Source organism: Rhamphochromis longiceps, linkage group LG1 (genome assembly GCF_057381845.1).
Source record: "Rhamphochromis longiceps isolate RC_006_pf linkage group LG1, R_longiceps_female_GT1.1, whole genome shotgun sequence".
Lineage (NCBI taxonomy): Eukaryota > Metazoa > Chordata > Actinopteri > Cichliformes > Cichlidae > Rhamphochromis > Rhamphochromis longiceps.
The window spans coordinates 15,058,865-15,631,174 of record NC_140557.1 but is presented as its reverse complement, the minus strand read 5'-3'; the positions used below and the strand labels follow the sequence as shown (position 1 = coordinate 15,631,174).

At 40.2% G+C, this 572,310-nt stretch overlaps 24 protein-coding genes and 1 long non-coding RNA gene across 35 annotated transcripts; 12 read left to right on the top strand and 13 right to left on the bottom strand.

Moving 5' to 3' along the window:
* Window positions 1–5,983: 5,983 nt before the first annotated feature.
* smyd2a (SET and MYND domain containing 2a) lies at window positions 5,984–17,681 on the top strand. Its single transcript, XM_085398555.1, has 12 exons — window positions 5,984–6,267; window positions 7,819–7,882; window positions 8,618–8,728; window positions 9,371–9,431; window positions 10,686–10,813; window positions 11,670–11,737; window positions 12,246–12,348; window positions 12,438–12,548; window positions 13,294–13,414; window positions 13,529–13,703; window positions 14,096–14,204; window positions 15,212–17,681. Exons 1-12 carry the CDS (start codon window positions 6,095–6,097, stop codon window positions 15,293–15,295), a joined length of 1,308 nt encoding a protein of 435 aa, XP_085254681.1. The 5' UTR covers window positions 5,984–6,094; the 3' UTR covers window positions 15,296–17,681.
* Window positions 17,682–19,027: 1,346 nt separating this feature from the next.
* Window positions 19,028–38,263, top strand: cenpf (centromere protein F). Of its 2 annotated transcripts, none has more exons than XM_085398451.1 (38): window positions 19,028–19,120; window positions 20,015–20,184; window positions 20,326–20,451; window positions 20,814–20,884; window positions 20,985–21,121; window positions 21,445–21,536; window positions 21,617–21,890; window positions 21,996–22,198; window positions 22,286–22,411; window positions 22,516–22,644; window positions 23,012–23,134; window positions 23,249–23,384; window positions 23,482–23,611; window positions 23,703–23,982; window positions 24,203–24,409; window positions 24,842–25,050; window positions 25,594–25,723; window positions 26,210–26,488; window positions 26,613–27,200; window positions 27,342–27,515; window positions 27,632–28,536; window positions 28,647–28,840; window positions 28,926–29,061; window positions 29,150–29,288; window positions 29,473–29,584; window positions 29,782–30,035; window positions 30,113–30,221; window positions 30,341–30,546; window positions 30,801–31,019; window positions 31,336–31,479; window positions 31,581–31,770; window positions 31,873–31,970; window positions 32,058–32,099; window positions 32,222–33,349; window positions 34,788–34,917; window positions 35,426–36,130; window positions 36,354–36,463; window positions 37,814–38,263. In XM_085398451.1, the coding sequence occupies exons 2-38, from the start codon at window positions 20,023–20,025 to the stop codon at window positions 37,958–37,960; spliced, it is 8,544 nt and encodes a 2,847-aa protein (XP_085254577.1). In that variant the 5' UTR covers window positions 19,028–19,120; window positions 20,015–20,022; the 3' UTR covers window positions 37,961–38,263. The 2 variants fall into 2 exon arrangements, with proteins under 2 accessions (XP_085254577.1, XP_085254506.1); XM_085398380.1 differs by having other exon boundaries at window positions 19,072–19,120; window positions 20,011–20,184.
* A 10,607-nt stretch (window positions 38,264–48,870) lies between these two features.
* Window positions 48,871–64,488, bottom strand: LOC146678480 (potassium channel subfamily K member 2-like). Its single transcript, XM_085398257.1, has 9 exons — window positions 64,169–64,488; window positions 60,803–60,909; window positions 60,564–60,676; window positions 59,389–59,479; window positions 58,405–58,522; window positions 57,680–57,840; window positions 55,297–55,483; window positions 55,052–55,191; window positions 48,871–53,210 (listed from the first exon to the last, which is right to left on the bottom strand). Coding segments are annotated over exons 1-9 (1,254 nt in total). The 5' UTR covers window positions 64,170–64,488; the 3' UTR covers window positions 48,871–52,874.
* Window positions 64,489–81,381: 16,893 nt separating this feature from the next.
* cgref1 (cell growth regulator with EF-hand domain 1) lies at window positions 81,382–87,681 on the top strand. Of its 2 annotated transcripts, XM_085398077.1 has the most exons (8): window positions 81,382–81,587; window positions 82,395–82,500; window positions 82,777–82,851; window positions 83,799–84,365; window positions 85,894–85,970; window positions 86,120–86,244; window positions 86,348–86,449; window positions 86,568–87,681. In XM_085398077.1, the coding sequence occupies exons 4-8, from the start codon at window positions 84,121–84,123 to the stop codon at window positions 86,844–86,846; spliced, it is 828 nt and encodes a 275-aa protein (XP_085254203.1). In that variant the 5' UTR covers window positions 81,382–81,587; window positions 82,395–82,500; window positions 82,777–82,851; window positions 83,799–84,120; the 3' UTR covers window positions 86,847–87,681. The 2 variants fall into 2 exon arrangements, with proteins under 2 accessions (XP_085254203.1, XP_085254274.1); XM_085398148.1 differs by lacking the exon at window positions 83,799–84,365 and having other exon boundaries at window positions 81,385–81,636.
* A 348-nt stretch (window positions 87,682–88,029) lies between these two features.
* On the top strand, window positions 88,030–94,277 carry drc8 (dynein regulatory complex subunit 8). Its single transcript, XM_085397976.1, has 7 exons — window positions 88,030–88,075; window positions 88,275–88,365; window positions 90,343–90,415; window positions 90,626–90,702; window positions 91,195–91,237; window positions 91,360–91,426; window positions 92,801–94,277. The coding sequence occupies exons 1-7, from the start codon at window positions 88,051–88,053 to the stop codon at window positions 92,917–92,919; spliced, it is 495 nt and encodes a 164-aa protein (XP_085254102.1). The 5' UTR covers window positions 88,030–88,050; the 3' UTR covers window positions 92,920–94,277.
* Window positions 94,278–96,289: 2,012 nt separating this feature from the next.
* On the bottom strand, window positions 96,290–109,985 carry adpgk2 (ADP-dependent glucokinase 2). Its single transcript, XM_085397861.1, has 7 exons — window positions 109,520–109,985; window positions 103,488–103,647; window positions 100,905–101,095; window positions 100,708–100,804; window positions 100,472–100,608; window positions 97,833–97,969; window positions 96,290–97,374 (listed from the first exon to the last, which is right to left on the bottom strand). Exons 1-7 carry the CDS (start codon window positions 109,713–109,715, stop codon window positions 96,811–96,813), a joined length of 1,482 nt encoding a protein of 493 aa, XP_085253987.1. The 5' UTR covers window positions 109,716–109,985; the 3' UTR covers window positions 96,290–96,810.
* Window positions 109,986–111,337: 1,352 nt separating this feature from the next.
* ctsba (cathepsin Ba) lies at window positions 111,338–120,580 on the bottom strand. Its single transcript, XM_085397737.1, has 11 exons — window positions 120,417–120,580; window positions 117,080–117,207; window positions 116,911–116,996; window positions 114,693–114,807; window positions 114,367–114,482; window positions 114,011–114,096; window positions 113,780–113,926; window positions 113,326–113,442; window positions 112,824–112,952; window positions 112,182–112,263; window positions 111,338–111,909 (listed from the first exon to the last, which is right to left on the bottom strand). The coding sequence occupies exons 2-10, from the start codon at window positions 117,200–117,202 to the stop codon at window positions 112,190–112,192; spliced, it is 993 nt and encodes a 330-aa protein (XP_085253863.1). The 5' UTR covers window positions 117,203–117,207; window positions 120,417–120,580; the 3' UTR covers window positions 111,338–111,909; window positions 112,182–112,189.
* A 2,402-nt stretch (window positions 120,581–122,982) lies between these two features.
* On the bottom strand, window positions 122,983–135,455 carry xkr5b (XK related 5b). The gene is made up of 13 exons (XM_085397616.1): window positions 135,231–135,455; window positions 132,696–132,785; window positions 132,507–132,612; window positions 132,201–132,367; window positions 130,689–130,822; window positions 130,454–130,532; window positions 130,109–130,278; window positions 129,541–129,652; window positions 129,268–129,435; window positions 128,967–129,157; window positions 128,663–128,773; window positions 128,202–128,385; window positions 122,983–126,964 (listed from the first exon to the last, which is right to left on the bottom strand). The coding sequence occupies exons 1-13, from the start codon at window positions 135,337–135,339 to the stop codon at window positions 126,306–126,308; spliced, it is 2,280 nt and encodes a 759-aa protein (XP_085253742.1). The 5' UTR covers window positions 135,340–135,455; the 3' UTR covers window positions 122,983–126,305.
* A 1,826-nt stretch (window positions 135,456–137,281) lies between these two features.
* On the bottom strand, window positions 137,282–148,897 carry eva1ab (eva-1 homolog A, regulator of programmed cell death b). Its single transcript, XM_085410992.1, has 5 exons — window positions 148,408–148,897; window positions 142,040–142,101; window positions 140,954–141,143; window positions 139,734–140,090; window positions 137,282–138,805 (listed from the first exon to the last, which is right to left on the bottom strand). The coding sequence occupies exons 3-5, from the start codon at window positions 141,054–141,056 to the stop codon at window positions 138,693–138,695; spliced, it is 573 nt and encodes a 190-aa protein (XP_085267118.1). The 5' UTR covers window positions 141,057–141,143; window positions 142,040–142,101; window positions 148,408–148,897; the 3' UTR covers window positions 137,282–138,692.
* A 9,885-nt stretch (window positions 148,898–158,782) lies between these two features.
* On the bottom strand, window positions 158,783–198,115 carry itsn2b (intersectin 2b). Of its 2 annotated transcripts, none has more exons than XM_085397505.1 (40): window positions 197,848–198,115; window positions 188,255–188,313; window positions 186,718–186,810; window positions 186,009–186,072; window positions 185,728–185,903; window positions 185,188–185,418; window positions 184,025–184,127; window positions 183,446–183,582; window positions 182,703–182,766; window positions 181,986–182,123; window positions 181,754–181,830; window positions 180,823–181,085; window positions 180,592–180,741; window positions 180,336–180,476; window positions 179,989–180,076; window positions 179,600–179,739; window positions 178,322–178,506; window positions 173,667–174,442; window positions 173,447–173,568; window positions 173,063–173,320; window positions 172,773–172,969; window positions 171,533–171,585; window positions 170,915–171,081; window positions 170,710–170,740; window positions 170,502–170,623; window positions 169,441–169,537; window positions 169,107–169,301; window positions 165,650–165,771; window positions 165,377–165,483; window positions 165,060–165,243; window positions 164,818–164,916; window positions 164,254–164,337; window positions 164,053–164,136; window positions 163,907–163,969; window positions 163,492–163,641; window positions 163,282–163,400; window positions 163,112–163,194; window positions 162,937–163,020; window positions 162,529–162,702; window positions 158,783–161,237 (listed from the first exon to the last, which is right to left on the bottom strand). In XM_085397505.1, exons 2-40 carry the CDS (start codon window positions 188,259–188,261, stop codon window positions 161,089–161,091), a joined length of 5,577 nt encoding a protein of 1,858 aa, XP_085253631.1. In that variant the 5' UTR covers window positions 188,262–188,313; window positions 197,848–198,115; the 3' UTR covers window positions 158,783–161,088. The 2 variants fall into 2 exon arrangements, with proteins under 2 accessions (XP_085253631.1, XP_085253551.1); XM_085397425.1 differs by having other exon boundaries at window positions 158,784–161,237; window positions 197,882–198,115.
* A 1,592-nt stretch (window positions 198,116–199,707) lies between these two features.
* Window positions 199,708–206,697, top strand: gcfc2 (GC-rich sequence DNA-binding factor 2). Its single transcript, XM_085397152.1, has 18 exons — window positions 199,708–200,084; window positions 200,649–200,750; window positions 201,219–201,428; window positions 201,555–201,803; window positions 202,026–202,126; window positions 202,307–202,458; window positions 202,707–202,890; window positions 203,093–203,216; window positions 203,323–203,374; window positions 203,544–203,641; window positions 203,913–204,112; window positions 204,340–204,484; window positions 205,000–205,121; window positions 205,254–205,330; window positions 205,567–205,633; window positions 205,722–205,868; window positions 205,956–206,092; window positions 206,332–206,697. The coding sequence occupies exons 1-18, from the start codon at window positions 199,757–199,759 to the stop codon at window positions 206,468–206,470; spliced, it is 2,634 nt and encodes an 877-aa protein (XP_085253278.1). The 5' UTR covers window positions 199,708–199,756; the 3' UTR covers window positions 206,471–206,697.
* Window positions 206,698–207,562: 865 nt separating this feature from the next.
* Window positions 207,563–216,607, bottom strand: LOC146678471 (saccharopine dehydrogenase-like oxidoreductase). The gene is made up of 12 exons (XM_085397295.1): window positions 216,141–216,607; window positions 214,049–214,161; window positions 213,172–213,252; window positions 211,925–212,054; window positions 211,737–211,786; window positions 211,464–211,594; window positions 210,580–210,697; window positions 210,225–210,344; window positions 210,041–210,097; window positions 209,820–209,931; window positions 209,535–209,616; window positions 207,563–208,860 (listed from the first exon to the last, which is right to left on the bottom strand). Exons 1-12 carry the CDS (start codon window positions 216,337–216,339, stop codon window positions 208,770–208,772), a joined length of 1,284 nt encoding a protein of 427 aa, XP_085253421.1. The 5' UTR covers window positions 216,340–216,607; the 3' UTR covers window positions 207,563–208,769.
* A 130-nt stretch (window positions 216,608–216,737) lies between these two features.
* On the top strand, window positions 216,738–222,496 carry tfb2m (transcription factor B2, mitochondrial). The gene is made up of 10 exons (XM_085397204.1): window positions 216,738–216,893; window positions 217,946–218,255; window positions 218,703–218,892; window positions 219,062–219,153; window positions 219,303–219,456; window positions 219,721–219,869; window positions 220,166–220,255; window positions 220,359–220,418; window positions 220,647–220,795; window positions 221,438–222,496. Exons 2-10 carry the CDS (start codon window positions 217,968–217,970, stop codon window positions 221,625–221,627), a joined length of 1,362 nt encoding a protein of 453 aa, XP_085253330.1. The 5' UTR covers window positions 216,738–216,893; window positions 217,946–217,967; the 3' UTR covers window positions 221,628–222,496.
* A 370-nt stretch (window positions 222,497–222,866) lies between these two features.
* On the top strand, window positions 222,867–243,976 carry cnsta (consortin, connexin sorting protein a). Of its 2 annotated transcripts, none has more exons than XM_085397107.1 (13): window positions 222,867–222,960; window positions 227,250–227,345; window positions 227,481–227,882; window positions 229,945–230,663; window positions 233,274–233,304; window positions 235,142–235,228; window positions 236,006–236,087; window positions 236,973–236,994; window positions 237,232–237,289; window positions 238,086–238,642; window positions 239,155–239,340; window positions 240,556–240,709; window positions 240,943–243,976. In XM_085397107.1, the coding sequence occupies exons 2-13, from the start codon at window positions 227,327–227,329 to the stop codon at window positions 241,149–241,151; spliced, it is 2,526 nt and encodes an 841-aa protein (XP_085253233.1). In that variant the 5' UTR covers window positions 222,867–222,960; window positions 227,250–227,326; the 3' UTR covers window positions 241,152–243,976. The 2 variants fall into 2 exon arrangements, with proteins under 2 accessions (XP_085253233.1, XP_085253149.1); XM_085397023.1 differs by having other exon boundaries at window positions 237,232–237,298.
* A 3,892-nt stretch (window positions 243,977–247,868) lies between these two features.
* LOC146678468 (uncharacterized) lies at window positions 247,869–273,763 on the bottom strand. 3 transcript variants are annotated; one of them, XM_085396837.1, is made up of 5 exons: window positions 273,139–273,763; window positions 271,963–272,070; window positions 252,272–252,409; window positions 251,027–251,144; window positions 247,869–248,008 (listed from the first exon to the last, which is right to left on the bottom strand). In XM_085396837.1, the coding sequence occupies exons 2-5, from the start codon at window positions 271,963–271,965 to the stop codon at window positions 247,869–247,871; spliced, it is 399 nt and encodes a 132-aa protein (XP_085252963.1). In that variant the 5' UTR covers window positions 271,966–272,070; window positions 273,139–273,763. The 3 variants fall into 3 exon arrangements, 1 of the variants encoding a protein (XP_085252963.1); XR_014909415.1 differs by lacking the exons at window positions 247,869–248,008; window positions 251,027–251,144; window positions 252,272–252,409 and adding exons at window positions 267,527–268,633; window positions 269,531–269,781; XR_014909412.1 differs by lacking the exons at window positions 247,869–248,008; window positions 251,027–251,144; window positions 252,272–252,409 and adding an exon at window positions 267,527–269,781.
* Window positions 252,806–367,140, top strand: smyd3 (SET and MYND domain containing 3). Its single transcript, XM_085396506.1, has 12 exons — window positions 252,806–253,024; window positions 282,786–282,849; window positions 283,023–283,130; window positions 283,403–283,460; window positions 285,765–285,919; window positions 334,733–334,800; window positions 344,620–344,722; window positions 345,259–345,369; window positions 347,516–347,603; window positions 348,153–348,327; window positions 366,381–366,489; window positions 366,925–367,140. The coding sequence occupies exons 1-12, from the start codon at window positions 252,861–252,863 to the stop codon at window positions 367,039–367,041; spliced, it is 1,320 nt and encodes a 439-aa protein (XP_085252632.1). The 5' UTR covers window positions 252,806–252,860; the 3' UTR covers window positions 367,042–367,140.
* Window positions 357,263–358,792, bottom strand: LOC146678467 (uncharacterized). The gene has a single exon (XM_085396623.1). The coding sequence runs from the start codon at window positions 358,790–358,792 to the stop codon at window positions 357,587–357,589; it is 1,206 nt and encodes a 401-aa protein (XP_085252749.1). The 3' UTR covers window positions 357,263–357,586.
* Window positions 367,141–372,272: 5,132 nt separating the features above from the next.
* Window positions 372,273–474,865, bottom strand: kif26ba (kinesin family member 26Ba). Of its 3 annotated transcripts, XM_085395951.1 has the most exons (28): window positions 474,156–474,865; window positions 472,529–472,921; window positions 442,812–443,483; window positions 426,016–426,197; window positions 417,434–417,638; window positions 404,375–404,590; window positions 403,073–403,166; window positions 399,847–399,992; window positions 399,453–399,569; window positions 398,067–398,253; window positions 396,032–396,221; window positions 389,737–389,908; window positions 388,797–389,123; window positions 388,535–388,711; window positions 387,864–387,999; window positions 387,532–387,766; window positions 387,309–387,413; window positions 387,006–387,127; window positions 386,013–386,189; window positions 385,357–385,443; window positions 385,139–385,215; window positions 383,412–385,010; window positions 382,748–382,971; window positions 382,343–382,492; window positions 382,015–382,229; window positions 377,600–377,865; window positions 375,320–375,470; window positions 372,273–373,711 (listed from the first exon to the last, which is right to left on the bottom strand). In XM_085395951.1, the coding sequence occupies exons 1-28, from the start codon at window positions 474,213–474,215 to the stop codon at window positions 373,563–373,565; spliced, it is 6,831 nt and encodes a 2,276-aa protein (XP_085252077.1). In that variant the 5' UTR covers window positions 474,216–474,865; the 3' UTR covers window positions 372,273–373,562. The 3 variants fall into 3 exon arrangements, with proteins under 3 accessions (XP_085252077.1, XP_085251998.1, XP_085251921.1); XM_085395872.1 differs by having other exon boundaries at window positions 382,343–382,481; window positions 382,740–382,971; window positions 385,139–385,443; XM_085395795.1 differs by having other exon boundaries at window positions 385,139–385,443.
* On the top strand, window positions 422,351–472,746 carry LOC146678465 (uncharacterized). Its single transcript, XR_014909424.1, has 3 exons — window positions 422,351–422,486; window positions 423,179–423,249; window positions 472,633–472,746. It is a non-coding gene; the product is annotated as an uncharacterized LOC146678465 (long non-coding RNA).
* Window positions 474,866–476,795: 1,930 nt separating the features above from the next.
* Window positions 476,796–484,115, top strand: LOC146678463 (PWWP domain-containing DNA repair factor 3A). The gene is made up of 14 exons (XM_085396280.1): window positions 476,796–477,011; window positions 477,674–477,853; window positions 478,004–478,317; window positions 478,446–478,674; window positions 478,845–478,988; window positions 479,072–479,142; window positions 479,398–479,474; window positions 480,385–480,445; window positions 480,539–480,614; window positions 480,737–480,787; window positions 480,915–481,150; window positions 483,195–483,416; window positions 483,521–483,609; window positions 483,691–484,115. Exons 2-14 carry the CDS (start codon window positions 477,847–477,849, stop codon window positions 483,767–483,769), a joined length of 1,656 nt encoding a protein of 551 aa, XP_085252406.1. The 5' UTR covers window positions 476,796–477,011; window positions 477,674–477,846; the 3' UTR covers window positions 483,770–484,115.
* Window positions 484,116–485,199: 1,084 nt separating this feature from the next.
* Window positions 485,200–507,009, top strand: ahctf1 (AT hook containing transcription factor 1). 3 transcript variants are annotated; one of them, XM_085395587.1, is made up of 40 exons: window positions 485,200–485,346; window positions 487,773–487,899; window positions 488,751–488,901; window positions 489,037–489,139; window positions 489,249–489,429; window positions 489,603–489,810; window positions 489,980–490,096; window positions 490,239–490,323; window positions 490,480–490,630; window positions 490,750–490,882; window positions 490,997–491,178; window positions 491,337–491,398; window positions 491,550–491,678; window positions 491,835–491,925; window positions 492,110–492,199; window positions 492,579–492,719; window positions 493,405–493,509; window positions 493,878–493,974; window positions 494,125–494,248; window positions 494,360–494,416; window positions 495,214–495,360; window positions 495,562–495,752; window positions 495,856–496,000; window positions 496,151–496,282; window positions 496,408–496,555; window positions 496,702–496,852; window positions 496,969–497,076; window positions 497,331–497,475; window positions 497,633–497,848; window positions 498,068–498,752; window positions 498,905–499,081; window positions 499,395–499,500; window positions 501,133–501,254; window positions 501,356–501,645; window positions 501,904–503,643; window positions 503,927–504,200; window positions 504,396–504,566; window positions 504,644–504,708; window positions 504,998–505,083; window positions 505,825–507,009. In XM_085395587.1, exons 2-40 carry the CDS (start codon window positions 487,779–487,781, stop codon window positions 506,021–506,023), a joined length of 7,626 nt encoding a protein of 2,541 aa, XP_085251713.1. In that variant the 5' UTR covers window positions 485,200–485,346; window positions 487,773–487,778; the 3' UTR covers window positions 506,024–507,009. The 3 variants fall into 3 exon arrangements, with proteins under 3 accessions (XP_085251713.1, XP_085251798.1, XP_085251626.1); XM_085395672.1 differs by having other exon boundaries at window positions 485,263–485,378; XM_085395500.1 differs by having other exon boundaries at window positions 485,267–485,487.
* Window positions 507,010–508,968: 1,959 nt separating this feature from the next.
* kif28 (kinesin family member 28) lies at window positions 508,969–521,545 on the top strand. Its single transcript, XM_085396056.1, has 27 exons — window positions 508,969–509,064; window positions 509,416–509,607; window positions 509,750–509,800; window positions 509,881–510,033; window positions 510,124–510,159; window positions 510,255–510,374; window positions 510,721–510,828; window positions 510,936–511,090; window positions 511,167–511,278; window positions 511,357–511,424; window positions 511,578–511,720; window positions 511,798–511,919; window positions 512,053–512,143; window positions 512,323–512,383; window positions 512,692–512,815; window positions 517,835–517,970; window positions 518,065–518,183; window positions 518,299–518,406; window positions 518,496–518,588; window positions 518,784–518,924; window positions 519,024–519,094; window positions 519,170–519,304; window positions 519,537–519,703; window positions 519,942–520,036; window positions 520,124–520,256; window positions 520,392–520,525; window positions 520,954–521,545. The coding sequence occupies exons 1-27, from the start codon at window positions 508,990–508,992 to the stop codon at window positions 521,134–521,136; spliced, it is 3,126 nt and encodes a 1,041-aa protein (XP_085252182.1). The 5' UTR covers window positions 508,969–508,989; the 3' UTR covers window positions 521,137–521,545.
* A 190-nt stretch (window positions 521,546–521,735) lies between these two features.
* On the bottom strand, window positions 521,736–555,264 carry LOC146678460 (frizzled-3-like). Its single transcript, XM_085396167.1, has 11 exons — window positions 555,151–555,264; window positions 553,392–554,238; window positions 533,253–533,449; window positions 532,630–532,932; window positions 532,375–532,537; window positions 531,700–531,999; window positions 531,199–531,450; window positions 525,997–526,145; window positions 525,501–525,615; window positions 524,803–524,966; window positions 521,736–524,709 (listed from the first exon to the last, which is right to left on the bottom strand). Exons 2-11 carry the CDS (start codon window positions 553,815–553,817, stop codon window positions 524,487–524,489), a joined length of 2,292 nt encoding a protein of 763 aa, XP_085252293.1. The 5' UTR covers window positions 553,818–554,238; window positions 555,151–555,264; the 3' UTR covers window positions 521,736–524,486.
* A 587-nt stretch (window positions 555,265–555,851) lies between these two features.
* Window positions 555,852–560,096, bottom strand: krtcap3 (keratinocyte associated protein 3). Its single transcript, XM_085396738.1, has 6 exons — window positions 559,941–560,096; window positions 558,401–558,585; window positions 557,700–557,759; window positions 557,399–557,596; window positions 557,140–557,274; window positions 555,852–556,889 (listed from the first exon to the last, which is right to left on the bottom strand). The coding sequence occupies exons 1-6, from the start codon at window positions 559,951–559,953 to the stop codon at window positions 556,818–556,820; spliced, it is 663 nt and encodes a 220-aa protein (XP_085252864.1). The 5' UTR covers window positions 559,954–560,096; the 3' UTR covers window positions 555,852–556,817.
* A 1,173-nt stretch (window positions 560,097–561,269) lies between these two features.
* Window positions 561,270–571,759, bottom strand: LOC146678458 (nuclear receptor-binding protein-like). The gene is made up of 18 exons (XM_085396391.1): window positions 571,609–571,759; window positions 570,656–571,025; window positions 570,358–570,480; window positions 570,015–570,116; window positions 569,784–569,873; window positions 569,512–569,552; window positions 569,311–569,405; window positions 568,565–568,648; window positions 567,921–567,976; window positions 567,737–567,835; window positions 566,648–566,780; window positions 566,217–566,307; window positions 565,753–565,803; window positions 565,245–565,380; window positions 565,084–565,137; window positions 564,898–564,961; window positions 562,760–562,815; window positions 561,270–562,454 (listed from the first exon to the last, which is right to left on the bottom strand). Exons 2-18 carry the CDS (start codon window positions 570,971–570,973, stop codon window positions 562,395–562,397), a joined length of 1,653 nt encoding a protein of 550 aa, XP_085252517.1. The 5' UTR covers window positions 570,974–571,025; window positions 571,609–571,759; the 3' UTR covers window positions 561,270–562,394.
* Between the last annotated feature and the right edge of the window lie 551 nt (window positions 571,760–572,310).

The window sequence follows — 572,310 nt, the reverse complement described above, 5'->3', positions numbered from 1 at the left end:
ACTTTGAGCCCCTTAGTATTAACTTTGACTATTGATTATGGGTCAAAGGATTTATTGACCACAGTTTACCATCTTCTGATGCCTGCTGCCATCAGGATTGAGTGCATCATGATTAGCAACGTGGCCATGCAGCTGACAAATATAGAAACAGGTTTCTTCAAGATGACAATCCAATACAACTCAATCCAATAGAGCACCTTTCAGATGTGCTGGAATCATGGGTGTGTAGACAACAAATCTGCAGTTACTGTGTGATGCTATTATGTCACTATGGACCAAAATCTCAGAGGAATATTTCCAGCACCTTGCTAAATGCAACCCGATACTAGCAAGACTGACAAAATAAAGTGTCTCGTGAGTGTATATTATGTACATTATAAAGCATCCCTTGAATTTTAACAAAATGAAGACTTATATTTCTTCCATTAGTCTGCCCCAAATCAGATGTACAGCCTAAAAATATGACTGTATATTACACTACTCAAAAAAATTAAGGGAACATTTTGAAAAGACATCAGATCTCAATGGGAAATAAGATGCTGGATACCTATACTGATATGGACTGAGTAATGTGTCAGGAATAAAGGAGTGCCACATTGTTTAATGGGAATTAAAATTATCAACTTACAAAGGACTGAATTCAAAGTCACCCCAAAAATCAAAGTGGAAAAAAATGTTCCAGAAGGTTAATACATTTTATTGCAGCAACTCAAAATAGTTCCCATTTGTTTGTATGGCCCCCATGTGCTTGTATGTATGCATGCTCTTAATGAGACGATAGATTGTCTGAAGGAAGGTCCAAGGAGCTGTTGCCAGGCCTGTCGAGGCCTGTGCGTCGCTCCATGGATGCGTTTCCCCAGACCAACGCTGACCCACCACCACTGATGATTAAAGATATTACAGGCAGCAACATTCCCCATGGCTTTTCCAGGCGCTTTCACGTCTCTCAAATGTGTTCAGAGTGAACCTGCTCTCATCTGTGAAAAGCACAGGGTGCCAGTAGTGGACCTGCCAATTATGGTATTCTATGGTAAATGCCAATCTGGCTCCATGATGTCAGGCAGGTCCCACTAGAGGATGCTGGGACTTCAGACCACCCTCATGAAGTCTGTTTCTGATTGTTTGGTCAGAGACATTCACACCAGTGGTCTGTTGGAGGTCATTTTGTAGCTCTGACAGTGCTCATCTTTAACTCTAGATACCCATCCTTCTTATGGGTTGAGGACCACCTTTGGCCTTGTCCAGCTCTCCTGGAATCTTCTCCATACTTCTGACAGTGCTGGGAGACACAGCAAACCTTCTGGCCATGGCACGTATTAATGCATCATCTTGGAGGAGTTGGATTATCTTTGCAACCTCTGTAGGGTCCAGGTATCGCCTCATGCTACCAAAAATGACACTGAACCTAGCTAAATCCAAAACTAGTAGGGAAAAAAAAAGTCAGAAAAGATGAGGAAAAAAAAAAATGTCAGTGATTTTGCCTGTAAAATCAGCATGTTTATTTTTGTCTCACTGTTGCCCCTCAAAGTGCACCTGTTGTTAATTTCATTAACACTAAAGCAGCTGAAACTGATTAACAACCCCCTCTGCTACTTAACTGACCAGATAAATATCCCAGAAGATGTTATACTCTGATTAAAAAGTGTTTCTTTAATTCTTTTGAGAGGTGTATATGGACTTACTGATAGAATAGAATAGAATACTTTTATTTGTCAATTTCTTCAAATGTACTTGCCATACAAAGGAATTGAAATTACGTTTCACACTGTCCCATGCGTAGGCATTGACAACAATAAGGTGCAGATGCACAACAAAAACAAAAACAGCCCTAACAATAAGATAATAAATAGTAATATAATAATATAAATAGTGCTAAAAGAATACTAAAAAAAAATATATAGCAGCAGGTGTGTGCAATTGCAATGCAAGTCAGGAATGTTTTCAGTTCTTGGTTCAGAGAGTGTTTCCTTGTTGGAGAGTGTGGGGGGGTAGAGTCCAATCTGTCTACTATACTTCTGCCAATCTGGTGATTCTGCTGGCTGGGAGCCGGGAGGGAAGAGAGTTCAGCAGTCTCACAGCCTGGTGGATGAAGCTGTTGGTGAGCCTGGTAGTGCGGGAGCGGAGACTTCTGTATCTCTTTCCAGAGGGCAGGAGGCTGAACAGACAGTGCGCGGGGTGGGTTGCATCGTTGACAATTGTGATGGCTTTGCGGGTGAGGCGAGTGGTGTAAATGTCTTGCAGGGAGGGGAGTGGTACACCAACTATCCTCTCAGCTGTTCTCACAATGCGTTGTAGAGCTTTTCTGTTATAGTCAGTGCAGCTACCGCCCCACACAGTGATGCAGCTGGAGAGGATACTTTCAATAGTTCCTCTGTAGAATGTAGTCAGGATGGGTGGTGGAGCACTTGCCCGCTTGAGTTTGCGCAGGAAGTAGAGGCGCTGTTGTGCTTTCTTGGCCAGTGATGCTGTGTTGGTGGTCCAAGAGAGGTCCTCACTGATGTGCACCCCCAGGAACTTGGTGCTGCTCACCCTCTCCACCGCAGCGCCGTCGATGGTCAATGGGGGGTGACAGGTGTGGCCTCTCTGGAAGTTGACAATAATCTCCTTGGTCTTACTGACATTTAGCAGGAGGTTGTTGTCTCTGCACCACGTGGTCAGGAGCTCAACCTCTTTCCTGTAGTGGGTCTCATCGCCCTTGGTGATGAGCCCCACCAGCGTTGTGTCGTCCGCAAACTTCACAAGGTGGTTGGAGCTGTAGGTTGGTGTGCAGTCATGTGTCAACAGGGTGAAGAGCAGAGGACTGAGCACACAGCCTTGTGGAGCCCCCGTGCTCAGGGTGATGCTGTTTCTTATATAGATACTTACTGATCTATATAAGATGATGACAAATATAAATATATCCAGACTGTGTTCATCCTAAACCTTTGAGATAAATATATTTTAGGCCCTATGTATGTTTAGCACCACAAGAAGTCATTGACTTTGTGGTTTTCTTGGTGCTTCTCTTTTCTTTCTTCTCACCCTCCAACAACTCGATGCAGATGGCTGCCTCTCCCTGAGCCTGGTTCTTCCTGTTAAACAGCAATCCTTCCTCCCAGCTTTTCCCAAGAGGTTCCTTACAGGGGATCATCTGATTGCTCGGTTTTTCTCAGTAATGTGTGTTTTCATTTACATCTCTTGCTTCGTGTCCATGTCATGTTATACATTATTACCTTATATATATTTTGGATGTGTAACCAGGTCTTCCTGAACCTTTGGAACTCCTGGAGCTGTGCTACATTGGACAGATTAGCAAACTGTACATACGCACAGCTGACAAAATGCTGTTTTTCTTGAATCAGAGCAGCATAAGACCACCAAAGCTTGCATGCTTGCATCTATTTAGCCTTCTTAAACTTAATGGACGCTGACACCCCCAACTCTTGGAAAGTCTTCTGGCAGGATTTTGGAGCTGACCTTCCCAGATTTACTCTCATTCAAGCTTATTTAGTCTCTCACTCGACCACTGAGTTCCAGGTGTTGATGGGTTGCAGCCTTGCGTTTGTTTGCAATCAAATTTAGAATATTATTTATTTAAAGACAGTCCTTATTATACCAGTGTGCTGTTACCTTGCTGAAGACTGCTTATCTAGTTGTAACTCACACTATTATAGTAACCTGATGCAGGCCCTCTGCATCTGTTCACATCTATGACTGCTTCCCTCCTGGAAAAAAAAAGTTTACAATTTTAGTAGTTATTAAGATCAAACAGGGTAAGAGTGCGCAAAAACTATTAAATAAGACCATAAAACAAACTTTTCCATTTAAAATCCCAGAAAGTTGATCGTGTTCATCTGGATGCAGTCTTTTCAGTGGGAGAAATGTTTCATCAGTAATCCATGTGACTTCTTTAGTCTGGAGACACCGAATAAGTCATCATCCAGGATTTTCTTACCTGGATTATTGAGGTAGGATCAAGACATCATGACATCAAGCTGCACACCAAGAGTGAGCGAAACATCAATTCCCTGATCCCTCTTGCCAGGTACTGAGAAGCCAGCTGAATGGAGGAATAAGAGCCAAGTCATTAATACATAAGGTCATCAGATAGCCACCTGAAATAATAAGACGTCCACAGGAAGAGATAGATGCTACTGATGTCAAGACACAAAAACTCGTCACAATGCACAGAGGTCTCCACCTGAAGTCCAGTCCAGTATCCTGAGGCTCTAAGAGCAACAGAAAGAGGGAGGGCAAGGATTAGTGCATGTCACTACAATCCAGGATGAAAGATGACACATTTGCAAATAGATCAGGAAGATCTCCAAGAATGCTTCAAGCAGCTGAAGATGGATACTGATGAGGAACAGGAAGAGGAACAATCATGGACAATCACTCCCTTGCGTGGGATGTATTATCGACAGAGAGAGGAAGTGGCTGACATCAAGAAATCCTACCAGTGGCTTAAGAGGTCAACTTTAAAGACAGTACAGAAGTTCTGATCACGAGCTAAGGACCAGATCTACCACAGCTGACAGGACCCAAGATATGCAAACTGTGCAATGGTCCCCCTGGAGATTACACATAGCATCAAGATCCAAGCTGGGACAGCATACACTGAGAGGCACAATTTAGTGGCTGGGATAGTCAGAGCGCCTCACCTCTGTCAGTGCGCCCCAGGCAGCTGTGGCTATGTAGCTTGCCATCACCAGTGTGTGAATGGGTGAATCACTGAATGTAGTGCAAAGCGCTTTGGGGTCCTTAGGGACTAAGTAAAGCACTATACAAATACAGGCCATTTACCATAGTGTACAGGAACATCTGTGCCACATTTGGAATGAAAGTCCCCAAGTCCCAGTGGGAGACCTCACTAAAGGTGGTTGAGAACAGCAGGACTAAGATCCTGTGGGACTTCCAGTTCCAGACAGACAAGCAGCTGCTGGCCAACCAACCAGACATGTTGGTGGTTGACAAGGAGCAGAAGACCACAGATTGATGTGGCAGTCCCAGTGGACAGCAGCATCAGAAAGAAGGAGGACAGTAAAATAGAGAAGTACCAGGGGGTGAGGGAATAACTGGAGCAGATAGAAACATCAAAACAGGAAGCATCACAGGAAAAAAGAAAGTAAAGAAAATGGCATTTCAAAGACACAGATGTGAGTGAGGTGTATGAGACAATTTACAATAAGTTAGTGGGTAATATTCACTTGCTAAACTCCAATACATGCAATTGGAGTTGCATCAAATTATACTTTGTTTTTTTCTTTAGATAAGGACTCATAATAAACTGCTCCACTCCTCTCTGGCATCTCATTTTTACAATTAAGCCTTCCCAACATTTCAGCATCCACATTTTCATTGTCAGAATTTGAGATTCTTTCCAAAGCTTAGGGATTAGTGAGGTACAAGTAACTAGATCCACTATCAATACTCTTATTACGCACTTGTTTAACTGTGCTAAAGGACCTCCATCTTCAAGGGGAGACATCTGTGGTGACGTTGGCAAATCAGACTTAAATTATTGGCCCATACAATCCAAATCATCGCTCTAAAAATGAAAAACTTTGGCGCGATTCCATAATGCATGCACATAAGTCCATCTTTCTGTCCTACATTTCCAGCATGACACATCTTTAATTAAACCAATTTCATGTAATCTGAAAGGAGCGTAGTAATACAGATTAATGATTTTATCCTGAATAAATTTGCCCGTGGTATCCCTGACTAATTTTTTAAATATTGTTTTCCCATGACTCATTTTCAGATGCAGAGACAACATCTTTTTCCCAGGTCTTCTTTAGTTTGTTGCTTTATGTTACATTGTTGAAAGTTTTAAATAAGACCGTATGGTGTAAGTGCTTTTATGCAGTTAGATTTTTCTTCTTATACAATCTTTAATTCACCAGATATATTTTTAAATATTCAAGCGTTTCACGACAAAAGTGCAGCCGCACTGTCCTTACCGTCGCCTCTCCAGCAGGGGGCGATGGCAGTCGCTCCGGACACATGGAGGGGCAGGGAGGAAGAAGGAGCTCAGACAGAGGCTGATTAAAGCGGTCAGCAGTCACAGGTGGTGGTCTGTGTAAGGGACCGGAGAATCGTTACAAAATATACCATGAAGAACGAAGGCATAGAAGGGACGGAGAGGTTTCTGAGCCCGGATAAAGGCAGGGGCCTGCGGGCGTTGAGACACTTCGCGGTGGGGGAGCTGGTGTTCGCGTGTCCTGCCTACTCCTACGTGCTGACCGTGAATGAGAGGGGAGCGCACTGTGAACACTGCTTCACCAGGTAAAACTGCACCTCACCTCACTCAAACAGCTGACAGACCCCTCTTGTAACAGGTAGTTACGAGCAGGCGCCTTCCTCTGTGAAAAGGAGAACTGAGTGGAGCGGGTAACGTCCAGTTCACCGCCAGCTAACCTCATTACAGCTACGTTAGCAGTTAAACCCCTGTGCACCTACTCAGCTGATTAAAGTGGGTCAGTGAGACGAGCCAGCTCACCTGACAGATGCTGCAGCTTTTGTTTGTAGCACTGCGGAGTCAAGAGAGTAAAACACGAGTGGATTTTAAAACGATACAGTGCTTTTTAAGTACTGTGTATATACCCTATATAGTCTTAAATAGGTTATCAGTATTTACAGGTCGCATACTTGGTTAAAGGACCACTTGGTAAATTTGCAGCCCTATTGATGCCATAGTATAACGTGTCTGCTTGTCTTATACAACACGTGCTCTGGGCACAGACCTGTTAAAGATCCTCACTTGTCCCCCCAGAACGAACTACATAATGTTGTTTTTGTGTCTCCAGCTGTGCATGTAGCGGATGTCTGTATAATGTTGTGTGGCTTTATGGTAATTTGTAGTCATTTCCTCTCTCTACATGGGTGTATTGTGTCTCATAGTTATTATTTGTGTTTCTTAGACTTTTCTATTTAATTTAGATTTTCTGCACTATGTCTTGTCTTATTTTTTGTCTTCGTTTATATTTGTTGTTTTGCAACTTTTTGGGGATTAATTCTGGAGGGTGGGAGGGACTGTGTCCATGCACACACTTGACAAAGCGCTGCCTTTGTAATATCAGACTGCCAAAGCTAGCACGCTTGCACCAGTAACCGTGTAGGCTGTTGAGTGGCCTACAGCATTCAGAGAGCATCATGTGTAGGAGGAGTGTGTAGGCACACTTTATCAAAAACATGACAGGAAATTAGATTCAGTTTAATTTTAAAATCCCTTCACAACACTTTATAGCATTATATGAACTCACTCTCTGTGACACTCTTACTGACACTTTCTTACACACACATGCGTCCTACCAAAGAAGCCATTAAAAGGTTTGTAGAGCATTGAAAGGTTAGGGTGCTAAATATAGGCGTCCGTGTGTCCCAAAAGAGGAGGAGCCATGAGATGAGAAGTCAAGTCCAGGACAGGCGTGCACTGGAAGGCATGTACGCAAGTGTGTATATTTGCCCCGTGTTGTACCTTGTGCCTTATCTGACATAATTAGTGAACTGAAAATGTTTGTAGACGCTCCTGAGAATATAATCTGAAATTCAGATCCAATGCATGTGACCCAGATGTGATTAAAATTAAACTCTAAACATCTTTATGTTCCCTATTATGTCCCAGACGATAACAAACTGTCACGGCCTTCTCGTTCAATATCAGGTTGAATTTTTATTATTGTCATTTTTTTTAAGAAGTTGAAGGCTGTCACTATAAAGTTTATTCCCGTATCCACCATCCAGGTGTGTCATGTTGTTTCTTCATGTAGTTTAAAAGAAAGTGTCCCTTTTACGTACAGCAGTATCTGAATGTATTGCATCTTCGTGTCATTACAGGAGAGAAGACCTTTTTAAGTGTGGTAAATGTAAGCAGGCCTACTACTGCAATGTTGACTGTCAGGTAAGATGGTCATTTTGGTCTTTTTAATGGAGATTTTGAAGTCTTTTTGTAAGTTTCAAAAGTCAGCTCAAGGAACTGACTAGGACTAGGTGTCAGTTGGTACTTTATGTTCAAAAAAGTGCTCCTTTTGCTAGCTTAACATTAGCATGCTCTCTTGTGCAGATGCCTGCAAAGAGCCAATAATGCATTAGCAGCATGATGCAGCTGTGTCTGTCCTGTAAGCAGTTTGCACTTTAACAGTGCTCTCTTATTCTTTAGTGCAATAAAATTAATAACTGTATCTCCACTCCAACATTTTCCTTCCCTGCACATCAACTAACATCAGTGCAGGACCAACAGAGGCTCCAGTTAGATGTTTTCTATTTGTCCTCAATGAAGAACCTTTGTAAGACAAGTAGCAACATAACTGCAGCTGTAATGTGATTGCTGAATTTAGTGTAGTAACACATTACATTACTGAGTTATTGACAAATGTTCAGTTATTGACGATCTGTTTAGTTCTAGTGTGATGGTACAAATCAAACTCTGTACACTGCAGTAAAGTACAGACAGAGACAGAATGACGTTTGCCTCGGTCATTAATTTATCAGTGATTTACTCTTTGATGACAGAAATGTCCGTTTAATTCTCCTTTTCTTTGCTGTCTTAATTTTGCGTATCCTGTTGTTTTTCCTTTTATAACACTTATTCAGAAAAGGATAATTTACCACTTACTGTGTTTGTGTGTTTGCACAGAGAGGTGATTGGCCCATGCACAAGCTGGAGTGTGTAGCGATGTGTTCCTACGGGGAAAACTGGTGTCCATCAGAAACGGTCAGACTGGTGGCAAGAATCATCATGAAACAGGTGAAGTGACACAAAGAAGCAGGAGAAGTAATGTTTCAGTATCCAGAGAATACTCAGAGATGAACACTAAAATGAAAAAGGAAAAAAAAACTATGAGCGATATAGATGTTCTCTACATATTACGACATAACAAAAATAAAGAGTTATGGTTAAGACGCCGTAATTACCATTTGGATGAATAACACCGCAAGAAGAGGAAGGAGCAACAAGCAAACCTTAAAATAAATATCTGAGTGAAATATGATCTGGGTCTTCACAATAATCTGACTCGACTCATCACTTTAATTTACATAGTTTTCCATGCGCAGTGTAATCACACATGTAGTTTAGATTAAAATGAACAGTCGTTGTGCAGTGTTAACATGGCCTTCTTGTGTCGTAATTTGACCACAGCGTTTAAATGTAGGTCTTATCTTGGTTGATGACAATGCTCATGAACACTGCTGTCCCTGAGCTGTGCTTGGAAGCTGCTGTATTACCATAAAGATCTTTAATGTCTAAACTCAGCTGAACGTTTATACTAGAACTGTCTGCAGGTAATTTAATTCAGCGTAAAGGGAAAATTAAGTTTAGTTTATATCGTTACATCATTATGCGATCGCTATGATTCAGGTTTTTTCATTAAACACTGTCATTTTGCAGAGAGCCACAACAGAGCGAACTCCCTCAGAAAGGCTGCTACTGCTTAAAGAGTTTGAAGCTCGTAAGTTAACGTTTGTGTGTGAGTGTGAATACATAAGCATACACTTTAGTTAGACATTCATGCACTTTTAGTGTGTGTGTGTGTGTGTGCGCGTGTGCGTGTGCGCGCGCTATCTATGTCTCTGCAGTTGTGGCAGTGTGTCTATTAATATCCTCAGCTGTAGCCTCCAGTCCTGGTTCTGTCGCTTTCATTCACTCCAAGTGTGCAAAGCACTGGGGATCTAAATCCCAAGCTTCTGGCTTCTGTAATTTCATGTTCTCTCCCTTCCTTTAACAACTACTGCCACTGTGCCCTTGAGCAATAAACTCATCTATCGTCACTGGGAAACTGTGATTATACTGAGATGCACTTATCTGTTAATATAACTCAGTTTTAGCTCATAATTAAGAAACTAAACTCTGCTGAGCCTGTTTTCGAGCAGCAAGATTTACAGGGCATTTTTGTTTCTGTTTTCTGCAGTTGTTCTAACTGCTTTACTAATGTGCAACTTTCAGGTTTTAATGAAGTTAAACACAGTGAAACAGGTCCCATTGGTCGTAATCTCACACATGCACGAGCTCTGGTTTCCCCGAAGTGCCAACAAACGGTTTCCTGTGCTCCATTTGGGATTATTATTTAGTCTGAACTGTTGTTTCCGGCTCAGATGTGTCACCACGGGATTGTTAGAGAATTAACCTTCATACTTGTCCCTCATGCGAACCAAACAAATGGTTGGCCAGCTGCTGCCTGCTGCTACTCGTCTGTGTCTGAGTGGGTTTGTGTGATTGGCAAAGACAGACGGCTCATAGTGGTGCTGTGTTTAACACTTATTAACACTGAGGTGTTCTCATCTGCTTACCGTTTGGAACCAGATTATTATTATTATTATTATTATTTGAATCATCAGTTTAATGCATATATTTCTTTATGCTTGGAAAAAAAGATCAAATGTTTTGCAAGAGGTCCAGTGTAACTGAATGGTCAAATGTTATATTGATATTTACGTTTTGCTGACTTAAATATCAAACTTTAAGTCAGCTGCTTGTTCACTTTTTCCTGCCAATGAGAGACAACTCAGTAGTACATGTTTATTATTTACATGTTTGGTTCTCTTTTAAATAAATGTGAATAAATTTAATTAAATAAATCTCAGTAATGTTAAGCCCAATGTCTGGTCTGTTATATTGTCAGTTGCTTTTCATGTAATTATTAATTTTCTCACTTCTTTGTCAGCCCTTTGTCCCTTATTCTTTTTAATCTTTTTCTCTTTGACAGATTTAGATAAGATGGACAGCGAAAAGGAGGAGATGAACCAGACAGACATAGCAGCGCTGCATCACTTCTACTCCAGACACATCAGTAACCTTCCTGATGAACAGGCTCTCACGGAGCTATTTGCACAGGTATCAATGAAGAAACACCAGATGGCTGTTCGAGTTGTCAGTGAACCAATGGATCCAAAAACTAAAATCTCATGGCGGCGCCAATGCAGTGTTTACCTTTATCACTGAGACTGCTACATCAGCCATTCCCTGCCCACAGTCTGCATTATTTTCCATTATTTTTATGGTACTAAACATATTTCTGCATGACATCACTACACTGCACTGGTTTGCCTTTTTGACAGTCAACAGTGCAGAGAGACTGGAAACATGCAGCACAGCTGGTCTCAAATGGTGGAGATTCAGGTTACAGTTAGTGGTGTGCACTTTAACCTGGACACCCTGACGCAGATGCAGCTGCCCTGTTTCTGAATTTGTACCTTGTTCGTATGGCAGCGCTTTTCCCAAACACCTGATAATCCGTACTTGAACACTAGCTTAACATCAGTTGATTTCAAGCCTTCTCCCACTAAGAATCTTTATTTCATACTGTTTGGGGGTTAGGGGAACTTGGAACCATCTCTTCATCTTTCAGCCCTCCATCCATTCTCAGTTGTCCTGCACTTGTAGGCAGAAAGACATAAAGGAGTGCATGTTTGTTTTAACTAGGCTCTGTATCACACGCCCACTGATTCTTTGCCGTTTAACTCTGCAGCTTTGAGCGCTTTAATTTTATCTGTCTGGCAGTGGGCTGTGTCCCACCTCTTCAAGCTACATCAATGGAAACCTCTTTGGCCTGTTATCACACAGCTGCATTTAATCTCCACTACCAGAATTTCCTCCTCCTCACTGAAGTGGGTGGCACGGCACAGCCGAGGCTGATGCAAGTTGTGATTTCGTGTTGCTGAACCCTGCTTTTTTTTTTTTTTTCCTTCAGGTTAATTGTAATGGTTTTACCATAGAGGACGAGGAACTCTCACATCTGGGATCAGCTGTTTTTCCTGAGTAAGCAGCTAACATGTCGTCATCATTCAGCGCTCTGTGTGGACATTTTAGGAGATTAAATTCAAAATAAATTCCTCTTTTCATTCCCCTGAATATGTCATCCCACTTTCTCAGTGACAGTTCGCCTGTTTTATAGGAGGTTTTTATATTTATAGATCACTTTATTTATTTTGTCTGTTTATTTCATGCTATGTGAAGCATGTACAAGCAACTGTTTATGGTCATTTTACATATTACTACTTCATAGCTGACAACAATTCTACCAAGAGGTATCTGATCAGCCACTAAAATACCTTAAAAACTTGGAAAAGCGAATAGTGCTCACACTTGGCTGCCCTCTTGAATACAGTTTACAAAAAATAAAAGTATTCATGGCAGAACTGCATGTGATACCCCACAGAGCTGTAGTACCAGTGTCACAAAGCTGCTAAATGTAGTGTTTTATCAGTGTCTTTTTAATTTTACAGCTTTTCTCTCACTTGTCTCTCTCACTCCTTCTTCCTTCCAGTGTAGCACTGATGAATCATAGCTGTAGTCCCAATGTCATAGTGACCTACAAAGGCACAGTAGCTGAGGTCAGAGCTGTTAAAGAGATAAACCCTGGAGAAGAGGCAAGTAAATACATCATTTTGAAACCTTCAATTACAGAAGTGTAAAAGTCTCTTATTGTAGGTTGTTTTTGTCATGTCTCTCTCTGTAGATATTTAACAGCTACATAGACCTGCTCTACCCCACAGAGGACAGGAAGGAGAGGTTGCTGGATTCCTATTTTTTCACATGCCAGTGCACAGAGTGCACCTCCAGGTCTAAGGTACTGTGAGTTTATCTCTTAGGAGCGCATATATTTTTGATATCTTGAATGGGAGTCTGGTACCAACAAACAATTTAGTTTGAGGACTAAAACAGCAAGTACATTATCTGGGTCAGTTATTAGCTGTGTGTTGGGGAAATGCAGCAGGATCATTGTCCTCATTGTGCCAACCTGTGCTTCCTCCCACCTTTGTTTCAAACGACACCTTACACTGTCAGAGATGTGGTGGCTGTGTCCCAGTTCCACATTATAAACTAGTGTACTGTATGGGTACTAATGCAGTCTTTTGTTTATATGCGTCAGTCTTCATAGCATGTTCTGTTTAGAATAGAAATGGTACTTAGCATGTGACAAGATGTTTTTGCATCATTTTGACTTCTGCACATTTTTACATTTGGAATGAAATCTGAAAGTTTCAGAAAAACTAAAATCCCTCCTTAGGTCTTTTTTGGTTTTACTGGAATTGCCTTTTAATGATATCTGACTGTAATTAGCTTACTTTATGCACTGCATTATGAAGCAGTGATTTAATGTTGTGCTCTAAAATCCAAGCAGAACTACTGGTTAATGCATACTGAGATATTTGTATGTCTAATTTTGTTTCTTTCCCAGTGTGCTGTTGTCAGACAGTACAGCTGTTTATATTTGGTACTCTTATGTTTTAACATAGCTTCCCCCAAAGACTGTCTTGTATAAGATGCAATGTTATAAAACTCGGTATTATTTTTTTTCACTCTGTCTTTAGGACAAGGCAAAAATGGAGATCAGGAAGCTGAACCCTCCGCCAGAAACTGAGGAAATCCGATCCATGGTCCGTTATGCCAAAAATGTCATTGAAGAATTCAGGCGTGCCAAACACTACAAAAATATCCTTCTCTTATTATAATGTATTCTCGTCTTTCTCCTGATCTCTGACAGCTTTGCTGCCTCCTCTTCTTGCGCTGCCTTTTCTGTGTCATTATTTCTTGACTCTCTTGCACCCCCCAGTGAGCTGCTAGAAATGTGTGAGCTCAGCCTGGAGAAGATGGGAGCTATATTTGCAGACACAAATGTCTACATGCTGCACATGATGTATCAGGCCATGGGGGTGTGCCTGTACATGCAGGACTGGGATGGCGCTATGAGCTACGGAGAGAAGATCGTTCAACCGTACAGGTAAATCGATCTGTTGGAAATTCAAGTCATAAAGACTAGATTAATTCAATCACTGTCTACAATGGTACATTATAATTTGTAACTGTATCAAAGTTGTTTTCGTATTGCATAAAAAGAAGAAAAACTTGTTTTTATCTTGTAAGCCCTGCACTAAGAGTCTTGGAGATAAAGCAGACACTTTGTTCCTCTCTTTCTCTGATTGTATTTTACCAGTTGCTATGGGTCTTTCTTGATTTGTCACCTTAACTAAGTTATCCACTCCCATAACCACCTTTTATTCTTATTCCTTTAAGCTGGGTACATGTACAGTAAACTACCAAAAATGTGGTTTTAACTTTTTTTTTTTACGATGATGTTTTCAGCTCATTTTGATGATTATGTTCTTTCTGCAGTGTTCACTATCCAGCGTATTCCCTGAATGTGGCGTCTATGTATCTGAAGCTAGGGCGTCTGTATTTGGGGCTCGAGAAGAAGACCCAAGGAGTCAAAGCTCTGAAGAAGGTGAATGCATGTATAAATATTTGGTGTATTAAAAGATCAATTGCGTAAGCAGTTGGCTGCAAAAGCATTTGAAATGCAACAAGCGACCACGGAGAGACCGATGAGTGGACAGTTGTTCATTCTTTGTCCTGTTTTTGTGTCTTATGAGCATCTCTGCATGTACTAGAACTAAGTCAGGGTGGAAATGGAGTAGACGTAGTCCCATGAGCAACTAAGTAAACCCCATGATTCATGATTCAGTGGTCTGTTGGGCAATGTTTAACAGTGGTAACCTGAAGTAAGGAATTTGAACCCACTCTGTTACAGTGTTGCTTGAGGTTTGTGGACATTTGTTTATGCACAGCTCTCTTAAGGTCCCTGCACAACATTCCAGTTTGAGATTTGCTGCTGTGCTTGGAATCATTGTCCTGTTTCATGACAGTCTTGATAGTAAGGCTTTGACTATTGGGCAGATGGTCTCACATATGACTCTAGAATATGTTGGTATACATAGAATATGTTGGTCACAGTCAACCGGAGACCGCAAGGTGCCCTGGTCCTCTAGCTTGTGGCTGTAAATAATCACCCTTTCTCCAACCATACTTGTTCGTTTTATTTCTGAGTGTACTTTAGCATTTAACATGCTACCTGGGGTCTGTAGCATCTGAGCCATATAGCTCTTAGGTTTTTTGCAGTTTTGGTGAGCAGTGAATGATCTGACTTCTAGTGAATTTGAAAGGACCTCCACTCCTGGAAAGATCACTCCAGACCAGTAAACTGCCAAAACTATTTGTTTTATAGAAGCAGCCACACTTGTTCATCATCAGTTAATCAAGTACAGTTGAGCAGCAGGACCTGGCTGCTACTTACCCTCTTAAATCTAGCGGAAGCAGTAAATGTTTTGATACATTGATTTTAACTTTGGTGTCTGAAGCTACATCACTGTATTGACATTCAAATGCTATTACATTCAACATTTGATCAGCTGTCAAGGCAAACGTGCATCTAATCTGTTTTTCTGTCTTCAGGCTCTCGCTGTCATGGAGGTGGCTCATGGAAAAGATCACCATTATGTAGCTGAAGTCAAACGTGAAATTGAGGAGCAGAAGTAAAAAAGAGGAGCTGAAGGAGCAAAAAGAGTAACGAGAGTCCGCAATGAGGGACCTCTCCAAAAGCAGCAACAACAAAATACACATCACAAATGCATGGCATGCATTGTTTACCTCTTCAGTTTTTAAATATTTTTGTTCACTCCGTTTCTTCTGCTTCTCTGTGAGCAGTCTTCACTCCTTAACTCATGGATGAGGACCACGTTTTGTATCTACAGCCGCCTACTTCCTGTCAGACCTGGATAAAAAATGGAGACACATTGGGGTTGCATTGTTTGAATGAGAGGAATACAGCATCTGATTTGTTTCTCATCCAAACTTGAACTACATTTAAAATGTTGGTTTTGGTTTCTTTTCATACATTGCATAAAAACAAAATCCCACCATTAGAAAGATGAAAACATTTTTTTATGCAGCCTTTCTTAAGATACAAAGCTTTTATGTGAACGGTCTATTTTCTGAAGCCCAATTTAATTTTTTTTTGTCCTTTTCCTGGTGAGTCTGATTCATTCACTGTTTTGTGGACCTGTCAATTAACAGTTTCCTATCCTTTTTCTTTGGCAGCAGTTATGGCTACGCAGCGTCGCCCCGGGCAGTTGTTCATGATTTAAAATTTTGTACAAAAAAGTGAACAGTTGTTACTCACAGCTGATGCATTTTTAAATCCTCAGATATTCTGGCTTCTTTCGTTCATGTCTAAACTGTGAAAATGTGACCATGCATCGTGTACTCTGTAGCACCAGAGAGGAGAATGCAAAGAACTATTCCTTAATGAATAACAAGTATCTTTTGCTCGTTTAAAAGAAGCAGGAAGTGTTGCATGTTTGACTGTTCATGTTTTCTTTGTGTGTGGCTTTTTCTTTTCTTTTCTGTGTCTTCTACTGGGGCTTGTTGACCAAATAGGCCACAGGTTAAACTGGCAAGGAACCAGCTATTCAGTCTGTTCAGTGTATCATTAAATCGGGGTGCTGATATGTGACCAGTTTGCCTCTTAAGTCACAGTGAAGACATTGGTACTATGATCCTGGATCAGAGTCCCTTTGCTCTCAGGAATAAAAGGGGGCAGCACAGTAGCTTTTATTGCCTTTTTGTCAAGAGATGCATTATTAAACTTTGTTGGTATTTTCTTCTTCCAGACGCAGCATCGATGCAGAAATGACCTATACAGTTGTAGACAGGATGGTAAAATACACTAAGATAGCAAGGTGTATAGCTTTTACAGTAATAAAGTAGAGGGTGGCATCCTTAACTTCTACATTTTATTGTCAAGAATTGGTGTAATATTTCATACAAAGAGAAGTGCGTCTTTTAATCTAATTTGTGCACACTTGTAAGCTAATTCAAACCGTAGTTTAAAACCGATGGTAACAGTTCCACATTTTAGGAAGTGCTACCTTTAGCAAGAATGCGTGTTGTAAAAGCATCTGTGGGTCATTAAAACAGTAGTTGGAGTTTAAACCCCCAAATGGGAGCTGTTATAGATCACCAAACTGTACTTCTGCTTTAGGGTTGACTAAAATGTATAGAAATACTAGGTGGCTGTGTTTAAGGTGTGTTGTTGGGAGGAAGACTTAAAAGTAATTAATGCAAAGATTATCACCAGGGCCTTTGTTGCACTCAGATTTTGTATTGTTTTTATGACACAATGATGTCAAATGGCAAAAATGTAAGCACATTTTATTTCATTTAAGCAGTTTCTGCAAGTGGACGCTTGGCCTTGCTGCCGTCTTCATTTTGCACTGCCAGAAACGATTCAGTTCTGTCGTTCTTTAAATGCATGTAGCTTCACTCTTATCTCGTTTACTATGGAAACAGTTTAATGCTTAACATAAAGGTGGCAAACTGATAGTTGGAAATAAACCATTTGAAAGTCATTTTTGTAGCAAGCTGTGCAAATGTGACTCTGTCACCTGCAAAAATGCATCTAAAAGGTGCCTGCCTTACAGTTTTGCCTTGGTAACCCAAAAACACAGTTTGAGCAATTTCACCTTCTTTATTTTTGTCTTACTGCTAAAAGAAAAACACAATGTAAAGATAGGTTGTAGGCTTGTTTGCACAGGTCAGTAACCTATGTATCTAAACTTTCTATTGGCCAGAATTGAGCATTGTGTTTAATTTTGGTCAAAGACTTCGAAAATACAGTTATATATTTTGTGTTTTTACTCTGTCAGTAAAGATAAAACCTGTGGCACCAATATTGAAACGGCATGTAAGCCAGGCAAAGGGTAATTGGAAGGCCACCTGCACACTGTTTTCTCTTCTTTCTGTAATGAACTGTTATCTTTATCAGGCATGAATATTATTCTATTGGAATGCATAATCGAAAAAAATCAAGCCTCTGGCTCTTTCTGTACCGTGTCAGTGGAAATCAATAAATGACAGTATCGCACTTTGTTCTGTATTCTAACATTTTCTTCTGAATCTTTTTTTAAGCAGCACATCTAAAGCTACATGTCCTGATTGCATAAAGAAAGCAGATATGTTAACAGAAGGGACTAATCTGATTCATAGAACAGACGCTGGCCTGATTAAGTCTGTCTGTGGAAGCAGTAGTGATGCAAGTTAGACTAAAAACTTTTTTCCAGTAGAAATCTTTGTTGAATTTGTCTTTTATTTGAGGACTAGGCTAAAAACTTCACCTGGTATGAAGCTGTGGCATCTAGGTTAGGTTAGAAATACTGCTAGACATATTTCTTTTAGAATTTGCCTTTTTAAGCGACATGTTTAAAAAGATTTTTGTTTGGAAACAACTGAACTGATATTTTTCAAGTCACAATATATATGACGAGTACCAGTCAGGTTTCAGAATCAACCATAGCACAGAAACGGCTCTTATGACCAGAAGATCAACAGTGATTGATCTGCAGGTCATCTTTGTTCCCTGCTGCCTTCAACACTGCTCACCATGACATTTTAACTCAAAGGCTTTATTATTAAGCTGATTTTTATCACATCTATAGGATAATAGATTCTGTGTCTATGTTAGTAATTTTAGATATACCGAAATTATTCAAACAGGTGTTCCTCAAGGGTCAGTACTTGGTCCATTACTCTTTAACCTTTACTTGTTCCTACATAGTACTGTCATAAATAATCATAATATATTCTACCATTCTTATGGAGGTGATATGTAGTTGTACTAAAATTTTCCTTTGATGATCTAACCCCTGTTCAAGCTAATAACCTGCACTGATAACATAAACTACTGTCTCAAAACCTTTTCAAACTGAGTGAGATGAAAATGTTTGCTCTTATTTGTGAAAAATGTGTTCATATTTATCCCGTTCTCTAAAACACAGTGAGCAAGTCAGGAGTCTTGGAATTATTTTGGACAGTGATCTCAATTTTGATAATCAAATTAACAAGACCAGAACTGCTTTCTACCACTTATAAAATATATCTAAGGTTGGAAAAGGATTATTTCAAACTGAATCTGAGGAACAGGTCCATGCATTCATCTCAAGCAGGTTACACTACTGTAACACTTTATTTACAGCATAATCAGAATCATTTGTAGGACGACTTCATTTTGCAGCAAATTTCTACACAGAAGTAAAAACAAAAACAAAGTGTTTCATGCTAAGAGGTGTATTTTACACACGAGTGGGACGTGCGCTTAGTGAGTATTTATAAACTCCTACTACTTGGTGTCGCTGTGGACACAAAGAGTAGCGAACCAATCCGCGTTCGTGGCGCAGCTGACGACGTAACAGACAGCCAATCGACATGGAGCTTCGCGGCTTGCCGTTTCCTCTGTTGAATTTTGAATTTTTCAACGAGAGCGACCCAAACAGTAGGAGAATTTGATAAAGGAGCATCGCGCCCAAAGTAAGTGCAGCCAGCCTGAGTCGTTACTGCTATGTGATTTATTTCAATTTCGAGTTAACTGTCTAATATACTAATATAGAATCTGCACTAATCTTTAGCCCCTGTCTGGATAATTTACGATTTAAATAAAAAATATATATCGATGTCATATTTGCTGAGAGCATGCTCTTCAGAAAGCTAACGTTAAACAGAAACTAAGCTATGTTTTGATCATATCCAGCTTTTAAATAAATTGACTTCTAATACGTGTTTTGTGGTTGTATTCAGTAATTTAATCGGGCATCATTTACTACGTAAACTCTGTAAAGTAGCTTCTAGCTAGCTAATCTTTAATATTAAACTAAAACCTGCTCAGGTCAGATGATGGGCTGTAATTTTCTTTTCACCGGTATAACTATTAATACTCATTTCTTGTTATAAAATCTGAGGTTAACTTTACGTAGTTATAGTTACACTTAGTTGCTTTGACTGTCAGCGTTGATAGAAGACACAGCTTTGAAGGGACTTTAGCCTCATGTGAACTGTCTGTTCACACTGAAGACGAAAACGTTTCATTATGTCTGCATAACAAAGCATAGTGTGAATTTCTGTGGCACTACCAATGTTTAAAATGGACATTTAGCCTTTTTCGTGTCTAAACTGATGCTTTTTCTTCTTTGTATATTGCTATTATTGTTATATGTACCGAAGGAAGATAAATATTGATTAGCAAACATTTGTTGATCTGATCATTGGTCACTGCCAGTAAATATTATTATTTACTTATAGGGCAGTCAGCTAGGCCAGTATCAGTCCTTGATTCCCTAAAAATGTTTTTAAATTTTAAACTAGGTATATTTATCAGCTCGTCATCAATTCATTACTTTTATATAAATGGATATATGTTTTAGTAAGGTTAAACCATGAGCTGGGCGGTGGAGGAGTGGAAGGATGGACTTCCAGGGAAAGCCCTGCAGAAGATCCAGGAGATGGAAGTCCAGCTGGATAAACTGAAGAAGGAGAAGACACAAAAGCAGTTTCAGTTGGACTCCTTAGAAGCTGCACTCCAAAAACAAAAGCAAAAGGTCAACATTTATCAGAAGTGCTTGAACAAATGTGTTTTGTGAGAAACAAACTGACACATCTATTTGAAAAGATACCCAATCAAAACATTTAAAATAAGCTTGAGAAATACTTCTCCTACTCATATGAGTCTATTTCTCCAGGTGGACAGTGAACGTACAGAGACGTCTGCTTTGAAGAGAGAAAACCAGTCTTTATTAGAGTCATGTGACTCTCTAGAGAAAGCTCGGCAAAAGGTTGTACATGATCTTGGAGTCAAAGAACAGCAGGTCAGTTTCTGATGAGAGGAAGAAGCATTTGATCATTGCAGGATAAACCTAGTTTCAGATCTAGATTAACATGTATTCAACAGTAAAGCTGAAAGGTGTTAGTTAATAGCCACTGTTCATCACATGTATAATTACAGACGCTCATATTGAAGTGTGTTTTCCTGTTAGTGTGTCCCGCCCTTTTTATTTGTGAGCAAGTTATATCTGAAGATAAAACTTTAAAAACAACTTATGTTACGGAGGAATTATTTATTTTTCAGCTTGGGAGTACAGATTTGCATAAATGGTACTCAAGTGACAAGCTCACAAGCCTGATATCCAACTAATGTTTTTGTCTAACTGAATTGTCTTCCTAAACGTAGGTGAGCTACCTGGAAGGTCAGCTTAACTCCTGCAGAAAAACCATTGAACGACTCGAACAGGAGCTCAAGAAGTGAGTTCAGTTATGCGTCTCTCTCTGTGCTGTTGTATGACTCAGAGTGATAAATTCAGTGATTTATCAAGACCTTGATGAGCACCTTATATCTGCTCAGGCACAAAAATGAACTGGATCGTTCCCAGCCTGCTGGCTCTTCCTCACTGTCATCATCCTCCTGTGAGCTGCAGACCTACGCCACTCCACAGAAGAGTTTTCAGACACCAGCATCGATCCCAGCCTACAGACAGCATGGTATTAAAATGTGTTTTTATCTTCAGGGAGTCTGCAATTCATTCTGTGTTCTTATTTATTTATTTATTTATTTATTTATTTATTTATAAGCAAGTAAACATTTGATTTACAGACTTTTCTCACTTTTCTTTTAATATACATTTCTGTGTTCATGTGTAGGCTTATCGCAGTTATTTCTAGAGTGTCTCTGTCTCTAAAAATGTATATAGAATCATTTTTGCATTCAGACGTCTTTTTTTTTTAAGCTCCATCTGTTAAGGAGTCACTGTTTTCTAAATGACTGAATAAGTTTACTTTGGATTTGAATTGTGTGTCTTCCATAGATAATAGACTAGAGGAGCTGCAGGAGAAATACAACCAAGAGGTAGAAGAAAGAAAAAGACTGGAAAGTGAACTCAAAGTCTTGCAGGTCAAAGTAAGTGCTATAAATAAATCTATTTTTATAATTATGAGCATTTATTTCTTAGTAGTTTTAATATTTCTCATCTTCTCTAGCTGTTGAATCAGTCTTCAGTCAGTGTAAGTCACAAGGACATTGCTGCCCGACAAGCCGGGTCTTCCATTTTCCCATGGCAACAGCAGGATTCTGCCCATCGCCGCCAGTCTCAGGACATAATGGAAACACCTCTAAAGAGGCGAGGGACATCCCTTTGGGACGCCCATGAGGAGACGCCGATCAAACCCAGCCAGCGGATGAGCTCTTCCAGAGCAGCACCGAGTCCCAGTGGATCCTCTCAACAGATGGAGCAGCTAAAGACTTTGAACCAAGGTATTTTGTTATAAAGTATTTTATAATTAGTATGTTGGGTATTGTTCGGTGTTTAGTAACTTTTGCTTTACACTTCTTTTTTTGTGGTTGTTGTTCTTTTAACAGAGCTGCGTGGCCATGTGTCAGAACTAGAGAGGAACTTAGCCAATCAGGAGAAGGAAATTCGTAACCAAGCGTCCAAACTGCAGGACCTTCAAACGCAGCTGAACCAGGCCCGCAAAGACCTCAGCGAGCGGGACAGAGACCTGACCAAGGCCAAACACGAGCTGAGTCAGGCCACAGACCGACACCAGCAGGTCGAGTCCAAGGTAGGCGACATTATTTTATTCTGCTTAGCAGTAAAGAGCACAAGTTAATCACTAGCAAAGTTGTCTAATGAGTTGAGTTGTTTTTAGTGTTCATCGGTTGAGCAGAAACTAAAACAAGTCACTGAGGAGATGAGTTGCCAGAGGCACAATGCTGAAAGCTGCAGACGGGCACTGGAGCAGAAACTCAAGGACCAAGAGAGAGACAGTCAGAAGGTACAACAGTGGGAAATATTTTAGTCTTTTAAGATTTTTATTAATAATGAAGTTTTTAGAATTTGGTTTATGAATTGTGTTCGTACCTGTTATATTTTGTGTAGGAACTTGCCCAGCTGCAGAGTTCCCATCATGCTTTGGATCAGCAGCTAAACCAGACCAGAACCAAGCTGACCCAAGAGATCCAACAGGCCAAAAAAGACCACAACATACTGCAGGCAGACATGGAGAAGGTAGATTTGTAACATCGCACCAGCACATTTATTAAAAGATTAAAGCATTTCTACTTGGTGATTTTGTTGGACGAGGCCTAATTAAAATCTTTTTATAAGTGTGAGTCGTGTAAAATTAGTGCTCACTGACTTTGTGAATGTTGTGCATTTGATGAACTGCTGAAGATGCAACTTTAATTTTGTTTTTAGTTGTATTTTTAGTAGTCAGTTTTTAAGTTAACAAAAAGATGTGTAATGAAAAAAACCCACCACATCCTGAGTGTGTTTAGGCTTTCAGAGAGGAGCGAAAGCCACAACCCTAGAGGAAAAGTATTTAATGTATCTTAATTGCCTTGACCTTAATTTGTATCACACTGCTCCTTTTTAGATGTGCTTCCAGAAGAAGCAGATGGAGAAGGAGATGGAGGAGCAGAAACAGAAGCTGCTGAGGTCAGAACAAAGCCTTCAGGCCTGTCAGACCAAAGAGCAGGACCTCCGCAAGAAAATGGAGGTGGGCTGAAAATCCGTTTCCTGTAATTGTGCATTTGCAGTTCTGCTTTTAGTGCACTTCTCATCATTGTAGGGCATGGATTCATGTTATCCACTCATTTCTTCATCCCTCCAGGAGCTGCAGAAAGAGAAGAACAGTATGACTGTCCAGTTGGACCAGAACAACAGGCGCCTCTCTCAGCTGGAAGAAGAGAAGAAGAGTTCAAACCAGAGCCTCAAACGTACCCAGGGACTGCTAGATGATCTCAAAGGTAAATTTGTTTTAGGGATGTCAGAAGTAGCGGTTAGTCTTGAGAATTAATCTGAGGTTATTTTAATCTTAAACTGATTTGTCTTTTGGATCTTTAGCTAAATCTGAAGGGCAGGCAGAGGAGCTGAAGAAACTTCAGTGTAAACTGGAGCAGCAGGCTCAGACTTCAGCACGTGAACAGGAAAACTTAAAGAAAACACTTTCTGATGCAGAGACCAGAAATGACAGGTAATCATCATTTCATTTTCATAATCAGCATTGTGGAGTAGGAATAATACATTTTGTTATTAATCCTTGTAAATATTTAATTTCACTGTAGATCTCAGAATGAACTCCAGAAACAGAAACAAGAGTCAGAGAGGCTGAGCAACAGGGTGACGGTGCTAGAGAAGGAGAGCCAAGAGTTGAAATCCAACCTCTCTGCGAGTCAGAATGAATGTAAGGAACTGAAACGAGAACATCAAGCTCTGCTGGACTGGAAGAATGAGAAGGAGAGCTTAATTAATGAAACTGAAGCTGTGCAAAAGGAGTTCGCAGACAAAATTACCAGCTTGGAGAGTAGTCTGGGCTCCCTAAACGAGGCTAATGATGAACTTCAGGTAAGGAGCAGTGGTTTCTAGACTCTTGTTTAAACTGAAAAGTAGAAAATTCGATTGCCTGGTGTCAGAATTAAGTTTTTTGCTGATATTCTGATAAATAGCTTTAATTAAACTAATTTTTACTTAGTGTCAAGAATAACCACAGTACAAAATCTACTGTAGCAGCAGCCTTGAAGTAGATTATCCCTCACCCTGAATACGTTTTCTTTCATTACTGCAGAAGAAGCTCACGTGTGTAGAGGGAGAAAAGGCCAGTCTGTCTGCTCACATTGATTCCCTGAAGGGAGAACTCCTCAACAAGTGCACAGATCTGGAGGAGAAGGCGCATCAGTACAAGGAGCTTCAGTCTCAGTTCTCTGAGGCTGGACAGAAACATGCTAAAGACTTGGAGAACATAGGAGTGCAGGTGGCTCAGCTTGAAGCACAGGTGACTTATAGTTATTTATTTTTTATAGTCTTTAAAATATTTATTTGAATTTCATTAGCAACCATTATTGGAATAAATCATGGACAAACATCCGACCCCTAATGAAAGCTGCTTCTTAGGCTCCATTTTTACGAGAAATGTTCTATAGGAAAGTGAAATTTTGAAAGTGGTAATACAAAAATATAGCGTATCTCTCTCTTTTGTAATCCACTGATGTGCTATGCACCATGCTTCATATTTTCGTTCTGGTAACAACACAGCAAACCCATAAAGTTTTTTTATTAGTTTTTCTAATAAATGTTTTTTCTAATTATTAGTAATTCTAATAACTGTACTCGATATAAAGGAGTACATAAACTAGTAAAATCCATTGTCAGCACTTGCTGAATCTCTCTTTCTTAATACGATTTCATTTTTTAATAACTTAACTAGGTCAAAGATCTGGAGTTGCGTTTGCAGAAGGAAATCACTCGAGCCGAACTCGCTGAGAGGATGAACACCGACCTGCAGGATGAGCACAAGGCAACCTGTGATCTGGTCCGCTCCAAAGAGCAGCTGGTAGAGCTGGGGAGGGCTGAGATCAGCCAGCTGAGGGAAAGCCTTGCTCAGACAATTGCACAGCAGGAGGAGCAAAATGCCAGGTGGGAGTTTTTCGTGCAATATTGGTAAAAACTATGATAATTGAAATAAGGTAGAGCTGTGGAATGACACATTATGTCCTGTCTTAGCTTTGGTATAAGATCGAAGAAAACATTGTGAGAAAGACAGCAATGTACGTCGTGGCATATTAACTTTCCAACACTGTTTTTAGAAGCAAGTTGCATGAAGACATGAAAACACTGTTTGACTCATACCTTCCATCTGCTCAGTTGTGATATGTACCATGCTACAGGTGGTCAGAGTGCAAAACACTGAGTCAGAGCTGCTTTTCTGGACAAGCTGTGTTGACACCATCTACCTGCATTTTTTCAGCATTATGTCCTGAATCAACAACAAATAAATGTTCTTTATATATATATATATATATATATATATATATATATATATATATATATATATATATATATATATATATATATTCATTAACGCCCATTCCATATGGAATGTCCAGTAACTGCTGACAATATCAGCTGAGCTTTGGTTTTAATGTCTATTCTCTGTCTTTGATTTGTAATTTCACTTAGGTTAGCAGAGGAGAAGGCAGACCTCCTAAAGCAGTGTGAAGAACGTGTTTCAGCAAAGGCTGAAGAGACTGAGCACATCAAGCTGCAGTTAGAGGAGGCCCAGCAGGAGCTGCTGCTCACCAAAAACCAGGTCTGCTTTAGTTAAACTGCAGTGGAAGCTTTTTTTTAAGAGACTTCTATTTATTCTCAAACTTTTACTTCAATAAGTGAATAAAGTTGGGAAACTGAAAAGTGCAGGAGAATTAAACAGGAAAATAAGACTTCTCTAGAGTAAAATCTGACCTGTGCTAGTCTGCCTTTGGTTGCTTTTTGGGTTATTTTTATCTTGTCACTTTGGAAAGGACACTTTGCCATATCAACAGGCCTGAACTCAAACCACCGTCCAACTGGTGTCTGTATCCACTGTATGGACAGGAAGTAGTTGCGTGAAATCCAGTTATGAGGCTTTAGGTGATGCTCTGATATATTTCTGCATATGTTGAGATATTAAGTAGTTTTTGCTGTCCTACATTTAGTAGTACATTTAATCACTATAAAAACTTTGCTGAGCATTTGGTGTAATTGTGTTGTTACTGCTTTTTTAAATTAATTGTCCTCCTCTTCTTCTTCCTCTTAGATCAGTTCCTTAGAGCAGTTCCTGAAGGTCCAGGAGCAACTGGGAGCAGAGCTGCAGAAACAAATTAAGACAATGACAGAGCAGGAAGAGGAACAAATTCGGATGTACAACAAAAAATCAGAAGAACTCAAACAATTAGAAATGGATCTCAGTGATCAGCGGAAACAAACAGAGAAGAAGGAGAAGCAGCTCAGAGAAGCTGAAGTTCAGATATCGTCTGTGGAGAAACAAAAAGCCGAGCTGGAAAATGAAATTCAAGATTTGAAGAAAGAATCAAAGGTAAAATCTAAAAATCTTTGCTTTGTTGTCTGGTTATGTACGGATATTTTAATTATGTTCATAATTAATTTATTTACTTGCCTATTTTTTCTTACCAAATATAAATGAAACCTTTTTAATTAAGATCATTCAGCACAGTCAGACCGAGAAGATCAGCAGCCTCCTGGAGCAGATTTCATCCTTAGAAGAAAAGGTCGATGTGAACAAAGATGCAGCGGAGAAGCTTCCCGTCTTGAAGAATGAACTGGATGTAGCCACTCAGTCCAACACTGACCTTAAGAAGTCACTACAAGCTCTTGAGGAGAATCACTCCTCCACTATAGAAATTAAGTCTAACCTGGAGAGCACTCTGGCCGAGAAGATGAATCTTATCTCTGCTTTGGAGAATGAAGTAAAAGATCTCACAGAGAAGATGGGTAAAGAGTTAGAGCGTCACGCTTTGGAGATTGAAAACTTCCTCAAAAAAGAAAAGAGCCTTGACGAACAGCTCGAAGCCACAAAGAAATCAGTCAGTGCTGCCAAAGCAGAGTCGAGTTCACGTCGGGAGGAGATCCGGACCATGAAGGCGACTCTGTCTGCAGCGTCACGCGGCCTGGAAGAGAGAGACAGCACCATAAAAGATCTGAAGGAAAAGCTGAATAAAGCTGAGGCAGAACAGACCAAAACCTCAGAACTCCTGAAGGAGAAGGTGGTCGCCATGAATAAAATCAAGGTTGGTTCCAAATGTGTTCCTGTTTATGTTCTTGTTTATTATAATATTCTTAGACACAAAGGAAGTGTACTGTTGGATAGTGTAGCAAATCTTTTAGTTGCATGTTCTGAGTTATTAATTATCCCCCTCCAAACAATTAAGGTTCAGCTAGAGATGCTCCAGATGGACTTGGAGGACAACGAGACAGCCATGACCTCCTTTGACAGTCAGGTGGAGCAGCTTAAAGGAACTATAGAGTCACTGGAGGCCATGCTTGCTCAGAGCCAGACCCAGATGTCTGAAATGGAGGCCATGCTGGATGAGGGCAGAGCCCAGGTTGGATAATTGTTCTTCTCAAAAGTGCTTCACTCACACACAGTGTTTGCTGATTCACTGTTGTCTTCTGTCTTTGTCATCAGCATGCTTTCACTAATCAGCGGCTCTATTTTCAGGTCTCTGTCTTGGAAGCCCGCTTAGATGAGGTCCAGTCGCAGAACTCTCTCTTGGAGTCAAAGTATGTCACAGCTAAGGAGGAGTTATTTGAGAGAACCTGTGAAATAACTCGTATGGAAGAGGAAGCTATCCGACGTCACGAACTGGAAGAGAGTGTTGCTACATTAGAGGCTAAACTCAGTCAGATGACACAAGACAACGAAAAGCTGGAGACAACTCTCGGGGAAACCATTCAGGACAAAGAGAGCAGTCTAAATCAGCTTCTCCAGGAGAAAAACAACCTCGAGACTTCTCTGAAACAGCTAATGAACGACAAAGAGCAAGTCGAAGGTGAAATGGTGCACGTAAATGCAGAAAAGAAACTGCTCGAAGTCACTGTAGACGCACTGTCTGAGGAGAACAAACAACTGCAGTCTAATATTGAACAGGTAACTGAGGAAAAGCAGCAAACAGAAGCCAAGATTAATGAAATAACTGCTCGGAAACATGAGGCTGAATCTGCCCTTAGTCAGCTCACTGAAGCAAAAGCCCAGTTAGATGATATCCTGAAAAAGACGAATGAAGAAAACGTTCAACTTGCAGATGAACTGCATGCATTAACTTCTGAGAAAAATGACCTGGTTACTAAATTGAATCAAGTAGTAGAGGAAAAGGTTCAGCTGGAATTGAGCTATAATCAACTCTCTGAAGAAAACATCAAACTACAGTCTAATGTGAATCAAATAACTGAGGAGAAGCTGCAGTTACAGGAACTCATAAAGGGCCATGGAGATGAGGTTGCTTCTCTCAGAGAGGAGAGCGAGTGCATCCAGCACTCCCTGCTGACCTCAGAACAGGAGCGCCAGAGACTGAAGGAGCAGCTTGAGCTGATGGAGGAGAGGACTGAGGCGACGAATAAAGAGCAGTATGTCTACATGGCTGTGTCTGCTTTGAAGTTTGTATTAGCTTTTTAGCTGTTTGCTCTGCTATCTATATAATGGCTGAAATCACAGTGTGTTTTATTTTGTATCACAGGAGCGAGCGGTTTACAGCAGAGCAGGCTGAACTGCACCAGAAGCTGGCGGGCTTGCAGAAGGAGCTGACTGTGTTTAAGCAACAGTATGAATCACTGCTGGAACAAGTGGGCCAGCAGCACAGCCTCATTCAGCAGCTGTCAAAATTCAAGAGCCCAGCAGACAGAAACAACATGGAGGAGGCAGAAACTGATGGTGAGTGAGGAAATGTTTTTTTTTCCTTCATAAAAAACAGATTTCCACTTTCCTTGAGTACATATATTTATATTTATCTGTTTAGTTTACCCAGCTGAAGCAGCAGCCGAGAGTCAGGTAGAACCAGCAGTTAATTCAAGCCTCTGCACCAGTTCGGAGTCCCTTCCAGTAGAGGAGGAACTTATGGTGTCTGAACCGACTGAATTTGCTGATGCTTTCAGGTGCAGTGAGTTTTATGCCGCCTTCTGTTTTGTGTTGACTGTTTGTATGCAATGAAAAACAAAGCTAACCTCCCCTCTGTCATGTTAGCGAGGTCAAGCTGGTCTTTAAGGTGGACGCCACCAAGCAGGAGGTGACGCAGGAACAGTCAGAGGAGGATGGGGAGGCGTTTGTAGCAGATGTAGAGGAAACGAAGACGAATGAGGAGGAGCAGCTACTTCCTGAACAGGTTAAAACCGCTGTAATAGTCACTTTTCCTTCAGTCGTGCATGGTACATCATTAATCTTTGTTAATATGTTGTATTCGTTGTCTGTTGTATATTCAGATTGTTAGGAAAATTGTTAATTTCTTTGGGAATACATGAGGTTCATAATGGAGCAATGTTTTCATTATTTTTATTTATTTTGTACAGGTTTCTGAAGAAAGCTCCAACTCCAGAGATGTTCTTGTAGATGAGTCTGTAATCCATGACGTGTCTCCACAACCTTCCTCCTTCAGTGAGAAAAGAGACACGAAATCGTTTGGTGAGTAAATCAAATATCTAAAAACTGTTTTGTTTATTTATTATTTATTGTTTTGCATTGAGTTCATACTTCATTTAGGTTTGTCCTTATTTGAATGCATTTTTCTTTTGTTTATGGAATAAAATAACAAATGCTTATTCAGCTTAGGCTGAATATAAATATTCAAATGGCATTCAGACACATCTGTCCATCAACAGAGTCATCCCTGGTAAATGATGAACTCGAACGTTACAAGGAAATGATCAGAAAACAAGAAAAGGAACTTGAGACTCTGCACTCAGAGTTCGACCTGCTGAGCTCTGACCTGGAACTGAGAAAGGAGCTGACCTCTGAACTGGAAGTCCAGGTTCAAAACCTGGAGCAGAAAGTTCATGCTGCCGAGGAAGAAGCCCACAGTGCATCCTGTCAGCTGAAAATTGCTTTGGATTCAAAGAAAAATCTTTCTCATGAGGTAGGATGAAGATTTGTCAAATAATGGAACCAGTTTTTTGTGTTTCTTTTACGTTAATACCATGTGCTCATATTTAGCTGACCCAGCTGTCCGAGGAGAAGGAAACTTTAACTCTACAGCTACAAACCACTAAGTGCCAGCTGACTGATGTTATGGAGATGCTGGAAGGACTTGAGATGGCCAAAGGTTTCTTTTTACTTTATATTAGAAAAATCACCACAACTCTCAGAAGTAAAGATACCCCTGAGAGTTTCCATTTAAGGTCATGCTATTAGATTAAAGGTTGTTTTTGCTTGGTTCTGTAGGTGGATGGGATGAGAAGTTTCTTCAGCAAGAGAGCGAGCTTAAGAGGGTTCGCTCGGAGAAAGCTAACCTGGAACAGCACATCCTGGGAATGGAGTCTGAACTGGAGACTATGCAGGCTGAGGGGGCCAGACTGAAGGGTGAGATGGAGACTCAGAGGAGGACTTTTTCAGGCATGGAGCAAAAGATAGAAACACTCATTACTGAGGTGAGCAAAGCCTGCAAGCTAAAACAACACAATACTGTGTATTTAAAGGCCAAATTTATGTGAACCTTTTGGGGACCAATAAAATAAAATAAACTAAAACAGAATTTGCTCTCAAATCCCCTTCAGTTTCCCCTTGTACAGAAATATAGACCAAAGCTTTGGTCTATGTTCTGTTGTAAGCTTGTTGTCTTCTGTTGTTGTAAGCTTTCATCTTGCAGAATACCCAAAGGTACTTATAAATCTTATATCTGCAGACAACTCAGCTGAGATCTGAACTGGTGTCTTGCACTGAAGAGCGAGATGAGCTGAGCCAATCCTTGAGCCACTGGAGGGAGAAAGTTCACAGTCTGGAGAAAAATAATTGTGACACAAGAAACCTCATTTCCATCCTGGAGGATGACATCAGAGCAGGAAGGAAGGAGTATGAAGCCCTGCAAAGCAACACAGATAAACTGAGGACAGAGAGGCAACAGGTACACATGGAAATTTCCACAGAAGGGGAGACTGGTTAGACATGGTTACGCCCCAGTTACGACTTTTGACTTATATGGATGCATCTAACAGTGACAAGACTTGCTTTAGCCAGCTGAATCAGATCAAAGCAATGATCACCTAATCCTCCTGTAGTTTTGAATAGATTCTCAGGTCTGATTTATGCTAGATCCTTATGAAACTTACGATATGTTAAATTACTTTTCTTTTAAACAGATTTTTTTTGGGGGGGGGGCTTGTTTGTTGTGTTTTTTGTTGTTTCCTACTAAAACTTCATCTATTTTCCTTCACATGAAGCTGGTGGAGCAAGTTAAAGAGCTAGAGCGGACAATCTCCCAGCACTGTGGAGAAAGAGAGGAGCTGATTGGCCATCTTAACCAGATAAAGGAGGACCACAGTTCCTCCAGTCAAAACACAGAGTCCATGGCTGGAAAGATAAAGGTGAGGAGGAAGTGTATTATGAAGTATGTCCCTGTATGTGGGAAGTGGAGTCAAAAGCATTTGGTCATAACTCCACTTGTTTTTCCTGATTCCCACCTCAGGCTTTAGAGGGAGAAGTGTTTCGCCTTTCCCAGTCTTTAGAGTCGTCTTTATTAGAGAAAGGAGAGATTGCCTCTCGCCTGAATTCCACCCAAGATGAGGTCCAGCAGATGAGAACTGGTATCGAAAAACTCCAAGTCCGCATTGAGTCGGATGAGAGGAAGAAAAAGAAGATGGGAGAGCTCCTTAAAGGTGACTCTTAACACTTTTGTTCCTGAAGGAAAGAAAAGTGTAAATTATATAACCTCCACAGTTTTGTTATGTTTTGGTCTAAATGTGACTATATCCTTGCAGCCGCCCAGAGAAAGTCTGACTCACTGCAAGATCGCATTGATTCCCTGGAGCGAGAGAAGGAAGATGTAGAGCAAAGTTTAGAAGAAGCAGTGCTGCAGGTATTTAGTCTCACAAACAGTCAAAAAATTATGATTATATCTTACTGATGCTGACTCAGAATCCGATTCTGCTGCGCTCTCCCGCAGGCGGAAATGGCTAAAGCTGAGCTGGAGGAGGAAAGGAGAATGGTAACCTTGTATTAAGACTTTTTCCCTCTATCTGTGATGATTTTTGTCTTCTAATTATAAAATGTGACTGCAATCCAAACACTGTTAATCTGCTTCTCCTGCCTTTGTCTTTCTTGCTTCAGGTGGAGGAAGAGAAAAAAGAGCTTAGTGCGAAAATCTCAGAGCTCTCTACCACTCTGGAAAGTTTGAGATCTGAGAAAGAACACATGGAGAGACAGCTGGAAATAAAAAACAGAGAAATCAAGGAACTGAAGGCAGCTAAGGAGGAGCTGGAGAGAGGACTGGAGAAGGCAGAGGCAGAAAGAAAGGAGGAAGAGGAAAGACAGAAATGCAGATTAGAAGAACTGGAGAAAGAGATGAAAGGGGAAGCAGAGAGACAGATTAGAGTGTTGGATGACCTTCAAGCACAGCTGGAAGCCTCTCGGCAAAGAGAAATTTCACTTGAACAAAAGGGCACAGAAGGGGAAGCAGAGAAAGAGAGGATGCAGGCTCTCCTGGTGCAGTTAGAGGAGGAGAAAAAACATCTGCTGAGTTCACTACAGGAGTCACAGACAGAAGGAGAGAAGCTCCGCTCTCATGGAGAGGAGTGGGAGACAGAAAGAAACAGCCTGAGGACCCAAACTGAAGCTCTGGAAGAAGAAATACAAGAGCTTAAAACACTCATAAAAACTACTGAGGACAAGATGGAGGTTTTAGAAAAGGAGGAGGAGGAGGACAGAGATCAGAAGCAGGCCTTGGAAAGATCCGTCTCCTCTGTTATGGCAGAGAAAGAACAGATCGAGGGAGAAAATGGACGACTTGTACAGGAAAAAGAAGAACTGCGCACAGCTCTTTTATCATTAGAACAAGAGAGAGATAAGCTGCGCTCCTCTCTGTTATCTGTAGAAGATGAAAAGGAGAGATTAGATCAGGGGAGAAGTGCGTTAGCCAGTGAGAGAGAAGAGCTTCAGTCGAGTCTCTCCTTGTTAGATAAAGAGAAGCACGACTTGCAGCAAAAGCTCTCTTTCTTAAATCAAGAGAAGGAGAGAGAGGAGGAGGAAAAGCAAAAGATAGAAGCTGAAAAACAGGAACTGAAGTCTTCTGTGTCTTTGATGGAAGAAGAGAAAAAGAACCTGTCTTCAGCTCTGCTTTCACTGGAACAAGAGAAGGAGAAACTCGCAGAAGAGCACGAGCATCTTAAGACAGCAGTGACCTCCATGGAGAAGGAGCTGGAAACACACAAAGTGTCCATCTCACAACTCAGTGAACAGGTATATGGAGAGAAATACCCAGATTTATTTAGGTCACAATAAAATGGAAGAAAAAAGGACTGGTAGTACTCACTCTATGCTCCTTTTTTAGAGGTTGAAACACTCTAAAAAGCTCTTTTAATTTATGGGGGGGGGGAAGCATTTAAACTGCATTTCACTGCAAAACTGAGAAAAAAAAAACATCCCTGGCCAAAATTTAGCAGACTTAAAAATAAAGTGTTATTTTAAGTACATTTTCAAAATGGTATTGTCTTTAAATAATAATATTAATTTCAACATAAAGTGCAGTTTCTCTTCTTAACAAAACAGCACAGAAACATAAAAGCTTATTTGAACAGCTTTACCTTTTAAACTCTGAGTAATCTTAGAAAAAATTATTTTGTACATTGGGCTAAAACAGTGTGATCATCCTCCAACATTTTAGTGCAAAAAATTACAAACTTATTGGACTCACAATATGCTTATTAAATGTCCATCTCTTTCAGCCAGTTACTTAGACAAACTAGCCTGTTCACATTTTCAGAGCCCAAGGCAGCTCTCTTTTTTGTTACTATGTGACCTGCAAGTAAGAACAGTCTGTCACATGGGACAGAAGTGGCAGGACTAATCAAATACGTGCAGGCCAGGACAGACAACTGTGGGTGGGTCCCTGCTCGACTGGACCACCACTGCAGCGGGGAGTCTGTCTCGCTGATGGTGGATTCTGCTCTGTACAAACTCAGGGCTTCCTTATCTGAATCTGTAGCACATTTTCTATCTCCCTATCTTCTACCACTGATAGTGGTCTACAGTCCAAAGCAATCCATTTTGCAAGAGAGTTTGTAAGTTTGTCTGATGTTGACTTACTAATTTTGGCCCTAAAGCCAGTCATTTCATCAAGTTTGGGCTGGCAACACCTTTTGTTGGTACTCGAACTGGTAGCGCTAACAGCTCCCACAGTTTTTGTGCCCGCTGTAACATGTTGTGCATTAAGATGGTACCATAACCGAAGAACTTCTTTTTGTACAGTTGGCACAAAACCATGCTTTTATCAAGGCTTCCATTGAGTAGTCTTGAAATTTTCTTCCAATCAATCCTAGCAACACACTAGCTAGCTGTGTGTATCAGTGTAATTGGTATACCAGGAAATTGTGCATTGACAAAAGTTCCCCTTTGCTTGGAACGCAAGTGTGATTAAATGCATCAATTTTTGTTAACGCTTTATTTTTTTTTAAAAATTAATTAATTGCAATTAACACGTTAAATTCCCACCCTTATCTAAAATACAACTCTCTGTCCAGACAGGTTTGCAATCACTCAGCAGATGTCAGTTTTTAAATCTAAAATATCCAGTATTGTATGAAAAAGATGAGCCAAAAATGTTTGGAACTGACATTTGTATGATAACACTGCATATGAAAATAATTTTTCTTTGCCTCAATCTCTCCGTCCCCTCCAGGTCTCAGAGCTAACATCGCGTGCAGCTCGTCTGACTAAAGACAAAAACTCTGCCCTGAGCAAGATGAGTCTTTGGATGAAGACCTGCAAACAGCTGGAGCAGGAGAAGGAAATGATGTTAAACGGCTCAGGTGTGCATCCATTTAACAGATTTACCTTTGTGTTTTCTGTTATGTGTTCAGCCTTTTATTGTCAGATTAAGTTGTCCTTACATTGATCAAACCCTTAAAGTTAAATGCAGTTTTTGATTTTATTATAGCAGTCCTTTTTATTCCTGTTTAATGGCTTGAATTGAACTCTTAACACTTTTTGCCTCATCTGTTTTGTGTGTATATGCAGATTAGTCGATGTCTCGAGGTGATGGATTGTTTCTTAAGTGTATGACCTATGAAACTCTGGCTGTTTGAATCTGTTTTTAAGTCTGTTGTTGGTAGGCTGTAGTTCAAAGGTGTAATTATCTGTGCTACTGACAGCCTTTTTTTGCTTATATTAACTTAAATGCCAACAAGTTTTAAAGCTTGTTTTAATATTTGTTAAGGTTATCACAGTGAAGATTTCACTTTCATGTTACTTTCTTTTCTGACAATTTTCATGAAGTGTTTTGTTTTGTTTTGAATATGGGGTACATTTATGTTTCAGGGGCAGGGAAGAGCAGTGAGGAAGGGCCGACTGAGCTGACCCAGCTGAGGAAGGATGCAGAGAAACTAAAGGAAGAAGTGGAAAACCTAAAGTCAGCCTTGGAGCAGAAGATGACGGAGGCTGAAGAAAGATTGATGGCGTCTCAAGAAAAAGACCAAGAGGTGAACAAACTTAGCGCTGCACTTGATGGAAAGAGAAAGGAATTAGAGGAGAAGGTTAAAGAGCTGGAGGAGATGAAGACTGAGTTGGAAGAAGTGAACAAACTTCTGGAAGAGAAAAGCAAAGAGGCAGATGAGAGCATGGAGAAATACTGCAGCCTGATGCTTGAGGTTCACAAACTGGAAAAGACCAACGAGGCTTTGAAAATCCGACTGGAGCTGATTGGTGCTAGCCAAAATGCTAATGACAGCCACTCCAGCAGCACCGAAGGCCGCCAGCGTTCAGGGAGGAAGTCTTCCACCAGACATCAGGAAATAAAAATCGACGACAATACCGAAAACATTGCTCCTTCGACTACTCAGAGATCTCCCCCGGGCTCAGGGAAACGAGGTCACTGTGAAATCAGCACTCGAGACAGCGCCCAGGAGGCCCTACACAATGTGACAAAGAGGATCAAAGCCAACGCCACGACCACACCCAAATCAAGACCTGAACAGGAAGATGAAGAGTTCAGACCAGAGGGACTTCCTGAGTTGGTACAGAGAGGTTAGTGGCTGAAAGTGTGCTCTGCTTTGTTACAGAGATCCTACAGCTTTATCCTTGTATTTAAATACACCACCATCAGTTTGTGAGTGTGTGTGTGTCTGCGTGTGTCTCTTTCAATTAGCTGAGTAAGCACAGGTGCAGTTACACAACAGAAACAAAAATCAATATTCATGTATACATTTATTCTCTGTGCAGTGAAATAAAATCATTATTTGTTCCTTAGGTTTTGCTGATATTCCTCTGGGGGAGGCCAGTCCTTTCATCATCAGGAGAACCACAGTGAGGCGCTGCAGCCCTCGGCTGGCTGCCAAACAAACTGCATCTGATGGCAAGGTGAGTAATGCAGGAATCTCTTTATTTTTTTACAGACACAGCACGTTTTTTGCTACTTGTTTCCTTTAGTTAGTTTCACAAGCCATACTCTCAATGGGCACTTTATTGTGTCTCTACTCTGGTATTGACGCCACATGGTATATTAATGCACTGTAAACAGGCAAAGTTGAATAATGTGATGAATAATGTGAAAGGTGTTCGGCACTGCAGCTTATTATCTGTGAGGAGCTGTAAGAACCTCTAATTGTCGGACATCAGCTGAACTTTTAGATACAGTGTGTATGTCACAGTTAATAAAGAACAAAATGTAATGATGGATTTTTTTAAAAAAAAAGCAAATTTAAACTTTGTGTGTCATTTCTACTGACATCATTGGCATCCAAGAAAGTGGACAGGGAGGCCAGAGTGGGAGAAACAAGAATCTTCCACCAAGGGTCATTATGTGTATAATTTAGGTTGCAGTGGCCCCTAATATGGCCACAGAATGTCCGGCCCCCCTCGTCTCCTTCAAGTTGTTGTCACATCACGTCAGGTCAGTGAAGCAGCAGGAGATTAAAAGACTGTAAAGATTTCAGGTCAAATTGTTAAAAGCGAAAGGATTTCCCCTGCTTTACTGAACCTCTGCTGTACACCACAGTATCAGAGTAACTGAAGTGTGACTCGAGGGTCATACCATATGAAATCAACTGAATCTGAATTAAGTTCCCACCCTTTATATATTTGGTATGTTTAATGAGGCCATGTCAAATTTTACCTTCATATTATGGAAATTTACTGAGTTATAGCCCCTTGAAGGAGTGGGATGACATTTGGTGCTTTTTTTATTCAGATCATTTTTTTCCAGTACTTTCAGCTCATAACTGAAAAACACATTCAAGCTCTTTAAAAAAAAAAAAAATGGAACCAAATCAATTTTACACACATTCAAAGAGTAACCATTTGAAAACACATTTTCATTATAGCACAATTTCTTCTGTAACCACTATTATATCTGTTAGTATTGTGGGAAATAACATAGTTTTAAACGAATCTGCACCCATTTTATGTTAGCAACACAGTAATAGAAGCATGCATTGTAATAAGTCACAATTTCTAAAAAATGATGCCACCATTGGGATAGGTGGCTGCTCAAAATACGTTATGACATATAAAAGTCGTCTTTACGTTTTGATCAGTGTGTCTTCTAACTTTGATTCCTTCTCTGTCAATAATTTTCAGTCTAATCACTTTTAACACACAAATGGGAGCCACTCGCTTGTTTTTCATGGAATCGTCCTGCAGCATAAATCCTACTTTCTGATTCACTTATTCACTCTTTCATCTGTCATCTACTTTTTTTTTCCCTCTCAGGGTTTGGGGCCCATACCTCTGCAGAGTCCCTCTGCTGCTATGGCAACAGACACCGCCAACAGGAAGTGTTCCCCGAGTTCTCGGAAGACACCAGAAAAACAACTAAGAGAGCAAACACAGCAAGGAGACAACTGTCACGTTCAGTAGATCAGCCTGGACTTGCACGTACACAGCCTTCCACTTAGAAACACACACATGTACGTCACAAAATGTTAACGATCCATGTTTGTAAAGTTACACGGATCTTTAAAGACATGTTTATTTTAAAGGTGTACTCCTTCCTAAAATGCACTTTTCCTTTTGGGTTTGCGGGGCTGTGAGTCACATTTGCTGGTAAATGTTTTTCTGCCAGAACTTTATAACATTAAATTACTTCCTAGGTGTTGTTCTCTTCAGGTTGCTCAAGAAAACAAAGCACTAACTCCAGTAAGGTGTCGAGGCAGTTTAATATGTACACATGCACTGATTGTCTTTGTAGAAATGTTCATTCCTGTCATATCGTCTTCCCTTTTTATCTTCCTAACAGTTTTCTCATGGAACTTACTTATTTTCTTTTGTACTGTTCTTTATGTTTGTAGATAAATATTGTTTTATGTCTTTTATTATTCCGAATGCTATATCTATAGTAAATGCACCTGTTTCATTGATCTGTCTTGTAAAAAGCTGAATGTCAATGGCAGCTAAGATTTTCTAGATTTTCTATTCCAAAATTAGAACAAATATGAAAACAGGTTTTTGACTCCTTTCCTTGCTTAATAATCTTTGTTTCTCTTTTTTAGACTTAGGTCTTATTGACCAGTGTAAATAGTTAGTAATGCATAAAGGCTTTTTTACTAAATCATTTTTACTGCTTGACTTGTGTGATCTCATGTGTCCTGTCTTAACTGATCGAAAACTGCTGTAAAGGGTAACATGACCAGAGTCCACACAATACACTGTGCTACCACAGGGTGGGGAACCTGAACCAGTCACAATGTAGGTCTGCAGGATTGTGAAGAATACCAGTCAGTGCAGGATGCCCCTCACTTTTTCTTTCTTTTTTTTTTCATTAGAATTTATCAAAGACAAAAATATACATAAAAAAAGGAACATAAAATAAAACAACCTGTATGAACAAGAATAAACAAAAGTAAACAAACGGGTGTACCAACTAGTTAACATATACAGGATTACAGAGGTTTAAACAAATTCAGGTCGCCTTGAAAAAATATGTTTCCATTTATCCCAAATCCAATCAAATGTGTCGTATTGAAAGCTGTTAGAGAATGAAATTTTTTCTATTTAAACAACCCATACAGTCATTTGGTGATGGAATTTTAACACTTAGCCATTTCTTAGTGATAGTCTTTCAGGCAGACTCAAAATACAATATAACAGCTTGGTCACTTTATCCACATTTACTGAGTATAAATATCCAAACAATAGTTCATCCCAATTAAAGGGAAGTTGCATACTGAGAATAGTCTAACTCAGAATGGATCGAAACTCGGAAGGTGTTTATCAATGGACAAGATCAAAACAAGTGGAAGCGCTTTACTCCTTGGGCCCCACAGTTTCTCCAGCAGCTGGAGGAGTTAGAATAATGTTTATTTTGTGCAGGTGTAATAAAAAATCTACAAAGACTCTTCCAGCCTAAACATCTCCATATATTAGAGCTAGAGATTCTCCACTGAAAAGCACATTGCTGATACCAAGTGTCATTTGAGATGACCATATTTGTGTCTTTCCCATTTTTGTTTAATGTAGATTGTATTCAAATTCTTAAGCTTTTGTAGACCCTTGTACAGTCTAGAAATCACTTTGAGATCCACATGGTATGCCATAACCAGTGTTGGGTAAGTTACTTTAAAATAGTAACTTAGTTACATTACTAGTTACTTCTCTCAAAAGTAACTCAGTTACTTCAAGTTACTCGTTACTTTCAAAGTAACTAGTTACTAGGGAAAGTAACTTTGGTTTTACTCAGAATTCTCTTGTTAATGTGTTTCTTCCATAACTTTGCCAGTCTTCTAGCTTGCTTACTTGCCACAAGTGCACTGTGCCACCTACCAATAGAAAGGAAAAGATAATGTGCATATTTCCACGAGAGAAATCCCACGCCTGGACCGTCATTGACTGCTGCCATGATTCTAGCCTACGTCACAGCGTCATGTGCACCTTTTACATCCAACACAAAAACTGCAGTCGTGGTGCTTTCGATTGTACTCGGAAATTCTGCCTTCTGAATAGGAAGATGTAGGTAACACCAGACTGCAGGTGAGCTGCATACAGAGCTGGACTGGGACAGAAAATTACCATTATAGGAAAAATCATAAAGCCTTTGAATGAAAATAAACACTGTTGTGACAGTGATGTACACTGTTTTGATGGTATATATGCATCAATCTATCAATCGTTTGTTGTAAGATTCAGATAATTATTTTTTTAAAAGCTAGACATTTTAAATGAGAATAAGAAAGAAAAGTATTTCTTTGTGCCCCCCTCTCCCTGTTAATGCCCTACCTGGCCCCCTGGCAACACTTTGCTAGACCCGCCCCTGCACAGTTACCAGCTGTCAGTAGAAAAGGATCCTGGGGTTATTTGTCTCTCAGAAACAGTTCATAACTTCCCTTCAACTCATTCATGTCACCTAAAAGGTAAACCTGTTTCTCCATCACCTGTTCAGCTCTGATGATTCAGTAAGGACATCTCCTGGTTTCATCTTCATGTTTCCCTCTCACCACATATCCAAACCGACATCATGACCAGCAGCTTTACAGCTGTGGCTCCAGCAAACATCAGCTGATACTAGAAATTAATATTAAATAAATTCTAACAACAGCTGATCAAGCTTAAAAGTGCTGCTGTTGTTTAGCGCGACATCCGCTGGTTTCCTCTTTCGGCGCAAAGTGAGCGATAAACAAACAAGAGAGCCGATCAGCTGATCATTGATCAGTTTTCATGACTGAAGTAGAAACGGGAGAGGGAGGGGGAGAATGAGAGAAGAAGAGGCAGCTGTGCAGCATAAACACAGAATAACTCCAGCTTTGTGCCTTTTTCATTGTAGCTGAATTACGGGACAAACTGTTCCTTTTCACCTCAATAAGAAACGCGTAATATTTTCTCTGAATACCAGACAGGACGGTTGGCAACTCTAATAACTTATAAACAAAATAAAGTTCAACATCAGTAACATCATAGCACCACCCAGCTGTATAGAAACTCCGTCATGCTAGCTAGCACGCAGTACGGAAAACGTCAGAATAACAAAAATAAACTCCACCTAAACTTGGTTCATATTTGACCCAGAGAGACTGCAGGTCATAACTTCTTACCTGAAGTTCAGTTCACACTTGGACCGCGCCTCGGGTCTCTTTTCCTTCTGCGCCACCTTTCCTTCATCCACCTGCTGGCCTCCACCACTTGCTAATGTTACTGAATCTGTGGAAGCTCCGCGATAGCCACCACACGAAGTAACGAGTAACGAGCCTATCTAAATCCCAGTAACGACTAACGCGTTCCTGATTTTGGCATAATAACTAGTTACCGTGCTCGTTACCACAATAATAACGTAGTTACTGTAACGCGTTACTTAATAACACGTTAGTCCCAACACTGGCCATAACAAATATAATCAGAACAGGAAGAAATAAAAGATCTGTTCTCTTAAATATCACCAGTCAGTTTTTCAGGCAAGGACCGAAGCCACAAAACTGTAAATTATTTTAAAAGTGAGACACATTATTTAGCTCATTTGTATAGGCCCTTTAAATAATGTATAGCTTAACTCAGATGCAAATTTCAAAGCCTAATTAGAATGAGTAATTTTACAGGGGACAACTGGGACACAAACTAATTTCCTAATGACAAAGTTTGGAAATTATCATGATATTGTGGTTTCTACGGCATCTGCAGTGTTCAGGTGACTTCTGATTTCAGCAACAAATATACCAAATACTACTTACCAGGGTGAAATTGGATCATGGCCAGTCAAACTGCCTCAAATTTAGACCACAGACAGTACAGAAGATGGACGTAGCTTCCAGTTCGGAAAAATTAACCAAATGGGGGAGTGCTTTAAACTTGCTTTCCTTTTTTAGTGGCCATCAGTGGGTGATAGTTATGATTGGAAAAAGTCTTCTGGGGAACAAATTTTCTGACAGTCAGCTGTGTGAATTTTGGTCATTCTGTGTTTCACAAAGGATTATGCATGTAGTTTCAAAGCCTGAACCTCTCCTTTATTATCACATTGATTTCATAACACCAAGACAACATTGGCAAAAATGGTCAGGACTTTATAAACCAACCAATTGCCATGAGTAATCATTGCCTTTGTTACCTGGTGAAGTTCAGGCTCTGGCTGCAGGACTGGGGTTGGCATACACTCAACTTCAACATTAGTCTGAGTCTTTCGCTAGCTTTGTGGTACCGTGCTCTGTGTGAGCGTGTTTTAATTCAAACAGCACCAAATCACAACAACAGTCGCTTCAAGGTGCTTTATAATAATACAAGGAGAATTTCAACAACCCCCTATGTGCAAGCACTTTGGCAAAAGTGGGAAGGAGAAGCTCCCTTAATCTTATCAGACTGAAGGAGGGCCATCTGCTGCGATCTTTTGGGGTAAAGGGAGGAAGACAGCCAAAGATTAATAATAACTAATGATTAACACCCTAATGGGGTGATATGGTACTATAGGGTTATTAAGATAAGATGAGGCCTGATTATTTAAGACCTTGTATGTGAGGAGCAGGAGAACGTATCAGGAGCATAACGCAGTTGCTGTTTTTTTCCTTGGATCCAATTTTACATTTTAATATCGCGCTCTTGTCCTTTTGTGCAATAAAAGTATTGTTCATATCTTCAATCCTCAGAAGGTGTTGAGCACATCTTTTACCAGTGATTAATTCAATGGTAGCGCTGGGCAGGATGGCTGCTGTGTTTGCTTCGGATTACTCCTCACCCCTGAAAGCCCTGGGAACACCCCTGATCTTAATATTATTAATGGGTAGGGTGCACTGTTGAGAGGGTCACTCGAGGATATTCTTGGATCAATTCCTTAACCAGGCTTTGACTTGTGTGGACATGTGGTTGGGATCATTGTCTTGCTAAGGTACAGTGATTAATTCAATTTGTGCACTGGTGTCACATTCTTCTTCAAAATGGCTTCATTAGGTCTCCATGTTCACAGGGGTAGTTGTGATGTGTTCTTTCCATATTTTCTTACTCCTGCCATACCGAACAGATTTTAGTCATTTCGGTTCATTAAACAGAGTCAGAACTGTCCTTGAGGATTCATGGTAAAAACATGTTGAAGTATCTGTGTTGATATTTTGTTTCCTGACTTCTTCAGGCGCTCCTGTTGGTGAAACAGCTGACAAGCAGTACAGTAATTCTTTGGGATTTGAAGCTTTAGGACATATTAGAAAAGAAATGCTTTGAATCAATATTATTGATCTTCTCTTTAGAATTTAGTTTTTGAGGTATTGATGTGTGGCGACCTTTTGACCTATTGGTCCTCTAAGATCCTGTAAAGACACATTAAGAAAGGACACATGAGGTATTCGTCAGTTCTCCTTGGAATACAGTGGAAGGAAGCAGAAGACGCCATTCATTGAGCATGCCCATACATTTGTCTCATGATAGCAGCAGTTACAAGGACACTAGCAAAAGCAAAACTAGAGAAAAATCAGTCAGGAAGAATACTGACAGAGCAATGGTCTGTGGCCACCTCCAACAAAACCATTCCCTTTTGGGGGCGCGCGGGGTTATACTGTATTCAAATCTGTGCATCAGATATGCCGTCATTTCTTTTGATTCTCTTGCTCTTGAAAGGCACATTTGGCAATTCTTATGAATCTGCACCTAGCATAACATCTGCAGTTTTGTGTTACCACTTTTGAGTTGCCAAAACTCTAGTATACTGAGGTTATGCATGGTTATATATAACCATGTGATATAAACTTGTCAGCCTTTTTGGATATGTGACAATATAGGATGAAGTGAATAAGGGTCCAATCACACAGGCTTAGGCACAAGTCAGTGACCCCAATTTTTCCATAGCAACCCACTTGTCGCTGGGAAAAAATTGTGTATTCCAAAACTGGTTGGCTAACCCTTGTGACTGCTTTGGTTGGTTGTTGGTCACTGATGATGCTGTGATCTTAGTTTGGACCTGTCTACAAGCACTGTACAACTACTCTCGAAGCTGTAGTGAAACGGGGGACTGCAAAGTAAAAGTTGTATGTTTTGAAAAATAATAGCTGCATCACCCTTTCTCAAGTTTTTTTGTGGAGAACCATACAAACTCACCAGTTTTAGTGAGAGGTAGCAGCCTCCAGGAACCACTTCCAACGAGTTGGGGAATATACATTACGTGTATTACGTCTAATATGTCAGACAAATCTCAAGCACAACACTATGGCTTCTCTCCCTTATCAGACACTTTCACAAATCTTCTTCCTGCCAATACTTCAAATCAAACTCTGAAAGGATGTTTGGTTTCCAAATGCAATACTGGCATGCTTTGAAACATGCCACATTCAGCCATTCGCATGAGCACTTTCTGCTGTGCTTTTTTAAGTGCTCTCTTGCTAACGTTCACACACATTCATCAGAGAGCAACTTGGGGTTAGAATCTTGAACATGAATATATGGCATCGAACCACCAACCTTCTAATCAGTAGATGACCGGCTCTACCTGCTGAGTTACAGCCACCATTAGTTATACTCCCAATCATTCAGCACACTGGGTTTCCTTGTATGAAAGTTTTTAAGGAGAAAGACTGTACAAAGTACTGATTTTGAAAATTACTTTGTTCATAGTTCTCTGTACAGTTGCATATTACAGTAATAACACGTGTGTATGGAAAATTCCAGAGCACACCTGGACTTGCCTTGTGGCGTTTGGGAACTCCTTCATTCACCTGGTTAGTTCATTCATCTGTCTGCCTGGCAGCGGGTGAGGGAACAGTAGGGCATGCTGGGTTATGGGAACTGAGAGCAGATGACACAGTCACACATCTCAGAGCGGATACAGTCCTGCTCTGATGTCTCTGGCTGGAGCTGTTAGCGGAAGCTGCAGTGCCAGAACCAACTCTGGCCCAGGACACGGGAAGTGAGTAGATGGGTCCGCTGAGCTATGTTATCACTGGCACTCGGACTGGAGAGTGTGTGTTTGTTTATGCATGTGTGTGTGTGTCTGTCTGTAAAACTGACAGACTGACTGACTGTCGATCCCTCCGCTGTATGCATGATTTGTCCCATTCTTTACCCGGCAACACTGTGTAAGCAGCAGCTCTCAGAGGCAGAGGAGAATCACTGGCAGGAAGTGTCGCCTGGTGTGTATGAACAGGACAGAGAAGAAGAGTTTAACAGTCAGTGGTTTAAAACTAAATTTTGTGTCTGAAGTGCTGAAATACAACCCAGTGAAGCAAAAAGCAAAGCAATTATTAATTAGCCCTCGTAGCTAATTATAGAAAATCGCTAACTGATTACTTGCAAATGAATGGTTCATTTGAAGAGTTCTAGTCAGGATTTAGAGTGCATCATAGCTGTTACCCTATCAGTGCACCAATCAGCATAGCATTCTCCACGTCTTCTTCACACTTTGACCCTACAATCCAACTGACGTAGGCAGAATCGGGACGCATTGCTGATGGCCAACACCTGGAGAACCAGAAACTCAAAAAAAGATTCGGTTGCAGAACAAGCTGTTTAGCATTAGCAGAGATTTAGCAATTTTGACATGGACATAAATCTTCCTTACAAATGTGGGGCCATTTAAGAGGAAAAAGATTTATTGCCAAGAAGCGCTGTTACAACAAAGAATTTGTCAACCAAACACAAATGTCTTAGCTTTTTGCGCTAAATTTATTATACTACAGAAATAAGAAGATATTCTTGGCATTAAACAAACTGCACTGCAGTGGTTTGAATCATATCTGATAAATTTAACTTTGTGCATGCTAATGTGGGGTCTTCTTCACAAACAAAAGTTAGTTCCACAGGGTTCTGTACTGGGACCAATACTTTTTACTTTATAGATTCTTCCCTTTGGCAACATTAGAACAGACTCTATACATTTTCATTGCTATGCAGATGATACCCAGTTTTATTTATCCATGAAACCAGATGATAAAAAAATCAACTAGTTAATGTAGCCACGTTTTATATACATAAAGATCTGGATGACTTCTAATATTCTTATAGTTATGGCTGGATCAGGTGATCCTGATCTATCCCTTTGTTATACTGCAGTAGGATTAGAGTGCTGGGGATTTCCTATAATGCATAAAGTGTTTCTTGTTTAGATAGACAGACTTTTATTGTGCAGGAAACAGCGAACATAAGAGTGAAAATACTAATTTTTTTTCACTCCCTGTGTGTTTGCAAACCACTTCGTGTTGCAATGGTTCAATGAAAGTCCAGACTTTGGCGGGACTCTGAAGAGTGCTGTGGTTAAACAAATGTCCTCTGTAAAGATGATTTTTTAAAAAAAATTATACCCTGATATGTAAAACCTGAAAGTGCGTGTATGACAACATTTTCATGCAGCCAGCCATCCATGCATTTTATTATGCCATTTAGCCAGGACTCAGACACTTATAATCTATTCCAGTACAATGCTCACTTTCTCTCCAAGCCGGTAAACACCCACCACCTTTAAACTCCACAACCCCAGTTAAACAAACTTTATGTTCAAGGTTGAAGTTTCAAATGAATTTTAAAAAAGCACCTGAGAGTTTCTCACAGGGTTATTAATACCCTATGTTTATGGCTGAAAGGTATAGATCATTTTTCTTTTACTACTGGCATTGGTAGTGAGCTAAATGAAGCATATGTCCTGGTTAAGTGGTGGGAAAAGAAGCCACTGGAGCCAACCTAAGTCTTCTAAAGACAGTAATACAGGAAATGAAAATAGATATAAAAGAGGAAAGCAAAGAAATAAAAATGAAGTCAAACTAATAAATGGCTTGATCATAAATGTCTTACATGTTTCCACTTAGGTTTTTCTTAGAGAGAAAATTTGCACGTGTTGGCTTTCACTGAGGTGTCTCTGTGCTCCTCTTGGACGAGGATAATACGTTCACCTAGACACAGAGTGTGTGAGCTATTTTTAACAGCCACCATCACTGGGTCCCTTTTTTTACAGCACCTTTCTAAGCAAATAATTGCCTGTGCACGAGGAGAGCTAAAAATGGAAACCATTAGAACAGAATTAACATAAAAGCCAGTGGATGCTCCGGTTCATCGGACTTCTGTAGATTTAATGTTTTGAAGCACCTTCAACGAAAGAATTAGAACAACATTTACACTGGACCTACGTGCTCTGTAGATATGTGTTGTATTTAACAATGACCCAAGGTTTTGTTGATTTCTTGAGAATTTAACTTTTACTCTCAAATGTAACACATGCAGAGGAACTACTTTTAAACAGATGGGGACAAATTAATTTTAGAATATGCATTTTCTTTTTTGATATGGCAAATTACAGCAATGGCTAATTAGTGGTTTCTTTGTTGCTACATAGTGCAGGATGGGTAGTTCGGTTTCTTTGATTTCTGAAGAATTTGGTCTGGTTTTATTTGGGGAGGGTGTTAGCTGCAGAGACATATTGTATAGGAAACTGACGAGCACAGTGTCTTTCTAAATGCAATGTGCTGATTAATGCAGATTATTCCTTCAACTTACAGTAGCATAAACAGTTTTGTTTTGTGTGTTTTCATGTGTAAGTTGACCTATAAAGCTACACCCTTTTTGAGCAGGATGTGACCTTTCCCAGTGTTCAACTGCCCAAAAGTCCACAGCGTAGTAGAGAAAGGGTTACTCACTGAGCATCAAATTCAGGTTGTATGTATGAAAAAACAAACAAACTTGAATGCATAGGCTTAATGTACTTTGCACCCTGCAGCTGTTTTCAGTTCTAAATTACTTTTACCTGATGATGTGCACACAACTACTGCGGGGGTGTCAAACTCAATTTCACTAAGGACCACACTGGGAAATGAACCTAGACATGTTTAGATTAATGACATGCTGTAATTTAATCTAAAAATAAAAACATCCTGAATAATACAGTTACATATAATCCCCATAAGGGGCTCGATAGGAATTCAGCCCCTTAGTCAAAGAAAAAAAAAACCTTAATATTGTCCTTGTGCACGTTTCTTAAAGTTTCACTCAGTCAGTTTCATAAGACTGAATACAAAAAATGAATGGTTGTGTTGGGAGAACAATGAAGATATTTCGCCATTTACTTTACGTCTTGTATACAGTTATTTGGTGCACATAAAAATGTGCACATTTGCAGAAAGATAAACAGACATAAAAACCAGATGCCAAACTTAAACTGAATGATTCACCTGACATTTCCTCTTTACAGTTGCTTCATTTTGAGATTCAGCTTGTGCTTTTTCATGCAGCTGCATGGCACTTACTGACTCTGTTGCCCCAGTGGTGCATAATTGTATGAGACTGACTTATCAGATACATGGGCTTTTCTTTACACTTAAAATTGCCTGTGCAACCGGTCTGTTCTATGTTTTGTCTGAATGAATGAAGGGTAATGCTGTAGGTGATGTCAGATGCCAGAGAACTGGTGGAAAGAAAGCGAATGGTAGCTTAGAATTTAACAAATGTTTTTTCAAGCTTCAATTATATCAAATTGACAAATAACTAACCACATCTGCTTAATTCTCAGACAATCCACAAAGCGGTGCGGCTTCGTAGCTTACCAAAGTCGTACTAAAACATTTTTTGACAGATTTTTGCGCGCCGTGTACCGCATAAAAACGGTTCGAGGTCAGTAAGCACAACCTGAAGTTATACATAAGGCGCACCGGAATATAAGGCACACCGTCAATGTTTGAGAAAATTAAGTGCGCCTTATAGTGCAGAAAATAAATATATATATATATATATATGTACACATATATATTCACAGAATTGGCTACAAAAGCTGAGCACCTTGAATTACACACTGGACAGAGTAATTGTTGAAAGTCGGTATATTTTCACTTCGTATGTCATACAAAAATCTTTGTCACATTCGAGATTAATTCTACAGACATTTTCTTGTTATAACATTGTGTTCTTCCAGACTCATTAGTGTCGAGTAATTTCACCAGAGTGTAGAAAAATACATTCATCATCATAAAAAGATGAACATATCTAGAATTGAATAAAAACAATGTAAAGGTTAGTTTATTTAAAAACACAAAAAAAAAGACAAAGCAAACAGATGAGGCAACATCAGATTACTACTTCCGTTCACTGTTAGTACCTAACTACACAGATTTTAGGTTAGTACAGAAACAAAAACACATCTATAGAAAATTCAAAACATTTTCTTAATCTGTTCCACTAGCATGTCCAGTGGGTGTATAACCAAAGTCCTTACATAATCTCTAAAGACAATCCATATTATTTATTAATACAAGCTTCTTAGGACTCCAAAAAAAATCTAATAATTGGTACTTTGCTAGATTATTGTAGCAGATATAATCTAATATATTCTGGTATTACACTTTTATCTAACAGTCACAGTTTATCTTTGGTAATACAGAAATTGCAGGCTGGGTTACAGAATCATAATCTTTTTCTTGTCACAATTATTAGCTCAATTCAAACTCACTTAATTGTTCGATCTTATTTGTCTGATTATTATTTCAACCCAGTTTATCTGTATGTTTTGTTTTTCATGCTCTTCTTGTATGTTACAACAATCTGAGAATTAAGTCCTCTTCCTTGGATTATTTGTGAGTGAGAAGTTTGTGTGTTAAACCATGCAGTTGTCACTAATGCCACTTCACAATAACAGTCACCACCTTCTGACCGGATGGATAGGTTTGCTCTCAAGCCTGCAGCACAGTGTTACGTTCAAAGGCAGCAGCATAAAAGTGCATTTTCAATGGCAGGTGTACACACATGGAAAAAGCACTGTGCACATTCACTCCAAAACCTTCATCTTGTCCTCAACAAGGCAAATTCACTTCCATTACATCGCTACAGTGTAAACACAAATGGTTTGATATTTCATGCCTCAAAAACAATTTCCACTTTTCCTATTTAAGAGCTCACACATATCCACGTTAAATTATATCTTTAAAATTGCAAACACAATATATGTCTTGCACACAAATAAAGATGATTAACACTTTTTGCAGTCTAACAGTTGTCTGCAAGAAAGGTTTTGACACATGCAGTATAAAAAAAAGGCATTCACTGTGAATTATGTTAGCTTTGGATTGTCACCCCAATACGTCATCAGAAAAAAATGTATGTTGTTTGACAATAAAATAAAATACACAATTACCTGATTGAAAACAAAAGAATCACCAGTATTTGGGGGAACTGTCGCATACGGTTAGCTCCATATGTATTTCTTGGTACACCACCACAGCGGATTTTAAATCAAATAACCAGCATCTGACTGACTTTCAGCTTTAATTCAAGGGGTTTAACAAATACATTAACTGTTTAGGAGTTTCAAAATTTTTTAGAAGATTTTCAGAGGTTCAAAAATAATGGGATAACCCAGTTATTTAATGGCCAGGTGAGGAAATTTTCTTAATTATTTCTTTACATCTCCAGAAAATAAAAGATTTGGATTTGACTCCAAGTGTTGCCATCGTTAGGTAAAAATTTACCTCTCGGAGAGATCGCAAAAACTTTACTACTGGCCAAATCAACAATCTGGTACAGAAGGCATGCACTGGCCATCTCAGCAACACCAAAAGATAACTAACATGTATGATGACAGAATTATTTCTTTGATTAAGAAAAACAACTTTCAAGTAGATATTACTTTCAGAGTGTAAACTCAAGAGATGCTTTTAAGGTGCAAATCACTGATTGCAAGGATAGGAAAGCCACATTGGACTCCCTAACCCCACAAAATGGACTTAGATTAATAGATTAACTAAACAAAAGAGAAGAGGTAGGAAGATAAAAGTAAGGAGAAAGAGAGAAATGGCTCATGGTCTGAAGCGTAGCACGTCATCTGCCAGACACGGGGGAGGTGATGTTATGGCATTGGCATGAGTGTCTGCTAGTGGAACCTGATCACTAGTGTTTATTGACAATGCAACTGCTCTGATCTCAACCCAGCAGCAGGTGCTTTTAGCTTTTAATAAGTAAATGCAAAACGAAATGCACAAAAGACCCACAAACAATCAGCAACTGAAGGTAGTTGCAGTAAAGGCACAGCAGAACATCTCCAGGAAAAAAAACACAGTGTTTGAAGATGTTCATGAGTTCTACACTTTAGGCACTCATTGACTGCAAAGACTTTCATCCAACTATTAAAAAAGACTGTAGAAAAATGGCTGTAGTTCCTAAAGAGTAAAAGTTTTGTAAACCTCTTAAATTAAAGTCTGCACTTCAATCACATCTTTAGTGTTGAATTTAAAATCCAGAGGTGATGTACAGAGGCAGAATAACAAAGCTGTCTCCAAATACTTTTGGACCTTACTCTATGCGTATATATATTTACGGTTACAACTATGTGGGCATTGCATCATTGAAAAGTAACTGGTACAGTACACCATAACATATGAATATTTTCCACATCCAAACACAGATACAAATTCTACTGATACAGAAGACAGACTGAATGAATGTGATGGCGAATGACCGAGCTCTGTACTCCATATGTAGCAATGTTCCTTAAATGGAGTTTACCAGTTTGGAATGGCTTACTGCTGCAGATAAAGCGTCCAGTCTTTAACATATCACCATGCAACTCACTGAACTGGTGCAAAATCGATAGTCCTCTTCACTTCACTTTGTGTTGTGTTTGGTCTTGTGGGCAAAGTGAAGAGTTTGAGGCACTGCAGTGGTCTGATAAATCTTCATAGAGCCACTTGTTTTGAAAAAAATACATCTGCTGTAAAATCACTGCATTATTTTTATGCCCTTTCCTTAAAAATGAGAGGAGCTTCGTAAGTACAAAGCATGCCCTCTATTAAAACACATCATTAACATGAAAGCATCATATAAAGATTAGCAGTAAAAGTCAAGACCGAACCACAAATAACTGGCTATCGCGATTTTTTTTTTAAAACTGCAATTAAAAATCGTGGAAAAAGTAATGGCTTGTGGGTAATTATTAAACTGAACGAACTGAACTAAACATGCAAAATACATTTATACATTTAACAACATCATGTGGAATCAATAACACTGATCAAGTAACAGTACTGCTTTTTGGTATTACAGTGACTCCACTGTAATAGTTGAATGATCATAGTCACAGTCATGCCTGCCTGAGCTGCTCTTTAAAACATACATAGTCAGCTAAAGCTTCGGATTAAAAAATACGCTGTACATGCTTTTAAGTACCTTTTTGTGCAGAATTAAAACTGCAAATATTTCACTCTTGACAACAATAGTAGAAAATTACACAAACATGCTCCCATAGGGATTTACTTCTAAATACAGAAGGCCCCTACTACAATCTACAGACATCCTCCTCATCAGATTGACTGACTTTTACAATTCTAATGCCAGTATGTTTTTCTAAATATACGCCTCTTAAATGGTGTTCATGGTCTTTGTTAACAGCAGGCTGTGATTGTCATTATCATAACAGCAGCACAGTGACTAACTACGTCCTGGGTTTATTACGAGCCAGGGACCTTTGTTGGATATTATACTCCTCTGTCTCTCATTAACGCCTGCTTGCCTCTAGACTGACTGAGCAATAGTGAAAAAAACAAAGCAAAAACAAATATGTTTAGTTGTTTCAGTTATGAAGACAGACAGATGCAGATTTCCAGATTTCCTAGCTTTTCAGTATGTCCTTAAATGTAACTTCTGTAAGATTTAGTTGACAAACACCAAAAAATACAGTTCTGTATGTTGTTCACGCTCTTTCATTGTTGGGGTTGAGGATGGTAAAGTGGAATATGTGTGCAAGTGTTATCAAGCAAGGCTTTGACTCCTCTTTCACGTTGAAGATGTCTTCTGCTGGGGCCACTTTCAATATTTTGATTTCTGAATTCTCAAGCAATGCCTTGTACCACCAGTTATGACAAACAGAGAGACCTTGGAAGGATCTTGAGAGGTGCCGACAGTCCTTCTGCTACTTGAGGTGCTCAATAATTGAGATCTCGCCTCTCTCCAGATCCGGTCCGTTCAAGACCAAAGCGCCATTTATGGCCGAAGGTGTCGATCCGTGCAGTCCGGCCTCCTTCTCGTTTTTGTCCCGTTCATTGTTGAAATTGACAGACACAACCCGCTTGGGCAGGGTGACCTCGGGAGCCGGGCTAAATCCCAGCTCTGAGGACAGCTTGCGTTTGATTGATGCAGCACGCTGGAACTTGTCATGGATCTCAATGCTAACACGACGACGGGTTTCTTTGAACTCTGCAGAGACATTTGCCGTCCACTCTGCAGCATGCGCCCGGATCTCTCCAACCTGCAATGACACAAAGATATAAAGAGGTCAGTAGAAATGCATTAGGATGACAGGAGACACATGAAAGCCAGCAACAAAAAGACTTTCACAGGTTTACTTTTGTGGTTTTTATCTGATAACAATGAAGGTAATATTTGCACACCTATTTAAAATATACTTCACCATCACCGTCTCATCCTCAGGTGTATCTAATATATCAGGGGTCTCCAACTCCAGGCCTCGAGGGCCGGTGTCCTGCAGGTTTTAGATATAACCGTGGGTCAACACACCTGAGTCACATGATTAGTTTGTTACCAGGCCTCTGGAGAACTTCAGGACATGTTGAGGAGGTAATTTAGCCATTTGAATGGGCTGTGTTGGACCAAGGACACATCTAAAACCTGCAGGACACCAGCCCTCGAGGCCTGGAGTTGGAGACCCCTGTAATATATAATCAAGCATGTATTTTGTGTTGCTGATATAAACAGGACTCATCTTCATGTATATTTACTACAGAGTTGCTGTTGTGATTCTTTGATAGCTCTTTTCGACTGCAAAGTATAGCTCACTTTCTTTCTGTGTGTTTATTCTATATTCATTACAAGTGTGAGTGCATGTTTTTTGTTTTCTGATCATTCTGATGTTTAAAGCTCAGATGTTCGTCTTTGTTGTATTTCCAGATTCTTGTTTACTATTCTAGTACTGTGAATCTTAGTTCTGCTAACACTGAGTTTTAATTTAGTGTTACAATATTATGGTCGGGTTTCTGTCTTGACTTTGTTATTGATGCCTCCAAAGAGTTTCTCTGTATCATGTTATTCTTAGTTTTTTGTCTCTTACTGGTTATCTTTTTGGTTATTTCCTGTTTTACTTTGATAGTTAGTCGTCTCTGGAGCCTTGCTTTTACTTCTCCCCACGACTGTCTTGATTTGTCAGCACAAATTCCTCATTTATACCAGCTGTGTATAAATAGTCCTGCCTTCAGTCTTTGTGTCAGTGTGTGTGTGTGTGTGTGTGTGTGTGTGTGTGTGTGTGTGTGTGTGTGTGTGTGTGTGTGTGTGTGTGTGCGCGCGCGCGCGTGTGTGTGTGTGTGCACTGCAGCCATACAATTTATGGATAATAAGATCCACAGAGCCATTCTGCTACCCCATCTGGCCAAAAATGAAATCTCTTGAAGATAGTGATAATGTCTGTGCGTCTAACTGCATCTGCGGTGACTTATGATAATAACACGCCTGCATCTACAGACCAGTGAGATGGCATATCACAGCAGGACTGCAAGATGTGATTATGTAATTGTGCTCTTGACAAAAATGTGACTTTCACACTCCAGAGGATGTTTTTGATAATAACTGGTAAAAATGTATGAAAAATTCTTTATTCATGCTCACCAGCAAAATTCAGGTAGCACAAAGAACACAGCTGTATCACTCAGAAGGAGACCCTGACAGTTTTTTAACAAAAGGCTGGAAATGTCCAGAAGTTCCTTTTTGGAAACAAGGTTGGATTTATTTTGATAATCTCTGTTATATTTAGTATTAAAGTCATTTGATATTAAGCTTCATCATCACACATTGTCTAAATGATCTCTATTTCCCTCTGGGGATGATCACAATAAGATCCAGTGCTTGTGTTTTGATGGCAGTGAGTCGATTGGATTAGAAAACAGTCGTATCACTGAAATAACGTTAAACAGAGGGCAAAAGTTGAAGTGGCGATATGGCATAATGTAGCTCGAATAATGAGTGTCATTGTACAGAAAAAGGCACATGGTGACAGGTACACATAAAGCTGATAAAAGGAACAAAAACAAGCTGCAAAAAGTTAGATGAAGCAGAAAATAGAAACCGAGGGTATCGTACCTCTTCTTTTGTTCTCTTGGAGATGACTTTCAGCCAGTCTCCAATCATACTGAGGATAGCAGCAAAGTAGGCCAGCCCAACCAGAATCCAGAACCACACGACTGGTTTGTAGTAGTCCATGTACTCAATATCTGACCCACCTACACACACACACACACACACAGATTAACGAGACGGATCAACATGACTCAGAGAACCAGGTCCAAACTGTGTCTTAGCATTAAATCACTGGTTGTGCTTTTTACCTGCCACAAAGTCCCCAAAACCAATAGTAGTCAAGGTGATGACGACAAAGTACAGGGACTCCAGCGCAGACCAGCCCTCGATGTGTTTAAAGATGGCTGCCGGGAGGGCCACAAACAGCAGGCAGCCAAACAGCACGAACAGCAGCGTGGATATGACCCAGATCTTTGTCTGACTGATCTCCCCATGCTACACGGGAAAGAAAAGGACATCATTCAAATACTCAACATAAACTTTGTGTGTCTGCAGGCAGGGAGAATCCAGACATTAAGTATTCAGATCTCAAAGGTATAATACTGGATTCGATTCCTGCACTTGACATCACACTCAAATAAAAGTACAAAAGTGTCACCAAAGGAAAAGATGAAAAATGAAAGAACTCAGTAGATGTTGATGTGGAGGTTGTGTTAATCTATGTACACAAGGCTGGCTCCAGTTACTTCTAATTACTCCAGTCTACCTGTGAAACTGCATTTAGTCAGAATTAAGCTGTAGTATTACTCAGTCGAAAATGTTAATTCTGTGGAAACCTGTGTAATGACAATATTTCATATAAAATAAAAGACAACGTGTTTCTCTCTCAGGTTAAACAGCTAAAGTCATTAAGGATTATTATAAGGATTATTATCTGGTAAGCATTATTGTTTGCAGAGTTGAGATGTTTAAGGTGGGACCAAAGTGGAGGACTGACTGATAATAATAATAAAACAGACTGTTAAACAGAATACTCTGAAGTGAAATGCCAAATTAGCCTGACGCTGTTAGCAGTAATGGCATTATTCCATAAATTGGTCCCGTGGGTGCAGCTGAAGAGAAAAGACATTCACTGAGGATAATGCTGCAGTCTCACACAGTCTGCACTGAGCAATCAGGCTTTCATAGTCACACAGGCACTTACACAATGAACTTTTGTCTTCTTTCCTTAATCACAATATTCATTACTCAGTCCCTCGGGTGCCCTGAGAGCAGCGGGAGGAGGAAATCATTCCAAAGTATGTTTCTGTTTTCAGATTTCTGCTCCTTCAAGACTACAAAACATATTATTCACACCAGCTACTTGAACTTTGAAGACGTGACTGCGAGCTGAGTCACCTTTGTCTCTCTTAATAGATCTGCAGGCTTTTTTTGCAACATGTGAGAAGAATGTGACAACACGATAAATGAACGAATCAGCTTGAAAATGAGTGCCCTGCAACGACAAATACAAAGAGATCTTTTTCTAATTTGGATGAGCATCAGGTGTTTTAATGAGCACCGACTCCAAAATAAAGGAAATGATTTGTTTGTGTTCATGTGTGTGCCTTCTTCTGCATTCCCCTGTCCCTAACTTCTTAGTAAGTGTTTTAACACTTAAAAACACAAGTTAGTTAAACTTGAGGGATGGCACAAACCATTGTGAATTTATCTCCTTCGGTGCAAATGAAGCAACAAAGATGCTCCTAAGAGACAACAAGAACAAAACCCCCCAAAAGGGAGTGATTTTGCAGGTGCTTGCTCTATCTTTATTCCTGATTCAGTTTTCTCTAGTGTTATTCTTGTGTTGTTAGTGTCTTTTTTAATGCTGGTAGGATGAGACTGAACCTGCTGACCATTCATCTTATACAGAGAGTCCAGCCATTGCGAGAAGGTTTGCTGTGTCCCTCAGCACAGAGTAGACAAAAATACCAGGAAAATACCAGAAGACGGGCCGTTAATGAAATAACACATGGAGACATGGCATCAACCCAGCAGCAGGACCGTTATCTACTCCACTGCGTGAGCAGGAACAGGAAAAGCACTGCTAGAAATGAGAAATGACTCTTCAGAAATGACAGCAGGTTCACACTGAGCATATGTGACAGGCATAAAAAAAGGCCTGGAGATGCCGTGGCAAACGTTATGATGCTTGCAACATCAGCTCTGAAGAGGATTGAAGTCTTTCTAATTCCTTGCACTAAATGGACAAGCTCCAGACTGCATATCTCAACTTCTTCCTAAACAAACTGCTGTTCACTGTCTTCGTTCACAAGCTTAAAATCTATTAGCTGTCCCCTCATACAAAAGTGAGGACTGTGGTGGATAGAGCCTTTCAGTCTGTGGCACCAAGGCTCTGGAACAGTTTACCAATCCAGCTCTGTTTGTCTGACTCTGTGAAGTCTTTGAAAGAAACAGTTCAAAACTTTTCTGTTTTTTCAGGTCATTTTTAAGCAATAAATTGCAAAAAAGAAGAGCCAGATGTTGCGAATATGATACAAAATCAAACTCATATATGCAAATTAATACTGAATTATTGTTTTGTGAGAAGGTTCAGTAAAAGCTCTTCAAAATATTTACATTTTCTGGGAATTATTTTCTGGTTCAGGCTTTGAAAGTTTAATGTGATTGTGTTTGATGCTCCACACTCACCACGAACATCTTCTCCACTTTGTCAATGCCCTTGCCAAATATGGTGCCGAGCTGGTCTCCTACACCGGCCAAAAGGAAGCCAAACAGCGGTATCCCTAACAAAGCATAGACAATGCAGAATATTCTCCCGCCTTCGGTGTGGGGAGAGATGTTCCCAAAACCTGCGAAGAGGACACATCACCAGTGATTTGATGATTTGAATCCCGGTATTCGCTGCATGAAGACTGCATTTGTGAATTTGTTTGGAAGATATCCAACCACTACACTCGAAACACTGCTGGATAGATAGTGAAATATATTAGCTGCGTTTTTAAATTACACTTCTATAACACTGCATGTTTCAATTTTTTCCATTTTTGAATATATTCTATCTAATTACAAAAAAGAGTTAATATAACTCAACTAAGGTGGAATTACAGTGTCATGCAAGTAGAAATGGCCACTGTGTGGGAAATTGAGGAGAGTTTAAGAAATCTATACACATGCATGCACAAAGTAAATGTATGGGGAAGGTAAGTGTGCTAGTTTGATTATATCCACAAAGCAGATGTATAATCAATAACTAAAGAAAGGTCACTGTTATCTAGCTAACTGTAAGAGCTATATTTAGAGGACTGTCAACTCAAAAGTAAACATAAATTAATTAAAAACGGAAAATATACAATGTGGTTCTTTCGGTCTGAACATATATGCTCTTTGTGTGAGTGTATGTGTGTGTTTCCTACCAATGGTTGTGATGACAGTCCCAGCAAAGAAGAAGGCAGAGCTCAGGTCCCACAGGCTGCTGTTGTTGGTCATTGTTCCTGCAGGGTTTACTCCTGAACGGATGGCGGACACAACTTGCTAAAAGGTAGAGAGAAAGAAAAAGACAGCCAGAGTCACAGACAGCAACAAAATAAAGTACGACTATTAAAATACAAGATACGGGAAAATAAGATTATGAATATAAACATAAATATGATTGTTTACAGTTTACATCAGCAGATGGAGTAAGCGATAACAGGGTGAATTAATTAGAGGTGATATTGCAGATCTCCTGTCTGGTAAGCTGGGATGGCATTCGAGTATTATACATGATAAAGTGTTGTTGTGTGTGGGCACAGCTTTAAAATGTATTTAAACATCATCCCTGCAGAATGAGGAGTCATTCAGTCTAAAAGCCACAGGCAGAAAAGATCTCCTGTAGCGCTCAAACCTGCACGTCAAAGCAGCCTCTTACTGTGAGTGCTGCAATGACCAATCAGGGTCCCATGCATTGTTGGATTGTCCCTAATGCTGAAGAGTTTCATCAGCATCCTCCTCTCAGACATCCGTAAATTAAAAACCTACTATAAGACACTTTTCTTTACAGATGTGCAGGAATGTGTTTTTGTGCTTACCTGTGTAACAAATTAAAGAAGGAAAATATATGAAATATCATTGTAAACGACGCAAATATCTACAAGTGATAAAGAAAATACATTATCTTGAGTGAATTTAAGAATTTCTGATTTTGTTGGGCCATAGCTGGAAGACCAAGCAAACAGCAAGAGTCTGAAACAGAGCAGAAACTCTCGGTATCTCAGACGCTCTTCCTTTTAAAGCTAAAGGAGCTGTCCATGGTGCTGAAACCAGTGCTGCTGTGCTGAATCATAGTAGGGTACAGTACATACGCTGCTCTACTTAATGCATGAGTTTTAACATTAATATTAATGTCAGGTTAGTCTTACCTTAACCAGCTCCTCCAGCTGGCTCTGGTTGACACAGGAGTGTCTGGAAAGGAACTGCAGCTTCTGGGACAGGATGGCCAAACGCTGTTCACTATTAGAAAGAGGAAAAGTACTATTATGTCAACTGAACAAAGTTTGATTTGGTTTATAAACATCAAAGACTAATGGAATTATATATATGACAGCCTAAATATTTTAGAGTAGGACTAATATGCTCAGTATTTCTGTATTGCTCATGGGAATCATTTGGGGGCTTTCCTACTTTGGTGAAATAAATAATCTCAGTCGTGTCTTTGTTAACTGTGGGAAACGAAGAGTTCACAGCCAAATATACAGCACAGGATACTGGGAAAAATCAAATCTTTATTACCAGGCTGAGGCCATACATGGAAGGTCAGTCACTCTGGCAAACAAATCTGGCAGATAGAAGATCAGAAGCAAGATCCAACAAAATAGGCAAAAGATCACTCACATCCGGTCAGAAGTAGTAAGAACACAAAGGCACAAAGAGTACAACAAAACACGAGGAGCAGCAGGGCGTGTCTACAAGGGTTGTTTTTATGAAGACAGCACAGTCTGGAAAATGGGAAGTAAAGAAGTTGGGCTACGGATACCAAGGTAAGTGACTGAACAGAGATAAAGAGCTGGAAAGTGAGCAAAAGCTGGAAGCAGGAAGTGTATGACAAACAGATATTTCAAAATATAACAGGAAGTGAAAACACAGAAATCCAAACACGTGATATGAAACTAACACAGAAGCCCAAAAATTAAGTGTAGTAGAATTGTACATGTTTTAATGACTCAGTCAGTTTCATGCTCCCAATCAAGAGCAGAAAGTACTAGCACAGACTTGTATATATTCTTTAGTCATCTGTGTTGAAGACTGCATTAAACTAGGGCTGTTTCAGGAAGTGCACTACAGGGTACCCAGTGGTGAGCTGAAAATACATAAAGCTAAAAGTTTACATCTAAACATTTATGACTTTAATAAACATAACATTTAATATATTTTTACTTTAAATAAATATTCATAGAAGATCAAGCACACCGTACTTATTTGTAGGGTCTTAACCTTTGCGTTCATTGCCACAGATTGGAGAGGAGCAGTTATGCGAGTCGTGGGACAGCTAAATAGATGGATGGATGACTGGCCTACCTCTCTTTAACCTGCTTACCTCTCATGGGGCTGCTCCAGGGATCTGAAGACTGCTGCTCCCATCACCAGGTACAGAACCACCAAAAGAAAGATGGCTGTCACCGTCTTCCACTTCATCACTGTGGCAACCACCTGCAACACTTCAGCTTGTTAATCAAACCATATACATACCTGCATGCAAGAGGTGTCCCAAAATAAACTACAATGACACCACAGGGTGTAACAAAAATCCTGTGAAAACATCTCATTTGTCCTCACCTCGCTCTCCTCCGGAGGCGTCAGTGTCATTGGCTTTGTGGAGAAGGAGAGGCGGGGCTTAGTGTTGTGAGTGGCGGATTTAGGGTCCAATAAGTCTGGAGCTGCCACTACCAGGGGAAATGAGAAAATGGCATTCAATTATTTTCCCTCCCATGCACTTTTCTCCCTGCCTGTCTCTGCTCATACATGCTCCAGTCAACAGATTTAGCTTGTTAATTTTATAAAGCCTTATGAATAAATCACCAGCAAAACTTTGAAGTGGTTGCTACATGCTAACACTGGAAAAGGGCTGAGTCGGGCCCTTAAGTTGAGTTTAGCTACACCCGCGTGTGTAACACGTATCTGTGCTTTTATAAAATCTAACATATGATGAGTGATGTGCATCTTAAATATAGACAAATATGGTGAGAGTATGAAGGCTATGACTTTCTAAAAGAGCAATAGAAAAGCAAGGGCGAATGTTGCTAAAGATACCGCAAGAGGAAAAAAAGGTGCTGAGGCCTTTGTAGAAGAAGTGTTTTAAATTATGAAATGTACGTAAAATCAATTCACTCTGCAAATCCTGAAAGAATTAGCATAAAACCATTGTTGTATCAGCTGTTTTATTCTGCTGTAGTTTGTATGCACTTTGCATGTTTCTTTAATTTCCTATAAAGGGGACCTATTCTAATGGTTTCCCACCCTACAGTATTTTTATACCTGGACTCTCCTAAAGTAAATGGTAAATGGCCTGTATTTGTATAGCGCTTTTACTAGTCCCCTCTAGGGACCCCAAAGCGCTTTACACACCCAGTCATCCACCCATTCACACACTGGTGGAGGCAAACTACAGTTGTAGCCACAGCTGCCAGACTGACAGAAGACTGACAGAAGCAAGGCTGCCATGTCGCGCCATCGGCCCTTCTGGCCAACACCAGTAGGCGGTAGGTGAAGTGTCTTGCCCAAGGACACAACGACCGAGACTGTCCAAGCCGGGGCTCAAACCGGCAACCTTCCGATTACAAGGCGAACTCCCAACTCTTGAGCCACGATCAAAGTAGAGTTTCATGATTCACAGCTGTTGTACTCATGGCCAGAGCAGTGTGCTGGGGAGGACCATATTAGGGATATCCTCTCTCTGTGGCGTTATTTAGACCCAAACCCAAAAAACACTGTCTTGAACTGGATGCCAAGTTTAAAATCTGAGCTGTTGAGCTGGTCTGACTGATTCAGCTGCTGATATACTGGGATTTTCCCAATCTCTTGGGTTTATAGAGAATAGTTTAAAAAAGAAAAAAGTGATTGTCAGTTCTCAGGACAAAAATACCTATATGATGCCAGAGGTCAGAGGAGAATGTAACAGCAACCAAGGTATGCAGAAGAACATGTACAACATGTCAAACCTTGAAGCCAAAGGGCTATAGCAGCAGAAGACTGCACCAGGTATCACTCCTGTCAGCTAAGAACAGAAAATCGAGGCTACAGTTCTAATATGATTGGGAAAATGATTTCTGCTGCAACCTTTGGATGAAAACATGGATCCATCATGCAGTGTATCATGAATTCAAGCTGGTGGTGGGGGGATGGTGTGTGGAGAAATTTCCCTGGCACACTTTGGGCCCCTTAGTACCAACTGTTTAAACAAGTTGGTACAAACATTATGTGTAAACCCTAGAGATTAAATGGCACTGCATACCCGAGTATTGTTCTTAACTATGTCCTAAAAATATTCCTTCATGATCACAGCCATCTTTTAATGGCTGCTTCGAGCAAGATAGCGTACCAGAGTTCAAATCATGTCAAACTGGTTTCTTGAACATGACACTGTACTCAAAAGCCCTCCACAGTCACCAGATCTCAATCCACTAGAGCACCTTCGAGACGCTATCATGTCAATATGGACCAACACGAGGAGTGTTTCCAGCAGCTTGTTGAATCAATGCCATAAAGAATTAAGACAACTCTGATGTGACCTCTCCAGAGTGTACTCTGCCTCTTGCCTTGTGACAGCTGGGTCAAGCAACCATGAAAACAGTTAAGAAAATGGATAAATGGATGGCTAAAATAAGGGGTAATAAGTCCTGATTGATTATGCTGTAATTGCAAAGATAATACATTCTTTTTCTTTCCAAACTTTGCTTTCTTGTCTCCCGGGAGGAGACACAAATCCCACTGGGTTTGAGTCAGGAAGGGCATCTGGGGTAAAAGCTCTGCCAAATCAAACACTGTAGTGACCCACTGTGAATAAAGGAGCAGCCGAAAGCAGCTTCCTTTCCTTTTTCTTTTGTGACCAGGACAATGGCATTTGTAAATGTAATTATTTCCCACACAGAATGGAATACGCCTCACATTTAACATTCATCTTAAATGATATGTAGTTACAAAACAAATCTTATAAAATAAGACAACAAGCAGATGAATAATATATATTTTCTCTATTCCTATCTAACATAACAGTTAATACACAGGACCTAAAACTACATTACAAAATGTGATATCCACTTAAAATGTTCATTGTCTTGGTTCTTTACTACACTTAACAGTCCTAATAATTGGCAAGGAAAGTATGTTCTGGGTTAAAGAGCACGGAGCTGAAGAGAAGAGAAGGCAAGACTGGTTTAGGCACATTTTCTACTGGAAATATTAAAAATGTTAAGAAAAGTTCATTAATAGTTCCTCAAATAATTGCAGTTCACACAAATACAACAAAAATAGATGAAATCAGACAAAACTGCAACATTTTCAAATTCTTTTAAATGTTTTTCTTTATATATAGATTTATAAACAAAAACTGTATCAGGAGAAAAATAAAATATATTAAAAATAAAAAGGTCAGAAGCGTCCATCCTGATCACGTGCACTGCTGACCTACCGTTTATCTTAGAAGCACTCCTCTTCCTTCCGATAGTGTCTTAGGCAAAAGTTAAACCATCCCCCTCTCTGTGATCATCAGTGTAGGGTTTGTTAATATAATGTTAGCAGTGAACACATGAATCATGGATTCTCTTTGACGGGATTAGTTTTCGAAATAAAAAAGGAATTCAAAAAGCCTTTTTTCTGGCAAGCTGAGACAGTTTAGCTGAATAAATATTTAGTGAAACAAAGCAAACACGTGCATGCAGCTGTGCAGGAAGGAGTCAAGACTTAGTCACACATAGGAACTCATAAACACACACTTCAGCCTCTCCTCTCACTGTAGGTGGATAATTAAGAACAGTCTGCCGAGTTTTGCGTAAGTTTTGGGACTCCGAGTTAGTTTTTGTGAAATTTGGGGTGAATCTGAGGTGTGGGTGATGCTGGTGTAACATTTTTTTTTCACAAACTTCATGAGGTTATGAAGAAGTTTCAGGATAAGTTTTCTCCCATACAAACTGTGAATTCACTTACTCCTTGTTGCCTATCCGATGCCCTCCGCTCTCCTCTTCTCCTCGTCCGAGGCTCTCACTGCGTTCGGGGGAATCTTTCCTCTTCTGCGTGTCTCCTCCCTGCGGTGCTGAAGAGGGGGGACGAACTGGCGCTCCGTTTTCCCTCTGCTGTTCTACTTTTACCGCTGATGGGACGATAGTGTTGAGTCTGCACCTTTCTCTTACTGTCTCCGCGCGCAATTCCAAAGGGTTTCCTCCGGTGTGTCTTTGTCGTTTGTTATTCTCGCTGCTGTTTCTGCTCTGGAGCATCCACTGCGCTCTGTCTGCGCTCTGGCTTTTTGAGCGCACCGCTGGACCGGCGGAATAACACCGAGAGAAAGGAGGGGTTGGAGTGGGGTGGAGTAAGGACAGGGGTGGATGTGCAGGACACAGGGAGGTGCTTACTGCCCAGGGAGGTTTCTAGAGGATTTGAGGAGTTCCAATAAATGTGCAGCGAATCTGCTGCACGTTTTTTTTTTTTTTGTCATGATTCTGACTGCTGATCGATACCGGAGCAACATGCCTGAAGCTTATGCACAAAAGGCAGACGCTGCCTGGTGATGGCCATGTGGTGATTCCCTGGGGCTGAAAAACTAAAGTAAGAAAAAGAAAAGAAAAGCAGAATTACTTCTTTGCTCCCTACAACCTGGTACAAGATAAGATACATTTCTTTATAGACAGTTTTTTCCCCTTCATAATGGTAGGTGAGGCCTCACTTCTGCTAATTTGAGTAACTAAATTCAGTTAACTGTTTTTGACTCCAACTCCAGGCCTCAAGGGCCGGTGTTTAGCAGGCTTTAGATATCACCCTGGGTCAACACACCTGAATCAAATGATTAGTTCATTGCCAGGCCTCTGGAGAACTTAAAGACACGCTGAGTAGGAAATTTAACCATGTAAATCAGCTGTACTGGATAGAGGATCAAGGAGACATCTAAAAACCTGCAGGACACCTGCCCTTGAGGCCTGGAGTTCCCTACCCCTGCATTAGGTAATAGTACCTGGTAACAGGTACCTTTTTAGTAACCACTCAGCAAGTGTTCCAAGCAATCTGAGCAATCATAAATGTGATGTCAACAGACTGCATGCCACAATTGGCTGATCAGTGGCATTGCTCATGAGAGCGTTTCCTTCATGAAAATCAAAACCACATTTACCTGGCAAAGTAGGTAATAGCTACACAAAAAACCAACACCGTGGTCCCTGTGTCTGACAAATAGCAAAGCACCGAGCAGCAGGTATACCATCGCCTCATCTTACTTTCTTGTGGTGTTCATAATGCATCCAAATTACATCACAAGACATTTGCCCGCGTTTCTATAATGACCCCAGCACATTAGGTGGGACTCAATTGTAATGGAATTCCAGTAGAGCTGAGCTGAGTCACACTGACCCAATCCAAGTAGTCACTAATGGGAAAGGGCTAATAGAGACAGGCAACCATAACACTTATGGTCAGTTTAGAATCACCAATCAACCTAACCCCATGCAAATCCATCTTTTATATAAAGTCTATAGTATTCACACAGAAATAAAATCATGTTGGACAAACCTCCAAAAAGTGTTTATTATTAACAAATGCTTTGCACAAGGTAGTCCGAATGATCTTTAGTGACCAGACCTGATTTCTCAGTAGGGAAGTTTCACTATAGTTTAGCTGCCAGAGTGAAGTAATATGCTTCATCAAACAGGTGGATAAAAGAGGTGATGAAGTATGCACTGTTGGCAAACGATGGATGCAGGCATAAGGAATCTGAGTGGTGAAGTCAGAGCGGAGGCACCATAAACCTGGAGTATTTCTAATGTCCAGCAGGGGGCGACTCCTTTCATTTCAAAAAGAGGTCTGATTGTACAGAAGCCTTAGGGAAAACAGCTTCTTGCTTTATGAACTCAGTAAAAACCCATAGTCTCATTCATTATGATTTCAGTCTTATTGAATACATTACTTTGTGCATTATAGCTGCCACAAGATTGCAAAAGATTGCCTGCCTACCTGGTTACTGATAATTTATATAAGAGTGCAGAGTGTCCCGAACACACTCAGCTGAGGGTTTCAAAACCATCATCACAATGACAACTTCCATCTTTTATTTAAAGGCTGTGAGAAGATTAAAAAAACAAAGTTGAAATGCTGTGTTTTCATTGTATATTTTTCTTATTAGTTGTGTAAAAGCTAAAGGGATTGGAGATAATCTATCTGAATTTGAGGAGCAGGGCAGTGCCTCAAACACTCCCCCAACCAGCCACACATTTAAAATAAATATCTACTTGCACCACACACCCATTTGATCTTGTCATCCTCTCTCAAAGGCCACCACTGCCTCTTGCCTAGCTTGTTGGTCCGTTATTAATAAATGTTTGTCATTCACATTTGAGGTTGGGATATTTGCTGGTCAATTGGATGCTATAAGCTGACATAAAAAATAGTTTATACATAAAACATGTGAATGGTTTCAGTATTTTAGGTTATTTTCTATAGGTTTCAGTATAATTAATAATAATAATAATAATAATAATAATAATTAATTAATCTGTAATATTCACTGAACCTGAAATATGTAATTTGTGGCATGTAATGCATGAACTGACCTGCTATAAAACACATTAGCAGGAACATTATTATCAGTCTCATTCCCCGCAATCAGACACATGAGATTGTCTTTAGAATACTTACTCGTGTTGCTATGGTCACAATTATTCTGACTTCTTTGGTTTATGTCGTCTACAAAGAAAAATACAAAGAGAATCTAGAGAATATCCAGAGGAGACACACAAATATTGTGGAGATTGAACCAAATTTAAGTTATTGAGGCTGCTCAGGTGATCAAATAGGCAGAAAATGGCTAATATTGCACATGGAGGAAGCTGCTTTCTTCTCTGTAGGGAGTTAAGTTTACAGAAACTAAATTTGGCAGCTTCTTGAGGTGAAGGTTCCTGTGTTGATGTGGGTCAAGCTGCTGTTCACACACTAATTAAGGCCCTGGAGGTGCAAAGTTCAGCATTTTTGACTGTGCTCAGGAGCTTTTTTTAATTTAAAGTGTAATAAAAACTACCTTCTCTTTTCCCGATCTCTCATGTTCCTCTGGTCTCTCTGTTCGCTCTCTGTCTCCCAGACACTGATGAGAAATTAATAGTAGTTTAAATGTTCATTTCTCCACCCCATGACTCTAACAGTTACACTTTAATTACACAGCTAGATAAACTTGGATACCCTGTGGTGTGTGCGTGTGCGTTCCATAACTTAAGATGAGGTAACATGCATATGTAGCTTGTGGTTTATGTGTGTATGAACGTGCATATAGTGTGTGTGAGTGTGCACAACCAAACCTCACACACGCTTTTCACCTGTCTAAATTCATTAAGTCAAAAAAAGTCACGCTGCGCTGTGTTACACAGATGTAACGTGCCTCGCTATCATCCTGTAATAAACCAAAAACGCGTTTTCACCCAGGTGTCATCCACATATCTGAACCAGTGACTTGGTGGTGTTCCAGGGTAGGATAGCAAAGCCCTCTTTTCCACTTCTTCCATGTACAAATTGGCCACGATGGGTGAAACTGGGGAGCCCATGGCACACCCATGTTTCTGCCTGTAGAACTGACCCTTGTATGTGAAGTAGGTGGAATGAAGACACAGTTCCAAAAGCAAACACACTTGGTCGATGCTGAGATTGGTCCTGCTGCTGAGGTTGGGGTCATCCTGTAATCTCTTACGGACTACCTCCAACGCTTCTGTGACTGGGATGCAAGTGAAGAGAGGTGTAACGTCGTACGAGACCATGGTTTCATCTGCCTCCATAATGACATCTCTCACCTTCTCAACAAATCCAGGGTGTTCTGGATGTGGTGTTCAGAGCTGCCCACCAGCGGGTTGAGGATCGAAGCCAGAAACTTGGAGATGTTATAGGTGACAGAGTTGATCATGAAGACAATTGGTCTTAAAGGTGCACCCTGTTTATGTATTTTTGGTAAACCATACAGCTTTGGTGTAGATTCCCCTGGGTACAGCCTGTGGTATGAGGTCCGGTCAATAGCCTTGTCTTGTTCTAACTGCTTCAGACAGTCTATCACCCTCTTCCTGTAGCAACTTTCTGGGTCTCGTTTCAGGGGCTCATAAGTATTTTCATCACTGAGTAGCAACAAAATTTTCTCATGATAGTCTTTCTGGTTTAGCAATACTCTGCACCTACCCTTGTCTGCCGGAAGGATGATAATGTTGTTGTCATCGCTAAATGATGTGAGTGCCTTGCTCTCCTCCATGGTGATGTTGGATGCTGGGGGCTTTGCATTGCTGAGACAGGCCGAAACTTTCGTCCGTAGTTGCTCTGCTTCCACTTCTGCAATACTGTTGTTACGAATTGCTGTTTCTGTGGCTGTGATCAGCTCCACTGAGCAGCAGTTCTCTTGGTTGAAATGCCTTCTTGATGTTGGAGGTCAGAGGAGAATGGCCAGACTGCTTTACGTTTAGAGGAAGGCAAACAACCCACAACAGTAGTGGTCTGATGTCTCCTAGGCCTCTTAGTACTGACTGACGAGCCTACCTGAGAATTGTTTCAGTCCATTAATGACCACAGTGCACACACCTTCTAATGGCCAACACACCATGTCACAAAGCTCAAATAATTTCAAACTGACTTCCTGAACATCAGTTTGAAATATATTCATTGTACACAAATGGCCTCCACAGGCACCAGACCTCAACCCAATTATTATTAAAAATCTTATTATAAGCTCAACTAAGTCACAGAAATCATCAGAGTGTTTTCCACTTCTCCAGCCTCACTGTCATTACACTGATGAAAAGCTTGTTTCAGAACCAAAGACCCAACTGTTCATTTCTAAAAGTGCTGCAATGACATTTGTTTGGGTTTTCCCTACCTTGTGTCATGGCGCAAAGGGGGTTAACAAGTGTTTCTAACTACCTGCCATGTACGTTATTGTCACCATCTGAAATGATTTTTCCAATACTCCAATAAATACTCAAAATCAAGAGTAAACAAACACATAAAACACTTTAATTAGGATCCTGTCACGCATCCTTTTTCTGCCACTGGAAGTCACCTCAGTCACTTGAACTGCTCATGTCTTCTTCATTCTTTTATTGACCTAATATTTATAAATAGTAACAACAAGTTGTTACCATTTATACAGTTCTGGTCCTCTTTTTTATTTATGTCCTCATTTATTGCTAAAAATAGTTCTGAAATACTTTTCGGCAGCTCAAACTAATTCATCATGCACATGCTTCCATATTTTCTTTTTGTCAGTTAATTTATAAGTCTGCTGCAGGGTGGTACTGATGATCACGGCTTGATAGAAATATTATTTCAGTTGCGTCTTACGTGCCTGTGTGTCTGATTATCTGTGAGTTGTGTCTCGTGCTGCAGCCGAATATTTAGAAATTGATGATAAAATAATGATAGGAGTCAGTCTGATGTCTGATAATCAGGGATGCCGATGCTTAGTCACAGCCAATTTGCATAGCTGTGACCAAATATAGGCGTCTCACTTTAGCTCATTTTACCATTTTGTTTGTTGTTACTGATATGCAGTCTGTCTGAAGGGTAAAAATAATACAAATGCAAATATTCTCCTGCTATGGAATTAAGTCTTGTCTCAATGAACTTGCTAATAACTCGCTCTCTGCTGATGTGGAAACAAGATCCTGTTGAAATAGCATTTTTCAATTAATTGTTGTTAGTTTTACAATTTTGCAGATCGTGAAACACGAGGAATCATGAAGACCTTTAATTATGGAATTAACAAGGAAAAAACAACAACTTCACGCAACACTTGTAATTTTTTAATTGTGTTCAGATGATATCTTTCTCCATCAGTCTAAAATTAAACACGCTTAATTGGAAATGGTGACCTCTAACTTCCAGTCGTTAAACACAATCAGATTTTAGCTCCATAATATTTTGTGGGTTTTGCTAACCAGCTAAAAATGTGAAGTAGAACTTGAGTATCAATATGATTTGTGTAGAGAAAACTGAAACGAGCTTATTTATATTATGACCTGAATAGTTTATTTATTTAAATAAGATTCCGCTTGGTTCCTTTTTGTAGCATTTAGTCTTTTGGTAATGTTAAAAAGTACTGCTGTAATAATACTGTACAAAAAAGAGTCATTGCTGTTTTTGTACTAATGCACAGCCTGCTCATGGAGAGTGTAGGCCAGGTTACTTTTTTTATGTATAATTTCTATAAAACGCATAAAAGAAATTCAATGATCTGAAAAGAGGACAGCTGAAAGGATACACATGTGTGTGATCATGTCTGTTTAAAATGTGGCGATGCAGAACAGATTATGACAGGAACACATTGATGACAAAAATGAAATCTGACAAACTTGTGAAAAAAGTTTTCAACAGACTGTGAAAAGTTAAAAACACTCCATTATTCAGTAGCTTGTAAATCCACCTTTAGCAATAATAACTTTTAGTAATCAATAACTTGAATTTGAAGTAACGCATGCAACTTTTACACTTTCACACCCTGTTTGAGGGTTAAGACCTGGTCAAAGTTAGAATTCTAGGTTAAGTGAAAGTGAATGAATTCATTGACAAATTCAGCACTTGGGTCTGCACCAATACACCCGAGACAGAACTAATGACGCAAAGAACATAAATATAGACAGAGATTTCTTAAATTAGCCTGATTCAGCTAAAAAAACAAGGGAGAAAGTAGAAGAAAAGGTAGAGAACATTGGACAAGAAAGGGAGATATTAAAAAGGTATTAAGCTACACGCTCCATTACTACTTCATCCTTTTTGTCTTGCACGTGTTCTTAAGTTGTGTTAGTAAGTGAAGGTCACATGTGTACGTGTGTGTGCCACTGTGCATGACACAGCCTGTGTAGGTACTGTGCAGAACAGTAAGTGGGCTGACATAAACATACTGTATGTTTGTGAGGAAGTATTTAAGGTGATTGGTCGTGACAGTGTGGTGCCCTCTCAGTTGCCTGTGGAGAAATGACCCTGGGTCCTCAGGACATCATGTGGTGATTGGACCAAAGTTTGCAATTAAATGTCCCTAAAGCGGAACAGCCCCTTGTGTGTGTGTGTGTGTGTGTGTGTGTGTGTGTGTGTGTGTGTGTGTGTGTGTGTGTGTGTGTGTGTGTGTGTGTGTGTGTGTGTGTGTGTGTGTGTGTGTGAAGTGCTTCCTCTGGTTGATGTGAAACCCAGAGGAATTAGCTTGTGGAATGTGACAGCAACTATTTCAAACAAACTCATAGTATGGAGCTGTCCTGTGTATGTTAGTGTTTGTATGAGTGTGCAGTGCAAGTCACACAAAACCTTTAACTTGCAGGATGCAAACATTTTGTCCAGATCTGCCAGTCATCATCATCATCAACTTTATTTATAAAGCACTTTAAAACAACCACAGCTGACACAAAGTGCTGTACATTGGAACTGTAAAATAAAATTACATGAGATATAAATAAAAACCAAATAAAAGAAGAGTGAAATCATTAATTAAATAACTACTTCAATTAAAAGAAGTAGTATGTTACATCAATTTTGTTCTAAATGTTTTCTCTGTGTCACATTAGTCTTGAATGACTGCTATTGGCATTCTTAAGTAAATTGAAGTTGGTTTGAATGCTACACTCCTGTGGTAGGAGTGTGGAAGTCTATTAATTAGTTATTCCTAAAATTAGACCACTCCCAAAACAAAGTAACATCTACCTCACTTAAAATTGATAAATAATGTCGGTGCAACTCTTCACATTATAAACAGCATTTTGGGCTACACAGTTTTTCCTGAATTGCAAAAACACCAGCTTCCATTACCTGAACCAAACTATCGAACCTGTTTTGGAAGGTGGTTGTGGGAAAAGGATCGATCAGGATACAGAGGCAGGAAAAATGAGCTCACAATTGAGGAAAGAAAATCCAAAGAGGTAAAAGTCACCAGCAAATCCACCAGTAGAGCACAAGGGAAACATACAAATAAGCAGACAAAGGGAAACTCAAGATTATGTTTGTGTTGAAATCAGTCAGTTTTCCATTGGAAGGTTCCTAATTAACGGAAAGGACGTGGTAGTATCTGTGTGACGACCATGAGAGATTCTGTAAATAGTAAGGAAAGGTGCTTCAGTGCTTCCTTTATTACCTCCTTTAGTAGAGAATACAGTAGATCATCCTTTATAAAAGGAAATGAGATCATTCCATCCCATAAATCATAACACTCACCATCTGTCCATTCATGAACACAGACCACAAACATGACATTTCCATAACCTGCTGATATGCTTTGAACTTTCAGCTCAGAAGTGTTGTGTGAAAAGAAGTACTGTGATAAAATCTGCTTCCTATCGAGTTGTTGCCTTGCATGAAGAACATAGATTTATAGAAACTCTCCATATCAAGCTTAAGATATATATTATTTGATTAAAGTGTGTTTAGGGTAGGCTATAGTTCAGTTTGCATTAATAAGGTTTATTGTTGTATTGCTAGCCTTTAGGAATATCATGAATTAATTTTCCTCTTTGTGCCACCAGGGATAAGTAATGTTCCTAAGGAATTTTACATTGGTCATAAAAATCCTAAACAAAGAGAAGGAAATGAGCTCACAGCTCATTCTCACCTGGCAGGGAAAAATAAAAAAATTGGGATATTCAATTTTAAAGGATAATTTACTTCCAGCTTTAGTTCCAGCTTTTCACATTTATTTTTCTACTGCTGTCCTTCAAATGACTTGCAGAAACAGCACAGTAAGAACGCACTGTGATGATTTTAACTCATCTTGTGGACAGTGTAATGTCAATGCTGCAGACATCTGCCATCACATTAAAGCTTCAAAGCTTCCCGTGACCTCTTAATAAGGGCCAAGTTAAGAGAAAGTGATTAGGAAAAGGGTGTAGCGGGTACGTTTTTGGACCATTTGACTGCACCCAACTGCACACACTGTGGGCTGATTGTAAAAGGATACACAGGTGGAGCCCATCAAACATGGGTGAACTGAATGATGGTCGGGCAGCCAATCAGTAACAAGGGAAGTTTTTATTGTTGTTGTATTGAATTTTTGTATGTGTGTCTGTATGAATGTAGGGTAATGTGAAGTGATTTGATTGATTTGTTTATGGCTTGGGGAACCAAATACAATGCTCCACGATATGGATAATACAGTTATTCTATTCTATTCTATTCTATTCTATGCTAAATTAATGGAAGAGTAGTTAATTAACAGTGAAACATGAAAACTAACAATACAGGATGCAGAATTCAGACTGTAGAATTCAACAGGTATAGAATGTGAAAACACTAGAAAAGAAACAAAACATTTTATTTAATCATTTAACTTCTTTCATTTCAGTTAGACATGACCAGAGTGAGCCAAAGGCTGAAACAGTACCAACAATTGTGTACAAGAGGTGATGGATGAGAGTTAGAGGTGTACCTCTGATGTACTCATTTCTAATCTTATTTATTTTGGGCTCTCCTAAAGAAACTCTTACTACCTCCAGCTGTGCCTCTTGTCTTTCTGTTCATACAATTGTCTTTAAACCACACATTATAAACAGGTCTCACTACCATCCCTTTCACACTATCCATCTGTCACTAATCACCTCTTACACTCACCGCCATCTACTCCACCCTGCCTGCACTCTCTTTTTCATCTGTCTTCCTCTCATTCACACACGTATATCCTCTCACCTCTACTGACTTTCATTCCTCTTCTCTCCGGCACATACCATCACCTGTCCAGCCTTCTCTCACAATTCTGTCTGCGAACATCATCGTCCACTAAACTGCTGCCTGACCTCGTCTGTCAACCTGTCCATCACTACTACAGACAAGAATGCGCTCAGTGCTGTACTTCTGCATCAACACTCTCAAAGCAAACATAGTTCTCTGTAGTCCTCTTTCTTGGCATGAAGCACATTTCTGCTCACCGATTGTCACTTGTAAACTCTTTTTACTGCACGATATTGATTAAACAACATCCCTCAGCAAAAGGTTTCAGCTCCAAGAAGTAAAAAGAGTCTTGCAGATCGGCCTAAAGCATTTCTAGATGGTGCCTCAGAGAGGTTCTGAGCTGTTATCCATGAAGTGACAATGGTTGATGTTGTTGTGGGAAGCCCGTGCAGCGAATATTGTTAGGAGGACATGTCTACATAAGCAGCAGTGACTGTTAATGTAGTTGTTATTGTGGTAAGCATCTGTTGATATTACACTGGGGTCCAGGGTTAAAAATAGTTCACTCAGTTTGGATGGTTGGGGGCCCCAAAATAGTGGAACCTAATCCTTGTTACATAACTGAATGGAGGAAAGGCTTCTGAAGGGGACATGCGTGTCTGCCAGTGCACGTGCTCGTGTGAGTATGCATTTGATTACACTTGGGTTATGCTAAAGACAAACAGACTCATGCTGTTGCGTGACTTGCTGCTGGGAAGTGAGAACAGCCGTCAGAAAACAACAGGTAATTTTGTCAAATTTGAAAGGGAAACTGTATATTCTGCAGTTACATCACGCAGACCGCACATCACCAAGTCCACAGGAGCATTACCACAGAACTTCTCTTCTCCCTCGGAAGTTACCATCCAAGATCAATGTTCAGTACAACTTTAGCTGAAAAATTAAAACCATTATTAACTCATCTCTAATGTCTGCACTTCATTAAAGTTCATTGTTCAGATCTTCTAGTTTCAGAATATTCACATGTTTAGCAAAATCTGACCCCACTCCCAACTGTAGATGGGTTGTCAGTGATGCTAAAGCCGTGACTTTTATATTGATTTGTTCACAAAACTATATATCTCTTGAATTTAATGAACTTGAGAGAACTGAAGCCAGATTATTTCTTTAAGTAGATAAAAATAAATAATATTTTTTAAGATTTCCTGCTGGATGTTGGTTGTGTTCAACTCCAATTCCCTCAAAATTTGGGTTCTGTTTAAATTGTAACTAAAACCATCATGCATTGATTTGCAACTGTTTTAGCTTCCAGATCAGCTCCCACACTCCTGTAATAGATGCAGTGTGTGGTTTAAAATCATATTCCTGAAGTATGCAAGGAAGGCCTTTCCTGAAATAAATATTGTCCAGATGGGAACACATGTTGCTCTAAAAAATAGCTTTGGTCCATATGGCCACGTCTTTGCTATGTAATATTGCAACGTGCTTTACGCAGAGTCTGAGTCCATGCAGTGATTTCCATAGAAAATATGACATTTTTGATGATTTTGTGCTGCAGATGATGAGATATTCCAGCTCTTCTCATTTTTACACTGAAGAACATTATTGTGAAATTATCTGACAGCTTGTAGATTTGTTTTTTGCAGACTTCTGAAACTCAGCCTACCTTTACTTCTGAGGAACTGTGCCTCTCTGAGATGTTCTTTTTTTATACCCAATGATGTTACCGACTTGTTGCCAATTAAACTATTTAGTCTTTCCTCCAGCTGTTTCTTTTTAAGTCTGCTTACTTTTCCAGCCTTTTGTTGCCTCCTGTCGCAACTTTTCTGAGACATGCTGCTACAATCAAAATCAGATTTTCCATGAAGTTGTTAAATGTCTCAGTGTAAATATTAGATATGTTCTCTGTGCTCTATTATAAATAAAATATGGGTTTATAAGATTTGGAAAGCATTGCTTTCACGTGAATTTCTTGGGAATTGAGGTTTTAGTTACCTGATTGTTCTTGTAAAGAGATTACTTTAATAACATTATTTGGACACTGGGCTCCATCACTGACATAACTACAACACTATATAGAGTTTCCAGTTCTAAAGTGCCGCTTGTGTCTTTACTCTTTATACAGTTTTCCTTCTCCTGTCATCACTTTTTCTTTATTCTCCTTACATCTCATTATTAATTTAGATTCACTTTGTGCAAATAACTGAATAAGCAAATACTTTTTGTTTCCTCCCCTCTTCATTCTCAGATGTTATTCAATAAAAAATAAATAAAAATTAGTCAATAAATAAATCTAGCTTTAAATGAAACAAGAGTTGGTTAACTGAGTGTTACAGCTGAAAACTAGAGAATGCAGAAAGAGAAGCTATGAGAGGATATGGGGGCAGGACGGGTGAGGAGAGCGAGAGAAAATGCAGCATTGCCATCTGCTTTTACAGGGATGGCGATCAAAGTACACACAAGAGAAACATTTTGTGTTAAAAATAGAACCGTGTGGTTAAAAGAGCCGCAGTACTCACCTTCATGTGATAACACACGAGGTCATACACAGCCACAGATTTGTTTGGAGGAAAGAGAACAGAGAACGTGTACACTTATATTTACATTTGGACCCACACAGGTGTTTTATTTACTCACCTGTGTGGGAGCACTTCGCTGGGCTGACTTTCCTGTGAGACTCGCTGCAGATAATTCTTCTTAAAGCATAACGACTGGTGGCATTACGTAACAGACTCACAGCACAGTAAAAACAGCACAGGTGTTAAGTGAAGTGACATTGAAGTGGTACAGTGAGTCAGGATCAACAATACCACAACTGTGAAAAGAAAATAAGGTAATTTGATCATCAGTAATTGCGCCAGTTGCACCTGAGCTTTTATTACTGCGACATGTCAGTTTTTTCTCTGAGGGAAAAAAGCAGCATCTCAAATTATGTGAGTGTACACAACCAAATTCAGATTCTTTCATTATGGAGCGTCTTAAAAATAATCTGTGGCCTCTTAAGTTTACCTTGTGTTTTCAGTCAAAATAAGAGGGGGGGGGGAATGAAGAGGGGGGTTCAGTTACTGGGGTGGTTTCAGTCTTAAACGCTGCTTTAGGGGCAAATTGTCACAAAAGACGTTTATTCATCTTAATGTCATCTAATGGGTTTAAAAGTCAACTCAGAATGAAAACTAGAAGAAGAAACAAAGTACAGTGAGCATATGACTGAAGCGAAATAAGGACACTCTCAGTCACAGAAACTCATTTTAAGAGAGACTGAATTCAGTATTAACCTTCATCAGGGAATTGTTGATCAGGTGCTGGTTTAGCTCACAGGTTTAGCAGGCAAGGCAAGTTTATTTGTATAAACTTGTATAAACAACAGGGTGATTCAAAGTGCTTTACAGAGACATTAGAAACAAAAATGAATAAAAAGCATGATTTAAAATTGATTAAAACAAGCAAACTAACTAACTAACTAACAAACAAACAAACAAACAAAACAGTATATAAAATCAAAAATCAAAACAGATAAAATCAGAACAGTAGATCAAATCAGTAGTTAAAATGTAAGTTTTGAAATTTAAGCTTAAGTGCGGATTTGGTGCTTTGTTTAAATGCAGCTGAGAATAAGTGAGTCTTCAACCTGGATTTAAATAAACTGAGTGTTTCAGCTGATCTGAGGCTTTCTGGGAGTTTGTTCCAGATATAAGGAGCATAAAAGCTGAATGCAGCTTCTCCGTGTCTGGTTCTGACTCTGGGAACTGATAAAAGACCGGATCCAGATGACCTGAGGGATCTGGAAGGTTCATACTGGGTCAGGAGGTCATTGATGTATTTTGGTCCTAAACCATTCAGAGCTTTATAGGCCAGCATCAGAACTTTAAAGTCTATCCTCTGACGGACAGGCAGCCAGTGTAAGGACCTCAGAGCTGGACTGATGTGGTCCACTTTTTTGGTCTTAGTGAGGACTCGAGCAGCAGAGTTCTGAATGAGCTGTAGTTGTCTGACTGATTTTTTAGGTAGACCTGTAAAGATGCTGTTACAGTAATCAAGCCTACTAAAGATGAATGCATGGACTAGTTTTTCCAGGTCCTGTTGAGACATCAGATCTTTTATCCTTGAAATATTCTTGAGGTGATAGTAAGCTAACTTTGTTATTGTCTTAATGTGTTTTTCTAAGTTTAGGTCTGCATCCATCACTACACCCAAATTTCTCACCTGGTTTGTGGTTTTTAGGTGTATAGATTGAAGTTCTCTGGTGACCTGTAATCGTTTTTCTTTGGCACCAAAGACTCTGTATCCTGTATACTCAAAGTTATTACCTCCAATAAATTACACCAAAACCTCTCTGTGAAGTGTGAAATATGTAAATATATATATGAAGGGGAAAAATGGCAGCTGATATTGCAAAAAAAAACTTGAAACACAATTTAAAAAGATGAGCAGAGATAGAAATAGATCACACAGATATAGAAATATTGCTTTGTTAGTAAGTAAGTGCCACTGCTGTGAACAGCAAACAGCTTCCCTAAGTCACGACACAGATACACAGCAGCACTGGGCAGTAGGGCTTGTTACTCTTTTACTCATGCATTTTCTATTCAGCCAAAGAATGCACAGAGTGAGAATGGGAGACTCGTGTTAACAATAAGATCACCAACACCATCTCTGTGGTGTAAGAGCAACAACACAGCCTGTCTGCCACATATATAAAACGTGCTTTCTCACTGAATTGCATTACAATTACACGCATGCACACAGATACTGTTCAGCAGCTCATGGTAACAATTATACACTAATCTCTCTTCCTGTAAGTGAGTGTCAGAGGGATGTTTGTGTACCAACCAGCTGTGAAATAACGAGCTACTACGGTGCTAAGCCACTCAGTGGGTCACGAGATGTTGGAGCTTATTTATGTGCTTACATGACTATGACTGCTTTAAGTCTGGTTATGTAATGTTATGGCTGGTCTTTTCCACTCACCCTTTCACTGGAATACCAAATACTTACCCTTTTGACCTTTGTTAATATGTGTGTAACTGCATATGATTGAGTGTGTTTTGTTTCTGTTTGAAGATTTGTTTTTTCTCTCCGAGTCTGGAAGCTTGCGAGTTTCTCGTGTCTAAAATCCACTTGAACAAACTTTAGCTGCTTTTATATTTAGGACTCTGTGTGTGTGTGTGTGTGTGTGTGTGTGTGTGTGTGTGTGTGTGTGTGTGTGTGTGTGTGTGTGTGTGTGTGTGTGTCAATCATCCTTTAAAAAAAGGATGATTGACACACAAAATATTAGGGCGATAAATGAATATAATATATGAATCTAATTTTAGCATCTTAACCCACTGGGATTAATTACAGGTTAAAAGTGGGTGATGTAGTTGTGCAGCTCATCAAACCTTCAAAGTGTTTCCACTGTATTTTCAACAAATTATATCAATTATATCCTGCCTGAAATAGAACAGATTTCCACTAATATTGTTTTTTCCAAAGAACACCTATTTCCCCATTTCCAGTTCCATACATTATTCTTGGATGGTACTAGAGTTGCTTTTAATAATCGTACACTGGGCCTTGATGCAGCCCCTCAGATGACGTACTGTCTAGAAAAAAAACTATTTTAGATGTCGCTCTTTGCCAGGATGTCCTAATTTTATGCCAAGTTTCTCCTGATTGAGTATTAACTTCAGAAATAGATGCTTTGAACAGGAGGTGCGTGGGTTCATTGTGCACCTGAGATCACACTAAACAGTGTGATCTTAACTGGTTAGTAATCCATATTGCTCTATTTTGTAATAAAGTAGTTGTTTTAAAGGTCAATAAACACAATAACAAATTTCATTTAAATTTATGTACATAGCACCAAATCACAACAACAGTCATTTTTACATAGTAAAGTAAAGAACCTACAATGATTGAAAATCCCAACAATCGGGCAACCCCTTATGAGCAAGCACTTGGTGACAATAGGAAGGAAAAACTCAGGAAAACTCAGAAGGAAGACAGGGCAATACACACACTGTGAGAGAGAGCCAGAGATGAACAATAACTGATGGTTAAATGCAAAATACATCATTCAAAACATCTGGAAATTCCATTTTAACATTGAAGGCATATGTTTTGGGGAGCACGGTGGTTAGCACTGTTGCTGCACAGCAAGAAGGTCCTGAGTTCAATTCCATCATCAGGCCGGGGTCTTTCTGTGTGGAGTTTGCATGTTCTCCCCGTGTTTGCGTGGGTTCCCTCCGGGTACTCCGGCTTCCTCCCACTGTCCAAAGACATGCAACTTGTGGGGATAGGTTAATTGGATAATCCAAATTGCCACTAGGTTTGAATGTGCGAGTGAATGTGAGTACGAATGGTTGTCTGTCCCTGTGTGTTGGCCCTGCGACAGACTGGCGACCTGTCCAGGGTGTACCCCGCCTCTCGCCCCATGACAGCTGGGATAGGCTCCAGCGCCCCCCACGACCCTGAAAAGGATAAGCGGAAGCGAATGGATGGATGGATGGATGGCATATGTATTCAATAACACCCCACAGCTAATACAGATTGCTTAACTTACCTTGACCTGTGTGTGTGTGTGCGCGCGCGCGCTTTGGGGTGGGGGTGGGGTTCTGAACAGCTGCTCCTCTTAAGGATGAAGAGATGATCTGTTTCCATCTTCACAGCACCAACCACCTGACCACCTGCACGTTGTCACCACATCCATAAACCTCCACTTTCCTGTTTTCATCTTCAGCATCCTCCCATAATATCAACTCTGAACATGTCTGAATAAAAGCAGGGGTTAAAAAATATATAATGTTTTTATTTTTTACACTACGTTAATACATCTTTTTTTTTTATTAATACCTTAATACCTCTCCTTCATCATGATGTTTAATAGCCTATTAATATTATATATCATAAGCATCACATCAGGATCATAAGAATCAATTAAAATAAAATGTTGCAGTGACATCTTGTGGTCAAATACCAGGAGTGCAGTGAATAGTGTGGCTTATACTGTGTCTTGCTTGATGTGTGTAAGGTTTTAAACAGAAATATGCAATAAAGCTGGTTTCCTAATTTTACACAGTATTTGGAGGTGTGTGTTTTGTTGTTGGATAAAGCTGCACTAAGCCTGGAAATAAAACAATTGCCAATACCCAAACACTAAGACATTTAACCACATGTTGACTGGATCAAGTTTATCTATGGATGCTGAAACAACAATTGGCAGTTATTGCAAAAGACGGTATATAAGCCTGTCGCATAGGAGTATAAAATATATTACTTCCTTTTTATGTTTGTTGGGAAAACAAATGCAGCAATGTAAAATAAAGTATTTGCCCTTCATACGATGAAAGCCACACTATCAGACTTCAGACCGTCTTTCAGCTTTAACTTAACGCCCCACACAAACATACTCTTTACTGGGGTCTGGCCAGCCCTTTATGAGGTAATGCGGCTCATTGACACGAAACATGAAATAACCCTGACTATAAACGCCGTGAGTGATTGCTCCACCCCGACGACTGGGATCGCTGAGGACGTGGACAAGGCGTGGCGGAAAAACCGGACGGAGAAGCACAAAGAGATCGACAAAGCTTGCGCAAACTCACTGACACGACAGCGGCTGAGTTCTTCCACGTGGACCCTGTCATTGACCAAAACACACTACTGTACTCCGTGGCAGCCTGGGGGCGCGCACGCAGTCGCCTTTGCGCAGTGCAGACCACACGGAGGCGCGAGCAGGGCGGTGCGGGATAGAGGTGATCTCCAGATATGAACCCGTAAGGTGTCGGAATTAATGCCTTTTGCTGCTCATACATCAACTATGCAGACAGGTAGGCTCGTTGTCACTGTGAGGAGAGATTTGAGCTGTTTTCATCAGCTGCAGCGGTTACGATGCGCTTCTTAGTTAACGATACTATTCTTTCACAGCTTTCTTTATAAATGTGTTTTATTTAATATAAGACTGTGATGTCAACGTGCCTTTAAAGGAGGCTGTGTGATCAGGCAGTAACAATGAGTTGATGGTGTAGTCTTGCGTGCTGTGCCAGACTAGCATCGCTGCTGCTCCACAGGAGGAGGAAGCTGCCGGTTATTAGTCTGCGCATCTCTGGGATCTCTTAAACAGGCCATTCAGCTCACAGCAACGAATTTTAGTTCAAAAATCTAATGTTTGCTGGTCTAAAAGGTCTGGCGAGTCACAGAGAAATGATTCATGGAGACAGCATGAAAGGGCTGCAATGAGCTATAAATAGATAGAAAGATTTCAAATGATTTTTCCATAATGGACCAGGAAGTTTCTCATCTATGTGACGAGTGAAAGCTGTATGACTGCAGCTCTGCAATATTACTGAAGGGACTGGTTTTTGTGAGGTTTGTTTGTGTGTGTTTTTTCTGTAAGGCAGCAATTGCTGCATTGTGTGACCACTGCAATGCCCATAAAAGTTTCCTCTAGTTTCATTAACACAATCAGAATTAGTAATTCTGTGCACTGTAAAAACTCAACCATTCTTATTTATATGAATTAAAATCAGTGATGAAATGGTTTGGGAAGAGCTTGCACAAAGGTAGTAACATAGCTGTTTAATTTTAGGTGTGCTCTTGGAGTGTCACCTGGACCAGCTGGTTCCGCGTGTTCTGTCTCTGACCCTGCTGGTACACCTGTGCCTGGCTGCACCAGGTCTTCCAGGAACACAGAGGTAACGCCCCTTCTCTCATCAAGTTTCACTTTCTCTTCTTTTTAATTCATATAAAGGCATAAATATTCTCAGGCTTTCATAAATATGCTGCTTGATTTGATTTTATTCTATAATTGATTATTCCTTATTCCCATTGGATATAAATGTTATATATGAGGCTAGCAGATACACTCTGTTGCTGTTTAGCAGAACAAAATAAAGAAATTAAACCAAAAACAAAAGCAGTGATGCAGGAAGAAGCTCTTTGAATGATTTGTTTGCTTATTTATTCCACAGGGAGGAATCAGTAGCTGCCCATCCCCCTTCTGCAGCACTACCCAATCCCTTTGGCTCTGGAGAGGAGGAACGCAGGTGAGTGGCACATGTACAGTCTGCTGTTATTGAACATCTGAAATCATTTCACTCAACAGCAGCTTTCTGACTTGGCTGTGGACTTTGGCTCCTCCGTCGCGCTAATGATGTGGCCTGTACTATAAAATGATAAGATTACATGTACCTAAGAGCTCATTTATGCTGCATTGATTTCCTTTATGGGGCTCTCCTCACCATACTGCAAATATTATCTCACCACACATAGCTGCTACTGTACTGGAATAGTTTGAACTTGCCTGTAATAAATTGTTCAGAGAACAAAAGAAGAAATATAACCACACGACAGATGCAGCTTCTTTCCATTTGTTGGTAAGATTAAGATAATGTGTACACGCTATCATACTTTCATCTTAAGGGTATTGCATGAAAGACCAGATAAATGCTTGTTAGCTGTATGGAATAGCAGTTGGAATTTACACCACCCTTAATAAATCAAATCACAAATCAAATCAAATCACTTTTTATTGTCACATTACATGTGCAGGCACACTGGCACAGCACATGCGAGTGAAATTCTTGTGTGCGAGCCCCACAAGCAACAGAGATGTGCAAACACAACAACACAAACGAGCAAAATACAAGAATGGCCAACCTGAAACTAATAAATATATGTACAATATATAATAGTGTATGCATTTCTGGATGTGTATACTAAATATTTTCCTACGTGTGTGTGTGTGTGTGTGTGTGTGTGTGTGTGTGTGTGTGTGTGTGTGTGTGTGTGTGTGTGTGTGTGTGTGTGTATACACATTTTTACAAATTAAATAGTAAAAAAATAAAATAAAATAATAATAATAATAATAATAATAAAATATATAAAATATACAGAGTTGAATATGTGCAAAACAAGTGGCATTTATATACAGTGTGGAGTGCATAATGTTGAAGTTCCAGTAGTGAAGCTGAGGTGTCTATGACGTGTTCAGCAGTCTGATGGCCTGATGGAAAAAGCTGTCTCTCAGTCTGCTGGTACGGGACCGGATGCTGCAGAACCTCCTTCCTGATGGAAGCAGTCTGAACAGTTTATGGCTGGGGTGACTGGAGTCCTTGATGATCCTCCCCGCTTTCCTCAGGCACCGCTTCCTGTAGATGTCTTGGAGGGAGGGAAGCTCACCTCCAATTATCCGTTCAGAGCACCGCACTACTCGCTGGAGAGCTTTGCAGTTGTAGGCGGTGCTGTTGCCATACCAGGTGGTGATGCATCCAGTGAGGATGCTCTCAATGGCACAGCGATAGAAGGTCCTGAGGATGCGGGGGCTCATGCCGAATCTTTTCAGTCTCCTGAGAAAGAAGAGGCGCTGCTGCGCCTTCTTCACTGTTTTGTTTGTGTGTACTGACCACGTAAGATCCTCAGCCAGGTGTACACCAAGGAACCGGAAGCTGCTCACTCTCTCCACAGCAGCGCCGTTGATGGTGATGGGGGTGTGTACTTCTCTGCACCTCCGGAAGTCCACTATCAACTCCTTTGTCTTTGCGACGTTGAGGGTGAGATGGTGAGATGTAATACATGTTGTAATAATACATGTTGGCTCAAAGCAGGCCTTTGTGCTGAATCAACATTTGTAAAAGGATTATTCAAGCATTTAGAACCTCTCACTGTTGCAACATTGCTTCATTTATGGTATGTGATGGAGTGCATGAAGTTTAAGATGTTAAAACAAATGATGCCCCGAGAGTAGTCTCAGTTCTTACCACCAGATCTTGCCTTAATACCCTTTTAAGTCTCATGTAAAGCTCATGACTCATAGCTGATGATGATCTGTGACAGATTTTGATTGAAGCAGCTGTGTTGAAGGCACCTCAGTTGTGCTCTAAAGAAAACACCTTTGGCCTGAATTTTGTCATTGTTACCATCTAGTTCATGTAAGATTATGAAAGGTAGAACCACTGCTACGACGTGTTATGTGTTAAGAATGTAAAGAAGTTTCTATTATTATATTAAGCGTGTGTAACCAGTTTAATACACGTTCACTATTTGTCAAGAGTCTATTTACAAATATAGGAAAACATTTACAAGTACACATCTGCCATCTGCTTTACTTAAGATTACATATACAAGTACACAGCACATGTACCTAAAATATGAGTTTAAGGCATGTGCCAATGAACGTTTCTCACTTCACAACCATTTTAAAAGTAATAGAAGCTTAAACCAGTGTAATATAAAGACTCAAAGCCTTGATTTAACAAAACAGTGCTACTGGACTTCTATGGATGAATTTTTCATATTCTTTCCAGCAAGGTGAATATATTTAAAAAATATATATATGTGTCAATAATAACATTGCCGAGCAACACGGTAGCGCAGTGGCTACATCTGTTGTTTCACAGCAAGAAAATCATATGTTTGGCCCCAAATTCCTTCCACAGTCCAGCAACATGAATTTTTCATCAGTCATTAACAATAAAAAAGAACCGGAGCTGAATTGAAGTTTAATAAAAGTGTGTACAGTGATGTCAGGAAACTCATTGTTTAATTTCCTTAATTTCCTTTTTCTTATTCTTTTTTTTGGTGCTCCCCACCTTTTAATGACTTCATGCTCTGTCAGTCCTTTAACTGTGCAAGTTTATGGTTATCTGTCTGTTTATATCCAGGGTGTACCCTGCATCTCACCTTGTGTCACCTGCGATCAGCTGCCATCTAAAGCAGTTAATAGAAGTATTGATTTCTCTTCTAACCTCTTCTCACAACATGAGACACAAGATGTTTTGTACATCACTGAACATGATTGAAGGGGATCTTTAACTTCTTTTAAACATCTTATAAATGATTTAAAGAGCTAAAACAGGCTCTGTGAGCAGAAGTCTGTGTGCATCTGAACTGAAATAGTGAAGTCCAAGTTTTTGGAGACGGGAGCGTGGGGTTTAGGAGCTTGAAGAGTCTGGCACAGGGTGCTTGAGTGTTATACCCTCTACCAGATGGCACAAGGGTGGAAAGAGTCTGTAGCACATGGCAGTTGCACTACCAATCTGCTTTGTAACATTTTTTATAAACTGTGCTTTGTGTTGTGTGTACTACAGTTTGAGACAGAGTTACATTCAATCAAGCCTGAAGAATAGAGGACAAGGAGGACCAGAAATCACCACCTGGGAGCAAGGTAAACAGTGCCTCTTACCAGTAGATATTACACTGATGGGTTCTGACTAGGATCACCATTGCCAAATAATGTAGCCTTTATTAGTCAGAATCTAATAAAGTCTTTTTATTTGATCGTATAATTGTGAATTGTGCTGTGCTATGTTCCAGAGGTATTCTTCCTGTTTGGCCTTTATGATTATGATCGCAGTGGGTTCTTAGATGGCTTGGAGATGATGAAGCTCCTCTCAGATTTTAACTCCCATCATATACCTGGAGCAGAGGCCAGTGAGCAGGTTGGCAGGAGCGACTCTATGTATGTGTGTATTTGAACTGACAAGGTGTTGGCCTTTTTCATTCAGTCGGCGATATTTGTGTATGTTTGCATGTTGCTTTCAGGTGGTTTCTATGGTAGATTTCTTACTACAGACTCAGGATCTAAACCAGGATGGTCTGCTGGCTCTATCTGAACTGCTCTCCCCTTCAATCACCCACACACAGGTACTGCAAATGTATTGGAAATACTGTTAATACTGTTAAAGCTTTATGTCGTTTTATTCACACTTTCATTATATTTGGCTGCAAAAACAACACCTCATCATAACTTTCTACCTTAAAGGACCCAAGCAACAACAATGCACCTCAGCAGGAGCAGGAAGCAGTAGTGGAGGAACAGCTATCAAACGCTATTGCTAACGTGGACAGTGCCGGAGCAGTGGAGCAGAGAAAGGAACAGATTCATGAAGAGATTCAGCTTCAAGAGGACGTACAAGGAAAGGAAGTTGAACCCATAAAGCAAATGGATGAATATGAGAGACATCAAATCCCAGAAGTCACAATAGAAGATCTGGGGCAGGACCACAATATTCCTGTACATCAGGGCCAACCAGAGATATAAAACACACACACATAAACACACTGGAGAAAACACCACTGTCATCTAGGCCTCAGTCTCTTATGTACTGTATGGGAGAGCTTCTTAATCAGCATCCCCAAAAATGGTCCCCTTCTGGATCTGAGTTCTGAGTTTCTGCTAATGCACAATTCACTGGACTGTTAAACATGTAGATGGGTGGTCAAAAGGTCTTTCTGGTCAAAATATTCCTGCCACTGTATTGGGATGCTCAATGATTCCCAGAGCTTTTAAGGGGTTAAAGGCAGAATGTAATATTAGTTGCAACAATAAAACTGAAGCCATGATTAAAAGAGACCTTTTAATGCATTTTTTCTAAGTTGGAAAATGTGTTATTACTTTAATTGAATTTATTTACCATTTATTTACCATTTTCTGCCATGATTATTTTATGCATTTGTTTGCTTTATACCACCAGTTTATGGATGTTTCCTCCTCCCCAGATGTCAGTAGGCACTGTGGATTCACGTACATGTGGATGGTGGACTTGCTGCACTTTTAGCTTGGTTTTTTTTAATGTTTCAGATTCACAGTTAGTTCAGCTGAAATGAAAATTCGCTCTCCTTAATATTATATCAGCAAGAAAAATGAGTACATATTGAATTCACTAGACAAGGAGTATGAAAGAAAATAATCTTTATGGTGGCCCCATTGAAATAAAATGAAAAGTAATGTAAAATGCTATCATTATCTACATACTTGAAATGTTTTTAGTGTGAAAAAGTGTACTATTTGTTAATTAAAAAAAAAAAGTGTTTTTTTTTGTTAATTTTTTAAAAACCATTTTATGCATTTATACGGCGGAAGAAAATAAATAAGAAACAAGTATTTCTCTGCTCTCTTTGTTTGTTTTCAGTCTGTCTTGTGTTTAAATGTGATACTTATAGATTAATTCGTAGAATAGTAACAAAATCCTTGGGAAAAAACCGTTATAGTATGAAAATACATTTACGTGGCTTCATTATATCAGGAACTTCTGACGGGGTCACGTTGTTGGAAGGCTTTTTTTTAACGACTTCTTCAGCATGACGGAAAAAAATAAATTAACTAATTAATATTGTGTTATTAGTAGCTCTGTGTAATTCGACAATGAAGGGTTTCTGGCGACAAAAAGATGGCAAACGTCAGAGGCGTTGAATAGGTGCCCTGCCATACGGTTGCTGGGCAACAGAAAGGCGACCGGACAAACATGGCGGAGAACAGCAAAAGTGCAGGTTGGTAATAGTAACTTTCATTTTCAGTTTGTTTACAAATTGAAAATATTGAGACCACAGTGAAAGTTTCAGTCTAGCTGAAACTCTGTGGTGACCCGTCATAGTGGCTGATCTTTGATGAAAGTATTGTCATTATTTTCTCCAGAACTAAGCCAGCTAAGCTAATGCTTCTCTATGTTTTCTTAATTTTGTCTGCCAGAGGCCACCGTGCTTAATACCAAGGTCCTCAAGAAGCTCAAAGGCGCTTTTCAAGCGTTTGACACAAAGTCTGACAACACAGTGGATATCAAGTGGGTAAAACAAGACAAGCCATTTACTTTATTACTGTAAAGATACTTAATAGGTACTATGAAGCTGATTACTATGAAAATCCAAAGGACCTTAAACGTTTTAACAAGTGCACAAGATGCAGTTTTGTGAGAAAATCTTGAGCCACCCCTCAATTCTTTGCATTTTGTTGTTGTTTGTTAATTTTTAGCAATAGCTCTTTCATTTTTATTCCAGTGTTGCACTTTTTTTTGCCACCCCACGTAACACTTGCCTTTAGCATAAACAAGACAACTCCCTCAAGGGACAAGACCAGTGTTGTGTCAACACCAAAGAACTCAGCAAACTCAAAACAATTCAGCAAAGAACCTGTTTTAAAATTTACTGGTCACCTTTTATTAGCAGACTGTTGCAAAAACACATAATGTTTTTCCCATTTCTTTAGTTGAATCAGCAAAAAAAACAGGGATCTTAGTTTTATTTTGAAAACAGAAGTGCCATAGATATTTTTGATGTTTTTGAAAGAACTGGGCCAAACATCGGTGGCAATCATAAGCAAGTACAGCTGTATTTCAGTCAGTGGCAAAATTCCTGAAATTATGAATAAAGAAAAGTACTGACAGATTTTGATTCAACATGGAATAACATCTGATTGGTAAGAGGTCCCATTTTTCATCAACGAGTCTAACCCCAAACACAGCCGATGCAGTAACAGCATACCTGGATAGAAAAACACAAAATGAAACACTGTCTGCCTGGAGAACTATTCCTGAAGACTACAGAATTACAAAATTACAAGAATGCTTGCCACAGAGAACTCAGGCTGAAGAATGAAAATGGTCATACTAAACACTGACTTTCAAGAGAGAATTACACAGTGTCTTTATTTCCACTTATGAATGTACATGTTTCAATAAATTGCTGTAAGAAATATCCTTAAAATCTCACCAGAGCCTTGTGCAACCTGAGGAGCTCTAATCAGCCACACAGATGAAAACATCTGGCAAACAAATGTGCATGTCCTTTCTTTTCAGCGACAGTGCAGCGTGTTTTCTAAGCCAAGTGTGTGATTTCTATGTAAAATTAAACTAAATGGTAGAGTAGAATATTTTTAATTAGCATTATTAGAGGTCACAGCAACTTTAATTCCTAGGTATTTTTTTTTACTAACTTACGCAGATGCAGAAAGGTCGAAACACAGCTGTTTATTTAAATCTGCTCTCAGTAGGTTTCCTGTCTGTAAGTTTTTGAATTTCTCACTGGAGGTTTTAAATAGAGTGGAAACTGCACACAATGTGTCCTCCCTGCTAAAGTAACCAGATCCAAGTCGATGTCTGTATATAAACAGTCTGTATATCTTTTATACAGTCTGACAAACTAAACGTGGACTTGGACAGTTTAGGACATTTTGCTAATCTAAAATTGTTGGTCTGTCCAGGGAAAAACGAATTATTTAGGTTAGAGATTTGGCATTTAGTTTGACAAAAACAAGTATTTGCGTTTCTAACTTCATTTCTACATAAATAACATGAACTTGAAAGTCAAGTGGCCCAATCTCTGAGAGCTGACTACTCCTGGAGCCAGGATTCCAGTCTTTATTGTAGCCACACTTCCTTTTCTTTGTTTTATGTCCATCACATTTGCTGAGATCTACATAACTTGTGAGTTTCCCTGTTAGATATAGCATAGGTGTCCATCCTGCAGTGTGGACTTCTGAATATTAGAGGCAATGAAAATGTGGGACTCAGTCTCAAGACATACAAAATGCTGTGCAGTTGAGATTACGCAGCTGTTTCCACTGGTAAATTGTTTGGTTGAAGTGGGTTATTTGGACACTGGCTGTGAGAAATAAAGTTTGTGGTTTGTCTCAAGGCTTTCCACTGGCTGAGTGGGCCGTAGGACATTGCGGTGAGATGGTTCATAGCACACAGGAATTAGTGAAACTAACTGAAACTGTCCTTTTAAATACTTTTAATGCACTTCTTGTCATTGTTTTCTAGGGAGATTGGCACCATCTTCTATTCACTAGGTTTCTTTCCCACTCAGGCAGACCTACAGAAGTTCACATCTGAGGTCAGCACAGCATCCTCCCGTAGTCTGGTTCTATTTTGGAAGATCAGTAATGGGGTGTGCAAACAGGGTTCTGACATTGTGCATTTCAGTAATGTTACAGAATCTCCTGTGCCATTATGTGACTGTTATAAAATCCTGGGTAACATTAGAAGCATTGTTTTTGTTAGAAAATTCAAAGCAAACCCCAACAGCCTATTCCTGTGCAACCAGGTGGAAGATGAGCGCTCAGGATATATCCACTGGGACAGATTCCTCCCAGCCATGACTAAAGTACTACTGGAGGACAAGTAAGACAGTTCAGTTATATCATTGTATAAAGAAATTTCTGATTTCTGTGTATGAGAAGAAGGCTGAGATGCAAATAGGAGTTAAGTTAAATCAAATTATCTATTATACAATGTATTTTTCTCTTATACTGAAGGCACACATGAATGCATTTCATTACTACGAGTTTTGTGATCAGTCTGGTAAACATTGTGTAAACCTCAGTACTCTATTTTTGATCAGTGGTGTTTCAGGTCGGGTTTGTTCACCACTCAGGAAATACTACATGTCAGCCTTGTTTAAATAATTTATATCTCTTGCTTTTACACGTGAGCTTTTCTGTGCCTGAAGCTGCTGAAGTTTAGATTCAGACCAGTGTTAGCCTTAAACTCTTAAACAAAGAAGCAAAGAACAGCCAGTGCTACATCACTGATGTAATGATTTGGACATTAAACTCACTGTTTGCAGTATTTGGCTTGTCATCATTTCATTACTGCTGTGTTATTGTCTGTTAGGTTCCCTCCCATCTCTGATGAGCTTCTGCTTCAGGCCTTTGAGGTGAAATTTCCTGCTGTTTCCTTGTTCCTCATATTGTCCACTTTTTGCATAGGGACGCTAGTCTGGCAGTATAGGCATGTGATATTTGCTAAAACACAAAGGCACTTACACTCTGTTTGCAGGTTCTAGACAAAGAAAAGAGGGGATACCTTGAGCCTGAGGAGCTGACAAATTACATGACAAAGGAAGGTAAAACTGAGGGTTTTGTTTTTGTGTGCAATTAGAAGTAGATTACAATGACACAGTGACAACAGCAATAGAGATTTCTTACTGAGAAATGATGTGATCTGCAAGCGAAAAATCAGCTTTACAAATGTGATAATTATTGAAGTGATAATGTTAATAGTAGAATGAGAGGCAGAGCCTTCAGACTTCAGGAACATCTTCTGTGGAACCAGCTCCCAGTTTGGATTTGGAAGACAGACACCCTCTCTACTTTTAAGATTAGGCTTAAAACTTTCCTTTTTGCTAAAGCTTATAGTTAGGGCTGGACCAGGTGCCCCTTAATTACGCTGCAATGCTTCACTCACTATGTGCATACAACCACTCTCTATTGACTCATTAGTTATTATTAAACTCTGTCTCTCTTCCGGATGATCTGATATCGTCGTGTTGGTGTTGTTCCTGGAACAGCATAGTAAATGTTGTTCCAGGATCAACATTGCAAGTGACCAATCACATTCTTGTGACGTTATTCTTTGGCGCACCAAGCCATTTGTGCATTTATGAAATTCCAATGTTGCAAGGACAATATCAATGCTGCTTAGTGTTTATTAAAGGGTCAGGGTCAGGGTCCGTTGATCGGCGGACAGAGGCGGTTTCACGCAGCTTAAGTACAGTTTTTTGTTTTATGGCGGTTTTTCTGGAAGTCACAAAAGTATGACGTCACAACATTCTGATTGGTCACTTGCAATGTTGATCCTGGAACAACATTTACTATGTTGATCTGGGAACAACACCAACACGAGGATATCAGATCGTGCCTCTCTTCCACCCCTCTCTTTAATCCTGTCTTTCTCTTTTAACCTCCCACTGGTCGTCCCCTCCTTGAGTCAGGTTCTGCCAGAGCTTTCTTCCTGTTAAAAGGGAGTTTTTCCTTCCCACCGTCAACAAGTCCTTGCTTAAAGGGGGTTATTTGATAATTGGGGTTTTCTGCATATCATTCTGGGGCCTCTGCATTACAATATATAGCACCTTTAGGTGACTGCTGTTGTAATTTGGTGCTATATGAATAAAACTGAATCAATGTAGGCAACAATTTGTGTGTACTTCACAGTAAATACAATAGATTGGTCCATGGCTTCCTATGTTTGCTTAAAAATAATTGGCATTCCATTTAGTTTTACTTACACAATGTTAATTGCGTGTGTACAGATCACTTGATATGCACGGATTGTTTGAATTTGTTAAGTTGTATTATTTATACCAGTTTTGATGTACACAATTGTAAAATAATTTTGTGTTCAGATTGCTTGGTGTTTGTGTGTAGATTGGAACAAACATCTGTTTTTTCTCAGGTAGATCAGCACGTTTGTGACTTGATTTTTCTCCATATCATATCAGGTGAGCCGTTCACTCAGGAGGAGATGGATGAGATGCTGACAGCGTTCACTGACGAAGAGAAGAAACATATCTATTATAAAGATGTTATCCCACATCTGACTCTAGAGCGTAAAATGTAGGCAGCGAAACAAAGGTTGCTTAATCAGCCTGTTGGTGCAGCCAAGTATGAAAGCATAATGTACAAATGCCAAATGAAATGTATGTAGGCAGTCTGTATGTCACCAAAACTGTTATACAATATAATCTTTATGTCTGTTGTGATAAAGAAATTAAATGTGCATACTTCAACTGGATTCAGATAAGAATACCATAAGAGTTTGAATGCTCAAGCCCTCGTTCCTTATTTAAGAAATGTTAAAAGGTTTCTCCAGTTTGACATTAAAGGAAAGTCCAGTACAGTATGAAATTACTGGTGTGATGCACTCCAGTCTCTGTGAATGTTAAAAAAACAATCACTAAAATGGCTTATGTTGGGTTTCTGTGCAGACATAAAAGAAATCATGGTACCACTGGTGCTGTTCAAATGTTTTTCTGAGGTAATCTGGAGTTACAGAAATGAGCTACAGCTGAAGAAGCTGTATTTAAGAAAGCTGAAGGCTTGCTGCTTTCAGAACGTGCGCCCAAAATAGAGGGTGAGGGAACATGCTGGGTTATAAAAATAGCACAGGCTCCTCACCATCTCTGCAGTGGACTGCAAGTATGCAACACTTCTTTTGCATGGACAACATTCATTTTTAATCATTTGTTCATAGACAGAAACCTTGTAGTTATTGGGTTGGACTTTGTTTTGCTTTCAGAACTGCCTTAATTGTTTGTGGCATAGATTCATTAAATCACTAGAAACATTCCTCAGAGATTTGGGCATATTGATATGATAGCATAACACAGTTGCTGCAGATTTGTTGGCAGCACGTCCATGATGTGACTCTTCTGTTTCACCACATGCCAAAGGTTCTCTGTCGGACTGAGATCTGGTGACTGGGGAAGCTATTTGAGTACAGTGAACTTGTGGTCATGTTCAAGAAATTAGAGAACTGAAATGATTTGAGCTTTGTGACATACGTTATCCTGCTGAAACAGCCATCAGAAGACAGGTACGCTGTAGTCATAAAGGTTGTCTGTGGAGTTTAAATGGTGCTCAGGACCAAGAGGCCCAGAGAGTGCCAAGAAAATATCCTCCACGTCATTGCACCACCAGCAAACATTTGGTACCAGGCGGGATCCATGCTAAACTTGCCTGTTGTTTAAATGTGGGCCTGTTGGTGCAGCCAGTGGACAAAATATGAAAGCATAATGTTTAAATACCAAATGAAATGAAATGTGTTAAATGTGAGGAGAGGAAAAAACCTTCATCGCAGTGAATTATGTTGTGACAAAGAAGCTGTGATGTTACATCCAACAGTATTTGTTAACTAGTGTCTAAAATAACTTCTGAATTCAGCAGACTCTGTTCTTAGAATTGATTTTTTTTTTTTTTTTTAAAAGAAAGAAGTAGATTATCTTCTTGTCTAAAATGTAGTTTGCAGCCAAAATGATTGTGAACATTTTCAATAAATGACCCCTAAAAATAAAAACAACAAACCAATGATTGCTTAATCAGCATTTTATCAGGCGATTCTGCATCAAATAGTCAAACATGCATGAAATAGTTAAACACAACATTGAAACATGGATGACATGACTTATCTAGAGGTTAGATAAGCAATGCGGTGGTGAAAACAACCACTTCACTATGTGAGCATGAACACATGCTATGGTTTCCATTCACAGTAAAAACACAACCCGTTACTCTTTAAGACATAAGGAAAGATCAGCCTATAGTGATAGAAAAAGTCTGTATTAAAGGTTCCCTTTTCACTAAACCCCAAATGTAAAAACAGAATAAGGCTCATTATCTTTCGGTCAATCAATCAATAACAAAACACCATGAAATCATTACAGCCGTGATACAGAGAAAAGATTTAAAGGGATATCCTGTTCTCTACATTTCCCTTTTTCACACTCTGTAACAAAATAAATGTGTTCCTCTTAAAAAAAAAAAAAAGCATGTTTGGTAAAATTGATAAACGAACAAATAGATTAATCAAGAATGACAAAAAGTCCACTTGCATGTTGAAGTTTACCTGTGAAAGTGAAGGTGGATCTGTGGAAGGAATATGTGTGTGTGTGAGTGAGAGAGAGAAAAATAGCTGGCTATGATCCCAGTTAACTCCAGCTGCATCAGTAAATACAGGTTTGAGTCCAATCCCAGAAGGTAATTAGATGATTGTGGAGAGGCTGGGTCCCCCTTTCACCAAAAGATCATCTCAGTGGGGGTTTAAAGTAACAGGGATTAATATCTTGACCCTAAATCCAATACGTGACGCAAAGACTACATGAAGAAAATATGATTTGAGTGGTCCAGTATTCCAGACATTGGGGGTATTCATGATGCGCAACAGCATGGATTCAAGTAGATTGTTAATGCCCCTTTAAATAACAAGTGTTCCACTATATTCAGTCATATCACGTGACACACATGTCAGGAACTTCACTGTTGCAACAACATTGGCTAGGATAGTCCACACTGGTTATTTGGTCTTTAAAGAGCCATAAAAAACAGAAGAACAAAAAATAATTAGAAAGAGGATGTAAAACAGGTATGACGAACTAACAGAAGAGCGACAGGAGATGGAAAAAGGAAAGGAAAATCAGAGCATGGAGGTAGAGAGGAAGATGTTTGACATCATGTGCAGCTACCAAAAGTGGTCTCTTAACATTGATTTTGCATTATTGCACTGCAACGGAACCACAGAGGAATGACAATCCACACACAAACACACCCAAACCACTAAGCACACTTTTCACATACACAGGGAGGAACAGGGCCTTTCTTTGCCTTTTTAATGCAATAGTAGGGGGAAGAGGAAGGATAGCCTGTCATTAAAAGAACATTTTGGTGTCTTTAAACCTGCACCTGGGATTACTTTGCAGCTATTTAGCGGTCAATATATATATTTTATCCCTACTACACCAAAGGACCGCAGATTTGGTCCTAGTTTCAAAAAACTTCGTAATTTTTCATTAAAATGCTTCAGATATTTTCAGTCATAGGTAGGTTCAAGTTCATCTGAAAATGTGTGTTGCACAAAGGCAGGTGAAGTCTAAAGCTTGTTCACTGGTCTGAGTTGTAGAGTTCAAGTGGTTGACAAGATCCACCTACTTCTGATTCTTCTGAATCCGTTTTCTGCATAGTGAAGCCCTGCATTTACATGACTTAAGGAGGATTTTATCCTTCAGCAGAAGTTGTGCAAAACAATTAAAAAGGCTACTAAAAATGCTGTACTATTTAAAAAGAAACTTAAAACCCTCCACAACCTACAGTTTGGCATCTGACTTTATCCATACCTCGTTCCTCTTTATCTCATATTGACTGAACATCTTCTTGTAAGGCATTGGATAAATAGAGGGCAGCTGATTTAAAATCAACGGAGTCAGATGATGGATGAGTTGACATGGAAATCCAAGTAAGAAACAGCAGGACTGATTTTGTTTAAAAAAAAAGAAAAAGAAAAAAAGAAAAAAGAAATCCAATTGAGGTGATGTGCATGGGTTTCACACGCAGAAAAAGACAAGGAGAGATTAAATCAGTGATGGTTTAACCTAACTGATAAACTACAATAAGTCTAGTTAGCAGATATTTCACTTAATTACTTAAGTATAATTTTTGATTGCCTTTTCTTTGTATCGTTTTCAAAAATCAAACATTTGAAGGCCTAACCTGATAGATAACCACTGTTCTCCATCATCTGACTCCAACTATGAAGGATAACAATTTTCCTTAATGTGCACCTCAGGCTGTGAGACACAAAGGACGACTCATCAGCCTGATACCTGCGTCAGTTTCTGAAGGCTAGTGTGCATCACACCTAGATCAAGTTTCCAGAATCACGCGGTTCACTAACATCTGATCAGCACGACACACACACACAAACATACACACAGACAGACCACTTGGTGTCTGTCCTTCTCTAGATTTGCAGAACCAGGCCAGCAGCTGAGACGTTGTCCCCTCCACCTGCAGTCTGATAAACCTCAGTGCACACCAGCACTGGTGCTACACAGATGTCATAGTCCTCTTCACTCCAACAGCTGACAGGCCTGGTCTCCTGTAAAGGGATACGCTGGCTTCCCTCCTGTCGGCTAACGGAGAAAGAGTCGTCCATTATGAGCCTCGCCTTGCTGGGATCAATGTCATTAGAGCCACAGACGTGGCGGTTAGCTGTGAGCGAAGCCTTGGCAGTGGCTGACATGGTGTTCTTCCACTTGGAGCCACGAGTCACAATCATGGCTTGAAAAGCCAGCGTGTGGACATGGAGTCGGGTCAGTGGTTTGACTGTAGCTCGGGCACCATTTGCCCGACTTTCTGCACTGGCTTCCTTGTGGCGCTGGTTCAAAATGCGATAGACCTCCCTCATCTGGTCAAGAACAGTAGCTACACGAGGGTTTGGGTCTGACAATACGGTGATGTTGGAGCCTTTGAGCGAGCTAAGCAGGTTTGGAAGTTCCTGCTCATTCATCCCCAAAGAGTCCGCCTGGAAAAGCAGAATTAAGGTAACTCGTTAAAACCGATTTTACTATTTACTACTTTTACATTTTCATCAGGTCTGCACATGTGTGTTGGCTGCTTTGTTATGCTGAGTGGAATAAACTACAGCCTTTGTGTTGAGTGCACAAAGAAAACCATGGCTTTGAGGTCTAGCCACAACAATATTCATTATGTGTTTACAGTATTGAAGAGGCTTGATTATGGGGCAAAATTTGCACCTTTGAAAGCAGCAGAACATCGCATTTCTTCAAAATATGATTATGCAAAAGTGGAAAGCAAATACAGCTCCCACTGAGTCAGCCTGCTTTGCTTTGAGTTTAACTAAGCAAATCTTCCTGGCATCCATCTATTTTCACAAAGCTGACTCATTCTGTTTCTGTAAATAAACATTTTACTTCTTCAGTGTTGGTGATATCATTTTGCTCATTGATCAGTCAAACATACATGGGGAATGACGTAGTGGAGCAGGTCTTCCATGATGCTCTCTTCCACAAAACTTGCCATTTCAAAATGAATTCCAATTTGAGGGGATGAGGAGGAAAGCAGGTGTCCCAGACGGGAGAGGAGGGCTTCTCTCTCACCTGAAATGATCCAAAATAGGTGGAAGATTAAAGAAGAGTTGTAGACGCTGTCAGGCAGATCGCAGGGTGTCAAAAACAAAACAGAACAAAACAAACAAACAAACAAAAAAAACAAAAACAAAGAGAAGCGAAAGGGTACAGTGATGTTAAAGGAAGGAGCAACTCAACAGGAAAGACAAAAGGGTAATGAAAGAGTGGAAAAACAGCAGAGACATGGAGGAAAACAGCAGACCAGAAGACAAAGGTACTGTCAGATCAAATAACACACAGCTGATCTGCTGTGCAAACAGCCTGGCTCAGAGGGGGAAGCTGGTTATCAGCCTATGATACTACCTCTGTGTTTTGTTCTTCTTTTGACATCAGTTCTTACATACAGTGGGGCAAAAAAGTATTTAGTCAGCCACCGATTGTGCAAGTTCCCCCACTTAAAATGATGACAGAGGTCAGTAATTTGCACCAGAGGTACACGTCAACTGTGAGAGACAGAATGTGAGAAAAAAATCCATGAATCCACATGGTAGGATTTGTAAAGAATTTATTCGGAAATTAGGGTGGAAAATAAGTATTTGGTCACCTCAAACAAGGAAAATCTCTGGCCCTCACAGACCTGTAACGTCTTCTGTAAGAAGCTTTTCTGTCCCCCACTCGTTACCTGTATGAATGGCACCTGTTTGAACTCATCATCTGTATAAAAGACACCTGTCCACAGCCTCAAACAGTCAGACTCCAAACAGCCATGGCCAAGACCAAAGAGCTTTCAAAGGACACCAGGAAAAGTATTGTAGACCTGCACCAGACTGGGAAGAGTGAATCTACAATAGGCAAGCAGCTTGGTGTGAAAAAAATCAACTGTGGGAGCAATCATCAGAAAATGGAAGACATACAAGACCACTGATAATCTCCCTCGATCTGGGGCTCCACGCAAGATCTCATCCCGTGGGGTCAAAATGATCATGAGAACGGTGAGCAAAGATCCCAGAACCACACGGGGGAACCTGGTGAATGACCTGCAGAGAGCTGGGACCAAAGTAACAAAGGTCACCATCAGTAACACGCTACAACGGCAGGGAATCAAATCCCGCAGTGCCAGACGTGTTCCGCTGCTGAAGCCAGTGCATGTCCAGGCCCGTCTGAAGTTTGCCAGAGAGCACATGGATGATACAGCAGAGGATTGGGAGAATGTCATGTGGTCAGATGAAACCAAAGTAGAACTTTTTGGTATAAACTCAACTCGTCGTGTTTGGAGGAAGAAGAATACTGAGTTGCATCCCAAGAACACCATACCTACTGTGAAGCATGGGGGTGGAAACATCATGCTATGGGGCTGTTTTTCTGCCAAGGGGACAGGACGACTGATCCGTGTTAAGGACAGAATGAATGGGGCCATGTGTCGTGAGATTTTGAGCCAAAACCTCCTTCCATCAGTGAGAACTTTGAAGATGAAACGAGGCTGGGTCTTCCAACATGACAATGATCCAAAACACACCGCCCGGGCAACAAAGGAGTGGCTCCGTAAGAAGCATTTGAAAGTCCTGGAGTGGCCTAGCCAGTCTCCAGACCTCAACCCCATAGAAAATCTGTGGCGGGAGTTGAAAGTCCGTGTTGCTCGGCGACAGCCCCAAAACATCACTGCTCTCGAGAAGATCTGCATGGAGGAATGGGCCAAAATACCAGCTACTGTGTGTGCAAACCTGGTAAAGACCTATAGTAAACGTTTGACCTCTGTTATTGCCAACAAAGGTTATGTTACAAAGTATTGAGTTGTATTTTTGTTATTGACCAAATACTTATTTTCCACCCTGATTTACGAATAAATTCTTTACAAAGCCTACCATGTGGATTCATGGATTTTTTTTTTTTTTTTCACATTCTGTCTCTCACAGTTGAAGTGTACCTCTGGTGCAAATTACTGACCTCTGTCATCATTTTAGGTGGGGGAACTTGCACAATCGGTGGCTGACTAAATACTTTTTTGCCCCACTGTACAGCTATCACCAAATGTGGCCAAAATCCAGCCAACTTCAAGTGTCACTGGTCAGTATGCTTAACTATGCTTAAAGCCCTGAGCTTTCATAGACACTACCTGATAAAGGTGCATGGGATCATATATCCACGATCTCCTGATTACAAACCCTCAACAATTTGCGTCACTGTGAGAACAGCTCCAGGTAACAGTGATACACAGCTGGGACATTTCGTGTCCTGCCTCTAGCACGCTCTACTCAGACACCACCCTCGTGTAAACAAATTTGAGCATTTCCAGTAGTGAGAGTTGACAATCTCAACTCCAGACAATGACCCAAATTATCTACCAACTTTGTCCAGAGTTCATATTTAAGGTGAAACCTCTTTCCTTTTGATAACTACAATTAGTAGAATTTTAATCTCCAGGTGATATGAGAGAGTAACGCTAACCTCAAACTGCTTTGGTTAACCCAGGATAATACGTTCAACGTCAGCGAGCCCAACTGTGCATCAGAAAGAAGGGAACACCTTTCTTACCTGACCGGAAAGGGAAGTTGTCCATCATTTGGAGCCCTCCCACCACCAGTAGGTCAGGTTTGAAGTCTATAAGTTTCTGAGCAAACTCCTCCATAGAGGACAGGTAGGGGTTATTGGCATCGCTGTGAATGATGTATCTACAGAACACAAACACACAAACGAAGTGAACAACTATCACCTCAGAGCACCGTGTACACACGCACTCCACGCTTCTGATGCATCTGTATGACACCTACCTATTGGCTCTACGTGAGGTATAGCGCCCCCAGCGGGCACCAGTTGGATACTCCAGAATCAGATGAATGTCTGGCTCATCTATCACTTTACCTGCCACTGAGGAGATAAAAGGAATATCACAAAGTACATAAAAATTACAAAACGGAAATTTCATTCAAAGTAAAATGGATGCATCACTTTGTCTTATTTCGAGTACCTGTAATGTGCTGCGACAGGACATCAGTAAAATCGGTGCTGAAAGTTCCCCCTAGCAACACATCACATCCCTCGGTTGCCATGCGACTAGCCATTACTGGAGCATTGCCGCCTACTGACCATCTGTTTCCAGGTAAGTCACGGGCCCCCTCGACCAGCTCGCTAAAGAGGGTTTCATTTAGCATAAAACGCCTGTGGGAGAAGAAAAAAAACTTTGGTTTAAACTGTGAAAGTGAAAACTGACATTACTGTGATTTATGGTGCTTAAATTACATTATTAATTAACTTTCCACAGAATGAAAAAAAACAAAACAACAGCATCTGCCACTAATATGATCGCTTAACTTCTTTCCTGCATATTGATATGTCCTGCACCACCCTGGGTTAAGAGACTGAACCCCAAGTTGCTCTACGATCTAGTGCTCTAGTGTGTGAATGGGTGTGTGAATGGGTGGATGACTGGATGTGTAAAGCGCTTTGGGGTCCTTAGGGACTAGTAAAGTGCTATACAAATACAGGCCATTTACCATTTACGATGATTTCATCGGAGTATGAATGTGTTTATGAGTGTGCTTTGATTGTTCCAGCGCTAGCAAAGCTCTATATAAGAACCAGCCTATTTACCATTTATCCTCACATAAGTCTCTTGGCATCCCAAAAGTCATAGAGAAACCCATTCTGACCTTCTCTATACTTTTCCATCAACACTCTCAAACATCACATCTTCAGTGCTCTCTGTCAATATGAGACGATACTGCTGCTGTCTGATCATCACCATCTTAACCCACTTTCAAGAACTCTTTCTCATAGCTTCATCGTATGGCTCACCAGCTTTATCCCTCTGTAGTTGCTACAGCTTTACACATCGCCCAAGTTCTTGAAAGTTGGTATCGTTCCACTGCCATCTCTACTCAACATCTCCATACCTCCACAAGTGTTTTATCTGGACCAACTGCCTTTCCTCTCTTCATCCTCTTCAAAGGTTCCCTCACTTCCTCCTTACTAATCCTTTGCAATTCCCCACACACTCTTGCTGTCTTCTCTCTCTGCTCCTTAAAGTACCTCTTTCAGTCTTCAACACACTCTCTTCAGTCATTAGTACATTTCTATCTGTATCCTCCACAATCCTGAAACAGTGCACATCCTTTCCACCTGGATCTTTTCCTTTCCACCTCCTATGCCACCTCTCTCTTCCTAAACACCTAGACTCCCAGTACTCCCACTGCTGCAATGCAGTGGGAGACGAAGGCTGAAATATATTACTTCTATATCCATCCTTTTGAGCATTAAAAGTGGGGTGATCATAAAGAAAAGTGCAGTAGGACTCTCACTAAACATACAATATGATCACCCTCAGGATGCCAGAATGCTGGATATCAGAATGAAACAGCATGAGGACTCGGCTTGGTTGCCAGATAATTGCATCTCATTCTTGCTTATCAGTTAACGCAGCGGTCCCCAACCTTTTTTGCGCCACGGACCGGTTTGTGCCCGACAATATTTTCACGGACCGGCCTTTAAGGTGTCGCGGATAAATACAACAAAATAAAACTAGTACCGATACTGAAAAAAAAAGATTGATTCATAACACACGTGAAAAGACCCAGGAAAACAGAGTTAACGAAAAAAACGATAACAAAATAACGCTAAAAACCGATAAAAACCCTGAAAACCATACATTTCACACCCGAGTCTCAACTCTCGCGGCCCGGTACCAGTCCGTGGCCCGGGGGTTGGGGACTGCTGAGTTAACGCTCACACAGCAGCTTTCTTATAGCCTGAAGTCACAAATATAAATACTTGTTAAAACATTTTTTTTTTAAATGCACATCTCCAATGATAGGTAGAACAAACAGCCGTAATAACAAAGCACCCTTTCAAAATAAGCATCTTTATCCAGATAAAAAACAATTTTCTCTTGTTCTTTGAACATATTATTAGACATTTATTCATTTAGATTAGATGCTTCAGAATGACTCTGCATGGTATTTACACAAAGTCTAAATACATTCAGTCATTTGGCTGCCATTAAGAACGTACAATCCCCAAAACGGGCAGTATAAGGACCAGAGAAATAAGTTTAAATGTTAAAAAAGACACAGTTTCTGTCTCTAACAGAAAAGTCTTAATTCATGTTAGCGCGCATTCTTTTTCTATGTGGGTTCCTGCTGATTCTGTAGTCTTGTTGCCCTTAGGGTGTTTTATTCCAGACAATGAACAAGAGCTCACAGGCGCCAGAACACGAGCAGTCAGCAATGACTGAGCAGATCAGGGAGATTAATTCAACTGTATTCTCAAGACTTAAAAAGCCTTTTCAAACATAAACAGCAGCAAAAATGAAAAAAAAAAAACAAAACAAAAAAAACTGTATACTTTCAGTACAAACACCTCAAATTCCAGTTTAAGATTAAAAGGAAAATTCAGAAGAAAAAACTCAGAGCACCGATAGGACTGCAAATATTTGAATAGCCACAATTTTATTTATTCAAAGTACATGTGTATCTATGTGTATATACTCAAAATTTGCTTCCAGATCTGGACCTCTACTTTTAAATGGGCTCATCTTCACACAGACATCACTTACTCTGCAGCTGCTCCTGGTGCAAAGAAATATGCAAAGCTCTGAGCCAGCTGCTCCACATTTTCTAGGTAGTCATGATGCAGGGGCTGGTCTGTGGGCTGGATGCCTGTTTTATTAAGCAGTGACACACTGTCTACTATCAGGTCAACACAACCTCCAAAACCTGTGAATGAAAAAGAGAGAAAGAAACTCAAAGAGGCAATATTCATTTGGAAATCAGGACAGGGAGAACACTGGTATGACTAGTCACACTGCTTTTACCTTTGTGCTCCAAAGCCACTAAAATAACCTCACAAATCATGTAAGGTGTGCCCCAACTTCATCAGCATTTAAAAGCAAACTAGACAACATTCCTGCTTAGCCCTTGAGTTTAGTTGCAGGTTGAATTCATTTTTAAATTTTAGGCCTTTTCTATTGTTACTGGACTACACTTGACAGTGTCATTTCTCTTCCTTTTACAGGTTATAACCAGTGTTTTTTGTTTTTTCTATCACTGTTTATAATAACAATAATAATTTTCCTTTTTACTATATCATTGCTGTTTTTTTGTATTGATGAAGTTTTACGTTATAAACATGGTGCCATGCTACGATTTCTGTGATAGCATATGCCGTATGAAGTACGTGTGTTTTTCCCGCCTGAAACAAAATGTGCTAAATATATACAATTTTGTTTGAAAATAAAACATACTAAATAGTGAGAAATCCACACAACCTGCAGCTGCTGTGCCCAGTACGGCTGCATTTATCTCCAATCACAGCTGAAATAGTGACACACTGTCAGAGTTTCAGCTGCTGGATCAATCATATGTCCCATCAGCAGATATAGAAGCTCTGAGCTTCACAGATGCCGGTCATGTCTGAACAGGGGCCAACGCTTCAGGCAGGCAGGCAACTTTGTCTGAATTTGCAACCCTATCTTTTTTTCCTGCTGTAGCTTCATATAAAAAATATAAAATAACCTTTTGGGATACAGTTAGATTTGCTTTCATAAGGTTAATATGAATATGGTGCATTTTATAGTCCTTCAGGACCCTGTCACAGAAAGCAGGTTTAGTGGAAACTCAGAGTTTGTTAACCCTGAGAGGAGATGAGTGAGTTTACTGTTCCTGAAACAGAGCCAACTTAACCTAACCTGTTCCCCTATATATTTTATTGAACAGAGCTTCTCTCTGAATGTTCCCTCATGCTGCACCTGCACCATCTCTATGACACCATTTCATTTCCCCCATTATTACAGTCAATGTCAAAGCTGTTTACATCTTTACAAACAGTTAAATGCTGGTTAATCTTCTTATTAAATCAATCATGAATGTAAGGATAACAGTGGACATCAATGGGCACTGTGGATTAGCTCAGAATAAAATAAAGAAGTTGCCCAATTGTTAGTTAACTTGCACTGCACATTTTGTAATCCCTGTTACAATAAAACTAACTTTTATTGCACTTTAGGCAAAAAAAAAAGAAAGAAAAAAAGCCAAAAAAGATCAAAGATCAATAATTTCTCATGCTGGAATAAATGATGCTACTGTTGTTGTCTGCGCCACTTAAGATTCTTAAATGGGACTAAATGCAGTTTAAAGTGAGATTTTAAAAACAGGCTAAAGACTGGATGTTGAGCAACATTTTGAAAAGCTGCAATATCCGAAAAGGATTTGCACCACTAAATCAACAAAAATCTGTCTTCCTTGTGCTGTGGAAATCCAAAAGTCAGTTTACAGCTGAATAATTATATTTAAGAAATGTAAAATGTCATATTTGGTCACATTTTTAACCATTTATCTGTCTATGAAAAATCAAGAGTGGGTAACTGATGACTGAGTGGACTGGTTGAAGTTTCATCTATTTCTGGAGCTGAAAACTCAAAGAGTTAATTAAGACAGAATTTAGAGTTAGCATTTGTCAAACCTGTTTCTGGGTCAGGGCTCAGGTTAAGTGTCAGTAAGCCATTATTTATGTTGTACTGTTCAATCCTGCAACTAATAGCAATAAACGTTAATCCATCCCTCATGGCCAACTCTGCTCTGATACGAGTGCTCAAAATAACAGACTCCAGCACTTTATTTAGCGTTAGCACAATTGAGCAGCAGCATCAATAACAGCCTGGTAGCACACCCGGACAGTGTCTTTATTGCGGCTGGGGATTTTAACCACGCGGACCTGAAATCTGTACTTCACAATTTCCACCGTAATGTGAAGTGTGCTACCAGAGGAGATAGAACGTTGGACCAGGTGTACACCAACATGGCGAATGCGTACAGAGCCCAGGCTTATCCCCACCTGGGTCTGTCAGACCATCTCTCCCTTCTGCTACACCCAATATACACACAAAAGATCAAGAGCACTGGGATTACAACCAAAACCGTGAGAACATGGCCGCAGGATGCTATTCCGATGCTTCAGGACTGTTTCCACTGCACAGACTGGGATGTATTCAAGGTGCAGGACACTGACAATCGTGTCGCATTGGACAGTTACACCTCCACTGTCTTGGACTACATCTGTTTCTGTGTGGACAATGTAACAACTTGGAAACGATTCCGTGTGTTCCCTAATAATCCACCCTGGATGACACACGGAGTTCAACAACTTATTCGAACAAGGAACAACGCTTTCAAATCCGGGGACCAGGAGGCATACAGTGCTGCCAGGGCCAACCTGAGAAGAGGCATCAAGACTGCCAAGCAGCAGCACAGGAGGCGTATCGAGGCCAGGTTTGAGAACAACACAAACCCAAGGCAGGTCTGGGAGGGCATCAGGGCTATCACGGACTACAAAAGAAGAACACCATCACCCTCAGCCGACAGTTCTACTCTGGCTGAGGATCTAAATCTCTTTTATGCCCGTTTTGACAGGGAGAACACCGACCCTGTCCTGTCCCCTCTCCCCTCAACCGACCCTGCTCCGGTCCTGAGCACTCATGAGCTGAGGCGTGTGTTCCGGAGCATTAACACCAGGAAGGCGGCCGGGCCGGATGGAGTGCTGGGCCGGGTGCTAAAAGACTGTGCTGCGGACCTGGCGGACGTCTTCACCTCTATATATAACACCTCGTTGTCCTGTTCACTGGTACCATCCTGTTTCAAAGCAGCAACCATCGTTCCCATCCCAAAACAGTCAAATGTCACATGTCTGAACGATTTCAGACTTGTGGCACTCACCCCCATTCCCGCCAAATGCCTGGAGAGACTGGTCATTAAACACATCAGAGCTGCTTTTCCACCATCCCTGGACTCGCACCAGTTTGCATACAGGGAGAACCGGTCAACCGAGGATGCGATCGCCACAGTGCTGCACACATTACTGAAGCACTTGGAACACAGGAACACCTATGCACGGCTCCTCTTTGTAGACTACAGCTCGGCTTTTAATACCATCCGGCCATACAAACTCCGTCCCAAACTCCACCAACTGGGACTTAACTCCTCTCTGTGCAACTGGATTGTGGACTTCCTCACTAACCGTAGACAGAGTGTCAGAGTGGGTAAGAACACCTCTTCCACCCTTGTGGTCAACACCGGTGCCCCTCAGGGGTGTGTTCTGAGCCCTCTGCTATACACTCTCTTCACCCATGACTGTATTTCCTCCTGCGCGTCCAATCTCATTGTTAAGTTTGCAGATGACACTACAGTGCTCGGACTTATATCCAACAATGATGAGACAAACTATAGGACAGAGGTGCAACAACTAGAGTCATGGTGCCACGACAATAACTTGGTCTTAAACACCAAAAAGACCAAGGAGATCATTGTAGATTTCCGGAAGAGGGGTCATAACAACCATCTGCCTCTCTTCATTGGCAGTGAGGCGGTGGAGAGGGTGAGCAGTTTTAAATTCTTGGGGGTAACTGTGACCGAGGACCTGTCCTGGGGCAACCATATCACCTCAGTTGTACGGAAGGCCCAACAGCGCCTCTACTACCTGAGGAGACTGCGGAGCGCACACATTCCCAGATCTCTGATGTTGAACTTCTACAACTGTGCCATCAGCAGCGTTCTGACGTATGGATTTCTAGTGTGGTTCCCCAGCTGCACCAAGGCCGATCAGCAAGCACTCCAGCGGGTGGTGAAAGAAGCTGGCAGAATTATTGGAACAAGTCTGCCAGAGATCAGTAATATCTTCCCCACTCGCTGTCTGAGGAGGGTGCACAGTATCCTGCGGGACCAACATCACCCTACGCGCCACCTTTTCCATCTGCTGCCCTCAGGGAGAAGGTACAGGTCTATACAGGCCAGAACATCCAGACTGGCCAACAGCCTGTATCCACAGGCTGTGAGGCTCCTGAACTCTCTGCCCCCCTCTCACGGACAATAACCATATCCAACTTCTTAATAGCAATGAACTGGTCTGCATTGGTGCATCATATCTTTATTCTCTTCCCCCTCCTGCCCTCCCCCTCTTTCTTAAATAGATAACTATCATATCTGATATCATATCTCACAGTACAATAATATTGAATGGGTTGCATTGTTGTATTTTGTCATGTTTCTCAGGTCTTTGTCTGAATTTCTACGAACATTATTGCTAAGGATTGTCTTATTGCATTGGAGTCACACTGGGTTAAATATGTACACTTGGGTTTTAAGGGGTATTTATTATTTTCTTCTTTTTTTTGGGGTTGTATGGAAGCCCCAAACGCAATTTCATTGTTCTTGACAATGACAATAAATAAATAAATACTAAAATACTAAATACTAAATACAGCACATGTTGCCAGTATGTTGTTGTTTATTTTTCTGGTTATTTATGAACCCTTTTGGCACCATGAAAACAAGCTTTTACTTATAGTTTGTTCTAATTTGATGTGACACACAAACACATGCAACTAGTCAACAACAGCAACAAAAACAACAACAAGGCTGATTCTGATCTTTTGGCAGAAATTTCTTATAATCGCATTTACATCAGGTTGTACTGTTGCTGAGCTTATTGGTAACCTATTGGGTAAAGGCTGGACAGACAAGTTGATTCTTATTGAGTGTCTGTGCGATGGTCCAAAGCACAAGGTTTTAGGACTTGCTCACGAGACAAAACACTGGATTACTATAAGAATACCAGAGCTTACATCACATGAGCCTGCACAGTTGTTTTTAAGAAGTTCAAAGTACAACCAAGGGTTTTGCTGCTTATAAACTTCTGGCAGGTAAACTCACAAGACTGTTCAAAACATCTTAACTATTTATTTCTAAGTGGGGTTTGTTTACTCAAGCATAAATAAATAAATACTCTAATATATCTTTATTATAAAAAGGCCAAAAATAAGAGGAAAGTGGACAGACATCTGTTATTTAAGATAACACAAACACTCTTCCTTAATGTCATGCAGAGAAGTTGTCATTATATTCATAATCTCCCCAAACCATCTGTTTTCATCCAGAAAAAAACCCCCAAGCTCCAAAAAATATTAAGCTTCCTTTGCTAGTTAAGTAGTGTATATATTACTGATAACTGCAGATACTGCCCCACCTTACACATTACTGAAGTGAATGTCATAATTGGCTCAAGTCATTGTTGAAATCATTGGATGCATCCTTACTGGAAGATAATTACCAAACAGGAAAACAGCTAAAACACACACAAAAAAACTGATCTTCTGTTTAAAAGAAAGTGGAAAAGTTGTATTTTAATTAAATATATTTTCCTTTATATGCCAAACGCCAAACCTGTAACCCGGAGCACACTCATTGAGACTTTATTTCTAAGCTGGAACTAATCATCTTATCTGGTGACCACCTTTCATGGTTATTGCCCCTCCGCACCATCTATTCAGGCTTCAACACACAACCTTATTTATTTCCATAAGAAACCCCTAAATGTACTTTTCTCAGTTTACTAAAGTTTGACATTAAATATGAGGCAAATATTATCCACTGCGTTAACAACTTATTTTCTGTTAGTGAATGCGGGCAGTGACTAATGTTACTGTTATTCTGGCGCCGTTTACCTGATCGATCATTAATCCACAAACCCCTGAAATTAGGTTGCACTCATACAGTCTATGGTTAGGCTAGCCACCGTTAGCTAGCTCGTAACGCTTACCAATCGCTACTCTGGGTCTGGCGACGTTATTCATCCCCACTTTCTGCTCAGCCCGGAGCAGGGAGGAAAGGACTGTGTCCAGTCGGTCGTCCAGCACTGCATTCTGGGGTGACCGGAACCAGAGGGCCAACACAACCACAAATAAGGACACGACAGACCCATATTTCACCCACGGTACCCTGCCTCCCGCCTCCATCGCTCGCTCTCTTGCTCTGTGTACAAGCGCTCTCTCCCCCTGCGCTGCAGCTGAAAAGCTGTGCTCTAGGTTATCTGTTTTGGTCGCCCGAGTGTCCCGGATGTACCTTAATGGGGCGGATACCGAACAGTGGATTTTCTGCGATACTAAGAAAAATCACTTCAACTGCATTCTTGTCTCTTTTACAAATACCCCCCCCCCCCCCAAAAAAAAAAAAATCAAACAAACAAACAAACAAAATCGTCGCTTCAAATTCTGTTTTAAGAGGTGCTGTTTAGTTGGGGAACGGGAAACGCTTACGTGGAAAACTAATGAGGGGAGGGACGTGGACGGGTTTGTTTTTGCTGACAAGGCGGAAGTGGCTCGTTTGTCTTTTTTTCAGTTTAACAGTTTAGCCTTTGATTAAAAGTTCACTACACAATTATTGCGGCGAAAACGATCCTAAATATGTTTTTTCCAAATCTATTAAAAAGCTTCATGAATTGGATAATGGATCCGTTATTTTATAATTTTCTGTTATGGAGACAAGAAAATTAATAAGTAATCAAAATTATACTTTTCTAACTATTTTATAAAAAGTTATATGGTGCCATTGTTAAAATTTGAATAGCAGAGTTGCATATGATATCAGAGTAGAATAGATAAATATATCATTTGTGTTTGTAGATTATTACAAATAAATATTCAGGTCCACAAATGTTAATACTGTTTACTTATATATGCAATATTTGTTTCATATGGATGTCCACAGGATTGCAAATTGGTACTAGTGTTGTTGTTTTTTCCTCAGAAAATGATCCAAGTTGGGGAAAGTAATGGACTGAAAATGAAGGCTAAATGTAGTTTTATGTATACACATAAGGAAACATTGAAATGAATCCATATTCTTTTGGTAAAGTTGGTTAGTGACACTGTGCTGTTAGCGACACTGAATCCAGTCAGTCAGACACACACACACACACACACACACACACACACACACACACACAAAAAAAACCCCACACTTTTGCCATGCCACCCTTTTTGAAAATAAGTTTTGGTAAGAGCATTTCATGTATGCTGAGACAAATTGCAGTGCAGTGATCTTATATGTAAATGTTAAAAGAAGTTAATTAACAATTAAAAGAGATGTGTAAACAGAGCAAATATGAAAGAAGCACCTTTATTACCAACTTTAATTGATATGCTTGTAAGGCAGTTTTGTATTTTAAATGGTTTGGAATAACTTTAACAACTAGGTTTACATTTTGTCCCAGAAGTGTGTATTTTACACAAATAATTTTGCATTTTGCTTCAAATTCATTGGTGGGACAGAAAATGTGATTGTCAAATTTTGTATTTTTAATCAATTGGATGTTGCTTTTTCTGGTATATAAATTACAACCAAAACCGAGATGCAGGGAGTCATAATTGCATTAAAAATAATAAATCATTTAAGAGTTACTGGCGGAAAGTTATGAATCATATTGTCATGTGTAATCACTTGAGAATTAACAACATCAAAACTTTACATTTGTGATAGCTCAAGTTTCTCTATTATCTGCTTAATCCAGGAAAAAGATTTTGTAATAGCACACACACACACACACACACACACACACACACACACACACACACCAAGATTTTTTTTAATTTTTTTTTTTTATTTCAAAACATAACAGTTATGCGCCAATATTATAGTTATAACAGGCAGCCAACACTGCATTTAATTTCCAACCAAGTTTAAAAACACTAACTGGCACCTGTGACAGTCCATCCTGACATTATGGAGTAGCACTGAGAAATTATAAATTCAATATAAAAGCTGTGATCATTACAAATTAGACACATTCGTCAAAATGACATTGCGCTGTTCTAAAACAATCCATGCTGTCAAAATAAATTTAATCACTTCTACAACAGTAATAGCCTGTTTTGAAGCAACCAAATGCTAATGCCTGTCTAAAATAAAATTTCTCCTGTCTGTCTAAGAGGTGAAAACATCAACTCCAGCACTTTCTCCTCAGGTTCATCACATTTCTGTCACATCCCATCTGCAAATTCACCTCGCTTTAGTTTTTAAAGCCGGTGTGCAAAGTGATCAGCGCGCTTTAGGTAAAAAGGACTAAAAGCAGTTAATTTTGTCAGCTGTGTCTTCTGGTCAGTGGAGTGCATCGCCCTCTAGTGATAGTGTAATGATGCTACAGCTGAAAACCTGCAGGTACAAAAGGAGAAAAATGGGAAATTAAAGCAAGGATGACTCTTAAAGTTGGCACACCAGCCTGCTGGACTTGCATCGAGTTAATGTGGGTCTACATGTAACTGACAGCAGAAGAAAATCTGAATCCATTTCTGAATTATGCATGTAAGAAAAGTCAGAAGTACATTATGAATAATCTTTTAAATCCATACTTAAAAATAATAATAATAAAAAAAAAAAAAAAAAAAAAAATCTCACACATAAAATCCATCTGTTTACCATCTTACCTTAGTTTTTATTTGGGAATCCCTGCCACAATCTCAGATTCAATACCACAGTGATCTGAACCACGCAGGAATTTAAAGTATCCTAAAAAACAAAAAACAAAAACAGAATTTACTTCAATTTCCTAAACTGAAGAAAACACGTGAACATCTATAAACAGCACCATTTGCCCATTTTGAGTGAGGGAGTATTACTATAATTTACTGTAAGAGAAGAATTTCTCATTTACTGGTAGAGTTGTGTAAACGAGCTAGAACAATGTCAAGAAAACATTTGTAAAAGTTAAAGACGTAAAGACCCCCTTTCAGAGCATTTAATGATTATTGTTTAAAAAAATAAATAAATGAATAAAAAAAATAGAGCGAACAGGGTTTCAGCTTTGGTGTCATGAAGTCAGTCTGTTTTACATGTAAAATAAAGTCAAATATAGAAGTGTGTGCTCCTGATATAAATAATGTATAATTAAAAATAATACATCTGTCTTAATGAAGATCAAGTCCTTGTGATTCTGAACAAAATACTGATTCAGCTATAAGACTCCCCATTCCATTTTACAGGATTATACTGTAGTATTTTCAGTAGTGACTCCCCTTGCATAGCATGATGACTACGTGTGTTAACAGTATTAAACTGCCTCTGCTCACCATTATCACCCCAATCAGTGTTCCAGGAGTTGGCACAGAGCCAGTAGGGAGTGCCATTTTCCTCTCCCCAGCCCAGGATCTTGATGGCGTGACCACCGACAGCAGAACCAGACACATGTTGATAAACACCTGGATAAGACAGAACAAATCCATTAGAGCTCACCTAAAGTTGTTTTTTTTTTTTTTAGTACAATATAGTGAAGAGACTGGGTGTGTATTCTAATAGTGTCTATTTCATACTAAGTCACATTCAAGGCACCTTAAATACTAGAATATCAAACTGCATCTAGCTGCAGTTGGAGATTTCCAGCATGAAAGCCTGTTAACTTTTCACACACAAACCTCTGCAAAAGCTAAACAAAGAGGAGCTTCAGTTCAAATCAATGTTAAGAGGACACAATCCCACACTATATGCTTATGCTTCAGCCACAAAGTAAAAGTGAATTTGTGAAATGGCAGGCAGGGTGACCATTACATGTGTGATGAGTTCATGTGTTCTTACCAGTCTTGTACAGAACAAAGTCGTCATAGACTGTAAACGCTCCCTCTACAGGGCCGTTCTTGTAGATCTCATACTGAATCTGCTGTTCGTCTGATGGCACGCTGTAAGATGTTTTACCTGCAACACACAGAGTCAAGATATGTGTGCATACAGCCTTGTTCACCAACATAAAAAAAATAATAATAAAATATTGCATGTAGAAGTTTATAATATGTGTAATTAAAAAAAACAAAAAAAAAAAACAACAACAACCGGAAAATCAAAGTTCATCTGCACAATAGCTATTTGAATATCAGGATAAGGAGTTCCCTCAGATTTCATATAATATCCATTTGTTATAATTCAATAACAATTTGTTTTGTTACGTTGCAATTATTACTCATAATTATGCAGACTGAGACAATATTACAAACCTTATTTATGATAAATATACATTTCTTTCTGCTGCTCTTACCATAGTGCTTGTCCTGTGTATAGCTTGGTGTGTATCCAGACTCACACTGGCGGACACACTCTGGTGTGTCACCACCCTCCCCAGTGCAGGGAGGTCTGCTGCCATTCACATGGTGCTCACAGGGGGCGATGGTGTAGGGCCTGCAGCCTGCAGACACAAGGATATAGTGTCTCTACTGTAATCACACCCAACATGCGCATAACTGCATCAATCTATCAGAAACACACTCACCAATGTGGGAATCATAGAGACCCCCAGAGACCAGCCCTTCATTTGCCCAGAAGTCCCAGGCAGCTGAAGGGTAGCCACCATTACATCTAAAAAACACACACACAGAAAAACAAAACATTACTTACTAAAAATGAACTTATTTAAGGAAAGCGCCAAACTTTCTTTCCCTCTCTTAGTACCAATTGTATCATCTATATCTGCTGCTCTTTTCCCCAGATTAAGGTTTTTATGTCATAGTTTGGTTCATTATATTTAATTATCAAAGTTCAGTGATCCTGGTAAATAATTATAATCTTAATAGCTTGATCTTTAATATTTTAGTGATTTCAGTTATCTGATGGGTAAGAACTGCTCACCCCATGCCACAGCTGTCACAGCAGGTCAGCAGATCCTCTGAGGAGATCTCCACATTGACCTTCCCATTGCTGTGAATGCATACACGATCAGAGATGGCCTCTGCAGCACCAAACGCCTGGACCCACAACAACAAAGACATGAAGCAGGGAAACAGATCATCGCAAAATTTGAAAAGCAAAGGTTTCATTCTTGTCCTAAGAGCTGAGCTCCATTCTCTTCCTTAATGAGGGTTTGTTTTTGTTTTTTTTAAGTTTCTTAGGCAATTTCAGATTACAGAGCTCTTGAAGAGTCTAGCTACATGTGGTGACATTGAGCAGCTTCTCACCCAGCAGGATCCACAGGAGCCCTGGTCTCTGATCTCTTTCAGAGTGGGACAGTTAGGCCACTGCTGTCTAGCATCAAATTCTTTTGGCAGCTTCAAATCTCCAGCATATTGAACCCTGCAGAGGAAACCAGAAGTTTTACTTACTATTGTTTTAGTAAAGTAGGGCTGCACAATTAATGATTGTGCAAAACTGAATATGCATGCTCCATCAATCCAACCAAAAGCAAATTAAACATACCCTAAACCACCGCTTAAATACGTGCCTACATGAGCCAATCACAGCCGTTCCCTGCACTGCAGAGGTTAAAGTTGACTGTACTACTCTGGACGAGCAACACCACAATAAAATATAAATGCAAGAAAAGTCAGATGCCTTCCAGAACTCAGCCCTGAAAGAAGATCATACACTCTTTGGAAACATTTTGGATTTGGCACGGGTGATCCTAACTAGGGATGGGTATCGAAAACCGGTTCTTGTTGAGAACCGGTTCCCACCGGTTCAATTCCTTGGAATTGTTTGCCATTTTTGCCAGTCGCCCTGAATGACATCACCACGTTGCGGAGCGTCATTTACCTGGCAGGAAACATGGCGGCTCAAACACTCAAAAGCTTGATTATACTTTACGAGAACGGATGACGACAGAGCAACTTGCAATACTTGCAAAGTAGATCTTTCATTTAAGGGAGGAAACACTACGAATATGCAAAAGCATTTGCTCACAAAACACGATGACCTTAAATGAATGTCATGTTTTTAATTCCGCTCTGGACTAGTGAATCTCAACCCAGCAGCAGCGGTAACGTTTGCACATCCTCTCCCGTTAATGCGGCAGATAAATATTCAACTAACAGTGCATATTATGTTAGCGCGATCTGCCTTATTACAAAACCTGCCATTACTGTGCATTTAGGTGACCATGATGAGAGAGACAGACAGAGTCTGGCTGGCTCAGATGCTGGCAGTTCTCGCTGCAGTCTACCGGTAGCGTCTCCTTTCAGGCCAGGATAGACGAATGTCACCGAGCAGTGACTAAGTTTGTGGTCAAAGGCTTGCACCCATTTGCCACAGCAGATGCCCCGATTTACGGTAAGTGAATGTGTTTAATTGTAGGCAGGGACATTACTGGATATTCTTGTGTAATTGCTACAGAATAATTTATGTTATACTTTGTTATTACTACAGAAGAATATTGATTTTATTATTTTACATTTACAATTTTTTTTTTCCGGGGACCCTGTGACACCCCATTGAAGAGCTGTAGGCTGGATCTCTTAAGGATCTCTTAAGATCTCACTGTTGGGTTTGTAAGGCCATGTTACTCCTAAATTTCTATCTTGTTCAAAGAGAAGATATAAAACAAAGTTCTAAGCTAATCGACCTTAGTGTTCTCCTTTTTTAAAAAGAATTGATAAGAGAATCGAATCGTTAAACAGAATCGAAAATGGAATCGGAATCGTGAAAATCTTATCAATACCCATCCCTAATCCTAACTAGAAGAACTCCTATGCAGCGAGTGCCATAGAGTTGTATCTGCATCACAACTCAACTTATTCAACTCCCTGAAAACCCATCAGAAAATGCAGCATAATGACTGCAGGAAGACTTGTATGTGATGCAAGAGCTGCTAATGTGAATCGACCTGCATCCTACAGACATCCATAACAACAAGCCTATTCCTCCGGCTCACAAAGGCATACTGAAATCACCACAGACTTGTCCAATAAACAGAGAGTACTGAAGGCTTCAAGAAAACAGTTACCTTCCTAAACAAAAGATTACTGCCTTAAGCAGTGGAAATACCCACGCTGTATGAAAAACACTCCAGGGGAAAGGGACCCACAGCTGTCGAGTACTATGATTTATATTCACTTTAATTATGCAGCTACGATGAATGAAGTGAAAGACTTTAAATTCAGCTTCCAAGAGATGCTCTCAGGTGAATAAGTACATTATTTAATTTTATTAAAGAAGTTTTATTTAACAAGAATGTGGCACAATGTAAAAATTAAAACAAATAATTTTGATTTCATTACTCAAAATAAGTGATTAGCATTTTAGCCATAATCATGTAGCCCTATTGGTAAGTTTCCAGTGACACTGAGAATAATGTGAAAGTACAGTCAACTATCCTGTGGTCAGCGTAGGTTGAAATATTCTGATGTCAGGGATCGTTAGAGGACTTGTTTCGCAACCACAGAACATATGACTAAGACTCACATGACTGGCAGTTTGGGTCCCTTCAGCATTGTACCACACAGCTTGCGCACATAACTATAATCGGCGTTATGGAAGTTGTGGCCAGCCTGCAAGACAGGGAGGAGATTTAGTCAAACACTTTTACTCTCAGAGGTCTGTCATAAATTAAATTAAAAAACAATTCACTCACCTTCCAGGTAGTATTCAGTTTATTGATGTGATTGACCATCTCACTAGACAGTGGATGGAGGTGGGGTCTGGCCAGGCTCACTGACAAGCTGGCAGCCAACAGGAGGAAGGCTGCATGCCACATCTTGCCTGAAAGACAAGTTAATAAGTTTGGTTTAGCTGTGGTAATTTATTCTGTTACTGCATCATGTCATAAACAAAGACTTCATTTCAGTAACCGGCTAAATGAGCCTTTTGATTTTCTTGAACATTCACAAGTCTAGCTAGAGTTCAAAAACAGGAAGTAGAGGTTTATTTGTATTTTAAAATCCTCAGCTGTTCTCCAGCTCTGCTGGATTTTCACATTTGTAGTCAATACACTGCTGCAGCTACACACAGTATGATATTCACCCTTTAAGATAGACTCCTGAAACTACATCACCACTTAAAAGGTCACAGCTGATTGAACACCATCACACTGCTTGAAGCTACGAGTGGAAAAAAAAAAAATGATGCAGAGAGAGCGGAGAAAGACCTCTTAGAGTCAGTCATGCGTCAAAGTCCCCTTCAGTGGTTAAAGATGCTGCCTCAGCAAATGCTCCAATGATTTCAACGATTTTAGTCGATTTTGATAAGCAGCCACGCGGTAAAGGAAGAAAAAAAAAAAAAAAAAAAATTCCTTTGCACTCCCCCCACTGTTAAAGATTCTGGGTTTCAGTTCATATGGCACAGACGACAGGACCAACGATACAGGAAACTGGCTCCAGTGTGTGAATAATACAGGCCACATTATAGAAAGTAAAATGCAATGGGGTGAGCCGAAATTAGTTCCATTACAGACAGATAACGTAGCCTACTAAAAAGAGGAGTGGAGAGTGCTCGGTAATAGCAGGAAGTCCAGAGAAATCAATACCAGTGCAGACACTCTGCTTCTTCTGGGATCAGATGATCTAACTACAAACTATTTAATCTGATGAGACTGTGCCCCAAAATTATTTTACAAGCAAAAGTAAAGAACAAAGGCTTGTACATGAATGCATCCAGCCAAAAATGTTTACTCTGGCTTACTGTGCCAGTAAGCCAGAGTAAACATTCCATTGAAAACAGAAGTCAGTTATGTTGTTGAATACGTGAAATCCCCACACCTGCTCAGACAGGTCCTGTTTTAAAAACAAAACCACAAGCCTGCTTGAGAAACAGAACATGTGAATTTCTGTGAAGCTGGTTTCTATCACATGATGGATTATGAAAAAAAAAAAAAAAAAAAAAAAAAAAAAAAGCATATCAAAAAGGAAGTAAGAACAGGCAGTTTCCCGTAGCAGAATGACACATTCGCTCTGAGATCACACCAAAGCACTGCCTTGCTGCTCAATAAAAGACAGCATGTTTACAGGTCATGTGCAGAGAGATTTCTGAGTGTCCTCCAGTTTTTGGATTATTTTGAATTCTTGTGCATGTGCTATAAAAACAATAACTGCTATGCTAAAGAAACCATTCCATGTGTGCAAACTAAGTACAGTGTAATATTACACACACACACACACACACACACACACACACACACACACACACACACACACACACACACACACACACACACACACACACACACACACACACACACACACACACACACACAAAAAAATCTTATTAAGGACAAGACAAATTTGAATGGTAGAACATGTTTGAAAGACACCAAATGGTTTTTTGGTTAATTCTCTAGAGAAGTGGTTTCTTTCTATCAAAAGATTTTTTTTTTTTTTGAGGAAGTGGATGAGAAACCCGCTGAGCTGTCTTTTCCAAGTACTAAGTCAGTACCTTTGAATGCACTCATGCCACAGTTGAGTTAAGCTGCTGAGTCATACTGAGACCTTTGTTTAGGCACAGTTCTGTTCATGTAAAGAAAACCCTCCACATTAAGTTTGATGACAGTTTAGCGTTGATATTAACACATTGTTAAAGGCCAAGAGGCCATAAATGTTCCCCTGTGTGGTTTAAGCGAAAGACAAAAAAAACTGATGAGTCAAAGCCAAAGCCATCGAAAGACATACAGGAGAAAGGAAAACTTTAGTTTCTAAATCTTTTCTTCAGTTTCTTATCTTCCTTTTAGATAAGAACCAACCTCTGAAGGCAATTCAATCATTTGAAACTATTTATGCTCCCTCTTGTCTACTTAAACTTAAAAAAAACAAACAAAAAAAAAAAACTTATGGCCTTCTTAAGGTCCTTTTACCAAGCTGCTGGAATAGTTAGTGTACCTCGACACCCTTTCAAAAGATAGTATTTCATTTCCTACTGTTTAAAGTGTGCAGGTCCAAAACTTGCCACGGCTGTTGACATAGCGAGATTTTACTGGAGGTCAAAGCATACGACTCATGTTTTTCATATTCAAACAATCTGACAGGGGCATTGCTTTCCTGGAAGGAAATTATAGGATAACATTTCATCATAGTATAAAGGTGTTCAGTTACAACTAGTTTGTGTAGTTTTTCCCCTGTCGATAACTGAGCCACCAGATCTACACACTAGTGGGGGAGCAAACGTTGTGGGTTTTTCCTTTAAATTGTCACACAGTTTTATGCCCACAAGGTGTGGTAACAAACATATCGGACTACATGCTTTACTCTTGATCACTTCCTTATTCCTTCCTATAACGCTGAGGTGTTTGAGGTGCGTGACAGTAGAAGTAAACCTTTCTTTGTTCTGAACAATACACCGCTATAGTCCTTAGAATAATTTCACTTCTCTCTGGTTAACCCCTCCACCTGGGAGCCTCTGTATGCAGCTCACATGTTCACAACTAACTAAACAAAGCTTCAGTATATAATTTGTTTCCAGTTTTTTTCCTCTTCTTTTTGAAAGAAAAAGGATGGCTCAGAGGACGCTCTTATGAAACACAGTTTCACTTTCCATTTCCCCGACTGAATTCAGGATTATATTACACAATATTCTAACCCCCCCAAAATCCCTTTTTATGTTATCGAAATACTGCCTGCCTATACCAAAACGCACAGAATAATCAATAACGAATGATAAGAATAAGTCATGTGTGTTTCTTTGGGGGGGGAAATGGCTTCACCCGTTTCAAAACATCTGACCGTGAAGCTAAAACGGGTCACCCAGTCATAAACAACATTCAATCCATGCAATCAAATAAGCTAACTGGCACCCAGAAGCTCAAAATCGGTTTTAGCATGTTATTGGTGACGACTAGTGATGAAAATATGAGCTATACTTGGCCTTTTTTTAACCTGGTTTCTATGAGTTTATGTGACCGATTTAGCTAGCGGTCAGCTCTCCGTGTAAACGATGTAGCGGCTAAAATCGGAAGAAAACAATAAATAACAACAAATATTTACCGGCAGTATGTTTTTCAACCGATGAGTTTGATCAGCTCTACAGCTCCAGATCCCCAACCTCAGCCGGCTAACGTAAGTACAAAAGAGTATTCGGGCGTTAAAAACGGCCCCTTTCAGCTTTTATTTACTCCTGATAGCACGTGAACTGATCACATGAACTCAAAGCATGTGATCTAACCGTCATCCACGCGGTCATCGAGCTCTTCCGTTAGTTTAAACCAGTCCTGACTTCTTACAGATAAAGTCAACCATCTGAATTAGAATCCATGAAAAACGATATATAAATATAAATATTTTTATTTTAATGTTAATATATGCATTTATTTATTTATTTTATTTTATTAATGAAAATGTGGAAGAACCGCTGGGTTGTGCTGTGTTAGTTTTTTTTTTTTTTTTGGAACTTAATCAGAATGAAAACCCTGCAGTTTAAAAATTTATTTGGACGCATTTTTTTTTTTTACTTAGATGATATTCTATTTATTGTAACTGAAACTGACTTCGATATTAGATTTTGATTTTGATATACCTTTATTATATCATGGTATTACAATGTGACATAAAAGTGATTTGTGAGTTTTGAGGTATTTGTCTTTGTCTTTGCGTTGTGTAGTATAGTAAAACACCCAAATTATCATCCTTATATATAAAGGTAGTACTGCCAAGGTGCTACAGGAATAAAAAGTAGAACAGCTGCAATCTAAATGAAAATGAAATGTAATATAACTGTAATGCATTTGTAAGCAAGCTGCGCAAAACTTTTAATGGAGATGTGCATGGTGGTCAAATAAAAACTGAACTGAAAGCTGTGATATAATTTCCAGAGAAAGAGTACTGGGCCCAGGAAACCTTGGTGCTGTGCTGGTATCAGGAAAAGATGATTACATTTGGTCAAAACACAGTTAACTGGGACCAGTGAGATTTTTTCAAGCTCAAATAACCATTTGTTATTTATCTGTTTAAGAAAGTCTGCAATAAATACACAGACTGTGTAAATTATCTTTTTTCCCCTATATTATCTCTGTACTGCATGTGGATGTGTTTTTGAGCCAACATTGGTTTTCATGTGATTTTTACATCTAGTTTTATTCATCTGAGTAGTGTCCTGTGATTTGACCCTGATTGTGCTTTTGATCACTGATCACAGAGAAAGAGATGATTGTCCAGCTGCTTTCTCTTCCTTTTATGACTGTCATCTGACTTTGAAAGTGATGAGTTGGGAAAAAAAACGCAAGCACACCACATCAAATGTAATTATTTTTTTTACCAAGTGGCGTAAGAGCACATCCTAATTCTAACAAAAAAGTGCTTTCACCAGAGCAGGTGACTCAGTTTCACATAGGAATATTAGACTGTATTAAGGAACAGTCTAGGGTCACGTTACAGTTTGTCAAAGGACTATCTAGTTTTGAAAATAATTATGTTTTTGTGCATTAATAATTCAGAGCAATCATATTTTTATGATATTATGATGAAACCGTCTATTATGGAACTGCTTGTTGACATAGATCTCACTTCTCAGCTCCTTTGGCTAAATTCTTGAATGACAGCCAAAGTTTTTAGAACTTTATGTAAAATATTTTACAACAATTTGAAGTTTAAAAAGAAAAGTTTAGAAAATGACTAAGTAAAATTGGCCACAATTTGAACAAATAATATTTACAAATGTCTTTGAGTGCAAAATAGAGACCACTCCAAAATGTGCCAGCATTGCTTTATTTTATAAGTCTGCACATGAAGAACAATTCATGTAGTTAAAAAAAAACCTGCTCATTGAAGGGGTGTATGTCAGGATTATGAGTATTGTAAAGCATAGTTATCCTTCTTGTGTTACAACAGGGTTACAACAATTTGGGTGCATTGAGGAGCGACTCAAACATCCATTTTATTGAGCAATAGCGTGCATGCTAGGCTACAAGGGACAAAACTGTGTGAGGACTTGGTCAGTGTCCAGAGAGATAACAGAAACAGGCTGTCCAGTAATCTGTTTTATAACTGGACTACACACCGTAGGCCCTTCCATTATGAAAAAATGTAAGCGCTCTATTTCTTTAAAAAGTAGAGAGTAAAACCTTTTACTTTTCAAAAGTATTCACTGTAAAGCTCAACAGCAGTGGGTTAGCCTGAGATAAATAACAGTCTGATACAGTAGGTATGCACTCTCAGAGAAAATACGCACTCAAGGGTTGCACTTCTTGAGTCTGCTGTCATTCTGATGAATTATTTAAACATCTTGAGCATCTTTGTTTACACAGTGTCAAAGAAATGTTTCATTTTGCAGCAGTGATTTATATTTTGGCACCAAAACTTGATTTTGACACATGAAATTAAAGGTTTGAACAAGCTATAGCCTTTTGCACGTTATTTATAATGCTTTGATGAGTGTATGAGATGTTTTGATCTTTATATTTGATGACCTTTGAGAAAGTTTCCAGAGATGTGCTAGGATAAAGCTCGTGCTGCTGCACTTCCACTGATATGTGTCTATTTCTCAGAATCATAGTGATGATAAATTAATCACTGGTAAGCAATAAAACCCAGCACACTGGACTTTGATCATGGCAAATGGCTTTATTTTTGTCACATCAACAGCACACTTAATGACACGACTACCATCCACAGCTCTTTTGTGGAAATCCTCTCAGAGATGAGGTGATTTGTACTAATGAAAGGAGGTCGTCCAGTGACAAGGTGACGAGGTTATAATGAATCAGCAAACTAACTCAAGTCTGTCAGTGATAACTATCTGCTCTCTAAACATCCTCAAACTTTAACACAAAACCTTGTCCAGATCATTTCATGAACAGTAAATGTGATCAAATATAAAAGAACCTTTTAAAAGTACAAAATTAATCAAATTACAAACACAAGTAGATATTATCGTATACATCGCGTACACAAAGCAAAGCATGTTATTTCTATTTCAAAGCGATATGCATACATGAGGCAAGCGTGGCAGCTAAAGCTGTCTTCGTACAAGGCAAAGCGATGACGCATTTAAAGCATGAGTGTGGATATTTTTTCATAAGTGCACTAAATACGTTAGCTAGCTTATTGCTGTTGCGTACACATACATTCTAGCATGTGTTAAAAAAACGGTAATGTGCAGTTACATTAAGTAACGTGTAGGTAATGTGAGTGCTTCTTTCTCTATGGGAGTAGATATAACTCTCAGTCTGCCTGTATGAATGAGCATCATGCAGTGACTTAACTATCAGAAAGCTGCAGTAAATGGACACCAGTTTGAAAAAGCAGTTTCTACCAAAATCAAGTTTCTAGTTTTAAAATCACTACTTTGCTCAATGAACTCAGTTTCTCAGTATCCTAAAGTGCTGCTTGTGTTTCCTCTCCTTCCTGCACATTAAAGAAAAACATTAACAGACCTCATAGTTACTACTGCACAGTTACATGGAAGACTGACATAGTCACAAACATTATTCTGCGATTACAGTTTAACTTCGCACACAGGTTTCATGACGTTAATACAGGTACTGACCACTTCAGACTAATAGCAGCGCATAATTTCGAATTACTTTTGACTGTGCCACAGCTAATTTTTCTTCTTCTGTTAGCTACATTCATCATCATCATCATCAACTTTATTTATAAAGCACTTTAAAACAACCACAGCTGACACAAAGTGCTGTACATTGGAACTGTAAAATAAAATTACTTGAGATATAAATAAAAAACAAATAAAAGAAGAGTGAAATCATTAATTAAATAACTACTGCATTAAAAAAGAAACTAAGTCTCACTGAGGTTAAAAGCCAAGGAATAAAAGTGGGTTTTAAGACGTGATTTAAAAGTGGACAGTGAAGGGGCCTCTCTAACATGCATGGGCAAATTATTCCATAATTTTGGAGCCACAATAGAGAAGGCCCTGTCCCCTCTGAGCTTCCTCCTGGATCTCGGTACCTCCAGGAGCAGCTGGTCAGCTGACCTGAGAGACCGACAGGGTATGTGGGGATGAAGAAGCTCAGAGAGGTAAGGCGGGGCAAGACTGTGTAGACATTTAAAAACAAACATAAGAATTTTAAAATTAACTCTAAAAGACACAGGCAGCCAGTGCAGAGAGGCCAGCACGGGGGTTATATGCTCTCTTTTTCAAGTTCCTGTTAGGAGTCGTGCAGCCGCATTTTGAACCAGCTGCAGACGTGAGAGCAATGACTGACTGACCCCCACATAAAGTGAGTTACAGTAGTCCAGGCGGGAAGAAATAAAAGCATGGATCACTGTTTCAAGGTGCTGCCTCGAAAGAAAAGATTTTAGTCTTGCCAGTCGCCTTAAATGATAAAAACTGGACTTCACCACTGCTCTGATTTGGTTGTCCATTATTTAATGTTTTAAGATAAAATTGCAACACGGAAGTTCAACTGTATTGAGGTAGGTGGTTTAACTGATGGACAGACTGAGGAGTGACACAGATTACTAGATATAGTTAATCCTTTGTAGCACAAGTAGAGGTGCAGCTATTCAGGTAGGACAGGTATGAAAAATTAGTTTCAGTGCTGTGTATAATTTCATAACAAAGCGGGTCTTTGCTAACAAGGACTGTGTACCCTTTTATGAAGCGCATAATCTGTCTTTGAATACACTCCACAGGACAGCACACAGTACATTTTGATATTACACCAGTTAATAAGTAGGCAGTGAAGCGAGATTTAAGATTTGAAATTAAAATGTAAAACTTGAAAGTACTTGTATTAATCTGAAGTGTTAGCTCGAACTGTGCAAGTTTAACTCCCACACAGAAAATATATCTTCTTCATCATTGATCTTAACAGTGCACAGAAATGGTAAAGTTTCCTCTAGTTCCTTATCCTGCGTCACACATATTTTATCGCACTTCCCTTCTTTCGTCTGCAAAGGTTCAGAGCTCAAAAAGTGTTGTTATAATCAGTGCACAAAGATATTTGATTAGTAAAACCCAAAAGCAAGTTATATAAAAAATTAAATGCATCTAATAAATGAAACATAATCCCTTCATAATCACTATTTTACTCATTCAATATTCTATCTAATTACTCTCCCTTCCTGAATTGGCCTGTTTCAGTGTGTATGTGATGTAGGTAAATACTAATATGTACTTCACTGCAAGTATAAGTAGTTTCTTAAAAAGTGGATGAGACATCCAACATCAATCGCCTTGTGATTAAGAAAAGGAAAGACAGAAAAGAAACGTCAAGAAACGTAAATGTTTGCCTGAAGCTGAGTTGATTTACATTAAGATTTTTGCATTGGTGTGTCATGTTATAAGAAATTCTGCACAGCAGCCTGGCAGACAGCATGTTGAGTTATTGTAAACTGGTGATTTTGTATTTTCTTTTGGTATAAAGGATCCAACAGCTCAATAACTGCTCATGCTTTAAATTTTAATTACAAGCCATAGCTACTTTATAGTCATTTTGATTTCTCTTACATCCTATCCAAGGTTACCTCAGTTGACACTTAGGTGTAGGTTTTTTATTTTTATAGAGTAATAGTTAAAAATGTAGTTTGAAGGATTATTATTTTATTTTGACAAGTAGTCCAGATTTTAACTTCTGTAATCTACAAAATTTCAACTCACCCTCTCACATATCAGATGTTTCCTCAAATTGCTCTCATGGCTTGCATAGGAATATACTTTAATACAAATCCTTCAAAGTCCTGCTATTAAAACTGAAGATTTGTCTCTTTTGATTGATATTTTGGTCAATGTGACACACTTTCAGCAATTATTTCCTGTCTAGCTGCACACAAGGGGAAAACATGAGCAATATTATACCAATCTCTTTCTATGACAGTTATAAGTTAACTTAAAAGATTCTAATGCTGAGAACAGCAAAACTGGAAAATACACCATCCTCCACCCAGGCTTTTCTTTTCCTTGTACCCCCATCCTACTTACACTGCCCTCTCTCTGCTGTCCACAAACTGGACCATCTGTTTGCGAGCATGGGAGATAACTGGAGTGAGAGGAACAATGGGTGTACCAGGTGTAATTGCACCAGGAGTTGAAGCGGCAGGAGTCGAAGCCGCAGGAGTTGAACCTACAGGAGTTGATGCTGCAGTAGTTGAACTTACAGGAGTTGAAGCACTAGGGGTCCCATCTGGGGTAGCACCCGGTGTTGTACCAGGAGTGGCAGGGATGACGATGACAGGGGTGGGGCCCAGGCTTTCTTGTTCTACACGGGGCTCCAATCTGGGTGTGGATGTGACAAATCGGGCCTCCCTGATCCGGTAGGGACTTCGGTAGGTGGAAATGGGTGACAGCTCTGAGCCCCAGCCAAGATAGCTCCCACTGGAGGGAGACTGCACATCTGCACTAAAATACAATGTAGTGCTTGACTCTCCAGGGACCCCTGATTTTTTATCTGGGGAACTAATCAGGAGGGGGGAACGCCGCTCAGGTGACCAGCCGGGAGTCTTGATGTCTAAAGAACCCACCGAAGAGGCCTCAGTCAGAGACGCCTCTTTGCTGTCGATGTGGCGGAGGCTTCCTGGTTGTTGAGGAGACGAGAGCGACGGTGAGCCATAAGCAGCGCTTTGGAACTCCTCATCACCTTAAAAAAATAAAACATTGGAAAGAAAAGTCAGTTTAAAACAATACACACGTATACTGCAGGGGAGTCAGTGCTAGAGGTAAGAAACATAGTGCAGTCTATATATTTGCTGTCTCTGTGATAAATAATAAATGCACTGTACTAAAGGTCATAGCTTATAATGCCTGTAATATCCTAATTTTTCTTTTAGCTAAGAATGAACAACGTAACTCTGGTATGTTCAGGGTATAGACATAGTGTAGAGAAATCTGACTCTACAAAGACACAGAGTGCTGCACTGCTCTCCTGCTTTACACACTACTGCACACTTTCTGCTCAGCTCCAAACAGCAGACAGACACTGTTACTAACTTTCTGGCAAGATTCTTATAGTTACGTAAAACTAAACTAAAAACTAAACAAATATGTGCATTTGGGATCTTAGAAAACTAAAATAAAAAGAAAACATTGAGGTGTTCTTAATTTTAGTCGTTGTCAGGTCAGTTTGGTGAAATTTTCAAAGAATAAAAACTAAACAGAAATGAGAAAACCCACTGTGGAAACTAACACAAACTAAACTGAAATAAAAACAAAAATAAAAAAAACTATAATAGATCCGCTTGCCAGTGAACACAGCAGAGCATTGAGCTGCTAAAGAGATCGATATTTGTCATTAGAGTTGATCTAACCCTCCGACAAAAGAAAACAGAAGCACTCTAGAGCAAAATTCCCCAACGCGCAGAGACTACACTAAAACATCGATGTTTTATTATGTTTTTGTTACAACATGCTGACGTCAGTCTGTCTGTATTGCAACATGCTGACGTTAGCCTGCTTTTAGATTAACAAGCTGATGTCTGACCTTTGACCTTGATGCATTACATACTAAAATGGTGCATTTTATCATCTTTACCCACGTGATTGGAGCAGAATTGGCTGAAATCTTTAACTTCTATAAGCTGTTACTTAAAATTTTAAAATACAGTCATTTATGGCATAATTATCACTTTTGTGTCGTAGGGCAAAAGAAAAAGGAAAGTTTGTTGTACAGCTCTGTCCATGCTTTTTCATATGAAATATTACTTGATATGGCTTTTTGTACTTTTTTTCAAGGTCAACTTCGACCTTGGGCACTAACAATGAAGGTCAAGTCAAATGCTTAGCCAACCTAGGTTCCCATGTCCCCGAAGAAAGTGTTTATTGTTTTGATTTTTGAAGACAAACCATAGAAAACTGTGTATAATATAAAGTAATTTAACCTTTTCCCTCTGATAGTGCCACGCTAGAGTCTTCTTCTGCAGTTTCTTCAAAGATGACCTCCTGGACTGGGATGATCTCTGGAAACCTTCTCATATCCTGAATAGTTGTGGGAGGAGCTTTTCTCACTGGTCGGGCCACTATAGTGCAGTGAGCTGGCTTTGGTGGCTGGACCACCTCTCTCACCTGGATACATTACAGACACGTGAGCCTCAGACTACAACAAGCAAACATAATGTATCCTTTACAGAAAAACAAGCCTTTTAGTAGTTATCCTGATGTCTACTGATACTCCTGATATTTATTCTCATGACCACACTAAATGCCTACTGTCCTACTGAACTAACCCACCAGGTTTCAGCTCATAAGTGGCTTAAATAAGCAATGTACTGTATTCTTAGTTTAGAATAGACACAGTCCCCCTTTGTGGTGGTCTAGATAAGATGTTAAACAAAACTCTTGCCTCTGAAACCTGTGAAGGAGCTGGTGGAGGAGGAGGTTGAGCAGCAGCAGCAGCAGCAGGTTGAGAAGCTGGTTGTGCGTGGTAAGAAAGCTGTGGCTGAATTGGTGGAATCTGACAAATCACATCAAAAGTATGAAAATAAACTCCTTTTTATATAATCACATTTTCTTAGCATTGGGGCCAGGTTTGGAAAAACAAAATTTTATCATACTGATCAAAGTCACACCTTAAAACAAAGCAAAACAAAACAGTAAGTTTTAGGAAGTCCAGCTACTAAGATGTAAAACTCAAAAAGACAACTAACCTGATGGACACGTAGGTCATCAGGGGAGTGAACTTCTTCAGACAGACCCATCAGTCCAGCCAGTCCCCCCTCACCATATGCAGACCAGATCCTTGAAACATCCCCTGTCTTCAGAGCTAAGCGAATCAGCAGCCAGTGGTGATGCTTCCAGCCCTCCCATTGGATAGGAAGGTCCATGAGAGTCCCACCTCCTTAACAGAAGATGCACAGTCATTCTTCAGATAGATAGATAGATAGATAGATAGATAGATAGATAGATAGATAGATAGATAGATAGATAGATAGATAGATAGCAACAGACCAGACAGTGTTGCATGTCGATGAAAAGTGGGCGTGACTTTCTCCTCTAATGAGAGTGTAGAGCCACGCTCCATGCAGGCCCCGGCTATTCCCCTGTGACGAATACTCTGGAAGATTTCAAAAGACTTTGGATGGAGGAAACGATAGTACAGCACCAATGCTATCACTCCTAAAGACAAAAAAACCAAGTGTCAGGAAGAGGAACATTGAGGCCTTGAAAAAGTTGTTGTGTTCCCTTTTTATAACTTGAATTTGCACATGTTCTGCGTCTCACCAATGAGGAAGCTGCAGAACACTGCAGCTGGGATTCCCACAGTATCCCAGGAAACCATGGCAAACATCCAGGAGGATGCCAGAAGAAGAAAAGCGTTCTCTAAGAACATAACCTGAGGAAGAATAAACAGACATCCAATCCCAAATCAAGATTACACTGATTTGACATTTGAATCGTTTATAGCTAATGCATGGCATCTGCTGGATGTTTTTCCCCTCAAATAATATGAAAAACACTCTATGATCCCAATAATGCGAGTAACTATCTTTGTTAGCACGGTAAAAAGCCGTCTGTGAAAAAAGTACTAATGTGAAATTTTCAGCATTTTATGTATTCCACCTAAACGCTAAAGTAAAAAGCAAAGCTCTGCACAGCTGAAATGCAATCATTTTCAAAGTCATTTTCAAATATTATGTATGCTTTCAGGTTTCTGATGATGTACTAAACTTACAGCTTTTCTTTTTCAAATGTAATTTGTTACAGTGTCTCTGTTTTGTCAGAGCCCCCGGCATATTAAACCCACAATATCATGAGCAGACAAGCTTGAAGTGAACACAAACACACATACCAGATAAAACCCAGCCATGCGGTATCTAGATTGACCGTACTTCACGTTGAGGAAGAGGAAGATGTGAATAGCTCCCAGAACAAGATTGAAGAGCCTCCATCGGCTTGTTGACCTTATGATATCTGTCTGCTGGGACACCATCCAAAAAGTTGCTCCCAGCCAGTGGACACCTGAAACAGACACAGTCCTCTTATGCTTTTTCTTTTTTTTTTGTACACTGTTACAGTGATGGATGCTCATATTAAACAGGGTCAAAGTTTCAAACAGTTTTTCTACTGTTCATTCTGTGTGATGTCAAAGACAGAGGCTATCCCTAGCTGCCCACAACTGGCTGTGAAGACTCACCGATGACCCCGAGGATCCACTGTTTGAAGATACGTGTGAAGAGCATGAGAATGGCAAACCTGGATCCCAACATACTGACCTGCAGAAAGAGAAACCATACGTGTACCAAAAACACAAGCAAAACAACAAAACACATGCTTATGACATGCCAAACACAGATGCAGTAGCATTACTGATACTGTTAGATACTATGTTGTAAACACTGCTTGTTGCGAAAGCTGTTAAACATGCCCACCCTCCACAGCAGTCGACAGAGCATGGCAGCTGGTGTCATTTGCAAGTGTCCTGGTCTGATGAGTGAACAGGCTCTGGCATAGAGCACTAAGGCCCAGCCAAGAGAAACCAAACACACTGCAAAACACACTGAGGCTGGCGAGAGAGAGAAACAGTGTGTGTCAGAGTGAGACAGAGAGAGAGAGAGAGAGAGAAAGAGAACAAGGACAAGAAATATGAGTACACTGAAATACTGAATCACACAAGACTTCAAGATACAAAACTGTCACAGGCATAATGCTGGAATCAGATTTACAGCAGCAATACCAGTTAAAAGGGTATATTCTGAATTAGTTCTCTGTTAACATTTACTTTAACATTATTATTTTAAATAAATCACAAAACAAGTATGTTATGAACTACCTGGTCAGCTGAGGGTACTGTCAAAAACTAAATGACACTGTTTATTTAAAGATTTATTTCAGCTCTTCCCTTATACACAAGCCATAGTAGATCATAGTAGATGACTTTTAGAGCACATGCTCTTTGTGATCTAACCCCTAACGAATCTGTCTCCTCCAGTTCAGGAACTGGGGATATTTTCTGATGTGATAGGCCAAAGTGTAAATGACTACACCATGAAGCAACACTTAAACTGTACATTTTCTAAATTTAACCTTAGATCACTTAACTTGAGAATAAAAGTGGTCCTAAAAAGAGCCCTGTTGCACACCTTTCTTTATTCTCAAAGCTAACAATTTGAATATTTTTTATTAAAAAAAAACTACATTAATCTCAAAACTCTCTGAATAAGAGAGACCTTACAGCCAGCTAAGGTCTCTCTTATTCATCTTAATTTAAGTCCCTACCATCTTCTCAAAACTATCTGAGAGTAAATTTGTTTATCCGCTGCTTAGCAGTGAGTAGTTAGCACACACTGGATTTATTTCACTAATAGCTCAATGTTCCATCTGGAAATAATACAAAAAAATGAACAGGCAGACTAAGCTAGAAAAGACTACAACAATTATCCAACACTGAGATTTTTTTATAGCTGAAGGTTGTTAGTCCTGTTGCAGCACTTTCACATTAAACTTTTATTTCATCTTGATTGCATAGCCAAAGGCCATAAGAGAGGCATTATGAACCTATCCACTGCTGTAAGATAGGCATAGGTACACTCCGACAGTAAGTGGTGATGTTACTGGTAGCCAGTAACATCACCACCAACAAATACTATCCAAATTTACAACAACTGATTACCTCCTTTTATTTTTTCATTATATATTTTTATCTATCCATATTTTGTGTATTTTATTCTGCACATATTACACATTCTATTCTGTAAATATGTTATTTATTGTGATTATTACTTGCTTTTCTTTTACCGCCAATCTGAGACAGTACTCCTACTCCATGTACTATTGTAGAAAGTATGACTGTGCAATGACAATAAAGAGTTAAAGTTTAATTAAATGTCCTTTTTCTGATCTTATTATCAAACTTGAACACACGCTTTCTGGTTTCTGACTACCTGGAGATTTGACTCCTATATCAGTACAAATTAGCACATAAGCGTGGAGTAGCGTCTCAGGGAGGGTGACGACCAAGGCTTCGAACAGACGTATGGCAGATGCATCAGCCTGCTGCATGATCTCACTGTACGTATCCTCATCTGGCAGGCGCATGCACTCCCACAGCCTGTGAAAACCAAAGATGAAAATAAATTAAGAGTTATACAAAGAGAGAGAGAGAGAGACCTTTCTCATTTATGATCATACAAATCTGGAACTTAAACCTGATTATTGGACACTGACTGATTAAATTAATTAATTATTACCTTTTGAAAAGTCCCAGATGCAGTATGTGTGTCCAGGTGAGAGACTTCCTGCGAATTCGTCCATCTGACAGGTACCAAAGGTAACTCAGCCACTGGGGACCCCAACCTGATCATAAAGAATTATAAAAATGAATAACAATTTGTTTTTCTAGAGTTATTTATTGATCTGTTTGTTGTAGATGTTGTCACCTGGCAGCAGGAACAGGGCAGTGAAGCCAGCAAGATAGCCATAGTTGTAGTTGTGACCGATCCACAGATAGTACACGAAGCAGTAGATCACTGAGGAGAAAGGGAAAGATGTTACCTATAGCATGTCACGCTTACAGGCTGCAAACACTCAGACAAAAAAAACTTGCCATACAGCCTGAAATACACATGCAGGCACTACATGCATTTATTTAAGTAGTGAGTGAAGTATATTTAAGAGTGTTACTTAAATAAACTGTTTTGTAAAATAGGCTACATCTCACAGTGGCCTTACATAACATGACATAAAGTGCTCTTAGGTTTAACAATGAACTGTGAAACTGTGAAACTCAGGGATGTTAGATGTTAAAAATAATAATTTATCCCACAAACCTAACAGTAAAATAAAAATACCAATATTTTTCCCTTTTTGCTTATTTTGTTTTCACAGCATTCATCTCTTCTTCTCCTTTCTTTGAATATTTGGCCAGAGCAAAATTAATGTGAAAGAACAGATAAATACTGGTAAAAGAATTCCAGTTGGCCATTATATCAACATCAGCCAATCAATCATCACTGGTCAGTATACTGATCCATTTCTACCTAAATTCTTTTCTGACATGAACATGCACTCAGCTGATTATGACTTTGCACACAACACGCTTGACATTTTTTTTTTATAAAATATAACAACTAACTCACAAATCAAACAGTACAGAAAGTTGTTAAAATAAGATCAACTTTGCCAAATTCAAATGGTCATTGAAACAAAACACAGTGCACAGTAACATGGTTCTGCTCTCCGGCGTAATAAGTACATGTAAGAAACATTTAATTAAGTAGAATTCCCCATGTCCTTGTCCTTTCAAATCTCATATCTTTACTTTCACATGAGTGAGTGATACTGCCTAAACCAGATGTTATTTGGATGAGCCTCACCAGCACATGCAATTATATGATTAGCATGATTGTTGCATTCACTGACTGTCTGATCTCAGACACCTGAACACCATCTGCTCAGCAGTGGAGATGCATCTAAATCCTGAGATCAAGTGTTCCTCCTCATTGTGCCGCTGAGCTTTCTGTTTGTTCTGCTTTACTACAGTTATGTGTCCTGCAGGTAACCTGTTGCAGCTCTGTGAAGCTCAGTTTTTCAAACTGTTTCCAGTTTTTGCAAGTGTTATTATTATTATTTTTTAATAAAGCTAAGGAAGCTCTGTAATGATTCTCTCCCATTTATTTTAATTACTTTCTTAAATGTTTTGTGGAGATAACTGAACTTCTAATACTAAGAAAATTCCTATTTTTATTTTTTACATGGCATTTGCTTTCTTCTTGCATCTGTAACATTGCTGGATCCTCTTTGTTGGTACTTGGTTAATAAATTTTAATCTTTGCCACACAGAATAATGGTTCAGTGTTGTTGTTTTTTTCTTGTGTTCTTTGCTGGGATTCATATTTTGGGGGCAGCTTTGTTGCTTGCTGTACCACCCTAGTCTTGAATAGAAGGGCAGAGTGATTATACCAACCTCATAAACTACAACATTACTGCAGCGCATACACCCACATACACCCATTCTAAGAACAGCTGATCTCTTGGCATTACACTGACTCTGATTTTAGATATATTGTGTGCATGTGTTAATGCAAACGTTGCACTCTCTTCTATAGGATTGTTTATGTCAGGACTAACCTAAAGCATGTGATCAGTGGATCATTGCCAAAACATGCACATTTCAGTCTGCAGTGTGTCTCCACACTTTCTCATTGACCTCTGTTGTGCACTTCATCCCATCCAAGTTTCATTGACAACAGGCCGGCTGATGCCTCTCCTCTCCACATCACACTCTCTGAGGCTCTGCAGCTCTGCCTCCCTCCATCCCTGCATACATGTAATCTGAATCGTTTCAGCTCCGAAACAGGCGGGCTGTCCGGACAGACTAGGCCCCGTCCTGGGGTACGCCCATCCCCTCCGTCCATTCATGTACCTCCAAAAAAGAGCGCTGAAATATGACAACATGGCTCCCCTTTGTTTTTATGCAGAAAACATCACCCAGACCAAGAAAAGGCACAGTTCAAATTATAGGAAAAGTCTGACATGAGTCAGCAGTCTTGCCGCATACAGGATTTCATAACGAGCGGTGTACAAAAATAGGAAAGAGACGCTGTGACTGCGGACTTCTGCTGAGGCTCTATTATTCATGACAGCACAACGGAGACGCTGAAGTAAAAACAAATGCACAACTTTGTATTTTAACGTAGAACAAGATGTCACCCTAACCCCCCCTGTCTCATCCAGGCATCCCTCTGCATCCACTGTAGTCCTCACACTGCACATCCACACGCCGTGGCCAGAAAAGCACGCACAAACGCGCACGCACACACAATAAAGTAAAAAAAAAGGGGCAGCGTTTTGCACAGGTAGGTGATCACAATCGGCCAAAACAGCGACTGAGGCATAATGCTCAGTTATGTGTGTGTGTGTGCATATGTTTTGCATGTATGGATGTAGGTGTATGTGTCCCAGGTAGGACTCACGCGCCGTCCTCTCTGCAACCAGGAGAAATGCGGTAAAGAAGAAGACGCAAACTTGGCAGCACGGCATGCAGGCCCCTCCATTACTGGGGGTGGCCGAATAGTCTCGCATCGTGGAATTAAACCCTGAAAAGGGAGGTTTTCGGGAATAACAGCGTGCTAGTCTTCAGGCCGGTCCGTGCTGTTCTGGTCTCGGTCGGGAGTGTAGCTGCAGCAACCCGCTCTCCCAGCCCCGTGTCCCCGTCCCGGCGTCAGCGCTCGTCCCGTTAAAGCGATAGCACCGATGTTTCAGGACTTAGTAAGATGCATTGGTATTGCCTAGATTTTTATACAGTCAAATCAGATAAATATGAAGTTGTTCTCTAAGCTAAGATTTTGGACTGAAATTGTAAAAGCGAAATGATTTTTCCCTGCAATCTTCTGCTCAGTCATTTTTGTTTTGACATTTTGTCATTCAAGACATAAAACTTCATAGGTCAAGAATTGTGTCTTGTGTCTGTATCGTTCTGTCTGGTGTTGCACTGTCTTTGCACTTTGTGTAGTCCTGTGTTGATCGTCTGTTATATATTATAGGTTTCACCATGGTCTTGAAGGAACGTTGTCTTGCTTCACTGTGTACTCTACCACTGTACATGGTTGAAATGACAATAAAGCCACTTGACCTGAATTAATGCATTAGGTAGGGTGATCTTATGATGGTGAAATGATAGCTTTGCGCATTTATGTTAGACATATATTTTTCAGCTTACTGTACAGTTATCCTGTTTTGGGTTAATTTAATTTTGCCTTTCACTTTATTTATTTATTTATTTATTTATTTATTTATTTATTTATTTATTTAGTTATTACATTTGTACAGCTGTACATAAATAATGGGGTGAATGGTTATGGCTGAGTTTTCCAAGATGAGCTGCAGAGGCATATTTTGGACACCAGATGGCAGTAGAGACAGCGTCACAGTAAATAATAGAGTACACTGCTTGCACTGGTTTTTGTCCATTAAATGATCACGTTTTTGTGCAACTAAGTGTGTGGGTACCTGCAGTGGCGATATCAAGGTCAAAACCTTTCTATAGGTGATTCTGTCATGCTTTATGCCCTACATTCAGAGCTTTTCTTCTTTGTCAAACCACTTCCCTGTCCACCACAACCCTTGGCTTACACTCAAAGCCGAGGGTTGTGGTGTTTGGGCTTTGGTGTTCATTCAAATAATTACTTGAATGAACATAAAAAAAATCATGGAAAGGATTTCCACATGATTAAATTGCTTTATTTTACCATCATGCAATGCTGTTATTCCAACTTAATGTACTTGAGTTGGACCAACTTAATCGATTAATGTTGAATAAACTTATTTGCTGCAGTCAAGTCCAGAATAGAAAGCCATTTATTAAAGTGTAACTCTGTTCCATGATTATTTTAGGTTCATTTAAAGAGTTATTTTTTGGAGTGTTCAACAAAATATAGTCTGGTCAACATAAAACTTGTCATGGACATCTTTTGCCCTCCAATTTAATGGATTTATAAAATTCATATGGTTTTATAACTAGTAGTATAATAGTAGGTGGGCTGGAGCCTATCCCAGCTGTCAGAGGGCGAGAGCCAGGATACACCCTGGACAAGTCTATCACAAGTAACACCGTATGGCCTCTTGCACTCACATATGGGTAATTTAGAATCACCAACCACCCTTGCTAGATCGTATCATCTCAACAATAATAAATTTAACTAAAATTAATTTCATGCACTGTAGGAACATAAAAAATTTTTGTTCAAATTATTTTGTTCAAATTACAATTAGACTCTTTCCAGTCGTTAAAGGTGACTGTACACACCATTTCCCCGGACCACATGCCCTCGTTATGTTATTCTTATTGGCACGATTAAACAGTGTACATTCAAACTGTAACCCTCACCATCATGGATTCTGCCAACAAACTTAGTAGAGGTGTGTACCACGGACCCAAAACAGACCAAAAAAACCACTGAAATTAAAGTTTATTCACTTTTTCAACTCTTCAACACAGATTTAAATGGAGCATGAGCTGCTAATACATTGTGTGATATGCAGAAAGACCTGCAGCTGATTAGCTGCCATCCTAAGCCATTTCTGTCATAATTATTAGTACACAGTCATTAGGAGATTCAGAATTCTAGCAATATAAGCACCAGTATATCTCCATCTGTGCATCGAGTTATTATGCTGCTCTGTAGAGTGGAAGTTTTACATCTATCTCACCAAATTTACACTTTTTCCCTTCTGTTGCCTTTAATTTTACAGTTTCCAGAACTCACAGTGGGATTATAGCAGGTTCACAAACAAATAAGAGTAGATGAGAAAAGTGCAAAAACTCTAAAATGTGGACCATATCTTGATACCAGTGTTTAAGACAGTAGTTCTCAGACTGTGGGTAGATGCCACTTGTGGGGCATTGAGTTACTGCATTAAAACGAAAAAAGGTATCATGGGGACCCTATAAAAAGGCTCTAAAGCAATACAATGAAAATCATGTGACTATAGTTACATGGATGACAATCACCCAATGTTAGTGGAGGAGGATTAAGTGGGGCGTGCCAGAAAAGGTTTGAGAACCACTGATTGAAAATTAATCCAAATGTTATGCAAATGTTTTTGCTTTTATTTGGCCTTAAAACAAAGTACTAAAGAGAATAGTATTGACAATAATTAAACAATAAGTTATTGTTTAAAATCTTTCATTAGATTCTGTTTAAATTCAGTCATCATTAAATTAAGTTGACAGAATAAATAAAAAACATTCCCATTAGTAAATTGGTAATCTAATGCACCGATAGAAAAGTGGCTGTTAAAAAGCTGATACTTTCCAGTACAGATGGTTGGATTGTGATCAGTTTAACAAGCCAAGATCCTTGCTTTGGTGACCCCGTGTGAATAAGAAAGCAGCTAAAAGCTTGCTTAATCTCATCATTTCATTTCAGACTGTACACTCACACACAGCTGTAGCCTCTGTTATGCCCCCTGTTTGCTATACTTCTCAAAGCACTTGTTAATAATAGAAAAGTTAGAAAATCCCAGCGACTTTATGGCAGCAGCTACATATCGCAGATTCTCTGAAATATCTGCTACGGCTGGCAGCAGTGGTGGTCATCTGTGCTCTTTGTGTCTCTACCAGTTGATGTTTCGGGGCATTCTTCTTCCAAAAATGTCATTGCTGTCTCTTGTTGGATGACTGAACTATCGCAGCTCATATGTTTTCATTAATTTACACAGTAGAGGGACTTCTCCAGGCATTTCTGTCAGTGACAGTTTCACAAGAGTCACATTGGCACAATACATCAGTCCAGTAAGCTGATGGCTATTCATGTCATATAGTATTTATTCACCTATATAGCTATTAGATCCGTTTCCATCCATCAGCTGTATGTTTGTTTCCTTCTTTTTTCAGTCTGTATCTCAGTCTGCGCATCTCTCTGTTTACTGTTGTTTCAATAATATCTGTTAAGACTTTGAGTGACTGTACTGATGTCTGGTTGTCCGTTCATCCAGATCTCTCGGAGGATCCTCTCCCGCTCTTCTAGCCTCTGGGCCCGGTCCAGCTCTGATGACACACATACACAGAATAAGTTTTATGGACACTGTCCATTCATGTTACTGTCAGATTTATTATTTATTTATTATTCTATTTGAAGATAGGAGCATGTGTGTGTGATTATGTCTGGCTGCCGTGCTCATAGAGACATAACCAGAGCGTCACACCAACACAGTGTGAGATTTCAGCAGTCTTATTCTAATTAATTCATTGCTGTGGACACTGTGCAACATGGGTGAACAAACAGTATATAAAAGATGGCTTCCAGGTCTGAAAGGGGAAACCAGACGTGCTTTAAACTTGCATTCTAATCCAGCAGGGGTGACCTTTGGTTGCAAAAGAAGGCTGTTGGTATTGAAGTCTATGAGAAAATGAGTCTTTTGTAGACTTTGGTAAACACTTTCCAGATGAGTGTTATGTCTGGGTTTCTGTTAGCTAGTTTGTGGACTATGTTATTGGGCTTCTAATCCACCAATAAGTTATAAACACCGAGTCTGCCTTTATGTGTCTACGCCCTATAGAAGCTTGTTTTCACCAATAAAATGAATAAATAAATCAAATTGCCATGCAGCTAGCTGAGAAAAATTTAGGAGTGCATGCCTGTCTGATGTTTGTGTTGCAGTAAAATGATGCATAATGAATCATAAATACAGAGGAACATGTGTTAAAAGAAGCACAACACAATAACTTTATGTTAAGTCTGCTATTTGAGTAAATGTACTTTCAAAACTGCTTTTTATTAAAACATTTCACTGGACTACGATTCATATCTAAAGGATCGGATCATCTGAATCACAGCAATACTATGATGTCATATGATGTGTGGGGTATCAAATTAGGAGACCTTATTTTAAAGGAAACAGCTTGCTGGATGTGTGAATGATGTCTTAGTGTGTGGATGGTGACATTGGTGTGCGTCAGTGTCTGCCACAGATACCCTCAGCCGATGTGAACATGGTGGCGTGCATTAGGGATCTCTCAAAGCGTCTGCGTCTCCGGGCTGATGGATCAGTTGTGTCATCCCAGTCCTCAGACTCACTTTCCCCAGTGGGCCCAGTCTCTCCAGAGGGGACGACGGCAGTATTGTCTGGGTTACTGTCTGCGGGCTGATGGTGGTGACAGCTGTGATGCCGACGATGTTGGAGTCTGTTCCTTGGGCGATGGGGAAGATTGTTAGTGTTGCCATAGTGGCAGTCTGCTCGACAGTGTATTTGGAAGACGATGGCGCACAGTGTGACAAGAAGGCCAACGCACATGCCGCCAAGAAACACAAGCGCTGTCCTCTCGGGCTGGTCTGTAAGAGAGGCAGGATAAATCAACAAATAAATTAACTGCTGTTTCATCCTTCTCTCAGTCCCTCCCTGCACAGTCTTTAGTCTTTATGTACTACGTTTTCAGACATCCCTCACCTGTCTGTTGTCTTTACACTGTTTCCACCTTCTGACCTCCACACATCTGTCTTTGAGCCAGTGGGCCAACGTCGCCGATCCCTTTTCAGCTTTCAATGCCAGAAAAATGTTTGACATGTTTGTATCTGCTTTGTGTTTTCTAGATCAAATTAATTTTAGTGCATGGGCCCTAAAGCCCCTAGTTTGGTCTCTAGAAGATCAGACCAGTGAAACCTTTTCCTTCTTTTATATAGTGTAAAAATGCATGTATGTTCCCATGTAAAAAGAAAAAAGAAATCAATAATAGGTCTTGCTTTTTTCAAAATGAGTCAGTCTACTGTTATTACAAAGAAATATTACTGCCGTAAATCAAAGAACCATCTTGGTTCAGTGTAATGTAACAGAGCAGCAGTAATATTTTTGTCAGTTAGAAAGCTGTGAAACATGTGGCTCAGATTAAACTAACAATGCAGACAAACACTCTCATGAACTAATCCTTTCTTCATGATTTGATACACAATCCATCCTATGTGGGAAAATACAGTCAAAGTGTGATAAATGATTCCTTTTTTTCTGCAGTTTTCACATGTTCTGAAGGCAGATGTCAAACTTTTAACAGACCTGTTCTTGCTCTTTGTTTCATACCCCTAGTAGGTTTATGTGCTAATATTATGTGCTAAGTTAAAGAAATTAGCACATAATATTTGCTCATCACATCAATCCCACATAAAAGCTTCTTTTTTCTTTCTTTCAATTGGACCTACTGTACCTGCAATGAAGGTGTAAGCAGCCAGTATGTTGCTAAGCAATGCCATCTCCTGGGACACCACCTTCACTTCCATATTTGGGCTTCCTGTTGTTGGAGCGCTCATGTTGTGGTTACTATTTTTCCTGCAGAAGTCAGTTCAGCACCTCATGATAAGGAGGATTTTCCCTGAATTCTTAAACCTGTAAATACCCTAAAACATAAGAATGAGAAACAAATTAGAAAATGAATAGCGTAAGTAACTTCAATAAGTCATGTACTAAAGCTAAACTACATTCATGTGAAAAAGTTTGTTTTCTCAGGACTGCATGCAATCCTCAGAAGAAGAAAAAACAAGTATACCCTCACTACAGGAATTAAGAGGGAAAGTAGCAAATAGGTGTTGCTAATCAAATGCACATGATTGATCGTCAGAAAATGTGAGCACCGCTATAGTTTTGCCAGTTTGCTGGTTGAGAGCATTTAAATGAGTGCTAACACAATGCAACGATCTTCCCAAGTGTGGAGGTCCCAGCAAATTCACCGAAGGCCATGCAATGCTCAGTGAAACTGCAAAAAAAGAGTTACAGCTCATACTTTGCTGGCCTCAGTTAACATGATATTACATTTTGTGACAATACAGTTAGAAAATGACTAAGCAAGGCAGCAGGGCTTAGGTTTGCCCCACCTGAACAAACCTCAAAACAAACAATGTTGTTTGGACAGAAGAGACCAAAGTTGGAGATGATGTACAATAGCATGCTTGGTGAAAACCAAACATGCATGTCAGGGCAAACAACGCATGTGTCAAGCACGGTGGTGGAGGAGTGATAATTAGCCCTAAATCCTGGCCACAAATGGATCATGAAATAGAACAATGGTACCAAGCAGAGCAGCAAATCTACCACGTTTCACACGTTCACGTGAGCCAGTTGTCCACATTAAAGTGAGTACAGGGGAAGGGTGGAAAATAAAGGTACCCCTGGTAACCCCTTTTCAGTTTATCAACAATCAAAACTGTGGCTTTATGGAGACAAGTCAAAGTGGTTAAACTGTCATTTAACAAATTAAAGTTAATCACAGAGGACTTTGAAAACACTGATGCCTTACCCATCAATCTGTACCTCCCTCCCAGTTTTCACCATCATTATCAACATGCCTGAGCTGTTTTCCTGCAGCGTTTAAAAGGGAAAAAAAAAAAACAATAATTAGGCATCCATACCTCAGATAATATTTTGTTTTTGGCACAAAAAACACGCATGTATTCACACATTCTTTTGTGCACTTAAGTCAGTTTTGCAATATCTGTGCAGCACACAGACATGAACACACACGATTTAGTGCAGAGCTCATTCACTTGAGAGAGGGTGTTTGGAAGTAAAGGAAAGCCAGCGTGGAGATTTTCAAAACCAAGTATTTTTACACAAAACAGTTCATAGACGTGGACATTGTTTTAAACGTGAAGATTGAACATCAAGGATTTGATTCAGAATAATTTCTTACTTTGTCGACCACTAGGTGGCAACAAACAGCTGCGAGTGTTGCTGAAAGCTCAGGAGTTCAAGGCTTCCCATTAAGACTTTGCGAACCTGGCAACAGACTCAAGCACACATGCTGCCGTGCACCAGCTTATAACTGACAAAGCAACTTTAGTGCTGAAAAGCGCTCATTTCAAATGTGCTAAAGTTGCAATGCAGATGTGTGGAAAGAAAATAAAAGCATAAGAAGGTTGCAGTAATGTCTCAGGACTTAAACAGCTTGGCTGTAGCTCTGCATAGATGGATGTTTGGCTTTGAGCACACTGAATTGTAACTTAAATCACGTTAACTTTCAGCTTTAATGCTGTGCCTTTTAAAGCCTAAAAGAAGCACAGCCTAGAATCAAGCTCATGTTTTTGGCTTGCAGACAGTGCTATTCGTGCTTTTAGATTGTTTTAGTGTATCAGCCTGAACTACATCCTCCAGCTAAAATCTTTGCTGCTACCTAATATTGCAGCTCAGCCGAAGGGGACATTGTTAATGTTTAGTTCCTGTCATGCTGTCATGAGCATGAGTCTCTTCGCACAGACAGATGCGCTTCTTTTTACAGAGAAAATGATTTCTACATGAAAGGGCTTACAACAACGTTTGTTTTTGAGTAACCGATTTCTGGGAAGTTTATTTTCCCCCACATGTATTTTTTGTTTGCTTTGAAGAACAGTTCAGCCGGATGCATAGGAATTACAAGCCAGAGCAAAAATAAATGTAGTGGTGGTGAATTGTTCCTTTAAATTGTCTACATTTACTCTACGGTTTATTAGCGTCTCTTGTCAGTGAGCTGAAAACATGAAAGTGGTTTTTAACATGCGCACATTTGGCGCTGACCTGGAAATGTGCTTGTTTCAGAGAGACAGTCCATCAAGTCCGGGCTTCAGAGAATGTCATAAATTACCCACACTAACAAGAAGTGTAAGGGGGAGGTTTATTTTTATTTTTATCTAGGCCACAGAATAGAGTGTATTATATACGGCCTTTGGTCTGGACATAAAGATCCAAACTTAGACTATCCGGGGCATTTCTTTAAGCTCAAGCATAAAGAGTATGACATGATGGTTGGTGTCATATACAGTAAGTGATGATTATTAAACACTGAAATGAGTAGCTAAATCTCAGGGGGAGAAATTATTAAGTTACAATAAAGCAATATTAATAGTAATTAATAGTAAGAAGAAATACAACAATAACTCTTTAGAATAACCAGCTTAAATTACAAATCATTGTGTTTGAACTAGTTTAGTTCTGTATTTAAATTTCATAGCCCCTGTGTTATCAGTGTTACTGAACTCAAAGCTCGAGTGGCTTTTGGTGTCATTTGGACAAAATAAAAAATTTGAATAAGCTTTCAGAATATTGTAATTCAAGTCTGAAATGGTCTGGACGTTTCTAAAATACTTTGCACAGTCTCGCCTGTTACAAAAGACTCACAGGTCTTTTCATATCAGAACAGATTATTTATGTTTCAGTGTTGGAAATAAGATGCAGTGGGTTAAACAGAAGACCTCAGAGCACAGTTTATATCTTGCGTGAAGCCAAAAATCAGCTCTGACATGTTCCTAGCACATATGGAGGACACATATGGAGGACGTGCATTGCTTAAAGCGTAGAAGTATGACTGCACGAGTGGGCTGTCTATTCCAGCAGTGTTTTTCTTTTCTTTTTTTTTCTGTATTTCTGCAGACTGCAGTTTTAATGGTTCACATGATTCTTATAATGTGTATGATGGAGTTTGAATGACTTTACTTGTACAGCACCAAGAATAAACCTGTCCCCATCAGCTAGGCCATCTAATAAAAGCTCCCTCTTCCTAAAGATAATCCTAGAGTGTTAGAAAACTGAATTTATACATTAACACCCGCAGCCCTGCAGACATTTACAGTCTTGTTAGAGATAAATGAAAACTTGTGTCCTAAGATACTCTTATTCTCTGTAGCTGCAAAAAATGATGACGATAATGATTAAGCAAAATTTCCAGAAATGACATATTAAATCTGAACAATGCTTAATGCTTACACAGAAAATGTGCAAAGCACCTCAGAAAGACTTTTCTTTTCTAGCATCTTCTTCAAATAAAATCTCGCTGTAAATAAACTTTATTTAATTTCATAAATGTGATTTCCCCACAGATTTAATACACGTTGTGTGTTCTCCATCAGATTACTTCACGAAGACTCTTTTCTTAATGCCAAACAACAGTAAAGATATCAGCCTATGAAAAGGCAGCGTTTATAAAAATGAACAATGACACTTTTAAACATGTAAATCTGAACTGTGTAGAAATACAAAGATGCCAAATACAGAATGTTGTGCTCTTGAGCTGCACAGCTGTAAAGACACGGCATTGAAATTTAAACTTGAACAGATGAAAAATGGATGAAGCTCTGAGAGAAGATCAAACTGGCCTAATTTCTCTGGATGTTTTCAGCTGTAAAAACGCTGAAGCGCAGTGCTCTTGACCTGTCGGGAGAAACTAAGAGGACACTAGAGAACAAATCTGCATTTTATCTGTCACGTTTCTGGAAATATGGGCCAAGCGAGAGTCATTTTTGTCCCCTCCTTACTTACTGTTAGGCATAAAAAACACACACCTCGCGCTTTTAATTATGTTAGAAAACAAACTGAAGAGTCGAAAAGCAACTTGTCATCACGGGACATACAGAAGCAAAGAATAAAAAAACAAAAAAGGCAAATCGCATTTCATTAAAGTGCAACATAACACGAGCAAACATAACACAACCTCCAAGCCCTTCTAAAGTCACTGACTGTCAGGGTCATTTTGTGATGTTGTGTGTAAATGCTGCAGGACATGACTGCCCTTCTCTCGCCCACTCCCCTGCTTACTCTTTCTTTCTGTCTTTAAATATGACAGTATAGCTTCCTGTATGTTACAAAAAAAAAAATAGCATTATACCATCATTAATAATTTATAGTTATGGGTATTAATCACACCTTTTAAAAAAATGTAACACCTATCTACCTTCACAAACAAGCCGCGGGACAAAAAGCAGATGTTCATCAGTATTAGAGTTGAGTGGTGAATGAAAAGTCATGCAATAAATTCCTATCAGCCAGCTGATCGCCACAGTTATGTAATGACATTAGTATGAGACGGTTGGCCTGCTGCCAGCTCATTACAGTCAGTCACACTCTGTTCAGCAGTCTAGAAATAATAAGCTGTTTACTCTGATGACTCAACTACATGCGAAAGGCTTTTTCTCACTCTGTACTTCACAGTCGGTCGATCGCACTGCAAAACTAAGATTTGCGATGCTCTTCTTTGCTTTCTTCCTTAAAAGCACTTTTTTTCTGATTGTTTGTCCAATAAATATGAAGCCCGTAGGGAACCCGAAGTCCTGCAGAACCATTGGATCAGTGCTCTTGTGTGCATGTGAATGTGACGTCGTACAAAGGCGTGGCAGTCCTTTGGGCACTGTTCACAGATTTAGGCAGTGGCCGGTCTTTCAGTCAGGCTTTTTGCACTTGTGCGTGCCATCTTTCGTCTTTTCATCCCACTGAAGCAGATGTTTTTCTTTGAAGCTCTCCTGACCCAACTACATTTCAAGCATTTCAAGTGACCATGTCAATATTGGCGGCTTTATGAGCATGTTTGTAGCTAATATGTCTTTGTGGTGATGGTGTGGCCGCCCTGGTGAGTGTTTCTTCAAGGTTCACAGAGGAGGTATTTGGGGATTCAGCCATCTTCTGTATGGTGCACATGATCAGAGAAAGCCTAGTTTCTGGAGGAGTGTTGCTTAGGGCAAAACATCTCTGGTGGGAACTTTTTCTTTCCAAGAAATGCAGAATACTCAATGAACGCAGTGCACGTACAAGGCATGAAATTCCTTCTGCTGATGTGGAAGTGTTCATGTGAGGTTCATGTGCTCACCACACTTTTTGTTTACCTTGCAAGGTCTTTTTTCATACTTATTGAATTGTATGCTGATATGTTAGAGACATTCAACATTTCAGCCCTGGGTATTTATCTTTTTGATGCTGATCGTTAGAATAAAGTGCCTACATGACCCCCACAGCATGCAGTGCAAGAGATAGGACACCAGTCCATCAGTTATTGGAGGCAGTTTTTGGCAATCGTGGGACACAGCTGGGACACAGCTCCCTCCTCCCAGACAGAGGAGTTAGTGGAGTTAGCCAAGGACTGGGCATCTGGCACACAAGAGCAATGGTTGGCCATCACTGCTTTTTAAACAGTACATGCCTGAGTTCTTGATCTCCTTTTAGATTACTGGATGTCCATGATGCTTTCACTGCTTTGACTGGGTTTCAGCTTTATCCCCTCAAATAGGTCGACTTTAACCTATTTGATGCCCACATCTGCTCCCACTGTATTCGGGAGCAGAGCTCAGGCATTACCTACAAGGGCGGCTCTAATCGCTGTGTTTTGCCAACAAGAAATTTAAAACACATATTTAAACTTTAACTGAACTCATGAATTTGCTTGGAGGGGTTTTCACGAATGCTAAAAGTTTATATCTCATATGTTAGATTGGCTGGATTTGTTTTAAATTGGGTCTGCATAATCTAGGATTATGGCTCAGAGAACGTGAAATTTTGCAATGATATGATTAAAGTTTGTGTGGTTTGTTATACTGTATGTATAAATGTACATTTTTAGCAAGAACCCCGGTTCGATCCCCGGTGGACACAGAACTCCCTCTGAGGTTGCGTCGGGAAAGGCATCTGGTGTAAGACTATCTAAACACGCAGAACTACTCGCTGAGGTGACCCCGTATGAATAAGGGAGCAGCTGAAAGTGGCTTTAATGCTAATTTTAAAATACAGAAAATTAAGAAATCAAAAGTCCATCGCTCTCTTTTCAAAACATGCAAAATCAATTACACATAAGTCTTTATTGAAATGCTTTGAAATTCCCATAGCTACAGTTTAGATCATCTCACATATTAAGTCACTTCTATTATTTTACTAATATTTTATTACTAGTCGTACTTTATGTGAACCATTTTTTATTTTCCTAAACATTTGAACATTTTTGCCCAAAGTATTGGATAACAGAGGTGAAGCCGGCAGAATAAAGTGTGCTTTTCTTCAGGTATTTTGTTGGGCAGTTATTCCCAGCTTTGTTCGGTGATGATGCTTCAGTTTGTAAGAATAGGTGTGGCAATCAATGGCTACCTATGGCTCAGTCATTTACTCTATGGGGATGCAAAGTTTCAGTGATCACATCTCTGTGTGTCACTGCAGTCCATACATGTGATACCTTTCCCAGATATTATCCAGAGTCCACAGGGTTATATTTTAAATCTTTTTAGTCCCATCACTGCAATGAAAGCAATAAAGGCATATATCAAGCTCCTTATATATTAATTTTTTTCGAGTGAAGTCTCCTAGACTCCAGCCCGAGGTGTAAAACATGTTGCGCCTTTGTTTTCATACACACTGATGCTCTTCTCTCTTTTCTTTTTTTGCATGTCTGGCCAAATTCTTATGTGGCACAATAGCTCTTTGTTTTCCTCCATGTGGTTGAGAAAACTATATAGTTCCTCCGACCCGTGGTGTAGTCCACCACGACACTAACAGAACATACAAAAGCTCTTCCTGCACAGGCTCAATCCTCCACATCATGCTCATCACACTTTAAGCATATTTCTTCCCCCGTGTGTGTGACTGCTGATACTAATCTAACGTGACACTGGCCTTTCCCTCTGCTGCTGCACCGGAGCGAGAGTGTGCACGCAGATTTAGAAAAAAAAACAAAAACGGAAACAAGACAGAAAATTAAAGAAAGGAAAAAAATTACTTGGCGGCACAAAGAGTAATTATATGGAGGGAAAAGTAATCGAGCAGTGAGAAAGACAGATTTGAGACTTCCTACAAAATCATAATAATTACAAGCAGATATAAAAACCAGCAGTGGTGTCACCATGAGCAGTTATCAGCACATGTAAATAAAATGTTTTTACTTACATGTTAATAATCTGAAGAGCCCATCTGCTCTCCTGTCCTCTCATTCCTCCTTTCCTCTTTACTCTGGTCTTCTCTTTTCTCCTCCTCTCGGTACTCCAATACTCTGTGCTCGACTCTCTCCTCCCCTTTTTTCTCCTCTCCTATTATCTCCACTCTTCTCTTTGCCTTTCTCTCAAAGAATACCAAAAGAAGACTAACAGTACAATTATAAGTATAAATCTCCTCTGCCCTCCCACAGTTGTCAGACAGGCCCAAAAGCCTCCGTCTCCTCTTCTCTTTCTTATGTAGATACAAATTAAAAATGTCAGTCATTCTCCTTTCATGCCCTCAGTTCTTCTTTCTTTAATGCCGTAGCAGCAGGAGGAGAAGGTACACTGCTCCGACTGTTTTCCAGAGTGCAGCTTTCCTTTATTCCGTTTTAGTTTTCTTTTTAGAGCGAGACATAGGTCAGCTCCTCGGGGCAGAAATGTGACATGAGAGACCCCGACAGGTCTGCCGAATCTCTCTCCTCTCTCTCCCTTTCCCAAACGTCTGCATGCCCTCCTCTCTGACTCTGCTGCTTTTTCCTCTTTCGCTCAACAACGCACACACAGCAGGACACATGTGCAGTTGTAAATGAAGACTCGCTGCCTCTCCTCATTTGCGCTTGGTCTGTTTTTCATGTGGAGCGCTCAGCAGGAGGGAGGAGAGAGAAACACTGAGGAGAGGAGAAGAAGAGGGACAGTGGGGCAGGAAACCAAGCAGAATACAATATTTCATGTGCAGTGTTGAAAAAAAAGTGCTATAATTTAGACGCATCACATGAAATTTCAGAAAATCACATCACGCCTGCACCCTGTAAAGCTAAGCTTTTTTTAAATGTGTAAATATATATATATATATATATATATATATATATATATATATATATATATATATATATATATATATATATATATATATATATATATATATATATATATATATATATATATATATATATATAGGGGCAGTACCCTCCATGGAGAAGGAGGCTAGAGGGCAAGATCAAAGTAGCACGGAGGGAGGTTAGCCAACTAACAGAGTTGCAGAAAGGTGCGACAAATAAGGTGCCTAAGAAATACAGCAAGCTGTCCATACCTGAGGCCTTGGAAACTGCCAAGCAAAGACTCACAGCCTTGGCCAGCCGCTTGAGGAGGTACACCAGAGAGATAGAAGGCAGGAGAATAAACCAGCTGTTCTCCACAGAACCAGCAAAGGTGTACTCTCAGTGGCAAGGGAACAATAAGAGAACAGCACCACCAAGGCTGGAGACGGAGCAATACTGGAAGAGCATATGGGAGAAGGATGCAACCCATAACGGCAATGCTCAGTGGCTAGTGGATCTGAGGGCAGACCACAGCGACCTCCCTGAACAGGGTCCAGTAACCATCACAGTGGCAGATATCCAAGAAAGGGTCTCCAGTATGAAGAGTTGGACAGCACCAGGGCCCGACATGGTTCACGCCTACTGGCTGAAGAAGCTGACTGCACTCCACGAGCGTCTGGCAGCACAAATGAACCAGCTGCTAGTTAACGAGAGACACCCGGAATGGCTAACCGAAGGTCGGACGGTCCTGATCCCCAAGGACCCCAAGAAGGGACCGGTCCCCTCCAACTACCGACCAATAACCTGCCTCAGTACTACATGGAAGCTCCTGTCAGGCATCATATCGGCTAAGATGAACAGGCACATGGGTCAATACATGAGCGGGACACAGAAAGGAATTGGCAAGAATACCAGAGGTGCAAAACACCAGCTACTGGTAGACAGAACAATCAGCCGAGACTGCAAGACCAGACTGACCAACCTGTGCACTGCCTGGATTGATTACAAGAAGGCCTATGACTCAATGCCCCACAGCTGGATACTGGAATGCCTAGAATTGTACAAGATCAATGGGACCCTAAGAGCCTTCATCAGGAACTCAATGGGGATGTGGCGTACAACACTAGAGGCCAACTCCAAGCCCATAGCACAAGTTACCATCAAGTGCGGGATCTACCAAGGAGATGCTCTGTCCCCACTGCTGTTCTGCATAGGCCTGAACCCCCTCAGTGAGCTCATTAACAAGACTGGCTACGGATACCGACTATGGAACGGAGCAGTTGTCAGCCACCTCCTGTACATGGATGACATCAAGCTGTATGCCAAGAGTGAACGAGACATCGATTCACTGATCCACACTACCAGGCTATACAGCAATGACATTGGAATGTCGTTCGGACTGGAGAAGTGTAGTCGGATGGTAACAAAGAGAGGGAAGGTAGTCAGAACTGAGGGGATTGAACTACCAGAAGGCAACATTGCAGACATAGAGGACAGTTACAAGTACCTGGGGATCCCGCAGGCAAATGGGAACCATGAAGAGGCCGCTAGAAAGGCTGCAACCACCAAGTACCTGCAGAGGGTCAGGCAAGTCCTGAGGAGTCAGCTGAATGGTAAGAACAAGATCCGGGCCATCAACACATACGCCCTGCCCGTGATCAGGTACCCTGCTGGGGTAATAGGCTGGCCAAAGGAGGAGATAGAAGCCACTGACATAAAGACAAGAAAGCTCCTGACCATGCATGGAGGGTTTCACCCCAAGTCCAGCACCCTGAGGCTGTACGCTAAGCGGAAGGAAGGGGGCCGGGGACTGGTGAGTGTCAGCACCACAGTCCAGGATGAGACAAGGAACATCCAAGAATACATTGGGAAGATGGCCCCAACTGACCGAGTGCTCAGTGAATACCTCAGGCAGCAGAAACCCAAGAAAGAGGAGGGAGACGAGGAACCATCATGGAAGGACAGGCCCCTGCACGGTATGTACCACCGGCAGATAGAGGAGGTGGCTGATATCCAGAAATCCTACCAGTGGCTGGACAAAGCTGGACTGAAAGACAGCACAGAGGCACTAATCATGGCAGCACAAGAACAAGCTCTGAGTACAAGATCCATAGAGGCTGGGGTCTATCACACCAGGCAAGACCCCAGGTGCAGGCTGTGTAAAGATGCCCCAGAGACAATCCAGCACATAACAGCAGGGTGCAAGATGCTAGCAGGCAAGGCATACATGGAACGCCATAACCAAGTGGCCGGCATAGTGTACAGGAACATCTGTGCCGAGTATAACCTGGAAGTCCCGAGGTCAAAATGGGAGATGCCCCCAAGGGTGGTGGAGAATGACCGAGCTAAGATCCTGTGGGACTTCCAGATACAGACGGACAAAATGGTGGTGGCTAACCAACCGGACATAGTGGTGGTAGACAAACAGAAGAAGACGGGCGTAGTGATCGATGTAGCGGTTCCGAATGACAGCAATATCAGGAAGAAGGAACACGAGAAGCTGGAGAAATACCAAGGGCTCAGAGAAGAGCTCGAGAGGATGTGGAGGGTGAAGGTAACGGTGGTCCCCGTGGTAATCGGAGCACTAGGTGCGGTGACTCCCAAGCTAGGCGAGTGGCTCCAGCAGATCCCGGGAATAACATCGGAGATCTCTGTCCAGAAGAGCGCAGTCCTGGGAACAGCTAAGATACTGCGCAGGACCCTCAAGCTCCCAGGCCTCTGGTAGAGGACCCGAGCTTGAAGGATAAACCGCCCGCAGGGGCGTGCTGGGTGTTTTTTATATATATATATTTGTATATATAGTCACTAATCAGTAAAAGAGGCATGAGATAAAATTCAAAACTGAGCAGCACAGTGTTTCACATGCGCAGAGATGACAGTGAGTGGCTGTGACAGATGAGGATTTCAGTCACCTGTGAAGTCACCTTCTCACTGCATGGGCACACTTTGGATATTATTATTATTATTATTATTATTATTATTATTATTATTATTATTATTATTATTATTATTATTATTATTATTATTAATTTATTTATTTATACTGCAGTCGGACCATGTGCCCTTACAGTAATACTTATAGCTGATATTTTAGCACCAAATCAACACTTTTCTAAAAGATCAAAAACAACTTTATATCAGATTAACACTGATGAAAATTTCATTAGCTACCCCATCAGCTTGGGAGTTTATTTTTGTGCTGATGTTACGCAAGGGGAAAAGTTTGAAAAACCCTCGAGGGCTGTGGTTGGGGAGGGTGACTGAGTTAAACAAGGTACTAAGCACTCAACAGGTATGTAGGGAAATAAAAACATGCAGTGGTATCGTTGGTAAACCTTTGCTCTTAGTTAAAGTTACTGTTACTGCTATTAGTCATGTTAACTCTGGACAAAGATGCTGGCTTTTCACTTCTTCAGAAAGGTGCCAGACTTCCTAACGTGCAGCAAAACAATTCTGAGTGTAAACAATAAAACTCAAACTTGTTCAGGCAGCCAGCTGTAGTGCGCTGCTGCACACTCATATGACACTCATCTCACTGCAACACTAGTCTTACACACCCATTAAATCACTGAGGTATATTTAAGCTGTCAGTATTTTGCTCATTCTTTTGCTGCGTGTCTGTGCAGACATGGTTTAAGCCTTTCACCCAGACAGGCTCTCCAAGATGTGTACTTTAACCTGAACCATGACCTCCTCATCCTAAACCTCATGCTACATAGTTTTATTGCCTAAAATCGACCAGAGAAACCTGAAAAGGTCCAGAAGTCAAACTTCTACCACTGCCTGCAAAAGGTCAGAAGGTCATGACTATATCATTGATAAATAACAGGCAGTTGATGCTTACAGATAATGACATCATCACTAAAAGCCAATCCAGTGGTCTTGTGAACCCCCACCTAATGCTGACCATATACCGTATATAAAAGATATGTGAGTGGAGCTACACCTTGGTTCTTTTTAAAAGCCAGCAGGGGGCGAATTGAAAGTCTACTCTTTGTAAATTATGGTCTCAGCTGGAGACCAAAAGCAGGATGTGACAGGTCAGATATGCAGACATGAAAAAGAGCCCAGAAGTTTTAGAGTATTTCTCACAACTAGTTTAATTAATACACATGTGTCTGTGGGAAAACAGGTGCTTCCACAGGGAAGTCTTAAAGTACTGTCATGTTGTTGTTTGGATCCTTGTTTTCTGTTTTATTTCTGTTCTTCTTTTAATATTATTTAGAAGTATTCTCCCCAGTGTTTCTGTCATCCATCCCCTCGCACTATTAAATACATGTTTTCTTTTGTTTATGAGGTGTTGATAACAACCAATTAACAGTTTGCTTTTCATTCAAATTATCTGCATGTGCTGCATTTAGGAATTCTGTGTTTTTCGGTTTTCGTTAGGTGAACCACACCCTTGTGACATTTGGTTTCAAAAAACTAAAGCGGATACCACAAAAAAGTTTAAGTCTTCACAAACAGGACTTTGCAAAACACTGGGTGATCCTTTTTATACTTTTATATGCAGTCTGTGATGCTGTTAATAAGCTAATATTTCATGGTGGAAATATCAGAATTGCTCCTGTTGTATTTTGATCCCTGGGCCTGAATATTGGTCAAAATAAGATAAAAACGGAAGAAATGTTAATGCATCAGCAAAACCTGTTACAAATCTGAAGATCAACCCAGTGCTGCAATATACAATCCAACAGTCCAAAATGCTGTTGATCCCCTGGAATCCACAAAAGTTTGACATGAAAAAGTTTCATGGCATTTCGGTCTGAAGCGAAGATATGGAACGCCTGGTAGCACCTACATGGCTACAAGTAACTGACAACTAAAATTCATTTTATTTGGTCTGTTTGTCTCTTCATGTTTGTTTTACATCATCAGGAGCTGCATGAATAAATGATGTGCATGCACAGAATGCATGCCTACAGCTTTTCTCCATACATAAGCTGGTTTTCATAAAGAAAGAGTGTGCACTGAGGGTGAGTGTGTCTACCTCAGGCCTACTACTGACCATGCATAACCTTTTTTTTTAGATACAACACAAAATCCTGTTTCATAGAGCTTGAGCTTATATTTGTAGTCTATTGCATGTATGTTTTGCATTCATGCGCACACTCACCTGTATTATTAGGTGTGATTTACCATTTACGAACTTATTTCTCAGTGATACAAACAGATGTTACAGTGGATTATGCTTTTTTTGTCTTTTAGTCCAAGTGCTGACTGTTACAGGCCTTAGCTCTGCACTTACACATGTGATAGGCTCAGTTTCACTTCTGTGGTTTCACATCTAAAACAAAAAAAAAATCTAATTTCTATTTCTCCACTTCTGTCAGGAATATCTGTTTCAGATTTGACACAACCGTGTTGTCGAAAATTTGCTGGATCTTTCCGTTGCTCTTTGTAAAACTGCGATCACGTTTTCCGTTCTACGCCCACACGTGCACAAGTTATTAAATCAGCATCTTCACATTTCTGTAATTCTTTAATGGCTTGTTTAACACTTAATATCACACAAAAGCCTTGTGTTACTGGTTGTGTTCAGGTCTGCACAATCTGAAATCTCAGCACATTTACATGCAAACTCCCCTCTCTTGCACAATTACTGGAGAGAAATAAATAAAATGAATCCACGCATCTTTTTTTCCTTGCCACATGTGAAGGTTATTTATAGCGCTGATATAGCAGAATTAAGGTTAATAGATATTAAATAAACCAAGCATCGCCTTATGTTTGCGATTTTAATGTCTAAACATTGTTCTTTTTGCAGAATACACAACACACAGACCACTTTAAATCCATAATGCATGTATTTCTGCACTTCCTGCTCAGGGTGCTGAAATATTAACTCTCTTAAAGCCGTGGAGTGTTTTCTGTCAGGAATTATTGTCAACCCTCTTTGAAATAGCTGTGAGTTTCAGGTGCTGAGGGGGGACGTTGGTTCTGCGCCACGCTGGGGTTTTTGCTCCACTGGTGCTTCACTTCATTATTTAAGAAGCTTCAGGGGTGAAATTTCAGGTCAGTGTAGGCAATCTCATCTCAGCACATCAGCAAAATGAAACACCATCAACTTCATCATAGATGGGAGTAATTCATATTTACTGATCAATATAAACACAAGTCGGCCAAGCTAAAGATGTCCCAAGATTCGCGTGTGCTGGCTTTGGTTAACCTGGACATATTCAGCGGTCTTTTGGCTCTTAACCTTAAACCCCAAATGGGCCACAAATCTGTACTTTCAGCTTTACAAATGACTAAACAATTTCATAAAACAGCTGGGTACCTTAGCTTTAGTGGGAACTATTTTCAGATGTGCACTAACACACATTTGAGCAGTTTGTAAGTTATTGGAACAGATTAACATCTCACCGAGTGCTGCACTGATGTGTTTAAAGGCATTTGTGGAAACAGTTTCATCGTTTCCCACTACAGAAAAAATAACCTGCCGTGAAGTAAAGTTTGCTTATCGTTTTTTATGCGTTTCTGTGGGTGTGCCACTGATTTTGGGCCCACTGTGATGGAAAAATGACAACTTTTGCGAGGCTTGTTGTTCAAATTTGGTAATGATTGAAAAAAAAAAAAATAACAATCACGACCTTAATTCAGTTCAACATCAGTTCATCGACAGCGTTTAGGTGAGTCCTCAATTTATTTATTTATTTTATTTTTAGCTAGGCGTCATGTTCTGATGAACATGATCAGAAATCAACACAATAGCAAAAAGCTGATTTGTGCTCGTTTTGGTGGAGAGTTTCAGTGTTTTAATGTCTAGGAAAAGACCTGTATGACGTGGACGTGGTCTTTCTCTTTCACTCTCTTGTCTGTCTGCTGCTTCAGGGCACCTTTACTCAGTGTAGGTTTTTGGTCAGGACACAAATCCCTCATTATTTCTGTGTTTTCTTTGTGAGGGTATTTGTGTGTATGTGTGTGTTACATAAGACAACTGTTCATGTGGTGATAATCAAATCATTCCCATGACTAACTCAAGTGGAACTGAGGGCCTCTCAGACTCATCCTGTATGCAGATGTCACTCTCTCCCTCCACGCTCTCTTTCTGTCTCCATGTGTGTTTATTCTCCTCTGTCTCTGTTTTTCTCCTCCCACCTCTAAACTGTTCTTTTCTTCTGCTTTGCTGCACTTTTCCTTTTCACTTTGTCTCATGCACACTCTCTCCCTCTGGCTCTTCATTTGCCATTTCTATTTCTGTCTGCCTCTGAACCTTTACTATACCTTTTTCTATAAGGAAAAAATCCTTTAAGAGTATCTTGAAGTCAAACCAGCCTCATGACTGACCTTTTTCTCATAGCTGACATACACTCACTACTCACTTGTGCCCCATTTTTCCTTTTAAATTGCCTTCCTTCTTCATGCAGTAGTTTCAGCAAGGTTCTGAAAACATTCCTCTGAGATTTTGGTCCATATTGACATGGCTGCATCTCACAGTTGTTGCACATTTGTCAGCTGCACACCCATAATGACAAACTCCTGTTCCACCATGTCCCTGTGGTCATAGAGATGGAAATGGGAAGCATAAAAAGCAGCCTGAACGTTTAATACAAGGCAGGAGCCATGCTTGTGTGTTTTTTCGCCAAATTCTGACCTGACCATGCAAATGTCACAGCAGAAATTGAGACTCCTCAGATCAGGAAGCGGCCTCCTAATTTTCCATTGTTCAGTTTTGGTGATCCTGCATGAACTTACAGGTGTGGTTGTCTGCTGCTGTAGCCGATCTGCTTCAAGGTTTAAAGTGTTGTGTGTTCAGAGGTGAGTTACTGTTGCCTTTCTATCAGCTTCATGCAGGCTGTGACCTCTGGCACCAAAACAAAATGCTGCTCACTGGATATTTTCTTGTTTCTAGAGATGGTTTTGTGGAAAAATTCCAGTAGATCATCTGAAGTACTCAGAACAGCCTGTTTGGCACCAACAAACATCCAATATTCAAATTCACTTAACTTGCTGCCATGTGATTTATATGTTAACAAGCAGCTGATGAGGTGTAACTAATGAGGTGACCTGTGAGTGCATATATTTAGAAATTTAAGTAAACATTAAAAAAAAAAAATTGTTTATTGTAAACGTCTTCTTTTGGCCAACCTGCAGTACCTACACAGGCTGTGGCAGGACTTTTTTCTCTGGCATGTTTCTTGTCTTCAAATCCATACAAAGTTGTTTTGAATGATTGTATACATTATTATGGGGAGCACCGAATGGTTTGATTAGTGTGACTCATCGATGACCTTCAGAAGAATGCCAGCGGGAGATTTTGGACTGATCGACAGCATTCATTCCCATCACAATGAAAACACAGAATAAGACTTGTGGAATCAATACCAAGGCCCACTGCAACTGTTCTGGCACCATGTTGTAGCCCAAAGCCTCCTTTAAGAGACTTAAGGGAAGAGAAAAAAAACAACATAACATGTTTTTTCAGTGAATCTGTTTGGACAGAAACTATTTTATCCACTATTGTTTTCACTCTTAGTCTGTGCCATCATGGCAAGAATGAGGACCTGGAGATACCCACGACAGCAAGAACCACCACAAACGTCAGTGTATGCATTTTGGCAAGCTATTACAGCTTCTTTTATTTTACTGAATATGTGAATTTTAAATTGGGTCACCTTCACTAAACACATTCCGTCTATTGTCTTCTGCTTATCTGAGGTTGGACCGTGCTGGAAGCATGCTAAGGCAAGGAATTCCAGACATCCTTAACCCCAGCCACACTCTCCAGTTGGGAGAAGTACACAGGGCAGTCAATGTACGTGTCCATTGAGTTCTGGGTCTCCTCTGGGATTTCCACCTTTAGGTGTTCCAAGGTTTTTAAGATGTGGAACGCCACTGTCACAAAATGCAAACATTTGACTGATTTTTCAAGTGAATCGTATTTGTATTTAAAAATAAATAAATAAAAATCTTCAGGCAATGCTATGACACTCAAATAAGTATAAATTACATTTAATCCCTTTAGTTATATCATCACATATCCCGCTGCATTAAATGCATTAGTAGGCAGAGTTCAGCTGACTTTCTCGACCCAGTCACGCAGCCGTGTGTGTTGCTGTCATCTCTTCACAGACCCACTCAGCGTGGTTACATAATGGCTGCTGCTCCTGTGGCCCCAGAGCCAGTGGAGGGTGAAGAAGGACTTAATGAGAGCTATTGGTGCGCACTGACAACTCTGCACTGAACTCTACGGACTCTGTGGCCGGACACCACGAGAAACCAGGCAAACCAAGAGTTAACTACCCCCCAAAAATATATATTTCACTTGTTCAAACATGAGAATTTATCTTCAAATCACGTCCAGCTTTATGAAAACTGTAAAATCTGTTGTAGTTTAGTAAAAAATGCTGCACATAACACTGTAGTTGGAAAAAGCACAACAGCAGGATGGTGTGCTCAACTGCATAGTCTGCAGGAGGATGTTCGCTCAGTTTAGTTATTTTAATTGGTCCTTTTTGTTTGACCGGACAATTAAATTGACAGTTTGATCACTTTTAATATCTTTAATTTGCTTTAAGAAACCCTGATACAGCGAGTGCCATATAAAGGCCAAGGTGAGTACAAACAGCAGGTTACAGAATCCGGTCAGCTGTGAACAGGCAAGTCAGGGTTAGAGAGGTCATAAACTCAGCAGTCAGTGCAGGAGGCTGAAAATGAAAGAGGAAAACAAGCTTTCACAGCCCTACGCAGACGAGGAAGTCTCACACCTTCCACAAATTAAAAAAGAAAAAGAAAAAAAAGAACAGGAGTTAACAACAAGACTTAAAAACAACCTCGTTGATTAAAAAAAAAGAAAAGGGCAACTCAGTGGAGTACAAGAGCACAAAATATCAGACCTAAGAAAACAATGAACAACTTCGTCTCCTTACAGTAAAACTCAATCAAGGGGGAAAAAATGTATATGAATCCATTTCCACACATGCACTTCAGCGCTGGACGTCTAGACATCACCCAGCAGAGGTGAATGAACAACACAAATATCTGATGCAGTCGGATCAGACGTTAGCTCGTCTTTACTTTTCTTGTGTGCTCCCAAGTAAAAAGTCTATGTGACGCTGGACTGAAGTTTGCACCTCTGACCCAAAAGGAACATTTCCACATTTCCAGTAGTGCGAATGAATCTGAAGCAGACCATTTCCTGCTGTGTGCTACATGTGAGAAAGGAAGTCTGTGGAAAATATTCTGACTGGACTCAGAAGTTCATGTGTGGAAAGTCTTAAGATACTGAGCCGGCTTTCTCACAAAACAAACTCAGCGATTACCGACCGATTCTCCACGATGAAACAGAAAGGCGCTCTAAACTTTGGATAGTCACACGCATAAATTAAGAAATAAATACAACACATTTCGTTTAAATGCAGAGTTAGAAAATAATCTGAGCACACTGAGTAAGAGTAAAAACAACAACAACACAAATACGCAGCTTTTACACCCTTTATCTTTGTAGCGTCTTCATGGCTGACGTTCGTACGCGCCAACTTTAACTTTTTGAGGTCACAATATTACTGTAAGCAGGCAGGGACGAGAGGGGTGAGCCTTAAAATGTGTCGGCAGTTTGAAAAAGCATAAAAAAATACAAGTGGGAAAATACTGTTTGTTATTGCTCTCGATCTGAGTTACTTCAAAAAGTTAACGCCATCAAAACTGTTTGCATAAAAACACAAAACTCTCACCTTAATCATCTTAAACTCACTTGAAATTACTCGGCCGTAGCTGATTTCACACGTTAAAGAAAAAGCAAAAATAGTCTACAGTCAAGCCCAGCATCATCCCAATGAAGAGTAAATTATTTTAATCATATATTTAAAAAAAAAAAAAAAAAAAAAGGTCAAAAATGACTTTTAAGGCAAGAAGTTGTATCCTCCCAAAGTTGCAGGATCTGTTCGCTTCTCTATCGTTATACTTCTATTCTCCAAAGATATGTACTCACGCATCCCAACATACACACAAAACAACAAAACGAGTGTTCAGTGTTGCTACAGTGACACAGACTCAACCCAGAACAACGTATCCTGAGATCTACAGTAGTAAACTGACTTCAGTCCAGCTCTACAGACTTATTCTCCAAGCTGTCACTGTCCATCATTTGCCATCTACTGTCTCTGATGTCACTGTGAGAAGTGAGCCCAGACAGTTTATGATTGGCGACAGCCGCAAAGCAGGCCAGCAAAGTCTCTAAAAAGCAGTCAGTCATGATCTCCTCAGAAAAAAAGAAGAAGAAAATAATATAAAGAGTCAACTTGTATCTCTTGACAGTTAAGATAAAACACTAGTTAGTTCAGTGTCTCGTTTAATGGCCTCGGCTGAGCAGACTTGGCAAAGTGAATACTTAATAAAAACCGACTGAGATACAGAGCTCTGAGAGTCTAAAGGAGAGCACATGTAGTTTTATTGCTTTGAATTATCTGCTTCTCAGCAGCTTTTGTCTGGTCCTAACTCCATCTGAAGGTTGTAAATTTTACCTAGGACTCGCATTCAACTGTGGGACACACCAAGTCTCCATACTGAGCAGGTGAACAAGTTTCCCTTTCCATCTAAAGTCATCCCGAGGAACAAAAGATGAGCTCCAATTCCTATTTCGTGGCTTGAATTGTTGAAAGGCCATCTCTACTGCAGGACTTGGATGACATCAGAAGAGGTATTATTACTGCTGGTTAATATTAAATTAATTAAGGCTTGATGAATGAGACCGTCTCTCCTTACAGCTTAGAGGAGAAACCATCTTAGTTTGTTAATGTGAAAGCAAGCAGCCTTTTAAAATTTGGTTAACTGTTCTTATTTGAAAGTCTCTACAGAGGATGTAGTTTCTTGTTTCAGTTCTTCCTTTGCGGCTACTTGTGTCCATAGAGCTGTAGGTCGAGCTGGACCCACACTTCCCCTGTTGGGACCTCGTGCAGCAGAAGCCGACGCGTCGCTGGTCCCTTGTTCTCGAACTCTTTCTTTATGGTCGCCACTGGAACCTCGGTCCGGCCCAGGAACTCTGACACGAGAAAACAGAACAGCACATGAGTTCGGAGGAAGTTATATTTATTTATTTTTCTGTTTTTAAAGAAGAAAACCATGTTTAACTTTTTATACTTTTTGTAATTATCCTGTGTACAGTTTAACTAAAATATTCACCAACAACAGCCAACGTTTAACCAGTGGGGGTGTTGAGACAGTTTCAGTGATACATGGGATGCTCTTTTAATATTTCTTTTAAACCCCACAGCAGTGTGTTCAACTAATTTCACACAGTCCCCCCGATTGATCCATGTGCTGGTGTGGACCTCTGACCTCGTGTTTGACACTCCCACCCTACACCCATGTCTTAAGAGGATTTGTCATTCTGCCACTGAATAAAATAACCATTTATCTATTTTCTACAGCTTATTCGTGTCATGGGGGCAGGAGGCACACCTAGCCCCCCCTGTCTCTAGCTACCTCCTCAAGCTTATGTGAGGCATTCCCAAGCCAGAGCAGAGAAATAATCTGTCAGCTGTGTCCTTGGTTTGTCCTGGGGCTACGTCCTGGTAGTTCACTGTGGCGGGGTGTGGTTTGTGGCTTAGCTGCAGGGAGGGGTGGAGCAGTGGGCTCAGAGAGTGTCAGGGGAGGCTGGGAACAGCCAGTAATCGTCATCTAATCATGCCTCCTCTATTTCAGGAGGATGCCGTGACCCGGAGAAGAGGGCAGTCCAGACAGGAAGCTAATGCTAACAAGCGTGCCGACCCAGCTCAGAGGGGAGAGTTACTGGAAAGTGACTCAGTTGTAGATGAATTTATAGAGAAAATTGCCGTAAATAAATACTTAGCTTGCTCCATGACATGTGTTGGGTTCTCAATTTCATAGTTTGTGTTCGGGAGGCAACTTAATCAGACGACTTAACCAGCTCCAGCTATCCACAACCTTAAACTTTCAGTCGTGACTCAGAGATAGTGACCGTAGGTGAAGGTGGGAATGTAGACTGAAGTGTAAAACAGCAGCATTACTTTCACGGCCAGTTCTCTCTTCACCACAACAGACCGGTACAGCATCCACACTAATCTCCCACTCCACCCTCTCCTCACTCAAAGACAAGACCCCCAAGATACTTTTCTGCACTTGGAGCAGCAGCTCATTCCCAACCTGGAGTGGGAACTCCACTGTTTTCTTACAAACAAGTGTTAATAATAATTTAATTTGTATACATTTACACCATAATCTAACTATTTTATGGGCTTTTAAGGAAAGAGTTCTGAACAAACTTTAGCAATATTAATAAAATGAAATAATGTAATTAGCCGGTAGCTAACCGTCTGGTGAAAACTGGTCTTTTTCGTTGATGGCAATGCAGAGGACGTCCTGGTAGATGTCTTTGATGTGAAACTGACAGTTGAAGTTCCATTTGGGGTTCAGGGTGTCGTTGATTACTCTGGATGTGAAGATCTGAGCTCCCATGGTCACTTCACAGTAAGGGTTACTTTTACCTGCAGGAGGGAAAGACAGCAGACAGGCATGAGGAGGATGTAAGAGCAGGTAAAGAGAAAGCAAGTTGAGGATTGATTCAGATAATCAAAAAAAAAAAAAAAAAAAAAAAGGAAAAAGGAGAGTCAAGGAAAAAAAAGGAAGAAGTAAAAATAAAAGTGTAAAAGTATAAAACAAAGAAACAAAAAGAAAAGAAAAAAAAGCTGATGATTTGTTTTTAGTGCATTCATGCTCACCGTTGGGTTTTGCTGCCTTGAGTTCAGTGGCTTCTAGGATGGTGACGAGCAGTCTGCCGATTCCACTGCCTTTCATAGAGCGTGCTGTAAACACGTGCACAGAAAGCTTAAATGATTATTTGAGATTATCGCGTTTAGGTGACACGAATGTGGCTCTTGGAGTGTAGACACAAACCTTGATAAACCTTGTCCCTTTTTTTCTTTTCAGTCTCAATAAATTCCTCAGACGCCACCTTAATCTTCTGAACCCACGCCGTCCTGAAAAAACACAAACACGCAGGAATTCGTACAAGCCACTGATTCACTGGCACATTTCTCTGTGCGTACGCCGACGTGTGCACATACCGTTCATTAATGTTGTCTGTTCTGAGCATGTAGACTTTGTCAATGTGTGAGATGTGGAAGATGGGCTCATCGCTGGAAGGATCTGGAAGCTTGACCAGAGCTTCGTTCAGGAGGACGGGCTACAGGAAACACAAGATGAAACACGGTCGGGCACAAACACAAAGTCTAACGTTGCCTCAAAGGAGATTTCCACTCGTGTGCATCTCTTACTGGTTTGTAGATCTTTAGCTGTACGTTATTCTTGTTGCTGAACAGTTTATCAGGTCCAGATGAGGTGAACTGTTTAGCCGCGTACGTTAAAAGCAGGAAGTCGTTGAAGAGGAAAGCCCAGAGTTCCTTGCTGCTCTTTGCCTTGTACAACTGTGACGATAGAGTGATACACCCGCACATGTATGATTAAACACTTAAAAAACTAACAACATTAACTGATTTACTTTCGCAAATCTTCAGCAAAACACGACTTTAAATTATTTAAAGCTTACTGGTGTCTGAAGATTTTACTTTGTGGTATGAGGCTTGTAACCAGTAACACTACTTCCTGGGATTTGAACCATTAAGTTTCAAATTTCATCATCCGTTATGCCCCATCCTGCCAGCCAATATGAGAACCTGCAGTGAAACTCACCTTGCCGCTGTGGAGCAGTTTTCTGGGGCCCAAACAGTTGGTAAGGGAATTAAAGACCAAATGCTGTAAAAAGCGAGAAAGTTTAAAACAACGTTTCAATGTTTTCACACAAAGATCCATGAAGGAAAAACCGTAAATCTCAATACCTCGACAGGACCGTCACAATTAACGTGGCTCTGAATCCACTCCAGTCTGTCGGAGTTCTCCTTCTCTCTTACACCCTCGTTCACCTGCACAAGGTAATCGCCCAGAAACACCACATCAGATTCTTTCAACCACAACACAGAGACTTTCTAATTAAGCGACTCACTGGGTTCATTAATAAAGGAAATGATGATCATAAAAACCTGTTTACAGAGCTCCTCCGCCCTCTCCAGCGCCTCTTTCAAAGGACCTCGGTCAGCATGACCCTCTGCAGTGCACTCCAGGATCTGCACAAGTAAATACACTAATAAGCTAATCGTGCTCACATTTGACGTTAATTTTATTAACAACTATTTTCCGTCACTGAAGAGTGTCTTTCATTGGATACTCTGTCGATGAACATGCACTGCAAAGATATTGGAGCGTAATTTTGACTACTTCTGGCAGTGGAAGCTGATACCTGGTGCAGAATGAGAGCTTACCGTGATAACTTCTGATCACGTCCCTGAATGTAAAGCTCTGGCTGAAAATACTCTCCAGGGAGAACATTCATACTTAAAGTAAAAGTATCGTAGAACTGGAAAAAAGCGCTTGCATAGTCCGTCACTCTCCACACCCTTATAAATTCTGTTTTTGTATATTAATGTGAGTCTAAATATTTAAAACAGCTAACAATAAAATAATAGATACAATTATGACAGAATTTATAAAACAACCAGAAAGTCAAATGCAGCCAGTTAAGGCCACACTTGAAAACGATGGCCTACGTTTTTGATGTGCAGTGGGTAGCGAGTGATCCTCTGCATTGGTTTCAGCAGGAAGCTGGACAGCGGCATTCCTTTACACCTGTAGTCTGTGGCGATTTTCTAAGAGAAAAAAGACAACATTAAAAGATTAACAGATACATTCTTGTCTTTCAACAAAACCGGAACCCCTAAAATTCCCAAACTCTAAATGGAAAACATGAAGCTCTCATTGGAAGCGGACAGGATGTGGGAATCCCTCCTACCCTCATGAAGTCCTTAAAGTCTGAATCATTGTCAGTGCGAGTCTGCAGCAGTGTGGCGCCGTTGAACTGGGATGAGCAGAAACGGATGTAGGGCTGCATGTGGGACAGCTCGGCAGCCAGGATATCTCCAATCATCCCCACTGGATTGTTCTCTCCACCCGTCTTCTTACGAACGCGGAGCGCCCTGCACACATACACAAGACAAACCCCCAACATGCTTTTTTACACTGAAAAAAAATCTGCACAAACACTCTTCACAGCATTTCCTCACGCTATCAGAAACACTGTCGCCTCTTCTCTGCCCACAAGGTATTTACTTGACAAATTTTGAGTTGCAGGCCAGCAGTTCCTTCCAGTTGACAAAAATCATGCTCATCTCTGACTCATTCAGCCGGCCCGACGCAGACATGGGCTTGCAGAAAACCTACACAAGCAGAGGAAAAAGCCACAAATATTACAAAACACACCAAGTCCCAACTCACACACACAACACCGTAAGAACTGCAGCGTGTAACTTTTCTTGGTGTGATTTTTGAGAACGCTACTTTTTGCTTTTACATGTATTATTCAGCAGATTTGTGTGAAATTACCTCCAGCACTATCTGCAAATCTTCCACATATTTTTCCTCAGTTTCTATCAGCTCATGGATGTAACCTTGCCTCTTCTTCTCTTGAGGGCTCAGTGAATCCAGGCTGTTCAAGTCCGCACACCCTGCAAAACAGGAGCAACACCCAGAGGAGAGGTTTGCATGAAAAAGAAAACCAACCAACCAGTCCATCCACTTCAACAAAACCCACAAATGACTGCTTGTACCGATAGCCCAGGTTTGCGTTTACTGCCTCCTGCTGGAAGTGTCTGCACATGAAAACAAAAATGATTCCTCCTCTGTACCCTCTCATACATTACTTTCAGAAAGGTTTAAAAAAAAAAAAAGCAGGTGGCAGACGACAACCGTCTAACACACACTTACCTGATACAGGGCGCCCATTCATCCACTGTGAGGATCCCATGCAAACTGACTGCTCATCCCCTATAAACTCCTTTCTTTCCTCTCCCTCTCTTGTTTCACTCTCATCTGCTGTGTCATCCCAAAGGTTTAGAAAGTGAAATCTGTTCTGTGAATCCATTGCTACGACTGATTGTAGCTGTCTGGCTGTTCGCTCAGTGTGATTGTACTCTGTCTCTCCTGTCAAGTTTGGCTCTTTCTGTGCCGTTATCTTCTTGCTGGGATAAATCCGTTTGTACCAAAACAGGAAAGGGAGTCCTTTTTTTTTTTCTTTCCCAACCTTGAATTGGGGGGGGGGGGGGGGGGGGGAGAAGAAGGTGGATAAACCTGACCTTCTCCTATTTTTCTGCACCTTCATCCATTAATAAGTCTATAAAACTGTGGATATTCACATGTTTTTAGATAAGGTAGCCCAGTACAGGTTGGCCAAAGTCACATAGATAACATTAAACAAAAGCAGAGAAACAAATCCCAACTATTCAAGAAGCAATTCTTTGGGACTAAATTACAAATCAGATCCATGCATGTAAACAGAGAAAAAAAAAAAAAAAAAAAAAAAATCACAAAAACAAGGTGAGATGGTTTTCATCTATTCGGTCATCTTAATCGTGTGGATTTTATTGAACATGTAAACACTGAGCACAACTCACACAATCTTTATTTTATTTATTTTATTTCAGATTCAGAAAATATACCACACAGATCTTCCATCACCTTTGTAGCACAAATGTTTGGTATATCTTTAAAGTCAGTTGTGCAAACACTGTTAGTGTTGTTCTCTATGGCAGCCTTTCACCTGAAATCCCAACAAATAAACTGTGATAAAACAAATACAGGCTCTCCCCACTCCCAAAAACGTAAAAAACCCTTTAACAATGATTAGCTCTTCTTGCATTACAGGTCATCAAACTCTTTTGTACCATTTCTAATTTCTCCCTGGAGTCAGTGCACCAAGAGAGCATCCACAGGATATAAAGTCTTTCACCCATTGATCTGAATTTATCCCCAATCCCAACATTAACCAGTACCTCTTTATTTATTTTAATATGTAACCTGTGGTTAACACTATCAGCAGACATGCATTCACTCCCTTCCACAATAAAATCACCCTGAGCAGCAGCAGAAAAGCAGCATTCATTAATATAAAGTGCAGCACTCATCTTTAAATATCACCTCTAAAAACAAGGCTTACTGTAACACCCTTTTTACACATGCACCGCAGTCCTGAACCTTTCTAGACCTTAACTATGTGAAAATGCAAAATCCAAATGCAGCTGGATTGAACATAAACTGGTCTTTAACCAGATGGTTGTACCATCAACTGAAACAAAACACCTGTAACACCTTAAATGCAAATGAATCATCAGGTTGTTATGACACTGAAACTTTGAATCAATAAAGTGGAAAAAGTATTGACAAAAAACATCTAAAGATGAAGTTGTGGCCATTGAAAGGATTAAACTGACACTAGTTAACTCTGAGAAAACAAAAGAAAACATGAAATTATTGCTTTTAGATATATGGACTTATTAGTTTCACACTTTGGTTAAGTTTAGGATAAACAAACCGGTTTAGCATTGTAAAACCAAAAACAAACAAACAAATGAAACCCATAAAAAACAAACAAACAAACAAAAAAACTTTTTCCCCAGTTACAAGACCGAGACATCACAAAAATGTGATTGGACACTTGATGTTTGTAGGAATAACACCAGCAGAGAGATAACAGACAGTGCAAACACATCTGAAGGAAACATTTTCTGTTGTGTGCTACAAGAAAGAAAGAAAACTTCAAGGGACAACATTTCAATCTGGAGTTCATGCGTGACAACAGGCCATGTCTTTAATGGTTTACTCACTCTAAAGCTGTTTTCCCACATGAACTTTGGGAAATTTAGCAAGAATGAAGTCAGAATATTTTCCTTTCTCACATATGGCACACTCCAGGAAATATTTTTCTTCAGATGAGTCCATATTTGGTGTGATTTAAGTGAGTGAACTGCCTGTAAAAAGCATGCAGGAGGTAGAAACATGACACCCACCATCCGCTTTGCAGTTTGCACCATCTAATGCACCTCGGTGAGGCAAGTCCTAGAAACATTTGCTGCTGTAGTCTAAGTTTGATGCAGATATGCTCATACTGGATTCTTTGTTCCCTTTTTGAATCACTTTCATTAAGACAGCAGGTCAGACTTTATAACATTTCACTGGAAGGACAGCAGTCGGACCTTTTCAATCCTCCTCAAAATTATTCACATTTTTGAGGTTTATCACGATCTCAATCTTTAGTATGAAACAAGAGTTAAGGCAGCTGCAGTAACACTTTACCATCATGTCTGATTAAAGACACATCTCTGAGGAACAGTTAGGTTTGTGTGAGCAGAACTCCAGAAACTGGAGAGCCAATAACGGAAAAGAGAAACATATGACAGAGACAGGTTTGGGCTGAATGAGGGAGGAAATGTGTCTACCGAAGGAAGAAGAAGCCACAGAGAAACCCACTATCACTCAGCGTCAACTTTTACAATAAAAAAAAAACAAAAAACAAAAACCGAAGGAATCAAAAAGTCACAGAATCACCACAAAGAGTCATGAAAAACTAGCTTCACTCCCAAGTTAATTTACTCAAGCCCCCCTCATTTTTAATTTTTCACCTGCTGCTTGAGGTTGTCTTAAATATAGTGAACAAAATGAAATTTGCTTAATGGGAGAAGTTAGAAGATAAGTGTCCAATCACTTCAGCCCGTCAGAGCAGAGTGTGATAGTGGGTCTCTCTGAAGTCGGGAGGTGAAGAGGGAGAAGAGGTGGAGGAGGAAGAGTCTTTCTACCACCCTAAAAAGAGAAACAAACGAAGAACAAGAGAGAGGGAGAAATACAGATTGGGAGGGGGGGAAGACGGTCAGTGTGAAGAAAAGTGTGACAGACGAGCTGATAATAAACTATCAAGGGTCGCAGATAGGCAGGTACGGGTAAATGAACAAACACTTAAGAATAGTTAGTCATACAGGTTTGAAGCAACATGGAAGAGAGATTTACATACACTGCTGACTGGGGTCAACGTCCGCCGTGGTCATCTGAACATAATTGGTGGGGAACAATCCAGTAACCCCGTTGGATTCTCCTTTCCACCAGTCAGGGTTACTCTTGTCTAAAACGTTGATCAGTTGCCCTTTAGAGAAGCTCATCTCTTCCCCATTGGCGGCTGTGTAATCATATATGGCGATCACCTGGCAGACTGAATATGAAGAGGACAGTGAGGTTATTATTTTTGCCTAGTCCACGCTGGTATTTTATTAATGCTGTAAAATGCATGCTGCTTTGACTTTTGCCCTCCCCCAGTGACTTAAAGTGGTGTCTGTGTGTGTCTGCGTTACCTGGTTGAGGTGCTGGTGTGGACTTGCCACTGCTGGATTCCAGTACTTTAACATGAGTAGCAGGGAACCAGCCCTTCTGACGCTTTTTACCACGAGCCTGGAGTCAGAAAATACAAACAGTCACTGGCTTTCAGTGAGGTTTTAATCAGACTCACAATTTTTTTTCCAAAGTTCATGATTGCTTGAGTGTTATGCCAAAACAAAAGGAATGTTTATGTCCGAGCAAATAATCATTTCATTTTTCTCCCAAAGAAAAAAAACACCTCTGCTAGTCAGAGTCAATAAAACAGACCTCTCAGTCTGCTTTTCACTGCTGGTACCTTTTAGAAGCTTTTGGTTAAATTATCTGACAAATAATGTGATTTGCTGCACAGTTCATTTTACTAACACAACATCCAGCGACTAGTTGTGTACAATACTGCAAAACTTGGTACTGATTTGAACCAAGTAAATAGGCCCAGTATCACAGATACCAAGTATCTTTGAACAAGGCAGATGGGCATGCTGGGAATTCTAATGTGCAGGAATGTGGAAAATGTGCAGGAACCTGTTGAAGTCAACAGTGCAACAGCTTGTGTGATCATTGTGTGTTTGTTGTCCAGCAGTATAATAAATTATGTTTAGCAAAGAAAAAGATAAAAGTGGTTCTCTAAGGAGGAAGGAGAAACGTAGGCAGAATGAGTACAGCCACAACTTTGGAGATGAGTGCTGTCAATGACTTTGTTGAGTGCAAGGCCTGAAAGAGGAAGATGAGTGACTGAAACACTTCTTATATGTTGGAAATATGTACTCATAGTGGAATATGTGTGTGTGAAATATCTATAAGCTAAATAATGAGGAATTTTATAAATGAGTGTGCTTGTTATACGGTGACCAATCCACTCAGTCTGTGAGGACCTGTGGTTAATGGGCTTCTCACCGTTGTTCGTGCTTATAGACATTCGAGTTGTCTTTGTGCCTTTGTGTCAGCAAGGATGAATCTGTTTTGGGCTTGTGGTAGCCTAGTTAAAAAAAAAAAAAAAAAAAAAAGACTATAACTTTAAAAACCCCTAAACGCTGACCTGCAGTTCACCAAGCCACCAGCCTGAGACATCCTTGCTGAGGATGAGGATGAGCTGGCCATTTTCCAGATTCAGCTGCTCAGGACCAGTAGAAGCGTGAGGTCTAGTAACCTGAGCGACCTCTGTGGACATAAAACACAAACAACTTATTTCAGAAAAATGTACAATCAGGACTTCAACAAAACATGTTTGAAATTTAGAACGTTACCTTGCTTTTTCTTTCCAGATGTGCTCGATGTCTGAAAATAAAAGATGGGTTTATATTTTAGTATGTGTTCTTTTATAACCCTTTATGTTATAATGCAATCTATTATGAAATTGTCACAAACTGAAGTCTTAAATAAGACCTTCCCAAATTATTTATTGCAGCAGACCAGTTCATGCCCCGTGTGTGTTATGTTGAGTGTTCTTACATCTGTCTCTTTAGGTTTGACGTAGTTGCTGGGGAAGACGCCCGTGCGGTTTCCTATCGAGCCGTTCCACCACTCTCCATCTCTCTTGCTCACCAGGATCACATCTCCCTCTTTGAATGTCAGATCACCGGACTGTGGAGACTCGTAGGTGTACAAGGCCACAAATTCTGGAAAAGAAAAAGAATCAAAAAGACTAAAACACAACAATACAGCTATAGGCCCACGTGTTGTTTACATCGATAAACTAACCTCCATCATAGTCCAATTAAAAGAGTCAACAAATCCTGAATGATAGCAGATGAACAGTAATGTTGAATTTTGAATGAAGCATATATTATCTAAATAAATGTGAAAAGCTAAACAAATCGACATCAAGGAGGGAAAAATTGTGTAGTTTAGGCTGTTCAATCATTTAATCTTTATAAAATGTTAAAATATGATCCCAAAAAGTTGATTCTGTTCATCTGGACGTTGAGTTTTCAGTGGGAGAAACGTTTCTTTGCTTATCCAAGTGACTTCCTCAAACAGACTGTCAAACAGACTGCATACAGTTTGGACTCTTAGTTGTATTCAATATCAGGAAGCGCAGTTTACATTTCACAAGACTTTTTACTTTACCTTCAAGCTGCAGGCTATCCCCATCAGGAGCATCAGCAGAGGAGCTCTTCACACTGTAAAGACAGAGAGACAATATTACAGTACATACATGCATAGTAGTCTGGCAATCCACCCATGCATCTCCCAAAACTTATGACGCCACACGCAAAGTTTAACTAAAGAAATGCAAACCTTTCTAGTCATTGGGGAATCTGCTCAGGCCTTCGTAAACCTGCTGTCTCATTGTTTTGGTCACCAGCCAAATGTCACAAACACAGATGAACCTGCACTTGACTGACTAGTAAATCAAGAGCTTAAACTTCAGGCTCAGTTTCCTACAATACCAGCTGGAATCAAAGTGCATATCCTGCTGCACCTGTGAATGTAGGTGACTGGTCATGTTATCATGCGGCTTGACTTGACTGATTTAGTTTGAGATAATGGCACCAAAGTTTACATATGGAAGGCACACAGGATTACAGAGTTTATGCAAATTAATGGAGATTAATTAATTAAACAAAAGACAATGAAGTATGTTTTTCTGTTTTACTGATTTTACATAAGTACACAAAGCCAACGTTCCCACCATACAACAGACTGTCTAAATCAGGCTGGCCAACCCTTGAAAACATATCTCCTTATGTTTACATTTGATTGAACGTGAAAGGTGAAAAACTGTATTTTTCACATGATCACTAAGACTTGAATTCAGCCGTGTGTCAGTAGTGAATAATGTTCATCCACACAGGAATTTTCTGCTTATTAGTGGTCTAAAAGAGGTCTAAATTATACAAAGTGTACAACCTCAGATTGTCATGAAGGCTGAAGTTCAGATTAAATCTGCTTCAAAACTAAAAGTTAAAATGCTAAAATGATTAATGTTAAACAAGAAGAGATGTGTTTTCCCCTTTTATACATATATATAGTGATGGTAATAAGAGTGATATAGTAATAAGAGTCATTTTTAAAGAGTAAACCATAATAAACCAAATATTAACATTTTTGCAGCCTGAATTACTCTTTAAGCTGCGTATTTCATTACAGTAAAGTTTCAGGAAGAAAGTGTCTCCTAAAAGGAAAGGGGAAAAAAAAAAATCATTCTCAATGAGGCTTGTTAGTATTATCAGAAACTAAAATAACAGTAAGCGTTTCCATTTCCAAGGCTATAAAAGACTGTTGAGATTTTGAATCCAAATCCAAGAAGGAAAAAGCTGCTGATGTCTTAGAAAAAGTAAAGATCCACACATAAGCAAGTACTTACTTTGAACCCTCATCTTCTCCAATAGGTTTCACATATGTTTTGGGGAACCAGCCCTGTTCGTCGTTCAGTTTTCCCAGCCACCAGTTCTCCTGCTGCTCCAATACCTGAATCACATCGTCCTTATTAAAGTTCAGATGACTATCTGTCTTTGCTGTCCAGGAACAGAGCGCCTGGGCTAACAGGGTACCCACCACCCGCTGATGAAAAGATAACAGCACAGAGAGGTTGAACCTATCCACATAATAATTATACAGTTGTAAGGAGCAGTAAGTGCTGTGTGAAGCCCTCACCTGTTCCTGACTCTCAGAAGTTGCAGGGTTTGGAGAATGTGTTGGTGTGAAGGCGGATTTTGTCCCGGACACTTTGGCAGCCTTAAGAGCATTACTAAGCTGTGACTGCAGCGGTAGTTTAGCAGGAGGAGCAGGAGCAGTGCTATCAGCTGTATTCGATGGGCCCACTCTCTCGACGTAGCTCTCTGGGAACCAGCCCATCGTCCCCTGCTTGCTGCCATACAGCCAGCCTTCCTCTCGCTCTGTCGTCTCATCAACCTGAGCAGAGGAGAGAAGGTTTGAGACAGGAAAGTTAAAAGCTGAGGGTCAAAAAAACAACAACAAGAAGAAAAAAAAAAAGAAAGAAAAAAAAAGAAAAGAGTGAACCCCTGATTTTATTCCTACCTCGATGATGTCATCTGTTTCCAGGCTGAGCTCTTCGTTGTTTCGTGCAGTAAATGGGTAGACTGCTTTGAAGGATGTGAGCGATGCTGACTTCCTGTGCTGCTTGGCCCTCGGCTGCCCGCCTGTAGCACCAAATCAGACATCATAAAGTGAAGTGATCTATAAAACAAAGACAACAGAAGCTGATAAAGGTTTCAAAACATGCAACTGTCCCTCACACCTTTCCGCTCCTCCAGCCCTCTCAGCAGAGCTTGAATATCAATCTTCCCTCCTGTTTTAGGTGGTTGCTGCTGCTGCTTCTGCTGACGAGACGCCTCCTCCTTCCGCTTTCTCTCCTCTTCAGCTTTCCTCCTCTTTTCTTCCTCCTCCTTTCTCTTCCTCTCCTCTTCTGCCCTTTTTCTCTCCTCCTCACGCCTCTTCCTCTCCTCCTCTTGCTGCTGATGAAGCCTTCTCCTCTCTTCTTCCCGCTTCCTCTTCTCCTCCTCCTCCTGCTTTCGCCTTTCCTCTGCGTCTCGGAAAGCTGCTTCAGCAGCCCTCTGTCTTCTCCTCTCCTCCTCCTCTCTCTCCCTTCGGCGCTCCTCTTCCCTTCGCACCTCTTCTAACCTTTTCCGCTCCTCCTCTAACCTCTTCCTCTCCTCCTCCTCCCTTCTGCGTCGTTCCTCCTCTTCTCTCCTTCTCTTCTCCTCTTGCCTCCTCTCCTCCTCCAGTTTTCTCCTCTCTTCTTCTAGCTTCCTCTTCTCCTCCTCCAGCTTTCGCCTCTCCTCCTCCTGCCTCCGCCTCTCTGCTTGGCGCTGGCGCTCTTCTTCTTCTCTTTTCCTTCTCTCCTCTTCCTCTCGTTTTCTCCGCTCTGCCTCCTCCCTTGCTCTGAGCTCTCGTTCTGCCTGCTCCTTGGCAGCCTGGATGAGAGCCTGTCTCTGTCTCTCCTCCTCTTCCCTCTGTTTGGCCTCCCTCTCTTCCTGAAGCTTTCTCTGACGCTCCCTTTCCATCCTAATACGCCTGTAAGTGAGAAAAAAAAAAACAAGCTTTAAAAGTCTGAACATTAAAATGAAAAAGTTATTTGTGATGATGTGAGAAAATATTCAAAACAACCAAGCTATTTCTCACAACCACCAATATATCAGGGTGCACCACACCTTCCACCCCAGCCCAGAAGAATTTGATCAGAGGACTGGAAAGTTGAGTTTATAAGGCATACACACCTCAAATTAACGCACTATTAACTGGTCATTATTTGTTTATTTGTTTATTTATAAGGAACCCCATTAGCTTCCACAACAGTGGTTGCTAGTCTTCCTGGGGCCCAAGCCATCAAATATCTCCAAATAAAATGTTACAACAATTAGATCTACAGTAAAGTTTTACAATACTGAAATGTAAACATGTGAATATTAAAAATTATATAAAAGCAGAAAACCAAAACAAAACACTCAAACAAAATACACAATTTCCATTACAAGTGATATTACCCTCTACAATTTTTACAAATACATTAAAAACTGCCTAAATAGGCTTTTAGGTGATTTTTAAAATTATGAATTGAAGCCAATTCTCTTATTGCCTCAGGCAACTTATTCCACTGAAACGATGCTCTGAATATAACAGAGTTTTTCAAAAAGTTACTTTTAACACGAGGAATTACTAAATTGTGGTTGGTTGAGAATCGTGTGGCATGATTATGAATTTCATCTGGATACTGCAACTGAGCACAAAAAAAGTGTGGTGTGTTTAACAGTATTGTTTTCTTTAAAAATACAAGTAAGCCATAGTATAATTTAGCTTGTACAGAAAGCCAAGAAAGTTTATCATGCATTTTGTCAATACTTGTATAGTATGAACACCTTAACACTAATCTGGCCGCCCTATTTTGGACTAACTGAAGTCTATTCAGATCTGTCTTATTAGCTGCAGACCAGATGATTGAGCAGTACTCTAGATGAGATAATACTAATGCGTTAATGACATCTTTCATAACTGAAGAAGTAATATAAAAGGAGCATTTCCTAGCTATAGCTATGCCCTGTCCCATTTTCTTAATAACAGAATTGATGTGCTGAGACCATGAAAGGTGGTGGTTTATGGTAACACCAAGTAATTTAATCTGGGTGACCTGTTCTAATGCCGATCCAGCTATGGAAAGATTTAGTTGTGGACTGTTGATTAAACGTGCTCTACTTCCTATTAACATGGATTTGGATTTAGTCACATTTATAATCATGTTGTTTTTACTTATCCAATCAAACACATTCAGCAAATCTAGTTGTAATACGCTTGTCAATTCAGAGTGGCTACTGGCTGAATAAAACATGGTGGAATCATCAGCGTACATTACAAGATGAGATTTATCCAGGACATACGGCAAATCATTTGTAAAAACTGAGTAGAGAAGTGGACCGAGGCAGCTGCCTTGGGGTAGACCACAGTTCATTTCGCGGCCCTCCGAGAAATAACCATTATAATAAACCTTTTGCCTTCTTCCAGACAGATAACTTTCCATCCAGCACAAAGCAGCTGGTGAAAATCCATAACATTTTAGTTTATCTATCAGTAGATCATGATTTATTAAATCAAATGCAGCACTAAAATCCAGAAATACCACCCCGGCCAAATTCCCTTTATCTAGGTATTTGTACCAGTTATCTGTCATGTGAATGAGAGCTGAACTGGTGGAATAACCAGGTTTGTAGGCATGTTGAAACTGAGTGAGTAACTGATTTTCTATTAGATAATGTTGAATTTGTTCGTAGACAATCCTTTCCATAATTTTACTTAAAATGGGTAGCAGACTGATAGGTCTGCTGTTGACACCATTAAAAATGTCATTCTTGTTTTTAGGAATCGGAATTATTTTCGATTCTTTCCACTGCGATGGAAATAAGCTGCATGCCAGAGATTTATTAAATATGTGACATATAGGAAGGGACACAAACTTGGCTGCAACTTTGAGCAGTTTACTGTCTATGTTATCAGAACCGGAGGATGTATCATCAGGAAGTGATGTCAATAAGCGCTCTACCATCTGCACGTTCACTGCCTCAAACTTAAATTGGCATGGTTTATTATTCATGATAACATCCTGTATAAGACGACAGGATAAGGTGGGATCGCCTTTGCTCATATTAGATTTTAAATTTGTTATTTTATTGCTGTAATAATTCACAAAATAATTGGCAATATCCTTGGCTTTACTTATAAACGTACCACCCGTGTGGATGTGAGGCATCACCGGAGCAAGATCTCTACCCATTATATTATTTAAAACTTTCCACACCTTTTTGCTGTCCTTATTGGCCTCTTTGAGCTTAAGTTGATAATATTCTTTCTTTTTACGCCTATTCAATTTAGTTACTTGATTTCTTAACTCGCGATATCTTGCCCACTCTTGTGGACTGATAGACTTATGTGCTTTTGCTTTTGCCATATCCCTCTCTGACATTGCAACCTTAAGTTCGTTATCTAACCAAGGTGCATAGTTCTTTTTAACAGTAAATCTTTTTAAGGGGGCATGTTTATCAGCCAGGTAGCAAAAGTTTTCAATAAACATAGATAATGCCCTATCAGGGTCATTCTCGAGGCAGATGTCAGTCCAGTGAATTTCTTTTACGTCATTAATATACTTATCTGCATTGAAATTTTTGTAAGATCTATGAAAAATAATCTTTTGTGCAGTTTTCAGTGGTTTCATTTTCTTAGTCAAACCTACAAGATTATGGTCACTATAGCCAACTGGAATAGAAACAATATTAGAGCAATGCTCAGGAACATTTGTATATATATGATCAATACATGATGATGACCTATGACCTCCTGCGTTGACCGTGACCCGGGTGGGAATAGTGATCATCTGAGACAGGCAACAAGCCGACGCTGATGAACTTATCTTTTTCTTTAAAAGACAAGAAGGAGCCGACCAATTAATATTAAAGTCTCCTAATAAAAACATGTCTTTGTTTTCCTCAGTTACTCTTTCTAGCATTTCACAGATTCGTTTTACATACAACATATGTATTTAACTATTACTAAGTTAAACTGATATAAAGATAACTGAAGAAAAGGCAGAAAGATTTAAATGTTTTGAGAAGAGGCCATGTAGGAAAAATATCTCAAAAGTTAATCCCAACCTATTATAAATAGGTTGAATAACATAATTGCAAAAAACGTCTGAGGACAAACAGAAGACGCTGGCCATGGCACGGGAACCTTTTCTAGGCTAAAAGTTTTGGATCTACTAAAGCAGCGGTCCCCAACTCCCGGGCCTCGGACCGGTACCGGGCCGCGAGAGTTGGGGCTCGGGTGTGAAATGTATGGTTTTCAGGGTTTTTATCGGTTTTCAGCATTATTTTGTTATCGTTTTTATCATTAACTCGGTTTTCCTGGGTCTTTTCATGTGTGTTATGAATAAATCTTCTTTTTTTGGTACCGGTACTAGTTTTATTTTGTTGTATTTATCCGCGACACCTTAAAGGCCGGTCCGTGAAAATATTGTCAGGCATAAAATATTGTCCGTGGCGCAAAAAAGGTTGGGGACCGCTGTACTAAAGTGTCAATCTCAGCGTAAATTGTTCGATATGGATCCTGCCTATTTTGGGGTTTTGTTTTTTGAACTGATGACATTATTTTCATCTCGGAATTGTGTGAATTATCAGTATATGGAGTTGTTACATTTTTTTCTATTGGTCTCTTTATCTTTTTGATCATGACAAAAAAGGTTATTTTTTTAAGTAAACAACATCATCAAACTTGACTGAATAACAAATTATATCCAGTATTCAATAACATCTTAATACGTTTTGTGTTGGTTGGAAAAAGAGCATATGGCATCTGCTGTATAACTGATGACTAATATTTATAACACACAAATGTAAATTCAAAGTGTACCTCTGAGCTTCTTCCTCTTCCTCCCTGCGCCTCCTTTCCTCCTCTTGTCGTTTCCTCTCTTCTTCCTTCCTCCTCATCTCCTCTTCTTGCTCCTTCTTTCGCATGAGTTCACGCTGTTTGTCTTCTTTTATGCTGCGCAGTTTCTCCAGTGCAGCCTGCTGATTTCTTTGGCTCTCTCTCAGTTCCTGGTGTAAACAAAGATAGTTCACATAATTACTAGCAGTCTGAAAGATAAATGGCTGAATTAAAGGATGCAAGACGGACATGGGCACAGTCTAAGGCCTATAAACAAACAGCATCCAACACCTGACTAAATATTATGAAAAAGTAGAAAAGAAAGAGATAAATTAGGGGACCAAAACACAAGATACAACAAGGCAAGAACAATAATGAGACCTAAAGCAAAAACCTTTAGTAGGTAGAAGAGGTTACGGAGGCAGGCCAGCAGAGAGAGGAGAGCCTGGAGTATTGACTCCTCAGCACCCACACACTGAAAAGGGGAATGAAATGGGCGAATGGGAAGAGAGGAAAGGATCCAGTGTAGGGAAGAGCAGAAATGTCCAGAAGACGAGGAAAAAGAGGAATCAAAGTTTAAGATGTCGTATCAGATGCCAAAGTAGGAAGTATGGCAGGGAAGGAGAAAGACAAAAAAGGCCTCAAGGGCCAGGAAGCAATATTAGTGATCAGCTGTAAAGGACACAGTCTAATATTCAATTTGATAAATCACTGCTTTTAAATTTATATTAGGAAAACAGTCTCCTTAAAAATTAAAATAAATATGTTTCAAGGAAGTCGATCCAAACTAGCAGCCCCTTTTTATCAAAGCTTTACAGTTCTACGATTTTGCACTGCTGAGAATAAGTGCAAAAAAATAATATAATCCACAGAGCTTGAGATTCTGGCCCTTAACTGATCAAGGATGGAAACCATCCTACACATTCCAGAAGAACTGCAAGAAGACATTAACTATTGTTCCCTGACACGGCTGCCATGAACCTCAACGACTGCAAAAACAAGCATTCAACATTTTCTCATGAGAGTATTCTAAGGCTGTTTTCACACCTGCAGTGTTTAGTCCGTTTAAATCCAACATAACTCGGTACCACACACATGCAAAGAACACAAACTGTACCTACTAGCTGTAAAATAAACTAAGGGCTTGCTTAGTTTATTAGCCACAAGACGAGAACACAGCACCTTCTACCTGTATTTACTGTGTTGCTGCTGCTCCACACGCATCTGGCCAAAAAGCAGACTGAAGTAGTGACAGATTCCTACCTGCATGTCTTTGTTATACTGGTCCATTTCTGCTAGTTTGGCAGCCGTCTCTTTCTCCAGAACTTCAAGCTGTTCTCGCAGTTTCATACACGTCCCTTTTTTCTCCGTCATGCTCACTTTTAGGGTGGACACTGTCGATGCTACAAGCAGATAAAATACAGTCACTGCGGTAACTGGTGGTACATCTATCAGACAACAATCCATAAATTGTTTGCATTTACTTCTTCTGGTTGCATGTATTAAGTAATTATAATTACAACAGGTATAATGAAAACCGTGATAATTAAAATGAGTCAATTTGCCATATAAGAGGTATTCTTTTCATTTTATTTTCCATTTTTTTATGATTGATGGTCCAAAGCTTGGCATGTTAATTTTTCACTACTAACCAGGCAGGTTATTCAGAGACATATTTTTCAGCTTTTCAGTCAGTCTTTTCTGCTCCGGAGTCAAGTGGGACAACTTTCTCTGGAACTCCTAATGGATAAAAAAAAAAGAAAAGAAAAGAAAAAAAAATGCATCACTGGAGGGGGGCGGAGTTTCAAAAAAAGATTAACAGACACACACCCTCTCAATAAAGCAATACTCATATACATAGGTAAACTACTAAACAACTATCCTTGCTACTTTCAGCACTAAATGTCATAATATTAGGATATTATAGAAATACACAAGGAACTGAATGAAACTCAGAAATGATCTCAGAAAAAAAATGGGGAAGAAAAAAAGCACTGACCTCAATTTGTTTCTGCAGATTGTTAATATCCTGCTGACGTGCCTCCTTCCTTTGATTGTTAAGATCAAGCTCAGTCTTCTGAAGTTTTTTCTTGTTCTGAAAGTCACGCAGGCGGTCCGAGATCTGACGGTGCTTGTCACCCTAAAAGAGGTAGAGACAGAAGAACAGAGATGAGATAGCTTAAAAAACCTCCACAACATGTAGACAGAAAGTATTTTTGCTCTATGTTGGACTGAAATGTCTCTTCAGCACTCACCACTGCCTCCAACTCCAACTCCAGGCTCCTCTTCTTAGCTTTCAGTTTGGTGATTTCATCCTGCTCTTGTTCCTTCTTTAACTGGAGCTCTCCTTTCCTCCTCCTCTCCCACTCCTCTTTTCTCTGACGCTCGAGCTCCCGCTGTGCAGCCTAGAATAAACGGACACACAGAAGTAAGTACACCACGCATCACTGCGAACAAACCAACTCATTCAGAGACGTTCACCTCACCTCTTTTCTCTCTATCTCCCTCTGCCGTTCTTCCTCTTTCTGTCTCTCCAGCTCTCTTTGGAGCTCGAGCCTCCTCTCCTCCTCTTTCCTCCTTCTCTCCTCAGCCTCCCAAGCCTCTTTCTCTCTCTTCTCTCGCTCTTCTTTCTCTTTCTGAGCACGCCGCTCCTGCTCCCTCCTCTCAGCGTCCAGTAGGGCCTGTCGTCTTTTCTCCAACTCTGCATTCCCTCGTTCCAAGTTTGCTTTGAATTTATCTTCAAATGATACTAAAAATAAAGTAGGAAGACATGACAGATCACTGTACTTTTCATGTAACATTAAGAAAAGAATTGTGAACATGTATGTGACTAAATACTGATTATTTATTTGAGATCATGTCTTAAAAAAAAAAATTGTGAATGATTTTTATAAGATTTGGAGGATTAGCATTTAACAACATCCAAACATTCCAGCTGCTACTTGTAGCCTAAGTCACCAATACGTGCACCACATTCCAGATTCTGTTCTTTAAAGACTCAGACTTATTACTAGAGTTTGACCGACTGTTTCCATTTTACTATGCGCAGCTTCTCTCATATTTATGATAAAATCATTTTAATCTGTGCATCATTTTCTTTTGTATTTTTGGTAGTCAAATCTATGCACTACATGGGAAACACACAGATGAGCTGCAAGTTTTGTAACTCATCTTATTTGAAGTCCATAGTAGTGAACCAAGGAAACAGAGAGAGAAAAAAAGAGGGTTAAAGCTGAGATGTGAAATGCAGTTACAAGAAGAGGGGAAACTCAAACTACACCCATTATATTAGTATTTCTCAGTGTTCAAAAAAATAAAATAAATATTTATGATCCATAGCTGCTGGCTGCACATGAACCCTCAGTTTAAAAAGGCTGCTGCCTGTGTGAGTTGGTTGTGTTTATTGGTAGTACTGACTGTTCATTTTTGGTTTCTGTGGCGGTTCAATTTCCAAGTTATCAATCAGGGAAGAGCTGAGGCCATTCGTGGCACTCCTGCAATACAGATTTCAATCAGTTTCTTTGAAAATACAGCATGCAACATCACTCACATAATAACAAGGTTTTGTGCAAAAAACGTTACGTCACGCATTTATATATAGAGAATGTTGGAGAGGTTTTGGTCAAGCAGAACATGTGTGTCCACATACCTCTGTGAGGGTGGTACCAGCTCAGTTGGCAGTGTTAATGGCAGTGGTTGACCACTCTTTGCCAAATCCACGAGGTGCATTGCCAGAATAAACTCCTCCGCTTGTAGCTTGCCATCTTTATCCACATCTGCTAAATTCCTGCAGGAAATTTGCAAGTTGGACTTTTATAGAACATAATGTACACTTATCATACTTAAATTCAGCAGAATAATATTCATGGGAAATAAATATTGTTACTCAGGAATATTTGGACCTCATATTTACAATTACAACATCAATATTACAGCTATTGGACTTGCTGCTCTGACATAACCAGACTAGGTGTTGAAGCACAAGATGCATGATCATATAAAACTAACTCAACCAAATTCAATAAAAACAATTAACAGTTATAGCATTAAGTAGCTAACTGTAGAAAACATGTCCATTTGATTTGATAAATCCTGCTGTATTCAGTTGCGTAAAAAATATTGTAGAACAAAAGAAAAACAAAGAAAAAAACCAGCAAATCTATTGTCAGATTTTTTAACCCATTTTAACAAGTAATAGATACTGGGAACAGCATTCTTAAAACAAAAAACAATTACTTCCTTAATAATGAAAGCGGTATTGTGATAATGCTACAACTGCATGACCTTTCATACTTCTGGCTGCCAAACCTGACTGTAGTAATCAAAAGACATGTTCAGACACACCAAAATACACACATAATCCTACCAGATGGAGGCCAGTTGTATTTTTGTCAGCATCGTACTTTCCATCACACCCTTCACCTGCAGACCTGGTAAGAAGAGGAACAAATGTCAGAGCTGTGGAGCACAGAGGTGTGGGGGTGTGGAAGAAGAAAGGAGTGGTGTGTGTGAAATAGTACAGTGGCTGATGATATATGAATTAATCTACATATAACGTGTGGTGAAGACAGGAAGCAGTTGCAACACCATAACCAATTTTTCCTAGAGTGACATTGTACAAAGTTTCAAAATTCTAAAAAGCAGATGATGGTAAACAGTCTGTGACAGCATGAAAACACTCAGCTTTTTACAAAGGTCTACAAGGACACAAAATTTGAAGGAATAAAAGAAGCCCTTTGTGTAATTTTGTTACCATACAGACTGCGTAATAACAGTCAAGTTGCATTACTAAGAAAATTGGGGGAAAAAAATCTGACCTTCATTGTCATTTCAATAAATCTTTGTTTTTTCATAAGAACAGGTTTTACAAGGTTTGCAGAACAAAAGGACAAACAAATACTTGACTGTGTGCATGTGTGTTGAGAAACACTGTGACTGAACACACCCGCTACTATAGCCTCCACTACTTAAAGCTAACTAAAGGTTGATACAGGGGAAAAAAAGAGGGAGGAAAATGAAGTCATCAGTGACTGTCTCCACACCTAAATTCCATAAATAGTTTGGTTTTATATAACCTATACAGTGAGCATACACATAAATGCATTATACCAGTGAGGTATCCAATCATCTGTTTATCCAAGCTGTTGAACTGCTGTCTGTATTTAAGTCTGGAAGCATGTGGCACAGCCCAGTCACTGGGAACAGCATTCATGGGGGACATCACAGATGGGGTTGAAGAACCGGAGCTGAAAAACAATACACCAAATGTTTATGTTTGTACAGATAATAGCCCTTTCCCATTAATACCTACTCAGCTTGACTCAACTCAATTTCTGAAATTTTATTTTTCTGACATATAGCAATGCAGCCAGAAGTCCTGTAATGTCATTTGTATGCATCACGGAGTGGATTTTTGTGAGTAGTCGCTTTTGACACCATTGAATCGGCAGTCAGTGGCAGGCAGTCTGTTGCTGTTGTTGTCACATTTTTCGTGTCGACTCAGATCACTTGGGACCCTGGTTGAGTAGTTACTAAAAAAGTACCTAGAACCGAGTTCTAACACTTAATGGAAACCCTACAGACCCAGTCGAGATGAGCAGGTACTAGTTGAAAAGGGCTAAAAGAAACTGACAAGGTAAACAAGTCAGAGGTTGCCCAGACATGCTTACGTATATGTGCAGGTCTTACCTGCCAGATCCCAGGTCTAGCAGTGTTGGGGCCATGTTTATACCAGCAGGAGAAGAGGCGCGTCCAAGCGGAGAGGCGTAAGAGGTCGCAGATAGAGGTAGGCCTGAAGCAGAGACACACACGCGCGTTAATCATATTTCAACAATAGGGCACAAAATGTTATTCACACACTTAACCACAATTACAAAATGTGATGTTCTTTTTTTCACTTGGTGGAAAAGTTGAGGGTTCTGTCTTTACAGTTTTCTTAAATGGCAGATGCCTGTACTGTGATCACTGTTGTAACCTTGTCAAGGACAGGGAGGCCATTTGTATGGAGATGAGACAGAAACCTGACTCTGCAAAACAGGACAGGAGCCATTCCATTTTCCTGGTTTTCCCTTAAAATACCCAGAACTGCTTCATTGTCAGCAAATATACAGTATTTAATATGAGAGAACAGCCAGCATTTCTCCTCAGCAGTTTTCATACTACAACAAACAGCAGATAAGCATCAAGAAAGCAATAACCAAAAAGACAAACAAGAGCTGTCTAACAGATCACACACAAAGATGAACATTCCCTCCATAACATGCATTATTCGAGTCCCCCAACCAATATCTAGTTTCTGATTAGTTTGAGGTATTTTCTTAAGAGCATCGACGTGATGCAAAATTTGTGGATCTAGATCTAGTTTTAAGTGGACTCCAAAACTTAAGCACTACCAAGCTGCTTGGGCCAAACTCCAATCCAGGTCAAGTTTGCATACAAATCCTGCTCACTATTAGCTAATGCAAGTTTATCATGTTCAAAAGCTGACAGAATATTTAATACACTTTTTTCCAAATGTACTAATCTTTAAAAAAAAATAAACAAAACCAAAGTTGTTCAAGTTGTTGGACAAAACCTTCTCTTAAAACAGAAAAACTTTGAAAATCTTCAGAACAAAGTTCTGCTGCTTCATGGACTTGCTTCTTTAGTTAGTTTTCAGCCGTGACAACCTGATCAACTAGCATGATAAACATTGATCAGATAACACAAAGCGCTATGATAACCTGGAATATTTAAAGTGTAGCATATTTAATAATATCCTAATAGATTTCCTGTTAGAAGTCTCTCAGATACAAGATGAAAAAGACAAAAATGACAGCTAACTGATTAATGGATAAGAGAATTACACATACCAGTATTCAAACCTCCAGAAGAAATTGGCTGGAGGAGACCCATGGTGCCATTTGGTACTGTGGTATTTCCCATAATTGGAACCAGGGGCGTGGGGGCAGTGGACATCATTAGTGGGTTCATTCCTGATGATGAAGGAACCATTGGGCTGAGGCCCGTCATTGGTGTCATAGGTGACACGGCCATAGGAGTCAACATGGCAAGGTTTGTTCCATGCACCATAGAGCCAATTCCTATGACACAATTAGATACACCATTTTTGATCACAGTGACTAAATGCATGCATGGAAACAATCAGTCAGACACAGTTTAGATTAGTCTAAGTGCTCCGAAATCTTTGAATGGAGGATCTTCATTTAAACATTTTTTTTTTTAAAAAAAATCATATTTTCGCTTCTACCTAGGAGCCATAGCAGCTTGTTCTTTCCCGTTTTTGTGGGCCATGTCCATTAAAGGAAAACTCCACATATTTGCCAATAGTAAAATGTTAATTTTCTAACAAATTCACTGCTATAGTGTACGATATAATAATAATATCGTACCATAGGCAGGGTTGGTGGGGTTGTTCATGGTGGGAGCACGCACTGGAGGCTGCTTCATGATGATTGGAAGCGATGAGGGAAGTGGTGTACCCGTAAGTTTTAGCTTTATAAGCTTCATAGCAACAGAAAACTCCAGCCGGTCCATCTTTCCATCTTTATTCATATCGGCCAGGCTCCTGGGAGACAGAACACAAAACATAAGCAAGGAAACGGTGATCGGTTCACAGGAAGATCTTCTCAAGCACAGCATCTTATCCACTGTGAGTCTGTGTTTCTCTCACCATATATCAGCCAACACTGATGCAGGCAGCCCTGACTGAAGGAAAAACCTCTTTGCCTGGTCTCCTATAAAAAGACAGAGAGGGAAGAAAACAAAAAAGTGTCAGTTTACAAGTATGAGGTTGTACATCACTATCTGGACTTTAATACATATGTTATATTGGTTATATTTACATGTGCCTCGTCGCGTCTGTATTTGTACGTGTCTGTTTATTACTGTAAATCACAGGTGGGTAACATTTTCTCCAGCAGGCCACCCTCGTTTAGACACTCACTAAAATTCCATCCAAATATTTCATCAAAATTTATATGCATCTTGCCAGTTATTTAATGTTTAGCACTGCATAGATAAACCTGTTTTTTTCCTTTTAGGATGTTGCAGGGCAAACTGAGATGGCTCACAGGCCGGTTCTGGTCCTCGGGCCACATGTTTTCATTAATAAAGCACTTTTCAACTTTATTGGTGCTACAAAGCGCTTTACAATGTTTTCTACTTCCATACACAGGCACTGGCATGCCATCTGAAGGAACCTAGTATTCAATGTCTTGCACCAGGACACTTCAGCATGGGGAGGGGCTGGGGATTAGGGATACCAACTGAGTCACAGCCATTTGCAATTTCCAGTTTCATCATGATAAAATAGCACTCTGAAAACCAGCATCCAGTCACTGTGTGAATCATGGACAAACAGCATGTTTAAATGTCTGTACCTGTGACGTAGCCCATCGTTGGGGAGAGGGAGTCAAACATCTGATCATGTTTGTCCCTCTCCTCTGGGGAGATTGCCCACACACTTGGACCACCTGAGGGGGGAAAGGAAATGTAAAGTTTCAGTCATAGCCAGTGAGATTAAATAATACCAGGCAAATAGACCCCAAGAAGTAGCAGGCTTAATTTTTCTAATTAATGTCAGCTAATTTATCAGATATTCAGTTCACTTCACAAGATTACACAGGCGTAAAAAAAAAGGAAACAGGAAGACAGGTGCACACACACAGACCAACTGACACAGATAAAGAGTACCCTGACGTCAGCCTCAGCAGCAGTCAGACACTGGGAATCCACCAGTATTGACAAAGTGATAATGAAGCTCAAATTTCACTTTGTTAAGTGCAAAACAAGACACTTTTACTGCTCTTCACCAAGGCTGTTTACTCCACGATATATCAACAACACCAACATATTAGGGCTGTTCGATATAACGATATATATCGGATGACGATATAAAAACGTCTATCGTTTCATTTGACGCTATCGTTTGTTTCGTGATGTTGCAAAATAAACTGTTTACCGCAATATTTTTTCATCGTTTTGATGGTCACTGTAGTGGCTATATTAATTTCTTAAAGTTCTCTCTTTCTCTTATATTTAATATAACCACACTACAGACGGACAAGCGCCTGTTTTTATGCCTTGTGGTTAGCAACAAGGACGGTAACACCATCGCGTGTCCGCTTGTTTATGTTCCACATAAACCTTTCACAATAAAGCTCAAGATCCTGTTGAGACTTTTCAAAATAAACTGAATCACGTGAAAGAGCAGATTATTTACGGAAGAGAAGTAAAAAAGAGCCGCCAGGTGTTAAAAAATAAACCTTAGACTCAAACGTTAGAACAGGCTTTTCCCCGCAGCACGCTGTGTAATAAATACTCACAAAGAAAACAGCGGCCGTTACAACTTATGTCTAAAAATGTATAGTTTCATGCATCTATTAAAACACTCGACTCCAGCTACATGACGCGCAGCTGGAAACACTTCCCGCAAGTCGAGCTGCACGAGATTCACATAATTTACAGAAAATGTTACATTTTTGTGATTTATATCGTTATCGGGACGATAGAATTCTTATATCGGGATATGAGATTTTGGTCATATCGCACAGCCCTACAACATATATAACCTGCACCAACACCAAAAATATACTAATCTGGGTACTTTAATCCTGTCACTGAAGCTATCAGTAAACCTGGTGGGTTTAAAAAAAAAAAAAAAAAAAAGAAAGAAAGAAAGAAAAGAAAATATATGGACCAGACTTCAAAATTAGTACAACTGTGTCAAACTATAAAGAAGCTGGTCAAGAATATGTACACAAACGTAGGCCAAACACAACCCAGCAATTATCACTAAAACTAGCCTTATGTTGGCCTCAGCAGCTCTGCAGAGCCACATTCACACACCCCTCTTTCTTTCATTCTCCACACAGATTTAACACTGTCCTTTATACACACAAAACGCAGTGATCTTACCATTCATTTTCGCAGGTGGAGAACTCCCAGTGACGTCCTCAGCTACTGTTCACAGTCATCTGCAAAACACACATAAGCACGGTCCAGTAATCAGTCAATACTGTAGCTAAGAGAGGACAGTACTGTCATAGAGAGCAGGAAGATAAAAAGGCAGAGAGAGGTACAGAGACAGACCAGGCAGAGAGAGAGAGAGAGAGAGAGCGATTCTGGTCGGTCAGCAGAGTCAAACAGGGCTTCTCCTGTTCACTTTGGCCGCATCCCAAATCTTTTCAACCACATGGACTTTTTTCAGTACTATCAACACTGACGTCGTAGCGGCCAGAGTGCAATCCATGCTACTACTAAAGCTAAACCGACACGCACTTATTAACATTTACTGTGTCCAGGAATACAAACCCTTGTTCAGTTCTGTTTGATCAGCTAATGTAGACTGAACAAAGGATCTACAGCCCTTTGGTGTTAAACAGACACCACTTCTTCAAAAAACTGCCCACGTTTGATGTACCGATGTTATACTTTGTTCATGTTTATTCCCCAGTGTGATGCAAACACCATCAAGTTATTATTATAGACACAAAGTTTCTGTTCAACTGCAGTCCATGATAGGACTACTTAATTATAGCAAATGTTAAACTTACAACCATTTACATTTTTTTCCTAAGAGCAATAGAAGAAAGGTTTTTGTAGACTCTTGAAAAATCTATAAGTTTCACAATACAAGAATCAATCCTGTTAGGATATTTCCAGCTCTCTATTTTCTAAAGCTTATGTGGGTCCAGGTCATGAAGGCAACAGTCTAATCAAAGAATAGCATTAGTTGAAATACGACAGTGAAAGACACCTTAGCACAGGGGTGGGTAATTAATTTTTAAAGTTAATATCCACCAGGAATGAGTTTATCCTCTACAATGGTGCAAGCTTCTTGTGTGACCCCTGGGGAAAATGACCCAGTCCTGCCTTCGAGTTTTACCTAGACAACCACAAAACGAACTCCACTGGTTACCAATATTCAGCAACAAACCAACGCTCAACAAGCACACTGTTTCCTGTGTGAACGCCCTTTAAGACTAAGCCCAGATGTTGTTTTGCTGCTTATACACTTTCAGTCTTTGTCCACAATTTGTAGCTATAGATACGATTACAATATGTCCATCTAGAGTAAAGTTGTAGCTCAACATTCAACTGTTGAAAATGAGTAAAGACAAGCTACTACACTAAAGCGACAAACCAATACTCTCAATGACTTTAAACCTGCCTTCCTGTTAGCAGTGACTATGACTCTTTCTCTATCTCATCAGGCTTTGAAACCGCTCTTGTTGAGTCATGCACTTGCAAACAAAGTGTGGGAATTGGCCTATTGTTGCATAAACCTGTTTTATGTAGTAGGAGGCTCAGCTTCTTCTTGAAGGTTGGGGTTTATAAGTTTCAAGTAATTGCATGTGATTGTGTGATCAGGCAGGTCTGTCCCAGTACTTTGGTCCAGACTAAAATATTATTATATAGGGACAGTCCACAGGGGTTGATTGTAATGTAAATAACAGGGTAAATGTAGCAGACTCTGTCTCATGTATCACATATGAACTCCTTGTTGACAGAAGGCGGTAAGTAGCTTTATGCTGGGTTGGAGAAATAGTTATAGGTCTTATCTGTGGCTGCTGTAGCACTCTTCCTGTTAAATGATCATTACAACATGCACAACGGAACAGAATTGTTTAGATCTGAGACAGTTATGAATGTCGTGTGAACTTATTTATAGAACCATTAATAACAGTAGTAATGCAACACTGAATACAGATGTAATCTTTAACTGTCCGACTGGTACGTCAACTATTTTCTTCACATTTTCTCTTTTCATTTCATATTCGCATCTTTAGAATGACAACTTTCCCTGTTATCATCACACTGCCATCGGCTGCTCAGATTCACATGATGAAGGTGGAGGAGGAAAAGCAGGAGAGAAATTCTAATCATTCCGCTCAGCACTTCCTGCCTAACCTACGAACAGAAGCATTTCCTTAATCAACATCAGTTGACAGGAAGTGATCACAGATCTTGGCGAGAGAGAGGCAGCTTTTAATGTCCTAAAAAATAAGCGTGAGAGCTGTGGTTGAAACTGACACAGTATTCCAGATTAAAGAGTCATTTATAGGTGATTACTGACATATCTGGTGACAAGAAGCCTGTGCATGAGAATATGAATGAGGGAGAGAAAAAAAACAGAAAGAAAGTGCCTGGCTGACGCTCTTACAAGGGCAGAGAATAACAAGAGAGGGCTAATCTACTGCCTGCCATCTGTCACTCTCCCTCTCTCCTTCCTTTCCCGAGTCAGACCATACTCTTATTCGATATCTCTGATCATCCATTCTTTCCTCTGCTTCTCCCATCTATTTTCCTAGCTGTTTAGATGGAGAGCATCAAATACAATCGTACTAGTTTTAAATGAATTTAGAGCATATCATTGTACTCTATATTGCCATCAGCAGTGACAATGGATGGTTTGGTTGTTCCTTTCAAGAAATGTACTTACTTATGGAGGTATTTGAAAGCCACTGACACTGAAGTCATGGAATCTAATGTCTGGTAACCCAACACTACAGGAATCTGAATGAATAAGTGAAAGAAAGCAGCAGACTGTTGGCTTTAAGGTTTACTGTTTCCACAGTAAGCAAGCAGTCTAACTTTCCTCACAGGGCGGCTGCCTGACCAACTGACCGACTGAACGTCGGACTTGGCTAGCACAAAGGAGTGACCTCAGTGGCAGAGTCAGCTTTGCAAACTTCATGCAAATACCTTCTGGAGTCGCCCTCCACATAAATACACACTGCCTCAGTAGAAGCCTTGTGCTGCTAAATGAATACCTCTGCTCCACCATTTGCATAGACTCCCCGAAGGTAAAATCAGAGTGAAGATCAACAACCAGAGCTCCACCTAACTTAAAAACTAACCTCATCTATACTTAACCAGTGATACAGAACCTTTTAAAAACATCTAAAAACAAGTAGGAAAAGGAAAAGCAAAAACAGATTCTAAGCTAGATGCACTGTTTTGACACAACTGAATCGCTCTATCAAGGAGACAGCTGCCTTGTAGATGGAATGTGCCATTACTGCAAGCAGGCGAAATAACTCACCTAGAAGCCATGTGCTGATAGTTATCAAATACGAAAGCAGAAAAATGCACCTCTAACTACATTTAGGAGACAGGCAGGCAGATACAATTTGTGAAAGGTGGTGAGCTTAGTACCAGACAAACAAGAGAAACTCGCAAAGCTGAAAAAAAGTCTTGTGAAACCAAAAGAAAAAAAGATCCAATGGAAACCGTGACAAGTTAAGTGAGCTATATATTATTCTACTTATGTTTGTTGAATTTAACTCAGAGCATAAAGAGGATGGACATAGCTTCCTTGTTACAAAAATAAGAAGCCCCTAAAAAAATGTGGATTTTACCTAGTGGCCACCAGATGGCGATAGCTGTAGTTGCAAAAAACTTCTAATCCTATAAAAGTCTATTACATAGGTGTCAAACTCTGGCCCGCAGCCTAATTACATTTGGCCCGCGAAGCCATACCAAATTACTATTAGAGCTGGCCTACTGGTATTATACAGCTAATATATACATTGTTTAGTATTAAGCTTTGCTTGTTCCACATTCAGTTTTTCAGCAAAACTTGTTTGAGTCCATAAGAAGAGATTCATTCTTAAATCTGGAGGAAGATATTTTTCAATAAATATTAATGTTAGCCCGCGACCTTGTTCTAGTTTTGAATTTTGGCCCACTGTGTATTTGAGTTTGACACCCCTGGTCTATTAGGAAAACAGCTACCTTTATTGACGTTCATCTCAAGGCTTCAAAACAAAACTTCAAAAGGTGACATCCTGGTAGGTCTTTTATACTGTCTATGGTTTGAAATATGAACTTTTAAATAAAGCCACAGTTCCCAACAGCATTTGCAGGAGACACCAGGCAGTAGGGCTGAACGATATATCGCATTTGCGATAATATCGCGACATGATCAAGTGCAATTTTCTAACCGCAAAGGCTGCGATTATACTCTGGACATGTCCAAATTCATGAGCTGCATCCTCCTGAGGCCGCATTTGTAGACCGATTACGTCACAGCGACGCGCCGAAGGCTGTCCAAATTACTACCAAATCCCAGAATTCATAGCGCGGCCCAGCCAAACTCCAGTTTCCAGCAATGGCGGCCGCTACTAAGTTTTAAAATTACTCATACTAATCTTTCTGGGTCACAAAATAAACTTTTAACATATTTTCAGGCGAGAAAGTAGCTGTGTAAACATCAAATATCTGCTCGGTTTATCAAGATATCCCATATTTGCAAAAGTGCTTCGACGTTTTCAGAGGCGTCTGCTACCCACCAGCTCGACAGCTAGCCGGGAGCTCGAGGGTTACTGATGCGGCCGAGAACGGCACAACTCCCGGCACATCATTTTCAGATCACCGCGGAGTTTCGCTGCTCGGGTTAAACGTAATATATAAGTCACTTAGACAACCTAAAAATGTTATTGTTGGGCTTTTTTCAGTGTTTTGTTTGTTCGTGAGTAAATCGGTTTGGCTGAGATTAAAGTTATTAGATTAGATAAAATAAAACTTTATTAATCCCCCGGGTGGGTTCCTCCTTGGTTTTCACACAGCTGACTAAACGTCAAACAGAAAACTTATTAAACAGAAGTATGAGACAGTCGAGAATTTACACCAGTGTCTGGTTATATTTTAGATAGCAAGAAGCAGACGGCCGAGTTTATTAAACTCCACCGAGACAGCGGTGACGCTAATCAGAAGGCTAGACCGTCCAATTTCACGCCTTTAAATTTTAAAGGCGTGTTTGTGTGTGTGTTTATACAATTGCTATTATGTTTGCACTTTATGTGTAATGTTACTGACTGCAGAGATCAGTAAGATGTGTGTATTTTTTATTTATTAGTTTTATTTATTTAATATTATTTTTTAATTGAATGACTGTCTAGTAGTTCACAGATGTCGAAAAACTGAGTGTGGTAAAGCCACTGATTTTGTTTATGTATATTTCTGCAATCTGCACATTGTACTGACTTTCATTTTAATGTTTACACCAGGGTTCCTTGTCAGCACTTTATGCTCAGATGTTTGTAAGCTAAAAATAAACTATTGTGTATGTTCAAATATACTGTTGTGATTGAAGAAGTTAAATAAAAATGTCAGTCATCAATTCATGCATCACCTCATGTCATCATAACAGAGGTCTGTCTTCCAGGAAAGAACAGTTTAAAATTAATGTAATATAGTATTGGCCATACTATATGATGTATTGCTTGTCTTTGTTTAATAATACAGAAGACAAAGACCTTAAAAAATAATCACATATCGCATCGCAATCGCAATATTGGGGCAAAAAATCGCAATTAGATTATTTTCCATAATCGTTCAGCCCTACCAGGCAGAGACTGGGCGCTCAGGATCTGTGGTTTTCAACAAGACAACAACCTTAAGGATCCTGCCAAGAAAACACAGGGTGGCTCCCCACTGACAATCTTGAACTGACCCTGCCACAATCTGGGCACAAACCCAACAAAGCTCTCAGACTGTGAATTTACTGTGGACCAACACTCCTTATGAGTTGTGTTGAGTTTGAAAAACGATAGAAAACGTAGAAACGTCCAAAAGAAAGGTGTGTCAAACATATGTGATAATTCCCACAAAGGACTGAGGCTGTTACTGCTGCTATAATCAACATATAAATGAAAAAGAAAATTTGATATTTTCATTGATTTACCAAAGTTTACAATAAGTGTGGCGTAATGTACATAGTTCTGTAAAAAAACTGAAATAAAAACTTGAATGTCTAAAAACCTCTGAATGCACTACAGTAGTAGTGAACAGAAGCTCTCTGTAATGACAATAGAGCAGCAACCGCAATGCATGTCTTCAAATCTGAATAACAGCAAGAATCCAAGCTACTGATGTTCCTATGCCCAACACTTTGACTTCCTCCTAATTCTAGCTCTATTTGTGTGTGATGCTGTTTTTGAGTTACAGTGTGTGCATGAACAATATTTTTTAAAAACCTTGTGTAGTTCTGGATTTAAAAATAAAACAACCCAAAAAAGAACAGCTGTTATACAGCTTGTCTGTATAACTAGAATTCTGAGAAGTGGAAAATATGATAAACCCCTGGGTAGCAAAACACATAAGTCTGCCTAATGTGTCCACTCATCTTGGTGTGAACACACATGCAATAGCCATTGCTTTTGTCATAGTTCGGTACATAAATAGACATGTGACTCAGTGTCCCAACCTGCAGTTCATGAAACAGCTCTTTCACAATGGTGGAGAGGTGGTGAAACACTGTAGTATACTTGCTAACAGCCAGCAAAACAGTAACACTGATGTCCATAACACCACATAACCACTGTATACTGAAAGAAATAATCAAAATGAACAGTGGGACATTAGATCTTATTTTTCTTCGACCATAACAGTCTAAATTCCATTGCGGAAAGAGCTTTTCTTTACAAACTACAATCAAGAGTTTTTGTGTTTATATGCATATCAATTTGCTCTTTGGAGTTCTGCTGTGGACCTGCTTGTCTATCAGTTAGCATACACAACAGTGAAACCTGTTGGATAAATGGCATGACTGTTTCTGACCTTAGCTTCTTCAGTAGACACTTTGAACCATATGTGCCTTTCTTTCTGTCTGTTTATACCTTTTGCTTTGTGCTACTGTGTACCTCACTGCCATTCCACCCTTGCTTAGAGTGAATCAAGAAATAACAAACATGACGTAACACTGTCAGGGATAGGGATGAGACTGAGAACAGAAACATATTCTCCTTGCTCAAGTTCCTCATTCGTGACCATCTTTTGAGCAACCCCCCCCCCCCCAACTTTCTCACCAACTCTCATAACTTTGCATGTAAAACTGCACCCTGCCAGTCCTGTCATCATCACTGCTCTTTTCAGAGACAAACACTGCGTGAATGCCGTTCTAAGGAATGATTGATTTTCTGCCGCCTCGCTCACTGACCTCACACCAATGACATCAACTCCATCCACAGTTCTGTTTCTGCCCGATGACACCCTTTCTTCCCCTCTGTGACCTCCTTTGTGTACAGTAAAATTACCCAAGCTTTCTCTTCAGCTGTTTTTAATGTGTATTTTCAATTCCTTCCCACAATACAGAGACAACTAACGGGTAGTTTTATTAAAGTGATACTTCAGCATCCACCCGCTCTGCAGTAAACACCCATCTACCACGCTCAGGGCTGCAAAGCAAACCAGCAGCGTTTCAGATTGGGTTTGATTAACTATGTTTGCAATGCCAGATTTTGTTTTCTTAAGAGGCATGGCACACCTCTCCCTCTTTTAGCCTGGGTTTGACTCACCTTGATTTGTCCATCTATCTGAATATGACAGGGCTGGAGAACGTACACTTCTAAATTTGTTGTTTGGCTTGTGCATGTGGCTCAGTGGGAACATGGCAATGCTTCACCACTGCCAACTTAAAAAAGACTGCGAGTCTGGTTTGACTGACAAGTTAATGTCGGACCAATATTTATATAATAAATGGAAGTTGGATGAGGAAAACGGTAGGCTGCTGCTTAGTGTCCAGTATTAAAATGACAAGCATCAAGTTAGGATTGGACACAAAGAGCTGCAGCTTGGTAAGACTCCTCCCTGTACTAACTCAGCATGTTAACCACTTTAATATTTTGCTGATTTCAGGGTTTTAATAGCCTACAACAGAACTCTGGTAGGTGATGATGTACGCAAACATGATGTGCCCACATATATTAAAGGCCATAAGTCTTTGTTACCTTATTAGAGAGACATTTGTGCATTTTCCTGTCAATTTAGGGGAACAAAATGACTACCCAGTGCTGGTAGGATAAACGCTACACTGGTGGAATATTGCTTTTCTCAAAAGAAAAGAACAGCAGATACACTCAGCATGCACTTCATTCCAGACCTTTCAAGCATTTTCTCTAAATCTCTGTCACTTATTTTTTTTCCAAGCAACTCTCTAATAAGGTTGGCCTTCGGGTAAAAGACTCTTTTTAAAAAAAAAAAAAAAAAAGCTAAAAGAACTATCTCTCAACTTATCAGTGTTATGCAATAACAAAATATTTGCACTGAAATAGACAGCAACGGAGCAAATGATGATAATTTTTTGTGCTGATGTGGTTTTTAAACAACATCCTGCCAAGGTAGAAAGATAAATGCTGCAATATGTTATCCTGCATTTTCCCCCCAAGTTTTTTAATTAAACTTATTTGCAATCATCACTCACAGTAGTTCATATTATTTGTAGATTGTATCATGTTTCCAGATTAATTTTTATTTCAGTTCAGTTAGTTTCCACATTGTGTTCCCTTATTTCAGTTAAGTTTTTATTACCTTCACTTTAGTTATAGTTGATCATATGCACGAATACCTCCTGGTTTAAGTTTTGTTGACCCAGTTTGACCAGACTTATAAAAACTAAAAGAATTTTCCCTCATTATATTTTAATTTTTAATAATTTTTATTATTAGTGAGCGGCATAGTAGTGCAGTGATTAGCACTTCCCAGCAAGAAGGAATGGGATTACCCTCCAGGCTTGGGACCCTTCTGCGTGAGTTTTCTCTCACAGCCCAAGGACTTGTATGTTAGGTTAATTGTTGATTGTAAACTGGCTGTAGGTGTTAATGTTAGCCCTGTGGTAGACTGGCGACCTGTCCAGGGTGCACCCCACCTCTGATCTTATTACAGCCGGGACATGCTCCAGAACCCCCACGATCCTGAATTGGATAAGCAATTCAGAAAATGCATAGATGTGTGGATAATAGTTTTCTACAATCCCAATACTATTTCAGTTAGCTCCCCCCAAGCTCACTGTTCATGGTCTTAATTAATTGTAAAAACAGAGATTTCGCAGGGAAGAACGATTGGGTGCAGCAGCACCAATCTACAGTAGCCTATAATAAATATGGTGAAGTAACCCTGTCAGCTATTGAGTTGGAATTAACACAAGAAATATATTTTGAATTCTTTCATTAAATATATTTGTGTGGGCCTCGGCTTTCACCAATTAGGTCACTTTGCACAATCGAGACCGAGCAGGCCAATAATTCATACAAACATTTCCACTTGGGGACGGTAACGTCATTTACAACCTTCATCTCTGTTTATGTGTCTCTAGATAAACCGAAAGAGTCGCATTCCCTGATCACTTGTCACCAGTCATTGAGACCTGCCTGCAACCTGCTCAACTAGTTTGAACCAAAAGGAATTTAGGAGACTTTCCTGCAAATCTGCTCTCACAAACCTCCCAGATACACTTTCGCCATAAAATAAGCGCCAACAAACACTCCTCATCTGATTGTCCACAAAAAACATTTAATGAAAACACACAACTTAGCAAGCTAACCCAACTCTGACGGTCCCAGGTTGTTTGGCACCCACGGTGAAGCATCACCTCTGAACACTTTTTCCTTTCATATTTTCAAATTAAACAAGGTACACAAGGAAACACGAACACGGAAAAGTCATTAAAAATATCGAAAAGTCAACAGGGAGTCTATAAAGGATTATTATGAGAACATCAAACTTACGGTCATGCTTAGATAAGCAGTTTCGCTTGCCTACCTCTCTCACCGCTACGGTTCAAAAACATCAACTTCTGAGCTTTCGAGAGGCCGCAAATGACGAGCCACCACTTCTGGACGGTTTCCCACACACGCTCTCAAAGTTTAGTATCCGCGGAGAGCTGCCGTTTTCAGGAGATATGTTAAGTTTGTTAACGTTTCTGCTCAAGAGAACCTGTTGCTGACAGCTCGGTGTGTCACACCAACAACATGGCTGACGACGAGTGATTGGAGCCTGTGAGGCGCTGCTAACGTCCGGCAAGTGGGAGGAGAGAGAAAGGGAGGAATAAAAGTGGAACAGATGGAGAAGGAGAACAATCGATGGGATGGGAGGCAGATAAGAGACAAGTGAGGGTAATGTTATACAATATGGAGCCAGACTAGGAGAATAATGGAGAAGAGATTAAAATCCTTGTATGACTTGGAGATTATTCATGACAAATTATGAGATAAGGATATTCTGACAGTATACAGTCATATATTTTGAAATTATATAGGTACACGTTCTGTGATTATACAGTCATGTGTTCTGAGATTATACAGCCATACACTCTGAGATTATATAGTCATATATTCTGAGATTACACAATTGCACATTTGCAAGAAACAATTCAGAAATCCTCTGCGATTAAAGTCACAAAGAGTAGCTCACTTTGGAAATTTGGATCAGCCTATATAGCCAACTAATAATGTACTGTATTAGATCGGTAAATCAAATCATTGCCTGTTTTTAACCGGGTTTAGCTGTGTAAATTTCCAAAGCTCAGAATTGGGATAACACCCAAATAATCCAGACTTTGAAGGGACACTGTTGCCTTAAATTAGACATCTTGTTTAATGTGGGTGGCAGTTGGGTGTCCAGCAATCAGTCATTTCCAAAACTGGTTGGAAATTTCTTAGTAACTTACCTGGACTGTAATTTGGCCAGATTTGGCTGCTTCAGTGGGACGAGATCACAAGCTCTGAGGGAATGCATGATGGCTGCAAAGAGATTTTTTTTAAATTATAGAAAATTCAGTGGATGATAATTTTAATGTTAACAGATCTCCTGCCTCCATGAACACTCATTACGTACCATACATGCCCACTACTGATATAGCAGTTGCATTTAAAAACACGATTTAATCCCAGTAACTAAGTAACTAAGACAATGAATTATAGTCTGGTCTTTTGTATATCGTTTGCAAAATATGGGGAATAATAGGCAGTGGACCACTGTGAAGGACATAAGGAGTCTATCTTCTAAAACCTACAAACATATATTTTTCCACCTACAGTTAAACCAATAGTTTTTACTTCATGTGATGTTCTTTAACATTAATTCATGTAATGTTATTTAAAACTGCTTCAGTGGATATACGCAAGAACATGACTGGTTACTGTGGTCATGGAAAACTCAGCTAAGAAGTACAACGAATTTTTATTTAACTGATATCTAAAAAAAACTTAATAAATAATACAAAACTATAATAGCGATGCTGTGTATATCATTCACTGCTACACATTGTCAATAGTTTGTGTTTTTCTGTTTGTGTCCGTGTGGTTCCTCTAACCTAGTAAAGTTTTAAAAAAGTGCTATTTTCATCCCAGGTTCTGTTTTGACTCCAGTTTATTCCCACAGAGCGCTGCTTTATGTAGTAATTTTAATGAGATGACTAACTATTGTTAATTATTATTATTTATTTCTGTGGAATATCATCGTTTGTGTTTAGTTTACTATAATGTGCAAGCGTTTTTCTTCTGAAAAACTAAACATGTACTCTATTACCCATATTCCCTTGAGGCGTACTTGCGGCAGCTTTGCGACATTTCCAAACGATTTTCGCGGTTTACGGCTAGTTTACAACTTTGCTACCTCCATGGTGAGTGGAGCAAAATGTTCAACAAGAAACCCCGGAGAAACTTTCGGCAAAGAAAAGACTGCTCCAGCGACGATGAGGACCAGCCAAAGAAGAGCGAAGAAGGAGAGGAAAACCCGGAGAAAACCGCTCCAGCTGTGGTAAATAAGCCCCTTAAAGCCGCGCAGAGCCGCGGCATCACTTGCAGCTCCAAGCGGGAAGCGACGCCTCCGAAGCCGGATTCCAGTGACGGAGAAGACGGGGAGAGCGTGGAAATGACAGAAGAAAGAGAAGAGAGAAAGAAAGACCAGGAGGGGACCAAAAAGAAAGAAACCTCTGTTTTGAGTTTCTCCGATGATAAGGAAGGTAAGTAAATGTAAACGAGGCGCTTTAAGGTAAATATCTTTGACTCCTCAGCTCACTGACAACTTTAGAGCAACGTTAGGAATTTGGAAATATTAATCTCCTGTTATCTGTTGGTAAAAGAGGTGAAGAACCTAAACCTCAAAGATACAGTGACAGTTCATAGAGTTCCTAAATGATTTTATCCACTGTCAGTGCTTTCCCTGTCATCTGTCCACATCATCTGCCCAGATGCCTCTTGAACCCCATGTGTTTTACTTTATTGGACCCGAAGGTGACAATAGACACCATTTCCCACATATTGAGACAATGTCACACATTTTGTGTGGCTCTACTTTGCAAAAGTAAAAACATACGATTCCCCCCTAAAAACGTGTGACTTATGAAGAAAAGCTGATCTATGGGGGAATCCATATTGAAACCCAGTGAGGATTATCTAACAGAGCTGCAGCTGGAATACCCAACATTTAGTTTGTAGTGGTCTGATCATCCTAACAGAGGATGGCGGTTGGCGGTGATTGCCCAATGTAACGGCATATAATTCTGGTTTGTTTCACCTTCTCATAGCTGAGGAGTCTACGTTTAAATTGAAGAAGTCATCTGAGAAAACAGTTCTGTTCCAAATTAGGAAGAAGGAGGCTCCGCCTGCCAAGACCATCGTCAGCACAGGTAGGTCCATGATGGGAACAAGAACTCTTAGAAACAGATCTTGAATACAGTATATGTGCATTAAATACACTCACTGGACAGGTGTGATATGTGTATCCAAAAGAATGCATCCATTCCATAGGAGGTGATGAGTAGGGAAGTGACAGCAACAGATCCATGTGTTCACAGGTTTTTTCCTGGTTTAGTCTCTGCAGTTTAGAGATGATTTTGGTAGAGGCAATGAGGCTGTGATAACTTATTTGACAGAAATTGATGTGTTTTCAAATCCCTTTTGGTCATAAATAAACCAAAATGACTATTTTTCTAATCCTTTCTAATCTTAAGATTATACTGTTAAGGGTTTACATATATAGATTCTTTGCAATATCTAATGTATACCAGAACACATTTTTGGTGAGTAGACAGAATAAACATTTTTATGCCTTTTAGCTAAAATCAATGGCTTCCTGTTCTCTCTTCCACCTTCAGGGGCTGGTGGTGCTGTCTCATCATCTGCTTCACCCAGGCAAGATTATAGCAGTCAGGCGTCACCACATTCTGTGGATGATGACGACGAAGATGATGATGATGATGACAAGGATAATGGGAGCAATGATGACAGTGATAGCGATGAACGTGGAGTGGGATCTCCTTCAGCCAGCTCAGCCTCAGACTCTAGCAGTTCTTCTTATACGCCCGGTATGTTTTGTCAAAGAGAAGGACTCTCAGATTGTTAGGACTACATGATATGATTAAAATCATCAGTTGTTAATCTGGATTCATGGCTGTGTTTTTAAATTTCTTCTGCTTTGTTTGTGCCTGCAGTAAATATCCCCAATGCTAGAGAGATCGAGGCAGCCAAGAGACGGCGTCGTGCCAATCGAACCCAGAAAGAATTCATTCCCCTCAGTAGAGATGGCCAGAGTTCAGCTGGCAGCACACCAGATCACTACAGCAGGGAGGATGAAGATGACAGAGTCGATGATGATGATAATGAGCTGGATGATCATGAGAGGAGAATCGAGTTTGCCCCACGGATGAGGAGCATCAGGGAAAGAATTGCTGAGAAACTTGGTATGAGAGGGCGGGATACAGAAAAAATAGTATGAGGAGGTGAGAAAGAGAGAGAGAAATGGCAGGTGTAGAGAGAAGAAGAACGGTGGGGAAGCATGAAAATGTGAAAGCTGTTTAAGTTAAAAAAGAAAGGTGAAATTTGTCATAATAGGCCTGTCTGAATAGTTCGTATGGATTTTAACCAAACCGTGAATTTTAATTGTCCTATTCTGTGTGTTTTAGGAGAAAGTGATGGCAGTCGGTCAGGGACTGATGGGGAGGAGCAGGAACTCTGGGAAGAGACACAAATTGGGAAGGGAGTCAAAAGACGACCAGGGGAGCAGGTATGAGGGCCAATTAACATCTTGTTTTTGATTCTCATTATTCTGTTAGCACATATCTATAAATGCTGTTACTGTAAGTTATGCACCTGTTTTATACCTTTATGCGTGTCTTTTTGCATTGTTCTGCTGTCATTGCTTTTTGTCTTTTTTTCCTCCTTTTATCCTGATATTTTTCATTAGAGCCCATCTGGCAGTGAGTCCAGCAGCTACAGCAGCAGTAGCATAAGCAGGCGAGATAGAGGAAGACAGAAGAAGAAATCTGCAGGAGTCAAAGTTCCAAAGATGCTTCCCCCTGTCACTGTCTCAACGGTCAAGAGAAGGATCGCTGGAAAGTTAGTTTGCTCTTTATTCCACACACTATAACGATTTAAAATATTAATGACAGAACAGATTAGGATTAAATGTTTAAATGATACACTGTACAGCAGTAGTAATTCCTATTAGCATGATTTCAGAGGCCAATAAACATTACATTTATACACTGTGCTTTTATTACTGCATGCTGCCAAAACATGCAACACACATTTCCCCCCATTGTACACTTAACTCCTCCACTTTGTAATATTTTTTTTCTTCCTAGACTTGATTCGTTGAAGGAGGTGTACAGAGCACGCCAGGCAGAGCTCAGAAGGATGGAGGGCGATGTTGAGGGTGCTAAAACCTCGTTGGAGAATCTGGAGGAAAGCTCCTCAGAGAAGCAGCTTAAGTTTTACAGGACCATGACGACTTATGCCCACAACATGGTGGAGTGTTTGCAGGAGAAGGTCAGAAAAGAAAAGTTAACATTTAAAGCAACAACTGAAAAAAAGAGTAGTTTATCTTTAAGCTTTAAATTGTTCTACTGTGTATTCATATGATATAAACCAGTACAGCATTATCTGTTTTTTTTTTCTCAATACTTGACTAAATTATCCCAGATAAATAATCCCACAATAATTTAGGTGACTCTCCTTTTATTTGCTGAAGGTTGTTGAGATAAACTCTCTGGAGCTGGAGTTGCACACTCTGCTGTCTGACCAGATGGAGGCGCTGTTGGCTCAGAGACGAGAGAAGATTAAGGAGCAGGCAGACCACCTGCAGCAGCTTAGCTGTGAGTGAAGTGTGTGTGTGTGTGTGTGTCTCTCCACGTATATTAAAACCTACTGTGCAGTGTGTCTCAGGATGTAATATTTAAATTAACTGTATGTAATTTGTAGATAACATAGCAGAGCAGAGTGCAAGTTCAGCCAATGGATCAGAAACTCAGTGGTGAGTGTAATGAAATACCTTTCAAGATTACATTTCCTGGTTTGCTTTGTTACTTTTCTAATTTATTCTGTTCATGTATTAGAAAAAGGAAGTATATGCATGCATTTGAGCAGGTACTCCATTCTAGTCTTGCACAGATATGGGTTTAATATTTGTCTCTGTGTTCCAGTGAGGTAAACGTCGGTGTTAAAACTGAGGAAGACTTTGATATGGCTGAAGACACACAACCTTCAGCAGAAGAGCAGGAGCAGCTGCAGAAGAACATAGGTGAGGCGTGGTTGTTCAGCTCTCTGTATGAGCATCAATTTGTAGGCGAAGGCTTTGCTAAAACGGTGTACCTTAAACACAGTGAAGTATAATACAATTAAATTCTGCAAGACTGCAATATAAATATTTTCTATTTATTACGGCAACTCTCTTCTCTCTTTGTGGCTTTCTCTTTTAGTTTCTAGGCTATAAACTTGAGAAAATCCTGATTTGCTTGATGCCTGTGTATTTATCTGTCTCTCTTTTCTTCCCCTTTCTGTGTCTGCTCCAGCTGACATACTGTTGAGGTCTAAGGCAGTATTTTCTGATGTCCAAGAAGACTTCTGCAGTGTTAAAAAGATTCTGTCTCGCTTTGAAGAATGGAGGGAATGCTACTCGGAGTCCTACCACAATGCTTATATCTCTCTGTGTCTGCCCAAGTTGCTGAACCCCATCATCAGGCATCAGCTGCTGGCGTGGAACCCTTTAAAAGTACTTGAACTTGTGTACGCATACAGAGGGTTTGAGGTTTTAGACATGGATTAACGCTACTCCCAGACTAAGACCTGCATTTAAAAAAAAAAAAAAAAAAAAAAAAAAGTTTGTGGTCCAGGACTAGGCTTAATCCATGTCTGGGGAATTGAACTGTAAACACAGCTGCCATTAGTTATGATGTTATAATATGCAGCAATAACCATAGATTTATTGTTGTGTCTCAGGATACCAGTGGAGACTTTGAAAACCTCCCATGGTTCACAGCAGTGGAGACCTTTTGTCATGGACATGGCCACGAAGAGCTGGAGCACACAGACAGACAGACGCTGTCCAGCGTCATAGAGAGGACCGTTGTACCCAAAATGACTGGTACTGTGGACTCAATGATCTGTGCTCCCCATAATTTAAGAAGCAAAAACATCCAAGTACAGGACTGCATAGGGGTCATTGCTTTTTCATTTTTAAACTAAAATCCATTTCATGATTTAATCTGAGGCAGTATTATCTGAGCATTTTTTTCTTTTACTTTGCTTTTTGGTTCAGCTTTTCAGGTGCTGTGGATAATCAAATCTAAATCATTTTTTAGGTCCAGAATGTATGAATCGTCTTAGGGATTTAGAATAGCTTTATGCAGCAAAATTAACAGTCCATACCAAATGAATTACCAAGTCACTCTGCCTATAACTAATATTTTACAGTGGTCTCCCTTTCCTGGTATAGTTATATTGGAACGAAGGTTTGCCTTGAATTCCTCTTAGCCTTTTATATTGATTGCTCTCTGCTGGTCTTTGAAAAATCCATATGCACATTATAATGACCTCAACTACAGACACGAGATGTGTCAAATACTGACCCTGCCTGTCTTTGTGTGTCTTTGTTTCCAGCTTATGTGGAGCTGGTGTGGGATCCCATGTCCCACCAACAGTCTGTCTGTCTGACTGATGTGTGCCACAGTCTGAAGGAGGACTATTCTGTCTTTGAAGGAGAGCATAGCAAGCCAGTCAAGGTAAAGCCAACACTTACACATTTTTCAAAACAAAACTCACCTTTGCTGTTGTCTTTTACCATTTAAAACGTGCCTATTATTTACTGGGTCGTACTTTCAGATACATATTTTGTGTATTTGTCTCCCACTCAGGCATTCACAGAGGCTCTGGTTCGCAGGCTGAGAAGCTGTGTAGATGAAGATGTCTTTATTCCCCTGTACCCCAAAAAGTGAGTTTCTGTTTGATGTGTTTAAAAATGAATATCAGGTGTTGAGTACAACACCTGCATTTTGTATCCTTTTGTTCCTTATTTGATACAAAGTATAGTACTTCCTTGTATTAAATAAGGAAATGTATCTAAAACTCTCTTCAGTCATTAGATAAAATTGTCAGATAATAGTCAGATATGGTAATTTAAACCTGTTGTATTTGCACTTTATTTATACTGTCTGATCTTCTATTCAGGTTTCTTGAAGAGGCGTCTTCACCTCAGCGTCACTTCAGAGATCAGCGGTTCTGGACAGCTGTAAAAGTACTGCTCAGACATTTGTGTTGTGTCAGATTTTGACTGTATTTTGAAACTTCTCAAGCTAATATCAATTGCATTGCTTTTCATTTAGCTCTTAGGCAATATGGGGAAGTGGGATTTACTGCTCCCCGAGTCTGTATTGAAGGAACTGATGCTGGACAAGCTGTTGAACCGATACCTCATGACCACACTGTGCAGTCACACGTTGTCCAACAATGCTGTTTATGCATGCAAAAAGGTATTTGAATGCATCACAGTTGTTGGTGTTCTACATATTAGTTTGACGTTGATAATGATGCTTTATCACTCCTCGCTCCCTCCTCAGATAGCAGATGGTTTACCCCCGTCTTGGTTTAAAGGGGAGAGCACCTGTTTGCCTCAGCTCCACAATTTCAGAAACCACATAGTTCAGAAAGTTCATGCCATCTGTAAACAGCAGCCTCCCACAGATCCCAACACCAGGTAATAAAGCATGTTTTTGTAGAAAACAGTAAGATAAGTCAACATCAAATAGATGCCCTTTTTAAATTAATTTTATATTGCTAGATTTTTTTGTTTCACTTGATACACAAGCTATTGGAGACTTTCCTGCAGTATGACAGCAATATTTCTATAAAGTCATTATCTTCATACGTTTGTGCAGATGTTCCCCACCCCCACCCAACAAATGTTGTAATCAGAATCATGTGTTTCTGCTATAGGGCTGCTGTGGTTGACCTACTAAAGGTTTTGAGTACAATCAGATGCCACGACTCCATCATGGCCATAGCAGAAAAATACCACTATGAAGATGCCATCTACTCTCATCAGCTGCTGAACCCAGAGACTGCATGGGTCTGAAAAAGATCAAGGGAAGACGGCTCAAACTGAAATACCAACCGCCTAATGTGAGGTGGCGTGTACAAAACTGTATGCTCCACCTTGACTGAAGCAATAGTTGAGATGAACACATGTTTGTAAAATAATTCACATTCCTACAATTTGGAATTGTGAATATGTCGCTGTTTAAACAGGATAATTGGATTTTTTTTTAATGAATAAATGCCTTTTGTGATTGTTTGTTTAAACCTTTTGCCGTTTAAGGTGTTTGAAATCGCACAAACTTCTTTTCTCTTTAATCCCACTCCACATTAGATTTTTATCACTGACATCACTACACAAGCTACAGTCCTGTTGAGGTTTTCTTATTAAATTGTCCGGTTTCTTATGAACAGATGCTGACAAGACAGACATCTGAAGCAAGGACAGAAAGAAAGGAGATGAGCTTTGTCATCTCCTTTCCCCTGTCAGGGGTGTTTTTCTTTAGTTAATACCAATATCATCTGTCAGATCACATTAAATACAGTACGCAGCACTGAGCTCAGGTCTTGCTTAAATTTAAAAAAAAAAAAAAAAAAAAAAAGTTAACCACATGAGGTTTACTGCATGAAAACTTTGCTTTTCTAACAATCATAATACATATTTTAGACATTACTGTACCAATAGTAAAAATAATTGAATATACCTAAAGCCCATCAGAATCACCTGCATTATTTCAGGTTTTTGAGGGATGTTTGTGTACTAGAAGACCGCTGTAATAAAACTGATCACTTTGTATGTAACTAAACCTCCAGATACACAAGAGAGACAGTGAACTTGTGTGGCAAAGATAGTCTATGAGAGAACTCTCCAAAGTGTGGTGGTATCAGTTCAGTTTTTTTAAAATCAGGATTCACTTGTGATTCCAGTCTCTGAAGTTAAATGTAATTTAGAAAATACTTAACTGCCCAAATAGGCATCTCAAGACATTTCACGATAGTTGCCAAGTGGCAGGACTTGCTCGTAGAAGAGCTCTTAAACTTTCTTGTACTACTAGTGCATACTCTACAATGTAAACTGACTTCACAGGAAATGCAGATGATGTTTCTGTGACGCATGAAAAAGATACAAGACTTGTAATTATTTGCGGAGTTGGCTTTATTTCTGAGCAAAGCACACCAAAACAACCCCAAAACAGCTTGCCACGTGCACATAACGCCCAAACATGAAAAACAAGTCTACGCTGACAAAAATCATCACTGCAGGTGAAACTAATCCAGTCAAAGGAGCAAGGAAAAGATGTTTACAAGCCCTGTTTGGTTTCATGGAGTAACTCATGCTGTTTGATGCACAGGCAGCTGGATTCATTATTCTGACAATGCTCAAAGGTAACCGTTTTGAAGGTGAACCCCTGGAAATTCAGGCTAAAAGGAACTAGCCTTTTAAAAAAATAAAACAAGCAATTAGTCCAACAAGCAATCTACAGTGACAGGCCAGGAAAGGCAGGCGTGTACATAAACACACAGCAGGTCTCTGTCCTCTACTATTGGCTTTACTTCACACAACCAGAGCAAAATATGTACAGCTATCATGTTAATGCTACTTAGTATTACTGCTGTACATATAAAGCTACTGTATGCTACAACGCTTAGAGTGCAGAAGTTGACTTTCCAAGAAAGAGGTGTTTCATGAAGTTCACAACAGCTGCAGTCCTTGAAAATCATTACAAATCTACTGCAAATAGTAATACTTTGTTTTAAACTGAAGGGAGCATGCAGTTTTTCCCCTTTCCTCGTGTCCAATTAGTCCCATTCTGTTTAAAGTGAATCCCAGTTGTGTGGCAACTTAAACAAGACTCTTTTTATTCCATTTGTTGCACATAGAAAATGTGTCTAACCAATTTCTCTTAGTCTGATTATAATTTAACATGCTTTCTTTACCATTTGTGTTTAAAGATGTGAAGTAAATCCGGTTCTTCCCAGAATTCCTTTTTCAAGTCGCCAGAAATTGTGTTAGTGGAGGACCATGCGAAACCCATTTGTTTTACTGCCCTTGGCTAGAAAACACTGCCACAGTTGTGCTTTTTTGTTTTGCAAGCAGAACTTTAATACATTCAAGCTGAAAAGAGACAGGCAAGTTTCTGACTAAGTGAAAAGAATAAATGTCAAAAATAACACTAGAAAAAAAAAACCCAAAAAACAATACCAGGACTTCATCTGAAACTCATCTGTCTTGTGATTAAACAGCTCTCTTCCAATGTTGGAAACTTTTTACTTCCTGTTATGCATATTAGTAAGTGCTCACAAAAACCTGGAGAACGGCAGCAGGGAGAGAACAAACTTTAGATGACAGAGAACTGGATGCCGTGCTTGTTGAGGCGGTCGACTAGTGTGGTCTTCGCAAACGCAGCTCCTGGAGTATATACTCCTCCCCTGGAGAATGTACAAAATTAACTGTATTAGACCAAGTCCCAGAAATGTCACCAAGTGAGATTCACTTATACATAAAACCACTACGCTTGTGCATTGACTAATATTGAATCATGACAGTGACTCAAATGGTGAAGCAATATATGACATTTTTCACATTCTCACGCACACATTTTGAACTTTGAAGCCGTTTTACACTAATACACACTCACATTTCACAGCAGCATTTAACAGCATGCAGACTTCCATCTGGTTTATGAGTAAATTCAGTCATCCATTTTATTTGGGAGTGAGTTTAAATTATTATTTACATAGACTGGTAAGATATACTTGATGTTTTGTCATGTGATAAAGGCAGAGTACATCCTGGAGAGATCGCCAGTCTATTGCAGGGCTATCACAGAGAGTGAGCAGCACAGTGATGCTGCACTGCTTCCTGTGCGAAGTTTGCATGTTCCCCATGTGCTCTAAATTGACCTTACATGTGAATATGACTATTAATGGTTGTCTGTCTCTCTTAGTTATCCTATGCCAGGTGGTATAGGCTTAAGCCCCTCCCTGTGACCCTGAATTTTATAAGCTGGAGAGGGAGGTTGGGTGGATGAATGTTGTGCTTTGTAATTGAGTGTGAAGTCACATCCAGGTCAGGCGGTAGATGTGGGGGAGTGTTGACTCACTTTTTAGGCAAGGCTGCAGCTTCGTTGAGAAGGGTTAGAGCAGCCTGAACCATGGCGATGGGCGTGGCCACGTATCCAGCCTCTGAATAACAGAAAGAAAAATTACTTGGATTAGACTTGGATTGCAAAGAAAGGCCAGGCTGGCTACCTGGGCTAATTTGTATTCCTTTCACTCCAGAGAAACGGTGCCATGTTTCCTGTTTTCAAGGACTTTTAAGAGTCTGCTGCATGGTGATTGCATCAAAGACAAAATCTTGTCTTTGATGACCCTTAATTTCAGATTACCTGGTCCTTGAACCCGTGTGCGGATTTTGGCGCTAGGTTTTTCTTGGGAGGTGTCCTGTTCCTCAGTGTAGCCCTCTCCATAGAAGGTGAACTGGAAGGATGAAGCCTCCATCTAAAACATGCCAGAAAACAGAACACCTTCTTTAGCAGACATAACCTTTTTTGTTCTGTTTTTATTTTCACATGGATTTAAGATTAACTGTAGACTGTTTGTGCTTTACCTGCTTCCTAGTTGGTCCAGCCTTCGAAAACATTCCAAAGGAGAAGAACTCCGGGTACTAAAGGCAAAGATTAAAAACAGATGAGTGTCACAGCATTTCCAAACACCCATGATGTATTTTATACTGTACAGTTACAGTCGACTGATATTATAAATGCAGTAAACCACATTTTGTGTTAGCTTACTTTGATGAGCAGATTCCGTCCAAAACTGAACTTGACCAAGAACAAGAACATCATGCCAGCAAACAACATTTTGATGATGTTTCCGATACCTCCTATTCCTGCATACGCGCCATACTGGACCTGCAGTTTATGATGAGAGGCAGTGAAATACAAGCGGCACAAATGTGAAAAAACAAAGTTGTTGTGTCCTGGACACCACGTCGTCACATGAGATTTTACAAGTGAATCAGCAGACATTTAACACAAGTACAATGTGTGTAAAGCGGTCCCCGGATGTTAAATTTAATAAAAAAAAAAAATTTAAAAAAAAAAGATATTAAAGAGAAACTAGCTAGTAAATAAATAAAAGACTGACCGGAGTGGCTTGACATTCCTCTGTCAGGAAGCGCTGAGTTCTCTTCACAACAGAGGGATCTGAGCCCATGAAGGGCACAGAGTACTGCTGGAGCTCATTACAGTAGAACAGCGCTCCCCTACAAATACAAGCATTTCAGGGATTACACAAAATTATGTGTGGGGCAAGGTGTAATACATGCATTTGTGCACTATGGGACTGTAGAATCTAACAGAAATGATCTTTCTGTTATATCAAACACACGCTCATATATGCATCTACACATCAGTTTACATCCTATCAGTGGGATCATCACATCTGTGTTATTAGCTGCTTGCATGCACACAGTGGCTCATAACTGCTGCCAGCTATGCTCTTGAAATGGGACAGGTAACAAATTAATACTGGTATATACTAATCAGTACCAAAGTATTGCTAATCCCTTATCCAAATGGTGTTGCTAAAGATTTATATGTAATGTTAATTCATTTAACATGGTTATGATATGGTTGAGCGATAACATTTAAAGATGCTGTGCGGCAGACAGAAGTATTTAGTATCCTCTGTGAAAAAATGTAGTTGCACACAATAAATGTAGAAACGCCCCAAGTACTGCATTTTTTTAATATCTGAACATGGATGCTGTACCGGCATCTTCCATGCAGCCTCATACCTCCACATGAAGCCATCTCAGCCTCAAGTCAAGGTAACACATACTGCTGAATAGTATCAGCTTCGGAGTACTGATAAGTACTGGTATTGACATAAGAATGAATAAAATTCTAACAACCATCCTTCATACTGTCTCCAGACTGTTTTTTTTTATGTTCATCCACTGCAATATTTACTCTGAGGCAGGCAATTTGATGCAAATCAAAAAAATACTTTAAATTAGCTTTGTGTACCTGCGTTTAAGCTTTGTGCCAACCGTGGGGAGAGGTTTGTGATTAAACTTTCTCCTAAGATTCTGAAGCTTCTGGCTGTCAGCAAATCCATAGATGGCTGACTGCCATGTGCCATCATGGATACACCCACCCTGTCAGAAGAAAACAGAAACACGCGCACACACACACGTGAAATAAGAAAATATGGAGACCATACGTAAGAATTACTGAGCACAAGTACAGAAGAACGTGTGTAATGAAGCTTAAACAACAAGCTGGTTCACAGATTCATACCTCAGCTCCTGCACTGACAGTCAGGAAGCTCTCCACGGCAGTCAGTGTGCCTGTGGATAAACAAATACACAAGTTTATATCATTAAATCATTAACTCCATAGCCCTGTCAAAGAGAGCTTAAATTTGAATAATATTGTGTATATGAACATGTATACTGAATGTGTAGACTGTGTCACTATTTGCATACCCTTGAACTGGTCTCTGGTGTAGAGGACCCCCATGTCTGCAGGAATGGAGTCAAATCCACAGCTCCCAATGATGTACACACCTTTTTCAGCTGCCTGGCTGCTGTAGTTCAATTGCATGCCCTCCAGAAACTAGATAACAGCAGAAAGAAACTCAAGTTAAGGCGCACGCAGACACGCGCACGCATGCACATGCACGCACGCACAAAAAGTCTTACATTTCTACGATTTTTTTTAAAAACCTTTTTGCATTTTCTTAATTAAAGCATGAACAAGACAATTTGCCAAAAACACCTAAATATACTGTCACTGGAGGAAAGATTTTTTTATTTTTACAAATGCAAAAAACACCATGTTCTCAATTCTTAAGGAGGGTTATATTTCATGTAGCTTTCATGCAACCTTTTGGAAATGATAAATAGTCAGGGAATACACATAAACCTAATAAAAACTAAATTCGGATCACCAAAGCGTCTGCATCTGTGTTGCAGTAGGACTTATTGCGTCACACATGAGCACCTGACAGTAAGGCAGCTGTTGCTGTCATGGGACCCAGTGAGAAATAATTTTGTCTAACTAGCTGCAGCATCAAACTCAGCACATCTCCCATTTATTTCTAAACAAGAGCTGAATGTTAGCTTTGTGCACAGTAGAGGTGGGAATCACCATACATCCCACGATACGATATTATCACAATACTTAACGCACGATACAATATTATTGCAATTTTATTTTTTTATTATTATTATTATTATTATTATTTAATATATTATATTATTATTATTTATTTATGAAAACTATGCAGCCCATTCAGCAACTGAAGAATTTGAAAGTAAATTAAAACAAAATATAATTTTACATTAAATAAAAAAGTTTTAAACTTAATTAAAATAAAACATGTCTTAATTTAAAATAAGTAAACTGTCATGTTTATTGCTGCCAAAAAAAAAGTTAAACACATTTGGACAGTGAAGGAATGTCAGGATTCTTGCTCAGAAAAAGGATCAACATGCTCTGAAGTCAGAGCACAAAAACCTTTTTTGTAACAAAATATCGATTTCTGCTGTCCCTGTATCGATACATTATTAGCAAACAAAATATCACGATACTACACAGTATCGATTTTTTCCCCCACCCCTAGTGCACAGTTCTAAATCATGTTTACCAGTGTGTGTGTGTGTGTGTGTGTCTGTGTTTTCCTCAAGCCAACATCAAACCCGAGGAAACCTTCATACATTACAGTACAAACCTGAGGCTCCCCACTGATGTCAATATGGTGTGCTCCATTTTCCACGCAGGCTTTGACCACTGGCTCCCCATAGAATCTGTACTATAAACACAGACAGAAACTAATTGAATTACTTAATTTTCACAATTTTAAAAATTGGCCATTTTCCCCACTGCGAAATCCTTGTGCTACACAGGTGAAAATCCATCTTCTCCAACACACATCACGTAGCATTTGCTCTCAGGTACCAGTGTCTTTGCTCCCCTTAATTGTTCAACATGAAACGATCCCTCCCTGGCTTTCCACACAAAAACAATTTGCAGCAAATCCTGTTGAACGTGTTCACTTCGTTGCCAGGTGTTAACACACTGGTTTATTTTAGATACGCAAGCAAAACCTAATATAAAAACTGTGTCTGAGTTTGAAGAAAGCTGGCAGGGTGCTGCTGTGCATTACAATTGTGGTTACTGTAGTCGAAGAATTTGATTAAATAATACAAACAAACCTGAATGATGCACAGGATGCAATTCAGTGGTGCTGGAAACCCACTCTTCATTCCAACTTTAACATAATGCTAGCTATTGTGTGCTACACGTCAGTAGCCTTCATTGTGTGAATGTAAGCTGAAGTGAACGCTGCTCTGAGTGAGTGAGTGAGTGAGTGAGTGAGTGAGTGAGTGAGTGAGTGTGAGAGAGAGAGAGAGAGAGAGAGAGAGAGAAAGACAGAGATTCAAAGAAGGAGAAAGAGAAAGAGATGGGGGTGATAACTTATTCTTATGCCAAAGCAGGATGCCATCACACTAATCTTGGCAGTTTGTGTGAGAGAAAACTAGTTTATGTCATGACATGGAGCAAGTAATAATACACAAACACAAGCTTCTGTGGAACTGTCAACTTACAGGCCCGACGCAGTTGAGAACAATCACAGCCTGTTTGCACATGGCTGTAAGGGAGTCTGGTTCCCCGACATCTGCGACGATGATGTCCACCTCCGCCCTCAGCTCAGGCTTACCTACACACACACAAAGTCACATAAGTAACAGCATTTTCATTCGTTTCATATAAACCAATGAAAGTCCAGTTCACTGGACTTTCATTGGTTTATATGGAAGTCCAATGAATATGTCTGGCAGCATATTCACAGGCAGTGCTATTACACCCCAGCTATCACACTACTATCCGAGCAAATATGCAAAGTCGGTCACTTATTTTTGTCTGTGTAAACATTTTCTGTCATACTGTTAAAATTACAAGGAGCTATGATGATTGTTTCAAACTGGATGAAATGAGGGACTGCATAAAGGTCCAGAACATGAACTGTGTTAACTGGGAATCAGGAAAAAGCTACTAAAGTCTATGAATAAAAACATGAACTTGTAAATGATTATAACAGGTAAAAAAAATGAAGCCAGCCTCCTAAAGGAATATTAAAAGTTTTGCCCTGATGAGATTAGCCTAGTTTAGTCAAATGAATATAAAAAGCCCCAAGTCATTTTACAGTCTGACAGAAGAGCAAGTGGTCACAGACACACATCTGTGGAGAATGAAGATGAAAAATATTACTTATGTGTAAAATATACTGTTTTGTTATTCCTGAGTTTGAGTTTTAACCAATAGACGTGCAAATGTGTGAGAACTCTGTACAGCATTCGAGTGAAAACGAGGACAACATAGTGTAAAAGAATGCAGATGCTGCACAGGCTGGAAGAAATATCTTGAATAACTAAGACATTAAACAGCATGAGTAATTTTAAAATGTGCCACTGTAACTATAGAAAGCCTCTAGAAGACAAACAAACACATAAGCCATCTTCAGTGCTCACTGAGAGGCTGGACTAGAGTGCTGTCATGGACGGGGATAGTACAGCGAACTGGTATGTTCCATCAGCTGTTGCACACTCCCTGAAGAGAAAGCCGAAGAGGATTGGACAATAGAATAACAATCTAATCCTTTGGAAACTTGAATCACTATAACAACAACAGAATAGCTCCCTGATCTTCAGCTAGTGATGGACTCAATTATCCATGTTTAGCGTGTTGCATAGATACAAATCATCAACCTGGAAACTTACTGCCATTCTAAATATGTTTAGTATATATCTGTTATTCCACACCACATTTTTGAATATATTCCTGTGAATAGTATTTCTATTTCTGCTCTGTGACTGCAGCAGCAATGGCAGAATTCCACGTGCTATTGATTATTTGACATATAAACTGATGATATTTTACTTGGATTTTCTGTTTGGGAAAATAAGACATTCTGTTAGATAAGAAAATAATCATGCGATGCATTCCTAGTTTCTTCCTCTGAAGGAATTAAACTGCACTATTTTGTTTGAAATGTTAATTAAAATAATGTTTATTTAGTTGATCAAGCAATAAGAGGCTGAGATAAGAACAATTTACAGCTTACTGTTTCAACAACTGGCAAAACTACTTCATAAACACTTTCATTTGATTATTTGCAAGTTGATTTAAGCATGTAACAAAATATAGTCATAGATTTTGAATTTTAACAGAGTAACGTATCTTATCTATAGTAGAAGAAGAATTATTAAGGATTAACCTTTGGTTGCAACATCAGCTTTACTGTACTTTGAGTTGAGGGTCAAAGTCACAGCAAATTCAATGTAACCCTGGCAATGTAACCATGTTTTAAGAAAACAATAACTGTAGCCCTGCATTTTTTATTATTATTTTTAAATTGCAAACAACACAAACAACCCTTTGTGAAGACATCCCAGCGTCAATAAGCATATGCGCTCATTTCTCCTCCTCAGGCTTCTTGCGGTAACAAATTGAAGTAGTGCATGCATTTCATCTATATCTTTATTTTATTATGTAAACAGTCTGTAAGTACGGATTTGTGTTTTTCCAGTTTTAATTTTCATTTCATTTAATTAAAATGTTTAAGTCAACAAGAATACCCTTATTTTAGTGACTATTTGCTTGTATATGCACAGCTTATGGGATCAATCGGATACATACTGAGTGCTCCGGCGGCCTGCTCCAGAACTTTTTCCAGCTTCTGTTTGCTCCTACCGGCCACGGCCCACTTCAAGCTCCCCTTTGGACCCTCGGACGCCGTCCGGGCTACCTCTTCCACCACAAACTGGCCCGTGAACCCGGAGGCTCCGAAGATAACCAGATGGTACGGCCTGCTTGAAGATGTTTCTACACGCGCCATAGTGACAGCAGACAAGCTCGCACAGACACCTGCAGCCCTTGCACCAGGATCCTGGATCCAGTCTGACAGCCTGGCAGACTGCGTGCGTTTTTACGGCGCTCCTTGGTCTACTTCCGTAGCAGGATAATATGCTAATATGCTAGTAGATATTGACAGCAGTGGGAGTTTTTAGCTGTTTAAACAATTTCTTCCAAAGGAACTGGAGTTATTATATTATATTTAGGACAAAATTCTATGTATTGTTTAGTTTTCTGCGAAATATGTGTAACTTATATTGATTTATTCCTGTTTTTGAAAGTGTTTCTACGCTAGCCATATTAGGCCGACTACTTCCGCGAGTGTTCTGATTGGCCTACGCAGTAGTCGCCTGTCAGTGACGAAAGCAGCTGCGTCTTTAACACCACGAGTGTTGCAAAAACAAGGCACGCAGGGTTAGGTCAGGATGCGGTGGGTTCAATGTCACAGAGTTTTTCCAGCGAGCAGATAGACGAGAGTAAACGTTAAAGTCTGGATGTCTTCAGATTTGAAGCAACTGCTGGATAATCTGCAGTGAGGTATGCTCGCGTTTTTCACTATTACATAACCGTTTGATATGATAGCTTTAAGAGAGGTAGCTAGCGCACTGCTAGCCTCTCGGCTAACAACTTTAGGTTTTAAAAATGTCTCTCGGGTTCAGGTTGTTTTGCGCCCTTTTGACAATTAAACAATATGTGTGAGCTCCACTGTAAACTCTACTGTGATGTTGATAAGGTTAAGTAATAGTCAGCACGTGTGCTTGCTTATGAAAACCCACCCACGTGCTATCAGATGGGATTGTTCTGACTAGGGTGCACCGGTGTTTGCCAGTGCAATCGTGAAATTGTCTATGCTAGCGGTCGATTATTTTATTATACACTCTTGAAATTGGGTATTTGACCACCAAGCTGAGCAAGAGTAGGTAAAAGAAGAATGTGTGAGAAATGACATTTAGTCTTACAACGTATTCGTGTTTGTACGTATGTTTTTTGTTTTTTTCTCCCCTTATTGTCTCATCTTCCCTAAACTTAATATCAATTTCCATAGTTATGTTTCTGACAAAGCTCTAACGGTCTACCAAACCTCCCACCGGTCTCTCACCCACGCCCCAGTGTATTTGCCTTCAGGAAATCTAATCCTTGTTCTCCAGCGTCTTTGAGAGGTTCCCCTCATAGGCACCAAATCCGACTTTTTTCCAAATGTTACACTTTTTCCCTCCCCTTTGAAAACTTCTCAGTTCCTTCATCCCTGTGGGGTTAAGAGCCTGAGTGTTCACACCTTGGAAACGTCTGGCATCGATTACTGCAACTCATTACTTTGGTTTTCCTCTGAAGTCCATCCATGCCATTCCCTTTCCTGTCTGAAAATGCACCTGTTTAAACGAGCATATTTACTCTTAATGTCTTCCACCTTTTTATATGTTAACTTGTTTTATTGATTTGATATTTTCTTTTTTTTTATACTTATGTGTTTAACTCTTCTGCATAAGGTGACCTTGAGTGTGCCCTAAAATCAAATGTGTTATTGCCTTTAATAATATTTCATGTCATTATAGTTATTGTGATTCTTCTTTTCTCCTTCTGTGCTGTAGCCTCTCATAAAGGTCATCCACCATGTCCACCCAGATTTGCAGAGTGGTGGAGCTACTGCTCCGCTCTGCTTGCTGCCATACTGTCAGAGGTCAATCTTGTTTGAGCAAGGCAGTGTGGACCCCTGTGGGTCCCTCTAGCCTCTGTGCCTCTGGTGTGTCTGTGCTTCAAAGGAGGGCCTACAGTCTGGACTCCCTGTCTTTGGGTCCTGGTCGGCCCTCACTTGGTCCAAACTCTCAACAGCCCCGTTCAGAAAGGACGTCCCCTTCTTCTGCACTCGCACACAGGAACCTGTCTGCTGTAGCTGTACAGGTAGATAATTTATTTCGGCTCTGATTGAAGACGATAGCCGTATACTGCATTTATATTGGTTGTAATTGTATGTTTCACTTTCATACTTGTATCTATTATACTTATATGTAGCATTGTAGTCTATGATCAACTTTATTTTTTTACTGCTATTATCTGACAGTATCTGCATTCCTGTAGGTACAATACAATCTGCACAAAATCAGCATATTTTGCTGGATTTGAGGTTGTTGTAGCTTTTTAAGGCTACTTGATCCACTCAATGTGTACAAAAAAGTATGCGTTCCTGGAAAATGCATGCATACATCAGTTGCTTTTTGTTTTGTTTTTTTTCATAAAATAATGAAAAACAACTCAGCCCTGAAAACAACTCAAGTTTTTTAGTATAACTTGAGCTCTTTATACTGACAGTGCTGTTCACCCACTGTGTGCATTTGTGTGTTCTTACAGGGCCAGTGTCGTCCTCTGTGCCAGTATGATTTCCTGGACCTTGGGGAGGTAGAGGAGAATGTACGACGGGCTCAGGGCTGCAAAAAAATCAGACACTTCATAGTGGACCCGGACCTGGCTAATCTGGTAGCACAGCATCTAGGACCTGATCTACAAGATGCTAAAACTGTTATCTTTGAATGTAATCCAGGTATGGGTTTATCTCTACAGTGTTGTGCAGCATTCTTCCATCTCTGCACAGATGATGACGACAAACTTAGTGTTTTTTGTTTGTTTGTTTTTGTAATTTTTTAAACACATTGATATATTCAAATGTTATACTTTCTTATTATTGATGCATTTGTGCTTGTCTTTTTCAGGTCCTGGGGTATTGACTAGGACTCTGTTAAATGCTGGAGCTCAGAGAGTTGTTGCTCTTGAAGGTGATAGGTCTTTTCTACATGACCTGCAGGTAACTTTAACATCTCCATCTCATAATACTGGTTTTTGTATCTTTACAAAGTCCCTTGTATTAACCTAAAAATTGTAAAGTGTCATATGTCAACAGTTAATATTTCTCGTTGATGTATAATCCACACAAATAAATGTTCCCCTTTCTAGGAGCTAGAAGGCCGGCTTGATGGTCAGCTGGAAGTAGTTCACTGTGACTACTTTAAACTAGACCCCATTGGTCTTGGCAATGTGAAACCCCCAGCTATGTTCACCGATAAACTCTTCACTGACCTGGGAATCTCAGAATCTGCTTGGACTGATGGTGAGGAAAAACATAAAGGATTTTTATCCCTCCCCCTCTCACTGCAAACTACTTACTTTTGTGCTCAATAGTGCCTTGAATCCTAATTGGAGCAGACAAAATTTAAAAATTTCATAACAGGAACTTTTTCAGTCTTGAAATATATATTTTTAAAAAAGGAATAAGCTCATACTTTGTTTACAGCTTTTAACACATTTTACAGCATTGCATGAGTTTTGTACCAGCCCATTAAAGTGTGTCTTTTGGTAAAATGCCTTTGTCTAGACATCCCAGTGAAGGTGGTGGGTATCCTGCCGCAGCGTAATGAGCGTGGCATGCTGCTGAAGATGGTTTATGCTTTGTTTGAGCGGCTGTCTGTCTACAGATATGGAAGAATAGAGCTCAACCTCTTCGTAAGCGAGAAGGAATACCTGGTAATTGAACAACAGTATTTTAAGCTGTGTAGAAATGACTGTTAGAGTACAAATTAGCCTGTATTTTTGTGTTAATTGGATGGATGATGTAGATTAAACATATTCTTGTACTTCCTGATGTTTTTCAGGGGCAGCTTTAAGCTAAGTTGCATCTGTACTAGTCTTCCCTGCATTATCATATTTATGCTGATAACACAACCTGTAGTTGCGACGAGTGTCTGCTCACTCATTAATCATTAATCTGACTTTCTTTAATCCTTGTGTAAAATATCCAACAACTGTTATCTCTCCATCAGAAACTGGTGGCGCGCCCTGGTGAAATGATGTACTACAGAGCCTTTGGCGTCCTCTGGCAGATGGCCTGTGAGATTGAGCTACTGCATAAGGTACAGTATGAGGCAGAGCACTTTCTGTTAATGCAGTTGGGCAAAAACCAGTGATTTAAACAGATGTTTTATAGAAATGTTTGTTATTTTTGTCTCTGTGTAGGTGCCGTGGGAGTCATTTGTGGTGTCATCAAAGCAAGGCGTACCTAGCTCTAAAGGCAAGGTAAGGAAGGGAATAGGCTCAATAACTGTAATTGGGTAACCTTGATTGTATTTTATATTTATGGTAAATGGCCTGTATTTGTATAGCCCTTTAATTAGTTCCTATGGACCCCAAAGCGCTTTACACTACATTCAGTCATCCATCCATTCACACACTGGTGATGGCAAGCTACATTGTAGCCACAGCTGCCCTGGGGCGCACTGACATTTCCCCTCGTCCTCTCCTCAGCTTCCAAATGATCACCTGTGCCTGGTGCGCCTGCGCCCACGGGCAGATCTGTTCTCTGCAGGACTGACTCCCTCCAACGCATCAACTCTACTGATGATGATCAAACAGTGTCTGGCAAAGAGGAAGGTCAAGCTCATTGACAGGCTCAAGTAAGCAGTGCACACACTGAATTGTCTAGATTAAATAGCCAAAATATTGCACATGTATTAGAGATGTGCTCTTACTGTAACAACTGTACACACACCAGTTTAACACCGGTCTAGTTACTTTGAAAAAAAACCCCTACATTTCCACATATTTGAGAGCTTTTGTTTTTTTGTTTGTTTTTTTTGTTGTTGCCAACGTTCTTTCCAATTCAACAAAACAAGCCTTTGTGCTATTAATAACATAAACCAAAGTGTACTGATTATTTGATTATTCCAGGGTGGATGCTCTTACCTTAGAAAAGTACCATAATTTAATCCAGAGATATCCGTTTCTGCAGAATCTTTGTCAAAGTCTTAAATGTCTTTGAAAGTTTCAAATATTTGGGCAGTTCCAGGATTTATAAGCTACACAGGATGGTTTTTGTCTTGAGAGGGGAAACATTTAGGACAGTTTGAGCAAGTATTATCTGTGCAGTCTCTTCAACTGTAATACACCATGCCTTTAGTGCTTCTTACAGAAGTTAGGACCATTTCCATTTAAAGAAAACAACAGTGGACAGAATCTGTTAGTTGCCAATCATTGGTGAGTGGTTTTAAGCTTCTTTTGCTATTCCTTACTGTGTCTCTTATTTTTTTGTTTTCTAGTCTCTGGTCACCAGACAGTGGCAGTAAACTGTTATCAGAGATGGGCATGTCGGAGGACATACTGACAGGCCACGTTTTTCCAGAGGAGTATCTTAGACTGTTCCAGCTGATGGACAAGAGCCAGGAATTCACACAGAGCTGGCTTTACGAAGAAATCTTGGAGAACACACAGAGGGAGGGTTGGGGCTAAAACCTAGACAAACAGACCATATATGTATGATTTACAGTGTGCATACAAACACGTGTGCTATACTGATTATGTAATATAGATGATGATAATAATATAATATGTGGCAGAACTTGGAGATGCAGTTGTGATGTTATCACAGTTGTATTTGTTACTGAAATGATTTAAACGTGACTGACAAACTCCACAAACTTCAGGGCCGCAGAGGAAGGACGCCAAATGTTTCGATAAAGTGAGATTCTCAAGAGGGGCGATTTCAGAGAAACGCACTTAAATATGACACTTGGTCTTTAGCAATGAGAGAAGGGGGAAAATGCTACTGTAATTAAAGTAAAAAAAAACTGTCTTAACAGTTACGTTTCTGCGTTATCACCAGAATCTCTGTTAACACCCAAATGGGTTTGTTCAAAAGAGGATACAAAATTTCTTAATTTTGCATGTGCTGTAATCGACGACTAGTACCGCTGCAGTTTTACTGAACAAAACCCCCAAGGTTTTGATACATAATCAAGGAGTGCTGAGTGGCGTCTGTCTTGTATATTTTTGTGTAATCAGTTGCAAGTCCATAAGCTAAAATGTGTGTAATGCCATGTTTTCAGGACTGTGTGAGCTGTGAATGTGATGATTTCTAAACTGATCATTAAATCAGAATTTTCACATGTGGAGGAAAAAAAAATAGCTTAAGTGTTGTTTTATTTTTGGACCAGTGTAGATGCTTTGGACTGACTAAATTAATTACTTTGCTATCCTGATCATTGAAAACCTGTTGATTTTAGTTTTGTTTATACAATAATGTGCTAATACCTCATACAAGTGTCTGGTTTTATGTAATACATCTGTAGCAAAAAAATGAAATAAATAATTTTACAGTATTTTTTTTTTCCCAACTGATGAGCATGAATTGAAGCTAAAATTGTTTTGTTTTTTGTTTTTTATGGCAAAAAGCGTCAGTCTTTGTGCACATACTTTTTCATCTATCACAATAACATAAAAATGTTAGGTGCTATTTCAGATGACATTTTCAGCTTTTTGAGACAGAAAAGGGAGGGGGGGATTTTTCTCATTGTGTAGGACGAGGTACAAGAGATTTTATTTTATTACCGAGTCTACAGTTCGATGCAGTCAGGTAGCTGTGGATGAAAACAAGAGCAGAAGATAGTGGACAGAACTGTGCTAACAGTGAAAAGACACGAGATGGCGACAATGCAGCACAGGCCCGACGATGACAGCGTTAGCAACGACCCCTGGCTGCTGCTGCCTGTGGGTGACAGTCTTCACAACATCTCCGGCAAGGTGTCAGATGTTAGTTTTTATCGTTCGGCCACCCTTTTCAGCCGTAAGTGTCATGTCTCTCTTCTGTGCCGTCGCTGTTTCTAATGTCAGCTGATTTACAAGCTAGCTCCTTTATGTAACGTCAACGTATGTGTGCGTTTCAAAGGTGATCTAATGTACTCTGCTTGCGCTAGCTGACGTTAGCTTAATAGCAACATGTACGAAAACCAATCTGTCACATCAGCATCAAGTATCGATAGCAAACGGGTCTAACTAGTTACTGCATATTAACAGTCTGTGGGTCTAACACAAACAGTTGGTTATAAGCTGTTCTCATTTTCGAGCAGTTTGGCGAAGCGGCACTAGTCCGCAATGAAGCGTAACGTTAACATCAAATCAAGTGTAACCATTGCCACCGAGCTAATTTACATTTAACGTGTGCTAGCCTGTCATCTAACCCATCTAATATTCGGTTAAATAACCAACTTACAATTGCTAATCAGCTAATTTTTACGAAGTCCGTGTCAAAACGGGAAGTGACTGTTCCTGTCTGCTGGCAGTTCATGTGCTCCACGTTATTTTATGTCTTGCCTGGATAACATTAGCTTAAATATCTGGGGGTATAATATTAACCAACTTGTCGAGCTAGGTTTAATTAGGTTAGCTGCTAACAACACATTGGTTAAAGCAGGCTCGTCCAACTCATTTTCACCTATAGGGCCACATATATACATATACACATCGCTAAGGCGACCCAGACCTGCTTTCCCCCCCATGTAATCCGATGAAAAACATATATTAAAAAACAAACAAACGAATAATTGATCAATAGGATGCGATACCTTTAAAAAGTAAATGCATTGCAGACCAAAGTTTATCTAAAAAATAAAAAAGGAACAAAACACTCACATGTAAAGTTTTGTATTTAGAACTATTTTATTGTGCTGTTTATATTTCAAACAATTCATAAAAAAAAAACTCTGGAAATACTTTTAACTTTCTATTTAGAAATAATACTAAGTAATAATTGCATCTTGATAAGCATATTGTCTTTATTTAGCACCTTCAAAAATAAAAAGGTTTACAGGACAAGCTAGGAAACAAACGACAAATAAAACACTTAAGAAAAGATAAAAGGGAAACGTGCAGCACAAACCTAAAGGGGAAATAGATGCAATTACAAATGAATAATAGGTAAAAAGCAAGTAGGTTTAAAAGCAAATAAATAAATTAATTAAAAATGATAACTCATAGTGGGAAAAGCTTGTTTATAAAAAGATGTCATTCAGAGGAATTTAAAAGATGACAGTGAGCTCGACAAACAGTGAGGTTCTTCTAAAGAATAGTTGTTCAAACAGAAAAATCTCTATTACCCTTGTTGATCTCAGCCGAAATTGTGGGATGGCCAGAATGGAGGTTATGATGAGGGGTGTGTAGTGTCAGAAGATCTGAAATATACTTCTGTACAAGCTCGGAGCGGGCCTTCTTAAAAAAACCTTAAAGTCCATTCTAAAATTATTAACCAACAGGTAACCAATGAACGAAACGAAATTATTACAATTCCATTGCAAATCTATCCAGTGGCCTGGGCTGGTCCCTAAAGTGTTTCAGTCGCAGGTCAAAGAGACTGCTCTGAACTGGAAAAGTGGCCAGCACTAATCCCCAACTTTTGGTGACTAGATGCATTTAGCTACATTGTATACAAAACCTATAGGTCAACATAATTGGCCATCTGCCTCCCCTGTCTCTATCACTGCTGCAGGTCTCATGTCTTTGCAGTGGTCCTTTCACAGGACAGGGTCTGTGTCTTCTTACACCTTTGTGTTTGTCCTTTTGGCTGAATTCCCTTTTCCGTTTGTCTTTCATAATTCATGGTCCCCCTGTGGAGTAAGGCCCAAACAAAGGAGGAGAGGATGGATGGTTTTATGGCTAAATGACTCAGTGGGAGAGGTGCATTAACAGATAGTGATTAAAAAAAAGGCAACTCTTGTTTTTTTAAACATCATCAGCTATCCATGTTTCTCTCTAGGCTGGTGATTGTTTTATCTTTTAATGCCTCAGATGTTTGTTTGAAGCATGAAAACATTAAGACCGTACATGGGCATTAACGCTGTATACCAAAGGGACATTCAGAGCTTTCAACAATTATGTAACAGCGCTGTTTGTGTCTCAGTGTGATTTTAAGGAGTTTTATTATTTTTAGAGATATTAAAGCACACTTTGTTTCCCATACAGAAGGTTTCTTTTCTTGATTAAATATACAGAGCGGATGCAACATAAAGACAGGGTGGTGCAGCATCCCATAGGATTTCACCTCTATCTGTAGAAAGCACATCGCGGTGCTGATTGGTTCACTCATGCTTCTTCTTTGTTACCATATTTTACAAACACGTCCATGAGGAATTTCATGGAAGAAGGGAATCAGAGTTATGTTTGGTGTGTCTATCCACGCATTCCCTTTTAACTCTCTAAATGTTTGGTCTTTGCCAGAGTAATGCAGAATTACAGGAAGAATAATTAGTGCTGCAGGAAACCAGGACAGCCTTATTCCACTGAGATAGGCTTTTATTAGCCATTTTGTTGAGGTTTGAGATTTTATCTTTCTGCTGAGTCAAAAAATGGTGAAAAATGTTGGTTGGTGACCAGAGGCAAAGTTGCTGCCCATCCAGTAATGCCTTAAGGGGCGCCATTTTTTTTTCAATTTATATGAAAATAATAAGAAATATGTGCTGAAAATTTCTTTTTGCTAGTCAGACTTTTTCTCTCGTAGTCAGTTTTTGCTCCTTATTCACACTTCCTGACTCTAGATCATCTAATAATGTCAATTTATCAGTACTTTTGCTCTGTGTGAGCTGTTTTCTCACAGTATTTGAATGCTGACCTCTTATGTTGACATTAGAGAGTATAGGTAATATCCAGAGATTGGTTGCATTGAGCTTGTAGTTGAAACGCGTGCCAAACAGGAAGGGTACGAAACAAGTATTAGTGGCTGTTTTGTTTGCAGACAATACTGTTATTTGTGGTCAAAACATGGCAAAGTAACAACAAATATACGAGTCACACATGCCTGTTTGTCTTGTTCCCGTCTAAACATGCATAAGCTAGTAAAACTAAGTCGCCTGCCACTGTACATCGATTCAGAAGTGCATACAACAATAAACCAGAAATCTGTAAAACGCTGTCAGAAAGGGGTCATTCTTTTGGGCCATTTGTAGTGTTACTATTCTTTGGATTTCTCTGCAGCTTGATTTGCCTCATATAGACCTTATATATGTTATGGGATTGGGATATTTATCCTTTATTCCATTTGTTCCGGCTCTTGTGTAAATGTTATTGTGTCTTTTCTATTCTCTTTTTCTAGTCTGCACTTGGTGTCTCAGTTGTTGTCCAATTTTAATTGGTATTTGAAGAACTGTCAGATTGTGAGATTTTTACACCTTAATCCTAATAATTTAGCATTTAAATCCCTAGTTGGGCATTTTTTTCTTTCTAGAGTTTTCTCATAGCTGAAACCCAGATGTCATGTTGTGGATCAAAACTGGTCACAGCACAAGGGCAATAAATGAACCATAGACAAACAAATTTGTAGTTTCCACATAGAGACCTAGAGGCTGTGTCTTACGAAGTGTGCGGTGTAGATCAGATTATTGTAATGAAGGAATTAAATGCAGCTGTATTTGTTTGGATGTCTTAATAACCAAATTATGTCATATTGTGAATGGACAGCAATGCGTCTTCTCTACGAACACACATTAGTGTTACCAGCTTTTTCATTAATTCATTTGAAAAATATATATATAAACAACAACTTTAAGCTGCATTTATCCAGGTCTTCGTTCATCTGTTGCATGGCAAAAATAATTTGTCAGGCTGTTAACAGGCACCCTAAGTCTGCTCCTCATGTCAGCATTATAAACCCAGTGATACATGAAGTCTGTTACCTCAGCAGGACGAGAAGCAGGCCCTGGAAGAGATCTTGAGTTCAAGCCACCCAGTGGCAGGACACATTTTTGTTTCTCTATTTAAGTTTTCAGCTTTTTCTGTCAGGTTTTTGTCTCTTAAAGGGAAAAGGGAGCAGTCTTCCAACTCATATCGTGTAATCGCTATGTAAATGAATGTATTTGTTTGTACGCATCTAATCTACCACCGTACACGTAGGTGTACACAGGAGTGTTGCATCTGACGCATTCCTGTTTAAGCCGTATGGCTTGTTTGAATCTTTGGGAATGATGACAAACTTGTTTGTGTCCATCCCTTTGCCGTTCCTCGCTTTCACTGTCAGTGGAGTTTAACATGGTCTCTGCTTCTTTAACTTTATGCCTATTCTCTGTCTTATCTCCTTTATCTCTGCAGGCTTGAAGAAGGGCTTGTTCCAAAAGGTGGCACTGGCCCTCAAACTCAAAGGTCAAGCATTGTTTGGGTGGAGCTCAATGGATCATGGTGATGAAGGTTAAAATTCTTTTCTTGTCCAACAAGTTCAACAAATTGGATGTGATGAACCAGTGTAGAGGTTCATACTGTGCAGAATTCAGTTGTTTTGTGTAAGAATTTCAGCTGATTTTTGATTTATCTTTATCCTCTTAGATCAGTTTGAGAGGGAGGGTGGAGCAATGTCACAGATTCAGGGGGGCGGGGTGGACCTCTGTGATAACCTACCCAACTCTGAAGCCCTCACTGCTCAAACCCGAAACCTCAATGAGACAAACACACTCACGCCAACTCAAAGTGTCTCTCTTTCACAAAATGGGGATGAGGGAAGATGTGGTTCCATCCAAAAAATCGGTCTTAACAACAATGAGAAGGAAGAGGAAATGGGACTGGGAAAGGAGGGATGCATAGGAAGAAACCAAGAGAAGGAAGAGGAAGATGATATTGATGAAGCGATGAAGGAAGACGATGACGAGGAGGAATCGGCGGAGTCGAGCTGTTTAAATCGCTGCCAGTCTCCAGACACTCCCATGACAGACTCTTCATATTCAGAAACTGGTAGGAGACTCAATGAGCTGCACACATAATCACAGAATCTTATTTCTGTTCCTGAGAACAGTGTCCTCAGCCTTCACCAGGAAGGCACTTCAGGTCTAAACAGGATTCATCACCGTGGAGGCATCACTCAAGTAAAATTGGTAACGCAGCTGCTGGAAGCAAGACTGTAGGCAGAGGGAGTGACTAAATGAAAAATCATAACAAAGAGGATACATTTTATTTATATTTTTATTTATGATTTTGCTGACATTAGTCTATTTTTACAGAATTTTTGTCTATCTACTGTTAAAAATTATTATTAAACTTTAAAATCTGGCCACACTAATGTAAGTCAATGTCTACTCCCAAAAGGTCAAATCACAGCCACTAGTATATCCTTCAGTTTGTTTAAAGAAGCTACTTAACAAATAATGAAAAAAATACAGAAATTCCAACATGTTAACAATCCAGGAATGCCTTTTTTTAAAAAAGTTATGCACGTAATTGATTTAAAAAATTCCAGTTTACAGTGTGACACACAAATTAAGTATTATAAAAAGTAGTTATTTAATTAGAAGTGTAATCTAGTTTGTTAAATGTTTTCCTGCCTACAATCTCAGCATGTAAATGCTAGGTGTGCAACACTTCTTCACAAATGCTAACTAAACACTCAGTAATATTAGTGTGTAGAGGCTGTGTTTGAAGTATTACTGCGTAACAATTCAAGAAGAATCCAGCGTTCTGCTCAGGATCAGGCTTACTGTTTAAATGCCTTTGGTGTAATGCATTAAGTGGTCAGCATATTGGATTGAGGTCAGTCTGTCTGGGGGTGATGATGTCATCGATCATGTAACTAGAAAAAGTGACTCAAGAAAGAGAACCTGAACAAATCTAATTGAGGGCGGCTGCATGTAGAGCGAGGAGGGTATCTGAGTAGAGGAATAAGTTAAGAGAAAGACAAAAGAAGTAGAAGACAAAATATTGAATCCCAAAATTGCTTAAATACAATAGAATAGATCAAATAAATAATGTTAAAAAATAGTATAATATATAAAATAAAACATGGCAATAAGGGTAACGCTACACAACAAGAGTTCAATTAAATAGAAAAATTAAAGGCAAGTAAAAGTAAAATATTAAATAAAATACAAAACTTGTGTGAAAAGTGTAGTCGAATACAGTAAAGTGAAATAAATCAAATGGCTCACATTAAACAAAAGGAAATAAGAACTCTGACATGTAAAAAACAAGCAAACAAAAAAACAAGCATATCAAATGGAAGATGACCTTAAAGTGGCTCAGAAAAACAAACTATGAAGTGTAGTAGACAGTGCCTTGGCCTTAACATTAGAGAATAGATGATCCTCTTCCAAATAGAGAGTAAGGCATAAGCACACTTAAAGTTTCTGCCACTGTCTGTGTCAAAACAGAGTAACACCACTTGATAGCTCACAAGTTCACTCCTGTTCACTCCTGCATTGGCGTACACACACATGCTGCAAACACACAAACAGCTGTGTCGGCAAGCCACTGCAAAACTGTGAGCTTAGCACAGCTCCCATATTTACATTTGTGTGTTTATTGGTTGTAAGCCTTAAGGCCTGCTAGCAGCCAGCATTGACTTATCTACAACTGTGTGTGTGTGCGTGCGTGCGTGTGTGTGTGTGTTCATGCACTGATGGAATAATAACAGGGATAATATATTGCCATAATGTATTTGTATTATGTAAATTGTGGGGAAACAGTCTGTTTATATAGTTGCTTTGTAAGGATATAACAGTTCCTATAATGTCAATCATTAAATTTTAAGATGAAGACTCAGTAAATAAGATAATATGGTTGTCTTTAGAGTTAGAATTAAGATTAGGGAAGAAGTCATTAGGGTAAGTCTCAAGGAACTTAATGTCTTCTGAAGTGATTAAAATATGACTGTGGTTATATACTCATAATCAGTTTGCTTCTCTGGAGGAACGTGTTGATTTTAAATTTTTTTACACACTGGCATATTTGCAGTTCCTCAGTAATTGTCTGTTTTCCTCTTATCTTTCTTCCTGTTTGCTAATTTCTTTATTTACATCCACAGGGAGCCTGTTGGAGAATCCTTATCCTTTTAGTCCTGGAACCAGTCCAGAGCCTACATCCCCAGTCATTCCAGCGGGCAGTCCAGAAACCGTATATCCCATCGGTTCAGTGGAATCGATCCAGAATGATGCTGAAATGGACACTCGTATGTCAAAAACTGGATCAGGTGCCTACTCCACGGCGTCTATCACCTGCACACATGGATCTGCTTTCAGTACGGGGCCGATGGATTGTACATCGCAAATATTAACCTCAGGCACTGAGCCTACATGTGTCACAGCAACTACTAAAATAATAGCAAAAAATACAAACTTCACTACAGAACAACTTACCTCATCCACGGAGCCTGCCTTAAACTGTGGGCCAAAAGGTGCTAGAGGGTCTACCGGTTCACATGCAGGATATAACACCTCAGCTACAGAGACATTTACGTTAACTGAGTTAGCAAAGTTTAACACTTCCACTGCCTCATCCGCTGTGAGTGCATCCCAAGAGCCCCTCAACTTCACCATGGGGATTACAACTACTGGAACAGACTCCACCTCCATCACAGGACCTTCATTATCAAATCAGGAATACATTACCTCCACTCCAGTGGCCACTTGTTTCTCAGTTCCCGCTTGTGCCTCAGGATCTATTCCAGGCTGTGCTCTGTTGGAGTCCCTTGAGCAGTTGGCACAAAGAGGAGATGACAGCCACCTTCCACAGTCCCTTCACCAGGTACTGCAAACACTACTGCCACTTACATCACTGATTGCGTCTCATTTGAACTCACTGCTCTTAAATACTTTGTTGCTTTCTCTCATTCGAGTCTCTCTAAACTTTTGCTCTCACAGTTGTTAATAAATCACTCAACCTCATAATTGCAGTGGCACTTTGTACCCTAAAGCAGGGGTGTGTTCAGTGACACACAAACTAAAATTCAGGTATGCATTTAAGTACACTAAAAAGCTTCATGCACACTAGATAAACACACAAATCCTGAGTGTTTCTATCTTCATAGATGCTCCCTCACAGACCTGCATGATTGAACATGCGGCTCCTGAGGGTGTGTGAATGTTTGAATATTTCTGTCAGTTTGATTATTAAATATCTCTAAAAGGCACACCCAGCCTATTTTTACTTCCAGGCAAACAGGTGTCTACATCTGCGTTCACACATTCACTGGAGCCTCAAACTTTTTTAGACATCACTTCTTGGCAGTTGCAGTGAAGAAGCAGGTGGATCAAACATTAAGTGGCCTTTACCCTGCTAGTTACATAGTCCAAAGTTTGAGACTGATCACGCCCGTGTACGAATGGATCAGGTAAAGGTCAAAACCATTCACAGTGAGTAAGTGGGGACCATTTGTTTTGCTTCCTATGAACAAAACAAACAAAAGCAGGTGCAGCAGATTTATATAGCAAAACAAATATCAGCTACTTACATCACCCGTATGTTTCTTACTTCTCCAGATATCGGGGCATCTGGTGAAGTGATAAACTCGGTTTTTGTCATTTTCATCACTACTGCTTTGATCTGTTGCTCGTGCTGAGGCTGCTGGCTTGTGGCTGTTTCTGAGCTTTGGATAGCTTTCCTTTGATAGCCTCTTTAGTCTGATTAGGTTTGTTGGTACGAACGTTATTGTGGTGGTTGCCCTACACCTTAGTTTCGTGAACTTTGTGTCTTCGCTTACAGTGAAGAGCTTCCACAACATGTTAGTAGATGACTGTGAGTGTGTACACGACAATCACACATAAATGAAAGGGACTAGCATGCCATTGGACACGTGAGGCTGACTGGCCGATCAGCAGTCAGGTCTGAGAATGCTCAGAATCTGCAAATTCAGGTCATTTGTTGGTCAATCAGGGCATCGCTACCCCTTTGGACTTGCTATGGAAAAGTTCTTAGGCTTTTCATGGGCGAGCTCACACTTAATGTCACTTCATTCATGAGCACACACCTTTTGTCTACATTACAAAAATAACACCCACTGGGAAAATGATTATAGAAGTTACTATTTTAAACATCTTAAATTTGTCTTTGTTCAATTTATAAACTATAAAGCCGCTCAAAGTTTTAGCTGCTGATTAAGATAAAACTGGATTGGCAAACTGAAAGGGCGCTTGAAGAGTGCAGTACTCCATTAAGTCATTTACCCTATCCCATAATTCTAAAGAGCAATATCTAGTGTTGCCACAATGGTCATGCGCCACTTTATTGGTTTTTGTGTTGCCCTGCTGACAGATCAACAGAATTACTAAAGGGGAACATACTCTGGCTTTGTTGGGGAGGGACAAATGGAGGAATGGCATAGCAAACATGCCTCTGTAGTGGGAGATTTACATCATTGGTGGTGTAAAAATGAGGGAGGGAGAGAAAGGCTGGGGTCATGAATGACTGCCAGCTTTGAAACCAGTGTCATTAGCATAAATATGAATTGTAGGACAACAAACAGAAAAGGAAAGCAGCGAGCAATGAGGAGAAACAAATGAGGCTCAAAGTCTAAAGATGACTGTGTGTGTGTTAACCACAGAGAAACATCCTTGGAGTAATTTCTAGACAGTCCAGTATATGTATAATCTTTAAACGCTCTTTGTTTGCTCACAAAGTAGAACAATGAAAACTTAAGGAGAAGTATATTTTAATTATTTATGTCAGTGAATATGTTATATATTAGTCATAATTGATGCGGGGACAAATAAATCCATTTTAAATTGATCCGTATTTTTGGTGCAACGGATGGTTATTTGCAGAAGAGACTGGAAACAGCTTTAAGCTCCTCTTGTATCTAAACCATCCCGGCACAGTTACCTAGAAAAGGTCACTGAGTCGTCACCACCCCGCACTTCATTAGAAATGCGAGAGCTTTTTGTGCCCTCCTTTCCTCCTCCTCCTCTCGCGCTCTCTCTTTCTCTTACACACTTCTCCTGTTCTGTTATCAGCTGAACAAGAGACACTGAAAAGAGGTAGAGTGTCGACCATGGTCTCTCGTTTTTTCTCCCTTGCTGTTTTTCTTTTCTCTCTCATTTTCACTCACTTGTGTGACTGACCTAACAGCTTACTTTGTTGTGTGTCACAAAGAGCAGATTATATGTTTTTCTTCAATGGCATGGTTAATGATTATAGAATTTATTGCTGCAGTAGAAGGACAGCTCTGTACTGTATTGTGTTTCTAAATTGCATATTTGTATAATTTTTTTCTAGTTTTCTATATGGAAATTTTTGACACTTGTGTCATGTTGAGGAATCCCTCTACGTGAGGATTAGTTTCAGTCTGGTTTTAAACCTTAATTTAACCTGTTTCCTCAACATGCACTTTATTAAAAGCTGTAATCTCTCTCTCTACAGATTGCTGAGGCCTTTGTCCTTCATGGAGATTGTATCCTTGTGGTCCTGTTGGTGTGTTGATGGGGTGGCCAGGTTTTATTTTGACTTGTGCAAAATGTTTCTCACACTTTTCTCCTGTGTGCTTCTTGCCTGCTTGTCCGGGCAGATGTGACTCAACAGTAAGAAGGAAGGAAGAGACAGATTAAATGAGGCAAAAATGAAAAGAGGAAGTGTGGAGGAATCAGAGTGAAATCGTGCTTAAATCTGAGCTGGCTTTCAAAGAAAGCCTCAAGGTTTACGAGGTAGATAAACACAAAGAAAGATTAGCTCTAAATTTTAAACTTCAGTCGCCTTTCATGACATGACAAGAAAAATGTAATGCTGGAAGAATATTCTTTTCAGAGAAGGACAGATGAGTTTTTACTAGTTTCCATTTTTGCATTGTTTTTTATTTATGAATAAATGGGAAGTCTTTCACCATCTTTCAGTCTTTCATTTAGTAATTATTTTTTATTGACCTCAGTCTGCTGCACATGCAGCTCACACATTTGAAGTGGGAAATCCCAAATTCTGAGTCATAATTTTCAATGGGAACACCCACTCGGGTCAAATTTCCCACTCATGAAGTTATAGCATCTCTACCAGCCTCCCAACTTCACAATTTAAGAACAGCATGGACAGTAGTAAAACTTGTCATCTGGGCTACCATTGCTGTGTATTTGTGCCTCTTCAAAGAAACCGTATACAGAGCACTGACCAGGCTCTACCTGTCAATGTGCTGCATCCAAGTTTCTAAGCACAAACATACGATAGAGTTAGAAAAACTATAGCATTGTAAGTTTTCTAATTGGCTGATCATTTTTACGCTAGTGCATGACGCCATAAGATTTTTGAGGGATAAGAAGAGCACTTTTAGTTTAAAAAAAAGAAGAAGAAGAAGAAGAAGAAAGAAGCAAGTTTCGCCACGTGTCAGCCATTTTTATGCTTTTTTCTAGTTATTGAAGCATTTGTGAAATGACTTTAATTTCAATGGTCGCTGTGATATAAAACAGCATATTCAGAATTCAGAATCATTCAAACCTGATTAAAAACCACTTAAAAATTTTTTTGCTAATTTTGCAGCAGTGGAACTTCTACTATTACTACAGTTTAATTTCAGGATTGTTTGAGTGTCAAGTCTGTATTTTATAATTATGTTTTCTTCATTTTCTTGTCTTTTTTTTTTTTTTGCTTACTCATTGAAAATACTCGTTATGGTTGCTTATTATTGTAGTGGTTCATTGTGCAGACAGTTGGCCTGTTTTTCAAGACGTGGACTGAATAAGTTCCATATAGCACATATACACAGGGAATACTTCACCGACAGAAAACTCAAAAATGCACTTGGAGTCAATGACGATTGAGTGTCAAACAGTAAGAGGAAGATGAAAGGCAGAAGAGCATGACTGAGAAAGAACTGGAGGTTTAATCTGATGAAAGATACACAGTGGGAGGGAAAACCAGAAAGTGTCAAAGAGTAGGGAAGCCAGCTTAGCTATGTCATGCATGTATAGAGGGTTAGTTAGAAAGAGAGAGAGAGAAAGCATTGAGCCACGTCAAAGAAGGATTGTGTTTTCGCTGCTCATATCCATAAACATGAGACAGAATCGTGCACTGCGTTCCCCCTCTGTCTCTCGTGGCCTTCCTCTCCGTCCTCGTCTCTCTGTCTCTCTGTCGTCCTTTTTTTCCCCCAGAAATACCCTTTTGTCAACTCTAATGGTTTTCAAACAGATAGCCACAAGAGTTTAAAAGTTACTGCAATTTTCAGCGTTCCCAGTGTGGTGTGATGATGTGCATGTGCGGAATTTTGATTTACTTATTTTTTACATTTCTTAACCTGTGGTGTTCAGACCAGCGGGCGTTATGGTGCATCCAGCTAGAGAGAGACTATCACCAGAGAGTATTGGATAACCTGAATGCACTTCAGCAGCAGTGGGGTAACACACAACGCACACACCTGTTGACCTGTAGGGTCATGCTAGTAATAAACACTTTCTTCAATCCTAAGCATCAGGGAAGAAGCTGTAATAAAGTAGTGCTCATAATGTTTAAAAATGAACATGGAGACATGCAAGGTTGCTGTATTACTGAATATTGTGTTTGTCACTGCATGCATCAACACGCATGCTTAAAACAGCCTCACAGTATGATTTAAAGTCCTCATAAGAACAGGTCTTGCCACTCAGGAGCCATGTTGGTAATGCCTCTGAGCAGTGCTTTAGGCAGACTCATCTAAAAAAAAATGGGAAGAGAGCTGTAATTTAAATTGCCGTCTTTTTAAATTTAAATCTGTCTCATTTCACTAAAGTATTTAACCTTTTCGAAAGACTTAGCTTCTCTAACGTGTAAGTACACTTATCTGCATATCTAATACAATATGGTGGATTGTACAGAAGTGAAGAAGGTTCTTGAAAGGGAAGCAAAACATCTTCATGAACATTTAAAAAAAAAAAGTCCAGTTGCCCTCAACCTAAGCACTGAAGAGTAGGCACACATGTGTCCTGGTTGAGCTGAGCAGGAGCATTGTCTGTACTGTCATGAAATCCAGGAAACTTCAGTCATATACAGTAATACATATTTAATATAGATTCAGTCACCATAATATCAAGTCACATGTAGAGTTATAAGCCGGTTTTTATTTGTTTTCTTACATAGCATATATTGCTAGTAACACGCTGGTACTAACTCTATCTCTGTGTGTTCTTCCATCTTAGAGAGTCAGTTTAAAACGACGCCCTCTGACCTGGCAGCTCAACATCTGGACAGTCTTAAACACATTTGCCAGACACACAATCGGTCAGTATGCACTTCTTTTCATGATATTTGTATTTTTAGCTTCGTCTTTGATGTCATCTAAACTAGGTGTTCTGTTTAGAACTACATCAGCCCTGATTGATCTAGTCAGCTAAGTCTAGACGATGCAATGATGTCACAAAAACTCAATAACAACACAGCCAGTACACGCAGTACAATTCACAATACAATTATCAGTTGATTCCAAATCAAATTCCAAATCAGAGGCGCAGACATTATTATCGTCTGCGCCTCTGTGATAATGAGTGTGTGTTTTGTTTGAGTTCTTTTTTTATTAGCGGAGGACTGTGTAAAATATGTCCTGCAGTGCTATTGGCTCATGTAAGTGTCCCTCACCAGAGAAATGAAACCCCTTCTTGCTGTTTAGTTTTTTACTCAGAGTAGAATGCTTGCAGGACACACAGCCTTTTACATTATATGACTGTGTATATACGTGTCTGCTTGAATCACTATGAGCATGAATATGTTAGTGTGTGATGTGCACTGCAGTGATAGATAAAACATATGGCCCCTGTCCGCTGCTGCTGCACTTTCAGACATTTGAGCCATCACACTGCTAGGGTTTCACTCTGCTTAACACACACACACACACACACACACACACACACACACACACACACACACACACACACACACACACACACACACACACACACACACACACACACACACACACAGAAGAACATGCAGTATTACACACAGAAGAACATGCAGTATTACTAACACACGTTGTAATAGCAAGGGAAATGTGTCCAGGCTAATATTAGACTGAGAGTAGAGAAGGGTCATCCGTATTTTGCGTTTTCATTTACTAAAAACAAGAACTAATCGTCAGTGCTCCTTTGTTTCTCTCCTTTTTTTTAATAGACCAAGGAGTAGAGATGCTGAGGTAAGACGTGTAATTTTTGGTATGTGTGTCAGTGACAGGTAGTGAATGTGCAAGTTATGTATATTTTGCACAGACTGAGCGATATCAGTGAAATATCCATTTTATGTATTTAGGGCGCACATTGTCGTGTTCTGTGTTTAATTTGTAAAATTGATAAAGAATACAATGTTAAATAAAGTTACAAATTACACGTGTATTATTTTTTTAATAAGAATTTGTGTATGCGGTTTCAAATAGTGTGCTTCTCTGAACTTCGTGAGAGCTGAATTTGAGGAAGTTGGTGCTCTGCATTCATGTACGTCAGGTCAGTGACTATTAGCTGCATGGTTATAATTTAACTTGAATGCTGTTTGGTATTAAGCTATGATATGAATAACCACTGTTATGTTGCTAGTGGCTCTCTTTAAATTCTCTTTAAAGTATTATTCTCAACTTACTGTTGTGTTACTAATAAGACATTAGGGTAAAGTTTGGCCTAGTTTTAATTTTTTACTGTGTGAATTTCAAAAAGTGTGTGTGTGTGTGTGTGTGTGTGTGTGTGTGTGTGTGTGTGTGTGTGTGTGTGTGTGTGTGTGTGTGAGACACATACAAGTGTTTCTATCATACAAGTGTTCCCATTGTTAGGATTTCCTTTCTTCCTCAAACATTATGAAAGCAGATTAAATTGTAGAAGCAGAAATCTCTATTCTGCTTCTACTGTGTTTCAAAAGGTCCTAGGAATTAATTTAAATTTAAAAACCGTCATTTCCAAAGTATTGACATCATCCTATTGAAAAGAGAGAAACTGGACATAGTTGCGATTGTGACACACTCAAACAGGAGATACAATGCAAGGATGAAAATGTTGTTATCAGATCAAGAAAACCTGTTTAGTGTAGCTGTTGTTGAATTCTTATTGAAGAAACAATTACTCTAAGGTAAAAAGTCAGATACAAGGAGCTTCCACTTCAGTATACACTTAAAGTCTATTCTTATTTATGAGTATTTATATTAGTTTATTAGAGGCTTTGGGTTGGTCTTAAGTTGGTTTTAAGTGTGTTACTGATGCCTGGTTTTATTCACTTCTGTTAAAACTGTGTTCTCTGATGCAGACCATCAGGTTGAAGGAGGGATGGAGCAAAGAGCTGAAGACACCTCTTGTTCAGTCATGCCCTCCGTTAATTTGACTGATGGTCTCAGTTCCCCTGAGATCTCCGGCAAGGACAGGGAACACCCACCAATGGAGTCAGAGGGGAGAAATGGTTTCCATGGATCTCAGCTCACTGATGAGCAAGGCAATGACAGAGAGGGAAGAGAGGCAGAAGGAGGGGCAGGATGCACCATTTCAGGAAACGGGCTGCACCCCTCTACAGCTGAAGAGTTGGATCAGTCCAAACCTGCAGAGCAGCAGGGACAAGATTTAGGTCCAGCACAGGAAACAGAGGCAGAAGAGCAAGAAGAGGGGGGTGACGTGGAAGAGGCAACGGAGGCTTTGGAAATGGAAGATGAGGGAGAGGAGGAAGAAGGGGAAGAGAAGAAAAGGGAAGGGGTGTCCTCCGTGAGTCAGAAAACTCTCCCAGTAGAGACTGTGTGCAGCGGGGCAGAGGTGGAGATACAACAGCTGTATCAGGATGCCCGAGCTCAGGAGAGGCTACATGTGGAGACGCAGGTATATATGATTTTGGCTACTTAAGACTCACTTCATTTAGCTTTAACATATTTTTATTACATATATTTAAAGAAACAGTTAAAGGAACTACACAGTTCAGTCAGTATCTGTTATTAATATTATCTAGGAGTTCCTTCTTTGGTTGCTAAAATGTATCACTGTTAAAAGGCCCAGTCAGTACCTGTTTTCTTCCGTTGATGAAGTTTGCATTGCTTTTGGTACTTTGTGTTGGCCAATTCAGTTTCAATAAGATCAAACATAAAAAAAAACATAAACAAACAAAAAAAACCCATAAAAACCTGTTTTAAAGCAAATGCAGCCTCCTTTGTCTTTGTTTATGGGGACAATAGTATTCAAAAACGAAAGCAAATGGAACAGTTTTCACTGCTTTCATAGGACTCAGTCAGTGTTACAGCAGAGTGTGTTACACCAGAGAGCAGAGCAACAAAATGGATTACAGCTTCATAACTGTATATTGACATTTAAGTTATATCTGTATCCTATTACTGCAGGAGAGCACTAAAGCCTCCCTGCACCACGAGGTAACCCTTCCTCACGAGGCTCACATGAAGCAGCCGGAACCACATGCAGAGATGAAGGAAGTGGAAGAGGAGGAGGACTATGATCTAGACCAAGCTGACATCATTAGAGAAGCTCCCTCTTTGGATGCAATGGCAAAACTCATCACTGTAGAGGAGGTGAGTACATGTTGTTAGTAGATTCACTATTTCCTTATGTCTTCGGTGACTGTGCATGGACTGTATATTAAAGATGGACATGGCGAACATCAAATCACCCCCTGCTTTTTGAAATCTTGATTTGATGAAACCAGCGCTGAGCAAATTTGGATAACAGTGTGGTGTATTATAAGCATCAGTTAATGCTAGCAAGTTTAGTTTGATAGAATGTACAGATGCATTGCACACATACAGATGCCTTTGTACATTAGGTTATGTAGTATACAAATGTAATGTTGGCATTTAACTTAAATTGGATAATTCTTGGACACTCTGTTAGTCCAATAGGATGAAAAGAAAGGCATGTTATTGTCATGTAATTCCTATCATTCAAATCAGCAACTTAACTTCTCCCTAAAGGCTGAATTTAAAAAATGCATCTGTGTTCAGTCTTATTAAAGGTTAAATTAGGTGGAAACACCAGGCTGTAAACAGATTTTGTCTGCTGGACATTTTACATTCTCGTCTGTGTGGATTGACTCAGTTTGTGTTTGCCCTTCTAGGCCCTCCATTGTCAGAGGCATGTTGCTATGTTGAAACAAAGCTAATGCCATTGCCTAACCATTACTGATACCCGTGATGGATTTATTTTGTTGATGTGAAACCCAGTTTGACATTTAACTACTCTCCACCAAGAAAAAAACAGAGGCAGTAGTGAGGGCAACACCTTGTTATGTTTTTTTAGTTTGATTTAATACAATGTCTTTTTGTTCCAGCGCCAAAAATAATGCATATAAAAATAAAAACTGCTTATCTGTGGGGGTGATATGAAATGAGACATTTATCATTCATGGCAGAATTGTAACATTTGACCTACATGAACCACACCCTTTTGGATGATATAATTATTACCTCGTCGATAAGCACAACTGCTGGATGAAAATTAATTTGCCACTGTAATCTGTATTTGAACAGCTTTTGCACTGTACTTGGCAACATCTAAGCTCTAATGTGCTTAACTTCTGTCACAAGGAAGCACTGACAAAAAGGTTCAAAACTCAGCACTGCTGATTGTGTGGTGTGCTGCCACCTGGTGGACATGGCTGGTGTGGTGCACGCTCTGTAAGACTCAGTCTGAGAGTATGAAAAGATTTAATGATGTAAATATAAGTTGTGCTTATACTGATTGATGTGTCTACCCAGGCTAACATTTCTGGTTGTTCTTATGTTTCTCAGGTATCACCCGCCTCTGGCCTTGTCTCCATATTAAAGAAGCGAAAGGTCTGCGTAGACGACGTGAGTGCTTCTTCTAGCTCAGACCCTCGACCTGAGAAGCCCACTGCCAAACGACGTGTCCGCTTTAAAGTTCCTGATGACCACTATGAGCCTGGTATGTTTTTTGTCTTTTATTGTTGACGGTTAAAGTTTCGTATCGCTCTATAAACACAGAAATAGTGTAAGAGAGCAGTGGCTGCATTTCTAATACTGGACAGGTTAAATTACACCAGCTGTGGCAGTCCATTGTGAGAGTGTTTAAAATAGTTGACGAATTCCAGCAAATTTCCAGCACACATTAATCCTGTGTATTTATCTCTATAACTCTCTGTATCTCTTTCTCTGTAGATGTCGGCAGTGGCGACTCCTGCCTGCTCCTCTTCCTGCTTTGCCTGGTTACTGTTTTTATCAGTGTGGGGGGCACCGCCCTTTACTGTGCTTTGGGCGATGCCCAGTCTTCGGTCTGTCAGGACTTCTCCAGAAATGCAGACTTCTACATTAATCAGATACAGCGTGGGATAGCTCAGATCCAACACTGGTTTGCTCCTGGGTCATAGCAGAAAATGTGGAGCCACTGACCTTAGTGTTTATCACTGTAGGTTCAATGTAGTCTCTGCTACTTCCTAAAACAATGTTTTTGTGGTCATGGTGCCAGGCAGTCACTATTTATCTGTTATTTATCTGTTATTTATCTGCGGAAAGTGACTGTTATTGTCTGAACATCTATATCAGATACAGCTGGCGTTTCTAAGCCTGCTCCACTGCATTTTTAATGCTCTGTGACTACAGATCCAGAGTTCACTCAGTCATAGGTCGAATGTCTCTTTAAAACACTAGATTGAAAAGGTGATCAGACAGAGTGAGACTGCAAAATAAAGTTGTCAGTTTTATTTCTGAACAGAAAAATAACTGAACTGCAGCCCTTCACAATCTTTTCCAAATTAAATATGTACTAATTTATCAAGCTAAAAATAAAATTGCAGAGAGCTAGAATACTTCCATTTAAAAATTACTGACAGATAATCAACCATGACTGGATACAAACTTGCTCACACTGCTCTCCCAAAATCAGTTCCCTGAGACACGTAACACATGTAAATGTAAATATTGCATAGACACACATGCAGTTTGTTAACTAGGGAGCACATAGATGCCCTCGACACACTGCACAAATGGGAAGAGGCCCAGTGGGTATTTTTAATAACATTGCAACCACTGCTGTTGCTTTTATTCTTTTATTCTTTCTTTCTTTCTTTCTTTTTTAAAATTTTATCAAGAACAAATTTTTCTGTGGTCTCCTACTTGGAATGAAATCTTTACGTCTTAATTATGTCTTAAAGTTTTGAATGAATGTATAGATATTTGAATATTGTCAGAAAATATGCTGAGAGGAAGGGGTATTTTGGTATTTGTCATAACTGAGCTGCTAATGGGAAACAGTCACATCAACTATGTTCTATTAGGAAAATGGCATAAATCAGTCAAAAAAATGACCCTCCGACCCCCCTCACATGTCCTTTTTATTGCATTGACTTTAGTGTATTTAAATGAAGGGTAAGCAAAATGTTTGCCTTCATGCTATGAATGAAAAATGTAGATATATATTTTCATGGGTTGAGTCCTGCATCTTTGTTAGCTGTGCAGCTTTCTATTTCTCCCTGTACATATTTGATGTGGTTGTCCTGTTGCCACCCTCTTCTGTGTAAAATACCAACAGCGGGTTAACAGTGAGCAGACATCAGTTTGCGGACTTAATTGAGGCAGATCTGTCACTGTGTAGCACATGTACAGAAACACAGTGCGCCTCTGTACATATTGTTGAATGGATGTCTAACTTGTTGCACATAAGATCGGTACAATTTTTTTTTTAAGATATTGCAATATTTCTACAGGCATTATTCTCTCAGTTCTAAATGCAGACTTGATTTAATAAAACAAAATATCCACTAAATATTTGCACAGACCACTTGAACAGAAAACACTCGACTGCTAAGTGGGTGTGGAAATATTTAAGTAAACAAGGAGACCTTTTTATAATTATGTGGAAAACAATAATTGCTCAGTGTATGTAATTTGTTCAGGCCTTGGTTTTGATGGGATCATATGAAGCACTGTCTGCCTGTGTGTTTTTAGGGATTCTGGGCATCACGCTCTGTTATTTTTTCAGGGGTTTTTTCCCCTTATCTTCCAAAATAACTTAACTACTCTCAGTCTTCCGTAATAGTCCACTAGATAACATTTTTGCCATTTCATTTGATGACTTTGAGTCCTGGTTTGACATGGAGAGAAATTTGTGAATGAAACCAACCCTTTATTCTCACACCAGTGCTTTAACTCTTATGTTCTGCTCATTGTAAAGCACATTTTAGTCTTACTGAAATCAGTTTTACAGCTTAATTTCAATTTTGCCTTGTTATTTCAATGTGTACATGCAATGTTTGGTGTTTTGTTTATTGGCTGTTTTTCTTTTTGGTTATTGTAGTAGTGGATGCCATAAAAGTCCTGGAAAAACCACATATCCTAAAATCTTTTCAGGAAGTGAAGAAAGCAAATCTCTGTTTAAGGCGGACAATTCGATTCCTACCTTACCTATGCATCCCTAATAGACAAAACAATACTCTCTGTCCTTTATGTCACTCACAAAACCCTGATGATTGATTTTTAAGGATATGGGGATATTTTTCCAGGACACAGGGGGTAGCAGACTCACTCTTGTTTTTATTTGCACATGTCATCTGGCTGGTTCAGATGATGATCACTCAGAAACCATCTTATTTAATCTTTCAGATGAGTTTAATTATTTATAATTAAAATAAAATTAGGGATTTCATGTGTAAGTGGCTAAGAGAAACAAATGCATCTTTTTCCCCTCCATGTTGTCAGCTTGCATCAGATTACCTGATTCCACAGAAAAATGTATTCCCAAATGCTTCTGAACACCATCATCTAGGCCGAAGATTGTTTCTGTTTTTATTATTTTGCCCCGCAGTTTGTCCTACTGCTGTCAGTATCACCTTTTTGATGCAACGATTGGTACAGATGTTTCATCTGTAAGCATGATATGAATAATCATGTCTTTTTTCCCCTGTTGGTTTTGCAGAAAAATCTTATAAAACAGATGAATGAAATTCCACAGTTCTGTGCATGAATTTTGTCCCACTAAAAACATTTTTATGGATCATTTGAGTCTCTTATTTTATTCTCACAGATTTTTGTTTTTGTTTAAAAACAAAGAACATCTCTTCCTTGTTAGCCCACATGTTATATTCATTTAAAAGAGTTTTTATGAGAGCTTCCATTTTTGGCTTCTTTTTTAAGGAGAACAACAAAATGCTAGTGTGCCAGATGTGGTGAAAGTTTCTCCATTTCAATAAAATAACTAAACAAATAATAACAATAAGTGTTTATCTCTGTGTTGTAACAATAGTTAATTTTTTTATTTTATTTTAAAGCATTATTATAAATTCATTAAAGTTTTTATGGTCCCAAATTGCACATAGAAGCAATATGTATAGAGACACCAGTCAAACCAAAAGGTGTTTTTCTTTTTAAAAATATGCACACACACACACCGGTTGCTTATTTTCATGCAACTTACTGCTTATTTAAAACTACATTAACATAAAGCTAAAGGCATCACGCTCTTTGGCCGTTAAAGGACAAATTAGATCAACCGTTTTCATAGTTTGCTAATCCTTCTTTTAGGTTAAAGGTTCTTTATTTGTCACATGCATAGTTATACAGGTATAACACAGTGAAATGTAGCCTGACACACTCCTCGACATGTGCAAAAATTGGGGGGGCTGTAGAGGAGGAACATTATATATATATATAACACCCAGCACGCCCCTGCGGGCGGTTTATCCTTCAAGCTCGGGTCCTCTACCAGAGGCCTGGGAGCTTGAGGGTCCTGCGCAGTATCTTAGCTGTTCCCAGGACTGCGCTCTTCTGGACAGAGATCTCCGATGTTGTTCCCGGGATCTGCTGGAGCCACTCGCCTAGCTTGGGAGTCACCGCACCTAGTGCTCCGATTACCACGGGGACCACCGTTACCTTCACCCTCCACATCCTCTCGAGCTCTTCTCTGAGCCCTTGGTATTTCTCCAGCTTCTCGTGTTCCTTCTTCCTGATGTTGCTGTCATTCGGAACCGCTACATCGATCACTACGGCCGTCTTCTTCTGTTTGTCTACCACCACTATGTCCGGTTGGTTAGCCACCACCATTTTGTCCGTCTGTATCTGGAAGTCCCACAGGATCTTAGCTCTGTCATTCTCCACCACCCTTGGGGGCATCTCCCATTTTGACCTCGGGACTTCCAGGCCATATTCGGCACAGATGTTTCTGTATACTATGCCGGCCACTTGGTTATGGCGTTCCATGTATGCCTTGCCTGCTAGCATCTTGCACCCTGCTGTTATGTGCTGGATTGTCTCTGGAGCATCTTTACACAGCCTGCACCTGGGGTCTTGCCTGGTGTGATAGACCCCAGCCTCTATGGATCTTGTACTCAAAGCTTGTTCTTGTGCTGCCATGATTAGTGCCTCTGTGCTGTCTTTCAGTCCAGCTTTGTCCAGCCACTGGTAGGATTTCTGGATATCAGCCACCTCCTCTATCTGCCGGTGGTACATACCGTGCAGGGGCCTGTCCTTCCATATATATATATATATATATATATATATATATATATATATATATATATATATATATATATATATATACACACACACACACACACACATTGGGTGAATGTGCAGTAGTAGCAGCAAGCAGGTGAATTCTGTACATTAATATGAATAGACATCTGACTATTTTACTGGATAGACAATATAAACATGTTTAAAATTAAAGGAATTTGAAATGTACATTGTTCCTTGGTTTAGTGTCTGGAAGAGAGTCCTGTCTCAGTCAATTATAGATGATGTGAGAGGGCGGGTGTGTGTGTTTAGGGCACGGATGGCTTGGGGATAGAAGCTCCTCTTGAGTCTCTCTGTCCTTGCCCGGAAGATGCGGAACCTTCTACCAGAATGCAGAAGTTGGAACAGTTTGTTGCCAGGATGGGACGGGTCCTTCAGTATCTGCGCTGCTCTAGTCCGGCATCTCCTGGTGTAGGTGTCCTGAAGCGGGGGGAGAGCAATCCTGCAGCAGCGTTCTGCTGTACGGATCACTCTCTGGAGAGCTTTTTGGTCCTTCACACAGCTGTTCCCAAACCACGATGTCATGTTCTGTGTGAGGATGCTCTCCACAGCGCCTGTATAGAAAATCCTGAGGATCTTTGGAGAGACCCTGAACTTCCTCAGTTGTCGTAGGTGATACAGGCGCTGCCTAGCCTTTTTGGTCTGGACCTGAATGTGGGCAGCCCATGTCAGGTCTGAGGAGATGTGGACACCAAGATACTTGAAGGACTGCACCCTCTCCACTGGAGCTCCATTGATGATAATGGGCTTGTAGTCTCTGTGCTGACCCCTTCTGAAGTCCACCACCAGCTCCTTGGTCTTGCCGACGTTCAGCTGGAGGTGGTTGTCCTGGAGGGGGTTGTTTTAGCTAGTTGAGCTCAACAAAAATGGAGGAAACTCGGGAAGAGGTTAACGTCAGAAACTTTTGCAGAAACTGGAGGAACTGCTGCAACTATGTTTTCCAGAACAAATTTATGTTTGCGAGTTTGGCGGCTGTTGTCCTCGGTGAGTTACACTTGATTTGAGACTGTTAACATGCTCTAGCTAACTTTCTTTAAAACAATATGGTAGTTAATTAGGACTTGTGGAACACAGTTAACAAAACAACCACAAAGTCATTTTTAATATTTGTGCTTTAACAACATTAATTTATTAAACCGATTTTCTAATACAAAATGAAGATTGTTTATACAGGTAACCTCAACAACTAAACAGGCCTTTTTGCTGCCTACACCTTTGGTTGCTGGGCTAATCAAGCCTCCCTGTGTTAGCTGGGCCTCCTAGCACTGCTATTTCTGATATATTATTATTATTATTATTATTATTATTATTATTATTATTATTATTATTATTATTTGCACCCCCAGAGTTTAAAGGGTGCCTTGAGATTTTTTTCCAGTTTTGTAACATGCTTATAACAAACTACGGTAACTGCTAGCAGTGCTGAGAGTTAGCCATAAAATAACTGTGGGTGTAACAGCACCATCCACTGGACCTGATCTATGTGACCCCAGATCTTATCAACAGGCATGGACACTGAACAGATCCTCCACACACATGAGATGTTTTTTTTTTGGTTTTTTTTTGTCATCAACAATTTTTATTTATTTCATTTTAAACTTCAATAACAGAACTTAAGAATAACTACATAAATAAATAGTTTAAAAAAAACATGGGATGTTTTTAATCTCTTTATTTATGAAGTATACACGGAAGTACAACAACAATATAACAATCCAAAACAGATCTACACTACAGACATATCTAAAGTTTACTAGGCATAATCATCTTTACCTTAAATAAAATATTGGAGGTTGAAGAAATGGGTTAAAAAAAAATACAAATGAGAAAATAAGAGTAAAATTTGGTAAATAAAGCTTGAACACTAACAAGATGTAGAAAACAAAGGCTGGTTCATTCTTTTAAAAAAGTTTTATAGTAGTGGAATGGACAGTGTCATATAATCTGCTCCTCCTGTTGAGCACAGTGTATCAGCAGCAGGTTAATTCAGTGGAGAATATTCATCTTCAACTAGTATGTAGGAAACAGATAAATGACAACACACATCCCCTACAAGGTGTCTTTTTAACCAACAATTGTGAATTGTATTATGTAAGTCATGTATAAGTATGTATAAGTCATTAGTACATTTTTCAGTAAAGAAGTAAATGTTTGTAATCAAAAAACCCCCAACAAATGTTGGCAATGTGTTTGATTTATATTCCATATTCTATGGTATTGTTATGTTTTTGGCTCTTGTTTTGGCTTCACTATTCAACTTTCTCCAGTTTTTCTCAGATTTTTCCTCTTTCTCTGATTTCTGCCTCCTCTCTCATGGTCCTCCTGCCCCCATCTGTCCACTTATCCATCTGTTTTCTGTTGCTCATTGAGGTCTGGGTTCCTCTCCAAAGCCAGCTCCTCCAGCTCTTTTGGATGGACACCAATCCATTTCCTATCCAGCTGGGAGACTTAATCCCTCCAGTGGGGGGGCATCTGACTTCAACCACTGCTCAATCCACAAAGCAACAAAACCCTATGGCTCCTCCTGTAGGTGGTGGGCCCCCACGAGAACGTATGTGGCTAATTCAGGCTGAACCTGACTAGGTCCCATTGGTTCCCCGGCACCATGTCCTCCAATGGAGAGCCTGATTACCGCCACAGAAGAGGCAACAATCTGGCAGAAAAGACTGGAAAACCTGCCAATGGGTGGGCAAACCAAAAGGCTGCCCCACTTCTCTACCTGAGAGACAACAGAGAGCGAGAAAGAGAAGAAAAGGGGAAAACAAGCCCAAGCACGAATTATATTTAGAAGAAATGGTACAATAGCTTATTAAACACTAATCCAAAAGCAAAATAATATTTGTTAATGATTAATCTTTAACTTGGCATCTGTACATGTTTGAGAAATTAGGTTGTTTATTTTGTTATTGAGAATAAATAAAATTGTCATATTTTGTTTTAACTGGTCAGTGTTTTGTTGTGTTTAAATTCACATTTTCTTTTTAAATCAAAGTAAAAAAGAAGAATTTCAAATAAGAAATTTTTAAAAAGATGTCCTTGATCATTTTTCACTATACGATTTTTTTATAAGATGAAATTATACTCTTTTTTTCTCTTTCATAAAAAAATATTAAAGTTGTGTTTTTGCATGGCTTTTGTATTATTCCTGCACTCATTCATTTTCAAAACATTCATGAGCTGTTTATGTATTACTTTTATGCAGGACTTGCTGTTGGCTTGGTCATCAGGAGTGTCAACACTCTTGCAGAGGTAGAAAAAACTACCTCGGCTTTCCAGGAGAAATACTCATGCAGATGCTTCAATTCATTACTGTTCCTCTTATTGTGATCTCTGTGATAATAAGTAAGATAGTGGATCATTTCTCACCAAATTAACTGATATATTCTGGATATCTAAAGTGCTGTGCAGACGTCTTGAGCCACATCTCATTTTTCAGATATAGTTTCCAAGGAGCCAGACTTGCTTGTAATTTTAAAGTGGTCTTGAGCAGTAGTTCTCTCTGCTTTCGGAGGATTTCTTTGGACATTGGTGGCTTTTTCACGCCATGTTGTGGCGTTAACACACACACACACACACACACACACACACACACACACACACACACACACACACACACACACACACACACACACACACACACACACACACACACACACACATATACGAGAAACAGTCCTGGCCCTTCAGCTGAGCTATCTAGTTTCTAAAGTCTCAGTGGAAAGGTGGATGTCAAGAAGCTGCCTTTCTTAAGCAAGAGAAATGAATGAATTCAAATTTGATATTTTGTGCAGCATGGTGGAGGCTCTGTCACAGTTTTCAGCTGCTTTTTAGCCAGTGATGTCAAAATTGATGGAAGATTTAATGATGTGATCTCAAGCACACTGCCAGTACAGTAAAACCATACCTGGATAGGACAACGCATAATGGAAAACTGTCTGTCATGGCTTGGCCTCCCCAGAGTCTAGAGCTCAACATTATTGAGGCAGTGTGAGATCATCTGAACAGAGAACAGAATAAACGGGCGCCGACATCCACAGAAGGCCTGTGTGATGTCCAGCAAGAAGCCTGGAGAACTACTCCTGAAAACTACTTTGAGTTAAAGAAATTACAAGAAAGCTTCCTATGAGAGTTCAGGTTGTGCTGAAGAATAAAAAAATAAATCTTGACTTTCAAGCTCATTAAAATTTCCCCCTTATTTACTTTCAACACATTTGCATAGTACTGTACTGTCCTATACACAAAGTCCTAATAAAACATAAAATTATAATTACAAAGGCAGTTTCTTGAAAATAGTCGCAGTGGTGACTGCTGATTATTTAGAGTATCTTGAATACTGTGTCTGCATAAGCCTCACTAGCACATAACTCAATATCGCTAAATGCACTGATATATATCTAAAAATAAATGTTAAAAATTATTTTTTTTTGCAATTTAAAAGAACTGACACTTTCAATGGATGTAATATATACAAAAGTAGTGATTACAAAATAGTTGCGAAGCATTTATAACTCACATTTATTTGTCTAAAGCTATATTTACAAAAGACGTCACTTCATCAATATCACTTTCAATAAACAGCATTATCTGTTTTAGTCAAATTACAAACTTAATTTAGTCACATTTGAATTACATACAAATAAAAAAAATAAAAAGGTATTTGGACAGCATTATAAATATTACTCATGTACGTTGTAAAACCTGTTTTATGCCATTTTAACATTCAAACTAAATTACCATCAGGTATTGAATATCTGGATTTTAATTATGGCTGCTTAAATGTAGTATCTCTAATCTGGGTATGGTTTGTTTGAAAGTCTGCTGTGTCTATCTGCTGGTTACTGTATTGTCTTGTGTTTTATACTTTTACAGGAGTTGCTGGTTTGACTGCTTCTGCCTCCAGAAAAATAAGTATACGTGCAGCAGTATACTATAGCTTGACATCAATTGTGGCTGTGATTACGGGTAAAAGACAAAACTATAAAACAAGAAGCCAGTTACTTTCAGATTTTTTGTGGACATAATTGAAAATAGGAATGTCTGTATATCTGTGACTGTTGTAGTAAGTAGATATAATCTAATCTGAAGCTTGAAGCATCTTTCCAGCACCTTACTGAATTTATGCCACCAAGAATTAATGCAATTCTGGAAGCAAAAGAAAGTCAGATTTAAATATATGTAGTTTTATTACTGTGTAAATTAATGTTAATTCACAAAATGCTTCAAAATGACCAATAAGGACGTGCCCAGAAGTTGGGTGTGTTTAGCAAGACTTACTTTCGCGTCTTATTTGTGGTTCTGTATCTCTGTGTATGTCTTGCAGGATTAGCTCTGGTGCTGATAATCAAGCAAGGAGCTACTTACAACACTCAAGATATCAAAGAAGGAGATGAAGAAAATTTCTCCACTATTGATGCTTTGTTGGATTTAATAAGGTGACAGTATACAAGCAACAACAAATTGCAGTAAAGACTGCCATGATTTTTGTAGATGGTCAGCATGAGGAAATGAAAATATTTATGAAGGTTAATTCGTTTCTTAACAGAAACATGGTGCCACAGAATTTGTTTCGGGCCCGTGTCCAGCAGGTATTTTACCTTTCCTCATGCTATGCACACACCACTCCCTTGTTTGTTTTCAATAAAGGGTGAAATGTAATATTTATGCGATCTATGCGATTTTGTGAGCTTACTTTTTCAAATAATAATACATCAAATAACTGTCAGGCCACTTCTCTTACTGTGCTCCCCCTCTTGCTTCAGAATACCGCTGAAATTCATTTGGTGGCTCACTACGTTGATGATGTCAACACGCTTGGCCTGATTTTCTGCTCCTTTTTTCTTGGACTGACACTCAAGCTGATGGGGGAAAGAGGGGAGATCGCAGTTGAAGTTGTTACCATACTCCATGGGACCATAAAATATGTTATTAACTTAATGTTAAGGTACAGTGGAACCGTATAATCTGTGGTGAAATAGAAGTAAAAATATATGCTGCCTGGAGGTTTTCTCTCACTGTCACTGTCTAATGATCCATTTTTTGTTTCTTCCAAGTTTGAGAAAATTCAGGAGTCAAATGAGCTTATTTCACCAGAGTTGAATGAAGTTTTGTGTTCTGTAACTAAGACTGGAGTTTCTGGATGTAACTCTGAAAAAACTGGAGTTTCTGTTTTCACTTCTCAGCCAAGTTATGTTGATCCCGAGCCACCTGTTTTTGGATCAGTTAATAGTACAGGGAAGGCTTCGGTAGTACTAATTAATAGTGAGCTTTCAGATGTAGATTACATGTGTGAATCTGTTATGAAATTTTCTGACTTGGACAATCATAATCTCACTCAAGACATTAAAAATGCTGTTCAAAAGACTATTTGCTGCTCTGCTCAAAAGACAATTTCTCCTACTGCTGAACTAAACAGGGACAGTTCAATTTCCCAGCCAGATACTGTTCAGGCTACACCTCATGAGACTGTTGTTGGTGTTGCTTCACCCATGTGTTACGCGGCTCACCAGCCAGTTCATTCTGAGGCTGCCTGTGATAAACCTCATGTTTCCATTATCTCCTGAGTTAAATTTTACAAGCCCAGAGTATGCTCATTCAAAGACTGTTTGCGTTGCTCATTGTGAACTCTTCAAGACTGTGCGTTCTGTGATTGTCCAGGTTAAGAGCAACAAGGTGTCATCTGCTGTTAACAAGCTGGCAAAAATACTTGGTTTGAACACTGCAGAGTTGGTTGCTCAAGTTAAAGTTTTAGTTCCACGATCATGTCTGTATAAATCTGTGCTCCATGCTTTTCAGCCAGTAGTCCTGGGAACTGTGTGTGCAACTTCCCAGGCTGCATTTTGTAAGACTGTGTTTAATGTTGCTTCACACCCAGTTTATTCAGACACCGCTTGTATGAATTCTCCAGCACCTGTGACTGCACCTGAACTCACCTTTCCTAAGACTGCTAATGTCAGCCTGGACAACTTAAGAGTAGCAGTTTTACCAAGGTCAGCCAGCCGGCTCGGTCACTCAGGCACAGCTGGCTGCCGGCGGAGCTCACGGGCGCGTCACTGAAACCCCCCCCTGGCTTCTGCTCCGCGGCTGCTGAGTGACCCTTCATCTGGGACTCTCCAAAGTTTTGCTAAAAGTGCACAAATATTACACAATAGAGAATTCAGAAATCACATTTGATAGTGCATACTTCATTAGTTCATATTAATAAATCTAATAACAACCATACACAGCATTACCTAAAACCAAACTAAAATTAAAAGGGAAGGCATTGGTTTATTATATTAGTGATATTAACATATTATTATTAATAATGTTTATTGACATTTCTATGCCATTTACAAATACCGTCTGTGTTATATCTAAAGAAAAGCAAAAACACTAAATAAAAACCAAGTGTTCAAAATAATAAACTGTGAGTTTGGAAAGAAATAATAATAAAAAAAGAAATACAAAAAATACGAAACAATCGTTTTGCATTTATATGTAGTAAAAGCGTGTGTACGTTCATGTGACGTCATGACGCAGCGTTTATCGCGGATGTAAACACGGAAGTTTGTTTCACGTGGAGGGAAAAATCAATGATGGCACCGATTCTCGAGCGTTTCGTCAGCCCCGGGAAAGGTAACGGTCTCCGGGCAACGGGCAGGATACGCAAAGGAGAGCTGGTGATCTCTGCCGAGCCGCTGGCCTGCTGCGTGTCCAACAGACTGGCCAAAGAGGTCTGCCACCACTGCTTCACTCGGTAAGAAGACCGGGTGTGCTCGCTCTGTCAGTGTGCGAACAGCCTTTTGTGGAAAGGAAACGCTGCTGGGTGGTTAGTAGTGTGTTTAGTTAAAGTGGAGGCAGTGTGATGGTTGAGGACTCGCTCTGTGCTTGTGGGAAGATTAAATAGGTAAATGATTCCCATCTATGTTAGTTTGAGTTTACCGAAGGTGGTCTATACGGTCTACTGTATATCATAGACTGTATAGTCTTTATATATAAGTGGGTGCATGGGTACTATGGATATTTCTTGTTCATAATAGCTGCTAAATGATAACATTAGTAGATGTAGTTCTTCAACCGGCCACGAGATGGTAGCAAGGCTCCTTCATGGAGGAGGCAGACTTCAGTTATGATAATCTGACAGTGAAATTTATAACAGGAAAAAATCTTTATAAGTGCTGTAAAAACAATAATATCAACAATATCAACAACCATGAACCCCTTCTTTGTTAATGGGGGAACGAATATCAAACCAAGCACTTCATGGTTTAGACGGACTTTCTGATCCAAAGTTCAGCTTCACTTTCAATATATGTAAATTTTTCTAGTGAAATGTTTAACATCATTTGTCCCATCCACGACACAACATTTGGTCTATAAGATCTTTATGATAGATCAATATTGATTTGTTTTGACTGTGACTTTCTTCTTACGAATACAGTCCAAGTAAATGGAGTTCTGGAATTACTTTTGAGATAATTTTCTCATGTCACTTTGACCTCAGCCCATAGTGTTATTAATCTTTTAGTGTCTGCATATTTGGAGCATATTTCTGATTTAACTTGGCATAATGTATAAAGGGTTGCACTAAAAAAAAAATTACAGTGAATTTGTCTAAGGCGTGCAATAACTGACTTAGTATAGAGTTACAAGTTTTCACAGGACTATATGCAATCCTGGGGAAAATTAAGTGCACCCCTACTGCTACGATAGGAATTAAATATAGGTGCACAGGTGTGCTTATCAAAAAAATGTATATGATTGAGGTCAGCCTCTGTTTTAAGCACTTTTATAAAAGCAGACATTTAGACAGTTTCCTAGTCTGGAGCATTCAAGTCTGTGTTGACACAATGCCGCAGTTTCCCAAGAGTGGACTTCCCAGCAAATTCACAGTAAGTGCACAGAGTAAGTGCAAAAAAACCAAAGAGCCATGCCTCAGACTCTACAGGCCTCACTTAGCATGTTAAATGTTGAAGTTCAGTTAGAGAAAGGCTGAATATGTGTGACTTTTTTGGAAGGGGTTATGGTAGAAAGTCTCCTCTCTATATATAAAAGTACACGGCAGTATGGCTTAGGATTGCAATGCTGCATCTGAATAAATGACAAGACTTCTGGAATAATGACCTTTGGAGAGAGGATGAACCATATTGTGTTAGAAAACTTGGAAATGTTATTATCTTTGCGTTCATGACCAAGGACTCAAAGCCAGTAATATCTGTTGTGGCTTTTGTTGGTTGTATGATCTAAACATGTACTCTTGTTTAGATATAGAATATGCATTAAGAGTTAGTATGCACTATCAGTTGATATGGGGCCTCATGTTGGGTCCTTTATTACTGCCTGATTCTGAAGCTCTGTCCTTTATGCTGCTAAATTAATTTGTCATTGGGATACCAAGCAGCAAACTTACTGCGGTGTGATGTTTGTCCACATGTATACAGCACTAAATTAGCCTCAGATTGTTTTTTGTACTGACCAAGTTATTCTCTTGAAATTATAAATAGTTTCTCATATCAAATTCATAATTTTTTTTCCATTTTTCCTGATTATATGTGGGAAGGTACACATTATCCTTTATTTGCATCAATCTGATGACTTGTCCTTGGTTTCATCTCATTTGCTGCTGTTATTTTTTTTTTTTTTCAGTTTGATGCTTAATGATAGCACTGTGGTTTTCTCTACTGTAGCCAAACCTACTTAATCAGGCTAAATGGACGTATGTGAATTTAATGAGGCTGCTAAGGAGAGAAACAAGTGTGCTAATTTCTGGTGCAAAGTGATAGGTTAATTACTGTGGGCTATAAACAGTACATATATGAGCCTAGGAAACAAATGAATAGAGACAGTCTAGCAACGGGATCACATCAGCCGTGATGCCAGTGACTCTCATCAGTGGACAGCACTCGCGTTCAGCCTGGGCCTCTGTTTTTGTGTTGTATAGTGTTGACAGACTTGTCCAAAACTAGCCTTTCTGTCATGGCTGGTTGCAATGATCAACACAAGAAGTTATTGCAGACATCTTCTGAGAGAATATTAAAATACACATGTTTAAACAAGAAAGTAATGCTTTTTAGAGAGTGTACTCACTCTTTAATACTGCAGTCAAAATTACTATCTCTTCTCACACTGTAATATGTATCTGATGAAATAATAAATAGTATTCAGTTTCATGGTCAATGAAAATGAAATCTCCTGATCTGTACCCCACCATCAACACATACACGTAGATGTGTGGGTAAAAGTCTCTGCAGTGCTGTGAAAAACGGTCTGGGCTCACCCTTTCTGATTTTGTATTAATTTTGCATATTTGTCACATAGTTTCATATTTGTTATTACAGCTCAAATAAATTTAAATATGAGACAAAGATAACCCAAGTAAACACCAAATGCAGGTTTTAAATTTTGATTTCATTTGTTAAGGAAAAAATCGTTTGTGATAACTGGCAGTGAGTCTTTCACATCGCTATGGAGAATTTTGGCCTGGTCTTGTGTGCAGAATTGTTTTATTTCAGCTGCATTTAATGATTTTTGAGGATGAACCACATGTTTCATGCCAAAGCATTTCAATCTGATTTAAGTCTGCATTTCGATTCATTTTGTTTTCAGCAGCAAGGCAGCCCTAGACCATAATACTACCACCACCATGTTTGACTGTTGCTGTGATGTTCTGTTTATGAGATGCTGTGTTCATTTTACAGCAGATGTAACAGGAGTTAATCTTTCTAAAACGTTCAACTTTTGTCTCGTCAGTCCACAGAATATATAGAATATGTGTATATTAGGGGTGCAACGATACTCGTATCGATATTGAACCGTTCGATACAGTGCTTTCGGTTCGGTACGCATATGTATCGAACAATACAAAATTTGTAATTTATTTTATCAACTTTCCTTCTGACGATGCTGTCTGTGTTGAGCGCTCAGTGAATCAGCGTTCGACTACTCCGCCTAGGTTGCACTGTCGAGCGCAGATCCACTGAGCGTTCAACACAGACAGCATCGTCAGAAGGAAGAGCGCAGGGCAAGCTAGCAGACAGAAGTTAAGCTCTCCTTGCAACATGGCAAATTGAACCTCCCCCACCCTCATTCAGATCTGGCGTTTGGAATTATTTTGGTTTTCATGTGATGTATGACCCTGAAGGTAAGCGCGTCATAGACTAAAGTAAAACAGTATGTTGGATGTGCCACGCAATGCTCAATTACATGGGTGGGAAGTAGTGTGTTAGTGCAGTTAGCTCATTAACGTGTTAGCCGTCCAGCCCCACGCACGGGGCGATCAGGGGTAGCTCGTTAACGGAGATTTGCCATGTTGTGGCGTTAACGTCATTTCAACGAGATTAACGCTGACAGCACTAGTGGGAACACAACGAATATGACTGCACATTTACACCGACATCATCCTAGTGCAAAGACAAGTGGAAGCAGACAAAAACAACAAGCATGCATGCTACAAACTTTACCCGAGTCATTTAGACAGCCGTTAGCACATGATTCTCCTTATGGGGACCTGATATGTTTAATATTGTGGCGAGCTCAGACAAGGAGGAGACGGAGGTGTCGTTTGGTCTTGCTTCCCGTGAGCTAGCCAGAGAGCACAGCCGTTTATTGACATCTGCAGAAGAACACTGCCGCTAGCTAACTGCTCAGCGCAGCAACCGCACAGCAACAACAACAACAACACACAGGGCGCCCTCTGACCCCGGAAGGACACGCCGTCGCAGCGAGAGGGCGTCACCCGTCACTATGGCAACATAAACAAAACATAACTGTACAAACAGAACCCTGAACAGCCCTGACCCGCTACATAGCCCCCACCTAAGGGGTCAGTCGTCCCCGACGACGCCATTACCCCACACAAAGTCCTGCAAATGTCCAGGTGCCTTCTTTTGGCGCACCGGCCGGTCACGACCGGCGGGGGAAAAGTCACTCGGGTCAGAACATGGGGTGCCACCATCATCCCACTTCTGACACCAATGTGGCGAGCTCAGACAAGGAGGAGACGGAGGTGTGGTTTGGTCTTGCTTTCCGTGAGCTAGCCAGGGAGCACAGCCGTTTATTGACATCTGCAGAAGAACACTGCCGCTAGCTAACTGCTCAGCGCGGCAACCGCATAGCAACAACAACAACAACACACAGGACGCCCTCTGACCCCGGAAGGACACACCGTCGCAGCGAGAGGGCGTCACCCGTCACTATGGCAACATAAACAAAACATAACCCCGAACAGCCCTGACCCGCTACAATATGCTGCTGAGAATATAGCCCAGAAGAAGCGTATAGTATTGCTTTTATTTTGGAAAGAGCCATTTCTCTGTAATAAACTCTCTTTTCCAAAGATGAGTGATTCCTCAATCAGATTTATTTTTTTAATTACTTTTGTTTCAGCAACATTAAATTTAAAAACTGTACTTTTGAGTTAAAATATATATTTATAATTTTAATAAATGACAAATTAAAAACGCATGAAAATTTTTTTTGTATCGAAAAAATATCGAACCGTGACACCAAAGTATCGAACCGAACCGAACCGTGAATTTTGTGTATCGTTGCACCCCTAGTGTATATATAAATATAAATATAAATATACATATATATATGTATGGAATACCTGTTTTTTGGGGGAAAATGGCCAAAAACACACTGAGGACCAAGTTGTATGTGCCAAATGTGGAGCAATCCATTTGAACTTAAGTAGGACAGTTATCTTTCTTGGATTTCTGTCTCATCGCTGCCTTGTTAAGGAAAGAGTGGGTCATCACTGTGCAGGCTCCAGTTGTGACACAGCAGTGACAGTCAATGATCAGTAAATTTGGCACCGCAGCACATCCACTTTATCCACGGTTAATGACGTTAATGTGGGGGATGGAACAATTCTATTCACTTAACTGTCCAAGTGCCCCAGAGATACACGCTGCACCTCACACTGCTTTGTTAGAGCAGCAGAAGACTGTCGCCGTGTGCCAATAGCTGCAGTGTATGCCTCCTCCGTTAGTTACTCAAATAAAAGCTCAGATAATAGAATAATAGTAAAGAGATAATAAACACTCTGCTGGAATGTAAATATGCTACATGAACTAACTTCAGGACAGGGCTGTTTATTTTCTCTATTGTTTCTTTTTTCCGAGCTGCTTCCTATGCATAGTGACAAGATGAAGATGAATCAGCCAGCAGATAAGAGGGAATGCAAAGGTTATATAAAATAAAAACTAGTGTTTATATGTAAACATAACATATAACAAGTAAAAGTACAATAAAGGGAAAATAGAGAACCATAGAAATGAGGCAAGAGGAAAGTAAGAGAAAGATAAACAGCCAGAGAGCAAGAAGTGGGAGGGGTGACTCATAATACAGTACAGATTTAAGTTCCTCCACAGCCCAACGTATCATTGTGTCTTCCTTAGATCCCTGCATTCAAATTGTGGACAGATAAAACAAGTGACATCATAGAAAGTAGGCAGCCATCGCTGCTGAGTAAGCAACTGATGCTGTTTCTACCTTGTGGCGGCCAACTTTGCAGCACTCGTCAAACCAGCTAAGAACACGTTTCTGCACCTTATGCAGTTGCAATTGGTGCAAATCGTTTAAAACCATAACCGATGGGACAGAAATATTTAATTTTGTTGACAGATTGTCAGCAAATTGACTTTAATTTAATTGATTTAACCATCCTCCAAAAAAAATGGACTAGTGTGCCCTCTATATAAGTTATAAAGCTGTTATGGAGTCATATACATCCTAATTCCATCCTACTATGTTGATGGTCAGGAATCCCAGAGGACTGTTTAATCATGTCCCAACACCATGTAATCAAAAGCATGGCTGAGGTCGAAAATATCTGTCATCCACAGTGGAACGACTGGCAGTGGGAGGTACGTTTCTTTCAAAATCTAACTTGGAGACTGCTCCTTTGAGTCTCACACAAAACCTTGAGTAATGGGTGTTTGTTAAGAGGAATCTACCATGGGACATCATAAGTCTTCATGGCAGTATCCAGCAGCAAACTTTATAATATAAAATTGGACATTTTAGCACAGAAATCTATGGCTGTTGTCTTGGTTATGGAACAAGCTCCAAGTGGTCACTGGAGGAACTGCAGTTTTTTTCACTTGACTTAATTCTTCCATTTTTGTTCAATTTAACAACTCGTACATTTAAATTGTATTGAGACAAAAGATGATGTATCGTTAGGAGGGCATGACCTCTTTGAGTGAAGGGTTCACTTTATACACTACCAGTCAAAAGTCTGGACACACTTTCTCATTTCATGTTTTTTCTTTATTTTCTTGACTATTTTCATTGTAGATTCTCACTGGAGGCATCAAAACTAAGAATGAACACACATACATGTTTATGTAGTAAACAAAAAAATGTGAAATAATTAAAAACAGGAATTTATATTGTAGATTCTTCAAAATAGCATATTGTTCTCTCAACGCACTGCAAAAAAATGTCAATATTTGCCAATTTTCTATAATAATTCTTGAACTTTGCAAGTCTCTTATGACAGTTTTTCAAATGCTGCAGCTCTAGCCATCTCACAAGCCCAGTCTTGCTATTAAAATGCTGGATTGAACCCAGCTTCTAATTTGTTTATCACCGCCGATCCAGACTGACCCGTCCCCTAAAACAAACAATCTTGAGCTAAGCTTTACTGGAATCTCTGAAATCTCGCGTATAATTCCACGAACCCTTTCCTAAAATTCCTCCAGCTTATCACATGACCATAGAACGAGTAAAAACACCTTCTTTGGACTTCAGTATGTGAAAGTTTGTACTTTGTAGCCCTCGGTCCAAGTCTAAAGAGTCTGAAGAACAGGCATAGTTTTTAACTCAAGGCTACAAAACAAGTGGTGCTGTTTCAGTAGGAACATGTGTTTTTGATGTGCAATCTGTCTTTTTCACACAGCCGGTAGCAGTTGCTTATTAATCAAAAGTGTCTATTGGTTGTGATAAAAAGTTGGACAAAAAAAATATGGGATTGTTTATTTTCTGGCATGACGGTCTCTTTGTTTTACACGCTGTTTCAGGACTTCTGGCTACAAGCTTTAACATTGTAACTTGACATGTATTCAGTTCAGTTGTGTCAAAAGACACAAGAACACAGAGTTATAACAAGATAAAATCAATAAAGAATTAGAGTTCATGTCTCTGCAGAGTTCAGCTATTTTTCTCTGTGCTGTGGGCAAACACAGGTTTGTGTGGGCGCGTGTGGGATGATTTAGAATAGGACACAGGCCATAGGTCATGTTGATCATGTTTTTGAGGTATCGAATAAGTGCTTTTTGCTACATCAGCTTGTCGTGAGGTGGACATTCATCAACCCGAGTGTGTGAATCTTATTATTGATTTTTAGCATTAGTGAGAGATCTGCAAATTGTGTTATCACCAAAAAACATTAGGGACGCCTCGTGCGCACGCACAGGCAGAGTTTGGCCTCAGAGATGTGAGGTGTGTTTTCCCTGTTTTCACTAAAAACACAATTAGTCTTCACAGCATGACTGAGTGTTGAAGAATGTGTGCAAGTGTGCAATTATTTGTGCAACTGTATGCAAGAACAGAGAGACGTACTTTATGTTTGTGCGTGCGTGCGTGCGTGCAGGAAATGAGCAGGTGGTGGGGTAGGGGGCTTCAAAGCTGAAGTTAATTACAGGCCTTGAAGGCTGTATGTAAGTAATGACTGATAAATGCCGAGGGAGTACATACGCACACACAAACACACACAAAGAAGCACACACATCTCAGTAGGATCAAATCGCCAGAGGTCAACAAACAAACAACTAGAGGTTCTCAGACTGACAGAGAGTGAGGAGGGGGTGAGGAGGGATGGTGGGGAGAACAAAGGCAGGAAATAAAGAGAAGTGTTTTTTTATAGTTAGAAGAATTTCTTACTATTCACACGGCACAAATGCAAATTCAAACCACATTTGAAATGCAGCCACATTGCTCGCCAATTAACTAGAAAACAAGGTGTAACAATCTCTTTGTCTCCAGGTTTTTCCTTTTTGGAAAGCTGAAGAGACTTTGAAATTCATCAGAGGTGGAAAGTTTTTATTGGAAATCTCAATAGTTTAACTCTTTATAATAATGTTATACATTATATTTGGACCCCTTTGTCTTCTGAAGTGTCAGGGTTTTTTGTGGCAGAGATTGAACAGTGTGCTGGAAACACTCCTCAGAGATTGTGGTTCATATTTACACGATAGCGTCACACAGTTGCTGCGGATTTGTTGACCACTGATGTGAATTTCATTTTAAACCACATCCCAAAGGCGCCCTATTGGATCGAGATCTGGTGACTGTAGAGGGCATTTGATAACGGTGAACTGTCATGTTCAAGAAACTAGCTTTAGATGATTTGAGCTTTGTCACTCGGTGCGTTATCCAGCTGGAAGCAGCCATCTGTGATCATGAAGGGATGGACATGATCAGCAAGAATACTCAGGAAGGTTGTGGAGTGTAAGCTTTACTCAACTGGTGCTAAGGGACCCAACTTAGAAAAAATCCACCAGACTGTTATACCACTACTAGATTGAACCGTTGATAGGAGGCAGGGTGGATCCCTGCTTTCATTGTGTTTACATTATATTCTGACCCTGTCATCCGAATTTCATAGCAGAAAATGAGACTCAGCAGCCTATGTATACAGATACAGATGCAACAGGGATTCCTATATATTAATATCTAATAATTCTGTCGTTGCTCATCTGGCTAATGATTTTACACGTCACTTGTGTTTTATGTCATGAAGGTTTATATAAATAATATAAAAAAAACAAAACAAAAAAAAACACAGGACACATAAAATATGTGTGACTATTTCATGCATTAAAAATATTTATCAGACTTTATCACCTGTTCTTAATGCAGCCATTCACACTGACTGTGGAATTTCACTGGACATTTGTGAGGCATTTATTTTTTGGGATCAAGCTTGATTTGTCTTCACATATCTGACCAATCAGACCTGCATTTGGCAGCCATGGGTTGGTTGAAAATGTGCACCAGTACTGAATATACAGTTATATGGTATTTTACTTCAGACACACATCTAGATTCTGCTCTGGATCAGCTCTCGGAAAATATTTCTTTACCTCCTTGGATGTGGTTCCAACTGTGCTAAAAAGAGTTTAAACATTCCCACTGAAATCCTGAAATCATGTCATGATACAGCTTCAACTCCTGGATCAAGCCTTGAAATTCTCCCTGCTGCTGCCTTGTGAGAATTTGATGAACCCAGAATCTCAGTTTCTTTGTTTTTTTTGTTTAAAAACATCCGGACCAGATCATCATTGCTTGCTGGTGACTTTTTGCGGTGCGTTCAGTGTGTGCAGATACATTACACGACAAATTTGCATCAGAAAATTCATAATTTTTCTTGGTTTCTTCGCAATGTGCTCTGTGCTTAATGGCTTTTAGTCTGTAGTTTAAAAGATAAATCAGAAATGTCTTTGGTCATTTTGGCCATTTTGCTCTGTCCTATCACACTGGGAGTGTTTCAGAGCGTGAAGTGTTTATTCTGCAAAGAGTCTTTTTATCGTGAAAATCAACCACATTCTCTGTGTCAATCCTGTGTCGCCTTTCTGTCCTCGTTATCTGTTTAAAGCAGGAAAAAATAGACCTGGTGTGAATTTTAGTGCTGCAGAAAGGAGAGCTGTTTATTAAACATGCTGCGGCATGCCTGGTGGGATCACAACAATTGTCTTGAGTGGGTTCGATCTACTCCGGTAACCCAATGCTGAGCTAAATGTGTGGGATAGAGTGATATAGTTTAGGCGTACCTCTGTAATTTATAGTTCCCAAGCATGGTGTTTTTTACAGTTCCAGTTGAGTTGCCATTTACAGTCACTGATCTGATCTGAACGGTAAATGATCACACTCGTGCAGGCTGTTTGTTTTGATGGGTGAAAAAATAAAAGAGGAAGTTCCAGAAAAAGATGGAAATATGAAAGACACGACTCGATCTCTCATGGACAGATAACACATCAAACATACACCCACTTTAAAGGATTTTTCTCTTTGCTTGACAGACCAAAGAAGAGCTCAAATATGTTCTTTCTGCAGTGAGGCTGGCACGTGTGTGTGTGTGTGTGTGTGTGTGTGTGTGTGTGTGTGTGTGTGTGTGTGTGTGTGTGTGTGTGTGTGTTAGGTGAGGGGGGCAGGGCAGCATTATCTCTGTCAGATGAAGTCTTTATATGTGACACCAATCTCTCACTCATTGTCTCTTTGGACCACACATGCACACTGTAGAAGAGTGAAAACAACAATAACAAAACTGCTAAAGCTTTTGTCTTATTTATAGAGGGAAACTTTTGATTGAAAGATAGATGAACCAGTTTTCTTGGGGTCTTACGCATTTCAAGGCACATAAGGAATATTGACAGTTGACGTTAGAGTTTTGTTCTGCTTTCAGCGTTACAGGGAAGCCAGTACAAAGAAAACAAAAACCTTTTTCACACATGCACCGCAGAACATTTTTAGATGTTACCCAACAGAGGTGCATGTGTGTGCAAATGGATGTAGCTTGATTAGACGTTTAGTGTTCTTCATTTTGCCAGCTTTCTATTATGAAATCCGTATTTTGTACTAAATAGTCTTGTTATGGTCCTTTTTTTTTTTTTGTGTCCCGTTTGGATCTTTAGCCATCAGAATTGTTGTCTTAAGGCCAAGAAAGATGCCAAGCAGATTTATTTTACCAAGTGGATCATCATGGCCTTGCCATATTGGTCCATTTGATTGACCTTTATTATAATTATGTATTTATTTTATTTTCGATTGCTACAAACGGGACAGACATGACTGGGGGATAGGACAGGGAGAAAGAATGAAAGAAAGAGAGGGAGAGAAAGAAAACCAGAGGGGAGAAGAGACGGTGAGAAAGGGGGGAAGAAAGAAAGAAAAACAAACAAAACACCTGGATCACCTGTATGGAGAAAAAAAAACAGAAGAGAAAGCTTGTTATGGTCTTAAAAACATTTCTTAAATGCTCTTGAGATGAATCCTCATTAAATACATCAGATAATGAGGTAAGCTTATGTGCAGGTAATCTCTGTTTGGGGAAAAAGGTCAGGCTTCAGACTGATCTAAATGCTCTGTTTCAGTTTTCTGCTTTTGGCCCCACCTTGTGTTTGCGAGGGACAGCCAATAAGAAGAAAGGTGGCTTAACCTTCCATCTAATAGCCACATGGTTCCAAACCTCAGCCTTAACTTGCTTCACTAATCTGGACCGCCCCACTGTGTTTGTGCTGTTCAGGACCGTGGAAGCTTTTTACATTGTAGAAGAAGAAGAAGAAGCTACATTTGGCTGCTCACTTATTCACAAGGGGTCTGCACAGCAGGTAGCTCTGCGTGATTTGGTGGATTATTATGCTTTATGCTTCTCCTAAGGGATCTGACAAATGGTGTGGCCTGGTATGTGGTACAGACCATCCAAGAGGTTTGTGCTTCAGTTTTGTTAAATGAAACTTTATTATGCTTTGCCTGTGTCCCACTCCTTTATTTTGTAGGTGCAGCTTGCTAACCAAGCTTGCTAGTGCCAGCCTGTTGAAGACGTGTATAGTTGTGTTGGTCTTTACTGGCACTTCAGTGTTATATAAGCACAGAGATTCTTACATCATAGAGAGGAAGATGCTGCAACAGAAAAGATGAAATGATTGCTTCTATTTCTATACCACCACCAAATGACGACGCCTGTTGTTTAGCAGAGGACTGCAGCGATTCCAACACATCCCAACCGCCAGTATAAATTGTTAGGCTTAGTTTATGGTCGCCACATTGGTTGTTGCACACGCCAGCTGTGAAATTACCACGCCCCGTAATGGTTTAGAGCTGATTTCGACTTCTGTGCTGAATCTTTGTAGAACCTCTGATGTAAGTGACTGACTCAGTTACTAGCATTCATGCTGTTGGTGGGTTAATTACCTTGTTGTTGTGTCCTGGTGTTTCACAAGCAGTACCAGCCACAATAGAAACAAATAAAATGCTGGGACATTTTTCTCCTCTTTGTCCCTGCTCTGTGTTTGTTTGTTTTTTTAAAATATATTCAAATATGATATTGTTGTACTTTTAGTAATCTCACTCCAGGAATTTGGGGCCGTTTTTTCATTTAGGGTTTGGACTTGCTTGTACTATTATAAACATCTGCATTATAAGTACAAAAACAGTGGTTGGCCTTCATCTTCTGCCTGTTTCAGACACAGGATGAGGTAAAGAGCTGTACTTAGGTCCAGTGCAAAATGAATAAGGTTTATTTTGAACAGCATATTAAGCTGCTCCAAGGAAAAATATGGAGTTGGAAATGAGCATAAGTTCTCTTTAAATACATTTTAAGAGCAGTTTATACACACACACACACACACACACACACACACACACACACACACACACACGGATAAGAGTATGTGAATGCAGTGGTATATGAAGCATACAGATTACCTCTTTAGATGCATTTTGACAGGGCTACAGAGAGAGGAGCACATGAGAGGAGGGAAATGGTTCAAAAGGCAAGTCACCGCTCTTCTTCCTCCTCCTCCTCCTCTCTTAACCTGCTCCCTCATTTTTATTCATTCTTCCATATGCTCATTCCGACATATGTCTCCCTACCTCTCTTCCCTCCTTCCACATTTTTTTTCTTCCCATCTGCTCCCCCCTTTCTTCTCTCTCAGTTTTTCCTCACCCGTATCCTCCATCTTCTCATTCCTTATCGTTCAGAAGCATTTATTTTGTCCCACCTGCCTCTGCTCCCTGCTTCACTCCCGGGGTAGATTATTTTGCTTGCATCTGCTTCTCACTCCTCTCCTCCTCCTCCCCTCTGTTCTTCATCTCCTGCAGTTGGATACCCAGGTGTCTCAAAACATGCACACGCACACACACAGCTGTATCATTTGCAAACCAAGTGATTTGCTGTAAGCTGGGAACACACCTTCCCATGTGTGTAATGCTTGGTATTATTCATCTAGCAAGCACATCTGTTTATCATTTTTTGCTGTACTTGTGGGGACCACATGCACACACAGAAATTTTATTCGATCCTCTGGGGGATGATTACTTCGTTTTTTCTGGCATAGTTTGTATTTTGCAAGACAATTAATGAAACCCTGTGTTTTTCCAGCATGTGCGTAGTTCACAGTGTTTGTGTGAGTGTGTTTGTATTCTGAAGAAATCTGGATAAATCCACAAAGCTCCCTGTTGATTCACATTATTGTGATCATAGATGGTGCATCTGTTACTTGTGGATTCTGATGTCTCTCTTTGGCATAAAGGGACAAAAACTAGAAAAAGACCAATGTGGGTAAAATTAGTTTTCTGAGAACCATCTGAGATAAAATTGCAAGCATTCATGTACTTAACTCATTCATTTACTCAACCAGAAAATATTTGAGTTGCTGTCTCTGACCAGTTTGGATGAGTTTTTTCTTTCCGATAATTACTGGTTGTGAAATCCAGTCCTGCAGTTTTTCTGACGTTGAATTGGGTTTTTATGGAGCCATGTGAGCATCTGTAGTGCAGACGTACTACACGGCTACGTTTCACAGTCGAAAATTAATTTTAGTCGATATCAGCACACTTCTTTTGTCAAATGTAAATTCAGGTTGTTCAAGATTTGGCCGTCAGACATTACTGTGAGATCAAACCACAACTATGCATGTTTCTAATGGCTTTATTCCCTTTACAACCATTGGTTTTATGATTTATATTTGCTTTTAAAATTCTTATCACCTTCAAATTTACTACACCTATTTAGCTCCAATGCTTATGTATGATCGTATATGTTTTATCATTGTGGAAATGCAAATATACTCCTACACTTTGAAATTATTGTTAATATAATGCCACCTGTAATCTTTCCAGATGGGGTTTTTATCCTAACCGATTCTATCCTTGTTTTCTTTTCTTGTTTTGTTTTTTTTAAATTAATAGATCTCTACATTTTCAACTTTTGCTTTTGTCTTGACATTATTTAATTATTGTGATTATTTTATCCATTCTTAATTTAAACATGATTCTGAGTAACTCTGAAGGAAGTAATAATGACCAAACCTGGACTAGGAGCACAAAGGCCGTATTTTAGGTTTGTATCTGTGTTTTTCCTTTGTACAGAACATCTGTTAACTATGGTAATGAGGCAACAAGAAGGTGATGCCTCATCATCCTGTGTGAGACCCCTCAGGTGTCAGTGAATCATCTTCTAAACAACCATTAAGAATTCAGCAAGGGTACTCAGACATCTCAAGATGCAGCTGTTCCCTCCAACTCTCTCTGTGAAACACACACACACAAAACACACACTTAAATCCGTGTAGCTGCAGATGCCTGCAGGGTAATGATTGGATGAACTGTGCAGACTGTGCTGTTATTGCATAGGTGAACACAGTAGATGGCAGTCAGATACCTTCAGAAAGTGTTTAACACTCATGGATGCTTTGTCTAACATTACATTAGTGTACAAAAGTCTTGAGCCACCTCTCATTTCTTTAAAGTGGTCTTGATCAGTAGTTCTCCAGACTTTCTGGAGGTTTCTCAAAGCTTTTCTTTTTAATCCAGTCCTTGTACCTGACCAGTTACAGAGGAATGTTTTTATTTAAGCCAATTAACACTGACCTATGACTCATTCAAGCATGAAATGTCCTTCAAGGGATGAACCATTGTTGTGGAAACACATGACAGACTTAGCAAAGAGCCAATTTAAATTGTGTCTTTAGGCACTTTATTATTATCAGCCTGACACAAAAACACATCATTTGTTCCTATTTCTTTAGTTGAATCAATGAAAAATGATTACAAAAAATAAAGGTATTTTTGCACTATTAGATCTTTGACAAATCATGACATGATATGGAAACTCGACAGGTAGAGGACATAAAAAGAGGCAGGCCTAAAACACTATCTATAGCAGATAACCAGAATCCGAAAGTCATATCCGTGAGAAATTGGGAAAAATTAAGCAAAGACCTGACACATTACGTGGGAGTTGTGTCTGGACCTTCAATTGATTCATGTACTATTTGCCAACCTTGGGGAGAAAAGGCTGAGGTTTGCGTAATTATACAAGAACTCGACTGAAAGCGATGCGCAGTAGGTCTGTTGAGTGATGAGTCCAAATATGAAGTTTTTGCTTCCAGTCATTGTCAATATGGTCAGGAGAGAGGTGCAACAATGTCCACAGCCATCTTTAAAATACAGTGGAGACTCTGCCATTGTTCGGGGTGCCTTTCAGCCTTGGTGTTGGAGATTTCTTCAAAATTGGTGGAACTCACAACACAGGAAACTACTGAGAGGTTTTAGTCCATCATGCAGTACCATTGGCAACAGTTTCGTTTTTCAGTATGACAATGATCCCAAACACACTGGCAATGCTGTAAAAGCATACCTGGATAGAAGGCACACAATGGATCACTATCAGTTGAAAACTGGCCTCCCCAGAGCCCAGACCTCAAGATTATTGAAGCAGTGTGAGATCATCTTGACAGAGAACGGAAAGAAAGGCAGCCATCTAGGGCTGCTCAATTAATCGAATTTTAATCACGATTACGATCTGGGCTTTCAACGATCATTAAAAATGACTGAGCCGATTATTAGCCCCTCCCTCGTGCTTTACTCTTGCGCTGCTCCGTGTGGCAAATCGAGCGCACCTCTCTGCATTTCGAACACGCGTCACAACAATTAAGAGGACCCGAGGGAAGCTCAGAAAGCTAAGCAGAAGTTATTTGGAGAGGAGAGTGACTGCCGTTGGTTGAAAAGAGAGGTAAAAAAAACTTCAGTGGTGTGGAAACATTATGGGTTCGTGGAGTCAGACGTGGATCAAGTAGAAATATTGTGTAAACTTTGCTACAGTGTCGTAGCTGCACCACAGAGCAACACTGCAAAGTTCACTAAACATAGATGTTTGCATTTTTCATTTATTTTTTATATTGCAAACATTTGCACTGTTATCAGTATTTGCACACTATTTTATATTATTTTTTGACAATCTTTAAAGTCATTATTCAATACATTGTTATTGTTAAATAAATATCGTCAAATAATCGAGATCTCAATTTCAGTGAAAATAATCGTGATTATCATTTTTGCCATAATCGAGCAGCCCTACCAACATCCAAAGAAAAGCTCTAAATGTCTTTCAACAAGCCTGGAGAATTATTCTAGACTACTTAAAGAAATTACAAAAAAGCTTGCCAAAGAGAGTTCAGGCTGTGTTCACCTTCAACCTTAATAGAATCCTACACTTTGGAAACACTTTTTTTTTTAAAATAAATTTTTTTTTTACCTTTTATACTGTATTCCCATGCATGTTTGCACCTTTTTATAGGTTGCACCTGCTTCCCTCTTTTCTAGTAAAATATAAAGAAATGAGAAAAAGCTCAAGACTTGCACAGTCTTTGCATTCTAATACACAGCAGTAACAGTGCTGGCAGTGAGTTTCTGCTGGAATTGGCTCTGTTGCCTTTGCTGGAAGAGCTCATTTGTCAAGCACTTTCGAGAGGGATGTGTTTCACGTTGTCTTCACACTTCCAAGCACTGCAGACAAGAAAAAAGTTTCTTAAGAAGATCATGAAAATGTTTGCTTTATTACTCCAACGTGTGGAGCAGTAGAGACCTTTCACAGGAGCTGTCTTTCCTGGATAGTAATGGTGAACAGGGTATAATAATTCCAGATGACAACATATTGACATATATTTAAATTTTTTTAAGTAAATTAAGAAAAAAGAAATATTTAAGCCAAAAAAGCAGCAGCCAAAAACTTACAAATAATTATTCAATGAATCAAAATCTAAACATTAAACATTAAGGAGCTTAAAATGAATGGTTTCCTTTTCTGTCCATTTGGGAGCAGAGCCAGAACAAATGTTACACAAACTGTTCAGCTGCGTGTTTTGTAAATGGTGCAGAGGATGGTCAGCATGCAAAAATGATACACTCACTGATCACTTTATTAGATACAGCTGGTTAGTACCAGGTTGGACCCCCTTTATGCCTTCAGAACTGCCTTAATTCTTTGCAGGATAGATTCAGCAACATGCTGGAAACATTCTTCAGATTTTAGTTCATTTGAAATTAACCTGATGTGATATCTCCCTTTCCATCAAATCCCTAAGATGCTTTTGGGATAGGGATCTGGGAATGGTGGAGGCCGTTTGAGTAGAATGAACTCAAGAAACCAGTTTGAGGTAATGTGAGCTTGGTGTTGAGACATGGGGGTTTTATCCTGCTGGAAGCAGCCAGCAGAAGATGGGTACACCGTGGCCATAAAGGGATGGACATGGTCAGCAACTACACTCAGGTTGGCTGTTGTGTTTAAATGATACTCAGTTGATACTAAAGGGAGAAAATATTCCCCATATCATTACATCACCACTAGCCTGAACCGTTGACACAAGGCATCAGGGATCCGTGCTTTCATGTTGTTTATGCTCTTCTGACTCTGTTCTGACTCTGTCATCCAAATGTTGCAGCAGAAATTAAGACTCATTAGAGCGGGCAACGTTTTTCCAATCTTCTATAGTCCAATTTCATCACCCTGTCTAAATTTTGGCCACAGTTTCCAGTTTTAGCTGGCAAGAGCAGCATGTGGTATGGTCTTCTATTGCTATAGCCAGTCTGCTTCAAGATTCAACATTGTGAACCTTCAGGGAGGCTCTTCTGCATACCTTAGCCATAACAAGTGGTCAACAAGGAATTCAATTCTCCCTCAGAAAACTGCCACTTACTGGATGTCTCATTTTTGGACTATTCACTTAGAATGCAGGAAAATCCCAAAAGAGCAGCAGTTTACTAAAACCAGCCTGTTTTGCTGCAACAATCCAGTTTAAAGTCAGTGCGCCCCAGGGTGGCTGTGGCTACAATGTAGCTTGCCATCACCAGTGTGTGAATGTGTGTATGAATGGGTGGATGACTGGATGTGTAAAGCGCTTTGGGGTCCTTAGGGACTAGTAAAGTGCTATACAAATACAGGCCATTTACCATTTACCCATTCTGATGCCTGCCTTGAACTTGCAGGTTATCTTGATCATGCCTACATCCCTAAATTAATCGAGTAGCTACCATTTGATTGGCTGATTATATGTTTGTGTTAACAAGTAATTCGACAGGTGTACCTAATGAAGTGGATAGTGATTGTACAGAACCATTTCAGATTAACTCTGGATTCCTCCATCAGGAGACACAAACAGTGTGTTAAATCAGCAACAATGACAAATTACCTCAGCAAATAATCTGTTTGCATTGATATCATTTCAATTTTAAGGCTACAGAAACATCTCCTAGCAACAACATGTCCGGGGATTACGTTTCAGTTGATTCTGACAAAGTTGTACTTTTGTATTTTCTTACTCAGTTGTATATAGTATTTTATTTTATTTCATTCCAGTGTTTTCTAATTTCTGCTACATAACTTTGCACTTTTGCTGTAACGAACGAAATTTCCCACCTGTGGGACTAATAAAGGTGATCTTATCTTATCTTATACTTGTGGAGTCGCTCCACATTTCTTTTTGCTGTTTAGATTAATGTCTCGGTCTGTCCAACAAGTCCCGAAGCCAGATAGAGTCACAGTGTGGTCCTGGAAGTGAGTGTGACATATGTCGCTGCAACACTGCAGTGCTCAATGAAACACATCAAACTTCCCCCACTGTCTTCCCTCTAAACCTAAATCAGCTCACGAAGCTCATCCATATTATCATACAAACAGCTCATATTCACCATGGTGATCGCATGAACAGCTCCAGCTCTGAAACTCCATCGTCTCCTTCACAGCTCCTTCAGGAATCGCAGGCTTTGCTCCAGGCAATAGAAATGGCAGTAAATATACTGCCCAGAGCATAATGTGAAGACAAAAACACAAGCAGACTTATAAAACCAGACTTTAACATATTTCCAAAAGAAAATATGGCCATATTATTAGGGGTGCAACGATACACAAAATTCACGGTTCGGTTCGATACTTTGGTGTCACGGTTCGATATTTTTTCGATACAAAAAAATGTTCATGCTTTTTTAATTTGTCATTTATTAAAATTATAAATATATATTTTAACTCAAACGTACAGTTTTTAAATTTAATGTTGCTTTGTTGTTGCTTTTGTCTGCTTCCACTTGTCTTTGCACTAGGATGATGTCGGAGTAAATGTGCAGTCATATTCATTGTGTTCCCACTAGTGCTGTCAGCGTTAATCTCGTTAAAATGACGTTAACGCCACAACACGGCAAATCTCCGTTAACGAGCTACCGCAGATCGCCCCGTGCGTGGGGTTGGACGGCGTCAACACGTTAACGAGCTAACTGCGCTAACGCACTAGTTCCCACCCATGTAATTGAGCATTGCATGGCACATCCAACATACTGTTTTACTTTAGTCCATGACACGCTTACCTTCAGGGTCATACGTCACATGAAAACCAAAATAGTTCCAAACGCCAGATCTGAATGAGGGTGGGGGAGGTTCAATTTGCCATGTTGCAATGAGAGCTTAACTTCTGTCTCGCTAGCTTGCCCTGCGCTCAGTGAATCTGCGTTCGACTACTCCGCCTAGGCTGCACTGTCGAGCGCAGATCCACTGAGCGCTTAACACAGACAGCATCTTCAGAAGGAAAGTTGATAAAAAAAAAAAAAAAATTGTATTGTTCGATACATATGCGTACCGAACCGAAAGCACTGTATCAAACGGTTCAATATCGATACGAGTATCGTTGCACCCCTACCATTTAATGTTTGTAGCCATTACAGACTACCCTAGGAAAATAAAATAAAAGTGGCTCAGACTAAAAAAATTACAGTCATGCTCATAAATTGGATGATAAGTTAATAACGGAGGTATCATGACAGTCCATGGCAGTGGATTTATGTTAATATTTTTATTTTACATATATACTCACACACCATTACTTGTCATGTTGGAGTGAGACGTACCACGCTGTGTTGACCGCTCAGCCTGAAAATGAGAAAACTCACTCAGGCACGACTGGACAGCCCAGAGACGAGAATACCACTAATTATTAACATACACAAACGCACACGCACACACAAACGAAATCTCATGGATGCCATGTAGCAGCCAATACTCGCGGGAAATTAATTATCATGCTACACACACCAACAGAGGAATGCTGAGGTAGGCCTAATTAGGTGTCTGATAGCGTAGACTTAACAAAATTGACCACATATACGCCCATGTGAGCGCAGCGATCTATCCTCCTGCATATCAATGGAGAAATCCAGCATTTTTCAGTCACTTCACCTAATTTTGAGTGACATCGTTTTATTATTTCTTTTTTTCTAATGTTGATGTTTCTCCCTGTTGTATTTCTTTCACTTCTGGATTTTTTAATTCTTCGCTAATTTCTATTTTATCCACATCTGTGTCATAGACGAGGCGTTTGTGTTAAAAACAAAACATGCTTGTGTTTGTGCTTTCCTGATCTACAAAGTCATAAAAGCATATCGCTGTTGTTTGGAGGAAAAAAATTAAAGTAGGCACCACATTCTATACGTTATACTTCACTGACTCTGCTCATTTCTTTTTAAATGGCGTTCATTGTAAACTATGTAGAAAAAAAAGGATTTTTTTTCTTGTAAAAATACTTATTGTTACACATTCAGTTTAATTTGATCTAGAATTTGATGACTATTAAAATTACTGAACATATTCTACTGTGAAGGGGGGAAAAATTCTCTGCAAGATGAAAGGGAACCTTATGACGAAGCATTGTCTTGATTAACCGTCTCTTTTGATGTCTTTCGAGTCTGTGTGTGCCCCCTTTGAGTAAAAAAAGTTATTTTGACTGTTTTGTGATTGATTGTTGATTCATGTCAGGAAAATCCCAATTGCATTTTTTCCAAAAACGGGTAATTTTGCATTTTGTTTCTTAAAACTCTGGCCAGTTCCCAGTTGTCACAATACTATTATTATTATTATTTCTGCACAAGTGAGCTTTTCAATCATAATAAACAAATAAACCTTAAAATAAAATCACAAAACAATGCTGACTAAAGTTACAGATTTCCCAGAGGATTATAGGGTCCACCCTTAAAAGGCTGCTTGTTGTTGTGTTCGGTACGATGGGATGCGTTCGTTGTTTCCACAGCGAAGATGTGAGGTGCAGCTTTGAAACAAAGTCCTTTTGAACTTGTTCTTCCAAACTTTGTGGCGCAAATGAAGTGAAAAACCTTCAAACGGCAGACACAGCTCCACTGTTGGTAAAGGTGTTTTCTGTGGTTGCTTCTATTTATTCGTCATCTGTCTTTGCTGTCGCTGTAACCCTCCCAGTTCTTAAGAGTGTTCTTGCTAATTACCATTAGCCATTGAGCCATTCAGCAGTGCAATTTTACAAATGTGCTGGCAGTAATGTTAGAGTGTTAGTAGTGTTAAGTGATTGTGTACCTTTGCCCTGTTAAACAGATTTAGTGATGGATTATTATTGTTGTTGTTGTATATTAATGAACTGTGTGAGTTAAATTTATACAGACCCCTCGTTCGTCAGTAGGAAGTATTACAATCTATTCAGTCCACTTGAAAAGCCACAGTTGACATTTTATCTGTTCAGAATTATAGTGATGCCCAGCACTAATATACTGTATATAAAAGATGGACAAAGTAAAATATCAAGTCCTTTAAAGCTGCATTCTTTTTATTGGCAAACGGGGGCTACTGTTTGTTTCTAAAAGAAGTCTGTTGAGTATAAATCTATGGGAAACGAGTGTTAGGTGGAATCTACACAGGAAGCGGTTTACAGTGACATGGCAGCAAGAATACACTGAAAGTCAACAACATTCAGGGAAGAACATCAGTGATTGCCATATGTGGTAAATGCATTATAGGGTTACCCTGGTAACCATGCCTGAAAGTGCGACAGCAGCAGGAGATGAGCGTTTCACTTCCCAGGGGACGCCCCTTTATTGAATACATCATGAATGATCCCTATTATGTTCATAAAGAATGATAAACAGGATGTAAGTTAGGGCACTCATCACATCTCAGCAGCTTAGTCATGTAGACATGGTCAAGACAACCTTCTGAAGTTAAAAACTGAATATCAGAATGAATAAGAAAGGTGATTTAAGTGACTTTGAACATGGCATCAGATGGGCTGGTCTGAGCATTTCAGAAACTGCTGATGTTCTGGGATTTTTCTGCACATAAATTTCTGGGGTTTACAGCAGGTCACTGGGCAAAAATGCTTTGATGTCAGAGGTCAGAGGAGAACAGCCAGACATCTTCCAGCTGATCGGAAAGCAGCTATAACTCAACTAACTATTCATACAACGGAGGTATGCAGAAGATCATCTCTGGAAGCACAATATATCAAAGCATACAGGGTTATAGCAGCAGAAAGCCAAGAACAGGTAGCTAAGGCTACAAGACTGGAAAATCATCGTGTGGTCTGATGAATCCTAATTTCTGTTGTGACATTCAGATGGTAGGGTCAGAATTTTGCATAAACAACATGAAAGCAAGGATCCATCCTGGCTTGGTTTCAATGGCTCAGGCTGGTGTAATGGTGTGGAGGATATTTTCTGGGCACACTTTGGCCCCCATTAATACCACATAAGCACTGTTTGAATGCCACAGTCTACCTGAGCATTGCTGCTGACCATGTCCACATCCGGTACTAGCAGCGTGTACCTAATAAAGTGGCCCCTGAATGTATACATTATTAGATATGACACTGACAGGTGGCTTTAAAAAGAGAAAATATGCGAACGAAGGAGTCAAATGATGATGTTAGGGGAGAAAAAATGACATTGAGAGCAGGAAGTGAGTCATGCAGAGAGAGAGAGAGTCTGCTTTTTTTCTACGTGCTACTAATGAAAACCATCTAATATTATTCATGAGTTTTCCTACTGTGCCTGCAGTCCAGCCATGGAGCTGCCATCCAGAAGACTATCACTTCACACAACATCTGACAGAGACACAGAGGGAGACGAAGAGCAGAAAAAAGGCAGCTGGAAGAAAGAGTTAGGAAAGGGATAAAGGGAAGGAGCGGTTGACAGAGGAAAAGAGGAAGCATAATAATAACAGAGCATGGCTGGAGATGAGATGGATGTGCTTCCTAGGGGGAATCATAATCTCTGTATGAAAATGAGTCACTTCTATTAAACAATGGAATAGGGTTATTTTGCTGACTAACTAGCTGATGAAGACTAAGGAATGTCGTATCCTTGTCATTTATTATCAGTTTCTATGCTTTTTGTTTTTTTGACCTTCTCGGTCTGTTCCTGTTGTGCACATCTATATTTAGACCATGTTAAATCAGTTGATGTCACACATTGTACTGCGTCAAGGAGCATATGTTCTTGAACTTGTATTGCTTGTTGCCTGGAGGCTAGAGCAGCGCCATCTTTGTATTTGAATCATGAAATACTGTGTAGAAAATGTAAAGTATGCGTGTGGGTGGGTGTATGAACCGAATGATCCCGAATACAACACTTGCTGAAACTGATAAACTTCAAAGTTTTTGATGGCGTGGTGGTAGAAATTTCAGAAGGTTCACGTCTTTTACGCGATCTTTGTTCTATGATTGGATTTTCGTTGCCCAGTTCTCTGATGTGAAACGAGTAAAGGGCGAAAGTATTCGTCTTCATGAGTGTCATACAACTCCTTAAAGAGAGGAAATATTCAGTTACCTTTAGCCAAGATAAAGCGTCTTCAGTCCTGCTGGAATACCTGGATCATGTGACCGTATCTGTTCTTGGTGCTCATGTCTGAGTCAGTGCTAAGTGTTTATCAGCCTTTAGGCGATCACCATAACAGCAGTTTCTGTGCTGCAGCTGTACATTTATACTGCTACTGATAAGCTGTCTGGATTTCTATCTGTTGTCCCATCTCTGCATGCGGTTCTCTTTTCTCAGTGACCTTTTGTCTCGTTTTGTTTGACAGATTTTTATGTTGATATTGGTCATTTGAAATGGTATTCCTTTTCATCTTACAGTACAGTATCAAACTACCAACCTTTGTGCCCAAATGTACTCTCTAAATTTTAGGATTGTGTATTGATGTATTCAGAGAGGCCCATATGGATCTTTTTGTAATTCTGCCTTTCTACATCACTACACATTAAAATCAATCAAAACGTGATCGCAATACAGACAGCTTTAATTGAAGAGGTCTAATCAAATATTTAATTAGATGTTTCGGGATTACAGCCATTTTTATAAATAGTCCCCCAATTTCTGAGGTACAAAAGTAATTGAACAAACTAGCAGCATTTTAATTATAAGAAATATTTTTAATAGTCATGGACATCACCAATTGCTGTGTTTTCCTCCCTTAAGATTTCTGCGAGGCCTTTACTGCAGACGCCTGCAGCTGCTGCTTGTTTACGATTCTCTGCCTTCAGCTTTGTCTTAAGTATCTGAAAAGCATGTTTTATTGGGCTGAGATCAGATGACTGACCTGGCTGTTGAAGAATAGCCCATTTTTTTGCTGTAAGAAATTCTGGTGTCATTTTGCTTTTTGGAGTATGCTTTCGAACAGTTTCAGTCTGTAGTCAAATTACTTTTGAGATGCTAAAAATTGGTGGTTATGCATAAAAATGTCTGTAATTCCTAAACCGTTAATTCAGTGCTTTTGTTGCTTCAAACACATCTTAATCATTTGACTTTGTGTGTTGGTGTAAAAATGTAAAGTAGCAAAAATCACATCATTGTTTTAGATTTAAGCATGTCAGTGGCCAGTGTTTTATCTGTTGTCACTATAAATTTTGTTCTGACTTAAGATTCAAACATAGTACGATGAAGTGTTAAAAGACTTAAAGAGGCCTTTTGGTTTTCTGTGTTTTCCTTTGTTTGTTTGTGGTAGCCAATCAGAAGAAGTCTGGCTTTAAAGAAGGGTGAAGGGGGCAGAAAAAAAAATTAAAAAATGAGAGGATGAACTGAGGGGCTGCCCCAAGGCCAAGTATAAGATGTATAAGACTTATTTTGAGCTGTGAGTAATGCAAACCTGCTCTGATCCAAGTCTAAGAATAAAAATATAGAGCTGAAAATCACAACAGGTCCTCCTTAAAACAGTTTTCTCTTCTTTTTTTAATCAAGATGTTATTGTTTCCCAGCACAAAGCAGGTGAAATGAAATTTTAAAAGACAAAAAAAATCATCTAATATAATAATTCAGAAACCAATCCTTCCCAGAGATTGTTTAGCATATTCAATGGTTTTCTAGCCTGCAAAAATATGAACAAATCACATAATAAATAATTTGGTTACATGATTATAATGGAATTCAATTTGAAACAGATATTGAACACATGATGTCATTGTTTACCTTCTAATGGAAAATTGCCTAATATATGCTGTACATGAACATGCAGTGTAGCTTCTACAATGTGCAGCGTCCGAGGGGTCACAGTGAAAGGAAACAAGTACAGAAGTTTAAAAAAATGGGATTGTCACCAGGATTGCTCTCTGGCCTGTGGAAGATGGATGGATTTCCTGTGCCTTGCAGCTTTTAGTTATGATCTGTCTGTGTTTAGGTTTGCCCTTATCCTATCTGTTGTTACTCTGTGTCTCAGACTCCAGGCATGTGTTTCATGAACTGTGGGTGGCTTCCGTGTTTCTGGTTGGTCTCAACATGACAAGAATAACTCTGCTTTCACGAAACTCTGTCCCAGGGTGAAACTATAAATTTAGGGTTGAGTTCCAAGCTGGAAAGGCAAATAGGACACAGCAGCATAACAAAAAACGGGTGGGGGGGGGAAGACAGATGGGAAGGACAGCTGTAAAATGCAGAATCTAGAGAGCAGGGAGGGAAGAACAGGAAAGAAAAGAGTGTTTTGGAAACTTGTACAAGACTGAAGGCGCCTTGAGCCAAATACAACAATCGAGTCTGGTCACACGCTGATAGATGAAACGCTCACAGGAAACACTTAACTTCTGTCACTAATGTTGACGCTCTACAGCCTTTGGTCAGACCAGCGCCGCATTTGTTTATATTACATTTCAGATTTTGCCTTTAAGCTCTTTCTAATGTCATCTACTGCATTCATAGGTCCAGCATGTCCAATCTAATCAAATGTGCCGTTTTCAGTAAGATAAGCCCCGGCTTAATGTATTTAAATCCATCATAACATTTTTTTTCCATTATCTCATATTTCGTGTGTGAGCTCATAATACCATCCGCTGTCAGATTTAATTAGTAGGATTTTTATTATTTTCTCTATTTTCTTTCCTTATTATATGATAAATCCATAAAGACTTGCAACTTATTATTGTATATTAGCTCACGCTAAACCAGCCTTGGGGTGTTCGGCTGTCAGTGCTTATGCTCCATTGTTGGTAATGTGAAGAAATTCTTTAGCGAATGAAATGAATGCTAGGTTCTAAGCACTCTGCTTTGTCATTTGTTTCATGATTTCATGAAGCATGTGTCTGTCATACAGTGGTCTACCATGGAGTTAGAGGGGTTTTTTGTGGGGTTTTTTTTTTTTTTTTTACTGTCTCTGTCTTTTTTTAAAATTTTCTTTTCTTTTGTAGAAAATAAGCGATGAGCTCCTTGGCTGTAAAATTAATCCTGCGTAGAAGTCTGAAAACTACAGTGTGAATAAACCTGCGCCTTTAAGTATAAGATGTGAAACAAAGACTTTCTTTCAGTGGGATTAAAAATCTGTAGCACCGTGTAGAAACCTTCTCTGGTGCTGATGGCTGTTTTCTGAGACTCACTTCAATCTGTTTCCCTCCCATGTGACAGGTCAGGCAGGTATTTTACTTTTTGATCCATTTTCCCCGACATGAAATACTTAGCACTTATTAACAGGTATCTGTGTCTGTGCATTGCAGCCATACAGTTTATCAATACATCTTGCTAACCAAGCTTGCTGACCTTGGAAACTGGTCAAGTGGAGGACAAAAGAGGCAGGTCTAAAAAGCTACGTACAGCAGATGAACACTATCTGAAGGTCATGTCCTTAAGAAATACTAAAGAAATCCATTAAAAACCTGACAGAGGACCTGAGAGATGCATCTGGCCCTTCAGTTTGCTGTTTACTGAAGCGTCATCAAAAATGTCTCAGTGGAACGGTGACTGTCAAGAAACCACCTTTTGTTAAGGAAGGGAAATGGTTAGAAAAGGGGGCAGTATGCACACAAGAACTCATGAAGTGATACATTTAGAAATGTTTGGTTCAAATCATCCATATCTACAGAGGAGGTCAGGAGAGAGCTACAACTGTGAGTGTCTGCAAAACTGAGGGTCTGTGATGGTTTGGGCTGAATTTCAGCCACTGATGCTGGAATTTTGAATGCAGAATAGTTCTGTCAGGTTTTGATCCACCATGCAAAACCATCTGGGAAGGATCTGATTGGCAACAGCTTAAATTTTCCATCCATCCTTATTTATAAAGCACCTTAAAACACAAAGTGGTGTGCACTGGAATTAAATAATAAAATTACACAAGATATTTATAAAAAAGATTTTTCAGTATGACAATGATCCCAAACACACTGTGCTAATTCAATAAAACCATACTTGGATAGAAAAAACATAAGGGGACACTGTAAGTCATGGATTGGCCTCTCCAGAGCCCAGACCGCAATATTGCTCAAGCATTGCAATCATCTTGACAGAGAACAGAACAAAAGGCAACAACATTCAAAGAAGAGCTTTGAATGTCCTCCAAGAAACCTGGAGAACTTTTCCTGAAAACTACGTAACCCTTTAAAGCCGGTCGGAGCGGGCACGCTCCGTTTTGCGCAACTATTTTTAAATCCCAGTAGCACTGCAACCACATAAGCTAGCGCAATAATTTTTTTTGCATATGAAACCGGAGGAGTTGTACTTACATCTTATGCCATCAGCTTGTCCTAGATCACAGTTTCCTTCCACATATAGCTTTGCAAAAACTGCATAAAAAGCACTTGCAGCAACAAAAACATAATATTCCAGAAACACGCTTTGCCAATCCGATCAGCTGTTCGTAACACTTCCTACATTGAAATAGACGTCAGTGCGAACGATCGCATGTACGACATGACCTGCCCGAAACCGGAAGTGACGTTATTTTGCGGAAATGTAGTTTTTTTTACCATCAGGGCCTTATGAGCCTATACTTGTGTTTTTAAAAGTTATGTTTGACTTTATGACTTTCTGTGTCGTTTCTGGGATGCTTAGGACTCATATTGCACTGCTGGAAATAGTTTATTTTGATGCATATGCTGTTTTTTTTGCAAATTTGCATTATAATATTTATTTTCGTTTTTCCTGCAGTATATAAAAATTGGTGTATTTCAAAAATAAAACTATGAAGACACTTAAATTAAATTTCCTGTGGTGGGAAACTATTTTGTGCAACTTTTTTGTATTTACAGTTTAGAGGGATAAGCCTCTTAAATTTCTCTAACTAGAAATATATGTTAAAAAACAAAAACGATTTTCAATTTTTTTGTAGTTTATTGCATTTTTTGCAATTTATGTAATTACTATGCACTTAATGCAGACATATTATTAAAATGTGGGCTATAATACTTGTATTGATGTATATCAACTTGAAATGCTCCCAAAAATGGCACTACAACATGAAAAAATATAATATAAGCTCTGGCGGACTTGGTTCTATGCTAGATCTTAAAGGGTTAAAAAATAAATCACTGCACCTATTTCTCATTTTCCTAGTAAAACATAAAGAAATGAGGGATGGCTCAAGACATTTGCAAGTATAATAAATAATTGATTTGAATAGCCTACATTGACTTATGTGTATGCACTCATACACACACACACACTGAAAAGATTCCTGTGAGTCACAACTTGTGTGTTTTAGTGATGCCCCCACTACTGGCTGTAATTGGCCTCATGAAGCAGGCTGACACTGCGGTGCTCCGGCTTGTTATCAGGCTGACAGACAAAGTGGAAAGGACAGCAGTATCACTCAGAGAAACACAGCAGACCTCGGAGGCATACGCATACTCACAAAAATACACACAAACACCACCACAAGTGGACGCACAGCTGTCACATGTCGCCATTCCGACACAGGCAAGTTATGTGATGTGGTGAGACTAACCGATGGTGACGGTGAGGAGAGTGCACCTAAAGTATTGCCCTTAAACGACAATCGAATTGGAGCTGGGTAGACAAATAAAATGAGATAATGGACGCACACAGTCAGTTTAATGCGATGAATAGAAAAGGATAAGACGACATCCTTTCACGGTGAAAGGTCAGTACAATGACAGAAGTATGCTTGAGCTGATTTAGGGATTTGTTTGGTGATGCTGAATTTTAACCGTCTCAAAAAGTGTTTAACATATATGGAACAGCTGAATGTTTTTGTTCAAACACTACAACTATCTGTCAGTACAGGAAGACTGGCATCGCAAGTTTTGAAATCTAAAATCCTGGTCCCATTCCAGGCCACCAAGACCTTTTAAGTCATCTCTAGCATTTTCTTCTCTCAGCTGGAGCGTTTTTGTTTGTTTGTTTTTAAAGACAGTGATTCAGCCTTTGAATATTTTATGTCTTTAATGCCACACTTTCTTCTTTTTAGTTAAGAATGTGCGCAGAATTAACACAACTTTTCAAAAATTCCTTCTGTCCAGACGTGAGAGCTTGTTGAGGTGTTCCCAGTGCAAGACGGCTCACTACTGCAATACCGCGTGCCAGGTACAGTGTGTGTGTTTGTGTGTTTTAATCTTTTGGGGACAAAAATCAAGTTCTCATAATGTAAATCATTACATTTTAAAGTGTACACTTTGTTTATGGCTTGTAGCTGGGGTAATAATGGCTATGATGGATGTGTCTGTATACATCAGTGTATTTATATCCTCCTTCTGCAGAAACAAGCATGGTCAGGCCATAAGAGAGAGTGTAAATGTCTGCAGAGCCTCCTACCCAGACTTCCCACTGACTCAGTCCGTCTAGCTGCAAGACTCATCTTTGCCTTGGTATGTTGCTGGACTTTCCCACTGTTCAACTCAGTTAAACTAAATGTGCTCAAAGAAAGCTGCTTAATACCTTTCCTTTTATGCACCATAACAGGCGGGCATTCCTGCTCTCAGAAAAACCAGACTTTAAAGAAATCCATGTCATGTTTTCTCAGTGTATGAAAGTTTCAAGGACTTTATCTGGGAGCAACAATAAATACAGCACATAATGCGCATCGATAGGAGAACGATATTTCAGTAACACCAGAGTGAACTGCTCTTTTTCTATGCAGTTAAGTCCGTCTAAGAGCAGCAGTGAGGAGCTCTACACTCTAGAGGAGCATGAATCGCGTAAGTTTGTCTTGCAAGTGTCTGTGTGCGTTTTACCTCACTGTAATAAAGGTTATTAGAAAATGTTTGCTCTTTCACCTGTGTGTTTATTTATATATATATAGAGAGCGAGCGCATGTGTATATATAATCCAGTCGTAGCCAAATGCAAACTTTTTATTTTCAGCTGGGCTCATTCCTGTTTTAGATGCTATAAGGTTTTCTTTAAAAAACCAAAATCACTGATTTGAACCTTTACAGAACAGGCAAAATGATGTTGACATGTCTTGTTACACTTATTGTAAGTGTATCATAAGAGCTCTAAATTTGCAAATTAGATTATTTTAAATACTGAAAAGCAGAGAAGTCCAGAGCTCCCTCTCTCCACCCACCTTTTTCAGCTTATCAGGTGTTTCTAGGTGAGCTAAGACATGTAGTCTTGGGTCTACCCCAGGTAAGACATGCCCAGGACATTTCACTTGCCACCTGGTGGCATCCTTGCTAGATCCCTGAACCACCTCAACTGACTCTTTTCAGTGTGGAAGAGTAGAAGCTCTACTCTTAGTCCCTCCTAAAAGGCTGAACTCCTTACTCTCTCTCTAAGGGAGAGGGGCCCGGCCGCCTTTTTGAGGAAACTCGTTTCCGCTGCTTCTATCCGTGACATCATTCTTTCAGTCACCACCCAGAGCTTGCATCCGTAATTGAGTGTAGGGACATTGCTTGACCAGTAAATTGCCACTCATGCTCAGCTCTCTCTTCACCACAACGAACCACTACTGTACTAATCCGACATTCTCAAATTCCTCCAGCAGGAGCACCTTGCAACATGCCACCCAGTGACTCCAAGAAGGCTGCGTACTCTGAACTTTTGTTCGGCAACTACAGATAGTCGAGACAAAACGGTGCAGGGCAACAACCCTCTCGGCTACCGGAGAAATCTCCAACATTCAGGCAGTGACCTGCTTAGTGCACTTATGTTTTCTGGAATTTGACAGTGATTATAATTAAATGGCTTTTAATGGCTTTTTAACAATAAGTTAGTCCACTGAATACCTGCACAGTGTTTTGCTGGAGGTTTCTTCTTGTTAAAAGGGAGTTTTTCTTTCCCACTGTTGCCAAAGTGCTTGCTCTTAGTGGGTCGCATGATTGTTGAGGTTTCTCTGTTGTGTTACTACAATATAAATGTCCTTGAGGGAACTGTGGTTGTGATTTGTTGCTGTATAAATAAAATTGAATTGAATCGGATGCAAAGCAATTCTCATTATGCACCCAAAAGACCTTCAGTATCAACATAATAGAAAAAGTAATAATTCATCTCAGAGAATGGATTTTTATAAAAAGACAATGTGGTTCCTGGAGCCAGTAGGTTTTTCTCACTGAGCCTAGCCCCAAGCAACTGGGCCGCTTCCTGTGGCAAAGACAAGTTTTAACTGTGGCTGAGGGAAGAACTGGGGGACAGATGAGCTACTAGAAGATGGATCACTAAAAAGTTGTGCATCTAGAAACAAAACATCAGACTTTTCTCTCTCATCAACTAAGCCAGTAAAACAACAGGCAGTATTTCATCTGAATGCGGTGCAGGTCTCGTTGCTGATGGCAGATTTGGGTAACTGGCAGGTGATTTAGTGTTGGAACTGTATCCAGAAATACTGACTAAACAGACGGAGCAGCCATCAAAGTGATCCTGTGGTTCCCTCTGTACCACTAGAAAGCTCTTTTTCTTTCCATTATTCTGAGATTTTCAACACACACCTGACAAACTGAATGAGATGCCCATGGCTTGTCTTGATTACCCAGTTTCATACCAAAATAAGCAGAGGATGCCTTTTCCCACAAACTCTGTTATGTTTTGTTGCTGTTTGGATATAGTGAAGGATCCACATGTTTAGCATCTGGATCATGTTTACAGTTGCCACTCGTCAAAAAACATGATGCGATAGAGCAAAATGGATTTTTTTAAAACAAATGTTAGATTTTATACAGCGAATATGATGCAGGACAGCGTGACGGGTTTAACGATATTCTGCATTTATCTGGCAAAAGTCTCATTGAGATTGAAAGTCCCTTTACAAATGTGATTTAGCAGATGGCGTCAAACATTCTACCTACTTTACACATTAACAAATACGACTGTTAGATACTAGAAATAAGTGAAAACCTGCATCATATGTTATAAAATATCAATTTAGGTCCATTTACAGGCAAATTTTAGGAGTCCTCACATCATCACCTTTAAAGAACATTACATTTTTACACCAGAATACCTGGATTTTATGAAGTGTTTCAACTACATTTGTATGATTTAAAAAAAAAAATGTTTTTACAGATCTAACTTCTATGCCTGAGAAGAAGAAACAAGGTCTTTCTCAGCTGGCGTCCATGTTAGAGCTGTACCTGCAACAGGAAGTACCTGACCTGTTACAGGAAATGGGATCAGCACTGCCACCTTCCTGCCAAGAACCCCTCAGCCTCATTGCCAAGGTCAGCTAAATGCACATTTGCTTTTCTGCATAGTAAGAACACCTCATCATGCACATGAATACGCAATCAAATCCCGTGTACCTCCATAAAAAGACACATCACCTCCTCCTTGACTTATCCCACCGCACGTCTGAGATCTTCCGAGCATTCGTAATCAGATCCCCTGTGTTTATGTATTCCCAGAACAACTTCAGGTCTCACTCTCTTAAAACGTACCAGCTGTCTTCGGTGGAACTGAAACCACAAACTCCTGTGTGTTTATCTGCAATTTGCTCTTCCTCTGTTTTCTGTTAGCTTGTGTGACTCCTCGTCATTTCATTGTGTTTGAATTCCATCTTGTGCGCGTGTTCATTGTGTTTTTCCCACCACAGTGATTGCATGCGTGTTTCTCGAATGATTATGAGCCTTTTGATAACACAAAGGTGCAAATAAGCACTTCTTACAAAAAACTGTCATGATCGAAACAAAATACACCAACTTTCTTCATCCAACTTTTCTACATATAAAGCGTCATTTACATTCGACTCAAAGGAAGTCAGATTTAATCAGTGGTTGTTTTCTTTCAACAGATAGCTGTGGATGTATTTCAAATACTGTACTCGTAAGGCGAGAAAGGGCAAAAGTGTTTTGGGGTTTTTTTGTTGCTCTTTTACGTTTCACTGAAGATCGTATAAACAAATCAGACTGCTGTTAGTAGACTGTTCTGTGGACACGTGTGGCTAAGATGGAGGTTTTGGTGTAAATCAGAAGCTTCATGTTTGGAGAAGGGAAAGCTTCACATACCAGTATAAGAGTCTTCCCCATTTATGAAAAGCGGTGGGAAAAACACTGCTTGTTCCTGTTTTGTTGTCAGTGGGCGAAAAAGTCTCGGCATCATTGAAAGAGCAATACATTTAGAATCATGCACGAAGAACAAGATGTCAGCACCTCCAGAAACAGAAACTCAAGCTGGGTGGTACAACGCACACAAGAGTGGTGAGAGATGTATGGAAAAATCTCACTTATGACGTTAATTCAAGAGAAATTAGCTGTTTACTTGAGAAAACCCACAAAAACCCAGAGTTGCACATGTTCTAAACTTCAGAATGATTTCATTTCCTCTAAGCTGATATAAAAGAGTGATCAGCTGTGACTGGTGATATTTAGTTGCAGAAATTGCTGCTGTGAATGTTGTTTAAGGTGATCTCATCACCGGTATATGTGACACGTATTATTACTGGTAATCCTTCTTAGTGGAAAGTTTTCCTTTGGTTAGGGTCGCTCACAGGTCACTCACCAGGTTCACCCACCGGGGGGTGTTTACAATTAGAGCATTTGTGCCACAGTGCAGTGACTCAGCGTCTGACTGGAGACACCAGCAACCTACAGACAGACAACAGGCTTTTTTCTCCTTTGTAAGCCCAGCCACAAAGGCCTGTATTCAAAAGATTGGCTAATGGAGAGGAATGTAAAGTACAGGAGTGCCTTGTTTTTGTAGAAGCACTTTGTGTTAAAATGGCTGTCAGATCAGACGTCGCCTTTATGTCCATCAATTTGTTTTGCTCTCTTTTCCTTGGTTGAGCCTCTGCATGCGACATGTTTGTCTAGAAAACACAAGATTTCGACAGCCAGTGCTCACTGACCTTTAAAAGCTTAAATTATAAAGTAAAATAAAGAAGTCTGAAGTGTCTAATTCAATTCAATTTTATTTATATAGCACCAGTGGCGGAGCGTGGGGGTGGCTTACTGGGCTTAAGCCCGGGTTGTTTTGTCAGAAGCCCGGGGTCTTTTGGGGTGTAATTTTTTCATAGTTAGATGTCTGGCTGACAACTGTATAAAAAAAAAAGTACACACAATAGTCGAAGCACATAGTGCACACTGTGGGAATTTACGACTGTGCGTGAATCCCCCCTGATATTGGTATGATCCGAGCTCAGGCACTAAGCGACTGAGCGAGGGGGCGGGGCAGCTGCTGCCTGTGAGTGCGCTGTTGGAGAAACGGAGCCAGCCATACTAAGGAGAGCTTAAGTTTGACCAGGTACCAAAGCAAATCATTCGTACCGTACAAATAATGTAAATATGACGGTGCATCACGAAAGATTGATATCAAACTGATCACTTGACCAATATTACGTTATTGCTCTTCAAGTGAATCAACAAATGGCGAAATGAAAAGCCGAACAACAACAATGCTGTTTCTTTGGAGAGTCTCAGCTTACATGTGTGTATTCACAGTTGAAACCAGATATTTACACTTTATGGAAAACACAAGAACATTTTTTTACTGTACAACGTCATTTAGAGTAAACTTGTTTTGTTTTGGATAAATATTGAAATATCTTTTGAATTAGTTAAATGTCAGAATAAAGAGAGACAGAGCTTCTATTTATCATCACTTTCATCAAATTTAGGAGTATATACACTAAGTTTATTGTTAATTAATAAGAAACTGCAGACGATTCCATTCTGAGCTGAAGAAGCTTCTGATAGGTTCGTAGAGTCCATGTGAGTAAACTGGTGGCACAGCTGTGGATGCATATAAGGCAAAACACAGAGCCTGTTTCTGTGACATGGGAACATCAAGAGATGTCAACCAAAACACCAGGAACAGAGTTGTGGAGCTCCATAAGTGTGGCTCAGATTGAATACAATTTGGTGCCATTTTCAATTAAGAAACACAGACAGTTTCTCTCTTTACTCTTAAAGTTAACAAATATGTTTTTTTATATTTATCAATCTAAAAAAAAATAAACTTTTAGTCTGATTTGATGTTACAATTAAAAAAGTGTTTTTATCTGAAGAGTAAATATGTGGTTTCAACTGTATATTTGATGATTGTCAGCACAAAGAGAGAGAGAGGAACAGAGAGGGAGATGGAGAATGAGGACAGAACAGAGATGAACAAGAGCAGGTGAGACTCACATGTTAGTCAAATGGTCGTTTACCAAAAGTATCACCGTATCATAGGTCCTCATGTATCTCGTGTTTCTTTTTAGGTTTGTTACTTTTCAAATTCTACATTTATTAAGTTATGCAGCTTGTTTGCACAACAAGGCTAAATAATTATATAAACTTTTCTCAATCTAAATATTGTACTTTGGTAGAATTAAAAAATAAGTGTAGTGCAGGTCTATGATGATTTTTAGTGCTGCTATCATCTAGTTCTGATTCTGGTTCTGTCTTGGTTAAGTCCTCAGTAGTCCTGATTTTGAACTGTTGTAGTCCTGTTTTAATTCTGGATCAGTTCTGGGTCTGGTTGAATTGGGGTTCAGTCCCTGTGTCTTGATACAGCCCCGACTGTGTTCTGCCTCGCTGCTTAATTAAAAAACTAGTTTAAGGTGTCCTGCATATGTGATATTTATTTTTCCCTAACTCAAAACAGAGCCAATTAATTTTTCAGTCATTTCTAAACACCCCCCCAAAAAATAAAAAAAATAAAAAATCCCACATGCATACTATCCTTTAGGGCTAAGCCCCGGGTGTTTCAAATGTCTGGCTCCGCCTCTGTATAGCACCAATTCACAACATCAGTCGCCTCAAGGCCAAGTACCATCTTCAAAACAATCACTTGAAGCCTGCAAATCTGGATATTTGGCATGCAGACCTGTGCCTCGTATAACAGCTGAGTTTTGTTGGATATGACTTATTCGTAAAAAGTTTATAATGTCAATGAAATTCACTATGTAGTCATTAAATTTTAAGAGTAAAGCCACTCATGCTCACACCTTTTACCTTGGTAATATACACGTGATCAGATCTTACGAGGCTGTGAAATGACGGTTGAGTAATCGCTAACGCCGCTTATTTACACTCTCTGCATCTCTTATGTACTAAATCATACACTGCCATCATATACTGATGTGGTCATATGTGATCCATTGGACTAAATCTTTGGGTCTGGTACAGTTGGGTTATCAATCATTCATAATCATGAATCAAGCATTATGCATCTGTGACTGCGCTGTTCCTGACATATTATTCAGTTGGATTTTAAAACACTGCGCCAAGCTTAAAATGAAACCATGATAGAAACACATAAGTGTGGCGTCCTTCCTAATGCCACATGAGCTGTCTATGAAACCAGACGAGGTGGCACAGAAAGCAGTGGTTTAGTGTGTCTGAGAAATATCAGGGAGAAATGGCTGTCCTGCAGCGTGCATTATCTGTAATGTGCTGCATACTGATGGTAAACCTTTTTAACTACCTTTGATTGATTGATTGATTGATAGATTGACTGATTAATTTAAAATATCACCTTCAATAAGATGGGCTAATAAATAAATGTGCCACTATCCAAAATGGTGACTTATCGTCTGCCAATAGGGGGCACTGTGATTGCATGGCCAACAGTCTGTATTTGTAGTGCAAAGGAGTCCTTCATTTCACTTTTGCTCTCTTATGTTTCATATTTGCTTTACCTCCCCTGCCTCTGTTGTTTCTACCTACTGTATGTTTACAACAATGTAAGGACAGTCAGACCTACTCTGTGTACTTCTGTCTGTCCTTATATTTTTGTCTCTCTCTTTGCTCATTATTCTTTTTAATGCAGCCCTTTCTTCTTCCCGTCTCCTCCTCTTGTGGTCGCTCTCTTTAATGGTCCTAGTACATAACAAATGAGGAGTTTATTATTGTGTACTTGGAGCATTCACTGTGCTTAACAAAACAGGTCATTACTGTGAGTGTGCTGTGTGTGCGTGTATGGGCATTTGTGTATGTATACGTGTGTGTTGGAGTTCCTCTCGTGTGGGGGTTTGTTTTCTTTTGTGCCATAAAAGCATTCTTTAGGCTAATAGCTGCTCTATCCCGTGTGCTAATAGTGTCGTACAGAAACATACATGCACGCACGCTGACGCACACAAGGAAGCAGTCCCACATCATCATTACTGCTCTTAATACCCCCAAGAGGAGCAAGGAGGGAAGTAGGGAGAGTTGTATTTGTGTGTGCTACTACTGTGTACTGTGTACGGTCTGCGTATTCACAGTGCTGGGGAAAGGTTTTAGACACCTAACGTGTTCTCGTAACACTATCACGGAGCAGCTTATCAGATTCTTTCTGCAGCACGATGGTGACGACAAACATGGAAACAGAAGAGCAACATCTTCAGGAACGCCTCCTCAGTAGAAGGTCTGCGTGCAGGAAGACTGCAGTGGGCATGCATCGTGTCTGTCCATGTGCTGTTTTTTTATCAGACTGCAGCAGTATAATAAGCGCAAACATGGAGCTCTAACTGTGCTGCTTTCATTGTTTCTTTAAAGCAACTTCCCCACTCTGCAGTGTGTGTGTGTGTGTGTGTCTTTAGATCTCACTGTGTGCGTCTCATCTTAGATACTTGCACATATTTGGATTTATGTGTGAATTTCTTTTTGTGCTTATGTGGTTAGTTTGTCTTTGCCTATACTTGTGTGTATTGCTTAGGTAAATGTGTGTGTGTTCTCTAACCAGCCTGCGAGCCTGCGTGTGAACTTATTGTTATGCTGCATCAGCCCTCGCTGCACTGAGACCCATTTCTCACACAAACTCCTTACATGACCGACATGTTACCCCATAAAAAACACACTCCCTCACCCCTCTCTGTCTTCCTGAACCTGGCTCTGTGCGTCTTGTTTTTTCCCTCTCTCGGCCTCACCCGTTTGCTCCGCGCCACCTATCATTTCTCTTCTTCATTGACATTCGCCCTTCTCGTTCCCTCTCTGCCCAAGTTTAGCTTTTGATATGAGGGTTATAAATAGCTCTTTAAAGACACCTCACAGGGCTGTTCTAACAGTCCAGTGCCACCTTTTGAATTTTAAAATCTTGACTTAAAGTAACTCAGAAACATCATAGAAAAGTCTCATGCTTTAAAGCATAAAAATACAGTTTGTACTTTAAGATGATGTTAATGATTTTGAGCAGTGTGCATACAGTAATGCTTACTGTAGCATTATGCACAGAGATGAGTGGGTGGTTTAATGTGTAATCTGAAGATAATTATTAGTGAATATGCAGTTCCTGCTTGATGAAAATATTATAATATTTTAGTATTAATAATGGGGGAAGTGCTGAAACATGAGCTAGAAATGCCTCATCTATAGTAGCTACCTGGAGACATTGTTACACAGTGGAGGGGGGAGAAGTTGCCCTTAAATACATAGATGCAGTTTACTTCAAATGTGTTCGAACTACTGGAAGCACTCTGTTTGGTTTAGGGAAATGGTGGAAGCTTCAGAGGCTGTTTTGCTGCTGCCGAACAGAAAAGAATGTCTTTTGCAGTGAAGTGAAATGGAGTGTTGAAAACAATCGTCTGTGGATCCTTTTTTGATTGCTGGAAATCTCCACTCCCATTTCCTTACTTGTTCAAGCTACCCGCTTCAAGTATTCTGTAATCAAACTGTGCATAGCATCCCTGTGTTGAGGTGACACACTGTACGCTTTGCACACAAGCGCGTTACTGTAGTCCCTGCATTGGGTGAATTCCCATAATCTTTTCTGCATAGCCAAAAAGCTACAAGAAACATCACTGTGGGACCATGAATCCAGCTTCACACATGTCTCCGGGACACAGCAGGTGTTTGTGTTTGTCTGCAGTACTTTGGGCTGTGTCCCTAATATGGTGCATACAACTGTTTATCAGAGGAACCTTTAAGACCTCCTTACTGTTGGAGCTCCATTCTGGCTGTTCTGTCTTTTATTTAACGTGAGCTTAAAGAAAAAACTGGCTCATCTATTGAGAGAGTGTTAAAAAACAAGAATAAAAGCTGTAGATGGAATATTGGGGGGGGTAAGAAGAATGTGAAAAGAAAACGTCAGAAACGAGCAGAAGAGGGATAGGAACATGTACCTACTCGCACCTACTCTGCTTGATAAAAGGTTTGAAGTAGCTGTATTTATGGCTCTGTGTGCATGAGGCCGTAACTGAGACTCCTGGGAAACACACACACACGCACACACACACTTCTACCTACCTCTCTGACCAAGGTGGAAGCAGGGCAGCTCTCTATGGAAAAGTATGTTGTATTGTTTATTTCCCATATATAGTTACAATTTATCATGGAGGCACACACACACACACACACACACACACACACACACACACACACACACACACACACACACACACACACACACACACACACACACACACACACACACACACACACATCACCACCACCTGATGTCATGTGTGGACTGTGGCGCCAATAAATTTACACCCCTGCTGAAACTGCTTCACCTTCAATTATAGCAGCAGGAATGAGGAGCGTGTGTGTGTGTGCCGGTGTAATCCTCAGTGTGTGTGTGTGTGTGTTTGTGTTGATTCTTATTTTTTGGTCGTTATAATTTTTGGTCTGTTTGCTTGCTGTAATGTAACTTGTGTATATCTGTGTGTAGGAGTAAATCTGCGTGTAGACAGATGTGCGCTGTAGGTGTGTGAGTGTAACTTGTTGTTTCTGTGTAGGAGTAATTTACTCGCACGGCTTTTCCTTATATTTATTGGCCATCTGTTGAGCAGCTAAGTGGGATGCAGACGCCATCAAACTACGGTACTGTAACAAATGGAAAGGTTGTCACTTACCAAACTTTTTGCATGGGAGAATGAAGTAAAACTTCACATTTTTTCTAAATGGATCGACTAAGGAATGCAGATGCATGTATGCAGGAAGGAGAGGGGATGTATATAAATGAGAATATTGCATTTTAATGTTTTTGCCTGTACCATAATGTTTCCTTTTGCTCTTATGGATGCATGTTTGCCTGTATCCGGCGTGTGAAATCATTAAAATAATCCTCTTGTGTATGTCTTAGTATGCTCGGCCTTATCTCTTCAGCATTTCCCTGATCTGCTATTGTAGCTGCCAGTGCCATGGGTTCTACCTAATTAGCTTAGGCTTTGCAAAATCTCACACACACGTACAGCTTTGTGTAATGACTTGGAGTCCATCATCATGGATGAAGTCACAGACAGTATAATGTGAAAAGAGAGCAAAAAACCATTTGTTTAATTGACTTAGATTGGCTGCATGTGTGTGGGCTCTCGTGGGGAAGAGGTGAGGAGAAGAAGATGAAGAAGGGGGGAAGGAAAGAAAACAAGGCGCTGAAATGACTGGCGGGCCATGGGAAAGGGAAGGAAACAGGAGAAGATGCAGAAAAAAGAGAGCTTGTGAGGAAAAAGATTTCAACAATCAAGATCAGAAACAGGGTTGAGGAGATTTGGAGAAGAAGAGTGGAGGACACAGAAAAAAGGGACAATCTGAAAAGACCGACTATAAATTGTTTTGAGTTTTTGATAAATCTGCATGCCAGATTTAAAATTCTGCAAACTGATTTGACCTGCAGTGTGCTGTAGAAGACGGGGATGTATGCTACATGTTTGAGCTGGGGGTAGGGTTAGCTTAATGAGAAGCTTTTGGCTGCAGCAGCCGCTATCGCTCTCTCTCGTCTCCTTTATCATCCCTCATACTGGCACTGCTCTCTCCTCTGTCGCTCCGGCATCTACAGTAATTACTGTTCTTTGGTGGTTAAGAGGAATGTAGACGGGGATAGAGCGCGATAACGTGCCAAAGTGTGAGTATTTGTGTATTTTGTTTAATTTCCTCCAGACTTTCCTCTAGAGGGATGTTCCAGGAAGTGTGTTTCCTAAGCTGTCTCTCGCAGATTAGCCTTTCACACCAGCACAGTGACCTGGCAAAGACCTGTTGGAGTAAAACGTTCTGTGCATGTGTTCCAACATGAGGTCATGGATCGCATCCTGACCTTCCACCAAGCATTTCAGCCTGCTCAGTCTGCTCAGCTCTGTAATAAAAGGGTTTTTTAATGGGATATTTCAATAGTGAATTGTAGTTTAGCATGTTGTTGTCATGTTACACAATCCTCTCTCAAATGAAAATATATTTCACATGTTTAATCAGAGTAAAGATTTTCTATTTACACAAAAATGTCTGTGAAAGAAGGGAGGGAAATCCTTAAATCTTTGGCTGTTACACCTTTTTAATCCCTTGTGAAAAATTAAATGATTTGTGATGTATTTGTTTTGCATTAAGGTTGAAAACAGAGGGCAGCATAATTATATGCGTACATGTTGACATTTTTCTTGCACTGATTGGTCACTTGCCTTCCATTAACCTGTGGGTTTATCATCGCTAATCATCATCACTCCTGTACTCATGATGCTTTTATTAGTTATCTCACACAGGACATATAAAGACTATGTGTTAAATGAAGGATCAGCCTACTATTAAACGGTGAACCATGTTGCCTGTTCAATTTTAAAATACTCTGTGTCATAAAAAATGTGCTTTTATAGGGTAATTGCATTATTTTATTCACACCGTTATCTGATCTCATTTCAAATACCTGGGCCAAAACCACACTATCTGCAACACATTAATATCACTGATATTATAATACGAATACTATAATACTAACGTTTTCTGCCTACATGGATATAGTTTTCTTAAAATGTTTCAAATTAACTCTAAATATTTTAAAGACATACAGTCTGATTCCTTATTTACCGCTTTTTAAAAATAATAATAAAGACTGCTAACACACACACACACACACACACACACACACACACACACACACACACACACACACACACACACACACACACACACAGGCACACATTTGTTTGTAACTGATTGGACAGACAAATATGAGACCAAACAGCTTTGGGAAATTGTTTAATCTGGTTATAACAGTTCTCCTGTCCCCTTGGGAAGCAGACTGTAGGTATGCCAGATGGCCAGTCTGCCACTGAAAGTAGCTTTTTTTTTTTTTGTTATAATTTGGAGCTTATGTTTGGGTGTTGGCTAAATAATTGTGAGTATTTTAAGCCATTTTCCCAAACCGTGTATTTGGGTAAATTTCTCTGGTCATCTGCCTTGTAGGTTACATGATGTTTCCTGGGTGAGGCTGTGCCCTGTTTAGAAGCCTTAACACTTAGAGCACATTGTGCAGGTTACTTTTGCATACATTCAGTCATATACACAGTAATTTGGAATTAGCTTTTTTGTGCTGTTCCCCACTGTGTGGATTATTTGTCACATAATTAAAAACACTGAGAAATGTATAATTTGGATTTTCCTCTATTTAAGATCCCGGCGCTGTCGCCTTAATAAGTGCAAAAAAATAGTATAAGGGCATCATATTAAAAGAAAAATACATGGAGAAAATTGTTGTTTACACTGTTGTTAGCATGTATCGACTAACAGTTTGACCATTTTCTTGCAAAAAGTCCCATATGGAAAAGATATATATAAATCTTATAAAGTTTGTATCTGTCTTGTGTGAAACTTGTATGAAAAGCATACAAGAGTGAAAACAGATAAAGATCCCTTGAAAAATTATATAATGAAACTTGTATGTTTTGGATACTTACTAAAACAATATATGAAAGTAATGAGAAAGTGGCCACTTTTTTTTTTTACTGTTTCTTTTCCATATGGGGTAGTAGCAAAGCTATGACTAAATTCTTTGAACAGTCCCAGGTTTCCATATACTGCAATATGCAGGTGAAACCTTTAATAAGTGATGTCATGGGGTAAACGGTATATTTTTGCTTTGGTTAATTGTCAATTTCCCATGTCCCCTGCTGTTTGCAGGGATTTAATGGCACCGTGTACATGAAAGTTATTTTCAGCTTTTACAGTTAATTTGGATGATAAGGAGTGATAATATTAACATCACTGTGCTTAAAGGCCACACATTTTCTGTCCCTTAGCTAAATGGCCTGTATATCTGAGTCTAAGAAATCCTTTTACAGGACGAAAAAGCTAAGAGCAAAGTGTTAGCCTCAGAAATGGTGATCAGGTTTGCAATCGGTGCTTTGGTTCATGAAATACGGCTGTAAATATAGAATTTCTAATGGTACAGCTACAATACAGGGTTCAAGTACGCACTCGTCCACCCACCCATCCTCTCTTCCTGTTCACCTGTCTGCAGGTCATTAGCGGGTTAGGTAAAACTTCCTTGTCTTGTGGAGGCTGGGGGAGGGCAACTGCAGCCTGTAAAGTATCCAGCGGAAGAATGCTTAACCATCAGTCCTTTTATTTCCATCCTGAATATAAATGAGTTTCTGCAGGCTTCGTTCCCTCAGTCTCCCTCTCATCTGTCTCTCATCTCTTTCTTTCTCAGTCTCCTCTTAAACCACAGCCAAGCATGAAACAGCGAGTGCTGTTCAGGGACAGTGAGTCACACCTTCCCTGACTATCAACTTCTCACTCTTCTGTGTGTGTGTTTGTATGGGTAACATTTGTGTTCCTGCAATCTTTTTAAGTGGAAATGAGCATGAATTTTCTCAGAAACCCAAAAAGCCTATTTGCTGTAACTTATTATGAAGAGGATTATTTTTAGAGTCAGGGACAGGAAATAATCGCGTGTTTGTGTTTTTTATGTGCACTTATTTGTTGTCCCATAGTGGATGAGAGCTCGGTATCATTTTGTTTCTGGTTTCTGTTATTTTCCCTTTAATGGGCATTCATGCTGTGCTTCCTCTTGTTAAACATCAGCAACTCGTCAGGAACACAAATAAGACTTTGTGTGTGTGGATGCAGATAAACAGGCACACGTTTTATTCTCTCCATTGTGTCATCTCTGCTTCCCGTGCATAGACAAAGGAGCACAAATTAGACATGCTGTTATAAAAAAACAAAACAAAAACAACTTATATTGTAGGCTATAATTTCTTCCTAAACACTAAGTTGCAGTAGTTTTTTTTTAATGATAACATTAAAACTTTGTGAACTTTCTTGCACAAGACAAAGATAATCATTTGTGTAGCCCACTTCCACACTATCCGGTTGTTCAGTGATGACGCGACGAATCCTACTTCTGGGTCTAAAGTAGTCTGCGTTTAATATGGCTTTTGTGTTGTTAACATGTTTAATGTTATGTATTTTCTTCTATTTGATCTCAAAAAGCTCCTAAAACAGTCAGTGATCACTGTTGACCTCCCTCGGCTTTTATTACCACTAATCATTTATTTAAGCTCAGTTTTTACCTTAGGATGTAACTACAGCCCAGCCCATGCAGCAGTATATGAATGACTAACCTCGTATTGTGGATGGATTATCTCAGTTGTTCTCCTGGCTGAAGTTTGGTCCTTTTACAGCATCCTGCCATGCGATTACATTTGTTCCTGACCACCGAGAACACTCACGGTAACTTTTATCGAGTGGAAAAAAAGTTAGCTTGTTTATATTATGCTAACATAGCTGTGTCGCTAGGGATCACGTAGCACATCATTATATACCAGCTAGCCCAACTTCAGTAACCCTACAAACATCACTGCTTTTTAGTTTTCTTTCTTCATTTATGCTGGAAGTGATAGCAGAGCTGTACGTTTTAATTTGTTTCCAAAACCCCGCAGTCAGGACATGCTATATTGTATTTAGATAGAAGCTAGCGAGCTAACTTCCTGCTAACTTCTAACTCTGTTAAATGTCATAAATTCCGTTTTCATGGATGCCTGGATGTTAAACTCAATTGTTACACCTGGTAGAGCAGAACGCTGATCATTTTATTAAAGATGAAAAACTTTAGATAGTTTTTCAACTCTCAGTAATGCCATAGTGATCGTTTGATATATGGACCTGCAGCGGAGTTTAGACCCAGACACGGCTAGTGACGTCAGACTGAACAACCGGATAGGCCAGGTACTGTGGTAAATGTAAATTCAGTTTTGAACTGAAACCTGGTTTTTAATTGTAAATAATTAAAAGTCCCAGCATTTTGGAAATGGGGTTATATATTTGCACTTAGAGTTATTCAACTTGGTGCTGATAAGAAAGTTTGTGGTGGTATCATGTCTGCAGACTAAATATGCATTTACATCCAACTGCCTTACTTAGTCAGACTTGAGTAATGATTGTAATTATTGGAACTCATATTTATATTAACATTTTCTTTCCCCCCCCAAAATTGGGTGTTATATAAATAAATAAATCTCAGCAATCAAGAATTCAATGGGAAGAGCACAGATTATTGACCGAAAAGTTGTAGGCTAATGCTTAAGCTTGTTACATGCACACTTTTCATTCTAAATGGTAACACTTTTCTATGTAGATTTTACAAAAGCCAATAGTAAGTTGATCCAGTTTTAAGAATAAACAGACTAAAATAGGATGACAACCTCACTACCGCTAGGAAAAATTGATGGTAGCACATTGCAACCAACCGGTCTACAGCAACTTACCAGGCCTTTGCTAAGCTTGATGGCATCCTGAAGAGGTATTTCAACCATTTGATTCAGCTGTGTTGGAGTAGGAATGCATCTAAAAGCTGCAGAACAGCTCTCAAGGACTGGAGTTGGAGACCCCTGGTCTACAGTGTGTCTTTTTGCAGTAGGGGACCCCGCTCAACTGGTTTTATTCTGATTATATTCCTGTTTAAAAACAAGGTTGCCAAGTGCCTATGTGATTTTGTGGTTAAACCACTGTCCTGCGGCAGCTATGTCAGTAGTTATTGAGGAGGAATTTTTGAATTTCTGTTACCAAACTATGAGGTATTGGCTAGATTTCAGATGAAAGTAGCAATGTGAATTTCAGTGTATGTAGAGAGCAACAGATTTGTGATTTTCTCCAGTTTATCACAGTTAAATGTCGTATTATCACAAACAGATTGCACGTAATGGCCAAGTTGACGCCATTTCATGGGAAAGTGATAGAAAACGGATCGCATACTGACTCCATGTGTTTGGGTCCCTGTCTTTGAAACAACCTCAAAGGCAACAGGACTCCAAGCTTGTGGTTGCAGAAATTTTGGTCATGTTTTCTCAAAGTTGCAAACACCTCATTCCCAAAGATTTTGCACATTTTCAGAGCCAGCAAGCCTGACTGATTGAGTAGAGGTATGTGCTCTCTTATGTCTCTGTCATGAAAATATAGTTTATGACTCTATAACTTCACCTAAAACAGTGACCATTGTAACAGACCAAATATTTTTATTCTAAATAAGAAAAGCAGTCCAAGTTTTCCAACAGGTGTTCAGTTGGGTTAAGATCTAGTGCCTGCAGAGGCCATAGCACATGATTTTCATATTCATCAAACCATCCAGTTTTCACTCATCCCATACAGATGTGACACAGATGATGTTTTGAAGAGGAGAATGAGTTATTCGTTAATCATAAGATTAATGCAAAAAGTGCTTGAAAGGCTCAGTAAGAATACAAAAGGATACAAATGTTTCATCTCAGCATAATGGGGATCAGTCGCTACAACTTTGTATTGATTTATTGAGTTTTGACCCCTCACTCTAAGGGGACAAGAATAACGGGTCACCAGCAAAATGCCTCCCACACTGAACAGAGCTTTGTGGTCACCTCACTGTAGGAGTCAGACATCCAGAACTGTATGACATCTAAGCATTCGCTCACTTCGGTTAAGAAATACTTGTAAGATCATATCACTTTTCTCTGCTTCTCTGTAGACTGCTGCTGTTGGTTTTGCGCCTTTAAGCACACATATGTAATGTGTACTTTATGAATACATACTTGACGTTCCTCTATAATAACTATCAGACTGCTGTTACTGAGGCATTCTCACCAGGTCTTACATTAACAGTCTTGTAGAGGTTTTTGCATATTATCCTAATGCACAAGCACCAGGGCATTAAACGTGCACCACTGACCACCAGTTGTGACTCTGTGTGCTGTTGTCTTTCCAATACATCTCAATTCGTAATTTGCTTTGAAGCAATACTTCTGGCCGGACTTCTCCAAGCCGTGCCCTAAACATGAACTTAGTTTCAGTATCACTTTGAGTGTTCTTGGTGCCACCATGAGAAATATAGAAATAAATTAGTCATTTTTATGGACAGAGCCCGATAGGTTGCTAATTACTTTATTGTATCAGACGCCTCAGCTGTGTGAAGGTATCTGTGTTTGTTGTTTGCCCAGGCTTTTTCTTCTGTATATGTCGGCAAGTGTTCCTGTGTGTGTGTGTGTGTGTGTGTGTGTGTGTGTGTGTGTGTGTGTGTGTATGTGTGTGTGTGTGTTTGTTATAGAGAGAGAGAGTGAGAGAGAGCGAGATGGTGTCTTTCTATTGATTGAATCTGGCAGAGCAGGTTTCCTATGTGTCAGCAGTTTTGTTCACCCGAAGCCAGCCAGATACAAAAAGAGACAAAACCACAGAGGAATGATGGCAAGTAGACAAATCGGAGACAGTATTTTTTATTTTTTTGTATTATCTTCTTTTCATTTCAGTTTTTCATTTCTTTTTTTTTTTGCAGATTATGATAAAATGATTTTCTAAAATGGACTTACTTGCTAAGTTGGCATACAAAATATCTATCAAGCAATTGTCTTTCTTTAATTTACATTCAACCTCACATATCATCGCAGTTAAGTGATTTGTGTATTTCACCTCTTAGAGAGACCAAAGGGGGATTTCGAATTTAATGAACCCCTCCCTGAAAACACCCCCAGGTGGAGATGAAAAGAGTGTAAAGGAGTGGGAGGGGAAGATGACAAGGGGAGGAAGGACAAACACACAAACACTTGTGTCCCTGTGGCCTAGTATATCTAACATTGTGTAATTACAATGGGGAGTGTCTTTAATTAAGATAAGATAAGATAAGATAGAACTTTATTAATCCCTCGGGTGGGTTCCTCTGGGAAATTCGATTTCCAAAAAAGCACAGCACCGACAGAAGTTACAGAGTTATACACACACACATATATATAAATACAGAGACAATATAAATAAAATATACGAAGGGGATAAATAGAATAAATAGGAATAAAAATAAAAATACAAGTGAATTGCACATTTCAAGTATTGAGTCTATTGCACCGTTGACTATTTACAAAAGTATTGCACAAGGTATTGTACAGTGAGGTGAAGAGGCACTACAGCTTAGTTGTTCCCTCCTTTGTCCTCCTGTTTCCCCTCCCTCTCCCCTCCAGAGAGGAGTTAAACAGTCTGATGGCGTGTGGGACAAAGGAGTTTTTAAGTCTGTTAGTTCTTGTCTTTGGGAGAAGCAACCTGTCACTGAACTGGTTGTAATTGACTCCTACTGCAAACCCCTGGAGTCTGCAATGAGAGTATATATGAGAGAGTCCATCAATACGAACAAATATTGTAATGCAGCTCTCCGTCGCTCATAGTATTGTGTTTTTATGGATATATTTTATTTAAATAAGAATGTATTTGTGTATGTACAGTACAATATACAGCGGCAGTGAGACAACTGCTATGCTGTAACAATACCAGATGAGTCAAAATAATACCAGCTGGGTGTTTGCTATTATGCAAAATTAAAAATAAGCATTTTAATTTAGTATAAAAAAGAAACACAGTTTAAGTCACCAAACACATTTTCAATCTTTGCTTTAAATCTGCGTGTCATTATTCTCACGTCATATTGCCATTCAACTTTCGCAAATTCACCACATCACAGATTTAGCTCTAAATTTATATTGGAGGAATTTCATTATATGGCAGGTTTCTGCAGCCCAAAGATATTACATTTTTTTTCTAACTAATACGTGTTTTTCAATTATTTTTGTGGTAAAATGAGCATTTTCTAGCCTAAAAAATTAAAAACGATATAAATTAATTATATTAAACAGATATTAAATCAAACTACAATTGATGTGTCGTTTGAAGGTGTACAAATTGAATTGTTACCACCAAACACCGAATCGTTGATCCAGCCTATGGCTCAAGGCTCTATTCACGCACTTTATATGCAAAACGCCCTGCACCACCTGGTCGAGATATATATAAAAATAATCAAACACTATGTGGATTTTCACCTATCATGGGGGGTCCAGAAACGTAGCCCCTGCGATAATCAAGGGTATACTGCACATCTTTTTGAAGTCTTATAAAACCCAAATATATTCTGTCAGTAGTTTTTGGTTCCACTTGATTCACTTGATTGGTTTTAGTCAGACGTGGGTTTGGGAATTTGTTTACTAAACAAATTCAGAAATGAACTAAGTTGTAAACCTCAGAATTGCTTCAAGTTACTGCTTCTAACCAGCAGTCTCAGAAACAAATCCTGTGCTCGTGCTATTCTTGTGGTAGGACCCCACCCTGCAGCTCTTTCAGTAGAACAATGCCTGCAAAGACACTGCCACAGTAGTGCTACCACACAAACATGCACTAAATTAAAGTCTAAGTGTGCATGTGCATGGAGCTAATATAGCCATTATAGCCATTAAGAGTTTTTAGTGCAGAACCATCTGACCTTGAGGGTTAGATGTGGCTCAGAACGCAGAGCAGGGCGTCGACTAAACGGAAGGTTGGTGGCTTGATCTCTGGCAACTCCAGCCTTGTATCAATGGGCGTGTAAATGGGTGGATGTTGATGTATAAAGTGCTTTCAGCGCTCAAGTAGAGCAGAAAAGCGCTGTATAAGAACCATTCCATTTAACTTATTTAATAGTTTTAGTTATTGTCGTGCTGACCTAGTAGGTGTGGCTGTTATTCCTCTCTTCCTCCTCCTGCCCACTACCTGTTCGGTGCTGCTGCTTGCGCATGGCCGCTGTTTAGACCTTGGGTGCAATCAACAACTAAGCGCGGCCTGGTGTGCGGCGCCCTGCCAGGTGAGCCACATTAGAGCAATCAAGGGTGGGCGTGCCTAGTAGACCTTAAAATGCATGCAGCAGTCATTTGACCCGTGAGCAACATACTGAGAGGACAGCAAACAAAGTACGATCCACTTTTCCACTGTGAGGAAGACTTTGAACAAGACGGGCTATCGGTTTTTACCTGCTGCTACCTACCTATCTACCTGGTCAAAATAAAGTTGAGTGAAATTCAAAGTCTGGTCTTTTTCAAGTGTGGGCACCTCACAGTCAGAAAACACTTGACAGTAAAAAACCGGCCTGGCCAGTAGAGAAACCGGCCTTGACCAGTGAAGACTCCACAAAAGCTCACCACAAAGACGGAGAAGACTCCACCTGGGGGCCTGGAGGAAATCGCACGCCGTTTGCCAGTCCAATCAACAACCGAGAAAACAGCATGGCTGAGTCCAAGTCACTCGAAGAGCTGAAAATAGAGCGAACCACTGCAAAGAGACTGTTTTCCAGACTCACCAACCATATAATAAGGACCCACATGGATATGTCTGTAGAGGAGCTGCAGGATTCCTTCAAGAGACTCACAGCAGAGGGCTCCAAAGTGATTGACGTGAACGAGGAGCTTGAAGCCGCCTACATCACGCAGTGTGAAGCAGAGGGCACACCGGAGCTGATGGGCCAACAGAGAGCAGACGTCGAAAAAACGGAGAAAGAATGTGAGCAGAAGTTGAAGGAGGTGAAGCACCTGATCAGAGAGACACTGTGGACATCATATGGTGAAAAAGAACTGACCCTTGCTCTAAAATCAGCAGAAATGGCGTGTGAGAACGTCACATCCACTCAGCCTGATACACCGCTGGAGGCATATGATTTTATGCTCCACCATCTAGAAGAACTGGTGAAGAAAGCTAAGCAGGCACACCAGACATGGAACCGCTGGGCTCCACCTGCTGAGAGGCGAGATTGTGATCGTCGACTGATGGAGCTCGAAACCTGCCTTCCAAAGCTGGTGTCAGGGAAGGCAGTCCTGATCAAAGCAGAGAGGATTAAAAGAGATGCCGACAAAGCAGTTGTCACAGTCCGCAACGCAGCCTCGGTCGCAGCCATAAAACTGAAAGCCACAGCTTTACCAAAGTTCACCGGCAGCCAGCGTGAGTTCTACAGATGGCGGAAGGAATGGGAGGCTCTGCAAAAGCAAGGTGAACCAACCGGGTCCGTGGAAGTAAAGAAATTTCAACTTCTTGATAGCCTCGATGATAAAGTGGCCAAAGATCTGCGCCTGTCCACATACACCTCGGCCGATGAGATCTTCAGAGTCCTCGAGAACCGCTATGGAAATCAAGCCACCATCGCCATTGAAATCATTGAGGAGCTTCAAACTATCCCTCCTGTCCGTAGCAACCAGCCTAGAAGAATTATAGAGCTTATCCACGCAGTTGAAAAGGCCCTCTATGATTTGAGTGAGCTGGATGAAGCAAATGCCATAAAGAACCTCTTAGTAATAAAGTCTATTGAAAGCAAGCTGCCTGAGTCCCTAAAGAAAGACTGGCTTACCCACGCTGCTGATCCAAAGAATGCTGTGACTCATCAGAACTGGTTTGACAAGCTGCTCGCATACCTCCAATCTCAAGAGTCCATCTACGAGCAGTTAGACCAGCTGAGAGACATCGACCCTGCCAAGGAGAGAATAAAGTTCCCAGTAAAGTATGCCCGTACCAAGTCAGTTAAATCCAGTACTGATCCAGCAGGCTGCATCATCTGTAGGGACCCAAAGCACAAGAGAAAGCTCTACATCTGCAGACGGTTTAGAACCAACACAAAGTTACAGGAGAAAGAGGATGCAGTGCAGCAACTTGGAGCCTGCAAGAGATGCCTCGAGATCCACGATGAACCCTGCAGAAAGACTACTTACCTGTGTGGAAAACCAGAGTGCAAAGACCAGCATCATTACCTTCTTTGTCCCTTGCCACGACCCTTATCCCAAAGGCCCAAGTCTGGTCCGGCGAGAGCTGAGGGGAGGAGGTATACAGAGGTTCAAGAAGAGTTCATCTCTAAACTATCGCCAGAGCTAGCGCAGGAGTGTCGAAAAGCTTTCTGCAACGTCTCATCACGAGCCTTCAACTCCATGGCAGCAGAGAGAGGTCTACTGGAGGAGACTGGTCTAAAAGAGTACCCTGTGATCCTGATGCTCCTTGACGTCATCGCCAATGATGGGCAGAGAATTGGGACACTAATTGATCTAGCATCTGACACAAACTACATAACCCATAAAGCTGCAAGTAAGCTCAACCTTCGCAGTGAAGATGTCATGCTTGTCATCCAGGGTATCGGAGGTATGAAGGTGTCTGTGGCAACCAAGCGCTACCTTCTCAAGATCCGTGTCAACACCTCAAGAGGAACTTTAAAGCCTCACCAGTTAGTTTGCTATGGTCTTGACAAGATTGCTGAAGTGACAAGACATGTTCCGCCTCAAAAGCTACAGAAGATCTTCCCTGACATCCCTCTCCAAGACCTCATCAGACCCAGAGAGATCCAGCTTCTAATCAGCCATAAAGAAGGCCAGCTGGTGCCCCAAAAGATCCGTTCCATCGGTGACCTGGTTCTTTGGGACGGTCCACTTGGCAAGAGAATTGGGGGCGCACATCCAGACCTCTTTGAGGAAGTCACTTTGATGGCCCACACCTCCAAAACTCACTTCGCAAGATCAATGAGAGCTGCTGCACTCAAGTACCAAGAGTTCACTAAAGACCTAGCTTCCTGTCAGCACCCTGATCACCCTGAGACTCTATCCACCACAGCTACCAGCAGCAGAGACTTTCTGAAGTGGTGGAGGTGGGAAAGCATCGGAGCCGCTTGCCAGCCGAGATGTGGAGGGTGTCGTTGTGGGAGCTGCCAGCCAGGGGGTAAAGAAATGACGCTTGCAGAAGAGAGGGAGATGGAGATCGTGAGGAACGGCCTGACTTACTCAACTGGAGATGACCACAACAGTGAACCGCATTGGCATGCCAAGTACCCATGGGTAGAAGATCCAGCAACCTTGCCAAATAACAGGAGAGCAGTAGAAGCAACATTCATCAGAACCGAGATGAAGCTATCTAAAGAACCTGAATGGAAGAAGGCCTATGCTGCACAAGTTCATGAGATGGTAAACCGCAGAGCTGCAGTGAAGCTGTCCAAAGAAGTCCTGCAGAGTTGGACTGGGCCAGTATGGTACATAAGCCACCTCATCGCGCCAAATCCACACTCTGTCTCTACCCCAGTGAGGTTGGTGTGGAACAGCAGCCAGAAGTACAGAGGCCTCAGCCTGAATGACATCCTCATCAATGGTCCTGATGTCCTGAACCCGATAAGAGCTGTCCTGCTGAGGTTCCGAGCTGGTGTCTACGCCGCCCTTGGTGACATCCGCAAGATGTACAACTCCGTCTGGCTGGAAGATCGAGAAGTCCACTTGCACAGATTCTTGTGGCGTGACACAGAAGATGCAGACATAGAAGACTATGCCATAACAAGAGTCAACATTGGAGACAAACCTGCTGGTTGCATAGCCCAAGTCGCCATGAGAGAAACTGCAAACCTACCTTCATTCAGTCACTTCACAGAGGAGAAACGTGTGCTGGAAGAAGATGCTTATGTCGATGACATCCTGACATCACACAATGACCTGACAACCCTGTTTTAATTCTTTTATTGTCCTATCATTGTTTTATATCGTTATTATTGTTTTATATTGTTTATATTGTTTCTTTTTAATGGCATTTTTATATTGTTAAACACTTTGTGCAGCATTGTCTGCCTGGAAATGTGCTATATAAATAAATTTGGCCTTGATCTTGACCTTGACCTTAACGTGTATCAAATACTGTTTACGTATCCTACAACAGCCTAGTTTAGCTTCTTTGTCTGTGACCCTTGTCGCACTGGGTTTGTTTGAGCTGAGCCCGACTTTTTTTTGTCTCCCTTACCATAAAGGTCAATTTTGGTATCTTACATCACATGATGCTTCCCTGTGGTTCATATCTACCTTTACTCTAATCAAAGGAAATTAAATTGTTCCTAATTTCGGGCGAACTGAGCACAATGTATTCACAGCGGCGTGTTAGTGAACTGAATGCTATAGCTGATGAATGGTCAGCCCTACAGGCAAAGTGTGTGTGCTCATCAGTTGTATTGAATCGGTTGTTGCTAGTTTTCAGTTGCATTCATCAGTCTTGCGAATGTCATTAGCTTCAGGCTACATGTAATCCAATTTTACCGCATGGCAATGATGTCTCATAATGACAGTCGCTCTGATATCGACTGTTCTTCTAGTGTAAGTGTCACGACAGATGGAGAGAGGTGTGTTATGTACTTTTTTCAGCTCCCTTGTACAGAATACACACACACATATGCACACACAGAGTGCACTACTGTCCTTGTAAGTCAAGGACATCTCCTAGTTTCACAGGTGAGGAAACACAGACTGATTCTGACACTGAGCGAAGAACAAAATAGAGAGGAAGAGGACAAGGAGAGAGAAGAAAATGAGGATTAGTGTAGTAGGTGAACAGATGAAGTTGGAGGTTTAAAAAAAATTACCTACAAATAATGAATAAGAGATCTTTCCAGGAATATGCCACCTCGTTGACCTGAAATTCTCGTGTCCTACTTTCAGCTGGAAAAGAGAGGTTCGCGAGCTGTTCGCAAGCTCCTGCTTAGACTTAGTCGTGAGTCACACCAAATCAGATTATTGTCTAAAATTTGCAGACAAACAGAGTCACCGTTGCGTGCTTAATTTCTGATTAACCAGTGGAACGTCTGCAACCCTGGAAAGCATTAAACCCTTAAGCTAAACTTGAAGTGGGAATGTAAGACTAGCGCTCGCTCCCTCTGTCTCTCTCTGTGTGTCTGCGGGTGGGTGTTTTCTCCCCAGTTAGCTGACATTTCAGAGATTAGAGGGTTTTGATCTTTCATTTCACATCACAATCTCTGCTCACCACACCCTTTTTGCTGCCTCCCCCCTCTCTCTACCCTACCATCCTTTTACTCCCTCATGCTTTCATCATCCTATGGTTGTACTGCTGGAAAGGCCGACACCTCTCTGAAGGAATGGGCAATGAGCTGGTGAAGAGCAGAGTGGGGGGGGGGAACAAGACGAAGAAGATGAAGAAGGGGATGCATGGGGAGGGGGGGGGGGGACAAGACGAAGAAGATGAAGAAGGGGATGCATGGGGAAAGATGAGAGAAACGTAAGATGAGTTGATTATGGAAGGGGTAATGGAGGGGAAAGGTTGGGGGAAGGTGGAATCAGATGGAGGTTCGGATGTTGAGCTGGAGATATTTAGAAGTCTTCTTTTTTTCTTTTTTTTAACCATAATGGTGAAATTTAGCTTTCTTTCACTTTAAAAACTATCCATCCATTCGCTTCCGCTTATCCTTTTCAGGGTCGCGGGGGGCGCTGGAGCCTATCCCAGCTGTCATAGGGCAAAAGGCACGGTACTTTAAAAACTAATTAATCCTTTTTTTTCTTAAAGACACACCTAATATTTAATATTTTACATGCTACAGGAGCTGAAAATGCCATTAAACCTGTTATTCTGAGATGGTTTGGGTTGCGATGGGCTTCATATTTGCTTGATGGCCCTCTACTGTATAAGCTCTTGTTAAAATGAAGCCCCCCCCCAGTTTGTCCTGTCTTTTTGCCTGTTAGATGAAAACTTGATGAAACGTGGACAACTGTCGCGTGCGCTGCCGCGGTTAGGGATAACAAGAACCCCGATCTGTAATTGTGTGCAGCATTGCTCTGCCACATCCACATAGCCTGTAATCCAACAGGGGTCTGAGAAATGAAAGCCTTCTTTGTTTGAATGCATGTGTTTTGATATCTGACAGCAGAAATGATGATTTATGTCACTTGTGAGTAGGGTTTTAAAAGTATTACCTATGTGTGTGTGTTAACCTTTCATCTGCCGTCATGCACTGCCTGTTTGTTGTCGTTTCTCCACACATATCCCTGCTGTCCTCACGCTTTCTGACTTTTCTCTGTTGAGGTCACCATTAATATCCTCTTCCTTTAGGGAGATCTGTGAGTCAATAACTCACACAAACAGACACACACTAAAAAGCAGGGGCTGACAGTCTCGCTCCATGATACTTTTCCTTTCCTTTCCTTCTCGCTCACCTGTGTCCCGTTATGCTTTGTGTATACTGTTGTCGTCACTGCCCACAGTTTTTAAATGCCGTCACAGTGGATCGCTAAGCCATCAGGCACACACAGGCGCACACACTTTCCCACCATTCATGGTGATGACATGGTTAGCCACGGCAGCCACCTCAGTGCCAGGTACAGCTGGTGTGTGTCAGCTCCACTGAGCAGAAAAAATGCTCTTCCAGTACACTGCACAACAGATGCACTGGTTGCTCTGATGCTGGCAGGCAGTGTCTTCTATTTCTAGTGTCACTACACTATAACGCGAAAAGTAACCAGCAAAACTGGATGTTTAGCTTAAAACACCTCCTGCCACCTACTGTAAAATCTCATGAGGGTTTTTTTTTACTGAGGAAAAAGCTTCCAACAACTGACAGGCGATTTCATTATGTTGAGAAAGGAAGCAAATAGAGATAGAGATGTATAGCCTTATTTTCTGGAAGAGGATGGAAGCTGTGATTCTGTGGTGCTGGGACTGAAGGGTTATTTATCTGACCACTGCGAGCAAAAGCTATAGGCAGAGCCTCCCTGCAGGAATGACTGTGTCATATTTCCATCCGTGCTGTTTGAAGCTGCTGGTAAAAACTAGCCTCCAGACATCACCTGCTGTTGTTGACTTCAACCCCACAACACCCTCAGTGTATGTGAGTGATTGTATATGTGTGTTCATTCTTTGTTTTTTCCCCCTTTCGCCTTTCATTGCTCGCCTCATTGTTTCTCCCCTTAGCTCTCCCTCCTTCTTCTTTTATTGTATTTCCATCATCTTTCACTCTAACGATGCCCAGATTTCCTTAAGCTGCCTCAGATGACTCATAAAGATTCATAAAATTAAAAAAGACAAACAAACAAAAAAACATGGACTTTTTTTTTAAACTTGCTGGCTTGATAGCTTCCCCCCCCCCCCCCCCCCCCCCCCCCCCCCAGGTCTTTATAGCAGATGCTGGTTAGCGTATCAAAGCAACATAATCTTATGGACAAATCTGCTTGATTTGATCCAGTCAAGATTAAATGACTGACTTTAGCAGCAAAACCATGTCATGCTGCTTCGTTGTTGTGGTAGGAGCACGGATGGCAGCACAACTTGGAGTTCTCTGACTCGTTTCTGTTAGAGAGGTACTGCTTCTAAAAGTAGGAAGTAGAAGAACACAATACAGTATGTAGATTATTAACTCTGGAGACAAATAAGGTGATACGTGTGACGACATTTACTGCCACTGGCCTGGATATCCAGCTTTAATGAGTAATGTATTGGAAGCACAAAGGTTTTGATAGATACAAATAAAAATGGCCTTTTTTCTCTCATATTATCCTTTATTTTGATTTTTGTGGCACATCTTTATACTTTGTTTTAAAATATTGCTTTTATTTAGTATCGTCTCGGTAAATCACTTCTAGCTCTAAAAGCAAAGGTCTCACTCTGCTGCCCGCTCATTTATCATTCAACCAGTAACAGAGGTGCTGGCGATGATAGTTTCCAGTATTGATATGTATCAGTTGGATGACCACGAGAGCAGATAATCATTTTCGGACCATCGAATCCATCTTTTCTAATCGAACTCTCTCGTGCCTTTGAGCAACCAAACAAATCAGATTAGAGTGAAGAGGATCAGCAGATCCCAGATGACCCGTTCGATCTTGAATCTTATTTTCAGAGGGTAGATGGTGACTTAAATGATGTAGTTAATCATTTTTGATTGTAATTGACAACCGATTAAGAAACGTCCAACCACCTTTTATCTGCCTGACCCATGTGACACTACAGTTTCCTTTTTCTTCAGCTCTTTAGATCAAAATTACAGGCTTACAGAGGTGGTTTGCAAAACTGGTTTTGATAAGGTACGTGTTACTACAGCACTCCACTAATGTAAATCAGCAGGTGGTTTGCAGCATATCCCGGTGTGCTTGGGACTGTGTTTGTGTGGTGGATCCTCCGTGGATGGAACTGTGTACCAGTGTTTCCTGGTCTCTCAGGTTTGAATCTTGGAGTTTCAACACAATGTAAACAAATGGGGCTCCTCATGTCTTTCTTTAGCATTCAAATCCAGTAGGATTTATTGTATGGCTGGTTGTAATGTCCTCCAGGGGTGGAGCACTACGGTCGGGAAGCGCAATTTCCATAAGAGGGTCTTTTGATCTGCAGCAGGATTTAGTTGTGTAGTATATTTCAACATAAGAGCCACACACCAGTATAAGGGCTTTGTCATATCATATCTTACGTAATAATACCAGTATACATTTTCCGTGATATAAAAATGCCACAGTGTGATATAATTGCTATAGCAACGCCATGCAATTACGTTCCGTCCTATGCGCAACAAGAAATGCCCGGATATGTCTGCGAGCTGTGAGACTACTGTGTCCGATTTAAACAGGAGCTACATAAACAACATCCAGCAAAGAGCAATACTTTGCAAAATGTTCAAGAAAACTGTGCTGAAACTGGAAATGGCAGCAGTGTCATCAGTGACAGTAGCTCATTGGGAAAGATGGCTGGAAAATGCCCATCGTTTACTTACTTAAATGCTGTTGTCTGGATTTTCTCTATTGTTAGAAATATTATTGCAAGTTTTCTTGAAATATTCTGTTAGTAGCCTAATAATTTTGAGTCTATGTCGCCCGCCCCGAACCAGGATGCGTTTTAACAAGACGATCAGTGTATTTATCACTGCATTTACGATTAATGTTATTTACGTTTTTTTGTTGTCATGCGTGACTTGTGGAAATTGAGATGGTGATGGTTTTTGAAAGAGCTGAGAGTGTGGTTCATTTGTAGGGAATTTTATCTTTCAAAAGCAAATATAAACCATACCTAATTTACGTTGCTTGGGTCAAGTGGGTGAGAAGGATGGGTGAGTATCCTGCAGTGGGAGTTTAAATTCAGTATTTTCTGCAGTCACTGAACCATTCGAATAAATGGATCCTGAGCTCAAAAACTATGATAAGACATTTGTCTATAATTTCTGTGATTTTATATGGAAATTTTATCTTCAGTGTGTGGCTTATTTACTAATTTTAAACAAACTGCTTTTACAGGCAAGGCATTGATGAAAAGTACAAATTTTCCAAGCGAAGTGTTACAGCCCAATAAATTACTGGCTGAAGATGTTCAGGACATCGCTCCAGTTCCATTTCCAGCAAACTGAGTAACACTGCTGCTCTTTCATGGCCTATATCTGTAATCTTCCTCCTTTTCTCTGCTTGATTATCATGTTTTTCTCATTTCCCACTCCTTCCTCAACCCTTGTTTTTGTTCCCTTTCTGTTTGTCTTGGTCTATGTCTATTTTCTCTCTGCTCTCTCTCATCATCAGTTCTCACTTTCCCCTTCTCTTTCCTCATCTTTCTTTTTGTAATATTCTCTGTCTCCCCCAACTCTTTTTTTTTTCCTGCCCCTGAGGCTCGTGGTTTGTTCCTGAGACAAAAATATCAGCCATGGAGTTTCACTAATGAACTACTTCAAGTTCAGTGTGTGTGTGTGTGTGTGTGTGTGTGTGTGTGTGTGTGTGTGTGTGTGTGTGTGTGTGTGTGTGTGTGTGTGTGTTGTCCCGATGTGACTCTCTCTCTTTCTCTTCCCAGGGTAGCAATCAGTGAGAGGTTAGTTCTGTTTGTTGTATTTGTTCTGTGGAATTTAATAAATAAGTGGGAATAAATAAATGAATTATTGAACGATATGAATTATAACTGGGCTGGCGTTTCTATACACACAACATCACGCACAGTGGAATGAATAATGAACTTTTGCTTAGCTCTTTAGTTACACAATAATGATAAACGCTTGTTTTTGTAACACTGGAAACAAACAGGCCTGTTGTCCATTTACGAAGGAATGAATGTTGTGGTGCTGATTTGAGGCGAGTTTGTGAGGCTGGTGAGTGCATGTGACCCAGACCAGCAGTGGAGAGAAACATTGTCTTTATTAGAGCTGTGATGATCAGGCTATTCTGATATATTAGATTAACTGATTTGGCAAGTTTAAGAACTGACAGACAAAAATTAATAAATCAAAAAGATAACAATAATAATATTCATCACAGACGGAGGTAAACAGAAATGAGTTCAAAAGTATATTCAGAGGTCGATTTAATTAAAGCCTTAATGAGGTTTTTGCGCTCACTTCTTGCTTTTTAATTATAGAAATAGTCATGTATTATTTAAATTTTGTTAAACAACTCTGCTGTCAGCAGAGTCTGAAATAAAAAAACTACATACAAGACTTCCCGTCTTATTTGTCAGATCAGTCTTAAATGTATTTATCAGTTCCATATGTTTGTCTTTATATTGATTGTTTAATGATCCCTTTACATTTAATTATTAATTAATTAATTTAATTATTGATTTTTGGTAGTTAACATACATTTTCAGTAAATTACCCGACTGTAATTTACTTTGCAGATTTGCTTTAATTAGCATTAATGTGTCAGCAGTTCATTTCAGTAATTCAGTCATTTACACAGGCATGTACTTTTATCTGCTTCCTTATTTTCCATGATATGGCTCAGATGTTTTTAGACTGGATGCCATTCCTGAACTGACTTGGGACCAAGGCTAGGAGGACACTATCTTGTGACCACTGAGGCTAGGTTCCTAGTCTCAGATCAGGGATCTTTTTCATGTCAGGCAGTTGTGTTAACCACTACACCACCGAGCCACCAAATTCACAGTTAATCACATGTTCGGACGCTTCTGTACTTCCCAAGAACATGCAGACTTTATTTTGTTATTTGTAGACTAACATGTCAGTTCCTATTACTTCAGTAAATTGTTTAAAGAGAAAGAAGTGTAATAGATGTCACCCACTGGTTTTGAATTCCACATCTTCCATTTACTCTTTTGAGATAATTTTTCTAAGCCAAAAGTTTCTGAAGTGCCAGATTGTTAGTTAGCTACAGATGCAATGCACAGGCACACATGCTAATTAAAGGGCATTTGCATCTCTGGTTAGACTCAAACTAGCAACCTAGCACCCAGGTGAATGTGTTAACCGCTAACACTTTACCCACAGACTAATAATGTTCTCGCGTTTCACTCATTAAACAGATTTCCTCGATGGTCGGTTGCTAAAATGCTCCAAAAGAACCAACATGACAAACATGTTTAGTGACTCCAGTTAGTGGAGGTGAGCTCTAGCATGCATAGTTGGCTGCAGCCACCTGGACACCTGGCAAAGTGGCCACACTCTTAGCTCCCCTGTGTTAACAAGGGTGGAACCATTCATAGAGCCAAATGTTTGTGGATTTTAAAAATGAGAACCTTTCACTTTTTTTTAATGCTCCCTCCAGTGGCCGTTCTACAAGCTGCAGTTTTCAGCACTTCTCTGATTCAGAACTGCAAATCCTACAGTATTAGTCAGAATTTAAGTAAACATACGCAATGCGCTCACAGTCAGGCTCGCATTTGTTGTTTTATGGGCAATAACATCCCCGTAACATGAGCTACTAAATCGGTTTAGCCCTGGAACTAGGTATTAGAAGTAGTGACGTTAAACATGAGAAAGAAACTATTCACCAACATGAGTATGCTTAAACCTTGAACTTGCATAATTAGTTGTTTATGTGCTGTTTTCCATCTTAATTAGCACTCGCATTGACATTTACAGGAGTTTTCTCCCTTAGTTTAAGATCTGAGCATGACGTTTTAAATGTTTTTTTCATCGAGTTTTATTAGTTTTTCTGGTAATATTTTTAACTTCACAGTGTTGTGGAGGCATTTACTCCACTGGGCCTCAGTGGCTGTCGTTATTTTAGCAGCGCCTCATCTTCTTGTTCTGTCTTTTCCAACGTGTGTGTGTGTGTGTGTGGTGTGTGCACGTGCCTGTGCACTGTAGGAGATGGATGAGCGTAATTTCCATTGGCCTAGGCACTGCTTTATCACTATAGTGTGTGCACACATTGTTTATACATACACACATGGCCCAAGGCACTACTTTATCACTATAGGAAACAAACAGGGTTTTAAATCAAAAGCAGATTACATTACACCCCTATACATGTCACAGCCAGGCAGGCACACATACACATGGACACACAAATGTTGAAATGGGACTTCACACTCTTTCGTGTTCAGGGCGCATGGACACTTAAGGTGCATGGATTGGAGCCACAGTCACAAACATGCGCTCCAGTGGTGGATGCACCTACGTGTGGACGTTTGGGGTTTTTTTTTTCATTCTTATTGAAATTTTCAGTCAACTCTATACAGGATGTGATTTTACTGTGTTTATAAGCACTGACGCATTTAATGGAAACAGTGAAACATGCACAAAAATAATGAATACGTCCTGCATCCATCTTCCTCGACAGCTGTCCTGTGTCTTTGGTACGTGCTTGGTTATTTCTCTGAACATGTATCCTTTCATCTATTCAGTGAAGTAGTCCCTGTTATTTTTTTTTCTTAAAACCTCTAACCTTGAAGCATTTCAAATAAAAATAAACTCAGCAGATGACCGGTTGAGAAGCAGAAACTTGTATCTCCACACACATACGGGCAAAACTGAGGGCATGTTCATGAAGAGCACAGCCAGATAGCAATCAGAATAACTGGTACAGTTTTTCCGTTGATTATGAAGTTTAATCAGTCTGGAAAGAATTCTTTTTTTTTAACATTTGTTCTTTTATTGCTAAATCTTCTCTGAAGTTGCCATTATCTGCTTCACCTCTGAAACATTACATATAAATTTGGTCTTTGCATTACCGGTCTTAAAGAGTTATTTAAAATGTGCTTTTAGAATCCAAGGCAACCTCGCCACAGCAGATCATCTGCCTCCATCTAACCCTCTCCCTAGCATCATCTTCTGTCACAGCAACCCTCTGGATCCCCTTTTCCTCCTGCCTGGCAGCTCCATATTCAAAATTCTTTGTCCAATATATCCAGTAACCAAATAACACATTTTCAGACAAATCTGGGGGGTTTGGGCAGGTGACAAAAGCCTGGATAAATGAAGAGTTGCCTCAGGAGGGTCGTCAGACAAGTCTTTGCCAAGTTTAGCATGCTATTTTTGGCAAAATAGTCAAATAAATAAATAACTAAAATCCATGAACTCCATGAACATGAATCCATGAACATAAAATCCTTATTTATTCTGAGAAAATATTCTGACATGGAGCATTTGCTTGCTGTTAAACTGGGTACCTAACCAATTGAGTGAGAATAACAAAAAGAGTTTCATTTAATTCTTTTCATCAAGCATCTATTCTTACTTTCCTCACTGCCTGATTTCCCTGTTCCCATTAACAAAAACGTGCTATTATTTTATTTGATTTATTTAAAGGTCACAGATTCGTGCTCTTGGCTCACTGAAATCAAAATAAAGGTTAAGTTAATCACTTAAGTTACAATAATGAAAGATATTACCATTTAAATACTGAACAGATCTTAACCCACATCACTTGAGTAGAAACAAAAATCTGAAAATACATCTGAAAATCTGTGTTTGGAAAGTCAGTGTTTCAGTCGATTATCTGTGTTACCAAGCAGCTTGTGGTAGTAGTGAACTTTCTGCCTCACTGACTGTTAAAACTATCCTCTAAATCAGCGGTTTTTGCGCCACGGACCGGTTTATCCCCGACAACATTTTCACAGACCGGCCTTTAAGGTGTTGCAGATAAATACAACAAAATAAAACTAGTACCGCTACAGAAAAAAAGAAGATTTATTCATAACACACGTGAAACGACCCAGAAAAACAGAGTAAACGACAAAAACGATAACAAACTAACGCTAAAAACCCTGAAAACCATACATTTCACACCTGGACCTCAACTCTCGCGGCCCGGTACCAAACGACTCACGGACCGGTACTGGTCCGTGGTCCGTGGCCCGGGGGTTGGGGACCGCTGCTCTAAATCACATTTACACGAGGAGGAGGCACACTTAACTGTGCGGGATAAATCTCCAATCCCTTATGTGTCTACAGTAAAGCTCTCTGTGCTGCACTATATTCTGTTTCTAATATGAAGTCACTTCTTTGCTTTGCACCGCATGCTTTGCAAAAAATAAATAAAAATATGGCAGGTTTTCATGTAAGATGAAAAGTGGCAGACAGACTTTAGGTTGGATAGAGTCCCATAAACAAGTCTGCATTGAATTCTGCTGGAAAGAAAAAGATTATGAAGGCTGGTTGTAAATACTAAGGCACCTGTTTAACACGGGTAACATGAAAGACATGAAAAAGTAATCGGTTAAAGGGAAGAAAAGAGCTTGTGCAATTATTCCATTCAACATGTTATTATTTGTCATTATGATGCTACAAGTAAAAAAAAACCCCACAGATACTGTTTATTTATCCTCTGAACCATTGTGTGGCATCCAAAAAAACTACACACGTGCTCGTGTGATAATGCACACGCACAGCTGAAACCGCGTTGCGTCGGTAGGTAACTATTGATTAAATACTATCTGTGCCATAAAATCACCATTATCATTACATTCGATTGTCCTCAAATGTGAAGAAACGCACATGCGGTGTATAAATGGACGAGCTGCTTTTGTTGCAGTGATTGTTATGTGTAAGCATTTAATCACGCCTGAACGCTCAAGCACACACAAAACAACTCAGAGAGGTATGCGCACGGATAATTGGAGGAAGCATTTGGCCTATAACCTGATGGCCGTCCTGGAGTGGGAGATAATTGAACTTTTACAACCTCAGGGAACACGTGTGTGGGTGTTTGTGTGTGAGAGAGAGAGCATGTGAAATCCAGAAGTAGAAAAGCTGTTATTTATGTAGATCATTAGACTGAGGGCCTCTCCTGAATTTGAATATTCGTACTAACCTTTATTATTTACCACAGAATTATTATTTGCTTCTTACATGACAACGCGCCATAAATTTCCCAAATTACACTTTAAAAATTGCTTTTGTAACCGTCTATTTGTGCAGCCATGGTAACGGTCACGCTAGGAAAAGTTTAACAGCTGTCGCATTAATGTAAAGCAGAGTTTTACTGTGTCATGTCGTCTTTTTACAAACAGCTTTCATCAAAACAAATTAAAGCAAAGTGCATACAGTTACATATTATAGCTGAAAAATGGGAAGTTGTTCGAAAAGGCTTAGAAAGTCATGTTGCTTTACAGGTTAAAAATAAACTGGCATTTCAGCTGTGGTGACTCTGGATATGATTATTGGAATGGCTGAGTGTCCAGTTACCTGCCTCTCAGCTTCCACTACATTGCTAAAAACCTGTTACTTATTTGTCCCCCAAAATGTCCAAACTCAAAACTTTCATGCCTCGGGCCTTCCCCAAGGGCACATATTCAGTGGTTACAAACGTGACACTGACACTAACCAGGGCTCTCAAAATTTCAAAATCCCTGGTAGCCCTTCGGGCTGCTTGTAACCCAAGCAGTCAACAGCAGTGTAACCCATTGGCCACAAACAAAGCCCAAAATAAAAAATGTCCAAAAGAGGAGCAAATCAAAAGTCCAAAATGACATTAGAAGCAAGGGAATAACAAGGAGAAAAAATCTGGAGCAAAAACAGATGTCTTGACAAAGGGCAAGAAAATTTGACCAATCATGATTGAGATACAAATGAGATGTATGATGAAGGTGAAAGCAGTCAACACAGGTGATAACTACCAGACGGGAACTGAGACTCAAAAGGCTTGAGTCACACAGGCTTAAAAACATGCCTGCAGCCATCTGGCAGCTGATTGTGAGAAGAAACATTTGTATTGGTTTAGTATTGGTAAATTAGTATGGTTGCAAGTGGTTGGAGGTTGCTGGGAGTTGCTTTGTAATCAATTGATTAAGCCCCATTCATGCAGACCTGTACACCAGTCAAAGACCCCTGGTGCACATCTGTCATCTAGCAAATCCAAGTTAGTTGTTACATGAATTTGGTTGCATAAAGGGTGCTGCACCAAAACCTCCTTGCGATTGCTTTAGTTGCTAGCAGGTTGCTTGAAAGATGCTGAATGATTTGCACTCACTCGACTGAGCTGTAATAAAACCTGAAAGAAAGAAAAATGCAAACTGAAAACTGTTTGCATCTCTTTCAAATAAAACTTGCACCTTGTGGAATTAGGTTGTTGCAGCAATTTCTCAACTTTTACTTTGAAGTAGAAAGTTGTCTGTGTCCGGTTTGCACAACTCTGAGAGTAAACGGCAAATGGAAATGCGGCAGTCTGCTGGTGAACAAAGCAATCACAAAGAGGTTTTTGGTTCAGCACCCTCTTTTTAACCGATTTCACCTGGCAACCTCCAGTATCCACTCGGCAACTGATCAGCAAATACACATTTTTCCCTTGAAACTGGAGGTCTTCAGGAGGTTGCTGACGTGTCTCTAGGCATTAGTGCTGACGTTTAGCAAAGAGAATAGACAGAAGGAGGCAAAAACACAGAAAAGTCAGGAACTATCACAAAACTATCAAATTCCCAACCTGAAGTAATTTTAATTTCCTTCAGTCCTGTTATTATTCAGTACTTTGATAGTATAAGAAAAGTGATCTTTGCTTTCAAAATGAAATGCTTGCTTTCACACACCAGTACCCTTAGGATACACATTTCAAATACTTGCACGTACTTTTATTGTGTTTATTGCTGTAAACAAACAGTAAACACCAAGTCACTGCTTCTCAACATGTGAGATGCGTAGCTAAGGTAACAGGCAGCATTATACGGCCAGACCTATTCAGGAATATTCAGACGCTTTTTGCAAAATCATTTTAATTGATTTAAATGTAATAAGCTTCACACTAAAGATTCAAATCTTAGCTTGTGAATGCCTTTGCGTTCCCCGAGGGCTGAGAATAAAAAAGGTGTTTTAGATAAAAGTTATGGGTGCGGTAAATGTACGGAGGAAAAGCCATTCAGAGCTGACTAACTGCTGCCTTCAGAGTGGAGGAGGAATTGCTATTCCCTCGTGAACCACCCTTTGATTCAGTCCACGGCAGAGCAGTCAAGCAGTAAAAACAGATTTTTCTACAAAGAACACTGCTCTGAAAACAATAACCTGCTCTTTTTATCATTACCCACCTCTAGAACCAGCCAGCAGACTGTCTGCCAGGCTAAACTTTTTTTTCTTTTTTAGTTTTCTTAGTTCCTTGTTTACATGATTAATATCTTGCTTCCTTTTTTCTTACTTTTCTTTCATCACTGCTCTGCCAAAAAAAAAAACCCCAGTACTTTTATAAAGGGAGTAGCAAGAGATGGAGCAGAAAGAAACAGAAACTGGAATGACCTCACAGGTCACGTCGAAAGCAACAGTAATACCGTACGTTTTGCAGCTGTAGGCCACACTAAGCTATGATTTTGGGATAAAGACGACTGAATCGGCGTGTGCAGCATGTAATCGTTTAAAAATCAGTGTCATGTAACCTTTACCAGTTTAAAAAAAAAGAAGGAAATGTTTCACCTTGGAGAGATTTTTTATTATATTTTCTGGTGTTGTACTGGTGCCCAACGGCTTTCCTGACACAATTGACTCCTTATTTAGTTTGTCTTATATTACATAGCTAATGATAGAAGGTAAGATTAGAGAGCTTTGGCAGCAGCCTAAATAACGTTTTGGTCTCTCCTCTAATTTGGTTCGTCTCTACCACCAGAACACACTGGGCCGCCTAAATCATTTTAGGTTTTTAATAAGGTGACAGTTTACCGTCACCAGGCAGCTGAGTCAGGGATGTAATTTATAAAATGTTAGAGGAAAGTGTGTGAAAACAATCATAATCTTCTCTGTCAGAGAAGATTTAGTGTTGCTTTGACTGCTCTTGAAGCACATATAATTTTTTTTAAATAATTATATTTTCAGTCACAGCAGCATGTTAATAGCAAAACCTTGAACATACAGTAATTTGCTGTTCAATATTTACAATACCCCAAAAGATAACGGAAAGAGAGAAGAAAAACAAACAAACAAACAAAAAAAACACCAACAACAAACACAAATATAAAAATAAAATGTATAAGGGAGATTCAGTGTACAGCTAACTACGCTAGTGATATAGAGATTTGGTATCCGGTCATGATAAGGTGGTCATTTTAAATGTTTCCATGTACATTAGTAATGGCTGCCATGCCTTAAGAAATTATTGATTGAACCTGTCAGTGTATATCTCATCTTTTTCAAATGCAAAAACCTCATGAGCTCTGCAAGCCACTGTTCATGTGTGGGAGGAGCTTCCTGCTTCCAGGCACCTTGCAACGAGTGAAGCAAAGGAATAGAATTCGAATAGTATTTTGGCAGAATGACGGTTTAAGGTATCACCGCAAAGATAGCCATTAGAGCAGAAGGATCATATTTAACGTTATATATCTCTGAAAAGGTGTTGAATATAGACACCCAGTAGTTATGAGGATTGGGGCATCCCAAAAAAAAGTCCGAAGGAGTGACCCTGTTTCTGCTTTACATCTGTTACACAGGGGGTCAGCTCCCGGATAGAACTTGGCTAACTTTTCCTTGGAGATATGTAATCGGTGTAGGACCTTGAATTGGAGGAGCCCATGCCTGGCGCATGTAGAAGAGGAGAATACCCTATGGAGAAAAAGAAGCACATATAATTATAACACATGCACACACAAGCGCACGATACTTTTACCAACTCACTAGCTCTAGTATTTTGCCGTAAAATACAAAGTAACACAACCAGAAACAAGCTAGTGTGTTTGCATGTGTGAGTTATAAATGGTATGCTCCATAAATGTGCTTCCATTTAAATGTACACTTGTGATCTGAATGTGTGGGTGGGTGTGGAAATGGTTGTTTCAGCTTAGTAGCTCATCGGCTGAAAATGTGCCAACTTGACAAAAACACATGCAGACTTTCTCTACTATTTTATTTCAGATATGATTGGGTATCGTAATGGAAATAAGTCATTATAGAGCAGGAGGCAATCTCGTGTTCGATTGCACACAGATTGAAGCTAATGGTGTCTGTGTGCGTGTGTGCGGATGAGAAATTTTGTGTGCACACACCACATGAATACTGTGTATTTCATTGCGATTATGTGCACACACACAGATGTGCATGTGTCTGTGTGTGTCTGTACAGTACAGTGCACTTTCCAAAGCTGTTGCTTAGAGCGCTTTTCCTTCCACTGCAGCGTTCAGTAAATGTTTTCCCAGAGTACACCACTCTAGCTCAGCCCGCCTGTTTTTGGTCACACTCAGCAACTTTACTAATGAGTTGACTAACATGTTTAGGCAAATTTCTTCTCCTCCCTCCTTCTTGTTTCACACGTCTCTTGACTTGTTTTTATTCTCTCTATTAATGTATTTCTTATGAGATCTGTTGGTGACAGTATCAAGTATCAACAGTGACTCACCTCAGTTGGAGTTTTATCCTAATTTTTATGTTTTTATGCCCCGTTTACATGACGATTTCAAGCACCATTATATTTGTGAGTTCCTTCTGCTTTTGCTCATCACCGGTGTGGGAATCATGGATTCCTCTGCATCTCAGCCAGTCGCTTCTGTGGGGAATTGCTGCCGGGCATCCAAGATATTTGGTGTGCAGGAGATGTGTCGGTGTGTGGGAGAGGTTTGTGAAACAGGGCCGCTGTTGGATGCCTCTTCCACAGTTATGCTCACCGGTGTTCAGTTACTCTGCAAGTTGATGAGCTCTGGGCAAGTGGCAAGTTTCTAATCCAGTGTAACAGCCCCTGTGTCCTTGCTTTAACAAAAACTTTACTTCGGAACAAGACTGATTCCGAGTTGGAAGTTGATGGCTTTGGGAAACGCTTTCTCTTGGTCAGAGACTCTTCAGAAACTAGTAAATCACTCAGTGGAGGCTTGTGTCTCTATGGCAATAAAAACTGGTGCAACACTGATTATCAGGGAGACTATGCACAGCTGAAATTGAACTCATGTTTGTATCCCTGCGACCCTTTTGTATATATTCAGCTGAAAGCCAGGGTTGACACCAATTATTCAACTTTTTTTTTTTTTGCATGATTTTAATTGCATCAAACCATTAAAATCTTAAGTAACTTTAACAGTACATTTCTTGTCCAACACAACTCTCAATCTGTCTGAATCTTTGCTACTGATTTGTAAAGGGGAATTAAAATCCTATCATAAAGCTCCACTCTGCACGTCCTGCAAATCGCCCCTAAACGAACTTGTTTGAAAGTGCCTGTGTTGGCCTGGAATAACAGAGAACTGTCTGCATACATTATATCTTGTGAAGATTTATCATTTATCCAAATAATAAATCATGGATCTTCTAATCTGTTAAAGCCTCAATTATTCAGTGAAATGTAAGTTTGAACCAAGGGCATGTGGATAAATACAGGGAGGCACAGAAGAAGGTTGAAGAAGAACTCAAGCTTGGTAAATACAGTTATAAAGATATAATCATTGATGAGGATAGAGTCTAAGAACATCTTTAATATTCATTTTAACATCATCATTTTAGTAGAAAGCAGTCGGTTTTTCAAAATGTAGCTCTCGGAAAAGATGTTTGCAGGTTACCATGTGAATTCTTTTCCAGGGGGATCAAGGACAGGAAAGCCTGAATGCTTATGAACTGTGCTGCACAACTAGACGGTATAGTTTGTTTTCTTTTTTACACTCCAAATTCATGTAATGATCACAGGCCTGTGGCACTTATATCTCCTCCAATAAAGAAATTGTTTAAAGAGATTACTAAGTATGACTCTGGCACACTTAGAAGATGCACAGACTTGTTTTGAATATTTTCTTCCTCCACTTTTAATTGCATTCAACTCCACATCTTATCAGGGAGACTTGAGAGGATTCATTACATTGATCCTTGATCTCTCTCCCTCACTCTCGATTTTCGAATTGTTTCTCCTACCCTCAAACTTTCAAGCTGCCACTTTAATCTGTCTTCATCTGTTATAGCTTCCGCTCCTCTCTTTCCTTTCTCTCATTCTCCATCTGCAGTTGGCTGTTTTATGCTTGTTTAAACAGAGATGGACTCCTGGGGTGTGTGTTTATGTGTGCACTTGCATTACTCATGTTGTGGTGGCGTAAGTCTGGAACATTGTGGTAACTCGTCTTCCTCTTAGAGAACAAAACAAATCCCTCATGTAAATCTGTCATTAATCTCTAGGGCGAAGACTTGGTATAAAGCTTAGCAAGTAGTGGTTGCGGTAAAGGGTTAGTAACTCTCTTAAATAAGACTAGTATTATACTGGCTTGCAAATGAGCACATAGTTTGTTTCAACCCAGAAATCACTTTAGACAGTCACATTGTTGGGACATGTGCTCCTCATGCATACAAATAAAAGAATAAAAAATTGAGAAAAATATGCAAAAGTGTGAATTTAAAAATGAGTATCATGGCTGTTATCATATCATCACTATATATTATTATATTTTACATTTGTTTTTTTCCTTTTCTTTGCAAAGAAGACCATGAAATATAGCCGTACACCCACATACTATCTAAACATTAACCTGCCCTGCTCTCTTATATTAGCTAGACCTTCCTAATAGCAGGTTGGCCCACTTTTTTCTTTCCGAACTGCTGTAATTCTCTGTGGCACAGATACAACAAGGTGCTAGAAACATTCTGAATTCTAGTGTTAGTTTCATGTTCTTAGTTGATCCTCTGCTGCTGTAGCCCACCTCCCTTGAGTTTTGACATTTTGCTGGCTCAGAGAAGCTCTTGCATAACTTGGTAGTATTAAGTGGTTATTTGATTTACTGCTGTCTTCCTATCAGCTTGAAGGAGTTTGGCCGTTCTGCTCTGTCGTCTGACATAAACAATGCGTTTTCACTCAGAGAACTGCCGCTCACGGGATGTTTTAGATGTATACTCAGACCAGCATGTCTGGCACCAACAGCCACACCAGGTTAGAGACATTATACACAGTATACCTTTGTTAGTGCAACTACAAAATAAAGAAGAAAGAAAACCAAGGGAGAGAAACTATCACTTATTTTTCAACACGCAAATCCAGCAAAACTGTCTAACTTTGTTTGAACACAGAACAAGTTAAGCAGTCAGATTTAGTGACAGCAGTCAGGCAGAAATAATCACTGCATGTAACCTAAAATAAAGCTAATGAAGCTGAATACACGCATGGAGCTGCAGATGTAACGCTGTGCACTCTGATCATAACTGATTAAACTGCACTGTCAGTTTTGCAGTCACCACTGGAGCCGGACATCAACTAGTACTGTGGCTCAAACTCGGACTTTAAGCTATAACATAATGTTGCTCCTCCATGGTGATTTCTGCCTGCAGTGTCAGAACACAGCTGACAGACTTTTGGCATACAGTGTACTCTGTAGTTGTAGCTGCTGGTGCACACAGTTGACTACTTCTGAGGTAACCTCACACTGACACCAGCTACACTGTACTGCAGTCCTGTGTATTTTTGATAAAATCTGAATTGATTTTATCTGAACAATAAAAAAAATAAAATCTAAAAAACAACACAATGCAAAAGCCTGCCTAAGATGAAATTTTATTGATTTTTATAAAAAGCACTTTAGGGGATACTTGTGTATACTTGAGGAGATGGAAGTCAGTCCTGTTTAAGAGCTGTTAAAAATTCTTGTCTGACAGAATCTGGTCTGAAAAAACTATTCAAGTGGATGAGAATCATTTCACAAAAGGAAGATCCAAGACTTTCCTTTTCTGCAGAGGATAAGCTCATTAGAGTCACCAGAGATCCCCAATTAATGACACCTCAGATTAGAGCTCACATCAATGCATCCCAGAGTTCAAGTAGCAGACGCTTCTCAGCATCAACTAATCAGGCTTTCATGGATAAATTGCTGCAAAGAAGTCACTTCTGAAGGTTATTAGTTGAAAAACCAAACTGCTTTGGTTCAGAAAATTTGGATTGGTTAGGCAATACAATGAGTTTGTGCAAACGCTGGCTACTTTAAAGAATTTTTTAACTTCATTTAAAAAAAGTTAAAGTTTATTATTTCATAATTTCAATTTTCAGTGTGGTAAAACCACTAAACGAGCGGAGGTGCCCAGACATTTGACTGTTTCTCTATGTGCATGCAACAGTGTCACAATGAGGAAAAAGATGTGTAGCGCTGTTTCTCCCCCGTCATATTTCCACTGAGTTTGTCTGCCTGTCTATTGAGAGATGAAAGAACCATGATTAGGTCATAAATACTTTATCAAAGCATCGATAGTCCGTACACACACACACACACGCACGCATACACACAAATGCACAGAAGGCACTCAGATACGGCCTTTGATTGGGTCTGATGGCCTTTGTAGTAGTCCCCAGAGTGACAGTAATTGAACCGATTCCAATGACATTAGAGACATAAACCACCCAGTCACAAGTTTTTTGAGGCAACATGACAGGAGAAAGCAAACCAATGCAATGCCTCGATGTGAAATGACAGGACCTCCCACTCTCCACCATCCCAGCCTCCCCCACCCATCCACTTAGAGATGTGCTATCCGTATACGTTTCCAAAATGTCACTGGAATCATTTTGATCTGCCCCTCCTGCCTGAATACTTAATGTTGCACAGAAATTCACAGTGGAGTCCTGCAGCTGACTGTAATTTAAAGTAGTTGTACAGGTTAGTCTTTATATCTCAAAAGGTTGCATGTGCTGGACTAGTGATGCCATTCTTGGGTTTTACCTTTGAAAGGTTTTTAATATTTTGAGGTTTAGTTATAGAACCAGATTCACCTGGAAGTTAAGCCATTGACTGAAAAAATGGTTTTATATCTTAAAAGAGTTGAATGGATTTGTGAATTGCATGTGTGATCTGACTAAAAGAATAGTCACTTGGAAATAGATGCAAATTAACTTTACTTCAGTGGCGTAATTACTTATCTCTGAATATGTGTGTCTTTGCGAGCGCTATTCATTACCTTACTGGTAGGCTCCTAAAATATGGAATCTAGAATTTGTGCACACACACAGACTGTGACATCTTTGATCTTATTTTCTATTTTCCACATCACTAACCACACCCTTCTTCCACACTCATCTGTCTACGCTTCTGTTTCTTTCTCACATTTATAATTTCTCCAGGTTTCATGATCCAAAACGAATCAACAGAAATGTTTCGACAGTAAGAGAAATAAATGGTCAAACAAATAAATGGATGCAGATTGAGATTTTCTGCACCCTTTTGCCACAGACACAGAGACAATTCCCTAAAAGATATTAAACAAAAGTAACCAACTTTAATTTGGAAGAAAACGCCACGGGGCAAAATCTATGCTTTGGTAATTGTGTAATTCTCCACAGTGGGTATGCCAATATCTGAATCCTACCAGGCCTCTAATCCCCATTAAGAGCTCCTTTCAATTCATTTTCTGAAATACAATTCATTTGCTTCAGATAGAAAGTAGCCCTGTAGACACTGTAACATCTCTCAGTGTTTCATCTCCCCCAAACTGGGTCCTCCTCACACACACTCGACCACAATGTCAACTCATATCAACCCGCACTCACTCACAGCTGTAAATGGGTCTCATTATTATCAGTAAGGACATAAATAAGCAGGTAAATTGTGGGAGTCCCTCACCATCTCTCAGAGTGATACAATCATCACCATGGTTACTGATAGACAGTGTGTATGCATAGCCGTGTAGTCACAGTACCTGCTGTTCCTTTGCATATGAATAACATCTCTAAAGCTAATAATATTTCCTCTAGGCAGTTAGAAAAGCTAGAAATAATTATTAAAATAGAATTTAATTTGTGTTATTATTACTGGTTAGTCCTTATGTTACACAGTGATGGATTACTGTGTTGAAGTGAAGACCTAAATGCAGGATGCAGGGGGCAGGGAGCTGAAGCTGAGCTGAAGTGAGCTTTATTGTTGATACAAAGTCCAAGGAATGAGGGGAAAAACACAGTATCCGGAATCCTGAGGGACTAGGACTAATGCAGGGCTGCACACAGAAAACATTCATGGGAAAGTAACGGGTATGTTCACTGATGACACAAAAAGACAAAAAGCATTAGTTTATATAAATGAAGACAGTCAGGATATTCATAACACATGAAGTAACTAAAATGCATACCATGTATCCTTCAAAGTAAAACTAAAAGTATTACAGACATGAATATTAAGGCTTTACAAGATGTCAGACTACAGAACATAGGGCACACAGGACATTAATCCTGAAATGAGAGAGATGGAGGATAGAAGAGAGAAACACTGAGGGAAGTAAAGGCTACATCTAACAGAAATCTAAATAATAACCTAAACATGGAATTGCAAACCTGAAAATCATCACTAAAATAGTAATAAAGGGAAAACTAAAATAAAGGAGTCAGTGAACTAAACATAAACAGATTTTTCTGCTAGGGAAAAAGTAACCAAAACAGAAATGCAACAAAACAAAACTCAAACTTCAAACTCAAATATAGCAATAAAAACAAGCTCACATATATAAACCTGGTAATTGAAACTCAAATACACAGAAAGTCCTGTGACCATGACACTTTAAGGTGTCATATAAGAGAGCAAAGATGTTCCATCGATCCTCATGTACCACTGAACCAGGTCCAGGCAGTCTAAACAGAGCTGCATCCTCCCTCTCCTCGTCCACCGCCTCCTTCCAGGGTGGTACTGATGTGTCCGACCAGTCAGGAGAGACAGTCCACTGTGTCCTGCTCTGCTTTGAGTTCTTGTACTGTTAGAATATGTCTGAAGCATCGTGCTTGAAAGACATCTTAGAGAGATTCTAGACAGGTTCTTGAACCACCTGAATTGGCTCCTTTCCACACTAAGGAGCTGTGGTTTTACTGTGAGCACCTCCCAAATGACTGAGCTCCCCATCCCATCTGAAAGGCTGAGCCTAAACACTCTTTAAAAGAAGCTCATTTCCACAGCTTACCTGCAGGATCTCATTCTTTCAGCCACACAGCTCTGCTCGCGGCAATAGGCGATTGTAGGAATGCAGATCGACCGGTAAATCAGCAGCTTTGTCTTCTCACTCAGTGCTCTCTCCACTGCAACAGACTTCCACAGTGTCACTGCCGACACCAGATCGATGCTTATGTCAGGCTCCAGCTCTGTGCCTCACCCACTCTCTCACGGCTCAAGATGATATATTTAATTTGCCCAATGAACTTCAAAGCAGATATTCAGAAAAGTCTGTAAATGCTGACAATTGAAAAGATGCTACGAGTTTTGGGATGATCTTCCGCTAGTGGTGTATCAATTAAATGATTAATTTCAACGCTATATAATTAAAACCAGCAAATACATTTTGCAAGATCTAAATCTTTATATTTGAGAGGTAGCAGAGTACCAGCAGCGTTTCACATTTCAGACTGAAGAACTGTTTGTTGAGACTAAAGAACATGTTATAGTGACAGTTACACTGAATGTTTCAGTTTCCTGACTCAGATCTCTTTCTTTCTGATAATAGCTTCTGCATCTGTAGAAGAGTAAGAGAACAAGGAAAGAGGCAGAGAGTCTGAGAATCAGAGGAGGTCGATTTTTGGAAAAGGCAGGACTTGATTCTTAAGCTTGTGTGTACGTGTTGCTGTTTGGGATGCAAAAGATGTCCAATAGCCGCTGCTGCAGATGTGGCTTTTCTCCAAGATTGATTGTTTCCCTCAGGGAGGGAGATGGTGAGTGTAAGACAGAGAAAGATTTATGCCCAGCTCAGTGCCCTACTACTGTTTGTTTAAATGTTCTTCCCTCTATCTCTGCTGTCAGTAACCGGTGTTGCCTTTTCCTAATAAGGTGAAAACGGCAAGGTACTCAAATACCCTCTTTCTGTTAGAAGACAGGATGACACTTACATTTGCTTTTACCCTCTCTTACTCATAGGTTTACGTATGTGATCTGTTTAATGCTACTGTCATACTCAAGAAAACTGTGGTTGTAGACCACAGCACAACCAAAATTATGATGTTGCCTTTGACATGGTTGCTTTGAAAACAGGGACCAAGGTCTGTTAACACTCACAGTCGGTTTCCATTTTCAGAGTGCCTTTGGTGCATCAAGATAAAACCGCACTAAGATAGTCTGCTATCAGGTTTTGACTTAATGTGGTGAAGCTGGCAATTGCATGCAATCTGTTTATGATAATACTGCAACTATAAATGTGATAACTCTGTGAAAATCGCAAATCTGTAGCAGTCTACATACAAAAATTCCCATGAAGTTTTTACATTCAGAATTCAGAAAGTTCAGAAAGTCAAACACAAATTCAGAAAGTGCTCCTCAAGTAGTTACATAGTTGCTGCACAATGACAGTTTAACTTCAAAATTAGGTTTGCAAACCTTCCCCAATCTGTCACTGATTCCAGTCAATCTGACAGCGATCGTTTGAGGACAGGTCACCTACCACCAGGTGACCCGTGCAGTCAACTTGTGATTGAAAGTGCTAAACCAGAGGTTGAGGGTGTTGTACACTCAACCTTTGGACAACCTGGTCTCACAACTGCTTGCAGATGGTTGCCAAATAAGAAAAAAGTTTCACCAAGCAACCACCAATTTTTCCTAGTCACAAAGAGGTTGCTGTCCTTTTGCATTGACATTAAATGAATAGTCAAACCCAGATAAAGCTCTGAGCCTCGTGTGAACGGATATGAAATTGTTAGTTTCTGAATGAGTTTTAAGGGAATGGTGTTTGGAAGTTTTTCTAGCAAAAATGACAAACACTTTCTGGTTCCAGCTCCACAAACAGCAAACTTTGTTGCTCTGTTTACATCACTGTAAACTGAATATCCTTGGATTTTGGACAAAGTGCGCTGTGTTTATGTGATTTTGGGGTTTGGGTGTTTTTTTTTTACTGGACAGCATGATATGATATGTCATAGAGTAGAGGAATAATGAGAAAAATAACTTCATCAATAACCAGAGTCTTAGTTGCTGTCCTGGTGGTTTATTTTATGAATGGGGTATGTGTGTGTGTTTGGAATAATGGGCTTTTTTGGTTACACACATAAACACCATTGTTTAGCAAAAAGCATTACATATTGCACTATTTTCTACACATGCATTTGCCAACTATTGTGAATAAGAACAAAGAAACCAAAGCCAAGAGGACTATTATTTTCTTATATGCACTGTTTAATTCATTAAATGAAAATCTAATGAAAGTATGTAACTGTTGTTCTCTCTTGATGTATTGGAATTCATACAGAACATGTGGCTCTGCTGTAAGATGCATCTGTACTCTGTGCTTTACAGTGCAGATGATAAATGTGTGCGAATAACAATACTGTGTGTGAGATGATGAAAGAACAATTTGTGTGTTGTGTGTGTGTGAAAGAGAGGAGTGAGGGAGGAAGATTTAGAGCAGGATTTTTCATTTTGTGGTGAATCCATTGAGTAAAAACCATCATTTCCCACGAGGCCTGACTCTAATGGTGTTTATTACAACTGCAGATTCAAATCGAATCAATTTGACGTGTTGACTGGTTTGAATATCAGTAGGATGGGAACCATCTGTCTGGGGCTCACTTTAAATTTCACCCTCCCTCCCTGCACATCTCTACTTCCCTTTAATTTTCCCTAGTCCTAATATTACCAATGTTAGACTTATTTATCTGCTTTGTGCACAGAGTAGAGAAACAAACCTAACTCACACAAATGCACCACGACCACCAACACATGCACAAACACACTTGTTTACCAGCACCGGCTCAGTAATTGACACATCAAAGACAGCTGTGCTGATTTTCTGTTTTTTAGCTTTCAGTTCGTTGCTAACTTCTTTTGTTTTAGAGTGTTTATTAGTGTTTTCTCCCTCATCAACTGTGTCTTTCTCTTTTAAACAACTTCTTCAGGCATGTTATTATTCAAACCATGTCTGCGCCAACTCTGCTAGCTGAAAGAAACAAACCATCCCTCTCCCTAGTTTGAAATTTCTCCTCTGTCGCCTGAAAGCCTTGGCCTGTTAATTCATTTGTTCTGACATACGTCCTTTATATCATGCAGACCACCCCAGTGCATTGTGAGAGGTTTATATACACAAGTGCTAAAGCATATCCTGAGCTGTCCAAAATTTCATACTAAAGTAATATTTAGTGTGCAGAGATTTTTTTTTTTTGTGCGTCTGAAACTTGTATATATACCCAATAGTATGCGAGGTGGGGAATAATATGGTATACCAGCAGTGGACACCACACCAGCATAAACATCACCCCACAGAAGATATCAGAGGCTGAATCAGACATTATGATTTCCTGGAAGAAAACAAAGCCCAGAATAATAACAGGACTACAGGGTTTCTTATGCCTTTCAAAATGGGCCTTTGGGGGGGGGGGGGGGGGGGATTCTGCATATAAACACACACATATATAACCTCCTAGGACCTGGCGTCGACATATGTGGACATCACATTTTGGGTTGTCTAGACCAAAATACTAAATTTGGCTCTACAAGGGCCTGATATCCACTTACGAGGAAATTATACTGCCACTGTTCTACCAAAATTTAAAACGTATGTCCTTATGTGTGGATCCTATTTTTCCCAGAAACAAAAATCAGGTAGAAAAAAAATCTGGTAATTCTTTGTTTTTACATTCATCAGGTTCCAATCAGTCCCAACTGGCAAAGAGAAATTAAAAATGCATGCCATGAAAGAGTTTGGGTCTTAGGAGGTTAAGTCAGTGTTACCTTAGTTGTCAAAAGTGGGGGGTTTCTGTAAAGGCCATTTAACAAACCCAAAAGATTATAATTGATTAATTAAATCCAACTTTAACTGGTCAAAAAGTGTTTTTTATGGAGAAAAAAAATTCCTCCACTTACATGCTACCATCCACATATTACCAAGCTCAAAATGACCATCGTAATGTAATTATATGTTTCTTATGCTAAGTTTTGCATTTCAGATACAAAGTATAACTGGGGCTGAAAACATGAGATTTGCTGATGCAGATGCAAAATCTCATGTTGCCTTCCATGCATACATTTACTTAACCTTTTATCCAGTTGGGGTAACAGGGGGCTTGAGCCTGTCTCAGTCATCATAGGGGAAGTGGGCAAGTACATCCTGGATAGGTCTGTCACAGGGCTAACACAAAGAGACAAACCATTCACCCTCACGTTCACATCTGTGGTCGATTTAGAATCACCGGTTAGCCTAACATCCGTATCATTGGGCTGGATTACCCAGAGAGAGCCTCACTGCCTCCTTCAAAGTTGTCTCTTTGTGAGACACTGTACCACTTCTAGTCCTTCTGCTAAGGTTTTATCACAGTTTGCAACGATGTATCTGTTTACTATGTCAATATGATGACCTTTTATGTTGAATGTTGAATTTGGAAAGAGGACGAAGTCACGGGTAGCCAAATACAGTGAGTAGCGCTGGTGCTAAGTGAGGATTTTGTTGGTGTGGCCAGAAACTCCTGTGCAATGTGTTGTGAGAGTGTATGATGGAACAATGAAATATGGCATAGCTCAGGTCATCACGGCAGAATCTGCTGACAGTCCAACCCTGGAGTCGACTTCACCGTGCACAATCCCATAAATGTCAAAAAAATAGAGCGCCAGCTATTGACTTGATGGATCATCTTGGAGGTTGCACACTCAGGTTCTTCCACTGAAAAATAAGAGTTTTAATAATCTGAGTTGTAGCTGAAGATCTATGTCTCATCACCAGTGATGATACTCGACATTGAATTTGGGTCAGTTTGACATAGCTGTGATTCTGAAGTTTAACGTACACAAGAAAGTGGTCGTGACCAGGGAGTGAGCTCAGCTGTAGAACTTTATGATCACTTTTTTGATCATATCTTTCTCAGAATTTCTAAAATTGTTAATAATCAACAATTTAACACCGTAGAGTCGTGCTGCTTTCGTGGGAAAAAAGTGTATCACTACTATTGTTGGTAGAAAAGTTCCTCTGATTTCCTAGTAGCACTGGGGTTTAATTGTATTTACTGACAGAGGTAACTGTTATTATTTTTATTATAATTGCATTTTTTTGTCACAGACATGTGGGGAAACAAAATTATTTCATTCGCTACACGAAATATTATGTACAGATCAACATTTGAAACAAAGTGTTTCTCTCTAAGCATGTCTTATTATTTCAAAACTATTTTGTTTTTCATTAAAAAAAAAAAGACTTTTACTGGCTCAGAAATAACCAGGCGGTAATTTTACACAATCGCATAGCATGTCATGTTTCAGTGCCGCTGGAGTTTTGCAGGTGTCAAAGCTATGTAGAGGTGTTCAGAACATAGGATGAAAGGTATTGTTCATTTCCTGAAGCAATTTAACAAATAATCACTCACTCTTTTGTCTCCACATCTTCACCCTCTCCTTTAGGTGACGTGTAATTGCTTCACCATCAGTGATGGGGAGCTGCAGGAGATTGGAGTTGGCCTGTATCCAAGGTAACAAAGGGCAGCGTGGAGAGCATGCACATCTAAAAAGCATCATTAATTTCAATCTTGCTCGTAATCTTTGTTAGATGCCACTCTTACTTATAAAAAAGCCACAAAATTTAAAAGCTGCGTAGACTTACCTGCCCGATCACTGCGCCCTAACCAACCCCACCTGTCCTTGCACCTGCTCGCTTTTAAAGCCCTGCCTGCGCTTCTCGATGTTTTCCTGACAGTTCTTTGAAGTAGCAGGAAAAAGGGGGGACTCAAGGGAGTCAATTTTTGCTGTAAGGCAAAAACCTGAAAATGAATGTTGACTGTATATATTATAATGCTGTTAGGGGAAGACAGACGGAAAAGGAAAGCTGGAATTCATAGAGAAATGCTAGGTTTGGCTCCCAACTGATGTGGGATTGATAATGTGTTTGTTGTGTAGAATAGGGGGCACATTATTCGTGCAATGTAAGTAATTAGTGTTAATTTCTGTAGTTTGAGTAGATTTCGTTGTGTGACTGTAACATTAACCAGTCATAAAGTGTGTAAGTACTAGGGGTGCAACGATACACAAAATTCACGGTTCGGTTCGGTTCGGTTCGATACTTTGGTGTCACGGTTCAATATTTTTTCGATACAAAAAAATGTTCATGCCTTTTTAATTTGTCATTTATTAAAATTATAAATATATATTTTAACTCAAAAGTACAGTTTTTAAATTTAATGTTGCTGAAACAAAAGTAATTAAAAAAATAAATATCTCTCAGGGCTCTCAAAATTTCAAAATCCCTGGTAGCCCTTCGGGCAGGGACTCTTCAGTTTTTGGTAGCCCAAAATAAATCTAAGTAGCCCGAATAAAAAAAGAGAGCAATTTTTTGATTGATGTTTTGTTTCCTGTTTTGTTTCCTTTACAATATTATACATTAAAGTATAATATTGTAAAGGAAACAAAACATTAATCAAAAAATTGTTGAAAAACAAATTACAACATTGTATAAAAATTACAATCATCAACTCAAATACTTGGTTCTAATTGAACAGAAATTTCTATGAACTTGTAAGAACTGTGTAGGACATGAATCAGTCTGTGTCAGATCCTGAATTTGAAATTTCCACTGAAGTCACGGGTAAGAGACAAGTGGAACCAAGATCGAGGGCATTTGCTTTTTGAAGTTTGCAAAGACTGCTAAATTTTGCCAGTGGTAGTTCACTCTTTGCAACATAGTACGCTGTTCTAAACAGATTTTTCAGGTTTATTTTTAGTATGTTATTTGCAATTGGTGTTTGTTCTGGGAAAGATATTGCAGACTGAGCAATAATGCATTTCTTGCATTTCTCATGGGTTCTAATGGGGGCCTTTCTTAAAATGACTGGTCCCAGTAACAAAGGCGCTTGTCGACTCAGAAATCGAGAGAAAACCAACAACACACCCGGCAGAACATTATGTTATTTACAGGGGTGCACATAAGTGGTCCGCATGTGCGCATTCACTGTCAAAATAAAAGACGCGCACCAGATAAGAAGTTGCAACGCGCGTTTGCGTCCATATAAAAGGCAGTGTTTTTGTCCGCTAGAGTGGGATTTTCACGGCACATTCCGCACCACATCTCTGTGCGTTCATCATTTGTTTGAAGCCAGCTCACCTCCTGCAAACACTTTTCAAATTCAAATTCAAATTCAAATTTTATTTGTCACGTACACAGTCATACACAGTACGATATGTAGTGAAATGCTTGGACAACTGCTCGTGACCTAAAGAGAACAAAAAAAGGAAAAGGCTATGAATAAGATAGGAAATAAATATGAAAAATTAAAAAGGGTAAATTTAACTAGGAAGGAATAAAATATAAATTAAGGTTAAAAATGAAATAACTGTACAACACAAATTAGAATGAAGGGTAAATTTAACTGGGAAGAATAAGATAAAGATAAATATATAAATTAAAGTTGAAAATAAAATAACTGTACAACAAAATACACAATACACAATATAGAACTATATAAGAATGTATGAAGAAATCTAAATATAAATAAATATATACACAATAACAGCAGCTGTACAAGTATTAACCGGAAATGAAGAATATAGTGACCAGTGTTGTGCAAAACCAAAGTCCAGAAAGTCCAGTGTGTGTGTAAGAACCATATGTGTGGGTCAGTACTGTGTGGTGGTGTGATTGAGAGACCGTATCGCCTGCGGGAAGAAGCTCCTCCTCAGTCTCTCTGTGTTGGTCTTCAGGGAGCGGAATCGCTTTCCTGACCTCAACAGAGAGAACAGTCTGTTGTTGGGATGGCTGAGGTCCTTCACGATCTTCCTGGCCTTGGTCCAGCACCGCCTGCTGTAGATTGAGTGCAGGTCAGGGAGCTCGGAGCGGATGGTGCGCTCAGCTGACCGCACAACCCTCTGTAGAGCTCGTCTGTCCTGCATGGTGCTGTTCCCGAACCAGGTTAAGATGTTTCCCGCCAGGATGCTCTCTATGGTGCACGAGTAAAAGTTCCTGAGCACCTTGGAGGGCAGTTGGAAGTCTCTCAAGCGTCTGAGGTGGTAGAGACGCTGTCGGGCCTTTTTCACCACGGTGTTGATGTGACAGGACCATGACAGGTCCTGCGTGATGTGAACTCCGAGGTATTTGAAGCTGTCCACTCTCTCCACTGGGCACTCGTTGATGACAGGGGTCTGGTAGTTCCTCTCCTGCTTAGTGCTGAAGTCCACTATCAGCTCCTTTGTCTTACTGACGTTTAGAAGGAGGTTGTTCCTCTGGCACCAGTTCTCCAGATTCCTAATCTCCTTCAGGTAGGCCGTCTCGTTGTTATCAGAGATCAGGCCCACCACGACGGTGGTGGGCCTGGTGGTGGGCCTGTATTTTCCGAGAATACGTGCTTCTTTTGTGGTTCGGACTCCTTCTGACATTTGTTTGGAGGTGGAGGAACACCAAAGTAATTGCTTAAAGGAGCTTCTTCGACATCTTTAAGAGTTCTAAACAAATGTCTGTCCTCCTCCAGAAAATCTTATGTATGCAAACACGCGTTGCAACTTCATATCTTGTGCGCGTTTTTTTAAAATTTTTATTTTGACTGCGAATGCGCACCTGCGGACCACTTATGTGCAGCCCCGGTTATATAGCTCGTCATATTGCAGCCACAGAAATTCTTTTGTCCATGAAACCATAAAGCTGCACTTTCTTTTTGCCTTATAGTCTGATTTGTCATAACTTTTCCGTTTTGTGGTAAGCTTTTCTTTGGCTGTCACTTCTTCACCCTGACCTGTCTTATTTGGCTCAGCAGAACTAAAATATAGATCCTGCTGCTTTTACACACACTCACATAACGGTCAGTGATTCTCTGCGCGATCAACCTCTCATATGTTTAAGCTTGCTGCGGGAGATTTCACTTGTCATGTTTGCATAGTAAGCTAACGATTGATAAGACGATGTCAGAGGAATTGGTGCGCAAATTATCATCACTCACCAATCAGTGCTGTCGCTCTCTATACACAGTTCGCGCGATTGCAAAGTGAAAGCAAAAAACAAGCGCAAATTCAAACGCGATTTCAATATGTCACATATTGACAGTGGCTCACCGATGCCAATGACATAATTACCCAGCTACATTTCCGAAAGAATGCAAAAGCATTGACATATATTTTTCCTTCCTACAATAGCCCGACGGGCAGGGCAGAGATAGATTTTGGTAGCCCGACTGGAAAAATCGCTAGCCCCGGGACGTCGGGCTAGCGATTTTGCGAGCCCTGTATCTGATTGAGGAATCACTCATCTTTGGAAAAGAGAGTTTATTACAGAGAAATGGCTCTTTCCAAAATAAAAGCTATACTATACGCTTCTTCTGGGCTATATTCTCAGCAGCATATTGTAGCGGGTCAGGGCTGTTCGGGGTTCTGTTTGTACAGTTATGTTTTGTTTATGTTGCCATAGTGACGGGTGACGCCCTCTCGCTGCGACGGTGTGTCCTTCCGGGGTCAGAGGGCGCCCTGTGTGTTGTTGTTGTTGTTGTTGTTGCTGCTATGCGGTTGCTGCGCTGAGCAGTTAGCTAGCGGCAGTGTTCTTCTGCAGATGTCAATAAACGGCTGTGCTCCTTGGCTAGCTCACGGGAAGCAAGACCAAACGACACCTCCGTCTCCTCCTTGTCTGAGCTCGCCACATTGGTGTCAGAAGTGGGATGATGGTGGCACCCCATGTTCTGACCCGAGTGACTTTCCCCCCGGTCGTGACCGGCCGGTGCGCCAAAAGAAGGCACCTGGACATTTGCAGGACTTTGTGTGGGGTAGTGGGGTCGTCAGGGATGACTGACCCCTTAGGTGGGGGCTATGTAGCGGGTAAGGGCTGTTCGGGGTTCTGTTTGTACAGTTATGTTTTGTTTATGTTGCCATAGTGACGGGTGACGCCCTCTCGCTGCGACGGTGTGTCCTTCCGGGGTCAGAGGGCGCCCTGTGTGTTGTTGTTGTTGTTGCTGTGCGGTTGCCGCGCTGAGCAGTTAGCTAGCGGCAGTGTTCTTCTGCAGATGTCAATAAACGGCTGTGCTCCCTGGCTAGCTCACGGGAAGCAAGACCAAACAACACCTCCGTCTCCTCCTTGTCTGAGCTCGCCACAATATTAAACATATCAGGTCCCCATAAGGAGAATCATGTGCTAACGGCTGTCTAAATGACTCGGGTAAAGTTTGTAGCATGCATGCTTGTTGTTTTTGTCTGCTTCCACTTGTCTTTGCACTAGGATGATGTCGGTGTAAATGTGCAGTCATATTCGTTGTGTTCCCACTAGTGCTGTCAGTGTTAATCTCGTTGAAATGACGTTAACGCCACAACACGGCAAATCTCCGTTAACGATCTACCCCTGATCGCCCCGTGCGTGGGGCTAGACGGCTAACACGTTAATGAGCTAACTGCACTAACACACTACTTCCCACCCATGTAATTGAGCATTGCGTGGCACATCCAACATACTGTTTTACTTTAGTCTATGACGCGCTTACCTTCAGGGTCATACGTCACATGAAAACCAAAATAATTCCAAACGCCAGATCTGAATGAGGGTGGGGGAGGTTCAATTTGCCATGTTGCAAGGAGAGCTTAACTTCTGTCTGCTAGCTTGCCCTGCGCTCTTCCTTCTGACAATGCTGTCTGTGTTGAACGCTCAGTGGATCTGCGCTCGGCAGTGCAGCCTAGGCGGAGTAGTCGAACGCAGATTCACTGAGCGCTCAACACAGACAGCATCGTCAGAAGGAAAGTTGATAAAATAAATGACAAATTTTGTATTGTTCGATACATATGCGTACCGAACCGAAAGCACTGTATCGAACGGTTCAATATCGATACGAGTATCGTTGCACCCCTAGTAAGTACGTCCATTTTTAGTAGAGCAGTTAACAAAATATTATTCACTCTCTCTGCTGTCCTAGAAAGTGGAATGAAGGCCGTATACAGCCTTGCACTGGCATATTTTTGCCTTTTCGTATCACTGCAGAGACTCACCGAAAGACTAAAAATCTTCCTGTCACAGTTACTCTATAGCTCAGGAAAGGCAACCTCTGGTGTTGTGTAGATTTTGAATATCTGCCTCAGTTTTATTCACATTCATTCTGATATGTCTACCTATCGTAGTGGAAATACTGTAACTGTGTACACAGACCTCACAGGTTACACACATGTGCATAAGTGTTGATAAACCCCTTGACCTGATTTAGGGATGTGAGCATGGCCCTCACTCACATGGTCCAAAACTTGAAATGGTCCTCATAAAATACACACGAATACACACTGAGACACACACAGCAGTGCAGTACTGTATGCACTGTAATCCATGTATTGAATCCCGGGTGAATGGGGTGGGATTTGGCCTGGTGTTGTACATGTCGTTAGTGTTGTCACACACACAGACACACACACACACACCACAGGTATCCCTGCCAGTTTATCTGGTTCGTGTTGAGATGTCAGATGGTCGCAGTGGCATTACCAAAGCTCAGCCAAACCACGTGGGTCTATGTGCGATTTGTGTTGTAACTCATCCATAAATAATGGGCCCGTTCTCAGAATGGTCCCCCTGCCTATTCATATTTTGGGTTGCCTAGCAACCATGGGTTTGCCGAAGAGAGGGGGATTACTGTGGTGAGACTACACCTCCGTTCATCTCACCGCTTTCTGCTCATTTTCTGTCTCTGTTATATTTCAAAAACTCTTTTTCTCATTAGCTGACTTTCTCGTTCTCCTCTCAGCTGCACTCATCCGTACCATAATAATAATAATAATAATAATAATGGATACTTTATTGATCCCCATGGGGAAATTACTTGTTTTTCTCTGCATTTGACCCATTCACTCAGTGAAGCAGTGGGCAGCCCACTAAGCAGGCGCCCGGGGAGCAGTGTGTAGGGACGGTACCTTGCTCAGGGGTAACTCAGGGTAGCCGTTAAGTGGATTCGAACCGCCGACCTTCCGATCATGGGGCGACCACTTTACCTACTGAGCTATCCCTGCCCCATAACCCTCTTTCACTGCTAATTGGCCTATTGACAACATGATGTGAAATCCTCAGAGCGCTCTATCAAAAGCAAAATGATTCAGAGTTGAATTGATAGCACAGATTACGTGTTGTAATCCTCCTCAACCATACATTTTATATTACCTCGTTTTAACCCCCATGTGGATGCAAGGAAATCCTCCCAGGGGTGCAGTGCAGCAAAAGCAGGGAAAAGAAATTACTTAACAGTATAACATGCAGACCTGAGAGATGTTTATGAGGAGCACACTTTTTAGAAAATGGAATCACTTGACTGTGTTGGAAATCAAAAATTAGATCAAATTTTCTCAGCCTCTATGGGATGACATCAGTTTCCGCTTGGTTACATGGATTGATAGTGGCCCTGTGTCAGATTGGTGACCTCTCCAGGTCTTTACCCTGCCTCTCGCCCAATGGTAGCCAGGTAGGCTTCAGCCAATACAACTTCTCTATTGCTAGATCGCTTTAATCCTCACCACAGTCAATGTTCTCAAATGAATCATAGCAAAAAACAACTTCTTTATAAAGCAAGTGTATTTAAAGCAGGTGATTAGGGGTTTAGCAATTCCTGATTCCATTATTGATGATTGATTATTTCCCCCTTTTGTTGTGATCAGCGTTTGGGTCATTACTCAAAAGTAATTATTACCTGTAATACACAGAACACTTTTCTTTAAAGTAATGCAGTATGTTACTCAATTACTCCAAAGAGAAGTAATTTGTTACATTATTCGTTACATTATATTCTAGTTTCTCCGTAAAATGACTTGTAACACACTCTCTCATAATTGCCAGTTAACAATATAAACTGAGGCTACAGTCCCACACACTAACACAAATCTGTATCATAAAGAGACACACATGCAATCTTTCTCTTGGTATTTGGGTATGAACACAATGCAGAAATAACCGGCACAAAAGAGATTTCAAAGCGATGAAAGCCGCAGTGATGCTACTTTAGAGAGATGAGCAGGTAAACTGCGGAAGCTGTTTGCAGTCATGGAAACAACAGCCTGACTGCTCATCTGTTTGTTACCTGTTTACATTCAATGTCTGGTTGCTGGACTCGTGGTCGGCATTCATTCACACTCAGCTTTAACATCACTCTGGGTTCTTGGCTGGCAGTCGGTGTAGATGTTTGCAAAAAGCCAAAGTTCATTTAGCAGCATAATCTAGTTGTTTCTTTCCATTTTACCATTGCATTCCTCCTCCAGTACACAGACTGAAATAAGCTGATTCTAGCACAAGCGCAAATGGAACCGAAAAGCAGAATCAGTAGGCAAGCAGACTAACATTTCCAAGTAACTGAACTACTGGGAACCGATTCTCGATTCCCAACCCCACAGATTCTGGTTCAAGTCTAACTAAAAAGGTATATACATTTTGGGTTTAGCGTTTAATGCTCCTGTGTTAGTACAGCAGTGAACCACCTCGAAGCTGAGAAAAGAATCAATTGTGAAAGAAAGATGCTCACAATAGAAACAAAGAGATGACATATCTAAGCCTTTTCCATAATTTAATACCAGTTATAATTAAGGATAATAGACCTTTACTATCTGCAATCTCACACAATATTTCGCTCTCCGCCCTGCTACTGCAACACTTAGTCTCAGTTAGTGTGAGCCGATACTGTTAATGTGAGATGTGGTTTAGTTAATTAATCTAATTAGTATGCTAATGAGCCTCCTATCAGATAAAAGCATCGTTTGGAGCGCTTGATTCCTAGTTGATATTCAACCTGCAACTTCTTCACTGTAGAACAAAGCCAGGGGGTTACTTTTACAAAGACTGAACACACGCGCACACACACACGCACTTTATCTGTTGGACCTATTGTTTTGCTGAATATGATAAACGAGTGCAGCGGTAATGGAAGGGGTCATAAAAACAGACAAGCCTCTTCAGTATTTTTCACGGCCATGTGTGCAGTGACATTAAATGTCTTTTTATGGGTCACAGAGGTCGTCAAGTACTTCTTTAAAAAGCACAATATCAACACGCACAGTTACATGCTCAGCATGAGAACGATGCACATCAGGTCTTTCAGTTAATTAGTTCAGCTTGCAAAGCAGTTGGATTCTCTTGAGATGTGCAAGATTACAATCATGAGAGAATCCATCTTTCCATGCTTCAAGTTCTTTAACCTTTAGAAAACCACAGTTGGACAGGAACAGTCAGCGTGCTACCAGGATCTACTAGCTAATAAAGTTTTGCTACAGGGAATTTTCAGTACAACAATCTTATGTGACACTTTGTAGGCAATTCAGCCAATAACCTGCCAAGAATATTTTTACTTTTATCTAGTACATCCATAATTTAAACATCTCACCTCTCATGGTTGTCTCCATTCGATTGTACCTACATGTCAGTGGGAAATGCATCACATGTGGAAAACGTTCGTACAGTTCCTAAAGTAGCTTGTTTGTGGATACTGGTTAATTTTAAAGGGAAAAAAAAACACTTGTGTATTGTAAATAAAAACTGTAAGTAAAACCACTTATATGTGGTATCAGTGTCTCCATCAAGATGCTGTCAAAATAAATTTGGGAGTGAATGAGCAGGAAGCTGATTTGTGTCGGTAATAAAATTGGGAAATGAGATAAAAGCCTTTGTTGTGACAGAAGTGGAGTACCCATCGTTTCCTGATTTATTGTGCGCCTGTCTGAGAGGCAGATAGGCCAACAGAAAGAAATAAAGAGTGACATTTGTTATGACAGAAGCAGACTACTCATTTTGTCACACTGTGCAGGGAATTTTGTGTGTACATATGTGTGTGTGCATGTAACTTTTTGCTTGCGTGAGTGTTTTGTTTGAGAGCTCCGTCTTAAATGTGCAGAATTAAAGGTAACATTGCCAGATGATTTTTAAGCCCCTAACAGCACCTTGGAGTCGGGATCTTTTTATCTTTAGGGAGAAATGTCACCCAGCGTGTGTTTTTTCTCTCATCATTATGCTGCCACAAAGTAGCATTACAGTCAGCACCGGACTGACTGAAACCCCAAAACAGTTGGACATGTAGCAGCTGGCGGCTCAGCAGGAATGAGTCACTTCTTATATTTTCCAAACACCACAAGTAAACAGTTTCTCATCCTTTATCTCATGCTGTTTCCTCTCGGTGTACGAGTATTTAGGAGAAAGGGCTGCCAGTCATCGTTTAAGGAGGGCGACACAAACACATACAAACTTTGTTAGAGTTTATTTGCAAGTTAAACATTTTATCACACATCTCTCAGGCTTCCTCCAACTTTTTGTCCATCTCTTTTCTCTCTTTCACTTTTCCCTCAATTCATTCTCCTCCCGCTCTCTGTTTGCCATCTTTCAGTTTATCTCTGTTAAACCACGACTGCCGGCCAAACTGCGTGATGGTGTTTGAGGGGATGAAACTGGAGCTCAGAGCTGTTCGGGATATCGACCCTGAAGATGAGGTATGATGAAGAAAATAACCTCACAGTATGGCTTTTGAACGATATAGAATCTGAAACCAAGAACTATATCTGCCATGAAGTGAATTTTATTATGCAAGTAACAAATACTGTATACTTATCCAGTATTTGATAGATGTACACTGAATTAAATGTTATTAAAGAATTATTACAAGATGTAGCCAAGTGAAATTTCATAGCAACACAAGCCGGATCACAGCTCCTAACTTGGCAGTGTTTTCTCCAATTTTCCGTACTTCATCATCCCTTGTGACTATATATAATGAGATTAATCCAAGCCATCTGTCCTACAAGACACACAAACACACACAAACACACACACGCGCGCATTACTTCTACAGTATCACATTTCTTCTTTTTAGTCTGTTTTCCAAATGTCTAATATAGATATGTGCTTAACACTGATCCTCAAAATATGGCCTCAAATTTATTTAAGTGCTGTAGGTAAAAGTGAAAATTAAATTTGAGCAAACTGTTTGTTTCTCAAACTAAGCCGCTCTCTCTCTCTCTCTGTCCAGCTAACTATAAGTTACATCGAGACGTTGTCACTGACTGAAGATCGGCAGAGGCAGCTGGAGGAGCAGTACCATTTTACCTGTCACTGCCAGCGATGTGACTCGCGAGACAAGGTCAGAGGCAAACAAATTAAATTGCGGCCTTCATTCACTTCTAATCAGGATTACAGCTATTTATTTGGGTGTTTTTCCCCCCTCATATGTCCAACAATCAGAGCAAAGCAGCTATCATCACCAAAGGTGGTAGCCCTCTAGATTTCCAGACTCTTCCAAATCATACCTGATCTTTTTTGGTGAGGGGTCACATTTGAGACTTGCACATATCGCTGTCGCCATAGCTCGAATATTATATTTTTACTCTACGATGAGTGTAGAACGACACGGGCGAAAATATATTTGTTGAGTGAGTGAGTGCCTGCGATGGATGTAGTGGTGGAAATGTCACTGTTTCATTCATGACAGATCATTTTGAAACGTCTATATCATTTTCCAATAAGAACAGCTCCAATAAACTGGTTAAAAGTCTGTATTGATCCTTTTGTCCTCTTATCATTATAACTGAGTCCATAGTGTGCACATGGTTAGCCACTTTCAAAGTGCAGAAACACACTCTTTCACACACTTCTGTGTGTGGATGATGATTTTGCACCTTATCGTGATCGTTTTTAACTTTGTAAAAGATATTTGTGGAATTTCAACCGTACATCCTTACTGCCTGTCTCTCTCTCTGTTTCACACACACACACACACACACACACACACACACACACACACACACACACACACACACACACACACACACACACACACACACACACACACACACACACACACACACTTTCTGTTAGAGTGTATCGGTGCGTAACGTGTTTCGGTGTACCCTTTCCTGTCCTCCTCTCCCTTTCCCTCCGTCACTCTCTCACACATCCTGTGTTATCTCCTGCTCTCCTCCTCGTCTTCCCCTCTGTCACTCGGTCACGCTCCACCTCGTCACATCCACTCTCACTCTCTGACCACCTACTGAAAAATGAGAAAAATTATCTTGTCTTGCGGCTGCAGTTTTCTTTTCCATCCATCTTAATCTGCTCCATCTTCCTCCTGCGCTTTCTTTCGATGTGTCTGTTTTCTTTTCTCTCACTCATATCATCTTTTTGTCACTGCTGCGACTTCAGCCTCTAGCTTTGTTCTCTCTGTGCTTTATATGGCACTTCACTCTTACTCTAGCACTGCGCTTTTTATGCTTCTGTGTTTGTTTGAGACGAGTTAAGACGGAGCACTCAGTTGACTCTCTGGAACAATGGCATTGATTCATTTTTTGCCACCGACCTTTGTTCTGCACACAGTAGTGACAGAAACACACACTTTCTCTTTCATTCTACTTGTCTTTAATCTCGACATCAAACCAGCGCATGGCTGTTTTCTCTCTGTGCATGTGTTAGGATTTACACAAATTGCACGCTTATTTTACAAAATTTTACTCATAATTTTAAAGAAAAAAGCTACGTTTTAGGATAGATTTCTCTTTCTCATTCCCTTTAATCTTGTAACCTTTTCCTTCCTGGCCTGAAACGGGTCACAGGTCACTAGGTCACTGTGAATCACACAATGGGTTTTTAATAAACTTAATCTAGTGTTTATTTATTCCATCACACCACAGCGGTTATGCATAGATGGATCTCTGGAGGCCCCATTCTGTCCCCTTAACTTCTGCACTGTGTGCTGAAATCAGCTGTACTATCAAAATAGTTTTTCTTCAACTTGATTTTTATGTTTTGGAGGTCAAAGCCACGGGGAGACAGTTCTGGCGAGCAGGGCTGGTGGTGAGTGATAATTGTGTTGTTCATAATGTGACCTTCAGGGAGTGATCTACACAAGAAGTTATTTTAAAGGTTATGAAACTTAAAGCTCCTTTCAGCTCCTCCCTTGTTCACTACGGATTGCTACAGCGAGTAGCTCCACATATTGGAAATGGCAGATTTTTATACCGGATGCCCTTCCTGTCACAAACCCAAAGATTTTTTTGTCTCCTCCCAAAATTGAACTGGGGATTTTGTTTTTCGTTTTTTAGGTGAATGTGTAAACCACTACTCTATGGAGAATCTAAGTTGTTAAACTTAAACTTAAAAGTTTTTGATTGATTCCCAGAATTTGTTGATCAGACCTTGTATGTTCACGAGATCGTTTGGTTGTTTTAGACATAGATTTCTGCTCATCAGTGTGGATGTTAAAGTAGTCCCTCCTTACTAATGTCTTTGCTCAGGATGGACTCATGCTCTCGGGTGAAGAAGGAAAATGGCGCCTGCTGAAGGAGGCTCTACCAAGACTGGAAGGGCTGAAAGCTGAGTCCAGTATCCTTTGTCTCTGTCAAGTTCCTCTAAAGCCAGTGGACACCGAATCTCTATGAGAACTTCTTGTAATTGTCTGCTGTTCATATTTCATGTAACTGATAAGACAAGCATCAAGTAATGAGAGTTTAGTTGCTTAATGAAACATGATACTGTAACTCGACTGTCTTAAGTTAGGTCGTAAGTAAGATCGAATTACTTTGGTGCTGATCAGATTAGATCAGAACTTTATGTACTGATGTACAAATGATGATGGTGGTGGCTTCACTGGTTGGTTGGCAGCTCCGAGTAATTAAGAGTCTAATTAAAAGTGGATTGAGATTCTGTGCTTTCATCACCATAAAGCTGGCGTAACCATTTTCATCATAAAACAACACAAAGGAGGGAGAGAGACAAACATCAGATAGTTTATATCATTCAGCGCAGAGAAGTAAACTAATTTATGCAATGTTGTTTTCATAAATCCTTAAGATTTCCCTGAGGAGTCTGCAGCTTTAATCATATTTTCGGGGATGCAGGATAAATGTTACTTTTCCTTAATTCACCTTCCAGATTGGGAAATGCTGTTGGAGAGCAGTAGGCATCTGTTATCAAGCGTTGGTGGTGAAATTCCTGAGGAAAATCTATACAAGCTCAGAATTACAGACATGGCTTTAGATGCTTCAGTTCACCTGGGACGCTGGGAGGAAGCTATGAGTTACGGGGTGACGACACTTCCAGCATACAGGTGAGTCACTGTGTGCCTGTTTCTGTTTGGCTCAGGCAGTACACTGTCAAGGAAACTAAACAATCTGCGTTTCACCCATGAATGACTAATATGTCATCAGATGTAAAGAAAGAAAGAAAGAAATCAGTTCCCTATATTTGTGTATGTGTGCCTGGATTCAGGGCGTTTATCAGACCTGGTTTTAGGATAAGCATAAAGTCTGAGTGCATTCAAAGTGCTGTTCACTGAGATGAGGGAGGATTGCATAACCTTACCAGTATAAATTAGTACAGAGATATGGGTTTATTTAACCGTCCTGATGCCTTTTATAGTCATCTCAAAACTTCTGGATTGTGTTTAATTTTAGTATAGATCAATCTTTACTGTTTTTAATACTAAGAAAGCGAGTCGGAGAGTGTTCAATTGCTACCATGGGGATTAGGGAAGATTAAGTTACTTGATGTAGTCCTAGACTTTAGTAGATATTATCATCCATCCATCCATTTTCTGCAGCCTATCTGAGTCTGGGTCATGGCAGCAGCAGTCTGAAAGTAGAAAGGCCCAGATCTCTCTCTTTAGTCACCTCCGTCAACTCTTCTGGGGGGGACACTGAAGCGTTCCCAAGCCAACTGAGAGACATAATCTCTCCAGCGTGTCTTGAATTTGCCCCGGGGCCCCTTCCCAGTTGGACATGTCAGAAACACCTCACTTGGGAGGCGTCATGAAGGCATCGCAGTCGGATGTCTGAATCACCTCAAGTGGTTCCTTTCAGTATGAGGAGTAGTGGCTCTACTCTGACCCTCTCACAAATGACTCTCACAGAGCTCCTCATCCTGTCCTTATGAGTGAACCTAGACACCTTTCAGAGAAAACTTACTTTTGCAGCTTGGCTTAGCCATCTTATTCTTTTGGTCACTACCCACAGCTCATAGCCATAGATGAGGGTAGAAATGTACACAGACCAGTAAATCTTCAGCTTTGCTTTCAAACTCAGTTTTCCTTTTCTCTTTTTATCATAACACTTCCTGTTGTATTTGTTGGTTTTTAATATCAGGCTAGTCTGTCTTGTAAAGAGAATTTTGATGTCATGGTAAAATAAATGTTAACTAAAAATGAATAAATATAATACTCAAAGAGGTGGATGAGAGAACCCAAATGTCCAAAGAAACCTATCTTTAACCTGCCAGCTCTTCTTCAAACTCTGCATGATCTCTGTGCCCGTGCAGCCATGTGAGAATAGGGCAGGTAATTGGCATCTTCCTGCAGGAGTCTGTGTGTGATGCAGACTCCTGCTGTGTGCTGCATGTGAGATTTCAGACAAGGTCCTGAGCTGAGTCTCACAACATTGTGCTGATCATATATGAACAGGTATGATAGTGTGTTAGGTTAACATAAAATTGATGTTTTTTTGGTTTTATTTCTTAGTTTTTCTGCACTGAATTTCCTTTTGTTATTTTCTTGAAGCAGAGATTAAAGATTATTAGATTTAGTTAGCAATTTAGCAAGCTCGCATAATAAAACACATCACAGTGAAAATGTCCGAGTTTATCACTGCAGCAGGAAGATCAATGCATATTTTTTTACCATCATAATTAAATATTCAAAACATGGGAAAATCACCACAATGACAACCCTTGAGTTACTGGTTTTCTGATCTTCGCATTTTATTCCATTGTGTTGCTAATTCAAAAATGAAAGACCACAGTCTCGATCAAAAGTTTAAGACCACTTAAAAAATGGCAAAAAATCATATTTTGTATGGTTAACAAGGTTCCAAGTAGAGCTTCAACATGCAACAAGAAGAAATGGGAGTGAGACAAAAAAAAAATTTGAGCATGCAATTTATTGAAAACAACGCTTAAACTGAAACACCTGATCAAAAGTGTAGGACCTCATGCTTTTAAAAGGCCAAATCTGTGCAAAAATGAGGATTCATTGTCATTTTCTGTCAGGCAGTCACACTGTCATGACGTTCTGATGGCAAAAGCAAAAAAAACGTTCCCTTTTTGAACGTGGTCAGGTTGTTGAACTGCATAAGCAGGGTCTCTCGCAAAGTGCCATCGCTGCCGAGCTGGACGCAGTAAGACAGTCATTTGGAATTTGTTAAATGATCCAGAGGGTTATGGAACAAAAAAGTCAAGTGGAAGACCCCAAAAAACTTTCACCAGCACTGAGCCAGAGGATCCAATTGGCTGTCCATCAAGACACTGGACAATCCTCAACCCAAATTAAGGCCATTACTGGTGCTGACTGCAGCGCCATAAACATCAGACGGCATCTGAGACTGAAGTGATGTTTTCAATGCACCATGGTGGAGGGGGCGCCATAATGGTCTGAGGTGCTTTTTCCTTGGAACAATGGAGCTTCAGGAGGTGCAGGGGCGTCAAACGGTGGCTGGCTATGTCCAGATGTTGCAGAGAGCATCCTTCATGACTGAGGGCCCTCGTCTATGTGGTAACGACTGCAGGTTTTTCAACAGGACAACAGGACAATGGTACAGTACACAATACCTGCAGGACAGGGGACTTCTTCCAGGAGAATAACATCACTCTTTTGGGTCATCCTGCATGTTCCCCTGATCTAAATCCAATTGAGAACTTTTGGGGATGGATGGCAAGGGAAGTTTACAGGTTACAGGTTTCTTTGGAGGTGTGGTCCTAAACTTTTGATCAGCTGTAAAACAGCCTGTTTCAGTTGAAGCGTTGATTTCAATAACTTGCATGCTCAAAAAATGTTTTTTCTCTCTCCCATTTCTTCTTGTTGCATGTTGAAACCATGCAAAATATGATTTTTTTTTGCCATTTTTCAAGTGAGCTTAAACTTTTGTTGTGAAAATGAATCTTATTTTCAGCTTTGCATGCAGGCAAATGTGCTTAAAACAAATAATTTGTAAGATCAGAGCAAAATGTTTATGCCATTCATAGAAAAATTTAAATCTAAACTGAGATTTCTGTATATGCAGGTAATCACCCTCAAATCTGGGAATGCAATGTGATGTCTAAACCAACAGGGCAACTGTTAAGTCCTCAAATATTTTTATCTAATAAGTACAGCATTTTTAATTAATAAAAGAGTAAAAACCCTAAGTGAATCAAGTAAACGCAATGAACAAGGGAAAAAATAGTGAAATGATAGTGAGAGAGTTGGATTCCAAATCCAAAAATCTTTAAATCTACGTCTGAATTTACAGTAAATTGCATCAACAGTTCCCAGCTTCGATTGTCCAACCATCACTCTGTCTCTTCTTTTTTTGCAGTTCAGTTTGTACAAACTCAACATTATACCTACGCACTTCAGCAAGTGTGTGTGTGTGTGTTTGTGTCAGTATGTGTGAGAGAGATGCAGAGAAAGAAAGACTAATTGATCTTGTGTGAAGGGCAGCGCTCTACTGGGATAGCTGTGCTCACACACACACACGCTCCCGCAACAGCATATCCACAGGAGAGAAACGGCAACGGCCTATAAATAAATAAGCAGACACAGGGCAGCAGAAAGAAAGAGATGGTGATGTGTACAAGGGGATGGAGAGAACTGCTGTAAAACGTGTGTCAAAGAATCAAAGACAAAGCCAGTGAGAGGGGTGGGTGCGGGGGCTTTAGGCTCTGTATAAAAGATATAAGCAGGAAATTAATGAAAAATGAGAGGTGGGGTGGGGGGGCTGCAGGGTGATCAACAGCTTGACAGAAGAGAGAGGAGGGAAAAAAGATCTGCAGAAATGATGGAAATAAAACATGAGTGATGGGATCACAAGGAAAAGAAGAGTAAAGGTAACGTACAGGAAGGGAAGGGTTAAAAACAGGTATAATGAATGAAATGGACACGGACGAGTGAAAATGTTGAAAGAAAAAAAGAGTGGAAGGAATTCAGGAGAAAAAAGTGAGAAGTGAGTGGGAGGAGGATCCTCCATATTCATCTCCTATCTTCCTCTGGGCTCTTCAGATGCAAGAAAGATAGCTGCAGGAGTTCTCGATCACTCCATTTCTCCTGTCCTTCCCCTCATTCTGTATTCCTTTTTTCTTTCACACTCTCCCACTGCAGGTCTTTTCAGAGTTACTCTATTCAGTTTGTGATATATGGAGAAGGTTTTCCCTGCGAATAATGCTCACCTGCTGCAGGCTGTGCACACCAGGCCTATTGAACCCCTTCTGTACTGCACATATTTTACTGCTATAGATATGCACACACACACATACCCAGATTATTCTGGTCACGAATGCATCCAGATATCTTTCTTTCAGTAGATGCTCTGATGACTTTTTATGCATAAAGTAAAGCAAAAAGCATCTCTGGACACATTTTGTAGCTTAGTGTTGTTTCTCCATTTCTTAAACACAAGTACTGACAATCTTCTCAGACCTACAGGTCAGCACGAATGTGGAATAATAGCATCAGCTTGATACTTCCTTTTTTACATCATTCAGTTTTTGATTTTCAAATGCCCAGACCTTTTTTCTCTGTCTGTATTTGCATTAACATTCAGCAGTATCACAGGGACAAATCTCTTGCATAAGATTTCTGCATCAGCAGTGGCCTTGATGGACCAGCCAAGTGCACCCGCGGTGTCAGTCTTTATGAGTCCTGCTGTCAGCGTATGAAATTGAAGTTTGTTTAAAATGTTGCAGACAAATGAGACTAGCAGACAGCGTAGATTTGTCTAAAAACCACAAACTGGTTTAATATAATATTTAATGAAAGGCTACTTTTATAAATACCTAATCCAATGAGAAGATGTTGGTCGTTCTAACCTATAGGCAAAGTTACAAGGTGAATAAAGTAACTGAAGAAATGTGTTTCTGTGGATAATTTAGACTTTTCTCAGATTGTTTACTCTTTTCGATAAGGCTGCTTGTAGCCATGCAGCTTGGATCGAAGATCCTGTGCAGGCATCACTTAGCTTTAAGCAAACCAGAAAGGTTAGAAGTCAGTGTTATCGATCGCTGCGGTCCTGTTGTCTGCTAGCTTACGAGACTCGGGCAAAGACCTTCTTTGGATGCAGTAGTTAATTGGTGACTTTGTCTGCAAAGTGTAACGTGCGGTGGAGATGAAGCCAGCCGCGGAGGTGTGCAGGTGGATAGCGAATGAGCAACAGCTTCTGGCTTTCCAAAAAGTACTCATTTATTTACAATATCAAAAATAAGTGCTACCTCTACCACACATTACTGAAGAGCACACTAGTCCGCGTACACACGGGAGCATCCATTACAGGAGGAGTGCGAAGAAGAACAAAAAGGGGGTGACACCAGTCGTGAGACAGGAGGCGCCGCCATGTGGTGATACACTGCATTACGATAGCAACTGTTACATAGTCCCCCCTGGTGAGAAAAAGGCTGTCCTCAGCCGTACACAGCTGAAAAAACACACACCACACCTAACAGTACCCTATACATAGAGGTTACAGCTAAGATTGGTGCACACACACAGGGCAAAAGACCATTTAAAAATGAAATTGGTGAAAATAAGACGAATATGTACAGTGGAAAATCAGTCTTCTTAGTTTTTTCACTTTTTCCTTTTTTTTGTTTTTAAAGTAAATGCCAAGAATGAACCTTAACGCACTAAAGAGCCATAAAACTGGATTAAGTAGAGCAAACAGAAACATCTACATATCATGACTCAAAGTAGCAATGCAACAAGACAGCATCAAACAGGTTTAACCAGAACATTTCACTTCAGATCAAGCCTGGTTGTGTGAAAATCATTAGTCCATCTTTTGTTGCTCCAGCCAGACATAACTCTGGGGCAACGTCTGGGCCTGAGATTGTAATGTCCACCAGCAGCTGGGTGCTGGACAGATCTGGGTGAAACACTCTCTGGAACAGCGCCCACACCAGAAGAAGAGTCAATGTCCGGTAAATCAAAGGGGAATGGCTCAGAGCCAATGTCAGTGTCTGCAGGGGGGCCAGGGTGGGCCTGAGAGTCAGAGTTCAGACCCTCTGCGGTCTCTCTCTCGGCAGGCGATGAAACAGAATGTTCTTTGGAAGTGAGAGAGTCCCAGGTATGGAACGGTTGCATGTTCACAACATGATAAACACCTGCATCCACACCGGAGTCCACCCAAGTGAGCCTGTAATTAACATCACTGAGTCTCTGAGATACACACAATGGTCCCTGAAACAGTGGTGCAAGTTTAGCAGTAAAGTTAGACTGAGCATCTGACCTGGGGTGCGTCTTAACTCTCACAAGGTCACCAACACGAAACGTGGCATATCGATGTCTCAAGTCATAGTAATGTTTTTGTCTGTCATGGCTATAGTCCAAAGCTGCTTTGGCGTGGTCGTGAGCTTCCTGCAGGGAGGCTCTCAGAGTCTCAGGGTAAGGCACACCCGGTTCATCAACACCTGCTGTAGAAGGCTGAGTGATAAGGTCAAGCGGGGTGTCTAACTCACGACCATAAAGCATCATGGCAGGAGTCAAACCTGTACTGTCATGAGGGGCGGTGCGCAGAGCAAAGCAAATCTGAGGGAGAAACTTGTCCCATGATGTGTGCTTATCACCTACATAAGCGCGGATTGCAGTTTTCAGAGTCCGGTTGACGCGTTCAGTAGCATTTGTCTGAGGGTGATATGCCGTAGTGAGTCTGTGCACCGAGCCTAATGCAGAAACAACATGTTCAAAAAGCTCACTCACAAAAGGAGACCCTCTGTCAGAAATCAGGTAAGTGGGTGTACCATGTCTAGCAAAAATGTCAGTGACGAATTTACCAGCTGCTACCTGAGATGTAGCTTCTTTGACAGCACTGGCTTCAACCCATTTAGTCAAATAGTCAACAAACACGATCAAATAAGCATTACCAGTGGGGGTGCGGGGAAGTGGCCCAACAAAATCCACACCCACATACTCCCAGGGTTTCTGGGGGACAATGGGAACCATAAGACTGCTTTTTTCTGACTTGGCTTGGTGAGTTGGCACACTGAGCATGAAATCACATAGCGTTTCACATCAGCTGCCATTTTGGGCCAGAAAAACCTAAAACGCAGTCTAGCCAATGTCTTAGAAACACCCAAGTGACCTGCTGTGGGGTGGTCATGGTAATAGTCCAGCAAGGTGCCTCTCATGGAAGTAGGGGCAAACAGTTTCAGCTCTTTCAAAGGGTGCAAAGCACATGTGGACTTTGGTTCCCTGTGATACAAAAGAGAGTCATACACAACATACTGTAACAAGGTGGCATTGTCCGAGCTGTTCAGAGAGTCTGCTTCAATGTCTCTGAGGAGTGGACCTGTGACGTGATCGTCTAACTGCAGCTGTCTCAATTGTGAACGGTCAGCCAGAATGACGGGGGGCAGAGTACGAATGTCCAGGCTGCCCATAACAGCATGATCTGGTAAAAGATCAGTCGGCCTGTCACAGGTCAGAGGCAAAAGGTTGCGTGACAGTGCGTCGGGAACTTTGTTTTGTGCACCAGGTTTGTGCACTATTGTGAAATCAAAGTCCTGCAAACGAAGTGACCAGCGGGCGAGTCGGCCCGTTGGGTTTTGACGAGACATGAGCCACCTGAGACTGTTGTGGTCAGTGAAGATAGTAACATGAACACCTTCAACATACGGGCGGAAGTGTTCCAGAGCCCATATCACAGCGAGGCACTCCTTCTCTGAAGTGCAGTAGGTTAGTTCAGCTTTGTGAAGGGAGCGACTAGCAAAAGCCACAACGTACTCACGACCCTTGTCATCCTTTTGCATCAACACTGCCCCAAGACCAATGTCACATGCATCGGCGTGAATGGAAAAGGGACGGTTGAAGTCTGGAAATGACAGGATCGGGGCTGATGTGACATGATCCTTCAAAGTGTCCATGGCCCTTCGACAGCTGTCGTCCCAGTGGAAAGCATTGTCCTTTCTGGTGATGGCGTGAAGAGGTTCGGCATGGCGGGCATAATTCTGAATGAAGCGTCGATAATAGCCAGTCAAGCCAAGGAACTGACGGACGTGTTTCACTGAGGTTGGGGTATCAAACTCCTTAACCGCCTTTACTTTGTCTGGATCGGGCTTAACACCTGATGATGTGATGCGGTACCCGAGAAAGGTGAATTCATCGAGGCAGAATTGGCACTTTTTGAGCTTCAATGACAAGCCAGCAGCCTGGAGTCTGCCCAGCACCTCCTCAAGATCCACTAAGTGCTGTTCAAAGGTAGGTGAGGCGATAACAATGTCATCCAGGTAGACTGCGCACGTTTTGTAAATGAGGCCAGCAAGCACAGAGTTCATGAGTCTCTGAAAAGTTGCAGGTGCGTTGCAGAGCCCAAAGGGCAGCACCCGAAACTGGAAGAGACCGCAGTGAGAGATGAAGGCAGTTTTAGGCTTCGAGTCCTCTGCTACAGCAACCTGCCAATAGCCTCGCGCTAAGTCCAATGTCGAGACAAACTTTCCTCTTGCCAGAAAGTCCAAAGACTCATCTACACGAGGCAGGGGATAAGAGTCTTTTCGGGCAACTTGGTTGAGCCCTCGAAAGTCCACACAAAACCTTGGTTCCGTGGCCGCTCTATTTACAATGACTACAGGAGCTGCCCAAGGGCTTGTGGAAGGTTCAATGATGTTGTCCTTCAACATTTGTTGTACTTGTTCTTCAATCACACGTTTCTTAGCAGGTGACGTGCGATAGGGTGGGAGATTGACAGGTGTTGCATTGCCAGTCTCTATGGCGTGCTCAGTGAGAGCCGTTCGACCAAGTTGACCATCAAACAAGGAGCTAAACTTGCTGAGCAGATTGAGTAAAGCATCCTTGTTGTTCTCTGAGCGACTTGCTTCAGACAGTTTGGCTGTTAAGTCTGAGCGAACCAAGTCCAAAGACATCAGTGTTCCAGGTGAATGTGAGTAATCATTTTGAAGGTCCTCTTCATCGTCTGCGAGTGGGCAGGGGATGTCCTCAATGTAGACGGTTCTAGTGGGAATGTGAATAGAAACAGAAGCTCTTGCCATAAAATCCATTCCCAGAATGAAAGGAGAGGACAAATCTGGTATTATTGCAAAACGCTGGTAAAAGTTCTTGTTCATGAATCCAATATTGAGCCAAATAACACCGTCAGGGATACAGGGAGCATTATTGGCGAGGTTAACTGCAGGACCATTCCACTCACTTGTGTTTCTAGGGTGAGAGTCATTTACTTGAATGAGATCTGTTCGTACAGCCGAGAGGGAAGCACCCGTGTCGAGGGTAGCATCCATAGATGAAGCATTGAAGTTCACTTTCGTTCTTAGTGGGGTATTCCAGTGGACTTGTGAAAAATTGTCTTCCAAGTGTCCAAGACTGTGTCCACCCTGTAGTGAATCGGGCGTGTGAGGCTCCGTTAGTAACTGGGGGAAGGTTGGCCTCTGTGAAATGTCCTCCCCCCCCCGTAGTTTCCCGACTGCCTGTATTGTGGCTGGGATGTGGTGCTGCTTAATTCCACCTTTTCATGGCCAGGGTCAGAGGGGCCAGGTGCCGGCAATGGCTGGACTGGGCCATGCCTAGCGGTGTTCGAGGCTCGTTGTGGCAAATGAGGTTGGGTGTTACAGTTTGGGCAGGTGCGTGTGGTGAACCCTGGCTGAGAGCATTTGAAGCAGTAAGGTTCAGGCTTATAGTTGTCTTTGCTACATAAAGCAGGCTGTGGTCTTTGTGGTCCAAGCACTGAGTGAAGCTCATGAGCACGTAGCAGCAGGTCCATTACAGAAGTGACATTAGCGCCATACAGGGCAACTCTGTATTTTTCAAGAGCATGTTTACTAATTAGGTCGATTCTGTCTTTTTCAGGTGGAGGACTCTTCAGTTTGTCAAACTCACTCAACATGTGGGCAACAAAGGTTGGGAGTGGTTCGTCCTGAGCCTGAACACGATCTAAAATTCCTCTCAGGATGCGTTCTTGGTTGTCGGAGGGCAGAAAAACTGTCTTAAACAGTTGACAGAATTGAGCCCATGATGTGATGTGGGAGCTCAATGCCTTGAACCATTTCCCGGGCTCTTTTGCAAGAAAGTGTGGCAGTTCGTTTAGCAATTGCCCATTGGTTAGGTTCAATGAGGCTTTGTATGTGCCAACTGCATTTAACCAGTCCTCAGGTTGCACTTTGCCGTCCCCAGCATACACAGGAGGCTCCAGTTTTGCGTGATGTAAAGCTGCCGCAATCACTCTGGAAGTGCTGCTGAGCTCAAGTGAGTGAGATGGGAGAAAAGGATTTGTAGGTTGAAATGGGTTGCTGGGCAGGAACGGATTGGTACTGTTGGTGGGTTCAGTTTTGTCTCTCGCAGGAACATGAGGTGTCGATGTGGCCATTGGGAAAACAGGAGACTGTGGGACTGCAGGAGGGGGAGAGCTCCCCATTGTGAGTTGGTCCCACTGCCTTAGTAAACTCTGCTGTATGTTCAGTGAGTCACGTAAACAATCACTAAGCTTATTCACCTCAGTTCTTAACTCCACCACTTGTTGGCTAAGGCTAGGAGTCACATTTTCAACTATCTGGCACATAGGTAACGAGGTAAGTTCCATGTCTGAGTCAGAGTCGTCTGGGCAGTGTGCCATTGTGATTTCAAAAAAATTAAGCCGCTCCAGGGCACAGTGTAGTTATTGATATAGTAGTAAAAGAGTCAGATCAGACTAGAAAGACAAAAATGCAAAGATTAATTTTAAATCGTTTCGTTATACTGAGCCGAAGACCAGCACCAACGGTTGTAGTCGGCCAAGTTCTCACTTACATGTGCTACAGTCAGTCTCAGCAGAGGGAAAGGGGAATGGAAAGCCAGCAGAAATGTTCATGTCCAGGCTCTCCACAGAAGAATTAATCCTTAGAAGACGAAACCAACAGCACGTCCAAATAACAAATCCACGGAGTCCATTCGCGTCGCGGAGTCAGCTTCTCTCTTTTTCTTTCTCCCAAACAGAGCAGCGGCACACCGCGGTATCCAGAAATTAGTCGGGTCCCACCTGAGCTGAGGCTGCGGCCATGGCTGGAGAAAACGTCCGAGCGTCCGCAAAACTTGGGGGATTTCCGAGACAGTTCACGTGCTAGAAGAGAAGAATCCTCGGCGGGATGCAAAAATCGTCTGAAGTCCAAGGGGAAAAAGTTCGGGCGCCAGTTGTAACGTGCGGTGGAGATGAAGCCAGCCGCGGAGGTGTGCAGGTGGATAGCGAATGAGCAACAGCTTCTGACTTTCCAAAAAGTACTCATTTATTTACAATATCAAAAATAAGTGCTACCTCTACCACACATTACTGAAGAGCACACTAGTCCGCGTACACACGGGAGCATCCATTACAGGAGGAGTGCGAAGAAGAACAAAAAGGGGGTGACACCAGTCGTGAGACAGGAGGCGCCGCCATGTGGTGATACACTGCATTACGATAGCAACTGTTACAAAAGACGGCTGACTAACTGTGATTTAAATGTTCTTTGTCTTGCATAGTTGTTGCAATTTCCCTTAAATGTACAACTGAAATTACTGTTGCATTTGACAAACAACAAAAACGCAATTAAGCTAAATACTTGCAGCAAATCTGACCTTCTCCTTCAGTTACTTCTACTTAGTAAGATAATCTTTGTTTCCCTCTCACAAACAGCAGGCCGTGGATCTTTTTGTTCCAAACAAGTGCCTCATTAGTTCCGCTGCATTTGCCTGGAAATGCTACACTTTTCCACAACTATTAATTTCTTCTTCTCACTGCCTCTTGTATGCATAGCCGAGAGCTATAGCTTTGTAACTAGCTCCGTATGACGATGAGACCGTATTTCTCTTCAATTTACTCTTCCGAGGAGAAAAAAAAAATAGGGGATAAATCAGGAGACAGCAAATTAATTAAATTACTCTAATTGCTTTGCGGTTCTATATGAGAGGAATTATAATTGGATTGTGGGCTTGATGTGTGTGTTTGTATGTCGTGGAAGTCAGAATCACTGGCTTGGTGATTAAGCCAATATTGTAACTTATTATTCATGGGCTACTAATTTTGTTGGTTTATTCTTTGAACTTTCTGTTTAATAATTCAATTTTAACCAGAGGATAAGGGGCCACCTCTTTAATTGGTTGGCTTGTCAGTTGATAGTTTAGTTTGGCTTTGAGGTTCAAACAAATGGGCTGTTAGCATTGTGGGTAAAAAGTGGTGAAAAATTAGGAAACTATAGAGTTTGAAATGACTCCAGCTGTGGCCACTACATGGAAATTCATTTTGGATTTCTCTTTATTACCAGAACAGATTTTATTGTTTTTTTTGTTTTTTTTTGTTTTTTGTTTTTTTCGCCTGTCCCATTTGGTTCTTTAGCCATCAGAATTGTTGTCTGAAGACCAACAAGGATACCCAATGGATTTACTTTGCCAAATGGATCATCGTGGCATTGCCGTATTGGTCCATTTGGTCGATCTTTGTTTTTATTATTTATTATATTTTATTTTCAGATGTTACAGACGGGACAGACATGAGTGAGAGATAGGAAATGGAGAAAGAAAGAGGAAGGAAAGGAAAAACAGAAGGGGAGAGGGACAGTGAGAAAGGGGGGGAGAAAAAAAATAAAAATCTCCTGGATCACCTGTTGAGAGAAGAATAGAAAACAAGCAAAAAAAGACAAAAAAAAAACAAAAACAAAGCAACATACTAAACACAACACCATCGCATTAATCTAGCTAAGTGTAAACAGCAGTAAATACTAAATATTCAATGTTGTTGTGCAGCACGCAGGACAGATGTGCTTCGAAGTAGCAGCCAAGAAAGGTGTAATTTGGGTCTACGAGCAGTGAACACCCGTGTGCATACCTGTGTGGATCAGCGCGCTTGTATTCCAAAGGTTTCTCCATGTAACGATCTGCTAGGGAGTGTGGGGGGGCCACAGCCCCGTCCTCCAGGGTGTGAAGCAGGTATGGAGGAGATCAAAACTCCAGACATCCAGAGGCCCCCAGAACACAAGAAACCATGGAAGACCAACAGAGGGGCAGCCGCACCACTGTTCCAGTAAGAGCTGAGGAGAGTCCCAGATGAGGGTTCACTCAGCAGCCGCGGAGCAGAAGCCAGGGGGAGTTGCAGTGACGCGCCTGTGAGCTCCGCCGGCCGCCAGCTGTGCCTGAGTGACCGAGCCCCAGGCCGAGAGGCCGGGGGCACCCCACCCCCGAAGGGGCCCGAGCGAGCCCCAGGCTCCAGGCCCCGATAAGCGGCCGCCAAGGAGTGAGCCGGTGTGTACCTGGACGCCCACCCCCAGACACAAAGAACCACCAACGCACCGACACCTGAGGGAGTCCGCCACCGGCAGGGGAAGTGGTGGTAGGTGGAGATAGGCCTCCAAACCTTGGAGGGCCTGAGGTGTCCCCAGAGAGGTGGCGTCTGATACCCAACCTGACATATAGACACAGACATACAGGCACACACAGACACAAACATCCATTTCCCCCCTCATGCTCTCAAATGCACTCACTCCACACTCAACCAACGTGGAGACAGACATAAAGAGACACTGTACACACGATCACACTCCCCAAGCGTACTCTACAATGTTCTTACATTTTATGCCCTTAATTGTTGTAGCCTGTCTAAATGCTGCTGCTAGAGGTTCGATAAAAATTGCAAAAAGTGAAGGGGAGAGTGGGCATCCCTGTCTGGTGCCCCTCAGGAGACAGAAGCTGGAGGATGTCTGGTCATTTGTTCTGATACGAGCTGTTGGGGAATTGTATAATATTCTTATCCAGTTTATGAAAGAGTTTCCAAAACCAAATTTGTGTAAAGTTGCGAATAAAAATTTCCAGTTAACTCTGTCAAATGCTTTTTCTGCATCTAGAGATAATATTATGGTTTCGATGTTTTTATCGTATGAGTAGTCTATTAAATTAAGTAATCTACGAGTGTTTGTTGAGGAGTGCCTGCCTTTTATGAAACCAGTTTGGTCAGGATGAATTAAGAGGGGGGTCATTTTCTCTAATCTCTTTGAGAGAGCTTTGCAGATTATTTTAAGGTCTACATTTAAAAGAGAAATTGGACGATAGCTTGAGGGAAATAAAGGGTCTTTGCCTGGTTTTAGCAGGAGACTAATGTTGGCAGAATTCATATTTGGTGGTAGTCTGCCATTTTCCTCGATTTCCTGCAACATGCCGTGGAATACTGGTGCCAAAATTATCCAGAATTCTTTGTAGAATTCTGCAGGGAAGCCGTCTGGACCTGGAGCCTTATTATTGGGCATACTTATCAGTGTGTTTGTATGTCGTGGAAGTCAGAATCACTGGCTTGGTGATTAAGCCAATATTGTAACTTATTATTCATGGGCTACTAATTTTGTTGGTTTATTCTTTGAACTTTCTGTTTAATAATTCAATTTTAACCAGAGGATAAGGGGCCACCTCTTTAATTGGTTGGCTTGTCAGTTGATAGTTTAGTTTGGCTTTGAGGTTCAAACAAATGGGCTGTTAGCATTGTGGGTAAAAAGTGGTGAAAAACTAGGAAACTATAGAGTTTGAAATGACTCCAGCTGTGGCCACTACATGGAAATTCATTTTGGATTTCTCTTTATTACCAGAACAGATTTTATTGTTAAACAAGAGTGGAAAACTTAGCCGGGGGAAGCTGCTGCCCATAAAGAAATAATTAAGAGTAATGCCCGGTTAACATCAGGTGCTGTTTCTATTATAGCGCGTATTGAATCCCCTTCTGGTGTCTTTACTCTGGAGAGAAGTGAAAACTGGCAAATATGCCGGGTCAAACAGGGTGAAGTGGATTTGTATCGACCTTATCTTTGTGTGCGCACGCTCATACATTAATGGCGATGCGCGTGTGCATTCATGTATATGTGTTTACTCACAGCTCTTTTTGTTTGTTTGTCAGAGACGGAGAAGTGGAGGAAATGGAAATGGAGAAGGGCTCGAGCTTTATCGGTGCACAGTTCTTTAAAATATGTAATCAAGAGAAAGGAGGACAGAACAAATAAATAGAAGGAAGATTAAAGAGGGCTGCAGAGGTAGAGTGCAGAAGAGAAATGAATGGAGAGCAGCCGAAGAGGGCGGGAAACAGCTGAACAACATTGGCAACTTTAATCCCTGCAGCTAGCGGGGTAAAAAGCACAAATATAAACGGGGAGAAGCAGAGGAAGGAGATGTGAAGCGGGAAAAAGGAATGAGAGATTAGAGGAGGGGGATGGAAAAGAAAGGAGAATAAAGGGAAAGAAGAGCCGGGTAAATGAGTGTTTGAGAACTCCAGTGTTTGCCAACAACAAAGCTGTTTCCTAACAGTCCCTAGTGTGTATTTATCTTTATAGGATGAGCAATGTCCCAGTTCAGCATGTGTGTGTGTGAACTTTCACTGTAACACATGTATTTGTAAACATTTACAGTCAGTGTCATGCACACATATCAATAAGCAGTCAAGCTCATCCATTTTTATGCATATGTGCATCTAAATCCATTTGCTCCACAGATACGAATTATAATTAAATGCATTTAGAGGAAAAAGAAGAAATCCCTCTAATTAATTTGACAGCACATTTTCTTATTTGCAGATCTTGCATTAAATATGTCCATGTAGAACGCAAAACAAGAGTGTGTTTTTTAATATGTTTAATAGGCCCTGTGTTTATTTTAAAACAGCTGCTGCTGTTAGATGGATTTTATTAGTTTTGCATTGAAGTACACCAGAGTTGCTGAGCTGTGTGTGTCTGTGTGTGTGTCTCTGTGAGAGATGTGGGAGTCTCTTGATGTCAAAATCATTGATTGGCTTGATGACAGCTCTGAATCTGTCACTGCTGATACACAAACTGCGTCGTTTTCTGTCACTGGAACGTTCCCTTCTAGAGACAGAAGGACTGAAAGGTGGTAATTTGTCTCCTTGGCTGTGTGTATTTTTATGCAGGCAGCAACATTGGGTTTTGAATGGCACATTACTTGTTATTACCCATCTACTCTCTTTAATTTCTTACCTTTTTTGTTGAATTATCTTTGCATTACACTGCATGACCTCAGATGTGATGTGCCGTCATTTCTAGTTAACAGTATAATAAACTGTGCATTTCCCGTATAACAGCACACATATGTGCTGGTAAAGATCTACAGAGAAGGTAACAAGGAGTTGCACTGTGTCTTTGTAGGGTGCCAAGAGAGAAACTGTGGGACTACCTGGGGAAGTTAGGAGGGGTAGAGAACTATGTGAGGGTGAGGACATGAAATCAGTGATAGAGAGTCTGGAGAGGTGGGCAGAAAAGGAATGAAAGTCAATAGAAGGAAGACAATAAATATATGGGGTCAGTAATCCAAACAAGTGAACAGTGGATAGCAAAGAGGAAGAAGAGAGTGCAGGTAGGGAGTGATCAGAATGGAGAGACAGAGGACACTGACGATGGAGCTACCAAGCAGGAGGAAGAGGAAGACTTAAGAGGTTCATGGATGTAGTGAAGGAGGACATGGAGACGGTTGGTGTGACAGAAGAAGATGATAGGGTGAGATGGAGGACGATGATCCACTGTGGCGAACCGTAAGGGAAGGAGCTGAAACAAGAAGGAGAAGAGGACTGCCAGTAGACTCTATACTGCCTCAGATTTAAAGACAGGGGCTGTGATGTAATTACTGTGTACGGATTAGTAAGCTAATATTTCACATCACTCCCTCATCACAAGTTCCCATCCTAGCTCATGAGTTATGCTTGTGTTCTTTCTCTTCTTTTTTTCTTTTGTACTTGTCCTCCTGTGTTTCCTCTTCCTTCCTTCTGTTTTTGCCTTATTGTCCTCCAACTGTGTGTCTCTCTCTCTTTCAGTGGCTAATCACCTTCATACCTCACGCTGAGTGTTCCAGTGTCCTCTCTCTTGTCTGGCAGCTCCCTCTTGTTTTGTTTGTCCTGTCTGACTGATCAGCTGTGATCAGACCTTCCTTACGAACATCTGCATTTGCGTCGGCATGATGCATTTGAGTCCTCACTTAGGGTGTACCCCTCTCTGATAAATGGAATGAGATTATAGTAACGTGCAACTTTAATGCATTACCTTGCAGCGGATTGAAATTTGGACATATATATGCATTAGTATCAGTGTTTTTTATGCTTTTATCGTTAATGCCAAATAGAGTAAATAAGTATAAGCTTTGACATACAAGCGTGCAAAAAAACATATTTAGTCACACTTGTGTATTCAAGGAAGTATAGTCAAACAAACATGGAGGCAAGCTTTTTGCACACTTGTAGAAACTCTAAATATTCTACTTTTCCCCCCTTGCTGTTCTTTTTCTCACTCATGCATACTTGTTTATGCATTACACATGCACTGAGACACTAACAGGAAAAGCAGATTTTCTTAGTCTTGTTTGTGGCTCTTGCTGTTTGGTTCCATGCTGTGAATGTCAGTGGATTGCCTCAGACTTTAGAAATCAAACTGATGAATTAAAGGAAACCCTTAATGTTATATCATGTATGTCCCTGCTGATAAATGAAGTTGATTTAACCTCATTATGTAGTGACTGATTTCTTTTAAGTGACTTGTGAAACAATTAAGTAGCTGGTCTTGCATAAGTTTGTCTACATGGGATATTATAGCATACAAATGTGTATGCTATTGTTTCCCGACTTCCATTTCAGTTTCAATGTGTATATTTAAAAAGTATGACCAAGGAGTGGGCACCACACTGGTTAACGTCCCTGGAAATGCTTAGATGCTAGACAGGAAATTGGGGATGATTGATGAACCTAGGATGTAGCAGGCGTAATGTGAGCTTTATCATGATTGGGCAGCGATGAACTAATTATTTACTCTTTGTACCGATATTGGAAGAGCCATGTGAGTTTGTGCATCCAGTGTACATGTTTTCTATAAACTGGCAGAGGGCTTGTGAACATGTCCCTCAGGGTTTCCTGCGCAGGACTCTGCTGTTGATTTAACCCAGCCAGCCATCCACATCCAGGGGCAGAGCGGTTTTATGAATACTAATTCTCTGTTTAGTATTGCAGCCATTTTTTGCATAAGAAGAAGCATTAACTGCTCCCGTAAGAGCAGTGTGGAGCATTTTCAAGCAAAAATAGAATAGATAGAATAAATGTAAAGGAAAATTACAGTGCAAATGATACCAGAAGAACAACACCCTGAAAGAAATGAAAACAATAATGGAACTTTTCACTTGTTGTGGTGAAATCTAATTACATGTACATGTTGTCTTTCTTCCTAAAGACAGTACTACCCCGATCTCCATCCAGTCCATGGGATACAGCTGATGAGAGTTGGAAAGCTGCAGCATTACCTGGAAAACATCGAAGATGCTTTGGACACATTCAAACAGGTTTGAAGGACTAAATATCAACAAGGACATTTTTTACATTTTAAACTTTATTATTAGCTAATAGAACAAGTCTGGAGACATGTCTTTGTACCAGGTCATGTTAGTCTTAAGCCCTCGAAATGAAGGCAACGGGACTTCTTTTACGAACCAAAAACGAAGACCAGTTGCCTTCATGTCAGGCACCTAAGATCGTGTGGAGACATGTAACAGCAGAGATGATCAGGCAGGATTAAAAACATCTTTGGTTAGTTTTACAATAATCTCTAAAGTACTTAATCTTTAAGTAAAATGTCATGAAAACAGTTACTTTCAGTTTCCTTTATAGAATAGATTGTGTAGCATTATGTGATGATCCCGTTTCATTACATCGCCATACAAGATTGTTCTGGTACTAACAGGGAAGAAAGCTAGTTATGCTTATGTCTCCTATTCCAGGCTTATGGAATCGTAAAGTTCACCCATGGTGAAGATCACCCATTGACGACCGAACTAACGATGAAGATGAAGGAATGTCACAGTGAGATGGATCATCATTCCTCCAGCAGACGCTAAGACGAAGGCGAAAGAAACGTCTTCATGTAACTGATTTCACTGCCTTACGTTCTTTTTATTCATCAACCTGAATAAACGGATTTGTTATTTTGCCATCCATACCTGACCTTTATTGTCTCAACAGTCTTAAAGTAAGGAACTGTTGTTAAAACAGCTCCAGCAACACTTCAGGCTCCTCTTTATACTTTCTCGTGGCAAATAAAACCTTTTTAGCTTTGGTTTGGTGCAGTTTTACGTTAATCGCTTTCATAAATTCTAGCCATAAAACATCTCATTAATGATATCCAAGAACCTGCTTTTCCCAGAATTCCATGAAACGCCAGTGATATTTCTGCAGTTTTGTAGCCAGCCTGTTATCCTGTTTAAATTAGGTTTATGGAAACATTTAAGCACAATTAATCCCATTAATCCTAAAGTTTCTGCATCCTGTCCTTGTTTGAGAACTGGAGAGGAAGAAGCAGAGGGAGGGAGGAAAGCCCCTGTTGGCCCCGGTCTCCTCTGTAATCTGTAGATTCCATTGTGATGAGTGATCCTAGGGTGTGTGTGTGTGTGTGTTGGTTTAGTAAAGTACATACATCACCCTCTGTGTATTTCCATCACACATACTTCCCATGTTAATCCCTGTTTTTGTTTCTCTGCACACACACACAGTTTTCCCATGTTAATCCCAAAATTCTGCCATATGCAAACTGATGACACTATGTCCTAGGGGCGTGTGTGCACGAATGGGTGTTTTTCTGCCATCTTTCTCAGTCTTCTCAAAAAACTGAGCTGATTTTTTTCCTTTTGGCTCAAAATATTTTTTGTAATTATAGAAAAAAAAAACTGTAGAAACGAGGTATCAACAGATTATTTTTCAACTTTGAAGAGAAAAACGATGCAAGCTTACTGTGTTTCAAAGACTGAGTGGACCCTAGTGGAGTGAATGGCCTGTGAGAGCCGTCTGTGCTGCTGCACCGCTCCTACCTACATTACTCACTTCATTGGTTTTGTTGCTTTCAGTCCTTCACTCGCTCACTTTTCCCATATAACATCCATCAAATGAGATTTAGTGTTTCTTAGCTATAACCTCCTGTCTCTCCCTCTCTGTCACTCACTGTCTCTCTTCCCCATTTATATCTCTCTCTCTCCAAAGGCTTTCAAATGAAATTCTCTATTTGCCGGAGTCTCTCTTTCTCTTTCACTGCACGTCTCTGCAGGCAACCTGACCACACAGAAATAAAGAACACCAAATGTTTTTTTCTTTCTTTCACCACCTCAATTCATTCCCCCCTCTACCATTTACTCAGCCCCATTTTTTAATTTTCACATTTTCATTCTCATTTTCAGAGACACTCTATGTCACTGTTCCTCCCCCTGCACTACCTCACCTTTACTGTCACCTTACTCGCTATCTGCTAATATTATTCATTTCCTCTCGCTCCATCTTAATAACTCTCCTCTCCATAATTTACCTTTTCTTAAAGATACAAAAGTCAGAAGTTTTCCTACCAGAACTGTGGGATTTGTGTCTTATTTGGTTTTGGCTCACTGATGTTTGCTTTTACTCACTTTTGCTTCAGTACTTGATTATATTTAGGTAATTAAAAGCAAAAAAACCAAGCATTAACCTTGCAGCAAAATGATGCTTACCCAGTGTGTTTAAATTAAAGACCAAGAGGTCCTTTAAGTGTCCACATGTGACAAGTTAGTAGTCACATGTAATTTGGCGATGCTAGCAGCTTTGCCAAAATACAGTATTTGAGGCTGTGAGGATGAGAACGCTGTGGCTTTTTCAGTCCTTTGATTTAAGAGCAGACTTAAATCAAAGGACTGTGAAGCTTAATAGTAACTACCATTACTGCAGTCACCTGAAAACACTTAAACCTGTTCTCTGCATGTTGACTAAAAGTTGCACACTTGCTTTTTGAGGATTTTTAGCTATGCTAGAGTCACTATTCTTGCATTCATTGGTTCCCAATTTCTTAGGCTGTGTGTACACTCCACAAAAACCTAAGAGCTACAGCTCAGAGTCGACAGGCCTCAGTTAGCATGTTAAGTTCACGATAGTAAAATTAAAGACTGAACAGGTGTCACTTGTTTGGAAGGTTTGCCACAAGAAAGGTTCTTCTCTCTAAAAACAACAAAAAAAACATGGCCAGTTTTTGTAAGATTATAATTAATTAACAAACCACTTCTACAACAATGTGCTTAGATGAGACCAAAGTGGACATGCTGATGGACATAATTCAATGCACTCTTATCAGCTGTCAAGCACGGTGGGCTTATGTTGCAGCTACAAGAGTTGTAGTATTGAGTTGAGCTCTTCTGCAGTTATCTCATAGTATTAGTTACAAATCACCTAAAGGATCCTTCTTTTGCTACACTTTTAAAATACAGTACAGTGTAATCTTATATTGAATAATTTCACCTACTTTATTTCTCTTGTACAGTTTTGGTGCTTCTTCTTGTCACTCCTCTCTTCTTGGATAAAAAGCAGTCCTGTACTCGTCTTCTTTCTCACTTGTCTTCCTTTCTTCTTGCATTTCCCCCTTTGCTACCTTTATTCTTCTCTCGTCTCTAATCTATTATTTCTCCTCGCTCCCATTCCTGCCTTCTCCTCCTTCCTGTTCCCTGCCGTGCACTGATGATCAAAGCAGGCTCAACAGGGCATTACTGTATGTCACAGAAAAGCTGCCTACAGGGTACTCAAGGTCCACATTTACACATGCTCTGGAAACTAAATGATATTTTTGAGTTGTCCCAGTCCCTTGTTTATGTAAATCTAACAGCCCAATGCAATAACGTACAATGTTACGTGTTCCATGTTACATCATTTAAATTTCTGATGAGTTTGAGTCGTAATGCAAAAGATTTTTAGTTCATCAGAAGTGAAACAGCACGCCTTCTGGACATCTGCACACTACTTCGTCTATTCTGTGTGCAAAGAATGAAGCATCAGGTGTGAAACTCTTTTAATACATTCCTTTATTTACATCCCTCCATCTTTTTCTTCCGTCTTTACCATATGTCAGACCAGATTTCACAAAAACGGTAAATCTGCAGTGGACAATATGAGCACAGCGAGACTCCTGTGCACCATTTGTTCCACATTTACACTGATAATGTGTTGTTTTAAATAGAATTACTGAGGGTATTTAGCATGAATATGTCTCACAACTGGCCTTTTTATCAAGAGACTGGAACAGAAAAGTGATTTTTTTATTTTTAGTTATCCAGAGATCTTCAAACAACTGACCCTGTGTCTTACAACTGAGCAAAGCAGAAGTTGACTCCTAATGCTAATGATAACATCTGTTTTTGGTAAATGTGGTCTGACCCGGACTTTAACACACAATGCTCCCTAAGATGCCTTGTATGAGATTTACAGATAGCACATTATAATTCTTAAATGTGTCTACAAAATATGCACCAGCACAGCATATTTGTCAGTTTATTCCATAGATCATGTGATGCTTATGTTGTGCAGAGTGACTTTGCAGATGGAAATCTGTGAATAACTTGATTTAAAACACCCCGCTATTCTTTTAGCTGTAATAGTTTCTAGCAATTTTTGATTATTACTACAATAATAAAGGGATATCCCATTAGATTTGGCAGTAACATATCAAGGAAGAAACCTCCCACATAGCATCTTAAAAAGGATAGTTCAATACAAGCCATTAGCTCATTTAGAGGTTAGATTTCCCAAAACACTCGCTGCTAATTACACAGGGCTGCAGTTCATAAGACACAGACATTTCTCTTAAAGCAACACAGCTGCCTTCATACTGGAAGGCTTCTGATTTGCATGTAATCAACTAGCATCCCTGTTCTGCATGTGAATGTTTGGGGAACCAAACCCATTGAAATCCTCAAGAGGAACAACAGGAGCAAATGAAACCAACAACAAAAAAAATATCTAAAATAAAAATGATGGCATATATGCTATGTGCACAGTATATATATTTATATATGACATGGGCTCAGCAAAGTATGTACAGTTATTTTTCTTTTTCATCAATGCATAGTAACTTTGTAAGATCATGAGGTGTACGTAAATAAGAACATTAAGTAGCAACTCAAATAAATAAACTTTCATTCATGACTTGCACAATGAACACGGGGATAAAAACAGGAAATGATCAGAGATGCTCTTAAAAAACAAAAAAAGCCTCTCAAGTTTGTCAAAAGCGTCTTGCTCTCAGGGGTAATTTCTCACTAGATTATCTCTTGGCTATCCCCGCCAGTATGCACTACATGAAATCATTAGCTGATTCAGATCCACGTGAAGATAAAAACTTCACTGAATTAACTGTATTTTCTGTTTCAGCGACAGCACGTTCTGGTTTTTTGCTCTTAGTGGAGGAAAAAATCAGCACTACAACGCTTTTGACAAATTACACCAATACGGTGACATCATTTCCACTGCTCTCATGTCGCTCTCCCATAATGCTCTCTGCTCGACAACAACAGACACGATGACAGTGATGTAGAAGAAGCATTTGAAAGGCGTTGTTTTGTGTTTCAGGGGGAAATGGACTCTTTCGTATATTTATATTTGTACAAACATTTAGATCATAAGTATCTCAAGCACCATAGATAATAATACTAACAAATCTTAGGAGTTGCTATCCATCCAAAAAGTGGAACCAGGCAGAGATCTATGTCTTAAGCTCGTCTCCTCCCTTTTTAATTAGGTTCCTTTAATTTTTTTTATATAATTTAATTGTCCTTTACAATATAGGGGATATTAAAAGTGTTTAAACACCCTATAGCTGTAGTCCCAAAATATTGATTAAATCTACTACCTTGTTTCATTATAATTAAATGTTAAACACAGTATATTGACGCACCTGCGTGTCCCTCACAATTTATCTATAAATATGTCTTCAGATTTCGATTATCCTGCTCAATGCTACTATCGTACATAGTCTCTACATGGTCCCATTGCACTCAAATAAAAAAAGGATACCTTATTATAAAACACACACAATGACAAATCATTCAGTTTCTTTTAGAATAGAGCAGAACAACACAGATACGAATAACAGACAGACTGCCTGTGAGTCAGGCAGGGAGGCAGGGAGTCAGTCGTTGGTTGTATTTAACACCAGATCAGAGAGAAGTGTTTTCACCTCTACTACCTTCTGACATTTCATAGCTTTGTGAACATTAAAAATTTCTATCGAGGGAAACATCGTGTATGAATGCCCCGGAGGGCCAAGAGTCACATGTGCTCCGTTTGTGAGTAAAGCCAAAGTAAAAACGACACCACAGGATACCAGATTCAGTGTTTTTGTTTAAACACACATAACTTTGTGTCCAGGAAAAATGTTTAATGCTTTTAACTTTAGGTTTTTGGTCCTTCCAAGTTTAATTAAGTTAATCTGTAGTTTTCCTTTAAAGGGGACCTATTATGCTTTTCCTGTTGGGAATAAGTACGAAGAACTAAAATGGTGTTTCACAGAGGAACAACTGAGAGCACTTCACTGAGGCCCAGTATAAAATAAATAAGGATTATTTTGATCTGTTGCTCATGCAAAGCGGCTCCTGTGGAGTCCGAGAGTAAAAATAAAGAGCATAACAGGTCCACTTTAACGTTGTTTCTCTGATCTCTAATCAATGTACCAAAGACCATACATTGAAACACACATTATTAGTTTGTTTATCATATAGTGAAACACTGACCCACAGTAAAACATCACATTTAGAAAAGAAAATGAAAACTGCTTCCAAGGACACTGATCTTTTCTGGATGTTTCTATACTAGCACCATACTTACTTGTACACAAATTTAGAGAGAAGGAGACTTGGTCTTGGTATTGTTGAAATGTTCACAAGGCACTTCTAAATCTTTTCCTTCGTCCTCTTGTCATTCTCTCTCGGTTAGTCTCTTTTAGTCGCTGCACAACAATACCAGGCCACTCTGTAGTCAGCACTCCGTATTTACAGCCAAAGGCTTTTAACCATGTAAAAAATGTTCTTCCAAAATGTGTTAGATGTGAAATTATTCTTCTCTTGCACTTCAACTTCAGCTTTCTCCTTCTTACAAAATGGCAGTTTTTGTTCAGCTATAGCCTTTTTTTTTGCTCTCGGTACATTCTTTCAAAGTTTGACTCACTGCGTGTCACTGCGGTCCAATTATTTTGTTCTCTGGTTACTTGGTTTGACATGTCTTTTTAGACTCTCATACACTATTTGGGCAGCCATATTTTCTCTGATTGAAAGTAGCCCGTCCATTAGATAGTTTCTGAGGTTGTTTCCAAGCCCCAGCAAACAAATCTACAAATCTTGTCTCTGTTTTTCTGTTAATTTTTCTCCGTAAATCTTCTTTTGATTTTTCCGGCCACCTGGCCTTCTGCTTACTCACATCTGGACAAGACGCTGGAATAATATGCAGGATCATGCGGTCGGTCTATTCCTGTGTTCATCCTTCCAACTGTCGAGCTGCAGTTAAAGATTTTCTAAATGTGTTTGATTAGTCAGGGGAATGGTCTAGACATTGACATCGTCGAGGCCACTTCTCCGCCTCCATCTGTCTACTGATGCCTTGAGGACACATCAAAGCAGGTGATCATCATAAGATGGGCTTTGCAGAAGTTGACTCTGGTCTCCAGTTTGTCTGTCACTGTTTCCAGAGCCTCCAAATACTCCAATGAGTCCACTTCATAGGCCTGCTGCAGCTCAACTGGACACAAATAGAAAGGTGGAGAAAATACATCATTCCTTGATAAAGTGCTGTTGAATGTGGGTTTAATAATTAAAAAGGTGCCACTGGTTATATTTTACATGTTATTGTTAAAATGGAATAATGATAAATGTCATAATAATAATTTATAACAATTATGATTTAAGAAAAAAGAAGGCGGCCGATGAGTTAATCATCACTCTCTCTACACCGGTCACTGTTGTGAGCACCTCAGACTCCAACATCATAGCTGTAATGGGCTTGATATCAAACAGTGATGGCATTGCCTGCTGGTCTCAGATTATCGAATAATGTAAAGAGAAAAACTTCCAGCTAAATCCCTGCAAGTCCAAGGACCTCATAATGGACTTTACGAGAGAGTAGCAGAGGAAATTTGGCCCTCTCTGCATATTTGGGGCCCATGTGAAGAGGGTAGATAACTTTAAACACGGTAGTGTTTACATCACAAAGGACCTGTCATGGTCCTGACACATGAAATCCCTGGTGAAGAAAGCCCATCAGCACCTATAGCATCTCAGGTACCTAAGAGACTTTAAACTCCCACTCAGGGTGCACAGGAACTTCTACACCTGCATCTTGAGTGGGAATATCAACACCTGGATGGTTAGTTGCACCAAGCAGGTGGTCTGTTAGCTGAGAGAATCTTCAAGACCACCCTCCCCCATCTGTGGGACAGCGTAGAATAAGATCTCAGAGGATCAATAGGAACTCCAGCCCTTCTTTTATGGTTGCATGATTCATTATGTTGGTTGCACTTTTATTTCATATACAGCCCAATAGGTACATAACTGAATAATTAAGTCTGATGTAGCCTATTGCTACTTATGTAAAATCTGCATTATTATCCAAGAACTGTTACGATTAGGATTCACATCACAATTCACACATAAATCAGAGATTTATCCATTTTTTCATACCCGAGTTTGTTTGTACTTTGCAAAAAATGTACAAAAAGTGCCTCTGACCATTTATTCAAAGAAATGACAGCTAGCTATCTTAGCGAATTTAAACACAGCTGTATTAAATCACTACTACTTATTGATAATTATTATTATTATTAAATGTGTTTTCTTAAAAAGAAGATTAGGGCATGGCAGCATGCTGATTGTATGCAAAAGCCTGTTTAGATGATTCTGATTTACTAAATTGTACAGTAGTAAGAAAATGTCCTTACAGTGCAATTGAGGGCAATTAAGCCACACCCTTACAAAAAAACACAACAAAGCAAAACATTATTTCGTATCGTGAAAGTTTGCCCCATCAGATGCATCAATCTGCAACAACACAATCCTTCCCACAAATGCATTTGTGTCTATTGAAGTAAAATCTATAATGCCCAGTCACTTCATATTTTAATAATGAAATGACAGAATGTATTTGTCTGAAGAATGAACCAGCAGTCATGTAGCACAGCATTAGTAATTAACATGAGTCATATAAAATATAAAAATATGCATCATAACTTAAACATAATAGACTTATTTATTTCAGAATAATCCTCCACTAAAATCCTAAACAGTTTCTAACCTCCTTTGCTCTCTCACACACAGACCTGTATTCCCTGATGTGTCAGAGGTCCACACTTACACTCAGTGGTCCACTTGTGTGGCTCCAGCATCAAGTACTGTTTGGTTTGTTCCAGTTCTTTCTTGAGACACTGGTACTTGGCTCTGACTTCACTGATTCGCTGCTGGCGGTGCTCCAACAGACGAAGCTTGGCACTGACATACACCACCTCCTGACACACAGAGAAGGCAGACAGATAGACACGGATTTTATTTAGCTTTATTTTTTCAGAGGAGCGTGTTGTGAAACACAGGTGGGTCTCCTTCAGCAGCAGCACGCTTAAAATTCACACAGTTAAATACATTCGCACCTCATCGTCTCCCACTGTGGCTGCAGCTGAGCGCCTTCGGACACTGAGCAGCTTTCACTGGAACACGATTGTGGCTTTCTTAAGGTTGCTGCAGGGAAAATCTATATTTCATGCTTTTTCTCCATTTCTCTTTTCCAGTGCTCACAGTGCTCTCTCCTCTGATCACATAAAGGTTTAACAGTGGAACCCCCCCCAAAACCTGCATTCATTTACAACAATTTCCTAAGTTTAACAATTTTATTCTGCAAAGTCCTCAGAATTTAGAATCATTTTTTTAAGTAAGCCAAGATATGTAGATTTATTTAAAAAGTTCACTGTTCACACAGAACTAAATGCTAATGTTGAGCTATTCATGTTCTGAAAATCCTTGCTGTTGTATTTTTTAAAACCTTTTGGTTTCTTTCCACACTGTCACAACAACACAAATCCTTTTTCATCCATTGCCCAACCACCAGCTTCCTCTTCTGGGTTTCCATTAGCAGCAGTGTCCAACACTTATTGTTTTTTAATGTGCTTCACCATCATTATTCATCAAATCAGTGTCACTGGAATCAAGAGCAATAGCCATCTTGCACTTCTGCTCTCCTTCTCCTTCACTCTTCTAAAGACATCCATTCATCCTTCCCCTTCAGTCAACCATAATAAATCCTAAAAGTTTTTTGCTATTTTCTTCTTCCTCCCTCTTTTACACGTGCTTCCTAGTCAGCCTCCTACATAACTGTAATCCGGTGGGAACTAGATATTTTTAAAATGTGTCGAAATGAAGCTCTGAACACCGCATGTACAAATATCAAGTGGCAACAACCATCGTAACCGAGGATTGCTGAGTGGTGGCTCCAAAAACACTCCCAGTATCAACTTCCATTACAAATTCAATTAAATGTTCTAGTCACTCTGGTGTCATTAGTTCACTCTTCCTAATCAGTGTATTAGTGGCTATTTTTAGGCTTTAGAGAGAGAATGAGAGATACTGTTTGGATGAGGCAAGCCGGAAGTAAAGCTGGAATCCAAGAACCTGTTTTAGTTGAGAACTGGTGCCAAATTGTCTGGTTCATCTGAATAATAAATCACTTCCTGACATGGTTGATCTCATTACTGAGGTTTCAGCAGAACCAAGTCCGATTTAGCCTGTTTTTCTACTCTGATTCTACCCTGTATTCAGAGTCAGTCATAATAAAGTGCTACGTTAATGCTGGAAAGGAGGAACTCACAACCAATGAGATCTGTAGGCAGAACTGATAATGGCATTGACAACAATAAAATCTTGCTTAGATTATGATATGTTGTAATAACGTTTAATTTTCTTTTGTCCTCACTTGCTGGTGGTGTATGCAGAACTTTTCCATAGATGGTTTTGCTTTTCATCAGCGTGTCTTAATCAGTTTTGGGTTCACTGTAATTTTGTCCTGTTCTTTGAAAGTAATACCAGTAGACCCTCAGGGGATTCCACTATCCAAGAAAGTGAAAATATATTTTCTTTATGGTTTTAAATCTTAATGCACAAACTGTCACATTAAGTAAACTGCTTTAAATGTAACTCGTCTGTTAGCTTCTAGCTACACTCGCCTCCTCCACCCTGCTAATATTTGGAGCCTCGCCTGGCTCCAAGGAGACAAGATAGCACCAGACATTAACATTATTCTCTAGGCTTCAGTTTAGCTCTAATGCAAACTCACTGAGTGATATTATCAATATCCATCTTTACATACGCCACATGTTCCTTTACTAAAATGATATGCTGCTTCCTAAATTTGAAGTTTTGTTTTCCTGCAAACTGCCCAATAACAACGCACCCTGTGATGACACATATATGCCTGAATTTTTTACCTTTTGCCCATCACCCATTTAGGTTTTTGCTCAAGGACGTGTTGACATACGGGCAGGAAGAGATAAGGATCAAATTTCCAACCCTGCAATTTGTTGACCTGCTCCACCACTTGACCTACAACAGCTGTGCAGCTCAGGTGTCTTTCCTCCCTCCTCCCTCTCACCTTGCTCCCTCCTTTGTCCTTCCTTTTCTGCAGCCGTTCAACATCATCTATCTCGTACACCTTGATCTCAAAGGTTTCTGTTGTTGCGGTCACTGCCCGGAGGTTTGAGGGTGCAGGTGGCCCAAGTGGCCCGTCGACCCAGCATGCACCAGGGCTGGAGGAGGAGGAAGACGAGGACGTGATGGCTTGTTTGGAGGAACGGTGAGAAGGCGATGATGAAGAGGAGTCCAAGGTTAGTGCTGGGATCAGACGTCGACGCTGGAGACCTAAAAGAACAAATAAAAAGAAGATTACAGAAAGACTGTTACACACTGATGACAGGAATAGTGAAGTTTTGAGCTAAGACGATAAACTGTTCATATGAACGGCAGAATAAAAAGTGTCTTTTAATTCTAATTGAAGAAATATTGCATGTTTGGAGTTATATACATTCTACTTTTTGGTGCATTTTATATAGCATTGAAGTGCCAGGTTATAGAGTGCAAAAAAAGCTGAATATGTTTAAAAAATAACTGATCTGAGCCGATCTGATGCAGTTTTTTCCTAAATATACAAAGTGCCAAAGAATTTTTCAACTCTGCTTGTTTTATCTCATTCATATGCTTAGTTTGCTTGCAGTGCGTTTTACTCTCAAGATCACCATTAGTTTAGCTCCATAATCCTCAAACAGTGCATCAGTCCCTAGTGGTGTGGCACAGAGCCACCACAGGTGGGGTGTGGATGAACAGAAGAAAAATGCTAAATGAAACTAAGCTAAATGAAAATGGGAAAAACAAATACTGATATTATAGTGCTGAACTTTATTATTCACTAAAATAATTCTAGGGTGTAGTAATACCCAAAAGTGATGAGGTTCAAACCAACTATCAGAATGGGGACAAAGGAGGTCTGAAGTGACTCAGTGAGATCCTGCCAGATGTACTGGTCCTACCTAAGTCTAAGGAGCTGGGAAAGGAAAAAAAAAGTCTGGACTTCTTTAAGTTGCTTGAAGACGTTTCACCTCTCATCCGAGAAGTTTCTTCAGTTCTAAGGTCAAATGGTGGGGAGTCCCAGATTTAAGCCCTGTGGGAGTATTCCCCCAAGAGGGACACAAGGTGCATTGTTATTGGGCAGTTTGCAGGAAAACAAAACTTCACATTTAGGAAGCAGCATATCATTTTAGTAAAGGAACATGTGGCATATGCAATGATGGATATTTGTCCCTCTTGGTGGGATACCCCCACAGGGCTTAAATCTGGGACTCTCCACCATTTGACCCTAGAACTGAAGAAGCTTCTCGGATGAGAGGTGAAACGTCTTCAAGCAACTTAAAGAAATCCAGACGCCTTTTTCTTTCCAAACTTCTTAGACTACGATGACCTGGATGACTGAGAACCTTTAATGGTCCTACTGGAGTTTTCCCATACAACTATCTCTAGAGTTTATAGATAATGGTCAAAAAAACCCAGAACCCACAGAGAAGAGAATAACTGAACTGCTTTGAGCTAATAAGAACGCAGTAACTCAAATAACCAGTTGTTATAACCAATGTATCCAGAAGTGCATGTCCAAATGCACATGTCAAATCCTGAAGCAGATGGCAGAAAACCACACCGGGTGCTACTTCTGTCAGCTAAGAACGGAAAACTGAGGCTGTAAATCACCCAGACTCACAGAAATCGGGCAATAGAAGATCAGAAAACTGCTGCTGGGTCAGAGTTTGGTGTGAACAACATGAAAGCATAGATCCTTCCTGCTGTGCATCAATGGTTCAAGCTGCTGGTGGTAGTGACAGCACCCATTTAGTATAACTTAAATGACACAGCCTACCTGACTATTGTAGCTGACCATGTTTATCCCTTTATGATCACACTGTACACTTCTTCTAATAGCTGATTCCAGCAGGATATCACACTACAAAGTTAAAATCATCTTTAATGCGTTTCCTGAACACAACAATGAATTTAGTGTAGTCAAGCACCCTTCACGTACACCAGATCTCAAGCTAATTTGTGACGATATCATGTCAATATGAATTAAAATCTGTGAGGAATGTTTCCAGGACCTTGTTGACTCTTCGTCATGAAGAATTGAAAAGCTCTGAAGGCAAAGACAGGCCCAACCCTGTACTAACAATGTGAAACTACAGCAATGAAATGACCAATATTCACCCTCGGGGTCTTCAGACATAGCTAAATGGTAAATGGCCTGTATTTATATAGCGCTTTACTAGTCCCTAAGGACCCCAAAGCGCTTTACATATCCAGTCATCCACCCATTCACACACTGGTGATGGCAAGCTACATTGTAACCACAGCCACCCTGGGGCGCACTGACAGAGGCGAGGCTGCCTGACACTGGCGCCACCGGGCCCTCTGACCACCACCAGTAGGCAACGGGTGAAGTGTCTTGCCCAAGGACACAACGACCGAGGCTGTCCAAGCTGGGGCTCGAACCAGTAACCTTCCGATTACAAGGCGACCTCCCAACTCTTGAGCCACGATCGCCCCATATGAGCTATATGATCTTTTTTGATTTAACATATTTGACACATTCTTACATTTCTGTTAAATCATATTTGTTGTGTAGCAATGAAGAAAAAAAACTGGGAGACATTACTGGAACTATTTTATAGTACAGCAGTTTAGCTACAAGCTTTAGTCTTACATTGAACTGCAATATATCTGACATCTCTCTGCTAAGAAAAAAGACATCTTTCCAAATTTCAGATTCTTCCTTGAACGCAATAAAACCCCTTAAGTGTCGGTTCACTCAGTGGGCATACCTTTCTTGTTTTGCACAGACATGATCGGTGGGAGTGGGGAGGAAGACAGATAAAAGACTCACTGGAGAGAGACATAAAGGAGGGGACAAAAGAAAACTGTTGCGCGAGACAGAATGTGAAATTGATAATGGAGAAGTGAAGTGAGATAAATAAAAAAGCAGGTAGAGCTCATAGATAATAGCAGCGGGTCAGTCTCTAATCTAACCACTGCGCAACACTGAACACACGTGCGCTTTGCATGGAAATTTCCAGACATGTCAACAGGAATGAGAGTTATCAGATTCACCAGAAAGTCAGTGATAAGGTATGTGTGAGAGAGGGGAGAGGAAGTGCTGATTTTAATAAGGTTGCAGCTGTCTTTTGGTCTCGAAGCAGCGCATAAAGGTCAAGCAGAGACATTTGTATTTCATTAGGAAGCAGCATAGAACGGGACAGAGAAAGATTGAGTCTGCGGGGAGAGGAAGATGCGAGGGAAGCGAGCTGGATGAATGACAGAGAGATGGGGTGAATACGTGGAATATGAGGAGAGAGGTAAGCACATGAATCCAGCCTAATGAAAATCAAGGATAAAAAGAGAGACTCAGCTGGAGATGTAATTAACATTTCAGCTGGATATTGCCTCGGTCCTTTATACACATGCTCTTTCTGCTATTTTATTATTAAGAGTATAATCAGTTTTCTATCACCGGGGCTCAACTGTATCAATCGTTCCTCGCTTACTGGCTTCACCTTGATTCACAACAAACACAGAATAATCCTTCACACCTTTGTGTCATCTTGTGGCACTGTCGTGGCTCTTTGATCCACAGAATCGGTTGTGGTGAAAGCAAAATGAGAGTAAACCCGGAATTTACGCTGCATGGCAGGAGGTGAGACTGCTTCCCGCACACTTGGATGGAAAGGCTAATTCCCTTTCGAATCAATAATTAGACACACACTGGAAGGAGCTGCCTCTCTTCAATCTGATTTTTTATGCACATATCAATCCTCATGCTTAACCAATAGACAGTAATTTGGCAGGCACATTAGCAAGCTCTCTGTGTTCTGTTCTGGTGAATATATATTCATTACAGCCTACACCAGCAGATTCCCTTTTACCATTTCACAGATGACTGGTCAGGGTCACCTTACCTTACCCAGCACCTCCTGTAGCCACAGCTTTCTTCACATTTCCCTTAACTGTTCGCTTCTTTTGTTACAGTGCTTTTCAACATCACAAAGGTGTCTATTTCTATTTCCAGCACTTCTATGTTACTGTTGTTTTGAAAAATATATGATCAAAATTTCATGCCTAAAAATTTGTTTGTAAAAGTTAATATGGTAAAAGTGGGCAAGCATCACACATTGAGGATACATTGAATAGAAATGGTACAGATGTTGGATATATATTTATTCATGTAATTATAAAAACTAGCCATTTGGGTGGTTTTAGCGCAGGGTGTATTTAATTTCATGTTTTTAATGCTTGTGCTTGTGCCAGCTTAATTAGGAGTGCTAAGACACTTCGACTTGTTCAGAAGAAATTACCACTAGTTATGTTGAGGAAAATCCTAAATTTGCCTTCCTATAAAGAATAGCAAGCGGATTATCAGGTTTTAGTTGAGGGGTGAAGATGTTTATAAAACGCGATTTTGAAAATTTGTGTCGTGACCTGTGTTGCTCCTGCTCTTCTTGCTGCTTCTGGAGCTCCGTCGGGAGGAGGTGGTGGCTGAGCTGTGCTCACTGAGGGAGTCCTGAGCAGAGGAGGTACTTCCTGTGTTCTCACTGCTGTCTCTCAGCATGCTCTCATACCCACTGCTGCCTCCACTGTGGTAAAACAAAGCCGTCTTCCCCATTGCCGGAGGGAGCTCACCACTCAACACACTGCTGTTAGAGGCATTATGAGATCACAGTTAGAGATGAAGCAAAATACAGAAAAAATACATGTTTTATTTTGTGAAATTTAAGTTTCAAATTCCTCAGAGCCCTAAAGCTTGTACCTGTTGTCACTAGCATGGCCGCTACTGCAGCGGTGTGGTTTTCTGGGAGCTGTAATCTTGCTGTAGGGAGAAGGCAGTGTTTGTACCACTGCTGCCCTCTCCTCTCCCAGGCTATCTCCCCCACCGCCTCCTGCTCCACCTCCTCCTCCACTGAGAACAAGGAAATAGGAAGCAGTAAATAACTTCGAACAAATTATTATCTGAATGAACTTAAATGTCACTTTGCCTTACAGTTTGCACCTTACATTATCACGACTTGCCAAAGTTACTCTTGCATAATATATGGATCTAATCTTGCATTTTATATTAGCTGTCCTATGAATAAATGAAAAATGCTTCCATAGGAACCACTAAATAGGTGTACAGTATATGTAAATATACTTTTATGATATAAAACTAACAAACCTTGTCCCTCTTTCCTCTGTTGGATCTGTGCCTCCTCCCTGAACATGACTCCTGGAACGGGAGCCAGCACTCCCCTGGAGTAGCTCTGAGATTCGACCGTTAACAGCTCGGAGAGGAAGCTTAGCAGCCAGACTTCCCCCTCGACTTCGACTCAGAGACTGGGTAGACCAGGACCCAGGGGCAGGTCCCTGCTGCTGCACAGGGGCCGGGACTGAACTCTGGGGCTAAAAAGACAAGTAAAGTGGTTTAGGTGGATGGAAGGAGAAATGTAAGCCAACATCCTTTAATTACTTTAAAGCAGCAATCCCAGTCCACGTGGGCCGGTTTCCCTGCAGGTTTTAGATGTGTCCTTGATCCATCACAGCTAATTTAAATGGATAAATTACCTTCTCAACATGTCTTGAAGTTCTCCAGAGGCCTGGTAATGAACTTATCATGTGATTCAGGTGTGTTGACCCAGGGTGAGATCTGAAACCTGCAGGGACACCGGCCCTCGTGGACTGAGATTGGGGACCCTGCTTTAAAGGATGGACGTTAAAGCTAAACACAGTTTGAGGAAGGTCCTTAAATAATTTTAGCTAATTTTGTCTGATGAGCTTGTGGTTTACAGATGTTAAAGAAAGTGAGCGCGGATCATTTACTTTGAAGAAATATTTATTCCTACCTTTCCATTAGGAGGAAGGCTGGAGCTCCGGCTGGAGCTTTGGCTTAAAGACTTAGTAGAGAAGCTCAGAGTCTTGGTGCTGGAGGCAGACAGACTCCTGGCCTTGGGACTGCTGGTCATCAGCAGCTTACTAACTGCTGATATCTTTGACTGGCTGCTGGTCTTAGCTGGTGACTGTGGAGCGCTGTTTGGACTGGTACTGCCACTAAAAAGGCTGCTGGTGTTTCCAGAAGAAGAAGATAGTGATCCAGCACGGTTGAGGCTGCGTCCAGTGCGAGGCATGGTGCTGTCTCCCTTCACTCCCCCTCCCCCTCTAAGACTCTCACCTCTCTCCAAGGAAAAGCAGTCATAATGATGGGAACCACTGTGTGAGCTGTGGACTCGGCCCAGAGAGTTGGTTCTGTTGGCAAGCTGCTCCAACTTGGCACTGAAAAGCCTACTACTGTCTATGCTGGAGCCTCGCTGTCGAGTTACTCCTGCAGGGCCACAGCCAGATACCCCTGCATCATCTGCCGAGTTCCCCTGCGATGAGACTCCATGTGTGGTTTGCTGGAGAGGGCTGGCTGCCCTGTTCCGCTGGTCTAGACTGGACTTTCGTACAGGCGGCAGCGGTGGGATTCCCCCTTTTTTATGAGAGAAAAAGCCCTGCTTTCCATTGGATCCCCAGCGATCAAGTGTGGCACGGGGACTACAAGGAGTTGAAGTGGTGACTCCAAGATTACGGTACTCGCTTCCATTGTCTAAGCCGTCATGGCGGTTGACACGGTGCCATCCGCGTGGTAGACTAGCGGTACGGTGGATATCTGGGTTATAAATACTAGTCAAGCATTCACCTTGGGCAACAACAGCCACCATCTCACAACCATCCACCACTCGCTTAAAAGAGTCTGGCGATGACACCACCTCACCACCTGAACTTGAACTGCCACGATCACCACCCCCACCATTTGCCTTATCTATTGAGTGGCCCTTCGAATGCTCTGCCTCCCTCTTCTCCAGTTTCCTTTCACACACTAGTTCCTTGGACTTTCCTTCTTCTGTACCACGTTTCAGCCAGGGGTCTTCAAAGCTCATCTCACTTGAAATAGATGCTATAAATGCTGCACTGGATTTGACTGGATCTTTCATAAAGTTGGCCTTTGTAGGTGAGGAGAGGATGGTGGCTTCCTGGACAACCATGGGTTTGACAGCTGCACATGGGTGAACAAGGATGTTGGTCTTGAAAGGAGCCATGTTGCCAGGTCCTGCCAGAATTTGTATGTTAGTTTTAGCCATGGAAGGAGGCAGTTTTCTCAGCCTTTCTTTAGTTGGAGTACCCTTATCACTCTGGTTCTCTGACAGAACCATTTCTCCTTCCAGACTCCCTCTTCTTGGGGTACCACCATTTTCATAACCATCCAGCGTCTCGATTCCAAAGTTGGGATCAGGATCAGCCAGTGCCTCCCCTTGCTGGCTCTGGGACTGGCTGAAGCTATGAAGAGACTGATCAGCTTCGCTGCCCGCGCTCAGATCACTCACCCAGGAAGAGTTGGGTGAACCACAGTTTGACATTCCTGTGGCTAAGGATTCACCTTCTGTCCGCAGCTTGGCCATTGCCACCTAAAACCAATCAAGTATGACATCTTGAAATCCAGAAACAATTATAAAATGTGGCTGTTAAAGTTTAAATAATGTCAAATCTATTTTATTTATGCAAATTCAAACCAAACGATCAAAGTAGCACTAACCTCTGCCATGGCAACAACATCTGAAACCCCCGAAGATGCTGCAGGACCTACAAGCATGTGATCCTCCACAACTCCATCTAAAGCAGTACAAATGGGTTGAGAGCCAGTAGCGAGGGCAGCTGCAGAGCCACAGTCACTGTTGAAGCTGATGATGCTTACTGGACGACCAGCCAAGCCTTCATTCTCAATGAGAGCAGTAATGTCAAGGTCCTCCTCACCTCCAGTAACCACAGTGTACACCAGTTCATCATCCCCAAGTACAAGAGGTCCAAGTGTTACTGCAGATGCTGCTGAACCTGAGACTCCTGGAAGAAAATATAAAGATAGAAAAAAGCGAAAGTTAATTTCTCAGTTCTTCATGGTCTTTATGTATATGCCGATCAGTTAAAAAAAAAAAATAAAGTGGAAAAGAGTCATTCAGTTACGATGCAGTGTTATTCTAGGAAATGCTGGGTCCCTACAATCATGTGGACATAACCTTCAGACCCATGACTCCTGCAGACCAAGCACACCTCACATGCAAATATCCATCCCTGATGGCAGTAGCTACCTGCTGCACTGAGAGTTTGAAAAACTCCCCTTGGTCTCCAGATCTCCACATTCAATCAAGCATTTGAGGGATGCTCCAGAAGTAAACTGATCCTTGAAACCTCTCTGACACAACTCACAATAATCAAGAGATCTCCCGCCAACAATCCAGTTCCAGACACTTTAGAACAACCCCTGAGTCTTAACAGGTTACAGCTGTTTCAACATTTCTGCATGTGGTTTTGATAGAGCGCCTTATTGTCATTAAAACTGCAAGGATTACCCACAATGTACTTTCTCACCACTTTTCCTCGTGTTAAAACAAGCTGTGTTTACTGGAACTTACCATCCTTGCTATCCAAAGGTATTGGTGGTACATCATCATCGCAGAGCGTCTCAGCTGAGCCCAGGCTGGCAGATAACGATGGAGTTGGCTCACGGACTTGTGGGCTCATCCCTGCAGGAGAACTCCTGGACAGCAGGGACTCTGTGGAGGAACGACCACTGTCTGCAGCCAAACTGTCTGTAGAATCAGAAACATCTGGCATTGTAATTTATTTTGTTTTCCAAGTGCAGGGAAATTGGCATCACGCTGAGAAGACAAGTTCAAACCAGTGATTATTATGCAGATAAACTGTGTCATACACAGGTGACTCAGCATGTGTCTTTTATGCATCCAGCATATATAAAACAGCAGTAACATTACCCGGGAAGAATTCACCGTTAATGAACGGGGAGATGCACATAAGAACAAATGTTTCTCATCATGATGCTTGAAACATGTCATCAAATGTTTCAAGCATCAGTTGCAAATTGCTTACTGATTTTTTTCAACTCGCCAGTATTTGTAAGACTTCTTGCATTTAAAACGAAAATATTTTTTTTTTTCCAATATTCTTCTAGTCTTTATCTCATCCAAATGGATGCAACATTAAATGGAGAGAACAAATTCACTTTTTTAGTGAAATTGGAGCACTATACAAAAATTATTTTTGTAATCTTAAAAGAAACTCATATACACCCTAAAGGATACTCTAGAACTGACCAGCCAAGAATTCACTGTAGCTTATTTCTGATATTTTTACTTGAAGTAGATGAGTATGATGGGTGGTGACAGGTAGTTGTAATGAAATGTTACTATTTAACCTAAAAAAAGGAAAATTTAGATTTAAACTGAAACTTAAACTGAGATAAGAAAATAAAAAGACAAAGGAGTGAAATGGAAAAGTAAAAATAATTAAATGTAATATCCATATATAGCATATATATGTATACATTTAAAAAAAAAAAAATTAACACAGTTCTAAAGCGTAACTGTGTAAAAGAAAGAAAAGCATACTGTCTGACGTCAAAGCATCCGGGGCCTGGCCTTCCTGAGTGTTTGAGGATACAGGCTGCATTGCTGGAATGACACCCTTTTGGGTATACACTTTGCACCGCTGGGATGGGGATGATGGAGGCCTGAGAAGCAAGATAAAAATGAATTAGATTGCGCAAACTGAATTTTTGGCGCTGAACATTTACACATCAGAGCACTTGAGAGTTCTAGTACATAGCTTTATTTAACACTTTCCAAGTTTTGCTCAAAACAAAATGAAGATTTTTGCCATCAGCACTATGCTTCACTGTATATTTGCTTCACCTGTACTCTGAGGTTTTGGTCAGGCTGGCAATTCCAAGACGTGGTGATCCTAGAGGTCGTGACTTCCCCTCACAATTGCCGCCCGCCACATTCAGATTCTCATGACTGCACAAATGAGAGACAGTAAAAGCAATAAATCATGAATTAAACATATAAACATATTTCCTAAAGGCTAAGGGTAACATATGAAAAAGAGTACTGAATCTAAACCACCTGGTCTTACCTGTCATGTAGGTGGGAGTTCTTGGCTCTGTGCAGTGGGTTAGAGGTGATGCTGCTGCTTCCTGTAATGCTTCTGGTACTCGTAACTGTTGGGCAGCCAGAACTCTGAGTCAAGCTGTGGATCATTGTCTGGGCCAGCTCAGCCTCCTCCACCACCTCCTTGATCTCCTGCAGCTGCTGGTCATTGGTCCTCCTCCTGGACACCTGCACAGCCCCTCCTACATCACACGCAGGTTCTAGAAACAGAAGACCCAAAGGTGATTTACACGTTAACATACAGCACATGCAAAATATGAACGGAAGCATCATCATTATTCCTAATAATAATTGAACCTGTTTTGGCTTCTGTATCCAACACAGCTGGAGGGGCTGGAGCAGGAGCAGCAGCTGGAACAGATGAAGATGGACATGCCTCTTGTTTGACCCCTTGTTTGATAGCTGGAGCCTCTTCAAAGGGAAACTTTGCCACCTGCAAAAATGAACAGAGCGATGGGGAACAGAAGAGTAACAGACTATCATCAAAGGGAAAATTCTGAAATTATGTCGCTTTTATTTCTAAATTACAGTACACCGTTAATCACAACTTCAGTGATGGTGGAAGAGAATAAAAAAGATCACTTGAGCTCCAAACAACCTGCGCTATTGCCGTGCAAATATTGGGGTTCTGTATAAATATTTTCACAATAAGGTAATTTGTGAAAAGTAATTTGAATGTGTTATATCCAAACACAAATGGAAATACATGAGTATTGAAAGGCACAGAAAATTGCCACCACAAACAGCAGCTGTAACAACAATAAAAAAGCCGGACACGCAATGAACAAAATGCTAAGTAGATACAAACAGAACGCTTCTTTTTCATCTGAATAAATTGACAAAAATAGCTATCAAGCTTTCAATAGACCCCCTATTACAGATCCCATCATACTATGTCATCCTATTTGTATCTAAGATTTTTATTTGCACAATCACAACAAAAACAAGAGCAGAAGACAGTTCTTCACCTCCTCGCTGCCATCGATGCAGTCCAATCTCTCCTGCAGCTCAGCAAAGGTGTTGCACTTCAGGCATTCAGCTCCTTCCTCTGGGACAGGAGCCAGCGGCTGACCAAGTAGAGACTGAGAGGCTTGAGACAAAGGTTGTGAGGGGCCACTGGGCTGCTCGTCTGGCTGAGACTGCACCTGTTATAGAATTATTCTTCATCACAAATATTCTACTTAATAATGCTAAGTGTCTAATCTTTAAATGCACATATTTTCAAATTACCTTGTTCTGTGCCCCTGCTGCCTGATTTTGGCTTTGCTCTGAAGTTTTACCTCGAAGCAACGCAGGAATAATTGGTACAAATTCTGGGGGTTCCTCATTGTCCGTTAGCTCTCTGTCTGACACAGCTGCTCCATTCGGACCCACGTAGATGACTGTGTCGCATGACTGCTCGCTGCTTGAGTATTCGTCGGGGTCACTGGAGAGTCGCAGCAGCGGAAGGTCAGAGTCAGGGTCACCACGGTGATGGAAAGGTCGCAGGTGGGTCGGACGACGCATGCGACCCTCCTCGCAGGAGCTTTCTCCCCCAGAGGAGCTGGATGTGTATTGCTGAGAAGAGCCCAGATAATAAGGAAAGTGGAAGCAGAGAAGAGCGATGAGAGAGAAATGATTTCCTTTTGAGATTTGCAGAGTGAGATTGTCCTTTTTTTCTTTTCCTTTTAATTGATGGTTAGAGACCAGAAAGAAGGAGATGAGGGGATAACTAATATGGACCCAAGGCAGAAGATAAGAACTTCACTTCATTGCAGTTCAGTTTAACTTAATTCCTCCTATTTGTCTAGCATATTAGTAATAGAGTATCTTGTGGCTTGAAATGTCTTCTTTATTTTTAGAGCTGAAGCCCTCATTTTAACCTTTTTTCTTCTGCAGAACACTTTTGACATCTGTGAGCGTAAGAAGTCAATTTGTGTCAGCAGCAAACGGAGACAAGAAGGTTAAATATTTTGTATAACTAGTTTCAACTTCTATAAAAGATTTTCACCTAAACTCCAAAAATTAAAACACTGCAGTGCACTGTCAGGGCAATGTGTGTTTCAGCATAAAATGAACCGTCAAAAAAGTAATTTATGTTTGTTTAAGACATTATACCTGGCACTTTACTTGTCTATATCTGGATAGTTTTATTATTTTAATGAAGCACGAAGAATGAAATAAAACTCACCACTGTGACTTTAGTTTTCTTCTTTTTCATGCGGAGCACCCGGGAAGCAATCTGAATAGTGGAGAGGGTTTCTGAGAAATCTCTAGGTGAGGCAGAGATGTGAGCAATCATGGTGGTCCGGCAGTTCATGTTGCCTAGCGACTCCCTTAGCAACATGGTCAGCTTTCTGTCCCTGGTTACACATATACACCGAGACGTGAGCATTGAAGACATGTTGTAAATACGCACAGTCACTTAAAGGTGTGACAAAACTGGTCGATTTTCTCACAAATGCCCACGTATGTTTTGGCTAAAGGGTATTAATAACTCTTCTTGGTCAGGTAGAGCATTTTCCACAAGTTAGAGAGTCTGCAACATTAACACAACACAAGGCTAACATGAAATTTAAATGAAAAAAGTACTTATAATCATTAGTTATTTTTCCGATTATTAATGCAAAAAGAGACAAACAATTTGCTAATTAAAGCTCACAGTTCACCTATTTAATATTTATCCTCTGACCTGTAGCACTTTTTAATCCATCTTTTGGTGTAGGTTGTGCAGCTTTTGAGATATTTGCTAGATGCAGATAGTACTTATCTTTCAGTTATGAAACACTCAGTTGCATGATCTGGTGACTTCAAAGTATCTGCAAACTTTTTTGTGAGCAGTTTAATATAGGAACTATTTTCTTTCCCTCTTCACTCTCAGTACTTTTGTATGTCACTACTGCTTGATTGATTGATTGATTGATTGATTGATTGATTGATTGATTGATTGATTGATTGATTGATTGGTAATTTATTTCAACATGTGAACAATATACAAGTACATTTAGAAAAGAAATAAGAGAGAAAAAAATACTATACAAATTACATACAAAAAAACATTCTGATTAATTTACATGTTGAAAGGGAGTGGGAAGAAACTGCTTTCTGCTATAGTTTGTGTCCTTGTCTTTATATTCACTCTATTTGTTCTTTTCTGTTTTGCCCTCACACCTAACCAGTCTTGACAGATGTCTGACACTCTTTGAACCCTGTCTCTTCCTGTTAAAAGGGGGTTCTTCTTTCCCAATGTCACCAAGTGTTACTTATATCGCCTTGTTAGACTGATGGTTTTCAATGTGAAATTGTAGCATCTATTAAAAAATAAAACTGTCCGGACAGTTATCTATAATCTAATAACAAAAACGGCAGTCCTGTAACTTTGCAAAAATAAGTGCTTCTTGCTCTGAAAATGAGCCCAAAAGAGCTTCCAGTTCAAAAACTAGAGTTTGTGGACACACACCCTTAATGTTCAACTCCTGTCATACTGTGTCACATGTACATGCACGCTTCACTCTGGATAGCAATACAGTTGATGGGTGTAGTTTAGTGGAAAGAGATGAAGTCCTGCATGAAACTGCTCACAACAGAATTTTCTAATATCTCCAAGACAGTGCAGCTCATCACAAAACAATCTAGATGGATAAGCAGCACTCCAGACCAGTAGTAAAATATATACATTTGATTTTTGGGTGAACAGTCCCTTTAAAAGAGGCGCTCAGGGTATGATAAAGTCTAATATTGGGAGATGGTCTATGTCCCAGAGAGATTAAACGAGCAGATGGGAGAGTAAAACTAGGCTGTGTGTTTAAGAAAAGACTTTCTCCTGGGTGGGCTACTGCAATCATTCATAATGTTTGTGTGTGTGCTGAGGCCTGCAGGCTGACAGTGAGTACAGCTCCTCTGTGGCCCGATACCTCATGCTGCTGTCCCCCTTTTCTAAAAACACAGCCCGCAGTCAAGTCTTGCACACGTATGTGTACATTCACATGCGTGTATGTACACAACAGTGTACATACGCAAAGTACGTACACGCTCCTATCTGACCGCCTCCTCTTTTTCATTATTGCTTTCTTTTTTTCTTTTCTGATTTCTCAGTTTGCTGCCTCGGGCTTCAACAAATCCTCCAGTCTCTGTCTCTCTCTTTCGAGCTATCTCTGCATATCTTCCTGAGATTAATGTAGGTAAACTCATGACTCATGAAGTATTCATTTGGATGTTAATTCAAGTGCTGGGGATGTTGGATTGGGTCTTACCTATCAGCCTGTGCTAGATTTATTACAAGCTTTACCAGGCAGGAACATCGTATATGTAATATGACACTTTCTGTCATCTAAATTCCTGGATCACCACTGTTTCAGAAAATTCATATTAAGGCATTGAATAAGCAGCACTGTGGTACAGCTTTGCTCACAAATTTCTACTTAACTAAACTAATAAACTGAGAAAATCTAGAGTTCTAGTGTCAAAGAGATTTTGGCGAGAAGAGGAAAAAACTGCCCTTTGAGTGTCTTGATTGACAGAAAGACATGAGTGGGAAAGAGAAAACATTTTTTGGACAAGAAGTTGTGCAGCATCCACGATGAGGAAAGGGAATGTTTAGTAAATGTGTTAAGGGTCTTTGCAAGAGCATATTGTGACTGAAACATGGGTCTTTCAAGCATGTTGACTGCTGAATCGTGCCGAGACGCTTGGATTCTTACAGAAGGCAGTGCTGGTTGAACAGTCTGACTCTTTTTGTGAACTGGGAAGCTACAAAGTCCAAAAGTGTACTGATAAATGGTAGATTCACTGGTTACCTAGCAACAGTACTGGAACAGGACTGGGATTATAAAAACAGGATGGGACCCTATCCTGGAAGCAGTGAAGCATTGCAAGACAGGCTCAGCAACTGTGATGAAAGAAAATGAGCAGCCGGACTTTAAGCGTGTTTCGTTTGAGTCGAATATTTTCCCCTCAAAGGAAACAGCCTGCTATATGATTGCTTTGGTTTCTAGGGATGAGAAAGGTGATAGGAAATTCAGCTGATCAATCAGTTTGGTTGTGGGTGAAACAGAGGTGTGGACTCGAGTCACATGACTTGGACTCGAGTCAGACTCGAGTCATTAATTTTATGACTTTAGACTTGACTTGAAAAAATGTTCTAAGACTTGTGACTTGACTTGGACTTTTACACCAATGACTTGGGACTTGAATTGGACTTGAACCGGTTTACTTGAAAAGACTTGATATTTCACCCCAAATATAAAATTTAACATGCATATTATATAGATTGAAAATATGACGTCATTCAGGGGTAGAACCGCAAAGGATTCTGGGAACTCGTGGCAAGAGGTACTAGCGCACGCAGGCTTTCAATTGAAACCAGTCACACAGCGATAAAAAGAAACACAAAAATGTCAAGAAGCTGTTGTATTATTAACTGCAATAGCCGGTCGCATGACAGCCACGGGAAGCCGACGGGTAAAGAGATCGGTTGTTATCGGATTACGTCGTTGAAGAGAAATTGTTCAAGCCGTGTTTCCGAAGTAACAAAGAGGCGACGGGTGGCCTGGATTGCAGCCATTCAAAGACCAAATATAACGTCCCAGAACCCTCCAGCTCACAGGTTAGTCTGCTCCAAGCATTTACACGAAGGTCAGTCTGCTGTTGTAGTTAATGCGTCATTTTCATAACATAATTGGTGATATAGGTTACAAGCAAGTCTGGTGCTGAACAGAAATTGTCGCACTATGCTCCTTTATTTATTGTGCATAAATAGTGAATTGTCCTGACACAATATTGCGTTTCGCTTCTGTTATTATGGTACATTGACAAAAACATATGCTTTTATTCACAGGATAAAACAGGTTTTTTGTATCACTAATTGCCCAGTACGATTACAGCATACAATATTATTGTCACTGCTACATTTCTGTAATGCTACCAGAAATTATTTCCACTGCTAATTAATTACCGTTGAGCTCAAAGGTCCTATTAATAAACGGTTAACGAATGTGTATTTATGACGACGATTTGTGAGACTGGTAAACTTATGATACGTACGATGGTCTTTACTTTCTACACGGTGCATTTCAAGGTCCTGCACCCATCCGGCGGTAAACTGTACCTGGGCTTGTTGCAGTGACCTGAAGTTACTAAACTTCATGAGTGTATGCACTCACTCCAAGAACCGTATAATTATAAATATGCATATAAATATGCTACGATGAGATAGCTGACTTCATCTAACTAGCAAATGTTGTCCAGGCTACGTTGGTGATGCAGTTTTTTTTTAATATGTATGATATTTTTGTCATGCGATTTTAAAGCCGGTCCTACAACCGCATCCAAGAATAACATGCAGCTTATCTCAGAACTGTCGGTGAAAATTATTCCAGGAGCTAAGTTTAATTGAGCTGCATTTTAAAGAGGTGCAATTTCACAATTTGTGTATACTTTCTAAGTTCACTATTTTGTCATGTGTTGAGAAAAACACAGATTTAAAAATTACATGGTCTAATATTTACATTTAGCATAACTGCAACATGCTTTTTCGTTTTTTTTTTTTTTAAAGACTCGAAAGGACTTGAAATTCAAAATTTCAGACTTGTGACTTGACTCTGACTTTTACACCAGTGACTTGAGACTCGACTCTGACTTGCCTGACATTACTTGAGACTTGACTTGAGACTTGAGGATAAAGACTTGAGACTTACTTGAGACTTGCAAAACAATGACTTGGTCCCACCTCTGGGGTGAAATACACTCATCAGTCACAACATTAAAACTAGAGAGAGGTGAAGTAAATTATGTTCTTCTGGTGGACCTTGGGATTTGGTAGCAGCCTCCATTAGCAGGGCAATGCACCTAACCACGCCACTGAAACGGTTCAGGATCAGCAGATGGAAAGTGACAGAGTGTGCCGTAGATCCCAGTCTGATCAAGCATCAGAAGGTGGTGCCAGCTGGAACAACTCTACAGGGACCACTGCCAACATCCTGGTACCTGACACAACAGGACTATAGACTGTATAGAAAAGATGGATGTAGCTTCTGGATCTGAAGATTCTGGAGAAGTGCCTGAGGGCAATCAGGTGGGAATTCCTTTAGTCCATACATATGCAATAATCCTTTCTGTCATCGTTGTATTTTTACTCAGTTGTATATAGTATTTGTATTTGTATTCTATTTTTATCTTATTGTATATTTATTTTATTTTATTCTACTGTATATAGTATATTATTTTATTCTATTCTGTACAGTTGTGTACTGTATTTATTCTTATTGTATTCTAATTTTTGCCTCATAACTTTTGCACTGTCCACTTCCTGCTGTGACAAAACAAATTTCCCACGTGTGGGACTAATAAAGGTTATCTTATCTTATCTTAGTCTGTAAATGGTCCTTTGGTTCCTTTGTCTGGGACCTTATTTGGGACTTTCTCAGACATCTAACATGATTTTCACTTTATTTTGTAAAGTGGTCTCCAAAAAATCCAGTGTTACTGACTACCTTATGAGTGTGTTTGCTCGTCACGTCCACTTTCAAAGGGTCAATCGGACGAGGGTGAAAACCCTCAGCTCAAGGTTTTAACTCTCTAACTAATTAGTGACGTCACAATGTCTGTGTTCGTCCTTTATATACAGTTTATGCACAAGACACCATTATTTTACCTTATAAATAAATACCTTCATTATATTTTTAATATATATCCTCCACAAGCCCAACTTCAACAGTCTTAGTTCAATCAAAAAAACTCTTACTTCCTGGATTTATAAAAATGTGTCAGTAACACAGCATGGATTGTTAAAAACCAGTCAAATCCCATCACACTCCAAAAGTGTCTGAGTCACCAATGCCAAATCAGAGTCAGCAAAGCTGTGCTTAGAGCTTCAATGCTAAGTAGCAGGTTGTTTTGCAATGTAAATGCAAAAGCTTGTGATTAAATTAACCCAGCATGAGCACAGAGCTACACAGCCTTGAGCAGAGTGGAAGAGCAGAAGGGAAGCAGAGAGAAATTAGAAAAAAGGAGGGCATTTACAGTTTCACATCCCGTATTCTTACTGCCAGAGCAGGACTATGCATCACTTTAGCTGTTATGATTTCTTTTCCCCTGGTTCAAGTATTTTTATTTTCAAACAATTTCTTCTGGCTAGAGTTACTGGCTCTATCATCTTTGCCTTTTCCTCTCTCCTTTGCTGTCATTGGCAGTCAGTTAACCAACAAAATGAATGTGATGAATATGTAACACCAGCTGCTGTTGTTTATGACAGTAAATCCCCCAAACCTGAAGCAACTTATGAAATCTGCTACTATCCTTTCCTTTTTACCTCTCACATCAAGATCCTGCTTTCCACCTCAGCCTACCGTTCACTCTTCTCAACAGTTTAGTTCACCAGTTTCTGAATTTATCTTTATTCTCCTCTTAAATTTATGCATTAATTAGTCATACTCCCACTCACCCACACCCACCCATAAACACAAACACACACACCCACACGAACGTACTTATATGGGATGTGTTTGCTTCCATTGACCAGGGCCAGAATCACATTGCCGAGTGCAGACAGCGAAAGGCACAGAGGAGCCGAGCTGGGTGAAGAGTTCTCCCTGCTTTTCCCACCTCCTCCTCCTCCGAGTACTTTAACATCACAGCTGCCCAGGTCCAGCAGGTGGAGGCGACTGCGACCTCCTGACACTAGCAGACGAGAAAAGATGGCTCAAGATTGAAGGACAACTTAGAGTTGTTAATACAGTATACTGCATCTGTAAGAAATCTATATTAACAGTGACAGTAATAATATGAAGATAAACGTTTCCTAACATCAAACAAATCTTAATATTTGACAAAGATAACCCAAATAAATGCAAAATGTAGTTTTTGAAGGATTATTTAATTTATAAAGTAGAAGAAAAACTATGCAGACCTACCTGGCCCTATTTAAAGTTAGTAAGTATATAAAGTAATTGCCCCCTTGTTAAATCATGAATTAATGATGATTAACCGCATTTTTGGAAAAGCTGAGCTCAGTTTCTTAGCCACACTCTGGCCAGATTACTTTCTGTTGAATTAAGCAATTACAGAATATGAAGAACATGAAAAGGTTACATGAAAAAAGGCTACAAAATCAACACATGATGCTACAATTTAAAGAAATTCAAGAACAGACGAGAAACTAAGTCACTAACATCTATCAGTCTGGAAAGGGTTAAAAAGGCATTCTTACGGCTCTGGGACTTCAGTGAACCATAGTGAGAGCTATTATCCACAAATGGAGGAAACTTGGAACAGTGGTGAACTTTCACTGAGGTGGCTGACCTACTAAAATTACTCCAAGATTGAATTGATAACCCAACCAGAAGGTCACAAAATAACACAGAACAACACCTAAAGAACTGCAGGCCTCACTTAGCTTATTTAAGGTCAGTGTTCATGATTCAACAATAAGAAGGAGACTGGGCAAAAATGGCATCCATGGGAGAAAACCACTGCTGACCAATAAAGACATGACTTTTACTTTTTACAAGGTTTACATCCCATTAGATCTGACATAAAACTGATATAGTACTTCATAAGAAGAACATACAATCAAACACGGTGGTGGTAGTGTGATGGTCGGGGGCTGCTTTGTAGCTTCTGGATGTGGATGACTTCGTAATTTGTGGAACAATAAATTCTGCTGTCTACAGGACAACCCTGAAGCTCATGCAGGCCAAAAACTGATGCAGGGTTATGCAGCAGGACAGTAATTTGAAACACTGCAAATCTCGATCTGAGCGGCTCAAAATAATTAAATGAAGGTTTAAAGGTTTAGGGGATAATCACCTTTTCACACAGGACCAGGTAGGTCTGGGTAACGTTTCCCCTTAATAAATTAAATCATCATTTTAAAACTGTATTTTTGCATTTACTTAGGTTATTGTTCTCTAATATTAAATGTGTTTGATTGAAAGAAACATGCAAGTGTAACAAATGTCATTACAGTTATCATTCTTAAGCATTCACATTTCTCTCATACATACACAGATGCACACACATTACAGTTTATTTCATACACACACTTGTGTGTAACATAAATGGCCATAATCAGACATAATTTGGTCAAACATCTCTCAGGCATAAATAAAACCACTCATATGCTATGTGATTTGTTATAAAGACCAAAAATAACTGTTGGAAATGACTTTGATTAATATATTAAGGGATTGTGCGTTCAGTAAAAGGTGCATGTGCATCTCTGTTGCTGCAGTTTATTTGTAGCAACCATAATAGGAAGCATTTAGATCGATCTGCATATTGATCTGTCCTTCATTGTTCACTCCTTACTTTGGTCTCCAGTGTTCCACAATTTATTCATAGCAAACAATATGTTTCTGTCTGCTTTTATCCTACTGTGATTATCATAGTCACAACAAACAACAACTATTTTCCTGCAAAGGTGAGCGCAGTAGAAGTAATCGTTAAATGTTGCTATTGAGACATTTAATTGTTGCACCAGTAATAACAGTTTGAAACATCAGGGCTTAAGCATGCACTGCTTACTTCCTCCTTTTCCCGTCTTTTCCATGCGATACTGATATATGTGTAATGTAAAGAGCATATGTGAATTCCTGTGCTCTTCTTCAGTGGTGTTGGAGCGTTGGCTACTATGGCGAGCTGCTATGGCTGCATCCAGGAACCAGGCTGCCTTTTCTGGTGTTGGAGCGCGGAGCTCAGACTGGTTCTGCAGCTGGAAGAGTTTGGGGAAGAAAAAAAAGCATAACAATATTGCACTTTTATAGACGTGATAAGGAAGCAACCGTGAGTAGCCAGAGGACAGGCAGTCAGACATGCCGAAAGACACTACTTCACCTTAGCTTGAGGGATTTGGTTTACCGAGGGAGAAGTGTTTAAACGCTGATAATATTGTGTACTGTGAGGATTCAGCGTGGCGGAAGACTGATTGGCATATTTTTAATAAATCATTTCTAATTTGTCTGCAGGTATGTGAGAAATAGAGGGAAGCAGACGTGAGTAATAGAGAGAGAGGAGGGAAGTGAGAGTGTGTGTGTGTGTGTGTGGTACTGCAGGATATCATTACTGATGAGATTATGTCAGATTAGTTAAGGATTACACAGATGTGTTTGTATCAGACCCTCTAATCCTATAAACATACAGTATGACTGAACACACACACATATACGGCTGCTAACCCATTGTCGCTCATTTGTTTTTGGTGTTCTTTTTACATTGACACGTTACTGAGACTACTGCTGTGCAGATACCTGCAAAGGGTGTTAATAATAGTGATGTTCATTAGAATTTTATTCACATAAGCCGTCTTTTGTTTTCTGAATCTTGGTTATTAAAGGTGTTTGTTTAGCTGCATGTAATTTTGAAAAGTCACTTAAAAAAACAAAAGTTTGAATAGACAATGAGCCTTTTGAGAGTTCTGGTTATTTTTCCAGTTTTGTTTGTGTCAAGTGTTTTTCTCTTGGCATCGTTTTCACAATCAGGTGAATGAATCATCCGACTGTTTCTGAATCATCTCTTTAAAAATACCTCATTTTGGCATTGTTGGATAAAAACAGGATGCTGAATGATCAAAGTCCCTTTTTTTCATTTGATGCACATCCACAGTACTGCCAGATGGACTCAAGAGCCCCATCATCAATAACATCGCCCATATTCAAATGTATCCATATAAAACTATTTTTATGTTCATTTATCAGTTGTGGTTATTGAGCTTAATGTAAATGATACTAGATCATCTCCAAGACGAGTGTCTGTGGGTTCACATGCAAGCCAAGACTGCAGAGAGCTGTTTGATGTGAAAACACATTTATACAGAGTCTGAATCTGTAAGGTTTAAACCCACAGGTACAAGTGACATGAACCAGTTCCAAGGTAAGCCGTGATGTTTTTAATTGTGTGTTTGTGCATGTGTACCTGCATGCCACAAATGGGGTCCTCACACAGGTAGACCCCAGGTGACTGCCCATCCTGTAAGCTGCCTGTAGCCACTTCAGATAACAAGTCTTTAAGGTTCTCCTCTTTTCCCCAAACCTGCACAAAAGCACAGATTATTTCAACAACAGTAGCTTCCTCATTTTATTTTCTCAGTTTTCTTAACATCTGTCTAGGATTAAATCTGGCCAGAAGAATCTTAAATTAAAATTTTACTTCACTGAGAGAAGACAGATACTAAAGATAGTTGACAGCTACTGCCAGTGCTTTTTAGAGACTATCAGTGCCCTGATTTGTCAAATGTCTGCATCAGGATTTGCACTCGTTTTTTTCTGCAGGGAATGTTTCAAATTAAGGTTTCATTGCGATCACTGACCTCAACTGCAGAGACGCGGACGGAGAAGCGTGCACCAGTTTTCTCTTTTCGCTCGTTGATGAGCTTAAACAACCAGGAAATGGCACAGGGGATTATACCCAGAGTCTGAAGAGAGTCATCGCGGCCGATCATCGTGTAAGATTTACCTGAATGAGAAAGCCAGAAAGACAATGGTGAACGGGAAATAAGCTGAAGATCTATCAAAAAGAACATCAACAGAAATAAGTGTGAATAGATGTGTGTGTGAAATGCACGTGTCTGTCCCTTTCAGTCACAAGATGATGATTATCCCTTTCCCACACCTGCTCCGGCTGTCAGAAGTTGGAGATCAAACACACACCTAAACAAAGCCATATGTCACACCTAACAATCACACCGGTGGGAACACTTGCACGAAAGACAGACGACATCAAAAGCCTGACTCCTGTGATGCAGCGCAGAGAAATGTGTCTGATTTGTTCCGAGAAAGGACGGAGGGGAAGTTGTCATCTACAATGTAATTTTACATTGTTCTGCACTCAGTGTTTCCTGGAGCATCTAGACTACTGTCAAAAATGATGACTTGTCCCAAAAATGTGATAAAAAATACAACAAAGAGAGTTGTATTAAGTATCCGAAAGCTGGTGCTGTTGTAGTAGTATTTATAATTCACAATGCTCAGTTTTCCAGATAAAACATAAAGAAAGCTTTTAAACACATGTTAAAGATTATATAAAATGTTGCCACCCGCTATGTTAAAGAGCTCTTTTAAAGCAACAGTGGGTCATTTACTTTGATTTATCAGATTTACCAGTTGATTTCTTTTCATTTAGCAGATCAGATGGATTCCCTGACTCATAACGGCTCTGTGTAGTACCACTAACATAACCACAGAGCACTTGAACAACCACCCTTTCTCTTTTTTGCCTTTAAAGCCTGTGTGCAAGTGACAAAGAACACATTAAAACACACATCTGTGGGAGTTTATATGTGGCTCTATAATGCGTCCTTCTGTTCTGACTACTGAAAACTGCAAATTGTGCTCATATAGCTGCCTACTCCACTGACTTATCATAATGCGTTTGTATCCACGTATGTGCAGTTTATGCATATTTCTGTGAATTGGTCTCATCAGGTTAATATACCTTTGCTATCAGAGAGAAAGTGAATATGTGTGAGGGAACATGGCAGAGCTGTTTCAGGAGTTCAAAGACATCCACACACGAGCTTATGCAGACACGCGCATTCATCATTACTAAGGACGGACACTACTCTAATAACGATAACAAAATCCATCACACATGACTCAAAGCAAGAGGATTCAATTCCTGAAGTTCATCCATTTGTTCAGGATCATTTAGACTTTTATTTAATTTTTCCTTTTTAATGAATTCCCTTTTGCTCACTGCAAAAATGTGCATGAGTGTGTAGTAGCTGGTCTGTGCCAGAATCCCCACATGTGTCTACAGCCAAGGGCCACAGAGCCGAAGGTAAATGCTCGTTGTGTTACTTTCCCCATTTTAATTAGTAAAAAGGTAATGCCATTATAATGCAGTCTCATTAAAATCCATGGCCTTAGGTGAGCTGGATCACAAAGAATTAACTCATCTGCTGCTACAGCAGCAGCCGTTTGAACATATACGAGTGAGGTCACGGCATTAATATAGCAGTAAAACTGATTGAGAAATTGATTTCAATCAAATAAAAGAGTTTGCAGTGTTATTAACATAATCAAACGCCGGCAGCAGGATATTAGCTTCAGTCTTAGCCATATTACACAGGATGAATCACAAGCATCATAAATCACGAGACAGTCTGTATTTTGCATGTCAATATTTGACAGCTGAATGAAAATATGTATTCATGTTAAAATGACAAACGTGGATCTAGACAAGCTGTCGTATGTGCACTGTGCACCATGTTGTTTCTGTCCTGGGAGTGTGACGATTACATGTGCATCTGTTTGATTGATCTGTCCTGGATCCTATTTCTGCTATCATTCTGTGCTGACTGTGTAAACCCTAGTGGTGGTTTTCACATTTTTTATGTGCATGATCTATTTTTAATGCTATTTCATTAGATAGGATATTGGGCCACCGGGAGTTGTGATGGACTGCTCAAAGATGTCCGTATAGTGACCATTCTTACATTCACCATAAACAAAAAGTGGTAAAATATGAAGAAGTAGAGTGTTGAATATATTTGTTTTGCAATGACATCTTGTATAGTCAGACCTACTCTGTCATGTGTTTAAGAAGAAAACAGGAAGTCAGCAGCTCATCATCTGAGTCACAACCTTTAGATCATGATGACGCTTCATCAAATTTGTATATACACTTGATTTTTTAAAGTCTCTCCAACTTTATTTTCTTAATTGAATTCCTACTAGCTTCCATTAAGTAGTTCCTGTGGTCCATATAAAGACATTGACAACACTGTTCACGCCATATTTGCAGCAAGGGAACCAATCAACCACCATCAATAGAAAAAAAAAGACAAATTAAAAGTTATCGAAATATTTGCTGTATTTTGCCATTTTAAAGAAAGCGATCGTTTGCCCATTCTCCACATCCTCACCAAGTTTTATGAAATTCAGCTGGGTAGTGTTTACATAATCTTGCTGACTGACTGTGGTTTGAGTTGAGCTGACTTTTTCTTCAGATTTGGCAAGATTTTGCTTCACAGCAACCAAACAGCGGTTTACATGTTGATCTTTGCACTGCAGCGCCAGTCGAAGTGTCACATCTCTGCTGTTGTCATGCTCTGCAGTTCAAGGAGACTTAGAAACTCAAGCTGAAGGCTCACAAACTGAGAAGGGGAAATGCTGCTTGTGTTTACAAGGACAAACACAGCAGCGGCTGACCCACAGTCGATGAAGCCTTATTCGTGTGTGTGTCTGCGTGTTTGTGGTGGGTCTTTGTTTGTCTCAGTGTATGTCTGGGATCAGACATGTTGCACAATGCAGTGAGGAGCCTTGACCCTTTTTAAGAGAACTTCTCTGACAACCAGCTTCAGAAGGATTAGAGGGAGAAAAGGACAGAAACACAGACAGAGCAGACCGAGAATGCTTTCAGCTTCAGCAGACACTAATCCTCTTCTTTCTCTCTCTGATAGATGAGGGCTAGTGGAGCGACGGCCAAGTGAAGAGCCGACACACCGATGGTCACACTCACTAAAGAAGACTCACGAGCCAAGCTCTGATTTTGTAGTTTTTGTGTGTGTGTGTGTGCGTGTGTGAGAATTTTACCCAGTTTAGAGTGTCCAAAGCAGAAGACACAGCCATCTGCTCCGTTCACTACCGACTGAATGACCTCAGCAACTGTTCCTGCACACACTTCCGCCTAACACAGGAAGACAGAGGAATAAACAGGGTCAAGTAAATCAGAAATACATTCAATTTTAGACAAACATTATTCAAACTCGCGCTGGAGCTAGGATTCTGCTGTTTTGTTTTGATTTTTTAAACATCTGACTGTTGGTGTGGAGGAGATGACGGGCAACTTCCCTGTAATTGTCAGTATTACTGTGTTCTGGTTCTATAAATGTCTTAAAGAATCAGCATTTTCTTTGAAGCTTATCTCACTGGCTTATCCAGGGGAACACATCTCGCCTAGATTCATGCAAATGCACATACCGACCAAGCAGCGACCTCTGCGGCTCAAAAGTAAAGGTAATGTGCAAGTCAAAGACTTCTTTCAGATCATGTGTCTCAGTCCTACCTTATGCTTAGCATCCTCCTCTGTCACACCAACCAACTCTGCATGACCTCCTTCTCTACATCCATGTCACCTTTTTGGTCTTTCTCTTTTCCTCCTGCTTGGCAGCTCCATCTTTAACATCCTTTTTCCAAAATATCCACTATCCCTCTTCTGCCTGACTCTCTAACTTCTTCTCCAAAGCATCTGAGCTGTGCCTCCTCATTTTTAATCTCATCCATCTTAGTGAGTTCTGACTCCTGTCAGTTTGTTACTGCCACCGTCTCCAAACCATACATCATAGCGGGTGTCAGTGCCGTCTTGGAAAGCTTCCCTTTCACTCCTGCTGCTGTCATTCTGTCACAAATCACCCGATACTTGTCTTCATCCACTCCACTCTGCCTGCACTCTCTTCTTCACTCTCTTGTGCACTGTCCGTTTCTTTGGATCAATGATTCCAGGTGTTTAAACTTGTCCCCACTTACTACCTCTATTCTTTGCAACTTCACTGTTTTAGTCTCCAGACTTCTCTGTTAAATCCCCCAGCTCACATCCTCATGACACTGTTTGTGAAACTGTTGCTTTTTAGAGCATTTTAATGCAAAGATGTGACAAATAAAATAGCAGCTATGGTAGAGCCTGTCCAAGAAGCTCATAACTCAGTTTTTGAAAAGAAATTTCTGTATTTTATTAGTCTGTTACTAACAACAGTGTTTGTTTGCATTGCAACCGCACATTTTATCTACCAGCATGGTATCCAGTTCTTAACAAAATTTAAGAAGAGCGTGAAGTTCATAATTTTGTTTTTATTTATAGTCATTTTACCAGACTTTGTCACATAAAATGTCTCTGACCTGTGATGCATCAGGAGGGAACGCTGCATCAAAAGTGAACATCTTTGGTGGGACCTGATTGGCTCCGGCCCTTTTCTGAGAGGCAGCACTTTGCGTCTGATTTGCTGATGGGTCCATGATGGTGATTTGTTTCTTCCTGGGATCCACTTTGAGAAAGGAACTGGACTCGGCTGCATCAGACTGAGACACCGGGCAAACTCTCACCATCACTTTCACCTGAGGGTAAGACAATAAGCGAAAACAGAGGTTGTTTTTTAGACAGGAGGCTAAAGGTAAATGCAGGATTATCAGTCAAAGCTTGATTCCCACCGTGCGTTTGGGAATCAGCTTGTTTGTTTGCAATTTTTCTGCAGGGGTGGATTTCTTTTGATCCAACAAAAACAAGAAAGTCAGCAGGGCACTCAGACAAACAGCAGTGTGAAAGTACATTGATACAGTCACACTTTCTGAGATAGTTTAGAAAACTTTGCCGGTGTCTGAGATCACTTGTCATGAAACATGAAGCAGTCTGACAAGCTTCTGTTGAGTTTCGGGTTCTCCTCATGCCAACCACCCATTTCTATTTCACTTTTAAAACATGAACACTTTTTCCCCGCTAAAGAAATCTGCCTGTGTCAAAGCCATGAGCAGACCTTGTATGTATTACTGTGAAGTAGAGTTGCTGGAAGACATCTTCATGTTAGCTACAAACGACATAGAGCCACAAAACCAGAGTCACAAAAATTCCGCTTTTTAGTTCTGCGCTTATACAAGTCGTAACATGCTCTCTCTCCCTCTCATCACTTTACTCCCTCTAAGTACTTTTACCTCCCTCATCCCTTCCCCTCCTTTACCTGTCACTCTTTCGCTATCTCTTTCTCCTTCTATCCTAAATCCCTTCCTTTTTTCTCTCTGTTCACACCTCTTCTCTACTTCCACTTCACTGCCACACATCAAAAGCCTGAATTGCAGGAATTCTATTTTAGCTTTCACTCCTCCTCTCCTTCGTCCTTTCCTCCCACTCCTGTCACAAACTGTTAGCAGCCGCAATTTGCCGCCTGGCAGCTGTTGTTGTTTTCTGTGATATCAGCGGCTGCAAAACGCAGCGTCATCGAATCTGACTGAGCTCCAGAACATTTTAACATATAAACAGCCCTGGTCTCTGTCGGTAAAAGGTGTTTTCAAGTTTGAAATACTTCCCAGCAGTTTATTGTTGCTCATCTTCTCCTTCCATTCCTCATCTGTGTGAATTTGTCTTTGTCTCTCTTTCTTGTTTGATGTCTCGCTGACTATATCGCTCTCTGATTCAGCCCGTCTGTCTTCCTCTTTTCATGTCTGTCACTAAATCTTCCTCCCTGCGATGCAGTACAGGATTATCCTGAAGATTTACATCACACTTCTCCTTTGACAATCGGGAGAGAGACTCGGTTGAAGCGGATGATTGGCACTGGGTGTCAGGTGCTCTTATGACTCAGTGTTAACCACACCAACTGTCTCAGCGGGTGATAGGAGCCAACCTGATTATTAAATGCATTTGATATTTTCACTGTGACATTGGATGAACTGTGTGGGAAGTGTGTGCCATCCTTAATGTCTTATATCTATTCAAATATCACAGATGTTTTGTGTCTCTGTTGCTTTGATACAGAATTTATGTCTCGGTCAATGTCAGATGCCTTTCATTGAACTGGTAGTACAAGCTGCCTGGAATTCTTCCTGTACCTTAAAATGTAAGTGTGAAAAATGAGAACTATTTAGTTTAGATATAATCAGTTATATTAGTGTGAATGTTACATTTTGATATCCTTGGTAGCCAGTGATTGGTCCGCCGGAGCCTCCACTCCTGGCTGCCGCCTGGCACACAATGCACCCGACCCCCACTGCGCCACGTGTGGGTGGTGGGCCTGCAGGAGGATGGGCCTATGTCCCTTTTTTGGGCCCGGCCACTAGACGCTCATTTTCGGGCACCCTCCCCCGGGCCTGGCTCCAGGGCGGGGCCCCGGTAACCCTACTTTGGGCAGGGTGAACTGTTCGCTTGGTGTTCTGCTCATAGGGGTCCCTCACCCAGGACCAATTTGCAATGGGACACCCTACCAGGGAGCAGAAGCCCCCGGACAACATAGCCACTGGAATCTCTGGGACACACAAACCCCTCCACCACGATGAGGTAGCGATTACATCAAAAGGAGCCAGTTCAGGTGGTTTGGGCATCTGACAAGGATGCCTCCTGGGCGCCTCCTGGGTGAGGTGTTCTGGGAATGTCCCTCCGGGAGAAGGGCCCCGGGGCAGACCCGCTGGAGACATTATATCTCTCGGCTGACCTGGGAACACCTTGGTGTTCCCCTGGACAAGCTGGAGGAGGTGGCTGGGGAGAGAAAGGTCTGGGCTTCTCTGCTTAGGCTGCTGCCCCCACGACCCGGCCCCAGATAAGCAGAAGAAAATGGATGGATGTTACATTTTGTTCATTTGCAGTCATTCTCTTCACAACATGTTAATAGTGTTAATAGACAAAGTCACAGTATCAGAAATTTCCAAAAACCTTGGACACCGTGACGGTTTATGGCAAACGGCATGACAGATGTAGCAAACATCAGATCAGCTAATGACAGGCAGAATCTGAGAAGCAGCTACTGGTTAAGTCAAGAACTGGATTCAAACACTGAAACAGGATTAAGCATCTAACTTCACCCCCCGTGCAATATAACAAGTATAGTTACGTCCTTTTGAACAATGAAACTTTTTTGTTTTTGTGTCTTTTTGTTATTTGCCTCTTTACACCAACACAGTGGATTTTATATCAAACAAACAGGAGATGGTTAAAGTGCAGACTTTCAGCTGTACATCAAGGTAATACAAATATAACACATGAATTACATGCAATGGGGCAGAGCGTGAGTATTTCAACACCTGATGTCATAAGCTGAGAATTTGCAGGACAATATCAATTATATTATGATAATAGTTACAAAGTGTGCTAAGCTTTCAGTACTTCATATTGCACTGAGGCACTTAGTAAGAAAAAAAAATTCAGTGAACTCTGTTTTTATGTGTGTCATACCCTGTCATATTTTATATCTACGAGGCACAAAGGTGCCGGACACATGAAAAAGATGTGGCTCCTGTGAGGGAGAGAGAGCAGGAGAGAAATCATTTGTCTGTTTGTGCTTGTTAGCACAGATGAATCATCGCCTGAAGTGTGCTTTCAGTTAAACGTAACCATGGGATTACCCATCACACAGTAATCCCCAAAACTCCAAATCCTGCTGAGTATTAGCTTACTACAAGTAAAGTCAACAATGCATTTATGTGCGGTGCTTAAACGACTACCAGGTTCATGCCACAGGTTCTCTAAATTAACAGTGTTGGTAATTACCAAACTATATATATATATATATAAATATATTTTTTTACTATAATGGTAACCCCAGCAGTATGCACAAGGTCTTTAGTTGGGCAGCTGTGGCTCAGGAGGTAGAACAGGTTGTTTACCAATCAGAAGCAGGATGGATAGATTCCCTGGCCACTCCAGTCTGCATGTCAACGTATATTTAGGTAAGACACTGAACCTTAAGAAGGAATTCTAGACAAAGAGGTTAGTTAGGTTTGTTTTCAGTTTGTTATTTGCCTAACAAATAATATAATTTTTAACAGATTTCTAAAAATATGTGGCGGGGCGTGGTCTGCAGTGCCACTGCAGGCGAGCGGACGCACCTGAGCGGCATCCGCAATCATGCCGGTGTCATGCCGCAATCGCCGGGTTTAAACTGTGAACTGGACCCTGTCATGGTGTTGTTGGTAGTGGAGTGCTCAGCTACGAGCTGAAAAGCTGCAGCTGTGTGTGTAGCGTGACAGCAACCGTTAGAGTTAATAAAAGTATGCTGAAAAGCACGAAACCTTCATCATGCCATGGCTTTGTTTCATATAAAAATTGTAATTTTCTGCCAGGTGGTCTAATAAGTGTGTTAGCACGCTAAGTAGGGGTCACTGGCTGTGAAAATTTCAAAAAATTAAAAAATTTCAAGTGAAAATTGTCATCCATTACATTTCTGTGCTGTGAGATAATATCAACCTTACCTATATAAAGTAAATTTTCTGCCAAGGGAGGTTATTTCTGCTGCTATCATTTTTTTAAATAATAACTTTTAGCCAAGGGTGAAAGAGCTAAAAGTAATCAGAACAAAGTCATGTTAGACTGAACAAACCCACCCCGATTTATTAAAAATAAAAGCACGCTGCCAGGCTTTCTCTCGGTTGCATCACCAAATGACCACAGACCTTTTAAGAGTCGGTTCAACCAATTTTGTGAGTGTCGATCAAAGAGTGTGGCTGTTACCAGCTTTCTCATATGAAGTTAATAGCACATGTGGTTAAACCTTAAAGCCTGTCTATAGGTGAGGGCGTGAAATGAAGCGAGATACCAAATGCAATAAATGTGTAACGTTTGATGACCTTAAGAAAACTGAACATACTGAGCCTTAAAGTTGGGTTAATGTTTGTGCCAAAAAAATCAAATCAAATAAATAAATAAACATCTATACCTACAACACACACAAGCTCAATCTCTCCCACACAGTCTTAGCTTCAGTACTAAGCCCTCTCCTGACCCCAATAAAAGAGCCCATCACATGAGTAAGAGCCTAGGGGGAAGGATTTCACCAACGCATGCTTTACAAGGCGTAACTCATAAAGTCTTCCCCCCTAAGAGCCCATTTCCTCCTCATGTCCAAGAGTGTGGAAGGTGTTCATGTATGCGTGTATGTGTGTGAGACTGAGGTATAAGTGGGGCCAAAATGCTGTTCCTATATGTTTTTCAAAAGATTAAATGAAATCGCAAGACCCACCAAGGGCCATTAACCTCACTTACCTTTTATACCAACAATAAAAAGCTCTGCAGTAATGATGGTGAACATCAAGAGGGAAACTATTTCTAAGTAAAATATAAAAAATATACCACAATAATTAAGGTCCCTTTGTACCACTACATACAGTGTAGTTCAACTTTTAATCACCAGCTTTGTTTTTCAGAAACATTTGGGCTCAGCACTCAGTTTAAGGCATTTAATCTGAGATGAGATCTGTAGTGAAATCATTTGTCTGCATGTTTTATAAAAACCCACACCCACAATAATCTCAGAGGATCCTTGGACTACTCGCTCTGGTGAATCAATAAATGTGGCGCAGCCAATATGAGATTTGCAGGAGGAACACAAAGCTAATGGGCTCTTTGCTCTGTTTAATGAAAAAGAAGGGAGAGAAAGAAAGATGTAGCCTGAGAGAGAAATGGGTCACTAATGACTCTCCAGACACTAACGCGGCTGTCACGGTGCTCTCAAACTCTGTCCATCTCCCTCTTTGGAAGCAACCCTCACTTCCTCTCTTCTTTTTTCACCTTAAATATTCTCTTTATCCTGCTCTGTCTGTTATTCCCTTTTGCAAGACGGAAAACCATCTACTGTCTTCGGTGTCTCTTTATTTGAAAAAAAAAATCATAATGTTCAATATCTCAGCCCACTCCATTTTCTCATCTCATCTCGCTCGCCTTTCCTTACCTTAAACGTCATCAATACTTTGCTCTTTTTTTATCCTGAAACAGAAATTCTTAAATGGTTGAACATCTTTCGAACGTGTCAGAGTTTATGTTTGATTCACATTTACAGAGAAAAGAAAGAAGAGGACATATTTCTGAAAACTGGCCTTCACAGGTCTTCCTGATCCTCCACTTTAAATACCACAATTAAGTCTTTGAGCCAATTTAAGGAAAGGAATTAAACAACTAACCCTGAGCTTAGAGACCATTGCTCGATAGCCCCCTTACAGCAGAGCTTCATCGCTATTGGCCGGAAAATCAATAAGAGACTGAGACTGAGCTCTAATTGGTTCCCTAAGACTGCAGAAACAGACATTTGTGCAAACACATGTACAAAGAGAGCGATACAAGTACAATATAGGAACAGAAAGTTCAGGCTTCAATCAATTCTAATCTGAACTAATTTATTCATTTCACCTCGGCTCGCAGACTCAGAACATTCATGTTAGCTGTTCTCTTTTGGATGTACTGCCGAGATATTACAACCCTGAGGTTTGATATATACATAAATGAGCTCTGCTGTACCAGAAACTGTGAAATAATGAAGCAATTTAATGTTGTGGAATCACATAAGACTTCTATGTTCACCTTTAGGCACTTCTGGATTTTCTTTAGGTGCCTGTGGTGCAGGTACCTAAAGAACATTTACTGCTTTATTTAGCTTATGGGCCACAGAGGAATTACAACACGCTTTTAACTTCTCCAAAATTTCTCTTTCTACATAAAATGTAGCAATTTTTGGAATTTGCCCCTTGGGGATAAATTAAGTTTATCTGACTCTGACTGAGCCATAGCTTAACAACAGGATAAAAAAGCACTGCTCTGTCATTTAGCATAGCAGTAGTAGCCACAATGTGATTGCAGGTTGCTGCTTACTAATTCATTGTCTTATTATTCTTTCCACCTTCTGCTGTTACAGTGCATTAAACACAAGCTACTGTGCTGGAGTTTCAATGATTTCGTTACTGCTGTTGTATTATTTACAATATTATCTTATGTGCATTTTAATATGATACCAATGTTAGATTATTTTAATTAATTATTTTAATATTTGACTAGGGACAAAGTTAAACTAGAAATCACTTGCATATTTACAAACATTATGAAACACTGAAGGACGATACCGCTCTTGGGTGACAGTCACTATCCATAGCAGCTGATACATATGCTTTCTAATGGTCATATTACTGCTTGTAAGCTTCACTGAACCAGGAAAAAAGGACTCTTTAAAAGTATCCTTTGCCAAACCCGGCATCATGTTTTTTGATGAAATTGTGAAATTGTGTTTCCTGGGGAAAAAACCTGCACAGGCATGAGGAGAACATTCATCTAATATGCTGTGTGTCAAGCATTTCTTAAAAAAAATTGAATCGTCAGGAGTAAAAATGAACGTTTCTTACTGAGGAAAGGAATTACCTGACTGGCTCTCTTGTCTATCATCAAATTTAAGACACATCAATTTAAATTATATAGCCTCGAGAGTGTTATACACCCATGCTAACTGTGTGGGTTTGTGTGTGTGTGTGTCTGAGTCTCGCGTTCTTCAGGCTTGCCAATACTGACAGCATTAATATTTCAGCTAGTAGGTGGAACAAAGTGGATACTGTACTGGATTCCCATAACAGACTCACTCACCTAGATACAAAAGCCCGGACACTCAGATAGGTGCAAAGACATGCAAAGGCCCACGGAAATGCGCTTCCACGTGCTTACTCATGACATAGACGAACACAGTTTGTGGCCTGTGGGGAATCGTGGCTGCTATTAAAAATTGATTAGCTGTCGGACTATCATTTCACCCCAAGGTCAACTCACAATCTGTGAGTGAGCACATGTGCAAAATGCTGGATACAGAGATTAAGAAGGAAAAAAAATCTCAGTCCTTCATTGTCATTCAGATACAGAGAAGAGTAGATATAAAAGTGGGAATAAGATAAGGCTTTTCCTTCACTAGATAAGAGATGAGACGAAGATGGGTTAGAGACGGGGAAGGAGTAGACAAGTGAAAGCTTCCCATATTAGCCTTTGTAACACTTCTAATAAAATTTCTTATCCTTCTTCAGGTAACTCTATGTAGATCACATATAAAACTGTGAATGAAGTGCAATAGGCAGCTCAAAAGAGGATATGTACCCCTGGGGCAACTGTGACATACTCATGTATTTCTAAGAGTAACAGTACGGCTTTGAATGCTGCTCACGTGGCTAAGGAAACAGACATATGACACACAAGAATATTTTCTCCAGACTCGACTGCAAAAACAAAAAAAAGAAAAGGTCCAATATTTTCAGATTCTTCCCGAAAACTAAAAAGACAGCGAATGCACGCAGTTTAGAAGTGGAGAATTATGATTCCATAATCTAGCAGCGATACAAGCATTAGCTTATCTCAACTGCTAAACGACACTTCTGATGACAGCTGGTGATAAATCCATCATGAAACTCACAGCTTATAAAACTAATTTTGGATAGTCAATTTAAGATGCATAGAAAGTCTTTTTAGTGTAACTTATCTTTCTTAATTATAGATGAAAATCCTTTTTATCCAATCGCTGGAACTCCTCTGCAATTTTTTATCTTTGCTTTTCATCTGACAGCTTCAAAGATGATAATGTTTCAGTCTCTGCTGAATGTCAGTGTACTCTATAGATTGTTTCCTAAGTGATAAAGCATATATAGTTTAATTTCCTACCGATATACATCTCTCCTTGCTGTTAGTGCTCTGAATGGAAAGTTCCCAACAGACTGATTTGATTAAAATGAGACGGAGCTTACCAACATGTACAGAAGCACCGTGTATAGAAACAATATGACATCCCTAGATAGAGCAAGCCGGACCCCTCTCTCTGTCTTTCTTTCTGCAGCACACACGTACTTCTGACCTGCACAGGTTGATTTCCCCTGGCCTTAAATGTGATGTCTCAATCTGTTTGGTGCCATATTAACATCGGGGAGAACACTAACCCCCCATAACACTCACGGGCAGGCCCATGTATTCTGCAGGATGTATCGTACACGTTTCCACCAGGGGCTATGCTGCTTCCTTGACAGCTTTCATTGTACACTATAATCCCATGAATATGTGAGCATGCAAGCCCATGTGTGAGCGTGAATGTGTGCAAATGCCATTTCAGCAGGGAACCAACCCCCACCGCAGGTGACATTTTTACTAGAGAAATGTCACCACAGCCATTTTCTTCCCATATGTTTGCGTGAGCATGTGTGCACGCAAGTGTGTGTGTGTTTGTTAGTGTGTCAGAATATGAATGACTGTATGTTTGATTAGGTCTTGGCAAGCTGCAATTAATTTCAAAGGAGAGGCTTGTTATACTCCAAATATTAGAATATTGCCTTGCTTTTGTACCATTTTCCTTCTTTTTTTATAACCCATTTTTATCCTAAACAAAAAAGCAGATAAGAGAAAAGAGGTTTATCTTTGCAAAAAACACAGAATTGGTTGTTTCATGTGTATGGAAACTAAGATGTAAGTCAAACACTTGTGGTTCAACTTCCATTCATTTTCTTGGTTATGAGAAATTGTTCTCCTCCTCTGTTGCTTTATCCTGAGCTAAGCTAACTCCTATCTCCTGGTGCAAACTTAGTAAGTATACGGTGGACACTGATCTAATAGATTATCAGAGTTGAATCAAAGCAGGTAGTCTGATTGTAGAGCTCCAGGAATAGATACAGGTTTCTAATAGTAATCACTGTTCTTCCAGTGGCATGTTTCTGATGGTAAAGGAGGTCCACAGAAGACTGCTCTGTCTCTATTCCTGTTCACCTTGTACACCTCAGACTTCAGTACAACTCCCCTCCAGGTCATACCACCTACAGAAACACTAACGATTTTGCAGTGGTTGGCTGTATTAGTGATGGGGAGGAATTATCTTCTTCTGAATGTGAATTTAGTCCAAAGAGACGGTGATCAATTTCATAAGGAAAAGGACGTTTAGGAAGGCTGACTGTGATTTTGATATGATAACAAAGATATGATTACTGATTCATCCAGCACCAATTTTCCCACTTCAACATAATAGGTAGTACTGCAGCTTAATGCCGGTTTCTACTTGTGTTAAATGGAAATAACCAGAATTCTATACAAATATATATGTGAAGCCAGCATGGCAGTGCTTAATACTGCATTTCATCTCGTGACCACTTAAGGCTGGCTCAAGTGAGTGAATACACATTTAAAATTGTTATTAAATAAATCAAATCAAATAACTGTGGCAGTTTGTGCTTCGGTTTTGATTCGAAATGCTAGCATTTCATTAGTCTGTTGCTTCAGCACTTATTAGAAGGTATCCGAACTTGTGTAATAAACTTGTACAGCCTTCCCATCTAAATATTGCTCCAAAAAAAACAACCCTCAAAAATGTGGAGTGAACAAACCAGTACATCACATGATGATGGCATGTCTATCTGCTGCTGACTGACTCTGTTTGCATCTTCCTGCACTTGTAGTTTGAGTGTAACTTAAGTCCCAAGAGAAAACAATAAACCATGAGATATTTTTAATAGTTTAGAGATATTGCATTAATACCATTATGTTTGTTTGTTCATTTATTTATTTAGCAGCAGTAATCTTGTTGTAAAAAATTGTTCTTGTGAAAGCCCCACTAAACACCTTAAGGAAAGGTATTTCACAACAGAAGAAACCCTACATACTGTACGTGGTAGGGGGCTCATAGTTGGTTTAAATTAGTTGTAATAGAACACAGTTTGTACACATCTATCATGAGGTAAAAGAATATCAAAGTGGGGTGAAATGGCAGAAAATATATTGAGCATATAAAAAAATGTCACAGAGGCTGTGAAGAAGGTTTTGGTGTACGTGCTTTCTGATGTACACTTTGTATGAGGCTTCTGTTCAGGGGTCGATCTTATAATCATTTGTTATGTTTGTGACTATGGCTGTAAATATGTGAGCATGAATCCATCTCCTTGACAACTGAGAAGACATCTGCCATCTCCATATGGAGAGAAACAGAGAGAAAGATTCAAAGGAGGGACAAAGTAGAAAACAGAGAACACAAAATAATCAGTTAGAACAATTAAAAATTATATATTTAGATATTTTTATATTTTTATCTTTAAAGTTTAGAGAAAGCTTCTTTTTAATTATTGGTGTTTCCCATCTTTTATTTGATACCAAAGACGAGAAATGAGAATACCACAGTACTGAGAGTTTTTGAATTTTAGACTGTAGGAAAGGGTTCGAGTTCTCAGTATTTTATGGTTTTTCTGACTAAATGGGTGTAAGTAGTATCCTGCATTAATTTCACAAAGTAAAATTTTATTGCCTCATTATAAATGTAATGGAACTGACTTGAGACACTGGGCTTGGGTCTCATCTGGTATTTGATATGAATGTCACACAGAGTTAAAATGACACGATGGCAGAGTGCCCAAATGGTTTCAGCCCATGGCACATTATTGAAGGTCCCTGGTTTGGTAAAGGCATTTATAACCCTCCTTTCTGTCTTCCTACACCTGCATCATCCTACAAATTATGTCACACATGCACAAATGTATAACAGATTAATAAACAGATAAGACCTGGTAGAAAAAATATGCACATCCAGTTGTGCTGCACACCGATTTTATGCTTGTGTCTGGTGAGCGCACACTCAAAAGCACAATGGGACAAGTGGGGTCTCTTTCTTTCTCTGCGTGTGGTAATGGACACTGCTGCTTGATGTCTGATTTTGTCCTCCATAGTCATTCATTTTCTAGCAGGAAGGACACACACATACACGCCTCTCACTCAAACTGTGGAGGAGGGGGCACTAAAAACTCATTACATGGACGATCAATATTGCACACACTTGAGAACCGAGTGTGTGTTTGCCCCCTCTACTGCATCCACAATGCACACATGTGCGCACACACATACACATACCATGCTGGCAACAATGACAGATGACTTTTGTCAGCCTGATATGTGTTACCGTGGTAACCGGTAGGTTACATTTTGGTATGTTACAGCAGAGGAGACACACACACGCATGCCAGTAGACACATTTAGATAAATGAGGCAAGGTCACGATAAAATACAGCAGCTTAATATTTGATCAAATTTGAATACTTTGAGGACTGAACTAGCTCTTAAAACCAGATCGTTTTACAGTTGCCAACACAAATGTCAATGCAACTAAACATGAAAAAAAAAAGAAAATTAATACTTACAAATACCTCCCCTGGGATCTCTGACCCTTTTTTTGTTTTGGGCAATCAGATCACAAGTGGGAAGCACTAAATACAAGTGTAAACAATCTGCAAAATGGACTGTGATGTGATCGCTTAAACCACTTGCCAAGGTGGTCGGGGACACATTCACTGCATATCTTTTGTAATGTAATCACTAATAGGTCCCGATGCATCCCCAATAAAGATATAACAAGTAAATGCTGTTAGTGTAGGTGGGCTGGTATTATTATTATTACAGTTCATTAAGCATTTTGTTGTCTCTGCTCTTCCTCACTTGACTGTTGAGAGATGGATGTTATGACTGTGCACAATACCCTGGGACCTTCTAGTGAATGTGACCTAAAAGAAACTGCATTTAGGCATGAAGACAATCTCCTGAAGCTCAAGCCGAGCATCAGATTGGGGAAGAAAAGGTCATTTAAGTGGCTTTGATCATAGTTGTTGGTGCCAGATGGGCTGCTCTCAGTGCTTCATGATCTGCTAACCTACTGGAAACGGCCCCCCACACAATCATCTGTAGAGTTTACAGACAGAGTGGTACAAGACAGTAGTGACAGAAACCACGGTATGCAGAAAAGCATCATTTAACTATAACACACTGAACCTTCAAGCACACGGGCTACAGAAGACCACAACCGCTGCCATTCCTGTCAGATAAGAACAGAAAACTTAGGCTACAATGTGCACAGGCCCAGCAAATTCAGACAATAGGACAGAAAAATTTTGCTTGGTCCGATGAGTCTCAATTTCAGCTGCAACGTTTAGATGGTCTGGTCAGAATTTGGTGTAAAATGGTAAATGGCCTGTATTTGTATAGTGCTTTACTAGTCCCTAAGGACCCCAAAGCGCTTTACACATTCAATCATCCACACATTCACACACAGGTGATGACAAGCTACATGTAGCCACAGCCACCCTGGGGCGCACTAACAGAGGCGAGGCTGCCGAACACTGGCGCCACCGGGCCCTCTGACCACCACCAGTAGGCAACGGGTGAAGTGTCTTGGCCAAGGACACAACGACCGAGACTGTTCAAGCCGGGGCTCGAACCGGCAACCTTCTGATTACAAGGCGAACTCCCAACTCTTAAGCCACAATCGTAAACTACATGCTTGATTCAAATCTTCTATCAAGAGCACAGGTAGTGGTTTGGGGAATATTTCCTTGGCACACTCTATACCCTGTAGTACCAACTAAGCGTCATTCAAACACTACACGCTATCTGAGTGTTGTTGCTGACCATTTCCTTCCCTTTATGACCACACTACATTCTTTTACTGTTACCTTTCCAAGTCCAGGAGTATCTTTGATCTTGTTTGCTGCACGGAGGAGACAAGGTGGAGCTGGGGGAGGAGCCATCAACAGGGTGGAGCTAAAATTGGTGGGAAATAGGGGTGGGTCACATGATGGCGATGATGTCACTGTAGCTGTGAGCGCAGCCGTCTTCTGCTTCTTCTTTTTGGACGCTAAGCTCAACTTCTGAGCAGCTCTGAGAGAGAGAAAAGCAGAGAACAAAAGGAAGAAAGAGAAGGAGAGACAGCAGTCAACCTGTCACATTATTATGCTTAAACTACACTGTGACAAAGTCAAAACAAACAGCAAATATTTTCAGGAGATGGATGGTGAAAGGAGAGGAGGGATGGGGGCATGCATGCATGCACATACAGTGTGACTCTGCACACATCCTGATCCAAAGTAAAACAAATATGCAAAACCCAACCGATATCCTTCAGCTCATGCACACACAAAGTCATGAACACATGTACACACAAGCATATTCACATTGCTGTTTACATATGTAGCAGCATCTGGATGGGGAGTGGTTCATTTCCCTTCTTGCTACACAATTCCCTGCGGCATTCAGCTCAAAAGAAGCCACCAGAAATTATATTTATATATACTCTATCTCCTCTCCTCTTTCCTCTCGTTTGTAGCTTTAACTTCTAAACTTCTAAATCTCACTTTCACTCTCTTTCTCCTCTACTTCTGCTCTTGCTCTCATTTTTCTACCTGTCTGCTTCTTTCAGAACAATTGTTTCTCGTCTGAAACTTTTCTAACACTCCTCTCATGCTTCATTTCCTAGCAGAAATACCTCATATACATATATAACAGTCTGGATTTCTATATGAAGCACAGCAACTTTCACTCGTTTTTTCGTCTTTGTCAAGACAGTCGCGTCAAATCAAGTCAAATTGTTTATCTGAATAAATTTAGCTTGAAAATATACGTTTGCTGATTTATAATGAATGTAATTACGTCATTATTAACAACTGATGAGCACCAATCTCTGTCAAATAACTGTTTCTACTTGGTCAGAGTCCTGTGCAAAAGACCTGTTCTACATATTCATATTTCCTAATGCAGATGTATATTTAGTATATTTTTCTAAAGCCAAAGAGCTTCAATATAACCTGGGCTGAGCTTAAAGGCAGAAGAGAGGTTATGTGAGAGTCATTTTGAGAGAAAACTGAGCAAGTCTCCAAGCAAAAATGTGCTCGAGTGATTTACGTGATCTACATTTGGATTAGTAAAGAAAGAAATTCTTGAGTTTGAGCTTTTGCTTCTTTAACTTCAATTCAACAAGCCACAACTGAAACTGGCAGATTACCTAACAGCATTAATAATGTGATACAAATTAAAGACCTCCAAAGGGCCACAGGCAGAGATTTCTGCTCAGTTTTTATTCAATCTATCTTCATATATATTTCCAAGATAATAAAAAGAGAGAAAAAGAGAATGAGAGACCTTGCACTCTGGCACGCTCTCTGTCAAAGAGCCATATTCTCACACCATTGGCTTTCAATTAACTGCGGCAGGTTACAGAAATGAGAGCAAGGGGGAGAGTCAGCGAAAAGAGAGAGACTGAGAGAGAGAGGAGAGATTCGGTGACCCGTAGAACGATGAAGCATTTCACCATTTGACTAACTCCCTGGAGATTTGGGTGGGAAGCTGTGTGTCTGTGTTCCTGACTTTGAATATGTGTGTGAATGCATACTGTTTGCAATAAACCTCCATGAGAAGACTCCTAATTGGTTTTACACTGTGTGAAAGTTAAGCTTACATACTACAGCAAATGCAATCATAAATAATTACAGGTTTTCTCATGATATCAATATAACAGTGTACTGCCCGTGTAAAATGCAGAAGATTACATAAAATGATTTACTGTGTGATAAAAGTAATAATGGACTCAAAACTGTGGATCCATTCTGTTTATATGGTGGCATGAAATGATTTTTTGGGGGAAAAAACTATCTTGTAATTTTCACAGGAAAACAACTGTAAGAAGAAGCTGGATGAGTTGCAGGATGCGACACGACAATGATGGATTTATGCATGGTTACTCTGCTGCCTACTTGTAACACACAGTGCTCGCAGATGAACTTTTTTTTTCTTCTTCTGTGCCTAAATGCTCATTTGTGAAAGGGCTGCTTCTTGGACAAAGGATTTATTCTTAATTCTTTTCTTTTTTTTGACTGTTTTTATAATGCATCCCTTAAATCCTCCAGCCACATCAGTTTCAAAATGCACACATGCATCTATTGACATGTTTGTATCAGTGCTATTACCCTCTTATTATATCCTCTCACCCTGACTAGTTTAATCTGTGGCACAACTGAAGCATGGTGGACACGCCACCTAACTGGTGCCATATAATGACAAGTGGCCTGGGATTTGTCTAAGTGGATCTATTTCGATCTAACCCTAAAGTGAAGGGCACTTGTTTTCCATCCATCAGCTGTTACATCCCTTCATCCTCTTTTCCATTACCTTAATTCCTCCACTCTTCTCCGGCTTTCGCTTCCCTCCTATTACTTCAATCCCGCTCGCTCTAAACCATTCCCTATACCTTACCCTTTATTTTATTCCTCTCTCATTATTTTTTATCCTTCATGCTTTGCTGTCTTATTCTCTGCCCTCTATATAGCCACCCATCCATCCCACCATCCATTCAGCCTTCCTCACATGTATTGATTCTCTCAGCCACCCATGCCTCTCATCCTCTAGGTCCCTTGTTAAAAAGCAGCACAGGTCACAAACAGCCCAGCTAATAACATGCTGCTGCTTTTGCTTTTTTCACCCCCTTCCTTTCACACAACTACAAAAACTTTCAATTGAAATGCACACACAGCTGATTTATGGCTGCTGTCCCTCTGACTGTGTTGTTGGTTGAGTGGCTAATTACATTCTTTTTAGCAGACTGTCAGTAGAAGACGATACAGGGAGAGACAGAGAGCGATGGCGAAAGTGTGAGAGCACTGGCTAAGAGGGACAGGAGACTGGCTTTACCGACGTTATCTATTGACACGTACATGCAATCCACGACTGACACACTCCTTGCTCTCAATTAAGACACTGCCATATAATCTGCAGTGTATTATCACTTCTTTTTGCACATCTTTTTCTTCTTCTTCTTTTGACTGCTCCCTTTTTGGGTTGCCACAGATGACTCTCCTCTTCTATATCAGCCTATCATTGTCCTCTGTCACACCAACCCTCTGTGGCTTTTCCACTTGTCCTTCTGCCTGGCAGCTCCATGTTCAACATTGTTTCCCCATTATAGCCACCATCCCTCCTCTGCACATGTCCAAACCATCTCAGCCTTGCCTCTCACCACCTGAGCTCTCCCTCTGATATACTCACTCCTAATCGTGTCCATACTGGTCACTGCCAATAAAAACCTTAACATTTTCAGCTCAGCCACCTCCAGCTTGGCCTCCTGTTTTTTTTATTAGTGCCTCCATCTCCAAATTATACATCAAAGCAGGTCTCAGTACCATCTTGTAAACCTTCCCTTTCACCCTTGCTGCTATCGTTCTGTCACAAATCACCCTAACACTCGCTCCACCCACTCTACCCTGCATGCACTGTCTGTTGCTTTAGATGACTAACCCAGGCGACTGTATTAGCACGCAAGGCTGCATTATAAAATATCAATACACATTGTGTTCAAGTCAAGACATGAAGACAAGTCAAGTCAGTTCATTTGTATAGGTCAATGGAAAGATGATGAATGAATTTATGATGTCTGCTGCTCTTCTGTATTGTGTCTCCTAACCAAGCAACCAAAGCCTCCTTTGTTAAAATGCCCACCTTCAGCTATGAAATGAAGAATATGTAGCTTCTGCTACACAGAAAAAAATGCATTTTACATAAAGGTCTATAGAGGTTTCCAAGGTCATACACTGCTTATTAGTTCATTAGCTCATCAAGTCTTTGTTTGCCTGAAGGACATATAAAGAGTTTTAGCACTACGCCTCGTTTCAGTGTGTTAATAATATGGTGTGTTAAATCACTGTTTGCAAGCTGTCGGGCCTTAAACGGAAGGAATGAAAGGCAAGAATGTGGGCTAGTGACGACACTTTAGAGCAAATAGGCCTCTTCCTCCATATGTCAAAATAAAAGTTTAAAACACACACGAGCAAAACAGAAACCATAAAATGTGGTCCCAAAGTGAGACAGCTGATATGTTAATTTGTTTACCACTATACTCATATTTTAATCATCAATCTACCATTGTGATGTCTAATTGGTCCCCAGTTATCATTTGATGGAGCACTTCTTTTTAAAGAATACAGAAGAGTGATAGTGAGATGTAAATGAGACAGCCCCCCCCCAGTCTCACTGCTATCCTCCATCCAAAATAACAACGCCCTACCAATTCACCAATTCACCTGGGACCTATTCATTTAATCGGCTACCTCCAGCACACACACACACAGCCAGCCAAAATCCCCAAAGATCCAATCCCCGGAGCATGCAGTAAAAAATTCCTTCACTGATAGAAACTCCCTTCCCCCAGTGACTAAGAGCATGCACACACCACCGCATGTCTCTATCCTCTGGCCCAGCAACCCTCTGGGGACAATGCAGCACAGGGAAGATGTAGTGCTACTGCGTGAGTGTGACATATTCACAGACAGATTGCTACTAATGAAAGATATTACTCACATGCACATTAGCAAAGGTAAAGGAAAGGTCAATGTAGAAACTGAGAAACTGTTAATAAAACGGGGAGAACAGGAGAGTTGTGAAAGAACAATAGGAGAGGAAGGAAGGGGATAGAGGAAGAAGAGAGCAATTAAGGGAGAGAAAAAAGAGAGGCGACAGAAAGAGGAGCCTGAAGGAAGATAGGGGATCAGGTGAGTGGAGATATAGCGGACACAGGGATTTTGCCATGTGCAGACAGTGAGCAAGGGGGAAATTGTGTGCGTGTATACCTGTGTGTGTGTGTCTGTGTGTCTGATAAGAGTGTCTGTATGCAGTTCACATCTGAGAGTAAAGACCAAGATAGGCAAAGGATTTACCACCACTGCATGGCTGCATCCACTGAAGGTAAACACACACAGAGTCAAAAATCAGAGGTGACACCAGGTGAGCACATTGGTATTTCTCTGCCAATTAAACCGAATTCCTTCACAGACACAAAATACACAAATAAAACAGACCCACTGACACTGACATCTACAAACACATCCCGGCAAACCATTAAACAAACTGGATTCTTTCACTTACAAGGTTCACGCTCATAAATTGACCAAAGACAGCTGGCTTTATGTTTGTAATGTCAACCAGATGTGCGTGGGTTTGTGTAATATGGCCTTGATACTCGGCAGTTCATGGGGTCAAAGAAGGGAGCGCGTGCATGTGTTTGGGTGTCTTCCAGTACAATTTACGACCGGTTGCTAGTGCTTTGAAAGATAGACAGCATTATGTCTGCACCACTGATGCCCGACACTTATATATCAAACACAGGCACACACATTTCATTATCTGCAGATTTAGAGGGGAGAAGACGCGTGTGAGGGAGTGAGAAGGAAAACCATCAGTATCATTTAAAATGTGATTTAAGGCAGCTCATTAGATACGACATGTCAGCAATGCTTCAGACACTGTGACACACTCATGGTGCGGTGTCACCCATGAATAATTTACTCGTTCATTTTGAGCTTGCCATGTTTTTTCATCAATAATTTACCCATATTACCCGTGTCTTATTTATGTTGTGCTGCTCTGCATTTCTCCAGATTTGATTACACAGTTCATCGAAGACTGATGACTGGATCGTTGATAGACACACAACCCAACCAAGAGATAAGTGAGTACTCTTTTGTGCATTATACTGTATAATAGTATTCCATTTTCTCATCACCTTTATCTTACAATGAGATTATTTGTCAGCCCATTATTTTAATTCCTCCTGCTTCATTGAACCAATTGAGAATAAAGAGGCGACGTCCTGAATGAGGGGATTTCTGGACCTTTAAACTCAGAACAAACTAAACTAAATGATGAGACTTGCATAAATGAACTAATGAGTTTGCCATTTCTGTGCAACAATAAATCTACTACTCTACAAAATGCCACTGAATCCCAAGAAAGTGATGGTTGTGCGATTAAATGAGATCGGTAGTGCTGTGAGTAGGGCTGCCACAAACAATTATTTTGATAGTCGACTAGTCACCGATTATTTTTGCGATTAGTCGACTAATGAGATCATGCATCCATTGGAAGTAAAACGTACAGCTTATTGCACCAGCATGCATCTGCTCTTATATAAATATCATTAGCTTACAGCTTGAAGTGTTTACGGTATGTGCTAACTAAAAATAAAGACAAGATGATAGTTTATTAAAGTTTAATGAAATCTGCAGATTGTTTCGTTGGAGTTTAATAAACTCAGTCTCGTTTGCTCCTTGCTATCTAAAATATAACAGGACACCGGAGTATATTCTCGAGCATCTCACACTTCTGATAATCAGTTGTCTGCTTGACGTTTATTCAGCTGTGTAAAAACTATAACTTTATTTCTCAGCCAAACCGATTTACTCAGGAATAAATAAAATACAAAAAAAAGCCAAACAATAACATTTCTACGTTATCTAAGTGACTCATATATCGTGTTTAACCTGAGTAGCGAAAGACGGCGGTGGCTTTGAAAACGATTTGCAGGGAGTCCGGTGTTCTCACGGGCTCTAGTGAGCCTTGAACCCCGGCTAACTATCAAGCTAGTGGGTAACAGATGTCTCCGAAAACGTCGGAGCGCTTTTGAAAATATGTGGTGTCTTGATAAACTGAGCAGATATTTGAGGTTTACACAGCTACATTATCGCATGAAAATATGTTAAACTTTATTTTGTGACCCAAAAAGAATAATAAGAGTAATATTAAAACTAACTAGCCATTGTTGGCAACTGGCTACAAGACCTGGGGCTTCCATACAGCACCTGCATGTGGATCAATAGCTTCCTCTCGGGCCGTAGACAGAGAGTCAGAGTTGGCCATCACACATCCTCAGCCCTGAGTCTCAGCACTGGCTCACCCCAGGGCTGTGTGCTCAGTCCACTGCTCTACTCTCTCTACACACACGACTGCACTCCTCGCCACCACAGCAACATCTTTGTGAAATTTGCAGATGACACCACAGTGGTGGGGCTCATTTCCAAGGGAGACGAGTCTACGTACAGAGACGAGGTGGAGCAGCTGACGTCATGGTGTAAGGCCAATAACCTCCTCCTCAACACTTCAAAAACCAAAGAACTCATAATAGACTTCAGAAGGAAAAAGGCAGAGATCCAACCACTATTCATAAATGGGGACTGTGTAGAAAGGGTGGCAAGCTTCCGCTTCCTGGGAGTCAATATAGAGGAGAACCTTTCCTGGAGTGTGAACACCTCCGAGCTGCTGAAAAAGGCCCAACAGAGACTGTACTTCCTGAGAATTCTCAGGAGGAATAACATCACACAGAGACTGCTGGTGTCCTTCTACAGAGCCACCATTGAGAGTGTTCTAACTTACTGCATATGCATCTGGTACACTAGCTGCACAGGGGCTCAGAGGAAAGCACTCCAAGGGATCATTAACACCGCCCAAAAGATCACTGGCTGCCCTCTCCCCACACTGGAAGTTCTACACAACGCCCACTGTTTTAAAAAGGCCCAAAACATCATAAAAGACACCTCACATCCTGGCCACTCCCTGTTCGAACTGTTGCCCTCAGGCAGACGGTACAGGGCAATCAGAGCAAGGACTAATAGACTCAAACACAGCTGTTATCCAACTGCAATAACACATCTGAATACTACAAAAAAATGTCCATCACGCCACTCTTGTGTTAATCTATGCACGGTCTGAAGCATGTGTGTGGGAATGTATGTGAATGTTTTACTGTTATATCTTATTAGTATTTTAAGTATTCTATCTATTTTATTTATTGAATTTTATTGTTTTATTTATATTTTGATATTGCTAGGGATGATGCAATGATCGGGGACCATTCTTAATTTCGTTGTTCTCATGACAATGACAATAAAGTTTCTGATTCTGATTCTGAACTGCGCTGGGCCACACTATGAATTGTGGGACACAGCTTCTTCTTCTTCGGGGTTTAACGGCAACAAATTTCCCACGTGTGGGACTAATAAAGGTTATCTTATCTTATCTGGCATCCTTGTACATGCAGTGCTGCCATCTTCTGTTTCAGTCCGTTATTACACTCTTAAATACTACTACTTAATTCATGCGTCTTTTGGGATCTTACAAAGCTTCAAACGACGCGTCGACTATTAAATCAGTCGTCGACGATTTTGATAGTCGACGTAATCGTGACTAGTCGACTAATCGTGGCAGCCCTAGCTGTGAGTATGCAGATTCCCTGGCTTTCCGTGCTTTAGTCAAATTTAAATACAAAAGAACAAACGCAGCAGATGTTCAGATATATTTACAGCTCTGGAGAGAAATTCAATACTGCACCTGATCACGTTTAATTACAATGCCTGCTTGTTGGAATGATTCGTGGAGTGTATGGATCAGATGAGAGAGGTGATCTTCTTGGCTTTCACTCAGTGCGTAAAGTGAATCTTACCTGGCAAAGAAAGAGGCAGCGGCGGAGGTGGCAGTCGCTGCTGTGGTGGTTGCAGCTGGAGTGTGAGAGGGAGAGTTTGTATGTGATGATGAATTTGTGTGTGAGGGCGAGTGTGTGTTGTAGCGGTTCAGGGCAGCTTCGGTAATTCCCTCTCTGGAGACTTCTGAGATCATCTGGGAGATCTGATGAGAGAGAAAGACTTTTTTACTATAATTGACAAAACCAACAAGAGTTAAATAATAAATAAAAATACTAATTAATTAACAATATCCACAGGGCCTGGAGACTTAGACACTGTTGATGGGAACTTCACATTTCATTACATGATAAATTATGCAGTAGGAATGAGACAATTTCCAATTTTTGGGAGGCACTGCTCCGAGGCTGGTATTAACGTGTTGCTGTCACACACAGAAATTATGACTTTAGTGGAGACTGGACAAAATTTCATAGAGATTTGGAAAGATTGTGTGCAATTAACAACATTAGTGTTAACAGTGAGCGCTAACAATAATTTTCACAGCAGTGGCTGAAATGTGAAAATGTAAAAACCCATCAAAGACACAGTGAAAGAGAACAAGAACAGACGACTGAAGGAAAATCAGAAACAAAGACTGGCAGCAGAGTCAGTATTTGCTGCTCGCTTCTCCCACCCAGTCAGACGTGATAAGACTTTGTCTCATGAATACTTTGATTGTGCTAACTTTGTGCATGTACTTCATGACAAACAAACTGCACGCACACACACACACACACACACACACACACACACACACACACACACACACACACACACACACACACACACATGACTGCTATTTATCTCTACCCTTGTCTTTTCCAGATGGTCAGATATGAGAACACAGTCTGGTTTTCCCCACCCATTTTGTTTCCTGTTGAAGGATAACTTATTGCATGCCCCTATGTGTGTGTGTGTGTGTGTGTGTGTGTGTGTGTGTGTGTGTGTGTGTGTGTGTGTGTGTGTGTGTGTGTACAGAAAACCTCTCTAGTGATCAAAGTGAACCAGCAGCAGAATGTTGTCTGCATCCTAAACAGACATAAACAAAGAAACAAAGACACTCTCTCCTTGGTTTCTTTCTTTCAACCTCATGTATACTTTTGTCAGATCGACCCTTCCTTCTTCTCCTCGCTATTCCCTGTTTTTATTAATAATCTTAACATATCTAGCTGCATTCTCTCTGCAGGGTTGTTGTGCCATCATAAGCTATATCCATATTTGTGATTTATTATTAGATCAACGCTCGTACCATTTGCTTTTTATTAGACAGAAGAAAGACAGCGTGGATAAAAAGGGAAAGCCCTTTGTACTCATAATGCTCTAAATAAATTACATTTGCTTTCTTGACTGAGTTACTGTTTTTATCAAGTGCACAAGACAAACTTGATGTAATGTGTAAGATACAGAATCTGAAATGAAAATACACTTATTGAGGTGGAATGGTTGCTAAAATAGTTACTTTAGCACTCCTCTTGGAGTGGCAGTAAGGCTTTTTACTTCTGATAACTACAAAAAATACATTTACATAGCTAACCTGCCATATCTAATCAGTTAGATATATTAGATATCTAATGTTTTGTTTCAGGGTTCACATGGTATCTGTGGAAACTTTTCAAGCTACCTTACAGCAGTACAGTTCTGCACTGAGTGTTGTCATGTCCATCACAAAAAATTGATGTACCGTAATTGTCGGGCTATAAGCCGCTACTTTTTGCACAAGCTTTGAACCCTGCGGCTTTTAGTCAGGTGCGGCTTTTCTATGGATTTTCCATGATTTTTGTGATATCGTAAGACGATTTGTTTTGTTTGTTCCGCTGTTGTACGGCACTACGTTGCCTGGCGGAAGGATCGGGGTTCAAGAGTGGTATGTTAGTCACATGTCCGTCCGCCAGGCAACGTAGTGCCGTACGAAGTAGCGCGAAAAACAAACTTCAAAGTAGCGCTACGCGTTCAGCGGGAGGCGTGGATGACGAGCGGCGATAAACTTGCGAAAAGCAAGTTATGCCCAACTCCACCGGTGGATTCTGACAGCGTGGAAAAGTGCGAAAACATCCACGATCACCAACGGATTTTGAAGGGCTGGACTGCTGCATGATGGAGAGGAGGACACCGCCACGGCCCTTCTGAGGGTGTTCGACTCTGACACTGACAACGAGGATTTCTTTGGTTTTGAAAGTGACAACGAAGGAGAGAAGCGGAGAGTGGATGACGAAGCCATCCTGAGCCTGTTTGTATCCGACATTGGAGAAGAGGACTTTGGTGGTTTTAGAGCGCAGGAAGAAGAGAAAGATGGTGAATGACTGACTTTTCTTCTTGTTAAAGCCGTGTCACTGCACCTGAGCCTAAAAGGTAGTCCGAATCTATTTTTCTGGTGTGCTGTAGGTTACTGTTATGTACTACATGTGCAAATATGTACCCATAACTTGTTTTTCAAAATATTAATAAAAGTGATGTCTCCAAACAGCCATCTCTTTCCTGACAATTCCCTTTGTGCATATTCTCTTACATATGATAAGTCAACATTGAAACACCTGCGGCTTTTGGTCAGGTGCGGCTAATGTATGTACAAAACAGGGTTTTCCCCTGATTTTAGCTTGTGCGGCTAATATTCAGGTGCGCTTTGTAGTCCGGGAAATACGGTAGTTGCTTGAGACAAAAAATAAGTCTCTCTTTATTTCTCTCTTTCTCTCTCTCTCACACACACACACACACACACACACACACACACACACACACGTTAAGAAGAACTGATATAGCACAATTAACTGATTTGAATGTGAGTTTGTTACAGCTGCATGTACTCTATGCCGTATGTGTTTATGGGTTTGTGCATGCATGCGTGTGTTAAAGCAAATCATTCATGACACAGATATGGATTATTGATTATAGTTCTTTATGTGCTGCCTACATCAAGACAGCAAAGCACCTAAATCATGACCACACACTCCAATAAAGGAATTATAGCTTTTGTGTGTGTTAATGGAAGTCCCTTTGAATATGTCTATATGTGCTCTTGCCATGCGTGTCTCTGCATATGTGTGTACCTGTGCGCTTAAATCAGCTCCAACGTGTTTATATTTATTGCTGAGGGCTGCTGGGGTCCAAGCTCACCACCTGCTGCCTTGATAAATTACCTATTGTAAATGAGATGCCTCTATAGTTTATATACCACACACCTTTGTACATTTACAGCTGCTTCAAAAGCTCTGACCTGGCTTGGTGCTCCTGCATTATTAAACGAGCTGCGAACATATGAAATGAAGGTCCAGCGAGCTACAGGACTACCTGCGCTTTTGTACTGGCTACTCATAAATTCTGATGAATAAAATAAGGAAAACTACTAACACAATGTAAAAAAAAAAAACACTGTCCCACACAATGTTATTATGCAAACTAGGTGGTTTAATAATGTATAGCTTTGAGTGCTGGTGCTGCAGTTCAGACCACCAAGGCTGGACAGACATAGAGACACCAGTTTATAGCCTACAGTCACTGCATATGATTTAAGAGTCCACAGCTATGATACTGGCTCAGGGAGAGTCTACTGAGAGTGTGCAATATGTTTAGTGGTGCTATGATCTAAAAGCCTAAATCATGGAAACATGTTGACAATGGCAGTGCTAATGTGTAGCAGGTTAATGTTAATGTTAGTGTGGGTAAACACAAGTATAGCTGAGACTGATAAAAATGTCCCTTTTGAACTTACCCAATCTCACCTCTCACCAAATGTGGTGTGTCTTTGGTCGGGTTAGGCATTGCTCTTCTTTTACTAAATTAGTGCTCAGGTGACCTGTAAGTTTTGGCCAGACATGCTGGCATTAACAGGAAGAAAGTTCTTTACGGTGACCATTTAACTTTTAAAGCAGACCCTTTCTTTAAAATATTGTCATGTTGCAATACCACTTACACTTTACTGCCATTCACACTAATCACAGCAGAGCCCCTGACTATCACCAAATGTGGTATAGCTGAGCTGTTTGCACTGATGTTCTTTGTAATCTACCCTTTTCATTAACATGTAATTTCCAAAAAGCAGCAAATTCCAGAGCTAAAGTAACATCTGAACCTCTCCTCTTAATTGGCTCACACTCTTGGGTTTGCTTGGTTCAGCTCACTGTCTGGTCTCAGCAACTGTTAACAACAGCATTATACTTCTGTCCTCAGCCTCCACACCTTTTTTGTAGCTGACTGTGTGTTCCCTTGTGTTACATCTGAGACTTTGCCAAGTGCTGTTATTGGTTTGTAATGGGATTTTTTTTTTGTGTGTGTGTGTGTGTGTGTGTGTGTGTGTGTGTGTGTGTGTGTGACTGCATCTGTGCAAATAGACTAATTCAGTTTTATTGTACCGCTGAAGCAGAAGCAGTGAACTACCTTTTCTTTTACACAATTTTCTCATCTGTTTCTCAGAAGACGGATCTGTTTCTTTAGTTATTTTGCACTTGATGCAATCGCAAGTAAATTTCTTTCAGTTATTGTAACCTTTCTTTTTACATGCGCATGGCTGAATAAATATTACACTTGAAATTCGTGTTGACACTCTGAACTGGCAGCTGGGGCAGGACCCTCCTTTATATCTTTCCGTTGTGCTTCCTCATGTCTAGACAGAGCTGTAACAGAGTCTGAGCTTTGACTGACAGGTGCACAGATGTAGGCAGCTGTAGCTGATATCTGTCTGCTAAGCTTCACCTCTTGAACTCATCCTCTTGCGTTGTTAGTGTCATTTATTTGAATTACCTCCTAATTATTAATCAAACATTTACTATTAATTAACTACTAATTAAACTACCGTCAGGGCTAAAATCATCATGAGATTTCAACAGTTTTGCTGTGTTTCTCTGTAGCAGTGGTGTGGTAATGGGTGCCTTATCTCTGTCATTAAGCCAGTCACTATTTGAGAGCTGTCATATTAATCCTACATGAGTGCTGCGCATACAGAAAATTGATGGTCACCTGGCTAAAGCATTTACATAGCATTTTGGATAAAGTACTCATTAAAGTAAATTATGTCCCATTCAGATTTCCCCACAGGACACAAAGGCTGAGCTGCTGTCTCTATACTTTACAATAAATTAGGTTATCCTACATTGAATGAAACTTTAATGATTCCTGTGGGGATATTAGGTCACCGCAGCAGATAAAAGGATATAGATAACAGCAGGACAAATTGAGATGACTGAGGATAATGCAACAGCCAGAGGTGAAAATAATGCAGCTAATCAATGAAAAACACAGCATCTGACTGTGTTTTTACAAAATAGCCTGATCCTATGACTGTATCAGTCAATGCGGGACTTTGACAAATGTGATATTAGATTTTCCAGGTTATTAAATTTAAAAAAAATACAATAGCACACTATACTTCTGTAACTTTTACACTTTTCCTCTATATTATTTCAGTAATCCACATCTCTCACTCCCCTCTCGGAAAACAATAACAGCTGACCAATTCATCTTCATTACATCACAAACACCATTTCCCCAGCATTTACCTTACTCATCAGTCTCTCTTATTTTATTCTTTCTCATATTACAGGCGCCCAAAATACAATCTGCACCTTCAGTTTTGTATAAAGGGAATAGAAATTGTGTGTTGTGTGTCCACACGCGTGTGTGGTCCTGTCTGATCTTATCGGTGCAATAAACACAATCTGTAAAACCATCTAAGCACTTACTTGAGTGGTTTGGCGGAAGAGAGAAAGAGGCCGCTTGTTCAAAATTAAAGTGGGGGAGGAAATGCGAAAAAATAAAGAAGTGAGCACACGGAGAAGGATGTTTATTTATTTCTCACAGAGGTGGTAGAGTTACAGAAGCAGGAGTTTATGTGTCAAACTATGAAGGAAAAGAAAGTAAGCTTGGAGGAAACAGAAACCCAGTCATGAAACGTAGGCAATACATAAAGGGAAATGACAGAAATGGATGTTGAGAGGGAGTAAATTATCGATATATTTGTAAACCTGAATCCTTAACACCCATAATGAGGCAAGGGGGTTAAAGGCTCAAGTGTCCTTAATGTCAAAGGGCAAGAAAATATTGGAAACACATTTTTAATGTAGTAAATTTGACGCCAGAGTTGTTCTACTCTGATGTAGGTGTTCCTAATAATTTGGCCAGAGAATGCATGAGAGATAGAAAGCGACTGTGAGAGAAGGAGAGAGGAGATGAAAATGAGATCTGTTTAGTTATATGATATATTACATAATCAAATCAGAAACACAGAAACACTGTCAAGGCTACATACTAGAGGCCAGTATGCTTGAAAATGAAAACCAGTTAAAAGAACAGCAAGTAAACTGAGAGCAATGTAGGTTTATTTTATACAGGAAAACATATAATATGAAGACTATTAGCTGTGCTTACTCTCTATCAAGCTCTGACATTTAAAGGTAAGAGCTGACTCTTCTCTTTCCACCCAGTAGGACTTTGCCATATCATACCACACTAGATAATACCAGCCTAAATCTGTACACGATATAAAAGTGTCATATTGTGATATCAGTCATATAGCAATGCCATGCATTTATCTTCTCAAGGACACACGACACAAGCCCAAAAATGTCTGAAAGTGAGAGCAGCATGTCAGCTGCTGCTGCTGATTAATACCTAAAGAGGGAGTCGCTTTAACAGGAAGGAAGTGGTTTGGTTACCCCCAACAAAGCATAATACTTCGCAAAATGTGCAAGAACATGGTTCCTGTTAAGGTAGCAACAACAATCTTCTTTCATCTGTTGATATGCGAACAGCTGCTTATGTGCGACCCAAAATTAAACAAATAAAATGACTGAGCATCGCTGGAGCACTCACTAGTTACACTCCATATGGTGGATGTAAATCACAGATGCAGTTACATGGCGAAAAATGAGTTCTGTAAATAAAAAGCTATAGGCAACAGTATTAGGCTGTTATTTATGGTAGCCCTGAGAGGCCAAACGGACTGCAATTTAAGAAAAAAACCAGCAATAACAAAAAATGCTGCAAAAGCACACAAAACACAACGGTATTAGGAAAAATTACAGTGGAAATAGGAAAAAACAGATTTCCAAAAACACAAGTGTTTCTGGGGAGACAATAATGCGACGGTCCAATTGCAGGAACCAAAATATGCCAAGAATTGCGCTGGGAGACACTTAAAAGAAGTGGAGGATCTATTTTGTGTTTTGTGAGGAAAGAAAAGATGAGAGGTAAGTGTGTTAGCTTAACTATTAGCCTAAATATCTGTCATCAGTATTATATGAATCATAAAAAAAAAGACGCCTACCATGTTTTGGGTTTCTCCAACTGGTCCGTCGGGTTATTGTCTCCCCAGAAACACTTCCTTTGTGTTTTTTCCTATTTCTGTTTTCGTTTTTCCTATTTCCGTTGTGTTTTGTGTGCTTTTGCAGCGTTTTTCTTATTGCTGGTGTTTTCTTAAGTTGCAGTCCATTTGGCCTCTCAAGGCCACTGTAGTTATTGTATAATTTCATTTAAAAGTCCCTGGGATAACATTCCCTAGGCTACTTTGTGCTTACATTTGACTTATGTTCTGTCACTACTACTATATTGTAATGCTTCTTCTACTGTTGGCAACTTTTTTTGTAATATCTTCATATATGTTATTTGAAATTTTCTTGAAATGTTATGATATCATTTTGAGGCTCTATTGCCCACTCCTACCATCCAGATTTACACAGTAGGTCAAACCTTCAGTTCACAAACTTCTCTAATGCGTAGACCAACTATTATTATAGTCTGGCAATAAAAACATATTTTATACAAAACAATATGATTGCAAGCGTGTTCTTTATTTGACATCCTGTTTCTCTCAGATAAACGGAAACAATCCATACACAATAGGCGCAACAGATTCACGGTAAATTAGAAAAGCTAATCTAACCACTGTTGGAATCACACAGAAGCGCACACAGAGGCGCACACACCACACTGTATAAACCTGTTTTCAATTAGCTGCTTGAAGGACAGCACGAGGGCAGAGGTAATGTTGGATTAGCGTTTTCATGCTAGAGAGAGGAGTGAGACACACAGAGTCATTCTACCAAAACACTCCCATAGCAAGCCTGCAAAGCTAAAGTGAGCCTTTGATATGGACGTGATTTTTATAGACAGTTTGGTTTGTCACAGAATGAGAAGCTCTGTCTACAAACTAATTAAAGGACCACATGTCACTGAACTCTGCTTTTAATTTAGAGGCTCAGACATTTACTTCAGACACTGAGCAGCTTATAAAAAACATAAATAAATAAAGACCTTTAGACCATTATATGTTACTGGTCACCTTTTTCCCTTACAACAATAGAGATCCATCAAAGTTAAAAAATTATCAAACTGAAAAAGTTAGTGTAATTGCCCCAACTTTTATGTCCTTTTGTTATTCAAGATTTTAAAATTGTGATTTTTATTAAAGCTTTTCTCTCTTTAGGTTTTATGATTTTCTTGTAGAAACTGACTGGTGGCACTCGCAGGGATCATTCCATCATTTTGATCCACAAAACCCACAATTTTTATGTGTCTGCACACAGAGCCTGACAGAGCCCACTTCTGTAGACCACCTTTGTGAGATCCATCTCCAAACAGAGTTTTAGGTTCTGTTGATAGCTACAGCGAAGAAAGCCTAGGTAGTCTGAACTTCATTTGTAGTATACTCTTCTGGCCTTTTGTGTAGCATTTTGGATTTCTTCCCTTAGGGTGGATTTTGAATGGGCTCTGTTATTTTGTTTTACTTTATCTCCCAACTAAAGGCGTGTTTTCAGTTTATTCCATTTGTCTCTCAAGTCCGCACTGAGTCCTCAGCCTGTAACTTATGACATACAGTCAGTGCACTTAAAAAGTTAGTGAGTCTACCAGCGCAGAGCAAGTCTACAAGACTGAACTTGGCTAAATAAAAAGTGTGTTAATCAAGAATATAACATTATCTGTCCATGTGAAAATGTCTGTTGTTGCCATCTATGTGCATGACCCAAATGCAGGGCGCGCAGACAAAACAGTGTAATGTAAAATCTGACCTTTTGAGTCAGGAGACAAAGTCTATGAAAATAACCCAAACATAACAAAATTCAACAGCTTTAAATAGCAAAACAAATGCAAGGGACACAGACACTCTGATTGGGGATATATAAATATACATTGCTATACAAGAGGTAATTAGGGATGGTGAAAAAGCCTGTGGTAAAAGGATGCAGCTAAACCTAAGAAAATGACAAAGGAAGTAAAGTGAGATAAAAATCCAACAGCTACCAAAATAAAACATGAAGTAAGCCACAACTGAACTAAGAAACAGAGACAAGACTGATGGAGGGACAGGAAGTGAACAGAGGGAAGAACTAAGAACTGGAGACTCAACAAAGAAAAAAGAAATCATAAAACATACTCAAAGCAAAATGAACTATAAACTCACAGAAAATTCAAAACCATGGCTCCATAACCCAGGCATCATTACAGCCTAGTAAAGAAATTCCACTTGTTTTCACTGAATTCGTTTCTCCTTTTGTCCTGGACTTCCCATGGAACTGAAAAACAATCCTAATAAATATAAAACGTGGCAGCAGTCACCTCTTAGACTGCTGACCCAGCAAGAATTTTATGTCAGCTATGCCGGCAGACAGGCGGCTTCTTTTCTCTGTCTACCTACAACCGCTCCCTCCCTCTCTCAATTCATCTCTTGTTGTGCGACCCCTGACTATAGACTTTACTGGAGATTTTAATAATTAAAATGAATTAAACCAATAATTCACTTTAATGCGCTGTTGTGAGTAATGTTTCTGAACAATGGGACACACGATTCTCATAAATCCCACCGATTCCTGCTGCAGCATTTGAGCACAGAAATGCTTTACATTCCCTGCTGTCGGTCTACGTATTTGTGTTAGGATGCCTGGGTCGTCGACCCAGGGTTTTTGAGTTTTTGATATTATTTATACTTCCTAGTTTTTGGTTTCTTTGAGTTCCGTCTTATGGCTTATGTCTCTGTCGTCTTTAGTTGCTCTGTCTCCCCTATCACCTGCATCCCCTTGTCTAGTTCGCGTCTATGTGTATCTTAAGTTCCTATATCCCCGTGTTCAGTCAGTGTTTGTGTCTGCCCTGTTCCCACGTCTCTGTTCCCTTTGTAGTGCCTGCATGTGAGTCTGTGTCTTTGTTCAGTCTGTGTTATGTGTTTCCTGTTTTACTTTGAAGGTCTCTGTCTTTTCTCAGTGTGTTCAGTTTATGCTTCTTTGGTCTCGTCAGTTCTGATTTGCCCCAGCTGTGTTTCCCTCCTGTTACCCATTCCCTGATTGCTCCCTCTGTGTATTTAAGCCCTGTGTTTCTCTGTGTCTGTGTCGCGATCTACTGTTTTCCTAGCTGTGTGTTCTGTCATTCCTCCAGTTTAAGTTTGTTTTGAGTTTTTTTCAGTTATGTTATATTTTTGAGTACCAAAGTAAAGCCTTTTTGAGTTCACGTCTGTCTCCGGAGTCTGCACCTTGGGTCCTATTCCTGCCTGCACACAGCCACACCTAACAGAAGATCGCGACCAGAACATGGACCCCGCAGACTCTTTTTCCTCGGAGTACAACACTGAGATGGAGCGGATGGTGAGCCTGCTTGACCGCATCGCCCAGTCCCCTGATTTAAGGACCATGGCAGTGGGGCTGAGTGCGGTGGAGGCCATCATTCGGTTTAACCCCCGGCTTAGCCAGTTTGCTAAGGACACTAAGTTGGACGACACCATTACTGCCTGGAGAGAGCAAGTCAAGGCTGGTGAGCTTGCTCTCTCTCTCTCTACATCTTCCCCACCGTTACTCCAGGACTACACACACTTTCCTTCTGTTTCACCACTGCCACGGACTTCCTCTCCCTCCCCACACCAGCTGGGTTCTCGTTCACCTGCCTTTTTCCTGGCAGCCATGTGGTCAGAGGATGAGGAGGTGGTCTCTTTTTCTCCACCGGTTCCTGTTTCCTCATCCCGAAGGAAACGGCGTTCTGGCCACCGCCACAACAGAACTGTTGAGCATTTTGACTCTGGACATTCTGACATCACACCCACTTCATCTGTTCTGCAAACTGGTTCTGCTGGAGGGTCCGAGGGGCCCGTTCAGCCTCCTGTCTCCGCTGGAGGGTCCGAGGGGCCCGTTCAGCCTCCTGTCTCCGCTGGAGGGTCCGAGGGGCCCGTTCAGCCTCCTGTCTCCGCTGGAGGGTCCGAGGGGCCCGTTCAGCCTCCTGTCTCCGCTGGAGGGTCCGAGGGGCCCGTTCAGCCTCCTGTCTCCGCTGGAGGGTCCGAGGGGCCCGTTCAGCCTCCTGTCTCCGCTGGAGGGTCCGAGGGGCCCGTTCAGCCTCCTGTCTCCGCTGGAGGGTCCGAGGAACCGCTTCAGCCGTCTCTTCCTGCTGGTGGCTCCGAGGGGCCCGTTCAGCCACCTGCCACGTCAGCTGGAGGGCCCGAGGAGCCCGTTCAGCCTTCTGCCACGTCAGCTGGAGGGCCCGAGGAGCCCGTTCAGCCTTCTGCCACGTCAGCTGGAGGGCCCGAGGAGCCCGTTCAGCCTTCTGCCACGTCAGCTGGAGGGCCCGAGGAGCCCGTTCAGCCTTCTGCCACGTCAGCTGGAGGGCCCGAGGAGCCCGTTCAGCCTTCTGCCACGTCAGCTGGAGGGCCCGAGGAGCCCGTTCAGCCTTCTGCCTCTGCTACGCCTGGTCCGGCCTCAGCCTCTGCAGCTCCGCCTGGTCCAATCTCCGAGTGTTCAGCTTCGTCTGCTCCTGAGGTCTTCATGCTGTTTGTTCCTGCACGTCCCGCCCGGCCCGCCCGGCCCACCCGTCCCGCACATCCTGCACGTTCTGTCCGGCCGATGACTGGACGTCGTTGCCGTCTTGGACAGCCCTCTGAACTACGCCGCCGTCATGGACGGCCCCCTGAACTACTCCGCCACCAGTGCCTCCCGCCCGGCCGGCCTCCTGACCTGCTCGGTCGCCGTCGCTGCCTCCCGCCCGGCCGGCCTCCTGATCTGCTCTGTCGCCACCGGCGCCTTCTGCCTGGCCGGCCTCCTGAACTGTTTTCTGGGCTCTTGGGCCATCAGCCTCCGGGCCGGCCCCCTGAACTTTTTGTGAACTGTTTTTTTCCTGGCTGCCTGCGCCTGTCATGAGCCTGTTTTTTGTTCTGTTGCTTTCCGGGCTCCAGTGTTTGCACTTTTTTTTTTTTTTTTTTTTTTTTTTTTTTTTGTTTCTGGCTCAATGTGTTTCATTTGTTTCGAGCCCTCCATCCTGTTTCCCCCGCCGCCCACCCTGGTTGGGTTGTTTTTGGTTTTGATGTTTTGGTTTGGGCTGTCTGGAAGCCAGCCCTTAAGGGGGGGGGGGGGTACTGTTAGGATGCCTGGGTCGTCGACCCAGGGTTTTTGAGTTTTTGATATTATTTATACTTCCTAGTTTTTGGTTTCTTTGAGTTCCGTCTTATGTCTCTGTCGTCTTTAGTTGCTCTGTCTCCCCTATCACCTGCATCCCCTTGTCTAGTTCGCGTCTATGTGTATCTTAAGTTCCTATATCCCCGTGTTCAGTCAGTGTTTGTGTCTGCCCTGTTCCCACGTCTCTGTTCCCTTTGTAGTGCCTGCATGTGAGTCTGTGTCTTTGTTCAGTCTGTGTTATGTGTTTCCTGTTTTACTTTGAAGGTCTCTGTCTTTTCTCAGTGTGTTCAGTTTATGCTTCTTTGGTCTCGTCAGTTCTGATTTGCCCCAGCTGTGTTTCCCTCCTGTTACCCATTCCCTGATTGCTCCCTCTGTGTATTTAAGCCCTGTGTTTCTCTGTGTCCGTGTCGCGATCTACCGTTTTCCTAGCTGTGTTCTGTCATTCCTCCAGTTTAAGTTTGTTTTGAGTTTTTTTTTTTTTTTCAGTTATGTTATATTTTTGAGTACCAAAGTAAAGCCTTTTTGAGTTCACGTCTGTCTCCGGAGTCTGCACCTTGGGTCCTATTCCTGCCTGCACACAGCCACACCTAACAATTTGTTGTCTCCCTCACTTTGCTGAAGAGCGCGAGCATGTTGGAGGAGAATTCTCATTTGGCCTGCATTCAATCATCTCCTATTGTAAGACCCAATGAAAGCTCCACTGATGCTAAAACATGAAGCTATGGCTCTGTTTTGTGGTGCAAGCAGCAAAGCAGATCAAATTCTCAGGCAAAGAAGAAATGCAGAGTTTGTCTCCCTGCAAACCCTTATGTCCCAGAATTAAGTTTGTTTAAACATAGTGATGTTAAAATGTCACGTGCGACGGCTTATTATCGCTTGTGTCCTGCTTTAAACCTTCTCTTCATCATTCTGCTCTTTAAATCTAGTCTCTTCATTTCTTCATCTTTATTCCCAATTTTCATTTTCTTGATTATGTCTCCATTCAGCTCCTCCCCCCCATCACCTTCTCTGGCAGGCGTTAGTCTAAATGAGGGTGATTTATTATCGCGTTTCTCCTTTCCTACTGAAGCACCATTACTGCAGACGCCTCGCCAGAAACACAAAGGCTCACTAGGATTTTACAATTCCCAGCGCACATACTAATTCATATACAGAATGAGATCATGTAAAGAAGTTCCTACACATCTACACAGAGCTTCAAAATACGCCGTTTGCACACAATGATGTGCAAGTATGCATGCTGGCTGACACACTCTTATAGCCCAAACCCTTTGCACACACAACAAGGCACACTCACACACAAATATACTCAAAAGTGTATCTAAATGCAAATTACAAAACAGACAAAAAGTAGCCTGAAGGGAATGTATGTGGTAAACACTTTTAAAGGATTTAAATTTTGGACACCCAGGATTAGCATTACCAATTTAGCATCTGACCCATTGTCAAGTACGTTATTATCTTAAGCAATGTCCACATTTTCTTTCCTGAATTTTATGATATCACTATGAAGTGGTAAAATAAAATGTGCATCTGAACCAAAATGTTTTTATAACATTACAGGGATCTTTATCTCTGACCACCAAAATCTAATCTGTTCATGGTTGAGTCGAAGTGAACGTTTGTGAACAGTTTCTAGAATTTCCTTTGTTCAGGCAGCTTTCAAAGGACTGAGATGTGCATACACATGAATGGGGAAACAACAAATGTGACGCAGGCACATAAAAAGCAAAACACCTTCCTGCTTTCATGCTGGCTAAGTTGAAATCAAAGAACATTTTTTTAAGTGGAGCACGGTCAAAAAAGCTACATGAAACGATGAAACTATGAAATGATGTGTAAAATTGAAGTAGCGGATGAAAAAAGTGATGCAAACTGCCCTGAACACCATGTTTCAACAGTTTATTGAACATAAAGATGGTGTATAAATGTACATATGATGTGAAATATCTGATTTTTTTTTCAGTCTCACAATAGTGAAGAATTCTTCCAAAGACTCCTGGATCGTTATCCAGATCAACTCAAAAACATTAATGACTTCTTCTTTGACCCTGCGATAGACTGGCGACCTGTCCAGGGTTTACCCCGCCTCTCGCCCTAATACAGCTGCGATAGGCTCCAGCCCACCCTGATAAGGATGAGCAGAAGAGAATAGATGGCAGGACGGACTTCTAGGTTGAGCCAAGCCCCCACATGTGCTGGAATCTTCATGCATAACTTTCTGCACAATCCTGCTAACAGACAGACAAACCTAAACCTCATAACCTAAAAAAAAATGAACGCCTTTTTATTTTCTGAGAAAATGAAATTTAGCAAAAGAGAAATGCTCTTTCAAATCTGAACTCTTTGACTGTAATTCCCACAAAGACATACCAGAATACATAAAAGCCTGCAAACCTAATTTATTCTGACCGGTAGAACATGATAACGAAACAATTCAAGAGAGTGTACAAAGTCATTTCCATCTATCACTCCATCTCTCTGTATCTGATTCTAGTCGTGGGTTGAATAAAAAAAAAAAGTAAAAGCAGATGGGATAACAGCAAGATAGAAGAGCGGATGAATATGAAGCAGACAAAGTGTGAGAACGGCAGGAGAGATAATAGGGGCGAAGTAAGGGGAGAGTACGTGTGAAAGAAAATGAATGAGAATGAAAGAGTGAAGAGGGACTGGGGGTGTATGACATAGAGTCCCCGGAGTCCTAATTATCACTGTATGAATTATTACATCTGTATAACACGTTCATGTTAACACACACATGCACACACACACACACACCTCTGGATTTCCCCTGGAGTCTCAGCACCACTGCCTCTCTCCACACACCTCTAGACCACTGTTCACCTAAGGCGATTTCTCCCTCCTACCATCCTCCTTTTTTTGTGAAGTTGTGCTTCTTCCCTTCCTGTATCCTCCTAAAACATTTTCTTTTATCTCTATTTTCCACTTGAATCTTGAATCTTGCTTGGTGCTAACTTAATGCTTGATATCAACATGTTTTGCTTCCCTCTTGTCTCCTTAGTAAGAGTGTTTTTTTGGCATGCAAAAAACTAATTGCACAACGTGTTTTTGCAATTTTAGAAGACACAACCATCAGAAACTAGCATTCTAATATTTGAGTAGAAATAAACACATAAAGAAATTTGCTACTGTGGCGGGGTGTGGTCTGTGGTGCCACTGCAGGGGAGACGGACGCACCTGAGTGGCATCGGCAACCACGCCTCGCCTGCTTAAAGTGTGGGCTAACTCCTGTCATGATTGTTGTTGTTGGTGTTTGTGTGTTCGGCTGGTGGCTGAAAAGCTCCAGCCATGTGGAAACGACAACCGTTGATGAAAGCGAGTCAATAAAGATGCTGAAAAGCATGAACTTGTCATCGGGTCTGCCGTGGTTTGTTTACAGCTACCGTTTGTCTTTGCAAATATGGACTAAATAAATAAATATTCTTCTTATTTACAATCTCTTTGTTTGGGAATGGCAATGCTTTGAAAAACATAAAGTATAATGTTGTCATCTGTCTACAAACTGGACTGCAAACTGAATTTCTAATATACTTTACGTTTAAACTCGGCTGGTGATCAGACCAAAAGTGCAAAACATAAATGTAAATCCACCATGAGATGCTGTGAGGCCAAATCACTCGAACCAACGTCAGATAAAATATGTGTGAGCTGGGTTCTTTGAGCTGCAGACAGTGAGAAAATCTAAACAGAAGTAGCCTCGATAGAGACACACGATAAACATGGATGTAATCATATCAGCTAGGACGCATCTCAAAACCAAGTGTGAATAGGGTCTCTGTGCTCGGGTCAGACTGAGATATGATCAACAAATATTCCAGAAACTGAGTGGTAAGGATTTTAAAGTAATTGAATTTCTTTTAACATCACTCAGTGTGTTTGGTTCCTATCTCTCCTTCTCTCCTTAGCATGCATGTATCCCACTCAGGAGGCATGTGTCACAGCTGAAAAATGTCCTTTTAGAGCATATTAAGCCCTGACAGCAAAAATCTCTATAAAAAAGTACATTTTTAACAGTATCTACATCCCAGTCATAACATTTTTTGTGTTTGCTAGACAGTCAGTCATATATTTATTATAATGGAGGAGAAAACTTTTAGTTTAAATTGTCCTTAGCTCTTTCTGAAGTACAAGAACAAACATTTCACGTAAGTTACGGATGTTAAGTCAAACCTGCAAAATGACCAGTGTAAATGTACCGAACTCCTGCCTAATCTGTCAGACTCACATATAGAGACTAGCCATCTTGCCTGTCATCATTTGATCATATAATGATATAGTTCTGCTGTTTCCATGGTGATATTTGCAATGCACTTGTGGGAAGAATCGGTCCAGATAGTCCAAGATACACACACGCACAGACACATACGTTCCCACCGCCAAAATACACACATCTATAGGTGTTTTACCTGATATGGATAGAGTGTGACTCCTCCATTCGTTCTGTTCAGGTGCTGATGTGCCTGCAGAGCTGCCGTGCTCAGTACTGCTCCAGTCCCATTATTACTGCTGCTACCACCATTATTTCCAGGGCTGTTTACTCCAGTCACTGGCTGCTGCTGCCCACCAGATGTCTTTCCTGAACTAGGGGACCCGTTTCTTCTGTCCACTCCACCTCCGAGGCCCAGAGAGCTGGGCTTGGACCCCAGTCTATGCCCTGCACCTTGAGATTGCGGACTGCATGATCCATGGCTAGGGCTTGGTGTTGGGGTCTGGCTGGGAACCGGAGAAGGGGATTGAGAGGATGTGTGGGCAGGCTGAGAAGCAGCAGCAGCAGCAGCTGAGGGGGAGGAAGAGGAAGGGAGAAAGGGAGGCCATTCACGTGACAGAGGCCCTCCTGGTGCTCCTGATGACGGACCCGGAGGTGCTTGAGACCCATATCGTCCACTCAGGGCTGGAGGGGAAGAGGCTGGAGATAAATCCCACTGGTCGAGAGTCAGAACCATCCGCACAGCTTCCTGTTTGAGCTGAGTAAGGTGGGTGGCGCAGACATCGCATCGACTGTCACGCTCGTTCCACGCCCGGCGAGAACTGTTGGGCACCTGAAGTTTATCGTGGAGAAGGAGCGAGAATGAGGGATCCTGGAAGGAGGGAGAGAAAAACAAAAGGAAACATTTAGACTCATGACTGAAGGTTTGAATGAAAGCAAAATGAACAAGAACAGCTGGGAGTGAGATATGTTAAGAAAACCTTTAAGATAACGAAGGATAAGACAGGAGGAAATCATAGCCATGTTGAACAAGTCTTTACTATGAATATTTATAGAAAAACCAAGAAGCATGTTATTCAGCCTCAGGGAAGGAGTGTAGTAAGACAGACACACCAAGTGAACAAACAAGTACACACAAAAACACAGACAGACACACACTATGTCCTCGGGGTCTAAAGGATAAAAGTATGACAGAAGCTAGCAGCAAAACGTTGTCTCATACAGGAATGAAAGCAACTGACCTTATACGATCCCCCCCACCCTCCCTTTTTCTTTCTTTTACTGAATTTTGCTAGTTCAGTCTGATGTGTATGTTGTAAGTGAAATGCATAATGTGACTTTGCACCTTTGAATCATCTGTTAGCATATTTGCTTAATAAACAAGCAGCCACTTATTATTACATAAAGTTAGGTGTTTGATTATTAATTTCTATCAATTAGGAATAACTTAATTTATTGCTAAATTTTAAAAACAACCACTTTTCTATTCATTAAGGTTTAGTTAACCATCAGTTTTAGCAATAAGAAAAACAATAAAAAATAAAATTGTGACTGTTTCTTTTATATTTATGTCTCATAATAGAGTTGAATGAATGTATTTATTGCACACTAGATGGAATAGCATTTAAATTAATACAATTTCAAACAAATAAAACCCACTTTTTTTTCCAGTGGTTTTTTCCACTGCCACCAGCTCTTTACCTTCTTTTTTTTTTGACATATTTCATCTGTTTTATGCCATATAATGGATAAACCATAACATTAAATGGTAATTGTCTAGAGATACAATGAAGATTTGTATACAGATTATATGTATACAATCGGAAATAAAAATAGCGGGATCCAAACATTATATTTTCAGTGGGAAAATGAGACTACAACCCAGAACAAAGTTCATCTGTGATTTTTAACAACAACAACAAACAAACAAAAAAACAGATCAGGGGTAATATTAATTGTATTTAAAGTATGATCATATACATTAAAAAAGTAAGCACACCATGGGAGGATCAACACATCAATCTTTGGTCATTTAGCAGCAGACCGGCAGAAAATAACTATATCTCCTGAATCAAATACCCAAAACTCCAATCAGTACACATGCTGTTGAAAAAGGCAAACTATACTGTATATGTATGCAAAGCATCTTCAGTTTTGACACTACACTTCTTACTATACATAAATAACCTTTTCATTAAGTAACTTTATTTCATTAAGAAGGCACACTAGATGTTAGTAGATTCTGTAGGCAAAAACATACATGCACATAGCTTAACACCACACAGTGGGGGTGTAGGGGTGTCCACACAGGAAGAGATTCACTTGTCACACTTAAGCCCATTGGCATGAAACTTTTAAGTCACTGGATGTCACTCACTATACAGTGTATCTGGTTGCCACATTACTACAAATCACTTCCTGTTGGGATACCATTTAAGAGTGCTCCTCTAAAGATAGTCCTCTTAACACCTTTATACTAAAGTAGCTTCTATAGAAAAACAGTGCTCCTTTTCTCTATACTTTGTTCAACCTGTTCACCCAAACAAAAAGCCTTACTTTTAACATCATGATTGATATGATTCTGTAATAAGTATACAGATAAATAGATAAATCAGCACTTTAGGTAAGTTAACCTGACACAGACACCACATATGAAAAATGTCAGCATTAAAGGCACTGAGGTGTAAAAACAGTGTGTTGTGCCTTTTTTGGTTAGAAAAAAATGTGAAGAAAAAGAGACTCATACTATAGGTTGAGTCAATACTTACATATTTATATTGCGCACAATGTAAACCAACAGTTAAACATGAGCAATGGAAGAAAAAACCAAAGTAACACGGGTCAGTTTGTTTATTTTTCTCTTTTATATCCTTTATATCTCTCTTTTTAAACTTTTTTCCGGTTACTCTTTGTGGATGCGTGTGTGAGAACAATTATTGTGTGCAGAATCACGATATTCATCCAATCTCTGTGGACTTATCTGTGCATTTGTGCATAGATATTTGTATATTAAAAGGTGCGTGTTGAGCCTGTATATGTTTTTCCAGACTAATTGGAACCACTTGGATAGAGCAAAGCCACTTTAAATCTCCTGCCATGACTCTTTGGACTCAATATCAAAGTTAACAAGCACACGCACACCCTGATACAGATCTGCATCTAAACCTCATTTGACCCTGGTGAAATTTTTTTTTTTTAGGTTTTCCATAAAGCATTAAGGTCTTTATCTTGCAAAGGTCATTAAATAGAAATGGCTTTTCCTCATAAAATTTAGCTTTGCTTAGGACCCTTGAGACTTATGGTAGGATTCAAATGACTGTGATTTTGTGAGCTTATTATTCACCCAAATGCAGGTGTGGTGTGCATGTCTGCTTCAGAGCTCTGTAATTCAATTAAACACCTGTGGTAGATGGTGCTACAAAGTGCAACCTTCCTGCTTTCAACTAGCCCACCTCTTGTGTAACAGGATGCGCATCCTCGTTCCCTTTTCTGCCTAAGTGATAGTTACAGACTGAGTGCATGGTTAAATGTAAAAACCATCTCATGGCATTTTAACTTAGAAAAGATTGAATAAGAACCGAGAGCATCACTTCTCTGCTATTTTATGTGCCTCGGGATGTACTCTACCATGCACCCTAGCATGAATCTTTTCTAAAGGATGCTATTACCAAGCACTGCAGCATCTCAGAGCCATTGCTTTCAAATCTCGTTTTTGGTAAAGATTCATACAGCTGTTTAAATAACCCAAGACACAGTAATGTATGCGCAAACACTTCAGTCTCAACAGCTGGGACCTTTGTCTGAACATCACAGTACATCATGCCAAGAAGATGTGTATGCACAGTATTTACCAAAGAGATGAGGGGGCATTCTTTGTTTACTGAAGTTTAATCAATACACGAGTTGTGGAGATGCAGAATTTCTATGTCCATGTGTATATGTGCATCCAATCAATATTCATGCGATGGATATCTCTTAGCAGATTTAGACATTAAGATTGAGACAGATGATTGACAGAGAAGAGATAAAAACATGCAGAACAACCCTTCTGGATCTATCAAGCCGCTCAATACATCATACTGGTGTTATTAACAGTTAATGGGCTGTTTATCACATTACTGACAAATAATACTGCTTTAACACAAAGGCTTCCCAACTGTATATCTGTGTGTGTGTGGTCAGCTTCTTTGGTGGCTCTTATTATGCTAATAACATAATAGGAGACTATTAGAAAAAGGAAAAAAAATAAAATAAATGTAACATCCTGTCTGCCACACCTAATAAGCCTCTCTCAATGACAAGCTTGTAGCTTTACAATCAATACACTGTATGTATGTATGTGTGTGTATGTGTGTGTGTGTGTTCATTTTAAAGTAAAACGTACCCTCTCAATGTGAGAACTGCCTGCTTGACTATGTCAACAAACCACTAGACCACAAGATACACACACACACGCGGCATGAGTTCAAATCCTGCTGAGTATGTGAGCGTGTGCATGTGTGTTTATGGATAAAGGGTAACTTGTTCTTGTGAAAACTAAGCAGCATAATGAACAGAACATGCTGTTAAACATACACATACACACACATGCAGTAATAGCATTATACAAACATACTCCTGCCTGACGTGAGACAATAATAGCACACTTCAAGCGGCAATAAATAGACTACTGGAGTGAGACTGTAAGGAGAAAGTTGAGGTGAAGCCTAACAGTAAATACAACTTCTTCTTGTTAGCTGCTTCCTATAGGGATTGCCACAGCAGCTCTATCCCTTCTGAAGTATCCTCTTCCATCACATAAACCCTCTGCATGTCCTCCTTCACTACATCCGTGAATCCTCTCTGTGGTCTTCCTCTTTTCCTCCTGCCGGCCAGCTCCATATTCAACATCCTTTGCCTGGTATATTCGCCAAATCAAACATGTAAATCATCAATGAGATTTATAAATACAGGTTGACAGTTTTAATTTTCTTTTTCTTTGCATGGGAAGTGCTTTGACTGAAGGGGGAAAGCATTAATAATGATTAATAGTCATAAAAATGATAACATTAGGTATTCTTAATGTAGTGACTTATGGTTTCAAATTACATTACTTTTATTAATGCTTATGTAAGAACCCTAAATTCCCCCTGTGCAGCTCAAATTTTCACTCTAGACAGAGTCTATTTCTCTTCGTCCCTGAGATCATCACCAAAAGGACTTTTTGGTAAATGGAAGAAAACTGCTGTACTGTCAAACTTATTGTAGATGTCCAAGAAAAGTGTAATGCCATGTCAATGTCAAATAGCGTTGGCCACTGAGTTAATCAGCACAAAGCAATAAAAGAAAACAAAGAATGACAAACTCAAAATGAAAAGGAGAGAATTGTCGAGCATTTAAACACATTTAAGTAAAAACATGCGTGAAATGGGATAGGGATGACTCTAGAATGGAAATTCTCATTTCTTATATATGTTATAAGTAATATCTTCCCATTACAGCCTTTACATAAACATTCTAATTATTGTGACTAGACCAGACTGTTCATGTTAGTTATAAAATATGATTGAGGGAGACATAAAATAAACCACTGTGAACAAATTGTGAAGCATTCTTCTCATCGGTGCCAAAACAATAACCCTGCTTTCCGCTTTTCCTGTTTGTACTGAATTGGAAAAGTCCTATCTTTGCCAAAAATTGGCAAAAAGGGAACATTTAATCTCTTTTGGCATCTTTTGACCCTTCTCTATCACCCTGTCACACATGCACACACTTAACTGTGAGAGCACAGCAGACAGGCGACTAAAGCAGCATTAAAGTGGTCCTTGAGATGAGGGTCTTGTTTTTCCCAATTAGCTAAGATTTGAGAAGCAGCCAAGCTGCCTGACTGAAAAAAAGGAGAGCTGTGGTTTCCAAGGGGAAAGATGGGGAGGGGGGATGAAAAAACAGGCAGCTTTTGCAAACGCTGACCATGAACACAACACCTTGTACACACAAAATGCAAATATACTTTCTGTGCCTGCTCGATGACCCCATTTCTGCAATTTTCCCCCTACTAATACTGCATTTTTTTTGTTATATTCAGCTCATCTTTCATTAGAACAGCATAACTTTGAGCTGAGTTAAGTATCTTACCAGACAAGGTAGGCTCTATTCAAAGGAAATTTTGAATTCCACCAATATGAAACACTCTGCAGATTAACAGAGATTTTTAGTGTTTTGCACAGTTTGATAATAACTTCTCGCTGTGAACTGTCATATTCTCTGCTCTCCTCACTTCCCCTCCTTCTTTCATCACACCTATTCATCTCTTCAACCCATCTCTTCACCTCTGACTTCATCAGTATTCTGTGAGTGACTCAATCACTCGCAGCATCACAGATAGTCTATATGTGTGTGCGAGTGTGATTCATTTCCTCCTACATGGGAGACAAACGCATCCTCGGCTCTACGCTGCAAAGATGGAGTGACAGAATAAGGGAAAAGCAGAGAGAGATGGCGATTGAGTCCATCGTAACTGAAAAGTGACCTCAGCAACTCTTAGTGGCTGACAGTCAGTGTGTTTGACTGTGTGCGTTTATATGTGTGTGTGTGGGTGGATGAGTGCAGACTGGACACAGAAGGATGCTATTACTGAGATTTGATGAAAAGAGACAGCTCGCCCTCACTGTTTGTGTGTGTGTGTGTCTGTGAGTGTGCAGGAGGTAAAGGATTCAGGAAAATAGGCTGTCAAGCTCAACAAGACACATCCCTTTCATAAGCACACACACACACACACAAATACATGGAAAAATACTCTTTCCACCACTGACTATGAGACAACACTTTGACCCACCTCCTTTACTGTATTCCTATTCTCTGTCTGTAACTGATTCCACGTCTATATTTAGCATCAGTTCATAGCATCATATCACATTCAAAACTAAGAAAACAGAAAAGGTGGGAAGAGAAGACAGACAGAAAACTGACTGACGTGTATTATATGTGTAGTCTTCATTGTTGTTTGCCAGTTTATTCTGGAGAATGTATGTGATCAGTTCCATATGAGTGACAAAGCAGAATAAATCTTTCCTTCCCATGCCTTCACTCATCCCTCTGCTCATCCATTTCTCCACTATTTGCTCCTGTATTTACCCTATCACAGACACACAGGCACTTCTCAGCAGGTCAGGAATCAGTGAATTCATGCAGAAGAGATGCAGACGGTCTCTTGCACCTGCTCTGACAACAAGCGAGCATACACATTATATAAGCTCATATACTTCTATGTAAGCACACACTCAAATAATGTAAACTAGCAAAGACATGGAGCAGATAAGAGACTGATAAAAATATTATAAATTTCAACTCTGTTGGCAGCCCATAATCGCAGTTATGATGGAGACTGTGTGCATGTGTGTGAATGATTGAGTCTGACGTCTTCGCAGGATGAAGGTCAATAACACACAGGTTATAAATGACATCACACACATCAAACCCATGGATAGGCACATATACGGTATATTTACCCAATGTTGCAGTGACCAAGGTCAAGCACAGGTCTCACACACCATTATGTCTAAAACATATACCATCTTTTCTCTCTCTTGTACATATACATACACTCTCCGGACACTTGTTCAACTACTCATTAATGCAAGTATGTAAACAGCCAGTAACATGGTGAGAACTTATTGCATTTAGGCAGATTAGGTAAATATGATCTGCTGAAGTTCAAATTGAGCATCTTAATGGGGAAGAAAGATTATTTGAGTGACTTTGAATGTGCTAGTTGGGCTGGGCTGAGTATTTCAGAAATTGCTGATGCTCCGAGTGGGTTTCTGCACAACCATGTCTGGGGTTTACAGAAAACGGTCCAATAACGAGACAATATCCAGCAAGTGGCAGTCTCTGAGGACTGTTTCCAGCACCTTGTTGAATCTATGCTACGAAGAATTAAGGCAGTCCTGAAGGTAACGAAGGTAAAAAGGTAAAGTATACCTTAAAAAAGTGTGCACTGTGTATGTTTGTGTTACATACACAAAGGTATCACACTCCAAAATTATACAGTTGAATAGTAGTTCAAATTCATAGCTTCACTGTAAGGAGAAAAAAAAATCATTTATAAAAACAACAACAAAGAAGCTGAACCAAAGCTGCTGAAACTGTAGTTTTTACCTAACTTATACCAAGAAACATTAAAGAATCAATCAGTGGTCAATGTAAATGTCAGTATGGATCATCATCATGGACCAAAACGCAAGATGCAAAACATACAAGTGGAAGAAAATCCCCAAATTTCAGAAATATCAAGTGGGGACAGGAGAAAAAGACAACTTCCAAAAAGCAGATTAAATCCAAATTTAAGAGAACCAAACAAGACACAAGTGAAAACCAAACAAACCAACAAACAAAAACAAAGAGGAGTGGAAGTCCATTTGAGAAAATCACTGCGAAAATCACTGGAAATGACTAAAAACCAGAACTTAAACAGATAATGGAACACAAGGAAAAGTAAAAAAGAAAAAGTAACGGATAGAAAATGATAGAAACAGAAATTCTAAATCAAGACAAAGAAAATATTATTAATGTCAATAATTAATTTAACTATATGTGATATTGGATTGTATTAATCCTAAAAAAATATACCGCTTAAACGATTATGACACCACTGAGACTTAACTATAAATGTGAGAAGAAAATACACGGGTAAAGTAACAAGAATATTTGTGCAGGGAATACTTCATGATGACAAATAGAGCCTGCGTAAAGAATCCATAAAAAACCACACCAACAATTCAGTGCAGATAGATAAAAACATTGAAATGCACTACACTTAATAAAAGCTACATTAACTCCTTGTGTTTAAAAGCTACCTAAGTGGAAGATTAGTGTTTTTGTAGCACACATCAGAAATAACCCTTAGCAGAAGTTGTTCTTTAATAGCATGTTCGCAAGTGCCAGAATATTAAGCAAACCAACCGCTGCCTGCACAGACTTTTCTCTTTCTTTGTTTCCCCTCTGTGACAAATAACTAAAGAACCCCGGAAGGTTTCCTCTTTCTCGCTCATTTATTACCTCCAGCCCCTCTTCCTCCTCTCTTTCCCTCTCTGAAGTATGTCTCCTTTAATCACCTTTTTAATTGGTCATTCCCTCAGATGATCCAATAATGGTAGTAGGAGTTAGATTGGTTAGGACATAACTGTGACCTATTACACTAACACACAAATGCGTACCAGCACATGTGCATAAATCCTGTGAAGCATTCATTTAAATGAACAGACACACAGTTTGCCTGCACACATTTACACACTCGCTTGTGTTGTTGACACATGTTAATAACAAAGAGAAATGCATTAGAAAGTTTGTGTTGTCACAGCAGTGTGAAAATTAATTAGCATAAGCATGTGCCTACATACTTCTGGTGTAAATTACTTGCTGCAAAATTTTCCTTGATACTTTCGGGGTTTTCTTGTTCATTTTTTTATGTGGATGTTTGTGCTGCCCGACGTTTGATTGTATAATGTTATGGCTTCAAGGCTTCTTACTGTATGACTGACAATTTATACAGTGTTCAATGTCATAAAACATATTCCAGAAGAGTAAAAACTGCAGTGGAAACATAACTTTCAGAGGAAGCAAACACTTTGTAAAACCTTATGTTATGCCAAACTTTCTAAGCAGGTCTTAACAGAATTTCCTCGCAATCCTACATATCCAGTTTTTATGTCTTGGTGACATAAAAAATATTATGTATTAATTTAGAAGATACTTCAAAATAACAGTCCAAAGAAATGCCCAGGTGCATTTAAAGATGGCTGTAGAGTGCCAAGACATGCTTCTAGAGCAATCAACCAACCAATCAAAATTTTAAAACATGCATAAAACATCAAATCAAGTTGATGATACAACATGAAATTTAATTTCTGCGCATTTTTCAGTGGAGCACGTGTATATCAGCGTCACCGCCATCATTAGCCCTTTAGTTAGCCAGACTTGCCGTGAGTAGTCCGTCTCTGAGACAAAGAAAGCAGGGTGGGTTCATTCAAAGAGGACAAACTTTTGATGCTTTTATCTGTTTGTCTTTATGGATTTTTCTTTGAAATCTTACTTTCCTTTGAAATGTTGTGGGCAAAACACTCTCAAGAGACAGACCATGTTGATGACACATTTGTGTCTGCAGCCAGCCATTCATGCAGTCACTCTTCGGGATTGACAACCATAATTAATTGGCTGTCTGCATGCTGCCATGAATTAGCTTAGGTTAAGTGCTCATCAGTTACAAAGTTGTTTTTTTCTTCACCCACAAACATATAATGTCCCAAAATAGCCTTGCTTGACCTGCGTGTGTGTGTGTATGTGTGTGTAATGTCAATCAAAGAGGATGTAAAATACTGGAAACAGATGCTACAGACAGATGAGATCTCTTTCTCTGTCTGTGTCCTTCTCACACGCAAACAGGACAAGTGTTTATGTGAATTAAAAGAGACTTTTTACATTTTTGCTTCATCAATATTTCAGCCCGTGTATCTGTACATCCACTGTTTGTTATGCATGCTGCCTTCTCATTAACAGCCCGAGCTGCAGATCTTGTCCCGGCCTGTACAGAGTTAAGTTTACAGTCGGGCTCCCTGCTAGTGTAAATGAGCTAGCTGGCTGGAAGACAGCCTGGCTTTTTTATTAGCTGCCCATCCACAACAGTGCCCAGTGCTATAAATGAAATAGCTGTTTAAATTGCTGCCTCTTTTTTTTAAATGTGAAAGTTACTCGCTGGTGCCTGTTTTTAAATTATCTGGCTATCGATGGTGCTTCCTGACTGTAAATGAACTGCATATAAACTCTGCAGTCTGTTTTTTTTTTAAATTAGTCCACCATCTGCACTGTAAATGAGGTATATGCAAAAATAATCTTCTTCACTGTGCTAGCTAGCTACCAATTAGCTAGTTGTCTGCACCTGAATATAGATGAGGGAACATGGCTAGTTAATTTAGGTGAGAATGTATTCTATGTGAATGCCTGTTTCACATTGGATATCTGCAAGCAAGGCAAAATTTCACACCCCGCTCTGTTCACATCAGAAAGAAAGAAACGATTAAACAAACAGAGAACAGGTGTAAACATTGTGGCACACCTCTAGTAGATCTACCACAGAAATGGTGCTCTGTGATAGCTTTAGTCTCCAAACATCTATGTATGGGATGCTCTAAAATAAGCCATCAACCATCAGCCCCAAAAGGATGCCAGGGACGACAGAATTTCCACTTCAATGGGTCAATGCTGTTAGGCAACACAAGGGGATACGTGTACAGCAGCATGAAGGATGTTTTATTGTTCTGACTGATTGGAACTCATCAGAGCTTGACAATAAAATGCCAGGTCTTCACTATCCCTGGTGAGAAATCTCTGATTTTACATTATATTGCTAATATGCTCCATATTAAGATCAAAAGGATCCAAGCCTTATGACGTGCACTACATAGAGACTGCACAACTATACTTTTTTCCAGCTTCAGTCACTAAGAATATAGGACATTTAAAGGATGTGCTTATGCTTCAGGAGCCACACAGCAAATCCTTTTCCGTCTTTTCTCTGTTCTGTTTTCACCCTTTCCAGGCATGGGGTTACACCTTGTCTTGATTAGTTGTAAAAATGTGTCTGACTGAGCACAAAATAAAGTATTCGCTCATAATTGTTTATTCTCCTCTTTTTGTCCTCCACCTAGTTTTTAACTGTCTTTCCCCAAGCTCTTCATCCCATCCTCTTGCTGCCTCTCTTTCCTTTCCCCTCTCTTCTGAATCCCTCTCTTTTGCCCCCTCTCTCTCTCTGTGACAGTGATAAATTGCCCGCCGGGTTGGGTAATCCATCTTGCCGTATCCCACACGTGAATACACACTCTCCAACGCCCTCTCACTCCTCCTCTGCTCCCCTCTTTTCCTCCACTTTTCCTATCCATCCGTTCTTTCCCCCCTAGTATCCTTTCATTCCAAGGTTAGTGAAGCACCGGAGGAGCTGAAGGTAAAGATCTGCCCAATAACCTCCATTTATACCTTTACACAGTATGTGCACACACATGAGAAAAACAGGTAAACACATGTGTTTCGCAGGCAAATGATACAATATATAAAGTCACATCACCAGTGGATGGCATGAGTTTTCCTCTCTAATAGTGTGGCAGAAAGGCAGTATATCAAGTCATTTATTATGAACAACCAAGACTTTAATTACTATCCTTTTTTAAATAAAATAAAAAAAATCGCACATGTTGAATGTTAGAAGTGTGATTAGCAGGTCTTCAGTCAGTATTGTCAATTTTTAGTTACAGAGCTCCAGACTATCACTCAGCTGCCCCTAATTTCAGACGAAGTAAAGTGGTGATAACTAGGGTGTCCTGGTGACCTGATAGTGAGTTCATATGTACCATTTAGCCCAGTTGCAACATCTTTGGTTTCATGTCATTTGTGTCAACCCCTCCCTTTTACCCTCTATTTTTGGTGTTCCTCATCTACAAAAACAGCACAAAAAAGGCCAAATGGAAAATTGCCTACATGACTAATAGTCTGCAGCTGTGCAAGTAGCTCTGTTAAGTTCTTATTAGACACAAGGAATTAAGAGAAACACTAATATCAGGATGAATAAAAATAGACTGATTTTAAGAACCATTTTCAGCTTTTTTCTTTCTTTAGCACAATATATTAGCTCTGAATATAAAGCACATCTAAGGATGTTGTTACAATTTGCAAAGGACTGACACATATGCAGGTTTGACAATCACCTAAGCTGGAGGTTCATGTGTCTGTACTATAATTTTCTGAAACTGATAATCCAACATTAATATGTCTCACTGTCTCTGCTTCTCTTGTATTAATTAACTATTAAACAACTATCTTTGGCACTCTTCAACAACACTGCGAACATCTCCCTGGAGAGGCAGTTTTTGTAGATCTGTTTTCCCTGAGCTGGATATATCCTACAAACTACAAATGATTTTGAGAACACATAAGCCAGCTGCTTTACAGGTTACCCTCAGCAGACATGGGCAATACCTCTATATACCGGTGAAGACATTTCATTGTGGAAAATATATCTAACTAGTGATTATATATTTCACTCAGGACCAACCAACTCATTTGTTAAAATATTTCTGTTTAACAATATGGAAAAACAAGGACACATTTTAAACAGCTAAAATTGTTAGAAATGTTTTTGGTAGAAAAAGCTAACTGCACTTTGAACAACAAATAATGCAGAAAGATTAAGCCAGTTTGTTAGTTTACTCAGCTTTATAATCATATATATCATATACTGTATATCAATCAGCCTGCTAACGCTATTTAATATGCCAAGATTCACGAAAGTCAACTGAGTGTGCTTGCTCTTCTCCAGGCTTCATTCTTGCACAGTAGCACTCATTCATACACTTCTGCAAAGCAAAGCACAGTGCTACACTGTTGCCCAACGAGGTCCTCAAAGGGAACAGCTGGGGCTGGAGAGCTTTGCTCAAGAGCACAGTTGTTACTGAGAGTGGGAAGACTTCATACGCATTTCACAAGGTCACCAAACCTGAATTCGTAATGACAACCATTCAGTCACAAGGCTGTAATATGAACAGCTAAACTACTCTTGCCCAACCAGATATGATCAATCAGAGATGAAACAAGGAGTAAAATAAGAACTGGAGAGATATGTGAAGGTAAAGATTAAAAAGGGAGAACCCTGCTTTTCTATGGCAGCCCTGTCCCTTTTTCTGACAATGTATGTAGGTAGACGTACAGTCAATAGCAGATAACAGTAAACAACAACAACAACCACAACAACCTCTCTAAACCGAGCCCACAGCCTCCATCTGCTCAAGGTAATTGGAAAGTTTAACGGCTAGAGGCTATTCTCTGTGTCTGATTGAAGCGCAGACTGGGAACAAACAGCCAATTTACTTTCTCACTCTCTTCTCTCTCTCTCCAAAAAGCAAACACACATACACACACTTTCCCTCTTTCACCCTTGTCCAGTCTATAAGCATTATTGCCTCTCCCTTTCTTTAAACTCTGTTTTGACTAGGTTTTTATTCTCTCTTTTCTTTTCCCCAGCCTTTCCTATCTATTTTTTTAATCTTTCACCCCCTCCATCATGTGATAAGAGGAGGAATGGGAGAGGAGTGATGTGAGGTCAGAGGGAGTGCTGTTATGATGAGATGGATGATAAGTATTAGGAGGAAGTGGATGATATTTATGTCTGTTGGTCAGTAGGCCTGAGAGGGTGATAACAGAAAAGAAGGAGAGGACAAAAAAGGACAGCAGAGGAAAAATCTGCTACTTAAGATTTAGTTTTAAGAATCTGCTAGGTTATATTGAAGTCCTATTCAAAGAGGTTCTTGATCAAAAGCCTTTAAAAATACTACAGTAGCTGATACACAACTATTTCAGTGAAATCTACCATGAGAACCAGAATGAAAACTGTCTGCTGCTTAAATGTCATCCTTGTTCTGGTTGCACCTCCTGCCCTTTAAAATCCTCTGACGCAATACACTCACAGTCCTGCTTAAAATACACACACACACTGGGTTCTCCTGTCATCCTGTCTTTGGCATTCGTCAGCCTCTTAACTTACAGTATATAGCTCAGCTAGGAATGTATGTAAATACTCATAGGCACTAATTTTGCAGGCCAACAGTGCAGTGTATTTAAAACAGGAATGCCATTACTGTACTTGTAAAAGACGACCAGCTGACCCTCAGAGCCCTGCTTCTAGTTTTCACCCTAAAAGGCAGGCATGTTGGCACTGTAGGGACTCACAATCACAGTCACACAGTACACAAGGTCACCGCAGCTTTTTGTAGGCAACTCTGTCGCCTCTTCCCACACACTCATCTTTTCTTCTATCCTTTCTGCTCCTCTCTCTACATCCCACTCCTCTTCAGTTTCCCACATCTATACTTTCAGCTTTCAATATGCTTCATTGTGAGCAGCATGCACAGTAGGCTCCACTGGTGTGTGTGTGTGTGTGTGTGTGTGTGTGTGTGTGTGTGTGTGTGTGTGTGTGTGTGTGTGTGTGTGTGTGTGTGTGTGTGTGTGTGTGTGTTTGAAGGAGAACAATATTGTAAAGCACTTTGTAGATTCTGGCTAAGGTTGTAAGGCATTTAATGTGAGTGCAGATCATTTACAGTGAGGGAGAGACGACTTTTTTTTTTTAGGTTAAATTACATTCACTATTAAAGTCTACACTATTCCCCTGTTTATGTTAATGAAAAATATTCCCTGGGGCATAATTAGAGAAATAATAAAAGAGAAACATAATATACTTGAGAAGGTCCATTTTCAAATGTAAATTTGTGAGACTCTTGATCAAACAAATTTGTCAATTCGTTTAAAGTCAATGTACTGTTTCAAAATTGTGGCCTCGGGAAAGAAAATCTGTTGCCAAAGCTGTGTTGTTGTTATTTTTAAGCCAGAAATGACACTGTGTGATCTCATATGGCTAAAAAAGCAGGGATTGTTAACAGATCAGATACTGGTGAGCTCATATTCTAAATATAAACCTGCAAGCCAGTGCAAGCACTGTAGTGAAACATGAATATAGTTTACTGTATTTCATGTGTGTGTGTGTGTGTGTGTGTGTGTGTGTGTGTGTGTGTGTGTGTGTGTGAGACAGAAAACAAGCTAATCCTTTCTCCTTTGAATACTGCTTTAAGCTTCTCTAGTTTCATCTGTATTGTTCAGGTGAATTATAATGACTTCACTTTATAGCCAGACCACAGTTCTAATCATTGAAATGTCGGCATCAGGAATAAATACATAGACATGCCTGTCTGAACCACATGACTCCTTATGCAGAAACTACAAAAAAGAGGGCAGCAGAATATCTTTAATTACACTCAGTATTTTATTGAAGTTAAAATGATGTAACAATGGGATTTGAATACCATAATCATAGTTCGGTAGATGTATATTTTCACATTTTAGCTAGTAAAGTTGCCAGTAGAAGAGATATAGCCAAAGTTAACTGCCCCTACTTCAAAAGTTCAGAACTAAAACACACAGACATGCACACAGAAACACCCACACACACACACACACACACACACACACACACACACACACACACACACACACACACACACACACACACACATACACACACACACACACACATACAAACCATCCCTATCACCCACACCTCAGTCTGTCATGAGATTTTCCTAGTGCGAGATGCTGAAGATAGATGTGCTATGTGTGACTGTGTGATAGCCTGTGACTGTTGGTATGGGTGTGTGTTTGCATGAGTGAATGTGTATGCTTCTGTGTGATTTATCAGCTTGTGACAGCAGGTTGGCTAATGTTAGAAGTGTGGTTAGCAGGTCTTCAAATAAACCGTTCAGCGAGCGAGACTTCACAGCGTCAGAGAGAGCTGGCGCTGGCACCTGCTGCTGCTGGAACACTGGAACATTTTCACTTTTCATCTTGGCTCTTGATGATGGAATAGAAAAGTTTTCAACTTAGATATAAACAGTGTCAGAACAGGTACAGCATGTTTTGGGTTTTTTTACACAGACAAACAGACTGATAGAGACAGATGGATACATGCATACATGATAGATGCTATACTTTGCAATATATGCCATTTTTCCACAGATCCATGGTTGCAGTTTGTAAACAACACACAGGTAGAATGTCACATTTTCTTTCAACACTCACACAAATGCCCAATATATAGAATCAGGACAAGACAGACAGAAAGATGGCTGCTTAACTACTCAGTGACAGAGAGGCAGTTGCCATGGTAGCTGTGGGCCCCATGGCAGCAGGTGCTGTTGCCACTTTCACTACCATCCAGCAATGCACACTTGTCCTCAATAACCCGCTCACACATGCCAGTTTGTGTTCATTTGTGTGTGTTTTCATATGAATCTCCGTGTACTTTGGTGTGTGCACGTTAGTATTAGTTTGCATACGTCCAGTTGTGTGCCAGGGTGTGTTTGGGTATGTGCACTCATGCATATGATTTGCCTGTTGTTGCAATTTTGCCAGTGTGCGGAAATGGTGAGTATGTTTGTTCTGAGAGGAATACTGAGGTACTAGAAATGTAAAATTTGGTTCTATTTCTGCTGATTTTTACATTTAAACATATGTTTTCTCATTTTGGCCTTTATTAGAAAATAGATTGTTTTAAATCACAGTGAACAAAAAGATGGAATAAGGGGAAACCCAAATAAAAACACCCAAACTTCAGGAAGCATAACTGAATCTTAATTTGGAATTTTTTTTAAACCATTGCTAGTACAAAGTAATGCAAATGCTTTACAAAACAGAGGGAAACAGCCTTGCCAAGTAAAAAAAAGAAATTCCCTAGGGAAAAACTTCCCAAACTTGCTTTTTAAATTAGCCCGTGGCTGCAGTTCAAGAGTCAAAGTGGCATCTGCTGTACTAACACTTTGCACATCCATCTGCTGGATTTTAAAATGTGCATATTTTCCTACTAGTTTCCTATTTAATTCACATTGGCAAACTCAGATTCATCGTGTGCCCTCTTTCGGAGCAGGCAGACCTTTATGCAGCTTCTCTGGCTGCAGGGGATGGAGTCACCACGCAGACACAGTTTGCTGAATGTAGCAGCCTACTGGCAGGGGTAGTTAGTCTAATTAAGTGTGTCCACTCTGGGTCAGTGACAATAATGACAATAATAGCAATATTAGCAAGAGCAGTCTTCAAGAGCAAGAGTGGTTTCTTCCTCGCCTTCCTTTCGTAAATTTAAATATTTGTTTCTCTCATCTTCATTTCTCTAGAGCCTCGTTTTGCAGAAAAAAACAAAGCACATCTGTGAGTGTGTGTATGCCAGTGTTTCGGCCACTTTGAACTTAAAAGGACTGTTTTGGGGTTAAGACTCTGATTCAGCTTTAAGGTTACATGTAGGTTTAGGTTGGGGTTAGGGCAAGAGCTGAGGTTTGACCTTTAGTTGTAGCTAAGCTAAGGTTAGGGGATGTTTTCTGTTAAGTGTAGGTGACATCTGGAAAAAAAGAGAGAGAGCTTGTATGTTAGTGTGTCTGTGTTGCTGGTATCTCATCTCTGCAAGGCAACATTTGTAGGCATAATGAGATGGGGGGGGGGGGGGGGGATTCAGAGTACAAGCAAAAGGAGGCATAAGAGAAGGAAACAGCAAGTACAGACAATGGTTGCTGGGTGCTGCGTTGGACCACTTTGTCTCCATACCCTTTATCCCTGCTGGATCTTAATCAGCACATTTATGCTGGTTCCAGCTTTTCCCATAGCAGAGGGGTCTATTTCAAAAGGGCTGGCAATTGTCCTAATGAGATACACATGGTCAGAAATCCTGTTCAAGCCTCCAAGTGTACTCCACCATTATTCACACTCATTTGAATTTAACACACATGAAATACCAACTTTCTAATACCAACTTTTTTAATTAATAGATTTATTTTCCTAGAAGAGACCTTGCCAATACATTTACTGACACCTGCTCATCACTTATTTTTGTTATTTTACATATTTGCATGCATTCAATCTGTTAGCTGAAAGGAGTTCTACAGTCTCCTGACTTACTGGCTTGTCTGCTGACTTAGCCTCTAGGGCCAATGGTCAATATTTTACAGCTTCCTGCTTAAGAAACACACTTTTGTTTTATGACTTCCTGTTTTTCTGCCCATCCTTGTTTATTCATGCAGATAAATGCAATGTACCTGAACACAATCAAAGCCTACTCATGTGATTGATGAACCGAACTTGGATTACAAATGGAAACCAGAAAACGTCCATCATCCAAAGCTGTTATCAGTTTATAGTGATTATTTATGACCCAGCTCTTGAAAAGATTTAGTTGTATTTATGTTACCTCAAGGCACTTTAAACTGTTAGGCAAAGTCCTACAGTAGAAAGAACTATTATGATCAAACAATGCTGTATGAGCATGCACTTGATGAGGGTAGGAAGGAAGAACCAGACTCCAGGAGAAGCAGCTGTCTGCCCTCACCATTTTGGGGGTGAACAGAAAGAGAATATAGAAAACAAGAATATGGGGAGATTTCTTGACCTCTGTGGGCGACTTTTCTTTGGTGTGCCTTTGTCTGTAAATTCTAAACACTGCACAGTCCATGTAGGATATAAGTGCATTAGTTTTTCAGGTCATTTAACATACAGGGAGTGCAGAATTATTAGGCAAGTTGTATTTTTGAGGAATAATTTTATTATTGAACAACAACCATGTTCTCAATGAACCCAAAAAACTCATTAATATCAAAGCTGAATGTTTTTGGAAGTAGTTTTTAGTTTTAGCTATTTTAGGGGGATATCTGTGTGTGCAGGTGACTATTACTGTGCATAATTATTAGGCAACTTAACAAAAAACAAATATATACCCATTTCAATTATTTATTTTTACCAGTGAAACCAATATAACATCTCCACATTCACAAATATACATTTCTGACATTCAAAAACAAAACAAAAACAAATCAGCGACCAATATAGCCACCTTTCTTTGCAAGGACACTCAAAAGCCTGCCATCCATGGATTCTGTCAGTGTTTTGATCTGTTCACCATCAACATTGCGTGCAGCAGCAACCACAGCCTCCCAGACACTGTTCAGAGAGGTGTACTGTTTTCCCTCCTTGTAAATCTCACATTTGATGATGGACCACAGGTTCTCAATGGGGTTCAGATCAGGTGAACAAGGTGGCCATGTCATTAGTTTTTCTTCTTTTATACCCTTTCTTGCCAGCCACGCTGTGGAGTACTTGGACGCGTGTGATGGAGCATTGTCCTGCATGAAAATCATGTTTTTCTTGAAGGATGCAGACTTCTTCCTGTACCACTGCTTGAAGAAGGTGTCTTCCAGAAACTGGCAGTAGGACTGGGAGTTGAGCTTGACTCCATCCTCAACCCGAAAAGGCCCCACAAGCTCATCTTTGATGATACCAGCCCAAACCAGTACTCCACCTCCACCTTGCTGGCGTCTGAGTCGGACTGGAGCTCTCTGCCCTTTACCAATCCAGCCACGGGCCCATCCATCTGGCCCATCAAGACTCACTCTCATTTCATCAGTCCATAAAACCTTAGAAAAACCAGTCTTGAGATATTTCTTGGCCCAGTCTTGACGTTTCAGCTTGCGTGTCTTGTTCAGTGGTGCTCGTCTTTCAGCCTTTCTTACCTTGGCCATGTCTCTGAGTATTGCACACCTTGTGCTTTTGGGCACTCCAGTGATGTTGCAGCTCTGAAATATGGCCAAACTGGTGGCAAGTGGCATCTTGGCAGCTGCACGCTTGACTTTTCTCAGTTCATGGGTAGTTATTTTGCGCCTTGGTTTTTCCACACGCTTCTTGCGACCCTGTTGACTATTTTGAATGAAACGCTTGATTGTTCGATGATCACGCTTCAGAAGCTTTGCAATTTTGAGACTGCTGCATCCCTCTGCAAGATATCTCACTATTTTTGACTTTTCTGAGCCTGTCAAGTCCTTCTTTTGACCCATTTTGCCAAAGGAAAGGACGTTGCCTAATAATTATGCACACCTGATATACGGTGTTGATGTCATTAGACCACACCCCTTCTCATTACAGAGATGCACATCACCTAATATGCTTAATTGGTAGTAGGCTTTCGAGCCTATACAGCTTGGAGTAAGACAACATGCATGAAGAGGATGATGTGGACAAAATACTCATTTGCCTAATAATTCCGCACTCCCTGTATAAACAAAATGTATGATAGAAATAAATATCAACCAAATTTTAATCAACCAAAATACTTAAATATTAAAATACATGTCATGTCAGGACAAGTGCTTTCTTAGAAACACAGGAGTGAAGTTACTGAATTGGCATAGAGAGTCTGTCTGTATGTGTATGTCTGCAATGTGCGGGTGGGAGAGTATGGTGGCAAATTGACACAAACCTAGTGAGAACCTCTACAATTCAGCCTGCATCAGCATCTCTCCCTCTCTTCACACACATATCCCTCCATCCACATCATCTTGCTGTTATTGATAAAGTCCCCTCTTTATATGGTAATGTCTTTCACACCTGAAAGGCATCAGGAGGGCATGATCGCTCTCTCTCACACACAAAACTACATATATATATATATATATATATATATATATATATATATATATATATATATATATATATATATATATATATATATATATATATATTAGGGGTGCAACGATATTCGTATCGATATTGAACCGTTCGATACAGTGCTTTCGGTTCGGTACGCATATGTATCGAACAATACAACATTTGTAATTTATTTTATCAACTTTCCTTCTGACGATGCTGTCTGTGTGGAGCGCTCAGTGAATCTGCGTTCGACTACTCCGCCTAGGCTGCACTGTCAAGCGCAGATCCACTGAGCGCTCAACACAGACAGCATAGTCAGAAGGAAGAGCGCAGGGCACCTCCCCCACCCCTCATTCAGATCTGGCGTTTGGAATTATTTTGGTTTTCATGTGACGTATGACCCTGAAGGTAAGCGAGTCATGGACTAAAGTAAAACAGTATGTTGGATGTGCCATGCAATGCTCAATTACATGGGTGGGAACTAGTGTGTTAGTGCAGTTAGCTCGTTAACGTGTTAGCCGTCTAGCCCCATGCACGGGGCGATCGGCGGTAGCTCGTTAACGGAGATTTGCCGTGTTGTGGCGTTAAGGTCATTTCAACGAGATTAACGCTGACAGCTCTAGTGGGAACACAACGAATATGACTGCACATTTACACCGACATCATCCTAGTGCAAAGACAAGTGGAAGCAGACAAAAACAACAAGCATGCATGCTACAAACTTTACCCGAGTCATTTAGACAGCCGTTAGCACATGATTCTCCTTATGGGGACCTGATATGTTTAATATTGTGGCGAGCTCAGACAAGGAAGAGACGGAGGTGTCGTTTGGTCTTGCTTCCCGTGAGCTAGCCAGAGAGCACAGCCGTTTATTGACATCTGCAGAAGAACACTGCCGCTAGCTAACTGCTCAGCTCGGCAACCGCACAGCAACAACACACAGGGCGCCCTAGCACTAGTGGGAACACAACGAATATGACTGCACATTTACGCCGACATCATCCTAGTGCAAAGACAAAAACAATAAGCATGCTACTAACTTTAGCCGAGTCATTTTGGGGCGATCGTGGCTCAAGAGTTGGGAGTTCGCCTTGTAATCGGAAGGTTGCCGGTTCGAGCCCCGGCTTGGACAGTCTCGGTCGTTGTGTCCTTGGGCAAGACACTTCACCCGTTACCTACTGGTGGTGGTCAGAGGGCCCGGTGGCGCCAGTGTCCGGCAGCCTCGCCTCTGTCAGTGCGCCCCAGGGTGGCTGTGGCTACAATGTAGCTTGCCATCACCAGTGTGTGAATGTGTGGATGACTGGATATGTAAAGCGCTTTGGGGTCCTTAGGGACTAGTAAAGCGCTATATAAATACAGGCCTTTTACCATTTAGACAGCTGTTAGCACATGATTCTCCTTATGCTGCTGATAATATAGCCCAGAAGAAGCGGATAGTATAGCTTTTATTTTGGAAAGAGACATTTCTCTGTAATAAACTCTCTTTTCCAAAGATGAGTGATTCCTCAATCAGATACAGGGCTCGCAAAATCGCTAGCCCGACGTCCGGGGGCTAGCGATTTTTTTCAGACGGGCTACCCTGCCCGTCGGGCTATTGTAGGAAGGAAAAATATATGTCAATGCTTTTGCATTCTTTCAGAAATGTAGCTGGGTAATTATGTCATTGGCATCGGTGAGCCACTGTCAATATGTGACATATTGAAATCGCGTTTGAATTTGCGCTTGTTTTTTGATTTCACTTTGCAATCGTGCAAACTGTGTATAGAGAGCGACAGCACTGATCTGTGAGTGATGATAATTTGTGCACCAATTCCTCTGACATCGTCTTATTAATCGTTAGCTTACTATGCAAACATGACAAGTGAAATCTCCCGCAGCTTAAACATGTGAGAGGTTGATCGCGCAGAGAATCGCTGAGCTTATGTGAGTCCGTGTGTAAAAGTAGCAGTATATATATTTTAGTTCTGCTGAGCCAAATAAGACAGGTCAGGGTGAAGAAGTGACAGCCAAAGAAAAGCTTACCACAAAATGGAGAAGTTATGACAAATCAGACTATAAGGCAAAAAGAAAGTGCAGCTTTATGGTTTCATGGACAAAAGAATTTCTGTGGCTGCAATATGACGAGCTAAATAACCAGGGCTGCACATAAGTGGTCCGCAGGTGCGCATTCGCTGTCAAAATAAAAAACACGCACAAGGGTTAGGGTTAAATTTAAAAACTGTACTTTTGAGTTAAAATATATATTTATAATTTTAATAAATGACAAATTAAAAAGGCATGAACATTTTTTTGTATCGAAAAAATATCGAACCGTGACACCAAAGTATCGAACCGAACCGAACCGTGAATTTTGTGTATCGTTGCACCCCTAATATATATATATATATGCCAAAAACACACACTAAGACGCACTATTATTCATGTGAACTCATATAATTTCACCCTCTCTCCCAACACTTTCTCTCCCATCAATCTCTCTCAAACACACACACACACACACACACACACACACACACACACACACACACACACACACACACACACACACACACACACACACACAAACAACTACGAGGAACCCATTAACACTGATGGAGATATGTATGCCGCTCACATCTGTCACATGTCGCTGCCGTGGCAACACCAGCTGCCGTGGTTACCGGAGGCCTGCTTCTGTAGTGTTATGGGATTTGGTTATTATAGGATAGCTAGCTACCTGTGTGCAGAAAAATATCCCTTTGAGGACAGATTGCTGAGCAATGATACTCCACCATTTGATCTGATAAGTGGACTAATTACAGACTAATCACTGGTTGTAGGTGACAATTACTTGGTGACTGGGATTAGTTAAGATGATTAGATCCACAAGTGTATCGACATCACTTGTGTTCATGGATTGGAAAGGCGGCAATGGCAGACAAAACAATAAGCTTCAAATCTCCAGGTCACCTGATGGTCAAATAAACCTCTCATCATCTACACGTTTTACACTCCTACTGATACAGCATTAGCATTTCCATCCTTTGTGTCAGATGTGTTCAGATTGCTGAACCTCTGCCCAAAACTGCATCTACAAATTAAGGAACAACTTCAGAATAGTGTTCCTCAACATAAAATGAGGGTTCTAACATACATAATATAATCAACGGATTCGGAGAATCTGAAGAAATCTCTGTGTTCTAAAGAAAAGACTGAAAATAAGTTTTTGATGCTTGTGATCTTTGACCCTTAGGCGGGACTGCATTAAGCATGGGACACTTCCACAAACCACTACCCATAAACACAGTTTACTGTGCCATCCACAAATGCACTTTAAAGCTCTATGATGCAAAGAATCATAGACCTTTCAAATACTGAGGTCAGTGAATGCGTATGTGGTGCTTTGCTGTTAGCTTCTAGCATGCTAACCTATATGTGATCAAGACGCAGAAACACCACCATCTTCATTGGTGCTAAAATTAAAACGGGCTGATCTCATCTGGATTGTTATCATTCCTCTATTCAAATCCTTCAGTTCACACAGTTTGGGAGTGGAGTAGTGCCTATGGAACTGGCAGCTTTCACATCTGGAAAAAGCGCAAAACTGATTTTAGAGAAAACTGATTCTAAAAAGAGAGGGGATCACAAAATTTGCAGACAACTGCATTCTGTCCCAACTTTTGTGGAATTGGGGTTGTATTTTCTGTATTTACTTTTACAATGGTGGCTGCTTATATAAAACAGGAGCAGACTTTCAAATATTGAGGTCAGCAAATGCATATGCGACGCTTTGCTGTTAGCCTCAAACATTATAAGTTAGCTATTGTTAACACGGTGTGAAAGAAATCCATTATTTTTATTCATATGATACAGTGTGTTGAGTCAGGACTGAACCAATGTATGTTCCAAATACTATACCATACAAAATAATGTATAGGATGTATTGGTGTATTTTAAACACCCTTTCAAGCACCATAAAGCTGCTCCTAAAGTGGTCTTTATATCCCCTTACATGACAACCTCACACCTTTTCTGATTTATTTTCTTGTTAATTTTTCAAAGCTTTGACATCTAAATTATATGTAAACACTGAAATGATGGATACATGAATTCTAGGTACCTTCAAATGTGCACAACACGTGCTAGGTTATCAGGTTTTCAAATTTTTTGAAAATCAAATCAAATCAAATCACTTTTATTGTCACATTACATGTGCAGGTACATTGGTACAGCACATGTGAGTGAAATTCTTGTGTGCAAGCTTCACAAGCAACAGAGTTGTGCAAAATACAATAATGTAAACAAGCAAAATACAAGAATGGCTACATCTGAAACTAATAAATATATGTACAATATATAATAGTATATGCATTTCTGGATGTGTATACTAAATATTTTTCTACGTGTGTGTGTGTGTGTGTGTGTGTGTGTGTGTGTGTGTGTGTGTGTGTGTGTGTGTGTGTGTGTGTGTGTGTGTGTGTGTGTGTGTACACATATTTTACAAATTAAATAGAGTGCAGTTAGCAGAGAACTGGGATATTTTTAGATAATAACTCCGGGCTTGCACTTTCTGGCTGAGTTATGATAACTTGGGCGTGAACAAGCGAATAGGCTAAGTAAAAAAATAACCACTGCATGTCAGGATCATAGAAAGCTTTACTTTTTCAATCTGACTGCACGCTAACTGCAATGATCCCCGCCTTGGTAGCTGCTGACAGATGTTTAATCTACAACCACATCTAGGCAGACACATCAATGAATCTGTTAATACAAACATTTTAAGTGCATAAGGCATTTATATCCAGAAGAAACTCCAACGGTTAAGTGCACTGTACTTGACATAACATGTTCTAATTGACAAAAAAAAAGTACAGATAAAAGCAATCTTAATAAATCTCATACTGACATCAAGAGGTCCTTGGGGAGGGCATATATATTCACAAACATATCCTTCTTTGGCTCTATTCTTATGTCTCGTGGGAAACTGTATACGTTTCACTTTATAAACATGGATGGTTTTAACTTTCCACTGATCTAAAACAGTCACTTTGCTAGTGACTTAAACATACACACACATAGTGACCCACTTTCCTGAGCTAAACTGGACAAGCAAAAACAGATCACCCTCCATCCATTTATGATTTGGGTGTGTATATAAAGGATGAATACACAAACACAAGTCAGACATGCAGATATACACACCACTGCAATAAGGACAGAGGCCTTAAGTGAGTGCAGCTGTGTAGCCAGATGTGCTTTAGAGTCCTAGTTGAGTCCAGCTTGTTTACATTAACTGATAGCTGCGTACACAGTCTATAAGTGGATGAGCATTCAAACCGTGGTTTGTCTTCAGCAATATATTATCTTGACATTTAAGCACAATGACAAATCATTTTATGGATGCTTGTTTTTATGCGTGTTTGTGAGCAGACTTGCACACACCTACACATTGAACTGCAGACATCCAGACAGGAAAATATTCAAAAGGTAAGCACGGCGAAGGTCATCATTAGCATAGTATTAACGACCCTGTGTGTGAATGTCTGAGCACTTGTATTACTCACACACTACTCACAAATGTGTTTACACAGTCACAGTGTGAGGACTTTTTTTATGTTTTATGGGGATGAAGAGTGAAAAAAAAATCATTAAATTTCAAAGTGAGTAATTTGATTTGAAGGCTACAATAAGGGTAAATCTATGGAAATTGAATGCAATGTATGCAATGGCTAAAGAAATGGTAATACGACTCTTTGTGTGTGTGGGTCAAGCATAACTTGCATAACGTTGTGTAGTCAGATCCATGACACAGACAAAGGCATGTGAACGTGTGTGTGTGTGTGTGTGTGTGTGTGTGTGTGTGTGTGTGTGTGTGTGTGTGTGTGTGTGTGTGTGTGTTAGCTGTTTAATCAGATGGTTGATGTGTGTTTGTGTTTTAGCTGTGCGGTGGGTCACATATGTCACAGTGTCCTGTGGGACTAACACGGGGTCTCACGCTGACAGTGCATCAGGAACCCATACACCCACACAAAATACACAAGCCAAATTGCTGCACTGGCATATTTGGAGAAGGAGAAGGATTATTAGGTCAAACTAATGACTTTAGTTCAGCGTTTCATGATGCAGAACACCTGCGTAGTTTAAACCATTCTTGTAAAACGTGTCTGGGTTTAAAAAAAAAGAAGAAAACCAGTCAGGAAATTCTAGATGGTTAAAATACCTGAACCATTAAATTTTTCAGTAACAGCCCAGAGGGTTTTTTTTCCATCAATGAAACTAACCTCTGCTCTTGCAGTGGAGTTTCTGCGCAGACAAGAGCAGAAAACACGTGTAATATAGGTAAGACACTTGAATTAGCAACTTCCAATTAAAGTTTCTTTATAACGTGCATAACTTCATCTCATGAGTAAAAACAAGCTGAAAGGAAGAGAGCAGGTTACATTTGTAATTTGATATTTTTCCTGCTGGGCATTCAGCAAGACAGTGCAAATTCTTTCTTTTTTTTGGGTTTAATTAAAAATTATCTTAATACTTTAGCTATCCAGCACTATGGTCAACCTGCCGTCTTTAAATGTGTTTATAATAAACTGATTTGACTTACATGTTGTTTTAAGTTTCTCAGGATTTAACCACTTCTCTACTTACATGAAACGTATTCATTTTACTGATAATAGGTGTTATTAAAAAATTATTATATTGATTTAATGCACTTCATTAGCTGTGGGTATTGTACTGTTGAATCAACACTTTTCAAGAAGTAGTGTCAGGTGTCTGTTTGAACTCAAGGATCGAACACTCTAATACTATAAAAAGAACCAACCCCAAGGAAAAAGAGTCAAAATAACTAATTTATGCAAGAACCGCTGGAGCGACTTGAGTCACTTCACACATGAGAAACTTCTTAAAAATAAAAATGCAAACAACAGATTTAAAAGTACAGAGACACGTGTTTTCTCTTCTTAGTGTGAAACAACTATCACAGTCTTCAAGGTGTTGCATCCACAGTGTAAAATAATGTAATACAACACATTTTTTCCAATGTCAAATTCCACTCCTGTTCATACTTTGAAGGTTAAATCAGTGAAGCAAATTGGGACAAGTCAATAAAATCTATTTTTTATTAACAGACCCTTGAGCCACATGAGATATTTTGAAATTCAATGACCCCAAGATTTCTGCACTAGATTCATTGATACTATTGAGCTCATTTCCACGTCTTCATCAATCCATTTTAATTGCTTATCCAATTCAGGGTCACAGGCAGGCTGGAGACAATTCAGCTGACATTGGGCAAGAGGTGTAGTACACCCAGGACAGGTCACCAGTCTCTCACAGGGAGACAGACCACCATTCACACTCAAATTCATCTCTACTGCCAATTTAGATTCACCAAATAACCTAACATGCATGTCTTTGGACTGTGGGAGGAACTAGATCACCGAGAGGAAATTCACACAGGCAAACTCCACTTAGAAAGTCCCCATCCAAGTAATAAGGTGAACACCCACAATCTTATTGCTAACTATTGCCCACACACTATATGCCATCCTCATTTCCATATCCTCTTCCAGTAAGGTCATACTATTTTATGTCTATATTGAGACAGCTTTTAAATGAAGACATACACACTACCTAAACTAGTTATAATGCTGATTGTTGTGCATGCGTTTTTTCTACGCTGCAATAAAGTTAGCCACAATGGGAACTTTAATCAGCCTGAAATGAACCCAGCCTCACAAATGACGCTTTAATTAGTGGTCTGGCAACTGAGACTCCCAACTAACCCCTGCTGTTCCTAACAATTTCCAACTGTCATACTCTCGAACTAATAAAAATACAGCATTTCCACACCACTTGTTGTCTTACAGTCTTTACAGCAAATTCCACTATGCCACTCTAAGTCTACATCTGACTCAACAGCTTTGCCTTATCAGCCCCGTGGCATATAATTTAAGCCTATTTGTTACCAATTAACTCAATGTCTGATATGAGGCCCATTGTTTTATAACTAAAATTCAGTCAGCTGTAGCAGAAGGACATCAGACCCAAAGGCAAAGAGCAGTCAAAAGTTAAATTCGTCTAGTGATAAGTAATGTCACATTAATTCATAATCAAGTTTTAAAAACAAACAATAATAAGAAAACCTATTCAGTGTAGAAAAGGTAAGAAATGTGAGCTGCATATCTGTATATATGATGCATTTGTACGCCCAGGTGAATGTACACTCTGGGACTCCTGGAAATATCCTGGCTATTGAGAAATGCTGCACTAATGAAAATAAAACTGATTATATAGACTACCCACAGAAACAAATGATACACCTGTCAAAGAAAATGAGAAAAGGCAGGAGTCCAAGTGGATTAATACTAGTCTTTGAGGTTAGTGTCTTACAGTAATCCATCACATTAATTCCCTCAAAAGAAGAAAAGCAATATAGACTAAAGCGAGCTCATTGATTTTGGTAATATGTTCAATCAGGCAAAATGGGAAACTCCAAGACAGAAATCAAAATGATCTCGCCTATGTTTTTCATTTTGTTTTGGCAGTGACAGTATTGGATAAACAGCTTCACATACAATTATGATCCCAAATCCCAAAGGCTCTTTGGTTTCTGCTCCTTTTTCTTTGCAGCTGGTCAAATGGGGGTTGGACAAATTACAGCATCCTTATGATTTATGGCAACAATAATGCTGACGACACACCAACACAGTAAGCAAGAGCATGATTACAAGTCCCCTCTTTCATGAGCAACAAAGTTAATAAGTGCCAGTGACCAAATGCCACAGTTAATGAAGGAGCAAGTTATTTTTGGACGCTATGAAACTGAGCATAACCACTTGTGTGTGACTTCCTACACACTTTTTCAGATACGCTATAAGACAGAAGGACAAACAAAACTAAGAAATTTACCTTGCTGGAATAAGGTCCAGGGATGAGCAGTTTTAGTGCCTGTCGTTTCAGCTCTGTCAGCCTTGCATTGCAGTTCTCACACCATATCCCTCTTTCACTTCCAGGGGAACTTCCACTGCCTGAGGCCGGCGATCCTGTCCCAAAACCTGGTGAGCCACCTAGCGAACCGGGTGATCCTGTCCCAATGCCTGGGGAGATGGTCCCAGGTGACCCAGAGAAGGATCCTGGTGAGGAGATTCCTGAGCCTGGGGATGGTGTTCCCGTGGAGCTGGGCATGGAGCCAGCACCCTCCGGGGCGGGGCGTGTACCGGAGCGGGTGGTCTCATCATAGGCTTTTCGGTACCATGTGTCCGGGAAGAAGGAGGAAGATTTGGTCGGCGATGTGTCAGGGACCTAAGAAAAAATTTTCCGAAGAGAAAAAATTAATGATGGTGTATTTCCAAGATGCAAATTTTTACAGTCACTGCAGGAAAGTCAAAATATGTATATAATATAATCATTGTGTTTATGTGCATTACACCGACAGCACATGGCCAGTATATCAATCTGCACCTGCCTTTGTGTACTAATATAGAGATATGTTTCTGAAATAAAGTTAAAGCAAGTAAACATTTCTTTAATTAAAAATTCAACAACTAATTGTTCTGCTTTAACAAAAAAATGAATACCCAAATCACAGATTCAGCATCCATTGTTATTCCACAATCAACACTAAAAATGTTGATTTCTCTTAAAAGAAAAAAGGCTAAGCAGACACAGAGTGTCCTGTGAATAACCCACACAGGAAATGTGTGATCAGGGATCAAGATTAGACGGAGTCTTACCTAACATTAGGACATTAAATTAGACAGACATTCAGTTAAAAACCTACAAACAGAGAATGACATTAAACATTTCCTGCAATGGAACGACAAGTCATCCTAGTGAGTGCTTCCATAAACCACTAAATAGGATTAAGCCAGGATAGACCTGTTATTTTGTTCTACTCAACCACATGGGAACATCAAACAAGCAGCAAAGAATGGAGAATTTGATCTTTTGCGGCTGGGTAAATCCAGTCAGAGAACAGACCCATTGATGTGGTGGAGGCTGTAAAGGTTGGGCACTCCTGTGATCTTTCTCTCGAGGGCTATAATAAGGCAGCAAAGAGTTGAGGCTGATAAATGGGAACGCTCAATCATCTCCAAATGAAGAGGTGGTTATATTGTGCCAAACGGCGTGTTATAAATTATTGTTAATTAGTCTTTGTAGATGATAGGCAGTGACACAGGTGTGACTATAATAGTCTTCACTGATTTAGCACTTTGGTGCTCAGCAAGTGCTACTTCTGGGGATCATTCAGTGAAAATGCATGCCAGCGTTGTGACACCATAACACCATAAGCACTGATATTTGAAGTGTGATCTTCACAAAGCAATCAGCAGTAGGAACACAAATCTTACAAGAACCTTCAAGTTTCATGTTTATGTCACCCTGAAAACGAAGCAAACGGCAGTCTCCTATAAAAATGGGTGGAGTGTGAGATGAAGTGCATGCAGCAGTGAACGGATGATAAGTTTTAATGTTTACCAGGCTGATTGGGAACAGAGGTGTGTCCACCCCTCGGCTGCTGGAATGAATAACCTACCCCATATTTTCTGCTCCGGCTGCTCACAGACCTCTCCTTAGTCCCCGACAGTGAAGTCATGTTGGAGGTGAGAGGAATGGGGAGGAGGAGAGGAGAGGAGAAAGAACCTCTGCTACAGCTTCACATCCAAAAATAAATAAATTAAAAAATAAAAAATAAAGACCACCGGATCAATTTCAATTAACCACACGCCCCAGCAGTTTGCTCTTCTCGGGCTGGTGGTAACCTCACGCCACTTCCAGATGCATGATGAACCCAGTTACATCCCCATGCTGCGTCTAAGAGACACACAATAAAAAATCACAGATGGTTTCGGTCTCTTCTTAACAAACCGCACGGTTTGTTGCGTCTAAAATAGCCCTCGAATTACTCCTAAAAGCACACAAGAATCACACAGGTCGGTGAAAAAGACCGCTCCCCTTCAGCAGAGTCTATGAGCTGAATGAAGCTCTCTGTTCAACAGCGCTCTAGAGTGGCACCGCACTCAGCCCAGCCTCTCTCCATCAGCTCTGCGTCTCAGGCTGGCCAGGTAAAGCAAACACCCCCACCCCCCTCAGGGGGTAGCTGAAATTCCGACGCACGGCGCAGGTCTCCTTCTCTAACTAGACCGTGTGAGATTCGGCTGGTTCAGACCACTGCTACAGAAGTCATCTCCTCGTTGTTTGTACTTTGAGTGTTACTATCTGCGCCCTCCTCTTGACTTCCTGCGGCTCCGCCGAAGCCAGCAGTTGACTGAAGAGACAGGAGCAAGAACGCACATCTGGATGAAGGCGGGGCCAATTTATCCCTCATCTGCCTCAGGCCAATGCACGTCCAAAGGTGCCAGTTGAGTGACAGGTGGATTTCTGCCTGATTAAAGTGGAAAGTGGTGGAGTTTAGGAACATAACTTTAAGGTGTTTAAAAAAAATTGTAAGTTTTCAAGTCATTTTGACCAAAGCTATAAAAACTTTGTATTTATGCGAGATTCATTTTTGGACAGTATGGACTGAGAAAAAATATACTTACATATAAATAACAATTAAACCGATTTTCTATGAGGAAAATCCAACGAATGGAGGCATTTCAAAGACTTTACTTATTTATTTGTATTTTATTTTTTTTAGTTTGGTGTCTTGGAAGTACTTGGATTTTAATTCCTGATTACAGCCCCGAAAACCTCTCAATCAAGCAGGCAGTGGTATCAGATAGAATAAAATGGATGAAGAAAATCATCAAATTACAACGAGACTAAAAAATGTTAAATAACTGTGTACTCAGTGTCAAAGACATCTCAGCCCTGTTGCTGTAAGCTTAACCACCGGCCTTTGACCTCTGTCAGTCAAACAGAAACAAAAACAAATAAAAAAGTGTCAATTGTGACTTTTCAGCAGGTAAAGCTGTAGGGTGGTGAGCCCCTAATTGAAGAAAATATCTGTAGAAAGCAAAGCTAGGACTGTAGCATTAAGATCCAAGCATGAGCAGCAGCAATACTTCTACGTGATGGAAAGGTTTAGGAAACCCATGTGAACACAGGATGAGTGGTCACACAGTGCCCTCTTTTGTTCCCAGGAGGGCATTGCGGTTGAAACCAGACACCAACAGGTAAGTGAAAGTAGACTGTTGAACAGACCTGTTTCCCATCCTTTCCCACTCTTTTTCCTTTTTAATGACTGCGTAATCAGAGAAGATTTTGCTTTTTTTCTTTCTTGCTTAGTCTTTCACACTTTTTTACCAGAAGAGATTTTGCTGCACTAAAGGTGAGTGTCGATTTTAGAGAAAGAAGTGGTATTGTGAGCGCTCTGCAGTTGGGTAGTGTCGCTTTGACTTACACTTTTAACACAGAAATTTCAAAAAGAAACAAACAAACAAAAAACCTACAGGCATGCTGTTTTTAATTTTGCAAATGGTTAGCACGTCTAACAGGACAAAAGTCCTGGGCTCAAATCCGGGGTTGTGTAGCCTTGCTTTGTATAGTCTGCATGTTCTCCCTGCCCATAATTGTGAAAGTGGACTTGTGTGGTTGTCTCTAGGTTTTCGCTCTGCGAGAATTTGGACAAGCAGGTTGTACTCTGCTACCCCTATGATAAACTAGATAAGCTTCAACGCTGAATTAGAGCACAGCAGTAAATAATAAATAAATAAATAAATAGAATAAAACGAAATAAATACAAATAAAAAAGATTACACGAATAGCAAAACAAGCTTTTTTATGTGTCTCTGTAAAACTCTGTGGATCTGGAAGCAAGTTACAGTAAAAAAAAAAAAAGTCACATGACTGTCTTTTTTTCTATGTGTGTATATATATAACTTATTGAATTTGGTAGCTTTTTGTGAGATTGGAAGACAATGTCGCTTTAGAGTTAATACAGCAAAAAATGGGGGCAGTTTCAAAAAATTCAAAATTAAACCCGGTATGTTTGGGTGGCATTTTTTTCATATTACATTTTTATTTGAATTATTTAATTCTTGCCTCCTACCCATGCATAAGCCTATTAAAATCTCTTCTAAACAGTATATAGCTGCAAGTTGTGCACACATCCTGTGCTCAACCACAACACTAAATCCGTGAACAGCCAAGCGTGTCCTTCTCGCTTTTTCAGACATAAAATCACGCCCTCCGGTCCAGATGGTGGCGGCAAATCTTTTAGTGTGGTATACAGTCCACGAGAAATAACAAACATTTGTTAACAGGAATTGTCTGCACGACGCATTGCTTTCACTATTGACTGCAGGTTTTGTTTCGGGGTTAGGAACTCCTTTTTTTCGTGCAACTTTTGGTAACGGTGAATGTTTACATGCAACAACTATGTCAAGGGTTTTAACTGGAGCTAAAAGCTAGCGAGTGGCACAAAAATACCGAGTTTAGGGTTCCTAAGGTAAGTGGCTAGTTGTAGCTCTTGTCATTACTTCGCTTGACTCGGGCAGAGGTGGTCAGTCAGTCGCTATTTTTTATGGGTCTACGTCGTAGTTTGGCGGCAGTTAATTTGTTGCATTGCTTGTTTTAGTTGATCCGTACGTCAACGTTATTGCATTATATAAAGGGCGGAATAGTGACATGGCTTTAGTGTGACAAGTGGCGCATAACTACAATACGGAACTGTGTAAACCCCCGTGAACAACTTTGTGATTTGTTAGAAACTAGGTTTTTATGCCTGTTTACTAGCGAGCAAGTCTTGTTAGCAAGCGAGCGCTCTTATCTGGTTGACCTGCAGCACATCTTGGGCGTTGCGCTGTTACTGCACCGTTAAACTTTGTTTTTCAAATGTTTGTTGTGCCGTTTGCACATGTATGGTTTTCTTAAAACCCAAATTCATAAATGGTAGAGTTTCCCGTTAAAAAGGTACTTAGACGCCCAGTTCCAGGACACTGTTGTCTCCGTGACAACAGCTTTTCCGCATATTTGTGAATTCACTACGCATGTCAAGAATAACCTGCGAATATCGCGTTTAGTGCCAAACTCATCCAAGGCGAAAGTACGGCCTACTAAGCATGCCGATTGAGCAACATCGCCTTACTTTACTTTTTTTTTTTTAATCAGTCATAAAGCTACTGCGGCTACCGGTTTATCCACCCTGGCGCCTACTACGGACCTTCAACTCCCCCAAATAAAGAAAATAAGCCCCGATTAATGTCAGATCGCTGGTATTCCGGTGTCCCAATGAACTCCAGGGAAAGCTTTCCACAAGGAGGAATACACCAAATATTACAGCAATGAAAGGTAATCAAAACTTTTATGAACGAGAACTCTGAGTTACATTTTAGAAAGTCGTTGAGACAGCCAGATGTTTTTATATGAACACACAAATTTACTCAAAATGACAGTAGAAAAATGACCACGTGATTTTTTTTTTTTCTCTCCCCCCCCTAGGTGCACCTGGAAAAACAAGGAAAAAGGAACCTAAAAAGAAGTCGCCAGAGAAAGACCCCTCAGATGCGGTTTTGTCTCCCAGCACAGATGATTCAAGTGCTGTGCCAGGCAGCGGCAACTGCAGCGACTGCGGCCTTGTCTTTTCAATAGAGGCTAGTACTCCAAAAAATGAAAGGGAGAAAATGAGGTTTGCACAAGAAGCCTGCTTGACCTCCACACCAGTCTACAGCACCACCTATGATGTCCCGTCAACCATTTCAGGCTCCCCTCCTGAAGGGGAGCTACAATACACTGAGTTCATCACTCAGATAAAGGTATGGTATAAAAGTGAAATTTATATATTTTTATAATCCCACATAGCTTCAGTGAATTCAGTTTCCTTTTGTTATGTTCTGTTTTATGTCCTAATTTCCTTCGGGATTAATAAAGTATTCTGATTTAGACAACAGCGGTAGATTCACAGTCAAAACGTCAACGTAAGCGTAAGAGACCGGTTAAACAAAGACAGACAAAGACGCAAACGCAGACCGATGGTAAAACCGATGATCCTCCAGTCAAGTGCCGGCGTGGTAGGAAGCCAAAAAGAGAGACTGGGAATTTAAATAAAGAGAAATCATCCTCCCGCTCCAGGCCAAGATTTGAACTCCAGAAGGCTGAAGCAGAAAGTCAAGGTAGTGTATTATTCAGTACTGTTGTCCCCAAGCACAGCCAGTTCTGTGAAGCCACATTTTTTACATTTGTTTTTTATTTTGCACAGTCTGTCTTGCATGTCATGTGTTTTTAATTGGCATGGAGAGCTGAAGGTGTGCTCTAATTCTGTCTCTTCTTAACTCCACAATAGATGACTCCATGATGTCTTCGGATCTTTCAATAGAACTGAGTCATCATGAAGAACAGCTGTCTACTTTGTCCTACCAGAAGGATGACATAAGTGATGAGGAGGACGAGGAAGAGCTCCCAAGTTTCCTGATGCGGACAGACGAAAGTGAGCGAGACCACAAGGATAACTGGAGTCTGTGACGGTACAGGACACTGAGTTGATTTGTTTATTTTTGTTTTGACTTTCAGAGCCCCCATCCATTACCGAAGGAGCATTTGTGTGGCACAAATATAGAAACTATCCATATTGGCCTGCATTGGTGAGTACATAATGGTGACATGTGATAAAATCACAATTTAGCAGATTCTGGTTAATGTTTTCCTTTTCTTTTATTGAATCAATGCCTTAAATGCTTTTTTTATACGTGCTGTCAGTCAGCCTACTATTGTATATCTTGAATTTACTAGATGATGAATCAAAAAAAGTGTTCACTGTTAAAATGACAATAATTGCCCATGAAAAACATTGACTCACCTTTTGTTTTGTTTTTTATTTGTTGTTTTGTTTGCTGTAGGTAAAAAGTGTGAACAGAAAGCACAGAAAAGCCAGTATCATCTTCATTGATGACTCAATCATTGAGAAAAAGAAAGGGTAGGATGTTTTCTCTTTTTGCTTTGTTGTTTCTTGCTTGTCTTTAGGTGATACATACACTCACCAGCCACTTTACAAAGTACACCTTGGTTGGACATGTAGGTCCACAATGTGGATCTCCCTTTACACCATACTCCAAAGGTCATTTGAGAACCGTGAACCCACTGTCATGTTCAAGAAAGTACTTTGAGATTATTTGAGCTTTGCGAAATGGTGCTTTATCTTTCTGGAAGGGATAAAGGGTGATGGACATGGTCAGTAACAATGCTCAAGTAGGCTGGGGCATTTAAACAATGCTAAAGTGGTACTAAGGGTCCTAAAATGTGGCATGAAAATATCAATCCTCACTATTGCATCACCACTAGCAGCCTGAGCCATTGAGACAAGGCAGGATAGATCCATGCTTTCATGTCGTTTATGCCAAATTCTGATTCTACTATCTGAATAATGGTCAACAGACCAGGCACCATTTTTCCCATCTTCTATTTCTCCAGTTGGAAATGTACAATTTTTGGTGAGCCGTTGTGATTTGTAGCCTAGGTTTCCTGTTCTTAGCTGATAGTAGTGGCACCCACTGCTGCCTAGTAAATCCTAGCAATCATTGTGTGGGAAAGTCCAGTTTATAAAATATTCATGGCAGTCCAACTGGCAGCAACATCCATTTAAAGACATTTAAATCACCTTTGTTCCCCATTCTAATGCTCAGTCTGAATTTCAGCAGGTTGTCTTGGTCATGTCTACATGCCTAAATGCATCGGGTTATTGCCATGTGATTAGCTAATTAGATATTTGCATTAAGAATTTGAACTGTATCCAATGAAGTGGCTGATTAGTGTATGCACATTACTTAGTGTTGTTACATTTATGTTATTTAAATAAACGTTTCAGTTGGGTGTTTGTGTTTCTAAAGGTTTGCTGTGGCTCTAAAATGCTTGAAACCTTTTGACTGTGAAGAAGCTAATGAACTCATGGTAAGAACTGCTCACAGAGTATGTTCGGATTTCTGAAAATGTTCACTTGACACAACGGTAAACTGTTTTTGCTTTTTTGTTGGTTTTAAACAGTGTAAAGCCAAAGAAAGCTATGATGCTGCAATATCATGGTCCCTGGATCTCATAACCGACTACAGATTTCGGATTGGTGAGTTGCTTATGTAATGCCTCAGCAAGCAGAAACACTGTTGTGTGTGATATGTTGTTTAAACAATATTGGGATGATATCACTGAATTAGCTGCAGTACTAATCATGTTTTATCTTTGTAGCATGTGGCTCATTTTCTGGCTCCTTCATACAGTACTTTGATCACGATATGAGTAAGTTTCATCCTTGACCTGGAATCAGAAATTTCAACGAGGCTAGCACAGAATTAAAAAGTTGAATACACCTACAGATTCGCTAGGCCCCGATGTTGCTCTTGACTGCTGGTCTGAATTGGTTTAGGTTATCCTGTGAGGAGGAGGTATCCAAAGGCAGCTTCAGAGAGACTAACCATCATCAGTGATTCAACAATGGAGGAGCCATGTGATGTTAAGGAGGACAGCTTTAGTGAACAGCAGAAGGAAATAAGGTGTTCAAAGAGGTTGCTGCCAGATCGGACCCATGCTGCCCACAACCGCGCAAATGAGAAGCTTGTACATTTCATTGTCAAGCAACACATGGTCGACGCACACCTCCTGGTATGAATGACTCTGTTGCTTTTCTGCTGGTGTAATTCTTGTTCCATATCATTTAATCCAATATAGGTATACCAAGAAACTGTTCAGTGTGCATAGCAGTGACTTGGCCGATAGAGTTTTAGGGGGTGATTGTTTGTGTTCCTCAAAAAGCTACAGTTCTGGTGTCACTTCACTAAAATTATGTAAATGTTGCAGCAGTGCTGAGTAATGAGTGCTGCTTTGATCTTTTAGGACAGCCCAAACTGAAACAGAAGCAGAAAGCAGAGTTTTTTACCAGCTCAAAATAATTTAATATTCTGAGTAATTTGGACTATTTGTTTTCCTTTATGCCACCAAAGTTTTATGAGATGAAAACTCATATTTGGTTTCTGTGGCTCAACTTAGGCTTGAAACTTTCCTGCTCAAATTATGTAACTTTTCAGCTTTTGAGTTATTGACTGCAACAGTGCCGGATCTAGTGCACCGCTAACCTGACCCCACTGTGGGCTGCCCATTGTGGGCTGTGTGGGTACGCCAGTACTGGGGGTAGTGGGTTTGCCCATTTAAAAAGCCCATAAAGGGGCCCCCAAAAGGTAAAACTGCTGCCAGCCCTGTGTGGGAACACCCAACTGTGAGACCCACGTGAGAAATGTGTGGGTTTGCCCCAACCCACACAGCTTCACAGTTCACCCACTGCACAAGCACGTTTGTAGGCCACGGTTTTCATCTGTTTTTACAATACAGAATCACAATACATATAAAGACTGGGTGAGGTTGAAACACCAATCAACAACAAGGGCTTTGAAGTGCTGCAAGAGAAGAGCCCTGTTCTGCCCTACTAATGAAGTTACAATAGATCCAAACAAAAGCCTTTCAACTGTAATTCTTCGTGGAAACCAAATATGCCTTGACTTTGACTTCCTCTTTTAGCTGGCGTTACCATCTTGGAAGTTTAGAAAAAACACATGATGACCAGCTGACTTAAAACATGTAGCCACTGGTGACCTTTCATCTGAATTCCTTTAGTTGCTTTTATGTGCAGAGATCCTTTTTTTGTGTCTGTTTGTTTGTTTTTGTTTTAATAAATCTTGATTAGTTTTCACAGCATATACCAGCCCAAATGTGGATTTCAACAACTAAATCATAAACAACAATTTGTTTTTTGTTTTGTTTTTTATTTTAAACTTATTTCCAGTGTGTGGAAACAAATGCACGTCTCCTTTGGCCATAGCATCACATTTGCCACAGTTACATAGGTCTGGAAATTAAAGATAGTCAAAGACTAGACATTTAAATTCAACTTGCCATCATTTATGTTCTTCTTAGTTCCTTGTTATAGTAATGGAAAGAAGGATCGGGATAGATTTTTATTAACACTTTTTTTTTTATTTCATTTATATAGTACAATACTATGGTTATCATCAACAAATGCATATTATTTTTCTGTTATAAAGGTTAATGTTTTACCTTGATTGATGACATACCACTCATGATTATATGCTATTATTTGCTGATGCTGATAACTGTTTATAGCTGAAATGCCCTAGTTTGCCGTTAGGTAAACGCAAAGAGGTACTTATAAGTGAGTACCAATATTTTGTTTGTCCTAACTATTTATCAAGACCAGGTGTCCTATGCTCTTATACGTTTCTGAATTGCGCGCTCTGTTAGTATGACACCAGAGCAAAGTCAAAAGCCGTCTCTGTTAAGACGTGGAGATTTATTTGAATAAAGTACGGGTGGTAGAGGCCACAACGAATGTAAGCTGACCTCGATTTTAGTATACCGTACTTACAAATTTAAGTTCACCCCAGTAATGTCCAATACTTTCAGGAGCTCAACCAGTTATGCAAAGAGTGTGCCAGAGCATGCAAAAATTAAACAAACATATGGGTGAATATTGAAAGTATTTGCATATGAATGCTATAAAAAATAAATAAATAAATTTTCAGTTGCAGTTCTTTTTAAAATCTGACATCTGAGCTGCGCCACACTAAGATGTGATGGCATAAGAAACTATAATTGATTGAATAAATCTCTTCCCATTGTATCACACTTCCTACAGGCTGTGATCCATGGACAGGAGAAGTCCAGGTGGCTTCGCTCCTTCTTAAGTGACAATCGTAGACGAGTGGTGAACATATACCTTGAAGATGACCATCAGCTCGACCAAGTCTACTGCTACCTAAATGAGCTCTATACAGCAGCTGTGGCCAACGCCCCCTGCGTAGCTGATGTGAAATCCATGGATCGTGTCCCTTTTGTCCTGGATGTGCTTCTTCCTGAGGTGAGCTAAAGCCTGCATGAGTGCTCACAGGTTTTGTTTGCAATGTTTCCTGATATGCAGTTCAGTTTCTGTAGTCCAGGTGTTATGAGTTTGTTTCTGTGCAGGCCATTATTTATGCCATTGCTGGAGTGGACAACATTTCAGTAAAAACAGCAGAAGAAAAATACCTCAGGGGGCGGCGTATAAGTAACAGGTAAGACTTTCATATGTTAAATTTTTAAAAAGAATGACTTCATTGATAAATACTAATTTTTTTTTGTTGTTGTTGTTTCAGAGAAAGGCAGCAGTTTGATTTAAAGATTGAGCAGCAAATGAGGAAGAAATCGCATCCAAACACTTCCATTATTCTCTGACTGTCGGTCTGAGTGTCAAGATTTGTGACATTTTGAGTGTTTTAAGTTTTGTTTATAAGTAATGCAGCCATAACCGGTGTGCCTTGCAATCAATCACTGCACTGTTTTGTTTTTGTTTGTTTGTTTGTTTTGTTTGTTTTTGTATACTTGTAAAAAGTGAATATCAAGCATATAATAAAACCTAAAAACAGGCCATGAAATGTAATCATGAAAGGCAGTTTCATCACCTAACTTTATTCCGTAAGTGGAAATGTACACATGGCCAAATCGCTTCTCAAGTATTAATGATCTGTCTGCATGTGCTTTTATCAGAGTTTTACATAAAATAAAAAGTGTTATAAAACTTTTTGTTGAACTGTGAAGGTTCTCATAAACACTAAAGGGACAGTCACACAGAGACCATAGAAAGGCAAAAAACCCTCTGCAATGGTGAAGAAAGTGGTAATAAACATTCCCCCACATCAAGGTGAGCAAATGAAGCAACCACCAATGAGAGAGAAGGATACCCCTGATTCACATATGATGGGGTGGAAAATGAATTGGAGGCAATCGGATCCTGGAGCGTTTATAATTTCCATGCCAGTAATTGACAGTTGCTCTATGGACACGTCTCAATAAAAGGCCAAATGCCAACAGACTTCGTCACACCAGCAATAATAAACAGTACAGTACATACAGTTTGTGTGTTTGCTGATGTTGAGCTGATAGAAACTGCATTTGAAATTAAGTGACACTTAAAAATATTACTCCCTTTATGCCCCTTGCTCCTAGATGCCGAAGGGCCGCAACAGCTACTTATTGGTACATGCAGTCATTAAATATCGATAAATTAAGACACCGGACCACTTTGCCTCGTTCATCTCTTTTTACCTGGTGAATAATACACGAACAGGACTGCTTTCATGTGTTACAGTTTAGGTTCAAATCAGTTTGATATTTGAATGCTCGCAGTGACGTCAATAACTTCCCGCAAATCTGTGAAACTAAAAGTAACAGCCTGTTTTGAAAATGTAAGGAGTAGAAAGCACAGATAATTGCTTTAAAATGTAGGGAGTAAAAGTAAAAATGTGTCAGGACAAAAATACTCAAGTAAAGTAGAGATACCCGAATAGTCTACCTATGTACAGTAACGAAGTATTTGTCCCTGCTGTCTTTTTGTCAGAGGCACAACTGACACTCGTCTCCACCCACTCCACCCTGACTTGATGCCAGCAAAATCATGTATCTTCACTACCTTTCCTTGGAGCTTAACTGTTATTATAGAGCTTTTGCTTTGCCTTTCTGCCCCCGCATTGGAGCATTTTCACCACACGGCATATGATCCGTGTGTTGACCCTGCAGCTAAAAAAAGAAGAAGTTTGATATTGCAAAGTCATGATCTTTCCGGTTTTGGTTTCTATTGTTCAAACAGAAGCAATGCCCAGACTGAGGGGGGCAGCAGTGCGTCCTCGATGTGTGTCTATTCTGTCGGAACCACAGCGAGGAAGAAATGCGTCAGAGCACTTTTCGACTGTGGAAATGGCGCTCTGCGTTGTTGGAGCCTGAAGTCAGAGGATCCTTTCGTGCTTGTTTGTCAGGTGAATCTCCTAGAGGGCTATCGGTAGGAGAGGTACTTTAAAAAGCAACGGATTATGACAGAGGAAGAAAGGAATCGAGATAATTATAAAGGGAAACGAACCAATTGTGGCTCTGATATAGCCATCAACATTCTCGCACAGGTAGTGTAAACGTTGGTAGCAAAAGCTAGCGGCACATTGCCTCACGTTTTCCAGGTCAGCTTGGAAAGATGTAATCGGGCCAGCTCGGCTCACTAAATGAGTTTATGCCGAGTAAATCCCCACACAGATTCACAATGCGGGCGTCACTTGTGTTAAATAGAAACTAACTCTGCTGCGGTGCTGCCAGAAGCTACAAGCTAACTGCGCTGTCTGGCGTTACGTTTTAACTGAAGCTAAACCACCAAAAGGACATCAGTCCACCTATATACTCAGATTGAAGTAAAACAAGACTCGTCGCTGACAGAGCTGTGTTTTTGCTAAGATGTCAACAATGATAAATGCCAGTTATAGTTATTAGCTGGGGTGGAAAAACAAACATACCGCAAGTTAGACGCACACTGCTAGCACAAAGTTAGCTGCGTTAGCGAAAGTATTGCTGTACCTCGGGCTAGTTTAGCTAGCCACCCTTACTTTACCTTCGACTAGTGGTTAAAACGTGATGGTTTTAGTTTCAGTCACCGCTGTAGTTGACTTGTTGTAGCACAGACCTGATAGTCTACATGAAATGGCAACAACTTCCAAATAGTTAGTTATGCAGATGGCTAACCTTAGAGTTAGCTTTCTTAACTTTAAGGGTGAAATTGAATAAACTGTAATCCTGCATAACCTTGCAAGCTAACTCGGTAACCTGCTAATGCAAGTGTATCAAGGCTACTACTTATTGTCCAGCACTAGATAACACTTGCATTGTTTCATTTATCTTTTTAATTTTATCACCATTGTGCGTTACTTAGCAATGTAAACAAATGTTTTGATACCATGTAGACGCTAACGAGCCAGACAACATGTGGTTACTGTGGTTTATGGAGCTATATAATGTTTTTATGTTGTCTCACATTTTTCATCATCGCTATATGTACATGTTCTGTCTTGTAGAAAGTTGAAAATGTTAGAAATGCATATAGGTGTCACACAGACTTGACAAATGTTGACACACGTGATCGCTATATGTTTGTTTGTTGAACCCATACGTGCTTTTCAATAGTGTTTTGTTGTTCTAAAAACATTTGCCTCCGACAGAGAATATATATTTATTATTTTGTAAATGTTATATCTGTGTGTTCAAACTCATGCCCTGGCATGTGGCTGCTGGACTACAGGCTTGTTGCGCGGGAGTTCACTTGAATCCAACGTGTTTCCTTATGTGGCCACAGGGGGCGGTATTGGGTACTATTGTGCAAACTAAACGTAACAGACGAATTTTTGTCAGCACTGTATACACAACAGAGTAACGCAGATAATGCTATCTTAGTGGAGCACTAGTGCAATGACGGGGCCAGTCGACGGCATATACATGAGCGTACTTGTGTTAGTCATGGTAATAACATGAACTAAACATTAAAAAAAATCTGACACGAGTAAAGTTTTAGGAGTGGTCTGCCCTATGTAGAGGAAATTGGAGTATACAGCTTTTGAACCACAAAATAAAATGACCTTGAAATCTCTAGTTTACAGTGCTGTTGATGTAGACCTGTGAATTTACATGTTTTGGTAGTGTCAGTTATTATGAACAGGGGGGGAAAAGGCCACTTGAGCAGGTTGGCTACTCTATTATTGTAATAGCGCTTTACTTCTCATCTCACTGTGAGAAGAATGTGCTAACAGATGTGCAGCTGTATGCCACGAGTTGTGGATTGGAAAGCAAGCCCATTCTCAGCCCCAGCTGTCCAAAAGTTTGCTGACAGCATATTTCCTGACAACTGGGGGGGCGCAGGCAGTGTTTTGAAAGAAAGACCTCTTTTGTGTAGAAACCTGGTCAAGCACATAAACCCCAAAGTGGTTTTAGGGATTAGTAAGGGTTCAGGAGGACTTTTTTAATTTGTTTTAATTTGTGTTTACTTAATGAGCGAATAGCTTGGCTAGGGTAATATGGAAGGAGGGAAATAGATGTTTTTGACTATTGACAGGGTTTTTACTGGCTCAGAATGCGCCTGTGGGAGATGAATACATACAAATCAAGCCTGAGTTTGTTTCCTTATTTGACATAAATATGTGCATTTTATTTCTGACCCCTTTGATAAATAAAATGTCTGTCTTTTTTGTGTAAATTCAACCCAAATTAACAAAATTGGTTTTATAATTTTCCTTTTGGCTCTGCCCATTTTGTAAGCTGCCCCCCCAAAAAATCTAATAATAGTTTTATCATATTTGGCCAAAAGATTGGGTGAAATGTAAATAAAATAATCTTTTTAACATTTATTTATTTCCTTTTTATTTTTATGCAGTGAACAATGCATGACCTGACTGCACAAGTCACCAGCAGCTTGCTGCCTTTCTCAGGAGTGACTGTAGACGCTCTGGGGGAAGATGAGATTACGCTAGATTCTGTTCTTCATGGGAGGTTTACCGTTGGTAAGAATATTTCATTATTATTTTAAGCATTTAACAGCCTTTTTTTCTTCTCTCTTATTTGTAATAGCAAATAAAGGATATGAAATACAATACCATCATCGTCATATGAAAACATGTTATATAATGAACTATTGAAACTATATCACCCGGTGGGAAAAGAATCACTAAATAATACATGAAAATAAATCTGATGAGCTACTTGGTTTATGACAGTCTGACATCAAGAAAAACATTTTTTTTTCTTTTTGTCCAAGTCACTGCTTAATCTGCATGTTTAGGACATGTGGTGTATATTGTCTGACCTTTGACTTTGACACACTTTACTATTGGATGGATTTTTGGTTTGAAAAGAATTTCAGCATGTTCTTGCAAACAAATAAAAGAGCAGATAAGTTATGAATGGAAGCGCAAATGGTAACTCATCTTTCCAGGCTTCCATCCATGAACCAACTTTCACTTTGCAGGACAATAAGAATTTCAAGAACTTGCAACATCATAAAATAAAGGCAGACAGCGATCCAGATGTTAAAGCTGATTGTTTCTTAAATATAAAAATCCATTCATACACACACATAGGTTTTCATTTCTTTTGTTGTTTTTAGTATTTTTTTTGTTAATTATTTTGCTTCACATAATTCTTTTACCGTGTAAATAAGTTACTGATGTTGCAACATCGGGTAATTAAAAGGGAGGAAGAAAATCACCTCAAAATCAGACATACCAAAAGCCTTTTTAAAAATGTTAATTTTTTTGTAGTAATTTCCTGCTTTATCATCACAAGGCTAGCTTTCAGCTTAAACTGCACAATGACCTGCAGCTTTTAACTTTTCTGTCCTTGTCTGTGTATGTAGGTCGCAGCGGGTTGGCCTGGCTGGCCTGTGGACCCCATTTGGAGGTGGTCCATGCAGTGACAGGAGAACGGCTGTCTGCATACTGCTTCAGTGGCGGAGGGGAGCACCCACCCAATGTCCTTGCCGCCAGAGACTTCAGCTGGCTGAAACGGTTCGGGCTTTATTTCATGATTTATTTGGCTCATTTGGATGTGGATGTAATCAGTGAAAGTTCACTATGAAGTGCATACATAATAAAAATAATGACAGTGCAAATGTTAAGTCCTCTGCTGGTTAATTTTAACAGGTCTGGTTTGCTGGTTGGCTTGGAGGAAACAGAAGGCAGCGTGCTGTGTCTTTATGACTTGGGACTGTCAAGAGTGGTGAAGGCTGTTGTCATACCAGGCAGAGTGGGTTGACCATAGTTTTTACTATTTTAACATTTAGACTCAAGTTTCTAGAACTTTAGTTAACGTGAACATTTTCTGTTTTTCTTTTCTAAAACTCTCTTGCATCTAGATCACAGCTATTGAGCCATTAGTGAATTATGGCGGAGCAAGCACATCAACACAACACCTTCACCAGGGTTTGCGCTGGTTCTTTGGAATTGCGGCCGTAGTAACGGATCTCGGTCACATACTCCTTGTGGACCTCTGTCTCGATGATCTTTCCTGCAACCAGAGTGAACTTGATGCTTCAGGTGAGAAGTTTCAACGAGGAAGTGACGTGTACTATGCTTTCATACTTTTGTGGATGTCTGTACTTTCTGTTCCCATTTCACCTTTTCATTGTATGCAAACATATTCTGGTAACTAAAGATTGTCCTTTTTTTTTCTTAAAGAATCTCTCCCTTTATATTTATTCTGTTTGCAGACCTGCAGGTAGTGACTAAATCTCCTGCAGAAATCCCCAAGCTAAGAGAAGTCAGCACAAGAGAGGGCAGACATCTTTGTCTCCAGCTGAATGGACCCAGTGGAGTTGGAGCCACAGCTCTGCAGTACATCTCTAGGACCAACCACCTGGCAGTAGGATTTTCAGATGGATACTTACAGCTGTGGAACATGAAGACTTTAAAGAAAGAGTGAGTGCTAGTATTTCTTCCGACTTCTATCCGTAGACTTTGTGTAAAAGATGTGTTTATTTTGCAAGTTGTAGTTCCCACTAGAGTCAAAACAGTAAGAATAGCATGTTTAGCATATATATATATATATTTATATTTGCATTTGCCTTTCTTCCATTGTTTATTGCAGATACCACTCACAGTTAGAGGGTGGCAGGGTGCCTGTATATGCCTTCACTTTCCAGGAGCCAGAGAACGACCCCAGGAACTGCTGCTACCTCTGGGCGATCCAGTCTTCGCAGGATCTGTAAGTTTTGCCTTTAACTCTGCTTTAGTTTACAAACAAGTATTTTTAAGAACTGCTTCCAGCCAGACTGTGTGTGTGCATTTGTTTGTTTGTGTTTATTTCAAGTTCTTATTTTCCTCTGCATCCTTTTACTCCCACACAGTGAGGGAGACGTGGTCACCCTGCGCTTGCTTCAGTTGGCCTTCAGTGAAAGAAAGTGTTTAACTTCTGGAAAGATCCTCTATGAGGTCTGTATTGCATATAAGAAATAAATGTATATTGATTTCAAATAGTGAATCCTATACTGGGCAGATCCCAGCAAATGCACAGTGTATTCCTCATACTAACTATTAATAACTGTTACATCCTTTTTTAAAACATTTTTTTATCTTACACTCACACAGGGTCTCGAGTATTGTGAGGAACGTTACAGTCAGGATTTAAGTGGCACGGCTTTCCCTCTCCGGGCACAGGCCACAAACACCCGCCTCCTGAGCTGCCAGACTATTGAGAAATTCAGACCTCATCCTGACAGGGACGACAGCATGAATGAAGGTATTTAAAAGCACTGAACCCTTCTTTACACAGCGTATCTAAACTTTATCGTCTTTATTACTTTCTTCAATCACTTCACACCACACTTTTCATCTATCCTCTGTTCTTTCCCTTTCCAGTTGCATCTCCAGACACCAGTGTGTCCATCTTTACCTGGCAAGTCAAGGCCTACGGCCAAGGAAGTCTGTCTACCTACATCGGGGTTTTTGACATCAACCGCTGGTACCACGCACAAATGCCAGACTCTTTAAGGTACAATGGAAAGTGATTTCAAAACATTTGTTGTGTTTTCATTTTTTTATTTTATGCATGTTTTAGTTTAGTATATTAATGTAATGCATTTTTGTACTCGTTGTTTTATGGCAGAACGGGAGAGTCTCTGCAGATGTGTCCATACCTTGCTGCTTGGTCTCTGGATCCAGTGGTGCAGATGGTATCTCCACATGTCTTCCTAGATGTGGTGGTACATGAGCGCAGCCTGAGCAGGGGCCTTCCCTTCACTTGCCCTCCACCAGAACAGTACTTTAACCCCACCACTTATAACTTTGGTAGGTTTAACACAACACATGCACCACAGCCTTGGCTTGGAAACATGCAAAAATGTAAGCTTGTATTAGCCTCTAAAATGCTTCTTTTTGAATTATAATATGACAAATGAGTTTGGTTTGCTTTTCTCCCTCTCTCTTCTTCCTTTCTTCCATTTCAGATGCTACTTGTTTGCTCAACTCTGGAATTGTGCACTTAACATGCTCTGGGTATCAGAAAGAGGCAAGTTTCTTGTTGTTCACCTCATCATTGTTTTGGGTTTTTTTTGTTGGTGTTGTTTGTTTTCTTTCTCTCTCTTTTAAATATATAGGCATACATTGAAGTTAAACTTATTTTAAACCCACAATCATTTCATTTTTGTCATTAAAACCAGACCCTGGGTTTTTTGAAGAAAGCTGCTCCTTGTTCCAGTGACACCATCTCCACTAGCTACTCTCACTGCCTTATGTCCGGCCTACTTTCATCCCGTCTGGCTGACACCCAGCCATCCAGCCTGTCTCAGGTACATGCAGACTTGTGAGCGTCACGTGGACCCCACTTTTTTACTTCCTCTTTTTGTATAGATTATTTGAAAAAAGATTTTCTTAAAAATTTACAAGTGAAATATTCTTTTTTTTTTTTTTTTTTATTCGTTTGTATTCTCATCTTTGTTCTTCAGGAAGAGCAGCTTGATGCCATCTTGTCTACAGCGGTGGAGACTAGTTCCTTGGGACTGATAACTGGTTGCATTAAGCAGTGGACTGCAGAAGGTACAACTAAAAATAAGATTTATTTAAACTGCTCATGTCACCCAGTTTCACGGCATACATGATAGTTATTCACAAAGATACATTTACCTGTTGCATACTTGTATGTTCTATTAAATCTGTGCTAAACAAATTGTAACCACCTATATTGATGTTAACGCCTCCAAATTCTCTTCTCCTTCAACAGAACAACCAGGCTCTGCATTGAATCTGCGCTACATCCTGGATTGGGCCTGGAACAAAGTAGTTCAGACCAAGGAGGAACTGGATGGCATCTGTATGTTTTTTTTTGTTTGTTTGTTTGTTTGTTTCTGTTTTTTAAACATGTTCTATTAAATTAGAAAGTTACTTTTACAAACCGGATGTTTAACTACATTTCAAAAGTTTCTCAACCTTCAATGTGTACTAGTGATAAACTAAAACTATATGTGTATAAATCTTCTCCATTCCCTTTAATACATTTGAATAGATTTGAATTCATATGTTTGCATAACCCATCTGTGCAGCACCTTTCATTAGATACCGGTACATGTTTGCTCTATTCCTTGTCAGAATTTTACATTATTTGTGAATGAATATTTATTTATTTATTTACATTCCTGTGCTTGTGTTTGCAAATGTATTTTTAATAGATCCATTTATGTGATCCTCTGCAGGTTCACCGCTGTTTGACAGCTCATCTAACTTCACAGACCCTCAGACCATGCAGCTGCTGCAGCACACTCAAAGACTGCTGAGTAACCTCAGTGCCATTTTCCACTGTCTGCTCAGTGAAGCTCAGGAGCTCACACAAAAAGGTGCCCTGTCCACACAGTTGCATGTACAACTTTTATATTTTGCTGTCGTGTTGTTGAAACTGCTTTAACTGACACGTCAACACATATTGGTACTTATTGGTACTTTTAAGTTGTAATGCGATATCCTTTGATTAGTTTTGTTTAGAAAGCTTTTATGAAGTTTAGCCATTTGTGTATTTTGATTGGTTAGCTCTTCTGGCCGAAGGTCCAATGAGCACTGTACCTTAAAAGTCTCCATCCAGCCACAAGAATTACTACTCCTCCTGGAGTGTTGATCAGATTTTAGTGAATCTTTGACTTTGTCCATGACTACAGGTCCATATCTAGAGTAGAATAACTAAAAGTAGAATAACTGCTGCCGTAGTGTGGTCAACAACCTTATTTAATGGACTGCAAAAAATGCCTGCAGTTCTTTTTATTGATTTATCAAAGCCTTTTGACACACAGTTGTGGTTTTGGTGTAGGGAGATTATTTTGTCCCGAGTGTGACCTGCATTTGTGATCCAAGGAAGAGAATGGATGGATGGGATTTTGATTTTCATTAGATTGTGAAATAGAGCCAAACAGTGATGACAACAACATATACAACACTTTCTTTTCATACCTTACACTTTGTAATAAACTATGATTTGTCATGGATCGTGAGCTCCTTTGTCACTAACATTCATTTATGTTCTTGTTTCAGGTCTGGTGGGTTTAATGAACAAGAATATGGTGTCCAGTCTCATCTCCAAGTATGCTCAGGTGGTCCTTTGGTTCTGTCGTACTGGCTTGCTCCCTGAGGGTTCAGGTAAAGTGATGCTGTCATACGTAATCTGAAAATGTATCAAATGAAACCCCTATGAAAAAATGGAAAAGCATATATTTTTCAAGAGAAACACATTTAAGACCAATTAACAACGTGTCACTAAATAAGTGAATATAATAAATGTGAGAGCACTTAAAAAAACGACTGGTTTTGTTTATTTCTGCAAAGAAACATGTCCGTTATAACTAACCCCTGGTTATTTAAGCAAACAAGGAGGACTAGGTTCTTGGAGTAACTAGTCCACATGTCTTCATTAGTTTGTTTATTTGAACTTTATTTTCAAATTATTTGCAACGACTAGAAAATTATTGCTGTATTTATTTAAAAAATGTTTCTCCTTACTTTACTAGATGATGATGCTCTTCAGATTTCCAGGCCTTTCTATACTCACTCGGTCATCAGCAACTATTACACCATACGCAGGGAGGAGCTGACCAGGCTGGCCAAGTGAGTAACAAAAGGAGTTTGGGTGTACATGCATTAAAATCTAGGCCTCCTTTATAACAAACGCAAACGTCTATGAGATGTGCCCGTTCCAGGTTTACGAGTTGTCTCCTGTTTTCCTTTGATTATGCTGACCACCTGCTGTTTTCTCAGGGGCAAGTGGTGCGCAGACTGCCTGATGATCGACGGTTTAGTTGGCCAGTGTGGCGAACGCTTGACGAACCTGTGGAAAAGGGATGAAGGTGGAACGGGGCAATACCCACCACCTACGCTGCATGTAAGAATTTAAATCTATATTTTACTTTATTCATTTTATTTTTAAACAAACAATACTTATTATTTAATATGCTTTTATAATTTTTAAGATTCTCAATTGTGTGATTTGCAGGCCTTGCTTGACATATATCTGCTGGACAACATTGATGAGGCTGCAAAACATGCGATTGTATCCTTCAACTCATACTGTCTGTTTACAGAATCATATATCTTCAGCATGTATGCATTTTAACACTATATATACAACTGTTAGATTGTTAGTGACTATTTTTAGACCATTAACTTCAGTCAACTTCAGTAAATATTAACACAGATGACCATCTTAAGCACTAATTTGAACTAGCAAAACAGGCTATCATCATTTGTTTATTTCACTCATGTATTCAAACATTTTCACTTTATAGAGTGAGATGGTGAAAACGCTGTTCATATTTTCATATCTTTATTCTTATGCTTTGTATGCTATACATTCATTGTATATCCTCCTGAGAACTGAAGGAAAAAAGTATCTTTCAGTTTAATTTTTATTGTTCACTGCAGAGGACAAAATGAATTGGTCGGGTCTCAGGAGGATATGACAAAGTAATGAATTATAGGCACTGTTATGCTGCTGTTTAAACACTTATTTACAGTTAGACAATACATTCCAGTGACCCTAAAGTGGCAATGCACTAAAAATGTATTTACAAACAACAACATACACATAACATAGACCTAATGTTGCAGTTAATTTTGATTTTAATTTTATTCCAAATAATATATATAGTTTCTAAGGATTTGAGCGATTTATAAAAATAGTTCCCAGTGGCTATATTGACGTTGATAATCCTGCTATCCCAGGTAGTTTATATGGTATATTTCATCAGCACATCTAGAAATTGGGGGAACGGACACACGCTGTGATCATTATAGTGAGATTTTAACTTGATTTCTTTTGCTTGTATGAGCCTTGACCTGTTGTTCCAGGTGATTTACCTCTTGTTAGATGTCATGTACTCCTTCCCCAATAAGGACGGCGCATCAGTGGAGTCTTTCCCCACAGCTTTTGCTATCCCTATTGGACTCATTAAACTAGTACAAGGCCTATGGCTCCTGGACCATCATGACCATCAGGTAAAAGCATTGATTGGAAACCATTATTATGCATCGTAAGCAATAGAAAAGAATGGGTTTGCGTGCTGCGTCCTATGTGAAAAGGCCTTTGCTAACTCAGAGACATGTGCATGTATAATCAGACCTCATGATGTGACAGGTTTTTTTTATGTTTATCCTTCAGTAAGTGTAATGTTAATTCCTTCGTTTTTTCCTCATCAGAGTTCGTTTGAGCTTCTTTTGCACCCAGCCGCTTCTCAGTTTCACTTTGAGTGGCAGCATGAGCGCGTTCTGCAAGCGCTGATGTGCCAGGGCCAACAGTCAGTGGCTCTACGATACTTCCATGTCACAAAACCTGCGGTTTCCAACACTTCACAGGCCAAGCTTTGCCTGTCTGTGCTGTTGCACAACAGGTACGTTTAATGCATTAAAGTATTTATTAATTCTTTTAATCTCTTTACAAGTATGCAGCAGCTGCTTGATCTTCATTAACCAATCTGTTTGCCCTCCCGCCAGGTGTCTCATAGAAGCATGGTACCTCCTCCGGCAGCACTCTAATCGCCTCAACATGACTGAGCTGCTCGGTTTCCTGTATGAAAGCTGCCAGGAGTTGGGCCTCATCAAGGAGCTGCTCAAGCTGCCCCTGGGCCTCAATGAACAGGTAGAGAGATGGTGAAAGCACTGATAAAAAGTTGGTTGTGAGATTTCTGATTTGTTTTCTTATTTATTTATTTTTAATTACATTGTAATTGTTTCACCTTTGTATTTTTAAATTATTGCTTAAATCCCTGGTTATTGGTTTGTGTTTTAGGAATGTTTGGAGAAGTTTCTCCAGGGGACAGGTGGTCTCCAGAACAGAGAACTACTGATGGTTCACTACCTTCAGCAAGCAAACTACATCCCTGCTCTGCAGCTCAACCACACCCTGAGAATGAACTTAGTGGTATGTTTGACATATAGAAGCTAATAAAATGGAAATGGTAGAAATTCTGTGACTATTAGATTTATATAGAAATAAGCTTTTTCTAACCATGTTCTCTTGTTTGTGCTTTTGTTTTTTAATCATAGAACGAACGAGACCCAAAGCTTAAAGAACGATCCAACACCAGGAACACCATCCTGGATCTGTATGGCAAAGTTTTGCCGAGAGTTCAGAGGAAACTGGCAATGGAGAGAGCTAAGCCCTACCAACATCCCAACACCATCCACAGAGAAGGTAATGAGACGCTTCATGTTTGTAGCAGTTCACCTCAGTGGAAACCTGTTTTCACAGGACTGTGTTGAAGCATTTACAGAGTATCATAATAATCCCGAAGAGGGTTATTCAGCAAATGCACAATGTTTTTTCTTTCTCTGTCCCAGTGTCCCGGCCACAGCCACTGTCAACCATCACCAAACACACTGCTAAAGAGAAGGTAATGTCCAGGGCTGGTTTTATCAACAATGTCCTGAGCAAGATTGAAGAAGTGTGGTTAGGCAAAGGAGCTACACCACAGTGCTCTCCTGCTAACAGGTCAATATAAAATACTAAAATTGCATCTTGAAATTAACTTTTTAAAAAAAAAAAAATTTGCATTTTGATTTATTTAATTTGCTTATTGCAAATTGTTGCCTGGTCATTTTTTCCAGCCCCAGGGCAGCTGAGGTTCCTAGCTCTAGCCCTAAGCCATCCTCCATTGGCCTTCCTGAACCATTCCTTGGAACTCCAATCACCATGACCTCCAAACGAAAGTCAAGGTACATCAGTGAAACTGAATCGTATAATACGGATTTTACCGATCATGAGGGGGAAACGTTGATATTAACTTGACGTGTTTGTCCATCTGACACAAAGCTGTCTTTCTAATTTATTTTTTCATTTCTTATTTTATAAAGATGTTAATATTAAAATATGTTGTATAAATATTAAAATATCTGGTTATTGTACTCCACGTAATGTTAAATTTTGGTAAGACAGTATCCTAAATTCATGTTTGTGTTCCTCCTCCCAGGCTGATCGATTTGGTGGTTCATCCTTCCTGTCAAACACCTCGGCCTCTTCTCAGCCCTCCCAGACCTCCCAGTGCCTGGGTTTCACCCAAGAGTGTTAGCAAAGCACCTGAACTCTGTTTGCTGCAAACACCTCAGGTTGTCAAGGTCAGTAGATGAATTTAGAATTGCTTGTTGTTATGTAGTCCAGGATTACAGTATTCATATTTTCTATGCTTTTTGTGATATTTAATAGTTTATGATAATACTGTGGAGTATCTTTAGTATTTTGTTACTCACACTTTTCATGTGTTTTCCTCGTCAGCGAGCCCGGGCCTTGGCTGCTTCTGGCCCAGTCTTCTCAGCCTTCGCTCCCCAGTCCATCCTGCGCAGCAGCCTGAGGCCCACACCCGTTGCCACGCCTTCTGCTTCACCAGGTCGCTCTATTACACCTCCTATCCGCAGCAAAGAGAACCGTATCACCTTTATTGAAGAGTCAGAATCCCCAGAAGTTGAGAAGGGCATCCGATGGACTAATGGGGTAAGAAAAAAAAGGCACACGTGGAACACACAGAACCTCTTTTTTCCATTTGTGAGGTTGCAGCTAATTTTAGCTGAGCATGTTAATAGGGGAACCACCTGGCTCCTTTTTTTTTTTTTTTTTTTTAATTATCTTAAACAAGAAAAAAAAAACTAATTGTGCATTATGATGGTCTAATAAATAAACTGTGTCTTCCAATCATCTCTGTTTTTTCTGTAGATGGCAGCAGACAGTGAGATTAGTCGGCTGACCAGAAGCTCGGCACTGTCCAAGGCCACACGTAAGACCTGGTCATTACAGCCTGCTGAAGAGGAAGAAGATGGAGATGAGGAAGGGGAACAACCACATGTAAAGTTCTTGCCTTCAGAAGGTGGAATTCCCTCACAGCTGAAACGCTCCGAGAGCGAGTTATCCTCCGCCCTTGAAGGCGCTGCAGAACAAAAACAATCGGATGCAACACAAACACATCTTAGTTTTAACCTTGACACCAGCACAACATCTGTTCGGTCAACAGACACCACTCTAGAGTATTTTGATGCTCCTCTTTCAATAAACAATGAGGAAAAGGATGGACATGTCAGTACAGAGAAAGATGATGATGATGATGTAGTGACGGTGAATGTTAAATTCTTGGCTGAAAAAGAACCCGCGGCAACAGCCGAGGTAATGGCCTCACCAGCAACTGAGCAAACCCTTCCTCTGACATCAGAGGATTCAGAAAAGGAAGAAGATGACGTAAGGGAAGAAAATACACCAGAGGATGTGATGGAAGTTGATCTTGACCAGGAGGCTAAAACTGAGGAAGAAATTCAGTCTAATAAAGAAGATGATCTGGACGTTGAGTCAAGCACCAAGCAAGATGCTGCCATTGTTGACCAAAATGAGACATCTATTCATCTTCAAGGTAATTTATTCTTATTTGTTTTTATAGTTTGTTTTTTCAGAACTGATTTTTGGAGCAGGTTGCACTGCACCGAAATCCAAAATCATGATTTTGAAAATACGTTTGGCAGTACTTCTCTCAAACATTGCTTGACAAAACATGTATTCTACTAGATCGTGACCAGGGAACTGACAGCGCAGACTCTAGCACTGACGCTGAATCTCAAGATCTCCCAGTTAGAGACGAGGGCCGGGATGTCCAATCAGAGGCCACAGAGTTCAGCGAGCATGCTGAACCTCCTGGAGTAACTGAAACGACAAGTGAAGAGGCAGATCTGGAACAATCAACAGGTCCACATTTCAACTTATTAATCTATATTGTAACTGATAAAGTTAAACGATTTTACCACATTAGATTAGACTATAAGGATTCGCGATACTCGAGGTGGTAAAAGGTGTGAAGAAAGTCTTCTAAAAATTGTTGAAGACATACTAATTACTTTTATCTGTTGGTTTCAAATTAAAATTACTTCAGATTCCAGATTTTTATTATATTGAATAATGATTTTTTTTCTTGGGCAACTACATGGTAATGATGGTGATTACTGTCTTTTTGTGTTGTTTCTTTAAAGTTTAATAAAGTTGCTGTTTTTCCTTCCATCAGATCTGACAGAGTTTGTTCAGAGGCATCTGTTTGGTAGTGATCTGTCTCCTCCACTCACCCGCTCAGCAATCCACAATACATCACAGAACCAGCCTTCCTTCAACAGGTAAACATAAAAAAAAAACAAGAGAGTCGTTTAAACTCATAGCTACGAAGGAGTATTTAGGGTCACATTAAGAAAAGAAATATTATTGATCATGTTGAGAATAAAGTCAAAATTCTGAGAATTAAAATTGCTATAGGCTCTGAGTTATTGAAATCATACTTCAGAATCGGTTTTAGTGACAAGGAAGGAAATGATGTCTCTTTTAGCACATTAACACAGCAGGGTGATCAGTAGTGGCGCAACGGATCAAAAATCTCACGGTTCGGATCGGATTACGGTTTTAAGTCACGGATCGGATCAATTTTCGGATCAGCAAAAAAAGAAAAAGACAAAATTTTAACATTTACTTATTAACTTATTTAAGTATATTTTTCCTATTAAAACGTTCAACTCAAGACTCATTCCACGGAATTATATAAAATCAAATTAAGGTGCAGTATAGGGCAGGGCTTTGTATCTACCACTCCGCTGTGATATAATGAGTGGTCACGGTCACGTGGCTTTCCGTTGACCTGGAGGTCCACCCATTTGTAGTTGCGCAACAGAAGATGCCTGGGACAGTTCAGCCATAACTTTAAACTTTTCCTGCTCATACATGCCTGGGTACGATCTTGTCACTGAAGTGGACGCGCAACGGGATATCATAGCATGGCTCAAGCACGTTCATCATAGTTTAAACCCCCTGTTTTGTACAAGGGAATACGGTCTCCCGTCTGCAGCTAAACACCCCAGTAGCTTTTGTAATAGCTTTAGCCCGGTCGGAGTGGGCAGCAAAGGGCTGCTTAAGTGCCGCAAACTCCTCTGCTCCTCCACTTGGACCGCTAGCGCTGGCCATAACGATCGCTTGACAGACTGACCACGCGCACCATACACATACTTTTTTTTTTTCTTCTTTTTCGAATCTTCGGATCACGTGCGTACCGAACCGTGGAGTGGGATCGGTTCGGATTACGGATCAACCGTGATCCGTTGCACCACTAGTGATCAGTATAAGGACGCTGAAAAGATGGTGCAGTCGGAAAAACACAAACTTGCAAGAGTGGGTTGGTAATGGACAGTTGTGAGGTTAGCGACGGTTAGACCCTTGTGCAATTAAGAGGATGTATGTTGTATCACAAGACGGCTGATCAATTTGTTTCACTAAATGCTCTAAACAAACAATTTTGTAGAGGATGTAGCAAACGTGGCAGTTTGCACATTTCAGCTTTATTCTCAAAATGATCAATGATATATTTTTTTCTTGATGTGGCCCTTATACACCTCCGTACATAACCCATAAGGATACGATACAATAAAGATTAACTGTAAAACCGATCATACTAGATTTTTAGTCGTTGGTTCAAACATTCAGTTCTGTGTTTTTTACCAGAGGAGAAGGAAATGTTTTTAGGAACATAACTTGTTTCATTTGCTTAAGTACTGAATTGTTGTTTTGGTGCCAGGACCAAAGCTGTAGTTTATCCAGGTTTTGAGAATTAAATCTTGACTGTTCTAAAGGAACAAGAATGATCACAATCTGTTTACCAGTCGGTGTACTGCTAGCATGAGTTTGTTTCACAGTAGGATGTTATGTAACTCGGTCTTGTTGTTTTCAAGAAGTTAAAAATGGCTCTTGTTCTCACTCTCTCTCAGTGAGCCTTTAGGTAAAGATGAAGAGGAGACGCAGGCCGATGCTGAAGCTCCCCCGATGTTTACCACCCAAAAGTCTGCTGCTTCTGTAACCTCCTCAGAGCCAACTGGCACCGATTCCCACTGTGAGGAAAACTGTACACGCATTTCACATCAACAGTGGTGCTATTAATATTACAGTGCTGTTTTACAAATTTCTTCTCTGCTTCTGTTTAATATCTCATAGCTGTTGTGAGCGTCAACGACAGTGAAGACCTTTCTAGCTCTGGGTCTGAAGACGAGGAGGATGAAGATGAGGAGGAAGTGTCAGACCAAGAAGATGAGGAGGAGGAAGAGGAAGAAGAAGATTCTGGTAGTGAGGTGGAGATCATTGAGGAGGTCCCGGGTACTGACAAGCTGCCATCCCTCCAACCCAGTCCATCCTTTGTACAGCAGAGCCACACACACTTCTTGCAAACACAAGCGGAGCAGGAGGCTGCTGTGTTGTCTCTGATCACCCCAAATGCAGAGATGAAGGTAACAAATGTAGGCCTGAAGGGTTTTGTGTGTCGTGTAGTAGATGGTATACAATCTGAGCAAGTGGAAATTCATTTGATTATTTTAAAAATGTAGTCATGTGTAAATATTTAGACACATTTGCGACTTTTTCATTTGAGGATTTTTTTTTCATTTTCGTCAGACAGAACAAAATGTTTGAATACGTCTTGTTTGTTTTTTAATTTTGTACTTAAAATCTTTCATAAAAACTCACTTTCTGTGTTTGCTTATTTATAGATGGTAGATGAGGACATAGAGGGTGAAGTGGTTATGGTGAGACTTGGGGCAGATGATGGAATGATGGATCCAGATGAAGCGGTAGAGCAAGGATTGCCATACATGGAGCTCAAACCTTCTACCACCCTTTTGGTACCCGTGGAGCTCGTGGAGGGACAGCACGGCCTGGTTGATGGAGCTCAGATGGATCTTCCTGAGCTTCGTCCAACTGTTGTGGCTGATGAAAGTCACGGCAGTTTCTCCTTGATGTTGGATGTGGATGAGGATGGAGATAAAGGGATAGGCATACTACCTATGGAGAATAATTTGCAATCGTGTGACCCTTCGATTCAGTATCAGGTTATGGATGCTAATGAAATTCTGGCCAAACCTGAGGTTATTCTTTTGAGCACAGAGGACCAGGATACCACCCAGTGTGAAGAAGCCTCACAAGAAGAGATTGAAATGGTTGATGGGAACTATATAGATGGCACAGAAATTGTTCAACTCCAAGCTGACTTTGAAACTGAATCTACTGAAGCAAACCAAGAGTCAGATGATGCTAAAAAGCAGAAGGCTGCAGAGTTGGTAATGTTGACTGAAGACCATGAGTCTGCTGCTGTTTCAGTCTCTGTCCCAGCTACATTGGAAGAATGTCTTGCAGCCGTGGAATCTCTGGCACAGGTAGAAGCTGCTGATGTAGCAGTGGAAGCAAAGGACAAACACCATCCTGCTGAGGAGCGGGAAGAGCCTGAGGAGAATGGCACTAGTGCAGAAACGGAGCCTATCACGGAAGAAGAGGAGCTGCAGGACCGCAAATCATCAATGGAGGCAGACGAGGAAAAAGATGAAGAAATTAAAACGGAGAAGGAAACGCAGCAGATAGGTGAGGGAAGCACGAGAACAGATGAAAGTGTTGAAGAGAAACCTGTAAAGCAGGCTTTGAGCTTAAACAGTGAGCTGGATGAAGAGCCTGTACAAGAGCCTACTACCTCTCAGAGGAAGAAGACTCCTTCCACTCCAACACGGAGGATGACGAGGGGGAGGATGGTAACTTTTATCTCTCCTCTGTCAGAGGAAGCAAATGAGCCAGAGGACGACAGGGAAATGGAGGACACAAAAACAAGCACTCTGGTCCCTGCGTCACCGAGTCGTACACCTAGGAAAGGTAAACAGGCTAAAGAAACCAAAGTCCCAGCCAGCACACCTCGAAGAAGTACCCGCAAAACACAGCCAGAGCTTCCAAAAGAAGAGGACGAAGAGGTTGAGGTCATGGATAACAATACTTCAGTTGCGTCAACCTCCAAGGCATCGTCTCCATCCAGACGTTCGCAGAGGGTGGCTGCAACAAGGACCAGTCAAAGGACTCAAAGTGGCAGTGAGGTGTCTACAGCCACAGATGATGAAGTCAAACACGAGGAGGAAGTTAACGTAATAAAACCAAGTCGACGAACAAGCTCAAAGATTCCAACCCCATCCAAACACGCAGCATCTCAGGTAAAGACTCCGAGGAGGTCCAGCCGAAGGATTACGAGTAGCACTGAAGTGGTGGCGACGCCGCTTGAGATCGTGAAAGAAGAACACGAACAGGATGAGGTGTTTGCCTCTCCTGTAAGACGGAGCTCCAGAAGGACAAAGACGGAAGCATCAGAGACTTTGTCCACTGTGCTGGAGAAAGTAGAAGACAAAGAAGAGCAGCTTCCTAGCCCTGGCCGGACAACTCGACACTCAAGCCAGATTAGCCTAACTGTATATCCACAGGTAAGAATTCAGAAAGCTGTCTATAATCTGTAAAACTGATATGCTGAACCTTGTAGATTATATTTATTTAACACCAGGACTACAAAACTGCACAGATTATGTTTGCAGATAGGCTGCTCAAGTATGATCTTAATATTTGAAGCATATTTCATGAAATGCTTTTATTTTCATTTTTGATTTTCACCTCTAGTTATCATGCATGCCTTTTTATATATATTTTTTCATATTACATGTTGCAATCCCAATCCATCCATCGTTCATTTTTTACATTTAACATTTCCAGGTGAAACTGGTTCCTGTGTCGCTTTCTAAGAGTCCAGAAAAGACACAAGGAGAGACGACTGCTGAAAACGCAACAGAGACAGGAGATTTACACGAGCCCGAACCGCCCAGAAGTGCGAGTCGAACCAACTCCCGTCGCCCCACTAGAAGCAAACTTTGGGACCACCCAGAGGAAGATCTTCCCCTTTTGAACTCACCGTTGGAGGTGGACTCTAAGACTCCTGTTGCTGATGCCCTTATCAAGAGACTTAAAGATGAGGAAGAGAAGCAGGAAGGTATGAATTTAACTTAAAATATGGCTGTGTGGGAGAAGAAAAGAACAGTCGGTGTGAAGCTGTATGTACCAACGAGTTCAAATTAGTGAAGATTACAAAGAGACTGAATTTATTCTACTGCATGCTGGTTTAACTTGTATGATGTGCATGTAGAATTCAAAATGTGTTGATCTAAAAGTGTAACCTCTTAAACAGATGATGCCATGGTTAAGAAGGCGCTGAGAACAAGCAAGAGGAATAAAAAGTCATCAGTGGAGCAGGTTCACTCCCCGGGGAAAGACTGGCTGGTCCCACAACCTGAGGATGATGAATCCAGTCCAGGCGAGAATTCATTCATCTATTCCCCCTCGCGAAGACGAACAAGAGGTGAGCCGAGTATCAGTTTCTTCATATTTATTTATTTTTCTGTAAATGGTTGTAACCCTTTGTTGTGTCTGTGTCAGCCCGAAGAGCAGATTCCTCTGAACAACGTGAGGCGCCCGTCACTCGCAGCAGAGTCAAAGTGCAGGTAGGAACTTCAACTTTGTTCACACTTGATTTCTTTTTCTATCCTAAAGATAACGAATCTCTTTTTTTTTTTTCTCTCTCTCTTTGCATTTGTTTATTTTGTTTTTATATATCTCCCCCGTCATAATTATTCTATCAGTTATGAGCCTTTGAACCAGGATGTTGGATGCAGCGCACACAAGAGTTTAAACCACTGCTCTACAGAAGCTAGATAACTAAGGGTTGTAACAGAAGTACTGATGAATGAAATGAAAGCTCTTTTGAAGATGCCATTTTTCTCTTTTTTCCAGGATGAAATGTCTTCAGAACATAATGTAGAAGTCGAGAGAGACGCAGGCGCTACTAAAAGCAGCAAAACAAACAAGCGAACTGCCAAGTAAGAAACTACATCCTACACCGAAACACGGGCAAAAATACAGCGTCATAAAATGAAAGTAAACTATAGATGGATATATCTAGATATCTGTCATAGATAGAGACAGAGAGATATATAGATATAGAGAGATAGATCTAGATAGGTGCAGGAAATGCCGCATATATATAAAGTAATGTTCATAAATAGTAAATAGAGGCTGAGGTTTCCTGTTACAAGTCTGTACTGTGGTGGTGTTAATGACCGAGTTAGCAAAACAAGTAAAAATACTTGCATACACAGGTCACCAAGAAGGAAAATTTATTATTATTATTATAAATTATTTAATTTATATTCATATGTATGTCAGTTGTATCTGTGTATTTTTCTATTTTGTTTATTTAACATCTATATCAGAATCAGAATACTTTATTGATCCCTAGGGGAAATAATTTTTTGTTACAGTGCTCCATTATAAACAAACATTAACAAAGACAGACAATACACTAACTAAGAATAGCACAGTATATACAGGCATATATATACATAAAAGTCACATATTAACAAAGAAAATGTGCAAGAAGGGTGTAGCTGTTGCAGTAAACAGTGTGTTAAGTGGATGAGTTGCACAGGGAGATGGCCACAGGCAGGAATGATTTCCTGTGTCTTTCAGTGGTGCTTTTCGGTAATCTGAGTCTTGGCATTAATACGGATTATACATCACATTGGCAGGTTTTATTTTAACTGAAATTTCCATCCCCCCAGATCCAAAGCTGTCGCAACGCCGCTTCCCTTTGCAGAAGTCGAACTGATCTCGCCTCTGCCCAGTCCAGTCGATTCGATGCCACGAGCACCGAGGAGGGTTAAAGAGGGAGAGGAACCGACCACCAGCAGGAACCTTCGACGTAAACGTGTCTTGGACACAGTTTTTACAAAACCTGTCACGCGGAGGAAGAAACTATAGGAAGGTTTGCGGCGGTTTTTAACCAGTGAACCTCAGACGGCTGCATGGACATTTCAACCACCTCAGCTGTGAGCTGTCAAATAAAAATGTATGCCCGAACTCGAGACAGTCGCATTTCCTCAAAAGCCTCACAGCGCTGCAGATTCAAGATTGACTTCCCTGTTGGGAGGAAATCAAAAAAGCAATGCAGGCAGAAAAATCTATTTTTGGGACAAGGCACGCTGGTGGTTAGCAGCGTGTGAGAGACTATATTTTTGGAGTTTACATGTACTTCTTTAACTTGATTTCATTCGCTTTTACGTCTGTGGCCATTTTGTGCTCGATGTTCTGCTGCAGCCCTCGGCCTGATTCTCTCCACGCAGAATGACTCAAGGGAAAGCAATCATTGTGGATTTTTAAAGGCTCCCATTAATACAACCAGAGACTGAAACGAACTTGCCTGTGATTTAAAGAGGTTTTATTTACATTCTTTTAAAATTTGTTGTTGTTTTACTTTTAAAAGTTCAAGGCCTGCTGTTTTTTCTATTTAAGAAGAAAAGCAACCAACCCAGTGGAGATACATTTCTACTGCTAAATTTGTATATAGTATTTTGTTTTTTTTGCTATGTTCCAAATAAAGTTAATAAATAAATAATAAACAGTTATGTTGATTCTGAATTTTTAAGTGTCTCTTGAATGCATTTGGTCATCTAATCATACTGCCTATGCCCTAGTCTTAAATTAAACTTGATTTAAGAGATATTCTGTGAAGGACAGCACTGTTAGCACGTTTGGACTGTAAAATGTTATGGGGTGTTGTATATCGTCTAAAACACAAAACAAACTTGCACAACGGTTTGCTTATGTAAAACTTGATTTGGGACATGTTAATAGGTTTGATTAAATTCATCGTAATCAACATCTGACACATAGGCTATTTTCTGATGAATGTAGTAGAATGTCTTATTTTTGATGACTGCTCTTTGATAAATATGGCAAAGCTTGAATATTTGTGTTGCGTCTTTCAATTCAGTGCAATTCACCAACATAAAGGTACTATTTGGTATTACCAGAAAGGTGGTTTTTTTGGGATATGTTGCAGCTCAGTGATGGAGTAAGAATTGAATGTCAGCCTCCTTATGGCCAGGAAAAATCGGTGGTTCCTGTTTGAGTCTCTTGATTGGAATGCAACACCCGCAATCACTGGAAACCACTTTTGTTTGCAAGGTGCACTGCAGCCAGCCAGGTTCTCAGACAGTTTGGCAAAAGTTTGCAAATGACTGCTGTCACATTTATAAATGCATGTTGCAATCAGTCAGTCTGCACCAATCAGAGCAACTTGTCTGCAACGGGTCTCTTTCAAACGGAGGATTTGACTCAATTTGTTGTATACTGGTTTTGTTGTAAGATTGTTGCCAAGTACCTTTGTAATTTTGCAGTTAAATTGCTATCCTGGAACAACTACCACACTGTTTATGGAGGAATTTTTCCATTTCTGTTTCGGTCTACGAGGTTCTGGCTGATTTCTGAATGTAAGCCATTAAAGGTGTGAGGCTGTTTACCAGCCGTGCATTTGTAAACTGATAGCAGGCTTACTTTGATTTCTGTTTGGTTGCACTAAAATCACTTTGAACACAGCAAATGACCGAAAGCTGCTGCTAACCTGGCCCCCATTTTCAAATCAACCATTTCAAAGCCGAGAAGTTCATATGTTCGTTGCACGTGGTCGCGCCAGCGTCCAACCACAGTCTTCCTGGGTGTGACTGTAGCATTACTGTGCTTTTAGCTTTTGATGCTGATTTTTAGACCTATCACTACGGTGGCCCTGAGAGGCCAAACGGACTGCAAAAAGAAAAATGCTGTAAAAAGAAAACACCTGTTTTCTGAAGTTGCAGTCCGTTTGGCCTCTCAGGGCTACCGTACTATCCCTATCTTCTTCCGCAACCCCAAATTTTTACAAGAACATGTTTTAAATGTCTTGCCTGGCTTGTTCCACCATCTTGTGGCAGAAATGGGTATTACACACTACGATACAGCCCTTCAGTTTCAGTCTGTATCAGTGTAACACACACATATACATTTTGGATAAAGCAACAGAAGGGTTTTTTCACATTCTCCTGATAGCTTCAGCTCATTTTGGATTTAATTTATTTTGAAAGACAATTTGCGGAAAGTGTCTTTGAATGCATGAATGAAATAACCACAGAAAACAGAAATCCTGTTTATGTCAGTTTACACTGCTGACAGCTACTGACAGGAGCTGAAAGCAAAAAATAAAAACAAAAATAACACAGGCGACATCCTCAGAGGTTGGAAGTCAGTCGAGCTTTACACCCTCACCACCACAACACCACAACAAAAAAGGGATGATTTTGGCATCTTTACACTGGCACTTGCCACGAGCTGTTGCTGTGAAATTTGATCTCACAGAAGGCTTAGATGTTGGTATAAAAGCATGTGTAAGTGTGTTGTGTGTACTCCCCCAGGGCTTTTGTGTCTCTTTTATAATTTATAGTGTAGATGAGGTGAAAGTGAAACCAGCCTTTTCTCTTCTGGTCCATCTTGCTGAGAGAGGCTAGGAGAGGGTAAAAAAAAGAAAGAAAGAAAAGCATATTTCTACCCATAACAACTCTCATGATCATTACTTTAGTGAATAGTCGGAGATCATAAAATGTGTAGCAGTACTTTCTACACATCTGTTATGTTTTTAGAGCTGTATGAAGTGCTTTAGTAATCAATAACATTAGACAAGGATCTGTTTAAATGCCATTCTGTTTTCATTTCCATTCTTAAAATTGCTTCCATCTTTTAGCAAACCGATCCATGTTTTCAGTTAAATAGGTTAAAGTGTACACCAGCGTTCCTGTCACACAGCCCCGACTGCGCTCATGTTACCGTGTAACTCGACACAGCATTGTGTTGTTCTGAGTGAGGGAGCTGATCAGTCGGTCTGCCCGTGTCCTGTGCCGATACTCGCCTGCTGCACCATGAGGGCTAAAGTCTCAGACATGCACAGTAAGGACTGTGTCAAAGTGGCTGTCAGAGTCCGACCGTTCAACAAGGTCAGTGTGCTGATGTTTTCTATAATAACCACTATTTATTTTTCTTTTGTAAGCCTTTGCTGTCTGCTTTTTAAATACTCATATTTTGTATTCTTAAGGTGTGACCCACACTGATATACTGCATACTTTATTTACCCTGATAAATCCTGTTGCTTCTTTTAACATTTACAACAGTAAATATAAAATTCAAAATTCAAATTGTGTGTTATTGTGTCTCCTACCTTCCCTTGCACTTACCCTCACATTTTCCTTGAAATCTAAAATAAATGCTTTTATAAACTATTTGCTCTCCCAGCTCTTTTTAGTCTCTCTCCATCATTTCATCTTCTTTCGTTTTCTTCCTTCACTCAGAGAGAGAGGGATGCGGGCAGTCGCTGTATCATATCCATGGTTTCGAGCTCCATCACCATCCAGGATCCACGGGATTCCCAGAACCGACGGGCTTTCTGTTTCGATTATGCCTATTGGTCCCACAGCGGTTTCACAAGAGACCACAGGGGTATCTATGTGCCTGAAGAGCCAGGAGGGAGATACGCTGACCAGGTCAGGTCATAAATGAGCTGGGAGTGTGTTGTGCAAGATAGAATCTAGATGGTTTGGGCAGAATAAATCTGAATGGATATGAAGTGAGTTATAAGATTAATAAGAATTAATTTACATCTCATGAGATATCATCCATTCCCAGGACAGCGTGTTCCAAGATTTGGGAGAAGGAATATTGGAAAATGCGCTGCAGGTAGCACTCAGTCTTTATCCGATACTCTCTATCTCACGTCTCAACTCTTAATAACAAATGTTCTAAAATTACATGCGCAGGGTTATAATGCCACATTGTTAGCCTACGGTCAGACCGGCTCAGGGAAGAGTTACTCGATGATGGGTTATGGGCCTAACAAAGGCCTGATTCCTAAACTCTGCGACCGGTTGTTTCAAGCCATCAAAGAAAACCAGGAGAACAGACAATGTCAGGTGAAGCAAAAGCACAAGACGATGCAGAATGCTGTGAATGATTCAATGTGTAAATGATCTAAAATGTGTTTCTTCTTCATGTCCCTGCAGGTCTTTTTCAGTATGTTGGAAATCTATAATGAGCAGGTGGTGTTTGGAGCAAATTTGTTTCTCTGGATATGATACATGCTACGATGCTATTATGTTTCCTGACTCTTCCTTTTCCTCCCCTCTCTGTCCAGGTGGTTGACTTGCTGTCTCGGGCGTCTCGGACTCCGGGCGGGCTCAGAGTCAGAGAGGAGCAGCAACGAGGTTTCTATGTGGAGGGTCTCCGCACAGTCCCCTGCGAGACTGCAGCTCAGGTAGAGAGATGAATGGAAAAAGGATACAAACCAAACCAATCAACTGCAGTAGCCAAAGGCTAAGGTTGCAGTCATGTGCAGTTAATATTAGAATTTTTAGGGAATTAAATGCTTTGTGATCTTCTTCAAAGAGAGCCTCACGAAGCAGTCCAGCATGAATCTGTTGGACTCGTCTGGCAGTGAGCATCAGCATTCATCAGAGTCAGAAACTAACAGAGTTAAAGACGATACGGCCATCAGTCTGAGCCCCACCACACTGGGCGATGTCGAAGCATACAAAGGGACATGCTGCTGTTTAATCTAAAAACCAAAAAATATATTTTTGTTCAGAAAAATGTGTTTGCAGGTGGAGCAGTTGATGGAGCAGGGGACGAGGACTCGAACCACTGCCGCCACCCACATGAACGCCAACAGCAGTCGATCGCACATGCTCATTATCCTCCAGCTCAAACAGGTAAAGAGGTTCTGTGCACACTTTTCCAATTTGTTAACATAATTAATACAAGAACAAACATATGTTGTATAAATCTACATTTATGTAAGTTATATTATTCCTGTCAGATCTTCTCTAAAGAGAGCATCACGAAGCAGTCCAACATAAACCTGGTGGACCTGGCTGGCAGTGAGCGTCAGCGTTCATCGGGGTCAGAAGCTGATAGGCTCAAAGAGGGCACGGCCATCAACCTGAGCCTCACCACCCTGGGCAATGTCATCAGGTGACCTGCTGTTTGAATTGATTTACTTTGCATTTACTTTAGTATTTTTGACACTCTTCCCTCATCTCTCCTCCAGCTCCCTGGCTGATGTTGCGGTGGGGAAGAAGGTTGTCCATATTCCTTACAGAGACTCGGCCCTCACAAAGTTGCTGCAGTCTGCACTGGGAGGCAACAGTCGCACTGTTATGGTATCGGACACTCATTTGATACGAGGTTGAGTCATTGGAAGATGCTTTTAAAGTAAATTGAATATATTTGTTTTTGAGATTGCCACATTGAGCCCTGCTGATATCTGCTATGAGGAGTCTCTCTCCACGCTACGCTATGCTGAGAGGTACAATAAGCACTGTAAAGTCTTCTGGATATTTCCCTTCTGCTCTATAAGTAACATATTTAATATACGTTTTATACTTTAGTTCTTTTTGGCCTCTCCTTTATGTCGTTCTACACCTAACTTCTTGTCCCTCCACCTTTTCCACTTCTTCAGGGCAAAGCGTATCCAGAACCGTGCAGTGGTGAACGAGAGCCCCACCGAGCGTCTCGTTAAAGAACTAAAGGCAGAGAACGCCAGACTGTTGCAGCGTCTGAGCCGTCTGGGCCAGGAGGGACGCAGGGCGAATGACGAGACCAGTAAGAATCAGCGTTTGAATGCAGCAGAATGGGATTCAGAGCTGTTGACAGGTCGTCTCGTATCTTTGTGTGTTCAGAGGAGCTCCGTCAGCTGCTGACCCACAATGAGCTTCAGATCAGAGCCATTCAGACTCTATGGGAGCAGCATGTGCAGGAGGCCCTGAAAGACTGGGAGCAACAGTATGCTAACATCACACAGGTGCATGCATAGATACATACGTAGATGCAGACATGCAAAACACACAAGCAAAGGCTGCAAATGCATTTGATGGAGGTTTTGTATGTAGTGTCTTTAAATGGATGTTTCTTGTTTCCCTCGTCCTCACTGGCAGGAGAGGAGGATGATGCAGATGCATCCCTACATCCTGAACATCAACGAGGATGCTCAGCTGTCAGGGGTGGTGAAGCTTTTCATCCAGGAGGGTTAGTCCATCTGAATCTCTCTGTATCTGTGCCACGAGATGTATGGTTCTCTCCCTGATAGAAGAAGCTACTAAAGGTGGACAATACCAGATAGTTAAATGGCTTAAACAGCTTAATGTAACAAACATGTCCCGCAGATTTTAACATGTTTGGTGAAATGTTAATCTTTTTATCTTTAGGGGAATGGGACATCGGACTGTGTGACTCCTCCCCACGGTCCATTTGTATCAAGGGTCTAGGGTGAGTTTGCCATCATTGCAAAGAATAAGAAAATTGTCTTTTCGTCTGTATGCATATACACTGATGGGGTCTAAATATTCTTTACATCAGTTTTCTGTCTTACATAAAATTGTTTGTGAGGGGCAGCCAATCAAAAGCTGTTAAAGGCTGGGTATCCATAAAATGAGAGGAGATCCATTAATAACATAAGTAAGGATTATCTTGATGTGTGAATAATGCAAACAGACTGCAGCAGAGTCCAATACTAAAAATATACGGAGCTGGGAAGAAGTCGGATCAGTCCCCTTTTTTGTTTTTATGTGCGTTAGGATCCAGGAACGTCATGCTGTGTTCAGGAATGAACAGCGCAGGGTAACGCTGACCCCGACGACAGGAACAAAGGTTATTGTAAATGGCAATCCTGTTTCCCAGGCAACAGAGCTGCAGCACCTGGTGGGTCTTGACTCAAACCTCAATTATATGATGTGGTATATGTATATGTATATATATATATATATATATATATATATATATATATATATATTAGGGGAGCAACGATACTCGTATCGATATTGAACCGTTCGATACAGTGCTTTCGGTTCGGTACGCATATGTATCGAACAATACAACATTTGTAATTTATTTTATCAACTTTCCTTCTGACGATGCTGTCTGTGTTGAGCGCTCAGTGAATCTGCGTTCGACTACTCCGCCTAGGCTGCACTGTCGAGCGCAGATCCACTGAGCGTTCAACGTAGACAGCATAGTCAGAAGGAAGAGCGCAGGGCAAGCTAGCAGACAGAAGTTAAGCTCTCCTTGCAACATGGCAAATTGAACCTCCCCCACCCTTATTCAGATCTGGCGTTTGGAATTATTTTGGTTTTCATGTGACGTATGACCCTGAAGGTAAGCGCATCATGGACTAAAGTAAAACAGTATGTTGGATGTGCCACGCAATGCTCAATTACATGGGTGGGAACTAGTGTGTTAGTGCAGTTAGCTCATTAACGTGTTAGCCGTCCAGCCCCACGCAGGGGGCGATCAGGGGTAGCTCGTTAACGGAGATTTGCCGTGTTGTGGCGTTAACGTCATTTCAACGAGATTAACGCTGACAGCTCTAGTGGGAACACAACGAATATGACTGCACATTTACGCCGACATCATCCTAGTGCAAAGACAAGTGGAAGCAGACAAAAACAACAAGCATGCATGCTACAAACTTTACCCGAGTCATTTAGACAGCCGTTAGCACATGATTCTCCTTATGGGGACCTGATATGTTTAATATTGTGGCGAGCTCAGACAAGGAAGAGACGGAGGTGTCGTTTGGTCTTGCTTCCCGTGAGCTAGCCAGAGAGCACAGCCGTTTATTGACATCTGCAGAAGAACACTGCCGCTAGCTAACTGCTCAGCGCAGCAACCGCACAGCAACAACACACAGGGCGCCCTCTGACCCCGGAAGGACACACCGTCGCAGCGAGAGGGCGTCACCCGTCACTATGGCAACATAACTGTACAAACAGAACCCCGAACAGCCCTGACTGGCTACATAACCCCCACCTAAGGGGTCAGTCGTCCCCGACGACCCCATTACCCCACACAAAGTCCTGCAAATGTCCAGGTGCCTTCTTTTGGCGCACCGGCCGGTCACGACCGGCGGGGGAAAAGTCACTCGGGTGAAAACATGGGGTGCCACCATCATCCCACTTCTGACACCAATGTGGCGAGCTCAGACAAGGAGGAGACGGAGGTGTCGTTTGGTCTTGCTTTCCGTGAGCTAGCCAAGGAGCACAGCCGTTTATTGACATCTGCAGAAGAACACTGCCGCTAGCTAACTGCTCAGCGCGGCAACCGCATAGCAGCAACAACAACAACAACACACAGGGCGCCCTCTGACCCCGGAAGGACACACCGTCGCAGCGAGAGGGCGTCACCCGTCACTATGGCAACATAAACAAAACATAATTGTACAAACAGAACCCTGAACAGCTACCCGGTTGTTCAGTGATGACGCGACGAATCCTACTTCCGGGTCTAAAGTAGTCTGCGTTTAATATGACTTTTGTGTTGTTAACATGTTTAATGTTATGTATTTTCTTCTATTTGATCTCAAAAAGCTCCTAAAACAGTCAGTGATCCCTGTTGACCTCCCTCGGCTTTTATTACCACTAATCATTTATTTAAGCTCAGTTTTTAAAACCTTAGGATGTAACTACAGCCCAGCCCATGCAGCAGTATATGAATGACTAACCTCGTATTGTGGATGGATTATCTCAGTTGTTCTCCTGGCTGAAGTTTAGTCCTTTTACAGCATCCTGCCATGCGATTACATTTGTTCCTGACCACCGAGAACACTCACGTTAACTTTTATCGAGTGGAAAAAAAGTTAGCTTGTTTATATTATGCTAACATAGCTGTGTCGCAAGCGGTCACGTAGCACATCATTATATACCAGCTAGCCAAACTTCAGTAACCCTACAAACGTCACTGCTGTTTAGTTTTCTGTCTTCATTTATGCTGGAAGTGATAGCAGAGCTGTACGTTTTAATTTGTTTCCAAAACCCCGCAGTCAGGACATGCTATATTGTATTTAGATAGAAGCTAGCGAGCTAACTCCCTGCTAACTTCTAACTCCGTTAAATGTCATAAATTCCGTTTTCATGGATGCCTGGATGTTAAACTCAATTGTTACACCTGGTAGAGCAGAACGCTGATCATTTTATTAAAGATGAAAGACTTTAGACAGTTTTTCAACTCTCAGTAATGCCATAGTGATCGTTTGATATATGGACCTGCAGCTGAGTTTAGACCCAGACACGGCTAGTGACGTCAGACTGAACAATCGGGGGTCAGTCGTCCCCGACGACCCCATTACCCCACACAAAGTCCTGCAAATGTCCAGGTGCCTTCTGGAAAAGTCACTCGGGTCAGAACATGGGGTGCCACCATCATCCCACTTCTGACACCAATGTGGTGAGCTCAGACAAGGAGGAGACGGAGGTGTCTTTGGTCTTGCTTCCCGTGAGCTAGCCAGGGAGCACAGCCGTTTATTGACATCTGCAGAAGAACACTGCCGCTAGCTAACTGCTCAGCGCGGCAACCGCACAGCAGCAACAACAACAACACACAGGGCGCCCTCTGACCCCGGAAGGACACACCGTCGCAGCGAGAGGGCGTCACCCGTCACTATGGCAACATAAACAAAACATAACTGTACAAACAGAACCCCGAACAGCCCTGACCCGCTACAATATGCTGCTGAGAATATAGCCCAGAAGAAGCGTATAGTATTGCTTTTATTTTGGAAAGAGCCATTTCTCTGTAATAAACTCTCTTTTCCAAAGATGAGTGATTCCTCAATCAGATACAGGGCTTGCAAAATCACTAGCCCGACGTCCCGGGGCTAGCGATTTTTCCAGTCGGGCTACCAAAATCTATCTCTGCCCTGCCCGTCGGGCTATTGTAGGAAAAATATATGTCAATGCTTTTGCATTCTTTCGGAAATGTAGCTGGGTAATTATGTCATTGGCATCGGTGAGCCACTGTCAATATGTGACATATTGAAGTCGCGTTTGAATTTGCGCTTGTTTTTTGCTTTCACTTTGCAATCACGTGAACTGTGTATAGAGAGCACAGCACTGATTGGTGAGTGATGATAATTTGTGCACCAATTCCTCTGACATCGTCTTATCAATCGTTAGCTTACTATGCAAACATGACAAGTGAAATCTCCCGCAGCAAGCTTAAACATATGAGAGGTTGATCGCGCAGAGAATCGCTGACCGTTATATGTGTGTGTGTGTGTGTGTGTGTGTGTGTGTGTGTGTGTGTGTGTGTGTGTGTGTGTGTGTGTGTGTGTGTGTGTGTGTGTAAAAGCAGCAGGATATATATTTTAGTTCTGCTGAGCCAAATAAGACAGGTCAGGGTGAAGAAGTGACAGCCAAAGAAAAGCTTACCACAAAACGGAAAAGTTATGACAAATCAGACTATAAGGCAAAAAGAAAGTGCAGCTTTATGGTTTCATGGACAAAAGAATTTCTGTGGCTGCAATATGACGAGCTATATAACCGGGGCTGCACATAAGTGGTCCGCAGGTGCGCATTCGCAGTCAAAAAACAAACAAAAAAAAACCGCGCACAAGATATGAAGTTGCAACGCGTGTTTGCATACATAAGATTTTCTGGAGGAGGACAGACATTTGTTTAGAACTCTTAAAGATGTCGAAGAAGCTCCTTTAAGCAATTACTTTGGTGTTCCTCCACCTCCAAACAAATGTCAGAAGGAGTCCGAACCACAAAAGAAGCGCGTATTCTCGGAAAAGTGGTTGCAGGAGGTGAGCTGGCTTCAAACAAATGATGAACGCACAGAGATGTGGTGCGGAATGTGCCGTGAAAATTCCACTCTAGCGGACAAAAACAGTGCTTTTTATATGGACGCAAACGCGCGTTGCAACTTCTTATCTGGTGCGCGTCTTTTATTTTGACAGCGAATGCGCACATGCGGACCACTTATGTGCACCCGTGTAAATAACATAATGTTCTGCCGGGTGTGTTGTTGGTTTTCTCTCGATTTCTGAGTCGACAAGCGCCTTTGTTACTGGGACCAGTCATTTTAAGAAAGGCCCCCATTAGAACCCATGAGAAATGCATTATTGCTCAGTCTGCAATATCTTTCCCAGAACAAACACCAATTGCAAATAACATACTAAAAATAAACCTGAAAAATCTGTTTAGAACAGCTACTATGTTGCAAAGAGTGAACTACCACTGGCAAAATTTAGCAGTCTTTGCAAACTTCAAAAAGCAAATGGCCTAGATCTTGGTTCCACTTGCCTCTTACCTGTGACTTCAGCGGAAATTTCAAATTCAGGATCTGACACAGACTGATTCATGCCCTACACCGTTCTTACAAGTTCATAGAAATTTATGTTCAATTAGAACCAAGTATTTGAGTTGATGATTGTAATTTTTATACAATGTTGTAATTTGTTTTTCAACAATTTTTTGATTAATGTTTTGTTTCCTTTACAATATTATACTTTAATGTATAATATTGTAAAGGAAACAAAACATCAATCAAAAAATTGCTCTCTTTTTTAATTCGGGCTACTTACATTAATTTTGGGCTACCAAAAACTGAAGAGTCCCTGCCCAATGGGCTACCAGGGATTTTGAAATTTTGAGAGCCCTGAGAGATATTTATTTTTTTAATTACTTTTGTTTCAGCAACATTAAATTTAAAAACTGTACTTTTGAGTTAAAATATATATTTATAATTTTAATAAATGACAAATTAAAAAGGCATGAAAATTTTTTTTGTATCGAAAAAATATCGAACCGAACCGTGAATTTTGTGTATCGTTGCACCCATATATACATATATATATATATATATATATATATATATATATATATATATATATATATATATATATATATATATATAATTTTTTTTATTTTCTATTTTTATCAGGATCGCCTCATTCTGGGTTCCAACTGCACCTACCTGTTCATTGGTTATCCATCAGAGAGATGCGGGGATGACTGGAGTCGCTATGATTACGATTACTTCCAGTCTGAACTGGCTGCAGCTGAGGGCATCCACCTGGGTGAGCGGGAGCGTGAATAACTCCACATGAAGGGCTCTTATTTTTTGAAGGAAACTCACTGAACTCATTATATTATTCATCTGCATGTGTTTAGGTGAGTCCAGTGCTGGATCGAGTCAGACAGACCCCAGTCTGCTAGCTGTCTTCTTTGATTACATCAAATTGATGCCCATGGTGGCTGAGGCCAACCAGATGAGCCAGGAATTGAGCAAGGTAACGCACGGCCTCAGGGTGAAAAATTCTGTATTTAACGTGTTCCTAGAAAGCAAATATCTTTGGTTTCCTGTGCGTCATCAGATTCTGGCCATGTGTTGCATTGTGTTTGCAGGATGTGGAGTTCAAGCTGGAGATTAAAAATCTGGCACTGTCAGATTCAAAAGGCCACGATCTAGAGAAAGACATCGTTGTCAGAGTCACCTCCAAGGGAACCAAGCAGGTTGGTCTGTCCCTGTATGGGGTGTTTTGTCACTTGTGTAAACTGCAGCGTCACTTTGAAAGATTACAATCTTTGCATGCACTCTGCAGGTCTGGATGTGGTCCAAAGCCAAGTTTATTAACCGCAAGTTTCTGATGGAAGAGGTTTACCAGCAGCATTTGGCAGAGCAGAGCGGAGACAATGTATGTTAGCTGAAAGAACAATGTTGATGTTTGTTGGCTTGTATTTACCTTTACATCTCTGCAGATGTTTAAGCTAAATAAAACATGTGCATATTCGCTATATTGACATCACATATTGTTAGGATGGTCAGCACTTCCTAAAGCATAAACCTTTCCAGACCAGTAACTCTATTATTAAGACTTTTATGTTTTTAGGAAGTAGCCGGGCTGTCAACAGTAACATTACCCAGAGATAAAGACCCATTCTGGGATCCAATTGAGCCTCTTCTCCTGGGCACTGCCCACCTTTGGCTCCAATCGTTGGCCTTCCGCATCCCTCTGGAAGAGCAGCTAGAGGTACAAACTGATATACTCCATACACACTGGCATCTTCATCTAAAAGTATTTTCAGATGACAGTTAAATAAAGTCAGTGGGTGATGATCCCGGTCTGCAGGTGTTGGGGTCAGAGGGCACAGAGGAAGGCATTCTACAAACACAGCTGGTCCCCTGCTCTTCAACTGGACTGTATGTCACACATGCACAGACACACAAACCTTCAGTGCACAGGTATATCAGTAACTAGACGTTCGCACTTCCCAGCCCTCTGGGTGAGGATGACATCCTGATTGACCCATCAGAGATACTGGGTAGACGACTAGACTTCCAGCTGGTCCTGGATCAGTGTTGTGGCTTACGCTGGATCAGAGAGGCCCGCAATCGAGGTGTTCAAATTGGGTAAGGCACATGTGGCTCGGTGTAGAGTACACTGCATTAAATCCTATTGAACTTGGAGATGGAAACCTGGTATATATTTACTGGCACATAGAGGAAGCTGTTAATAATTTTAGCTTTTGAAAAGGTACCGTGGACTCAAGCGTGAAGTCTCCAGTCGTGTCGTCTTCTAAAAGAAGAGAGTTGTGAAATGCTTTCTTCTCTCCGACATTACTTAATCTCCTTACTCTGTTAGTTTCAGGTTATTTGACTGCAGCCAGCCTCTGTACACTCCAGCTGTTTGGCACAACGTGAATCCTCTGCTGGATCACAGAGTCCACTTTGCCTCCCTCCACACCTCCCAGCGTCTGCTAGACTTCCTGCAGAGCAGCGCTGTGGTGCTGGAGCTCTGGGGCCTTCAAGGTGAGGATGGACATTTTTTTTATTTATGCCTGAAGTAAGTGAACTCGGTGATAGCTATTATAACAACAAGACATGCTTAATTTTTTTTTAATGAACCGCGTGGGATTTAAACATTTAAACTGGATTTTAATTTCATCGTGTGTACATTATACATCACATTATTAAATTTCTCATGCAGGTTTAAGAAAAGCCACAGCTGAAATAGAAAGTTTCTTTCAGTGCTTGTTTTCTATCCTAGAGGGCTGCACTCAGTTGAAGTCTTCACTGGAAGGTGTGCGGATGACTGCAGATGGCATCTTCATCATTGATGAGTCGAGTCCAACAGAAAACACAGTGAGTTAGACGTTTAGGAGTAATTGTTTACGTTGACATGAGTTATTTATTGTCTTATTTATTCAGTGTGAGTGTGTTTTATCACAGCCTGTAGACCCCTCAGACCTCAGTTGTTCAGTAAGAGCTCTTCAGCAGGACTTAGATGAACTAAAGAGTGTTAATGAATCACTGAGGAAAGAGAATCACAATCTGAGGGAACAACTCAACACAGCCAGGAATGGTAACAAAAACATACACGAGTTTGTGGTTTCTATTCCAAAGAACTGAAAAAACTACCACACATATGACTTTGGAAGCTTTTGACTTGCTCTTTCAGAAACACACACACACACACATTTCTCTCTTCTGGTTTTAGGTGGCGAGGGTGCGCGTAGTCGCTCGGTGCGTCCCAGCTGTGATGCAGAGTTTGCCCGCGCTCTGAAGGTTTTCTATCACAGCATGACTTCAGTAAGAGGTCAGCTGCAGCGCCTGCGCAGACACAGGCCCAGCGTACGTATTCACGTGTTATCTTCTGTCTTAGCATGAGTTAGTGTTACTACAATGTGGACATGCTTAAAATCCTTAATATAGTGAATCAGCACAGAATGAAATATTGACCTGTTTCATCACATTATTAGCTCCAAGAGTGAACAATTTTGAGCTGCTGCGTTTAGAAAATTACATCTGTGCTGTAGTTATTTGGCTTATGCCTCCAATAGATGCATGATAACTGAAGCACTGTGAAGGATCTGCAAGTGTTATTGTTGTGAAAACTGTTTAAGGTCTGGCCAAAAGAATTATTGACTTTAAACATTAGGAATATGGTTCCGAGAACTGGAGCTGATGTCATAGCAATTTACCAAAACGTCTGATAAATTGCACTTGAACAGATTGAATCCTGCCCATGGATATAACACTCCTGTTTGCACATCATGCAGGATGTTAATGTGCGTGCTTTCCAGGAGGAGTCAGACCTGCTGGGGCTCAGACTGTTTGTGGATGAGCAGAGTCATTTGCTGAGAGACTTCTCGGAGCAGCTGGAACAGAACGTCTCTACGCTCAAACAAGATGTGGCCGCCATCGTCCGCCGGAAACGAGAACGATCAGGAATCTGGTCTTGACCAGGGTTTTTATTTTTTAGGAAAGTATACATTTATGTTGACACTTTAATTTCGCAACTCTGCAGATATTCCGGTTGAGGGTATGAAATGAGCAGAACCAGGTTCTTACAAACTAAATTCTTTGTTTGGGTAAATAAACATGACGGGGATCTGTTATGATGTTCCTCATTTTCTGTCATATACACTTTTCAAATGGTACATGCTTGTGTTAAAGCTGGAAAAGCCATTGAGATAATGAGGTACCTGAGAGCCAAAAGCCTTTCTACTCTTAGCTCTGAAGGATGTCACCGAGAGCAGATATCATCATGAAAAGCTACTCTAATGGAGTTTAAGAATGAGAGCATGGGGTTAGAAATGAGGCCTAACAGATTAGAATTAGTTCCCATTAATGAACACTACATGCACAGTGGACCATGTTCAACACAGTTTATACATAAAAGTATTCACCATATTTTCTGTAATACTTCCTCCTTACTTTTTGTCTGTAAAATGAAGTTTATTCCGGTGGATTATTCTTTTAGTACGCTTGGTTAACAACAATGTATATGCAAGTCTACTATTAAGAGTAACTACAAGTGAAGTCTGTTTAAAAAAAGTTTATTAGACTGCATGTATAAGACATCGTTACAGTTCCAAACTGCAAATAAATTAAAAGGCAAAGACAGCTCAAGTTTCAAAATTCACAAAATTCTTACCGGTACACATTTTTTTTAAGCATCATTAAAAATCCATTGTGTTTTCAAGCTAATGTAGTTCACTTTGAAGCTGTATCACTGGATGACAGAAATCTTCCTCGTGTCTCACTGTGGGGGGATTAATGTTAACGTAAGTGAACAAGAAAAAGACGTCAAACAGCTGAGCGAGATCGTCTCTCCTTATGTTGAGTTTATGACATATTTACGACAGCGTCTCTCACTGCAACGTCTAATTTGGAGGTAAAAAGCACAACGGTTGATGTTTGTAAGCAGTCACGACTTGTAAGAGTACAGACAGTTGCTGTAGGTCCAAAAAAAGATTAGCGTGGGCACATTTACAGGAGGAGGCAGATGTGAGGCAGATTAGTCATCACACAGTACAGAATTTATAAAAAAAAAAAATCTATGTACAAGAAATATGCAGGCAGACAAGCTGACAGCACATAGCTGCTCATGAGAAATTTAAAACAAGACAGAGATGAGAGGAGCGAGGCAACGGCAAAAGGCAGAGGATAAGCCTGGCTTCAACTGAAGAGGTAGACTGTGGGATAGACAGACAGTTACAGATATTCTACTGCGAGGAGAGATTAGATTCTTCACAAATAAGCACCACATGTTATTTTTTATCAGAACTGATCATGTTAGGTTTAGGATCAGTATCTTCCTTTCCAAAAACAGCACCCAGTAACATGAATGTACAGTTACAGAGAAAGCTGAGGGTCCAGGTGAGGTAGGTTAATCAGGTTTCTAGGATTAGGGACCAAACGGAGCTGCATGAACATGAAACAATATTCATTTCTTTTTGCTCAGAGTAGAAAATAAATGTCAGAGAACAAGAAGCACAATGACTGAACATTTCTTTTTCTAATGTTGGACTGTCAGTTGTCTGCACCTCTTTGGGCAAGTTTGAGCCTGAGGAACAGGACTACAGATGATCACAGAGCATGTACAGGAGCAGTTTTGGTGTTTATATAGTACATTGGTGATTATTGCATTTAAAAAAAAAATCCACTTCCTTCCTAAAGGAAACCCATGCTATCTGTTTCCATTTAAAATTACAGTCCTATCTGTGCAGTCATGGGGTTTGAATGCACAGATTTTGTTCTTACCTAACGTCAATCAGCTTTCTTTTTCAGAGGGTAAAAAACACGGGGTTGTATGTTAATCGGATTGTAAAGCCACAGGAGGCATATTTTAGATTTTTACCTGCTATTTCGTTTATTCTTATAAAACACTGAGCATGCATTTGTTTTGTAAATTATTATCTCGCTTGTTTAAAAAGTTGCCTTATCGCTTCTTTGCCAGGTTCAAGTCTCAGTGCAGACAGTTCAGAAGACAGTATAAAAGATGGACGTGGCTTCCAGTTGTGAATGCCTTAAACCTGCAATCTGTTTTACGGTCACCAGGGGGCGATAGCTGTGGTGGCCAAAAAAAAACTTGGGGCTTTCTGAGCTGACCTCTGGAAACACTTTCCTGCTGGGTTTATTGTTTCAGCCACTTATTTGAGATAACGCTGAATAAAAATAACTTGTGATATAATAATAATAATGATAACTTGTGATTGACAGGATGTTAGCCAATGAGTGTAGTTTCACAGTCAAACCGGCTTTCTTCCATCACATCCAGTTTCAACAGCAAGATGGCTCATCGAAGCTTCAAGGTGGGACTTCACAAACTAGAGGGTGATTACATGGTAGCTATGTCCATCTTTTATATTGTATATGTCAGTACTAAAATACTTTTTTGGCTGACTTGAAATAAATATCTGTGCATGTAAATAAGAGCACAGATCATCCATTACAGCCATGGCCATACTTTATCACTCTCTGAAACAACCCTTTTACATTCATGGGTGGAAAACGTTTCGTCTTTCAGCTCCCTCCTTCAAGCTCCAGGGGAGAATTAAAATTTAAAAACACATCACTAGTCATGTCTCCATTTCCCACTTTCTCACACGCACGCACGCACGCACACATATACACACACACACACACACACACACACACACACACACACACACACACACACACACACACACACACACACACACACACACACACACACACACACAATGAAGCTTCCAGCAGCAGAAGACAAACTTCACAGTATAAAAATAACTCAAACCACAGAGAGGTCCATAATTTCACATTAGGCCCATTTTTTTTTTCCATTTTCTGAAGCCACGCAAAGACAAACATCACTCATTAAGAGCTGCAATCCAGAGCAGTGGAGTCGGCAGTGTTCGGGTATTTAACATTATATTCATATAGGTCCTGAAAGATGATCACCAATATATGGATGATGCCACTATCAACCAGACTGAGAGACACCTTTGTCAGTGTCTGTTTGTTTCCATTGCTAGCTTTCCCTGAATAATGTCTCGAGTGTCACCAAAAGAGGACGGGGATTTATTCCTGTTGGCTCAGCCTGTTGAATCAAGCAGACCAGGTGTAAACTCAAAATAATTCAGTGAGCAAACTGGTCCACCTTACAGCCAAACTCCATCAAAATTTAGAGGAGTCATGGTTACTGCTCACAAACAACCACAGATTACCAACACAGCACTCAGAGACACATTCCCCATCCTCAAAAAAGAAAACAAACAGACTGCTGTGTATCTGCTTCACGTCTCCATCCTTTCACTGATCCAGTGTCTCAGGCGTTGGTGCCTTCGTTCTCAGCCGCTCGGCCGTCACTCGCCGTCGTTCCATGTGTGATGAGGGTAGGTGGGGCCACAGACACGTCTCGCTGGCTGCTGTGCCTCGAGTGGCTGTCTATCTGATGGAGGCTGCTGTGAGTGGAGAGCGGATGGTCGAGACGTGGATTGCTGCCATGGAAACTGCGGTCCTCTGTACCTCGGTAAACCACGGTATCGCTCCTAATGGGGGAGAAGCAATGAAAGAAAAGCTGAGCTTCGACTGATTCACATCGTCTGAGAGGAAGCGAGAGCATCGTGGATTTCCTGGTCTACCTGTCATCTCGAGTGCGCCGCAGGCTGCTGTGGTAGCTGGCCTTGCTGTGGACGCTGCTGGCCTTACTCCTGGTGGAGGAGGGGTGCCCGTGGTGAGTTCTAACTGGTTCATCAAGGTCGTCTAGAACAGCTAAGTGGGTGGAGGAGGCGTGTGTGGAAGTGCCCTACAGGAGGAGAGATCAAACACATGTAGCGCTGAAACCGCTGAGATTAAAGATTTAATTTAACACCCGACACCTTTGCACAACGTGTAAATATTCAAATCCAAAAGGCTACATCTTGCTCAAGGCTCTGTGTACATTACTCCAGCATAAGACATTCATATCTTTTGGATCTTGACTCAAATCTAATGACAAGATTATGCCTCAGGTTATTACTTTTATTATTATGATAGACACCTAGCCAGGTTCACAGGGGTTGAAAAGCTTCATTGATGATGCGGCTAAATATTATCAATGAAGAAATATGTACATGAAAACACCAGTCTGATTAAACCTTTATCAAAGCTTCTAGATGCTGACAAAAAAAAAACAGGCATACAAGATACGATCTTTCATTTCAGTCTTCTCTTCCTTTCATCAGTTTCAAAAGAGCTCAGAGCCGTAACCTGTGGACATTCATGTTTGGACTTTACTCCCACGGCACTTATAAATAATTCCATCCTGCTTTTCTTTTTGCTGTTGTCTTTGCAGTCCTACCTGAGTGGATGTCCCTCTGGACTTCCTAACGATGGGGGTGTTGGGCTCACGCAGCAGAGACTGAGCAAAGTCCGGCTGCTCTTGCAGCACCTGGCGAGACTCATTCACCCCACTGCTGCAGAAAGAAAAAGGTGAAGGAGGTCAGAGGTGTGACGTTTTTACAGACAGGGGACAAGTCGCAGATAAAATTGGAACCAAGAGACAGATTGGGGGGGAAGGAGTAGGAAGACATTTAGGATTCAAGAAGAAATACGGGAAAGAGACAAGAAAACAGTTGATAAGGACAGGATAGGGAAGATTAATGATTAATGTGCTGTTGTATAGCAACGTGTCACCACAAAAGGAAATACAGTAGAGATACTAAACCCCTGAACAACTGAGAGGGAAGGAAAATTGCATGTGAAACAAAGTACAAGATACTTCTAAGTGCATAATTAGTTGTGATAAACTCAATTTAGTTCTCTCGAACATTAAAAGACACACAGTCTCTTCTTACTCTTTGCGCCTGCGTCCATGTAGGAAACTGGCCCACTCAAAACAGGTCTTCTTGCTGCCCACCCAGAAAACAGAGGGGATCCCCACCACGAGCATCATCAGATATTTAATTAGGAACAAAACCATGGCCGGTCTGCTGGTCTCCTCAACCTGAAAATAAAATAAAATGCACACGTTAATGATGCAATCATCTAATCAGCACAGCATGGAGTTTTTAAAAACACAGAGTAAAGTGAAGCAGAGGAGAGAGAGGAAGAGAACAAAGGCTTCGATTATAATGTAGGCAGACTAATTGTGCAGTAGAATATTTCCTCGACAACTAAACATGAAAGATATGCTAAAAGCTTTGGATCCACCAACATTTAACAAACTAAAATCCTCAAACATAATCTAGACAAACCGAGCTGTTTGATGGATCTCCCAGCAGAGGGCAGAGATTTGGTTCTTGGTCCTCTTTTTATTGAATATAAATCCCAGATTTTTAAGAAATACAACAAACAGAACGCTGTGTCGTTCAATCCCAAATCATGGTTTCATCTGTCCGATAAAATTTCACTATGGGAAACCATCAAACACACTGAGTACTGTGTTAAAAGGTTTTTGTGGAAAACCATTATATTGTACTTTAGGTGGTCTTTAAGATATCAAATTCTTTAAATTTTCTTTTTAAATTAAGATAAAAATCTTCCTAAAGATGCTATTAAAGCAATTGACCCTCACTACAGTGAGGGTAAAATCCATGAGCAGCTGAGCCTTTTAGTGAGATAAGAGATTTATTGTTTTTGAAACCCGGGCCCAGAAGAATTTCCATTTATTAATTAGCTTAAGTCTCTGTCACCCATGCTGAGATGAAATGTGTCTTATTTAGATCATCAGATAAAACGAGAAGCCCTGGGTCTTCAGTAAATTATCACCCGTGAACACACACAAAGAAAGAAACTCAAATGAACTTTGACACCACAAAAGAATCTTCAATTATCCAAGAACAAGCAACTGCGCCCTCTCCCAGAACACACAGAAAACCCCCGGGCAAAGATCACATAACACACAGCAATATTGAAATTCCAGAGCTGTAATAGGACGTAAAGGGGATCTTCATGATCTTCACAAACACACAGACACACTCACACAATTTGACATGTGATGGAAACAATGACAAAGCCTTATGAAGTAAAGGTGTATGTGTGTGTGTGCACACATCCAACTGACTGACACACAGGTAGGGATGGAGTATGTTAGCGTCTGCACTGTGCACAATTATCTGGTTAATAATTTAGCACTGGACTATATGAATCACTGCATTCCCACCCATCTTCATAAACAGGATAAAGCCCTTATGGAGGACTGGCAGCAGACCGTGACTAAGCAGCCCAGGGAGCAGAGGGGCTGAAAGATGCATGAGAAAATTAACTGAAATACAAAGAGAAAAGGAAACGGAGCAAAACAAAGATGGGAGAGGTTGGTTTTTTTTTTTGTGGAATTGGTCTTGAGAGCTATATTAGCTGAGCTAATGATGCATGCCACACTCTGCTCCCCTCCCTCACAAATACCTACTCACTCAGCCGCACACACAACTAAGTGCCAGCTCTTACCCACTCTCAACCAAGCACTCAGCATCTTTGGCCAAATCCCAGCTCCCACCCTTGGCCCTTAGGTATCCCATTTCTTTGGGAAATTGAAGGATAGTGGTCATCTAGCCCCCCAAACAAAGCGTGGAGGACCACCTTGCCCTAAGCTGCAGTGAAAAATGGAAGGGGAGAATTGAGATTGGGCCTTTGATCATGAAATAATCCATCTATCCATCCATCTAACGGCTTAACTTAGGGACGCGGGGGGCTGGAGCCTATCCCAGCAGTCATCGGAGAAGAGGCAGGGTACATTTTGGACAGGTCGCTAACACAGAGAGACAGGTGACCACAGGGTCTCACATCCACACCTACGGCCAGTTTAGGATCACCAGTTAATGTGACGTGTGTCTCTTTGGAATGTGGGAAGAAGCCCATGCAGGGAGAACATGCCAACTGTACAGTGAAAGGCACCAGCCAATCAGGACATGTGCAGAGAAAGTGCTAACCACTTCACCACAATGCTTTCTTTCATAAAGTAAGCATGGGAGTTCTTGTTGTAGTTCCTAAATGTCTTCCCACTACTGTAATCAATTCTGACGTCACCGGCTACAACAAAGGTAAGAGCTCATCTGAATAAAACCTGGTTAAATTCCAGATACCAATTAAAAATCATCTTCACGTTAAACTAGTAATTGTACATTTTTGTTTTTATTTCTCAGAACCGAGTGGCTAACATAAACTAGCTAAAATGTTGGCTAACCAGAAAAATTATATGATTGGACTTTTTTTTTTTTTTTTTTTTTAAATGAGACTTTGTTTTTCCCTCGTGTTTTCATACATTTCTGGCCTACAGAACATGGCAAGACTTAACTTGTAAAAAAGGTAAAAAACAAAAAAAAACCGTTGAGCTCCATTCTTGAGTAATTGTGTATTCATGTGAGGTCAGATAATCGGAAAAACTGAGTTTCAGACCGAGAAAACAGACATGATTTTCCTTTTTTTTTTGGCTAAGTGAGTTGCATTTTCTTAAAATCCGGCAGATAAAAGTAAATAACTTGCTGAAAATAGACTCTGCCACACACCCACTACTGACTAGCTGACAAACATGTTCTTTTTAATTATGTTCCATAAAAAAATGATCCTTTACTAGTTACTACCTGTGAGCCAGGTTGTGAGACAATGCATAGGTGCTCTTCAAATACACCAACTAGTTAAAAAAATGATAATTCTAGAGATAATCTTTGTCAGACAGGTTAAGTAACTATTAGGGGTGCAACGATATTCGTATCGATATTGAACCGTTCGATACAGTGCTTTCGGTTCGGTACGCATATGTATCGAACAATACAACATTTGTAATTTATTTTATCAATTTTCCTTCTGACGATGCTGTCTGTGTGGAGCGCTCAGTGAATCTGTGTTCGACTACTCCGCCTAGGCTGCACTGTCGAGCGCAGATCCACTGAGCGCTCCACACAGACAGCATCGTCAGAAGGAAGAGCACAGGGCAAGCTAGCGAGACAGAAGTTAAGCTCTCCTTGCAACAGGCAAATTGACCCTCATTCAGATCTGGCGTTTGGAATTATTTTGGTTTTCATGTGACGTATGACCCTGAAGGTAAGCGAGTCATGGACTAAAGTAAAACAGTATGTTGGATGTGCCATGCAATGCTCAATTACATTGGTGTGAACTAGTGTGTTAGCGCAGTTAGCTCGTTAACGTGTTGGCCGTCTAGCCCCATGCACGGGGCGATCGGCGGTAGCTCGTTAACGGAGATTTGCCGTGTTGTGGCGTTAAGGTCATTTCAACGAGATTAACCTGAAAGCACTAGTGGGAACACAACGAATATGACTGCACATTTACGCCGACATCATCCTAGTGCAAAGACAAAAACAACAAGCATGCTACTAACTTTAGCCGAGTCATTTAGACAGCTGTTAGCACATGATTCTCCTTATGCTGCTGAGAATATAGCCCAGAAGAAGCGGATAGTATAGCTTTTATTTTGGAAAGAGCCATTTCTCTGTAATAAACTCTCTTTTCCAAAGATGAGTGATTCCTCAATCAGATACAGGGCTTGCAATATCGCTAGCCCGACGTCCCGGAGCTAGCGATTTTTTCAGTCGGGCTACCAAAATCTATCTCTTCCCTGCCCGTCGGGCTATTGTAGGAAAAATATATGTCAATGCTTTTGCATTCTTCCAGAAATGTAGCTGGGTAATTATGTCATTGGCATCGGTGAGCCACTGTCAATATGTGACATATTGAAGTCGCGTTTGAATTTGCGCTTGTTTTTTTGCTTTCACTTTGCAATCGTGCGAACTGTGTATAGAGAGCGACAGCACTGATCTGTGAGTGATGATAATTTGTGCACCAATTCCTCTGACATCGTCTTATTAATCGTTAGCTTACTATGCAAACATGACAAGTGAAATCTCCCGCAGCAAGCTTAAACATGTGAGAGGTTGATCGCGCAGAGAATCGCTGAGCTTATGTGAGTGCGCGTGTAAAAGCATTTCAGTTCTGCTGAGCCAAATAAGACAGGTCAGGGTGAAGAAGTGACAGCCAAATAAAAGCTTACCACAAAACGGAGAAGTTATGACAAATCAGACTATAAGGCAAAAAGAAAGTGCAGCTTTATGGTTTCATGGACAAAATAATTTCTGTGGCTGCAATATGACGAGCTAAATAACCAGGGCTGCACATAAGTGGTCCGCAGGTGCGCATTCGCTGTCAAAATAAAAAACGCGCACAAGGGTTAGGGTTAGGGTTAAATTTAAAAACTGTACTTTTGAGTTAAAATATATATTTATAATTTTAATAAATGACAAATTAAAAATGCATGAACATTTTTTTTGTATCGAAAAAATATCGAACCGTGACACCAAAGTATCGAACCGAGCCGAACCGTGAATTTTGTGTATCGTTGCACCCCTAGTAACTATATATCAAAATCAGCTATGAACACTTTATTGTTTGTTTTGCAGTACTTTGCCTTTTCCCGGTCCATGTTGTCCCCTCAGTCTGACTTAAAAAAAGCACACGAACACAATTAAGTTGGTGCGATGACTTCACAACTTGGGAATCCTGACCATTTGAGGAGTGCATGAATGGAAGCTATATTGATGTTAACTCCTTCCACTGGAGAAGTATCTTGTTCACTCATTATTTATGATATGTTTAGTAGTCTTACACTTTTCTTTCCTGAGACACAGACAAGCTCCCTCCCCAATAAGGAAAGAAAAACACAGATTCCTCAAAACAGAGCACCTGCGGATTTTCACCATTCAACTTTTGCAGTATGACAGCACAGACAAACTGTGAGTGACAGAGCTCTGATATTTGTTTGCAGCTGAGAAAACAGGCAGCATGTGCTTTCAGACTGTAGACTACCAGATTTGATTAGCTACTCTGACACTTTTTTTTCTTAAGACAGGCTATCCAAGTATAAAGTTGCAGCACAACAGCTGGCAGCTGTAAAAATGATTTACACATGCACCGTCTTAACAAGCACAGATAGTGTCTTCTCTAAAGTTTCACTATATTATTACATCATCTAGTAAGAAATGAAACATAGTTTGTCTAGTGAGGTTAACACCATCACATCGTGCACTTTCTTATTTTCATCCTTTTACCTTGTATGGGCATGGGATGTGATAACGCCTGCAGTTGTTCTCCATCCATGTTTTCTCCCAGATCTTCCGGTATGTGTGCTCGTATATGTAGCAGCCAATCACAGTGAACAAGGGAGCCAGATACAGCACAGAGAACACTCCCATCCGGATCATGAACTTGACTAGTTTGGTCTGGTTCTCCTTCTCCAGAGGAATTTCCATGCGCACCCTGTTCAGAGCGACAATGCCCACTAAAAGCAGGGAGACGCCAACCTGACAGAAGACAGACAAGAAGTTAAGGCTCAGTGAACCTTTAAAAAACTCTTTTAAAAGGTTGGGTGACTGACAGACAGGTCTAAAAGACATTTAATGACCCACCCATCATTACTAACCAATCCATCTCTCCCAATGTCCACACTTGTATTATTTCATGCAGTCATTAATCGGTTCACACCACATCCATCCTACTCACCACTTCTTTCATCCACCCACTCACTCATTTATCTCCTGAACTGTACTCACCGCCACATTGACACAGAGCGGTGCCAGAACAAACCACCTCAGGGCGTCTATGTCATACAGCCCTATGAAACACACTCCACTGATCCCATCTCCCTCGATTTTATTCAGGGCCAACAGGGTGACGGTCAGGGCCCCTGGGAGGCCCCAGGCAATCGCATGGAAGAGGAGGGCTTTCTTCTCAATGGCCTCGCTGCCCCATTTAGGCACAGCAGCCAAGAACCAAGTGATTGTCAGTATGACCCACCACACACTGCCGGCCATAGTGAAAAAATACAAAACCATGAAGAACAGGGTGCATGCCTGAGAGAGAAACACAGGAGGAAAAACCTCTGATCAATTAATCATTTGGGAAAGGTCATCAAAACTGTAAATCTGCAACTATAGAGTAGTAAAAAGTAAATTCATGACACGTGTGCGCTCTAAGTCAGTAAATAGATAATTGCACTGTGTAATAAAGATAAAGTAATGAAGTTAATAAGACAGCATTTTTAAAGTGTAGCATAGTTATTTTTATTAATTGCTAAATAAACATCCGTCAACCTCATCATTCAACCACAAAATAAATAATTTAAAATCTAGTTTAGAAGTTTTTAGCCCAGTAAATCATCACTAATGTGCTGACAATTTTAAATCAGGCAGTTTTCTCCCCCAGATTCCATAAAAATGAGCAAAAACCTTGTTGTGTGAGCCCTGTGTTATGGTGGATGCTCTGAACTGGGAAGGGCTGACAGGGTTGCACGCGACCCTGCCTTCCAGCAGGAAACCCAGGAAAAACACCAGCGACACCATGACGTAACACACAGCATAGAAGATGATTGGTCGCTCAGGGTACCGAAACCTATCGAGGAAGATAAAAGAAAATGACTTTGTGTCTTTCTCCACTGCAACGATACTAATACTTTCAAAGAAGTTACATTCAGCTTTTCAAACCTTGTAACATCAATCAGGAATGTCAGGAAGGTGAAGAGTGTTGCAGACAGACAAACAATGGAAACAACTCCAATGAAGTATCGGATGAAGGTGAGCTCCTGCTGGTTGAAGAACATTGAGGGGCATGGGGCAGAACAGTCCTTCCTGCCCATAAAAGTGTAACCCAGGTCTGGGTCGACCTTGAGCTCTCTGGGGCACCAGAAACCATAATCTCTTTGGACGGTCATTGATGATTGGTCAGTGGGTTCAGAGCCTGTTAGCAGGTCCTCTAGACGAGGATAGGGCTCGTCACAATCTGGGAACCTGCCCCCCAAAAAGTAAAAGAAATTATATAAAGACAACAGCCTCCACAATGACCTTACGGCTACATCAACACAGCAGTTTCAGGAAAAATATTATAATCTACATCAAGGTAAGAAATCACTACATAGAGTTATCTAGGTTATGACATTGCTCTAAACCTGTACCCTGTAGCCTATATGCTGTAGACTTAATGCAGGACTATAGATCAAGCATAAGTTTCAGTCAGATGTACCTCATCTCAGCAAGTCTAAAATGACAATAAAGCTAAATTAATTTTTTTTTTTTTTTTTTTTTTTTTTTTTAATATAGCAGATTCATACCTGCTGCACTCCATATCATCTGGCCAGGCTACGCCAAAAATTTCCATGAGTTTGTGGCACTCATCCTTGGCCCGCTGGCAAAGGGATCGGCATGGCATGGAAACGTGGCCGTACACAGTGCAGACTGGAGCGTATAGTGCACACAGGAACATCCTCAGATCAGCACTGCACACCAGGTTTACCATTGGATGAAAAGGCTTTGGAGGAGAAAAAGAACAAAAAATGCATAAATAAAATGTTGACACCAATATTTTTATCTATGCAAAGCTCTATGACATAAAAACACTGACTGTGCAAAGTAAATGATAAGTGATATCCTACTCTCAGAGCAATACCTCTAAACACTGACATTTCGTGCTGCTGGTATTCAACACTAAAGTCAGTGTTAATCAGCATGAAAAGCTTGTTATTAAACATGACGTGTATGTGGATGATCCTAACACACATGCAGTGTCTTATAAATATACATTTACACACAGGCTCAGGACGTTAAATGCTATCGGCAGCACACACGAGAAGGCTCATATTTAGCCAGAAATAGATATCAAAGGGCATGGAGGGAAAGCGAGAAGGATAGCAAATAATCTTTCAGATGCAACTTACACTACTACTCAGTATTTCATCAGCAGTTAGAGGCTTATGAAATATGTACAGCTGCAATCATATTACCACAGATCTCTTTGAAGTTGGGGACAGCAAAGGCAGACTACTGAAGGCTGGAGCTACAGCCATTTGTCAGTAAAATGAGCAAACAAACAGCAGGGCTTTTCACACATGGGAGATTATATACCCTGTTCCCTGTAGGGACAGACTTAACGGTTTAAGGATGACTTTTGACCTTCATGGTGCTGTTAGAAGATCTCAAAACAAATTACAAGGAAAATTTAACTCATACTTACTTACTTATTACTTGCATATTAAAACAATCACATTATAACTTGTGCACTTAATACTATTTCACAGATGCACTCAAGTTTTAATAACATTGTGCTTGACACTTGCTTGACAGCACATAACACTGCATTGTGCATATGCGTAAAGGAAAAAATGTGTTTGTGTGACACAAAACAGTAAATTTACATTGATTGCTTATCATAACAACTACAGTGCATCCTCATATAGGGAGCATTTGTGAAAATATCCATGCACCAGTAAATGCGAGTGTGTGCTTTATGCTCATTTCTGTGTGAGGTCAGGCCTTACGAGTATGTTTTGATCGTTCTCAATTGCCGTGTTCTAGATCTGCACACTGGAGATGTTCCACCAGTAAATGGATGCAGTGGTGCATGAGACGTGTGACACAGTTTTGCGTATTGCACAAAGACAAATGTGAGTGTGTGCACACGCCACCACTCAACTTCATGAATTTTGCAACCAATGCTTCTTTTTCCTTTTCTTTTTAAAAAAAATCTATTTAATGAGCAGCATGCATTGTGCCCAATGGTATGAAAACTGATCTAGAAAAATGATCCTTTTATTTGGCTGTAATAATATTTAAGAAATTCTCACATAATCTTGCCTCTTCAGTGTTTTCTAAGATGATTCAGGAGCCATACAGGAGCACACACTTCTGTTTGAATAGTGTGCAAACCTCAAGACATGATGGGGAAGTCCAGAGTGAAGGCTCGGCTAAATATCTAACCAATCAAATATGTCCAGCCAGTGGAAATATAGGAACTGGATTTTAGTTGTGCTGTTTATTTCCTCTGCTAAGGACATTGTATGATGTTACCAGGATTAATCAATAAATTATAGACAGATTTGTATACAAATTGCATCTACCAAACTACACATCAGACTGAAGGCAGAACTATTAGGAGATGTTCTTATTCTAAAATGAAAAAAAAGTATTTATCACACTTTTAAGTTCGCCACACTGGAATAAAAGGGTTAGGTGCAAATAATTAGAACCTGGCAGACAATTTAAGATACAGTAATTCTTTGTGTAAAAAGAAAAATCTCCAAGAAAGCCAAAAACATGATCACAGGATCAGCAGGCATCTCTTGAAACTGTTGGAGTCAAAGTGCATGAACATTCAGCCAGAGGGAGATTGCACCAATTTCACCTGCCTGGGAGGGGTACCATGCCTCAGCTGTGTGATATTAGACAGCGCATGAGTATCACTTCAGCAGTTTTGTGTTTACAGCAATCAAACGGATTAATATACAATTTACAAAAATAATTATGACACACACTTGCATCGTCTACATTGAGATGTCGTAAAAAGACACACACACACACACACACACACACACACACACACACACACACACACACACACACACACACACACACACACACACACGTATTTGCAACTTGCAAGTGGTAACTTTGCCTGCAAAAATTTCTAGGCCTTAAAAGGAGGATATGAAGTTTAATGACTGTGTGAGAGCGTTCAATTTCTTTTTTGTACTGCGTTTAAAAACAAACAACCCCCCCCCCAAAAAAAACCCCCACAGTACATATGTTCAGGTGGTGCCAGCTGAAACTGGAGAGTTTCAAGTGTCTGACATGAGTCATGTTCACTGCAAGGATTTTACTCAGAAATAAGATGTTATTTGAGATAGTGATATAATGGACTGACACTCTTCTAAAATTCTTTAACGCCATCTAATGCTATCTCCGATGTTAACTGATAATAATGACAGTGTTAACAGGTATCCTTATTAATGTAGCAAAACATCTATTCATGCTTAATATAGAAGACAGACAAACAAGACAAGCTGTAACTGTCAGCAGCTTAAAACCTCTCCCTCACTTCTGCAGTTGGAGATGTAGCGACTGCAAAAAACAGTTCAGGATTTGATTCGGCTCATATGGTACTGTGGCTCACTGCCACAAATATCACTGCTAATTTGAATGTTTATGATAAGTGTTCTGTGATGTGACTCCAAGTACGTTGTAAATTCCTCAAATGAATTTTTAAATTTACTTGAATGTATCACTTCACCATTTGCGTTCTCCGTTTCTGTACTGGTGCACTCTTTCAGTAAAGTGCAGTATAATTCTTTCCAAGCCATTAAAAAAAAAAAACCCAAATAAAATCTGAAAGTGTTCTGGTCCTCAGTTTCAACTCCCACCTCACTCAGCGAGCCTAAGGCCACACTTAGACAACGAGTATCTGCTTTCTGCATGAGTGTGTGTCTGACTGCATGGGCGACTGGAGGCTTTCTTCTCCTCATACTAACTCTACAGCAAATGTGTGTGCAACTCCTTTTCTACATGTCCCCATTCTGCCCATTTTGCCAGTGCGTGTAGGTTTACATGTGCACTTGTGTGTATGTGTCAGTGTTCTTGTATTTAGCCTATGTCCCACTTATTGCGTTTCCAGTGTGTGTGCTTATGTTAGGCTTGCGTGCCTGAAAAAGTCAGCGTGTGTGTGTGCACAACTATTTTGGCAGTCAGGGCAATTGCCCCCACATCTCCTACCACAAAGAGAATATTGATATTAAGTGGTCTAACTGTGCCACCCAGCAAGAGAGAAGGGGGATGGCAATCAGCCTTCCATGGTGGGCAACTTGAGTGAATTGCTTGGCATTTTGTGTGTCAGTTGTGATGGAGGAACAGGGAAAGGAAAGTAGAATAGCCCACAAATCTGCCTTGGGGGAGAGGACAGCCTATTAAGACATGGAAAGATGTGGAAGAATGAGTAGGGTGGGGAAAAGAGGATACAACCATTGCAGTGAATCTGCTTCCTGCATTGTTTTATTTATTTTAGTCTATAGTGGAAGGATGATGAAGCAAGAATAAAGTCACACTATTAAGAAAACAGGTACCTACCTTTAAAAAAAAAAAAAAAAAAACACGAAAAACAAAGTAAATGTACAATGCACCTCCATTGAAATCTGCAGTATACCAGCATATAGTCTTATCCATTACATATCCCAGTTAGCTAAGTTATTGAGATATCACAAATAAACTAACAGTTGCAGTCCAATACTTTAGAAAAGCAGATTATTTAAACTACTGCCATGTTTCTGCCCAAGTAAATTTGCTGGGAAATATGCAATTTAATGCATACAAACATATCATCCACGAGTGAGCAAGCACTCTGTGCAACAGACTGCTGTCTGCAGCTGCTGGAAAAATGCTGACGTCATTTAAAAATCTAAAGAGTTTGTGGTGTCCTTTTTTAATCTATTTTTTCTATATATATATTTTATATGTTTCCTTTCATTTTGTTTTTATATCCTTAAATGGCAGCTATATGTCAATCCTTAGTAGCACACCTACTGGAAAACAAATTTGTGAAAACTCTGGCATTACCACCATTTCCGAATGGATTCTAAAATGCAGTCCGACCTTAGATAACTGAGCCACAATTACAGAAAACATAATGTGACAAACTCATTTAACAGCCACTCACACAGGGACAAAGACACACACAGTACAAGATACAAAAACAAAATGTTCCCTGTAGCTGCTTCACAGACAACAAGCAAGAGGAATTTTGAATCATTCCTCCCCCACAAAACTGTTTTAGTTCATCATGTCTCAATTAAGCTGCACTATTTAGGTCATCCAGCAGCATCGTAATTGGTTTTAGGTCATTGCTTTAGCCTGGGTAGAAAAGATAATATTAATTATCTTTGTCAATCATTGTGTCGATTTAGTTGTGTACTTTGAATAATTGTTTTTTTTGCATCACACAATCTCTCCTAAGCTTCATACACTGTCATACACATCATACACTGGTGCCCTGACTCTCCCCTGTAAAACGTCTGGATACAATTTTAAATTGCTGTTCCTTTAGACTCTGACCTTGACACTCCTTTCATAATGCTTCACTGTCAGCAGGAGGTGTTGTTCATAATGTGCATTGGATTTTTTCCTCCAAGCACAGCACTGCGCATTTCAGTTCTACTTCTTTGGTTTGCTTTGTGGGATAGCAGTCATTTCCTTTATGCTGTCTTTCCATTAAAATCAATCCCATTATTCAGTGTCTTTTCTTATAGACAACAGGAACAAAGGTTTCTGTAGATGTCAATGCAGGTGTTTTTCTGTCACCTTAGGGTAACCTCATTTGGAAGCAACGCTCCTGCAGTTTGCTATTTGCAGTTTGTCCTTTGCTAGGGTTTATTAACATCCAGGTATTTAAAAATATTTCCTGATATTTTCTTCTTTTTTTTTAATTGTTATGTAACCTCACAATGCTGCTTCTTTAAACGTTGTGATCAAGACACCCTTTTTATGAAAAGAGCAGATACATTTAAGTATTGACTTTCTTTCCAGCCCTCAATGTGAGGGAAAAAACAAACAAACAAACAAAAAAAACCAAACCAAAAACAGGAAATTAATGTTTATGTACTTGATTTTCAATTAACTTTGATTAACTAAAGTAATAAAACAATTTCAGACTGTGTCTTCTATATTTGTGAATTACATGAAGATCAGATCACACTTGAACACTTGTGAATTATAACTGGAGATGTGCAAAAACATTTTATGCTCAGTCCCTAAAGGTTTTTAAAAAAAACCTGACACAGCAGTCACTAGATGAATTTAAAATATTGTAATGAATAATCAAGGCTAATGTAGGTTATAAAAAATTACTGTGTCCAGTAAAGAACATAGTTGAACAAAGCGTATAGCTTAAAAAAAGTCTACAGTTATCAAATGGTCACCAAACATAATTCCAGAACCCCATCCATCATGCAATACTTCAATTTGACATCTCCCCCACACAGCTTTAAAATGGTATGAATGCTGGTTTGACCTCAGTCACAGAGTATCTGTATTTGTGAGAAACATTTTAACATTCACAAATTTGGCTTTCATCATAGCCCTTAGTGCAGCATGAGTGCCGCTGAACCAATGGCTGTGCATGGGAAACTTATGCTTTCTGAATTTGTGGCACCCCCACTGGTATAGTTTAAAGTCCCTAAAATCAAATATAACAATATTTTTAATTTAAACTGTACATTACAGTCTTAACAGTAAGAACAACATGCAGAATTTAGCCATCCATCAAAAACAGACAATGGTGGGGAAAATCAATTGAGAAAAAAAAAAAAAAAATCACATGTGTGTGAGCAAGTGCTCAGGACAGGCAACTTTGAGTATTCACAAAGAAAAGAATGAGAACCAGAGTGGGTTTTTGAGCAAAGTAAGAAAAGAAAAAAGGCCCCTGACTGGTCCACCTCTTTTTCAATAGAGGGATTAAGTTTCTTTCTCTTTACTCCCTCTCTCAAAAGAAAGCCGGGGGAGGGAGAGGGAAAGAAATGAAAGGAGACTAAAAAAAGCTTCGGAAAGAAAAAAGAAAGAAAGAAAAAGGAAAAACTGAGAGAAAGAAAGAGGCATGTGATAAACCTTCACCTAATGCAGGCAATACTTTTGGTAAACAGCAGATCGACAGCAAAAACTAATTTAAAGATGTAAGTGAAAGAAAAAAAAAGACAAAAGTGCAAAATCAAAAAGTAGGAAAAAATATAGGATTGAAGGGAAACTGGAATCTTTATAGCTGATCAAAGCACTTCCTTCCTCACGCTCACCAACCAATCATGTCCCTTGGGAAGGAAAAGGGGCTTACCTGGTGAATGCACGGCAAGAAAGCTCAATAAAATGGTGACAATGTGTTATATATACATTATATAAACTTCTGCCTTAGGCTACTGAAATATGAAGCTCATGGTCCATGGTCAAAAATTTAGAGCCATTACATATTTCCGTTTTTCTCATTTATTTTCCTTATGACACACTAACATGTCTTTTGTGAATGATACACAATCAGATGGTGAGCTGCTTTGTGCCCTTACATTTTTCAAATATCTTAACATTGTTCTACCACAATGTCAATAAAGCTGGCCTTACCACAACTCATTACAAACGAGTTAACACCCTTGCCGTCCAATATTCCCAACTGGCCATTCAACTAATTAAATTTGTTTTTGTTGCCCAACTCCCTTTTTTTCCTTACTTTTCCTCTCCCCCTCCAAAGCAGCCAAGAACAGTTAACAGGAAACAGGATTCATATCCAAATATGAACATTTGGTTTTTGAATCTCTAATATCTTTGAGTAGTCAGTTTAGCCAGTCTATGTGTGTGTGCGTATGTGGATTTTGTAGAAAATCCAGTTAGCCAACTTTGCAGAAACTCAGACACTTCGTCAACTGTTGAGGGAGGGGTAGAGGGAAAAGAAAAAAAAAGTGGAATGGGAAAAAGAGCGGCGGTTTCTCGGTGGATTAGGGAGTCAAATGGATTGGAAAGAGTGTTTAGAGTGTGAGAAGCCCAGACGAACACACGCACACTTCCTGAAACTGTCACCAGCTTTGTGTTGTGGTCAAATCAAGGTGACAGGCTGGTGAGCAAAAGCCTCCAATGAAATGGCTTCTGAACTGGCAAGTAATGCTTTTTTCTAACCCCTCCCCCCAAATACCCTATACTTTTATATAGGGTCTAATTTAACCTTCTGACATGCGTGACTAACAAATGCACAATAATTAATTTAGTTCTTAGCTTACACAAAGAGTTTTGTTTTTCCCCCCGCCCTCACCACAGAATAGTTATATTGGGATACATAATGCTCAATAACAAGCTTTTAGATATTAATCGTGATGGCAAAAAATTGGTTACACGGCTGTTAAACCCAGAAATATCTAATATTAATGCATTTTTACATTTAGTAATAAATTCTCTAAGAAACTTGTAGATTATATGTTTTACTAATGTGTCATTTTTATACGCACTTTCTCTATAAAGCCACCTCAATCTGCCTGTAAATTAACAGTACTAAAATGCTGATCTTTTGATGCACTGCTAGAAGATATGACTTCTTTCACCTCTGATGCACGAGAGGGAATTTAGAGAAGACAAATCAAGCTTTTGCCTACTAAACCTTAGCAAAGCCCATCTGGACACATCACCATCACACGCTCTGGATTTCTTTTCCTTCCTCTCTTCCAATCTCTGTCTCACACACAACTCACTCTCAAATGAGCCAGGCAGGCCCTGCAGCACAAATTGCTGTCAGACCACATCGGCTCTACTTCCATTAGCCATCTTAAACATAACATCCCTGCAACATCCCCACTCCACTAAGCTATGAGAACTAAATCGTGTATTTCTCTCCTGCTTACTGCGGGAACTAAAAAGCTCCTGTTTGCGTCAGCCTCTCTTCCTGCCACTTGATCCCTCCACATACTCAAGACTGTTAACAGCATTCTCCTTTAATGCTCCCATACATTAAAGCCAATCACACTGTCTCTCTTGCTCTATTGTGCAAGAGAAGTGCATTATTGCAGTTCACAGTCACGTAGACTACATACTCCCTCTCCTTGTATCAGCTCACCTCCTGTTTTCTTACTGACGCCTAGTTTTTCTCCACTTTTACCAGACAGAATTAATCCCATAGCTATCTGATAAAAATGTACGCGTGATTAATGCGTTCATAAAGAAATCCACACACACAGTCTCTCTGCGGCTAAGTTCCTGCTCCCTCTCTTCTTTCACATGCTTGTGAGAGACGCAGGCGTTGGCCATGAATAGATGAACTGCACACACTGTGATGCTCTCCTCCCTAATCTCTGAAAAGACAGTTAAAGAAGGGGCAGCGTTCTCTCACACCCTCTCCTCTTTTCATTCAGTTGTTCGTTTATCCATGTCTATCCGTCGTTCGCTCGGGAGGACCAGACAAAGCCGCAAATGGCATTCCCCTTCACGTTCACTTCCCCTCCTCCTCTCCTCCCATCTTCTTTCTCCTGTATTCATCTCTTATTTTTCTTGCCTCCCATTTACTCCCTGCAATTATGCTGACACGCACTTGTCCACCTCTACCTCTCCTTTTCCTTTTTTACTCTTCCAACATCAGCATTCATCGACTCCCCCACCCCCCTTCATTTTATGTTCAACAAAAACTATTTAACCAAACTATAAACATCCAATATCTCCTCTGTGTGAATAATCCAGTGGTGCACATTCCTTGATTTCTTTTCAATCAACCTGCTAACATTTTATTGTAATGTGCAGGAAAAGGTGCTAAATTATTTATGCCTTGCACAAGATATGTCGGCGCAATCAATGAACATGGATTTAAGCATTTTCTATCCACTTAAAACCTCAACAATCTTTAAATGTTATATTCATATTTATATTATAGCCATATATATATATAAAATATATATATGGCTGTTTCTGTATATTTATATTAACAGAAACAGTCATGTTTTGCTCAATTTCTTTATCCACAGCTTTTCCTACTGTAAACTTATAGCAAATTCCCATCTCACTTACAACAAATTAGATGAGACAAAACACAACACTGTCTCTTTCTGAACATGGTGAACAAATTTCTTGCAAGACAAACTGAGAAGAAGAAAAAGGAGTAGACACATCTTTCATATAATCAGCTGTTGGAAAGGGTTACTGGTATTACCTATGCTAAGAAGAGATCCATTAAATTATCTATGACAGTCTAAAATTACTTGAAATTACATCTTTCTTCAGTGATGTCTAGCAAAGGCAGACATGGCTGACTGGAGAAAGAGAAAATTATGGGTTGTCTTTGCCTTATGCATTATATTACCGGCAACTGCTGTTTCATTAGTGTGGGTGGAGAGACGCAGCTACACCATGTTTCTCAGTGATTACACTGCTCTGACTGTAAACATCACAGATTTTTAAGACTTCCGATGACTCGTCCAATCTTCAAAGACAAATAGCACTCCAGGGCAATTTGTATTGTTCAACCAAATGACTTAGCTACAAGTATGAATCTCCAATTTCCTCCCTTTTCCCTGTTATTTGCAGTCCTTCCCCTCAGTTTATTTTAGAGCATGCACTCATCTAATTTCCCTCTGCTCCCTTCCTCTGCCTGCCTGGCTCCCTCCATTCCTCCCTTTCCTTCTCTGCCTATTTAACTACCATGGCAACAGGTGATGTAGAGACTCTCACAAGACCATGTCTCATTGCAGATAATGCAAACACACGTTCACCCACACTCACATTGTGGCAGGACTCTTTCGATCGGCGAACCATCCAGAAAGTATAGCAACGCTCGCACGAGGAGCGACACAGAGAAAGTGTGAAAGTGAGAACAAAAGAAACTGAGAAGCGTAGGAGAGAGGGTCAAATGAAATGATAGAGATGTAGGTGGGGAGCCAAGAGTGTGACAATGGAGCTGAAGAAGATCACCCACACATGTCCTAACACCATCTAAGCCGCCTGTGCATCCATCTGCTACAACTTGCATCTATGTTTTGAGTATGAGAAAAAAATAAATTTCTAGCATCTGGATAATCTTTGATATTTTGCAGAACATATACATTTGAATAATATATTTATATAAGTGTATATATTTAAAACAATACATTTTGAAGGCAGCACGGTGGCACGGTGGTTAGCACTGTTGCCGCACAGCAAGAAGGTCCTGAGTTCAATTCCACCATCAGGCCGGGATCTTTCTGTGTGGAGTTTGCATGTTCTCCCCGTGTTTCCGTGGGTTCTCTCCGGGTACTCCGGCTTCCTCCCACAGTCCAAAGACATGCAACTTGTGGGGATAGGTTAATTGGATAATCCAAATTGCCACTAGGTGTGAGTGTGAATGTGGGTGTGAATGGTTGTCTGTCCCTGTGTGTTAGCCCTGCGACAGACTGGCGACCTGTCCAGGGTGTACCCTGCCTCTCGCCCTATGACAGCTGGGATAGGCTCCAGCACTGCCCGCGACCCTGAAAAGGATAAGCGGAAGCGAATGGATGGATGGATGGATGGACATTTTGAAGTTCATGTTTAGTGTAATAAATTATTTTCATTATGAGGCATCTGTATGAGCATTCCTCAGAGTGCAATTAAATCACATAACTACATAAAAACCTCTGTTAATATCCTGTTTCATGAACGCCCTGTGTTTATTTTAAACTACCACGCCAGAGGAAAAACCATTGTTTCTTTGTTCACTGCCTTCATTTGTTCTGTTTACTATTGTTTTCAGTGCATTTTTTAAATTAATTTAAAAAAAAAATGTACATGAGAACACCACATAGAAGCAGAAAAAACAATAATGATCACAGCACAGGTATATTGATTACAAGTGATACAGCAATGTAAAAGACGCTGACCTCTAAAAGATCCTGGAAAAATGAGAAGAAGGAGCGGAAGAGGGATTAACTTGGTATCAGATTGAGTGGAATTTTGAGGTTGAAAATACAGCAAACAGAAGCGAAGTGCAAGTTATTGCTTGTTAGCATTAGTATGTGATCTTAGAACATGCTTTTTTAAAAATTATTTTATACCATTCAGTTTTTAAAAAGTGCGCATAAAAAAAAAGGCTACAATTTTTTGTAGGTTGGTAGTTCTATAGGCAGCAATACACACAAGCATACTTTTTATGACAAAACATGGTAGAATGTCTGAAAAGCAGTTCAGTTGTTCTTTATAGTTACAAAACTATTCAATAATCCTGTATATATTTTATGTATAAGAGAGCTATTTTTGGAGGATTGAGAGCTGAATGTGGCTCACATAAGTGCACAATTAGTAGCGCTAGAGCTTTTAATGCTGACCTGCAGTGAGCTGAAAACACTAGAGCTGCCTCGTGTTGAGTGGCTTTTCGTGAGAAAGGGATCAATGCTGGTGTGTTTGTGTATGTGTGTATGTTAGTGTGAAGCTGGGTTAAATATCTCTCGCTAGTTGCACACACACATTTCCACACACAGTTCTGTAGCTGGGTCATGCATTCAGATTAAGTCCATAAGACATGGATAACCTATATTAATGTGTTTCCAAGGGAAACATGTCAACTGAACTGATAGACCTCAGTACAGAACCCACACACAGAAATAGGATGATGTGCACTGAGGCATACATGCAGTGGAGGTGATGGATTAACAAACCATGCAAGTACCCCAAAGCTGATATTACATAATCATCTGGAAGGTCTGGAAGAAACAACAGATGGTTGTCATAAACATGGAAAGAAAGGGGGAGAAAGATGGATTTAAGGGGAAAAATGATTTTATATGTTTTAGCTTATTACAGATTACACTATTGCCTTTTTTATTTTTATTAAAAGGACAAAATCATTATAAAAATGTAAAACCTTAAAGGTGATAGAAGTCCTTTAAAAAGAGAATGATAATTGTTAGGCAATACGGTTTTCTTTTTTTCTTTTTTTCTTGCCTGATACTTTAAAACTTTTTCAGCTTCATTTTAAAACAGCATTATTGGTGTAACACACAGACAATGTTATTAGGTTAGGGAATTCAAACAATTATGGTTCTTATTTTCATTGCAAAAATCTGTTTTACTATATTTACAGCAGGGTACAGAGCAGCGTTTGAGAAACGGGAAAATCTCTCCAATCTCTCCTTAAATCTTTCTTTACAAAGCATTGTGAGGCATTGTGAGGGTGAATAAGCATAGTGGAAGCTATGTAGATGGGAACATTGTGCCAAAAAACAGGGCCAGGCAGTGCCTTTGTTCTGCACATAAATAAATGATTGCTTCATTTAGGCTGGTGGCTTCAATAGACTGTCAGAACAAGCAACATAATCAAGTGTTCAATTGAAACAAACAGGAACTTTTAAACTGAATGAGGACCTGTCTCTCTCTTGGGGAGTGAATAGGGTAATAAGCCTCTTCAAATGCTCTGAACATGCACACACTAACATGCATAGCACAAACTCAACCAACCCATCACATGCTCACAAACGCACTTCTATAACAACTAATTCCCTCTTTCGTATTCACATATGCACAAAGTTTAAAAAACAAAACAAAAAAACAGCTCACACTTAAGCACAACAAGCCTCCAACTCACTAGATTTGGCATGCACACACACACTTTCTGTTGCAGGGACCTGGTAGCCCCAGTGTGGTCGTTCTTAAACAGAGCAGTCTTATTTTGAACGACAGGACCCCATGGTGAGAGAAACACAAACAGCGGAGACAGTAGAGTCTAAAGTCTTTACACAACCCGTCACTCTGTCAGAATTTCCCTCCATTTAGTTTCTGACATTCTCTTTCTGCTCTACTGCCCCACATATTTTCTTCTTTAACCCTTTATCCCTTTCTTCTACCTCCAGTTCTTTTGGTGACCTCAACGGATTAAACTACCTCTGCAGCACACATGCGCCCAAATGTTTGCTCACCACATCTGAGTTTAGGGTATCATGATAAAGGTGTAAAATGGGAATTTAACCCCACATGGATGCATGTATATAAGCATTAGATCATTTCAAACTGGCTGCCCTCCTGAACTAGGTTATAAAACAAAGGTGTTGTTGTGGTATAGGAAAAGCTCTTAAGCATCTTTTCGTAATAATTAAGTATGCAAAGACCTGCTTGTCACTTCATCATATTCACACTATTGTTGCCTTTGAGCTTACAACTGACCTCATGCTTGAATATATGTTTTACAGATTACACAGAATATATTAACAACCCAAACTCCAGTCAAATAGTAGTTCTTAACATTGTTGGACATTTTTTAAATACCTGTCTAAATAAGCTGGATTCAGCAGTGGATTAAAAGGAATTCAGTGCTTAGCAACGAGTTTAGGAAAACTATTCAGCCTCTCTCTCTTCTCAGTCTGAATGCTGCATAACCCTGAGGAGTGAAAAAAGAAAAACCCAAAAACGCTCCACCAGCTTTTATCGGTAATACGTTTAAGATGTCAGCACTAGTTCATAAATGTCATTTGCTGTAGCAAAGAAAAGTGACTTCTGGTCAGTTGCATACTAAGAAGAGTAATAAAACTGAAGTAAATAAAAACAAGTTCTCTGCCTAAAAGTGATTTCTCCAAAATGCATGATTTTGTGGTGTAAGCCTACTAAACGACCAATATAATTTTGGTTTAGATGCACTATGCTATACTGTAGAGTAAAACAAGGCTTTCTTTAAATCTCTCTTAAAATTAAATATATCGAATGATATTGCATGAGCTTTACTAACTTAAAAGTGATTCTATACAACAGGAACAAAAAAGAAAATTAGATGATGTAAGTAGGAGGATAAGAAAACAACAAAACAATAAAACAAATACAATATCACAGAATAAAACAGGGCAGACAGGGGTCAGTTATAATAAATCAAATAGCAATCAATATCAATTTTATTGATATAGCAACAAATTACAATAGTAGTCGCCTCAAGGTGCTTTATTTTGAAAAGGTAAAGACCCTACAATAATAGGACAGAATTAAAAGTTAAATAGGTATAGTAGGTAAGAGGCGATAAAGATTTTCTATTGTTGTGGCACTGGAGCTGAAACTGATGTTAGATTAAGTGTTCAGTGTGCAGAAGGTCTACATTATCCATTAATTATCCATAGCCATTCACCACAGCCACGGCCATTTGATGACCTCTGTGTCAGACAGTGTGTTGATTCATGCAGCATCAGCAATGACAAGTTCCCCCAGTGAGTTAACATGGATGTTTTCCAACAGCTAGTAATTCAATATTCAGACCTCAGAAACGCTAATTCTTAGTAACATCTCTGTGTTTACACTGAATTTCAGTGGCAACTAGAGCAATTACTCCACATTTATTTTTACCACTCAGAATAATGTTCTATGTCACCCAAAAAATCCCGAAGCCAGGTACAGTCACACTCTGGTCTGGCAATTTGTGAGTGTGGCAACATGAAGCACAGTCAGCTGCACGCACTCTGCTCCTTCTTCTCACCGTGCAATTACTGACCATGTTATAAAATAACAAAAATGCCGGACTGAGTGTTTTGACATTTCTTGTTTTAACTTTACATTTAGTAAAAAAAAAAAGAATCATTTTGATATTGAAAACTGCTGATAGACGTGAATGACCTCTGACCTAAATTCCATCAAAATTAAATGCAAAACTAATAACTTGAAGGGTAACTCTCTGATCAAGCATCAGAGAGACATCTGAGCTCTGATGGCCTCAGGAACAGCAGTTGTATTATGAGGCATAGTTATTTATTTATATATATAACAAAAGATCTGTTTCATGGCCAGCTCAGTTTTCTTTAGCTGCAACCAAACATCCTCTCTGTCATGCCACCTTTCTTTACATCCACAGCAGATATACTATATACAAATCAACATAAAGTCTGTAGAAATAATATAGTTTTAACCCACTTTGCAGTGTCATAGTTTCCATGTCTGAAAGTAAGGAGGATGTGCTTGGGTAAACGAGAAGACATCCATGTGCCGCCCAATCTGTTATGACCACGCAGACTTGTCAATGCAGAAATGCACTAAAATTCCCCAACAATTTATGTCTCCTCCGAGTGTGCATAAAAACAGTTATGAAAACAACTATTCATCTGTGGTGTCCACAGCTGTCCCCCTGCAAATATAATCCCAGCCTTGACTGCTTCAGTAAGGGGATCTGGTGGGTCTGTTATGGGATGGTTCCACTTGTCCCCTCAATGTGAAGGTTCGCTGGAAAGCAAAATGTTTTTCTAACTGATCACTTTCATTTAATAATGAAACATTTCTATAATGGTGGAAGTAGTCTCTTGCAGGTTATCAATGCCCCCTACATAGAGACAGAGTGTCAAAAAAGCCTTAATATGTAAAGCCAGAATTTGAACTGCCCTTCATAGTCACTACTGCTCAACCCAGTTAAAAACCTAAGGATGGTCGGGTAGTGACTTCATCACTGGTGCAATGAAGCAGCTCGGGCAGCAAATGGTAACCCAACACCTTACTAAGATTGCAGATGTTGTTTTTTCCTGTAATTTATAACGTGTCTGTAATTTTAGGGAGACTTTTTCAGGAAATAAATCTCCACTTTTAAGGAAAACCCCAGATTAAGTTAGAGCCATGTTATCAGTTTCCATCTCTTAGTGATGATACTCAATCCCTGTGATGTCATATGTCTGAACTGTGTCTAACATGCACAGACCTCAAGTACCACGTCGTCTGGGAGCCCTATCATGCTGCGGCAGATGGACAGTATAGATTGGATTCCTAAGTGACAATGCAGACACAAAAGCATGGAAACATGTGAGCGCATGCAACAACACTCCCAATGAAATATTTTCATTTGTTACCCAAGCACCCTTTTCCCATTTTAAAATTCATCTCCTTACTCTTAAAAAAACCCTCCTTATATTCTGACTTTCCCATCAAGTTTGATCATGTTTAATTGACTATTGTGGCAGATGGGATGGCCGACGGTCTGTGGGACTCAATGTCATCATTGTGGAACTGAGCGAGAGATTAGCAGTTAGTTAGCACTAGTGAGAGATGACAGCTGGCGCGGTTAACCTCCCCTCTTTCTGCCTCTCTCTCTCCCCCTCTCTCACACACACTCAAACAGGAAATGCTGGAGTTGAATCAGCCCTTAGCCAGGCTCAGCAATTATACACATGAAACATACTGATCAGTACTTAGAGCTTGTCAATGAAGCGCTAAATAAATGTGTCCTGGATTTATCATGAACACATTCTGGGAAGATCCTTTTACGGCTCTGCTTTTAACCTAAAAAGGAAGGAAAAGGTTATATTTTCAGCGTCAATCAAGTCTCCAGACTCTCCGAATGTACAACAAATACAAAAATGTCTCTAAAATCCAGCTCTGTGACTCAGAGAAGCTTGACTGACAACAGACAGGATCATAACATGACAGCTCACTGCTTGTCTGCTTTGCAAGAAAGCCAAGACACGAAAGCTTTGCCACTGAGGCAGAGAAAACATTCATCATGTGATTTGACCCGAAAAAATGACTACAACAGCTGCTTAGAATGGCTCCAGTTTCATTAAGGCATCTGAAGTGCTTCACGCAGCTTTGGCAGCAGTTGTTTATTTTACATTTTGTTACAAGAAAAAAAAATCCCAAATGGACACACACCTGATGATGCTTCTTAATGAATCACTTCTACTTGTCCAGTTATTAAATAATTTCTGAACTCTTGCAAAAGCCTGAAACCAGAACTAGTTCTGGTCGTCTAATCTTTGTTAAAATGTACTGATGCTATGCAGGAAGGAAAATGCCAAATTAGGCAGATACTTGAGCCTTAAAACCTCTTCAAGTGCCAAAAAAGACCCCCAGTTTTCTCTTTGGTCTTTGCAGTTTGTTTGCCAGAAGGATTACACAAAAGCTACAAAGTTACATTTCACAAAACTACTTGGAGTGGTGAAGCATAGGCAAAAGAAAGAGAAACCCAATAAATTTGGTGTAAAGCTGGAAAATGGTAAACTGGCCCAGGGATTCTCTCTTTAAGCATCCTTTTAGTATAAATATAATTATGCAGACAAAGAACATTCATGTGTTTACCCCACTGTTTTGCTGCTGGTGAACAGCTGCTGAGAGCAGAAAGTTCAACTAATAATGCTATAACACAAATGGCAGGGTAATTTAATCATCCCAGTAAGGGTTTTCTTGGAAAAGAGAAAAGCTGTAGTGGCTGTAAGGTATGTGGGCACTCAAGAATCTGCAGAAATTGTGTTTATTACTTCAAATTTTAAGAATTTCATAGAGTCTGTAAAATGACTTAATGTGCCAACACGTTATAGCTTTCAAATAAGGATGCCAGCATTGGAACAATAGGAACATTTGAGGAGTGGAAATGCAACACAAAATTCACCATCAAGTTCTGGTACTCCAGTTTTATATATCACGATACTAGACTAACCAAAGCACACAATCAAAAATTGTAATCACTACCAAATAAAGTACAAATGCAATTTCAAGATGGCTCACAAACTGAGCACTAACACACATGCCCATAAACACCAGCATATGCATATATATCCCTGTGAGCACACACGTTTGTATTATGCAGCCAGTGTCCAACGAGATATTATTAAATTACCTCCAGGGATCCCACCAGGACTACCATGCCTGGTCACAGCAGACCAGAGAAGGGAAGCTAACAGGGCTCATGTTGCTACTCAACCATCTTCAGAAAGCTGTCTCTTCCATGACTGCAGGGAGACTGAGGGTGTCAGTTACTTGGCTCCTTCATCTGGGTCAAATCAAGTTCAACAACAGACGCTTCTCACAATCTTTAACACAGCATGTTTTGACATGATGCTTGGGAGTTGACTTGATATAAACAGTTGCATGCTCCTTAATGTGCTGAATGAATCCTATGACTGTAGGAGTATTAGAATCCATTCAAAACACATTTCTGTCAATCCAGAATAAAGCTGTTTTTCCTAATCCCCTTATTCTTTTAAAGAGAAATAACAAGCGTATGACAGCAGCGAGTCTGACAGTCTCCTGCACAACATATCCTGACATAAAATACACCAGAAATCCCTTTCTTTGATCTAATATTAAGAGGGCAAAACAGAGAATTTGGGCTTGCGCTTTTGCCTGACATTCATCTTGTTTTGACATGGGAAAATATTAACTAAACATGAACTAAAAATAAAAATCCCCAAAGATTAAACATGCAAAAAGCACAGCCAGCATAGGCCTTCTTCAAATTCATCTGCTTTTCAACAGGGGTAATTTAATACGCCAACTATGAACAGCTGGAGGCAGATTTAATTCAACTGATTGTATGCATTACTGTTCCATGTTTTTAAACCACAGACCACCAGTTGCAAGGCAGCCAAAACATGGGTAAAAGTATGCCAAACAGCACGTGTAATGGGATTTCATTCTACAGCCCTGGAAATTTGTAAAAACCCCAAACCGACCAAAGGACTGCAGAGTATAACGACTTGGCCTGAATTTTCCCCTAAAAGAGACTTGAACATGTCTATAAGGATTTTACCTTTTTGTTTGCAGTAAATTATCCTTTTCATCATTCCTCTTTTTAACAGGGAATTACTAAGCAGCACTAAAGTAATTTAATATACCCAAACAAGTCCACATCCCAAGTACAGTGGTATATGTTGCCTGTGGTACTAAAAAAAAAATAGTTGCTACAAGCAAGTAATTGTGTAGTCACCAAGAAACACCTTTCTTGCTCTTCGGGAGTAACAAAAGAGTAGGAAAGGGAGGTAACACGATACAGATGGATAGTGTGAGTCTACTATTGCTCTCAGACAGTGTGTAACACAGTACTCTTTGCCACTCTATTGCTTAAAACCGATGCCCTTAAACAAAGAAGTATTTCTTTGGAAATAAATTCCATAACCACCATACTGAAATATATTTTATTGCTGCTAATTATGCCTGTATGATGTAAGGAAAACTTTGTAATGGTGACATGATTCTCATTATATATAGTGTGCATATTAGCTGACCAGTTTGTATGTCTAACTGATCCCAAACATTGAAAAGCCTATAACAAGTGAATTAAAAAAATTAATTAAAAAATAAATAAATAAATAATTTTTTATATATATATGAAAGAAAAATGTGAATGCATGGAGCGTGTGAATGAAAATTACCGCTCTTATTCACTGCATTTTAGACTGCATTTTGCGAGGTGTTTATTGAGAATGTTTATACTGACAGGACAATGAAAATAAGCTGTATTGGTTAGCAGTACAGCGGATCAGATAGCACCTTTTGTCTCTCAGCTACTACTCAGAGTGCCTGTGTGACAATGCAATATGCATTCATCATCTGTCTCTACGTGGAACGGCTTTCAGTACTGTCCAGAGTACCTGTGTGTTACTGTAGCTGGATGATAAAGGAAATAGGTAAATTGCACAACTGTTTTTGGTTCACAATTTGGGTAGAGTTGTGTTTGCAAATAATGCACAATTTTCCTTTATACTTTGATTAAGGAAATAAAAATCATTAAATTGCCTGGGAACACCTCGGGGTTCCCCAAGAGGAGCTGGAAACATTGATTGTGACAGGAACATCTGCACAGATCATTTAGCCTGCAGCCATCTGACTCCAGATAAACAGTGAAACATGGAAGATAGATGGATGAATAAATAAACTGCCCAAGTTGGTTTGTTTCACTGACCATACAAAAATACCTTTACTTGACAATGATGCTCGTTATACTGTGTGTGAAATCCTTTTGTCCTGAGCCTGACATCACACCACAGTGTGAAACTACCAGCTGTTGCTTTGTAGCCATTTAGCATTTTACACCTTGTCAACAAGACCTGTGCTACATGTTAGGACAATCTATACCAAAAAAAAAAGCAAACCCCCCCCCCCCAAAAAAACAAAACAAAACAAAACAAAAAAAAAATCATGTAATCTCAAATCTCTAATTTACTGCATCAGATAACCAATTTCCCTGTGTATTGTGACACAAATGAAGGACTCTCACACACAGACACACACATATATAAGCATACCTCCATTGCTAGTGCAGCAGTCTGCTGGTCATAGTGGTTCAGAAGATTGGGCATGAATGTTGTGTTGTAAGGCAGATCCTGGCACATTCTCAGTCTGATGGGCTCACAGGTAAACTCACTGTGGCTCTCGATGGACTCCACATGAATGGCATAGGCAGGTGTAACCAGGGAGAAGACCAGCAGGAAGACAGGCATGAAGAAATAATGGATTGGAAACCTTAGTATGCAATCAGTCGTTGCAGTTTTTGGAAAGGTGTTTCTTACATATCCTCTTCCAAGAGGTGTTTGCATCTTAAATGTAGACATTTCTCCACAGCATCTCAGAGCAATGATATTATAATGCAGTAAACCATTACACAGGCAATCTGTGAAGGAAATAGGTCCATTTTTTGTCCCAGTAGTGGTGCTAAAGCAATAGATCCACATTAGAGAACGAAAAATCCACAAAATGGGTACGCTCCCGTATGGTGCTGCTCTTTCTCACAGTCTTCACATTTGCCGGCAACTGTTGTATGTGCTCTTCTGGGTCTGAACTGTCACTTAAAAATCATTATATGATTTTCCTCCACCTCCTGATGGTTCCATTGTCAAAAACAAATCCCACCTCCAAACGGAGAGTATGTCCCACTCTCAGCCTTCTGCTGGAGGTCTCTTTTATTCTTCTTTCGCCCTTGAAAATGTTCAGCTTCTTAATTCATTTCCAGACACATTTCAAAGAACAAACCAACCCTTTCTATGACAAATAACATGGAATTGTTTTGTTGTTGTTTTTTAATTCATTAGCCAGAGAAAATTTTGTTATTTCAAAAATAAATTGCCACACTGGTTTAGATCCATCAAGCAGGTCCTGCAGAATAAAAATACAAAGATTTTAATTAAAATCTGGTATTGTCCCTCACCAGCCACACCCTACTCTATACAAGCGTCGAGGTTTAAATATCTCATAAAATCCACTAATATGTGCAGGATTGTTGTGTTTTCCTGACACAATGAGTGATAGTATAATTTAGAGATAGTGTCTTGGCTTGTCTCTGTGTTTTTAGTGATTTTCGTCTATGAGTGTTCTGTCAGTGTGTTTACGCTGCAGACAACTGAAAACACGTTCAAAGCAAACCTCGGTAGTTACTCTCGTTCAAAGCCGCTAATGCGAACGTTACACCTGCAGAACATCTGACACTCCCCCCGCCCCCACTGCAGTGTTTGTGAGAGGTTGGCCGGGCAACAGTAACGCACACCTGCGATGTTTCACACGCGCACACAGTAAACTTCAGACACGCATCATTCAAATAAAGCAGAACCCAGCATCGCGCCTTTTAATTCGCACGTGCGTGAATTGCTCCCAGTCGGTCGTTAGGCACGAGCTAACTTGCTTCAACGCTCATAGCTAGCTAGCGTTATCGCTATTAAATTGGTAACTACTTCAAGCGAACACCTGTGTAACCGTGGGGCACTGCCCTTAACGTTAGCTTTCTTCTCCTCCACGCCGGGTGGAAAAGCTGGCTGTTTTTAAGGGGGGAACAAATCTTTAAAGGTGGGCTTCAGTGCGGCATCTTCGCCGCGTTAAGGCAAAGCGCTCACACGGTGGTGACACGCCAGGATCACAGCTTATCAATCCGTTTGTCACCGCAGTGTCTTCAGCCCAGCAGCAGCAGTAGGGCGCTTCCTCTAATTAACGAAGTCTGCCTGCCTTGCTCGTGAACACTCAATTATGAGTCGGCAGCACAGTTACGGTCTAACATCACAGTAATAAATGATTTACCTTGTGTGTAAAACACCGAGCGGTCCTCTGCTCCACCGGCTCCGTTCACTGCAGCAGCTCGTTTGTTTCCCTGTTTGCAGCTGGTTTGACTGCGGCGCGCAGTCGACATGTCGGGACCGCGGATTCGACGTGACCGCGCAAAGACTCGACTAAATTGGCCCCACAGGAGGCTGTGCGTGTGGGCTTTCTGCAGATGTAGAACTAAATGGTACAAAACACCTCATGAAGACAGTATGCTAAGTTTAGAAACAAAATGCATTGAAATTTAAAAAAAAAAATCTGAATTGTAATGAGTTTTTTTTTTTTTAAACTGTTGTATTCGCCACAATTCAAACATGAAGCTAACAAACAACAAAGATTATTACTCTTCGTGTTAATCTCGTGGTTTCATATAAGCCTATGTGTCCGGTGTGACACACGCAGATTTGTTTTGATTGTATCAGTCAACACAGTGTCAATATTTATCCCCGATAGCCTCAGGATTAGTGAGCTATGATTCCCTTCCACACAATTGAACATGCCAGTAGATTAACCGTTTCATGGTTGATCTGATCTGATCCCCTCTGTCGTTGAGTCAGTGTGTGCAGCTTAGACTGCTGGCCCACATTCTGGCTTTCAGCTCCTAATATAACACTACTTAACATATAACCAGAGTACTGTAAATGCACAAAGACAGTCCAAGCACACAGCTTTAAGTCCACATTATGTTTAATTGATACAGAATAAAGTATGTGTGTGAAATGCATGGGCTTAAAAAAATTCTGGACACTACTTAAAATGATTACTGCTTACTTCAAATGTATGACCACCAATAAAAAGTTTACTTTTTAAAAAAAAGCATACTCAATTTAATCTCACTACAGTTTTAGTTTAAAATCTCTTTGAAACATGTTTTCTCAGAATTTAAGCAAAAAGCTGACAAATAATAATGTAATTAGAAAAAGAATATATAAAAACACTTTATAATGCATATTAAATACAATACAACCACACCAATGGCATGTTCAGCAAGCAAATAGGGTTCTCCATCCCAAGATGCTCATTTCAGTTACCTTTACAATTATCTTTCAATACAACAAATTTCCAATCTACATAACATCTTCATCATAGGTTTCCAATTTGCATAAACAGCAAGACTTCATTTTCTGTGGTCCGCTGAAGGCATCTTAAATGCAGCACAGTGGATTAATTCATCTGTACAAACAGTAAAACACTAAATATATTGCGAAAAGCTATATGTCTCTGAAATAAGCATACATGCTAAAACATACTTGAGTTAATCTAAAAACATTGTTGCTGGTTTTTCCTTCATGAACAAAGGTTTCATCGTATTGGCACACTTAAAACCCAAACAGTCAAGTAGGGGTACAGGACTGAAATCATTCTTTGTACCTGTATATATTGTCTCTTACATTGGCATGAACGCTGAATCCTATCAGTCAATAGGGGTTTTTTTTTGTGATGTGTTCACTAAATTAACATTAATTAGGCACACAAAGTGGAGCTGTGAGCAGCCAACTGTAGTAAACTCATTCCATTCCTGCACTACATTACTGGAGTAACACTACCCTAAATGACTGTAGAAGAAATAGTTCAGTCTGTGCAGAGATGCAGTCATGCTTTTTGGGATTTAGCCTTCTTAGATGTGCTTGCTACTTGTTGTTTAGTTACAGTTCGGAATTCGCACGCTCTCCAATCAGGTGTCGGCTGTGAGGAGAGCACTGGGCCTCTTCCTCCAACTAGAACAGAGAATGACACAAAAGACGAGGCATGATGAGACGAGTATGAGCGGTTTTGGTTTTTGCAATATGACAGAGTGAGCGCGGATGTCTACAGGTAGCCTTTATTTAAAGGATGGCTGAGTGAGAAGGAGTAACAATGAATAACTTCTGTGTCAGACTTAGACCAAGTATGTGTGTGTATGTTTGAGTCACACAACAAAGTTATACCCCTCAAGCATATTCATCTGGCCCACACAAAGATACACACCTGCTCTTTGATGTAGTTGTTCTTGCAGGGTGGCAGCCCCCTGAGAGCCAGTCCCACCATGAAGCACCACACTGACAGTCCCACTTCAACTGCCGAAAACACTGCACAGGGGATCCACAGAGCCAGGGTGGTGTCCTGAGAGATGGGAGGTGGTGGAAAGGAGAAAATGTGAGATAAATGTTGATCCTTTCTCATGTCATGCTTTAAAAAATAAAATAAAATCATGTTTTACACTGAGGGAAGGGGACTTCAAACTCACATAGATCCTTGTAGTATCAAATGGACATCGGACACCAATAGGTGACCGAGCATTGATGGGCACCTGTGTGTCACTGCAACCGACCATCAAACCCTTCCCATTGTGGGCAATTGTGACACCAATGGCAAAGAGAAGTCCGACACAACATGCTGCTGAGAGCAAAGCATTCAGGATTGATGCAGTCAGGAGGCCTATTTGCTGAAAATAGATAGTACAAAGAAATTACATATATGAGGGGATGTGCAAAGTGTCAGTGACTGAAGTGATCATATTGGTAGATGAAGTCAAATTAAATTCTTACCACTTTGAGCACATTAAGGTTCCTTGACACCACAATGGCAATAATCCCAGTTGCAATACTCTGTAACATTCAAATCATGAGATAAGATGAGATCAGTCTTTAAGCTTTGCACAGTACAGGGTTTATTAAGTTACCAGCAATTAAATGAATGCATTAAATCCTGTAGAAGAAGAACTTAAAATTTAAAACAAACAGGCTCTTTAACAGAAGTTAGGCCCATTATTGAAAAGTAAAAAATATCTGGTAACTTCTACTTCCTGTCTTACTTGTACACTCTTAAAATATGAAAGAAAACAAAGTTAATATCTTCTTATCCCCAACAAGTTTATGTGGTACATGACTGTAATTGTAATGAGGTCTGCCCCGAAGGGACAAGTAGCTGTTTTGAAGAACCGGCTCTCCTGTAATCAGCAAGTTCAGTCTTGATTGCTTAGAAACATACTCAACACTATCACTGAGGTAAAGTTAAAAAAGAAATAAAAATAAATCACCCGAGTGAGCTTTTGATGTTCTCATGCATCAAACAAGCGGAACTGCTGATATAAAAGTGATTGCAGATAGCTCTGTGTGATAAAAACTTTAAAGTAAAATGTTTTGATGAAGGCAGAAACTCCTGGAGGTTTAATGTCGCTTGGTTCACAACATGCTCATTTGAAGTGCCAAGTTGACTTTAAAACACAAAAAGAAAACCACTGACTCACCAGCAAGCCCGAGGTGACGGAGATGATGTTGGTCACGGTGTATTCAGTAGAAATTTGCTGGCTGGGTTTGGAAATGTGGCGGAGAATGCTGCCATGGACAATGGCGCCAAAGATGAAGTTTATATGGCCGATGATTATAAGGGCCAACCCCTTCCTCATCAGCCTCCTTGGCCCTTTGTCCTTATCTGAAAGTAAAACTTTCGATTACTAACTGGCACGTACAGAAACGTAACAGTGGGTGGTTTGATTGTTAATATAACTTATGGGAGATGAATCTACCTATTCCATACAAAAACAATAGACTTGTTATATCACATAGAAATGCTGTCCAGTCTTGGTTTTGCTAAAATTACAACCATCTCTAGAATAAAACCTACTGTGACACTCAGGCCTGGAGAAAGGCTTCCATCCTGGCTTCCTATACGTTTTAGAATTGATCTTTACAGTTATTTTAAAGCTTGCCTCAGTTTGGCCCCGGGTTACTTCCGCTGACCCCAGATTAGCATACTTGCAGATGACACTTTTGTCATCAGGGCCTCTTGTCTTTAGCCTACCTGAGGATATCAGGCTTGCAGAATCAGTGACTTCCTTTAAATTGCTTCTTAAAACTCATTCTAACAGACTTAATTTTACATGATTCTATTACATGTGAACTATTTTATTTTCTAGCTAGCAAATTCATTACTTCATGTATATATTCCTTTTGTTGTATGCGTGGCATTCAGATTAAACCTACCCTTTGAGTATTACTCGTCCACAGTTATGTCAGAGAACCTGCTTTTAACTGTAGTATATAAATTATTTACATTTTTTACAGCTTCACAATTAAAAAAATATTTATAAATAAATGACTTGGATAATATGCATACAAAGCCGATAAATCAGTTAGTTAATCAACCTGTCAGCTCTCTCTGGTGGACAAACTAAGTACTTTAATGTTTAATGTTAATGCGGTTTCTTTTGACAAAACAATCTGAGCTAAAACAGCTAACACTGGTGTGGCTGTGCAGCTCTTTGTGTCTCTCTTCACAATGTAATGTCTGTAAAGTCTCACCCATTTTTTAAACCCTTTTATCGACCCATTTACCTCTTCGTGCGTTTTATACACATGTGGTGAAAACTGCCCCCCCCCCAACTAAAACATTTATTATTATTATTATACATTCTGTACGTCATAACGAGTAACAGCAAACACGGGTGAAACAAGAACTGTGAGCGACCACTGGGCCAGAGATTGGAGTTAGCGCGGACGAACGACGTGCTTCCTTTTACTCGATTACTTATTCGAGTTGCCATCACTTCTCTGATTGTTTAAAAAGCCAATTTCCACTATTAATAAGTTAAAATAAAGCAATAGAGAAACTGGTGGCTAATATATAGATTAGGCAAACTTTTACAAATGAATCCACACAGCAGCTGTAGGCCTGGTGGTCAGGTATATACCCGCAGGTAAGATGGAAAATAACATCGGGAGGAAGTCGTTACTATGCAGTCTACGGTGGTTTTTACAGCACCTGAATACAATCGCAGGCAAACTCACCAAAAGTGCACATCTCTCAGCAGGGAACGACGTTTTTCTGTGAATAATGTCCAGAGTTTTCGGGCTACAGTTCAACAGCACGATAGCAGAAACTCCAAACCACACGTATGCCCCTATAGTACTTCCTGTATGACGTCACCGATCTCACCTGTGTACAATCTGCACCTCTGTGGACGCGGAAGGGCGCAGCAGTCATTTCAGACTATTCATTGCATCTTTGTTGTGTGTAATTCTCACTAATGGTGTATCCGGCACAAAACTGTGAAACTCTGATTCGTAAACGACTCCAAAAACACAAAGTCATGATGCAGTTCACACATTTATTCGTAAGAACCAGTATTCTTTGAAATACAAAATGTAGGAATTTCAAAATATAACCAAAAGCTGGTATCATGGAGTAACTGGCTAAAGCTGCACACCCTGTACAATAACTTATTAACCAGTTTCATCACAAACTGGCTGGAAAGGTACAAAAGTAAGAGAGAACAGAGGTGCAGGGGAGAGAGAGTCAGTATAAAACTCAGGTGCATCACATTGGTTGTTTTTTTTTTAAACCACTTCTACATGTGTTGCATTTACATTCTCCTGGCTGGCATGAGAACAACTCTTTGGAAAATACAACCTTGCCAGTTCACAAACACACATGTAGACATTGGAAAATAATGGAATAGGACAGAACACTTATGTACAAAAGAAGGTGGGAGAAAAATAGTGACCTGAACTTGGTGAAAAAGACCACTGAAATCACTGGATTATCATCTCAACAGAGAGGTGTACAGCTTAAATATTATAGCTCAATAACCAGCATTGGATTAAATATCAGTCTGAAAGCGCAAACAACTTTTCATCGGATTGCTAGACTAGTTACAATACACTTAGAAGTATATTTTTAATAAAATACCAGCACAGCAGAAGTTATCGTACGCAACAGTTGTTTTTCTAGCAATTTTACTACCTGTTTAAGTTCCTAAATTGTTTGAGCTTTCAGACAGCAGTACCAGTAGTTCAAAAAGAGTTTTGTGCCACAATGTCACAAAAAGGCCACAATTAACTCCCTGGTCACAACACAGGCCTAAACAAGACCTGTATGATGTAAAAGGTGTTTACACAAGTGTCTGTGCTCAATGCAACAGGTCCGAGTTTTAGCAAAAATCACTGTTTAGCAAAGAAAACAACGGAAACACAACGGGTTGTGTATTGGCTGAGACTATCAGCGTGGTGTCTGTGCTGTTGCTGTAAACAAATAAAGAAAAACACATGCTATTTCGGATTAACATGTATAAAACACACAAAGAAAAGCCTGGGTCATCTCTCTACAAGATATGGCAGATGAGTTTAGTACACAAGTCTCTCTGAACGACTTAAGGGAAGAGTACCATGTGCGAACCCAACAAGCAGCAAATGGTAAAACCAAACAACATAAAAACAATATGAAAGAAGGAATTACAGGCAAGAGCGCCTACAGTAAAGCAAACCCATAAAAAAATAAAAGAGAAATTCAGTAACACTGAGTTCACAGTATCTTAAAGTAACCAAGAGATCATCTTTCAGAGAAAGAGGGTAAGATGGCTTCTCAAAATGTGAAATGCACACACATTTTGTTGTGTACCAAAGGCCTTTTAAATTACATAGATTTTTTTTAAACTATCAAGTGAAATAAAGCAAGTGTCTGTTACCCAGTTTCAAACTATTCCACATATTTAACGCAACAGGCACTTGGTTGGTCTAACAAACACTGAAATTCAAAGAGGTGGGAATGCTCTATCATGTAACGAGGGGCCAAACGAGAAGAAACTGATGTAAGTTGTTTTCTAGATTTCCTTGGTGTGGAAAAGCATCCCTCCACCTCCCTCCAAGTCACAATTTTGCTGACTGTCAACAGGTGTTAGATTCTACTGTAAAACAGGAGCAAGAAAACCGTGTGACTCTTAAAGGCCAGAATGAGGTCTGATGAAGTTTTACACCATCTCCTCCCAGAACACAAACAGGTCAGGCAAATCATTATGTAAACACCCTGCCCTGAAATACAACTGTGAGGAAAGTGTAGCTTTCAATATAAAACTGCAACTAAGTGTGATAAACTTGATCAATGTTCCAGCACTGATTAAGTTTAGCTTGCAATTCGACATACCTAACTTAATAGCCAAATCATTCAAAAGGATCTGGCATGAACATATTGTAGGCGTGTATGTATTTGACTTTTAAAATAAAAAAACTTCAAATTACTACTGAAGGTTTGCGTGGAGTCATCTGGCTTTACTTTTAATATTTGGGAGCTTTTAGGAAATGTTATTCCCTGAAGTAAGAAAGCGCTTCTCCTTTGGTCACATCATCGCTTAAGGCTTCGTTAAAAAAATAAAATAAAAATGAAACAAGCAAACCAGGTAGTCACTGTGTTGAGTAACAAAAAAGAACATGTAACAAGGCTGAGAGCGATGGTCTGGTAAGCCATTGCTAGTGAGGAACTTGGTTGAATGATTCTTCTAGTTGAATGGCTACTGTGTTTTGGTCCACCTGCAGAGAACATAAAGACAATGACAACAACCCAGGATGTTATAATCACACATACATACAAATAAATAAATATATAACAGAAACTGTGTCAGGAAGTAAGAAATGTTGTCAAAAAAGTAAAAAAAAAAAATGTCTCCGTGTGGGAGAGTATATTAATAATGATCAGCTGCCACTTTCAAACACTGGAAATAACACACACACACACACACACACACACACACACACACACACACACACACACACACACACACACACACACACACACAATGATTTTTTTTTTTTAAACACAGGAAAAAAAACCCCACCTCACTGATTAAGCCCAGTTGCACCAACTCTACGGACAAGTCTTGAAAGTTCTCATCTGAAAGACATACCAATGTAGTTTGTAACAGTAATTCACAGTCACAACTTCAGCACACACACCCATGAAGCTAAAGCTAATAAAAGTGTTAAGTACCCCCACACACACACCACATAAGATGAATTAAAAAAACAACAACTACTCTGGTTGCTCTTTGCACCACTAAAACATTTTTGTGGTATGGCTGTGCAAATTTTAAATGTTATAAGGCAACAAGCATCTAGTATTGAGGGGGCCGGAAGAGATTTATCAAATTAGAAGAAAAGGACAAAAGTGGTTCTGCCAGGTCAAAAACTGTTAAACCATGTTTGTCTCTTTTTGAAGTCTTAGTATCTCCCAACTCTTCTTTCTACAGCCATAAAAAACAAAAACAAATCTAATCTAGTTTTATCTAGTTTGTCAACATCTACTCCCGTTCTTTCTTTTTCACAGCAATATGCGACTATACACACTGTTTACCTAAAAACTGGCAGAAAATGTCAGATAAAGGTGCTTACATAATTGCTAGGTTGCTCAGAATACATTAAGACATTGGTAAAATGTTCAGAACAAAGTATTATCACAAATTTTGTTGCCTACTTCCTTCCAAGACCACCTGTTTGGTTATAACCTAATGTTTTGAAACTTTTTCCATTATCGCTATAGTGGCTGCACTACTCTGTGCTTTGTGTGGTTTGTCATGGTCTGTCAATTTTTAATAACACAGCTGTCAATTTATAACTATACCAGGAATGTGGCTGGGACAACACAAGCTGCAGGAGGAGATAGAGGATCCAATAACTTTGACATTAACAAACACACCCATGGGCCCCAGCTACATGAAGAGGGGTTTGATATTCAAGTTCAGGGTGAGGCTTCCTCACTTGTTTGCTCCTTGTGGTCTGGTATTAAGTCATTTAACAAAATTAGCACCCATTTACCTTTAATGTAAACATGCTTTACTTGTATATATGTTGTAGCAGGATTTAACCATGCAAAATGCAAGGTGGTGAAATCTGAGTGGCTCAATGTGAGTTAGAGCTTGCAAGAACAAGGCATGATTAGTAAGTGTGGGTGCGCGTGGAGGTAAAGTTTCATCAAGTATTTCAGTGGCATTTGGGTGCAAGTGTCCAAAAGAAGACATATGGTGTGAGAAACAGAAAATGCTAAAGAGATAGAGTAAAGTGAATGCATGCGAGTATGTGACAAACTGAGTCTGTGACAAACTGAGTCTGTAAATGAGAGACAGGGGGATGAAAGCCCGGGAAGAAATGAGCAGATCTTGACACAGGAGGTGACAGCTGTCAGCTGCAGCCTTTCACAGGCCTGACATTCTCCACACGCCTGCAACATTACACATGCCTACCATACCTGTTTGTGCATGTGCATTAGATCAGATCACACTGCCAGTTGTATGTTATATTCTCATTTGCCTCCCTTCAAGCTTCTACTTGTCTTTCAAAAACTAGCAAAATTAAAAAAACAAAAACAAAACCCTTTTCTTTTTCCATAATGAAGACTGATCAGATTTCAGCATTTGTAAAGCCAGTAAGGCAACCATCTAATAAAAGCACGTCAAATAAAATTTTAAAATAAGCACAAGATTTTCATGACACACAAGCGACAGCTAGTCTTCCAGCCTAAAATAGTCATGCACACTGTATACATTGTGACGCCATTCAAGCTCTCTCTGGAACTTTACTCTCACTTTCCTACATGCCTCAGTACAAACACGTGGAGACAGATACTTCATGTTAAAAGTAATAAAAATCACACTCAGATATTTACAACCTCGTCAACCTTGTTTACCAATACATGCAAATGAAATTCTATCATTAACCCTAAATGCAAACCTATCGACAAAATACTTATTCTTTATAAAAACCTCACTCTGAAGTCTGACATGTTTACAACCTCTACCAGAGGCCATTAAGGTTTAGCTGATGGAAATTTTAAATATTGTTTTTTTTGTGTGTTTATAAAGCAAGTCTTCCAAATTTTCTATTCTTGACCGACAACAGCGTTGAGCTTTTTCAAGCTCATTACACATGTGTCACCATGTCATATGAACTGATAATAAGATATGAAATATGTTGATCTTACGAGGTAACATGTCACAGCTTAGATGTCTATTCAGTTTATCCTCCATTTTCAGCAGTAATGTAAGCTAAAAGGACAGAAACAGATTGAGAAAAGGTTATTTTCATTTCAAGTTGTTGCAGCAGGGTTGTTGTATTTTGAATTATTTTAAAAATAAAAAGAGAAAACTGCTAATGTTATAACTCTTACATGATACTTTGCTCCCTCTTCGACAGGCTCAAAGCTGCACTGCATCTGAATAATCTGCAGAAAAAGAAGAGCAGTCACAATAGAACTTTATATGATGCGCTGTGTCTTCATTCAGTGGCCAGTTCAATGTCCATTATGCCGGTATAAGTTGTTTTACACACCTTCCGTGTCTCAAGCTCTGAAGGTTCAGGCGTTGGGGATTTGACTGGAGGGATGACTACAGGAGATTTAATAGTCTCCTTCTGAGTCTGATGTGGACAGGGCAGCCCAAATGCCGTCATTGGATAAATACCATTCCTGATCAAAAGAGAGAAAAAAGAAAGGAAAATGTGGAGAAAACATAAAAAAGAAACAAAGTGAACTGATAAGACAATGGAATAAGAATGGGAATTGGATAAATCAGTGTATTTATTTTCTTTGCAAGCTCCTTTGACAATAAATATGGTTAATAGTTGAAGACAAAGGCCCAAAACACAACATTTTATTTTTTTAACAAATAATAGCCGCAAAATCTAAGATACTGAAAATATCAAAAATAGTATCACATCATATAGTACTTTAAAAGATAAGTGGAGGCAGTACAAAAAACAGTCAGATGGCCCACTGCTGCCTCCTTGTGGCCAGACCCATTTTTGAGCACAGGGTTAATAGCAGTAGCTGTGCATTTACCTCACATCCTCCAAAAACTTGTCCAGCTCCAAAGCTGGAAACTGTGAAAGCCTACAGAAAAAAAGGGAATAGTACTTTTTTGAACCATTTGAGAAAATATTTAATATATTATAATGATTAATGAAAAATACAAAAAACTAATATATATATATATATATATATATATATATATATATATATATATATATATATATATATATATATATATATATATATATATATATGTGTGTGTGTGTGTGTGTGTATATATATATACACATATACATACATATATATATAGCGGGGGGTTATTTGACAACCCTTCAGCTATTATATTATATTGCTGAATAAGCAGTAGGTTCTACTACTACACAACCTAGAGAATACTTTATATCACTGATGTTACTGCTATAAGGTGCAAAATAAAAACATAATTTTAGATGTTCAGTTAAACTACAACACGAATATCAGCCTTTGGCACTTACTTGAGCTGAACATCCTCTTTGGTCTCGGCAACAACCAGGTTTGGGTCCAGTTTCTTAGTGATCTCCTCGAGGGCATTCTCAGGAATCATGTCTGGGCAATTAAATTTACATAAAAGTAAATATCTTTAAATTTACACTTGCATACATGCTTGTTGCTGCATCTGTTCAAGAGGCAGGAAATGACACCATTAGTCACACTAGCTTGCGACCTGTTTTGCTCAGTACCACACCACAAAAAGATGATAATGAATTAGCAGAAAAAAACCTTATGAAACTTGCAGTGCAATATGTTTATCACACTGTTAACAATGCAGTTTAAAGTTATGTTTCTAAATTTGCTTGTTCAGTTTTAAAAAAATGTCTTCTTCATGAGAGGTTTGCAAGTTTTAAGCCTGATAAAACTTAGTTTTTGGTGGGGGGAAGGGACTTACGTTGATGGCTGACAATACAGTGTGCAGCCAGCAGTTTTAAGAGCGGTACTTCAAAGAGAGCCTGGTTAAAAAGAAGCTCCCGGGCTGTAGGTCTGGCAAGAGGGTCACATTCCAGGCACTTCTGGATTAATTCCTATATAACATAAGAAAAAACCCAACAATTAGGTGATCTCCTGTGTGCAAGCACTTGGCAACAGTGGGAAGGAAAAACTCCCTTTTAACAGGTAGAAAACATTTGGCAGAACCAGGAGAGGGAGGGGCATACATCTGCCGCAACCGGTTGAGGGTGAGGGAGGGAGGCAGGAAAAGGAAACAAAAACTATAATATACAGAAGAAATGGGAATGAGACAAAGCATTTTTTGAGCATGCAATTTAATGAAAGTAATGCTTAAACTGAAACACCTCATCAAAAGTTTAGGACCAAATGTTTAGGACCACGAGGCCAAATCTGTGCAAAAATGTGGATTCAATGTCATTTTCTGTCAGATACTCACACTGTCATGACGTTCTGATGGCAAAGGCAAAAAAATAAATAAAAACGTTCCCTTTTTGAACACGGTGAGGTTGTTGAACTGCATAAACAGGGCCTCTCGCAGCACGCCATCGCTGCTGAGGTGGGACGCAGTAAGACAGTCATTTGGAATTTCTTAAATGATCCTGAGGGTTGTGGTTAATTGGAAGAACCAAAAAAAAAAAATTTCACCAGCACTGAGCCGGAGGATCTAATTGGCTGTCGTTCAAGACACTGGATGGTCCTCAACCCAAATTAAGGCTGTTACTGGTGCAGACTGCAGCCCCATAAACATCAGACAGCATCTGAGACTGAAGGCCTTCAAAAAAATGGTGTGAGGTGCTTTTTCCTTCAGTGGAACAATGGAGCTTCAAGACGGCCACTGGTTATGTCCAGAAAAATGTTTTGTCTTACTCCCATTTCTTGTTGCAGTATGTTGAAGCTCTACTTGGAACCTTGTTAAGATCCAACCATGCAAAATATGATTTTTTGCTATTTTTTTAAGAGGTGTTAAACTTTTGATCATGACTGAATAAAGATGCTGACGCCTACAAACACACGATATACTGAATCTCACCCTCTGCAGTGGGTCCTCCAGTAACTGTATGGCATTGTTGATGGCCTCCTGAGAAACATGAGAAGAGTCTCCATTCCCCTGAATCTCCAACAGTGCCATCTGCAACACATCAGCACTCATTAACAGACAGCTCTGGGAAACAGTTTAAGCTCTTATATATCATATACTACGGGTCCCATCTCACCTCTAAGGCACACATGCCAAAGGAGTAGATGTCTGCGGCTGTAGTAACATCAACATCTACAATGGGAAAAGACAGCATGTACATATATTACATCGTAATCTAGACTAAGACCTATGATCCAATAATCAAAAGTGCGTCTTTGACAGCTGACCAAAAAACCCCCAAAAACCAAAAAAAAAAAAAAAAAAAAAAACCCCAACCCAAAAAGAGATATTAATAAGAGCATACATGATCCTGTTGCATGAAGTACTTTGTGCTTGCAATTTCAATGGAAAAATAACTGTGCAATAAGCAAAAATATTAGAATAGGGCATAAGAATTTAGTATGCCTCCAAGGACCTCTTCCTTACATTTTATATTGTTCTAATACTTTGATGTTATATACATTTACATAAAATACTGTTTGTATAAAAATACAAGCTTGCCATATTTTATTTAACAGAAAGGGTTTTGAAGAGAAAAACGTGTACTCTCTTAAACTAAAGCAAAGAAAATGAAATATGGAACACCCTGACTTTTCAATCATGTTACTATAATAAAAATATTTTTGTGAGAAAGCTGAAGTTCATGTGTTTAAACATGTTTTCCAACAGAGCTGTATCATAGGTATAAATTGCTAATATCAGTAATAAGAGAAAATCTACCTCCATATTCCGGAGCAAAGAAGTGCAAATTTTTCTGTTCCTCGGTACAAGTCTTTACGTGGTTGTTAATGGTGTCTGGAGCAACTGCAAATGAGATAAGGACAATTATTTTCAGAATACACAGAAGGATGAGAGAAAAAGTAAGAAAAGTCTGAAAAGTAAGCATAGGATAGGAAGAAGCAAAACTGCAAACTGAAAAAAAAAGTAATGAAACAAAAAAACAAAAACAAGAAAGATAAGCGATGAAAAGATGAACCAAATTCATAAACTAGCGATGTAAATATTACCTTCTGTTGTTTAAACTTTAGTGTGGGATTGTCTGGAGGCTTTGTGGTTACACTTGAGTCACTGTAGCCATATTTACACTCAGAAAATTGGTTTTCAAAACCACATTATGCACAACTTTTGTTCCCTCATATGATGTGCAGGACTGGTTTGTACAAGAACAAGGCAAAGATTTGACCATTATATAAGAAGTCTGAACTCCTCAAAGTCTATTTCCTGCTCAGCTTGCAAACTAAAAGCAATAATAGGGGCTGTGTATTAAATATACATTTAACACTGGCAAGACTTGAACACTTGAACATTGTTTCTTGTTCTTTTGTACATAAAATCACATAAATTTCCTGTTTAATTCTATGAAAACTTTGGTTCTTAATCCATAATTTATTATAATTTGACTCCTTTACTGTTGCTTTGCCTTCACTACCTAAAACGCAGGGGATGAAACCTGTGTAATTTTATACCTGATCCAATCTTGATGAGGCCGTTGTGCTGAATGAAGACAGTGTCACAGGTCAGGTTGCCATGGATGATGGGAGGATCACAGGAGTGAAGATAACTGCATATCAGGAAAAAAAGAAAAAGAAATTACAATTACATACAATGTACTGGATTTCTATCAATGTGAGTGTATATTAAAATAAAAGAACATTTTTAAAAATGACCTTAGAGCTGAAAGAATCTGCGTGCACCATCTCTTCCAAGCCTATAGGATCATACAATTTATCAGAGCAATTTCTAGTTGGTTTCCAAAATGGCTTGACATTTAACCAAATAATAAGAAGCACATATTTGTTACTATAATATGAAAACTACGCTTTGCTCCAGAAAGACAGTCCCACATTCTGGCTTTAAACACAGTTACTTTTTACCTTTAGAGAAGACTTTTCATATATTCTAGTACATATGCAGTATTATAAAGTCTTTTTTTTTTTACCTTTTCATTCATGGTCTTGTGATTCTTCTTTGTCTTTTTCAGAAACTGCTTCAAGCTTCCAGATGACATATATTCAGTAATAAAAATCACCTTAGGGAGATAAAGAAGTGTGTAGAAAACACAAAGAGAGACATTGTTCAAATGTAAACTGTGATTATTTCAGGGCAATAGTAATAATTCTTATGGAGTTGACAGAATATGAAACAATGTCTCCAAAAGCCTGAGACTCACCCTGGCCCCGTTGTCCTTTTTGTCAGCCCAGTATTTGTGAAACTTGACAATGTTGGCATGCTCCAAATGGATCAGGTTATCAAATACAGCCTCTACCTTCTCCTAAATCCAAGAAAAAAGGACAGAAAGCATAGCAGTTATAATAAAATAGTACAAAATGTTGCTTTTCCACTTGCTCATAGAGAGTTCCTGTAAAGTAGCTCCCGATGACATCACTCATAGAATTCAAAAAATGCCACAGCGTCACTATGAACTTTGTACCAATGTGCCTGATCACTTTGTAACAATGTGCCTGATCACTTTGTAACTATGTGCCTGATCACTTTGTAACAATGTGCCTCACCTCCAGCATTTTGAAATTTTTCCTCTCTGAGATCTTAACTTCATTCCAAACTACTTCCACTCCTTCTTCTGTGTCCATAGCCAAGTATGCAGCATCAATCCCTGGGACGTTACGCTGATTCACCTACATTTAAAGGGAAGAGCGGCTCATGAGGTCAGATGTTTTACTACCAAAATGAAGCAGATATCAAAAACACCTTCCTCAAGTTTTGTGTTTTCGTCATCTTTTTTTATTCTCTCCAGCATTTTGTTTTCATCTATGCCTCATTTTATAGTTTACCTCAATGATCCACCCTTACCTCTTCTTTACGTTTCTGCCAGCGGCCACAAGGGCTCTCTTCCAGAATATATGATTCATCTTCACTTTCGTCCTCATCCTCTGTCGCTGAGATAGTACTAGGCTGGACAGAGGACACAGATGGAGACACAGAGGGTCCACTTTGTACCTGGTGGGTAGTACTGGACATGTTTCCTGATGTGAGCTCTGGCTTTCCCTCAGTACAGGGAGTTCCCCTCTCCTCTGACTCAGACATCATAACACACAGGTTCTGAGTTGAAACAAGTGACACAATGTCTCTTTCTTGTTTCTCCTTTCTCTGTTTGAACGAGTCACACATCCATCTTCTTCTCAGGCAGGCTTTTCAACAACGTAGCGATCAGAAGGGAGGACTGTAAACAATAACACATATGTATAGAACGTGAGAGGGCTTCTATGGGGTTTTTTTTTATATATAACAAGGACAACGTGTTCTAAGAGGTAGAAGAGTTGAGAATCATTCCCATTTATGTCCATATCGTGTGTTAATAACATCTGTATTGATTAAAAATGGCTGTTCAACATCCAAAGGTGTTTTCACGAAGAATGGATGAGTCGTTAGTGCTAATAAATTAGCTACAATTCTTTCCAAGTAGTAAGAAGTTAAGATGCATTCAGGATGCATTAGCAAAATTTGTAATTCACATTTCCTCTCCGACTCTAGTTTCTTTACCTATAATTGTGTGTTTAAGTTACTGAGAGAGGAAGCCCTGCGCTTTACTGATAGCTTAGACGCAAAATGACATTACTGTTACAGGAGACTAAATAACTCGTGTAAGTGAACTTATTTGGTTAGGTTCCTGCTAGTGTTCAATGTTAGCTTAAAGTTCAACCACCCACTCCTTGGCTAACTTTCCCCAGGCTAACAAGCTAATGAAAGGTAAATAAACAGATTGCCAACATAAAAAGTTGAACAGCAACATACTAACGTCTTACCGTGGATCACGAGAGCACCGCAAAGTTAACAAACAGCCCAGGGTTACATACTGATGGAAAAGCTGCAAAGAGACGGCAATATAAAAAATGTTAGTTCGCCATAAAAAATGTTGCAGGGTTTCAAGTCCCTTTCGCACAGCATTAGTGGGAGGGGCGGGGCAACACTTGAGGAGCGCTTGCTTGCGCACAGAAAACGCAGAGCGGTGAGTACGTCGAATAACGCAATTTAAAAATGTTACACAAAAAGGCTACATTATTTTTGTCCAAAGCACTAGGCCGGAGTTCGAAATTTAGCTGTGTCTGGGTCCATAATTCCCCTCGATGTTGTGTGGGAGTGGTTAATATTTTTATCCAAACTTAACAACGCATGATCTAACAGACACACACAAAGAAAGAAACAAAATGTTGTGTCTGATAAAACAAATTAAATAATAAAAAAAAGAAGAACAATATATAGATTTTTAATATTTTAGAAAAAATAAATAAAATAAATAAATATATAAATATACATGGAAAAAAATATATATAATAGCTGAATGGATGGTTACATATAGATGGATATATACTTTGATTTTGTTTTTACTCCATCACACGATCGTTGAGGCTAAACACCATTAAAACTGTGTGATTATTTGAATTTGAGCTATTTCATATTCATATTTCCGCAACTGAAAAAAAAAATCGAGTAATCGGAAAATTCCG

Bases quoted from the DNA above. Each gene is read 5' to 3' on its own strand.
- kif28 (XM_085396056.1), top strand. From the start codon at position 508,990: ATGAGGGCTAAAGTCTCAGACATGCACAGTAAGGACTGTGTCAAAGTG. The intron at 509,065-509,415 runs GTCAGTGTGCTG...TCCTTCACTCAG, and splicing joins GAGTCCGACCGTTCAACAAG to AGAGAGAGGGATGCGGGCAG. The intron at 519,305-519,536 runs GTAAGGCACATG...TTACTCTGTTAG, and splicing joins AATCGAGGTGTTCAAATTGG to TTTCAGGTTATTTGACTGCA.
- itsn2b (XM_085397505.1), bottom strand. The intron at 185,419-185,727 runs GTACGATATTAT...ATTGTGTCATAG, and splicing joins CCCCACCAACCCTGCCTATG to GAATTGGCTCTATGGTGCAT. The intron at 163,401-163,491 runs GTAAGAGATGCA...TGTTTCCTGTAG, and splicing joins AGCTAAAGATCTACAAACCA to CCCGTCCTCCTGAACGAAGC.
- adpgk2 (XM_085397861.1), bottom strand. From the start codon at position 109,715: ATGGAGGCGGGAGGCAGGGTACCGTGGGTGAAATATGGGTCTGTCGTG. The intron at 100,609-100,707 runs GTAGGTGTCATA...TGTGTTCTGTAG, and splicing joins ACCTCACGTAGAGCCAATAG to ATACATCATTCACAGCGATG. The intron at 97,970-100,471 runs GTAAGAAAGGTG...GGATCATTTCAG, and splicing joins CAACTTCCCTTTCCGGTCAG to GTGAGAGAGAAGCCCTCCTC.
- LOC146678458 (XM_085396391.1), bottom strand. From the start codon at position 570,973: ATGTGTGACTCGTTCAAACAGAGAAAGGAGAAACAAGAAAGAGACATT. The intron at 564,962-565,083 runs GTAAGAGTTATA...CTGTCCTTTTAG, and splicing joins AAGAGGGAGCAAAGTATCAT to CTTACATTACTGCTGAAAAT. The intron at 562,816-564,897 runs GTAAGATCAACA...TATGTCTTTCAG, and splicing joins AAGCTGTGACATGTTACCTC to ATGAGAACTTTCAAGACTTG.
- xkr5b (XM_085397616.1), bottom strand. From the start codon at position 135,339: ATGCGAGACTATTCGGCCACCCCCAGTAATGGAGGGGCCTGCATGCCG. The intron at 132,786-135,230 runs GTGAGTCCTACC...CTTTCTCCTCAG, and splicing joins GGTTGCAGAGAGGACGGCGC to TGATCTACTGCTTCGTGTAC. The intron at 132,613-132,695 runs GTGACAACATCT...CTTTATGATCAG, and splicing joins TGCCCTGTTCCTGCTGCCAG to GTTGGGGTCCCCAGTGGCTG.
- LOC146678480 (XM_085398257.1), bottom strand. The intron at 60,677-60,802 runs GTGAGGACAAAT...GAAGTGTTGCAG, and splicing joins CGCCTCCGGAGGAGAGCGAG to GTGGTTGCCACAGTGATGAA. The intron at 55,484-57,679 runs GTGAGTGTGGAG...TTTCCCGTGTAG, and splicing joins AAGTGGAGAAGATGTTCGTG to CATGGGGAGATCAGTCAGAC.
- kif26ba (XM_085395795.1), bottom strand. From the start codon at position 474,215: ATGACTTCACTGTCGGGGACTAAGGAGAGGTCTGTGAGCAGCCGGAGC. The intron at 399,570-399,846 runs GTCAGTGATCGC...GCTTTTGTGCAG, and splicing joins TCCGCGTCTCTGCAGTTGAG to GTTTGGGGAAAAGAGGAGAA. The intron at 388,000-388,534 runs GTGAAGAACTGT...TCATTTTTGCAG, and splicing joins GCATCGATGGCAGCGAGGAG to GTGGCAAAGTTTCCCTTTGA.
- tfb2m (XM_085397204.1), top strand. From the start codon at position 217,968: ATGTCCACCCAGATTTGCAGAGTGGTGGAGCTACTGCTCCGCTCTGCT. The intron at 219,870-220,165 runs GTAATTGAACAA...TCTCTCCATCAG, and splicing joins TAAGCGAGAAGGAATACCTG to AAACTGGTGGCGCGCCCTGG. The intron at 220,256-220,358 runs GTACAGTATGAG...GTCTCTGTGTAG, and splicing joins AGATTGAGCTACTGCATAAG to GTGCCGTGGGAGTCATTTGT.
- ahctf1 (XM_085395587.1), top strand. From the start codon at position 487,779: ATGCATGACCTGACTGCACAAGTCACCAGCAGCTTGCTGCCTTTCTCA. The intron at 488,902-489,036 runs GTTCGGGCTTTA...TAATTTTAACAG, and splicing joins GACTTCAGCTGGCTGAAACG to GTCTGGTTTGCTGGTTGGCT. The intron at 494,249-494,359 runs GTAAGAATTTAA...TGTGATTTGCAG, and splicing joins ACCCACCACCTACGCTGCAT to GCCTTGCTTGACATATATCT.
- krtcap3 (XM_085396738.1), bottom strand. The intron at 557,760-558,400 runs GTGAGTCAGTGG...TGAATGTTACAG, and splicing joins CCGTCACCTCGGGCTTGCTG to AGTATTGCAACTGGGATTAT. The intron at 557,275-557,398 runs GTGAGTTTGAAG...CCCATCTCTCAG, and splicing joins TTGATACTACAAGGATCTAT to GACACCACCCTGGCTCTGTG.
- LOC146678471 (XM_085397295.1), bottom strand. From the start codon at position 216,339: ATGGCGCGTGTAGAAACATCTTCAAGCAGGCCGTACCATCTGGTTATC. The intron at 213,253-214,048 runs GTAAGTTGACAG...CTGTGTTTATAG, and splicing joins TTCTCAACTGCGTCGGGCCT to TACAGATTCTATGGGGAGCC. The intron at 210,098-210,224 runs GTAAGCTAACAC...CTTTGCCTTTAG, and splicing joins GACGGAATCTGCTCATCAAA to TACCCGGAGTTCTTCTCCTT.
- cgref1 (XM_085398077.1), top strand. From the start codon at position 84,121: ATGCGGGGGCTCATGCCGAATCTTTTCAGTCTCCTGAGAAAGAAGAGG. The intron at 85,971-86,119 runs GTAAACAGTGCC...GCTATGTTCCAG, and splicing joins AATCACCACCTGGGAGCAAG to AGGTATTCTTCCTGTTTGGC. The intron at 86,450-86,567 runs GTACTGCAAATG...TCTACCTTAAAG, and splicing joins CTTCAATCACCCACACACAG to GACCCAAGCAACAACAATGC.
- smyd2a (XM_085398555.1), top strand. From the start codon at position 6,095: ATGAAGAACGAAGGCATAGAAGGGACGGAGAGGTTTCTGAGCCCGGAT. The intron at 12,549-13,293 runs GTACTGTGAGTT...CTCTGTCTTTAG, and splicing joins AGTGCACCTCCAGGTCTAAG to GACAAGGCAAAAATGGAGAT. The intron at 13,415-13,528 runs ATATCCTTCTCT...ACTCTCTTGCAC, and splicing joins GCGTGCCAAACACTACAAAA to CCCCCAGTGAGCTGCTAGAA.
- cenpf (XM_085398451.1), top strand. From the start codon at position 20,023: ATGAGCTGGGCGGTGGAGGAGTGGAAGGATGGACTTCCAGGGAAAGCC. The intron at 20,185-20,325 runs GTCAACATTTAT...CTATTTCTCCAG, and splicing joins TCCAAAAACAAAAGCAAAAG to GTGGACAGTGAACGTACAGA. The intron at 21,537-21,616 runs GTAAGTGCTATA...CATCTTCTCTAG, and splicing joins TCAAAGTCTTGCAGGTCAAA to CTGTTGAATCAGTCTTCAGT.
- gcfc2 (XM_085397152.1), top strand. From the start codon at position 199,757: ATGTTCAACAAGAAACCCCGGAGAAACTTTCGGCAAAGAAAAGACTGC. The intron at 201,429-201,554 runs GTATGTTTTGTC...TTGTGCCTGCAG, and splicing joins CAGTTCTTCTTATACGCCCG to TAAATATCCCCAATGCTAGA. The intron at 203,642-203,912 runs GTGAGGCGTGGT...TGTCTGCTCCAG, and splicing joins GCAGCTGCAGAAGAACATAG to CTGACATACTGTTGAGGTCT.
- eva1ab (XM_085410992.1), bottom strand. From the start codon at position 141,056: ATGAGCGCTCCAACAACAGGAAGCCCAAATATGGAAGTGAAGGTGGTG. The intron at 140,091-140,953 runs GTACAGTAGGTC...CCTCTCTTACAG, and splicing joins TGCTTACACCTTCATTGCAG to ACCAGCCCGAGAGGACAGCG. The intron at 138,806-139,733 runs GTATCTGTGGCA...GTGTGTCATCAG, and splicing joins CATGTTCACATCGGCTGAGG to AGCTGGACCGGGCCCAGAGG.
- cnsta (XM_085397023.1), top strand. The intron at 230,664-233,273 runs GTACTGCAAACA...CTCTCTCTACAG, and splicing joins TTCCACAGTCCCTTCACCAG to ATTGCTGAGGCCTTTGTCCT. The intron at 233,305-235,141 runs GTATCCTTGTGG...TGTGGTGTTCAG, and splicing joins CTTTGTCCTTCATGGAGATT to ACCAGCGGGCGTTATGGTGC.
- LOC146678468 (XM_085396837.1), bottom strand. The intron at 251,145-252,271 runs GTAAAACTGCTA...TTCCCCCATCAG, and splicing joins GAGCCGGCTGGCTGACCTTG to CTTGAGTGTCAGTCCAAGAA. The intron at 248,009-251,026 runs GTAAGAGAAGTG...GTTGTCTCTCAG, and splicing joins GAAGCAAGAGGGGGAGCACA to GTAGAGAAGTGGGGCAGCCT.
- LOC146678467 (XM_085396623.1), bottom strand. From the start codon at position 358,792: ATGGCACACTGCCCAGACGACTCTGACTCAGACATGGAACTTACCTCG.
- drc8 (XM_085397976.1), top strand. From the start codon at position 88,051: ATGGCGGAGAACAGCAAAAGTGCAG. The intron at 88,076-88,274 runs GTTGGTAATAGT...TTTGTCTGCCAG, and splicing joins GGAGAACAGCAAAAGTGCAG to AGGCCACCGTGCTTAATACC. The intron at 88,366-90,342 runs GTGGGTAAAACA...ATTGTTTTCTAG, and splicing joins GACAACACAGTGGATATCAA to GGAGATTGGCACCATCTTCT.
- LOC146678463 (XM_085396280.1), top strand. The intron at 478,675-478,844 runs GTAGTGTATTAT...ACTCCACAATAG, and splicing joins GGCTGAAGCAGAAAGTCAAG to ATGACTCCATGATGTCTTCG. The intron at 479,475-480,384 runs GTAGGATGTTTT...GTGTTTCTAAAG, and splicing joins ATCATTGAGAAAAAGAAAGG to GTTTGCTGTGGCTCTAAAAT.
- ctsba (XM_085397737.1), bottom strand. From the start codon at position 117,202: ATGTGGCATGCAGCCTTCCTCCTGTTGGCTGCCAGCTTGTCAGTGAGC. The intron at 114,483-114,692 runs GTGAGAAGCTGC...TTGTGGGTCCAG, and splicing joins GCTCCTGTGGATCCTGCTGG to GCGTTTGGTGCTGCAGAGGC. The intron at 113,443-113,779 runs GTAAGAGCAGCA...TGTGTGTTGCAG, and splicing joins TACACAGGACAAGCACTATG to GTAAAACATCTTACAGCGTG.
- LOC146678460 (XM_085396167.1), bottom strand. From the start codon at position 553,817: ATGTGGATCTATTGCTTTAGCACCACTACTGGGACAAAAAATGGACCT. The intron at 532,933-533,252 runs GTATGAATCTGC...TTTGGGGGGCAG, and splicing joins GATGATATGGAGTGCAGCAG to GTTCCCAGATTGTGACGAGC. The intron at 524,967-525,500 runs GTAGGACTGCAA...CTCCTCCTGTAG, and splicing joins CCAGAGGGACATCCACTCAG to GGCACTTCCACACACGCCTC.
- smyd3 (XM_085396506.1), top strand. From the start codon at position 252,861: ATGATGGCACCGATTCTCGAGCGTTTCGTCAGCCCCGGGAAAGGTAAC. The intron at 283,131-283,402 runs GTATGTTGCTGG...TTTTCTATGCAG, and splicing joins CAAGACTCATCTTTGCCTTG to TTAAGTCCGTCTAAGAGCAG. The intron at 344,723-345,258 runs GTATGATGAAGA...CTCTCTGTCCAG, and splicing joins ATATCGACCCTGAAGATGAG to CTAACTATAAGTTACATCGA.